A 576,716-nucleotide genomic window follows, 5' to 3' on the forward strand; every position below is an offset into this window, starting at 1 on the left:
GGGAAATCTGTTTCTTCATTGAGTTTTCTTCTTCCTCTCCCTCCAACTATGTCTAGGTGCAGACATGACTTCCACTGGTAGGAAGTCTGTGGTTGGCTCTGTTACACCAACAACCAGCTGGTGTGGCTACTGTATGGACACTGCAAGCACTGGTAGGTCATGCAATGGACTGGGCTGCATCTCAGGCTACTTGTTTGGTCTTTTAGTGTTTGCTCGCATAGTGCTTATCTGTGTGCACACAGCATCAATGCCTTGCCTTACCATTCAGCAGCCTGCCTTGCCAGTCAGCCATGGTCATTCAAGGGGATATACATCTTGCTGTACATCAGTATACTAAGTCAATCTCACATCTGCACCTTGTGCCAGCAAGCAGTAGTCATGTCTCAAAGCCTTAGGGTATTAGCCCTCATCAAAGCCCATGGATGACCCATCAGTGCGGTGTCCTGGCACAGTAAGTCAAGGCTGATACCTGTCGAGGAGACTGGGTGCAGTCAGATCTCTGCTTAGGATGTTCTTGATCAGGGGGTCTATGTTCTTGTAGTTCCGGAGTGGGTCATGGTTAGTTCTGTAACTCCATAGTGCCGTGGCAGAAGAGTTGGGAAGGGGAGGAGGAGCTGGTAAATTGATAGATGGGGTTAAACTAGGGCTTTCACAGTTGGGTGGATGTACAGCTGCCTGTCAGTGATTTGGGGAGGTCTATGGACGTCATCGAATTAGGATGGTCCAGGGGATGGGCCATGGTCAGTCTGTCTTGTCCACCCTTAGAAACTAAGGGAAAAGAGGAAGGGGGAAACAAGGAGGCCACTAGTCTAGGAAAGAGACTCAGCAAGTTATTCTTTGGGGCTAGGGGGCTGCTGTTCTGAAGAATGTTCAGCGGACCTGAAATATTAACTCGGCTTTGTTTCTACTCAGACTTGCTGAGTTTTTCCAGCAGTTTCTGTTTTTGTTTTGCTCTTCTGTTGGCATTGCATCTCCCTGTCCCAGACATCACTGAATAATTCGCTCACACCAACACTTTTGGACACAGCAATCAGAAAAGAATAGGAATGTTGTAGGACTAGGGACAATGGTATCAGCGGGCCCCACTGTCCAAGAAACCTCTTGTTCCTCTTGCTCCCAGGTGCTGCAGCAAGCTGTCACCACAAACATCAATCCATGGTACATTATGTATGGCCAACAAGTTATTCCTCATGCTGGAACAGTTATATTTGGGGCTCCACAGAGAGACAAATAGTGAAAAGTAACTTAAATGCAGTATCAAATACAAAATAAATGCAAAATAGCATTCAGTGCATTATCACCCATGTCACAAAAGTTCCATTAGTAAGTGTGTTTCTTCTTCTCCTGCTAACAATGCCTTAGTGTAGTCTCTGGTTCTGCAGGTGGGCCTATGGAGCCCATTGGCCCTGGAGGTTAGTGAGGTGGCCCTGATTGCCCCACCGCAGGGTCTTCTCATGCATGGGGCTCAGCAGATTCCTAGTCTCTGGCAGTTGCCTGAATGCCAGTACCCTGGAGTGCTTCTTCCTCAGCCAGCTGCAGAGCTACCACAGTAAGGTGCTCACCAGATGGTGGTCTCACTTCCTAAGCCTAACATTCTTACCGAGATGTCAGTACCCAGCTGGGGGTGCAGGAGGCAGAGTTGCCAATGATTCCTCTGAGGTCTCGGGCCTACCCTCCTGGGACTTCTGGGGGAGGCAGCCATTTTATTGCCGAAGTGCTGGACATGCTGATGGAACAATTTGGGAGTAGTTAGTAGTTAGAGAGGAATTGATCGAATGTTAATTGTTCAGTTAATTTGTTAACTGTTAGAGTTAGATAAATAAATCATTACTTGTTGATTATTGAGTGAATGCCAGAAGTTTATTCTATGTAACCATTCCTTTATTACAGAGTGTTGGTGAGAGACAGGTTATGTCACTCCTCACATATCTTTTAACAGAGGTGAGCCTCTCCGGGTGTTTTGATTTTAGTTATCAGAGGGGGTTAGACCTCCACTTTATAACAAGCAATGCTGCCCTTTCCAACAACATCCTTGTGCCATGAATAAATTTTTAAAAAGTATGGTAAATGTAGTTAGGTCAATAGGATGAACAATTCAAAACAGAGTTTTTAGCATGGAAATGGTCCACAAAGGGTTCAATACACTAGCCAGGCAAGTTTGTTCAATTTGCAAATCAAATACAAGCTTGTATAACCTTATGGGCCTTTCTAATGTGATGTAGTATAGAATAATAAATTAAATTGCCAAAACACAAGATGTCCTCTTCTAATATTCATTATTTCCTTCAGAGGTAGGCACTTGCTTTGAAGATTGTCAGATGAAGAAGACCATTCAAATAATATCAGGATCTTTAATTAAACCTATAAATGCAAAGGCATGAGACCGATCACCTAGGAGAGTTAAGGAGATCTAAAAAGATAAATTAGAAGACAGAACAGCACAGTAACGGCCCTTCAGCCCACGATGTTGTGCCAACCTATTATCTTACTCTAAGATCAAACTACACTGCACACCCTACATTTTACGATTATCCATGTGTGTTGATACTTTGTATCTGTAATCTATATTCAACTGTCATCTGATCTGAATACCTTTGGTTGACTTCTAATCAACAGCCTGCAGGGTTATGCCTTTCCCAATTAATGCATTAATATTTTAACCAGTTGGCCCTCTTCAAAGAGATGCTGTGGCAGTACTCGAGAAATCCCAGTTAGTGTTCCCTCCATTTTAATATGTCATTTAGAACTAAGCAAAAAAAACAGACAAAATTCCACTTTTTTAATCCCAGAAATTCGTGCAGGGGTCAAATGAGCTCATAATTAATTTCTGATTCTTACAGCTAACCGAAATAAGTTAAGGAAACTTCCTAACTTAGTCTACTTAGCAGCTGATGAACTTGTTTATTTTCAGAACAAGAACATTATGGAGCTGTATCTCCATTGTGTTCTCTACAGAGTCGCATTTGAAAATAACTGTGCCTTTGAGAAGATCAGAACGCAGTAATAATAAGAGTTTTGGCTGACTGTACATCCTGGCTTTATTGGTTTTTCATTAAATGTTCCAGTGCCCTGACAACATCCTAAACTAAGTACAAATGACCGATCTTCCCTCTTTGTCAATTATAAACTGGACTTGGAAATAGAAAATGTGTCAAATTTATCCTCCTGCGTATAAGCACTCATCACATCCCATTGTTTTGTACACAGCGTACCTGTATTCCCCACCCTAAAACATCTCCAAGCAATAGGGTAATGATAGTTGTGTAAAATAATGATGGCTCCATTCCTGATGATCTCTTTGAAATGTTTTATAGAATTGGGTTGCTAACTCTGGCTGGACAGATTCTGGAGATGTCAATCATGACCTCCCTACTTCTACAACCATTGGCAGACCAATGCGTCAGTTATCATAGTGTCAAAATGTATCAGAGCTTTTCAATTTATCCTAGTTTCAGCTTTTGAAAAATTGAGTCACCTAGGAGCTTGTGCAGGCCACGTGATCCCTCAAGCGGACTCTACTGATCAGTAAGATCATGGCTGATCTTCAACTTCATCCAATTCCTATGTCCTCTGATTCCCTTAAAGTTCAAAAATCTGCCTCGCTCACCCTTAAATATGATCAAAATGCTGATGGAAGTCCTGGCCAAACTCTTCAGTTTCATCAATTTCACATCATCTCAGCCACAGATGGTTGACTCCCTATCCCAAGACCATCCACCTAGTTTTGAGTTCTAGATTTCCCTGCCAGAGCAAATAGCTTTTCAACATTTATCTTGTCAAACTCTCTTACATGCTTCAATGATATCAGCTCTCATTCTTCTAAATTCTGGATGTATAAGTCCATTCTACTCAATCTTTCTGATTAGGACAAAGTTTCCATTCCAGGAACCAAATTTCTTAAACAAAGGATTAAAAATGTTCACAGCACTCTGACTTATCACAAATAATCTGATATATCTGCAGTAAAATTTCCTTATATTTGTACTCCAAACCCTTTGCAAGAAATGCCTTCGGTAACAATTGACTTCCTAGTTTATTGTTATACTGCACATTAATTTTCTCTGTTTCATGTATAGGAACATGTAAAACCCTCTGCACACTGACTTTTAATAAATTTTTTATCATTTAAAAATATTCTGTCTTACTATTCTTTGTAATAAAATGAATAAACTCATGTTTTCTGACATTATTCTCCATCTGCTATCTTCTGCTAATCATCCCACTTCCCAACACTCATTTGCAGATTAGTCTTCCTCCTAGCATTGTTTTCCAATAATTTTTGTATCATCAGCAAACTTCAGTCACATTCAGACCCTTCAACTAAATCATTAGTATAGATTGTAAGTAGCAATGGTGGCAACCCATGAGTAGAGGCCAGCCAAACTGAAAATGAAACATTATTGTAAGTTCAATATCTGTTTCCTGCATATCAACCAATTATCCAGCCATGTAAGTACATTACCCAAACCTCATGAGCCTTTAAATTATAAAAATATCATTCAAATAATTTTTGAAATCCACCTACTTGCTGCAGCCCCAAATAATTCTCAGAAATTTGACTAATGCAATTTCTTTCTCATAAACCCTGATTACTTTGTCAAACAAATATTCTCCTGTGTCCACATAGTCACGTCCAGTAAACTGAGAGGCTGTATACCTCTTGACATCTTCTTTTTAATCATCCAGTTATTATCCTTAGCACTCAATATAATCTTAAGTCCTATTTCAGGCTCTTATCTCAGAGAGTCTTTTTCCACCTGACCTGAGCATTTCTGACCTCTTTCCCATTTCACTTGTACTGTTGTTGAAACCTTCATCCATGATTCTCATTTCAACAAGTACCAGCCTCCCATCTCAATAAACTAAGTTTTCAGCCCAAATTCTCTCCTAAGTATGATTCTACATAGCTCTAAGCCATTACTTCATTAGCTCTTTTCAATAAGTTTTCAATTCAGTCAAATCTATCTGAGAAGTCATCTCCAACCCTACATCTCTATCCATCAGCTCTATTTTTCTGATTCCAGATTACAGTCCTATTTATTCTTTCCTACCTCTGTTTTAGCGACTTAAACCAAGTCTTGAATTCATTTCCAAAAACACTTTCCCTTGCCAACTCTCAGAATCCATTGCCCAGTATGTATCTCCCTCTCCCTGTAAAGTGCTCAAACTTATGTTTATATATGATGTGGAGGTGCTGATGTTGGACTGGGGTGGACAAAATCAGAAGTCACACTACACCAGGTTATAGTCCAACAGGCTTATTTGAAAACACAGGCTTTCAGAGCTTCAGTCCTTCCTCAGGTGTTAACGGGAGAGATAGTATCATACCATTGATGAATCCACGCACCCGTTCCCCACCGTCTCATATACACACGTGAATCTATGGGGTGAATTTATATTTGTAGATACATCTTATTTTGTTCAAAAAGCACACAATTTATTGCCAGTCAGTCAATATGGTGTTTTATTACTTCCTACTTTAGACATAAAACCAGTCTGGCTCCAAACTAAAACACAAACAGATTCTGAACAAGGCCTCACACCTAACATGCATTGTCTGACCTAAAATGTCATCTCTTGTTTACACTGATAAAACCTTCACTTTTCTCAGGACCATGACTTGAAAGGAATTTGGGGGTCTACATATGTGGATTAATCAATTAAAATTTTTTAACTAATTGAAGATTTAACAGCATCTTAGGTTTGTTTAGTACATCAATGGTGTGAACCTTTGATCTTTTATTTATAAATTCTGTGTCTGATACTACCTCCCTCACTAATGCCTGAAGAAGGACTGTGGCTCTGAAAGACATAACAAGGTGTAGAGCTGGATGAACACAGCAGGCCAGGCAGCGTCTCAGGAGCACGAAAGCTGATGCTAGACCCTTCTTCAGAAGACCCTTCCTGTGGCTCTGAAAGGTGGTGTGTTCAAATAAACCTGTTGGACTATAATCTGGAGTTGTGCGATTTCTGACTATGTTTATATAGAACATGCTGAAGGAGGTTACATGATCGATCTGATTATTGTTTTAACTCCACTTTCCTGCCTGCCACTCAGAACTTGTGGCTCTTTTGTTGAAGAAAAGTCTAACTGAGTCCTGAATATATTCAATGATTCAACCTCAACTGCTCTCTGTGGAACAGAATTTGGAAGAATAATGGCACTCAAAGGAAAGATTCCTCTTCATTTTAGTCTTTCATGGAGTCTTAATAATATTATGCCCCAAAGTTCCATAATTCCCAATGAGGGTAACATTCTCTCAGCGTTTTTAAAGCTGCATTAAAAATTTATATGTTTCAATAAGATCACCTCTCATTTCTCTAAATGCTAAAGAGCACAGGCTCAACCTGCTGAGCCTTTCCAAATAAGAAAACCTCAATATCTTAAGAATTAGCCTAGTGAATATTCTCTGAATTGTTACCGATGCATGGATATCCCTTCCTAAGTCAGGAGTTTGAAATTGTACATAATTTTTAGATATGGTCTCACTAATGTATGGTAAAGTTGTAATATGACTTCCTTACTTTTATACTGCAATTCCCACATTAAAAAGCCAACATTAAATTTGTCTTCCTAATTATTGCTTTGCCTACATTCTAATTTTTTGATTCTAGACAGCAAATGCATGATCAATAAGTAGGATAGTGAGATAGGACATGAGCAGCAATGTTTTGGTCAAGACAGCATTTATAGAAGCTGAAGGGTAGCTCCATTCAGAAATGATGTAGAGATGTCCGTGTTGGACTGGGGTGGACATAGGCAGAAGTCACACAACACTTTTGGAGCTTGTGATTTTAAATAAACCTGTTGGACTATGACCTGGTGACATATGACTTCTGACTTTGTCTATTTAGGAAAACATTGAATGTAGAGATGACCTGCACATTTGCAGTGTTTGGCAGCAGATTTTGACAGTTTGTTGCTCTGAAAACAGAATTGGATGATATTTGATTGATGGCATTTGACAGAATCTTACAATTTCCTCAAGAGGAAAGATTTGATTAAATGAACCAATCTCCCTTTGCACAATACTCACAATTCTCACTCACTAAACCTGTTAGAGGACAGACACATTCCTGTCCATTCAGAACAGCACTGCTAATGTACCTACAACATGTGGACTGCAGTGGCTTGGGAAGGCAGCTCATCTCCACCTTCTTAAGGCTAAGTAAGCATGGTAATAAATGCTGGCATGGCCAATGACACTCACTCCCTGTAAAATGGTTTTTAAAATATGACAAATTATAATTTTGCCATTATAATGTGGTGAGACCACACCTGGAATACTGCGCACAATTTTGGACTCCGTATCTGAGGAAGATCATTGTGGCTATGGATGGAGTGCACCAAAAGTTTACCTGGCCAATACCTGGGACAGCAAAACCAATGTATGAAGAGAGACAGGATTGGTCAGGACTATGTCCACTGAAGATTAAAAGAAGAGGACTTCATAGAACTGTATAAAATTCTAAATGATTAGATATGGCACGTGCAGGATGTAAAATAACCAAAAGAACTGTGGATGCTGGAAATCAGAAACAAAACAGAAATTGCTGGAAAACTCAGCAGATTTGGCAGCATCTGTGGAGAGAAGAAAAACCAAAAGAACTGTGGATACTGTAAATCAGGAACAAAAACAGAAGTTTCTGCAAGCTCAGCAGGTCTGGCGGCATCTGTGGAGAATAAATCGGAGTTAACGTTTTGGGTCCAGTGACCCTTCTACCGAACTCAGGAAGTTCAAAGCAAGGGTCACCGGGCCCAAAATATTAAGTCTGTGGAGAGAAATCAGAAATAACATTTTGGGTCCGGTGAGCCTTCTTCATTAAAGCAGGATATTCTTGATGATCTGGGAGTCCAGGACCAGAGGTCACAGTCAAAGGGTAGAGGTTAGACCCTTTCGGATTGAGGTGAGATAGTGAGGCTGTGGAATTCTCGCTACAAAAAGCAATTCAGACCAAAATATTGGATGTTTTCCAAGATGGAGTGAGATACAGTTCTTATGGCTAAAGAGATCAAAGGTATTTCAAAAAAGGGACAAGGTCCTGAGTTGGAATTATCAGCCAGATTGGTGGAACAAGTCCAAGAGGTGAATGGCCTACTTTTTTTTTCCTGTAAACTATATTAACAGAAGGAGAAATGTATCTTTTTATGGAATTCAAATCCTTCAGATGGGCAGACTTCCTGAAAAATGTTAAAATGCTGAATGCAGGGAGGGAAATGCCAACCTTCATGTGTGAGTGCGCATGCTCGCTGCGCTTTGCCACGTCCAGACGGCAGGCCCGGGAGGAGAGAGGGGAGGGACTTGGCGTTTGTAGGAAACGGAGAGAAGGACAGGCACTGAGCTCGCTTCAAAAAAAAACCCCGCAAACTCCCAGCCACAGGTTTGTATTTTTCTCTCTCTCTCTCTCATACACACAAACACATTCCTTCAGTACTGATTGAGCAGTGAACGGAGAGGCCGGTCCAAGTGAGGAGCGGGCCCCAGGCCTACTCCCGGCCCGGCTCCCATCAACCAGCCGGCTGGCCCCTGGTGTCATCCGTTCGCACTCGGAGCCGCTCATTCCTTCATTCCGTACAGATCCAGGGTTGAGGGGTTGGCGGGGAACGGGGTGATTTCCTGCCGTGGGAGAGACGTGAGACCCGGCAGGAAGTAAATCTGAGATAACAAAAGTGTGAAGCTGGATGAACACAGCAGGCCAAGCAGCATCATTTTTTTTTGGTGGCGGGGAGGTCGGTGGGGGTGGTGGGAATATAGGGAGAGGGTAGTTTGGTAGCGGAGACGGGGAGTTTGGGTGTGTAGGAAGTAAATCTGTCCCGGTTCAGAACACAGGTCTTCTGAGAGTTTGGTGGGGAAGGAGGGACATTTGTGGGGGGGTGGGGTGTGGGGTTAGTTGGGTGGGGGGGGGTGGAGATATTTGGGGGGTAGGACGGCGGGGGAGGGGTGTACGTTTTGGGGGGGTAGGTCGGAGGAGTACATTTTGGGGGTTTGGTCAGTGGGTGAGGGGGTATTTGAGGGGTTGATCAGTGGGGGAGGGGTATATTTAGGAGAATAGGTCGGTGGGGGATGCAGGGAAGTTAGGGGAGGGTTGGTCGGAGGGGGAGGTGGGGAATATGGGGAAGGGTATGTTGGTAGGCGAGGTGGGGAATTTGGGGTGTAGGTTGGTGGGGGGTTGGGGACGTCGGTTTTTGGGGGTAGGTTGACAGAGGTGGGGGTTGGGGAGGGATCTGGGGGTTGGGGAAGGGGGGAGGTGGGGAAATTGGAAGGTCAGTCAGCAGGGGGAGGAATTTGGCAGGGTTATTGGATGAATGTGGGTTCTGAGACAGATTGGAGGATGTGGCAAAAGGGTCTGTGTAAACTTTGGACCAGTGTTTGGTGGAAGGGGTTGTCCTGAGTTTGGCTGGGGGCAGAAACCGTTTTGAGCAGTTTGTTGTGATTTATGTTGGAAGGATTTCTGGGATGAGTTAGGTATAAAAGTGATACATAATGGTTGGTTCGAAGTGTATGGAAAACAGGGAACTGGCTGCTGAAGAGTAGAGTTTCAGTATGTAAAAAAAGTTGAATCAATCAGCATGTCTGTAATTGAGGAAAAGAACATTTATTTTCAATGAAGGAAATGATGTTTCTGCAGTGACAGCAACTGTCTATCTGATGAGATGATTTTCTGTCAGCAAGCTTTTTAAACTATTGATTTAAAATGCTTGTGCAAGTGTTAGAATATTTTATATGTAGATTGTCATAAAATTGCATTTCACTTGTTTGGTTATACTGCTTCTCGAAGAGATGGGTCCAATCAAACACAAACTTAAGATACTAACAATTTTGGACGTTTGTTAAAGGTTTGATAATGGACAACAGGATGAATTGAAGGAGCATGAGGAGTCAGTTGCAGTTTGAATTTGGATCAGTTATCCTATGTTACCTGCCTGAAGTGCCCTTGGGTTGATGTGATACCGATTCCTTGAGTCAAATGTTCCTTGTCGTTTGCTATTGAGCAGAATACTAAATATTCCAGAATTATCAATTCTAACTTGCACTTTGACGGGAAAGCTGCAAATGACTCGTAGTTGCAGTAGTATGGTACTAATTGCATATGTGAGTGTACTGTACCTACAGATTAATTTTCTTCGTGAATAGGTGTATGGATATCATGGTAAATAAGAGGTGAGAACATGTTCCTGGAAACTTGGAATTTAATACTGGAGCATTTCTCAGCATTTTGGGGCATATTTTTCATATTTTATTGTAAAATATCATCTATTGTTAATTTATACATGCTGTTTTATTACTTATGTGTTTAATCATAATCCATTTGTACCTCGAATTCTTGACAGTGATGTTGTTAGATAACCCCAATCTATGTTAATACTTATTAATACTTAATATCTTGCTAAGCTTGTAGGCAAAAGAATGGGACATGAATATACAAAACTTTTCTTCGCAAGTATAATCCAGGCCTAGACACTGAAATCGTTAAAAAGAAGTAACTACCTCAGAGGCTAGCAGCTCATCATACATTTACTGATTTTTGTTGCATTGACTTTGAGTTACGTTTGGAATTGTGATGTTGGAGTTCAGATCTGATTTTTGAGTACACATGAACATTGTGTATAATCATAATAGAGACCAGATACAGATGATAAATGAATATTCTTGTATGTATGACATATATGTTGTCAAGAATTGACCATGTCACGTTTAATCTGTACCTTTCCCTACAAAAATGAAATGAATATATGCAGTATATATCCAAAATTCTTCCATCCAAAAATATTTCATTGGTCATACTCAAGCTTTTAGGCACAGTGGGGTCCATTTGATTTGTTAAATCCCTGTTTATATTACTTTTGCATTTATGTCAAGTAAATGATACGGATGGTGATTTTGGATTTAATCCTCAGTGAGGCAACGCGACTCATAGGAACATTGGGCCGTAGGAATTGGGAGTAGGAATGGGCAGTTCAGTCCTTTGAGCCCTCTTGGCATTGACATGAGCATATCAAATCTTATGCTGGTCTCAACTCCACTTCTCTGCCTGTAACCCGTAGCCCTTTATCTCGCTTTTCATCAGAAACACCTATTTCTCTTTTGAATCAGTTGATTTGATTCTACCTCTGTCTCTGTGGCAGTGAGTTCCACAGACTCTCAACTCTCTGAGAAAAGTAGTTTCTCTTCATCTCAGTTTTGAACTTAGCTACTCTCACTACATCTATGCCTACTTATTTGAGACTGTCCCACAAGGGGGGGGACATCTATTCGATGACCACCTTATCAATCCCTTTTGGCATTTTATATACCTCAGTCAGATCCCCCCTCATTCTTCTGAACTTCAGCGAGTACGAGCCCAAGCTATTCAGCAGCTACTTTATGACATCCCTTTCATTCCCTCGAACCAACCTTGTGAACCTCCTCTGAAGTGCCTCCTGTGCCACCACATCCTTCCTTAAGGAAGGAGACTAGAACTGATTGCAGTATTCCAGGGTGTGGTCTCACTAATGCATTAGGTAATTGTAACAACACTTCATTACTTTTATAATCCAGTCCTTTTGCAATAAATGCCTGGATTCCATTAGCCTTTATTATTACTTGCCTCACTTGCAAGCCCACTTTCTGTGATTGATGCACAAATATGCCCAGTTCCCTCTGCATTGTCACACTTTGAATCTGCTTCCGTTTAAATAGTTTGTCCATTTATTTTTCTGGCGAAAATGGACGACCTCGCACTTATCCACATTAAACTCCATCTGCCAGATTCTGGCCCATTTTATTTCTATTATTATCATTTGTAAACTCTTTATCTCCTCATCGCTGCCTGCTTTCACTCCTATTTTAGTTTCACTCACGTGCTTTGCTATGTTACCTTCTGGCCACGCTTGCAGATCATTTATATGGATTGTATAGTTGAGGGTGGAGAGCTGAACTCTCTGACTCCCCACTAGTTACTGTATGCCATCTAGTGAAAGGCCCATTTAACCTAACCCTGTGCTTTCTATCAGTCACCAATCCTCTATCCAAGCCAGTACTCTACCCTTATCCCTGGAGATCTAACCTCCACGTCGGTTTTTTTATGTGCCACCTTGTTCAAATGCCTTATGAACGTCTAGATCTTCCCTGACCACTGGATCCCCATTATCTATCTTGCTGATCTAACGTCCCGAAAGAACTACAGCAAGCTTGTTAAGCGCAACTTGCTGTTCCTGAAACCAGGCTAACACTGTGAATTGAGCTTTGTTTTTCCAAGTGTTCAGTTATATCCTTTATGATTGACTCCAGCAACTTCCTCAGTACAGAGGTCAAATTAATTGATCTGTAGTTTCCCACTTTTTGTCTGCCTCCTTTTTTGAATAAGGGTATCACATTAGCATGTTTCTAATCTACTGGTACCTTTCCAGAATCCAGGAAATTTTGAATAATACAACTAATGCTTCCACTATCTCTGCTGCCACCTTCTTTAACACCCTAGGGTGCAGGCCTAGTTTACTTATACCTTCTCCCTAGTTATAGTAATTTCACCAAGTTCGTCTGAGGTAACTGCAGTTTTTGGAAATAAATTATTTTTCTCTGTGAAAACATATACAAAATATTTGTTTAGCGCCTCTGCCATTTCTGAGTCCTTTCAGTAGTCGAGCAAATGATCACAAATTGGTGTGCAATAATACAGTGTGGAGCTGGAGGAACACAGCGGGCCAGGCAGTATCAGAGGAGCAGGAAAGTAGGTTTGTTTGCTAGTAAGTTTCAGGTGTTTTTATTTCTTTCAGTCCATTACTGCCATTATCAGACCTTCACTTTCCATTTTAGCATTTTCCGTTCCTGCTTCAACTCTATATCTTGATGTGTTACATCTACCAAGTTTGGTTCCTCATCTCCTTGTTTTGTTTAAAACCCTCTGGGCACCATACCTTCGGAAGGATATATTGGCCTTGGAGGCGTTACAACATAGGTTTGCAAGAACGATACCTGGACTTCAGGGTTAAGTTATGAGGAAAAATTCTTCAAATTAAGTCTGTTTCCTCTAGCATTTAGAATGTTAAGGAATGATCTGAATTAAGTCTTCAAGATGTTAACAGGAAAAGTCTGGGTAGATAAACTGTTTTCACTGGTTAGGGATTCGAGAACTAGGGGACAAAGTCTGAGAATTAGGGCCAGACAGACCATTCAGTAGAAATGTTAGGAAGCACTTTTAAGCAAAAGATGGTAGATGTTTGGAGCTCCCTTACACGAATGGCAGTGGATCCTAGATCAGTTGTTAATTTTAAATCTGAGATGCATAATGTTTTGTTAAGATATTGAGGGATCTTGGATAAAGGTATGTGGAGTTAGGCCACAGATCAGCCATGATGCCATTGAATGATGAAACAGGCTCAAGAGCCTGAATGGTCTATCCCTGAAATGGAAACGGATGTCAAGGAAAGAAGGAGTCAGAATGCTCCTTGTATCCCCACAATGGGACAGACATGCTGAGCCCGTACAGGAACTCATGACAACACCTTTAATTTGAAGAAAATGAGGAGTAAAGGCATTTGTTTCAAGAAGGATGGGTAGGGTGAATTGGAGGAGGATGGTGGTGGGTGGGGATAGTTCAGGCCTTCTTTTGAGAACGAAGCAGACAGCCCTAAATAGCAGGGATTACATGTCCATGGTTATTTTCCAGCAACCTCTTTTTAAGGCTGTCTAATGAAATCTATTTAGGAATAGAGACTTGTCAGCCTGCAGCTCCATCTGTTTGCTTAGAACAATTCCCCTTGTTAGTTATATGTTTGCTTAGTTCCTTTCTCCCTTTCTCTGTCTGATTTACCCTAATGACTGGAATTACTATTTTTTTAATCCTGTATATTGGAGACAGAAGCTAACTATTTGTTCATTTCGTTCACCATTTCTTTATCTACCATTACCTCCCCCATCTCCACTCATTAGACAACCAGCACTCAATTTTTCTATATCTGTAGAAGCTCTTGTTATCACTTTTTACAATTGTAGCTGGCTTCCTCAATACTTGAATTTCTTTCTCCTGGTTTAACCTGTTAGTTGTTATTTGCTGTTCTTTATATTCCAGCTGATCATCTCACCTTCTATTCATCTTTGTGCAGTTACATGATTTTTTCCCCCTTGGATGTTAATCCCTCACCTGTGTGGGTTGTCCCATTACGATTTTTTTGATATTTATTCTCTATATTTATTCTCTATTTATTCTGTATATTTTGAAATATCCCCTTCTATATGTGCAGCTCATTTTCCCCCGGCGTTTCGAAGAGTGGGGGTGGCTTGAATGAAGTATTTATATTCATACCTCTATTGATCTTGCACCCAGCTGATAAATTCCAGTTCCCTTCAGCTTATTCAGTTTTCATGCCCACATAGTTACCCTTATTTAGATTTAAAATACCAGTCTTTGTTTAGATCTTTTCCCTTTCAAATTGGATGTAAAATTTAACTATAGTATGGGCACTGCTTCTGAGAGGTACCTTAACTTTCATTTTTCCATCCCCTCCCCTGTCTGCTTTCCGGAGAGACCACTCTCTCCGTGACTCCCTTGTTCGCTCCACACTGCCCTCCAACCCCACCACACCCGGCACCTTCCCCTGCAACCGCAGGAAATGCTACACTTGTCCCCACACCTCCTCCCTCACCCCCATCCCAGGCCCCAAGATGACATTCCACATTAAGCAGAGGTTCACCTGCACATCTGCCAATGTGGTATACTGCATCCACTGTACCCGTTGCGGCTTCCTCTACATTGGGGAAACCAAGCGGAGGCTTGGGGACCGCTTTGCAGAACACCTCCGCTCAGTTCGCAACAAACAACTGCACCTCCCAGTCGCAAACCATTTCCACTCCCCCTCCCATTCTCTTGATGACATGTCCATCATGGGCCTCCTGCAGTGCCACAATGATGCCACCCGAAGGTTGCAGGAACAGCAACTCATATTCCGCCTGGGAACCCTGCAGCCATATGGTATCAATGTGGACTTCACCAGTTTCAAAATCTCCCCTTCCCCTACTGCATCCCTAAACCAGCCCAGTTCATCCCCTCCCCCCACTGCACCACACAACCAGCCCAGCTCTTCCCCCCCCCCCCCCACCCACCCACCCACCCACCCACCCACCCACCCACCCACCCACTGCATCCCAAAACCAGTCCAACCTGTCTCTGCCTCCCTAACCGGTTCTTCCTCTCACCCATCCCTTCCTCCCACCCCAAGCCGCACCCCCAGCTACCTACTAACCTCATCCCACCTCTTTGACCTGTCCGTCTTCCCTGGACTGACCTATCCCCTCCCTACCTCCCCACCTACACCCTCTCCACCTATCTTCTTTACTCTCCATCTTCGGTCCGCCTCCCCCTCTCTCCCTATTTATTCCAGTTCCCTCCCCCCATCCCCCTCTCTGATGAAGGGTCTAGGCCCGAAACGTCAGCTTTTGTGCTCCTGAGATGCTGCTTGGCCTGCTGTGTTCATCCAGCCTCACATTTTATTATCTTGGAATCTCCAGCATCTGCAGTTCCCATTATCTCTTAACTTTCAGGCCATTAGTTAATCCTCTAACTTAACTCACTGTCATGTCTACTAAAACTTTGCAGCCTGGTTAGTTCCTAAAAAACTGCTTAAAGAATCTATCTTGAAGACATTCTGTGAACTCCTCATGCAAGCTACTACTGTCAATCTGATTTTTCCTGGTTATATGGAGATTAAATTCCCCCATGACTTTTACCCTTGCTTATTAAATGTCAGAAGATGACTGAATGGTCATCTTCTGTTCCTATTTCTTACAGTCTTACGGTCTTAGTGTTCCATTTGTTAGGGTTTGCAGTGGTTTTGGGGTGAGGTAGATGGCGGCCAGGTAGTCCTTCCAAGTCTGTGAGAGAATTATTGCAGTTTTTATCAAGATTCATCTTGCCTTCTTTTAATGGCTTTAGTGAAAGGCTTCTCCTGGCCCAGCACTGAGGTGTCTTCCAGCAGCATGGAGGTCTTGTCTTAGTGTGGAGGTCTCGTCCTTGTGTGGAGGTCTTCTTTGGTATTGGCTTTCAGATGGTCCAGCCACCTTGCAAGTGATATTGTCCAAAAGTGGTGATCTTGGCCCAGACCACCTTCTGAGGCTTCCAGTCCAGTATTCCAGCAGCCTGGCATGGTGGTCTTAGCTTGACTGTGTGTTCTGGGTATTACAATGTTCCTTATGCAGCTTTCCCTGAGTCCAGGAGCCGTTAACTGTGATGAATTTTGTCTTAATTTTACCTTTTTTATTATTATGCATGACTTCTGTTGCTAATGTAGGTGCTATATTTTTCATGTCACAATAAACTTCTGTTCTATTTCAGTTCTATTTCTCATCACAAGCATCCAATATTCCTTCTTATAAGGTTTGTCCCACATTGTGTTTGCTGTTGAGGCCTAGAAACCACTTCCATTAGTGACATCGCCACTATTCTTCATATCCATCCAAACCATATCCTGATATCCTAAAGCAATGTCATTTCTAAGTATCATACAAATGCTATCTCTCTACCCTATCCTGTCAATTAAAATGTTGTCCAAAATGATAGCAGAGGTGAATGCAGTGCTCACTGAATTCACATGTTGTATCAATTTCACTTGTGCTCCTTTGAATGTAGAAGATTAAAGGGGCGTTCTAATTAAGATGCTAAAACTGATAAAGGATTTCATAAGGTGATAAAGGCTTTGGGATTGAATTATGTTCTAAAAGTTGTGTTTTAATAAAATGTAAATTTTCTTGTACTTTAAAAGCTGTGTGGACGTTGATGAATGTATATGTTATCATGGATACAAATGTGTGGAGCTGAATGAGCACAGCAAGCCAAGCAGTATGTGTCCTTGTTGTGGTTGGTTTGCTCGCCAAGCTAGTTTGTTGTTTTTCTGCAGATGTTTCAGTACCCAGCTGGGTAACATCATCAGTGCAGTGTCCGACGAAGCGCTGTTGTGTTTTCCGGCCTGTTACTTGAACTCTGGAGTTGGTTGAGCTGGATTACCTCACTTCTGGTGTTCTTTCGCAGTGGAGTATATGTGGCGTCAAACTCTGTGTTTGACGATGCCTTTCTTCGTGGAGTACCATGCTTCTAGGAATTCCCGTGCTTGTCTCTGCTTTGCTTGTCCCAAGATCTTGGTGTTGTCCCAGTCGAATTGGTGGTTCTCCTTATCCATGTGGGTAAGGGTATGTCCTTCCTGCTTGTCCTATGTAGTGCTTGTTACAGGAAGGAAATTAATAAGAAGGGTACACGAGCATCGATTGGCTGCAAAAAGACATTACCAATACTCAGTCAACTCTATCCATTTGGATAAGGAGAACCACCAGTTTAACTGGGACAACACACATGGAGGTCAGACAAGCTAAATATGGAAGGTTTCCTTCCGTAAGGCCATTAGTCAACTGGATGTGGTTTTTATGACATTCAGCATTGGTTACTTGGCCCCCATTAGGCTTGCTATTAGTTTCAGAATTTTAGAGAATTTAGATTTCTTCATCTGCCATGGTTTCAAACCCATTTCTCCCGGACATCAGTCTGTGGTTCTGGATTAATTGTCCAGCGGCATTACCACTATGCAGCCACACTCCCTTGTTAAGCCGGTTAAATAAATTGACAGATTAAGTAAGAAGCTAAGTCTGTATGTAGGAATTTAAATATGCCACACATTTTCATTATTTTAAATAGCTATGGGAGAAGTGGGTACAGTGGAAAATTTTATAAATCATCTCTTCTACTTAAGGGTATCCAGATAGAACTTCAGTTACAAGATCTTAGAAAATAAAGAAATAAGAATTCCATTGCAGAAAAAAAGGAGAAAAAGGTCTTTTGACCCAGTTCGCATTGAACTTGGATCCAGACCATGTCAGGCTTCATTTCAAGGTTCATGAGGCTGGGAGATCACTCTGGAATCGCCTCGAGACCAGGAGATGATGCTGGGGACATGCCAAGTCAAGAGACTGCCATGTACAACTGGAAGGCTGCCATGTTGGGTTGTTGCAAAAGGAGGCTGCCATGCCATTTCAGGAGGCTGCCACTGGAAATAAGAAGCAACTACCTTCTTTTAGCAAGATGTTGCCCACAGCTGTGATTATAAACAACTTTAATTTGCAGAAAGATTAGGCAAATTACATCAGTAAAATTGCCATGGAGGAAGAATTCCTGAAGTGTACAAGCCGGTTTTCAGGATCAGCACAGTGAGAAGCCAACTAGAGGGCAGGCCATCCTAGGTGGATATTGTGTAATGAGAAAGGGATAATTGGTAGTCCAGCTGTGCGAGGCCCCTTGGGGGAGAGTAGCCATTAAGATGGAAGTGATGTACTTGTTTCTGAGACTAGGATCCTGAATCTAAGGCAACTATGATGGCATGAGTTGTGAACTGGCTGTGATAAATTGGGGAAAGTTACTCAAAGGCAAGATAGCAGCGCAGCCTTGGCAAAGATTAAAGAGTGCATGAAGAAACTATGACAATTGTTTGTTCCTATCTACCACAAAACTAAAACTGGAAAGGTGCCCAAACCATGGCTAATGTGGGAAATTAAGGATAGTATTAGATCCAAGAAAGGAGCAAGTAAACTGGCAAAAACAAAAACAGCAAACCGGAGATTTCGGAGCAGTTGAGATTTCAGTGAAGAAGGACAAAGAGGAAAATAGAGTAGGAGAGTGAGCATGTGGGGATCATACATACTCATTGTAAAAGCTTCTACAAGTATGTGAAGAAAAAAAATTATAAGAAACATAAATGTAGGTCCCTTGCAAACAGGGGAGGTTTTAATGGGGAGCAAAGAGATGACAGTCTGATTAAATATGTATTTTGTTTTTTGTTCTTTGCAAGGGAGGGCACCCAAATGTTGGGCAACCCAGCATCTTATGAAAAGAAGGAAATCAATATTTGTTGGTGAAATTGAGATTAAAGGCTGCCAAATTTCCAGGTCTTCATAGACTGCATCCGAGAGTACTTAAGGAAGTGGCCCTAGAAATAGTGGATGCATTGATGGCTATCTTTCAAGATTCTATGAACTCTGGAACAGTTCGTATGGATTGAAGTGTAGCCAGTGTAACCCACTATTTTAAAAAAAGGAGGTAGAGAGAAAAGAGGAAATTATAGACTTAATTAGTCTGACGCTGGTAATGGGGAATGTGTTAGAATCCATTGTGAAAGAACTGGTGGGGGGTAGAGTACTGACATCGATAGAGAATTGTCTGGTGGACAAGCAACAAATTAGGGGTAAAAAGGTCATTTTCTGAGTGGCAGGTAGTAACCATTGGGATACCGTACAGTTTTGTGCTTGGACCCCAACTATTCACAACAAGTGTTCATGATTTAGATGAGGGAACTAAAAGCAATCTCCAGGTTTGTAGACAGCACAAAGCTGGGTGGGAGGCTGAACTGAAAGCAGAATGCAGAGATGCTTCAGTGTGATTTCGACAAGTTGAATGATTGGGCAGATGCATGTTAGATGAAGTATAATGTGGACAAATATGAGGTTATCCACATAGGTAGCAAAATCAGGAAACCACATTGCCAATCTACCACTGTTCAGCTAACAAAGAGAGAGCTGCGCTAATGTCTGGTGTCCTTGTGCACCAGTCACTGAAAGGAACTATGAAGTTGTACCATGCAGTGAAAAGGACAAATGGTATGTTGGCTGTCATCGCGAGAGGATTTGAATGCAGGAACAGGGATGTCTAGCTGCAATTTTACAGGACCTTGATGAGACCACTCCTAGAATACTGTGGGCAGTTTTAGTGTCTCTATCTGAAAGCCTCAATTCCCGAGTCCTGACTGACATATGAACAGAAATTTGAATTGGTTAGCACCATATACAGTGGAGCTTAGAAGAATAAATGGTGGGGGTGTGTCTTGTAGAAACCTGTAAAATTCTAACAGGATGAGAATGTTCAAAAAGAATGTTGCTAAATGACTGGACGTTCAGAAGCAGATGTCACAGTCGAAGGATTGGGATAGGCTATTTAAGACATAGGTGAGAAGAAATTTCTTCATCTAGAGATTGGTGAGCTTGTGAAATTCTCTGCTACAGAAAGCAGTTGAGGCCAAAAGACTGACTGCTTTCAAGAAGGAGTAAGATAGTTGTTAGGGTTAAAGGGATCTAAGGGTATGGGGAGAAAGTGAGAACAGGATAGAGTTGAATGATCAGCCTCAATCAAATGAAACTTCAGGTGCTGTATAGCTTAATCTTCCTTTTTGCCATGTTTCTATTAAACATTTTCAAGGGTTTATACAGTGTAACCAAATCTGTAAAAGTACTTTAGTCAATTCTTTGATGGCTTAGAGATTGCTTTCTGAGAAGACTTAAATAACATACGATATGGAGGAGACTCTGGATTTCTTTGTTATTCTATACGTATGGGGGGGGGGGCATCCCAAATTACTGTCGATTTCAGTAGAATTTGCTTTTTGTTGAATGTTGAGGGTTTTGCTGACATTACCAGTGCAAAATCTGGTATTCTTCCTACATTGCCTGAGTCCCTGTAGCTTTGGGGTTTTCCAGTAGCCTTTCAAGCATGGATGGGATGTTTGTGTTTCTCTCATTTCTTTTCAATATTTAAATGCATTAGCAATTTGCAAGCAATATTTTTCAACTTATTTCCTTTGTTGTGCCATTTCCTCAGAAGTCAAAGATTGGCCAGACTGGATCTTTGTCTTGTGAGCCAATGTTGATTACTGTTCAATTGTTAACTAATATACAAATAAATCTCAGGTTCACGCTTGATAATCGTTATGCACAGGATTGAAGTAAGATTTGTAGGTCAGTCCTTATTTGTAACCATCTTGACATTTTTTGAATACAAATACCACAGTAACTGGTTTATAATCTGTTGACCCTTCCATGCAGTGTCCATTGACTTACTTGTAATGACTGAGTGTTTTGCTTACTCTGCTTTGGTCTGTCTTAACACTTCAGGAATAATGCCATACGTCTTGATGTCTGAACCTGCAAATTCTTGCTTGCATCCTACTCTCAACAAGGTCGCTTTACCCATAAATGATTTGTGCATTCTAGGTTGAGAGGAGATGACCATGAATGGGCAACTGGATCTGAGCGGGAAGCTCATCATTAAAGCTCAATTAGGTGATGACATTCGCCGGATTCCGATCCACAATGAGGATATAACCTATGATGAACTGGTACTGATGATGCAGCGGGTTTTCCGTGGGAAACTCCAGAGCAATGATGAAGTCACAATAAAGTACAAAGATGAAGGTGAGTGATTTGTTTGTCACAATCATCTTGTGTTTGGCCCTCTTTTAAACTAATGTATTTTCCAGTCAGCTGGCCTTGTACTATTTTAATTATCTATCAACAATAGAGCATAGATCCAATCAAGATTAAGTTTAATGCAAGAGGGAAGGAGAACTAAAATATATTTAGTCTATGGTTAATAGTTTGACCACAAGTATGACTATAAGTGAGGCAAGTTTGAGAATCTAACAGATGCTCAGGAAGAGTCTCAGTCCCTGAACTTGTCCAACAGGAATGAGGTTCTTGCAGCCTTTTGTGGACAGGAATGGGGACTGCATTCAATTCAAAGACCGTGAACAAACTGATCATAACATTGTTGTAACAAGGGCCATTTAAGTTGGGGAATTGAAAGGGATGTAATACTAGGAGATAGTATACTTGATTTTGCTGTTTTCAGTTGAGAGAAGGTGTTCTGAAGGCTCTGTTGCCTGTCCAGTGCCAGGGCTAGGGGCATTGCATTAGTGTTGCAGAAGACCTCGAGAATGGTGGGAAGGATCCAGTTATCATGGTCTACACGGAAACAGTGGCTCAAATGAGTTGTAGAAGAGGTTCTACTGAGAGGATATAAGCAGCTAGGTGTTAAACCTTTTAAGAAAAAAATGGAATTGCAATGATAATACCTAAGCCACAAGCAAATTGGCATTGGATAAATAAGATCAGATGTTGCTTGCGCAGTTCACGGATTTATGTTGAAGCAATGCATTTCATTTTGTTGGGTATTGGTGCCAATATTGATGGAATAGGGAGCTTGCCATTGGGAATGATTTCATTAGAAAGAACTAACTAGAGCTACTGTCCTCAGGAATCAAATAACTAGGACTCTAGAGGGGCCTTTCAATTAAATAGTTGAGGGGAGCATGAGAAGTAAATGATCTGGTGATTAGAAATACATTAAATGAAAGAGAAAGGACAAGGCTCTTTACCTGAGTGTTTGAGGCTTTCATAACAAAATAGATGAACTGACAATAAGAAAAATAACTAGAACTGAATATTAAAGGGAATTTAACATTTTGGAATGAACAAAAGAAAATCTTATGAAAGCTAAATGTTACTTTAGCCGTGTTATTAAAGGATGAGATCAGTCAAGTCATAACAGATTATTGTAGCTTGGACGATCAAGATGTGAAAGTACATCCAATGAAGATGAGAAATATCAAGAGAAATGAGTCACGATTGGCAGCAGTTTATAAACCCGTTGACATTAGCTTCATGGCTTGACAAATATGTCAAGAAATATTGGCATTTAATTGTGCAGATTGGCCATTTCAAATTGGCAACAGCAGCCTGGATGCGAGGTTCATAAGTTTGGAACTGTGTTTTAGAACTATATTTTGTGGAACCAGCCAGGGTTCAGAATGCTCAACCCATGTAATATGTAAGAAGACAGGATTTGTGAGTATAGGTGTAATCTTAACATAGAATTTGACATGCACTTGAGATGAAAAAACTTGATCTGAAGCATAAGTTTTGGACCAGAGGAAACCTCCTCAAAATATATTAAGAAGATAGCCTACACCCTATTTTTTTCTCATTTTAAAGGGAAGTGCCAAGCATTGCATTATTTAACCATTAAACAGTAACTGTTCCAGTAGAGTAACATCTATAAACGTGCTCTTGGAAAAGGGAAAAAAAGATGGAGTGTCTGTCTGTGCATGTGTATATTTATATGCGCGGGGAAAGGTGTACTGTGGCTTCCAACCCCACCTTCACATCTCCAGCAACTGCTGTTGAGAAACTAAAATTAAAAATCCTGGTTCTGTGGAGTTGACCCCACCCAGGCTGCTTTTTTTGTTCCAACTTTCAAACAAAAACCCAAGACCACATGCACTGTTTACTTCATTGGCTCTGAGTAGACTGAACGATACCTTTGTCTCGACCTTTCTTCACAAAAAGAGGATGAAATATGCCTCTTAAAGACATAGTATTGTTGCACTTAGAAGCAACTACAAGGGTATGAAGATAGTGTTAGATAAGGTAGACAAAGAAAAATGATTGACAAGTAAGACGGTGGATAAGCAGTGGCAGGTATTCGTTTGGGAAGATGCTAAATGCATTCCATGAGGAATAGTAGAATATCAAAGGCTAAAAAATGGACAGAGAAACTTAAAACCTTATGAGCAGAGAAACTTACTTGTCCTTTGGATAAGATGGCCTGATGGCCTTAAAATATACTTGAAATTCTGGCAAACTGTAAATGTAACGCTTGTATTCAAGAAAAGAGGAGACAGCAAGTGGGATCAGTAGGCCAGTTAGCCTAACATTCATTATTAAAAAGATGTTAGAATCTATTATTTAAAAGGAGTTAGAAGACATTTAGAAAATCATAATAAAGGACACTTCATGTGATTTTTTTTTAAAAAAGGGAACTAGTATTGAACAAATTTATTCATAGTCTTTGAAGATGTAATAAGTAGGTTGAATGAAGGAAATTCAGTAGATATAGTCAAAGTGTGAAAGAGAAGCGGACCCTTTGGTCTAACTCATCCACACTGATCAAATATCCTAAATTATTCTAGTCTCTTTGCCACCATATGGCCCATATCTATATAAACCCTTCTTATCCATATCCCCATTCGGATGCCTTTTAAATGTTGTAATTGTACCAGCCTCCTCCTCCACCTCTGGCAGTTCATTCCATACCCACACCACTTTCTGCATGAAAATGTTCCACCTTAGGCCCCTTTTAAATCTTTTGTCTCTCACCTTAAACCTATGCCCTCTAGGTTTGGACTCCTTGACTATTCACCCTGTCTGTGCCCCCTCATGATTTTATAAACATCTATAAGTCCTCAGCCTCCAATGCGCTGAAAATAGCCCCAAACTATTCAGCATCTCCCTATAGCTCAACCCCCCCCCAACCAATTTAGACTTTCATAAAACATTGCAGCATCCACATTTGCAGGACTAAATACACGTTCATGGTAGTAGGGATTGTGTATTAACATGATAGAGAATTGGGATAAATGGAAAGGTTTCAGGTTGCCAACGTAATGCCACAGAGGTCAGTGATGGAACTTCCATGATCGCAATCCATATTAATGATTTAGATGAAAGGAGCGGATTCTGAATTTCCTGTCTTAAAATTGGGATTGTAGTACTGAAAGTTGCAACTTTGTGTGAAAAGTCTTGCAGTTAAAATTGGTGTTAGGTTCCATGAGGCCTTCCTTAGCAGAAAAATAAATTGAAATATTATACCTTTATTCTCGAAGTTGAAATACAGTACTTTAAATGCCTTGTTCTTGCATTGTTAAAATATATCTGACAATCGAAGGAGTGGTGGTGTTTGCTGCAGCGTATGCATCCCCAGGGGTGAGCAGATCTCCATAAAGGAGTCTGGGTCCTGTTCGGTGGAGTTCTTCTTGTGGAAATCTCTGGAAATTATGTGGCTTGGGGTGAAGCTGCTAGCCAGAAGACTGGGAGCAGGCACAAGTCTGGGGGGAGGTGTTAGGTTCATTTTTCAGAGACCCTCACGGACTTGATGCATGAGCAAGACACTGACCTGGTTACAAAAACGTAATCCTTTATTATTAAGCAAGTACAAGCTGCGGAGGATCGCTGTACGCAACCCGGCACAGAGTGCTGAGTATTGTGAGCGATTCTCCCTGAACAGGGGACAGTCCCCGCTTTTATACCCTTGGAATTGGCAGATACATAAAACAATTACTACATCTGAGAACAGCATACAGCTTTGATCGTCATGAAGTGTATGATAACAACAGGATGCGATTTCATGTGGTGACAACTGCCTGGCTTGATCAAAGGTCACTGACCTGGCCATTTCAGCAGAAACAGGGGTAGGTGGCAGTGTGGGGGTAGAACCATAAAGATTAGAGTTTAATGCTTCTTGTGTTTACAGATGTTTCACACCCCTACATATGTTTCACACCCAATCCTGCTCGGGCAGGAAGTTGAGACAGTGTTCACATACCCCTGTATAAGGAGAGAAGGAGCATAAAAATTCGTTGGATGTGAGCCCATTAACATCTCCAGAGGTCTCACCAGAATGGTACCAGTTGAGTCAGGTGACACTGCTTCAAATAAGCCCATGATGTTATGCTCTTGAGCAAGAGGCCTTCTATTGCCTTTACTAACATTTCACCCCCATCCAAAGCCAGTAAAATTATCCAATTGTTTATTTCTCCTCTTGTTTTGTTGGAACTTAGTACTTTAAAATTGGCTGATCAAAAGTTCCTCATTTGTGAGGAAACTTTGGGATGTCCTGAGGACATGAGATTTTGTGTTACAATGAAGAAATTGCTTAGATTTTTGTGATTTGTTGCTTTGATATAACATAAAACAATGGCATGGAGATCATGTGACCTGTGGATACTGTCTGATGGCAAGCTTGGGTGTCAAAAGGGGGTCTGGATTGATCTGGAAAGAAAATCCAAAACAGTCACACCCTTAGTAATAGCAAGAGCACCTGTGTTGACCATGGGTAGTAGACTTTCAGAATCTCAGGTTGCCCAGGGACATGTTAGAAATGTCAGGTTTTATAAATGATTTATAGTTCAAACTTTGTGTAATTTCAAGCTAGAATGGTGTTGGGGTCCTGAAGGATTTACATGGATACAAGGTCCATGCCATATATGTTGTCATGTGGATAGGCTTTAGAGAGGAAAAGTGGTTAAAATCCATCTTGATATGGAGTTGCAGGTTTGTTGAGCTTTCCATGAAGTTCCAGACAAGTGATCCTGCCAGGAACTAAGAGAACAGGAAGTAGTCAGTCAGTTCTGTATCTGAAAGAGGGAGAGCGCTGTCTTTATTATTCAGTACACCGGAGGTTGGTCGGAGCTCTCAGATTGAAGAGATGAAATTTGTGAAAATTTAAGCAAGGTTGAAAACTTTGCCTTGCACTGGTTAGAGGGAGAACTTACAAATAAAATCATTCATGGGATTTGGCCTTTGCTGGCTGAACCAGGGTATAGAACATAGAACATAGAACATTACAGCACAGTACAGGCCCTTCGGCCCTCGATGTTGTGCCAACCTGTCATACTGATCTCAAGCCCATATGACCTACACTATTCCATGTACGTCCATATGCTTATCCAATGATGACTTAAATGTACTTCAAGTTGGCGAATCTACCACCGTTGCAGACAAAGCGTTCCATTCCCTTACTACTCTCTGAGTAAAGAAACTACCTCTGACATCTGTCCTATATCTTTCACCCCTCAATTTAAAGCTATGCCCCCTTGCGCTCGCCGTCACCATCCTAGGAAAAAGGCTCTCCCTATCCACCCTATCTAACCCGCTGATTATTTTATATGTCTCAATTAAGTCACCTCTCAACCTTCTTCTCTCTAATGAAAACAGCCTCAAGTCCCTCAGTCCTTCCTCGTAAGACCTTCCCTCCATACTAGGCAACATCCTAGTAAATCTCCTCTGCACCCTTTCCAAAGCTTCCACATCCTTCTTATAATGCGGTGACCAGAACTGTACGCAATACTCCAAGTGCGGCCGCACCAGAGTTTTGTACAGCTGCAGCATAACCTCTTGGTTCTGGAACTCGATCCCTCTCTTAATAAAAGCTAAAACACTGTATGCCTTCTTAACAGCCCTGTCAACCTGGGTGGCAACTTTCAAGGATCTGTGTGCATGGACATTGAGATCTCTCTGCTCATCTACACTACCAAGAATCTTACCATTAGCCCAGTACTTTGCCTTTTGGTTACTCCTACCAAAGTGCATCACCTCACACTTGTCTGCATTAAACTCCATTTGCCACCTCCCAGCCCAGCTCTGCAGCTTGTCTATGTCTCTCTGCAACCTACAGCATCCTTTGTCACTCTCCACAATGCCACCTACCTTGGTGTCATCTGCAAATTTACTAACCCATCCTTCTACGCCCTCATCCAGGTCATTTATAAAAATGACAAACAGCAGTGGACCCAACACCGACCCTTGCGGTACACCACTAGTAACTGGTCTCCAGGATGAACATTTCCCATCAACTACCACCTTCTGTCTTCTTTCAGCAAGCCAATTTCCGATCCAAACTGCTATATCTCCCACAATTCCATTCCTCTACATTTTGTACAATAGCCTACTGTGGGGAACCTTATCGAACGATGCGATTAGATGTGATTCTGCAGGTGGATGACACTTGCTAAACAATCCTGACACTTAGGTTCGGTGTGGTTCATGTATGTACTTAAGAAACCACATTTTCACACACAGGATCACCTCTTTTGCAAATACATCTAAACAATATACTGCACCCTTAACAACTGAACAAAACCTTGGGGACAGCAATTTTCTCCTTCTGAACAATCAGAGTTGACTAGTCTGGTTTGAATTCAAACAAAAGCTTTGTAGCTATCCGCAGCCTGATGAATTCCCTACAGCGATGCCAGGGTTTATTGCCCCGAAAATGGTGGTGGCTAGCTGCCTTCCATTTGATGTATGCAGGGAGTTCCAGGATTTTCACCAAGCAGTAATGAAAGCATGCAATATATTTCCAAGTTCGGATGGTGAGTGGCTTTGAGAAGAACTTGCAGGTGTGATGTTCCCATGTACCTGCTGCCCTAGTCCTTCAAGTGGTAGCAGGTTTAGAAGGAGATTTGGAAGAAGGCTTGATGAATTTTTGCTGTGGATTTTGTAAATAACATACAGTACTGCTGCATTGGTGGAGGTAGTGAATTGATGTGGATATGTCACCAAACAAGTGGGTCGTTTTCAAGAACAAAAGCAAAGTTTCTAGGAAAGCTCAGCAAGTCTGGCAGCATCTGTGGAGGAGAAAACAGAGTTAACATTTCGGGTCCGGTGACCCTTCTTCAGAATTGTTCTTTTCCAGAAACTTTGTTTTTGTTCCTGATTTACAGCATCCGCAGTTCTTTATGTTTTTATTAAGTGGGTTGTTTTGTTCTTCTTAACGTTGGGCCTCTTCAGTGTTACTGTCACAATGAAAGTCAGACTAGAAGTTACCCAGCTTGGAAAGGAGAAAGCAAGAATGTCATAAGTAACAGCAACGACCATTAGACTGGCTCAGTTAAGGGCCATAGTAAGGCATGACTGTCGCCTTAAAAGTTACTTGGGATCACTTGTGTAATTTAAAATAAGTTGCCTCTAAAAACAGTTAAGCAATGTTGCTTCTTAAAACAAGAAATCTTGAGTGATGTTTTCACTCAATCACTAAAATACAACTATTTTTCTGCTCGGGTCATAACAGTACATAACTTAAGTATTGTATTTTCTTCCTTTCAAAATATTTACTGACCATTTAGACAAGTTTCATCTTACTTAATATATTATACCACAAACATTGCTATTTTTTCCCCTATTGAAATTTTTGATTTCTGTATCCTTTAATAGTCTTCATGATTCTAGTCCTTGAATTCTTTGCAGATCACTTTTCTAATTTCCCATTGTCTTTTGTTCTAGTCCTCATTTCCCTGTTGTTATCTGTCTCCCTCTATAGGTTCCTATTTCCCTGCCATTTTAGTTTAAACCCTACCCAACCAGGACATCTGTACTGAATTTAACAAAATGAGAGAGCATTCTAACAGTACACTCAAGGTGTAACTTCTCATCACCTTCATGGATGATCCTTTTATATCAAATGACAGTTTCTGCTAAAAGGTTTGCAGGCCATTCAAATAATGATCTTCCTATCTCTGAGTCAGGGCATCTATTGCTTCTGCTCCTGTCTGCCTTATTTTCCAAACTTGGTAACGTTGCTTTGTTTTCCGTTCTGAAGCTGTATGCATGTCTGAGCTGTGATAATGGGAACTGCAGATGCTGGAGAATCCAAGGTAATAAAATGTGAGGCTGGATGAACACAGCAGGCCCAGCAGCATCTCAGGAGCACAAAAGCTGACGTTTCAGGCCTAGACCCTTCATCACCTAGACCCTCTCTGATGAAGGGTCTTGGCCTGAAACGTCAGCTTTTGTGCGCCTGAGATGCTGCTGGGCCTGCTGTGTTCGTCCAGCCTCACATTTTATTATCTTGTATGTCTGAGCTGTTGGCCCACTTTTTAATATAATGTTTGTTGACTCATTTATGTCCAGCATTTTCTGTTTTAGTTGCATAGAACATGCTGCTTCATTCATTTGAACTTCAATAATACTGAAATAAATTGTTTTGTTCTACTTGCAGATGGCGACCTTATAACCATATTTGATAGTTCAGATCTCTCCTTTGCTATCCAGTGTAGTAGAATACTTAAACTTACATTATTTGGTGAGTATGTATTTATAACTTCTGCGTGTTAGGTTTGTTAAAGCATCCCTTTTATTTGCTGTAATCCAGAAACTTTAAAATATTTAATTTCTGAATTGATCAGGTGTCAAAGTTTCAATGTGACTATTAAAAAAAAGCTGTGTATAAAATACCTAAATGTTTGAAATAGCTATGTATTAATTATAACAGATATATAACTATAATTTGACCAAAAAAATCCCTGCAATTATACCTACTTTCGGTAGAAGGTCATTGTGGCAATGGTCATTTTGGATGTCCCACCTCATGAATGACTGCAAAACTTTATGGCTTGCTGGGATTACTGTGCATTGCAAAGATAAAGTCACAAAACACTAAGGTGCTATATTTGCTTCCTTAGCCCATCATATCCTATATCACAGAGTTAAGTATGGAGGGAATGAGTGTTGCTGGATGTGAGGTGACGGTGACAGGCCTTGATATCAATGCTGCATTCGACTGAGTGTGGCATCAAAGAGTCCTAGCAAAACTGGAATCAATGGGTATTGGGGCAAACTCTCCGATGGTTGGAGTCATGCCTGACACATAGGAAGATGGTCGTGGTTGTTAGCAGTCAATCATCTCTGCTGCAGGAAATCTCTGCAGGAGCTCCTCAGGGTAGTGTCCTAGGCACAACCATCTTCAGCTGCTTCATCAATGACCTTTCCTCCATCATAAAGTCGGAGGTGGGGCTGTCCACTAACGAGTCCACAATGTTCAGCACTGTTGGTGACCCGTCAGATACTGCAGCAGTCCATCTTCACTAACAACAAGATTTGGACACTATTCAGGCTTGGGCTGACATTTGGCAAGTGACATTCACGCCACACAAATGCGAGGCTACGATTATCACCAATAAGAGACAATCTAACCACCACCCCTCGAAATTCGATGGTGTTACCATCACTGAATCCCCCAATGTCAACATCCTTGGGGGTTACCATTGACCAGAAACTCAGCTGGATTCACCACATTAACACAGTGGCTACAAGAGCAGGCCAGAAGCTGGGAATACTGTAGTGAGTAACTCACCTCCTGACTCCTCAAAGCCTGTCTGCCATCTGCAAGACACACTTCTGAAGTGTGATGGAATACTCCCTACTTGCCTGGATGAGTGCAGCCCCAACAACACTCAAGAAGCTTGACACCACCAAGGGCACAGCAGCCTGCTTAATTGGCACGACATCCCCCAGCATTCACTCTGTCCACCACTGATGCTCAGTAGCAGCAGTGTGTACTATCTACAAGATGCACTGCAGAAATTCACCAAAGATCTTCAGACAGCACCTTCCAAACCCACGACCATTTCCATCTAGAAGGACAAGGACATCAGACATAGGGGAACACCACCACGTCGAGGTTCCGCTCCAAGTCACTCACCATGTTGACTTGGAAATATATTGATGTTCCTTCACTGCCGCTAGGTCCAAATCCTGGAACCTCCTCCCAAATAGCATTGTGTGTCAACTCACAGCAGAAGGACTGCAGCGATTCAAGAAGGCAGCTCACTACTACCTTCTCAAGGACCACGAAGGATGGGCAAGAAATGCTGGCCAGCCGGCAATGCCCACATTCCAAAAATGAATAGAAAAAAAAAGTTGATCCTTTGGCATATGAGATAGTAGGAACTGCCGATGCTGGAGAATCTGAGCTAACAAGGTGTAGAGCTGGATGAACACAGCAGGCCAAGCAGCATCAGAGGAACAGGGAAGCTGATGTTTTGGGTCAAGACCCTTCTTCGGAAAGAGACAGGGGTTCATAAAATCATGAGGGGCATGGATGAGTGAATAGCTAAAGTCTTTTTCCCTTGGGGGTGGACCAAAACTAGAGGACATAAGTTTAAGGTGACAGGGGAAGATTTTACAAAGGATCTGAGGGCTAACTTTTTCACGCAGAGGGTGATGCCTGTATGGAACAAACTGCCAGAAGAACTGGTGGAGGCGGGAACAATTACAACATTTAAAAGGTATCTGCATGGTTATATGAATAGGATGGGTTTAGAGAGATAAGGGTCGGATGCTGGCAAATCAGATCAGATTTGAGATGTCTGGTCCGTGCGCTTGAGTTGGATCGAACAGTCTGTTTCCGTGATGTATAATTCTATGATAACTAATTTAATTGATCCTGTTAGTAGCCAGATCAGTTAGGTTCATCTTAGAAAACTAAAATGTTTGAATAAACGTAAGAAATGTATTAGCATTTTATATCTGGATGATGATATTAAAATGAACCCCTTTGAACAAAATATTCACACGTGTAAACTCTCAAAAGGAAGGCATCAGCCGATCCTATAGTCTGTTGTTTTTGTCAGGAAAAAATGGTTGATGCCTTCATTTTGAAAGTTTACATGCGTGAATACTTTTTGAGTTGTTTAATACACTTTCTAGTTACCATCTGTCTTGTCTTTTCTATGTATGTTTTTCATTGCTACAGTACTCTTGTTTCATGAAATTTTCCATCTGTAACATGTTTCTTCCTAAATTCTTGAATTTTGCACTTTCTATTTTTTTATGTATGAATTTTTGAGAAATGCAGCTGCATTTTTTTTCCATTTTCACTATCATTTCAAAGCCATAAATTGTTTTACAATCTTTTAGTTCATGTCATCCTTGTGCTTGGTACAAGCATGTTGTTATTTGCAAATCTACGTGACATTATTCGCCCTCCAATTCTGTGACTTCAAGTATTCCTTTAATCGTGTCACCTGCATAAAGACTGAAGACCACTGATGATAAACAACAGCATTGTTGAACTCCAGTTCTCTTTGATTACTCTTTTTGTTGCTGTTTGCCGCATGAGCAAATATCTTGAGTTGTCTATTTCAAAGCCTTTCAGCATGGCCCAGAGCTTAATCCACTCAATCTAATGAATGCTTTACAAAATTCATAAAACAAACATAATCTGTCCAGATTCTAAACTGCATTCACTCATCAATCTTCTTTTGTAGATTGCTTCTGTTGTCCCTCTTCCTTCTAGGAATCCTAACTACTTAAGTCTGTAATTCTTTGCTTTCCCACTCCTGCCTTTGTTATAACTCAACATAGTCCTTGATGAATGAGCAGACGAGCAGCTGGAAGTGAAGAAATGTCTGCAAAATCAATGAAAAGTATGAAATAATGTAACATCGTTATTTATTAATGTGCATTATAAAATATATTAATTGTTGTGAGAATAGCTTGAGGACTTTATGCAGACAGAATACTCTGAAAAATAATTCAAAGGCATGTCGTTGTTTTGACTTTTGTACCTGGGATGTCAATTCGGCTTAACATTGAAAAAGGCTTGTCAGGGTGAAAATGTAGTTATTAAGACCTATTGGTTCCTGGGCTTTTTGAATGAAATGTTGAGTGAAACAACAAGGAAATAATAGTGATAATTTAACCTCAACTGGTGTCCACTTCTGGGCTGTGCATCTTAGGAAGGACAAGAAAGCTTTATAGATTATCAGGGATGAGAGACTTCAGTGACTTTAATAGGGAAGCTGGGGTTGTTTCCTCTGAGAAGAGGAACTTGTGAGGAGATTTGATAGCTGAGGTTTTGTAACTGCTTGACTGGACCAGATTGCCTTTGTTATATACTGCTGCCATTTGTTTAAAAACTGGAAACTTCACAAAAATAAACAATTCTGCCTTGTAAACATGTTTGTGTAATGGAGCTGTTGTTCCCTTGCAGTTCAACTTGTTAAACATTATGCTTGTTCATGGGCAGGAAATAATAAATGTACAATAATAAAAGTATATCTACATCATGTTTATAATCACATGGAATTGCAAATTTTGCATATTTTCGTCAAACATCATTTGTGGCAAGTAACGATTGACATGTCACTTTGATATGTGCCATGTCACTTGTGCTATAATGAGGATGATTTCTGGAGCTTTCTAATTGCTAGCCAAAACCACTTCCAAGTTTATTAAATAGGGCTCCATTCAAAATGGAATTTCGCTATGCCTGTCAAGCTAAGAGATAAGTTTTAACTACTATGTGGTTCTTACACAAATCATAGATACTGATGTCTGTGAATGCCTTTACTTTAAAGTGTCTTATTATTAAGTGCATTTCGGCATTGCTGTTTATTTTGTTTCTTTTTACAATTAAAGAGAAAGAATGAACATATTTCTAATCTGTTGTGGATATGTACATTAATGTGAAGTAACATTAATGCTATCTATGCGGGACCATCCATCTATTAACAATCTCCAGGCATGTTCGTAATTTGATATATTTCAGCAAGTTATCTGGCATTGCATCAACTAAAATTTGATTGTCAGGTTCGTTTTATCTGTGTTCAATGTAAAAATTGAATCTTTGAACATCTTGCTATTGAGTTGCCTCTTAAAGCATATGTGTATTCAGCAAATCTGTGACATATTATCTCTTTGAAAATTATAATCCATGCAGCGCTGATGAAAAATTGATTTTTAGAAGCTGGATGTGATCAAAGTAAGCATATGAATTCAGCAAAAATAAGTAGATCTTTAAGCATTATTTTGTTAGAACTCCAGATAAATGTTCCAAGATAATAAAATGTGAGGCTGGATGAACACAGCAGGCCAAGCAGCATCTCAGGAGCACAAAAGCTGACGTTTCGGGCCTAGACCCTTCGTCAGAGAGGGGGATGGGGAGAGGGAACTGGAATAAATAGGGAGAGAGGGGGAGGCGGACCGAAGATGGAGAGAAAAGAAGATAGGTGGAGAGAGTATAGGTGGGGAGGTAGGGAGGGGATAGGTCAGTCCAGGGAAGACGGACAGGTCAAGGAGGTGGGATGAGGTTAGTAGGTAGCTGGGGGTGCGGCTTGGGGTGGGAGGAAGGGATGGGTGAGAGGAAGAACAGGTTAGGGAGGCAGAGACTGTTGGGCTAACATTCACATCTCAACCGATTTCATTACTGGTCCCTTGAGCCATCATGCTCAATAACTGCAGATAAAACTTAGGTCAAGAGAAAGTCAGACGAAAGGATGTTAACATTTCTTTGCCAAGGTAGAGTGCAAAAACCTGTCATTGTGAAATGATTTTTCTTCCCTTTTCCAGTCTCCCTCCCCTTGCCACATCCTTGATAGCTGGCAGAAGGTGGTGGAGGTAACATTTTTATCCTGTTTAGTAATCTGTAAACAATATGTTCAAAAATTAATGGATAGATTGCAATGAAACTCAAGTCTAGACGAACAACAGATTGCATTTTCGCCAGAAACAATAAGATTGGGAGTTAGGCAAAATGACAGTTTTTAACTCAAGTGTTTTGTGGATCTTTTTGTAAAGAATTGTGAGAGTTGTTTTAAAATGCTGCAGAAGGGCTCAACTGCTTTAGTAGAGATTGTTGTTGGTGCAAATTCATGAGCAAAGTTTTCGTAGTGGACTGCTGGATGGGATGATCTGAAAATTCCTCAGTAAGACAAAAGCTCACCAAATAAAACAAGATAATAAGATGTGAGGCTGGATGAACACAGCAGGCCAAGCAGCATCTCAGGAGCACAAAAGCTGACGTTTCGGGCCTAGACCGTTCATCAGAGAGGGGGATGGGGTGAGGGTTCTGGAATAAATAGGGGGAGAGGGGGAGGCGGACCGAAGATGGAGAGAAAAGAAGATAGGTGGAGAGAGTATAGGTGGGGAGGTAGGGAGGGGATAGGTCAGTCCAGGGAAGACGGACAGGTCAAGGAGGTGGGATGAGGTTAGTCGGTAGATGGGGGTGCGGCTTGGGGTGGGAGGAAGGGATGGGTGAGAGGAAGAACAGGTTAGGGAGGCAGAGACAGGTTGGACTGGTTTTGGGATGCAGTGGGTGGAGGGGAAGAGCTGGGCTGGTTGTGTGGTGCAGTGGGGGGAGGGGATGAACTGGGCTGGTTTTGGGATGCGGTGGGGGAAGGGGAGATTTTGAAACTGGTGAAGTCCACATTGATACCATTAGGCTGCAGGGTTCCCAGGCGGAATAGGAGTTGCTGTTCCTGCAACCTTCGGGTGGCATCATTGTGGCAGTGCAGGAGGCCCATGATGAGCCCCATTATCTCCAGATAAATGTTGTAGCTTTTCTGTATTATGATGGTTAGCTAGATGTACTTTATGTGTCCTATCACTAGAGGGTAGCATTGCATAATAAAAAGCTGAAATTTTGAATTCCACAAAATAAGGGTGTCTTAAAATGTGGGAAATGAAAAATTAAATGATTTGGAGTTTTCACAGCTTTTTGCTAAGCTTGTTACCAATTTGTTTGTCCTTCAGTATTTTGCCAGTCTCAAAGTACAATTATATCTGAGATGCTAACTAACCATAGCAACTAATCTAAAGCAGCACTACCACTGCTTCTAGGTATTCCAAAGTTACTGTTTGTCATTTTTCTTATCACTGATATTCACAGAATATTCATAGAGTTCCCACATAATGGAAACGGGTCATTCGGCCCAATATATCCACACCGAATTTCTGAAGAGTGTCCCACCGTGTCCCTGCAATCCAGCACCACCTATGGCTTATCCATCTAGCCTACACATCCCTGGACGTGAGGGGCAATTTCGCATGGCCAATCCACCTAACCTGCACATCTTTGGACTGTGGGAGGAAACTGGAGCACCTTGAGGAAACCCACACAGACATGGGGAGAATGTGCAGACTCCACACAGATAAGTGTCCAAGGCTGGACTTAAAGCCAGGTCCCTGGCACTGTGAGGCAGAGCAGTGTTTACCACTGCCCCAAATATGCTGCCACCTAAAAGCATATTTACATTTGAATGAATCAGCCCTTCCACTGTCATCCTAGACTGCTGTAGTTTTACCACTTACTCACTGAGATTAGCTTCTGTACATTAGCTGTGATTTTATTTCCATTGTAGAGAAGGCTACATCGCCTGGTTCAACTTTGACAGGCAAAAGCAACTTGTTATGGTCAATATTATCTGAACCCTTATACAATTCTGGAAATCACATTTGTATTATCTCTTAACCCGCATTTTTGAAGAGGCAGCATGCTGAATTTACTTAATTCATCATCATTCAGCCTTTTCATTCTCTCAGCCACTCTAGTTACTCTTCTGACTTTTCAGTAGTTTGTCTTAGATCTGAATGCCATCATTCAAAACAATGCATAATATTCTAAGTATAAGTGCTCAATGATTTATGAAGAGAAGTGTTTGGACTCCGTGTTTAATCTGCTGCTGTCTTCTCAGATGTCACCAGGCCTGTTAAGTTTCTCCAGCATTTTCTGTTTTAATTCCCAAGATTGTATTTGTGGGGAATTCCATCAACGGGGGGATAGACAGTATCCTTTGCGAGCAGGATAGAGAATCCTGCATGGTTTGTTACCTGCCCGGTGCCAGGGTGCAAGATATCTTTGACTGGCTTGAGAGGATACTAGAGAGGGAGAGGGAGGGGGTGGATTCAGTTGTTGTGGTCCACGTAGGTGCCAACAACATAGGCAGAACTAGGAAAAAAGACCTGTTTCGGAATCGTGAAAAGCTAGGAACAAAATTCTTAAAAAAAAAAAAGTCTTCAAGGTCATAATGTCTGGATTGCTGCTCGAGACATGTGCCAATTGGCATAGGGAGGCAAGGATCAGGGAGGTAAACACGTGGTTAAAATAGTGGTGTGGGAAAGAGGTTTCCTTTTCATGGGGTATTGGCATTAGTTCTGGGACAGGAGGGATCTATCCCACTGGGATGGACTCTACCTGAACAGGCCCAGGCCCAGTGTTCTGGCGAAAAGGGTAAATAGGGTGGTTAATAGAACCTTGAACTAGTAAGTCGGGGGGAAGGGAGAAGTGAGTGTACGGGGAGAGTAACAATAAATGTAAGGCAACGCAGCAGGTTTGGTGACGAAGAAGCTTCAACTCCATTGAAAATTAGGAAAAAAGTTAAAGGGAAGGATGAGTCAAGAGCTGTTAGTAATGGAGGTAATAGGACCCAAAAAGAAGGTGCAAAAACTGGCATAAGGTCAGTTTATCTGAATGCTCGGAGCATTCGAAACAAGCTGGAAGAGTTGACGGTGCAAATCGTGACAAATGGGTATGATTTAGTGGCCATTACTGAAACGTGGTTACAGGATGGTCAAGACTGGGAGTTAAATATCCAGGGGTATCAAACTGTTTGGAAGGACAGGCAGGAAGGTAAGGGAGGTGGTGCTGCTGCTCTGATTTTTAAAGATGATACCAGGGTGGTAGTGAGAGATGATATAGATTCTACTGAACAAAAGGTTGAATCCATTTGGGTGGAAATTAGGAATAGCAGGGAGAAGAGGTCACTGATAAGTGTAGTCTGTAGGCCACCGAATAATGACCTCGTGGTGGGGCGGGCAATAAATATAGAAATAGCTAATGCATGTAAAAATGGTACAGCAATTATCGTGGGGGATTTTAATCTATATATCGATTAGTCAACCACGTTGGGTGTGGCAGCCTTGAGGAGTGGTTCATAGAACGTGTCCGTGATAATTTCCTTCAGCAATATGTAATGGAACCTATGAGGGAGCAAGCTATCCTACATCTAGTTCTGTGCAATGAGACAGGAATAATTCATGATCTCACAGTTAGGGATCCGCTTGGAATGAGCGATCACAGTATGGTCGAATTTAAAATACAGCTGGAACGTGACAAGGTTAAATCCAGTACCTATTTTCTTTGCTTAAAAAATGGAGACTGAAGGAATGAGGAAGGAGTTAGCTAAGGTAGAATGGGAGCAAAAACTTTATGGTGGGTCAATTGAGGAACAGTGGAAGACTTTCAAAACAATTTTTCAGTGCTCCGCAGAAGTGTATTCCAGTGATAAAGAAGACCTGTAGGAAAAGAGACAGCCAGCCATGGATGTCTAAGAAAATAAAGGAAAGTATCAGATTGGGGAAAAAAAACACATACAAAACAAAGCGAAGAGTAGTGGGTAAACTAGTAGACTGGGAAATCTTTAAAGGCCAACAGAAAGCCTTAAAAAAAAAATGTAGGATTATGAGAGTAAACTAGGTCAGAATATAAAAACAAGCAGCAAAGGTTTCTGTAAATGTGTAAATCATAAGAGTAGCGAAGGTAAACATTGGCCCTTTTAGAGGATAAGAAGGCCAATTTAATAACTGGGAATGAGGAAATAGCCAAGACGTTAAACAGTTATTTTGTGTCGGTCTTCACGGTGGAAGACACAAATGACATGCCAAAAACTAATGGCAAGAGGGTTATAGCAGGTGAGGACCTAGAAACTATCATTATCACGAAGGAGGCAGTGCTAGGCAAACTAATGGGGCTAAAGGTAGACAAGTCTCCTGGCCCTGATGAAATGCATCCCAGGGTACTAAAAGAGGTGATGGGGGGAAATAGCAAATGCACTCGTAATTATTTACCAAAATTCACTGGACTCTGGGGTGGTTCCTGCAGATTAGAAAACAGCCAGTTTGACACCACTGTTTAAAAAAGGAAGTAGACAAAAAGCAGGCAGCTATAGGTCAATTAGCTTAACTTCTGTAGTGGGGAAAATGCTTGAATCTATCATTAAGGAAGAAATAGCAAGACGTATAAATTGTCTCATTGGGATCACCCAGCATGGGTTCATGAAGGGTCAGTCATGTTTAATTAATTTGGAGAAATTCTTTCAGGAAATTGCTTACATTGTGGACATGGGGAACCTGTGGATGTGGTGTATCTAGATTTCCAGAAGGCATTTGACAAGGTGCCACACAAAAGGCTGCTATATAAGATAAAGTTGCATGGTATTACAGGTAATGTATTGGCATGGATAGAGGATTGGTTGACCAGTAGAAAGCAAAGAGTTGGGGTAAATGGGTGTTTTTTTGGTTGGCAGTCAGTGGCTAGTGGTGTGCCTCAGGGATCAGTGTTGGGACCTCAATTGTTTGCAATTTACATAGATGATTTGGAGTTGGGGACTAAGTCTGCTGTGTCAAAATTTGCAAATGACACCAAGGTGAGTGGTAAAGCAAAGTGCAGAAGACACTGAAAGCCTCAGAGGGATATAGGTAGTCTGAGTGGGCAAAGGTCTGGCAGATGGAATACAATGTTGATCAGTGTGAAGTCATCCGTTTTGGTAGGAATAACAGCAAAATGGACTATGTTTTAAATGGTAAAAAAATTGCAGCACGCTGCTCTGCAGAGGGAGTTCGGTGTCCTTGTGCATGAATTACTAAATTTAGGATTGCAGGTGCAGCAGGTAATTAAAAAGGCAAATGGAATTTTGTCTGTCATTGCTAGAGGGATGGAGTTTAAAAACAGGGAGGCTATGCTGCAGCTGTATAGGGTCCTGGTGAGGCCACACCTGGAGTACTGTGTGCAGTTTTGGTCTCCTTACTTGAGAAGAGATATACTAGCACTAGAGGGGGTGCAGAGGAGATTCACTCAGTTGATTCCAGAGTTGAGGTGGTTGGATTATGAGGAGAGAGTGACTAGGCTGGAATTATACTCATTGGAATTCAGAAGAATTTTATAGAAACATATAAGATAGTGATGGGAATAGATAGGGTGGAGGCAGGGAGGTTGTTTCCGCTAGCAGGCGAAACTAGAACTAGAGGGCATGGCCTCAAAATAAAGGGAAGCAGATGTAGGACTGAGGTCAGGAGGAACTTCTTCAACCCAAAGGGTAGCGAATCTGTGGAATTCCCTGCCCAGCGAAGCGGTTGAAGCTGCCTCACTGTTTTTAAGGCAAGGCTAGATAAATTTTTGAACAGTAAAGATATTAAGGGTTATGGTGAGTGGGTGGGTAAGTGGAGCGGAGTCTCAAAAAGATCAGCCATGATCCTATTAAATGGCGGGGCAGGCTCGAGAGATCAGATGGCCTACTCCTCTGAGTTCTTATGCTCTTTATCTTTAATCTGTTGCTGTCTTCTCAGATGTTGCCTGGGCTGTTAAGTTTCTCTAGCATTTTCTGTTTTAATTCCCAAGAACATTCATGTAGTCCTGTTACTTGTTCTCGCCAGCTTCATAATGTACCAAGTTAACTATTTTAGAATTCTCTACACACTTAGGTACTGACTTAAGGTAAAATGAAATTCCAATCTAATAGCATACCTGGAGAGATGGTTTTCCTCTCTTATCTAAAATATATAATAACTTATATATAGGCAAAAATGTCAGCTCTTCTTAAGATTAAGTATCTATACTATTTCCCCTTTATCTTACGTCTATACCAAATAATTTGCAATCTTTGTGTATTTCATCGTGACTCTTCCACCACAGTGTCTTTGCCGATATTGAGTTTATTTAGAGCTGTGGTCGTCTTCATATGATCACCATTCAGTCACAGGGTCTCTGATAGTCGTTCGCATCATTGCCCTCATTCCCTCACCATGTATACACCAATCCATCATTCTAGTGCTTGACTTTAGCTACTGGAGGCTAAATGGCTAGAGAAATGTATATGTTTTTAATAGGCGTTTCATCGTCTTTCACTTTGTTCAACATGGACAATTGTTGCAAGGTAAAACAAGTTTTGTGGTGGCAGTGCAAAACAGATAATTGAGAAGTACACTAGGAACTGATGTAGGAAGCCAGTATAATAATACAAGCCTGCGAAGAATGAGCAGAGGACTGGAGTCTGCAAGAGCAACTCGGCTCGCCCAGTCCTCTGCTCAGTCTTTGCAGACCTGTATTATTATCATTGAATAGATCACTGCAGGGTGAGGAACAATTAAAGGAATGATAAAAGATCACTGAAAATGCTGCCGTGTACAACTTCTCATATCCAAGCAATACAAGCTGACAAAAGAGGTGCACTTAGGATCGTTTCTGAGAAATGTAACAAAGCCTGCACTTGCACCCAGCATGATTCTTATACTGTTACTAGTGATGAAAACCAGTTTCTTGATTGGTATGTTTTCCTCAAGCATGTATCTTTGAATTCATTGTAGATATCCTCCCCCATGTTCTCATTCTAAGGGGCAAAATGGGGAGAGGATCCTCTTTTGTCATTGTGTCCTTAAAAACCATGTGCATGAGAACAATCAGTGGGTTGTGTTAGTGGATGCCAACGAATTCATCGAATTGCAGAGAGAAGCATTCACGGTCCTTCAGGTCCCGCTGTAGTTGCTGAAAGAAGTCTTCAGACAAAGTATCTACTTTTCTTGCTACTGTGGAAGCGCCAACTGACGTGCTTTGGATTGCAGTTATTATTTCTTCTTTGATTTTCATGTCTTTGAACAGTCAACAGCCAGTCACTCCTCCTTTTAAGTACTTTGCCATCTGTTTGCCAAGAATAATACCATGTGTTTTTCAGAAGATAGCAATCATGAATGATGCTTCAGTGGAGGCTTTCCCTTTTCTGATTTAGAAAGAAAAATGACTGTTCAGCTTTGAAAATAGCCTTTAGTTCATCAACTTTCTTTGAAACATGCTATTTGAGGGAAAAAATCCTTGAATGTACCGTGTATCGTTATATGGTGTCTTACCTCCTTTTTTACTTGTCAATATACTGTACCTGCATACAAGACACTTGTTTTCAAAAAATGTCTTGTGTCAAGGAGGTTGATGCCATTGTAAACTTGTTTTCAGCGAGAAACCTTTGGCAGTGCTTGTTTAAATTCTTAATGACCTTTATGTTGCCTACTGTGAACTTATCCTCCATGCTCTTGCAAAGTGGTTAAGTTGAGGGAACATCCCCCAAAGATTTTTTTTAGATCTGATGCCTAAAAGCTTCACATTTCTTAAATTGAGGAATAAAGTATGCAGTGAATTGTTAGACAATGCATAATTGCTTAATTTCAGGTTCTTTACAGACAATTTTAGGATTGAATGAGCTGAGCTGTGAACTGCTGGGAAAGGACAGAGACTTGGTGCATATGATCAGTGCTGTGAGTGTATTCAGATTAAAAGTGGATTGGTGATACTTCTGACTAAAAGATAAAATGCTGCAAACACTTTGTCTTTTTTTTTCTAGTACTTTTTCCAGCAAAGGGGAAGTTAACAGAGGGATTCCAACAGGTGATTTTAGTAATTAGATGTGATAGTCACATTTATCTCCAATCCATCCCTTCAAGTAGACATTGGTAGGTTAGCTACTACTTTCATTAGGTATTTGATTTACGAATTAAAGGAGTGAATGGAGATAATTACTGTATAAAATGATACTGAGCTGAAAGATCAATGGACAATGATTTTTGGGAATACTTAAACAGAGAAAAATTACCCTTTCCTATTGTTATGTGCTTTTAAAGTGAAAAGTCACTTTGACTCTACATATCTCTGAGAAAGCGTTCTCCTAAACAATGAAAATCAAGTCCATGTATTGCACCTGCCTTTGATGGACTTTATATAACTGATGCCTCAAATTATAAACCAGACTACAAGGCACGGGCACCTGCTGAGTAGTGAACAAAATTGATCATTACATCTACTTGCTACTTGGTTTTTGATCTATGAAATAATAAAGCAAAATTAACTCTTCATTCTGTTTCTTTCAGGGCAGATCCTGGGTTGCACTTAAATGTAAAAATGATCTTGCGCTTATGAAGGTTGCAGACTACTGGTTTGTAGCAAAATGACTGTAGAGATCAGTTAAAACTCATTATGTATGATGCCTGAATGAACTGTTTTGTCTCCTGTATCCCTTTAGTTGGCATAAATACAAAAATCTTAATGTAAACCCTTTCAATTGGCAATTGCTCTTGTGTCTTGACAGTGGACATCAATAGTCTAATTGATTGTTAGGGATTGGACCCTATCCACATCCTTTACACAATTACAACCCCAGCAGGTGCATAGAATGAGAGCATACCGTTGCTGAACAGTGATTTTTTTTGTATTTCTGAAGCCACTTATAAGACTTGGTATTATTCCAGTGAACTGGCATAGAGGATTTTTAATATGGATCCTTTTTGACCTGCATTACCTGCTGAAGAATCATCCTAAACCTTGTGGATCCTCTACGTAACATTATACTCACAGAACCATACAGCATAGAAACAGACCCTTTGGTCCAACGGTCCATGCCGACCATAATCCCAAACTAAACTTAGTGCCTGTGCTTTGCTCATGCCCCTCCAAATATTTCTTGTTTGTGTACTTATCCAAATGTGTTTTAAGCACTAATGGTAACTGCATCCAGCAACTTCCTCTGGAAGTTCATTCCACACATGTACCACTGTCTGTGTAAAAGAAAAGCTCCCATGTCGTCTTTAAATTTCTATCCTCTCTTCCTAAAAATGTGTCCCCAGTCTTAAATCCCCTATCCCAGGGGAAAAGACACCTACCATTAACCCTATCTATACTCCCCATAATTTTATAAGCCTCTGTAAGGTCACTTGGCTCTGGTGAAAGGAAGTCCCAGACTATCCAGCCTTTCTTTATAACTCCAGCCTTCTATATCTGCCAACATCTTGGTAAATCTCTTCTCTTCTGAATTCTGTGCAGTTTAATAATATCCTTCTGACACCATGCCAGTTTGATTTTGCTAACAAATGAAATCAACTTCATTTTCACATGTAATATATTTGATAATAATTGAGGTTTTGCTGGCACATTGACAAGGGTTGGGGAACAAGATTTTTTTGGGTCACTAATGCTCCTATTAAAATCATCTTCATGGAGTTCAATGTTCAAAACTCATGTTTCAGATTAAAAACTGGCTAGAAGTTATTTATTTAAATATGCTTTACATCTATGTAAATATTTTTGCTCTAGTCGATCTAAAAAAGACAGTTTGTTTATTGCTGAGTGACCTAATTGAGTCAGTTATGGGTGTTGCTTTAAATTTGAGAATACATAGAATTTTCTCAGCTTGCAAACATTCAGCTTCGTCTGATACTTATTAAAAATAGTGATTCCAATTTTAAATAGGATAATCTATCAGCTATGTGATTGACAACAAATTATATAATAGATAATTTTCTCAGCCATCTGGCATGTGGGTGATCAAGTACAGACAGTAATTGCAGTGAATATTTGTTTAATGTTAAAAATATGACCCCAAAACTTTAAAAAAAGTGCATATTTAATGCCCAGATGACTTTAGCGAGAGAAATCTTGGTTAAAAGAGACTGTTTCAAAAGCAATTTGTACGTGCATAACAAAGTTGCAAGCAATGAGCATTTTTCCATAAAAGTTACATTAGTGACTTGGCTCTCATCTGTATTGCATATGAATAACAAGACCTGCTTTTGCTCAGCAGGGGGATATATTGGAAAATATTGCCGAATAAGCTCACACTGGATTCTATGTCTAACTAATAGCTCTTGCCAAATTTTTGTTTGATAACCAGTTCATTCCTTAAAATGGTGCCCCGTAAGTCCTGCGTGCATTTGTATATATTACAGCTGAGAAATGTATTCTATTTCTGTCTAAATCTCTTACAAAAAAAATGTCTTATTGGTTAAGCTTACACTGTAAAATTGATTTGTGGAATGATAGAGCAATTTTTGACATCTGATATAACCTCCAATTGAGAACTGGTCTTGAGATGCAGCTAGATTGCTGTTAATGCATGTGAAATGAGCTTTAAAATTCACACATGGAGTACAGAAACAAACTAGTAAACCAAACTTCTGTGTGCTAACGGTTTATATTCCTCCTGAGTCTCTTGTTATTCCATGTATGTCACATCAGCCTTTCAACGTATCTTTCTGTTCCCTTTCCTTTCATGTACTTAGTTTCCCTATTTTTTTTTCTATTCCTTCTCTTTGTCTTTTCTGTAGCCTAAAAGGCTCCAAATTATTTCATTCTTCCCAATGTCTGCAAACTGTTTTATAAAATAAAAAAAATCTCTCATTCGTATAATTTTGAATTTTCATTTAATCCCATAGCAATGCATTTGACTCTTAAACGTCCTCTGAAAATGCCTAGCAAGCTAGTCAGTTGTATGAATAGCTGTAAAGTTGATAAGAAGGGAATTGGTGGACCGCCTGTCTTTGGCATACGCCCTCAAAATGACAACAGCAAACCCAGTCTATTGACCCTTCAGAGTCGTCCTTATTAACAGTTGGGGGCTTGTGCTAAAATTGCTAGAGCTGTCCCACAAACTAGTTAAGCAATAGCATGACATTGTCTTCAAGGTATAATTCCATAAGAATGACTCTTTTCCCAAACACCACCATCACCTTTCCTGGCTGTGCCTTGTCCTGTCAGCATGACAGACCCACCTAAGGTAGTGACATGGTGGTATACAGCTGAGAGTGACTTGCCTTGAGAATTGTTGGAGTTAACTCCAGACCCCTTGAAGTCTGATGACATCAGGTCAAACTTGCAAAAGGAAACATGAGGCTGATGAATCATCTAACTCATCTATCTTGAACATGGATTAGAGTAAGCACTAAGAGTGGCAAGGGCACAGAACATACTCAGAGTGAGAGCGTTCTATGTTTGTTACCATGTGTAGCTTTCTGGCAAGACATCTGACCAAGTTGGCTAAGTTCTAAAGGACTAAGCTGCTAGAACTGGTCTGTGGAAAGTAGACAGGGAACCAATAAAATAGAAGGGCACACTGAAATTGAATGTCGCCAATCTACTTGCAGCATTGCATGTGACTGTGATTGTTTTGGTAGGAGTGACCACTGCACAGTTCTTATGGAGACCAGGTCCCATCCTCACAATAATAAGGCTCTTTGCTATGCTGTGTGGCACTGCACTGTGCTGAATGGAACAGAATTTGAACAGATCTAGCAACTCAGCTGGGTAAGTATGAGTTACTGTGGGCCATCAGGAGTAGAAGAATTGTTTTCAACCATTGTCAGCAACTTCATGGGCTCGCATGTTTAATGCTTTACCACCCAGCCAGGGATGAATTCTCAGATTAATGAGCAGTGCAGAGAGCATGGTCAGAGGACTTCAGAGAACGCCAGGCATTCTTCAAATTGAAATATCAACCTACTGATACTAGAACACAAACTTACAGAGCAAATCTGATTCAACCAATCACCATCTTAACAGTCTGTTCTCAAACATCAGCAAAGTGATGAAAGGTGTTGTTGATGGTGCTATCAGTTGCACTTATTCAACAATGACCTGGTTACTGCCACTCACTCTTGGTTCCAGCAGGCCCAGACAGCTTCTGATCTCGTTGCTGCCTTGCTATCATGTGCACAGAAGAGCTGAATTTCAAGCAAGGACGTAAGAATGACCGCATTTCCCATCAGAGCAGCATTTGACTGATTGAAACAGCAAGGAACCCTAGCAAAACTGAAGTAAAAACGATTTGAGGGGTAAACACTCCTTTGGTTGGAGTCACACCTATGCCAAAGAAAATTAGTTGTGATCATTGAGGTAACTCATCTCGGCTCCAAGAGAAAATTATCTCCTGTGATTCTCTGTGAAGCCGGTATACACAAGGAACAAGAAGATAAATTGCTGGGAAAAGCTCTACAGGTCTGGTAGCATCTGTGGAGATAAAGCAGAGTTAATGTTTTGAGTCCAGTGACCCTGCTTCAGAACTTCAGCATCCACAATTTTTTAATTGGTCTGGTATGTACAGGGGTGTTTTAGATTTGACATGGTGTACATAATAGGGGTTGATTTTTCTCATGGTTCACTACAAGGCCATGTGTAAGACAAATACTTGATAAAAGCATGCAAACCATTCTGAGTATCATGGTCTTAAATTGTTTGCTTGGAAGTTAAGCAGTCTCGTCTTATTGTTTTCCAAGCTGGTCCTAAAGGTTTAAGTAACTTATTTTTCCTCATGTTATTATGTACCTATGTCCCTCTGTTCAGGGGTAGGGGCAGCACCACCAAAGGGCCCCTTAAATGGATTAACTCTTATTACCTGACCTGGAATTGAACTCAGGTCCTGGTGATGAAACTGCCAAATCCTGACCACCAGTGAAGGCCAACCTGGCCATAAACTAGTTTTCCTAATTGACAGTTCAAGAGATGTTATTATACACATGTGGAGCAGGTGAGACTTGAACCTGGGTCTGACATTCTAGCCCACAATCATCTGTTGTCTCTTTGACATCATGTAGATAATTGTATTTTATCTGCTTCTTTTACTGTTTTGTTTCAAACTGATTTTTTTTTTAGAATTGCAATGTTTCAATTCTCTATCTGATTCTTCGGGACTCACTGCTGCATACTTCAGACAAAGTACAATGTCAGGCTAAATACATCATCATTGTAGATGTTTAGAGGAACGCCACCCAGATGACTGAACCTGTGATGTGATAGGCATTTCCTTTTCAGAAGCTGAATTTTATTACAAGTAATTTTAACAAGCAATCTCCCATTCATTGCTGTGATACTGGATTGAGCCTTGAGACAAATGTTACATTTCCTACTCTATCAATTAGTTTGCAGATTATTTCTTCTGGCTTGTGTGCATGAATACTCCCTTAAGCAGCGTGTGACAGAAATTTTTATCAACTTTACGAATACAATCAAACCAATGAGAGCCATATTGCTTCTGTCTAAATGTTTTCTGAAATTGAATGTTTTTCCTTACATTATGCTTGTTTTGGCGTTTTAAATATGTTGATGAATTCATAAGTTACTGGTTTAGGCCACATTGATTTTAGAACTCATTATTGGGTTCGAATAAAATGATTTTGGGCAAAGGATATGCAGCCTTCGCTTAAACAGCCACATTAATACTTTAACACAGCTTGAATGTTGAGAGAGTATGTAAACAAAACAATCAGTTTAGTATCTTTATCTCTGTTTGTCAGAATCAGTGTTTAGAAAAAGAATTGCAAAAGTTCTGCATTTCCAGCATTTTTAATTTGATGTCATTTTGACACTGATAACCAATTGATATAACTTTCCCTATTCTCCATTGGAAATAGTTAATTTGAAAGCATCTGTTAAATCTAATTTCGATCTTTTCTGAATCATTGGAAATGGGCTGTTTGCCCTGAATATTGAACAAAAGACACGAACTGATGGGAATACCTGACAGTATCTGTGGAGATAAGGGGTGGTTTTGTTAAAGGTCATTGGCCTGAAATGTAAGCTCAGTTTCTTGCTTTACAAAAATTGTCAGGCCTGGTATGTACTTCTTTCATCTTCTGTTTTGAAGATTCTTAGAACTGAAGTGTTTTGCATTTGCCCCAACATCACAAGTCTGTCCTTAACTATGATTTATCATCCTGTGTGTTATTTTGGTAATTTTGAATTTTGGCATCGCTGGTTTCCATTTCCGCTGATGGGACTTAATCACCGATCAAATCTGTGCGCATTGCCCATTTTTGTGCCTACTTAATGTGAGTGTTTGCTTTCAAGATTACAGTGTTTATCCGCACCCTTTATCCTCATTGAATTCTGACAGTCAGTCATTTTTCAAGTACTGCTGCTATTTGGATACACCATTTTTTCCTAATAGATGCTGAAAAGAATAATTCAGAAAATGGGACACATTTAAAGGAAAAATTTCTTGTGATTTTGCTTGTGCAGAATGTAGTATTTATAGCTTTGATCTGCAAAATCCAAATGTTTTAGATTTTAGCTGTCAATTTTTGAGGGAACGTGAAACCAATGAACGTTAGGAATATCAAGCTTCTCTGAGCAGGACCAAACAGTTGCATTGTTACCTTTTGGATGCAAAAAATTACTAACATTTAAATGCCCCGAACCTTGCTTTTCATTTCTAGTTGTCTAGCTTAGAAGCCCTCTCATTTCTCTTGCTGTCAAAAATGTTTAATGTAGCTTTTCCATTCTTTCTCGTCCCTTGTAAGAAAATTGTTTTTGATAACTTTACTTAGTAAAGTTGGACAGGTTTTGCTTTGTTGACAATGTTTCAAGTTTGTGAAACTTAGTTTTGAAATCAGTTAAGATACTTGTTTTGCTGTTGGATACTTGTAGAATTTCCAAAAGTAAGTGCTGTCATGGCTCACTAGACTGCTTTCATGAGAGGCTAAGGAACATAGAACATAGAGCAGTACAGCACAGAACAGGCCCTTCAGCCCACGATGTTGTGCCGACCATTGATCCTCTTGTATGCACCCTCAAATTTCTGTGACCATACGCATGTCCAGCAGTCTCTTAAATGTCCCCAATGACCTTGCTTCCACAACTGCTGCTGGCAACGCATTCCATGCTCTCACAACTCTCTGTGTAAAGAACCCGCCTCTGACATCCCCTCTATACTTTCCTCCAACCAGCTTAAAACTATGACCCCTCATGTTAGCCATTTCTGCCCTGGGAAATAGTCTCTGGCTATCAACTCTATCTATGCCTCTCATTATCTTGTATACCTCAATTAGGTCCCCTCTCCTCCTCTTCTTCAATGAAAACAGTCTGAGCTCAGTCAACCTCTCTTCATAAGATAAACCCTCCAGTTCAGGCAGCATCCTGGTAAACCTCCTCTGAGCCCTCTCCAAAGCATCCACATCTTTCCTATAATAGGGCAACCAGAACTGGACGCAGTATTCCTTAGGCCTGTATCTTGAGAGTGTTTGAAAATATGCTGATGGTTACACAATATTCAGTACCATTCGTGACTGCACAGATGTTGAAGCAGTACTCTGTCCATATACAGCAAGAAATGGACGGATTTCACTGTGACACAATGACCATCTCCAACAAGTGACAACCTAACAATCTCTGCATGGCATTCAGTCACATTACAATTGCTGAATCTTTAAAAACAGAAGAATGGGGAGATGGGGCTCTGTGTTCATGTCACTGAATGTGAGGTTTAAATTCCAACATGACAACTTGTAGAATTTAAATTAACTCTGTAATTAAGCTCATCTTCACAGTGATGACCAGGAAACCATTATTGAATTGTTGTTAAAAAGTCATTTGGCTCACTTTTCCATTAGGGATCGAAATCTTCCATCCTTAGCTCACTTGGCATCATTGTGGTTCCAGGCCCACAGCAATGTAATTAACTCTTAAATGCTGTGTGAAATTGTCTCAAAGGCCAATGAGTTGTATTACATTACCACAAAGTCTGAAAGGAATGAAACCAGAGGACCTCGCAACATTGACATGAGCATCAGCAATGTAGATAATAAGCGCAGCCCTTTTGACGCTGTGCAGTTCTCTTTGCTAATATCTGGGGTCTAGTACAGAATTCTAATTTCCTCACAGACAAAGTAAAATAGCATTCTAACATAGTTACATGTGCGGAAATGTTTCTCAACTGGCCACCTTTACCATTGCTGGATATATGTTATCCCACTAACAGGGCAGACTCCCCAGAGATGGCATCATTGATTCTGAACCCCATGAAGTTGTAGTCGTACAGCTTAGAAACACATCCTCTAGTCCAACTCATTCATGCTGGCCAAGTTCCCCAAACAAAAGTAGACCCACTTACCTGCATTTGGCCCATATCCTGCTAAATCTTTCCTGGCCATGTACCTGTCCCAATGCCTTTTAAATGTTGTAACTGTACCTGTACCTACCACTTCTTTGGCAGCTCATTCTACATACCAACCACACACTCTGTGAAAAGGTTGCCCCACAGGTCCCTTTGCAATCTTCCTCCTCATCTTTAAAAATATGCACCCTACCTTTGAAATCCCCCATCCTAAGGAAAAGACCCTGTGCTGTTAACTTTATCTATGCCCTTTATGCCATCAAGTCAAATTGCCAAACAACTCCTAGATAGATGTCAGTCTTTTGGTTATACTGGAACATCTTGGTTGTGTGCAGCTAATTCTGGAGTACGTATCTTCATGAATATTGCTGAATGTTGTTGTGGCCTATATCCTTCTGCAGTATCCAGTACATTCAGCAATTCCTTGATATTATGTGAAGTGAATCTCTGTTATACTGGAGAACCCAGAAGGTGGCTGAGTTGGACCATCCACTCGGCACTTCTGTCCAAAGACAGTAATGCTTCAGCCTTTCCTTTCGCACTAGTGTACTGAGCTCTGTCATCATTGAGAAAGAGGATGCTTGTGGTCCCTTCAGAGGTGGAGACTTCTGACAAATGTGCTCATCTATCTCCTCATTACCTGAAGCCATATATGCAAGAGAATGTGGTAATGAAGGGTGATGGGGTTTATTTATAGTACTTATGAAGGTATAGCATAGATGTAAGGAGATTCCTGATTTCATTTCCTGGTGTATTTGGATGCCACAAGAAATGTGTGCAGAACTGAAGAATGTATTTGCTTTCCTCTTTGCTAGTCTGTAGCCAGGTAAATTGGTTATCAATTTCCTGGTGTGCATCTTGTGTCTGTGCTTTAATTTGGCATAATGTGCAACAGGCCCTCATGTCTTCCAGTACCATGCTGTTATCATACTTTTGTTAGTGCTGTGTGAACAAATCATTCTGTTACCACCAAAAATTGTTCTTTAAAAACCGCTACATCACTAGACTTCTCAATCCAGAGTTGAGTGCTTGAGACCAATAGCTCCGTATCAGCTTTTCTTGTGTCAGCAAACTGAAAATTAAGTTGTCGGTTCTGATTCCAAAAATTAACCATCTTCAATTGTTGGCACAGCCTAATGTCATGGAAAAGCTTAACCCATTTTAATCAGAATTGCATAATAGAGCCTCATATATATTTAATTCAATGTGTGTGGACTTCCAAGGTCAGAATGAATTATGGTGATTGTCAAAGCTTGTAATCGAGAATTGGACACAAGTCTAATGAGCTCTCTAGATTAACTGCCCAGCGATAATACCACTAGGCCATTGTCTCCCTTGTCTAGCAGCGGTTGTGCAACATGGAGAAATCCGGGGATTTACTTTCTACATTTTTTTCTTGAGAAATTAATTAGGTTCTCTCCTGTGGAAAGTCACTCAACTTGCATGTATGAGGAATTGTTTGCAAGGCATTTGTTTTCATCTTGACTGTGATAATTAGTGCCTTCAAGAATTCGATGTGGGACTTGTTTTGATTTTCAACTTAATTTTCATAATTATAGTAGATGATTTCTATCTACTAATACATAATTTAGAGACGGGAGGAGAAGAGTTTCATTTCTGGTCCTGTATTTCCCATTCAAAAGTCTTAACATTTAGTAACAGTTTGTGCTCAATGTTTTATATAGTCAACTTGATTTCGTGGATTTGAGACAACAAGCAAAAGATGGCAAAATCAAAATCGCCACTAAAACGGTCAGAGTTTTGGATACTGTGACTGTTGTATTAAGAGAAATAAAATGTTTAATGTGTTGGTGCATTTCTTCAAATTGTCTGCTTGCATGGTGGTGAAAAATCTTACCTCCCTGAATCCACATCGGTACTACAAAAAGTGCAAAATAACTTTTAAACTTTTTGAGAAGTTAAGAATGAATTCTTGCATTGGAAATAATGGAATAATAAGTGCATGGAAAGTCAGCTTGTTATGTAGGGTTTCATACAGACGGCTATGGACCTAGTGGAGGAGTGAGATCATCAGCCCTCTTAAGTTATATACTACGTTACAAGCTCTGCGTCTTGAGCCTGAAGCGCTATATTCTGTTGTTGTTGAATTGCTATTTCCATTTAATTGTTTTGGGAGGAAAACAAGTGTTTTCAGCTATGCCAGGTTGAATTCCCTTTCGTTTGTTGGTAGTTTTACATAAATTTGAATTGGGGTCCTTGGGAGATTGTTACTGTTTGCTGACAATATACTTAGCATGGTCCCTCCACTGCTTTGGTACTAAGCATGCATGTTCAATTTTGTAATAACTTTGAGACCCTGAGAAATGATTATAATGCAGCATAATCATGTTCAAATCACAAAATATGGGGTGTCAACAGATTTATCTATGCCTCTTTTGTAATAGCTGATGTACAGTACTATTAATAATTTAATGAGACTTTTTAATTTTGTAATAGTTAACGGACAGCCACGACCATTGGAGTCTAATCAAGTTAAATATCTTCGCTGGGAACTAATAGAACTTCGGAATAAGGTGAACCGGCTGCTGGATAGCTTGGAGCCCCCCAGCGAACCAGGTCTTTCTGCAAACATCCCTGAAAGTGGTATGTAGAATTATTTGCCTTCAACATGCTTTTTTTTAAAAGAAAAAATCTGTTGTGTCAACGTCTATAACCTACAGTCCATGTGTTTTGTAAAAGCAGTAGTTTTTCCTTTTTTCTTTTCATTGAGTACATTAACACAAGCCTTACGGAAATCTGAAATATTTGGCTTTATTGTACTCATACCCTTTATATCGTATTGTGAGTCCCAGATGTGCAAAGGCAATTATGATCTTAACATTGTACAAAGTAGCAATCGAAGGATAGAATTTTAGTGCTCAGAAATGTATCTGAATTCATTTACAGAGCATGAAGTGGCCGAAAAATAATAGCAGACTTCTTAGACCCACCTTTAGGTTTACATTTAAACTCTATTGCAAGTGAAGTAGAAAGGATTTTGTTTTTAAATAGAATTTGTGCATGTCTGAGTGCATTCTGAATATGTACTGAGGTCAGTTTTACTTGATTGTTTCTTTCCCTTCAAATCACTAGGGCCCAGTTCTGTTACTTCTACTAAGCTTGCATAAACCTCTGGAGAACTATTTTGAGAAATATGTCCTTGCAATGTTAACATTATTTTTGTAATGAAAAGAATAATCTGAAATTGTTGCAATTAAACTGAGTAAACGGGTTTGTTTTTTCTTCCTGCAGCTTTGGAAAATAGTTATTCTTTCGGAACAATACTCTTTGATTCTTACTGTTAATATGTATAGATTTTAACAGTCGCAATCTAAAACCTAAAATCAATTTAATTTGACTAGTTTCTAAACAGCAAAGGGAAGATATGTGTAGCTGTGCATTTTACCAAACATTGTAATACAACCAGAATGAGCGACATATATAATTTTATTTATTTTAAGCTTTTAATTAATTAGTTTTCTCTTCCCTATCTTTACATTTAATAAATGTGATAATTATATCTTCGGAATTACTAAAAAAGAAATTACATCAACAAAAACTGATTTGCTTAAGCATATGCTTCTGAGGAAATGACATCGCAAGGGTGCAGCAAAACAGCGTACCTAGCCTTTGTAAAAGTTTTCCTAAAATTCACAAAAAAAAGGCTGCTAATTGAGCTTAAAGGATTGAAATGTCAAAGTATGTGTGAGAAATCAGCTCAAGGATGGGAAATAATATTTTGTCATTGGGAAATGATATCAGAATCAGGTGTATTGCTGCTTCCAAAGTTGTTGTTTTCACCTGTATGGTTTCTACTTTGTACTGATTTTGAGTCAGAAACACTCTAACAGTACCAAATCAATTAAGCAACTTAAACCTGTGAAAGAGCTAATAACTTGCAAATAGCGTAAGTGGATGGAATGGCCCTAGATAAAATTTAGCACAGTTAAGTACAAGAATTGCACTTTGGCCTGGGGGAGAGTAGAATACTTTTAAAACAAAACTGGCTGTTATTAGTGCCCCATGATAGTGCATTTATAGGAAATTGGAAAACTGAATCTGTATGAGGAACTTCAGCAACTTAGCATATCCAGTTACTATAAGGCACAGTTCAACAAACCATATCAAATGATGAGCTGATGTGCAAGTTTAGCTTTGAGTTCCGCACTGCTTTGGTTGAATCACTTGCTTAATAGTGTATGTAGTTTGTGGTTCCTAAGAAAGCACCTGGTGGTGTAGTGCCTGCCACCGGGCATAACCTTTAATTAGAATCTCTGTTGCTAGGATGTGTGTCTGATAGGTAACGATGAACAAATCACTTGGAGAGACCGAGAAGGCTGTTGAGGGAAGCCAGAGATGTGATTTACGCCCATCATCCTTGCAAGTACCTATCCACTGAGAATTGGGGAAATGATAAAATTGGTCTGACTATTTCAAATTAATCTGTTGAAAGGAATGATATGATTGCAGTTAGGAGAGTGTTGGCTATTAGGACATTAGTTGGGATCTGGCTTGAAGGATCATAATCATTTAAATAATGTGTGTGGAAGAGCCACAGGTAAGAAAATAAATGGTAGGATTCCCAGATAACATTAAAATACCAAAATAATCTTAATGAACTTGAACAAAATGCAAATTAGCAATAATGACTAAAATGGGTGACTGAATAAATGAAGTTTTGGTTCTAAATAGTATAAGTTTCCACCTTAAACTCACTTCGACAGATGTAACAGAGATTTATCTTCTATTTACTGTGGCTTTCAATTTTTATAAACTTTTAAAATACCCATACTCTGAAAGGCAGTCCTTTTTATTCTGAGTCTGGATGCCCAAGTCACAGTTTAGGTCGATGATACACCTGTACCAATCCGACTTCCTGGCTCAGCTGTAGGTGTTGTATGATGTGACCCTCAAACATTTGCACACACTATTTCAGCTAGCTCCACACCTTGTTATCTTGGATCCATCAGCATCTGCAGTTCCTGTTATCTCTGATTTCAGTATATAACTGGTCTTCTCCTTTCTTTACAGAGTTATTTCGCTGTACCTACTTTTCCATAACTCTTTACCCCTCTCTCTTAACACGTACAAAATTAAATTCTTCAAAGACCATATTTTAATAATGCCCAGCTCCAGTCTTCCTCAATTTACAGCGTTTCAAAAAAAATAAGAAAAATCTTTTGTTCAGAACATAGCTCCACTCTTGAATAATTATATCCAAAGCCACCTCAAGCTTTTTTTTGCTTCTATAAACCTCCAGCTGGTTCAAAGATTCAAATCTTTATGCATATACACAGGCATAACAAAGTAAACTGAAAGTAAACAACCTCTGCCTGACCATAAACTGAAATTAAAATGATACATTTTTGATCCTTAATATGGCCCACAACAGAAACAGTTACAACAGCTCCCTCTAGGAGAAATAACAATGTCGCAGTCTGAGGACATGGTTGCATGAGTTCCTCAGAATAGTGAGGTCGAACTGCCTTCAACTGCTTTTATCAGTGACCTTCCCAGCATCATAATGTCAAAAGTACAATTTTCACTGAGAGTTGCTCAATCTTCAGTACAATTCACAGCTCCACAGATAGTGAAGTAGTTCATGCCCATGAGACCTGGACAACATTTCAGTTTAGGCTATTAAAATAGCAAGTCAAACTTGAGATCACACAAGCGCTGAGCATTTACTGTCTCCAACAAGAGAGACCCTAATTAGTTACCTGTTAGACTCTATAACATTTCTATAAAGTATAAACTTCATAGAAACTTCATACAATGTTCATAGAATCCGTAGAGTGTGGAAACAGGCCCTTTGGCCCAACAAGTCCACACTGACCCTTGGATCATCCCACCCAGACCCATTCCCCTATAACCCACCTAATCTACATATCTCTGATACACTATGGCAATTTAGCATGGCCACCACCTAGTCTGCACATCTTTGGACTGTGGGAGGAAACCAGAGCACCCAGAGGAAACCCATGCAAACACGGGGAGAATGTGCAAACTCCACCCAGACAGTCGCCTGAGGGTGGAATTGAACCCAGGTTCCTGGCTCTCTGAGGCAGCCATGCTAACCACTGAGCCACCATGCCGCCCCATGGCATGGATCAATCTTTTCCTGTCCAATGTTTACTGTATGGAGGCCTGGCTTTGAGAAAAATAAATTAACATTTAAATGACACTATTAGATACTAATGCAACTGGAGTTAATTGCGAGTCGTTTTAATTTTGTGCTCTCAATGGGGATAGCAGCTACATCAAGACAGGTCAGTACCGTAACATCATTGATATCCACTCATCATAATAAAACATGAAAGGAAATCTTAAATTTTAACTAAGATGTAGCACACTTTTTTTAATATTGCACAGTCCTCTGAGTATAGGTGTTGGGAAATCGTATTGAGGTTGTACTGGGCATTGATGATGCCTCTTCTGGAGTACTGTGCCTAGTTCTGGTCACCCAGTTATAGGAAGGATATTAAGCTGGAGAGGGTTCAGAAGAGATTTACCAGGATATTGCCAGGTACAGAAGGTTTGAATTCTAAAGAAAGGCTGGATAAGCTGGGACTTTTTCACTGGAGCATAGGAGGTTGAGAGATGACCTTAGAAATTTATAAAACCATGAGGGGTATAGTTAGGGTTAATGGTAGTTGTCTTTTCCCTAAGGTGGGGAAGTTCAAGGCTCTGGAACACATTTTTAAGGTGACCTGAGGAAGATTTAAAACAGACATGAAGGACAGTTTTTTTTTGCCCAAGGTGTTTTGTGCGTGGAGTGAACTTCCTGAGGAAGTGATGGATGTGGGCACAGTCACGACATTTAAAAGATATTTGGCTAAGTATGTGAATAGGAAAGATTTGGAGGGAGTAAGGGCCAGGAGCAGGCAGGTGGGACTAGTTTAGTTAGGGATTACGGTCGGCATGAACTTGATGGACCAAAGGGTCTGTTTCTGTGCCGTATGATTCGGTGACTGTCATGCTTAAGGATAAGTAAATTCGAAATGGTTTTGTTCACTACAAATGGTCACCACTGAAACTGAAAAGTAATCGTCAATGAGACCTAAAAAAATTGCGTTACTCAACATTGTCTGTTCTACCAACAAAACTGTAACATCCAGTTGGAATTTGAAGCACGAGCTGTAGATCAAGTAATGAAGCATATCTGATGTAAGTCATGATAATGTGTTTTGTCTCAGGAGCTTAGCGAATGTCTGTGGTGTCACTTAGTCCTGACAATTATCTCATAAGCTCCAACTGTATTGTGCACTTGTGAATCCATCTTTGTTCTGTAGTTTTGGAATTTTTGCCATTCCCAGTGGGAAGTTTATTTAAATTGCTTTGCTATAAATCAGATAACTCTCTCTACTTTGAGTGAAGGAAGATTATAGGTGAACTGCATTTTTGCTAACTTTCTTGGCTAAACTTATCCAACAGCATTTATTGCAGCAGAATACTGATGCCAGATTGGCAAATGCATTTATCAGACCGACTTTGTCTCATGTGAATCATATCACACAAACTGTCACATTCTTGCAATAGTTTGTAGTTTGCGGACTTTGGGAATGGATATATTGAATGGTGTAAGGCATGTTGAACTTCAAAAGTGTTTTTATAATGCACAGAATAGTAAAAAGAAAGAGGCATGTTGCAAACCAGACTCAGTCTCTACGCTTCTACTGATAAAAAAACAAAAATTACTGCAAAGTCTCATGAGGGACAAGTTACGGGGTGTTAGATTGTAGCCAGGAATAATTTTCAGTTTGGCCTAGAAGTTAATTTAACTGCCAGTATTATTGGTATGCACCTCTTAAAGGAAGGCAGAATTAATTTTGATGACCTACATTTTTGTTCAGATGTTCTAACTATACCATTATTCATATTTGCTTTCTGTCAAATTTCTCCCCACGAGTTGTACTAGTGAACATCTAGGATTTTCACAATGTTTAGATCTGCAAAACTTTGCTTTTTACATTTACGCAGAATTCTCAGATGACTAAATTAATTTCCTTGGGATAATGGAGGACCGGTTTTAGTCCCACACCACACAGTGTGACTTTTGAAACTGTTGATTAATGACTTCTTTCCTCATTGTGTAATAAATGTTTTGCAGACCTTTCTCTAGTTTTTGTTATCCTTATATAATAATTCATGGGTGAGGATTTTCAATGTTATGTGCAGTAAATGTTTATCCTGTTTATGGTTTAATTATATCATATCAGAGAAGCTTGCATTTTCCACTTAAGAGCCAACACGTTCAGTTCAAGTGCTGTGCCTGGCATGTGTAAAATAATAATGGAAGCATAGTTATTTGTGTGTAGTTTTGTACCATTTTTTTATTTTCAGATACCTGTCCATACTCCTTTCCTTTGACGACTCCAACAACCAATTATTGATTTTCCTTTGTTATATAAAGTTGTGCATTTGTTTTGAAAAGGCAGATGAAAAAACTAGCTGTGATCCTTCTATATTTGAGTACCTTTGTTTTACTTTAATAAATAGCCAAAACATTCTTTTCATTTTGTGCTTTGTAACAGATGCAGTTGATGGAAAGGCTTTGGCTCCAGACTCTACAATTAAGCAGCCAGTTCCTGTTAGTGCTGCCAGCATGTCTGCCTTTGATCCTTTAAAAAATCAGGATGAAATCAACAAGAATGTAATGTCATCATTCGGCCTGACTGAAGACCAGGTTTCAGGTGCGTTTATTGAATTAGACTTATGGTAGTATTTAAAAACAAAACTTACATTATAATCCCATAGTTCCGCTTTTGCTTAAACATGACGCCAGCTAAAGAAAATGATTAAAACTGCACAATAATTTTCAAACTTAACTTTCGTTATATTGCATAGTGAAAATATGTACGTTTCTGCAAATATCCATGTATCTTTGTAAGCAGCCTGAACTTCATGATTTTTTGGGGTGTTTTCCCCGAAATAAATAAATTGTATGTCGATGTCCATCAGCAAAATATATCCTGTATGTAACTGGAACTGTCTTTTTTTCTTCATATGTGTAGTTACTATACAGAGATTAAATAAACAAACCAAAGCCTCTTGTAATGCCAGGAATTATGAACTGTGAGCATTTTTATTGACTAAACATGTGGCACAATTGTGCTGGAGAAATACATATGGTCGTTGAATTTATAATGCTGGAATTTTTACTTCTGTGGCAATAAAATTTGTGTGTTATTGATGTTTAAATGGCCAGTTGATCTTATGGCCTGAAATTCCCCTGTGGAAAACTTGGATCAGTTGGTTTAATGGTTCACTTACTTTCATCCTTGCTGCTTCTTTTGTCTTAGTGTTTAATTATCAAATTTGTCAGCTATGCACTAAGAACTGTTTGAGGGACTATATGCCTACCCCTCAAGTGTCATAAGGTGAAAGCTTTGCTGAAGGGCTATCCAGAAACATATGTTAAAAAAGGATTCTCGGCTGTCAGTTTGTTGCGGCAAATAGTCTGTAGGAGAATGTGCTTAGTTCCGTCAAAAAACTGACCAGATTAGTTTTAGATATAATTGTGTGAAGGTATTCAAGGTGTCCAAAAGAAAATGTGGAAGTAGGACAGAATTCAGCAGCTTTCTTTGTAATCTACGTGGGATACGTAAAAAGTACTGCCATGTTGCTAGCAAGTTACCAGAAAATAATAAAACAAAACTGTCAATGCTGGATATCGAAAACAGAAACAGAAATGGCTGGAGAAACTCAGTAGAGCTGGCAACATCAGAAGTTCTGAAGAAGGGTCACTGAACCAGTAATGTTAACTCTCTTTTCACTCCACAAATGATAGACCGGCTGAGTTTCTCCAGCCATTTCCCGTTTTGTACCTAAAAATAACATTCCTTTTTCTTTCTCGCCCTTTTCTTCAAATAGCATCTGGGAGTTCTGAACTAATGAGGAGAGCGGCATTGTTTGTTTTTCAGGAGTTTGATACCATTTTGCTGTTACTTATTCTATTACATATTATGCTACTTCATTTTCATTGAAGTTATCAGAAGTTAAATTGATGGCTTTGAATATTTGAGCTTTAAATGAAACTCTGCAACATGATAGAGCTTAGCACTGCAAATTTAGTGTAGATGCTGAACTTGTGTTGTGAAAACCGAAAATGTTGGAAATAAACATCAGGTCTGGCAGAATCTGTGGAAAGAGAAAGAGAAATTATTTTATGAATTTAAAGATGTTTAGAAACTTGTCATTAAATCAATTATACTAATGATGGCGTTGAGAAGAAGGAGCTTTGTTATAGCAGATATTATGCAACAGAGTATCTACCTCACCACCATCTTTGTATTTATCCCAGTAAAACTCTTATCCTTCTTCATATTAATCATTCCCCTTGAAAGAGTCCCTAGATTTGTTCCTTTAAGTCGAAGACACGTGGATTGGAATGTTATTGGTGCTCACAAGGTATGCCATTCATCAGGCCTTGTTGGGTTACATCAGACATTATTTTGTGGGGGGGGGGGGGGGGGGAGTGGTGTGGGAAAATTAAGTGATGGAGAAACTCAGCAGATTTGATAACTTCTGTGAGCAGAGAAACAGGATCAGTGTTTGAATTCCAATTTGACTCTTTGAAACTAAAGTAAGCTGGAAAATGAGAGAACATGGTGTGAAGCTGGATGAACACAGCAGGCCAAGCAGCATCAGAGGAGCAGGAAAATTTGACGTTTCTGGTCTGGACCCTTCTTCAGAAAATTTAGTTAGGGATTACGTTCGGCATGAACTTGATGGACCAAAGGGTCTGTTTCTGTGCCGTATGATTCGGTGACTGTCATGCTTAAGGATAAGTAAATTCGAAATGATTTTGTTCACTACAAATGGTCACCACTGAAACTGAAAAGTAATCGTCAATGAGACCTAAAAAAATTGCGTTACTCAACATTGTCTGTTCTACCAACAAAACTGTAACATCCAGTTGGAATTTGAAGCACGAGCTGTAGATCAAGTAATGAAGCATATCTGATGTAAGTCATGATAATGTGTTTTGTCTCAGGAGCTTAGCGAATGTCTGTGGTGTCACTTAGTCCTGACAATTATCTCATAAGCTCCAACTGTATTGTGCACTTGTGAATCCATCTTTGTTCTGTAGTTTTGGAATTTTTGCCATTCCCAGTGGAAAGTTTATTTAAATTGCTTTACTATAAATCAGATAACTCTCTCTACTTTGAGTGAAGGAAGATTATAGGTGAACTGCATTTTTGCTAACTTTCTTGGCCAAACTTATCCAACAGCATTTATTGCTGATATTTCTGAAGAAGGGTCCTGACTTGAAATGGCAAACTTCCCTGCTCCCCTGACGCTGCTTGGCCTTGAATGAGTGGCAGCATTCATAGAGGAAAAATTAAGGAAACACAAGATAGCAGTGAACTCCAAGAGAGACCGAAGCAAATTCAGATGGACTTTGAAATCACCAAGTTGTTTAGTGCAGAGTGAATGGGTAGAAAACAGTAAGGATATTGCAATAAGAAACTAGATGTGGGTCTTGGGTGTGCAGTGGAGCAAGTTAAGATGCAACAGGAGTGGGCCAAACTAAGAAAATACTAGAGGGACGAGGTGGTTGTCCATTTTATCAGAAATTTCCTACTATCATCCAACTTCACACCGTGTTATCTCAGATTCTCCAGCATCAGCAGTTCCTACTATCTCTGTAAGCTGGAAAATGCTAGTGTTTTATGCTGTTTTCTGTTTCCTCTCCTTTTCACATTTTCATTAATAGCCATTTTTCATCTCTGTTTCCTTCAGCGCTGGTATCACTCTCTGTCTTTTGCTTGGGATGCTCTAAAAAGTGTTCCGCTTGCATGACCTCTCTCACTGTCAACAGCATAAAAAGTCATGTTAGTAGGCTGCTTATTCCACTCCTAATTTTGCTCATCCAGAGACCCTCTTACAGAGGTATCTAGTTGTTCAACTCTAGACCACTCAAAATACCCAGGGTTGTGGTATGCAAAATTACCCCTGAAAGTAGTCAAATCTCCAGAGAAAAGTATATTTCAGTAGTAACCAAACTGGAAAAAGTTGCCACCATCTGTGGAATTGTCATTTTGGCTGGAGGGAAAGCAAGAAGGTGAGGCAACGAGGCCTTGCGGGGCAACAGAAAATTAGACCGTGAGAGATGTTTGGAAAAGAGAGGGAGGAGAAGCCAGTAGCTGCCAAAGGGAGCCAATCAACAAAGGAATGGCTAGCTAAATGGAAACCATTGGATAGTTGAAGTCAAACTGTCATGACCGGAATGGGAAGAGCACACTGGAGATCCAGCCCCACTGTTCCTTAAATGATCACAATATAAAAATGACCCATTTAACCACTGGAGGTGAGTTACTCAGCACAAAAATTGTAGCCTCTGCTGTTGTAGTCCAATTCTGTTTCTAATCAATGGTTACTCCAGGACATTGATATTGGGTGTCTCAGTTACAGTAATGCCATAGAAAATCATGGGGAGATGGTCAGATTTCTCTTTTTGGAGATGATTGTTCCTAGCACCTGTGAGGTGCATTGACCTTGCCCTTACTAACAAATAGTGCTGAACGTTTTGTTATTCTCAATGAACTTTAGAGATGTTCATTGATAAAGCGATTCAAGATGGTTAAGCCTAGGACATTGCTCTGAGGAACTGCTGCAGTGATATCTTAGAAGTGAGAAAATTGCCTTTCAAAACCACAGCTATCTTTCCTGTGCTAGCTCTGACTCTAATTAGTGGAAAGATTTCCCCGTTAAATTCAGTACTGCCAGGGTTGTTTGACATTACTTTGTCAAATGCTGTCTTGATGTTGAATGCGACCACTCTAAACTTAGCTACAGGGTTTGGTTGTTTTACCCATGTTTGGACCAAGACAGTAATGAGGTCAGGAGGTGTGTGACCCTGCAAGAAATCTAACTGTGTCATTGAAAAAGTTATCACTGAGCAAGTACTGCTTGACAGCATTCTTGATGGCTCCATCCATTGCTTTAATGATCAAGAGTAGATTAATGGGGTGGTGATTGGCTAGATTTGATTCTGCTTGTTTTTTACGATTGCATTTTGCAGTCTGAATGTGTGCTGTCAGTTGTTTCTGTGACGTGTAGTTCAGCTAACCTAGGTATCTTGTAACCACTGACAAGTTCGTTGTAGATCCTGTCTCAAAAGGAAGCATCCTTGCCGCATTGACCCGGTAGAGTCCCCTCTGGACCTTTTCATATTTCAATTAAGTCATCTCTGACTCTTTTAAACTCCAAAGATACAGGCCTAGCATGCCTAGCCTTCAGTAATAAACTATGTTGCTTAATCCAGGTATTAGTCTGGTAAACCTTCTCTGATTTATTTCCACTGCGCTAACATCCTTTTCTAAGTATGGTGACCAGTATTGTACACTCTACTTCAGATGTGGTTCTACCAGTGCTCTGAATAATTGAATAATCATTTCCCGACTCTTGCATTTAATTCCTCCCATAACAAAATACAGCATTGTATTAGTTTTCCTCATTACTTTCTGTACTTGCGCACCGTCCTGATCCATGCATTTCATTTAAAAGTTAACTTCCAGTTATAACGATCAACTTTGCCCAGATTTTTACTTACTTTTCCTCTTATCTATGACATATGTCATTAATACAAGTGCTGTGGCATGGCAACTTATAAAACTTTTCACTGTATTTTTTTGTAAAAATACTTCTGACAATAAATTGATATTCTATTCAAGTGATCAGGGGATTCCAGTCCCTCTTTTAACTTCCCTTGTTGGTCACAGTTAATATTTGTTATTTTTTAAAATGTAGTTGTCAAGTTTTAATTGGAGCCAATAACCAAGACTTCTTCAGTGAAAGAGGAATTTTACTTCCTGATTTAAAAAAAAATTAAATGCTACACATTAAACATCAGCACAAACACGAGCATTAAATTTTAAAAGGCACAGTGTCTGGTACAGATACGGACCAATAAAGCAGTGTGGAAGTCTTTGGAATGATTGAGGTTTTAGACTCCACGTTAGCAGTAATGAATTGTTGAATTGAATTTACAATAGCAGCAGATTCTGTAAATATTTTTGAGTCTTCGTGAATGGTTGTTTTCCCAATTTGCTTTTTCATTGGGCATTGTTTCCTCCGAGTTAGGACAACCCGGCAAGGAGAGACAGCTTTTTTACGAATCAGTGTTCTTCTCAATATTCTGCTGAAGACAATTTCTTTTACAGATTCTGATTCTGTTTTCTTTCAAAGCTCACCAACTGGCAGGCAAGTCTTTCATATCTCAGAATGTAAATTTATTATTCTGTGAGAATTGAACTGGTGATGAAAATTTCATGATGCTCAATTGCCTTGTTTGGTATCTTTAGAAATGGTCATTTCAGTGAAGATGACTGTTTATTCCAAAGACCGAATCTTGCCTCAATCAATAGGCTGGTAACCAGTGCAGTTATTCTAGAACCATATTTCTTTTTTCCATTTCATAACTTTTTTTTTCATTTACGGATCTTGGGTATAACAGACATCAGTGTTGTACGTTCTTCGGAGAAAAATATGCAGAGCTGATCTGGTTTTGTTGTAATAGCTTCTGCAGAAATCATCTTTTAGAAAGCATCAAGGCCAAAATGATGGGCTGTTTCCCCAGTCACTATAAGTCTGATCTTCTGAACAGGCTGCGAGAAAGCTGATGTTTCTTCGCTATGTATACAGCTTGGATTCTAATGTTATTTGGCCCGGTGACATGTCATTGGGTTATTATAACTATGCACCATAACATTAAAGATATTTAGGTTTTCCCACCAAGTTAACTAATAGCAAGCAGAGCTCGGGCTAGAAAAGACCCAAAGAGACAACTTTTCTCATTATCTTCTGTTTTCATCTGCGAGTAGGATTGTTCTTCTGAACTGTCCAAAGAAAACTTAAACAATGGTAGGGGATGAGGGGTTTACAAGCCTATCATCAGACTCTCCTGAAATGCTCCTCCTTGCAACTTATGAGTATGCTGGAAACGTTCCTTTGCTCAGCAGTGGTGACTTCCTACTACCTGACATGGTACTGCTCCCTTTTGATTAGTTGCTGTTTCCAAATCCTGTTGAAAGAACATGCGGGCAAATAAAAGACTTGTGAGTTAACATGTTTTTAGGCTTTTCCCTGTAGAGGTTAGGATTGTTTGCACTGCAGTTCAACCCGTACCTTCCAGTTCCAACATGTAGTTGAAATTTGAATTCGGAACTGTTTTCTCTTATCCTAAAGACCTTTTCGTGTAAAGGAGGACTGCAAGTTGTAAAATGAGAGTTTTGTGGTCTGTTGATGCACACACTAATAAGGGTCAATATAACATGTAAAGTTGTCATTCTGCTACCTTACTGCCAAGTGATTTTAATATTCTGTTTGTGTATGAACATTTTCCATTTACGTGGACATACAGGAGAGCTGTTAACATCATGGAACTGCACTCCACTGAAACGGGCAAAGTGGGTACTCTGATCTTGTACCCACACCACTTCGTTAACTGAAAATTATTACAATCGTGCAGCCCTTCCATGAGGCTCTTCCAGGCTTGTGGGTGCCTTGCCTTAAGTAAGTGTTGGTGGCCGTGGGCTTCAGTTGGATTGGTCCATGATTATGCTTGGCAAAATACTGTTGTAGTTTTACATTTGTATTGTTGACCAGGAAACTGTTTTGTTCTCCTAGCATGCCTTTAGTTGTATAGGAAGGATTTGAAAGCTGATAATTGAACTGTTTAGCCACATTATGAATGCACCTGCCATTGCTATCAAGTTATTAAGTGGAACCTTGGAACCACTGAATCAGGAAGGTATGCGATCACTGTGCCACAAGACCTTGTTTTGTTACTAGAAAACTTAAAAAAAAATTGTTTTATTTATGAGATAATGGGAACTGCAGATGCTGGAGAATCCAAGATAATAAAATGTGAGGCTGGATGAACACAGCAGGCCCAGCAGCATCTCAGGAGCACAAAAGCTGACGTTTTGGGCCTAGACCCTTCATCAGAGAGGGGGATGGGGTGAGGGTTCTGGAATAAATAGGGAGAGAGGGGGAAGCGGACCGAAGATGGAGAGAAAAGAAGATAGGTGGGGAGGGAGGGAGGGGATAGGTCAGTCCAGGGAAGACGGACAGTTCAAGGAGGTGGGATGAGGTTAGTAGGTAGATGGGGGTGCGGCTTGGGGTGGGAGGAAAGGATGGGTGAGAGGAAGAACAGGTTAGGGAGGCAGAGACAGGTTGGACTGGTTTTGGGATGCAGTGGGTGGAGGGGAAGAGCTGGGCTGGTTGTGTGGTGCAGTGGGGGGAGGGGACGAACTGGGCTGGTTTAGGGATGCAGTTGGGGAAGGGGAGATTTTGAAACTGGTGAAGTCCACATTGATACCATATGGCTGCAGGGTTCCCAGGCGGAATATGAGTTGCTGTTCCTGCAACCTTCGGGTGGCATCATTGTGGCACTGCTGGAGGCCCATGATGGACATGTCATTTAAAGAATGGGAGGGGGAGTGGAAATGGTTTGCGACTGGGAGGTGCAGTTGTTTGTTGCGAACTGAGCGGAGGTGTTCTGCAAAGTGGTCTCCAAGCCTCCGCTTGGTTTCCCCAATGTAGAGCAAGCCACACCGGGTACAGTGGATGCAGTATACCACATTGGCAGATGTGCAGGTGAACCTCTGCTTGATATGGAAAGTCATCTTGGGGCCTGGGATGGGGGTGAGGGAGGAGGTGTGGGGGCAAGTGTAGCGTTTCTTGCAGTTGCAGGGGAAGGTGCCGGGTGTGGTGGGGTTGGAGGGCAGTGTGGAGTGAACAAGGGAGTCACGGAGAGAGTGGTCTCTCCGGAAAGCAGACAGGGGTGGGGATGGAAAAATGTCTTGGGTGGTGGGGTCGGATTGTAGATGGCGGAAGTGTCGGAGGATGATGCGTTGTATCCGGAGGTTGGTGGGGTGGTGTGTGAGAACGAGGGGGATCCTCTTTGGGCGGTTGTGGCGGGGGCGGGGTGTGAGGGATGTGTTGCGGGAAATACGGGAGACGCGGTCAAGGGCGTTCTCGATCGCTGTGGGGGGCAAGTTGCGGTCCTTGAAGAACTGGGATGTGCGGAAGTGGAATGTCTGGTCGTGGGAGCAGATGCGGCGGAGGCGGAGGAATTGGGAATAGGGGATGGAATTTTTGCAGGAGGGTGGGTGGGAGGAGGTGTATTCTAGGTAGCTGTGGGAGTCGGTGGGCTTGAAATGGACATCAGTTACAAGCTGGTTGCCTGAGATGGAGACTGAGACGTCCAGGAAGGTGAGGGATGTGCTGGAGATGGCCCAGGTGAACTGAAGGTTGGGGTGGAAGGTGTTGGTGAAGTGGATGAACTGTTCGAGCTCCTCTGGGGAGCAAGAGGCGGCGCCGATACAGTCATCAATGTACCGGAGGAAGAGGTGGGGTTTGGGGCCTGTGTAGGTGCGGAAGAGGGACTGTTCCACGTAACCTACAAAGAGGCAGGCATAGCTGGGGCCCATGCGGGTGCCCATGGCCACCCCCTTAGTCTGTAGGAAGTGGGAGGAGTCAAAAGAGAAGTTGTTGAGGGTGAGGACGAGTTCGCCTAGGCAGATGAGGGTGTCGGTGGAGGGGGACTGGTTGGGCCTGCGGGACAGGAAGAAGCGGAGGGCCTTGAGGCCATCTGCATGCGGAATGCCGGTGTATAGTGACTGGACGTCCATGGTGAAGATGAGGTGTTGGGGGCCAGGGAATTGGAAGTCCTGGAGGAGGTGGAGGGCGTGGGTGGTGTCACAGACGTAGGTGGGGAGTTCCTGGACCAAAGGGGAGAAAATGGAGTTCAGATAGGCGGAGGTGAGTTCGGTGTGGCAGGAGCAGGCTGAGATGATGGGTCTTCTAATTCCCTGGCCCCCAACACCTCATTTTCACCATGGACGTCCAGTCCCTATACACCTGCATTCTGCATGCACATGGCCTCAAGGCCCTCCGCTTCTTCCTGTCCCGCAGGCCCGACCAGTCCCCCTCCACCGACACCCTCATCTGCCTAGCCGAACTCGTCCTCACCCTCAACAACTTCTCTTTTGACTCCTGCCACTTCCTACAGACTAAGGGGGTGGCCATGGGCACCCGCATGGGCCCCAGCTATGCCTGCCTCTTTGTAGGTTACGTGGAACAGTCCCTCTTCCGCACCTACACAGGCCCCAAACCCCACCTCTTCCTCCGGTACAGTGATGACTGTATCGGCGCCGCCTCTTGCTCCCCAGAGGAGCTCGAACAGTTCATCCACTTCACCAACACCTTCCACCCCAACGTTCAGTTCACCTGGGCCATCTCCAGCACATCCCTCACCTTCCTGGACGTCTCAGTCTCCATCTCAGGCAACCAGCTTGTAACTGATGTCCATTTCAAGCTCACCGACTCCCACAGCTACCTAGAATACACCTCCTCCCACCCACCCTCCTGCAAAAAATCCATCCCCTATTCCCAATTCCTCCGCCTCTGCCGCATCTGCTCCCACGACAAGACATTCCACTCCCGCACATCCCAGATGTCCAAGTTCTTCAAGGACCGCAACTTACCCCCCACAGCGATCGAGAACGCCCTTGACCGCGTCTCCCGTATTTCCCGCAACACATCCCTCACACCCCGCCCCCGCCGCAACCGCCCAAAGAGGATCCCCCTCGTTCTCACACACCACCCCACCAACCTCCAGATACAACGCATCATCCTCCGACACTTCCGCCATCTACAATCCGACCCCACCACCCAAAACATATTTCCATCCCCACCCCTGTCTGCTTTCCGGAGAGACCACTCTCTCCGTGACTCCCTTGTTAGCTCCACACTGCCCTCCAACCCCACCACACCCGGCACCTTCCCCTGCAACCGCAGGAAATGCTACACTTGCCCCCACTCCTCCTCCCTCACCCCTATCCCAGGCCCCAAGATGACATTCCACATTAAGCAGAGGTTCACCTGCACATCTGCCAATGTGGTATACTGCATCCACTGTACCCGGTGTGGCTTCCTCTACATTGGGGAAACCAAGCGGAGTCTTGGAGACCACTTTGCAGAACACCTCCGCTCAGTTCGCAACAAACAACTGCACCTCCCAGTCGCAAACCATTTCCACTCCCCCTCCCATTCTTTAGATGACATGTCCATCATGGGCTTCCTGCAGTGCCACAATGATGCCACCCGAAGGTTGCAGGAACAGCAACTCATATTCCGCCTGGGAACCCTGCAGCCATATGGTATCAATGTGGACTTCACCAGTTTCAAAATCTCCCCTTCCCAACTGCATCCCTAAACCAGCCCAGTTCGTCCCCTCCCCCCACTGCACCACACAACCAGCCCAGCTCTTCCCCTCCACCCACTGCATCCCAAAACCAGTCCAACCTGTCTCTGCCTCCCTAACCTGTTCTTCCTCTCACCCATCCCTTCCTCCCACCCCAAGCCGCACCCCCATCTACCTACTAACCTCATCCCACCTCCTTGACCTGTCCGTCTTCCCTGGACTGACCTTTCCCCTCCCTACCTCCCCACCTATACTCTCTCCACCTATCTTCTTTTCTCTCCATCTTCGGTCTGCCTCCCCCTCTCTCCCTATTTATTCCAGAACCCTCATCCCAGCCCCCTCTCTGATGAAGGGTCTCGGCCCGAAACGTCAGCTTTTTTGCTCCTGAGATGCTGCTTGGCCTGCTGTGTTCATCCAACCTCACATCTTATTATCTTGTTTTATTTGGTGAGCTTTTGTCTTACTGAGGAATTTTCAGATCATCCCATCCAGCAGTCCACTACGAAAACTTTGCTCATGAATTTGCACCAACAACAATCTCTACTAAAGCAGTTGAGCCCTTCTGCAGCATTTTAAAACAACTCTCACAATTCTTTACAAAAAGATCCACAAAACACTTGAGTTAAAAACTGTCATTTTGCCTAACTCCCAATCTTATTGTTTCTGGCGAAAATGCAATCTGTTGTTCGTCTAGACTTGAGTTTCATTGCAATCTATCCATTAATTTTTGAACATATTGTTTACAGATTACTAAACAGGATAAAAATGTTACCTCCACCACCTTCTGCCAGCTATCAAGGGTGTGGCAAGGGGAGGGAGACTGGAAAAGGGAAGAAAAATCATTTCACAATGACAGGTTTTTGCACTCTACCTTGGCAAAGAAATGTTAACATCCTTTCGTCTGACTTTCTCTTGACCTAAGTTTTATCTGCAGTTATTGAGCATGATGGCTCAAGGGACCAGTAATGAAATCGGTTGAGATGTGAATGTTAGCCCAACAGTTTCAGCTGTGTATGAGCAAAGGCAAAACAAAAATTGCAGATGCTGGAAATCAGAACGAATAACATAATGTTCCGGAAGCACCCGGGCAGGCAGCATCTGTGAATGGAATGCTGGGATTCTTTTGCATTCAACATTGATTCCTGTATTCTCTTCATAAATGCTGCCTGATGCATGAACGGCTTCCAACATTTTTTGGTTTTATTTCAGCTGTGTATGTTGTCTACTGTTGTTTTGTAATCAGTACCTACTGTTCTTTCCTCTTTCTTTCAACCTGTTGATTTAATGTACATAGATAAGGTGGCAGTAGCTTTGAAATATCATTCCCCTTCCTGATTTTTGAAAAATTTAGAACAGTGAGGAATATTGATACTAGATGAGGATACACCTTTATCAGTCAACGTCCCAATGTACGTAGTTTCATTTATTCATTAACCTACATTGCACCCCTCATTTATATTATTTCTCTTCCATGCTGAATACTCTTGTGACTGTTCTGAATGCAGTTGAGTAGTTGTCTGCTATGACTTGGAGATCTGATATATTTAAAACGATGAAGGGAAATACATGATATCAGTCAATAAATGTAGCAAGGAAGCTTCCTTAAGAAAAGGAAATTAAACTTTGATTTGGGAATTAAGTTGCAATTTGCAATATATAAGTTTGGCATCTTGAATTGGAGAACTGCCAAAACAACACAACAAATTGAGAACCAATCAGGAAATGGCTGTAATGAGTGCAACCAGGCCTGTACGGAGTGTGTGAGATCGTCCACAAGATGAAAATGTCATAAGTACTGCTACTTCAGAATAACATCAAGGTAGCAACACTCCTCGCATTAAGACTTTGTCATTAAATTCAGGGAGATGCTCTTGATATCCAAAGTAGTGTCTATAATTAAACTGACTTAATCGGTGTAGTTTGTCACTGTATGATTAAGTACATGTTAGTGGTCAGTATTGTTTGATGTATACTAAGTGCTAACAGCTTCTGTCATTTTGCGACTAACAAAAGCTATTTCTTTCATTTTTCTGTTACAAAATAAATTCTTGCTGGACTTGAATGTGGCCTGCATCTTTCTCTGTTTTTAATCTGCTCCTCATAATGAGAAAAGGTGGACCTGGTAGGTGAATCCAAGGACAAGAGGATCCAGGGACAGAGCTCCAAACAGTGATGTGAGGTGTTTTACTCAGACATACAAGTAATTTTCAAGATCGTTTGGACTCTGGGCATTCAGTGTCTCCTAAGATCGTGATTGCTGTTCCATCAGCATGAACTAGATTTAAACCCAATTAATTGACCTTCCTTTTGAAGAACAAAGTAAATCCTAAAAATTTTAAAAACAAATTTTGAATGTTTAGATTAGAACAACTGAGAAAGTGTGCTTTGATTTGCTGACTTTTCCATGAAAATGAAATTGATAAATCTAGAAACAAGACTATATTGAAATCAGTACTTGCCTTTAATAAATGCATTTAGCTGCTAATGTTCTCCTGGATGCAAAGATAAATTTGAAAAAGCTCTCGTGCTTTTAGCATCAGCACTATACTTCATGGATTTTCTAAAAAATTGAATTAATGACAAATAAAAAGATTGCAGGTTTTACAACTGTATTTCCCTGGGCCATAGTTATAAAATTAGTCACTGGAATATTTGTCTCAGAGTTAAAAAAAAAAATTTTTAACAAGTGTTCTTGCATTTACTGCTGTTGCGGGAGAGTCCCAAACATATACCACCCGTCAAGAAGTCTTCTAATTTGAAAAATGTAGATTTATTCACACAGCATAATCATTTTAAGTGTGTTTCAGCAATTCAAACTAAAATGCTGTATCAACCAATTTGAATTCTACGTATCATTTTCCAATTTGCGCAATTGGAATGTCCGCAGTCAGTTGAACAGTTGGATATGTGGCTGTCGTTAGCCGTGACACGTTTTAAGAATGTGTATAAATATTCTCATCTGTCAGGCTTTGGGGAGGTAATGATAAAGGCAAAAAAATTTAAAAGCATAATTTGGGATTTCTTTCCATATTTATCCCTGCAGGATTGGTGCTTGCACTCCTTTTAGATAAAGAATGTTGAATATCTTTACAATTCTGAAATAACTTCATTTTGCTCTTTTATTTAGATGATGACAGATTGTAGGTGATATCTTAAAGGATCAGTTATTGGTCGCATTTTTTTAAGATTAAAAATAATTATCAGTTCTGTTTTTAATGACGCAAATAGATTTAAAATATTAATCAATTTTAAAAGCTACTTTGATTCCTGCAGCTTACAAATTATTTGGAAGAAAATCATGCATTGCATTTGAACCAAAGACTGCGGTTTTAATGTGTATCACACTCTAAGTATTCTGGATAGCTGTAGGTTTTGATTACCCTGTGCCAAGTTATAATCCCATTTGCAGGATTTCTGGTGTCCCATACAGGTACCATTCATTAATATTGCAACGTAATGGAGAGAGATCAAAAACGGAAGTTGCTGGAAGAGCTCAGCAGGTCTGGCAGTATCTGTGAAGAAAAAATGTCAGGGTTAGCATTTCGGGTCCAGTGACCACCTTAGACCTCAGGGTTCTGAGGAAGGGTCACCGGACCCAAAAAATTAACCCTGATATTTTTTCTTCACAGATGCTGCCAGACCTACTGAGCTTTTCCGGCAACTTCTGTTTTTGTTCCTGATTTATTGCATCTGCAGTTCTTTTGACTTTTATTTAGCCAAGAGAGATGACTGCCAGGGCTTTAACCTGGAGGTCACCATGTGTCAGGTAAGAGAAGAAGTTGAGAAAGAGAACCCTTAGTAAGCTTAGCCACTGTGAAAATTGAACCCAGACTGCTGACGTGACTCAGCATTGCAAGCCAGTCATCCAGCCAGCTGAGCAAAACCACCTCCCTTTTTAGGTGCAAATAAACACTTCTGTATGTTTGTGTTTCAGATTGGTGAATTATTTGAGGGTGGGAATCTGTAAGAAGTAGGAGATGCCAATTATCCACAAAGTCCACTGGACATAAAGCCGTATGAAAAATCTAATAACTTGTTGCTTTCACTGTGCAGTGACTGAATGTTGAATTGGATATTTGACGTGGATCACGAGGTTTATAAATTAAGCTAAAATCTTATGAAAGCATCACAGTCATTTGTAAGTCTTAGAGCAAGTGAAATTTAGTATAGCATTGATTAGACAAGCTCCAAATTTAAAATGTGTATTGGTAAAACTTGGATATGGTAAATCATTGTGAATTTTTTCACCTGTTTGGTTATGACATAACCAGTTTGTGTCTCGTGAACAAATGAATACCCCTAATGTGTTATCAAATTGGCCTGAAATTTGAACTAGACTGATATTTCAAAGATCATTTGAACTCTATCATTGTAGAGAGCTTTTTGAAAGAAAAGCCTGATATTGCATTTGGAGCATACGTGATTTATAGATCTGTAGAAAGAAGTAGCAATTTAAACAAAATTGTTGAGGAACCTACTTGCAATGTTTAAAGACTTCAGTAATTTGATGTCCTACCTAATAGATTTAATATTTGTTAGTTTTGGATTGGAGCCTCAGGGGCTTATGTGATGGGATGCAGCTGATTCGGACATGTCTGTTTTAGACCAGATAACTGTCAGAATGCTTTAATAAGAGCCATAGAAATTCAGTGTTATACAAGTACAAGGCCAGAGGATGCATTTGGCATAATGGATATAGTGCACAGCTGTTAACATATCACATACGTGCACATAATGTATGACATGTTTGCATCACTGTGTTTTGATCCAAGGTTCGGCATGCAGGTTTTCATTAGTGTTAATGTGAGTTACAGTGTTTTGAATCACACTATTAGGTGAATTTTTCCCAACATGGTTAGTGTTTCCACTCATTATTTGTTCAATTGGATGTTTTGATCAGGAAGTATTATGCAAGTATTGTACATTTAAATAAGAATTAATTCAGCAACAGTATGTCTTAGAAAGTGCCATGAAATTATTTTGTGTTAATTAAATGAAATGCAGGAAAGAAAACACTCTCAAGGAAATTTAAGTTTGAATACCTCCTTCTGTAATTTGGATTACTAAGAGGTAATCAGAAAAGTGTTAACAGTGAAGGTGTTACATTTCATCCACAATTAAATCAAAATTTCAATCAAATGTAAAATTAAACATGAGATTTTCATAAATATACATTGATTACTTACAAAACCTTTTGGAAATTGGGAGTTTAGTTGATGGCTTGTTTGTAACTGTTTACTCCAGCATTATTATTAAGCAGATAACAAGAACTGCAGATGCTGAAGTTAGAGTCAATACAGTGTGGAACTGGAGGAACACAACAGGTCAGGCAGCATCAGGTGAGCAGGAAAGTTGACATTTCGAGTTTACACCCTTCATCAGGAATATGTGAATCCTTTGCTGAGGACTGACTGACTGTCCTCAGTGAGGGAGAGATCTGGAGGGATGAATACCTTGAGGCTGGGGCTAGGTATGGAGCTTGGAGTGGAAGTAGGTGTATGTATGGGAATGGTCATGTTGGCGAAAGTGGAAGTAATGATGTAGTGGGTGGCAGTAGCAGAAGTGATGTTTTTCGGAGGCGTTTGCAGAAGGGGTATTGGTGGCATCATTAGGAGAAGCAGAGGTGGCCACATGGTTAATGGTGAATGGCTAGATGAATTATGGATGAGGTTGTGCATAAGGTAGTGGAGGAGGTCTGTGTTTGGAGGTAGGCATGAGCAAGTTTGGTGTACTCACAATCCTTAATGTCCTGTAGGGCAGAGAAAAAGCATTGGTTGAGAGTGTGGATCCTGCCTAGAATGAAAAACGGTAGAGGTTTTTTAATGTCTGCGAATTAGAGGCTCTCAACTGGGGTAAGGTTGACTCTAGTACCAAATGATGGCGATGCTTGGTTGCGAACGTGGAGCTGAGAATCTGCAGAGAAAACAGTTTCTGGACATACTGTAGGTAATGGCTGTTGCAGTTTGGTCCTGATGAACAGTGTAAATCTGAAACATCGAATTTCCTGCTCCCGTGCTGCCTGACCATTATTATTAAGTATCCAAGTTCTCTGTCAATGTGGGCTGCAGTGATTTGAAACATGTAATTAGATGAGTCTTTTATTGATACCAGCAGTGTTCCTGCTAATGGCTTGCTTGGATGGATATCTTGATCATGAAATATTTGTACAAATGTGAATATAATTAAGAACTCCGTTCAGTAGTATAAAAGATCATAATATTATTTAAATAATTAAATAAATGCATTCAGTGAAAACCATATTTTGAAGGACTTAATTGGAGTAGTGTAACATCTGGATAAAATAATAGTGATTACAGAACTGGCCATGGTAGGAGTAATTTTGTGTATTGAGTTAAGATGACAGCTGAAGAAATGCACCACATCAAAATGTATTGGCCTAAATCAAGCTTTTATGCTGTTCTAGTATTGATATTCTGCATATGCCAAGGAACAACATTGTACCACCCTTTTCCAAAGAAACACCTACCAATTGCATGTTGTTATCCAACCTACCAGCGCACATTTTTTCAAATCAGACAATAACTGGTATTTAACTTTTAACTAGCTAATTAAATGAAAGAAAAGAATTGGCACAAGGTAGTTAACTGTAATAAAGCAATTCAAATAGAAAGCAACTGCTGTCAGAGACTGGTCAGGTTTCATCACTCCTTTCTGTGTTGTAACTTGTATGTTTTTCTGATTTGGATTTCATTTTGCAGAATTGTGCTACTGATTACTGTATTTTTGCTCAGCAATATTAAATTATTGTTTTTCAGGCCCTCCAAGTGCTCCAGTAGATGAGCGGTCAGGAACACCTGACAGTATTGCCTCTTCGTCATCTGCAGCTCATCAACCTGGCGCTCCACAGCATCAACAGTCTTACGCAGCAGTTCAACCTCAGGCTGGCCAGATGGAAGGTAAAGAATTCCAATCGCTTATTAACAAACGTCAATTAATACCAAAGTACTGCACAAACCTTTGTGGCTTTAAAATTACAAAATAAATCAATTTTCATGTAGAATTTGATTTCAGTCATGCTTGCACTTACGAAACTGCTGCTGCTGTCAAAACCAGATTGCATTTCAGAGGAAATAAAGACACCAACTGGTCGTTGAAAAATCAGGTAACTGAGCCTTGGCAGTTGAGATGTTTAAGATGACCCTCAATTTAAGAAAGAAGGAACGAAATAATCTTCAAAGAAGTGTTTAGAGGATCAGGTTGGCTGAATGTTTTGCTTATATTGATAGAGTGGGGAAAGCTGAGGATATACAGGAAGTTTGAGTCTGACAGTTGAATAGCGAGGGAGTGTGTTAGACTGGAGGCGGCATACTGAGATTTTGCAGCATGTGGTTCAATCTTTGTGAGCAGAGAGGATGATGACCCAGGATTGAATTGGGCAAAGCTACAGAGTTACAGATTAGAGCTAACAGAGTTCGGTTTAATCTTAATGTTTATAGTTGTTGTTTCTGGCTCCAAGTGACTTAATGTCAGGAAAACAATTGAGCAATATAAATGCTGGCACAGAATGTGGATTGAGGGCGGTGGAGATGAGAGATATGCAGAGGTACCTGTCATCATAATAAATTTTGAAAATTACTTAATACCTATGTGTGATGTCAGATGGGGCATCTAATTAGGGTTATAGTGTGTAAAAAGAATGAAATCTTAGTGTATCCAGAGATGAGTGTTTGAGATCAAAAATAAATTGCTGGTAATCGTAAATTCAGTAACACTTTCTGGATAATCCTGTGCACACGAAGAATTTTGCTGATCACCAATTTTGGATTGTCACTTTGGCTGGTATTGAGGTATATTTATGTGCACAGTAAGCTACTTATATTAATACACATCCTTTTCTTTGCAGACAGAAATAGCACACATTCACTACTCCTTTTTCAACTCAAAAACGGTTAACAAGTGTTTGATAATTCATTTCTCAGGGCAATGCCTTGATTAATCAGGGTTGACCAATCTGGTTTAAGTTTTCTAAAACATCTTTCCACTTAACTGTCAGTTGTTTGCACCTGTTACATTTTCCTTGGCAATGCCCCTACCAATCAGAGTTCCCTTGCTAACTGATTAGTGCTCTCCTTTCATGCAGTATAAATGGTGATTTACCTATTAAATTAGTTCTCATGTAAATTGTCCTGAGAGTGCAAGATGAAATGTTTCAACGAAATGTCCTTGTTTAACAATTTGACATTTTCCATATAATTCATTAATGGTAATGAGGATTTTTATTCAAAAGTGGAGTCTGCATTCCCAACACAAACCAACGTTCAAGATGGCAGCCTAGAGCCATCTACGTGTGTATCGTTTTATGTGTCTGAACAAACATTTTTTGTGATGACTTCTGTGATGCACACTTTGGCATTTGTGCAATGGTGTGTTGCTGCACAATTTCTGTAAACTATTTGAGAGCTTTTGTTCCTTATCCAAGTGTCTGTGGGATATGCACATTGCTCTTGGGCTGACATTTACTGTTCATTCCTAACTAAACTGTTCACGAGAGTTGGGCGTGGAAATTTATTCCAAGTGAGACATTGAAACTCTTTGGAATATTTAGAAATCAGTGTTTAACCTCTAAATTACCTTATGCAAACTGATTTTGGTTGATGTAGCTATAGATGGTTGAGCTTAGGTCACTAATCTGAGAAACTCCTGCAGCAGTATCCTGGAGATGATTGGCTTGCAAAATCTTTTGTGCAAGGTATGACTTCAAACGATTGATCCCATTGACTTCAATTTTGCTAGGACTTTTGATGCCATCTTAGCTCATGGGTAATGCTATAATGACTTGTGAAGTGGAGTGCTCTTGAAGCAACCTAAACTGTGCATCAATAAGTGGTTGTTATTGAATAAGTGTCACTTGATAACACTGTTAATGGTGTCTATTTCACTTTACATCTGATTGGACATAGGCTGATGACATGATACTTGGCTGGATTAGAATTGTCCTGCTCTTTTTGGACAGGACAGATCTGGGAAATTTTCTACATTGATGGTTAGATACCAGTTTTATCACTGGAATTGTTTGGTTAATGGTGCTGCTAGTTTTTGAGCACAGGAACTTAGTATTACAGTCGGGATGTAGTCAGGGAACAAAGCCTTTGCTCAGTCTGAGGGCTTGATCCATTTCTTTCACGTGGTGTCAATCCATGATGCTGGGCATCTTGAGACTGAGGTGAATTATCCACTTGGCACTTAGCTGAATGAATATGGTTACAAATGCTTTAGCTTCGTCCTTTTGTATTGCTGTAATGGATGCTGCCATCATTAAGGACTGAGATATTTATGAAGTCTTTGCCTCTGGTTTGTTGTTTAATTATTCACCAACATTCACAACTGAACTTGGCAGACCTGCAGAGTTTAAATCTGATCTGACATGGGATGAGTTAGCTCTATTAGCCATGTGTTGTTTCTGTTTTTCAGCATACAGAACCACCCACTCCCAACTGTAAACTGTAGCATTACCACCTCTGGTGGTTCTGTCTTGCAGCTGGGACAGAATGTACACAACCGTGGTGATGTATACATCTTGGGTACTGGTTTTAAGGCACAATTAAGGATATGTATTTACAGTCAGCTGTTGCTTGACAAGCCTGTAACCCAACTGTCTCAATTGTGGGAACATATGTTGATAGGAATGCCTTTGTAGAGTTGACTGAGCAGAGTATATGTTTGTCACTTCCGGCACCTAAGTCGCTTTTAGATGGTCTGTCCCTTTTATTTCACAACTAACAGTTTGATACATTGGGATTGCTTGCCTGGTCATTTTGTAGGGCAGTTAAACTGTCTCTGTGGACTTGGGCTCACTTTTATGCCAGACCAGGTAAAATTTTCTTTTGAACTAAGTGGATTTTTTTGTGGGAATCCAGTAGTTCCATGATCACTACTAATATTAGTTCTTATTGCAAAATTGTCAATTAAATTAAAATTTCCTCAACTGCCATGATGGGAGTTGAACTTGTTTCTCTGGAGTATAACTGTGCACCTGAGGATTACTTGCCCAGTAGCATTACCACAATGCTAGTGTCCTGTATTTAATGCTGGAGGAAGGAAGATTGTTGCTTTGAATCCCAGTGGACAAAGATGGTTCTGTTTGGTGCTGAGTTTTATGTACAAGGCAGTGATTCTGCTTTCCTTCGTCAGAATTGATATATGTGCCACTTACAGTTTACCATCTTTCTCAATTATTCACTGTCTGTTTGCTAATTATTTCCTTGTTTAATATCTATGCTTGGGAGGGTACGGTTTCCCGAGGCCAAACATTGGGAAAAGCAAAGCTTTCCTCTTTGGCTCCACTATAAGCACTCGACCTTTGTCACCAATTCCACTACACTGGAGGCAATACATCAGTCGTGCCTCCATTGGCAGATCGCTTTTCATGTTGTTAAATTCATTGGCTGTAATTTAAGATGGTTGAAATGTTCCAGTTAAAATAGCATCTGTGAAGGTAATAGTGCAACCAAGCCATTTTGGTTAAATGTTCGACTTTTCAATAGCTCAGCTTTTAAAACTTGCACTTTCAAAGCATTTATTTAATTGAGCTAGAAAAACAGTTTTGCAACCTTTAGAAATATGTACTGAAAGTATTTGACATCAAGTCCTGACCTGAAATTTGCTGCATAATTGATATAGTGTTCCAGTCCCGAAAGTGATTCTGGCAAACACCAGCATAAACGTGCTTTTCTGTTTGATCAAAGCTGTCAATCAGTAAAACAGTTAATTCTAATGTTAGGAAATTAGTATGCCCAAATTAAATGTGCTTTGCTTTAAAACAATGTATCATGGCCATATATTTATGAGGACGTGATGGTCTAGTGGTATTATTGCTGGACTGTTAATCCAGAGACCCAGATAATGTCCTGGGGACCTGGGTTCGAATCCCATCGTGGAATTTGAATTCAATAAATATCTGGAATTAGGACTCTAATGATGACTGTGAATCCATTGCCAATTGTCAGAAAAACCCATCTGGGTCACTAATGTCCTTTTAGGGAAGGAAACTGCCGTCCATACCTGGTCTGGCCTACATGTGACTCCAGACCCATGGCAATGTGGTTAATGCTGAACTGCCCTCTGGACATTTACAATTAGGCAATGAGTGCTACCTAGCCAGCGACACCCTCATCTCATGAATGAATAAAGAAATAAAGGGCAGTATTGCATTTTTAGACCCTATTTGTTAACATTTAATTGCTTGTTTTATTCCATGATAATTATTTAATGTGTGAATTTAAAAGTAGCCTCATAGGCCTGCTGTTTTGTCTGTTAAGTGGAACATTTGCAATGATTGCATGTTTCCAGGAACACACTGCTCTTTTAACTTTGGAATCTGTGATCTGCAAGAAATCGTCCTTGTTATGCAGTTCATGCCTCCATATTCACAGAATTTGTTATTGTAGCAATTTATTTGAACAGGTTTACCTGTCCTTGCTAAGTGATCTACAAATATAAAATAAAGTATTGTGTGTGTGTGTGTGATTGTTGATCACTTTAGTTTCAAAATTTATATTGTATCAAAACTTAGGTAATTTTAAAAAAATTCCCACTAACAGTGATTCAGAATTGCTTGACAATTTTGCCACAAAGTATTTGAGGAACAACATTTTTTAATGCTTTCTTTAAAGCATTGCAGATTTACCAAGCCACTTAGACAAATAGTAGTTAAAATTTTAAAGAGAAAGTCACTGTAGTCCCAGAGGACTACAGGGCTGCTTGGTGGTAGTTGAACCCGTGGGTGACCACGCTGTAAGTGAGGTTGGGGTGACCTTAGCTGGTATGGGAATTTAATCTGAACTGTTCAACCTAAGTTGTTTGTACCCTGAAATTAGTCAACTGATTTAAGCTTTTTTTAGGATATTAAAATATGGCACTTATCTGTTGACTTTGAACAAAAACTTTTTGAAGTCTACATGGCAAACAAATCAGAAAAGAATCACATACCCCATTTAAACTGAATAAGTTGTTTTTTGATACCTGATTTGTACAATAAACCAATCTGGTAATGTAACAAATAAATGAAGAACAGTGAAATATCTCACATGAACAGACCTTCGTACAGATCTTCGATGCCACTGAACCTTTAGAAGTTCTCTATATGTTAGGTATAATTTTGTAAAATTACTTTACTGATGAACTTTACTGCACACATTCAATTCTACACCAAGTCCCACATGCTTTTCACTTCATCTTCCATGCTAATCCACACGGTTTGTCCTTATTTGCAGTTCATTCGGTTGATTTAACCACCCATCACACCCTCCCTGCTTTAGTTTTGTTCACAGCCATGGAATTAATACTTCATGCTTTTCCCTGTGTTTCCAGCCTGGGTTCTTAAACTACCGGACTACTTTCCAACATTAAACTTTGTGCTTTTGTACATGGCTTATAGGGCATTAATATAGAATGATAACTTACTCCCTAGCTGCATATTTAGCATTAGAAGTAAAAAAAACTGGGATGCTTAGCATGTTCTGAGCCATGACCAACTTCAAGGCAACATTGTGGATTAGTGGCCATGTCACCAGACTAGCAGTTCAGAAATTGGGCTAATACTCTGGGGATCAGAGTTCAAATTCCTGTATGGTAGACCATGAAATTTGAATTCAATCAGTAAAAGCTTGCCGGGTAGTCAGTTGTCATTTTAAAACAAAGTCTGATTCACAGATGTCCTTTAGGGAATGTAATCTGTCATTCTTTCCTGGTCTGCCAGCATGTGACTCAACACCCAAGTGATGCAACTTACTGTTAGCAGCAATTAATGCTGGCAGCTGTATCCCATGTAGAAAAGAAAAGTTCTCCTGAATCTTGCAGTTAACAAAGTTGCAAATGTTGATGTATAAAGCTCATTAATGAGTTTACTGTGTAGAATAATGCATAGAAACACCTCACCAAGCAACATACTTTTGAGTTCATAATATGGTAGCAAAATGAAAAAAACATGTATGAAATATTAAAATTGACTGTCTGAAATGCACTTTTCACACTGCTCGATATGCTGGAGGACTGTGTACGGTGTATATACTTCTATTGCATCTGTTTCCTGTCCATACATTGAATTCAGATCTCTATGTAAATCTCAGCCATTTATTAGGATTCTTCATTTAGTTACTCAGAAGCCTGTAAAGATAGACCCATCAGTCAACACTGAGTAATGATAGAATTGATGGTAAACATTTCATTTTATGCTAATAAGCAAATATTTTAGCATTGTTTCTGTTTCTGCTATCTGGTTATGTATTATTTGATTAATGTCTGGAACATAGCTGCTATATTCCATTTATAGCCCTGAAACCAGTTTATTTCCAAGCTTTAATTTGATCTTGAGCTCTACCGCAGATAAAACTGTTCAGTACTCCCGGCTGCTGCAAAGAAAATGAAGCTTGATGCCATCCCCAGCAGCTATGCTCTCGTTTATGAGACAAAGACTCAGTACCACTAGCCAAAGAGGCACAATGTGAGACAGAGGGGAAAATGTGAAGGAGGGGGAGAAAATGGAAAGTTACTGTGAAAACAGCCTTTACTTTGTTTATACTTTAATCCATGTCTGAGGAATAGCCAATGAATGCTCAGCACTCGTGGCATGATATTAAAATTAACTGATGCAAAAGGTACATGTAAACTAAGGGTGGTTGAATTGCTAAGCTGAGATGTCCTGGCCATGACTTTGGCAGATTTTACTGAGTTCAATGTTTGTTCTGGCCAAAACACTCTGCTCATTGAAAGTAAACATATTCTGATTAATGAATGCACTGTGTAATAGAGTCATAGAAATCTACAGCATAAGAAAAGGCCATTTGGCCCATTGACTCTGTGCCAGTCAAAAACAACTACTGAAACTATTCTAATCTCATTTTCCAGCATGGCCATACCTCATACTTACCTGGACTGAATTCCATTTGCTCTGACCAGTCTATCCATATCCTCCTGTAATTTAAAGGCTGTCCTCCTTGCGATTTACCACCCCACAAATTATCATGTCATCTGCGATCTTACTGATCAGTACTCCTACAGTTCAAATCTAAATTAGCCAGATTTCCTTGGGTCCCATGGGCTCTTGTCTTCGTTACAAGTCTCCCACGTGGGACCCTATCAAAAGCCTTGCTGAAATCCAAGCAGACTGTTGATTGCATTACTGTCATATCTATACCTGATCTTATTAAAATTGGCCTTCTCCTGATTTAGAGCTTTTGATTTCAGGCCCTTCCTTGTTGAGTTCCATAACAATATTGAATCTAATGGAGCTATGATCACTGTCTGAAAAATGTTCTCCCAATAATACTTCAATGAATTGTCTAGTTTCATGATTTAAAATGAAGTCCAGCACCACATTTACTCTACAATGTAAGCTAATAGTGATTTGCCCCAAAATGTTCGACTCAGTACAACAGTGTTTCAGTGCAAGTGCTGCCAAGTATAAGCTTTCAGGTAAAGGTATCTTGTAAAATAGAGCGGATTGACATCACATCTTGCCAAAAAGTGATTTTGAGGCTAAAAAAGTTATTTTTTATGTTGGCACAATCCTGATGGTACAGTCATCGTTGTACTGAAAGAAGAGGTGAGAGTTAGAGGAATTAATTTTCCACACATCCTAGGAGCAGTGTGGATAATCATCGTAACGCATCTCATTTTTACGAGATGTGGAGTTCAGAGATATGCAAGATGAGAACGAGTTCATCCAAGTTGAATACACAAAGCAGAAATTGCAGAGAAACCCAGCATCTGTGGAGAGAAAACAGTGAATGTTCCTGACGCTTCTTCAGAACTCAGTTGTTGTTATTTGTTAACTATTAGTCAAAAATTTAAATAAATGTAAAATGTAAGATTGTTTAGAAGGATTTGAATTGAAGAGAACAAATTGTGAATGGAAATAATGAAAATAAATGCAGATTTGAGCTTTCACTGTGGCAAGTCAGATCCTCAGAACGGTGGCTGATAGTGGAATAGAATTTATAGTGGGAACCAAAGCTTTGGCCTTTCACTATTTAATTTGAGGAAATTTAAGTTCATCTAGACAATGGAAGAGCTAGAAAACTGATGGTAAGGTAGAGTTGTGCATCATCACCTTACATGTGAAAACTGATACGTTTTTGTTATGTTGTCAAGAGGCAGCATTTAAATGAAAAATAGTAGAGTGGCCAAGGATGGCTCCTATTACAGTTAGCACAAGGAGTTATTTTATTACAGTTAGGTAAGAATAGAAACAGGCAAAAGATGTTGGAGTATAACAGTGTGATCAACTGGATAAAAGGAACTGGAAGATGGAGAACTATGGTGCGAGAGTTTACTTTTGTCGTTGAATGCCCCACCCAGTTATAGGCAAATGCATCTTCAAATCTGTTTCGAATTTGATTGTGAACATGTACAAATCAGCTTAAATGCAGGTACACAAATTCTAGAAAATGTGAAGCACGCTCCTTGTAATCCTCAACAACTCTATGCAAGGATCCCAATGAGTAGATTTTGTTTTTTGATGTTTATTAAAATCCACACTTCCTTTTCTATTTCCAGTATATTGCTGTTTCGTAAAATAGTTATTTTGTGTGCCTCCCACATGCACTAAAAATGCCAGACAAGTTCAGTCAAGTTATAAAACTAAAGAATCCTGCTGGAACATGAATTTGTAAAATTTGCGATTAGATTTTTGACCATTAGATTTATGTGCTCTCTTTTATTTCAAGCATGTTGTAGTTTAAGTTGGCCTTTTTCTTTAACGACCATTCAGGTCATTGAGTCTACTCTGTCATTTGACGAGGTTTTGGCTGATCTGATGATCTTCAACTCTACTTTCCAGCCTTTTCCCTATAGCCCTTGAAGCCCTTACTGTTCAAAGATATGTCTATCCTAGCCTTGAATATACTTAAAAATACAGCCTTGTGAGTCCTCTGTAGTAAAGAATTTCACAAATTCACTACCTTATCAGGGAATAAATTCCTCCTCATATCTGTCGCAAATGTGCAACCCCTTATTTTAACATTATACTATCTGGCCTTAGACTCTCTCACGAGGAGAACCAACCTTTCTGCATCTCTCTGTCAAGTTAATTAAGAATCTTGATTATTTCAATAAGATCGCCTCTCATTTTTCTAACTTCCAAAAGAGAACAGGCTCAATCTATTCAGCCTCTCCTCCTAAATCGGTCCCTGCATACCTGATGTCAGCCACATAAATCTTCTCTGATGCGTCCAATGGTAAAATACCTTCCCTCTAATAAAGGGACCAAATCTATTCACAGTATTCCAGCAGTGTTCTAACTAATATCATGTACAGTTTTATTGAAACATCCCTACATTTATACTCTTAATTCCTTTGAAATGAAGATCGACATTTTATTTGCTTTACTTGTTAACTGCTGAACTTGGATGCTAGTTTTTGTGATTCATGCACTCCTAATCTCTCTGTGCTGTAGCTTTATGCAGTCTTCCTCCATTTAATTAATACTCAGTTCCTCTATTCTTCCTGCCAAAACACAGTTTTTGCCCACTCGTTTAACCTGTTCTTTGATTTTGCATTATTGCTAGTGATTCACACCTACTGCTTGCCTTTACATGGGAGCACAGTCTAATTCAAGTAAGGCATTGTCACCTACAATAAAGGAATTGTAGGTCATCTGTCGCTAATGCAGCTGCTGATTCCTGTATATTCTTTCCAGGGGCAGCACATTTCTGAGGCAATCTAGAGTCATAATTTGTCACACATTTTCAGTGTTACTGTGTAGAGATGTCAGTGCTTTGGTCACGTGCTGACCATTTCCAGCTATCAAAATCAATCTGGCATAAAATGATATCTCACTTGCATTCATGCTTGCATGTTAATTTTGGCTGATCATCTGATCTCCTTCCACCATCAAGCTCTCCATAAAGTACATTATTTAGTAGGTGACCATTATCCAGTCTAACAGCATATCCCTGTCATTGTGGTCAGTGTAATTTTGTCTTGTTTGGTGCCACTGGATCCCACAGTTCCTTATGCTTGAATGTTATGTCAGTCATTGACAGTTAATCAGTTAGAAACCAAGTTAATAATATGGTTTCTTTGTGTTACAGTTTCGAAAATCTGAGCTTGTTTATTCATTTTATCTTTGGAATCCTAAACAAAATTAAGTCTTTTGCCATGGTGTGCCAGGGTAAGACTCTTGTGTGGTAGAAAGAATTTATGGAACTTTGTCAAGATATACTTTGTAAGCGTGCAGCAGTGGATGAAAAATTGGCATGAAGCTCAAAATATATTTGTTAGAAGAGAGTGTGCGTAAATATTGTACAAATATTGCATTGTATGTAAAGAATAGACAGGCTAGACCTGTACCCTCTGGAGTTTGGAAGTGTTAGAGATGACTTAATTGAAACATCCTGAAGAGACTTGACTGGGTGGAGTTGGAGGTAAAAAGAATGTTTCTTACATAAGATAACAAAGTGTGAAGCTGGATGAGCACAGCAGGCCAAGCAGCATCTTAGGAGCACAAAAGCGTTTCTTATTGTGGGATTATCTAAAAGTAGGGGTCAGAGTTTAATAGTAAGGAGTCACACATTTATGTTGGAGAAAAATAAATTGAGGGTTGTAAATCTTTGGACTTACCTTCCTCAAAAGGCTTTAGATGCAAAATCTTTGACGATTTTTAAGACAGGTTAATAGATTCTTGACCCCCAAGGAAATGGAAGTTTATGCAGGAATGCAGAGTTGAGTTTAAAATCCGATCAGCCACAGTCTTAATGAATGATAGAGCTGGATTGAAATGTCAATTGGCCCTTGTCCGTATTTGCTTTCAGTAAATTATTATACCGCTGGTTCTTATGTACAGAGTGTTAATGTGTAAACATGTTCATGTTCAAGATTTATGGTACACTTTTTATTTGTCATTTCATGTTCTGTCTATTTTGGATTATGTGAAAAAGAAGACTTTTTGATTGAGTTATCTGTTTTACAGGAGTTTTATCTGATTTGCCCAACACCGATTTAAATCAATTATATTTATATCATCAGTGACAAAGCACTTAATAGTTTATATTTTAGGTCATCATTTATTTAGTTTCTGTTTCTTATAAAACTAGTCACGTGGTCATGTTGATGAAGCAAGTTTTGTTCAAAATTAATCAGATTCACTAAATAACTTTCTGATCTGTAAAAGGCCCTTTTGCTGTAAACCCTGCATCATTGGTCCTGGTTAACTGCCAATGTAACTTCCAGTTTCTGGCTTATAACTTTGCTTCACATGCCAGGGATTTTTTCATGACACCAGTCTTCTTTCACTTCCATTAGCTTGATTACTTTTCAAAATATAAAATTAGCTGTAGAATCTGTATATCAAGTTAGTATAATTGACTTCTTAGAAACAGGAATGCCAAGCTGAATCAGTTTAGGCAAAGGGTTATCATAAGGCATTGCTTGGCATTGAAACTTCTAGGTAAGATAGTGAAGTTCACGCAAGGAATTTTCAAAAGGTGCTCTTTTCTTGATTTCTCCAGCGCAAAAATAATGACATGCTCGTTGTCTTGTTACATTTCAGTCTTTTTCAAGATCAGTCAGAGTTTAATTTAGCCTTGGATTACTATTGGTCCTGTATTTGCACCCAGACTACTGGTGCTATTTTTCTGCCTCCACTGTCAGTCTCTGGCACACTGTGAAACAGCAGTTTTTGAGTAGTTTTTTTCCACTGTTCAACCGCAGCTAGCAAATCTTGTCATAAAGTCAGGGAGTTCTACAGTGTAGAAAATGGCCTTTTGGCCCATCATGTCTTTGCCAATCAAAGACGACCACCTATCTATTTGAATCCCAAGGCCCATAGACGTGTATGCCCTAGCATTGCAAGTGCACACCTATATGAACTTTTTACATGTGGGGGTTTCTGCCTCTATCACCCTTGCAGATAGTGAGTTCCAGATTCCCGTCACCCTGTGGATGAAAATGTTTTTCCTAATATCCCCTAGATCTTCTGCCCCTTAATTTAAATCGATATTCCTTGGTCACTGATCCCTCCAGCACAGGGAAAAGTTTTTTTCTGTCTGTGTTACACTGTACTCCTCATAATTTTATACATTTCAATCATGTCCTTCCTCAATCATCTTTGCTCTAAGGAAGACAACCGTAGTCTATCCAATCTTCCTACATAACTGACACTCTGCAGCACAAGTAACATCCTGGTAAATCTCCTCTGCACCCTCTCCAGTGCTATCAAATCCATCCAAAAATGTAGATTCCAAAACTGTTCATAGTACTCTAGCTTTGGCTTGACTATACAGTTTCAGCTTAAATTCCTTGTGCTTAAACTCTATGAGGGCACGTGTCACCTTAACTACTTTATCCACCTGGCCTGATATCTTAAGGAACTGGTGTACGTTCATGCCAAGGTCCCTCTGATCCTCAGTGCTTCTTGAGGTCCTATCGTTCATTTTCTAAATAGAACATAGAACAACACAGCGCAGAACAAGGCCCTTCGGCCCTCTATGTTGCGCCGACCTGTGAGCTAATCTAAGCCCATTCCCCTACACTATCCCATCATCATCCATATGCTTATCCAAGGGCTGTTTAAATGCCCCTCATGTGGCTGAGTTAACTACATTGGCAGGCAGGGCATTCCACCCCTTACCACTCTCTGAGTAAAGAACCTGCCTCTGACATCTGTCTTAAATCCATCACCCCTCAATGTGTAGCTATGCCCCCTTGTACTAGCTGAAGTCATCATCCTCGGAAGAAGACTCTCACTGTCCACCCCATCTAATCCACTGATCATCTTGTACGTCTCTATTAAATCCCCTCTTAGCCTCCTTCTCTCCAATGAGAACAGATCCAAGTTCCTCAGCCTTTCTTCATAAAACCTTCACTCCAGACCAGGCAACATCCTGGTAAATCTCCTCTGCACCTATTCCAACGATTCCACATCCTTCATGTAATGGAGCGACCACGCAATATTCAAAGTGAGGCCGCACTAGCGTTTTGTAGAGTTGCACCATGACATCACGTCTCCGGAACTCAATCCCACTACCAATGCAACCCAAAACACCATCAGACTTCTGAACAGCACTATCAACCTGAGTGGCAATTGTCAGGAATCTATGTACATGGACACCAAAATCCCTCTGCACATCCACACTACCAAGAATCTTTCCGTTGACCCGGTGTTCTGCCTTCCTATTATTCCTCCCAAAGTGAACCACCTCACATTTATCCATATTAATCTCCATTTGCCACCTTTCGGCCCAATTCTGCAGTTTATCCAAGTCTCCTTGCAACCTGCAACATTCTTCCACAATGTCCACTACTCCACCGACTTTAGTGTCATCTGCAAACTTACTCACCCATCCACCAATGCCTGCGTCCAAGTCATTTATACAAATGACAAACAGCAATCTTTGATAATAAAATGTGAGGCTGGATGAACACAGCAGGCCAAGCAGCATCTCAGGAGCACAAAAGCTGACGTTTCGGGCCTAGACCCTTCATCAGAGAGGGGGATGGGGGGAGGGAACTGGAATAAATAGGGAGAGAGGGGGAGGCGGACCGAAGATGGAGAGCAAAGAAGATAGGTGGAGAGGGTGAGCAAAGAAGATAGGTGGAGAGGGTGGGCAAAGAAGATAGGTGGAGAGGGTGAGCAAAGAAGATAGGTGGAGAGGGTGAGCAAAGAAGATAGGTGGAGAGGGTGAGCAAACAAGATAGGTGGAGAGGTGGAGAGCAATCTTTGCCTTATTTGTCCTGCTCAAGAGTATTCCCTCACATTTATATGGGCTGAATTCCATTTCCAACCAATCAACCCATCTCATCGGTCTATCTATATCTTCTGTAATCTAAAGCTGTCCTCCTCACTATTTACTAACCTACCAGTTTTTGGATCATCTGTGAACTTAACAGTCCACCCTCCTATGTTCGAGTCTACGTGGTTTATATAAACCACAAACAGTAAGAAGCTTAACACTGACCCTTCTGGAAACCCCTTGGACACACACTTCCAGTCGATAACAACGACCCACCCAGCATTTTATGAAAGAAGAGCAATGCAGCACCCGTGCAATGGATCTGTGCACCTCTTGAATCCCCAGGTTTTTAAAGCAGGTCTCAGAATGAGTCCGATTTGCCCCAGCACTCTATATCGATTCAATCAGGAGTCTGGACAAGACAATATTGCCATTCAAGGGAAATGTCTTTATGACTTCATTCAGTTCAGCCAACTGCCATCCAGAGATGTGCAGATTAGTTGGATTGGCCACACTAAATTTCACCACAGTGTCCAGGGACGTGCAGGCAAGTGGATTAAGCATGGTAAAGGTGGGGTTGCAGGGATAGGATGGGGACCTGCCTCTGGTGGGATGCTCTTTGCAGTGTTGGTGCAGACTTGAGGGGCCGAATGGCTTCTTTCCACATGGTAATGATTTATTCTACAAATTCATGAGACAGTTTGCTGTTTCTTATTCAAACAGATTTTTTTGCTTCTTTTGGAGAAGGAGCAGGGCAAAGACTTCTGCAGTAGAAATTGCCTCAGGAGTTGGGACAGAGGTCTAACATAAAACATTAATTTTGATTGGTGTAGTGTCTGCTTTTCATTTAAAAAGGATTCCACTCACTATTGGATGAATGTTCTTCCGACCTGCAATTTAGAATCTCAGATGTTTAGTGAAGGCAGGAAGGATGAATCCACTGCTTTATTTTAACCACCATCTGAAGCAGCCTGACATAACTTTGCTCCCAAAGTACTGGACTAAATTGATGCCGTTAGTTGCTTGGTCTGCTCAAAACAATTCTGGCAGCTGTTTTCAAACAGATTTCTGACCTGGAGTATAGTGATCAGGAAGTGGAATCAATGCCAAAGCAGCGAAAGGTAGCAAAAGGAACAGGCCATTCAGCCCTGCCATTCGCTTTGATCATGGCTGATCATTCACCTCAGTACCGTGTTCCTACTTTTTCCCATACTCTTTTTGATCCCTTTAGTGCTAAGAACTATATCTGAGTTCTTATTTGAAAGCATTTGATGCTCTAGACAATCACTTCCTGTTGCAGAGAATTCTATAGGCTCACCATTCTCTGGTGAAGAAATTTCTCCTCCCCAGTCCTAAATGACCTCTTCCATACCCTTAGACTGTGATGCTTAGTTCTGGATTCCCCTGTCATTGGGAGTATCCTTCAGTATTTGCCTCGTCTAATCCCATTAGAGTTTTATACAATTCTGTGAGACCCCTCCACCCCCCGCATACTCCTGAATCCTGATGAATGTAGTCCTGATTGAATCAGTCTGTCTTCATATGTCAGTCCTGCCATCCCAGAAATCAGTCTGGTAAAGCTTAGCGCAGTTGTGTCATATCCCAAACGTTCTTCCCTAGAAAAGGAGACAATGATATGGCATTTCTTCCAGGGACGGAAGATAGTGAGATCATTGTTCAAAAGAAGATAATTGAAGTTTGAGCTGGTAGCAGCACTATGGATGACTAATTCAAAAGGTCGGGCTTTTGACTACTTCTGCAGTGGCCTGCACAGTATGACTGGAATTTAAAATGTGTATGTACTGGAATCTGGAACAATGAACGTATCATAATGCCCACCAACCTCAAACATTGCAAGGCATCTGTCATTTTGGAGGACGTTGCTTCCCCTCTCTAGATATTGGATGAGCGAACTGGCAGCACCAACAGTTGAGATGTTAGGAAGAATTGGAGCTACTTGTCAGTATGCATGTGTAAACTGACCATGCTTCTGCAGATAATTTTGCAAGGCAGAGTACATGGATGAGGAAGTGGGATTGGCAATGAAATAATGCTTGGAGGATTGTAGAGGTAATATTGTGGGAAGAGAAATCACTGCTGCAGCTTTGACTACAATTGGATAGTTGAGGTTAAAACCAAGTGAGGGTAGTTTAACTGTGCTGGGCAATGAAACAGGATGGTCCAATTGATACTAGTAGAAGGCCAAGAGTTGAGAAGCAATGTGTAGTATTCCAGTCAGATGCAGAGAATGTAATTTAAAATTGTATTTCAGTGCTGAAACAGGGATGTAATGACCTAGAGTTGTGTGGAAAATTGGCATTGATGTGAAATAAGACACTATACTCCAGAACTTCACAGAGGAAGGTGAGAATGGTAATGGAGGAATAGTTTTGAGTAAGGTTTGGTACCAAAAGGATGATTTATAACATCAGCAGTCATGGAACCCCGGCAAGGAAATTGAGTTGCCAGTCATTTCATGGAAAAGGGATAAAGGAAAGATTGCTAAGTCATTTGCCTTAGATATAGGGAGGGATACTGGAGGAAGACATGAGTTCATTGTTACAGCAGGAGAAAGATGTGAAGAGCTTTAGCTTAACAGCCTAGAGAAATTTATGGGAAAACAAGCAGTTGAATGATTTTCAGGAAGATAATAGATGCTGCAGAAAAGAAACCCAGGGTTAGCTTTGATACCATATGTGCATGACGTCTCCATGCATAGACAGACTTGTTAACTATTTTCTATTTGAACGTGGTCCACATTAGAAGTGACTGTGGAGCATTTTCCCCACGACAAGGGAGGAACATTCCTTATAATTTTGAGGAAATTGCAAACTTTTATTGGTACCTGGGATTAATATTTGTAGGAACGCATTTAGTACCATAGAAATTGACTTGATATGCAATCTGTATTGTTGGATAGAAAATTCTTAGTTCATTGTCTGTTGTTGCTTCGTCTTTGTGTCAGGGTGAGGAGGAAAATCCTAAGTCTAACTTGGCCAAACTGGAAATCAAACCTGTATTGTTGGTTCTGTTCTGAACCATACACTAGTCGGCTAGTCACTGGAGCTATCCAGACCCCATGTTTAAACTATGGCTTGAAAAATTATCCTGTTGTGGTTTGAGAGTCTTAAACCCTCAAAGGAACCAAGTACCAATGTTGTAGTGTTCAGTGCAGACCTAATAAACAGTGCCTATTGCTGTTTAATTTCTAGTAGTGTGGTCATAAATATTTATGAAGTGTTGTGAAGAGATAGATGAACCACTCAGTTTAAATTCAATCCAGACGAATTAGTTGCACAGAATATGATTTGTACTGAAAAGTATCTTAATTTAAATAACTTATCAACCACAGTAGAAATTGTGGCTCTGCAACATAACCCTTTGAATTAGAGGTAGATATCACTGAGACCAAAGCTTATTTTAATGATTGCTGGAATTACATTAATTTTGCATGGTGGAGGTGTGCTCTAATGAATTTCCTCATTTATATTTAGAGCCATAGAGCTGTACAGAATGGAAATGGGCCTTTTGGCCCATATCCTTCTAAACTCTTCCCATTTGCCTGGATATATGAATAGGAAGGGTTTAGAGGGATATTGTACAACTGCTGCCAAATGGCACTAGACAAATTTAGGATATCTGGTCTGAATGGATGAGTTGGACCAAAAGGCCCATTGCTATTCTGTATAGTTCTGTGGCTCTAAATACAAATGAATAAATTCATTAGAGCACATTTTCACCATGCAAAATTAATGTTATTTCCAGTAATCATTAAAATAAGTTCTGGACTCAGTAATCTGGCAGTGGTAAACTCTCACCTTTGAATCAAATGGTTACGTTCATGACTTTTTGCAGAGACACACACCTCATCTAGACTTGTGCTCCTCTATGGTACCGAGGCAGTATTGCATTGTTGGATGTGTCTTATTTGGTTGGAGCCCTGTCCAACCTTCTGGTACACCGGAAAAAAAGTTCCGTTTGAAAAATATAGTCAGACAGTTTTGTCTTGACAGATCCTCAACTAACATCACAGAAAGCAGCACAATCTAACTTCTCATGCTGTTATTTTTAAGATTTTGTGTGAACACAGTTTGATTTCAGCATTTCTTTATGTTACAAAGTGGCTGCACGTTAGTACTACCTAAATGGTTGTGAAACTATTTTGGTTGTCTGGGAACATATAGAATACTATACAAATGCATGCTGTCTCTTCCAAACTTGCATTTTTAGATTTAAATCTGGTTATCCTCTGTTAGGACAAAGGCCTTTATTCCAGACTTCCTTTTGAAGCATCATATCATTCACAGGATATGGGATGATGCAGAAATGCTGAACCCTGAAGTCTCATCATTGAAAATACACTCCACTGTTCCTCAGCAAATCAGTCATTTTTATCTTGTCAGCTTTTAACAATACTACATTTCTTCCACAGCCTACATTCTGTATACAAAGGAATTTCAATCATTGCTGGAATTTGTGTTTCTTGGGACAACCTACCTAATTTTCACTCCCGACATTCCAAAATGAGCTTGGTGCAGTGTGATTTAAGTTGTTTACATATTTTTAATCTTGAGAATAAGCAGGTATTATGGAAACCTTTTCTTTAAGTAAGTTGAATCTTGTAAACATGCAATATGTTCTTGCACTCTAATAAGCTTTTGTCTGTTCTGCCTTTAAGACCCCCTTTTCCCTTCTCCCTTGGGTATAATTCAAATTTTCTCCTGAAAGTAAAATTGATACTAGCTTTAACTACTACACATAAGTGGGATCCACGTGTTGACCATTCTGTTCAAAGAATTTCTCCCACTTTTTAAAATTTAATTCATTCATGGGCTAATTAATTAATAAGCTCCTTGTTCCTGGACTCAGCCACAAGTTGAGAAATCTTCTCAGGTGCAACATGCTCTATCTTACCTGATGACAGTTTCAACATATCAATCTGGTAAAAGCCTTGTAACTTTTTTCTCTGTATTTTCCCTAGTTCTTTAATATTCTCTTTGTGATATGAAGTTCAAAACTGCCCATCATGATCCTCTAGAAATGGCTAGCCAACATTTTGTTTCCGAGCATCAAAAGATCAGAGCTGAGGAGTAAAAAGTAAATCAGAATAACTGGCATTAGAGAAACAGAGAATAAATACATAAATAAAAGCTTAAAGGCTATGCAATATTGCTAAGAAGTGTGTATGTTTAGAAGTGAATCAACAGAGAAAGCCACAGAGAATAAAATCAAGTACTGTAGAAGGGACATGAAGCTGGCAGTTGCTACTCTGTAGAAAACTCCACAGAAAAACCTACAATTTTAACTTGGTGTTTTAATTTCTTTGCTCAAATCCAAAAGAAATCATGATCTCTTTCTCTTCTTGATCTTTTCCAACCTTTTTAATTTATTTGAGTTCGTTCAAAGTAATAGAAAACTAAAGGTGTGTTATTTTCTAGTTTCGTAGCTATGTTTTGGCCGTCAACATCTGTTTTACTCAAACATCTGAATTTGATGTTAATAACTTGTTGAACCATTTTGTTATCAATCCCAAAATACTTATTAGAATTCTCATGATAGACCTTATTTTCCAAGTTTGCCATATGATGTATGAATTAAATTTGACAAGTGGGAAATTAGAGGAAAAATTTGGTAACTCTTGGTTTTTTAAAAAATTTCGTATTGGAATTATTTGTGCTGAGTGTGTGGAAACAGTGCTGGCTATTTCAGTGGGGAAATTTGAATGGAACTAGTGAACACTTGATGACAGATGGATGATTGTTTCTTGTTAGGAAAGATTTCGGATTCTGATGAGCACCTTTGTTCTGATAATGCTGGAGATATTTTCTTCTTCCTAGTGTCTGACTTGTTTGAGAGAAATCTATGCCTTTATGACAATATTGTCCAGTTAGTAATTGCTGACTAGCCAAAAATGTAGCTGCAAGAATACCATTTTAACCATGTTTCATAATTTTAATAGAAACATGGTCTTGCATGTATGCACTTAAGATAGGAAACCTTTTATTAACCAACACCCAATTCCCATTATCTCTGATACTATTTTAACCTATGGGACCAGGAGTGTGCTGGTTAATCAAACATTCCGAGTAATCAAGCGGTCCGCATAATCAATGTAAAAACACGCACTAAGTAATAGAAATGTAGTGTAGGGGGTATGCATGTAACTGTTATACTTTATTTGCAACATAAGTCACTTAAATAATATTGCAACTTTACCCTAGATAAAAATTAGTAGCAGAGAACCTTCTCACTGGCATCCTCAACTGACTACTCGGACATTGCAGTGGATCGCGGTATTTGAGGAGAAATTGACTCAAAATTCAGTTAGCTATTGCATGTAGCCATTCAGTTGAGCTACAAGTGTATGTACATAGAAGTAAATAAATTTTAAAAATCTATAATAATTGGCCAGAATAATACAATAAACCCTGGTATTTGAAGTGTGTAATTTTTGCCAGTTTATCGAGAGTGTCAGCACATAAGATGTGATTTAAAACAAAGTTTGCTGTACATCTGAAACTACTTCAAGTGCCTGGATTTCCTTAAGCAATTGCAAACTTCTGGTGATATAAATTATGTTTTTGAAACCAATGCATGAGTAGATCCTTGAACTATGAGAGAGAGCTTTCAGAAAATCTGAACAAATTAAGTGAACTATAACCAGTAGAGAATGGAATTTAATGTGGCTGAATGTTAGATGACATTTGGGTGTTCCAGTTTCCCCTCAGTCCAAAGATGTGCAGGTTAGGTGGATTGGCTAAGATCAATGCAGCATTACAGGGATAGGATGGGAGTTGGGCCTGGGTGGGATGCTCTTTAGAGGGCCAGTGTGGACTTGATGGGCCAAATGTTGCCTCTCCACACTCTGTGGAATTCTATGATTATGCCTCTGGCATGCTGTCTTAAACTCCTCTTGAGCTAGATACAGTACATTGGCACGAAGATAATGTGATTTCACTGCTGTTTTAAGCTGCTTGCAATATTCTGAATCCTCTTCAACATGTTAGTGCCATGTAACACAGTGCAGCGTATCCTCAGTATCATTTTTGTCCCGACATCTCTCAAAACACAAAGGCATTTTACACTTGCGTGAGGAATAAGAGAATGGTCAAAGAAAGAGTAGGGCCGATCAGGGATAGCATAGGGAACTTGTGTGTGGAGCCTGAGGAGGTAGGGGAACCCCTAAATGAGTTTTTTGCTTCTGTATTTACGAAAGAAACCAACTTTGTAGTGAATGAAACCTTTGAAGAGCAGGTGTGCATGCTGGAATGGATAGAGATAGACGAAGCTGATGTGCTGAAAATTTTGTCAAACATTAAGATTGACAAGTCGCCAGGCCCGGACCAGATTTGTCCTCGGCTGCTTTCGGAAGCGAGAAATGCAATTGCTTCGCCACTTGCGAAGATCTTTGCATCCTCGCTCTCCACTGGAGTCGTACCTGAGGACTGGAGAGAGGCAAATGTAATTCCTCTCTTCAAGAAAGGAAATAGGGAAATTCCCGGCAATTATAGACCGGTAAGTCTCACGTCTGTCGTCTGCAAGGTGTTAGAAAGGATTCTGAGGGATAAGATTTATGACCATCTGGAAGAGCATGGCTTGATCAAATACAGTCAACACGGCTTTGTGAGGGGTAGGTCATGCCTTACAAACCTTATCGAGTTTTTTGAGGATGTGACTAGAAAAGTTGAGGGTCGAGCGTTGGATGTGGTGTATATGGACTTCAGTAAGGCATTTGATATGGTTCCCCATGGAAGGCTCATTCAGAAGGTCAGGAGGAATGGGATACAGGGGAACTTAGCTGCTTGGATACAGAATTGGCTGGCCAACAGAAGACAGCGAGTGGTAGTAGAAGGAAAATATTCTGCCTGGAAGTCAGTGGTGAGTGGGGTTCCACAGGGCTCTGTCCTTGGGCCTCTACTGTTTGTAATTTTTATTAATGACTTGGACGAGGGAATTGAAGGATGGGTCAGCAAGTTTGCAGACGACACAAAGGTCGGAGGTGTCGTTGACAGTGTAGAGGGCTGTTGTAGGCTGCAGCGGGACATTGACAGGATGCAGAGATGGGCTGAGAGGTGGCAGATGGAGTTCAACCTGGATAAATGCGAGGTGATGCATTTTGGAAGGTCGAATTTGAAAGCTGAGTACAGGATTAAGGATAGGATTCTTGGCAGCGTGGAGGAACAGAGGGATCTTGGTGTGCAGATACATAGATCCCTTAAAATGGCCACCCAAGTGGACAGGGTTGTTAAGAAAGCATATGGTGTTTTGGCTTTCATTAACAGGGGGATTGAGTTTAAGAGTCGTGAGATCTTGTTGCAGCTCTATAAAACTTTGGTTAGACCGCACTTGGAATACTGCGTCCAGTTCTGGGCGCCCTATTATAGGAAAGATGTGGATGCTTTGGAGAGGGTTCAGAGGAGGTTTACCAGGATGCTGCCTGGCCTGGAGGGCTTATCTTATGAAGAGAGGTTGACTGAGCTCGGTCTCTTTTCTTTGGAGAAAAGGAGGAGGAGAGGGGACCTAATTGAGGTATACAAGATAATGAGAGGCATAGATAGAGTTGATAGCCAGAGACTATTTCCCAGGGCAGAAATGGCTAACATGAGGGGTCATAGTTTTAAGCTGGTTGGAGGAAAGTATAGAGGGGATGTCAGAGGCAGGTTCTTTACGCAGAGAGTTGTGAGAGCATGGAATGCATTGCCAGCAGCAGTTGTGGAAGCAAGGTCATTGGGGTCATTTAAGAGACTGCTGGACATGTATATGGTCACAGAAATTTGAGGGTGCATACATGAGGATCAATGGTCGGCACAACATTGTGGGCTGAAGGGCCTGTTCTGTGCTGTACTGTTCTATGTTCTATGTTCTAAAAGTGTGAAGAATAAGTGTGTCTGCGACAAGATGATTGGAGAGGAGGAGATCGAGGTGGTTTCTCCCCATGATATTCTAACTCCCTGGTGTTGACTGGTTTGTCACAACCAAAAACCGATGTGCCGGGACCTTAAGGCAGGAAAGAGAAATTCAGCATTTTCATTGCAGTGAGCGGATTTTGATGGATCCTCAACATACTTTTGAGTAGATTCAACCACTTAATTTGAGATTTCTGAGCAATTCTCTTCTTCAGTTTGTTAGACAAATAAGCATCGAAGTTTGTGAATTGTGTAAAAATATGAGAAGGACTTGGGTAGATTGGTTGTATGATGACACAGATTTGCAAGCCCTATTTTTATTGTATTTAAGGCATCTCTTGTTTCTATAGATATTGATTTGAAAATAGTAACTCAGTTCACCTTTCAGCCTGGGAGAACCCATTGATACCAATTACATTTCACCTGCAGGAGACTTGAATTTTGCCATTTAAGAAAAGGATCTGTGCAGAACATTTTCCAGCAGTTACAATGTTTTAAAACAGGAAAGCGCATTTGTTCTGACATTGCGTTAGGGAAAGCAGCTATCAGAAGTAAACCTCTTGTAAACTAGCATACTGAAGTTAGAATCCACACAGGATCTACTGAAATAGTGCCAGATTGCGATGTCCATCACGTCTCAACTCCTTCACTCTGAGGGCAGGTCGAACTCTCTGTGAGTGTGCTGTTCGTTTTCAAGTTGGTAGTGTACTTAGCAAAAGTAACAATGCAAATGTATGCTTGTCCTAATCTCAGTTTTCACTTTATGATGATGGTGTTTAATTTCAATTACTTCGTTTTTATTAAATAGGTCAAATGTATCAGCAGTACCAGCAACCAGGATATGCACCTCAACAGCAACAACCGCCAACCCAGGCACAGTATGGATTGCAGTACCCAGGTGAGGACACAGCAATAAAGGGAGAAAGTCATCAATGTTGGTTTCCATTCTAAATTCTTTGAAAGTATCTATGGGGAGCTTTTGTAATAAAGCTTTCTGTGGAACTTTGGAGTAGACCAGTGTAATTTGAGTTGAATCGTTTCTTTTCTCTGTCTCTTGCTATCAAAAGACAATCCCTGATGTTTTTGTAGTGATGAACCTGTGCTTTTTTCTCAAACAACGATCTAAATAGCTTTATCATTAAAAACACTGTTAAGCATTTAAAGCCAGGATATCCAGTTATCCACGGTTGAATTGATTTAAATTTGCTGAAAATGACAATTCCAAAAAAAAGCATGCTGAACCAAATCTGCCAGGATTATGCTGATACTACTAGCAGTAAGAAGTGTAACCTTAACCTCATCCAAATAATTTTTCGAGTACTGTTTAAACCATAATTGGTTGTGTGCTAACTTTACAATTCTTCATGTTGCAGAGAATGGACGCCATCGTGGAGTAAGTCTCTTTCCTTAAGGGTTTGCTACTTTCTAACTGCATAAATGGTGGCTCACAATGCAGATCAAATTTATTGTAGACAAGTGTAAATGCACATGGTGACATGATGTGTTGTTTGAAGAGTTGAGGGGGATGTTGAAAACATTCTTCCAGTTGCTGGATTTATCATTTAATCTGTTAATCTAGCAATCAAAAGGCAAGGAAAATGAGCTAGGTTGCTAAACCTGAGAATTGGAAAGTGTGCTTAGCTTGTGTAATACTCTGCTCCAGAACACGTTTTGTACCATTCGGTTCTGATCATTTAGATTTCAGAAAATAGTTTTGCATTATCAAAAATCAGCAGAGTCATAGATATTGAACTATGAGGAAACACTGAAGAAAATTGGTCTTTTCAGCCTTTGAAAGGGGGCAGTTGAAAGGGAATTTCTTATCCATGTGCAAGGCTATAAAATGACAACACACAGATGGAACCTTTTTAACTTGATAAAACATCCTGAGAATGTAAATAAGTGCAGTGGCCATAGCCCCAGAGGACAACAAGCCTCCTCTTGTCTTTAGGAGAGACAGTTAGTGGTGCTTTTAACATAAGGGTCATAGCCTCAGGTAAGGTTGAGAATGTGGGACCTTCATTGTAACCTCAGCTGGTATTGGAGTTGAACCCATGCTTTTAGCATTGCAATGCATTGCAAACTGGCTTCCAGCCAACTGAGTTAACAGACAAAAATCAGCACAAATTGAGAAGCCAGTTATTAGATAGTTATAATCACAGCCAATATTATTAATGGACAAGTCAGATCCCAGATTGAAGCCTGGCTTTGGTGCTTTGTATTTTTAATTTAATGACATTGTCTTTCACTGAAACATAGGCAAGTAAAGCTGCAGATTTAGGTTTAACACTAAAAGAAGTTTATTTTGCAAAAAAAAAATAGAATACACCAAGCTATTTACATATAACATAATTTGAAAGATGTGAAAACACATGGTAAAATGGGCGACACGGTGGCTGAGTGGTTAGCACTGCCGTCTCTCAGTGCCAGGGACCCAGGTTCGATTCCAGCCTCGGGTAACTGTGCGGAGTTTGCACATTCTCCCGTGTCTGTGTGGGTTTCCTCCAGGTGCTCCGGTTTCCTCCCACAGTCCAAAGATGTGCAGGCTGGGTGGATCGGCCATGCTAAATTGCCCGTAGTGTTCAGGAGTGTGTGGGTTATAGGGGTGTGGGTTTGGATGGGATGCTCCAAGGGGCAGTGTAGACTTGTTAGGCCGAAGGGCCTGTTTTCACACTGTAGAGAAACTAATCTAAATACAATATTCCATTGAGCCCAACAGCAAATCTTTACAGTACTCAAACACCAAATCGAATTCCCTTCTCTGTCACCACTATAGACATACCTTAACTGTTTATTTCAATACCCAGTCTTGAAAGTATGATAGTGTCTTCTTTGAGTGTTCATACAAGTGAGTGTAATCTTTCTCAACTTTAAACAAATCCCTTCAGTGTTCTAACCAACCACTTATGGTCTGAAACTTTAAAACCAAAACCAAAATAAGCTAACCTATTTCTAACTTGTCTGAACTTTCTACTCCAGCAGAACTATTTCACACATCAAACTTCAACCAGAGTGAAACCATGCTATCAGTCTTTCCCCTAAGCAAAACAAAAATCAGTCCCTGATTTTTGTTTTTCAACTGACATTAGCTTAATGTTCTTCAATATTTATTGTCTGCATGTAAAACTCTCCCAATACAAACAAATTCCCAAATACAAGTAAATGATAGAGCCCAACACACTAGTGCAAAAAGTAAGGCATTCACAGCAGTCTTTAGAAGTGCAAAGTGTGTGATCTATTTTGGCCTCCTCCAGTATTTCCCAGCATTACAGATACCCGTCTTCAGCCAATTCAATACACTCCACATGATATTGAGAAACTGTTGGAGGCAATGAATATCCCAAAGGCTATGGGTCCTGATAATATTCTGGCAATTGTACTGAAGCTTTGTGCTCCAGAACATGCAGCTCCCCTAGCCAAGCTCTTCTAGTACAGTTACAACACTGTCATCTACCTGACAATGTTGAAAATTGCCCAGGTATGTCCTACGCAACAAGCAGGACAGATTTAAACCCAGCCAGTTTCTGCCTAATTAGCCTGCTCTTGATCATCAGTAAGATGATGGAAGACACCGTTAACAGTATTATCAAGCAATGCCTCAGCAATAGCCTGCTCGTTGAAGCCCCATTTGGGTTCCACCAAGGCCACTCAGCTTCTGACCTCATTACAGCCTTGAATCAAACATGGACAACTGAGCTGAATTCCAGAAGTAAGATGAGAGTAACGGCCCTTAACATGAAGGTCACATTTGACTGAGCATGACATCAATGAACCCTGTAAAACTGGACTTACTGGATATCAAGTGGTAAACCTTGTGCTAGTTGGAGTCATGCCTGGCACATAGGAAGATGTTTGAGGTTGTCGGAGGTCAGTCATCTCGTTGCCGGGATACTCTGCAGGAGTTCCTCAGAGTAGTGCCAAGGTCAACTGCTTCATCAATAACCACCTTCCTCCTCCCACTCAGCAGTGAGAATGTTCACTGATGATTACACAGATGTTCAACACCATTTACGACTATTCAGATATGTGAAAGTTCATATACAGATACAGCAATATTTGGACAATATACAGGCTTGGGCTGACAAGTGGCAAGAAACATTCTCACCACATAAATGCCAGGCAATGACCATTGTGAATAAGAGACAATATATCCACCATTCCTTGAAATTTAATGGTGTTACAATCACTGAATCCCTCTCTGTCAACATTTTGGAGGTTACTATTGACTAGAAACTCAACTAGATTTGCCAAATAAACACGGTAGCTACAAAAGCAATGACTAGGAGTACTGCGGTGACTCTCACCCCCGACTCCCGAGAGCCTGTCCATCATCTACAAGGCACAAGTCAGAGTTTGATGGAATACTCCCCTCTTGCTCGGATGGGTGCAACACCAATAATGCTCAAGGAGCTCGAGATCATCTAGGACAAAATAGCCCGCTTAACTGACACCACAAACATCCATTCCTTCCACCATTGATGCTCTGTAGCAGCACCATATACCATCTACAAGATGACTGAAGAAATTCTCCAGAGATCCTGAGACGGCACCTTCCAAACCCATGACTACTTCCATATAGAAGGACAAGGGCAGCAGATGTATGGAAGCACTACCAACTGCCTGAAAGTTTCCCTTATAACGACTTACCATCCTGACTTGGAAATATATTACTGTTCCTTCCCTATTGCTAATCCTGGAATTCCCTTCCTAATAGCATTGAGAGTAATCCTACAGCACGTCAGGCAATTGATGTTGTCCAGCCAGCAGCGCCTGAAACCCAACAGTGAATAAAACTTAATAAGCACTCCAAGAACACTCTTCCTCATACTGTTTTTTTTAAGAAAAAACTCTATAATTACTAAAATATTAATCATTAAACCCCCCCATAAACACAGTCTAAAAGCTTTGCGCCATTTGTTCAAAATCCAAACTCTAAAATACGTAGTATTGAGATATAAGCATATGTCTTATGGATGACCCTAAGAGCTTTGGCAAATAGGTTATATAAGGAGCACCTAAAAGTGGAGGAGAAGTTTCAAAAGGAAATGCAAAAATTTTCAGATAGATTGTTGTAAGTTTGTTCAGGAATACTGAAGGGATACAGGAGATCTGAACTGAACAGAGTATTCTGGGTGATTTGTAGGACTGGAATAGCTTAGAGGTTGGGAACAATGCAGCTATGGAGAAATTTAAGCATAAGAATGAGAATTTTAAAATGGAAAAGATAGTGCGCCTGAAACCAGTGTAGGTCAGTGAGCATGGTTGAAGGATAAGTGAGGTTTGATGCATTTTATATTATAGGAAGCTGACTTTTGGATAAACTCATGTTTGTGGAATATGAGAGGCCAGCCACAAAAGAATAAAAATAGTCTGGTTGCAGGGAGAATTTCAGCAGTGCATAAGCTCAGACAGGCTAAGAGATTGTGATAGTACATTTGAAGAAATGTTCTTTTGAGGTGGGAAAGTACTTATCCATTTCAGGAAAGGCAATGGCCTAGTGGCATTATCACAGAACTGTTATGCAGAGATCCACGTAATGGATGTGAGTTTACTCGCTGAGCTAGAAGGTTAGCTTTCAGATGTTTCATCACCATTCTGGGTAACATCATCAGTGAGCCTCTGATGAAGCGCTGGTGTTATGTCCCGCTTTCTGTTTATCTGTTTAGCGTTCCTTGGGTTGGTGATGTCATTTCCTGTGTTGGTGATGTCATTTCCTGTTCTTTTTCTCAGAGGATGGTAGATTGGCTCCAAATCAATGTGTTTGTTGATGGAGTTCTGGTTGGAATGCCATGCCTCTAGGAATTCTCGTGCGTGTCTCTGTTTGGCTTGTCCTACGATGGACGTGTTGTCCCCATCAAAGTGGTGTCCTTCCTTATCTGTATGTAAGGATACTAATGATAGTGGGTCATGTCGTTTTGTGGCTAGTTGATGTTCATGTATCCTGGTGGCTAGCTTTCTGCCAGTTTGTCCAATGTAGTGTTTGTTACATTTTTTGTAAGGTATTTTGTAGATGACGTTCGTTTTATTTGTTGTCTGTATAGGGTCTTTTAAGTCCATTAGCTGCTGTTTTAGTGTGTTGGTGGGTTTGTGGGCTACCCTGATGCCAAGTGGTTCACAAAAGAGGAGGAAAACAACAACAAACTGCCATTCCTAGATGTCACAGTAGAGCGAACAGTCAATGGGGAACTTCAAACCAGCGTCTACAGGAAAACAACACATACGGACCAAATACTGAACTACAGGAGCAACCATCCCAACACTCACAAACGAAGCTGCATTAGAACATTATTCCAACGAGCCATCACACACTGCAGCACAGAGGAACTACGCAGAGCAGAGGAAAATCATCTATACAACGTATTCAAAAAGAATGGGTACCCTATGAACACAGTCCGCCGATTTCTCAGCAACAAACCAAAACAAACAGACAAAACGGGCCCAGAAACCATAACCACTCTCCCATACGTCAAAGACATTTCCGAAATGACTGCCAGACTACCCAGACCACTTGGCATCAGGGTAGCCCACAAACCCACCAACACACGAAAACTTAAAAGACCCTATACAGACAACAAGCAAAACGAACAAAGGCGAATTTGTAACCTGGAGCTTATTTCTGTTCAAATAGCTTTGATTAAATGAAACAAATCATTTGAACTCTGAGAGTGACAAAGGTATGGTGAAGGGGAAGCCTGGGGAGAAGGGTATTTCAATGTTAAGTTGTAAGGAAGTCATAGATAAATCATTCCTTTGCGATTTCTATTTGTACGAAAGCTCTAACAGCTGCTAAGGAGCCAACCATTTTAACCTTTTCATATTTGGAAAATATTATCGCTGATGCATTTAAACTGTGTCATACTGCAGGTGAGATGTAGTCAAATATATTAGAACCTGACTAGATATTCAGAACTAAAACAAAATAACCCATAACTTTTTATTTTAATGCCTGCGCATTTTTAAAGCCCATTTTGATGACTGGACTTGGTAATGGAGGCTCAGTCCCTGTGTTGGTCTGAATTTCTGATTTAGATTTAGCGAAATAACCATATTTACTGATTTAAGCACAGCCATTATTTATAGGAGCAGTTACCAGGGGAAGATATTTAACTGGGGTAAAAGAAACCATGACGCTATCAGACAGGAGCCGGGAAGTACAGATTGGGAACAATTGTCTCACAGAAAGGGCACAGCAGACATGTGGAGGCTGTTTTAAGGAGCAGTTGTTGCGAGTGATGTATAAATTTGTTCCTCTGAGACAGGTAAGAAGGGGTAAGATTAAGGAACCTTGGATGACGGGTACAGAGGTGCCTCTTGTCAAAAAGAAAAAGGCAGCGTACGTAAGGTGGAGGAAGCAGGGGTCTGGCATAGCTTTAGAGGATTACAGGCTTGCTCGGAAGAAGCTCAGAAGTGGACTGAGGAGGGCCAGGAGGGGGCACGAGAAAGGCCTGGCAGGAAGGATTAGGGAGAACCCGAAGGCATTTTACTCATACGTAAGGAATAAGAGAATGATCAGGGAGAAGGTAGGGCTGATCAGGGAGAAGGTAGGGCTGATCAGGGATAGCGTAGGGAACTTGTGCGCGGAGTCTGAGCAGATAGGAGAAGCCCTAAATGAGTTTTCACTAAGGAAAGGGACCTTGTTGCGAATGAGAACTTTGAGGAGCAGGAAAACAGGCTTGAACAGATCAAGATAATAAAATGTGAGGCTGGATGAACACAGCAGGCCAAGCAGCATCTCAGGAGCACAAAAGCTGACGTTTCGGGCCTGGACCCTTCATCAGAGAGGGGGATGGGGGGAGGGAACTGGAATAAATAGGGAGAGAGGGGGAGGCGGACCGAAGATGGAGAGTAAAGAAGATAGGTGGAGAGGGTGTAGGTGGGGAGGTAGGGAGGGGATAGGTCAGTCCAGGGAAGACGGACAGGTCAAGGAGGTGGGATGAGGTTAGTAGGTAGCTGGGGGTGCGGCTTGGGGTGGGAGGAAGGGATGGGTGAGAGGAAGAACCGGTTAGGGAGGCAGAGACAGGTTGGACTGGTTTTGGGATGCAGTGGGTGGGGGGGAAGAGCTGGGCTGGTTGTGTGGTGCAGTGGGGGGAGGGGATGAACTGGGCTGGTTTAGGGATGCAGTGGGGGAAGGGGAGATTTTGAAACTGGTGAAGTCCACATTGATACCATATGGCTGCAGGGTTCCCAGGCGGAATATGAGTTGCTGTTCCTGCAACCTTCGGGTGGCATCATTGTGGCAGTGCAGGAGGCCCATGATGGACATGTCATCAAGAGAATGGGAGGGGGAGTGGAAATGGTTTGCGACTGGGAGGTGCAGTTGTCCCAGTCGCAAACCATTTCCACTCCCCCTCCCATTCTCTTGATGACATGTCCATCATGGGCCTCCTGCACTGCCACAATGATGCCACCCGAAGGTTGCAGGAACAGCAACTCATATTCCGCCTGGGAACCCTGCAGCCATATGGTATCAATGTGGACTTCACCAGTTTCAAAATCTCCCCTTCCCCCACTGCATCCCTAAACCAGCCCAGTTCATCCCCTCCCCCCACTGCACCACACAACCAGCCCAGCTCTTCCCCCCCACCCACTGCATCCCAAAACCAGTCCAACCTGTCTCTGCCTCCCTAACCGGTTCTTCCTCTCACCCATCCCTTCCTCCCACCCCAAGCCGCACCCCCAGCTACCTACTAACCTCATCCCACCTCCTTGACCTGTCCGTCTTCCCTGGACTGACCTATCCCCTCCCTACCTCCCCACCTACACCCTCTCCACCTATCTTCTTTACTCTCCATCTTCGGTCCGCCTCCCCCTCTCTCCCTATTTATTCCAGTTCCCTCCCCCCATCCCCCTCTCTGATGAAGGGTCCAGGCCCAAAACGTCAGCTTTTGTGCTCCTGAGATGCTGCTTGGCCTGCTGTGTTCATCCAGCCTCACATTTTATTATCTTGGAATCTCCAGCATCTGCAGTTCCCATTATCTCTTGAACAGATCAAGATTGAGGAAGTGGATGTGCTGGAAATTTTGTCAAACATTAAGATTGATAAGTCCCCAGGGCCAGGCCAGATTTATCCGAGGTTGCTCCGGGAAGCGAGAAAGGAGGTTGCTAAGCCGCTGGCGAAGATCTTTGCTTCCTCACTCTCCATGGGGGTCGTACCAGAAGATTGGAGGGAGGAAAATGTTGTTCCTCTTTTCAAGAAAGGGAATAGGGAAATCCCTGGAAATTACAGACCAGTCAGTCTCATGTCTGTGGTCAGCAAGATTTTGGAATGAATTCTGAGGGATAGGATTTATGACTATTTGGAAAAGCATAGCGTGATTAAAGGTAGTCAGCATGGCTTTGAGAGGGGCAGGTCATGCCTTACAAATCTTATTGAGTTCTTTGAGGAAGTCACGAGACAGGTTGACGAGGGTCGAGCAGTGGATGTGGTGTACATGGACTTCAGCAAGGCATTTGAAAAGGTTCCCCATGGCAGGCTCATTCATAAAGTCAGGAGGTATGGGATACAGGGTGATTTGGCTGTCTGGATTCAAAATTGGTTGGCTGACAGGAGGCAGAGAGTGGTTGTAGATGGTAAGTATTTTGCCTGGAGATCAGTGCTGAGTGGTGTCCCGCAGGGCTCTGTTCTTGAGCCTCTGCTCTTTGTAGTTTTTATAAATGACTTGGATGAGGAGGTTGAGGGATGGGTTAGTATGTTTACTGATGACACAAAGGTTGGAGGTGCCGTTGATAGTATCGAGGGCTATTGCAGGCTTCAGCGAGACATTGACAGAATGCAGAGCTGGGCTGAGAAATGGCAGATGGAGTTCAACCTGGATAAATGCGAAGTGATGCATTTTGGAAGGTCAAACTTAAATGCTGAATATAGGATTAAAGGCAGGATTCTCGGCAGTGTGGAGGAACAGTGGGATCTTGGTGTTCAAGTGCATAGCTCCCTCAAAGTTGCCACCCAAGTGGATAAGGTTGTTAAGAAAGCATATGGTGTTTTGGCTTTCATTAACAGGGGAATTGAGTTTAAGAGCCGTGAAGTTATGCTGCAGCTCTACAAAACCCTGGTGAGACCACACTTGGTATATTGTGTCCAGTTCTGTTCGCCCTATTATAGGAAAGATGTGGAGGCTTTGGAGAGGGTGCAAAGGAGGTTTACCAGGCTGCTGCCTGGACTGGAGGGCTTGTCTTATGAGGAGAGGTCGACTGAGCTCGGACTTTTCTCTCTGGAGAGGAGGAGGGAGAGGTGACCTTATCGAGGTGTACAAGGTAATGAGCGGCATTGATAGAGTCGATAGCCAGAGACTTTTCCCCAGGGCATGATTGACTGCCACGAGGTGTCATAGTTTTAAGGTGTTAGGAGGAAGGTATAGAGGAGACGTCAGAGGGAGGTTCTTCACCCAGAGGCTTGTGAGCGCATGGAATAGTTTACCAGTGGTAGTCGTAGAAGCGGAGTCATTCGTGACATTTAAGTGACTGCTGGACATGCACATGGACAGCAGTGAATTGAGGGGAATGTAGGTTAGGTTATTTTATTTTTGGATTAGGATTATTCCACGGCACAACATCGTGGGCCAAAGGGCCTGTACTGTGCTGTACTTTTCTATGTTCTGTGTTCTATATCTTGCATTACATGCTAGTGTTCTCCTGTGGTCATATAAAATATGTAATATATTCAATTGGATTATCATATATCATAGAATGCCTACAATGTGGAAACAAGCCCTTTGTTCCAACAAGTCCACACCAACCCTCAGTATCCTACCCAGACTCATCCCCCTATAACCCACCTAATCTATACATCCCTCAACACCATTTCTAGCATGCCCAATCCACCTAGTCCCCATATCTTTGGACTGTGGGAGGAAACCCATGCAGACAGGGAGAAAGTGCAAACTTTACACAGACAGTAGCTCGAGGGTGGAGTCGAACCTGGGTTCTTGGTGCTGTGAGGCAGCAGTGCTAACCACAGAGCCACCATGATGCCATTACTTGCAAATGATTATTCTGCTGTTGTGCTTATTGCTGTATAAACAATGAACAATGCCAAAGTAGATGTGCTGAAGTCCTAACTCCAAGCTGCACTGATCTGCTGAAAGTAGAGATCTCGTGCTGGAAAACTTCAACTCCGATTTAATATGGAATTGAATAACACTGTAAGCAATAGCTGCAATGTGTACCCATCAACTACTAGATATCCACCTCTTTTGCATTGATGGATGAGGTTGGCAAGTAAATACAATATATTTTAATTATAATGATCATCACTAAATATGTTGACATTCAGTGAAATTAGTGCATTCATGTAATCTGTCAACATAGATGAGGCAAGTTTAATAATCCTGAATTTGTCATTCGTTGTGAAAGCTTTGACAAACGTTAGCAGAAACATGCAGTAATTTAGGAGCATGTCGAGCTTCATGTAGAACTTCCCTACCCTTGTTTTTGAGCTTTTGTGTTCTACTTCTGTTTACAGGTCCACAGTGATGAAATGACTGAAAAGTGTGCTTTGCTGTACTTATACTTTGCTTCTTTAATGTCAGCATCAAAATATTGCTGTAACTCAATAATACCATTTATTTCTGTAAATCTGAGCTCTTTTACATTATACAGTTTAGGCAATGAATGAACTCTTGAATCTGTAGTTGACTGAATTCTTTGTGTGAAAATCTTCATATATCCTTTTCTTTAAAAGTAACATATTAATTCAATAAATAAAAATGCTAATTTTGAAATGTAAACTTGGACTGGGAAGAAAACACTTGATCACATTTGTTACTTTACCTCCTTTAACGGGCTCATCCTGTATGTAAGTGGATTCTTGCACTCGCAGTTGTCTTGGCTGTCCTATGTGTACACGGCTTTCTTTTAACCCTCCATGTTTCTTGGATGCTTCATTGTTCAATGATCAAGACGGATGAGGGGAAATCACTGCTTGGAATTGTGTGAGCACTGACGGAGGTGGTGAAGGCTTTTTGCTCTACTTGTTGGCTCATGAAATGAGCTTAACATAAATAAGACATTTTTACAAGTCAGCAGTACTTGCATTTGTTTTCTGGGTTCCTGCTAAACCTTCAGAACCAGACATGTCTTGCACCTATGCACTTGCTATTAGTTGAGCACATACAGAGAAGTTTACAGTGCAAAAAATGTGGTGAAAAATGAATACAAAGTGGGGAGGGGGGAAATAGCCCTTATAATGTTGGAACATGACATTGGAAACACTGGTTGAATTCAAACTATTAAATATAGAATATAGGATTGAGGTGACTTTTTCCTCAGCCATTGGGTCACCTTGACCTGTCACTCAAAAATCCTTTCAGCCTGCATAATGCTAATCGAATTTCAAAGGAATAGTATGGAATCTCATAACATAACAGGAAGTCATTTTGCTTGCACTGTCTGTGCCAGTTCTTGGATGGAGCTACCTAATTTAGCCCTATTGCCCAGTTTTTTTTTCCTCCCCTACAACCCTGCAGTTGGTCCTCCAAATGCACATCCAATACCTTCTGCAAATTGTAAAGGATCTGCTTCCATCCCCCTGTTCAGGTAACATTTTCCAGATCTGAACAAACTTTTCCCCAAACAAAAATGACCTGCTTACTTCCCTGGTAATCTCTAATTTCTGGTAAATTTACCACAGAATAGGGTTTGTTCTGCACTGTCTATGGCCCTCATTTTGAATACATCTATTAAGTCTACCAATTACCGTTACTTAAGGAATGCAGTTTCAGCTACTTGGATCACTCCACCTGACTTAAGTTTTCGATGCTTCATCATCCCAATAAATCTCCTCTGTGCACTCTATTATCTTGACATTTTCCTTCAAGTATGATATTTGTAATTGCAAATGCTAATTAATTTGAATGGTTTTTGAGACCAGATTATGATAGAATAGTATAAAAGTGAAAATTATAATTTTCTTGATTGTTTGAGCTGGAATTTACTGCATAGCATAGGCCATCCAGACTTGATACTGATTCTTATGACAAGCTGGCAGAGTTTACTGAAACCAGCAAATGAGCAGCATTCGGAGATAGCATGAACTGCAGATGCTGGAGTCAGAGTCAGCGCACAGTATGGAGCTGGAGAAACACAGCAGGTCAGGCAGCATCAGAGGAGCAGGGGAATCGACGCTTCGAGTTTACGCCCTTCAGAACTGGAGAGGGGAAGGGAGCTCAGAAATAGAAGGAGGGTTGAGGCTAGGGGAAGATAGGTGGGATGACGATAGGTAGATGCAAGGAGGGGGTTGTGGAGATAGGTCATGGGAACGGTGGGTCAGATAGGTGAGGAAAAAAGATGGAAAGCCTCAGAGCCTCCTCCAGTGTCACAATGATGCCACACTTGAGCTAGAGGAACAACACCACCTATTCCATCTTGGGAGCTTGCAACCTGATGGCCTCAATGTAGAATTCGCCAGTTTCACAGTCTCCCCACCCCCGGCCTCATTCCATGTCCAACTCTCCCTCTCATCCCCGCCTTCTTGACCCAACACAACCTGTCCATCTTCTTTCTCATCTATCCACCTCACCCTTCCCATGATCTATCTCTACAACCTCCTACCTGCATCCACCTATCAGCTTCCCACTTACCTTGCCCCAGCCCTACACCCCCGCCATTTAATTCCGAGTTCCCTTCCCCTCCCCTGACCTGATGAAGGGTGTAAACCCGAAATGAGCAACATTTGCTGTTCACCCTTTTAATTTCGAGAAAGGTTATACAGGAAATTGCTGTGTGAGATAGATTTGAAGGTGTTTTGTTTTAATTTTCTTTGTTTCCTAGTTGTATGTCCATGAAAATCCTTCAATGTGTTTGGCGGCTTGTTTCATTCAGGCATTTCTCCCAAGAGGTGTAGCAATTCGTTGTAGTACCACTGCATGCTATAAAGACTGAAATTTTCACCAGAAGGGTTTCTGGATCTCTCAGCTGGGTTTGCATTAAGGTCACCAGCAAGTGCCCTTGCTTAACCCCAACAGCAAATTCAAGATAAATGAAATTACTCCTATGAAATTGTACTCAGTGAATCTTTTTGTACAACTGGTGTACGAGTTATGGTGGCATTCACTTATTTTTCTATTTCTTCTTCCTCTTCTAGGTTATAACCAACAACCATCTACCCAACAGCAAGCTCAGCAGTTCCAAGCTTACAGTCAGCAAGCACCCCAAGCTCCTGCACCTGGATTCTCCACTCAAGCCCAGCAATTACCATCCCAGCCTGCTCAGCAGTACCAAGGGGGCTCCTATGCACCACAAAATTATACAACACAAGCTTCTCAGCCTGCTAACTACACAATGCCACCTACCTCCCAGCCTGGTATAGGCCCAAATCAACCAGGGGCTTACCAGCCAAGGTCGGGTTTCACACCTTCCCCCGGGAGCAATGTGACACCACCACCATCTGCATCCAATCCATATGCACGGAATCGTCTCCCTTTCGCTCAGGGGTATACCCAACCTGGCCCGGGTTATCGGTAAGACTCTAGGGATGCTGGAAGAGCTGCAAGCCTACTTACAGCTGCTAGGTAATAATTTCCATCCATGCACAGAGTCCAAAACTACGATTGAAATCAGTTTATAATCTAAAGCAGAGCAAGCCCTTCTAGTAGTTTCAGAATAATGGATTTTGTTCGCTGGGGAAAGAGACCAAATAGATTTCTCCTATTTTCTGCTTTCAAACTTATCAGTATCATAGCATAAGGAACTTTTATTGAGACACTACCTAAAAATGTGCTAAGTGATTTGAAGTTGTAGACTGCCTTGGCAAAAGAACAAAGAAATTTAACTCTTAGTTTGGAAGTAGACCATGGATGTGATTCATTTTTATTGTTAAATGAATAACGATATGTACTAAATGAGATCCTGATTGAATTGAGATTAGAAATTAATATGTACAAAAAAGTAACGTTCGCTTAGAAACTAATAAAGATGTCAAAACTTATAATCTTATCATTTTAAACATTTATTTATGTTTGTTGTCTGGGCTCTAATTTGTGTTCAATATGAATTTATTATACATCTGTTTTTTGTTAATTTATCCAGTTTTCAGGACAAATAACAAAATTTTCTCTGGTGTCCTTTCAAATACTGATTCTTTAATTTCTAGGCTGGGGGAAGAAGTCTTCCTCAGTCTCTGACCATTTTGACCAGAATATCAATTTTCTTTTTCCTCTGCAAAGTGAAACAAAATATATGCATGCGCAAAGGTGAAGTTGTTTCTCATTGCTTCTTTAATACCGAGAGGGTTCTTGATCAAATCCCAAAGTTCAGTCATTCTTTTTCCAGCATTTTCCTGTAAATTTTTTATCCAGCTTCCTAAAGTTCTAAACTTCACTAGTACATAATTGTCCTGTGTAACTTTCCTAACCCATCAAACTGCCAAAGCCCCTCTGGAAATATATTTAAGTTTCTAGTAAAGCATTTGCACATTTTCGAGCATTTTACTTTCATTTAATTCCATTTCATCCCTTGCATTTGTTTAAGGCATATGCTTGGAAAATGCAGTATTGGCACAGAGGAAATTATGGAAGCGAAGAGGACACCTGCTGTATTCTCGCTGTATTCTCACTGCTACACATTCTGTGGCTTAGTTCTGTTTTGGCCTCTTCAACTGAACTGAAGTAACTGGCCAGTCTGTTTTGATGCATACATTTGTGCTTTTGCAACTTCTGTTTAAAAAAAACCGAGATATGCATTCTTGACTTGAATGGTGACTCCAGGTCAAAGATATTTACTTGGATATAAAGGCGCTGGGACACCCTAATTTTATGACTGATACTTTATAAATTCAAGTTCTTTCTTGTATATGTATATGAATGAATATGCATGTTTACATGTATGTATGTTTTTCCTCCGTTTTAAGCAGCATTACTTAATCTTCAGTCTTCAATTAATAATAAAAAGTTATAACATCTGATGAATTTACCCAAGAGTTTAAATTGGTCTGAAGTAATTTCACTTCAAATTGTCACAACTTAATGCACTGATAAGCTTGTCTCATTGCTGCACAGGACATGATAAAATATATAAAAATCCCAGTGAGAGCACTATATGCCAGTTTTGCCTGACTGCTGTCCAGGACACAACCAAACCAAAGTTGCTTTAGTAGTAACAATAATAACTGTGGGGTGGCTGGGGCCTAGTGGTATTATCATTGACTATTAATCCGGAGATGCAGGTGGTGTTTGGTGGGGGGAGGGCGTCATAAAAAATCCTGGTACTATTCAATCTTGACTTCTCCCTCCTTTTCTTTCCAAAAAGCAATATTGTGTTGTACTCCTCAATAACATGCAACACTTGTTTTTCAAGTTGGAAACCGATTTCCTGGTATTCCAGCTATTGAGATCTAACTTCCATTTTAGTTTATAATTCCAAACAACGAGAAACGTGGTCTGACACTTCGTGCCACCCTTCAACACAATGAAACTCCATATTTAGATGTTTCATTACAAGGAAATCATAACAGAATGAAATTTGTTATTCATCCCCATTTTTTATGCAATATTTCAACATTTTTCTTCTATTTACTGTCAAAATTCTTAAACTCTTTCGATACAGTCACATACTTGATAATGATAGCAAAGTGTGGAGCTGGATGAACACAGGCCAAGCAGCATCTCAGGAGCACAAAAGCTGACGTTTCGGGCCTAGACCCTTCATCAGAGCTCTCTGATGAAGGGTCTAGGCCCGAAACGTCAGCTTTTGTGCTCCTGAGATGCTGCTTTGCCTGCTGTGTTCATCCAGCTCCACACTTTGTTATCTTGGATTCTCCAGCATCTGCAGTTCCCATTATCACATACTTGATAATGCATCAGTAATAATCCAAACTCTTCTAGCAATATGAGAGTTTTACATTGAACGGTTAAATCAATAAACTTAATCAGAATTGGCTTCTGTATCCCAGATTCATCATCTTGCAATAACAATGTGCCTACCTGCAAGTCAGTAGCTTCAGTTACCATTTTAAAATATTTCATACTGTCATGGCAGCCAACTGTGTTCATTTATTAGAATTGGTTCCAGTTTCTCAAAGGCTGCTTGGCAATCTGCTGACCGTACCATTGTTGCCTGTTTTCATGATCAATCTGTTAATCTCAGTTGACGTTAGGCTCATATTGCAGATAAAATTCACATATTACTAAAAATTGCATGATTTCCTGTTTAGTTTAGGAACAGGGAATTCTATTGGAGCCTTCACTTTTGCTGTTCTTGCTAACACTTGCTGTTGCTGTATAGTATGACTTGGGTAAGTTACCCTTGCTTTTACAGATGCACTGTTGGCAAGATTAATTACTAAGCCAGCTAACTGAAGTTGTTTTAAATAAGTCTTGTGGTTGTTTTACATGATCTTTCTAGATGTTTGTATTTATAAACGTTGTCTAAATTAGCTGCACTGTATGACACTTTAGCTATGACTTGGTTCATAAGTCTTTGGAATATATCTAGAGCATTCTTAAACTAGAGGGCACCACTACACATTGTTACATCAAGTAGGTTAAATCAAAGGTCTGTATTTCCTGAATATTTGCCACCATCTCCTCAATGGATCAATCTTAGAAAAGAAATGAAGCCTTGCTGCCCCTATCAATGCAATCTTCTAACCAAGGAGTTGTAAAAGAATCTATTTTTGTTGTACCTTTCTGTAATCTGTGTCGAACCTAGTAGACATTTCTGGTTGGAAAGTCATACCACTGTGAACTTCAACTGCTTTGGCTAGGTTCAATCAGGTAATTCATTGAATTACTGTCTCTACCTGAGCTTGGTTTCCTGGACTTAACCAGTAAGGATGGTATTTCATCGGGTTTGATTCCCTCACAGCCACATTGTGTCTGGATAATGTAATACTTCCAGGTGTATCCCCACAAATTTTATTGAATTTTTTAAATAACCTTCCTAGACTTTCCCATTGACTTGCCTGTAAGTAGGAAAATGTTGTATAATATGTTCAAATATTTCAGTATGGGCAGGTTGATTTGTGGGAGGTTCATTTTGTGAGTTTATCTCTCATCCTACCTCACTCTTGCTGTCCATGTCAACCTCCACTATTCTTACTACCTGACAGATTTGCTCGCTCTTGTCTTCTTGCAGAGGAGATTTAGTAGGATGTTGCATGGTATGGAGGGAAGGTCTTACGAGGAAAGGCTGAGGGACTTGAGGCTGTTTTCGTTAGAAGAAGGTTGAGAGGTGACTTAGTTGAAACATATAAAATAATCAGAGGGTTAGATAGGGTGGATAGGGAGAGCCTTTCTCTAGGATGGTGATGGCAAGCGCGAGGGGGCATAGCTTTAAATTGAGGGGTGAAAGATATAGGACAGATGTCAGAGGTAGTTTCTTTACTCAGAGTAGTAACGGAATGGAACGCTTTGCCTGCAATGGTAGTAGATTTGGCAACTTTAGGTACATTTAAGTCGTCATTGGATAAGTATATGGACGTACATGGAATAGTGTAGGTTAGATGTGCTTCAGATCGGTATGACAGGTCGGCACAACATTGAGGGCCGAAGGGCCTGTACTGTGCTGTAATGTTCTAAATTCTGTGTTCTTCCCTATGATGATATTGTTTCAACAACTTTGTGACATAACAGATTTTCCTCCTACAGCCTTGATTATCTACCAGATAAGTTATGTTAATAGCCATCCTAATTACCGTCATTGGACCACTAGATCTCACTTTGAGGTTCACCTTGTAAAGAAAACGCTAAATACTTTGCTGATTCTTCCATGTTTGCTTGTGAAATTTTTAAATGTTTGAGTTTCTCAAACATGGACATGTAATCCCACATTGAGGATTCATTTGTTTGTCTAAAAAACCTTTAATAAATTTTAATGGACCTCTTATCTTGTCACTGTAGATCAGTTTTGAATGGACAAAACCCAGTCGATTTAGTTGTAGAATCTCTGGTAGCAGAATGTAAGAAATGCACCTCTTTGTCTCAATCCTGTGGACATACATAACAATAGCTTATAATCATTGTTTTGAAAGTATCATGGTATTGCTGCAAAGTTTTGGCTACTGTTACATCTGCTTGTGGTGTTAGTTTGACTTCTCATGATGGACTTGCAACACCATGTGTAATGGAAAAATAAGTGAAAATTGTTCCTATAACTGTTACATCTCTTTAACCTTATTTGGACTTGCCACAATTTTGAATGAAGGTATAATTTTCACTCCAGCCAAATCATTTCTGGGCAGTTAAGTTGAATCCATCAACGATTTCTTAAAAACTCATACTACCACTGTTTCAAATAACTAGTCACATTCTAATTTTACTTTATAAAGTAGAACCCCGAATTGGACTCACCAATTGTCCACTTACTAGTGCTTTGACTTTTTAGTGAACTCTCTAGAGGCAAACTGTCTCCTTCTCTCGAAAAATAGCTTGTGTGCGCCTTAATATAGTTATGGGTTTAGTTGCATCATTTGAAGGAAAAAGGGGGTTATCTTTCCTTTTGACATTAAACCCTTTTTTATGTCTCATTTACCTTAGAACATAGAACAGTACAGCACAGAACAGGCCCTTCAGCCCACGATGTTGTGCCGACCATTGATCCTCATGTATGCACCCTCAAATTTCTGTGACCATATGCATGTCCAGCAGTCTCTTAAATGACCCCAATGACCTTGCTTCCACAACTGCTGCTGGCAACGCATTCCATGCTCTCACAACTCTCTGTGTAAAGAACCCGCCTCTGACATCCCCTCTATACTTTCCTCCAACCAGCTTAAAACTATGACCCCTTGTGCTAGCCATTTCTGCCCTGGGAAATAGTCTCTGGCTATCAACTCTATGCCTCTCATTATCTTGTATACCTCAATTAGGTCCCCTCTCCTCCTCCTTTTCTCCAATGAAAAGAGACTGAGCTCAGTCAACCTCTCTTCATAAGATAAGCCCTCCGGTCCAGGCAGCATCCTGGTAAACCTCCTCTGAACCCTCTCCAAAGCAGCCACATCTTTCACATAATAGGGCGACCAGAACTGGATGCAGTATTCCAAGTGCGGTCTAACCAAAGTTTTATAGAGCTGCAACAAGATCTCACGACTCTTAAACTCAATCCCCCTGTTAATGAAAGCCAAAACACCATATGTTTTCTTAACAACCCTGTCCACTTGGGTGGCCATTTTAAGGGATCTATGTATCTGCACACAAGATCCCTCTGTTCCTCCACACTGCCAAGAATCCTATCCTTAATCCTGTACTCAGCTTTCAAATTCGACCTTCCAAAATGCATCACCTCGCATTTATCCAGGTTGAACTCCATCTGCCACCTCTCAGTCCATCTCTGCATCCTGTCAATGTCCCGCTGCAGCCTACAACAGCCCTCTATACTGTCAACGACCCCTCCGACCTTTGTGTCGTCTGCAAACTTGCTGACCCATCCTTCAATCCCCTCATCCAAGTCATGAATAAAAATTACAAACAGTAGAGGCCCAAGGACAGAGCCCTGTGGAACCCCACTCACCACTGACTTCCAGGCAGAATATTTTCCTTCTACTACCACTCGCTGTCTTCTGTTGGCCAGCCAATTCTGTATCCAGGCAGCTAAGTTCCCCTGTATCCCATTCCTCCTGACCTTCTGAATGAGCCTACCATGGGGAACCTTATCAAATGCCTTAGTGAAGTCCATATACACCACATCCACAGCTTGACCCTCATCAACTTTTCTTGTCACATCCTCAAAAAACTTGATAAGGTTTGTGAGGCATGACCTACCCCTCACAAAGCCGTGTTGACTGTACCTTATTTGCCTCACCTGCACTGTTAGCAGTTTTTAACCTCCAGTTCCCTGGTTATTGTCAAATCTGTAATTTGACCGGTGATATTTTCATTTTGAGCTCCTCCTTCAGACCTATTCTCATGAACTCCAGTAAGTCCCGTAGCCTTTCTATACAAGTTCAAGCATTCTCAATCAAAGTGTCCATCTTTATTGCAGTGAAAACACTTAAGATTTTGATTTTCACCTTTATCTCCCTTAAAAACCAGTTGTTTATAAATTCTTCTGTCAGAGCACTTTCTCATATCTACCTGTCACAATTACTTTGTTTCATGCTTCCAAATTTAGTCTGTTTGTCCGTGCTGCTTTCTTAAATTTCAAAACTTTTGACTGCATTTTTCAGGGACTTCTCACATATACATAGAATAACATTTTTTTTACTGCATTATAATTCATAGAAATCTCTTCTGACAGTGAAGCATAAATTGCATTTGCTCCACTTGTCAACCTGCTGTGTCTGAGTAGTGTCCAGTTTTTCTTGGACCACTTTTTTTGTCTCACTATTTAATAAAATGATATAGAAATGCATCCTTATCCTTTTCCTCAAATTTTGTACAAACATAAATAATTCCTTACTGGACTTCAGTTTTAAGTCTAGGATTTTTTCATTTGTGCCATATTTTTCAATTTCTAATTATATAATATTAAACCACTGTTCTTCTAGCTCTCCTGAAATGTTTGTTCTTGCAGTTACTCTTTGAGCTCAAGTCTTTAAAGTTTCCTTTCATCTTCATTTCCATTCTTTTCAATTCCTGCTCTGCCTCAAGCTGTTTCATTTCTCTCCCTTGTGTTCAAGCTATAACTTAATCCTAACTGACTCTGATACCTTGCTCTTAGGAGTACCTGTCCTGTATATTTCTACCAAGCCCAAGTGTTGTGCTAGTACTTCAAATATCCTTTGCCTTCTTAGCTCTAGCTGGCAATTCCAGTTCTGACAGCTCTTTTTTATTTATTTGAATCTTGCTAATTTGTCAGGGTATCTCTTCCAATTGCAGGAAGGGTTTAGATGCTTCTATTCTTATTTTAGTATGGCAAACCTAGTATTTGTCATTTTGTTTTTCACACCTTCACCACCACCACCTGCCTTGCTTTGTTCTAGTCCAAAATATGCAGGAGGAGCCCCCGAACATTTGTCACAACTTGACTGGGAAACTGCACCAAAAATTAAGAACAGTAAAAATATGAGATTCTTAAACAATATCCACAAAGAGACACACGATCAATTAAGACGGACAAAAGCCACACGGTTCATTATCTATGTGATGGATAAAACAGAATGTAAACGGGGAAACAACGTTCTGCAGATCAAAATAAGAGATAACACAGTTGTGATGATCAGAAGTCTGGTTCACAAGGTGGAAGGACCTTTTTCTCTGTCCTTTTGACTTTTCAGTGCTGAGACACTGTAGAATTCTTCAAATCAGTAGTTCATCAGGTGAACTTCAGTCTTTTCTTGTATGAATTCTTTTAAGCTTTTTTGGACTTTTCTGTGTTGTGAGGGTGTGGTATATAAACTGGATATATTCATACTTCGTTGCTGTTAATGCTTAGAACTTTGGTTGAACATCAGAGAGTTACAATCAGAGAACTATTGCCAGGCAACGCATCCGTCACTCAAAAGATTCTTGGTGTTGACCAATCTTGATACTTGCCCCTCTATTTCCAAAAAGCAACAGCTGAACAACATGGACCACTTGTTTGTCAAGTTGTAAATAATTCATGGTATTCCAATTACAGCAGTCTAACATCCTCCATTTCAGTTTATAGTTCCAAAGAAAATTAAAATGTTGGACGTGAAATGTCAAAAACATGAATTACCTTTTGCTTGTAAATTTTTTCCACAACTTCAATATGATTTACCACTGGGTCATGTTGACCATGTAACAGAAACAGGAGTTAAAAGGAATTCACCAAAAATGAATATTGCTAACAGTAATAGGTATGTCAAGTAATAGGGCAGTTGAAAATGGAAGAGGTAAATTAGGCAATGCTATGAGACACAAGATGAAAAAGAGGAGAGGCAGCAAATACCAACATACGCAATAAGGAAAAGACCGTTAACTTACCATGAACAAAGGCTAGGAGATTCACCAGCAAGTGTTGTTATTTGCGTATTGATTAATGCTGGTTTTTTTTTGTAGTAATGAATATAGTGAAACATCTTAAGGCATTTCACTAGAAAGTGTAATTAAATGCAGTTTGATGCTGAGTCACGTTAGGTCAGGTGACTGAAGACTTGACTAATTTTTTTTAAATTGGGTTATACTCTAGACCTCCCAATAGCCAGGAGGAGATAGAAGAGGAGCCGGAAAGCTGATGTTTTGGTTGGGGTTGGGGTTGGGGCCCGAAACATCAGCTTTCCTGCTCCTCTGATGCTGTCTGGCCTGCTGTGTTCCTCCAGCTCCACATGGTGTTATGTGTACGGCATGCTTGCCTTCTTTAGTCTGGGCATTGACTGTAAATGATGCCAAGTCATGTTGCAGCTTTGTAAAACTTCCATAAGGCCATATTTGGAGTATTGTATGCTCGTCTGGTTGCCACAATATAGGAAGGATGTGGAGGCTTTGGAGACACTTTAAAAGAGGCTTAACAGGATGTTGCCTGTATTGGAATGTAGTAACTATAAAGGAGAGATCAGACAAAATTGGATTGTTTTCATTCGGCATCAGAGATTTGAGGTGGCAACGTGGTAGAAATATATAAAATTCAGAAGCATAGGTTTAAAGTGAGTAGGAAAGATTTAAAAGAGATATGTAAGGCAAGTTCAATTTTACGCAGAGAGTGGCAGATGTCTGGAATGTGCTTCCAGGACAGGTGGCAGAAGCAGGTATGATAGCATTTTGACAGACACGTGAACCTGAATAGAGGAATATAACAAGCAGATGAATTAGGGTTAGTTTAGAATGGCCTTATGATCAGCACAGACATGGTAGGATGAAAGGCCTGCTGTGTGTTCAATTCTAAGTCAGAATGGTGAGTGATATGGAGCGGAACTTGGAGGTGGTGAAGTTCCCATGGATCTGTTATTCTCAATCTAGATCTGGACGGTGCTGTGGGTGAAGTCTTTTTTATAAATAAAAGGAGAGAATTTTGAAACTCAGGGCCGACAATATAGAAAGAGGGTATGTTTATAATTGTTAAGAAGTATATTCTGATTTGTTGCTTATACTTTACATTAAGATTGCACTGGTGACACAACAAACTGGTAATGAAGGTTGGCATTAAACTTTATTTACTTATGTCTTTATTCTCAAGAGTATGACAGCATAAATGACCACTATGGGCAGCCTTGCAAAATTTATCAAAAACTCTGCTCAAGTAAAGCTGCTGACAATCTAAATACTAACTGCAGCCATCTTTCAGACCTAAACTCATGTTACTAGCAATGTCACAAGGGAGAAAAAGTATATATTAGTATGCATTACTATTCTATAATATCCATTTGTGGTAAGAATATTAGGCAACAACCTCCACAAGTATTGAATATTTTGTTACACCAACAAAGCTAAATGTCTATGAGCATTTGAACCTTTTGTGTGGCTGAAGGTTTGGTTGCATATTTCAGTTATAGGTGTTTTCAACATCTCCACATTGTTATCAGAGAGTTGGTAACTGTCTAAGAATGGTGCTAGAGATCTCAGCTGAGGACAGACCAACTTGCTAGTTGAGCATGTCCATGCCTGAATGACTGCTTGATCAGTTGCTGTGATGAGATTTCCGTATGGACTGAATAAAATGAGCGTTTCTGCATAAAATTATTTGGGTAGTCTAGTTTCTCTAATGTGGCTAGCGTTTGGCAATCTCTGTACTTGCACAGGGAGGTGCTCATTTGACTTAGTACATTATGAGCAGATGTGTGTTAGGGCACGTGAGCATTGGTGTAGTCTGTCATGTCTATTGTGTTTAGTTGCTAGATGTGGTATTAGATATAAACCTTGTTACGTGCATGGATGTAGGTAACATAAGGAAGCATGCAGAATACTGATGACTGAGCATTTGAAATCAGGTGTACAGACAGTTGGTAGATACAGTTTTGTGCTTGTTCTGACACTGGTGAATTACTGCATCCAATTAGGTGTTTAGAAATTAGTGTGAAATTAGTGTCCTTGTCTGGTCATGCACAGATATTTGGTACAGTCTACATGAGCACGTGCAGATAAGTGAGCATTGTGAAATTTACCAAAATCTGCTCTAATAATACTACTAACCATCTAAAGATATTACTTGTAGCCATGTATCTGGAACTATATTTACGTTAGCAATGCCATTTTGGGGAAATTGCACATGTGAGAGTTACTTATACGATCCATTTGTGGCAAGATGAAAGGCAAAAGAACATCAAATACTGAAAAAATTGTAACAACAATAAATGCAAGCATCCTTAAGTGTGTGTGTGTATGGATGTTTGTTAGTTGAATATAATACAGATGCAGTTACTTGTAGGGGTATTTGTGGATGTATGGTCTTGTATGCTCACCATCACATGGATATTTACATGCACTAACCAAAAAAGTTGACATTTTAAACATTTTGAATGTTACAATATCTTGGCTGTAAATATTTAGCTTAGTTCAGTACTGAATAAAGTAATGTATGATCAACTTAACAAACAGAATCAAGAGTTTTTTTTTGTCCACAGATACTTTCAGTACACTTTTGGACAAAAACAAGGCATATACGTAGTTGCACTACACAATTTCATTTTGGGCGCAGTTTGTAATATTACAGGCTGCTTAAGGATACCCAGCAAGAGAAATTGCTCCTTTGTTGCTGAAGCTCATTGTTCAGCAAATCTAAATAAAAAAAACCCTTCTATACTTTGTGAATAGAAGTTACAATTTATGTTCTGTGTTTTTAAATACATTCCTGATAAATAACATTTAAACTAATATATTCAGAACTGAGGGCATAGGGAGCCAGCTTCCCAATATCAAAACCTGTGTTTTAAAAAAAAATTTGGATGCATGTTTTGATAAATAAAACACATTTTATAGGACTTTTTAAACCAAAGTTATAGCCAAAGACAGACTTGTTAATGGTTACAAACTAGGCAGTACTACCATTTATTTACACCACGCTTGAGTAGTGAGCACTAACTTAATCTTTACACATTTAGATGTTCTCACAAATTTTTAAATGGTCACTAGTGCATCTTCTGAAAGCAGCACTTATATAAAACAATGTCAGATGACAAAAATAAGCGCAAGTTGGTCAGAAAATTGCTAGAAATACTCAATATTATTTTTTACTGCCCAGTTTGGTGATCACATTGTTCTAAAGCCTTTTAGGTTGTGGAATAATTACCATTATGTGCCTTGGAATGGGTACAATTGACCCTGTACCACATTACGTAAAGACTTCTATATGGCTTCTTTAAAGTAAAGAAAAAACATCCTGTACACTACATGGTCTATTTAAATCTTACACTGAATATAAGGAACAATATTGGTGGAATATAAAATGATTCAGTTCCTTTGATTTTTCGTAAGGCACTTGTTAAATTCACCATTGCCCAGGAATGGCTATACCGCACTCGTACCAATGGACATAATTGATGTGTGTTCGTCCACCTATTGTACCAAACATAACCGGCTCCTGGCGAACACTTCGGTAAAAACCTATAAGTTACAAGAAAACAGTCTTACTTAAAGTAACATGTTACTGATGGTATTAAATGTTATGATTTTCTCAACTCTGCCTAACTTGGGATCTATGCAATCTGTTCTTTATCAATAGTTTGAATGTAATACATGCATTTTGAATGTAATTTCCCCCCCGCTTCATCCGACACTACTGGAGAACATTTAGAAACAACACTTTTTGAACAAAATGTTAAATTGGACTTCTCTCCTTATTGCATTACCCACGTGATGTCTTCAGTGCAAATGCCAAGGAGTATTTGGCTGCCCAACATCTTAAAACCACAGTAAAGATAAACATGAAATGCAATTGTTGCAGTCTAGACTTTTCCTTTACTCTGTGTTGTACTAAAGGTGTCTCTGCAGGACTAGAAACGTTTTTTTCCTGGTATAAATGGCTTGTTAGTTTCCAGGTTTTGAACCATACATCAGGTAACTAAATTCCAGATGTCCTTTAAGCACCTTTAATAGATTGAACAAAGGGAATAATGGAAAGAGAGTAAAGTGGGGAAGGAAAGAAAATTACTGTAATCTGATGTTTTCAAAACCTTGGCTCTGAAAGGATTCTGCTTGTAAATAATCAAAAACTGAGCCAGGTCAAATATTACAATTCTTTCCTGTGAATATTACTCAAAACAGGGTTGAGACTTGTGCATTCTTCAGATAACAAATTCTAGAACTTTTACACAGAGTATAATTAACTGGTAACATTGGTGTCTCCTGAGAAGCGTGACCATTGGTTTGAATTCAAGACTGTAGTTTGAAGCAGAAACTGTGACAACACAGCAAAACAATCTTTTAAGGGAGTGTGAACCACTAATTTCAAATTTGTACGATAACTCGTCCTCGATAAGTGCAATGCTTTCATCTCTGCTACGTAATCACGTATTAAAACATTGCGCAATCTGGGCTAATGGATCATAATCAAGCAATTATAATAATTGAATTCAGTTCACCTTGTCTGATTGGCAATTGTTCAGGAAGGAGATGTTCCCCTGTTCTACCATCCAGGAATGAGTCCACAAATTGACAGTGATCCTCCCCATGCCCAGATAAATCTCCTATGTTGTAGAAAATACCTATTTTTTAAACAATAAAGAAAAGTATCTGGTTTAGTAACAACGCTAAATTGTTTTAAGATGTTCTATACTCTGATACACAATTGCAGGTCATTTTTCCTTCACTGAATTGCATGTTCCATTTTGTACAGTACATATGTTAGTCGAAGATGTGAATTGCATGAAAATTACTGCAACTTGTATTGCACACTTCACAAGATAATTGCTGGCAAATAACAAAGCAATGCATTTACTTTTTAAACATTGAGTTTATTATTCATTCCTGGATTTTTCATGGGGAAATATACTCTCCTTAAACTTATGGTGCTTACTGCCAAGGGCCTATATAATACCTCCCAAAATTTCATTAGGTTAATCCACTCAGATGGCTGATAGAACTAGGATAATTCCTGAACTGATTGCAGTTGGGTTGGGGGAATTGAATTGAGGTGAACCTGCCAATAAGTTTAATGGAAACAGAATAATTGTGTCAAATTTTGTTTCCATGTACTTTTGACAAAATTATCAACAGGAGGAATTGAATTGCCGTGATTAGTAGCTTGCATATGGCATCCAGCTACTTGGCCCATGTTTCAATTTGCCCATTCTTGTTTTATAATACAGATGGGTTTCCTCTATCATTCACATAACACTGATCAATGAAATCACAAAAGGAAGATAGTCAAACTCACACCAAGCACCCCGTATCCCTGATGCATTTCTCCTCTATATTGCCATTCGGGAACAGTTAGCCAGGTTTGCGATGGCTGTATGGGTCGTTCGTCATTCATAAGACATTTACCAGGATAGTCTGAGATCTAGAAATTATTATTCTGAATTGCCATTATATCAATATTTTATTTGTCCTGTACCAAGCCCAAGAATGCTCAATGATTGTTATGGATTCCAAATTACAGTTACAGCAAGTTGTATCTCATGTTACAAACTTAGAATAGAAAATCTTTATTATGCATAGCTAACAAAGTCTTTGTATTTATGTGCAGTTAATCTTCTTTGAGATGACATCTTCCAGACACTTATAGCCTAGGGATTTACTTCATAGGTATCAACCAAAATAAACTGTCTTACGTAAATTATATTTTTCTGTGCTGACTTGCACATTGGGTTTGGAATAATTCACAGCACCATTTTCAAACTGAACCTACAAACAGAACTATAACTCTCAGCCAAAAATTCAGTGGCATTCATTTCTGGATATTGAGCCCACAGAATTCTAACTTGCATCCAAATTTGAAAGTCCAAGGGCTTGATAATTTGGGTCTTGAACCTCCTTCACATAGTTCTGCAGTAGGGGCTTGCATTGACTCTTGTGCCAATTTTCAGCTAAATCATTAGGTAAGGTCTTAATGTAAGAAATAGGAGCAAGAGTACAACATTTGGTTTGATTTATTGATATTCATCCCCTCAAACCTGCCTGCCCTTGTGTAAGATCATAGCAGATTTGAGACCTAGGACAAATCTTCTTATCATACTACCTTCTTTTAGCCCTCAACTCCTTAATATTTTAAAAACCATATCTACAACCTCTTTAAGAGGAATTTAAATGAAGAAGAGCTGGACTTTGGACTGTGACCGAAGGAGTACTGTGGGCTGGGTATGGTGACCATTGGGTTCTGGGGTCTGGAGTAGGGAATGAGAGGGGAGATTATGATACTAGATAAAGTGCTGCTTACATGAAGTACTTGCCATAGAACATTACAGCACAGTACAGACCCTTCGGCCCTCAATGTTGTACCGACCTGTCATACCGATCTCAAGCCCATCTCACCTACACTATTCCATGTACGTCCATATGCTTGTCCAATGACGACTTAAATGTACCTAAAGTTGGTGAATCTACTACCATTGCAGGCAAAGCGTTCCATTCCCTTACTACTCTCTGAGTAAAGAAACCACTTCTGACATCTGTCCTATATCTTTCACCCTTCAATTTAAAGCTACACCCCCTCATGCTCGCCGTCACCATCCTCTCCCTATCCACCCTATCTAACCGTCTGATTATTTTATATGTCTCAATTAAGTCACTTCTCAACCTTCTTCTCTAACGAAAACAGCCTCAAGTCCCTCAGCCTTTCCTCGTAAGACCTTTCCTCCATACCAGGCAACATCCTAGTAAATCTCCTCTGCACCCTTTCCAAAGCTTCCACGTCCTTCTTACAATGCAGTGACCAGAACTGTACACAATACTCCAAGTGCAGCCGCACCAGAGTTTTGTACAGCTGCAGCATAACCTCTTGGTTCCAGAACTCGATCCCTCTCTTAATAAAAGCTAAAACACCGTATGCCTTCTTAACAGCCCTGTCAACCTGGGTGGCAACTTTCAAGGATCTGTGTACATGGACACCGAGATCTCTCTGCTCATCTACACTACCAAGAATCTTACCATTAGCCCAGTATTTTGCCTTCTGGTTACTCCTACCAAAGTGCATCACCTCACACTTGTCTGCATTAAACTGCATTTGCCACCTCCCAGCCCAGCTCTGCAGCTTATCTATGTCGCTCTGCAACCTACAGCATTCTTCGTCACTATCCACAACTCCACCGACCTTAGTATCGTCTGCAAATTTACTAACCCATCCTTCTACACCCTCAGATAATAAAGTGTGAAGCTGGATGAACACAGCAGGCCAAGCAGAATCTCAGGAGCACAAAAGCTGACGTTTTGAGCCTAGACCTTTCCTCTCTGATGAAGGGTCTCGGCCCGAAACGTCAGCTTTTGAGCTCCTGAGATGCTGCTTGGCCTGCTGTGTTCATCCAGCTTCACACTTTATTATCTTGGATTCTCCAGCATCTGCAGTTCCCATTATCTCTTCTACGCCCTCATCCAGATCATTTATAAAAAATGACAAACAGCAGTGGACCCAACACCGACCCTTGCGGTACACCACTAGTAACTGTTCTCCAGGATGAACATTTCCCATCAACTACCACCCTCTGTCTTCTTTCAGCAAGCCAATTTCCGATCCAAACTGCTATATCTCCCACAATTCCATTCCTCCGCATTTTGTAAAATAGCCTACTGTGGGGAACCTTATCAAACGCCTTGCTGAAATCCATATACACCACCTCAACCGGTTTACCTCTCATCTACCTGTTTGGTCACCTTCTCAAAAGAACTCGAAGGTTTGTGAGGCACGACCTACCCTTCACAAAACCGTGCTGACTATCCCTAATCAATTTATTCTTTTCTAGATGATTATAAATCCTGTCTCTTATAACTTTTTCCAACACTTTACCAACAACTGACGTAAGGCTCACTGGTCTATAATTACCAGGGTTGTCTATACTCCCCTTCTTGAACAGGGGAACCACATTTGCTATCCTCCAGTCATCTGGCACTATTCCTGTAGACAATGACGAGTTAAAGATCAATGCTAAAGGCTCGGCAATCTCCTCCCTGGCTTCCCAGAGGATCCAAGGATAAATCCCATCTGGCCCAGGGGACTTATCTATCTTCACCCTCTGAAGGATTTCTAATACCTCTTCCTTGCGAACCTCAATCCCACCTAGTCTAGTAGCCTGTATCTCAGTATTCTCCTGGACAACATTGTCATTTTATAGAGTGAATACTGTCGAAAAATATTCATTCAGTGCTTCCCCTATCTCCTCTGACTCCCCACACAACTTACCACTACTGTCCTTGATTGGCCCTAATCTTACTTTTGTCATTCTTTTATTCCTTAAATACCTATAGAAAGCCTTAGGGTTTACCCTGATCGAATCCGCCAACAACTTCTCATGTCTCCTCCTGGCTCTTCTGAGCTCTCTCTTTCGGTCTTTCCTGGCTACCTCATAGCCCTCAAGTGCCCTAACTGAGCCTTCACATCTCATCCTAACATAAGCCGCCTTCTTCCTCTTGACCAGAGATTCCACTTACTTCGTAAACCACGACTCCCTCGCTCTACAGCTTCCTCCCTGCCTGACAGGTACATACTTATCTAGGACACACAGGAGCTTTTCCTTGAATAGGCTCCACATTTCTAAAGTGCCCATCCCCTGCAGTTTCCTTCCTCATCTTATGCTCCCTAAATCTTGCCTAATCATCATAATTTCCTTTCCTCCAGCTACAACTCTTGCCCAGTGGTATACACCTATCCCTTTCCATCACTAAAGTAAATTAAAGTAACAGAATTGTGATCGCTATCACCAAAGTGCTCACCTACTTCCAAATCTAACACCTGACCAGGCTGATTACCCAGTACCAAATCTAATGTGGCTTCGCCCCTTGTTGGCCTATCTCCATACTGTGTCAGGAAGCCCTCCTGCACGCACTGGACAAAAACTAACCCATCTATAGTACTCGAACTATAGTGTTCCCAGTCAATATTTGGAAAGTTGAAGTCCCCCATGACAACTACCCTGTCTCTCTCACTCCTGTCGAGAATCATCTTTGCTATCCTTTCCTCTACATATCTGGAACTATTCGGCGGCCTATAGAAAACTCCCAACAGGGTGACCAACAACCTTAATTTCATGCAATTTAGCATTGGATTTTCCACGTGCAAACACCACTGGTGCTGGCTCCCTCAATGAAAGCCAAAGCAAATGTTTTGCAAATGTTAGATCCATTATTTGTATATGTTAGGTTGGAAAATCAGAAGGTTATTGAGGGTAAGTGGGATTGTGGAATTTGAAATTCAAACAGGTTAACCAGATCTCTCTGAATGGTGACCACACCTGAAGGCTAAATGGTCTACTTCTGTTCCTAATTTGGACAAAATATTAAGAATAAGTAGTACTTCACAACTGTACATCCATGTGGCTCACAATGATCAGGTGTATTTTGTAAGTTGTATTTTGCCATAATCTGTAACCTCATGACTCAATACATACGTCATGCTATCACTGAACTGAGGCTGATTCCCCAAGCTCTCCGAGTCAGACAAGTATGCCAGGAGCAGCACAAGATGTACCTCAATGGAGATTCTAACCTGCTGAAGGTACAGCATAGATTTGTCTGAATGCGGAACAGTAATGCTACAGATTTGGGAAGGGATTCCACAACATGACCAGACTGACCAGACCTAATCACTACAGTGCCATGTCCAGTCTTGAATGGTGGTGGACTAATGATTCACAGAGAATTCTCTACAACCATTCTTATCTTCAATGAGCCCAGTATATCACTGCAGAGCTAAGCATTTCTAACCAGCTTCAGGCAGTAGTGCCAAATGAATGACCTATCGGTCTCCTCCTGAATTTCCTACATGTTAGATTCTAGTCCTTTGACAATTTGATTCACTCCTTCTAATATAAAAACACCACAGTGCAATGAATACAGCAAAGACTTTGGCCATGATAATATCTTGGCTGCATGCAGAAGACCTGTGTTCCAGAACCAGCCATATCTCCAATCAAACTGTCCCCGTTAGAGTTACAGCTTGGTACCTATCTGACAATGCAGAAACCAGGGATATCCTATGTACAAAAAGCGAAACAAAGCAAATCCAACTGAATATCACATTTATCTAGCTTTCAGTCATTAAAGTTATCATCAATAATTATCTCCAAGAAACTCTTAAAAATCAGCATTTCAATTACTAAAGGTGTTGAATATCAAGTACTGCACCAACATTTTGGGGTCACTAATGATGAGAAGCGTAATTGGACAAGCATGCTGCAAATCAGAAACTGGGAGTTCTGCAGTGAATGACTCACCACCTGATTGCTCAAAGCTTATCAGCCATCTCCAAGCGACAGGTTATTTGGATAAATGGATAAGTTAAGGAAAGCCAGAATAGATTTAAAGAGAAAATTTAACCAAGTTGACAGAGTGTTCTTTTTGACGAGGTAACAAAGGTTAATTAAGACAATGCATGAATTTCTTGAAGGATTTGATAAAGTGTCACATTAACAACTATGCGCAGCAAAATTAAATCCAGCAGTAGCATAATAAGAATTCGATGTAGGTGACAAGAAACAGTGTCATGATGAGCAGTCATTTTTCAGACCAGAGGAATTTTTCTAAAGAGGTTCCTCAGAGTATAAGGACCGTTTTTTTTTTATCTATATTGCCTTTTGGAAGATACAATTCCAAAGCGGGGGCTGGAGCAAAGCAAACCGCAAATAATGTACATAAATCATTGAAGACGGCAGGAAAAGTTGAAAAATCAGTCAGACTGGGCTTTATAAACAGATGCCAAAAAACATTTCTAAAACATTGCTTTGATCTCATATGAAGTATCATGTCCAGTTCTGGTATCCCACTTTAGGGTCGAAAAGCAGTAGATGGGGATTATGTATGATATATAGCATAAAAACAAGCCATTCAGCTCAACCAGTTCTTGCCTAGATTTGATTCTCCACCCATGTTTCCTCACCTATTCATCTACAACCATTTTATGCTGTTTTCTTCGCCCCTTCCCCTTAAATGCATCCATTCTCTTTGCTTCAGCCATTCCCTGGGGTATTGAGTTCACAACTTTCTGAGAATTCAGAAGAAACCTCTCTACCAAATTAGATTGCTGGGTGACTGTCACTTTTTAGAATATCCTTTATTGTCACTTGTACTACAATACAGAGGTATAGGAGTACAGTGAAAATATTTCACAATTGCTGCCTTTTAATGGCATTATCCTAGGTACAAATCTTCCAGTAAAAAATAGTGTTCTTACACAAAGAGGATTTAAAGGAAAGCATAAGCATTACTTAGAGGTAGTTGCAACATAGTGAAAAGGTTTTAAATCACATTCCAATAACAGCAGCTCTAACTTGTGGCTCCAGGCCAAAGTCCAATAATTGTCCTGCATTGCTCTAGCCTTCATCCTTCCCCTCACCAGCAAACAGCAGCAACCAGGTAAGTCGCACTGTACCGCAGCCCGTCCATCACCCTGGGCTGTCTGTTAGTAACCTCTAGTTACACACTTCCACACAAGAGAAGACATTCTCTCTTATCCACTTTATCAAATTCTTCTAATGATTTTAACGACCTCCATTGTTCACTTGTCAACCGTTTTTCAAGAAAACAGACCCTGATGATACATTGTATCAGAGATAATGGGAACTGCCGATGCTGGAGAATCCAAGATACCAAAGTGTGGAGCTGGATGAACACAACAGGCCAAGCAGCATCTTAGAAGCACAAAAGCTGACGTTTCGGGCCTAGACCCTTCTTCAGAAAAGGGGGAGGGGGAGAGGGTTCTGAAATAAATAGAGTGGGGGGGGGGAGGCGGATCGAAGATGGATAGAGGAGAAGATAGGTGGAGAGGAGACAGACAAGGTAAAGGGCCGGAGATGGAGCCGGTAGAGGTGATTATAGGTAGGGAGGGGATAGGTCAGTGCGGGGAGGATGGACAGCAAGGACTTGTGTTGGAGGCAGGTGAAGGGGTCAGTGGAGGCAGGGTTAGGCTCCCGGTTAGAGAAGCAAGGATGGAGGTGAAGGCGGTGGAAAAACTGCTCGATGTCCAAACGTGACTAGTTTGGACACGCTACATGTGACCCCACCACACTGTTCTATATCTGAAAAATCTTCCTTACTTTCTTGTTTTGACACGATCACCTGGATAAATTGTTATGAACTCTCTACCTTAATTAGTTTGTACAGTTTTGGATTGCTTACTAGTTTGGTTAGACCCTTGGTATGCGACTCATACCTATCATGTTATTCCAGTTGTTTAGTATTTTCCTTCGGCAACACCTTTTCTCTGCCTCAATTAATCAGGTTATAGGTCATCCCTTTGCTGGTTATTCAGCTATTGACGCTTCACTCACACTGTCTGACACTTATTATTTGACACTCCACTCACACCAATTGAAAGATCTTTTGATCTCTCTGCCTCTAAAATCACTTTACCCGACAAGAGGATTGCACTCCAAAAGCTTGTGATTTCAAGTAAACTTGTTGGACTACAACCTGGCGTTGCATGACTTCGGATTTAAATGCAACCACTTACTGAGAAAACGCCCTCTGGTCCTAGACTGTCCCAAAAGGGGGAGAATTCTTTCTACGTGTAACCTGTGAAATCTCTTCTGTATTTCAATAAGGTCATCTCTCATTCTTCTAAATTCCAAAGAGTTGACTGAGCTGAATTCCAGAGTTGAAGAGAGGGCGACGGCCCTTGACATGAAGGCTGCATTCAACTGAGTGTGGCACCAAGGAGCCCAAGCAAATCTGGAAACAATGGGTATTGGGGATAAACTCTCTGGTAGTTGGAGTCATACCTGGTACACAGGAAGATGGTTGTAGTTGCTGGTGGTCAGTCATCTCAGCTCCAGAACATCTCTGCAGGAGTTCCTCAGCGTAGTGTCCTAGGCCCAACCATCTTCAGCTGCTTCATCAACAATCTTCTCTCCATCGTACGGTCAGAAGTGGGAATGTTCACCGATGATTGCGCAATGTTCAGCATGATTTCTGACTCATCAGATACTGAAGCAGGCCATGCCCAAATGCAACAAGAGCTGGACAATATTCAGTGTAATATTCAAGTGCCATTCATGCCACCCAAATGCCAGGCTATGGCCATCACCAATAAGAGACAATCTAACTACCATCCCTTGACATTCAATGGTGTTACCATCACTGAATCCCCCACTATCAACATCCTGGAGGTTATCATTGACCAGAAACTTAACTGGACTGTTTTATGTCAACACAGCGGCTACAACAGCAGGGCAGAGACTAGGAAAACTGCAACAATTAACTCACCTCCGGACTCCCCCTAATCCTGTCCATCATCTACAAGGCACAAGTCAGGAGTGTGATGGAAAACTCCCCACTTGCCTGGATGAGCACAGCTCCAACAACACTCAAGGAGCTTGACACCATCCAGGACAAGCAGCCCACTTGATTGGCACTGCACCAAAAGCACCCACTTCTTCCACTACCAACACTCAGTAGCAGCAGTGTTTGCTGTCTACAAGATGCACTGCAGAAATTCACCGATGATCCTCAAACAGCAGCTTCCAAACCCACAACTGCTTCCAACTAGAAGGACAAGAGCAGCAGATACATCAGAACACCACTACCTCCAAGTTCCCCTCCAAGCCACTCACTATCCTGATATGGAAATATATTGCTGTTCCTCCATTGTCACCAGGTCAAAATCCTGGAATTACCTCCCTAATGGCATTGTGAGCCAACCCACAGCAGGTAGACTGCTGCGGTTCAAGAAGGCAGCTCACCACCACTTTCTCAAGGGCAGTTAGGGATGGCAAGAAATGCTGGCCAGCCAGCAATGCCCGCATCCCACAAAGAATTTTTAAAAATTAAGAAAAAACATACATGCTCAACCTACCCAACCTCTGGTCACAACACAGTCCATCCATACCTAGTATGAGACTAGTGAATCTTCTCCGGACTACCACTGTTACCAGCATAATTTTCTTTATATAAAGGGGCACAAAACTGTTCACAGTATTCCAGCCGTAGTCTTACCAGTCTCTTGAATACCAAAATTACCCTTCTCTATTCCCAATGAAATAAAAGCTCAACATTCCATTTGCTTCCCCTATTACCTGCTGAATTTGTGTGCCAGCTTTTTGCCATCATTGGGCAAGGACTCCCAACTCCCTTTGTTCTGTAGCTTTCTGCAGTCTTTCTCCATTTAAGTAGTATTCAACCCCTCTATTCTTCCTGCAAAAGTACTTAACCCTCACATTTCTCCAAATTATATTCCATCTACCAAAATCTATATCCCTCTACAGACGCTTTGTTTCATTCTCAAAACTTGACTTCCCATGTATTTTTGTGCGATCCTCAAACTTGGCTATAGTACAGTCACTTTCCTCATTCAAATAATTAATACTGTAAGTAATTCTGGTCCCAACACTGATCCATGTTGTACTCTATTAGTTACAAATTGCCATCCTGAAAATGCCTCTTTTATCCCACTCTCCATCTGAAAATCCAAATACATCCAATGCTTCCTGTTACGACTGTAACAAGCAGGATAGAATGTCATACAGCACAGAAACAAGCTCTTCAGCCCACCATATCTATGACAACCAACAACCAACAAATTACACTAATCCCATTTAACTGCACACTATGGATGATAGTATAAGGTAAGGGTGGAGATTAGATAGACCTTAGGTTTAGGGGAACAATTTGGCACAACATCATGGGCCGAAGGGCCTGTACTGTGCTGTACTATGTTCTATGCACACCTGTTGAATAGCCTAATACGCACTGACATTTTACATACTTATCCAGATGCTTCTTAAATATTCTTAAACCTGCCACCACAACCTTCTCAGGTAGCATATTAAATGTATCTATCAGCCTCTGGGTTAAAGAGCTTTTTTCTCAGATTCCCTCTAAACCGCTTACTCCTCACATGTCTGCCGTAAGGAAAAGATTCTCACAATCCACCCTATTCATGCCTCTCAATTTTGTACACCTCAAACAGATCCCCCTCTGCTCCAGGAGAAACAAACCCAGTCTATCCAATCTCTCCTCATAGCAGACTTGCCATCCTAAGCAACATCCTGGTGAATTCTCCTCTGCACCCTCTGCTGTGCAATCACATCCTTCTGTTAGTGTGGTGACCAGAACTGCACACAGTATTCCATCTGTGGTCTAACCAATGTTTTATAAATTTGTATCAAGATTCTCCTGATTCCATATTTTTTGCCCTGGCTAATGAAGGCAACCTTCCCATATGCCTTCTTCACCACCCTGTCTATCTGTGCTGATATCTTCAGGGATCTGTGGACTTGTACATCAAGGTCCCTCTGTTCCTTAGTACTCCTTAGGGACCTATCATTCTTTGTGCATTCCCTTGTTAGACCTCCCAAAATGCGTTACCTCTCATTTATCAGGACTAAATTACATCTGGCATTGCTCTGCCCGATTTACCCACTGATCAGTATCGGATTGTAGCCTGAGACCATCTTCCTCACTATCAACACCAACTTTCATGTCATCTGCAAACTTACTTCTTAAACCCTCCACATTCTCATCCAAGTCGTTAATGCAAGTAACAAACAGCAAGGTTCCCAGCACAATCTGTGTGGTACATCATTGGTCACAGGCTTCCAATCAAAAGAACAGTTATGAGGAGGGGCTGAATAGGCTGGGTTTGTTTTCCTTGGAGCTAAGGGAGGAGTTTGATTGAGTACACAAAGTTATGAAAGGCATTGATAGAGTAGAGAATCTCTTATCCATGGCAGATGTGTCTAAGACCAGAGGGCATAAGTTTGAGTAAGCGGTTTAGAGTAGATCTGAAAAAAAAATTCTTTCACGCAGTGGGTAGCAGATATGAGGAATGTGCTGCCCGAGAGTGGTTGTAGGCAAGTACACTTGCAACATTTAAGCAGCATCTGGAGGAGCACTTAAAATGCCTGGGCAAAATCAACTCTGAACCAAGTGTGGGTAAATGGGATTAGTGTTGTTTGTTGGTCAACATAGACATGGTGAGCCAAAGGATATGTTTCTATGCTGTACGTCTCTATAACAGCTGTACCATCAATATGTTTACTCATTTTTTCAAGAAAACTCAATTAAAATTAGTTAGATGGGATGTTCCTCCAACAAGTCAGTGCTGACCTGATCAACCCCTCCCTTTCCAAGTGTTGATTAATCCCGTCCCTCAGAACTTTTTCCAATAATTTCTCCAGCACTGACATCAGAGTAACTGTCGTTAATTACCTGGCGTATTCCTGCTGCCCTTCTTTAACACAGGAACCACATCAGAAAGCACTCCATCTGTGGCCAGTGAAGTATTAAATATCTCCATCACAGCCCCAGCAATCTTCCTATAGCAGCCTGGGAGAAATTTCAACACCACACACATAGTTTGCACTCCTGAAAGGCCTCCCCTGTTTTTAATGTTCTACCTAACATATGCTTCCGATGAAGGGTCTAGGCCCGAAACGTCAGCTTTTGTGCTCCTGAGATGCTGCTTGGCCTGCTGTGTTCATCCAGCCTCACATTTTATTATCTTGGAATCTCCAGCATCTGCAGTTCCCATTATCTCTGATATGCTTCCTGTTGTTTCTTTGTCAGACTCTCACTATTCCTTGACCAGTCAGGATTCCCTAGACTCACTGGCCCTGAACTTTCACTGTACTACTTTTACAAGACTTCCACTTTCCAAATTCAGACTTATGTGCAAATAATTGCTCCCAGTCCATGCTTGCTAGATGCTGTCTAATATTGAAATTGTCCTCTCTCAATTGACACTTAACTTCTGCAGTATCCTTATCACTTTTCATAAGGACTTTGAAACCTAGAGTTATGGTCAACTTGACTAGCTTCATTCACTAGGATTAGGTCAAGTGCTTCTCCATGTCTAGTAGGACTATCTGTGTACTGGCACAAAAAAGTCTCCTAGATGCATTTTAAACTTTTTACCTCGTCTAATCCTTTGCGAGGTGATCCCAATGTTAGCAATGTTGAAATCCCCTACAGCTATAACCATATTCCTCTTACACATCTCTGTGACTTGCTGTTCTTCTATCTGTGTCCAACTGTTGGGAGACCTGTAGTACAATCCCAGCAAAGTGATCATACCTTTTTTTAAAAATGTCTCAGCTCTACCCAGATGGATTCATTTAAAGAGCCTTCTAAGGCATCCTTCCTCATTACTGTGGTCTCTAAAATGGCTTAGCAAGCCACTTATTGCTATCAAACCTGTAAATCAAACAGGTGGCTTTCCAGAGGTTTCCTAATGTAACTCATCATTCATAATAATTATCAGCCATGCAGTGACACAGACAGCCTAACAATTGCTTAGCAGAATCATTCAAAATCCTCAATGTCAAGACTTTAGAAGGAACAACAACTGGCCCATCCACTTGCACCCACTCATAATGAATCTCTTTAATCTCTTCCTCATTCTGCTCATATACACCCACAATTGCTTCCCCACACTCAGCCTTGGATTAAGAATCACCATTCATTTATGTATTTCCTTCTAGCAACTGGTCACTCATGAGCAAGACCCCACCCATACATCATGCTCCTGATATCATGGATTTGGGGGAAATATCTTTAATAGCTGCAAACTCCTAGGCTACCAGGGAAGTCTCCCCACTTAACACTGGATGAGCATTTATAGTATTTTCAAATATGACTTGAACAGTTTAGCCTGAATTTTTTTTCAATGACCTGGTCAACAATCACTTGAATAATTGCTGTTTTTTGAAGTTCAAGTTCTTTATTTTCAAATCCTTTGGAAATTACCCTGAATTGGTGGATTTCCTAAAATCAAAGCCAGAGGTTTGCCTGTCTCCTTCTAAGATTCAATCCCATTCATGCGCATTGTGGATACATAACACTTACATATTCTTATAATACACCCCCATGTAACCCCTGAGAGTTCGTATGCACCTGAAATCTAAACATAGATTAAGGGTACCAATTAAGCAGACATGTTAGTATTAGTGTATGTTTTTTCTTTCATAAAGGTAAATTCCTTTCTGTATTCCTACACTAATCTTAAAAGAATTTTCATTTCTTTATGCTCTTTTAGTCTTAAATTGTTTTCAGACTGTATTTCCTGTTTACTGCCCAATAATACTCATCAACTGGTGCAAGCATCTCTTTTATCCCCATAACCACTAATAAGCAACAGACTGTGCTTCCCAATCAGTCAATGTTAATTATAAGATTGACATGATTTAGATTTTAAAATGAAGAATTATACATTTTGGAATGTGGATCTTATTTAGTAAATGTCATGTGGTTTTGTTCTATTTTTCTGTGTTCATTTAAAATGCTTGTTTTCCAATTAAAATGTCCTCAATCAGAATGCCCTCTCGCCAGCTGATCATTATTTCAGATTCTAGTCAAATAACAGATTTGAATTGTACATTTTTTGCTTCATGGCAGAGAAGGTGCTGCTAGAAACTTTACTGAAAGCGAAGATTTTCTTTCAGTAGTTTTCATTAAAGAGGCAAGACCGGTCTTGATACACACATGGGAGGGAGGATGTGGATAGTCAACCTTATCCGTCATAAGTTTAACGTGGCTTCATTAGATATTTCTTGCAACTTCCAAATTCATAGAATTCCTACAGTATGGAAAGAGGCAATCCAGTCCAGAGTCTGCACTGAACTTCTGAAAAGCATGCCACCCAGACCCAGTCCCCTATGCTATCCCTAACCCTACATTTACTATGGCCAGTCTACCTAGCCTGCATATCCTAGGGCACCACAAACAATTTAGCATAGCTAATCCATCTCACTTAACGTCTTTGGACCGTGAGGGGGAAGCAGAGCACCCAGCTGAAACCCACGCAGACACGGGGAGAACACGCAAATTCCACACCTACAGTTACCCAAGGCTGGAATTGAACCCTGGTCCCAGCACTGTAAGGCAGCAGAGCTATGCACTGAGCCATGCTGGTGCTGGATCTCTTCAGCACTAATTTAATAATTGATTACTCCCCAGTGCTAACTGTTTAATTTAGCAGCACAATCCTTTAATCTTTGTTCACTAACCTGCATTAGCTTGAGGTTAAGAAATGCTTCGATTTTAAAATCCTCATCTTTGTTTCCCTCCATGGCCTCATTTCTTCCTAGTTCTCTAATCTCAAGCCCCTCAACCCTCGGATATTCTGTTTTAGTTGTTCCACCGTTGGTGGCCATGCCTTCAGCTGCAAAGTTCCTGAGCTCAGGAATTCCCTTCCTAAACTTCTGTCTCATTACCTCGCTTTCTCCCTCAGAGACAATCCTTAAAACTCTACCCAACATCTTCCCTACTACATCCTTATATAATAATGTGTCAAATTTTGTTTCACCATGCTCCTGTGTAGTATCTTAGAAAGTTTTATTTTGTTAAATGCACTATTAAGTTAGTTGGTGCAATTATGATATCACATTCAAAAAAAAATCATACCTGATAGGGAATTACTGAGGTAAATCTTGTATCTCAGTGAATTACACAGAATAATACCAACAAATTTCCGGTACCGGGTACGTTTGACAAATCTCTTGCCTTGACACTCTGAATATGAATCAAATTTAAAGGAGTACTGAGTCCAGATGGCATCCTTCCCTATTAGGCAAAGAGTGAAAACGAAGACCAAAGGGTGAGCTGTTGTCTTCCAGGTTTGCAATGAACTAATTCAAAATATGGTCATCATAACACAATCTGTTACGATCTTACATCCAATTGCACAAATGCTTTCCAGGAATAACATCTTATGTTATCTTCAACAATAAACGTGCCAGTTATAAATTGTCCCATTGGGAACACCCAGCATGAAGGGTAGGTCATGTTTAATTAATTTGGTGGAATTCTTTCAGGACATTACTTGCATGGCAGACAATGGGGAACCTGTGGATGTGGTGTATCTAGGTTTCCAGAAGGCATTTGACAAGGTGCCACACCAAAAGTTGCTACATAAAGATAAAGTTGCATGGTATTACAGGTAATGTATTGGCATGGATAGAGGACTGGTTGACCAGTAGAAGGCAAAGAGTAGGGGTAACCAGCTCGAAACTGATGTCCATTTCAAGCCCACTGACTCCCACAGCTACCTAGAATACACCTCCTCCCACTCACCCTCCTGCAAAAATTCTATCCCCTATTCCCAATTCCTCTGCCTCCGCCGCATTTGCTCCTAGGATGAGGCATTCCACTCGCGCACATCCCAGATGTCCACGTTCTTCCAGGACTGCAACTTTCCCCCCGCAGAGGTCGAGAACGCCCTTGACCGCGTCTCCCGCATTTCCTGCGACATATCCCTCACACCCCACCCCCACCACAACGGCCCCCAGAAGGTACCCCTCGTTCTCACACACCACCCCACCAACCTCCGGATACAACGCATCATCCTCTGACACTTCTGCCATCTACAATCCGACCCCACCACCCAAGACATTTTTCCATCCCCACCCCTGTCTGCCTTCCAGAGAGACCACTCTCTCCGTGACTCCCTTGTTTGCTCCACACTCCCCTCCAACACCACCACACCCGGCACCTTCCCCTGCAACCGCAGGAAGTGCTACACTTGCCCCCACATCTCCTCCCTCACCCCTATCCCAGGCCCCAAAATGACTTTCCATATCAAGCAGATGTTCACCTGCACATCTGCCAATGTGGTATATTGTATCCGTTGTACCCAGTGTGACTTTCTCTACATTGGGGAAACCAAGCGGAGGCTTGGGGACCGCTTTGCAGAACACCTCCGCTCGGTTCGCAACAAACAACTGCACCTCCCAGTCACAAACCATTTTAACTCCTCCCTCCCCCCATTCTTTAGATGACATGTCCATCATGGGCTTCCTGCAGTGCCACAATGATGCCACCCGAAGGTTGCAAGAACAGCAACTCATATTCCGCGTGGGAACCCTGCAGCCTAATGGTATCAATGGGGACTTCACCAGCTTCAAAATCTCCCCTTCCCCCACTGCATCCCAAAACCCGCCCAGTTCGTCCCCTCCCCCCACTGCACCACACAACCAGCCCAGCTCTTCCCCTCCCCCCACTGCATCCCAAAACCAGTCCAGCCTGTCTCCGCCTCCCTAACCTGTTCTTCCTCTCACCTCAAGCCGCACCTCCATTTCCTATCTACCACCTCATCCCGCCTCCTTGACCTGTCCGTCTTCCCTGGACTGACCTAGCCCCTCCCTACCTCCCCACCTATACTCTCCTCTCCACCTATCTTCTTTTCTCTCCATCTTCGGTCCGCCTCCCCCTCTCTCCCTATTTATTCCAGTTCCCTCACCCCATCCCCCTCTCTGATGAAGGGTCTAGGCCCGAAACGTCAGCTCCTGAGATGCTGCTTGGCCTGTTGTGTTCATCCAGCTCCACACTTTGTTATCTTGGATTCTACAGCATCTGCAGTTCTCATTATCAAACAGTTGGGGTAAATGGGTGTTTTTTTGGTTGGCGGTCAGTGACTAGTGGTGTGCCTCGGGGATCAGTGTTGGGACCTCAATTGTTTACAATTTACAAAGATGATTTGGAGTTGGGGATTAAGTGTGGCGTGTCCAAATTTGCAGATGACGCTAAGGTGACTGGTAGAGAACAGTGTGCAGAAGACACAAAGTCTGCAGAGGGATATAGATAGTCTAAGTGAGTGGGCAAAGGTCTGGCAGATGGAGTACAATGTTGATAAGTGTGAAATCATCTGTTTTGGTAGGAATAACAGCAAAATGGACTATGTTTTAAATGGTAAAAAAATTGCAGCACGCTGCTCTGCAGAGGGACTTCGGTGTCCTTGTGCATGAATTGCACAAAGTAGGATTGCAGGTGCAGCAGGTAATTAAAAAGGCAAATGGAATTTTGTCTGCCATTGCTGGAGGGATGGAGTTTAAAAACAGGGAGGCTATGCTGCAGCTGTATAGGGTCCTGGTGAGGCCACACCTGGAGTACTGTGTACAGTTTTGGTCTCCTTACTTGAGAAGAGTTATACTAGCACTGGAGTGGGTGCAAAGGAGATTGACTCAGTTGATTCCAGAGTTGAGATGGTTGGATTATGAGGGGAGACTGAGTAGACTGGGATTATACTCATTGGAATTCAGAAGAATGAGGGGAGATCTTATAGAAACATATAAGACAGTGAAGGGAATAGTTAAGCTGGAAGCACGGAGGTTGTTTCCGCTAGCAGGTGAAACTAGGACTGGAGGACATCGCCTCAAAATAAAGGGAAGCAGATGTAGGACTGAGGTCAGGAGGAACTTCTTCACCCAAAGGGTTGTGAATCTGTGCAATTCCCTGCCCAGTGAAGCAGTTGAAGCTATCTCACTGAACGTTTTTAAGGCAAGGCTAGATAAATTTTTGAACAGTAAAGGAATTACGGGTTATGTTGAGTTGGCGGATAAGTGGAGCTGAGTCTCAAAGATCAGCCATGATCTTATTAAATGGCGGTGCAGGCTTGAGGGGCCAGATGGCCTCCTACTCCTAGTTCTTATGTTCTTATATATGCTTCCATATTTCTGTCTGCATCAATACTGCACTCGGCTTTCGGACAGATATTTCTCCTGTCACCATCAATACTGCTTCATGACTGAGGGTAGCCAGGGAATGTAAATATGTCATCAGGTCAAAAGTATTGAATTCCCTCTCTAAAGGTATTGCACTGTTATTCCCTATCATTAAGGCTGACGACATAATAATGATTGCTTTATATGCACAATTCCTTTCAGTTAATTTTTTTTCCAGAGTAGCCCTATAATCTGTCGTGGTTCAGGAAGGCAGCTGACTACTACCTTCTCAAGGGCAACTAAGGATGGGCAATTAATGCTAGCCGAGCCAGTGATGCCCATCTCCTAGGAACGACAAACAAAAATATACAGAAATATTAATTTCCTTGTTTCTGCTGTTCCCTTTTGGTTCCTTTTCTCTCTCTGCTCCCATTTATTACAATAAAAACTTTTTACTCCAGAAATTCAAGATCATTTCAAACAGTCCAAAGCTCATTTAGTTGACATCATTTAAGTGCAAGGCCTGAGATTCTTTCTGGGGTGAACCAAGTATTAAATGTGTCCATTCTGGAGAAGAGTCACACTGAACTTGAAACATTAATGCTGTTTCTCTTTCCACAGACACTGCCAGACTTGTTGACTTTCAATTTTCCAGCATCCACAGTATTTGGCCCATTACTGAACACTATCGTTTTGTTGGAGAAATTCATCCAAGCATTATTTTGAAAGAAGAGGTTTAATGTCTTCATTAAAAGAAACTGCTTACTTTCATGACTTGGAGGGAAAATGTCACATGCATTGAGTTTCCATTGCAGAGGCTACTCCCAAAAAACTCGATCAACTCAATGAAATTGTGCATCTAAAGAATTATTACTATTGTCATCAGCCCCGATTATAGGGAATAATAGCCCATTTGTAAATTACATTACAGGCAAACAGTCTCTGTTTCCATGGAAAAAAAGAGACTTTTTTTGGAAACTAAGAAGATTCACAATTATAGGAATGTATAATTAAGAAAAATGTATTTGATTGAGCCAGTTATTATAAGTCAGTGATCCAATTTCCATGATATGCTTGATATCATTACAATGAAGCACTGTGAGAACAAAGGACTGAACAATTAATGAGATTATTGGAGAAACCAAACTAGAAAGATAACCCTTTAAGCAAAGAAATTCTTTTCCACATGATTCTAAAATCCAAAACTTACTTTAAAAATGTCAAAGAAGGTGACCATGTAATATGTTTTACATGCTAAGCAATAACTGACCGATACCTTAGTAGAAGAAACATCTATGGATGGTTCTATACAACCAGTCACTGTATTTAGCGTTATGTATAAATATTGTTGGATTATAGAAATAACCTGTAATACAGACCAGAAAGTTTTCCTAGTGGACTCTTGGGCATTAATGTCCAGTCTGAGTAAAGCACATTAAACTAAAATCATACATGTAATATATTTAATTAAATGCTTAGCTTCACCATTCAGCTGAATCCCACCTTGGCAGATTTTAATACTACTGGTATTCATCTTCCATACTTTCACCAGAGAAAAATGTCCAGATTGAAGTTTGTAGCACTCACCTGGTATATATTCACTTACACTGGGGTCCGCTACAGGGTTTGGAGGTGGGAGAGAAGGAAAACAAAAATTGAAAAGAAAGAGGGAACATTAGAAAATGAAACTTTTACAATAAGGTTTTAAAAAGACTAACATGGAGAAGTATTTCAAGGAATACATTCACAAATACTGACTCGTTTCAGCTTATTTGTCTTTCTTTTGAAGACACTGGAATGTAATGAAAAACATATTTAATTGGGAGAACTTCAGTTCAAGGCTCCAGTTTTTAAACCATTGTTGCTACTTTATTGTCTAGCAAGATATAGAAACAGGACAGTGATCTATTTTTCCATTAAAAAGCACAACAATGGAATATTACAGATTAATCAGTTATCACTATCCAGAACTTTATAAATACTTTACCACAAAGCACTTCATGTGCAATTTTTCAGAAGTAAAATACCTTCACAAAGGTCATGCCCAGTCCACCTCTTGCCCATTCATTCAGAGATGTTCTCCCTTTCCAGAAATTTGTAGGTGATTTCTCTTGGCGACTCCCTTCCTTCAATTTATTGGGGCTGGTTCTTTTACTGCACATACCCATTCACAGAAACTACCCCTCCAACAATCCCCAATATTTTTCCAAATATTAGGATATCGATATCCTGGGTGCAAGGCTGATTCATAATGGAAAATGGCTGATTTTCATTTGTTCTTCCTCCTGCTTTCGTCTGGTCTTCCTGAAACTTGTTTTGTACTTTCTGCAGTCCGTTATGGTCTGCCCACCAGTGGGGTCCCTCATTAATGCGCCTCCAGTCCACCTACTTCCTGTCGCTTTCTTGTTCAATGCTTCTGTTGATTTTGGCAAGATGCCTTAGTTTTGGTAATATGACTAATACCCTGTGTCATGGTAATCACAAAACAAAAATCAAAGACATGGCTGTAGGAGTTAAGAGATTCCCAACAGAGTTAAGCGAAGTGCCTAAAGATGATACTAGTCTTTATTTGTAGGTGCATCTCCCTGCTAAACGTTAATGGTTGGCATTCTAAGTAATTGGCATGAAGAAAACACCAAAGTATTCCTAGAGGGCTACTACTGTGACCTTCTCAATATGAAGTTAAAGCGTAAATTGTTAGCTCACTGCCTACTTGTGTCCACATGTGTCTGAAATTACAAGTTTGATTTCTTTTGTCTAATTTAAGAACATCCAGAACTCCAAAAAGGCACCCAACAGAAATAAAAAATCAGTTATTCTTGTTGTAAAGTCTGACCTCTTGATGTATATCACAGATAATGTAAGCAGAACTGCACATTTTCAAATTAGGAATTGTCTTGCTCTTTTCGATCATAAATCTAATGCCTAATATTTTCTAACTGTAGACAGGTTTGGATATCACTTTGTGAATTTAGGGTGATGAATATTGCTTTTACTCAGCAGTTCTGGCATTGGTACAACACCCTCTTGGTACTGGTCCAACAGTGAATATCAAAAAGTACAGTGTAAAATGGAAGAAAGTGGCAAAAGAGCTATGCACCCTGTCCACAAAAACATTGCAGCAAGAAATCTTTTATTTGGACTCGTCCCAAAATATTATTTTTTTGAAAAACGTAACTGTCTCAGACTTCCTTCAGGATTTGAAATACTGCCCATCTAAATGTCTTTTGTATCCTGGGATTGCTCGTTCTTAAACTAGACATACCAATGATTATGTATTTAAAACCAAAGATGATAACATCATTTCAGGAAAGCAAACATTTCCAGATTTTATTACGGATCCAATTTTAAACTTGCACACCTGGCAGAAAGCAAGTTGAAACTGGGACAGAAAAGTTCTGTTTCCATATTAAAAATTTAACAATAATTGGCTGCATTTAGCGAGTGTCCTGTTAAGACCACCAGGGATATCAATAGATACCACCGGGGTACTTGGCCTGCTTTAAAAAATGTGGACTAGATTCCAATGAAGCCATTATGCCCCAACTGGAATTTTAAATTCAGGCTTGCATGAGGAAACCATCAGAATTCCCCCATGATTCAGGTCTGGCAGCAAGTAGTCGGGGAAAAGAAGTCAAGAACAGTAAGCAATTTTCTTTGGCTGATTTTTGAGCTATGAAGAATGGAAAATGAAACCATGGTAACATCATTGGACTAAGATCCATAATGATAAAATCTCATCCTGACACTTGTAGCACTCGTGCAGAAGTGGCCAATGAAGCCATTCTATATTTGTAGGCACCTAGCAGACTTTCTAATGTCAAACAATAGAATGTTTCACCTCTACCTGGTGTTGTCCATGTGCAACTTCGGTCCAACACTATCACATTCATTCCTCCTTCCACCCAACATGGTCTAATATGCCATTTAGTTGCACAAACAATTGCTATAACCTTGGGGTGTGTGTAAGTGAGGTTTTGGTTTGCATCCTAAAGCATTCAGTTTCAATTGCCATAGCTTTCACTCTTATTGATAGTATGAAACTCATGTTGGATCATTCATGTTTGTGGAAGCCAATGAGACATGGCTGGATGCTGTAATGTTTCCAAAGTCAAATAATTTGCTAATAAATCGCTCCATAGCCTCACCTCTCCACAGCTTCACCTCCCCACAACTTCGTAATATCTTCTAGCCCCATGACCCTGCAAAAACTTTGCACTTCTCCATCTCAGGCCTTTGTCAAGGCTCACTTGGATGAAACGATGAAAGGCTGCAAAGCAGCCATGGTTTTGAAGGGAGCCAATACCACTTGCAGTGCAGATTGAAATGCTAGATGTTTTGGTACTTGCCCATTCTAAGAATGAAATGCAGATGCAAATGTTGGATCAGGAAAATGAACACAAAGAGGTCCCTTTATTTGTTTTCTGCTACGGTTCCATTCTTTTTAGTTTGGAACTCGAAAATAAGTGCAGTTGATGGCAATAATTTGCAAGAAATACTTATAGTTGATTTTTAATTGGGGAGGAAAGAAGTATTGGTATTGCAGATGGTTTTAGTTTGTCTGCAGTTTCTCTCGGCTTCTCAAGAGATTCCCTTCTTTCTGCTTCACAACACTCGGTCCTGCTATCCTTACAGTACTTGGTATTCTCTCGTAACTGCATTTCAGCATACTGTATAGAAATCAGTAAAAGCTAGCAGACAGGTACAAAAGAAATTAATTTGCAAGGCTAATGGAATGTTGGTCTTGATCTCAAGGGGACCAGAATAGAAAAGAAGTGGAAGATATGTTACAGCTGTGCGGAGCTCTGGTTACACCCCATCTGGTGTAACTGCATTCAATTCTGAGCACTGAACCTCAAGAGGATTTTATGCGCCTTGGATCGAATACAGCACAGGTTCACAGAAAGATACCTGGGTTAAGAGTGTAAAATCGGAAGAACTTTGCACAGACAAGTCTTGTGTTCTCTTGAATATAGAAGGTTACAGAATGAAGGCAGGTGAGCTGAGGGCAAAAGTAGCTATCATTGAGACATGATTGAGGAAGTTTCATGATTGCTACCACCTCAATATTCTAGGGTATAAGGTCCACAGGTGCGAATGGGAAGGGGTATCATAAGGACAGTAAGGAGGTTCAATATTGTGGACGGCTCCACAAATGAAGCCATGTGAGTAGAAATTAAAAACCAATACAATGATTGTACTGCTGACAGCATACTAATAACAGTCCGAAAGAGAGAAGAGTAAATATTTGGGAAAATCTCAGAGAAGTGTAAGAAGTAAAAAGGTAGCGATATGGATTTCAAATTCCCCAACAGTAACTGAAGTAATCACAATATGAAGAGTTTTGAGGGTGTGGAATTCTTAAAATGCATCTAGAAGAGCTTTTAAGCCAGTATGTGGAATGCCCTATAGGATAAAGGGTGAGATCATTGAAATTGCAGATGCTGGAGAATCCGAGATAACAAAGTGTGGAGCTGGATGAACACAGCAGGCCAAGCAGCATCAGACGAGCAGGAAAGCTTACGTTTTGGGCCTAGACCCTTCATCAGAAATGGGGAAGGGGAAGAAGGTTCTGAAATAAATATGGAGAAGTTAGGTGGAGAGGAGACAGACAGGTCAAAGAGGCGCGGACAGAGCCAGTGGAGGTGATTGTAGGTGGGGAGGTAGGGAGGGAATAGGTCAGTCCGGGGAGGACGGACAGGTGAAGGGGGCAGGATGAGGTTACTGAGTAGGAAATTGGGGTGCAGCTTGAGGTGGGAGGAGGGGATAGGTGAGCAGAAGGACAGGTTAGGGAGGCAGGGACGAGCTGGGCTGGTTTTGCGATGCAGTGGGGGGGGTGGGGAGATTTTGAAGCTTGTGAAATCCACATTTGATACCATTGGGCAGCAGGGTTCCCAAGCGGAATATGAGCTGCTGTTCCTGCAACCTTCGGGTGGCATCATTGTGCCACTGCAGGAGGCCCAGGATGGACATGTCGTCTGAGGAACTGGAGAGGCAGTTAAAATGGTTCGCGACTGGGGAGGTACAGTTGTTTATTGCGAACCGAGCGTAGGTGTTCTGCAAAGCGGTCCCCAAGCCTCCGCTTGGTTTCCCCAATGTAGAGGAGGCCACACTGGGTACAGTGTATACAGTATACCACATTCTCCAGCATCTGCAGTTCACATTATCTCTCCTCTCTCTCTACCACATTGGCAGATGTGCAGGTGAACATCTACTTGATGTGGAAAGTCTTCTTGGGGCCTGGGATGGGGGTGAGGGAGGAGGTGTGGGGGCAGGCATAGCACTTCCTGCAGTTGCAGGGGAAAGTGCCCGGTGTGGTGGGGCTGGAGAGGAGTATGGAGTGGACAAGGGAGTCATGGAGAGAGTGGTCCCTCTGGAAAGCAGACAAAGGTGGGAATGGAAAAATGTCGTTGGTGGTGGGGTCAGATTGCAGATGGCAGAAGTGTTGGAGGATGACGCTTTGGATCCGGGAGGTTGGTGGGGTGGTATGTGAGGACAAGGGGGATTCTCTTTTGGTGGTTATTGCGGGGACAGGATGTGAGGGATGAGTTGCGGGAAACGCGGGAGACACAGGCATGGGTATTCTTGACCACTGTGGGGGAGGGGGGATGGAGTTGCAGTCCTTGAAAAACGTGGACATCTGAGATGTACGGGAGTGGAATGCCTCATCCTGGGAGCAGATGCGGTGGAGGCGAAGGAATTGGGAATAGTGGATGGCATTTTTTGTAGGAAGGTGGGTGGGAGGTGGTGTATTCTAGGTAGCTCTGAGAGTTGGTGGGCTTGAAATGGATATCGGTTTCTAAGTGGTTGCCCAAGATGGAGACAGAGTTCCAGGAAGGTGAGGGATGTGTTAATAGTCCAGGTGAACTTGAGGTTGGGGTAGAAGGTGTAGCTGATGTAGATGAACTGTTCGAGCTCCTGGTGGGAGCATGAGGCGGCGCTGATACAGTCATCAATGTAACGGAGGAAGAGGTGGGGTTTAGGGCCAGTGTAGCTACGGAAGAGGGATTGTTCCACGTAACCTACAAAGAGGCAGGCATAGCTTGGGCCCATGGGGGTACCTATGGCCACACCCTTTGTCTGTAGTAAGTGGGAGGAATCAAAAGAGAAGTTGTTGAGGATGAGGACGAGTTCAGGGTGATCCTGGACTTAATTTTAGGTAATGAAGCCAGGCAAGTGGTTGCACTACCAGCAGGCAAGCATTTTGCAGTCAGCAATCATAGAACTCAGCTATTCAGGAGAGGCTTCAGAAAATACTTTTTCACACATTTGAGTGGTGGAACTGTCTCCTCAGCCATCAACATCACCATCACCATGCACTACAACCCATCACCCCCGCCATGCCCGACTACCTCACACCCAACACTCTTCCTCCAAAAGGTACTAGTCCAAGTTCAATTTAAAATTTCAAAATTGTGATTGATAGTTTGTTGAGAACTGGCCATGATGTGACTGAATGGCAGAACAGTCTCAAGAGGTTGAATGCTGTACTGTAGTTCTTGTTTTCACAGCCATGGTGTGTTTTGAAAACAAAGAGAAATTCAGACTTACCGGATTCTGTAACAAAAGGAAGTGGTTCACTGGATGGACCTCTGCCATGTATGTTTGTGGGTGTCACTGAGAATGTGTAGCTGTTAAATATGCAATAAGGTTAGCATATTTATTCTTCATAATTATCACATAAATGACTCTTATTACTTAAGAACAGCCCACGAAACACAAAGTGCAAAATACTCGGGCAATATTTCAAATTGTATTTTGTAGGAATTCTGACAGTTTACCTAATATTGCAAAAGCCCAATCCAAACGAGATAAGCCAGAGTTAGACATTAGATTACTCAGTATTCTAATAAAATTAACATAAACATACCTCGCTGACCTGCAGAAATAAAAATGACCAATTTTTACAATAATGCAGTGCACTTAAGCTAAAATAGGTGTCTTGGATTCTGTTAATGCAGAGCAGCACATATTGGCAATAGCCAGACACAGGCACAGTCAGGCCGGTCCATCTATCAGGTTCACATGATGCAACTATATCAGTCTAGCAATGTTATTTATGAAAGTTTGCTGTCTCAAGGTCTCTGGTGCGCATATGAAAAACAAAATTATGAAATTCCATCTGTCAAAAACTTTAATAATTAAGGCTTAGTTTTACGTTTCCCTCCATGAGACAGGTTATTTGCAGTCTTGTTTTGTTCCATCTTCTTTGTAGATGACTACGTTGTTTTCAAATCCAGATATTCTTTGGAAAACACTCTGAAGTACTCGATTCACAGGTTTACAGGCCCCATTGTAAGTTCTGATTTTCATTGCTGTAACTAGCTATATAGCATACAATTGGGTTGGTTAGTCAAAAATGGCAGGAAAGCTTTCTGATTTTCATAGGGATGGGGAAGGGGAGGGGAAAATATGTCCTCTAGACATGACTATCGGGCAGAATGTTAACAGGAACTAGAGATGCAACCTATCTGGTGTAAACCCTGTACATTCTGACTCGGGACCAGAAATGAGAACTGAGCCAAAACGTCATTCTACTTTAATTGCTGAGCACAAGGGATTTGTCATCAAGACAGGTAGCTTGGAGGCATTGCAATGAAAATGCTGAAATATCAACCGATACCTTTCCCGAAGTTAAACCCTTTATTTACACTCATTTTCCAACTAAAAATATGAAATCATGATGAGCAAATAAAAGAATGTCTATGTTAATTTAACCATCCAGGTAGATGGCTTGCAGCTCTTCCTGTTTAAGAAACTGAATTTCTCAATCTAAACTAGTCTGTACGCTCTTGTTCCAAAAACTATGTGGCAAGCAAACAGAAACAATGAGATCTTGCTTCCACAGCAATGCAATAAAATATGCATTGTTTATCTGGATACTTTAAGTTCACTATGTCTACATTCATTTATATTGGATTACACTCAACAATGAAAATCAAAGCTGGAAATCCTAATCTTCAGTATACTTGACTATTTTGAAATTAGGGAGATTTTCTTCTGTTTCCTATTTAGAATAAAAATGCAAAGTAATTTTATGAGATAACAGAACAACGGTATAGACGGTACCTACATTGGCTGTTTGATATAATTATCTGTCAAGCATGTTCTCACTCTTTCCCAATCACCCTCAATTTTTCCCTGTTAGTTACTTATCCAATTCCCTTTTAAAAGTTAATAATTAATCTGCTTGAACCTCCTATCCAGACAGTTTATTTCAGAATATGACAACCTGCTGTGAAAAAATGTTTTCTCTCGTGTTGCCTCTAGTTCACTTATCAACTGAGTTAACTCTGTGACCTTTGGTGGAGAATCCTTCTGAAACTAGAAACAGTGGAATTAAGGAGAACTACCCAAGCTCTTCACGATTTTTAATATTTCTGTCAAAGCTCCCCTAAATCTCCAACTTCAAATTATAGATAGAGTAATCTTCCTCTGCTGACATACGAGCTGCACAAGAGACATCTTGTTCTGGGATAATAAAATGTGAGGCTGGATGAACACAGCAGGCCAAGCAGCATCTCAGGAGCACAAAAGCTGACGTTTCGGGCCTAGACCCTTCATCTGGAGTGTACTGTCTGATAGGGTGCAGGAAACAGACTCAATAATATTCGGTAAAAGGAAGTAGGATACATATTTGAAAAAAACTGACCCAAAATAGAAACTGTGCAATCAAATTAGTTCCACTCCTTTGGTTTTGCCCACATCCCTGCAAACTTTACTCCTTCAAATATGTATCCTACTTCCTTTTACCGAATATTATTGAGTCTGTTTCCTGCACCCTATCAGACAGTACACTCCAGATGAAGGGTCTAGGCCCGAAACGTCAGCTTTTGTGCTCCTGACATGCTGCTTGGCCTGCTGTGTTCATCCAGCCTCACATTTTATTATCTTGGAATCTCCAGCATCTGCAGTTCCCATTATCTCAGACATCTTGTTCTGGTGTTGGCCTGTAAGGGGGAGTTCATCTTCTATTGATTTGGGACACTTGAAATAGGAATGTAACAGCTAAATTATGCTGTATTAATACATGTTATAGTTTGTCAATATAGAAATGTTCGAAGGAAACATCTGCTGCCCTGGTATTCTTGGAATGAGGTGTGTCTACATGAAGCATTACAAATTTTTATCATGTATTTGCTAACAGGCCTAAACCGCTAGTATGGGCACGTATAGATTTACGGTTTTGGATTTCTTCACAATGGTTACATTACTTCTGTAAAGGAACAGATTTCAAATATTCTCACTTTTTCACTTCTACACGGTGCAAAACTGATGGCCTCTCCAAATTCACATCAGTATATTTGGGACATTGAGATGATATTAATATTGATTAACATGTACAAACTGATGCAGCGCATATGAGGTTTTCTTTGATAGAGCTAAGAGGGCAAATGTCAAATAATAGAAAATTAAAACTGACCCAAAATAGAAACTGTGCAATCAAATTAGTTCCACTCCTTTGGTTTTGCCCACATCCCTGCAAACTTTACTCCTTCAAATATGTATCCTACTTCCTTTTACCGAATATTATTGAGTCTGTTTCCTGCACCCTATCAGACAGTACACTCCAGATCTTAATCACTCATTGCATAACACTTTTTCCTTATGTCATCACCAGCTGTTTTGTGAATCAACTTCAGCCTTGTGTCCTCTGGTCCACTGGAACAGTTTCTCTTCGTTTATGTAGAAAGGGCAACATCCAAGACATTTCTTGCATGGACTGTGAAAGGTTTGTTGCATAAGCATATGCGCAAAACTCTAGCAGAGGTTCAGCTGCTAACCTGCCTTTCTGGGCAGAATCTTACTTCTAACAGTGCCAGGCATTAAGTCGTAAGAGTAAAATTTACAGCTTTTCATACTTTTGTATTGCTTAGTGGTGCAGGTCTTTTGATGTGACCATTAATAATAGCAGTTTTGTCGTAATTCTGTAAGAAACTTCTACTTCCAGTCATGTATTCTCTTAAGCATGTAATAGACTGCCTGAATAGTAGTGGAACATTCTTGTATTTGGTTAAGGTATGACAACTGCAAAAAGGTACTATATTTTACCACATAACAATAAGAACACCTTAGAAGCAATTCACCGTTCATAAAGTGCTGGGGACATTTTGAAGGCACAGAAATATTATACAAACACGTGTTCTATGTGACACAAAACTCATTCATTATCAATACTATAATATACAATGATATGAGTTATCGGAATAAAGGAATCTTCAAATGAAGACTGCATTCTGACTCTTAGAATCTTTCACTGTTTTATTTGAAATACGGTGTGAAAGTGGGATGGATCAATTATGCCCACGTTGCAAAATAATGTCTGAAATAGCATTTCTTAACTTACTGAAGTTTAAATTTTCCCATTGACAAATAGCAGCACTTGTTAGACCCACTAACCATTCAAGAACTTTGCATTTCAGAACACTAATGTATCCAAACAATTTGAAAGTCTTTTGGGATAATGGCAGCCATTGATTTAACTTACGCGAGATTATAATGGGTGGTCTGGTTATCTAATGGGATAATTGAGAAATAAATCGCAGATTTACTTTAAAAAGAAACATAATATATTATTGTAATGGAATCCACCTGTTGCTAGACTGTAGATTAAGACATGATCAAGAGAATGGTCAGTCTTCAACCTTGACAATTAGTCTACAAAATGCTGTAAGAAGTGATAGTTCTGAAGGAATTAAAATTATGGTTACATGGGCTTCCGCATTCTACTGATGTCACACAGACTCTATGGGCGGACAAAGGTGTTCCGCAGTAGCTTTCAGAGGCAGCGCTGTACTAGCTCCTTCGGGTCCTAATATTTACACCTGACCAAATGTAGTTGTACTTATCATTATCATGCAATTAACCTTCTTGTTATCTAGGTGCTTCTTATGCAGATATTTTACAGTAATGTATCCCCACTAATCACTAAATAGATGCAAGACAAAGCAAAGGAGGATTGATAATTGCAAACTCTCTCACACAACTTTTAGCCAGAGCCATATACTTCTAGAAGTGGCAAGTAGAATGGTTGTCTGGGAAAATAACCCAAAACGTAAGCAAATTCGTGAACCCAACCACTTCATTTTCCTGTTTTTGTCACAAGATGCTAGATAGAAACTCGGTTTATACCTCGTCGGAGTAACTAGAACCATTTGGTGGTTAGCCTATTTTTGATTGTTTTCACCAGAGACCACATGTGGTAAGACTACGCTTAATTACTACCCATAGGAAAATCAAACCCAGCAGCTGTGTCAGTGGAAATGTTGTCAACATAAATGTTTTAGCGTCAGGTCTGATCACAAAGCTTCTATTTAATTTTTCCAACATACTGCCAAAGTAAAATTATTGTAATTTGAAAAGGATGTAAGTCATTACCCCAAAACCTGAGCGACGAGCTAAAGTGCTCCCTTGGGGCACCATACTTCTGGACTGAAGGCATCCATCATAAACATCAGTGAAAATGATTGGTGAAATGGCCAGTCAATACTGGTCCAAGAATGCTACAAATATTCTACTAAAACGTTGATATTTCTGTCCAGGTTAGACAGTTCTGCCAAATGGTTCTGCATGTTTCTGAGCCAACCCTGCTCAGGCAACCTGCTAAAGCTGCTAAGGAACCATGCTTTTTCAAATAGGCTTTGATTTATAGCTGGCACTATACGCTTTTTCTTTCCATAGAATTCATATGTTTATACCAAACAGTCAGTTGTTTTCAACTCCTTCCATATTTTGGGATTCCCTTGTGCTGGTGTAAGATATTAATAACACATTTATTGAAATGGAATATTGGCATGGGAAGTCAGTTTTTGTTTGAACAAAGTACAGATCGACTTGCAAGAAGCAGATGAATATTCAATAGTGTTCAGTCAGCTAGAATATTTGCTTGAGTGAGTAGTTTCAGCATCAAAAGACGGTCAAACTAAAATTCAGAAACCATAGCACAAAAGGTCAGTCATTTAGTCCGTTGTGTCTGTGCTGGTTCTCTGGAGGAGCAATTTATTCACAGTGTCACTACCCTGCCTGCTCCCTGAAGCCAGGCACATTTTTCCCTTCAGACAACAATTCAATTGAGGTGAAAATCTCAATTCAAGCTTCCTCCAGCACAATCTCGGGTACAGTGTTCCAGATCCTAAGCAGTCTCTACACAAAAAAAAATGAAGATTTTTCTCGTGTAGCTATCACTTAGTTTGCAAATTACTTTAATCTGCACCCTCTTGTTCTCTATTTGTCCAACAATGGGAAAAGTTTCTCCTTGTCTACTCTATGTAAACCTCTTATTATTTTGAGTACCTCTACCAAATCTCCTATCAACGTTCACTCCTCCAATCTATCTTTTGTGACTTAAATTCCTTATCCCTGAAAACACTCTCTAACATCCTAACATCTTTCCTAAAGTGTGGCACCCAGAACCAGAGACAAAACCCCCAAATTGAAGTTAAACCAGTGTCCTTTACAAGTTTAATGCAAATACCTTCTCATGTCCTTTGCATCCCTATTTATAAAGCCTACCTTCTGCTTAATAACTATGATCTCCACTTGCCCCATTGCCTACAATGTTTTATACATATTTACACCCAGGTCCCTCTGTTCCTGCATCCCGTTTAGATTTATACTGTTGATTTTTATATAGTCTGTCAAGCATTAAATTTAACTTGACACTTACCTACCCACTCCACCAACCTATTTGTGTTATTTCATAGAATCCCTACAGTGTAGAAACAGATCATTTGGCCCAACACATTCACATCGACTCTCTGAAGAGCATCCAGACTCACCCACCTTCCGTATCCCTGTAACTCAACATTGCCCACGACTAATCCACCTAACCAACGCATCCCTAGACACTACCAGCAATTTAACATGGCGAATCCATCTAAACTGCACATCTGTGAACTATGGGGGAAAACCGGAGCACCTGGAGGAAACCCACACAGAACATGCAAACTCCACACACTCTTGAGGCTGGAATTGAACCTGGGTCCCTGTTGCTGTGAGGCAGCAGTGCTAACCACTGAGCCGCCATGTCCTTTTGAAGTTCTACACCATCATTCTCACAGTTCACAATGGTTCTAAATTTTGTATCATCCACATATTTTCAAACTGTCCCCTGTACATTAAGATCCAGGTCAGCTGCTGAGCTGGCCACATGCTGTAATAGTGATAATGGCAACTGCAGATGCTGGAGAATTCCAAGATAATAAAATGTGAGGCTGGATGAACACAGCAGGCCCAGCAGCATCTCAGGAGCACAAAAGCGGATGTTTCGGGCCTGGACCCTTCATCAGAGGGTCTGATGAAGGGTCCAAGCCCGAAACGTCAGCTTTTGTGCTCCTGAGATGCTGCTGGGCCTGCTGTGTTCATCCAGCCTCACATTTTTTTATCTCACATGCTGTAATATACAGGTCCCTTCTTCCCCACTGAAAACGCACCTAGTGGAGACTTCCAAAATCTAACCCTTTGTGTCAGTAACCAGTGCCTATGTAAATGTATTTTAGTTGTATTAGTTTCTGAGCATGAGAAATAAATGCTAGGAATATACTGGGAGAGTATTTGCTAAAAGGTTGAGGAGGCTTTAAACTAAAGTGGCAGGGAGATTGAAGCCTATGCAAGGAGTTAGAAAACAAGGGAATTATGGACAAGAACAAAAGGCGGAAAGAGAACTAAGAAAAATGATAGGCAGAGAACTCAGAGTGTCAAGATCAAACAGGGACAGAGTGAAAAATAACAGGAACAGGATTAGTAATTTTTAAAAGACAAGCCTTAAGGCTTTGTGCCCTAATGCACAGAGCATTCAAAGTAAAGTAGATGAAAGAATTGTGCAAATAATGAAAACAGTTACGATATAGTCAGGATCACAGAGACATGGCTGCAGTGTGACCCAGGATGAGAACCTATCATACAGGGGTATTCAGTATTTAGGAAAGACAGACAAAAAGGAGAAGGTGGTAGAGTTGCATTACTGGTTAAAGAGAAAATTAACATAATAGTGAGGAAGGTTATAGGCTCTGATAACGTGGAGTCTGTAGGAGTGGAACTGAAAACACCAAGGGGCAAAACAAAACTTTAGTGGGCATTGTAAATAGACCTCAAATTGTACGGGTGATTTTGGGAATGCCAACAAGAATTTAAGAAATACCTATAATAAAGGAACATCTGTAATTATGGGTGATTTTAATCAGCCTACAGATTGGGGAAATCAAATCAAATCAGTACTGTCGAGGAATTCCTGGATTGTATATGGACTGGTTTTATAGACCAATCCATTGAGGAAACAACTACAGAATCAATAGCTGAGCATTTGGACAACAGTGGCAGGTTCAGTGAGAACCAGCATGTATTTACAAAAGGAAAATCATGCTCAACAAATCCGCTGGAATTCTTCATAAATGTAACTGTAAGGGCTGGTGAGGGAAAGCCAGTAGATGTAGATTATTTGGACTTCCAGAACGTTTTTGACAAAATCCCTGTAAGAGATTAATGTAAAATTAAAGCATATGGCAATTGTGAATAGTGTATTGAGATGGATCGAAAACTGGAGGGATCGGTGCTAGGATTCCTGCTAATCACTATACATTAATGATTTGGATGATGGAATATGAATGTAATTCATATCTGTAAATGACACGTAGGTGCATGGGTGAGCTAGGATGAGGATGCAGAGATGCTTCAGCGTAATTTGTACAGACTCAGTGGGCAAATGCTTAGCCAGCGCAGAACAACCTGGGTAATTGAGAGGTTATCCACTTTGGAAGCAAGAACATGAAGGCTGATTATCTGAATGGCTATAAATGGGCAGGGAAGTGCAGCAAGACCCGAGTATCCTAGTATACTTTCACTGAAGTTAAGCATGCAGGTGCAGTAGGTGGTTTTTGAAAAAAAAGGCAAACAGTATGTTGGCCTTCAGAGTGAGAGGACTCAAGTACAGGAGCAGGGATGTCTTGCTGCAGTCATACAGGGAAGACACCTAGAGTACTGTGTGCAGTTTTGGTCTCCTTATCTGAAGAAGGATGTTCTCACTAAGCAGGAGTGCAACAAAGATTTACCAGACTAAATCCTGTCATGGCAGGACTGATGGATGAGGAGAGGTTGAATCAGTTAGCACTGTATTTGCTGTAGTTCAGAATAATGAGTGGGGGGAATGGGTGGTGGTGGTGAGATCTCATATAAACTTATAAAATTCAAACAGGGCTAGACATTGAATGCAGGAAGGATATTCCTGGTGGCAAGGGAGTCCAGAAACAGAGGTTACAGTTGAAGAGGACAGGGTAAACTATTTAAGACTGAGGTAAGGAGAAATTTCTTCACTCAGAGAGAGAGAGAGAGAGAGAGAGAGAGAGAGAGAGAGAGAGATGAAGAAGCAAGATTTGTTACTACAGAAAGCAGTCAATGACCAAAATATTGTATTACTTCAAGGAGTTAGATATAGCACTTGGGGCTAAAGGGATCATAGGATCTGGGGAAAATGCAGGAACAAGATTGGATAAATTGGCCATGACCACAATGAATTGCGGAGCGGGCTGAATTGCCTACTCCCGTTCCTAATTTCTATGTTTCTTTATGAGACTTAGACTCAACTAAATGGTGATATATTGCTGACAAGTAATGCACCATATGTGACTGTATTAAATTTAAATTTAGTGTAAAACTCAATGAAAATGGTAGTATTATTACCCCAGGATGTAGATTACAGTATCCCAAAGATGAATAACTTAAACATGAACGCACTTCAGTTAATGGTTCATAATATTTATATGGAAATCAGATGTCACAACATCTATGATTAATCTATTTAAGATGTTATGAATCTAAGGGGAAAACCTGCATATAGAAAGTTTTGCTAACGATATTGAGATCTTTCATAAATCCACTAGTGAACCAAATGCTTAAATAGGTCAGAGAAAATGGGAACTGCAGATGCTGGAGAATCCAAGATAATAAAGTGTGAAGCTGGATGAACACAGCAGGCCAAGCAGCATCTCAGGAGCACAAAAGCTGACGTTTCGGGCCTAGACCCTTCAGAGAGGGGGATGGGGTGAGGGTTCTGGAATAAATAGGGAGAGAGGGGGAGGCGGACCGAAGATGGAGAGAAAAGAAGATAGGTGGAGAGGAGAGTATAGTATAGGTGGAGAGGGGATAGGTCAGTCCGGGGAAGATGGACAGGTCAAGGAGGTGGGATGAGGTTAGTAGGTAGGAGATGGAAGTGCGGCTTGGGGTGGGAGGAAGGGATGGGTGAGAGGAAGAACAGGTTAGGGAGGCAGAGACAGGCTGGACTGGTTTTGGGAAGCAGTGGGTGGAGGGGGAAGAGCTGGGCTGGTTTTGGGATGCGGTGGGGCAAGGGGAGATTTTGAAGCTGGTGAAGTCCACATTGATACCATAGGGCTGCAGGGTTCCCAAGCGGAACATGAGTTGCTGTTCCTGCAACCTTCGGGTGGCATCATTGTGGCACTGCAGGAGGCCCATGATGGACATGTCATCTAAAGAATGGGAGGGGGAGTGGAAATGGTTTGCGACTGGGAGGTGCAGTTGTTTATTGCGAACCGAGCGGAGGTGTTCTGCAAAGCGGTCCCCAAGCCTCCGCTTGGTTTCCCCAGTGTAGAGGAAGCCACACCGGGTACAATGGATGCAGTATACCACATTGGCAGATATGCAGGTGAACCTCTGCTTAATATGGAAAGTCATCTTGGGGCCTGGGATAGGGGTGAGGGAGGTGGTGTGGGGGCAAGTGTAGCATTTCCTGCGGATGCAGGGGAAGGTGCCGGGTGTGGTGGGGTTGGAGGGCAGTGTGGAGCGAACAAGGGAGTCACGGAGAGAGTGGTCTCTCCGGAAAGCAGACAAGGGTGGGGATGGAAAAATGTCTTGGGTGATGGGGTCGGATTGTAAATGGCGGAAGTGTCGGAGGATGATGCGTTGTATCCGGAGGTTGGTGGGGTGGCGTGTGAGAATGAGGGGGATCCTCTGTGGGCGGTTGTGGCGGGGGCGGGGTGTGAGGGATGTGTTGCGGGAAATGCGGGAGACGCAGTCAAGGGCATTCTCGACCACTGTGGGGGGAATGTTGCGGTCCTTGAAGAACTTGGACATCTGAGATATGCGGTTAAATAGGTCATATCTGTGTAACTGTTAGTGTTTTAGTACTTTGTTCCTCCCATGTTCTGCTTCCAATGGTGAGCTTCTTTCCAGTCCTCTGTCTAATCTGTATTGTAGCTGATCACAAGGAAGTGTCTGAAGTAATTGTCAACTCTTTACAGTTGTAAAGTAAGGATCTGACTATATTTTAGTTCAGACTCAGTTATCAGAATATAATCTTCTCTTCATCCTGAATAACAAACCCAATAAAACCAGCTGGTCTGTTCTTGTATGTTGTATGAAAATGATCCTTTCATTTACTTAATCAATAGAAATTTAACATATGTGGACAGTATATATTTGCATTTCATGCTCATGACTGGATGTGGCTAGGAAGCTCTGGTGGGAAATATTTTGGGAGATTTTATTACAGGAAAAACTTCCCGCTATTGTGACATCACCTCTTGGTCTCACTTACCTGAAACTGTGGTCCTTAATGCAGTGTTGCAATTATGAAGGAAGTGTTAATTGTGTGAAGGTTGTTAATGAAATTCTGACCTATTCCTTTAGCTCCTGTATGATTGATTCTGCCTGGGTATATCTGCAAAGTACTCCAGTCTGTCCAATCACTGCGTGTAAGGAATTGCAGGGAGTGCTTGCCTAATTCCCTAGGAGTGGCTTGCAGCAGTGGCCAGGACATGAATCTTTAATACCTGATGACTCCAAGAAAATCACTGAGGGATGATAATCATATTTCTCAACTAATCCTACTTAATATTACGCAGTCTATTCATACCGGAAAGAGTTTATTAGCTACGGTGCATATGATTTTGCATTCCAACGAGGGACTAAAATCCGGCATGCCAAAGCAGACAGTTTGGTCCCTATTCAAGTATGAAACAACTTTGCAATCATTATCCTAGTTCAACCATTCATAGTATGAAGTCCTTATAAAGTTTTAAGGATAAGGTCTTTTTAAGGATGTGAGGATGCAGGCACTGGTATTTCAATATTTAAATTCTGTTCTAAGTATATGAAAATCTAATGGCTAACTAGGCTGGCCAATTGAGCATTCTTTTGAAACATTTTTAAACCTTTGTAGATTTGTAGATGCACATTTATTGTCAGACATTCTGTGGCAGAAAATTTAGTGGTAATCTTGCGAGGATCTACTTCCAGCAGGAAACCTTGTGAGAAGGGAGCACAGGTTGGACATAAACCAATCTCTGAGATACATGCTTCATGCAAGTGTCTTGCCTCATAAAGATAGCCTTTAGAAGTAAATAAAAAGGATAGTGAAATCCTGTGTTTTTCAAATTTTACCAGAACTCTTCAACATGCTGAATAGGTTTGCTTCACTTCAATCTTCTTCTTTCTGTCTAGTTACTGTATATGTGGACTCTGTTCAGATGACCTGATCTTAGAAACACAGACAATGTGAGCCAATACTACCACAAAACAATGTGCATCAAGGTGCAAGCCATCTCATCACTGCAGTGACTGACTGACATTACCCACGTTCCATTATGAACACAGCAATTCTTCCCCACGTGAGGATTCACATGAAGCACAGACGTTCATTTCCTCCACTTTTTAAACCTTCCCTGGAATGTAAGCTTGTGATAAGGCCAGTATTTAATACCTCTGTGTATTAGTTTTTTCAATGATGGATTCATCACACAGTAATCCAAATTACATCTGCTGACTATATTGCTATCATTGTCCAATATATTGTTTTACTTTATATTCCCCGTAGCATTAAAAATACTTCGGGATCTCTTGACGATCATACAGCACCACCAGATTTTTCAAATTAAATCAATATTATACCTGTGTTGCTCCTGAGATGAAGTCAGTAAAGTTCAGGGGAACCCAGGAATACATTAGTGCAGACGAAGATTTATTTGACTGGTTTAGTTCTGTTTCTTGTCTAAGTACCAAGAGCAAGATCAGTTATGCACACTTGCAGTTTGGACTAGTAAGGAAGAGAGTTCGGTTATTGCGGAATCTTATGAACTAGCAGTTTTTCAAATGAGAATTAAAGTTGATTTCTAAAGGAGGGACTGTGCAATTAACATAAAACCTGAAGAGATTTACAAATGTCAAACCCTAAAGATTAAAAATGACAGGACAACGTTGTCTTCACTTCAAAATCCAAACACAAACTCTATTTTAGTAGAACTCAACTCATACATAGAATAGACTCATACATTTATAGAATCCCGACAGCCTATTCCCATTCAGCCTATCCAGTTTGCACCGACTCACTGAAGAGCAGCCCACCCAGACCCGCTCCATTATTCTATTCCCATAAACCTACATTCCCCATGGCTAGCCCACCTAACCTACATATCTCTGGACACGATGGGGCAATACAGCATGGCTAATCCATTTAACATGCACGTCTTTGGACTGTGGGAGGAAGCACACACAGATAAAATAGTGAAATACTCAATGCTCTCACATTTAAAAAATAAAAGTCACAAAATCTGGTCAGTTTGGAGTAACTGTTCTGGCCACTATGCTCCTTAGGAATTAAAGGATTACTTCAGATGTGGCCAGAATGAAAACAGAAAAGGTGATGGAGGAGTAGAAAGGCACCACCGTATTTAGGCATCTCAAGCGGTATCTGTAACTTCAATCAGAAATACTCAATGAGGCCACAGTGAACCTCTGAAATAATTTTTTTTCCAGCAAAACTACATGGTGTTCTGAGAACACTGCATAAACTATACTAACTAAAATAATGAGGAGTAACAAAGTGCATTATGGAGGAGGAGTACATCAGGTTGGACTGGGGAAAGCTGGCAATATTACAGTGGCATATTGCAGCAGAACTTTTTAAAGCTAGTCAGAGAGGCACCGAGAAAAATGCAGGCAGCATTAAACTTTGGGAGCTGATGATCTTATTGATGTTAGATGGCATTCTGTGTACACAATTAGTTTTGTAAACCAGAGAATTGTCTCTTATACATTCTTAAAATTTCACAAATGCATTTATAAGGATAGTAAGATCAACTTTTGGGAATTAGTACGTCAGAAAAAGTTTGTAGGAATTCAGGATTGGATGTCAGTCTGACTGAAGTGTGCCCTGTTTTATTCTTCCATGAATTAACTTTAATTTATCTGCAAAATTGCCTCCAATTACATAAGTCTGATGAAATGTTCAAAAAAAATACAAGGATAGAAATTGTGTTGATCCAGGGTTAAACCTGTTCATAAAAGCTTTGTATACGTTAAGACTAGCAGCTTTATATATGACTGATGGGTTCAATCTACGAACTAAAATGTGGTCACTAAGGCTGATTGCCTGATCAACTCCTCCCAGTGACCCAGAGAGCAAACAGTGGTTGGGACATTGTGGGTCCACAACATGGACAAAAAGAAGTCAATAACCAAGACAAATAGGAAAGTGAGGAGGAGAAAGGGGAGAAGAAAGGTTTGTGAACCAATGATTTGCCCACCAGCAGTGCATTACTACTGCATTGTTAAATTAGGAAACACCAGGAACTAGTGGACCTGGAGTGAGAATGTAAGAATGTATAATTTCTGAGCAAAGTTTTACATAGTTAGACATTAGACTGGGGGATTTCAGAGTTTATTGATTGGTTGGTTAAATCCCTGCTATAATCCATGAAGGAGAGAAGAAAAACTTTAGGGGATGAATAACAAATAAGGTAGTCTTCCCATCCTATCTCTGGAATGAATTTGATGCACCTGACATTAGTAAGTAATCACTTCCTTACACTCAGAGTATTACATCATTTGTCAACCTCCACAATGCACGGCTCACGGAAGTATCGAGAGGCAAAATCCTGTCAGTAAAGTTCTGAAGCCAACAAGCCATGAAGTTACTTAGAATTAGTGGCATTTTAAATGCCACATGTCTGAAACTAATCATAAACTGTAAGCAGAACTGTGCCAACTCAGAATGCCAATATTCACACCCTATGTGATGACAGAAATTAATGGCCTGGCACTTGATTTGAACATTTTCCCATGCATTTGTTTGTAATGGTTTCAATATTGCTGCACTGCAATAAGATGGTAAGTGCTGTATTTAAATAACTGGGTACAAAAAAAAAGTACGGCAGGAAATGGTTAAGACATTGTTTCATCAGAGACCTGTTGTGCCTTAAAGAAATTATTTAGCTGTTGCATTGTTTATAAAGCATTTTGAGATATTGTTTAATAATTTGACACTTCTTTCTCCACAGATGGTAACGCAACTAGAGATAACAAAGTGTGGGGCTGGATGAACACCTAAGATACTGCTTGGCCTGCTGTGTTCATCCAGCTCCACACTTTGTTACCTCGGATTCTCCAGCATCTGTAGTTCCCATTATCTCTGGCAATGCAACTAATTCCATTTTGGAATTTTCACCTTCTTAATGCTCGATGCTTTTTGGCATAATGTTTAGTCGCTTGAAAACTGAAACTGATTTCAGATGAAAGTCGTTTATCAGATGAGAATTATTCTGAAATCCCTGAGGCAATGTGTGAGTGAGCTAAAGCTAGGCTCCAAGGTTATCCAAATATCTGTCTGGAGATAAAATGTATTATCAGGATCCTTTCATTGTGGAATCAGGCCATTTGGCCCATCTAGTCCACACCGACCCTCCAAACAGCATCCCACCCAGACCCACCCCCTACCCTATCCCTGTAGCCCCACATTTACCATGGACTGTCTACCTCACCTACACATCCCTGGACACTATGAGCAATTTAGCATGGTGAACCCATCTAACCACCTTTCCTCCAAACCTAACACTTCGGACGAAATCGTAGCACCCGGGAGAAACCCATGCAGACACAGGTAGAATGTGCAAGTTCTACACAGACAGTCATCTGAGGCTGGAACTGAACCTGGGTCCCTGGCGCTGAGGCAGCATTGCTAACCACTGAGCTACCTTGCTACCTTTATCAAGATCACAAAGATATCTTCAACTATAATTCTGATTGAAGCATGATCCTTGTTTTACTGATGTTTTGCTTCATTCCACAGTTGGTGCATGCAAGTCATTAATATTCTTTCCACCCTCTAGTCACCATGGAATTAGATTGTCCATGATGTTTCACTTTAAATGAAGGCAAGATGAGTGCGTGCTAGGCATTGACCTGTATAGTTGTATATGAATGAATGCATACTGTGTTAATGTTAGCTTTGTTTCCAGCTGTCAGCACACTTCATCATTGTCTTCACCTTCTGTGACAGGAAAGCCTTACTTTGTAGAGGTATTATGCAATACACAGCAATTATAATAATCCTCAAGTCTCTTGCTGGTCTGTACTACAAAGCGTTACTATGCTTGTCTATGTGCTAGAAATTCGAATGCTAAATTTCTCCAGTCTGCTATAAGACACATCCGTTACTGGAATGGCCTCAATATATCTTGGTCTGAAGATACAATACACTAATTCACAACAGGTCAGTCAATCATCTCCATGTACCCTTCTGAGCCATGTTGGCTGGTGCACCCGATCACCACATGATAACCATGCCATGAAAATCTCATGACGGAGAAGGGACTGGCATCATAAATTATCAATATGTTAGCTGCACAAATGATTGAAGAGAGTGCCAAAAGATCCTTACATGCAACCCTTTCTATGAACTGCTCGTTCCAACTGTGAGAGACTTGCAAGATTATAGAACAGCTACTTCTTCCTCTTTTTCTTTGTCCCCTGTGTTGAAAGGGCTGTGAATTGCACAGTTCTATTAAATGAGGCATGTGGCCTTCTTGATGTAATGAGTAAGCTATGACCTTACATATATGTGTCAAAATTCCTAAATGTTGCTTGGAAAGAAAGAAATGCAAGACAGTCATGAACTTGACTGCTACTGACAATGCAGTTTTCTTGATGTGAATAGACTTTTGGTCTTCAACCAGCAGTTGACATACATCATTATTTCCTAAGCAGAAGCATATTCTGATAAGGCAATGACAACCATAAAAGTTTAGCTAAAAATACTCTAGTCTGTAGTCTCTGTTAATGTTTTGTGTATGTAGGTAAGGGACAGAGAAGAAATTGCGGGGGCCCTAGCTGATATACTTGCATCAACATTAGCTACAGATGAGGTCCCGGAAGATTGGAGGGTAGTGAATGTTGTGCCCTTATTCAAGAAGGAGTGTAAAGAAAACCTAGGAATTATAGGCCAGTAAGCATAACACCTGTAGTGGATAAGTTACTTGAGAAGATTCTGAGGGATGAGATATACGTGCATTTGGAAAGACAGAGTTTGATTAGGAGTAGTCAGCTGGCTTCATGCATAGGAGATCATGTCTCATAAATTTGTTACAGTCCTTTGAAGTGGCCAGAAAGGTTGATGCGGCCAGGGCAGTAGACATAGTCTACATGGATTTCAGCAAGGCCATTGATAAGATTCCACATGATAGGCTGCTCTGGATGGTTAGATTGCATGGAATCCAGGGAGAGCAGGCAAATTGGATACACAATTGGCTTGATGGCAGGAAGCAGACAGTAATAATGGACGGATGCTTGTCGGACCAGAGGCCTGTGATTAGTGGTGTGCCTCAGGGGTCGGTGCTGGGCCTATTGCTGTTTGTTATCTATATCAATGACTTGGATAAGAATGTACAAAGCATGATTAGTAAGTTTGTGAATGACATTAAAATAGGCGGTATCATGGATAGTGAGGAAAGTTATCAGAAATGGCAACAGGATTTGATCACCTGGGGAAGTGGGCCTAGAAATGGCAAATAGAGTTGAATATAAATAAGTGTGAAGTGTTGCATTTTGTAAAGTCAAATCAAGGTAGGAGTTTCATGGTGAATGGCAGGGCCTCAAGGAGTGTAACAGAACAGCGGCACCTTTGAGGTTAGGTGCATGGTTCTCTCAAAGTGGAGTCACAGGTAGACAGGGCAGTGTAGAAGGCTTTTGGCACACTAGCCTTCATCAGTCAGGGCAATGAGTATAGAAATTGGGAAGTTATGTTGCAGTTGTACAGGACATTGGTGAGGTTGCACTTGGAGTATTATATTCAGTTTTGGTCAACTTGCTATAGGAGGGCTGTTATTAAACTGGAAATGGTGCAGAAGAAATTTACAAGGATGTTACTAGGACTCAAGGAACTGAGTTATAGGGAGAGGTTAGACAAGTTAGGACTTTTTTCTTTACAGCGTAGGAGACTGAGGGTGGTTTTCATAGTAGTGAGTAGGATCATGACAGGCATGGATAGGGTGAATGCACTCAGTCTTTTTCTAGGGTTGGGGAATTGAGGGCTAGAGGGCATCAGTTTAAGGCTGGAGAGGAAGGAACTACATGGGAGCCTGAGGGGCAACATTTTTACACAGAGGGTGGTATGCATATGGAATGTGCTGCCTGCGGAAGTAGTTGAGGCAGGTACATTAACAATATTTAAAAAGGCATTTGGACGAATACGTGGACAGGAAGGTTTTGAAGGATATGGGCCAAAGTGCAGGGAAATGGGCTTAGTGTGAATGGACATTTTGGTTGGCAAGGACCATTTTGGGCTGAAGAGTCTGTCTCCATGCTGTAGGACTCTGAATCTATGACATTTTTCATGACATCTCAGTCCAAGAGCCTACAATCCAACATTTGCCACAATTGTACTTCCCTTTTGTTAAGAATAAACATACAACATTGATAATAGGAGGAGTTGGCCATTTGGTCCTTTGAGCTTGCTCCAACATTCATTATGATCATGGCTTCTCATCTAATTCAATAGCCTGTTACTTCTTTGATTCCATTAGCCTAGAGTGCTACTTCTAACTATCTAACCGTATCCTTCTTGAAATCATACAAAGTTTAGGCTCAACTGCTTTCTGCAGTAATGAATTCCAAAGGCTCACTACTCTGAGTAAAGACATTTCTCCTAATCTTGGTTCTAAATGGTTCACCCTGTATTCCGAGACTTTGTCCCCCAGTTCTGGACTCCCACATCATCAGGAACATCCTTCTACATATACCCTGTCTAGTCCTGTTAGAACTTTATTGGTTTCTATTAGCCTCCCCCCTTATTCTTCTGAACTCCAGCGAATGGATTCAACCTCTTCTCATATTGTCAGTCCTGCTGCACCAGGAATCAGTCTGGTAAACCTTCACCGCACTCCCACTAGAGCAAGAATTTTCTGATTATAAAATCTCCAGGCAAAACAACAACCTGATCAGAACTAAACAACAATAACAGCAAAAATCCTCACTGAACTTCCAAAGTAATATACAGTCAAAGTTATAGCAACCTTTGGTAGCAGCACACAAACTAGTCTCCTTAAGGCAGTGAACACAGATAATGGGAACTGCAGATGCTGGAGAATCCATGATAACAAAGTGTGGGGCTGGATGAACACAGCAGCCAAGCAGCATCTCAGGAGCACAAAAGCTTGTGCTCCTAAGATGCTGCTTGGCCTGCTGTGTTCATCCAGGCCCCACACTTTGTCATCTCCTTAAGGCAGTGTTTATCTCACAGTTACATTCTGCAACTCCTACCGTGAGTTATAATTAGAAGAGATGATTTAGAATAGGTTTGCGGCATAAGTTGGTGTAGATGGGTCGGAAATATTAGCCACATGTCCTTGACTGCATTTACATGTGGCAGACAAGTACAATGATCTTTTGGGGCAGAGTTTTGTTACAATGTTTTCACGTTTTGTTCCAAGGTCAGCCTGAAACTAATGACTATTGAAAGCAGAAAACAGCCCATCAGATTTAACATTTTTTTGATACAGCAACCATGTACAACCTTTTTCACAGAGGTGAGGATCAGGATCTGGAATGCACTGCCTAAAATCGTGGTGGAGACAGTTTCACTCGAGGCTTTCCAGAGGGAACTGAATTATCTGAAAAGGAAGAATGTTCAAAGCTACAGGGAAAAGTTAGGCGAGTGACACAGGTGAATGGCTCAGGCAGAACAAACACGAGCGAGACAAACAGCCTCCTTTTGTGCAGTAACCATTAGCTCAGCTGGCCAATTTGTGATCCACAGTGTCACCAACACTACATGTTCAGTTCTCATTCAAGCTGACGTCACCACGAAGGTCCTGCCTTCTTAATCCTGCGTCTTGTCTGAGACATGGGGACCCTCAGGTTAAACTTGCAACAATGAGCGAGTAATCCTGTGGTTCTCTGGGACTATGGTAACTTTACCTTATTCTATTTTTTTTATAATTTAAAGGCATCAGGCAAATAGTTAACAAATCAATTAGACTGAGATGATTTATTTACAGGAGTTAATGAGAAAAGTTGATTATAGAAGTGGTCAGAGTTTACAGAGATAAAGGAAAATAATCATTCTTTGTTTTCAATTGCATGTCCTACACAGTCACTGCTGATAAATTAAGAGCTAAAACAAGTTTGGAAACATTGCAAAATTTCTGCATTTTAAACAGTTTTCTGAACATTTTCTAAATATTACTTTCTGGCAATTCTCATTAAACTCACAGGAAAGACTTATTATTTGACAGTTGACTTTAGTCTTAATTTGCAATAAGTATAAATTCACCATTCCTACGCCTCTTGCGGGGAGTCACATTTGAGGGCTCCATGCCCTTTTAAATGTAAACATGATTCACTTCTGAAAACTTCAGCATTTAATCCCTCTGTAAATGATACTGTAGTACATTTTACAAGACTCCATACCTACATCAGAGTATTGCTGACCAAGAATCTAGATTTGATAAGTCAGGTTTAAAGATTAGTGGATTTTTATCCATTGCATTTTAAATTCTGAGATGATGTAATGTTTCCCAAGGATGTCTTATATGCTATTTTGAAATTCTTTAATGCAAATGAACAGAGAGAGATGCGGCATTAATTACATTGTCAAAGTTCTGAAAAATGGACCAGAACATGACACATACAATGGTAAGGTAATAAAACAGAATTTTTCACCTTGTATTTGGTTTAAGGTTTTCCACTGCAGCATGTGTTTGATTGGTGATAGTAATAAGTTCTTCCGTTTTGTTGTCTGATCCTTGCATTGTTGAAACAACTTCATACTCTAGAAGACAAGCGTGTAAAGACCTCAACAGAGAACACGATATATGATGACAAATGCTAAATATAGTTTTTTACTCTCGCATGATATGAAATAACTGCAAGTAGATTATGAAAGCCTCAGTGCATTAATTGCACATTTTCCTATTTCCTTATGTATATCTTCTTTCCTGAAAGCATTACTCAGTTGCAGGCATAAAATAGTTGGATCAACAAAGTTTCCTGATTACAGGCTAGATTTAATAATTTCTTCTTCACATGAAGAATGATTAATATATCAAATGGATATCAGGGTAAATCTTTGGGACAAAAGGCCTGAAATTCTAACCAGGTGTGACAAGTACTGAACGTAGAACAAAATTCAATTCCCTCACCATACTGCCCTGCTTATTTAGTCAATGAAATTCCAGTAGATGGGGAGAAAGGGAAAAGGGATCTTCCACTGGCCTCCTACAACAAAGCTGCGTGTCCAGAGGAATTCCTGGGAATTAGGCCCAGTTTGTCCTGATAATCACAGATTTTTTTCTACCCCAGCTGAGAGCTGATCTGAATTCTAATGAGATCCCAAGTCTTCCCCAAAGGTAATGGATCTCTCTCTGATACACCATTCCAGGAGTGGGTCACTTGTCCTGAGAATACAAACAACTCCATCCCCAATCTGGAATGAGTTGTCAGACAGATATCAACAGATGTTTGGCCCTCTCTGCTATGCTTCTGGCAATAGCACAGGTTTATCAAATTGTTGGGTTTTAATGCTCTGAAACTGATTATAAAATCTTCAGACACTCTGCGAGGGAGGGAATTTAAGTTATTTTAGGATTGACATGAAATATTATTTGGACAATCCTGGCTCATGTCAATCCAACCTGACCAATGTTAGTGCCTCATAATTGAAAAGAGAACTGTTTCCATGAAAGGAATAGTTTCAAAAACATGTCATTATTGGTAATTTGTAAAAAAAAAAGACAACAAAATTTATGGCCATTTAGTAATGAAGTATGTACTAATGCAGGATAGAGTACTAACGGGCGAATTTGCCTGACCTTTGCTCATGAACAATACTACCTCCCCAAGAATAAAGTTCATGGAATAAAAAGAGGCTGAATGCCTGGCCAAAGGTTAGCGGTCACTAGGCATTGTATGAAACATGGCATTATAGCTAACTCCGAACTATCAGTAATTAGATAATTTACAGCAGAGATCCAGGGATCCAGAAGGTCTCAATCTTGAGACGATTAATCAAATTTATTTCTCTTTCTGTTAATTTTAAACTTCAGGGGACAAAGCTTGCATTGTATGTTACACCTAGATAATGTTAATGGCTCAGCAGGATTATGCCTACTCAAGATCAACAGATTTCAAATGCAGTGCTCTTGATCAGAACTAGGACAGAAGACATCTGGGAAAAATCAACCCCTAATATTTTGCTTTTTCTTTTTATGCCAACAGTAAATGCAATAATGGGAGAACAGGTTACTCATCACCAGTATGATCTTGGGGAAAAAAAAAGTCTTTCTACTGTTTACTTAACAAAGTTGACAAAATAACATAACACATTATCTCAACAGTATTGCAACAGCTATAAACAGTAAATATAGTTACTCTGGGCAGAAAATTAGAAATTATAGTGCTTTTACCACTAGCAGTGTCATTTTCATTACTCTCCCAGTCTACTATGAGAAAGGTTGGGCAGCCTTCAACAGTCACAAGTGTCAGGTTTGAAGGAGCATATCGAGGAGGAGCTGCAGCTTTATTATTTGTTATGTTTTCTTGGGGAAAATGCTTCAGTGATTCAGTAATGGAGCAGGGCATGTCTGGCTTTGTCATATATTTCACATAAGGACCTTAGAAGGAAAAGAGAAGCAGGATATTAAATTAATAATCTCTATGCAATAAAATACTGGATAAAATAGCCTTGCAGGGTATAGTAGCATATGGCTCCTCTTGTTGGTTAAACAATTGGTTAGGAACATGCCGGTTGTCCTTCCAATTTCACCGCTCATGCACAAGAATAAACTCATTGTTAATCATGTTCTTCAGAGTCCAAAGTAGAACTTAGGTGCTACCTAATTTTGTTGCATGTTCAAAATAATACTTTCTGTTGGCAAATATAAAATGCATGGCATAAAAATGACATTAAGCTGAATCAATTGTACAATTTTCTCACCTTGAAGTCAGCCTGTGGGATGTATTTGAACAAACGTAAAATTTCTAAAAACACAGAATTCTTTGAAAGGTTTCCTTAAATTCCAAGATTAATTGATAAGAGACACAATATTCATATATGATCTTATAACTTAACTGACGAGGAGTTCATCATCATATAAACTTTTGAGCGTACAACACACACTTACTGCTCTTCACACAAAGCTCTTCTTCATTTCTATTGTTACTAAAAACTTTTCTCCATGGGTGATCCACATGCAAGTTCAATAGTCTTCTTATGTTTGCTATATTCATTACTAGTAGCATTCTCAGACCTGAGGCAGATTCCAGTTCAGCCTTTCTCCCCAAAGAAATTTACTTTTTCTAAATGTATCTCCACACTATATTGATGATTGACCTTTCCCAATTTCAGCACCATACGATGCTTTTGCTTACATTTCAATCAATTTTATAACTTACCGTAACTGTTATTTTACAAACTTTCATCAGTTGATATTTTTGTCCCCTTGTTTAAGAAGGGTAGCAAGGTTAATCCAGGTAATTATAGACCGGTGAGCCTGACGTCAGTGGTGGGGAAGCTGTTGGAGAAGATACTGAAGGATAGGATCTATTTCCATTTGGAAGAAAGTGGGATTATTAGTGATAGGCAACATGGTTTTGTGCAGGGAAGGTCATGTCTTACCAAATTGATAGAATTCTTTGAGGAAGTGACAAAGTTGATAGATGAGGAAAGGGTTGTGGTTGTCATATTCATGGACTTCAGTGAGGCATTTGATAATGTTCCCCATGGTAGGCTGATGGAGAAAGTGAAGTCGCATGGGGTCCAGGGTGTGCTAGCTAGATGGATAGAGAACTGGCTGGGCAACAGGAGACAGAGAGTTATAGTGGAAGGAGTTTCTCAAAATGAAGAACTGTGACCAGTGGTGTCCCACAGGGATCTGTGCTGGGACCACTGTTGTTTGTGATATACATAAATGATCTGGTGGAAGGTATAGATGGCCTGATTAGCAAGTTTGCAGACAACACAAAGATTGGTGGAGTGGCAGGTAGTGAAGGGGACTGCTGGAGAATGTAGCAGAATATAGATAGACTGGAGAGTTGGGCAGATAAATGGCAGATGGAGTTCAATCCAGGCAAATGCGAGGTGATGCATTTTGGAAGATCCAATTGAAAAGCGAACTATACGGTAATTGGAAATGCCCTGGGGAAAATTGATGCACAGAGAGACCTGGATGTTCAGGTCCACTGTACCCTGAAGGTGGCAACGCAGGTCAATATATTGGTCAAGAATGCATATGGCATGCTTTCCTTCATCGGGCAGGGTACTGAGTACAAGAGTTGGCAGTTTCAGTTGTATGGGACTTTGGTTCGGCCACATTTGGAGTACTGTGTACAGTTTCAGTCGTCATACTACCAAAAGGATGTGGATGCTTTGGAAAGGGTGCAGAGGAGGTTCACCAGCATTTTGCCTGGTATGGATGGCGCTAGCTATGAAGAGAGGTTGAGTAGATTAGGATTATTTACATTAGAAAGATGGAGGTTGAGGGGTGACCTGATTGAGGTCTACAAAATCATGAGGTACAGACGGGGGGATAGCAAGAAGCTTTTTCCAAGAGTCGGAGATCCAATTACTAGGGGTCACGATTTCAAGGTGAGAGGGAAAAAAGTTTAAGGGAGATATGCATGGAAAGTTCTTTACGCAGAACGTGGTGGGTGCCTGGAACTCGTTGCCAGCGGAGGTGGTAGAGGTGGACATGATAGCGTCATTTTAAGATGTATCTAGACAGATACATGAATGGGCAGGCAGCAGAGGGATACAGATCTTTGGAAAATAGGCGACAGGTTTAGATAGAGGATCTGGATGGGTGCAGATTTGGAGGGCAAAAGGGCCTATTTCTGTGCTGTAATTTTCTTTGTTCGCTGTTCTCTTTTTAAAACACCTTTAGGTGTGCCCCTTCAAACTGAAAATTTGAACCCACCATTAAGTGGTTAAACCTTTGTATCCAGGTGTTGTCAAGCTTTGCTTATTTACTTCTGCTGCCAAAACTACATAATAGCACCTTTATAGTGTATTCTACCACTATTTCCAGTAATGTACAATAGGAGTGACTCAATCCATGACTTGTTACATACCAAAATTTCTTAGGTCTTTGCAACTTGATCCCACTGCATGGGATCTTCCTTATTTCAAGATCACTGGAATAGAAATCTTCAGCATAATTGAGACAGCTGTATACTTATAACATCAGAGGCATCCACATAGTGTACTTCACAGAAGCAGCATGAGTTAAGCTGCAATTTAAGGTTTCTCTCCTCCACAGTCAAACTACAGAATTAGATCATAACAAGTTCTTACTCTTACTGCAGTTCATAATTTTACAGTCAAACATTTCAGGCAGCGTCCACTCAGAAGCTGGAATGTCGTGGTAATAACGAATAGACAGGCAAACAGTGATATTCTAAATTCACCATTCAATATTTATCATTTGCAATTAATGGACATTGCCACTGACATTCCCAGTCCATCTTTTCCAGTTCTCCACAATGCTCACAGTGATTTCTTCCCATTATTTTTTCAGCAAATTGTGTTGTACACTTGCCTCTGCTAGTTCAGAGAACACAATGGTCTACCTTCTGCTGTCATCATTAACACTGTGGAAATTTAAAAGCCATTGTGCTTTAACAGGCCACGGGAGCTATCTCATGATATTAGCTCCTTGAAGTCCTTAATCTGACTGTTATATTTTCATTTTCTCTTGCAACTTTGTCAATGTGCATTAACGGACACCTCCCTAATTTTTTTAAACAGTCCCATTCTTTCGAAGGAAGGCACCTGAATTCATGCCTGTGTGGGAATGGGTTTTGTCCAAACAAATGGCTTACCACTAAATAGATCCCTATATGCACAGCAAGTCTGGCAACATGTGTGGAAAGAGCCACAGAATTAACATTCCAGGCTGGTGATCTTCCACCAGATGAAAGTCACCAACTCTAAATACGGACAAGATGTTGAGTTTTGACTCAAGGGCCCAATGCTAAAGCAGCCACCAAGCGGTGGTGATTTTCAGTGAAATTTTCAACAACTGCCCAATTAGTGGTCAGAGGGCAGGATCCTTATCTAATTAGGGGCAGCAGGCAGGCTAATGAAACTGGAAGGCAAGCTGGAGATCATCCAGTCAGGACTAGCATCAGCCTGCAGTGCAGGTAAGACAGAAGCTGCCTCCATCTTAAGTTTTTATACTAAAATAAAACCTTCAGTAGCCATGTCACTATTGTGGACGGGAATCTCTTCCATAGCAGGGGCCTGTGGTCACACTTTGTCCGGGCAGAAGTTGGGGGGCTTTAAAGCCTGCTTAGAGTGCTAGCCCATGGCCCCCTAATCCACTCACAATCCTTAGTCCCACCCACGCCTCCACCCGCTCCATCTGGAGTAAAAACAAACTGCTCTTTAACTTTGTTTTTCTCTCTCTACTAATACTGCTTGAAGTAGGGGGATTTTCAGCATTTTTGTTTTACATTTCAGATTTTTAGCACCAGTGGCAATTCTTTGTTATTCCCATCTTTATACATTTCATATAAATGCAAATACAATTCAAAATATTTTGCCCACTCAATGAATTTATTGAAATCTCTCTCAGGCACTTCCAATTTTCTTTCCACAACTTACCAGACTCTATTACTTTGTAACATCAGTGCATTTCACATAAATACTGACGTTGGTCACATATACATACAAGATAAACAGACAAGTACTTAATATTTATTTTTAAGTTTTGCCCTTCAGGCAAGCTTTCTTGTCATAATGGCATGTAGAATATCATATATAAAAAACATCCATTCGCATCGATGTTACAAGATCACAGCAAATATTCTGGATGGCATGAACAGAACATAATCATACAAAAAAATTTCATCTATTTTGTTATGTTTTCTCTTTATGTTTAATGTTGCCCTCCCCCTTATTGTCATCTAGGTTCAAAAAGTCTTTGAGGCAATTTGGCTAATGGCTCCATATTGTTCCATCCTGTATTCAATTAGTTTTTCAGTGGAATGCCCTCATGTGACCTTGTTGGAAGAACCCAAACTCTAAGGAATGCAGGACAAGTCAGGCTCTGCTCATTGCTGCATCTGCAGGCAAAGTGAACAGATCTGATTTTGATAATTTATTATTACTACATGTGGAGAACTCTCTTCCTTGGGTTAATTCTTTGGTTCTCAGATTTCTTTAGTTAGAAATCCACTAAATTAGTACAAGCCCTGTCGATGGTTGCACTCCAATTATGGTTTATCATTATCTACACAGGCAGCAGGCCAGGTTGAACAAGAACCAATTTTAGCTGATTGGTCACTAGTCAATTCTGTGGGTCTTGGAATATATTGCTGCCGATGACAATCAGAAACTTTTTTTTGGGATCTAGGCAAATAGAGACAAGAGTAGTTATGTCCCACATAATGTGGGGTTACCTGCTGATACCATGCAGCCAAGGGGCACCACAGCTCTGTAGTCTGCTGCCCTTTGCAGGTATAACGTGACACTAACTTGTGAGATTAGTGCTATTCAGAAGCAAAGACAAAAAATTCTTGTTGCAAACATGCTCCAAATCTGCAGCCATAAAATTAATGTTTGATACTCAGCTGCTTATATTCCAGGCTGTAGATTGATGTTCACACTTTAGGTTTCCTTTTTCCTCAGTTTTACCAGCTCCTTTGTCCTTAATCCTTTGCCTTTAATGGCATGGCCACTAATGGGTTAGATTGTCTTCTGAGGTTTCTCAATGTCTTGCAGAATGTTGTTACGTTTCGGTGCCACCATCCTTTAAATCTGCCATTCATTATGTCTCTCTATATCACTTATGGCTTGACTTTCACTCCTGGGACAGATACATCATAGTGGGTGAACTTCACCTTTAAAGGGAGCCACACACACTCTCCATTTTCAGTCCTCGGGGAGTCACCTACTCATGTCCTCTACTCATGGCCTTTCATACTCATGTCGTATTATGATCTACTCCTACTCCAAACTTTTTCTCTTTGCCTATAATTCCACCTGACTTAATATCTAGATGTATCTATGCAGGCAGCAGAAAACAAAGTGTGATTATTTAAAAAGTTCTATATTTATCATTAAAGCGCATCTGGACAGGTGCTGACATTTTTGACAGATCCTGAAAGCTCTTTTACACACTTATGAATTCCAAGAGGTTTCTGCATCTTTCACATGCAATCTGCTCTCCAGATTATAACATTAAAGGGTACTTATTCTCTAGCATCAACCTGGGGTGGCATTTTGGAGCAAACCCCCTTTCGTCAAGGTCACGGGATGGCCTTAGAGAATGTTGACCACTTCTAATACCACAGAAGAGCCCACAGAAGCAGCTATTGATGAAGAAATCCGGCATTGCCTCCAGTGTGTTAGCGCAGCCTTCAGCCACCTGAGGAAAAGGGTGTTCGAAAACATAATCAGATTTGACACCAAGTTCATGGTTTACAGAGCTGTGGGGGTTCCCAGCCTCCCATATGGCTCTGAGACGTGAACTGTCTACAACAGACACCTCAAGGCACTGGAACAGCACCATCAATGCTGCCTGCACAAGATCCTGTGAATGCATTGGGAAGACAGCAGGACCAACACCACCGTCCTTGACCAAACCAACGTTCCCAGCATTGAGGCACTGACTACCCTTGATCAACTGTGATGGGCTGGGCACATCGTCTGCATCATCGACCTCAAGATTCCCCAAGCAGGTGCTCTACTCCCACCTTCAAAATGGAAGGCCAGCCCCAGGTGGACAGAGGAACTGCTTCAGTGATACCCTCAATGCCTCACTGGGGAAGTATGGCATTCCCACAGACACCTGGGAATCAAAGTGAAGGAGAAGCATCTAGGAAGGCATCGAGAACCTCTATACTTGCCATTGAGGAAAAAAAAACTAGAAAACAGCAAAAGGAGCGCACTGCCACACCAATGCCCCATCCATGCCTTCCTATGACTACAGCCTGCCCAAGTGTAACACAGCATGCGTTAGCTGCATCGGTCTGTACAGCCATCACCCCAAGAGTGGAAGAGAGTCATTCTCATCAGTGACTGACTGCCAATGATAGATTATAATCCCAAATTATACCTATCCTCTAAATCAAGAGGATACCCAACCAAGCCCATCCCCCAAAGATCCTCATCCCCATGATGTCTCGAGACCATATTGATTGTGTTGTGTTATGTCAGCTCTCTGACAGGGTACGCGAGCAATCCTAATAAATGCACTGAGAACGAACTTTCTCTGATCTAAGTTAGTCTGTCTTTTGCATAATGGAGTGGAGTTATAATAATGGGATTTAAATGGAGACAGCTGAATATTGAAATGGCTACCTGCCTCCAGGAACTGCATATGATTGAAGTCCAAACCAACTCCAGTTTGGCACGCGCAGAAGAGCAAAGTGTCTTGTTTTGAGGCAGGACTTGAGATTTCAGACCTCTTCTACCATTTCCACCAGGTCTTTAACCTCACAAAAACCAAGAGCCTAAGAATTGTACACGTATCCATGTTAATAACTGATTAAGGAAAATGGAGATAGAAGCCTCACACATCCCTTCCAATGGTTTACAGTTCATCAAATCCACGCTAGTATAAACTTCGACAAAAAGAATATAAATTCTCAGTCTTCAAGTCAACGAAATATCAGAAGACAATTCTTTCTTTAAATGAGACAAGCTTTTTTTTAAAGATTAGATTAGATTCCCTACAGTGTGGAAACAGGCCCTTCAGCCCAACAAGTCCACTCTGCCCCTTGAAGCATCCCACCCAGACCCATCCCCCTATAACCCATGCGCCCCTGAACACTACGGTCAATTTTAGCATGGCCAATCCACCTGACCTGCACATCTTTGGACTGTGGGAGGAAACCGGAGCAACCGGAGGAAACCCACGCAGACACGGGGAGAATGTGCAAACTCCACACAGACAGTCACCTGAGGCTGGAATCGAACCCAGGTCCCTGGTGCTGTGAGGCTACAGTGCTAACCCCTGAGCCACCGTGCCACCCCAAATGAGTGTCGCAGATATCTCTGAAAATTTTCATGTGAATCAAGCTTCTTAATAATATAGAAGTATCTTGCTCTATATTAGGTGTGAGGAGTCTAGCGAATTCATCTGGGTTCTGATGCTATGTTAAGTTTTAAACTCACTAATTCAATTCACAAGCATCAACACATTTTGCTGCATTTTTATAGAGCTCCAGGAAATTTAAGAGGTGAGATCTGATGCACCCAAACCAATTTCTCTGCTCTTTAGATGAATACAGCTGACCTTCTACAACAGGCTGTGCTTCTGTTTTGAATACACCATTAAGACAACATTTGTTATCCTTCAGTCTTCAGGTACAGTCCCTTATTGACGCAGTTCCTAGCAATGTTAACCAGAGTCTGGACTATTTCCTGGCTGATTTCTCGATGAGTCTAGGGTGCATCTTATCCAGTGCAGGTGCCCCTCAGACAGTTAATTCCTTGAGTTTCTTTGTAATGTATACTTCATTGATCTTTACAAGTGTTATAGATCCCATGCCAAATAAGTGGACCTGGATTTCGTCCACACTCTTCATTTCTTAAGATTTATGTAATGAATAGATTTAACATCTGCCACTTCCTGATTCTCTGTAATATTTCTACACAATTTATCCCTCATAGGAACTACCTGGCTGTTTGTACTTTGTTTCTTACATAGCTAAAACAATTTCCTTGGATCCTTTTGCTTCTGTCTACAGTCTGGTTTTCTCCTTTGCTTTCATTTCTATTCATCTTGGACATCCTCTACATAGCTTTGAACCACTGCCAATATTTGGGTCAAAATTACTTCTGGTGATATGAGCAGATGAGTGCTCATGGATTCTAACACTCTGACTGGCAGCAAAGAAATAGCAGATGTTTGAGGCATCAGGACATAAATCACAAATTATGGAAATTGGCCTTGATTCTGAAAACTTGATTTCTTCATAAAATTCTTTTAAAAAGTGATAATGAACAGATTCCCTAGTTTCCACATTATACATTAGGAATTACTATTGAATGATGGGACACTAAAGGGTGAGTAAAATTTTCAGTTCAAACAAAAAAGCAGACAATGATAAAGTTTGTACACCAATTTCCCACAAGGTTAAGATGCTACACAGGCCAAGGCACTGAAAGTGATTGTGTCAGGAATTACAAAGACTTACACCTTTATTTCAAAGAAAAAAACTGGGTGAGGAAATATGCCACAAGTCCATTAAGAAATGAGATATGGACAAGGAAAGAAACTATGGGCTAAGGAGCCTTACCTTGTTGTGGATAAATTTCCAGAGTTCATAATACATGATGATAGAACTAACAAAATTACAGCTCAGGTACAGGTCCCTTCAGCCTCCAAAACCTGCACCAACATGCTGCCGTCTCAATTAAACCCCCTGCCCTTCTGGGGACCATATGCCTCGTTTCCCATCCTATTCATGTATTTGTCAAGACGCTCTTTAAAAGTCACTGTAGTATCTGTTTCCAATACCTCCCCTGGCAGCAAGTCCCAGGCATCCACCATCCTCTGTGCAAAAAACTTGCCTCGTACATCAACTTTAAACCTTGCCCCTCACACCTTAAACCTATGGCCCCTGGTAACTTCCACCCTGGGAAAAAGCTTCTGCGTGTCCACTCTGTCCATGCCCTTCATAATCTTGCGGACCTCTATCAGGTTGCCCCTGAACTCTGTCGTTCCAGCGAGCACAACCCAAGTTTCTCCAACCTCTCCTCAGAGCTAATGCCCTCCATACCAGGCAACATCCTGGTAAATCTTTTCTGTACCCTCTCCAAAGCCACCACATCCTTCTGGTAGTGTGGCGACCAAATTTGAATATAATATTTCAAATGCAGCCTAACTAAGGTTCTATAAAGCTGCAATATTACCCGCCAATTTTTAAACACAATGCCCCAGCTGTTGAAGGCAAGCATGCCGTATGCCTTGTTGACTATATTTTCTACCAGCATAGCCACTTGCAGTGACCTGTGTACCTGTACATCTAGATCCCTCTGCCAATCAGTATTCTTAAGGGTTCTGCCATTTACTGTGTATTTTCCATCTGGATTAGACCTTCTGAAATGCATTATCTTACATTTTACCAGATTGAACTCCATCTGCCATCTCTCTGCCCAAGTCACCAACCAATGTATATCCACCTGTATCCTTTCATGGTCCTCATCACTAGCCGCAATTCCACCAACCTTTAGATCATCAGCAAACTTACTAATCAAACCAGTTGCACTCTCCTCCAAATCATTTATATATATTACAAACAGCAAAAGGTCCCAACACTGATCCCTGAGGAACGCCACTAGTCACAGCCCTCCATTCAGAAACACACCCTTCCACTGCTACCCTCTGTCTTCTATTATCGAGCCAGTTTTCTATCCGTTTTGCAAGCTCATTTCTGAGTCCGTAGGACTTTACCTTCTGTATCAACCTGCCAGGAGGGACCTTGTCAAATGCCTTAACTGAAGTCCATGTAGACAACATCCACTGCCCTACCCTCATCGATCATCTTTGTCACTTCCTCAAAATACTCAACTGAGTTAGTGAGACACGACCCCACCCCCTTCACAAACCATGTTGTCTTTCACCAATACGCCCACGTATTTCCAAGTGGGAGTAAATTCTGTCTCAAAGAATTCTCTCCAATAATTTCCCTACCACTCACATAAGGCTTTCTGGCCTATAATTAACTGGATTATCCTTGCCACCTTTCTTAAACAAAGGAACAACATTGGCTATTCTCCAGTCCTCTGGGACCTCCCCTGTAGCCAGTGAGGATACAAAGATTTCCCTCATGGCCCCAGCAATTTCCTCCCTTGCCCCTCTCAGCATTCTGGGGTATATCCCATCTGACCCTGGAGACTTGTCTACCTTAATGTTTTTCAAGACCCCCAATACCTCCTCCCTTTTGAACTCCACATGACCTAAAATATCTATCCGTCTTTCCCCACACTCATCATCTACCAAGTCCTTCTCTATGATGAATACTGGCGCAAAGTACTCATTTAATACCTCACCCATTTCCTCTGGGTCTGCACATAAATTCCACACATAAATGGTATCAGTGAATACTCGAGAAAGTTGTAAACTAATCTGGATCAGGGTTGAACTTTATATTTTTGTAAGCTAAGTCTGACTTACATGGTGTTTCTTAGAGGGTTTGTCACAGCAAGGCCCATCAAATTCTAACAGTATCTCACCAAACATTTTAATCAATTAACTATCCTCATGTCTCTCATGTCTGATTTCCACTCTATCATACAACACACTGCTCCTGGAACAACTTGCCACTCCCAAATATTAAGGAATTCATCAGCATTTCTTCAGCCCACGCCATCTTTAAAAGCCATTGGAACATTCGGGCGGTTTGGTGATATTTGCCCTGTACTTGGAGACACAAGGAAATTGGTGCCTTGCTTTGCTGGCAGGGTCCTGAAGTTCCTGCTGGATGGGGTGTGTTAATGTTGGACTTCCTCTTCCCACAGGACCAGTGCAGTCTATGGCACCAGACCATGCCAACCTGGTCCCAGGTTGCCATCCCAGCAGTTTCAGCCATAGAACATAGAACATTACAGCACAGTACAGGCCCTTCGGCCCTCGATGTTATGCCGACCTGTCATACCGATCTCAAGCCCATCGAACCTACACTATTCCATGTACGTCCATATGCTTGTCTAATGACGACTTAAATGTACCTAAAGTTGGCAAATCTACTACCGTTGCAGGCAAAGCGTTCCATTCCCTTACTCGTCTCTGAGTAAAGTAACTACCTCTGACATCTATCCTGTATCTTTCACCCCTCAATTTAAAGCTATGCCCCCTCATGCTTGCCGTCACCATCCTAGGAAAAAGGTTCTCCCTATCCACCCTATCCAACCCTCTGAGTATTTTATATGTTTCAATTAAGTCACCTCTCAACCTTCTTCTCTCTAATGAAAACAGCCTCAAGTCCCTCAGTCCTTCCTCGTAAGACCTTCCCTCCATACTAGGCAACATCCTAGTAAATCTCCTCTGCACCCTTTCCAAAGCTTCCACATCCTTCTTATAATGCGGTGACCAGAACTGTACACAATGCTCCAAGTGCAGCCACACCAGAGTTTTGTACAGCTTCACCATAATCTCTTGGTTCCGGAACTCGATCCCTCTATTAATAAAAGCTAAAACACTGTATGCCTTCTTAACAGCCCTGTCAACCTGGGTGGCAACTTTCAAGGATCTGTGTACATGGACACCGAGATCTCTCTGCTCATCTACACTACTAAGAATCTTACCATTAGGCCTGTACTTTGCCTTCTGGTTACTCCTACCAAAGTGCATCACCTCACACTTTTCTGCATTAAACTCCATTTGCCACCTCTCAGCCCAGCTCTGCAGCTTATCTATGTCTCTCTGCAACCTACAGCATCCTTCATCACTATCCACAACTCCACCGACCGTAGTGTCGTCAGCAAATTTACTAACCCATCCTTCTATGCCCTCATCCAGGTAATTTATAAAAATGACAAACAGCAGTGGACCCAACACTGACCCTTGCGGTACACCACTAGTAACTGGTCTCCAGGATGAACATTTCCCATCAACTACCACCCTCTGTCTTCTTTCAGCAAGCCAATTTCCGATCCAAACTGCTATATCTCCCACAATCCCATTCCTCCGCATTTTGTACAATAGCCTACTGTGGGGAACCTTATTGAACGCCTTGCTGAAATCCATATACACCACATCAACCGGTTTACTCTCATTTACCTGTTTGGTCACCTTCTCAAAGAACTCAATAAGGTTTGGGAATGCACAACAGTGTAGGAAGACGGTAAATGTGCTTCTCCAATTCACCAGCCTGAGTTCCACCATCTTCTCCCTGATATACACACAGCTACTGTACCCATCTCCCACCAGACTCATGGTCTAATACTCTCACTGCTGTCTACAACATCTTCCTAATTGCTGTCACCACCACTCCACCAACCTTTGTCATCATTGGCCCTGAATTTCTTCTGCACTGTCCACTCACTCATTTGTTAAACTTCTTCATCTTCACTAGTAGCAACAGCTGAGCCATCTATTTTCATTTGCTGCAATACCTGCTTCTTTATCATTCCTGAAGCCATCCAGCCCACAATGGGACAGAAAGGGTTAAGACTTGTGGTGTGTTGCTTGTCATTTGGTTGAAGTGAGTGTCTTGATTGTGATTACCTCAAGCTAGGCTTGGACTGGTATTAGAGGATGCCCTTCACTTGAGGCACAGCAAGACAGAAGTAATAATGAACATCATATCTCAGGTTGAGGGGCAAAGCATTAAAAGGGATAAATAGCTCAAGATAAGGAGTTAAGCATCAAATTGAGTATATGCTACGATAACAAATGAAGAGCCCAGAGATGCAACTCGATCCAGTTCATTTGTTGGATGGGTGTCCCTAAGTACACAGTATTGTTTTAGCAGCATTGCAGTGATAGTCACCAGTGCAGCTCTGCAGTGCAGAAGAGTCAAGTAAATATATTGGACATGTGCCATGAAGGTTTTTAGATCCTGGCACCTGTTGATTGTCAATGTCCACAGATGTGGAGCATGTGTGGATGGTGCCAATGTTTCCTACACTCAGAACAAATGGAGATCTGAATTCTCCAGATATCTTTTTTTTTGACCTTGTCTAGTTTTCCCAACACCAGGCTTGTTTAGCAAGTTTGTCAAGACGGGAGTCTGTTTATAAATTATGTGAGTTGTGCCATTAACAAGGCTGTTAACAAACTGTAACCTTTGTTAATTGACATCTGGCTGCTGCCCAGGGAGAATCATACCACACTGCTCATGGAAAGCAGAAAAGATGAAGTGAGGGGCTTTTGTGGTGCACTGGTAGTGTTACTACCTTTGAGACAAGAGTCTCAGGTTCAAGTCCCTCTTGCTGCAGAGTTGCACCATAACATATCTAAACAGGATGTTTAAAAATATCTAACAAAATAGAACAACATGATTGCAATGTCAAGGTGTGCCTTGAAATATCTGTTATCTGATTCTGCCACACATCTCACCATAGCCCGCATTGCTCAGACCCCTGTAAGATTCCGTCCAACCGGTTAAACAGTCTCCTTCCAAATTGTGATCATTCTATGAAATCAAGGATACAGATCATATCATCTAAATTGGGTTATGACTTTTCTAACATTTACCAGAAGATTTTTTTGTCCACAAGATAATTTTTAAGGTCAGTTTTAAGGTTATTTCACTTTTTTTCTGAAATTCTGATTGCTTTCAGCAGGTACATGTAATTTTTTTCTCATTAATGCTAACTTATATGAACAGTTTTAATCCATTATCACTTTGCTTACACAAAGCAATGATGCAGCAGTGATTGAAAAATAATGATTGGTTCTCCAACAATTGTTTCCTATGTTTTGGTGATTATACTCTCCTCTTCCTCACAACAAATGTTCTGAATCTCAGTGTTGGTTGTCAGGAATAAATTTTCTGGAGAACAGGCTGCGTTCTGGCAGGGTGTCAGAATGTGGTGCACACTCACAGAATTTCACAGGGTTTCATTGGCAGCAAACATTCCGAGGTCAACCATAATTCAACCAATGTTAAATAGCACCTTTCCTCTAAAATACTGGGCCTAAATCCCAAAAAGTACCAATGTGAATTTTTGTCACTTACACACCAAACAATTGTGCAATTCTTTTTCTAAATTTGTCAATTTGAACAGTCTAGAGCTGCAGCCCTGTGGCTCATCAACAAAGGTTCTCCACTTCTTTCACATGAAAGCAAAAAGGAGGGCTTCACCCTGCTAACTTGCACTTGATTGGAAGCTAGGTGCCAGAGCAGAAACGAAAGCATTTCTCAACGCTTCAAATTGTCCGGATAATAGTTGAGCAAAAATAGATTTTCTGAAGCGCATTACCCTACTTTGGTTTACCATTTTATCTAGGTGGTTGGAGGTAGAACGAATGTGCATATAACGGTTTATCAAACACTCAAACCTCCTAAAGTACTTCCTATGCAACAAATGGAAGTCACCATTTTTACACAGACGTATGCAGCCATACAAAACAAACATTTTGCACACAAGGACCCACAAACAGCAGCGGTATGAATGATGAGCCAGCGAGTTTGGTGGTGTTGGTCAAGTGAGGAATATTGGTTAGAACACCATGTGAACTCCCTGCTCTTCTTGAATAGTACCATGCTATTTTTAGTATCTGACAGAACCACACTGAGCAGCTGATGGGGCTTCATTTAATATTGAATCTGAAGGACTGCATCTTCGACAATGCAGCACTCCCTCAGTACTGCACTAAAGTGTCAGCCCAGATCATGTTCTCAAGTCCTGGGGTGGGGCTTGAACCCACAACCTTCTGACTCAGAGGCAAGGATGCTACCAACTGAGCCAAGCTGACAGGAATACTGTACCTCTAAATCTTTCTTTCCCCTGGCCATCAATATTAGATACTGGGGTGGATCTGAAGACAGGCGAACTTTCTGCAATAAATTTAAAAGAAAGCAATTTTAAAAGCCTGAAAATGACTTTCTGGTTTTGTACACGTAGTACCTGAAAAGAAAACATTGAAACTATGGCAAAAGAACAGAAACTGCTGGTAACATTCAGTGAATCAATCAGAATCTATTGAAAGTTCATACATTTCATCAGAACTTCAAAACCAAAGATAACCAAGAACTTGCCACTACTATCAGTGGTAAAGAGTCAGCCTGGATTCATGGCTGTAATTAATGATGGCAAAACTGTTAACATTTTCATCACTACTTCTCGAGAACTAACAGCAATGTTTGAAGTCCAGGTGTGAACAGTCAACACTGGTAATCCATAAGTTGCCATCAATGATTCTATATTACCATATAGGGTGCAATGTTGAGTTCCCTCTCGACTGCAAGTGTAGAAACCATTGAAATGATAGGAACTTGTCTTTTTATGCTGCCAATCTCACTGTAAAACCCTTGAAAATGTTACATTATGTTGAATGGCATATTAGTGAGATTTTAAGAGCATTCATTTGCTGTTTAGATTTGAACAGCCTCACTAGACCTGGAAAATTAATTTATCATTTGCGCAAAGTCTACAATTTCTGTTACAATTTGAAATTCATACTTTTAAAATAATGGGTTGGGTTTTACAGTCAATCGTGAAGAAAGGAGACTTGCTGACCTCAAAAGAAAATTGCTTACAAAGATACGGTGATGCCTGTGACACATACCTCCCCTTTACCGTTGTCAGTTTGAGCCTGGAGCTAAGTCTAGTTGCTGCGGTATCATCAAACAGGATAAGCCACTGATCACACTTAAGTACTCTCATGAACAAAAAAACTAAGAAGACGGAATCTCATCATTTTTAAGACATACTATGAAATAAGTGGTTGAAAGATCAGATTAAAGCTGTAGCTAAACTACCATTAAACATTTTAATGAAGTTTACTTAAGGGAAAATGTTTTATCATAATGGCATAATGAATGACATAAAATTACCTGAACTCAGCGTTTGTTAGTGGGTCAGGCTGTAATTTTGATAATAGTGTGTTGTTAAAAATCTTTCAGTAAATGAGTTGCAACCTTTTCAAGAGTTTTTATAGTGAGACTACTAGTGTAACAGCGGCTGTTCTTTTCAGTTCAATGATTTTGAATTGCTTGTATTCTAGGGTCTTGAACAGCATACTCTCTGGAGAAACAGTATCACTGATAGAAACTTCTGGGTTGTAGAGGAACATAGGAACAGGAGTAGGCTATTCAGGTCCTTGGGCCTCTTCCTCCATTTAACAGATCATGGCTGATCTGTGGCCTAACATCATATACCTTGCCTTTTGCCCAAATCCCCTAAGACCTTTGCTTCACAAAAAAATCATCTCTCTCAGAATTAAAACTAAACAACAGATCCAGGATCAACAGTCATATGTGGACGAGAACCTCTACCAGCCTGTGCGGAAGTGCTTCCTAATGTATCTCCTGAACATGCTGGTCCTTTTGTTTTAGCATACGCCCCCTAGAATCTCTTACTAGTGAAAATAGTTTATCTTTATCTACCCTATCTTCTCCTGTTAATATCTTGAAGACTTTGATTAGATCATGCTCCAGTCCCCTAGGTACAAAAGCCAGCATTCTGTTAGCTTTCTGATTATTTTCTGCATGTGTTTTTGGCATTTTAAAGACCTAAAGTACCCTGATCTATCCTTATTCAATCCAAAATGATTAACCTCACACTTGCTTACATTGAACTCCATCTGCCATACTTTTACCCATTGACCTACTCTATCAATACCTCTTTGTAATTGTATGCTATCATCTACACTGTCTGCAACGCTATCTAAATTTATGTCATTGGCAAATTTGGATATGTGACTTTCTACGCCATTACCCATGTTGTTAATAATTGTATTAATATTTGGAGGCCCTACTGTAGATTGTTGTTGGACACCACTGGTCACATGCTGCCAATTTAAGTACCTATCTATTATCCCTATTTTGTGTTACCTGCCTCTCACCAATTTCCCAGCTATGTCAGTAATTGACGCTCAATTCTGGGTTCTACTATGGTTATCAGTCTCTTACATGGGACTTTATCAAATGCCTATGCAAGTCCACTTAAGCAATAAACATAGACATGTCCCTGTATACTATATGTATAGTAAAAAAATCAATGAGATTTGTCAGGCATGAATTCCTGGCTCTTCCTGATTAACTGCAAATTTGAGGTGTTCAGTTACACTGATCCTTGATGACAGACTTCCAACAATATCCCCACCACAGATGTTAGGCTAACTGGTCTGTAACTCCCTTGTTTCCTGTTTCACTCTTCTCAAGAAGTGGAGTGACATGTGCAATTTTCCATGCCAGAGAGACAATTCCTGTATCTAGGAAACTCTAAATTCCCGTATTAAGTGCACATTTGTGGACTCCACGAGATGCTATTAGTTTCAGCGCAGTATTTACTCATACAAAATCTGGGCATGTTTGTACGATATTCTTATACCATGTGCATGCCACTATCATTCATCATACTTGTCTAAATTTTGACTGAAAAGCAGACAAAAATCAATGCATATTACTTTCTGATTTGCTATCTTTGAGAAGGCTACATACTTTACTGGCCACTTGCATTGTTTGATGGTATCGATCTTGCTAGATAAATGGAAGTTCCTCTGGCTTGGCACCAGGTTCAAATTGACATTGGAAAAGGGAAAATCCACACCACTGATATCACTAGGGAAGATTTCTTTGAGGTCAGTGGTGAATGCTGTTGTTTTTCTGCTCCTGGCCACAAAAATTGTGCCAACAAATACTCTAGCCACAAAGAAGAATTTAATGGGAAGCACGATGTGCAGGCTGCTTAATTTTAAGAAAAGCTTGATGATCATGTGGAATATAATGCATCCTTCTTTTCTCTGACTGACACAATCTTTCATTTAATCTAACATGAAACAATTTGCAGACTATCAAACCTGATTACTGTCAAGCAAAAATATCACAAACAGCAGACTCGTCTCACATTAATGCCAAATCTAAAGGAATACATCTCTGTAGTACTGAGTTTACATTAAAGCCTAAACTATGTTCTCATGATGGGGCTGGAACTCACAACCTTCTGGTACAGAGACAAAGCTTCTAATTTGTTTCTGTCCTTGCCTCAATTTTATTAACAAAACTTGCTTATCTTTTAGTTTGCAGTTCTGATAAAGTGTATAGAGGAGAACTTTTTCCCTTTTCTCTTCATAGGTGCTGATTAATCTGCTGCATTTTTCAGCTTTTTGTTTTTTTTAATTTCGGTTTTCCACCAGCCACAGTTATTTTTCCTTGAATTGACAACTTGATCTCAATGAATCAAAACAAACAAAAGTTTAGGACTCAAATGCTTTGAATTTCTTTATAAACCCAGCTGGCTAAATTGGGTTCCCAACCAAAAACAGCTGAGGTATCTGCACAACCTCATGACACTGTTATTGCAATGCGCTGGATTCTATCATGGACAGTTGAAAATTTCAGAATTTAGAAATTAATACAGTTTAAGGCCACCATATGCTGTAGCCTACGTGTTAATTTGTGCATGCCAGTAATACCATTATCATCTCTGCCATTACCTTGAGTCATGGAACTATATCCAGAAAAACTGGGTGTTATTTTGCAGTGTTAGAACATTATTTAGCATTAGTTACAACGTTCAAAATGAATACAGATGGTAGCTTGATTTGTTTTTGTAATAAAGCAAACCAAGCAGATGATGCAAATGAAAGGCAAAAATTGAGATAACAAGGTGTAGAGCTGGATAAACACAGCAGGCCAAGCAACATCAGAGGAGCAAGAAGGCTGACGTTTCGGGCCTAGACCCTTCTTCAGGAAAAAAAGAGATTGAGATTAGGTTTGGGCAAAATGCCGTTCATTGACAATGCAATAACACATTATGTAAGCTCATGCTGCATAAGCTCCACATCAGAAATTTTAATTGAATCAGACAAACCATCCAGCCATTCTAATTAAACAAACATGTTATTCAGTGCATTAACTCTGATTGTCCTTTAACACAAGGACAGAATTTTGGCATCAAGTTCGGCATTCATGTGTCTGACTTCTGCAAGAACACAAAAGTACTATTATCTATGCTGCCAATGAACTTTCCAAAATTACTATTTGTTTTTAAGTTAGTTCAAACTCTGACAGACTGTGCCTTTCTCTCTGAGACTTTATATTAAATTACTGTGGGTGCCTGTCACATGAAAGAAAGCATAAAGGTTTCTCTTTTTTTGTGTTAACTTGGTTTTGTGTAACAATCTGAAAGGGCACAGACAGTGATCTATATGAAGGTAGTTTTCTCTTTGTCACACCTCTCCTTGCAATACAGGACACAACTAATGCTGACATTTAATGTCTGTTTCCCAGTACTATATATTATACCTTATAATTGGTCTACACCTGCATTATTTCACACTTTTCTATATACGTTCTTCCAGTCACCAATTCAAACGAAAAACACAGTGCAATTCTAAAAGCATAAAACTATTCTATACTACAATTAGCATCTTCAATCAGACAAGCAACCTGAGCAAAATATGTCTAAGCATAGTTGTACATCAGGATATTTGGGTTAAAGTGCATGCAATGAGATGCAAACTCCAAGCAACTATATTCATACATTTTAAAAATAAAGCTTTTAATTCCATCACTTTTCAGCCATATTAAGTTTTCTGAATGTCTTAAAATATCAAAGAACTGCATTAGTAATTGGAGAAAATTGTTTTTCTCCTCAAGCTGAGATCATGCACATCTTGCATCAACTCAAAACAAAAAATTGGTAGTTAAGGTCATTGGTGCCCCAGCAAAGATCAGTGAAATTTAACGGGCACATTATAAAAACACAATCAGAGAGAAAGGATCTGATATATGTTTTTATTGATGCAGTATTCTGAATTTGCATTTAATCTAATTGTCATGAGGGGTGAATTTACTAGCAAGTATTTTTTGGGTCAAATGTACAAATTTTATACAACAAATGTACTACTGAAAGCCAGATTTAATTCAAATTTCATTTTTGAACATACGAATAATCTTGTAATCTGACAATCAATCCTTATTTGAAACCATTGTATTTATTTGGTCAATACAATTTACATATTTCACATTCGGTCAGCATAAAATACTATATGATTGTTAGTGACTCAACATAAATCGGTAATTGATGTAGGCTTTGAGACCTTTGGTTAAAGTAGTCCTTTCTCTGAAAAGAACGTATTCTCAATGCAGAGCAATTTGAAAATTCCTAACATTTTCAGAATGTTAGGTAATATATTGCTCACATGTTTCATCTTAGTTTTTTACTTCTCCCTAATTATTAACAACGGTCTAATCCAGTTTCAGTACAGATCCCGATGGATATAAATTGTTAGTGTACTTATGAATTCAGCAGACGGTTGTCAATCCTGTCAAGTTAAAGTTTTAAGAACAGAAAAGTGTTCTTCTGTATTTGAATGTAATGTGCATCAATTATGTAGCTATTGGGAACTTCGATTAGATATTGGCTATTTATATTTGATCCAGCAATGTTGACTGGTGCAACGTAGAAACATTGTGAATTGCTCAACCTGTCATCACTGACCTTGATGAGCTCATAGTTTCAAGTCTCATTACTTGTTTCCTCTTGTATTTCTTCCAAGGCCTTGCAAGCTACAATTGTTAGATATGTCCCTAAAGCATTACATACCCTGAGTACTGCCAGGAAATGTGGAAGATAAGTGACCACCAGGTGACTGTGTCCCAGGTTCTGTAGAGGACAAGAGAAAACAGAAGATCAGAAGACAATTATATCAGTGACAGTACAGTAATATACTCTTAAATAAACAGGTGAATTGACTCAGAAATGAAGGTATGGATGTTCATAATGGCATATTTCCAATAAAGCACACTGCCATCTAGAAAATTCACACTTAACCAGTACAAAAATATCCATTGATCGGGTTTTGAAGTATATCATATAATGTCACATTGCCTTCCGAGGCACTATATGATTACAGAACACCATTGATAAAAATTCATTACAAAGCATCTCCTGAAACTAAGACAATTATAAATGAGTTGATTTGGAAAATCAGAAGGATGGAGATTACAAATGAATCACATTCAAATGTTCACCTGTCCCAGCCATCTAATTTCTTTTGTCTACTTGTTTGTGGCACTTGACTTTTTTCATTCTTACATATTGCAATGCCAACAAATTTTCCCAATTATGCAGCATGCCTAAACTGTTCAATCTAACAGCAGTTTATGGTCGATCTCTGGGGCTCTCAGACATTCCAACACAAATTTATTCCATTCATTAGATTGTTAAGGCAGAGTGCCGCAATGTGTTTACATATAAAATGATCAGTCGAAAATTGAAAGAAAACCACAGCAATGATACCAGTCATAGACTAAAGTCTGCCACGGGAAACTACAAAAATAGCATAGAATAAATTTCACTGAGTAAAACTAAGTTAAAATTAATTCCTAAACAATTTTGTTTCACATTCAACAAGAATGTTTCCAATAGCAAAAGTAAGGATTTGAAAATTGCAGAGAGAATTCACTCAAAACTTGAATTACAAAACACAGGCGTTCTTTTTAATTGATTCTTAATAAAAGGCACATGACAAGATTATTTTCAATATAGACTTTATATTCAGAAAAACCAGTCATTTTAGGATTTAACTGCCTTGAGATACGTCGACTGGTGCTATGTCCTGCACTATTCTCAATAAGCCACTGGCGATTGATGGAATTCTACTAAAGTCTAAAAATATATGTCAAACTCCTCCTGAAGCTGGGCACCTCAGAGCAAATGTCATTAGTCAGACATTTTCCTGAACCTTTCAGAGTGAAAACTTTTTGCCAGAAGTGTCAGATGATAAAAGGTGTGACAAGAACAGTAAGCATTTAGGACCTACATGAATGACAGGACCAATTTAGAATTTAGGAATAAACAGAGGCGGGACTAAGTAGGAAATTGAAGGGGCTAAGTTAATGTAAAATTGGGTAGAGAAAATGAAATAAACTGAGGGCACAAACATTTCTCTTAAGGAAGTGAATAAAGAAACAAAGGTACAATTTTAACGTGTAGACTTTTAAAATCTTGAACAATGAATTAGTGAATGAGTAATTCAATTTCCAAACTGGAGGAGTTCTTTGGTATTGCTTTAACATTTGCCACAGCATCAAAAACGCACTTACATCTTCAGTTACCATGTAATAACTTAGTTATTATTAACTTCATATTATTGAGCAATTATCAAGCAAATCCAACTTGTTCTGTAAAATGACTCTTTATGATGGGTATTACCCCCCACCAAGTAAATGGAATAGCAGTGTAAAGCCAACAGCATGGTCTGGAGATTTGCAACTTACGGCATGAGCTCTTCTTGCCTTGAATTTGCTGAATTTACATAGAAACAAAAGCATGCGACTTTAACGCACAACCATTTTCTGAGCAAGCTAACAGCCCATATAAATTATTTAAGAATGAAAAAGTTACGAATAATTTTTTTTTAAAAAGTGAATGCGAAGCATTTTCTGAAAAATTATTCTATACTTGTTTTTTTGATTATTACATTTGGCTTGATTTTGCGCTGAAACATAGCCTGCCATAACTGGCATAGGATAAATGTGAAAAATGGTTGGCAAGTAGGAATTTCTCTCACAAAGTGTTTAATCAACTTTGGTATTCTGGATGTTTAATGTTTGAAATTTCAGTTGCAACTAATTGTTTCTGCCAAGTATTTTGTTGCTTTTATTCTGAAAATATCTTGCAGTTAGCATTTCAAGTTTAGAATTAGCAAAACATTTCCCAATTTAAGACCCTTAACAACAGACTGCTGTCAAGTGACAGAGAGAATCGAAAGAGAACTAAACTTCAGTTAATAATAAAGACAAGGGACAAACAGACATTTTTGACACTGTCTCTGTACTGGCCTTCTGAAAAAGTGAGGTGACAACGAATAAAGGGATTTACTTTGGTACTTGCATTTTTAACCCTATGAAGAAACCGAGTAGATAGCATTTTTCAGATGCAACTTCTTTAGTCTTTCTAATGACCACCCAATAATTCCAAAGATGATACTGAGTACACCGCTCCATAAACCCTTGGGATTTCTGAGCCATTTAATGCATTCAGTAGGTTTGGTGGAGAAATTTAATGTTCCCAAACCAGGTCCCATCTACTAGCCGAAGTAGTAGTGGGAAACCCAATCACTCCTGTGGTGGGGGACTCAATTAAATTCTTCTCAGTTCTTAACTGGCAATGTCAAGCCGTCCCCATAATTTTGGACGCTGGTGGCAGATATCTCAAATAGTTGCTGCTGAGTCATAAGCCAGATACTCTCCACTCTCAACAGTGCCACCTCACTGTTTGTAATGCTGCAAGTGCTTCAGCAGGAATCCGTCGCTGAATCTTGGACTTGGGTAAAAGGGTGAGGTGATGGTCACAGAGTTTAGCAGTTTGCCCACTTCACTTGCTAGGTCTCTTCAATTGGCGCACAGTGCCTGGCAACCCCAATAGGACCTGAAGGGTACTCTTTGGGAGCCATGGGAGAGCTGGGTAACTCCCATCTAATCCCTGAGCCACAACTAAATTCCACTGGATTCAGGGTTTATTGTTTCTTTAATGAGCCAAAGGGCATCAAAGCGAGCGAGTCTCTTATATGGGTCCTTTTTCACCTCAGATTTCATCATGGAAGGTTTTTGCTATTTCCAGGAGACTGATGTGCAGCCTCTCCCATGATTAAGTATGCATGATTACTATGCTTCCCACCACAACAGGCTAGATTAAACTCCATCCACAGATTTCAAAGAACAACATTAGGCCACCACAGCCTGTCTATATTTATTTGCTAGAAGCTGATGAATAGAATGTTCCATAAAGTAGAATATTTCGCGTTATCTGGCTGATTCACCATGTTTGAGAATTACAGTCAAGAATTATTTTCAATGACCCTGCGTTTTCCTGTAACTGGCCATATGCTTTTGGCTTTCCTAGTAATTAGCATTACATGCATTTGTGGAAGGAAATACAATGAGGTTACATCAGTCTATTCAGCAGCTGTGAGTCTCGTAGTTTTTCTTCAGCTTTTCTTTTCATACTTATACTTATTCTTTACATACTTAACTACAGTGATTTAGAGAAAATAATACTTGGAAATGTTTGTAAGTGTGTTTTTGCAGTGAATTACAGACTGCTGCTGGATGAATTAGCTTTAGCCTATGAAAATTAGGCAGTGATGAGGTGAGAATCTTGTTCACAAACATACTGGTGGCAGGGTAATTAGACTGACTTTGCTTAGCTGAGATATAACAGGGCTGTAGAACACCGGAAACAGGAAGTGCTAATTTTATGGACATAATTTATTTTTTAACAAGTTAATAAGTTACAGGCAAGAGTGACAAAAAGGAAACTTTGGAATCTAAAGGAATTGCCATGAAATCACTCATCAACAGCAACAGGCTTTCATCATCTTGCAAATTCATATATCTAATAGAATCTTACCAATTTTTATAGATGCACCATAGAAAGCATCCTACCTGGATGCATCATCGTGTCGTATAGGAACACAGCCCAGTCCCTCACACAAAACAGTCTTCCGTCTATACTTCCTGCTGCCTTTGGAAGGCAACCAACATAATCATAGACCCCTCCCATCCCGGTAATACCCTCTTCCACCCCCTTCCATCAGGCAGAAGATATAAAAGTTTGAATACATTTCAGGACAGATTCAAGAACAGCTTCCTTCCCGCTGAAATCAGACTTTTGAATAGACCTCTCAAATGTTATTGATCTCTTTCTCTTTGCAGTTGTAACACATTATTCTTCACTCTGTTCTGCTACCCTGATGCACTTTGTACAATACAATCTACCTGTATAAGCATGCAAAACTCTTTTCACTATCTCTCAGTACATGTAACAACAATAAATCAAACTCCTAAGTTTCACCTCACATGAGCTATATTGCTTCTAAAACTCCAATGCTCACAGCCTACCACTTAACATTTATCACATGCCTCTATTTCCCAATCAAGTGGATTCAAAATCCTCACACTTAAGTACAAATGTCTTGATTTATGGTCCAATTCACACCCTCCAACCGTCATTCCTACACAGCCATGTCCACCCCAGCTGTTCTAACTCTGGTCACCTTTGCAATTTCCTCATTTCCTTCATCTTTTTAGTGGCAGTGCTTACTTCATCTTTTGTCCAACTTTCATTTCAATGCAGTGAGGCTCTAAACTTTTAGAAATGCAGGTCTTCTGTCCCATGTTTTTCTGGGTGATCCATTGGCAAGGACCGATTTTTGGAATGGCTTTTTTCCATTTTGTGTGTCTTTCTGAGGAAATCCAGGCAAGAAGCTAATCTCTGGGAAACATTTGTGAAGTGGGTAACTGATGGTCACGGAGTTTGGGAAAAGAGACTGGGAGACGAAAATAATAAGAACAGAAGAGACATAAATACAGTCTCAACCTTTTGAGGGGTTCAATTTGGCATAACACAACTTCAGTAATTCTAACACTAATGTTGTTAGGATGTTAATAGAAATTAATCTCAAAATATTACTTAGTGTCTACATAAACAGTTAGAAATCCAAAACCTATGCAGCAGTCTGAACTCAGTCCTACTATAACATAATCGCTAGCCACAAAAGTTTGTATGACTTGGCTTTAGGTGTGATGAAGTAATGGAGGGAGTGGCAGGTTTTCAGAGGGTAATGGAAATACCTAGGAAACAGCTAAATGACTCTGTGTTAGCGACCTGATTTATTTGGCTCCACATCTATAAAACTAACTAAATCACATTCTTAGTTACATATTGCTGCCTTATTATTTCAAACATTACTGCATGGTTCAATATATCAACGCAAAGTCAACAACAAGCCTAAAAGTAATTCTCTGCTCTAAATATGTTTTAGTACACACGGACCTCTAGATGAAATGATTGGGTACTTAAACAGCAGTAATCCTTTTTTGTGTTTTCAGTGTTGTTTTTGTCCATGATCTTCCTGTTTGGAAATGAAAGCCTACCACTTTTAGCAACAGTTGCACCCAGGTGAAGATGCTAGATTGTGCAATAAGTGAAATGAAGCATTGTCTGAACAGTCTGAACAGGCAATCTTAAAAGAAAAATTCATTTTACTGGAAGTGCTATTTCTGTATTGCTCATGCTGGCCAATCTTAAGTTCATCCTAAGTAAGAACATATTTAAAAATTACGGATTTATGTAGTTGGGCCATATTCCGAATAGGAACGGCATGGAGCAGCTTAAAGTGAAAGTAGTCGATGTGAATTAACGAAGATCAGGATATCAGTACATCAATCAAGAATGCTGTTTTCAACTGTGAGGGCCTTAATCATATCGCAGCAAACTTTCTTCAAGGATGACATCCATGGTTTTCTCTGTTTGAGTCCATCTGTGTAGTTTACTACGCACTGTCTTTGGCTCAACGCATCTGCTTTTCCAAGATAATAAAATGTGAGGCTGGATGAACACAGCAGGCCAAGCAGCATCTCAGGAGCACAAAAGCTGACGTTTCGGGCCTAGACCCTTCATCAGAGAGGGGGGTGGGGAGAGGGAGCTGGAATAAATAGGGAGAGAGGGGGAGGCGGACCGAAGATGGAGAGTAAAGAAGATAGGTGCAGAGAGTATATGTGGGGAGGTAGGGAGGGGATAGGTCAGTCCAGGGAAGATGGACAGGTCAAGGAGGTGGGATGAGGTTAGTAGGTAGGAAATGGAGGTGCGGCTTGGGGTGGGAGGAAGGGATGGGTGAGAGGAACAACAGGTTAGGGAGGCAGAGACAGGCTGGACTGGTTTTGGGATGCAGTGGGTGGAGGGGAAGAGCTGGGCTGGTTTTTGGATGCGGTGGGGCAAGGGGAGATTTTGAAACTGGTGAAGTCCACATTGATACCATATGGCTGCAGGGTTCCCAAGCGGAATATGAGTTGCTGTTCCTGCAACCTTCGGGTGGCATCATTGTGGCACTGCAGGAGGCCCATGATGGACATGTCATCTAAAGAATGGGAGGGGGAGTTGAAATGGTTTGCGACTGGGAGGTGCAGTTGTTTGTTGCGAACTGAGCGGAGGTGTTCTGCAAAGCGGTCCCCAAGCCTCCGCTTGGTTTTCCCCAATGTAGGAGGAAGCCACACCGGGTACAATGGATACAGTATGCCACATTGGCAGATGTGCAGGTGAACCTCTGCTTAATGTGGAAAGTCATCTTGGGGCCTGGGATAGGGGTGAGGGAGGTGGTGTGGGGGCAAGTGTAGCATTTCCTGCAGTTGCAGGGGAGGGTGCCAGGTGTGGTGGGGGTGGAGGGCAGTGTGGAGCGAACAAGGGAGTCACGGAGAGAGTGGTCTCTCCGGAAAGCAGACAAGGGTGGGGATGGAAAACTGTCTTGGGTGGTGGGGTCGGATTGTAGATGGCGGAAGTGTCGGAGGATGATGCGTTGTATGCAGAGGTTGGTGGGTGGTATGAGAGAACGAGGGGGATCCTCTTCGGGCGGTCGTGGCGGGGGCGGGCTGTGACGGATGTGTTGCAGGAAATGCGGGAGACGCCGTCAAGGGAGTTCTCAACCACTGTGGGGAGAAAGTTGCAGTCCTTGAAGAACTTGGACATCTGGGATGTGCGGGAGTGGAATGCCTCATCGTGGGGGCAGTTGCGGTGGAGGCGGAGGAATTGGGAGTAGGGGATGGAATTTTTGCAGGCGGGTGGGTGGAAGGAGGTGTATTCTAGGTAGCTGTGGGAGTTGGTAGGCTTGAAATGGACATCAGTTACAAGCTGGTTGCCTGAGATGGAGACTGAGAAGTCCAGGAAGGTGAGGGATGTGTTGGAGATGGCCCGGGTGAACTTGAGGTTGGGGTGGAAGGTGTTGTTGAAGTGGATGAACTGTTCGAGCTCCTCTGGGGAGCAAGAGGCGGCGCCGATACAGTCATCAATGTAACGGAGGAAGAGGTGGGGTTTGGGGCCTGTGTATGTGCGGAAGAGGGACTGTTCCACGTAACCTACAAAGAGGCAGGCATAGCTGGGGCCCATGCGGGTACCCATGGCCACACCCTTTGTCTGTAGGAAGTGGGAGGAATCGAAAGAGAAGTTGTTGAGGGTGAGGACAAGTTCGGCTAGGCGGATGAGGGTGTCAGTGGAGGGGGACTGGTCGGGCCTGCGGGACAGGAAGAAGCAGAGGGCCTTGAGGCCATCTGCATGCGGAATACGGGTGTATAGGGACTGGACGTCCATGGTGAAAATGAGGTGTTGGGTTCCAGGGAATTGGAAGTTCTAGAGGAGGTGGAGGGCGTGGGTGGTGTCACGGACGTAGGTAAGGAGTTCCTGGACCAAAGGGGAGAAAATGGAGTCCAGATAGGTGGAGATGAGTTCGGTGTGGCAGGAACAGGCTGAGACAATGGCTCAACCAGGGCAGGCAGGTGTGTGGATTTTGGGAAGGAGATAGGGCCGTGCGGGGTTGGGGAATAATAAGCTTGGAGGCTCTGGGTGGGAGGTCCCCTGAGGTGATGAGGTCATGAATGGTGTTGGAGATGATGGTTTGGTGCTCGGGGGTGGGGTCACGATCAAGGGGGCCGTGGGAGGTGGTGTCGGAGAGACCACTCACTCCGTGACTCCCTTGTTCGCTCCACACTGCCCTCCAACCCCACCACACCCGGCACCTTCCCCTGCAACCGCAGGAAGTGCTACACTTGCCCCCACACCTCCTCCCTCACCCCTATCCCAGGCCCCAAGATGACTTTCCGTTTTAAGCAAAGCTTCACCTGCACATCTGCCAACGTGGTATACTGCATCCATTGTACCCGGTGTGGCTTCCTCTACATTGGGGAAACCAAGTGGAGGCTTGGGGACCGCTTTGCAGAACACCTCCGCTCAGTTCGCAATAAACAACTGCACCTCCCAGTCGCAAACCATTTCCACTCCCCCTCCCATTCTCTAGATGACATGTCCATCATGGGCCTCCTGCAGTGCCACAATGATGCTACCCGAAGGTTGCAGGAACAGCAACTCATATTCCGCTTGGGAACCCTGTAGTCCAATGGTATCAATGTGGACTTCACCAGCTTCAAAATCTCCCCTTCCCCCACTGCATCCCAAAACCAGCACAGCCGGTCTCTGCCTCCCTAACCTGTTCTTTCTCTCACCCATCTCTTCCTCCCACCCCAAGCCGCACCTCCATTTCCTACCTACTAACCTCATCCCACCTCCTTGACCTGTCCGTCTTCCCTGGACTGACCTATCCCCTCCCTACCTCCCCACCTATACTCTCTCCACCTATCTTCTTTACTCTCCATCTTCGGTCCGCCTCCCCCTCTCTCCCTATTTATTCCAGAACTCTCACCCTATCCCCCTCTCTGAAGAAGTGTCTAGGCCCGAAACGTCAGCTTTTGTGGTCCCGAGATGCTGCTTGGCCTGTTGTGTTCATCCAGCTGCACACTTTATTATCTTGGATTCTCCAGCATCTGCAGTTCCCATTATTATCTCTCGCATCTGCTTTTCCTGCTCTCTCAACCAACGGACTTAACTCCCTGATCCGGTCATGATCTTGTTTGTCCTTATTTAAGTGCTCATGGAGGTATGAACCTGGCAGTTTGTGTAAAATTTTGTGTTGGTATTGAATTGAGGGAAAACCATCAAAAGCAAACGGGCTGAAGACGGCACAGCTAACATCATGATAGGACCTTCACTGATTATGAGCTTCAGGCTTAGCCTGAGAGGTAAAATCCAATGTGATGCAGTTTCTTTGCTCTTCAAAACATCAATAAAATGCAAACTGAAAACATGCTCAAAAACCAGGTATCAGTGGAGCAAGATGACATGAAAGAGCAAGAGAGGGACATAAAGCTTAAGTGGAATATCTGCAATTGAGTAAGAAAAGTGTATTACATTGGAAACAGGACCAGGAGTGGGCAAGTAGGTGTTTTGAACCTGCTCTGCAATTCAAGGTGATCATGGCTGATCGTTCAATTCTGAACCCTGCACCTATTTTTCTTCCCTTATACTCTTTGATCCCTTCATCCTCAACAACTATATCTTACTCCATCTTGAAAATACTCAATGTTGTGGCTTTGGCCACTTTTTTTGGCTGCGAATTCCACAGACTATGCACTCTCTAGGTGCAGAAATTTCTTCTCATTTCAGTTCTAAATGGCCAATCTCATATCCTTAAACTGTGATTCTTCATTTTAGATTCCCCAGGTGTCAGGAAATGCTTCCTTCATTTACTCTGTCTATTCCTATTAGAATAGTATAGGCTTCTGTAAGTTTTATTTGGTTCATTCATAGGATATGGGTGTCACTGGCTGACCAGCATATATTGCCTGTCCATAGTTGTCCTTCAGAAGGTGGTGGTGAGCTGCCCTCTTGAATCACTTCAGTCCACCTCCTGGGGTGGACCCACAATACCATTGGGGGGGGGATTTCCAAGATTGCGACTCAACAACTGTGAAGGAATAGTGATATATTTCCAAGTTAGGAGGGGAAAGTGCAGGTGGTGTTGATACCATGTATTGGCTGCCCTTCTCCTCCTTTACAGAAGTGGTCATGAGTTTAGAAGGTGCTTTCTGAGGATCTTGTAAAAAGTACACACTGCTGCTACTGAATGTCGATGGTAGAGGAAGTGGATGTTTGAAATACCCCCTTATTTTTCTGAATTCTAGTGTATACAGTCCCAACAGATCCAGTCTCTCTTTATACATCAGAGATGACAATGTGTGGAGCTGGATGAACACAGCAGGCCAAGTAGCATCTTAGGAGCACAAAATCTGACGTTTCGGGAAGGGTCTAGGCCCTCAAAATTTTTGATAACCTTCTTCACTATCAATGACACCTCCTAATTTGTATCATCCACAAACTTATTAATTGTGCCTTGTACATTCACATCTAGATCATTTTTTGTAAATAACAAATAACAAAGGTCCCAGTGCCAACCCCTGTGGCACATCACCAGTCAAAGGCCTCCAGTCCCTGAGAAACAAACTTCAACCATCAGCTTTGCTTCCTTTCATTGAGCCAATTTTGAATTCAATTAAAAACCAGAAGAACTGCGGATGCTGTAAATCAGAACAAAAACAAAATTGCTGGAAAAGATCAGCAGGTCTGGCAGCATCTGTGAAGGAGAAAACAGAGTTAAAGTTTCAGATCTGGTGACCCTTCCTCAGAAGCTGAGTTTTTCCAGCAACTTTGTTTCTGAATCCAATTAGCTGGCTTTCCCTGGATCCTATTTGACCTAACTTTCACGACTTTCCTGTAATGTGGGATCTTGTCAAACAGTTTACTGAAGTCCAGGTAGACAACATTCACTGCCCTACCCTCATCCATCATTTTTATTCCCTCTTTGAAAACTCAAAGATTTGCCAGACATGACTTTCCATTCAAAAACCCATGCTGACTATCCCTAATCAGACCTGTTGGTGTATCCTGTACCTCAGCATCCCTTCCAATAACTTGCCTACCACTGATGTCAGGCTCACTGCCTGTAGTTCCCTGGTTTGGCTTTGCTGCCTTTCTTAAACAATGATACAACATTATCCGTAATAATGGGAACTGCAGATGTTGGAGAATCCAAGATAACAAAGTGTGGAGCTGGATGAACACAGCAGGCCAAGCAGCATCTCAGGAGCACAAAAGCTGACGTTTCGGGCCTAGATCCTTCATCAGAGAGGCCCTTCATCTGATGAAGCGTCTAGGCCCGAAACATCAGCTTTTGTGCTCCTGAGATGTTGCTTGGCCTGCTGTGTTCATCCAGCTCCACACTTTGTTATCCTATAGAACATTACCCACCCTCCAATCTTCTGGAACTTCACCAGTGGCAAAGGATGAAGCAAAAATGGAACTTCACCAGTGGCAAAGGATGAAACTGTGTTCATCCAGCTCCACACTTTGTTATCTCGGATTCTCCAGCATCTGCAGTTCCCATTATCTCTTTATACATCAGTCCTGTCATCTCAGGATGCCATTCGGTAAAATGTGTGGGAATGGAGTGGGGAAGAATGTGTGCACGTGTGTGTGTGGTGTGTGTGCGTGCGTGCGTGCGTGCGTGCGTGTGTGTGTGTGTGTGTGTAGTGCAAGTTGGCTGGATATATTTGTGGAAGTTTCATTGGTTGACAATTTCCTCCAATTTCCTTGTCTCTATACCCCCTAATTGTCCATTATCATGAAACATGCACTCCTATAGCAATTAGTAATGAACACTCTTCATTGCTTGCCTAAGTTTTACTACTGATCAACAAAGGTGTTAAAAGATAATTCTTTTTTAACATCCGAAAGATTTCTCTCCAAGGTTTGCTCCTGGTCTTGGAGATTAATATTCAATTCTGGGTCCTCCCAGATAATTCTCTAGGGGTGACAACCACATGACTTGAGTACAATATAAATAATAACAAACTCTAATTTATAGTTTTTCTGTTTCAAATACCTTCAGGGCTATGAAAAATAATTTACAGTTTTGATTTTGGGCAGTTTATGGCATATCTAAAAATAATATTTTTTATGGCTTTGAAAGTCGATTATTATGGTATTAAGTCTCTGAGTGTTAACTGAATAAACAGCGACTGAAAAATTATTTGTTGGGCCAAATATGTAAATCGTTTTGGCAGCATTAGAGATCCCAGAGAGTGTTGAGTTTGCTGATATGAGCATGCTCAGAATTTTTTTCTTTTTATTAATTCACTTGTGGGACATGGGCATTACTGGCTAGCCCAGGTTCAAGGCCCACCTGATCCAGAGTTGTGCAATAATACCTCTGAACAGGTTGATTAGGAAAACAGGGTAAATAATTTAAAAGAAAACAAGCAGTGAGGGGCTCTTGCACAACAGTGGTGGAATCCCTACTTCTGAGCCAGCAAGAGTGGGTTCAAGTCCCTTCTGCTCCAGAGGTACGTAATAATGCCTCCGAACAGATTGTTTAGAAAATATTTAAGACAACCTATTTCATCTTGCGAGGTGCTGTTCTGCTTTGTTGAATACTGTAAATAAACTCATGTGGAAGACTGACCAGCTTCTGCTTCTTCTTTTGCCATATAAGCACATATCACATTAACAGTGATAAAGGTACCAAGGTAACTTGGGAGGGCAATCATGAAGGAGAAGGCGGCATTGGGGAGGCAGAAGAAATAGTACTGATATTAAAATGAGGTGAGTGCAATTGTGGAAGATTTCATAGTCAAAGGCTAGACAATCTTTGTATACACCTGGAGCCTCAAAGTCTATGCTGCCTCCTGGTGAGAGTCACAAGACAAGCAAAATAGTTGTGGTTCAAGGCCAATCATTTTATTCCCAGGATATTGATGCAAGAGTTCCTTGGGCAGGCACCTCTGCCAATTTCACAATGTCCTTCCCTCGATCCCAATTCCCGCTATCCCAATTCCCAAGATCAGAAATATGATGTTTGCTGATGATTGCACAATGCTCAGCTTCATTCACAATTCCTCAAATAGTGAAGAAGTCATACCTACTTGCATCAAGACGTAGGGTGTGTCCAGAATACAACTATCAAGAAACATTGACATTATGTAAGTACCTGACAACAATCTTCTCTAACAAGAGCAAGCCTAATGACTCCTGTGTCATCCAGTACTGACATTCTGGGAACATTGTTACCCCGTAGTGTTTAGGGGTGTGTGGGTTATAGGGGGTGGGTCTGGGTGGGATGCTTCAAGGGGCAGAGAGGAGTTGTTGGGCTGAAGGGCCTGTTTCCACACTGTAGGGGATCTAATCTAATCTGAAACTCATCAGGATGTTCACTTAAATGCCATTTTTACTTGACGAGATCAGAGGCTGGGTATTCTGTGGCAAATGGCTCACTGTTTTACTCGCCAAAGTCTTTCAACTCCCTAAGGCACAAGTCTGAAGCATAATGGAATCATCTCACTTAGGGTCGAGGGAATTAGGATCGAGGGAATTAGGATCGAGGGAATTAGGATCGAGGGAATTAGGATCGAGGGAATTAGGATCGAGGGAATTAGGATCGAGGGAATTAGGATCGAGGGAATTAGGGTTGTGAAATTGACAGAGGTGCCTGCCCAAGGAACTCTTGCATCAATATCCTGGGAAAAAAATGATTGGCCTTGAACCACAACTATTTTGCTTGTCTTGTGACTCTCACCAGGAGGCAGCATAGACTTTGAGGCTTCAGATGTATACAAAGATTGTCTAGCCTTTGACTATGAAATCTTCCACAGTCTGGAGCATAATGGAATCATCTCACTTGCCTGAATACTACTGGATAGGTAGATGGTTGCAGCAACACAAATGAAGTGACACTATTCTGGACAAAGCAGTCCTCTCTATCAGTTCAGGCAGCATCAGAGGAGCAGGAAAGCTGACGTTTCGGATCTAGACCCAGAAGGGTCCAGACCAAAAACATCAGCTTTCCTGCTCCTCTGATGATGCCTGGCCTGCTGTGTTCATCTGGCTCTACACCTTGTTGTCTCAGACTCCAACATCGGCAGTTCCTACTATCTCTCAATCCGTTCTCTGCCCAACAGCCTACACACGCACTGGCATGCCATTTCTCACCCACAGGATGCATTGTAGCAGCTCATCAGGGTTTATTAAGAATCACAAAAACACAGCCTCCACCACCTTGAGAAAAAGTACCAAGTCGTTGGCAACAACATATAACAGGCTCTATTGAAATGACACATCCCAGATTGGGGCATGTATTGTTATTCACTTACTATCGCTGCATCAAAACCCTGACACTTTCTAATGCAAATGTGTGACCACCTTCACCACAGGGCCTGCACCAATCACACAGAAGACCCAGCTACCAGGAATGGATAGTCAATGTTGCCTCAACACCCACATCAAAAGAATGATCTTTTAAAAGCAGAAGGTGTTAAGAAAACAAGGGATTATTTCTCCAATACATTCATATACAGTACTTTTTAAATTCAGTTTCAATAGCTTTGTTGCTTCATGACTGCTTAGCTATATTTACAAAGATCTTTCAGGCTCTTACGAGTTTTCCTTGTCACTATAGTTGGATTTTAAGGCTACCACTGCAATGCCTAGCAACTTCAGTTAAAATTGATTCACGACAAGGCTTAAACTAATGTGAGATCTGTGTATAATAATTCAACAGCCCCATAACAGAAATTGATTTATTCATGCATATGAAATAGGAGTTTCTGAATGAAGTCATTGCATTGTTGGAACGATCATCTTAAGATATTTAAATTTCTGAAGCCTTTGTTCACAGAGCCATAGAATTCCTCCACTGTGGAAGCAGACCATTCAGCCCATTGAGTCGTCACCACCCTTCCAAACAGCATCTCACCCAGACCCACCCCCTACCCCGTTCCTGTAACCCTGCATTTCCCGTGGCTAGCTCACCTAGCCTACACATCCCAGGGCAATACGGGCAACTTGGCATGACCAATCCACCTGGCCTGCACATCTTTGGACTGTGGGCGGAAACCAGAACACCCAGAGGAGACCCATGTAGACACAGGGATGATGTGCAAACTCCACATACAGACATTCACCAGAGGCTGGAATCAAACAAAGGTCCGGGCACTTTGAGGCACTGAAATGCTACTTTTAGATTCACACTATCTAAACAGTACAACTCTTCACTTGAAATGTTAAATTGGTTACGCAAATATGAATTCTCTGACAGTACGGACAAATTTTCACACATCTGTTTCTAAGTATAGTTTGTAGTTTGTTCTAAGTCAGCAGGGAGCAAAAACCAAAAACAGATGTCATTAGCAACTGAAACACTGATCTCTGCTCTTCACCTCTGACTTCCAACTCACTATTGAGTACATTGTTTAACAAGTATGTTTTACACATCAACAACGGTGGCATCTTACGTGGATAGTAGGAAAGATCTTTAGTCTCTGAGGTAGGCCTCTACCAAAAGCTTGCCTTGGGTAGTTGTTGAGAAAACTATTATAGCCTTATAGCATTATCCTAGCCTTGTTGGGTTGGAAATGAATCTGCAACCAGTTCTAGCTTGTTTTGTCTTCTGACTCACACTTGCATGTAATAGGATATATTGTGTCAAAAAAAAAACACCCTGTCCTTTTCAAACTGAGTTTAATATTTGATTAATAGGCTCCTCCATGGAAAATTACTGTGTTTTCGAAAAACATTGCAAAAAATATTTAATTGGTTTGAAATAACAATTTCAACTTTTGTACCACACAAACAGTAAACATGATTTCTCTCTCTCTCTAAGGCATGACTCAGATAAACAAAAAATTAAATGATAATAATTACTCGCAAAGTGATAATGCAATAAATGATAATGTAGTTAATGTATCCTGATATTAAATCAGAGCTAATCACTATTCCTGCCAAAACTTGGTTTGATAAAAATATCCTCCAAAGTGGTGGCCCAGCTCCTAAAACTAAGCAGAAATAGACTGTTTATTGACCTCTAAGTCAGAGTGTCAGCTATTCATAAATCTCTAGATTCTTCTTTTGGGAGGTATTTAGTTTTGCATTTGAAAGATTCTGGCCTAACACAATTCCCTGTACTTGTCTTTGTTCTACAATCTTTTAATACACTTTTTTGGCAAGTGTCTATCAGGCTCACTCTTGACCGCTTCAATCCACAATTCAACACCTGCAAACATCTTCAATAAACACCTTCTAAATTTCTAATACGCTTTATGTGCAATAAAGCTTCCTGGTTTCACTCCTAAATAGTTTGGTTGTATTTTTAAGTTACACCACCTTGCTCTGAATTCCTTTAAAGAGAAAAACTGATTTGCCACATCTACCTGATCAAATCAGTTTTGGTCAAGTTCAGTTCAGTCAACTTTCCAACTTATCCGTGTTATTTAAGACTTTAAGGCATTCTTCTGCACTGCACTCCCCTCCAAAGACAACATTTTTCTTGAAGTTCTGCACTCAAACAAAATATTACTCCAGGTTGATCTGATACATTACTTTTAATTCCAAACCACTTATTATAAAGGCTAACAATTCCATCTTAACAGTTTGTGTACATGGGTAGACCAAACCTATGGCCTCAACTGCAGCTCCTAGTCACTCATTAAGAAACATCTCAAATTGTCTTTCTCAATAAACACGCAGATTGCTCGCAAAGACCGCTGACATAAACATTGTTAATGAGGCCTGAAGCTCAGATCTCGGCTGCCCTCTGGCCTCCCACTGGGTCATTAGATATTTGTATTGCATTGATTCTGGGCCTGAGTTCAGCTCTGATGAATTCCTGTCCCAAGAGGCATCACAAAACACGCACCAAACTTTTAAAAAAAACCCTTTCCATCAGTGGTAGAATATTTAAATAACCACAAAAAAGTAATCTTTGAAAAGTTTGCATTAAAATCCGTACATCACCAGTTCAGAATTTAACAGAACGGCCACTTTGTACCATAAGCTTTATTTTATCAAAAGGCTCCACCACCAAAGCAATCCGGATAACATAAAAGCCAAGAGATTACATCACTGGTTATTATTCAAGAATGGGATTTTTGGTATGCACTCTAAATTCAACATTATGCCATTTACACAGATGTCTTCAATTTTACCACTAACACATTAATACATACATATAGACCAAAATATGAAAGATTAAATGTCATTGAATGAGTGACAATTAAAAAAATAAAGAACAGTTAGTCTCCCTTTCTTGTTTGCAATTTGTTCCCAATAACCGAGATTTGGAAATCCATAACTGCTCATTTCAGATGATGAATGTCCAGCTCAGTACAGCAGGGAGTGTAATACTCATTTCTGTTTCTTGATTTTAATTCCCCCACAAATCATTATGATCAGAAGCAATACTCAGGCACTGATTGGTTTTAAGCTAACAGACAATAATTCAAGAATTCTGTTTTAATGCTCTAGATTAGATTATTGGCACAATTGCCAGAATACCAGTTCTTCCCACTCAGCTGAACCAGTGAACAAATATTCCAGTTTGAGATTAACTTGAAAAATTCTTTGTAAGCTCCTGGTCTTGTCAATGCTTCTGGTAAGGCACCTAATAAAGTTTAAAGGAAAAAGTGGTGCGCTACTGCAAGATTTAAATGCATTAGTTTTGTTTTGGATATTAATTTGAGGAACTTTACAAGATATCTCAATGGCCAGCGGCAGGATATAAAGTTTAATGTTTTCAGGAATGGCAGTCCAAGTACTGCTGTTCCAAGGGAGACGGAGAAAGAGAGTTCAATCTGTGATTGAATAGAGAAGGCTTGCAAAAGATACAGGTACAATACAAGGAAATGGTTAGGGCACTCCATGTAAACACAGAACTCAAAGTAACAATTCTCAAGCATAAAACGCTTAATAATTGTACCTGCCTAGACAATGCAAACAGGGGTAACCATAACTTCAAAAAATGCATGGGACTAATGTCATGAAGGGCTGGCCATTACTATCATAGAAATTATTGCAGGCACATTTAAAGCCTTAGCTTTCACTATCAAAGGATCTTCACTTACAGGTATTTCTAATAAACCTCTTCAGAGATGTTATTATACACCTCTGGAATAGATGGGACTTGAACCCGGAGCTCTGCACTTAGAGCTTCTGTTGTATTCACATAGTAAAAGCTTCAGTTGTTAAGATAACAAGGTGTAGAACTCAGCAGGCCAAGCAGCATCAGAGGAACAGGAAAGCTGACATTCCGGAAAAAGGGTCCAGACCTGAAACATCAGCTTTCCTGCTCGGCCTGCTCTGTTCATCCAGCTCTACACCTTGTCATCTCAGATTGTCAAGCATCAGCAGTTCCTACTATCTCTAAGTTGTTAAGTTAATGTGGTTTTAGTGTCATTACCTGCATTAAGGGACTCAAGCTGATTCTTGGATAATACTTTCTACTTTGGATTATACTTTCTACTTTGGATTATACTTGGATTATATTTCTTTCATTGTTCTTAAAGCAAACTCAACTGTGACCCTTCTTGTGAATTGGCTTTTACGGGAGAGGGGGAAGAGGTGTGGACAGGCAGTGTCAGAGAGGAGGAAGTGCACATTCTTACTGGTTGTCAAGATTTAAGATCAGAGGCTTAGCTATGGTTAAGAAGGATGGCAATGCTACATGTAAAATAAAAGCCAAAAAGAATGGCACATGCTGGAAATCAGAAACGAAAGCAGAAATTTCTGGAAAAGCACAGCAGGTCTGGCAGCATCTGAGAAGAGAAATCAGAGTTAACATTTTGGATTCAGTGACCCTTCCTCAGAACTGATGGTAGCTAGGAAAATGTTAGTCATTATGCAGAAAATAGGGTGGCATGAGGGGTTAAGCAGTAAGCACAGGAGGAGAATATTGCACCAGTCAAAATCACAAAATTTGTCATATTGACTTCCAATCAGGATGTTTCATTGATGTGGGACACATGAAGATGGGATAGGTTCATTCTGCAGGTGTGGGTATCATTAGTCAGGCTGGTATTCATTGTCTATTTCTGCTTTCAGGTTTGGGACATGCTGTTGAAGAAATTTTGGCTGCATCCAGTAGGTTCTACACACAATAGACACAACATGCAGGTTGTAGACTTTTATGTCATGAGATAAGGCATCAAACTGGCTGCTTTGTCCCAGTGATAATGACATTGCAGCTGCACCACAGGCAAGTGCAGGCTGTTTCATTCCACTCGTATGTTGGAGAATTTTTAATGGAAGGAGGAGTTTAGGGAGGACCAGTCATTAGAGAAGAGAGAGGCGAGGTGAGCGAGTACCCCACATCCTGACACCCACTGTCTCCTCCATACTTTTCTTCTTGGCCATTTCAGATCTCTATTTTAGCTCACTTTGCCTCTCTTCTCTAATGACCAGTCCTCCCTAAACTTACTCACCTTGCCTCTCTCTTCCCCAATGACCAGAGATGCAAAAAGGCAGTAGAAAATAAGCTTCTCAAAGCATGAGAAAGTGTTAAAACAATAAGCAGAGAAACCAAGCTATGAAGTGGTAATAAGTGGCTTAATTCTGTGGCCTGCAGTCAGCATTACAGTGAAGCAGATTGGCAAGAGTGGCCTACAGTCACCATTACCATGAAGCAGGTGGGGAACAGTGACTTGCAGTCAATATCACAGTGAGGCAGACTGAGGAGAGGAAAGAAGTTACTCCACCCCTTCCAAACTCCATGACTTTTCCCCTAGAAACAAGACGTGGGCTCATCAAACCTCACACAATTTCAAGACAGTTGGAAAGCAGGGAAGTATAGATGTAGTAGGTAGGGACTGGTCGAGTCAAATGAGTTAAAATAAAAACATCACTGGAAAGGCAAGATATGAGAGCAAAGAATCCAACATGAGCCAAGGAGGAAAATGTATAATCATGAGCTAGGAAACAGAAACTGATTTGAGCTGCTCTGTCACCATTGTCTAACCATGGCCCAACAGACTACTTTAAGGACCCTTTCCGAAAAAGCCATTGATTTTGAATGTGTCTTTGCTGACACATTAATCCATTCCTGGTGCACTGCTGTCAACTGTGGAATACAGGAGCAAGATTATATCATTGAATCTACTCCCCGATCCAATCAGATTAAATCTATTTGCTACCCTTTGCTCCACATCCAAATATACCCCTACCTAACAAAAGTCTAATCAAACCCAAATTTGAAAATGCCAGTTATCCCAGCAAGAAGAATGCCCACACAAAAGTAGAAGCAAATTAGAAGTAAAACTGCAGTTGAAGTGGGAAATTTCTTAGAGATAATAATTAATATCCATATTTCACATAACTGTGGTCATATTGGCTCCAGTGATAAATCTGGCCATCAAATTTGTCATTTACAAACACATATTGAATCTTTCTTTGTCCTTTCAGGAAGTGTGCCTTGCAGAGGCAGAAACTTTGATTCTAATGACAGCAATCTAATTTCACCACACTTGAGACAATTATTTCATTTTTAAAAAACCGTGAGCAGTTTCTCACTTCTTAAAATATAAAGAGTGCTTTGTTAAGAAGTTGCAATCAAATCTTAACATGTAATCAGCAGTAACACTGGTCATTTATGCAGCAGCAGACTCTCACCTTATAAGGATGCACAAGTTTAAATATAGCTGCTACTCACAATGAAACGCACTATTATTATTCATTGGAATAAATCCATACCACTTCTTGCCTGTAAAGATAACTTACGCCATCTCACCAGAAACACAATACACACAGTAGGACAGCATGTGACGAAAGTTCAAGTATCTCACTATGATCTCAGAATATACATGAACACTGGGACTGAAGGGCATTTGCATTCTTCTCACCAGCTGCTGACTTCTTTCATCCTGGCAGGAAGGATGCAGTAGAGAATGCAATTGGGCCTTGATTACATATCTGATGAACATTTATGTGGTAGGCTTTCATCCAAATTCATCACATTCGCCTCCAAATCCAGCAACATCATAGATCAGAGAACAGCAGCAAAGGAGTTGGAAATGGTGCTGTTCTAATTTAATTCATTGCTCCATAGAAAGGAAAGCTACCATTCCCCTCAGGACCTGGCATGAAGGCTGAATGCACTTGCTGACCTAAATTACAGGAGTTGGATATGAAGGCGTTCGGTGCTGCTGGGCACTATAGAGCAGTTGTCAGCAGGGTAAGATAGGGAATCTCTCAGTCTCCTGCTGGACTGCAGTAAATGGCCTGGATGGAGTTTCAAGGTTCTCACCAGAGCAGAAAGATGACTGAGCCTGGTGGGCTGTGATTTTCCTTGAGCTCTATGAAAGGCTATGACGCTACTCCTGACGCTTAAAAAGGAAAGTTTTTATTCATCTCTTCAACATCTGCAGCAGTTACTGAACTGCTTCACTCTCAGCCTGGAAGAACTTCATTAGGATTAGAAACATAGAAAGTAGTAGCAGGATTAGGCTGTTCAGCCCTTCCAGCCTGCTTCACCATTCAATATGATCACTTTAGGGAAGGAAACTGCCATCCTTACTTGGTCTGGCCTACACGTGACTTCAGATCCACAGCAATGTGGTTGACTCTGAACTGCTCGCTGCACAATTAGGGGTGGGCAAGAAAGGCTGGCCTAATTATCCGTGAATGACTTTTAAAACCCTGAGTTATAATCTAGTGAGAACATCATTCACCAATACCTGTAAACTTCTGCTTGGTATCAGGTTTCTGCACACGCTTTGTGGTGATAACGGGGGATCTCTCTGATGGAGGATCAGATTCTGTAAGTGAGAACAAACAAAAACAAAAATGTGACTGTTAAAAAGGTATCTCATAAGGCTTTTAAAATAATTGTGGTATGAAAAATAGAACAAAAAATTAGATCGTATCCTAATTTGGAAAAATTATAAATGTTGTATTTGTATGCATGCAACAGCAAAGCTTTAAGACATTGTAATACATTTAATAACCAAAAGTATACACATGCTCTTTCTGATTACGCTTAAATAAGATGCAGTATATTAATAAAACAAAATGCACTATTTGAACAATGAGTTAAAATTCATGAGGGAGGCACTCTTGAACTGACAATGTTTATATTCCACAAAACATGCAAAACCTTGATCCCACATTATAATTTACATTGGCAAAGTTCTTTAAATATGAGATAACTTGATACATTCCAAGCAAAAGCTAATATTGAAGTCCAAGCAAAGTAACTGCGTTCACAACAAAACATATTTGACCCAAATGCAAAGGAAAGCAATGCACTCCATGTCATCAATAGCTGAGCAGCACAACATTTGTATCTACGCAAACAGGCCAACATCACTTCAGCCAATTGTTAAAAATGACAAAAGCTTGATGATATTAATTTACAGATTGGTACCTTTCACAGTTAAAACCAAATGCAAAACAGAAATTTTTTTTTGCAACATCATTCTTGTTTATCCAAGTAAAATGTAGTCAAAAATAACATTCAAACCTCGAATCCACTCTCCAAAATTCCCACCTTTTATTTCAGATTTTTGTAGAAGCAATATTTTTACAATTTATTTCAACAATGTGCCTTTTTGAAATAATACTAGATGGTTTGCATTCAATCTACTGAAAACATAAAGCAACACGGATGGAGATGATTGAACAAGTTGTGAACAATGACTGTTTATGAAGTGTTCTGCAAATACATGGCAACAGTCAAGCCCAAGCCGATATTTTTAAAAATACCTGTGAGCACTTTTCCACTGCTATCAAATGGAGGTTGAGCAGAGGTTGAACTGTGCCCATGTGGAATGTCAGAAGTTGGAAACAAATATTCTGCAAATGATAAAAAAAAAATGCAAGCTTCTTTCATCTCCCATAAAAACACAAACAGTACCATCTGTAGCATCTGTGTATTTGTTGTACATTGACATGATTTGTCCATGGTTGAATCTGTTACCTGTTAAAATCTAATTAAAGTACTGTTCATGTTTAATTCCAGTCACAGTTTACTGGCCATGATTTACTTTATAGGATTATAAAGTCCATGTGAGGTGGCAAGCCGAGTAGACAATACAATGTCACATGATATCATATAGTGATTTGATTTGATTTCAGCTATTCAGGCAAAAGCAATGCGACGCCCAGAAGGTTAGTCAAGTTACACATTTCACAAAAAGCACTAACACAAAATCAGTGGTATACATAACTCATTAAAGAACCAGAATAACTCAGAAAAATATAAAAATCTATAAAAGGTGAGATAGATGGTGTACTTACTTCCAAGCATAATTCACACAAAAGCAAAAGACTGCATGCAAACACTAACAGTTGTGCCACATACAGTACATAAGTGCAAACTTTAATGTCATCATGTTAACATGTTATATATGATATATTTATTGAGCGATTTTTCTGTGTTAATCTGTAATATAGCTCAGGCAATAATCTATTTTATAGCTCTTTCTCTATAATGTTCTTGCGATTGATCAGGCATACTTGGCATAAGTGAAGCCCTCAAAGATTATGCAATACAACGCAAATCGATCAGTTCACGTTTCAAACAAAGCACAAGCAACATCATGCAAGATATAGTGTGTTGATTGTCTGATACAGCATTAAACATAAATGCAAAATGTAAGAAACTAGGGTTGACCAGTACAAATGAAAAGTCAGTATAGCATTTGTGACATGAGTCGCACATCCGTGGGTTAAAATTGCACACGCAAATATTTTCCCAGTTGTGGGTCACCGTTGTATTTGCTCTCTGGCTTGGCGACATTGTTGATGCTAAACCTTAGCGACCTTTGCCACTCCAATCCATAATCATGCTAAATGTTCTAGTTTCTTAAATTTCCTTCAAAGACTGCTACCAACAAATAGGTAATAGCTTAAAAGATAAAACTTTAATTTTTTTTTTCAAAACATCACTTAGTTATTGATTAAATATGTAATTAAAGACAATTTCATAGATGATACAATAGCATCAGGACTGTTGACATGGATATTACGGCAATTACCTGTTAAATCCTTGTCCTCTATCTTATCAAGTACGGATTCTTGAGTTTGAATGAAAACATCTGGAGTGCCAGGCATTGGCAGTTCATGCTCTGTCAGGGATAATAAAGAAGCCAGATATGTACCTTCCTGTCTTGCACTAAAACAATATCAATATTGATAAACTGACGTTTTTCCAAGTTATTTAAGCTTTTTGATTAATCAATTTTACATGATTCATACAGCATTAACAAGCAACATGACGACTGCTGCCTTGTTAATAAAAGAGCAATACAATAACTCAAGATATATCAGACAGGATTTTCCTCTGCATTTCTGCCTGGTTAGCCGCTGTGCTTAGGTGGAAGGTTTTGCCATTTCCACTCCAAGAGTGTATTTTAGCATTGTCTCAATAATACACTAGATGGTCCTCCCTAGGTAATAACTTGGGAATGATATACAGGAAGTGCATGTTAAAAGAGGTGATAAAGAGTAAGTGATAGCATGGCCTAGGTTTCATGAAGAAGCTCTAATCAGTGGCTTTTACTTCCTGTTTTACTATCAATATGATAGTCCGCTGAGTCTGCTTAGTGACATCACTGTTGCTGGTCATCAGAAACACCCTGAAGCTGATCCAAAAATTCAAAAATGTCAACAAACAAAAAGGGCAAATCAAGGTCACGGAGTTCATTAAATTTTTTGTCAGTTCTTAGTTGCTGACAACGAAATCTGGATCTACAATCACACTTTACATCACTAACTTATCAGTAATGTTGGACACTAATTGTATCGATATCCAATAGCTATTTCACCATTACCAGGAGACAAGGTAAAAACAAAAATTTTTCTACTGGAGCAATTTAAGTTAAGTAAGAGACATTCCAACAATTAATCTCTTCATTACTACTCCTAGACTATAATAATGTGTATTCATTTTGTACCCCAAATGACAAAAGATGACATCCAACCAGAAAAGGAAATATGACTTTGTGGCAGGTCATGCCTCACAAACCTTATCGAGTTCTTTGAGGATGTGACTAGAAAAGTTGATGAGAGTCGAGCTGTGGATGTGGTGTATATGGACTTCAGTAAGGCATTTGATAAGGTTCCCCATGGTAGGCTCATTCAGAAGGTCAGGAGGAGTGGGATACAGGGGAACTTAGCTGCTTGGATACAGAATTGGCTGGCCAACAGAAGACAGCGAGTGGTAGTAGAAGGAAAATATTCTGCCTGGAAGTCAGTGGTGAGTGGGGTTCCACAGGGCTCTGTCCTTGGGCCTCTACTGTTTGTAATTTTTATTCATGACTTGGATGAGGGCATTGAAGGATGGGTCAGCAAGTTTGCAGACGACACGAAAGTTGGAGGTGTCATTGACAGTATAGAGGGCTGTTGTAGGCTGCAGCGGGACATTGACAGGATGCAGAGATGGGCTGAGAGGTGGCAGATGGAGTTCAACCTGGATAAATGCGAGGTGATGCATTTTGGAAGGTCGAATTTGAAAGCTGAGTACAGGATGAAGGATAGGATTCTTGGCAGTGTGGAGGAACAGAGGGATCTTGGTGTGCAGATACATAGATCCCTTAAATGGCCACCCAAGTGGACAGGGTTGTTAAGAAAGCATATGGTGTTTTGGCTTTCATTAACAGGGGGATTGAGTTTAAGAGTCGTGAGATCTTGTTGCAGCTCTATAAAACTTTGGTTAGACCGCACTTGGAATACTATGTCCAGTTCTGGTCGCCGTATTATAGGAAAGATGTGGATGCTTTGGAGAGGGTTCAGAGGTGGTTTACCAGGATGCTGCCTGGACTGGAGGGCTTATCTTATGAAGAGAGGTTGACTGAGCTCGGACTGTTTTCATTAGAGAAAAGGAGGAGGAGAGGGGACCTAATTGAGGTATACAAGATAATGAGAGGCATAGATAGAGTTGACAGCCAAAGATATTTCCTAGGGCGGAAAACGCTAACACGAGGCATCATAGTTTTAAGCAGGTCGGAGGAAAGTATAGAGGGGATGTCAGAGGCGGGTTCTTTACACAGAGAGTTGAGAGAGCATGGAATGCGTTGCCAGCAGCTGTTGTGGAAGCAACGTCATTGGGGTCATTTAAGAGACTGCTGGACATGCATATGGTCACAGAAATTTGAGGGTGCATACATGAGGATCAATGGTCGGCACAAAGTCATGGGCTGAAGGGCCTGTTCCGTGCTGTGCTGTTCTATGTTCTATGACAGCAGCCTCCTGCACACAAAGAGATATGTTTTAATAAATGTCTTAACGGAGCAAAATGAGATAGTGAGGAGAAGTTTAGAGAAGAAATTTTAGACTTTAGGACCTTGAAAACAGGCTGAAGAGGTCAGAGTCAGGGGAGCACAGTTATCCCTCAAGGCTAGACGAGATTAGAGTTGGAACAGGCTTGCCAACATAGTGACTTGAAACTACATGAAGAATTTTAAAACTAAAGTATTGAGATTGGAGACCAACGTAGGTCATCAAGCTTAGGGGGAACAGAATTTGTTTGTAGGATGGGGAAGCATTATCTGGATACAGACTCAAAACAAAACTAGATAAATATTTGAAAAGGGAAGAAAAATGGGGGCCTATGAGTGCAAAGCAGGAGAATGAGACTAAATAAATAGGCCTTTCAAAATGTCAACAAAGGAGTGGTAGGCAACATAACCTCCTCGGAGTTGTTAAGACTCTATGGCTGAGACAATAAGGAACACTGGCTGGTTTTTTATGCAGTTGCAGATTGTGGAATCCTGCAACCGCTTCTTTCAAGGATCATACAAAAAAATTAAACAAAGCTAATGAAGGAACATTACCCAAAATTGGTATCAGGGTAGTTGGGATGTCCAAAATTCCATGCTGCCACACTTCTGGCAGCTATATCAACAAAGAGGAAAATCTTGAAAATGTATTAATTGGTTAATACATTTCATTAAAATTAAGGCCAATAAATACCATACAATACCGCATTTTTACCATCTGAAATGCTTCAGCCAAACTTAAGCAATCAGCAGCTTCTTGACACCAGATGTAAAAGTAATGCTTTGTTACATGAACAACATAATATTTACTCAGTATATATATTTATAAACATAATTCTCAACGTCTTGGCTTTAATGCATTAGCCATGCAAAATTATTTAGCCAAGCCAATGAAATTTAAGAGATTTGATATAAATTCCATGAAAAGTAATTTTAAAAAGCCTCCGTGTAAAGACACATTGTGCCAAATTTTAATAAATATAGGCAAGTTTACAGCGCAGGATGATTTCATTTTTACAATGCCTTAGAATTGCACAAATACCTTTGTCTTCCAACCTAGATTAGTTGCCCATTGTGACAATAGCAAATTTGCATTGATGTAGCAACTTTACTGCAATTAAAGCATTCCAAGTCACTTCAGAGGTGTGCTAACCAACAAAATTTGACATGAAGCCATAGAAGGAGGTAGAAGAGCAATGACAAAAAAGCTTAGTAAGGAGATACACTTTCAGTAGTATCTTATAAGCAAAGGAAGAGGATGAGTTTTTAAGAGAATTTCATGAGGGAATTCTAGAATTTGCAGTCTCATTGACTGAAGGTATGGCTGCCAATATTGGAACTTAAGAAGCAACAATGTGTGAGGCACAAATATACTGTGTGACTTAGGGAATCACAGAAATGCTGAACATTGAGTCTACAGATTGATTTGAAAACTAGTAGAAGAATTGTAAAATTGAAGTGTTGTCAGTACAGATCAAAAGGCATTAGATGTTGGATAAATGGAATTTGGACTGTTAGGGTACAAGCAGCAGAGTTGCGATGACAATTTTATGGAGGAGTTGGCCAGGAGTGAGTTGGAATTGTTAAGTCTGGACGAAATAGTGTAGATGAAGGTTTATCGGCAGTTAAGCTGAAGCAGGGAGGTAGTCAGGCAATATGGTGGAAAAATAGGAAGTCTTATGATGACATGAATATGTACTCATAAACTCATCTTGTAGCGAATAGCTTATAAATTTGGCAAATAGTCTGGTTCGACCTCAAACAGTTGCCAAGGACAGGGCTGGAGTTGGTACTGAAGGAATAGGTTTGGTGGCAGGGACAGTGTTCCTGACATTTAGCCAGAGGAAATTTCTGCTCATCCAATTCTGGCAGACAAGCAGTCAGACTTTTTGGAGATGCAGAGGAGTCAAATGAGGTGATGGTGAGGTACTGCTGGGTATATTTGGCATACACGTGGAAATTAATGGATGGTGTTGCCAAGGGGCTGCACTTTTGCAATAAACTCAATGGGAAACATTCAGAAACCAACCAAAGATTATAAAAAAGATGAACAAAATGCTGGAATCTATGAATGATCAAAGCTGCAAGGCAACATGAAACAGCAATGTTTAAATTCTATTCCTCACAATAACTTGAGTATAAAAGTTTTTCCCACTACTATAATGACAGCAATGGTTCTACAGGCATTTACCTGTGAACTTCTCATCCTTTTTATTATCGAGCTCAGATACTGGAGTTGAACTAAACTTGCGGGGAGTATCAGACTTTGGCGAAACATGGGCTGCAAAGAAACCAAATAGAAATCTTTGTATCTTTCACCAAAATAGCATTAGTGTTGACAAATTGCTATCTTTGACATCTAAAAAACGTTTATACCAAATCTTTTACTCGTCAATTCAATATGCTTCATTTAAACATTTAAAAAAGCCTAATCATTGCTAGGAATATTAATTAACTTCTTTCTGATTTAGGTTTTCTTTCCAATTATTCAGTTGAACTTGTCTCACCTTTTTGATATTAGAATTAGAATAAGATTTTATTGTCATGTGTATTCAAGTACATAAGTACATGAGTAAAATCTTAGATACAACACTACCTCACCTTAAGTAGGAAAATAAAGAAACAAAGTTAAAACTTCAGCAGTATTTCTTAAGTACATAGCCATGCTGGCCTCACACTCCCTACAAAGGCTCAATCTCCTTTGCTTTGGCCTGTTGTCTGGGAGACCTCAGACTGCCTGCTGTCACCACTGCCACACGGTGAAATCATTAAATGTTCACTGCTATAAAAGAATCCTTGGAATATTGGAAGTTTCACTCACAGAAAGAGTGACCTGATTCCAAATGCTTCATCTTACAGCACAGACCATCTGGACAGAGATTTGAAATAAAAACGGGGTGATTACTTTGCTGGGATTACACTACAGGCCTCCCAACAGTCAGATGGACATAGAATAGCCAATATGCACGTCACAGAGAGGTGTGAGGGGAACATGGCTGTTACTGTCGGGAATTTCAACTTTGCTAACATTAACTGGGATTGCTTTAGTATGAAAGGATTAGATGGGTAAAATTTTTGAAGTACATCCAGGAGAGCTTTTTTTTGTGCCAGTATGTAGATAGTCCTACTAGAGATGGGCAGTATTAAGAGTAATCCGATCAAAAAAAAGCCGGTCAAGTGGTTGAAGTTTCAGCAGGTGTGCATTTGGAGATAGTTAACCTAAAGGCGTAAGTTTCAAAATCATTCTGGGTAGAAATAAGGATAGTGCTGAAAGTGTGTGTGTAAACTGGGGAAGACCAATTTCAATATCTTTCGGCAGGATCTGGCAAACCTAGACTTCGAGTGGCTACTTGCGGTTCAGTCTACATTTGGTAAGTGGGAACCGTTCAAAGATAGCATTGTGAAAATTCAGGGTCAACTTTTTCCTCTAACAGTGAAGAGCAGAGCAGCAAGTCCAGGGACCCCTAGATGTCAAGGGATAGACAATTTTATGAATGAAAAAGGAGGAAGCATATGTCAGGTGTAGACCATTAAAAACAGCGGGTGCCCTTCAAAAGTACAGAGACTGTAGGTTGCTTAAAGATAAAATTAGAACAGCAAAGAGGGACCATTAAATATCTTTGGTAGGTAAGACCAAAGGAAAACCCCAAGTCATTAAGAGCAAGAGGATTACCAGGGAAAGAGTTGGGCTTATTAAACACCAAAGGGCAACCTGTGCATGAAGCCAGATGATGTGGGTGAGGTCTGAGATGAATATCTCTCATCTGTGTTCACAAATACATTGTAGCCAGGGATGTCATTTGGGATGGCGAGGGTTTAGAACATGCTATGCTTACTGAGGAAAAAGTATTAGATTATCTCGCGGGCTAAAGGTGTCTAAATCCTCAGAGCATGATGAGATGTATCCTAGGTTATAGGGTGATTGCTGGGGCCATGGTGGAGATACTTAATACTTCATTGGCCAGATGATTAACTTCAGTGCCAGATGATTAACAATCCTCCAATATAGTTCCTTTGTTCAAGGGCAGCAGGGATAAGGCAGATAATTACAGGGCAGTTAGTTTGATGTTGGTGGTAGAGAAATTATTGGAATAAATTTGAAGGGACAGAATTAAATCACACTTAGAAAGATGGATTGACCCGGGATACTCTGGAGGATGATCCTGTCTTACTAATTTAACTGAGTTTTTTTAAAGGTCACTAAATACATTGATGAGAGTAGTGTAGTTGATAGGGGTTACATGGACTTCAGTATGGCTGTTAAGAAGGTCTCATATGGAAGGCAGTTCCAAAAGAAAACAGCCCATGGGATCCAAGACAAGTTGGAAAAAATGATGCAAAATTGGCTTACAAGTAGGAGACAAAGATTGATGGTGGAGTGATGCTTTTGTGATTGGAAGCCCATGACCCAGCAGTTTACCACAGGAATGGTGCTGGGTCACTTGCTGTTTGTTATGTACATTAACGACTTGGATGTTAAGGTAGAAGGTATAAGAAGTAAGTTTTGCAGATGACACAAAAATTGGTGTCATTTTTGATAGTAAGGAGTGGTTTCAGTCTACAGTCTGATATTGATTAGCTAGTAAATTGGGCTCAGGAAAGGCAGATGAATTTAATCCTGAAAAGGTGATGCACTTTGCGAAGTCTAATAAGGGCAGGATATTCATCATGAATGGCATGTCCCTCGGGAGTACTGAGGAACAAAGGGACCTTGGTTTACAAGTCTATAGGTTCCTGGAGGAATCAACACAGGTAAGTAGAGTGACAAAGGACACCTATGGGATAAGCAAAGGACAAAGAACAAAGAAAATTACAGCACAGGAACAGGCCCTTCGGCCCTCCAAGCCTGCACCGACATGCTACCCATCACAACTAAAACCCCCTATCCTTCCGGGGACCATATCCCTCTATTCCTATCCTATTCATGTATTTGTCAAGACGCCCTTTAAAAGTCACTATAGTATCTACTTCCACTACCTTCCCCAGCCGTGAGCTCAGGGCATCCACCATTCTCTGTGTAAAGTAACTTGCCTTGTACATCACCTTTACACCTTGCCCCTCACACCTTAACCTATGGCCCCTAATAACTGACTCTTCCACCCTGGGAGAAAGCTTCTGACTGTCCACTCTGTCCATGCCCTTCATAATCTTGTAGACCTCTATCAGGTCGCCCATCAACTCTGTTGTTCCAGCAAGAACAACCCAAGTTTCTCCAACGTCTCCTCATAGCTAATGCCCTCCATACCAGGCAACATCTTGGTAAATCTTTTCTGTACCCTCTCCAAAGCCATCACCCAGTAGTGCTGCAACCAAAATTGAACACAATATTCCAAATACGGCCTTACTAAGGTTCTATAAAACTGCAACATTACCTGCCAATTTTTAAACTCAGTGCCCCTGGCAATGAAGGCAAACATGTCATATGCCTTGTTGACTACCTTCTCCACCTTCATTGCCACTTTCAGTGACCTGTGTACCTGTACACCTAGATCCCTCTGCCTATTAGTACACTTTAGGGTTCTGCCATTTACTGTATATTTTCCATATTGACTTTCCAAATTACATTATCTTACATTTTTCCGGATTGAACTCCATCTGCCATCTCTCTGCCCAAGTCACCAACTGATCTATATTCTGCTATATCCATTGATGGTCCTCATCACTATCCGCAATTCCACCAACCTTCGTGTCATCAGCAAACTTACTAATCAGACCAGTTACATTCTCCTCCAAATCACATATATATTACAAACAGCAAAAGGTCCCAACACTGATCCCTGAGGAATGCTACTAGTTTATAGCCCTCCATTCAGAAACATACCCTTCCACAGCTACCCTCTGTGTTCTATGATTGAGCCAGTTTTTTAACCATTTTGCAAGCTTATTTCTAAGCCCATGGGACTTTACCTTCTGTATCAACCTGCCAGGAGGGACCTTGTCAAAGGCCTTAACTGAAGTCCACGTAGACAACATCCACTGCGCTACCCTCATCGATCATCTTTGTCACTTACTCAAAAAACTCAACAAAGTTAGTGAGACATGACCTGCACCCCCCTTCACAAACCATGCTGCCTCTCACTAATATGCCCACATATTCCAAGTGGGAGTAAATCCTGTCTCAAAGAATCCTCTCCAATAATTTCCCGACCACTGACATAAGGCTCACCGGCCTGTAATTAGCTGGATTATCCTTGCCACCTTTCTTAAACAAAGGAACAACATTGGCTGTTTTCCAATCCTCTGGGACCTCCCCCGTAGCCAGTGAGGATACAAAGATTTCCCTCAAGGCCGCAACAGTTTCCTCCCTTGCCTCTCTCGGTATTCTGGGGTATATCCCATCAGACCCTGGAGACTTGTCTACATCAATTTTTTTTCAAAATCCCAAATACCTCCTCCCGTTTGATCTCAACATGACCCAATCTATCTTCACACCATTCCCCAGACTCATCATCCACCAAGTCCTTCTCTATGATGAATACTGGCACAAAGTACTCATTTAATACCTCACCCATTTCCTCTGGGTCTGTCCGCACATAAATTCCCTTCCCTGTCCTTGAGTGGGCCAACCTTCTCCCTGGCTACCCTCTTGCTCTTTATAGATGTATAAAAAACCTCAAGATTTTCTTTAATCCTGTCAGACAATGACTTTTCGTGACCCCTTGCAGCAATCCTGACTCCTTGCTTAAGTTTCTTTTGACTTTCCTGTATTTCACCCTTGCTTTGTGTGTTTCCAGCCTCCTATCCTTGACAAATGCTTCCTTTTTCTTTTTGATTCAGCTCACAATATCTCTCATTACCCAAGGTTCCCTAAACTTACTGTACTTATACTTCATCCTTACAGGAATGTGCCAATCCTGAGTTGACAGCAACTTACATTTGAAAGCGTCTCACATGTCAGATGTTGATTTGCCCTCAAACGTCTGTCTCCAATCTACATTCTTCAGTTCCGGCCTAATATTGTTGTAATTAGCCTTCCCACAAATTTAACACTTTTACCTGACAACTACACTTATCTTCATCCTTCAGTACCTTAAAGCTTACTGAATTGTGATCACTGTTCGTGAGCTGCTCCCCTACTGAGACCTCAACCACCTGGCCAGGCTTATTCCCTAATACTAAGTCCAGTTCATCCCCTTATAACAAAGTGTTGAGCTGGATGAACACAGCAGGCCAAGCAGCATCTTAGGAGCACAAAAGCTGATGTTTCAAGCCCTTTATCTGATGGAGGGTCTAGGTCCGAAACGTCAGCTTTTGTGCTCCTAAGATGCTACTTGGCCTGCTGTGTTCATCCAGCTCCACAATTTGTTATCTCTGATTCTACAGCATCTGCAGTTCCCATTATCTCCAGTACATCCCCTTTCCTAGTTGGACTATCTACGTACTGTTTCAAGAAGCCCTCCTGGATGCTCTTCACAAACTCTGCCCCATCATCGCCCTAAACACTAAATGAGTCCCAGTCAATAGATAGGAAGTTAAAATCACCCACAATAACAACCGTCTTACCTTTACATCTTGCCAAAATCTGTTCTTCTATCTCCCACTGCCTGTTGGGAAGCCTATAGTAAACCCCAAATATTGTGATTGCACACTTCCTGTTCCTGAGCTCTAGCCATATTGTTTCGCTGTATGTGCCATTTGAGGTGTCCTCCCACAGTACAGCTGTGATATTCTCCTTAACTAGTACAACTCCTCCACTCCTTTTACATCCCCTGTATCCCACCTGAAACATTTGTATCCTGGAACGTTAAGCTACCAATCCTGTCCCTTGCTTAACCAAGTCTGTGTAATAGCAATAGTAATAGGATGCTTGGCTTCATTAGTCAGGGCATGGAATACAGGAGCAAGGAAGCCTTGTTACAACTTTGTAACACACTAGTTAGAGTACAGATGGAGTACCACGTGCAGTCTGGTCGCCACACTATCAGGAGGATCTGATTGCACTGGAGAGGGTGCAGAGGAGATTCACCAGGATCTTGCCTGGGATAGAAAGTCTGTTATGAAGACAGACTTGATAGGCTGAATTAGTTTTTCCTGGAGCTGAGGAGAGATCTGATTGAGGTATATAGAATTATGAAAGGCCTAAACAGAGCTGATTATGAAAATTTCTTTTCCATGGCAGATGTGTCTAAGATCAGATGACAAAAGTTTAAAGTGGGAGTAAGTGCCTTAGAGGAGATCTCAATTTCTTATTCACCCAGAAGAGTGATAGAGACATGTAACTTGCTGACTGACAGGGTGGTTGAGGCAGGTACTCCCACAACATTTAAGAAACATTTTGAAACTGATTTCAAAGATTTCAAAGCTGGTGAATTCTATGTTCAGGCCATGGGGCTGTAGGCTCCTGAGGCAGAACTGCAGGTATTGTTCCTCCAGTTTGTGTGTGGCATAGCAGGTTATGGGCCAAGAGTAGGTTAAGTGGGATTAGTGTAGTTTGGTGTTTATTGCTTGGAATAGACATGGTGGGCTGAAGGACCTATTTCTATGGTTCGATCCATGTTTCTGCATATTTCAACTACTGCATCCTTTCCTCATTGAACCTAGAGAGTAGCACTTCTACATCAGCCAATTTGCTTTGCCTTTTCTTCTGTTGCACCAACTATTTAGACTTTTCTCAAAGGCATGATCAGCTCTTTAACTGAATCTATAGACTGAAAATCAGTTGTGTCCTTTCTCTACTTGCCCCCTTCCCTGCCTCCCCCCCCACCCCTTTAAGTCTTGTTGGCTCTAAACTTTGACACTGGCATTATTTAAATTACCTGATCCAATATTCTCCGACCAAGTCAGCCTCTTCCAACTGTGACTGGCAAAGGCCCTATCCATTGTTCCTATGCCACTACATCAAAAGGCCTAATGAGTACCAATCCAGCATTTTGTCATTTAATACAATTTGCTCAAAAATAAACCAGAGTTTATTAACCATGGTGCACATGTTTACCAGACAGAAGGTGCACATAGATTCCATTTCTTAACCCAAGCCTCAAAGAATTAAGTGTAATTTCTTTATTCAATTTGACTTTGGTTGAAACTTGTTGACAACCTAAGAGCAACATTATTTGTAGCAAATGTTCATAAAAGTAAATAATACCTTTACTTATTGTTTCCTGTCTGTATCAAAGTGACATATTTTATAGTAAATTGAATCCTATGAGAGTAAGTGGACAGCACATGAGTTACAACAGTGTAATTCAAATGTAAAATAAATAAGGTGTTACACACATGAATATATTCTATAAATGCCAATTGACAGCATTTGTACTTATGTCATAGGTTAATGCAAATACCTGTGATTTCTTTGTCTTCAATGTGACCAAGAGTTGGAATGAATGCATGAGAAGTATCAGGGTGTGTCAGTTTATTGTCTGTAAGGGACAATAAAACCAATAGCAAACATTGTGTTTTTCACCAAAATGAGCAGCAATTTGCTTCTCTGTTTCTGAGACAAGCACTCTCTCTAAAATCAAGTAAACAGTTAATTGGTTATTCAACTGAATTCAGGCAAAATCCTCAAAAGCCATGCAACACATTGTATAATGGTGAATGCTGAAATTCCACACAGCGCTGAAAGATTCCATAAATATGCAGCAGTTACTACTTTTGTTGTTACCATTTATAGCCATGTTTAAAAATGATAATTTAAATAATTTCTCCAACTTTATTTTGGTTGGTCACTGCAAATGAATTACAGTCACAAACAAGTTATTGGAATATACTTAGAAGACCAAGAAACCATGTGTTCTAATACACACCAACTTATTTTAAACTAGTCAGGCAACATTAAATACATGAGTACATTAACCACTGTGTGGAATAATTGGGGCAAACTCTCATTATGACCCATTTTCAGACGTGATTTCAGTTTGCAATTGACCTTAAAAGGACCTGAAACTATCTAAAATCAGCCCAGTATTGGCCTCATTATAAAATGGAGGGGTGAGTTGTCATCACCTCCAAAGTGGAATATGGGCGGTGACATTATTTTGAAGTCTCGGAAGAGACATGGAGGAGCAGCACCAGGTGTGGGTTATCAGTGGTTTGCAGCCTTGTTCTGTCACCCTGGGTCCTGCAAAGCAGAGTCAGCTCCATCTTTCAACTCTGACAGTGGGATTTATTATCACTCACCAAATTCAGGCATGTGCAGTCGATTACCAGGATTAAATGTAGCACAACCCCTCACAGCAGAGGCCACTAGTTTTTTTAAACTGACTTGAATTATTCTACCACTATCATAAAACCTTCAATTCATAGGGATATCAATTTCATTGTTGAAATGAGGTTTGCTTCCAGTCCCTCAATACAGGAGTGGAAGCCACAAGGTGGAGCTGGCAATGGATGATGCCTTTGTCTTTTCTAATTGTAAAATATTCGCAGCAATATCTAGTCAGGCTGTCTTACAGTTCAGCACTGCAGGAGCCTTTAGCAGCCACATGTTAATATTTTGTCCTAAGTACCTGTTGTGTTATATCCAATGACTTTTTCAGTTTGGTATGTGCCTGATTCAGACAACACAGTCTGAATGATAATCAGAGAACACAATATATTCCCATGTGAAAATTAAGGAATCACGCCTATCCAAATTCCTACATCTGTAGAATTCAATTCCATACAGCAATAGTGAACTGTAAGCCAATTAAAAATAGCAGTCTATCTCTGCAAGTTGCTGCACCAAAGGGCTTGCAATGTTAGCAATGCCATCAGTAAGTGGTGACCATTGCTGATGCTGCATAACTATGGGGAGGGCACCTGAATAGTGGAGTACACTTGAAGAGAGGTAAATGTGAAAGCCAAAGCCAGGCAGGCCCTGACGGCCACCTTGGACATGAAGTTTCAAAAGTGGCAATGACTAAGAGGATCCTCATTCCTGACATGGGCCTTGCAGTGTTCATAAACATATTAGGACGAGCCACGCCAACTATGCAACCCACTGGGGGCCACCAGGGTTTACCTGGAAATCTCCCCAGGTGCCAGGAGGCTCTTCCGATGTAGGCAAATGCTAACAAGGGCAGGAGGTGGCCCTATGTTGGCTACTTAGGTGACTTTGCCAACTTTCTCACTTTAGGAAAAACCTGATTATGGAAAGACATTGGCTTCATTGCCAATATGTCCCTACCATTCTGCCAGCCCTCCCATTTCCCAGCCCATCATCAATGAACCAGAAAAATTCAGCACCATTTTTGCAGAATTGGAGATTTTCATGTTGCTATGGGTAACTAAGTATATTATGTCTTCCAAAGTAGAACTGAGCAATTAATATGAGGAAAAGGATGACCACCAGTGGACTATCTCCTTGCTTCCTCTGGTCTATTTCAAGGAAGTGGCCCTCCAAATCCAGGAATGAAGTTTAGACATGTTGGCAGGAGATGAAGAAACGACAGACATGGCCCATTTCAAGGTTCTCTACATCTCTCACCAACTTGAAGTTTTACATCTGTTTCTCCCCCACAGGCTTTGGCTGAGCTGCTGAGCATTTCTAGCAATTTGTTTTTACTTTTGCTTCAGAGTTCCAGCACCTGAAGTATTTAACTATGGTAATAGAGCTTGGAGAATACTCGAGGCAATTTTATGGGCATCTGTGAATACAAGCGGAAGGAATGCTTGGGTGCAAAGAGACAGTTTGTGATGGTAGTAACTGGAACAGAGCAAACACATCTTGATTGTTCTGGTGAAATCATTGGTTTTTTTTTGCAATATGACAGCTTAGTGCCTTGACAACCAGATATTTGTTGTATAAATAGAGGTTTGTCTCATTGTACTTGCTGCAGCAAGATTTTTTTTTAAAATCACATCACCATCATAGCTGGGAGCTCTTTTGCTCCCCAGATTGTTGCCAGATAGCTCTTCAACTGAATAAGGCAGTCATGCCTCAACCTGCAAATCTCTGTGAAAAGATTGTCTTTCCACTCGACACACTCCCAGCACAATGGGTAATATAACCGGAACAAGGACATGAGCAGAAAAGCACCCAAAACCAGAAAATGAGGGTGGACTCAAGGTACATCTCACTTGCATATCATTTGAGTTACCCATGGAGAGCACTTATTTGTGGCTGGGATTGTCCCCAGTTACTGTGAGAGTGGTGGACAGACAGGCTTGGAATTGATTCACTGAGCTCATTGGTGGCTGTGGCACAGTCACAGAAGTTGGTTTTATGGAGGCAGATTTGCTTGGGAGCTCGCCACATGGTGAATATGATTGCCAGGTTGATCAAAATATTCCACTCTGTCTTGCATTGCTAGACACCTATGATGTAATGCTATTCCTCGCATCTAGCATTAGGTAGGACAAACATGATGGAAATTTTGACTTATGACATTACCCACAAAGTAACATACCTACCCAAAGTGGGGGAGTTTCTTCACTTGAGGTGCAATGTACCATGGTCTATTTTCTATCTGCTCCAAATTACCACAAAAAAAGTGGAAAAAAATACCAAGAGAAATTCATTTACTGCTGCATCTTGCTAAGCAGGTTTTACAACAGGTGGCCAGAAATCCCAAGCAGGAGGGAAGGATTCGCTGTCATTCACTCTTCAGCTCAGCAATAATGAATTGACAGATTGGGCTCAAATCATTAATTCTGTATATCTCTCTGTGGATGGTGCCTGAACTGATGAATTTCTCCAGCACGTTCTGCTTTCATTTCTGATCTCCAGCATCCCAGTAGTACTTTGCTTTTATTTGACCTTCCTTAAGTATTAGTTGCAGCCTTTAAAAGCCTCAGTTATACTACTTACCACTTATTTCTGATGAAAGGAACACCTGTCGGCAGGCCAGTCTGGGCTGGATGCTCCTGATGCATATATATATATATATTGATTTCAAAATCCTACAAAGGTTGACCCCTGTGTTGCCAGTGAGTCAACAAATTGTTGCAAAGTGCCCCTTTAGCTCTGAACTACAACTTCAGTTCTAAGTTTATTAGCTATTAATAAGTTACCAAAACAAAATTCACAAAACCTCCCGAGAGGCACATACATCCATTCAACATCATGAGAGCATAGCTAAGAAAAGATCGCAGTTACTGAATGCTACAATGATATTTACATATTGTGATGAACAGAATATTGGCCTGGCAAAGCTTTTATTGAACACAGGACAGGATCCTGTTGAGATTTTAAGGTCTTCTCAGCTGAATGGATAACTTTTTGGGAAAATCCACCTAATCACATGCCAAGCGATCAAAGCAATCCACACAAGGGCACCAGCATGGCTTCCCTTAAATCAAAACCCTAGGGAAGAAAGTCCCTCGCAGCAGGAGCTGTTAGCCTATTGCATTCAGCAATGCCATGGGGAAAGCCATAACTGTTAGTGGAAAGGTAGCTTAGGGAACATAGAACTGTGCCAGACCCTGAACAGAATTCTGAAACTGAAGGAATGATCATCGGCATTTGAGTAGATAATTAGATTGGTGTTTCAGGACGGTCTAGGACTTAACTTTGCTCATGGTGCTTCGAAGAATGCATCTGTTCTTCCTTCCACCAGAAAACATGTAAAAGTACCTAAATGCCATCTGCGGCAAGATCTATTTTATCCCGGGTCCTCTTTCTGGTACCTTCACCTGGCAGAAAATTCACCATGGCTTTCCTGCTCATGCCAAGAACTAAAGAATGATTAAAACATTTTAAGAAGGAAGAACATTAGATGAGTGATCACATGCCTGTTCAAAACAGCAAATTAAAAATAATGATTTCTGTTATTCAGATGAAGCTGAAATTTCCGGAATAATTTTTAAAAAAAGATGAAGAGCTGCGGACTTTGGAAATCAGAAACAAAATCAGAAATTTCTAGAAAAAGTCACCAGGTCAGGCAGCATCTATGGAGAGAAAGCAGAGTTAATGTTTCAGGTCCAGTGACCCTTCAGAACAAAGTTTTGACTTTGTTCTGTTAATAATACACTACATGAATACATTGAAGTCCAATACAAAACATTAGTTCATCAAACGAAATTTTAAAAATGTGGGAAAAAAATGCTTTTAATTTCTATTGTCATTTGACACCTCTTAAGTTCATAACTTAAGGTCGAGAAAGCCCGGGTGAAAATTCTTCGTAGCATGTATGTATGAAAACTTACAAACTTGAATTATTATTGCAACTGATTCAGGCACCAATTTCAAATATACTGAAGAAGGTGTCAGACCAGCATTTTTCCACACACTATTTTGTTCGTGAGAATAAATGTTAATAATTCCAATATGATCTGATACTCCCCAGATTTGTGTGAAATGCTTTTGTAGCATGCATCAGTTTTATTTAGTGTTGTCACAAACAGATGCTGAACAAACAATACAGACTGCTCTATAAAAGGATAATTAAAAAGGTATCAGACCATGAAGAGAAGAAAACATGCAAAATGATGAAAATGTAAGCCACAGGCACAAAATTATTTGCACAATCACATCATATTATTTACAGCCATGCCAGAGGTAGCTTTGGGAATACCTGTTAATTCTTTTTCTCCTGTCTCATGTACAGGGCTTGGACTTGGCACAACTGCAGTGCGAGATGTTGAGACCCCATAGTCTGTAATAGATAAATGAACCTAGTGAAGCCGCTGCTTCCTCTTCCAAAAACAACACTAGATTTGCTGTAGATATTAAATGCCAGTGGCTAGTCCAAAAGACTGTGCTCCCAGTGTAACTGGCTTGTTACATCAAGGTAAGCAAGGATATAAAAGTAAATGTAAAGTATTGTAGCTTTTGCACTAAGCAAAAGATTGTGTAATCAGGCACTGCACAATTGATCACTGGAAAAGATCAACGGTTTTTGATTTTAAATTAAAAACAACTTTTAAAGCATCATATGAGACATGGCTGGTTGGTCACACGACATAAAAAAACACTTTATATCACTGGCCATTAGTGTAAATCTGTCACAAAATTTGTTATCTTATTTAACGATGACAGCAAACAATGGGTTTTAATGTAGTCATACCGTGTATGCACAAAATACCATTTTGTATAATACTGAACATAATATTTTGATGAATTAACTTAATAGTTATTCAAAACAATTCATATAAGAAGAATACTGACAACAGGCACTCCATGCAGTGATGTTGTTTTAACCACACAAAATGTATTTCTTAATCATCAATTGAAATTCAAAATAATATAGCCATGAAATGCTGATAGACACTTTATAACCAAGCATACAATTAGCATGCAGCCCAAGGAAACCAACAGCAATAAGCCAAGTGCATAAATTCTGTGAAATGTGCAGTGATTCTTTTTCACTTCATATACTTTGCATAAGAATAACGAATGGGTTCCATGCAAAACAGTGTGTTGGCTATAAAACACACAGATAAAGTGAATACTTACTTAATTGTAATAATAATACAATCGACAGCATGTATCCTACCATTCTTTCGGTTTACTACTAATCACATGACAGTAATAAGTTTTTACTCTTTTCTTGCGTTCATACACAAGGCACAAATATTCTCAGAGATACCTGCAAAGTCTTTCTCGCCGATCTTAGCAAGTTCGGATTCTGATATTGGACTGAAAACATTTGTGTATCAAAAGATTGGCAACTCAGTCTGAGATCAAACTGAACTCATGAGCAGTGTTAGGAGTTGGTACACGATAGCCTTAAAATATAAAAAAGGAAGCTGGGGACAAAATTTTTGATACTGAAGAAAATAACAGTGGAGTTACACCGTTGTATATATTTGTGTAACCAGACACCATTTGAATCAAGCACTTTTGCAGAATTGGCCTTATTCTTTCATTGTAATAGCATTAAACATATCTAAATGTAGTCATGAATGGCAGAACAAATGATACCTTCTATACAATACTAAAAAGTGTTGAGTACTTCAATATAACTCAAATGAACTTCATATAACAGTGATATGATGACAGATATTCCATGCAGCAATATTGCTTCTACTTGGTAAAAGGTTAATTCTTGTCTGTTACCTTCATAACAATGTAGCTGTGACAGTTTATCAGACAGTTTTTAGCCATGCTAAAAATGTTCAAAAGAACCAACAAAAACAAGCAGAACACACACAAATTCCAAGAGATCTGCACTGAATTGCTCATTTGATAATAATTTGTGCCACAACATTGCATGAATTGCAGGCAAAAACAGCAGAGTAATTATAATATGTTTTATGCACAAGTGAATTCAACAGTCACTTAATGTATAAGTGTGAAAGCACCCAGGCATGTGTTTGAACTTTTTCAGGCTTTTGCACAAATCTTAACATGCACTTTATTATTATTTGTTACGTTATTCAGTTCACACCCAAGGCAGAAATATTGTGCGAAGTAGTTGTACCTTCAGTCATTCCTATTTTAGCAGGTTCAGATTCTGGGATTGGATTGAATACATCAGGGTTGTCAGTGACTGGCAGTTCATTGTCTGAGATTGAACTGAATGTATAACGAGTGTGAGAGGTTGCCACCACATGGTCTGCTGGGAATAAGAGGGAAGCCAAGTACAAAATTCTTAACCTTTTGTGAACAGAGATCTTGAGTTGTAGTAATTAAAACATCTGATTTACTGAACATCATTACTATGCAGGATTGTTGCAGAATTACTCTTATGCTTTTATTATTTTGACTTTAATAGATTCCAGGACAATCATACAGTGCATGCCTAAAAGCACATTTCATAAAATAATAAACATACATGATGCATTCAAGGTTAACTGATAGAAGCAAAGGTAGAAAAAACAGTCATACTGTTCACACACTTTAAATACACATTGCGTACTGCAGTACTGCTGTAGGATTGGATAGTTACAGCCACATCACCTTTCTTAGTCCATCCTGCCTCGTTAACTTGTCTGTCTCCTCTCCACCTATCTTCTCCTCTCTCCATCTTTGATCCGCCTCCCTCTCTCTCCCTATTTATTTCAGAACCCTCTCCCTCTCCCCCTCCCCCTTTTCTGATGAAGGGTCTAGACCCGAAACGTCAGCTTTTGTGCTTCCGAGATGCTGCTTAGCCTGTTGTGTTCTTCCAGCTCTACACTTTGTTATCTTAGTTACCAATGCCCTCTAGTTTCGAATTACCCCACTCTCCCTGTAGCTTAACGTCCTTGTAAATCTTTTCTGATCCCTTTCAAGTTTCACAACATCTTTCCTGTAGCGGGGGACCAGAAATACACACATTATTCCAATAGCGATCTAATCAATACCCTGTACAGCCACACATACCTCCCAAGTCCTATACTCAAGGCACTGACCAATTAAAGCAGGCATACCAAACACCTCCTTCACTATCCTATCTACCTGCAACTTCACTTTCAAGGAATCCAAAACTAGAGGGCATTGGTTTAAGGTGAGAGGGGAAAGATTTAAAAAGGGATTTAAAGGGGTAGCTTTTTCATGCAGACGGTGGCACATATACAGAATGAACGTTAGAGGAAGTGGAGGAGGCGGGCACAATTACAAGATTTAAAAGGCATCTGGATGGGTATATGAATAGGAAGGGTATAGAGAGCTAAATGCTGGTAAAAGAGACCAGATTTAGTTTGGATATCTGGTCGGAATGGACAAGTTGGACCAAAGGATCTGTTTCTGCACTGTATGACTATAAATCAGAAAACTGCAGGCAAGTCCATGTAAAATCAGTTGTGGGGTGATGACTGAAAACCATTATCAAGGGCAACATATAATTGAATTTGGAAAGCAAAGGTCAATTAAAGTTCTTTTACAGTCTCTGCGTCAAAATCCTGGAATTCCTTCCCCAAGAGCACCTCTGAAGTGTGGCTGCAGTAGTACAAGAAGGCAGCTCATCATCACCTTCTCACAGGCAACTAGGGACTGGCAATAAACGCTGGCCCAGCCAGTGATACCCACATGCAATGGGTAAATTCTAAAAAAGAATCAAAGAGAGAGTTAGAATGGATTATTAAAAGCTAATCATGTCTGTCTAATCTGATTTAATTGTTTGATGCAATAAGATTGAAGGTTGATTTAGGTAGTGTAGCAGATATTTGTATTTTGGACCCTCAAAAAGACATTGAACAAATGTGCTATAAGGGATACCTATTAAGACAATAGAAGGGTTTAAACTGAAGTTCAAGTGAAAAATCAAGTTATGAATACAAAATTTGCCTAGTAATAGTACACAGAGGGTGGCGTTGAAGATGAATGTTTTTCAGAATATTTCAGTGGTGTCTGCCAAGGGTCACTTTTGGGTCCATTAATTGTTTCTTGCATCATTTGTTAAGAATCTGCAATCATGCAGAGGGACCAACTTTATAAAGTCTGTTGATAGTTTGAAATTGGCAAACTAGAAGGCGGATGAGAATATTTAAAGGCTTCAAAATGTCATTAACAGGGTGGTGATGTACTTTGCAGATGGAATTCAATGAGGAGAAGTTTGAAGAAATGAAATTTGAGTGGATTGATATGGTGTAGCAGTACACTTTAAGTAAACTTGCTAAGAAGAGGCCTATGTATCTATTTTTAAAAATTCTATTAAAGTGGTGAACCATTCTCTCTTAGTTGCATGATCCCATGCAACAGTCAGGAGTGTGCTGCAAGTAACAAATAGCTGAACATAGAGAACATTCCCTTTAAGGTGTCCTTATGTGTAGCGGATTATCAACTGTTAAAGGACCATGTAGTGCAACAAGCATGTCAAATACAGCAAACAGAAGTTAGAGGGACATAGCTGAAAAGGCATCTTGAGAAAGAGATTAAACAAAAATCAAATTTAATAAATAAGCAAGCAAAATCAAAAACAAAAGAACCAGTTTCAACATTTCTCAATCAAAAGGTAGATTTCAGCTGGAAAATTGCAAACAGTTCCGGGTCCAACCTTTCTAGAAAGATATAAGGCCTTAGCAAGGTTCACTAGGATGTTACCAAGGTTGAAGGGTTTTAGTTACAAAGGGAGATTAAAAAAGTTAACACTGTGCGGAATAGCAAGGTATACGAATAGGAAAGGTATAGAGGGCTATGGGCCAAATGCTGGCAAATGGGACTAGATTTACTAGCTGGTCTAGGAGAAGCTTTGAAGATGACAGCAATGTTGATAGAATAAACAATTTACTGCTTTCCATTCCATTATGTGGGTTAATAACCAACAAATTTTAGATTCAAAATCATGCCAGACAATCTGAAGAAAAGAGGAGTTTTTTTCACTCAGAAGCTTGTTAAAATCTGAAAATGTTCTACACATAAAATGTTGTGGATGCAGATTTCTTAAATAATGGAGGATGGATGAGTTATTGAGCATAGGGAATGGACAGATTATGTGCAAAAATAGGGGATGTGCAACTAAACATAAATGCTGTTTCAATGAGCAGATCCAGGCTTCCTTCAGTGCTGTAAACTGCAATGCTTCTATGGTTCAATCTAACAGTGCACTGACTAATTAACTCATTATTATCCAAAAAAAAGCAAAAAAAAACTTAATCTGCAACATTCTTTCCACTACATTAAAAGTGCTTTTCATCAAATAAAAGCTGCGTACATTATAGCCGTAATAAAATGAGAATCTTGTTACAGCCAATTGTCGTGTTTAAATTACGGAATCTGAGCATTTGGAGGTGCTGGTTTATCCCATTATGTCTGCATCAGATCTTTGTAAAATCTATCAAATTTCGCACATTACCCAGAACCCTCTGCACAGCCTCGCAAATTTTCCATTACAACATTCATCTAATTTTCTTTTGTAATTTACAGTTGAAACTGCATTCCATCCTTTTGTGATCATAACACTATTAAAAAATTCTTTTCTTACTCCTGATGCTTTTACAAACTGCACAGAGGAAACTGTTCTCCCCAGTTACTTTGCCTCAACCTCTTCAAACTTTTGACATGACAATTCAATTTCTCTTCAACTTTCATGGTTACAAGGAGTGCCAGGCCAGCTTCTGTAGCCTCCATTCAAAACTGAAATTTTCATTCTTGCTACAATTCTAACAAATCCATTCTCCACTCTCTCCAAAGCCTTGATTGCCTTCATGATGTTTGCTGTTAAATCTTCTTGAAATAACAGCATTGATAAAATAATCCAAAGGAGATAAGCAAAATTAGTCAATTTCAGGGGACATGCAGCAAATTGTTCATTCCATATATTTTGTGCAACAACTTTGAATGGGCTCCATGCCAGGCCAAGCACTACCAAAAATGCTATATGCATAATTAAATAACATGTTAAGGTTTTGGAGTAGATCTGTATCTCGGGTTGTGGGTGTTGAGGTTGGTTGGCTCGCCGAGCTGGTTTGTTGTTTTGCAGACGTTTCGTTACCGTGCTTGGTAACATCCACAATGCAGCCTTCAATGAAGCACTGGCGTGTTTTCCCCGCCTGTTTTTAAACTCTGGGGTCCGTCGAGATGGGCCATCTCAATCCACATGGACAAGGAGAACCACAACTTCGACGAGGACAACACCAAGATCCTAGGACAGGCTAGGCAGAGACAAGCACGAGAACTCCTGGAAGCATGGCACTTCACGAAACGTGCTATTGATAAACACATTGAACTTGACCCCATATACATTCCACAATGAAGGAAAACCGGAAGTGAGCAATCCATCGCAATGGACCCCAGAGTTTAAAACCTAGGTGGGAAAACACACCAACGCTTCATCAGAGGCTGCACTGTGGATGTTACCAAGAATGGTAACGAAACATCTGCGAAACAACAAACCAGCTCGGCGAGCCGACCAACCTCAAAATAAACACCTTGTTAATTGTAGAAGTGTGCCAAAGCATCTACAGGTACCCAACCTACCTGTCACTGTCACAAACCTTGTCATCCATTTATTATTAAATGACTTCACGGAAAGTCACAAAGATTGTTAGAAAAAGCTACAAATTCATTCTTTCCTATTTTAGCAGGTTCAAAGCCTGGGATTAGATAGATCACGCATGGAAAGTCAATCACTGGCAACTCATAGCCTGAGACTGAGTTGAACACATTAGGACTGTCAAAAATTGGCACCTCACGGTACATTGACGATAAGGAGGAATCCAAATACTAATATTTTAATCTCTGGTGAAATGATTTGATGAATACATTTGCATTGCAGAACATACATGTATCACTGCTGCAGACTTGATTTTTTTGCTTTCACGGGGGTAAAAAATGATCCAATGTAACCAAAGGTCACATAATGCACCTCAGATAATGCTGAATTTAAAGTATGTATATGAATTAATTATTGCTGCAGCTATTGAATGGTGCATTCTCCACAGCAACATTTCAACCAGAGTTGATTGGCCAACCAGTTGGAGATGTAATAACAGGCTCTCTATGCAGTAATAGCAAACAAAATGTTGCAGTCGTCAGAGCTATTCAAGAATCAAAATGATTGGTCAGCCCAAACCCTCATGGGTTCAAGGTGCACAGGAAGGTTGGGGTAGGCCCTGGTGGCAGGAGCATAGGACATCACGGTCCACGCACAGAATCCCTACAGTATGGATAGAAGCAATCTGGCCCATCGAGTATGCACCGACCCTTTGAAGAGCATCCCACCCAGACCTAGCCACCCACTCTATTCCTATAATCCCGCATCAACCATGGCCAATCCACCTAACCTGCACACCTTTAGACATGGGAGGAAACCAATGTAGACATATGCAGAATGTGCAAACTCCATTCAGACAGTCAGTGAAGGCTGGAAATTGAACGCTATTCTCTGGTGCTGTGATGCAGCAGTGCTAACCACTGTGCCATTCTTTGGGATTTCAGCAGGTCCCAATATGAGGCCAGTGGGAGTGTTACATGGGGTCACGCAGGCAAACCAGCCAGGAGGCATTGCACCAATCATCAACCATGGAACTGAAGAATTTAAACGTTCTCTATATATTACCATAACAGATATTACTCTCCATGAGTACTTTGCTTAAGTATTCACTGAGGAGAGGAACATGACGGTTGTGGAGGTTAGGCATATATGTTTGATTACTCTAGGTCATGTCAGCATAAAGAGTGGGAGAAGTGTTGGGTATTCTAAAAGGCATTAAGATGGACAAGTCCCCAAGGCCAGAAAGGATCTATTAAGTTAACGAGGGAAGCGAGAGAGAAGAAATAGCTGGGGCCTTAACAGATATCTTTACAGCATCCTTGAGCACGAGTGAGGTCCTGGAGGACTGGAGAATTGCTGATGTTGTCCCCTTGTTTAAGAAGGGTAGCAAGGATAATCCAGGAATTATAGACCAGTGAGCCTGATGTCAGTAGTGGGGAAGTTGCTGGAGAAGATACTGAAGGATAGGATCTATTTACATTTGGAAGAAAATAGAATTATTAGCAATAGGCAGCATGGTTTTGTGCAGGGAAGGTCATGTCTTACCAACTTGATAGAATTCTTTGAGGAAGTGACAAAGCTGATAGATGGGGGAGGGGCTGTAGATGCCATATACATGGACTTCAGTAAGGTGTTTGATAATGTTCCCCATGGTAGGCTGATGGAGAAAGTGAAGTCGCATGGGGTCCAGGGTGTGCTAGCTAGATGGATAGAGAACTGGCTAGGCAACAGGAGACAGAGAGTTATAGTGGAAGGGAGTTTCTCAAAATGGAGAACTGTGACCAGTGGTGTTCCACAGGGATCCAAATTGGGACCACTGTTGTTTGTGATATACATAAATGATCTGGAGGAAGGTATAGATGGTCTGATTAGCAAGTTGCAGATGCCATAAGATTGGTAGAGTAGCAGACAGTGAAGGGGACTGTCGGAGAATGCAGCAGAATATAGATAGATTGGAGAGTTGGGCAGGGAAATAGCAGATGGGGTCAATCCGGGCAAATGCGAGGTGATGCATTTTGGAAGATCCAATTCAAGAGCGAACTATACCGTAAATGGAAAAGCCCTGGGAAAAATTGATGAACAGAGAGATCTGGGTGTTCAGATCCACTGTACCCTGAAGGCGGCAACGTGGGTCGATAGAATAGTCAAGGCGGCATACGGGCATGCTTTCCTTCATAGGGCAGGGTACTGAGTACAAGAGTTGGCAGGTCATGTTGCAGTTGTATAGGACTTTGGTTCGACCACGTTTGGAATACTGCATATAGTTCTGGTCATCACATTACCAAAACGATGTGGACGCTTTGGAGAGGGTGAAGAGGAGGTTCATCAGGATGTTGCCTGGTATGGAGGGTGCTAGCTATGAAGAGAGGTTGAGTATATTAGGATTATTTACATTAGAAAGACACAGGTTGAGGGGAGACCTGATTGAGATCTACAAAATCGTGAGAGGTATAGACAGGGTGGATAGCAAGGAGCTTTTTCCGAGAGTGGGGGTCTCAATTACTAGGGGTCACAATTTCAAGGTGAGGGGGGGGAAAAGTTTAAGGGAGATATGCGTGGAAAGTTCTTTACACAGAGGATGGTGGGTGCCTGGAACTCGTTGCCAGCGGAGGTGGTAGAGGTGGGCACGATAGAGTTATTTAAGATGTACCTAGACAGATATATGAATGGGCAGGGAGCAGACAGATACAAATCCTTGGAAAATAAGTGACAGATTTAGGTAGAGGATCTGGATTGGCACAGGCTTGGAGGGCCGAAGGGCCTGTTCCTGTGCTGTAATTATCTTTGTTCTTTGTTCTTTATTATCTTAATATTTAAAGATAACCAGGTTTCTCTATGGTGCATGGGTATGGGAACACATCAGACAGCTGACCTCATTTGCAACTACAGCGTCTAAATTTCTCCAAAGCCCCAACAACCCCACTACCTCCAAGGCACCAGGAGAATTCTGTCCATTCTCCCCTACTATGTAAAAATCATCTTCCCATACACTTTACAACCATAGGTTTATGAAAACTTGACAGACACATGGCAGCCAAGCACAGACTCTAAACATGATGAAGCAAGCATGTTGACTAAATGAATCAACAGAGAGAAGCAAAACGCTCAAATTCCAGGAGATACGTAATGAATTGCTCAATTTGTATACTTTGTACAAACAAACGCATGGATTCCATGCAAGGCAGCTCACTAACTATTAAATACACTTTACACACAAGTAAACTGAATACATTTAACATAGCAGCCACAGCTTGTGTCCTAACAGTCTGTCACGTTAACACTACGCATAACATGCACACAAGTGCTCATTCTGTTCCTGTGCCCATACTCAAGCCACAAACATTGTCCGCAGTACCTGTAACTTCTTTCTTTCCTATCTTAGCACGTTCAGATTCTGAGATTGAACTGAACACATTAGGAGTGTCTGAAGTTGGCACTTTGTGATCTGCAAGGATAAGAAGGAAGGCAGATACAAAAATCTTAAATTGCTCATGAAAATAACACCCAAGTTGTAATGCCGAGTACATTCATGTTATTAATCATCATTACAACATAGCAACATTGCACACATTTATTATTCTTGTGTGATTAAACCATTTTGTTATCTGTCATTTGTACTATACAAGCCAGCAATCTATGAAAATGGTAACATTTAGGAAACAGACAATACAACAGACACTTCAAAATACCACCCTGTTCCCTGGCCAACATCTATGGCTGGTGCTTGCTGTAGTGCCTCAACGAAGCTTGGCGCGGAGCTGGAAGAACAACACCTCATTTTCCGCTTGGGAATTCCACAGCCTTCTGAACTCAGTATCAAGTTCAACATTTTTAGGGTTCAAAACACCTCCTCCCATATCCTTTGCCCAATCTCCACACTCCAGGCCTTATTATTACATGATAAAAACCAAAAGAACTGTGGTTCTGTGGAAGAGTCACGAGGCCAAAAACATTAACTCGGATTTTTCTCCACAGATTCTGCCAGACCTGCTGAGCTTTTCCAGCAATTTCTGTTTTTGTTTCTGATTTCCAGCAAGTGCAGTTCTTCCAGTTTTTATTTGGAAAGTTCCAATGGTTTGCTGTGTTTGATTCTACTTAACAATAAGGGTGGGACTTGTTTTTGATTGCAAGGTTTTCAATACGTCACTCCAAAATAGATCAAAGATCAGTGAAGAGCAGTTAAAATGTGACAAGTACTTGGAGCGTGCCTGTGTATATGTACATGAGAGAGAAGCAAGTTCCAGGCAGGGGCAATGCTGGCTTTTAGCTTCAATGACAACTGAGCTACACTGATTCTGTGTTTTGGACTGTGAGGAGTCCCAAGGGCAGTGGATGATTTATGGTGTTGAGGTTCAGGGAGGTTCTGGAAACCCATTAGAGTTCAGAAAAAAAAAAAAATCTGCAAGTAACTAATAGCTCAGTACAGCTAAGATTAGGTTTTATTATTCATTAATGGGATGAGAGCATCACTGGCTAGGCCAGCATTTATTACCCATTGGCACTTAACAGTCAACGACATGGCTGTGGGTCAGAAGTCACATGTAGTATAGGTAAAGACGGCAGCTTCCTTTCCTGAATGACATTAGTGAGCCAGATGTGCTTTTAATGATATTTGACAATCGGTTCGTGGTCATCAGTAGACTCGTAATTCCAGATTTTTATTGAATTCAAATTCCACCATCTGCCATGGTGGGATTCAAACCAGTACTCCGAGTGGAGTCTAACGAGGGTTTGAGAGCTTCTAGACACCCATTTGGGGTGAAAGAGAAATTTTTCAGGTGGTAAATTCTGTGCTGTTCCCTGCTTTTGTTGAAGCTAGAGCCCAAGCTTGTAAGGATTTGCAGAATAAAAAAGTGAAAAATTGACTAGCCCAGGACCAGGAAAATTTAGTACAGAAGTGCAAGAATATCAAAAGGTAGTATCAGTAACTGGGCTCTACTGAAGAAAAAGCAATCAGTTTAAAAAAGCAACTTTCACATGAGATGAATGTGCTATTTAAAAAAATGCAAGCTGGTGACAACATTTGAATATCAGTTTCAGAAAGTAAAATACTTTAATGCGAGTTTGAAACATTTAAGTTGATGATTTTGCAGAAGTAAATTCAAATAAAAAATTGAAATAAAACTTGATGAATAACAAATGGATATTGATAGATTAGATAAATGGGCAGAGCTGTGGCAGATGGTCTTCAATGTCGGTGAGTGTGAGGTTATCCATTTTAGACCTAAAAATAGATAGATCAGGTACTTTCTAGACAAGATGAGGTTAAATACAGTGGATATCCAATAGATTTGACGGTTCTGGGTGCATAGCTCTTTAAAACGCCATGAATTGGTGCTGAAGATAATCAAGGCCACTAATGGAATGCTGGCCATTATGTCTAGAGAACTGGAGTACAAAGATGCAGAAGTTATGCTGCAGTTATACAAAACACTGGTCACACCCCACTTAGAGTACTGTGAGGAGATCATATTCCCACATCTTAGGAAGGATATATTGGTCTTGGAGGGAGTGCAACATAGATTTACATGAATGTTACCTGGACTTCAGGACTTATGAGGAAAGGTTATACAAACTCAGCTTTTTTCTCAAGAACTTAGAAGGTTAAGGGGTGATCTGATCAAAGTCTTCAATATACTAACAGGAAAAGACAGGATTAACAAAGAGGAACTATTTCCATTGCTTGGTGATTCTGGAACTAGAGGACATAGTCCAACGATTAGGGCAAGACTATGCAGGAGAGAAGACTGAAAGCACTTCTACTCAAAGTGTGTTAGAGATTTGGAACTTTATTCACAAATGACAGTTGATGCTAGATCAGTAGTTAATTTTAAATCCGAGATAATTAAATTTTTGTCCAGCGAAGGGATATGGGCCAAAGACAGATATATGGAATGGCAGAATAGGCTCAAGGGGTTGAATAGCCTACTTCTGTTCCCATATTCCTATGTAACTGAAGTCTCTCAGAGGTACCATGAAAATTCCCTTGAACAGACAGAATTGCTGATGGTTCAGTTGGTTGAATGCAGAATTACAAATCACACTTTCAAACTTTTGGAAGTTATCATCTTAAGAGTTATGTAAATTTTGAACGTCAGACACAATATGGGGAACACAAAGGATTAGACCTGTAGTATTGAAGAGCAGATCCAGACAGAAGAGGCTAGATGGGTGGTGTTATTTTCCTTAGAGTAGAAAAGGCCGAGTGGGGAGGACAATGGGGGATCTGACCGAGGTGCACTGAGGGGCATAGAAATAGTAGTAGAGGGATCAATAACTATGGGCCTAGTTATAAAAGTAAGGAACTGGTGGTTTACAGGGTATTTGAGGAAATCTTTTTTCACCTAGGCGGTTGTGGGTGTCTGGAAATCACAGCTGAAAAGGTAGTAAAAGTAGGAAACCTCAACACATTTAATAGCAATTTAGATGAAATATCTTAGTACACAAGACTATGGGCCAAGTGCTGGAAAATGGAGTTAGACAGATTGATGTTTGAAAACCAGTGCAGACATGATGGGCCAAAGGGTCTCTTTCCATGCTGTACAAACTGCATGACTCCATGACTTTAAAAACAATTCGCAAAAATTTACAGAACAGAATGAGGAATTGAGAATAAATCGAAACAGAGTCTGAGAAGGGGTCAATAACCATGGGGAAAACAAAATGAACAGAATGCCCGAAGCAATGTGCAGAGGATTCTGCACATGACTCTGAAACCAAGGCAGTGGAACTGACTGCAGTAGTTAGTAAACTGAAAAGATTAGCAAGACTGAAAATAAATTGGAATGTAAAGGAGTAAACAAATATTTGGAGGAAATTATAAAGAGGTGAAAATGAAGTCTTAGCTTTTGAAGAATCAGTGGAAAGAAAATGAGTGCATGAAAAAGGTTGTGGAAGATTGCTCAGATAGAAAATGCAGTAGATAAAGAGTGCATGTGCAAGGTTATTCATCTGAAACTTAAAAGTCATTGAAAGCTGATTTATATCAATGCAGAAGAAAAGTAAGAAAATAATTTTCAGTATTCAAGCTACAAAATCTTTTGTGAAAGTCATTTGTATCCTGTCGCATGATCAATATGTATCCATAAGCCAGGACATGGAGGCCAGCAGAGTACTGGTTTGCAATTACACCAATGAGGTGGAAACCGAGTACAAAATAGAATTACAAGCTAGCCAAAATACTCTTAAAGAAAACTTTGATTGATCTTCACAACATTTGGTTAACCAAGAAAAGCTAATGAAATAAAAAATATCATTGATGGTTTATTGACAGCTTAAAGAGTACAATAAATTAGCACTTATTTATTTATGACATTTAAATGTTGCTAATCTTACTTGCTACATGTACTTGATTTTGTTGGAGTTAAAAATTTATAATGTTGTTAACAATCTATACAAGTGTGTAACTTTCAAGTTTTTTTGTAAAATATGGAATGAGATATTTATATTTTCCAGTCTTCTGGGACCCTTCGTGATTCCCGTGATTCCTGAAAGATCATCAATGCCTATACAATCTCCTTAGTTATCTCCGTCAGAATTCTGGGGTGGAGCTCATGTGGTCCAGGTGATTTATACACCTTCAGACTTTTCAGCTTCCCCAGCACCTTCTCCTTAGTAACAGCTGCTATACTCACCTCTGTCCCTGACTCTCTTGAAGTTCTGGTGTCTTCCACCGTGAAAGTATCTATTCAGTTCCTTCCGCTTTTCATTTTTCCCCATTACTACTTCTTCCACCTCATTTTTCAGCAATACAATGACCACCATTGCCTCTCCACTACCTTGTTAGGTATCTAAAAAAAACTCTTGCAATTGTTTATATTACTAGCTAGCTTACCATCATGTTTCATCTTCTCCTACTTTATTGTTTTTTTAAAGTTATCCTCAGCTGGTTCTAAAAGGCTTCCTAAACCTATGGCTTCTGACTAATCTTCAACACATTGTTAGCTTGTTCTTTTGTTTTTCTGCTTCTCCTGATTTCCTGTGTCAGCCACAGTTGCCTTGCCTCCCCTTAGTATGTTTCTACTTCCTAGGGATGAATTTCTGCTGTGCCTCCTGAATTACCTCCAAAACTCCCTGCCACTGCTGCTTCACCATCCTCCCTGCTAGACTCCCTTTCCAATCAGTCTGGCCAGCTATTCCCTTATATCTTTGTAGTTATGTTTACTCAATTATAATACTGTTTAATCTGATTGCAGCTTTTTCCTCGTAAACTGCAGTCCTATTATGGTCACTGCCTCCTAGGTGTCTCTTCACCTTAACCTCTCTAATCAAACCTGCCCCATTATACATCACCAAATCCAGAATTGCTTGTTCCCTAGTGGGCTCTACCACAAACTGCTCACAAGAGACCACTCGGACATTCCACGAGTTCCTCTTCTCAGGATCTGCTACCTGAAATCTATTCTCTACTCCTTCTATTGTCTTGTGAACCTTCTTGAAGTCTGTTGGCCAAGGTTCCTGAAATAAGCACACTGACTAAATAACATAACTGATAGGCTAAATCTACATTGTAAAGTTTCCTACTAAACAGTAAATACCAAACTAAAACAGTTCACCTGCATATTCAAGTCTCTCATGATTATTGTAAGAGTGCCTTTGTTACATGCTTTTTCTCTCTCCTGATTTACTTTCCTCCTCACATTCTGGGTTAGGAGGCCTGTATATAACTCAGAGTGTTTTTTCTCCTTTGTTGTTCCTCAAATCTTCCTTCACAGATTCTATGCCACCTGATTCTATATCATTTCTTGCTATCGACTCAATTTCATTACTTACTAACAAAGCAACACTGCGCCTGCTGCCCATCCTTTCGATAGCGCGTTTCCTTAGATATTTAGTTCCCAGACCTGAGCTATTTGCAGCCACGTCTGTCATACCCACAACATCCTACCTGCCGATTTTCAATCTGTGCTACAAACTCATTTGCCTCATTTTATATGCTCCCCTACAAATGTTGACACAGGAAATATTTATTTGGATTCATTTTGAATGTTCCTATCAAAAATGCATCCCCTCCCCATTAATTTGATGCATGTTGATTCGTAGCATTTTTTCTCAAATCACCTCTGCTTCTTATTCAAATCAGCTCAATGTCAGGTCTTTCATCACTGACTATCATGCAGAAGGAAACCAATTCTCCCCAATTACTTCTTCTGAAGCGTTCAGAAGTGTGAACAAAAAATTTTAAAATTTCTTTTTTTCCCCCTCCAAGGGGGACTGTCTGACTTCTCCAGAGTCTCCACAACTCTGAAGTTTCATTCCTCCAGCTGGTCTAACAAATCTATTCTCTACTCCTTCTATTGTCTTGTGAACCTTCTTGAAGTCTGTTGTACAAGGTTCCTGAAATAAGCACACTGACTAAATAACGTAACTGATAGGCTAAATCTACATTGTAAAGTTTCCTACTAAACAGTAAATACCAAACTAAAACAAACCTTATCTAATTGTTACACACAGCATTGATAGCAAGTGTCCTAAATATCTGTCACTATACAAAAATTCAACATGCAATTATTATTTACTCCATTCTTGACTACACACCAAATGCACAAATATTGCCAGAATTACCTGTAATTTTATCCTTTCCTATTTTAGCAGTTTCAGGTTGTGCGATAGGATTCAACACATACGGAGAGCCAGTGATTGATAGGTCATAATCTGAGACTGACCTGAACATACTTGGAGAGTCAGAGGTTAGCACCTCATGATCTGTTGGGGTTAAGAATGAATCCAGACACAAAATTCTTAATTTCTTACAAAAACAACCCCTATGTTGCTTTGATGAGTACATTTACATAACCAGATTTAATGGAGCTCCGTATCAGAAGCAATCATTTTCTTCCATTATAGTAAAAATAGCTTAATTCAAAAAAGCACATATGGCACACATTTCATAAAATGCTAAATTATGCTCAGTGCGTAAATTAATATACCACTCAAAAAGATTCATAAAAAGTGATATGACACCAGATATTCCATGCAGCAACATTGCTTCCATCCATGAACTTCACAACAATATAGCCAACAAATATTGACAGACACTTGCAGCCACATACTATTCTCAAATGTAACAAGCTGACCAAACAAACTAATAGTGTGGAATGTGCAGTGGGTTGCTCAATTCATAATCTTTGTGCAACAACCATGAGTGGGTTCCATGCAAGATAGAGTAATGATCATCAAATGCATTACACACACAAGAAGACTGAACACTTATTTAACTACAAATGTGTGGCATAGCATTTACAGCGTGTCCTAACATTGCCAATTTAGAACAAATCTTATCATGCATATGAACATTTAATCCATTCCCAAGTTCACAACCAGGCATAAGTATTTTCACAAGTACCTGTACCTTCTTTCTCTGCTATCTCTGCAGGCCCATATTCTAAGACTGGTTTGAATACATTAGGGGTGTCAGTGACTGGCAGTTCAGATTCTGAGATTAAATGGAACACATTAAGAGCATAAGGAGTTGGTACTTCAGGGTCTGCTGGTGATGAGAACGAATCCAAGATTTTTAATCTCCCATGAAAGTACACCCAAATTATGTTAAACAATACATTTGATATTCATCATTACTGCATAGCAATGTAGCACAATTGGTCTTATTAATTCATCATTTTCACTTTAAATGGATTCCAGTTTAATTACACGTTGTATATCTAATAATGCATTTCATAAAATTCTAAACTCTAGATAATGCATCGAAGGTCACTGAAAGAAGCAAAGACAAGTACAGCAGAGAAATTGGTTACAACTTTTCAATTTTCATCGGGTACAGGAGTGGAGCCAGAAGGCTAGATCTTACCAATGTTATATCCCTATCCAAGAAAGATGAGAGGAGTACACTTGGAAAACACGAGTCAGTACAGTAATATATCGATGATCTAAATCTTGGTGGGGACAACTTCCAAGCTTGCTGATGACAAAACTTGGAAGAATTGGAAACTGTGAGAACAGTGTCGAATTACAAGAAGAAAAAATGAAGTTGGTGCAGTGGGTGGAGGTGGGGGTAAACAAAATTCAACACAGAGAAGCACAATGCACTTTGGTAGAAAGAATATGGAAAGACAATATAAAGGAAAGGACATTATTCTAAACAGTATGCAAGAGACCAGAGTCCTGGGTGTTTATGTGCATAACTCATTAAAGTTGCAGGATAAGCAGTGAGAGCTGCTAATACAATACACAATATTCTAGGCTTAATTAATAGAGGGATATAGCACAAGAGCAGAGAGGTTATTCTGAAGTTGCATAAAGACACAAGTTAGACATCATCTATCCAATTCTGGGCACCACACTTTAGAAAGAATACAAATGTGTAGAAAAGACATGGAGAAAAGGTTCACGAGAACGGTTCCAGGGATGAGAAGCTTCAGTTATAAGGACAGATTGGAGAAGTTAAGACTGTTTTCCTTGAGCAGGATAAGGCTGAAGGGAGACTTGATAAAAGTTTTCAAAATCAGGAGAGCTCCGAACAGAATGGATGGGGAGAAAAAATTTCTACATCAATGGATTGAGAGCCAGATGGCATAGTTTTCAAGTGTTCTGCAAAAGTAACAAACGCAAGGTGAAAAAAAAACTTTATCTTATAGCAAGTGGTCCAAGTTTGGAATGCACTGCCTGGAAGTGTGGCAGAGGCAGGTACAGTTCAGGCATTCAAGAATGAATTAGATGATTACTTAAAAAGAAATGTGTTACGGGGAAAAGACATGAGTTTGGTACTAAGTCAAAATGGTCAAAGAAATACTACAGACATGATGGGTTGAATGGCTTCCTTCGGTGTCATACTAATTCTGTGATTCTTTGATTCAGTGACCTGAAACTGGTGTTGGAGAAGTTACTGAAAGTCATTATTAAGTAAAAGATATGCTTTCATGTTAAAAGGTCAGAATGAATCAAGACGATGCAGCACAGCTTTGTCAAAGATATATTGTATCTATAACTAATTTCTGGAGAGGATTCTCTTTCAAAGATGGTTAACGTCTGATTGAGGTACTCAGCACTGAACAGTGATGTGGCCACCTCCCACATCTGACTCCAAATACCCTACTAACACCATCCTCCCAATAGCACAGTCACCCCCAGTCTGCCCTCACTTACCTATGTCCTGGGTTGCTGTGATCCTAGGTCTCTCCACGGATGCAATACCAACAGTAGTACCAATACCAATACTCCTAATGTCATTGCCCGCACTGGAGTACTGCTGGCCTCTGACTGAGGAGCAGGATTTTAAATCCTGGGCTGCTAAATCCTACAGAAGGTTTACCATCAGCCAGTTAAATAATGGACATGAGCTTAACCATGTTGCTACACACCTCAGAAGTAAGGTAAGTTTTCTGATGGTTCGCTAACTAATAGGCTAAACCCACCTTGGATACATTAAATTTCATCCATAATTAACCATTTGTCACTGAAGCACAGCCTATATGTCAAATTATGGTGTACTTGATTCCTGAGTTCACACAAATACTGTCAGAAGTACCTGTAATTTCTTTCTCTTCGATGTTAGCAGATTCAGAATCTGGGTTTGGACTCAACACATTAGGAGAGTCAGTGATCAGCATCTCAGTGCCTGAGATAAAACTGAATTGATCCTGGGTGTCAGAAGTTGTCACCTCATGATCTGCTGGTGATAAGAGGAAAATCATACAAATCTCTTAATCCCTGGGTAAAAACATTGTGCTATTTTGATGAATTATATTTGCATTCCTGGACATTAACGTAGCAGTGTTGTGGTATTCTGCCACCATAATAATTAAATGCTATCAGAATTAATCAATTACAGCACGTAATAATACATTTCTTACAATTTTAAATTATACTCAGTGTTTAAATGAATTAATGCAATATTATTTAAAATGATTTATGAATAAGCGATTGGCCAATAAACACTCTGTGGAGAAACGTGCATTCCATTGTATAGAATGTAATGTTGATAGGTCGACATGCTCTGTATTGACAAGGACAAATCAAACAAGTGACGTGTACAAAAAAAAATCAACAGAAATGAATAAAATGTAAAAATTCTAGGGCAGTGCTGCCGATCATTACTTAATATCTTTGTGCAAAAACTATGAATGGGTTCCATGCAAGACCATGCATTGACTATCAGATACACTTCGCATATAACTAAATCTCACATTCATTTAACTGGTAATAGGTGTGTGGAGAGGCATAGCATCTTTATGAGTGAAGAAGGGGTGCCAGTTCATCTCTTCTCACTTGGGACCTTAACAGTTTGGGGTGTCCCATCTGAACCTAAATTTGGAGATCTCACCTGGTTTCTGGTGTAACTCTTCCAATAGGTTTAAATGCTGCCACAGATTGTGTAATAGACAATACTTTCTACACAATATTAAACTTCACAAAAGATTGATTAATAATTTAACAACATTCCAAAATTTCAATACAACATTGATAAAGCTGACTATGCTTGGCATTATTTTCAGCACACACAATATAAGTATCATCCAATAAATATTACAGCAGTATAACCACAAAGTCAACCAAATACAGTGTCTAAAGCACTGAATCAGACAGCATGGAAGGAAGCCAATGGCCCATCATGTCTACTGCAGTTCTTTGATGAGCTAACAGGTTAGTTTCAACCCCTTGCTTTTTGCCCCTTTTCCAACATTTGCTTCTTCAACTATCTATCCAAATTCTTCCTGCAAGGTCATGTTGGAGCTGCATGCATCACCAACTCATGCAGTGCGTTTCAGGTCATAATGACTCATTGTGCAAGAATGTTTCTCCTCATTATACCTTTGTTTCTTTTCCAGGTTTCCTCACATCTGCCTTTTGCTTACTGATCTTGATCTGATTAGCAATTGTTTCTTTGTCTAAAACCCTCAGAATTTTAGCACAGTTATTCAATGCCTCTTTCATTGTCTTTATCCTAAAGAGAGTCATCCAAGCTTCTCCAGTCTCCCAACAAAACTGAAGTTCTTCTCTTGACTTGCATGTTAGCAAATCTCCACCCTTTCCAATGGATATCCTGTTTGATGTACTGTGCCCACATTTCACTGAAAAAAGCACACAGCCAAATGATCAAGTGATACAGATCAAATCCAACAGATATACAATGGATTGCTCATTTCAGGCACATTATACAGTAACTATGAATGGATATCGTGCCAGGGCATGAATTGACAGGAAACACACAATGCTGTGGTATTGCCTTTCTAGCACCTATCTGAAAATCAACTTCCTCCATTCCTCAATTCATGCAAGAGATACAACTATTATGAGAAGTAGTTGAAATTTTACTATTTCAACAGGTTCGTGCTGTAGGGTTGGACTGATGACATATGGAGAATCAATGAATGGCAGCTCATAGTCTGGGACTGAACTGAATACATTGCAAGTGTCAGGATGTAGGCACCTCCTGGTCTGCTGGGGATAAGAATGAACCCAAATGCAAAGTTCTTAATTTCTGGGTGGAAATACTATGTTGTTTTGATGAGTATATTCATAGTTCTGGATGTCAATGTAGCACTCTGTGGAGTATTTTGTCTTTATAATTAAATCTATTCCAGAGTAACCAATTACAACATATAATATGCATTCCCTTCAAATCTAAATTACACCATGTGTAGACTAATTTAATCTACCCAATATATTTCACAATATAGTGATGATAGGTGGCCAGACACTTTAGAACAAAGTAAGGGCTCTAAATTTTATTAAATAAGCAGAGTGAGCAAATAATCCATAGTGATAACAAAATGCTTAAATTCCATAAAATGTGTTGTAGTTTTTTTCTCCATGCTGTATGCTCTGTGAAATGTCAATACCTTCCAAAAGGTTCAAAGGAGATTGATACAATAACTGATACCCCATGCAGTAACATTGCTTCCGACTCACAGCCAATTATCATCCAATAAAAATCAAAAAGTACAGCCTTGAAATTCTATTAATGGCCAAGCACAGCCTTAAAACTACATGAAATAAGGACTTTGACCAAAAAATCCAACAGAACAAAGCAAAATGCATAAATACTAAGAAATAGCAGTGGACTGCACAATTCATACACTTTGTGTAACAACATCAGATGCGCTGCATGCAAGACAGGCCACTCTCAAACATATTCCAATTTAAAAAGTGCGGCATAGCACCTGCAGCATGTGTCAGAGTCTTCTCTTGCATGAACGCGCACTCAACATGCATCTCTTATCAGTTACTCCATTTAGGAGTTCCAGGTAGAATAGTCTTAGAAATACCTGTCTCTTCTTTCTCCACTATCTCTGCTGTTTCAGATTCTACAACTGGTTTGAATATATTAGGGGAATCAGTGACCGGCAGTTTATGTTCGGTGATTAAACTGAAGACACTGGGAGTGGCAGGAGCGGGGACATGCTGGTCTGCAGGGGATAAGGAGGAAAGTGGATACAATATTCATAATCTCTCGAAGAGAATTCAAGATTTATTAATAAATATTTGACTTGCTGGACATTATTACATCAAAACACAACTGGTCATATTCCTTCATATTCCCCCATTATCATTTTAAACAGATTCTATTGTATTTGTACATTATTCATCTAATAATACATTGCATACAACAGTAAGCTCTACATGATGCATCTAAAGTCCCTGGAAGAAGCAAAGAAAGTAAATAGCACACACTAGGCACAACCTTTCAACCCTCACTGTGTACAGCAGCAATATCTGAAGAGTGAAGTTTTCTAAAAACATTAGGGTGAAACTTGGAAACCATTCACCACTCAGTGTAATTGACAAGTTGAGCAAGTTCCTCAAAATAATTATTAAATATAAAATAAACTTTCATGTTAACAGGACAGGGTGAATCATTACCATCTAGCAGGACTTTCTCAAAGAGTTATTGTGCCTTAATAACTTATTTTGATTGCTTGATGTGATGACAGAGAAGATTAACCAAGGCAATGTGGTGGATCAAAAACAAAGTGCTGGAAAAGCTCAGCAGGTCTGGCAGCATCTGCGAAGAAAAAAAGCAGAGTTACCATTTCGGATTTGGTGACCCTTCCTCAGAATTGTGAAATGTAGTGGATGTATTTCTGGACTTTACTAAATCATTCAACAAATTGCGACTGAAGAGGCCCATTAAGACTTTCTTTTTTCATCTCCCTTAATAGGATGTGGGTGTCATTGGCAGGAGATAATTTGTTGGCCTTCCCTAAGTGCTCCTTTATTGAGAAGCTTGCTGAAGCATATAAGTGGACAGTTAAGAGACAACCACATTGTTCTGGGTGTAGAATCACATGTAGAGCAGACCAGGTAAAGCCAGCAGATTTTCTTGCTTAAAGAATATTACTCCAAAAGATGGGTTTTACCACGAACGATGATAGCCAACATGAGCACCGCTACTGAGATTAGCTTTATATTCCAGATTTATTAACTGAATGATTTTAAATTTCACCAGTTGCCTTGTTGGGACTTGAGCTCACACCTTTACAGCACTAGCCTGGGTCTCTGGACCTTCCCAAGGCATTCAACAAAGTGCCATACAAAATATCTATTAGGATGGAAGCCACAGAATTACGAATGAAGAAGTAATATTGATGCAAAATGACACACAGTGGAGAATGATGGTGGATAGATATTTCACAGACTGGGACATGGTTTACAATAGTGTCACCCAAGTCAGTTTTGGGTTTATTATTCTTTGCAATTGTTATAATGGAAATAGACTCAGGTGTAGTGAGTCAAACCATAGGGTCACAAGGCTTAACAAAAAAATAAAGTTACTCAGGAAAATTATAGGCACTATATTACAGAGACAGAATAATGACAAGGTTGAAACATTGCTTATGAGGAGATGTATGAAATTATGCATCTCGGGATAAAGAAATTTTGAAAGACAGTGCACTATATATAGCATAATTTTAATAAGTGTATATGAGCAGATGATTATGTTGCCCATATATAAAAACCTTAAATCTGGAAGGACAGTCAATGAAATGGTTAAGAAAGCATTTGGATTACTTGCATTTATTCCACGAGAAATAGAATACAAAAACAAAGAGATCACGGAGTTTCATCAAACACAGACTCAACCTCTACTCAAATATAATGGAAACTCTGGGCAACACGATTGACGAAAAATTTTACTGAGGGGTGGTGAATGTTTAGAATTCTCTGCCCCTGAGGATTGTGAAATCTCAGTATGTGAGCATACTTAGAGCCTAATGAAGTTTTTGATTATCAATGGTGCAAAGTGTTATGAGGTTAGTGTGAGCAAAAGTTATTGAAGTAAAAGTTTGATCTATTATAATCATATTAAATGATGGATGAATCTGAATGAGCTGAATGGCCAAATTCTGTTCCTGTATTTCCTTTTTTTTTGTCATTTGTCACTGCTCTACCACCTGACCAGTCTGTTGATATCTCCTGCAATCTATGGCCATTCTTCTCACTATCTATTTTTGAGTCATCTATGAACTTCTTAATCAGACCCCTACATTTATATCCAAATCATTAATGTACACCACAAACACCAATAGCCTGAGCACCAACCCCTGGAAACAGATCAATCAATAATTCAAAGCAGGCAGACAAATTATGTGAAATTCAGGATAAGTGCAGCAGTTTGGTCCAATCATACACTTCTGTAACAATGATCAATGTGTTTCATAGACATTTAAACTACTGACATAACTGCAGAAATGTGTCTTGGAATCTATACATTGTGCCCAAGCTCTGGTTCTGTTCCACAAACCTCAATATGCATATACTATATACTGCATTCTTCCGCTAACACTAAAAACACAATTATTGTCAGAAGTACCTGTTAATTCTTCCTTCCCTATTTTAGCAGGTTCAGATCCTGGGACTGGATGGAGCACATAGGGAGAGTCAGTGACTGGCAGCTCATAGTCTGATTCTGAACTGACCGCACCAAGAGTGTCAGAGATTGGTACCTCATAGTCTGTTGAGGATAAGGAGGAAGCCGGATACAAAATTCTTACTCAATTGTGAAAATAAGCGCTGTGTTGTTTTAAGGAATATAATTAAATTTTGTCTGGTCATTGATGGAACACGGCTAAAGTATCATAATAACAAGTAAATACACTCAAATAACCAATACATCACAATAATAAATTCAATTCAATGATAAACTATACTGAGTGTTAAAATATTTAAATCAATATCACACTAAAATCATTTAATAAAGAGAAGGTATCAGAACCTTGATGGATTAACATCAATTCCATGACGCAAAACTTATTCATTATACCAAGAAAACTTAGCAATATAGAAATAATAGGTTGATTAAGAAGTCACAGCACACAATCCCGAAAAACTTTATGAAGCAAGCATGCTGGCAAACAATAATGAAAGAAATGCTTCATTTCCTGGAAATGGACATGGCTTTGAACAAAGTCAATAAATGCCAGTTCAGAGTTTCACAAGACAGTTCTGGATAATACACACTCCATGCACTAACATTGCTTCCACAACATAAAGCTAAATGGCATCCAACAATCTTCACAATGGTTCGGCCTTGATCATTTGGCACATACATTCCAGCCAAGCAAAGACTCAAAAGCTCCGTGAAGCAAGAATGTTGACCAAAGAACCCAACAGAATGAAGTAAAATGCCTAAATACCAGGTGATTAATAGAGTATTGCTGGTTTTGTGAATTTTTACCATAACACTGATTGAGTTGCATGCAAGACAGTGTACTGACCATCACATGTATTTAATTATAAAAGTGTGGCATAGCATATTCAGCATGTGTCAGAATCTTCTCTTGTATTAACACACACCTTCAACATGCAATTATTATTATTTACTCCATTCAGGATTTCACGTTCCAGGCAGAAATAGTCTCAGAAATACCTGTCACTTCTTTCTTCGCTATCTCTGTAGGTTCAAATTCTATGACTGGTTTGAATACATTAGGAGTGTCAGTGACCAGCTGTTTATATTCTGAGATTAAACTGAAGACACTAGGAGAATCACGAGTTGGCAAATGATGGTCTGCAGAGTATAAGACGGAAGTCAGCAATAAAATTCATAATTTAGTCCTCTGGACTATTTCCAATCATACACTTCTGTAACAATGATCAATGTGTTTCATAGACATTTAAACTACTGACATAACTGCAGAAATGTGTCTTGGAATCTATACATTGTGCCCAAGCATTGTTACAGAAGTGTATGATTGAAAATAGTCCAGAGGTTTATTGATAAATATACTTGATTTACTGATCATTGTAATATTGAGATACAATTGATCTTATCCTTTCATTTAAATGGATTCTACTGTGCATCTAATAATATATTTCATACAACACTAAACTCTACTTAGCCAATGAAAAAAACAAAGAACATAATAGTCCAGGCATTGGGAACAATCTTTCAATCTCATTGGGTACAACAGTAGTATCTAAAGAGTGGACGTTTTCGTATATTATACTCATAAAAAAGGTTAGGTCGAAACTTGGGAACTATAGCCAGCCCAATGACAGGTTGGCAAAGTTATTTGTCAGCCATTACTATGGTATGAAATAAACCATCATGTTAAAAGGCCAGGGTGAATCAAGAAGTTTCAGAACGATTCTGTTAAGGGCTTTTTGTGGCTAAATTTCATCCTTTTTGAGATGTTGGTGTTGCTGGTGAGGACAACTTTTGCCGTCCGTCACCAATTGTAGTCAATTCGATCCAAGTGCCTTGCTGGTCTCCTTACAAGTTAAGTCATATTTCCAGCCCAATGCTGTGGCTTGAGTCACATGTAGGCCAGACTGTGGAAAGACAACAGATTTCCATTCCCTAAAGAGTATCAGTGAGCTTGATGGGTTTTTACAATCAGCAATAATCAGCTAGCATGATCACCATTACTAAGAAAAGCTTTATACTCCAGATTTATTATCTGAACTCCTTAAATACCCCCTGTTGCCATGGTGGGATTTTAACCCGTGTCTTCAGAACATTAGCCTGGGCTTCAGGACTCTCCCAGATAGTTCAACAAAGTGGCAGACAAGAAGTTAGGATGGAAGTCAATGCACTCAAGAATGAAGGATTGATACGGATACAAAATGATAGAAAGCAGAGGTGATGGTTGATGGATATCTCACAGACTTGGCAGTAGTTTACTGTGGCATCACTCAGCTTCAGTTTTGGATTCATGACTCTTTCCAACTGGTATGAATTAGCCAGGCCCAGAAGAAGTGAACGTCATTATAAATGTTACCAATAACATAAACCTGGCAATTCAATAAAAGGAAGAGAGTTATAGACACAAGGTGACAGAGACAAGCTGGTGATATGGGCTGAAGCAATGCACATGGAAGAGTGAAATGATACACTTATTGACAACTCATTTTTTGAAATATATTGTACATAGCATAACTTTAAAAAGGGCAGATGAGTTGCCAGCATCGACAACACTCAAATCTGGAAATGAAATGGTTAAAAAATTTGTTTGAAATATTTGTATTTATACAAAGCTAAAACTTTATAAATCATTGATTCAGCATCTTACCAAGTACTGTGGAGATGTCTGGGCATGACAATTGAAAAGAAATGTAAGGCGCTTGGAAAACAAAGAAATTCCTTAGAGAATAATGTTACCAGAAATGTACTTTAGTCATGAAGAGATGTTGGAAATGTTAGAGTGAACTTGTTGGATCAGAAAGGTAATGAAGTGATTAAACAGAAATTTCAAAAAGTGATAATGAAGTGTTTTAATACAGAAAAAAATTATTTTCTCTGTTGTGTCATCAAAGACTAATGGTCACCATAGATTCAAAGTGAATTGCCACAGAGGTAGTAATAAAACAAGGAGAATGCTTTTCACTGAGATTGTTGATAGCATGTGGTATGCTCTACCAAAAAAAGGAGTTTGGAATCTGTTGTCAGAACGCATTTTAAACAAGTCGATGTAAGGGACACTGCTGACCATAAGTCCCAGGGGTGTGAAGAACTCTCATGTCATCTCTACCTCATTAGTAAACTATCTCCTTTGTTAAGTGATTTACATGTTAGAATGAAAAGTCTTTCCCTATGCGTACTGTTTAAACTCCCCAATATTTTGAGCACCACTATTTCATTTTTTTAAAACATACTTTGTTCTCAGGAAACTCTTTCCAGCTTTCAGTCCAGCTACCAATCTCACAGATATATTCTTCACTTATTTCAAGATCTAATTCTGTTTCCTTGCACAAATCTCAACATGCTCATACCATTCCTTTACTAAAACCAAAAACACAATTATTGCCATAAGTACCTGTAAATTCTTCCTTCCCTATTTTAGCAGGGTCAGATCCTGGGAGCAGATGGAGCACATTTGGAAGGTCAGTGACGGGCAGCTCATGGTCTGATTTTGAACTGACTACATTACGATTGTTAGAGGTTGGCACCTCGTGGTCTGCTGGGGATAAGAAGGAAGCCAAAAATCTTAATAAAAAGTGAAAATTATGCTAGTTTTTTTTGAGGAATATAGGTATACTTCTGATCATCAATGTAGCTCTGTTGTAGTATTCCCTCATTAAAAAAAGATAAAGTACCCTTCAATGTCACCAAATAGATGATATAATAATACATTTCATTCATCATGAATTTATACTCAGTGAATAAATTAATTAATTCAATATAATTGAAATGGATTCATACAATGATGAGATGCTAACAGAAAATCAATGTAATAACATTGTTTCTGCCACATTAAACAGAATTATTATTTCATAAACTTTACTATATAGTAACGATGTGTTGAAAGACAATTCTTCACAACAATCTAAACTTTATGGAATGAGCAAATAATCCAATAGGGATATAATTTCCACAAAATGGTTTGCTTATTTCATGCGTTTTGAATATAGGCAACAAATGCCTACCCAATATCTCACAAAACTGTATGAAAACAGATACTTCATGCACAAATGTCTTGTTTCCAAGACAGTATACGAATTATCATCCAATAAACTCCACCATGGTTCAGCTTTGTTTGACAGGCACTTTCCAGCTAAGCAAAGCCTCTGAGATCCAAGCAGCAAGAAAGTTTATGCAAGAATCCAACTGAATGAAGCAAAATACCTAAATTCCAGTACATTTATAAAATGAGCAATTCGCTATCAATGAGTTGTAGTTGTAAAAAAGTGCAGCACAGCATTTACAGCATGTGTCAGAAACCTCTCTTGCATTAACACACAGCTCAGCATGCATTTCTTATTATTTACTCATTCAGGAGTTCAATGTTCCAGGCAGAAATAGTATCAGAAATACCTGTCACTTCTTTCTCCGCTATCTCTGCACGTTCAGGCTCTAGGATTGGTTTGAATACATTAGGAGTATCAGTGATCGGCACTTTATATTCTGAGATTAAATTGAAGACACTATGCGTTGGCACATAATAGTCTGCAGGGGATAAGAGGCAGGTCAGATACTAAGGTATAATCTGTTGTGAAAATAACTCCTGATGTTTGTTGGTAAATATATTCGTTTTAGTACACACTGTTAAATTGAAACACAATTGATTTTTCTTTGCTGGTGAATCTCAGCAGGTCTGGCAGGATCTGTGGAGAGATATCAGAGTTAATATTTTGGATCCAGTGACCTTTGTTAAGAACTCAGAACTTCAGACCTCCAATTCTGAAGAAGGGTCACCAGACTCGAAACAATTACTCCAATTTCTCTCCACAGGTCCTGCCACACCAGCGAAGATTTTCCAGCAACTTCTGTTTTTGTTTCAGATTTCCAGAATCTGCAGTTTTTTTTTAATTCTTTTACTCCTGCTTTAAATATATTCAACTGGAATTACACATTGTGCTTCGAATAACGCAATTCTTACAACACTAAACTCTTCATGATGCGTCAGAGGTCACTGAAAGAAGCAATGGTAGCAAACATTGAAAGAATTAGGCTCAATCTTTCAACCTCATTTGACAGTGCAGTAGAATCTGAAGAGTCCATGTTTTCTGATGTCAAATTCAACAAACAATACGGAGAAATGACAGAGCAGTTAACCGTATAAAAGGCTAGAGAATTTACTGAAAACCATCACTAAGTATAAAATAAATCTTCATATTAAAGGCTGGGGTGAATCAAGAAAATCAAGCAGGACTTTGTTAAAGGTTAGCTTTTGTCTGAATAACTTAATGCAATTCTTCGATGTGGAAACTGAGAAAATTGACCAAAGTAGTTCGGTAGAATAGAAAGTCTGGACTTGCCCATAGCAGCTAACATGGTACAACTCAAGAAACGTGTCAGGATGTTTTTTTTTCCTGTCTTCTTTCATAGGATATGGACCTTGCTGGCAATACCAGCATTTGTTACCCATCACTCACTACCCTTAAACTGACAGGCTTGCTGGGCCACTTAGGAGAAAAGTTAAGAGTCTGCTGCATTGCCATGGATTTGGAGTTAGACATAAGCCTGACTAGGTAAGGACTGCAGACTTTCTCTTTCCTCTTCACAATATTGGTGATCCCGATAGGTTTTTAAACAACAATGATGATAGCCAACATAATCATCATTACTGAGACTCACTTTATATTCTAGATTTATTAACTGAAATGTTCCAATTCCACTAGCTGTCATATTTGGATCTGACATTGTATTTTGATAGCACTAGTTTGGCCCTCAGGAATTTCCCAAGTTATTTAGCAAAGTTGTACAATACAGTCCTAAAGTGATACAAAGTAGTAGTGAGTGACAGTGGATGGATGTTTCACAGACAGTGATCTGATTTAGAGTGGACACAGGGTCCATTTTGGGGCCATTGTTCTTTTCAACTGTTATGAAAAAGCTAATCCCAAATGTAGGGTGTACTGATGATACAAAACCTGGGAAATAAACAAGTAACTGAGGACAGTTGTACAAGGAAAGCTAAAATCACTATATTGTAACCAGACCATAGGGCTGCTCTCTCTTTACCTGTCTTTACACCACAAACAAAGGAGAAATTGAGAAAGAGAATCTTCATGGTAACCTCAGTTCGTGTGGGAAATGAACTCACACTGTTGGCATCACTGTACACTACAAACCAGCCATCCAGGCAACTGAGCTAGTTACAGGCTCAAGATAACTGAGTGGTGAGATGGATTGAAGCATTGACTGTGTGGAGAAGTGTAAAAGATGCACTTTGGGATGGCTAATTGGATCAAATATAATTTTGTTTAAAAAGTGCAGATGTGGAGAAGATCAATCCACCCATATAAATAAAGAAACCCTTAAATCTGGAGAGGTGGTTGACAAATGATTCAGAAAGCATTTGGATTACTTACATTTGTAAAACATGTAATAGAACATGAAAGCAAAGAGATCCTGCTAGAACTTCATAAATCACCGATTAGGCCTCTGTTGAAATACTATGGACATTCTAAGCATGACAATTGAGGAACATTACTAGGGACTTAGAAAGGGTACAGAGGAGAAATACCAGAATGTTACCAGTCATGAGGAAAGGTTGGGAAATCTAAAACTGTGCTCATTAGATCAGAAAAAATAACGATGCAGTTAATAGAAATCTAAAGATGATGAGGATTTTTTTAAAACATACTGCATAGAAGAAATGATTTCCTCAAGATAAAGAACTAATGGTGACTATGAATTCAAAATCATTGTCCAAACCTCTGAAGAGCCAATGTTGAGAGTGTTTTTCATTTAGATTTCTGTCAGTATTTGTAATGGTTTACATTAACTTGTGCAGAAGCAACTGTCATTTGTAATTTTAACTGAGGCTTTGTTCAGGTGGCACTGCTGATGGTAATAAGCAGGCATGTGAAAAACTTTCACATCATCTCTGCTTGCAGACTACCTCATATTGGAGCTTTTCGCTAACAGATTCTCCTACCAGCTTCTCCAAATTGTACTCTGTCTAAACACAGAATTTAAGACAAATATGCCATCTCCTTTTCATCATTTTTGTTCTACAAAGAACTCATCTCTAGACTCTCCACAAAATTAAAGTCTTCATCTCTACCACAATGTTAGCAAATTGATAGAATCATTGAATCCCTACAGTGTGGAAGAGGTCACTTGGCTCATCAAGTCCACACCAATCCTCCAAAGAGCATCCCATCCAGACCCAGACCGCCAACCTATCCCCATAACCGCATACTTACCATGGCTAACTCACCTAGCCGACCCATCCCTGGACATCGCAGAAAATTTATGATGGCCAATCCACCTACCCTGCACATCTCTGGACTGTGGGAGGAAACCAGAGCACCCAAAGGAAACCCAAGCAGACTCAGGAAGAATATGCAAACTCCACACAGACAGTCACCCAAGGCTGGAATCAACCCAGGTTCCTGGTACTGTGTGGCAGCAGTATTAACCACTGAGTTATCACGCTGCACAATTAGATCTTTAATCCAGTCCAAGACCTTCATGTTCTTCTGATCAAATAATCCAAAAAGGATAAACAATTTGCACTTAAACAGGAGAAATGCAATACTTTGCATCTATCATATGCTTACTGTAACAATGCATTTCATATAGAACTAAATCACTCACTGACTACTGTGGTATAGAATCTACAGTTTGTGCCCTAACTCTGCTTTGAAGCCCAACTTCAACATGCCTATACTCTTACTCAATCCTTTGCTAATTCAAAAAAGTGCAGTCATTGTCAGAAGTACCTGTAAATTTATCCTTCCTCATCTTTGCAGGGTCAGATCCTGAGACTGGATGGAACACATAGGGAGAATCAGTGACCAGCAGATCATTGTCTGAGTTTGAACTAGCCACATTGCGAATGTCAGAAGTTTGCACCTCATGGGCTGCTGGGGATAAGAGGGAATCCAAATGCAAAATTCTCAATCTTTGTAAAAATAACCTTTGCCATGTTTTGCAAAATGTAATTGTATTTATGAATACCACTTAAGCACTATTATAATAGTCTCTCATTACATTCATTGCTAAATAGTCTTCAAAGTCACCATTTAATTATACATTCCATTCAATATTAAATTATACTTAGTGCATAGATTAATTAGTTCCACATTATTGAAAAAGATTTATGTGATAGTGACCTGACAACAGCCGCTTAATACACCAATATTTTTCCTGTGTAGAAGTAATTTAGTACGTCATAAAGAAAAGGCGGTAAGTTATAATCTATAGCAAAGCCCAGTATCTGAACTTTAGCAAAAGAGCATGATAATTAAATAATTCAAAGGTGATATCAAAAGTGCTTATTTTCCATGAAACGTGCAGTGATTTGAATATTCTATATGCACTGAGGAATAACAAAACACATCTTCCAAACAATTCAAAGCAGAGTAGTATGAAAACAGCTAATCCATGCAATAACATTGCTTCCATCACATAAAGCCAATTATCATTCAATATACGTCACAAAAGTACAGCTTTAAAATATTATCTGCTTGCCAAGCATAGCCTCAAGGCTCCATAAAATAAGAACATTTACTTCTCTCTGTTAGTCTCTGAGTCAAAGGTATACATTCCAAGAGATAGGCAGTGAATTCCTGGTTTTATATATTGTGTGCCACAACACAGAATGAGTTGCATGCAAAACAGTGTGCTGACTATCAAACATATTTAATTATCTAATTGTGGCATAGCAACCACATCTTGTGTCAGAATTTTCTCCTGCATTAACACCAAACCGCAATATGCATCTATTATAATTTATTCCATTCAGAAATTCATATTCGAAGTAGAAATAGTCTCAGAAATACCTGTCAGTTCTTTCTCTGCTATCTCTGCAGATTCAGACTGTAGGATTGGTTTGAATACATTCAAGATACCAGTAACAGGTGGATTATATTCTGAGGCTAAACTGAAGACACTAGGAGCATCACGAGTTGGCACATGATGGTCTGCAGGGATAAGAGGGAAGGTGGATACAACACTCGATCTGTCATGAAGATAACTTCATATTTCTATTTTTGCATGTCTGCTTCACTGGATGTCAGGCACTTTTGAATGTGATCTGTCTCATTCTTCCATTATCACTTTAAATGGATTCATTTAAACTACACTGTTTGCATCCAATAGATTAGATACAATACTAAACTTTACATTATGAATCTGAGGTTACCAGAAGAACCAAAGGTACAGGTAGCACAGCCGTTAAATCTTTAGTGATGGAGGAGAAGGCAGGATAATTGCTAATCTTTTGTATAAGAACTTATTAGTGAGAATTGTGAAAATTATAGAGCTGTCAGGTTAATGATGATGCTGGGGTAGCTATTGAAATCCGTTGTTAAGATTAAATAAACTTTTCATGTTAAAAATCTCGAATGAATCAAGAAGTTCCAGTATGACTTTGTAAACAGTTAATTACATCTGAATAACTTAATTGGATGCATGGACAGAGAAGATTAGCCAAGCTAGTGTACTAGATGCACACGTAGATATTTCCAAGGCTTGTAATAAAGGACCCCATAAGAAGCCTGTTAAGATTGTTGTCATTATTCTATCATGTGGTGTGTGTGTGTCACAGGCAAGGCTGTTACTTGTCGACCATCTCTAAGTCTCCCTGAACCAAATGGTTTGCTGGGCCATTTCAGGAGGTCAGTACTATAGTTTAACGATCACACATCTAGCAGATTAAGAAAAAAAAAGCAGATTTCCTTCTCTAAAGAACATTATTAAACCAGAGATAATGGGAACTGCAGAATCCAAGATAACAAGACCAATCCAAGACCCTTCATCAGATGACAGGTATGGGCCTGAAACGTCAGCTTTTGTGCTCCTAAGATGCTGCTTGGCCTGCTGTGTTCATCCAGCTCCACACTTTGTAAACATTATTAAACCAGATTAGGTTTTTAAGATGATTGCAGGTAACTTATGGAATCATCATTACTGAGACTCACTTCATGCTTCAGAGATGAAATGAGGATAATTTTTTTCTCAAGGAATCAAACTTTCTATATCCAAATAATTGCCTATGTCACTATTTGAACCCATGTTTTCTGCATCCTTGGACTTTCCAAGACATTTAACAAAGTGATATACAAGAGACTTTTATTTTTCTTTATTCATTCATGGGATGAGGGCGTTGCTGACAAGGCAACGTTTATTGCCTATCCTTAAATGCCCAGAGGGGAGTAGAGAGTCAACCACATTGCTGTGGGTCCAGAGTCACATGTAGGCCAGACGAGGTAAAGATGGCCATTTCCTTCCCTAAGGGGCATATTAAGATGGAAGCCAACTGATTTAAGAATTGAATGATGTGCTTACAAAAATGATGGTGTATGGATGTTTTACAGGCTCGGAGGTGGTTTACAGTTGTGTCACCCAAATTTGGGTTGATTATGCTCTCCCCTTGTTATAATTGAACTAGACACGGGTGTAGGGCACAAAATATTGTGAGATAACAGATCAGGCTGAGGGCAGTACAATGATTGATTTGAATTAATTGACAGGATCTGCTGGTGTCAATGAGTGAATGAACTACTTAGAGATGACTAATTATCAACTTTAGATGTGCAATTTTAAAAGCATAAGGAAACGGATGACATTTCTGCCCAATAAAAACCTAAAATCCGGAAGGACAAAACATAAAACAGTTAAGAAAACACTTGGATTACTTCCCTTTATAGACAGAAGAATATAATACAACAAAGAGATCATGCTGGGATGTCACATATCACTGATTACGCCTCTGATGAAATATTGCTGACAACTCTGCACGTGGCAATTGAGGAATGAAGAAGTCTCTTAGAAAGGGTACAGAGGAGAATCACTAGAATGTAACCAGTAATAAGGCACCCCAGTCAGGAGGGGTTGGGAAAATATAGAACTGCTTTTGTTGGCACAGAAAAGATAATGAGGTGATCAAACAGAAATTTCAAGATGAGGTAAAATGTTAACACAGTGGATAGGATCAATAATTTCTTCTGTCACATTATCAAATACCAGTGCTCATCACCAAGTTAAAATCATAGGCAAAATATTCAAAGGGTGGACAACAAAATAGTTTTCACTTAGAGTTTTGAAGGCAAGAATTCTATTTCTCTGTAATCTTCTTTATTCTGAGGAAATTCAGAAACACGGAAATTTGGAGCAGGGGAAGCCATGTGGCTTGTCGGGCCTGCTCTGCCATTCAACACGATCTTAACTGATTCTCCATCTCAATGTTACATTCACACATTCTTACCATACCCCATTATTTCTTTTAAAATCTAAAAAATGTATCAGTCTGTTTAGAGTCTTGGCATAATACAACATGCAAACAGACCCTTCAGTCCAACACGTCCATGCCAACTAGGTATCCTAAACTGAATTAGTCCCATTTGCTTGCATCTGCCCATATCTCTCGAAAGCTTTCCTATTCTTGTACCTGTCCAGATGTCTTTTGAATATTGTAATTGTACCACCCTCCACACTTCCTCTGGCAGCTCATTCTATACATGCACCACCCTGTGTGAAAAAGCTGCCCCTCAGATTTCTTTTAAATCTTTTGTCTCATGTTAAACCTATGCCCTCTAGTTTTGGACTCCCTTACCCTTGGCTATTTGCCTTATCGATGCCCCTCGTGGTTATATAAATCTCCGAAAGGTCACCCTTCAGCCTCTGACACTCCAGGGTAAAAAGTTCCACCCTTTCCTTATAACTCAAACCCATTCTTGAGCATGTTCAGTGACTTGTCCTCCACAGCCTTCGGTGGTATGTTCACAGCATTCAACTTTATCACCACACTTTGAATGAAGAAAGATTTCCTCAAGTTGGTCACACATCATCCCAGCTTCTCCAAGCTTTCCATAAAACTGAAAACTTCAATCTTGCTAACGTTCCTATCAATCTATTTTCCATTCACCTCAGGGCCTTGATATCTTTCTTAAAACCAAGAGCATAAATTTCATGCAATGAGCACATTGATCAAATAATCTAAAGAGATGAACAAATTGCATAAAATGCAGAAGAAATACTTCAATTTGCTATTTTCATGCTTTTACATAACAATGACAAATGGGAATTATCTTCTAAACAACTCAGTTAACTGCTAAAGTGTGTGATAGAATCTACAGAGTCAGCCCTAACTCTATTTAGGTTGTACAAACCTCAATCCAGCCTCGGGTAACTGTCTGTGTGGAGTTTGCACATTCTCCCTGTGTCTGCGTGGGTTTTCTCAGAGTGCTCCGGTTTCCTCCCACAGTCCAAAGATGTGCAGGCTAGGTGGATCGGCCATGCTAAATTGCCTGTCGTGTTCAGGGGTGTGTGGGTGATAGTGGAAATGGGTCTGGGTGGGAAGCTTCAAGGGGCGGTGTGGACTTGTTGGGCTAAAGGGCCTGCTTCCACACTGTAGGGAATCTAATCTAAAAACTAATCTATATATTCCATTCATTTGCCAATACCAAAACACATTTATTGTCAGAAGTACCTGTTAATCGATCCTTCCCTATCTTTGCAGGTTCAGGTCCTGGTACTGGATGGAGCACACGGGGAGAGTCAGTGACTGGTAGCTCATAGTCTGAGATTGAACTGAACTCATAATACGTGTCAGAGGTTGGTACCTCATGGTCTCCTAGGAATAAGGAGGAGTTCATACGCAAAATTCAAAATCAATTGTGAAAATAATTCCCATTTTGCTTTAAAGGAATACATTTATATTTCTGCACATCAAATGCAGTACAAACCTAAACTATATTGAGTGAAAATGAATTAATTCAAATATTATTTTTTAAAATCAGAGGATCATGACATGGACACAGATAATAAATGCACTAACATGCTTCCACTACACAAAAGTAACTTATACAATGAATGTCACAATGAAGTGACGATGGGTTGACAATTTGTAGCAAAGCACAGTGCATAGACTTTAGGATCTCAGAGTGCTGAGCAAATAAATGAACTAAGATTTTAAAAAATGCTTAAAGTTCCAAGAAATGTGCAATTACACATGCCTTTCAAAAAGCTTCACAAGAGAGCGGTATAATAACAGATACTTCACGCAGTAACATTGCTTCCAATACATAAAGCTAATTACTGGTCAATAAACATCATAAAAGTACAGTACTGAAACTCCCTGACCAGCCAAAACAGCCTTAAAGCTCCACAGAATCGAGATATTGATCAAAGAATCTAATAAGTAGAAATAAAGTGCATAAATTTCAGGAGGTAAGCAGTGGTTTGTTTGCTTCCTATACAGTGGGCCACAAAATGGGAAGAGTTGCATGCAAGATAGTGTACTATCACACTTATTTAATTGTTAAAGTGTGGCGCAGCAATGATAGGATGACAGACAAATATGTGCTGCATTAACACAAACCTCAACATGCACTTGTTTTTATATATTCAAGTGCTTAAGGAGAGATATGGTCTGAAATACCTGTTCCTTCTTTCCGCGTTGTCCTTGCAGGTTCAGAATGTAGAGTTGGATTGAATATATTAGGGGTATCAGTGACGAACGGTTTATACTCTGAGATTAAACTGAAGACATTAGGGGTGTCAGGAGTTGGCAGATGATGGTCTGCAGGGGATAAGAAGGAATGCGAACCCAATATTCATAATCTCTCTTTAAAATCACTCCAGCAGCTCAGTGATAAATGTATTTGGTTTACCAGACATCATTATATTGAAACAAAATCGGTTATATTCTTCCATTATCATTTTAAATACATTGTATTGAAATTACACATTATTAATTAAATAACACATTTTATACAATAACAAAACGGTAACGACACAGTTGGGTGGGGCATAAAAATTAAAATACTGAGAGTTTATCAGAAAGGCACGTGATAATCACGGGAAACTTTAATCTACACTTTGACGGGAAAAGTCAGATGATGGCCAAAAGCAGCCTAGAACATGCATTTAAAGTATATTTTCAGGGTAGTTTCTTAAAAAAGCACAGCCTGAAAAAACAGCTGATGTTCAAAGAATTAAGGTTAATTAATGATCTCATAGTAGAACTGGGTAAAGATAATTGGCAAATTAAGTTAACGATATGTCCATCGAAACGCAGAAACAGACACAAAAAGATATTCCAGATTATATTCATCAGAATGTATCTATTCTGGATGTGAGATTGCTCGCTGAGCTAGAAGGTTCGTTTTCAGACGTTTCGTCACCATTCTAGGTAACATCAGTGAGCCTCCGAGGAAGCGCTGGTGTTATGTCCCGCTTTCTATTTATCTGTTTAGGTTTCCTTGGGTTGGTGATGTCATTTCATGCATTGGTGATGTCATTTCCTGTTCTTTTTCTCAGGGGATGGTAGATGGGCTCCAAATCAATGTGTTTGGTGATGGAGTTCCGGTTGGAATGCCATGCTTCTAGGAATTCTCGTGCGTGTCTCGAGACACGCACGAGAATTCCTAGAAGCATGGCATTCCAACCGGAACTCCATCACCAAACACATTGATTTGGAGCCAATCTACCATCCCCTGAGAAAAAGAAAAAGGAAAAGGAAATGACATCACCAACCCCAGGAAACCTAACCAGACAAATAGAAAGTGGGACATAACACCAGCGCTTCGTCAGAGGCTCAATGTTGATGTTACCTAGAATGGTGACAAAACATCTGGGAAGAAACCTTCAAGGTCAGTGAAGCAGCTTACATCTGGAACAAAATAAAGACCCACTCTCTTGTGGACCGAGAGGAGGAGAGTGCAGTCTTGGAGGTGAAAGGAAGACGTCAGGTTGGCTGTGCACCCTTGCAACCAGTGGATCTTAATGCTGGCTTCGGCCTAACGCTGGTTCAGGGGAGCAGCCAACCTGCAACGATGGCTGCGGCAAGTGCTCGTGCCCCAGGTCAGGGGGTCCGGAACACCATTCGTGTTTCCGTAAAAGGAGGTGGATGAAGGTGCACCTGTGGACCGCACCTTCTTCGTGAAGAGGGTCCTGTTGGATTGTTGCGGGTTCGCTGCTGCGGACATTTACTGCCTGCAGGATTTCCCCGGAGGAGGTTTTTACGATGTGACCTTCAGGAGTGCCAAGCTTTGCGAGCGTTTCCTGGAGGTTTTCAAAGAGAAAGGAGGTGAGGGCCCCCTCTCTGTATTGACCGCTGTCCCGCTGTTTGTGATGCCAGCGCAGAGGAGCCGTATGGTGACTGTACACATGTACAACCCGCATGTGCCAGCAGTTGATGTCCTGACCTTCCTTGGAAGGTGGAAGGGGACCTAACTGACATCATGGACCCCTTTGGCATCTGGATCAGTAAGAGGCAGGTCAAGGTGACGCTGAGGATGGGCATGGACGGGAACGTCGTACACCCACCGTCCAGCTTTGCGATCGGCAGGAGCAGGGGCTACCTGACCTATGCAGGGCAACCTAAAGTCTGCCATGCCTGAGGGAGGTCAGGTCACGTGGCGGCCGACTGCAAAGCCACCATCTGCAGGGAGGAGGGACACCTTGCAAAGGATTGCCCACAAGAAAAAAGCTGCAACCTTTGCGGGGAAGCGGGCCACCTCTATAGGGCATGCCCGCAGCGGGGGACCACCTACGGCCAGGTCGCCGGCAGGGGCACTGCGGGGCCAGCCCCCCGGGAGGAGAGGAAGGCACCAGGGCCCAGCAAGGACCCCACTAATGTGCAGGAGGGCCACGTCGTGCAGGAGGGCCCAGCCAGGCAGGATGGGCCCGAGGCCAGCAAAGCACCCTTGCAGGCTCCGCTCCCCCCCGACAACGCGAAGTCGATGGAGGCGGTGACAGGTGACCCAGGGGAGTGGACGATGGTCTGGAAAGAGAGGACGAAGGTGCGTTGGCAGGCCCAGGAACTGCAACCATCAGGCGGGAAGAGGCAGCTACAGGGGGGCTATAAGAGCTCCTCTGATGAGGGGGATTCGGAGAGGGCCCGCCCAAAGCAGAAGTTAAAGATCTCAAGGGAGAAGGAAAGCAGCACCACGCTTCCAGGTGATGGGAGGCGTCCTGAGGCTCCCTCCGACACCCAGTCACGTGCCGCTGGGGCACTGGAGGGCCCCCCCCGGAACTTCCAGGTGGGAAGGAGGAAACAGCGCGTCCCCAGCCTGACCCAGAGCCGGACTCTCCTGCCTCCGTACCCCCAATGGGGGATGCCACCCAGAAGGCAGCACGGACGGTTTCCCGGGCAATGGGCATGAAGGGACAGATAGAGGGGCTGGACCTTGGACTTGGGGAGGGTACTGCGGTCACTGCCCACACTGGGGGTACGTGTTGCGAGCATTAATGTGCGCAGTGTGAAGTCCACTGCAAGATGCGTATCCACGTTGACCTGCCTGACCACCATCAAGGCGGACCTCCTGTTTCTGCAGGAGTGCGGGATACCACACCTTGGCAGGTTATGGGAAATGGTCCGGCGCCTGGAGGTGTGGGCCTTCGATCTGGTTGGGGGGTAACGACTGTCGCTCCTCGGGCCTGGCTATTCTGCTGCGGGGGCGCGACTGCACCATCTCAAGTTCAGGAGGTGGCGGCGGGGGCGCCTCCTAGTGGCTGACGTCACCTACAGGAACGCTCCCGAGGCTGATCAACGTGTACGCCCCAGCGGTACGGAGTGAGCGGTTGGCCGTCCTGCAGCGGCTTCCACCCCTGCTGGCTACGTCCAGGCCGGTCATCCTAGGCGGAGACTTCAACTGCATCATCGATGCAAATGGAAGATCCGGCGTGGGGACAGCGGGTGGGGGGAGTCAACTGAACGTCACGTCCAGATTCCTGATGGGCACAGTGAAGGATGCCAAGCTGCTCGATGTCTTCAGCTCCCCTGCAGACGGAGCACAGCAGAGGTACACCTGGTCGCGGCCAGACAGGTCTATTCGCTCAAGGAGAGACTTCCTGTTTGTGTCACGGGCGTTCTCGGTCAGGTCCACCGGCGTCGAGCCGGTGTTCTTCTCTGACCACTGCCTCCTGCTGGCCGACTCTCACTTACAGGACAACCAGCCGGCCGGCAAGGGGACGTGGAAGCTCAACATGACTCTGTTGACCCCAGAGAACGTCGAGGAGCTTAAGAGGGAGTACGCCGGTTGGAGAACCGTGAAACCCCTCTTTGAGTCTCCGGGCGACTGGTGGGAGATGGTGAAGGAGAACATCAAGAGGTTCTTTGTCCTCAAGGGTGTTCAGAAGGCGAGAGAGAGAGGCGGGGAGAGCTGTCGCGACTCCAGCAAAGGGTGCAGAACCTGCTCCTTCTGCAGTTGATGGGGGTCGATGTCACGGAGGACCTCCGCGAGGTGAGGGGCCAGCAAGCCTCACTCTTCGCCGCGGAGGCTTCCAGGATAATCTTCTGGTCCAGGGTCCGCTCCGTGGAGCAGGACGAGACGTGCTCGCGTTTCTTCTTTCAGAAGGTGCACAAAGAGAGCTCTGTGCTTAGCCGGCTGAAGGAGGACGACGGCTCGGTGACGTCGTCTCGGCACGACATTGAGGATCAGCAGATCCTTCTATGCCGGACTGTACGACATGAAGCCCACGGACAGCATGGCCTCCGAGTCGTTCCTGTTGTCCATCACGGCGGTCTAGGACGATGGCACAAGGGAGTGGCTGGACCAGCCGATATCCCTGGACGAGCTGACCAAAGCCCTCAAGTCCTTGGAGAGGAATAGGACTCCCGGAAGCGACGGCTTACCGGTCGAGCTGTATTCCGCTCTGTGGGACCTGGTCAGCCAGGACCTGCTGGAGGTGTACGATAGTGCGCTTTGGGCAGGGGAAATGTGCAAGTCCATGAGGAAGGGCATCATCAGCCTCATTTACAAGAGGAAGGGGGAGAGGGAAGAAATTAAGAATTGGCGTCCCATTTCACTATTGAACGTGGACTACAAAATCCTGGCCAAGGTCATAGCCAACCGGGTCAGGTCCGTCCTGGAGTCAGTGATTCACCCTGACCAAACCTGTGCTGTGCCAGGTAGGAAGATCGCTGAGAGCCTCGCGCTCATCAGGGATACGATCGCCTACATACAGGACAGGAGGGTGGACACCTGCCTCGTCAGCCTGGACCAGGAGAAGGCCTTGGACAGCGTCTCTCATGCTTACGTGAGGGACGTCCTCTCCAAATTGGGGTTCGGGGAGGGCATCCACAATTGGATCCGGCTGCTCTACACCAACATCATAAGCGCAGTCTCGATCAACGGGTGGGAATCGGACAGTTTTCCTGTCAGATCTGGAGTCAGGCAGGGCTGCCCACTCTCTCCTGCCTTGTTTGTGTGCTGTGTGGAGCACTTCGCCGCATCCATCAGGAAGGACGTGAGCCTGAAGGGAAGGGCGTGACTATCCCAGGCAGCGGAGGCCTTCAGGTCAAGACCTCCTTGTACATGGATGATGTCGCCGTCTTCTGCACCGATCGTCGGTCGGTGAGTAGACTATTGGACATCTGCGGCCAGTTTGAACTGGCCTCGGGTGCCAAAGTCAAAGGATGCCAAAGGGGTAAGAGCGAGGTCATGTTCTTCGGGAACTGGGACGACTGCTCCTTCAACCCCTTCACCGTCAGGACAGACTACCTGAAGGTGCTGGGTGTTTGGTTTGGTGGAGCTGGGGTGTGTACTAAGACTTGGGAGGAGCGTATCACCAAATTGAAGCAGAAGCTGGGCAGGTGGACGCTCCGGTCCCTCTCCATCGCGGGTAAGAACCTGGTCGTCAGGTGCGAGGGGCTTTCGGTACTGTTGTATGTGGCGCAGGCCTGGCCTATTCCCTGGACCTGTGCCACTGCGGTCACCCGGGCCATCTTCCACTTCATTTGGGGGTCGAGAATGGACCAGGTCTGCAGGGACACCATGTACAAAGACCTGGAAAATGGGGGAAAGGGCGTACCGAACGCCACCCTCGCCCTGACGGCTACCTTTGTGTGCGGCTGCATCAAGCTGTGTGTAGATCCTCAGTACGCAAACACCAAGTGTCACTACTTACTGAGGTTCTACCTGTCCCCGGTGTTGCGAAGGACGGGCCTGGCCTCGTTGCCGCAGAACGCTCCGAGTAGTTGGACCGTTCCGTACCACCTGTCCTTCGTGGAGAAATTTTTGAAAGGAAACACCTTTGACCACAAGGCCTCCAGGCAGTGGTCAGCACGTAGCATCCTCGAGACCCTTCGGGAAAAGGAGAGGGTGGATCCCGTCCTGTGGTTCCCCACGCAGACTGCCAAAGTCATCGCCAGAACTTTCAAACAAGCACAAGGACATTGCTTGGCTGGCAGTGAGAGGGGCTCTGCCAGTGAGATCCTTTATGCATGCCCGGAATCTCTGTGCCACCGCACGCTGCCCTCGAGGTGGCTGCGGGGGGGGACGAGACTGTCGATCACCTCCTTCTGGAGTGTGCCTATGCGCAGGAGGTCCGGAGTGGGATGCAGTGGTATTTGTTGAGGTTCATCCTGAGCAGCTCTGTGACGCGGGACTCCATGCTCTATGGGCTGTTTCCCGGGACGCACACCGAGACCAACATCAACTGCGCCTGGAGGACCTTCAATGCGGTGAATGACGCTCTTTGGTCTGCCCGCAACTTGCTGGTCTGTCAGCTGAAAGAACTGACCCCGACCGAGTGTTGCAGACTGGCGTACTCCAAGGTCCAGAACTACGTGCTGAGGGACGCGCTAAAGCTTGAGGCAGCCGCCGCCAAGGCGCGGTGGGGAAAGACCACGGTATGAAACCCCTCGTCCAGAATAGAAAAAAGCGCCCTATCTGGTAACTGGGCCCAGCTGGCGCCTTCCCCAGCTGGTCAGGGGACTGTGCGGGGTGACGACTGCCGGGGTATTTTCTTTGCTTTGTCTTTTTTTCTTCTTTGTTTGTTTCATTTTCCTTTTAGTTGGTGTATGTACCCCCTGGGTAACCCGGAGCGGCTTGCATGACACGGTAGGTGTGTAAATATGTTTTAGTTTTTGTACATCTTACGAATAAAGTATATTTTTTCAAATAAAAATAAAGGTGACGAAACGTCTGAAAATGAACCTTCCAGCTCAGTGAGCAATCTCACATCCAGAACCTCAACCTGAGCTACAAATGTATCCATTCTGTAAGAAAAAGTCCAAGGGATGTATCCACCATTTGCGGCTAACTAAGAATGTTAAAGATAGTATCAATTTTTTTAAAAAGACACACAATAATGCATAGAACGTAAAAAGCAGAAAAAAGAGTGGCCAATGTAATATTTCATTAGATCAGCTATGACATTACTGAATGGAAGAGCTGGCTAGAGAGGTTGTGTGGCCTACTCTTGTTCTTTATATGTATGTTTGGATGCATATACAAGAAAGGGTCAGGGAGAAACCAGAGAACTTCAGCAAACACAGTGCAATGGAGGTTACGGAAAGCCATTACTAAGGGTAAGAGAAATTGCACTTTCCCAAAGAATATAACAAAATATCACTCAAAATGCATTTTTCCCTATACATTTATATCTAAACTCCACAGAATTTTGAACATAAGTGTTCCATTTCCTTTAACCTTCTTTGTTTTAACGGTAGTCTCCCGGCTTCCCCAGGATCAGCAAAAATTGAAGTCATCATCCCGCCTACTATTATAGTGAATCCCTGCCCAGTTCACTTCAAGATCTTGATACGCCTAAACTTGGGGCCTGAATATCTTGATCAAATAATCCATAAGAGATCAATTTATAACATGGAGGAGAAATGCAGCAGTTTACTCTCTTCATATACTTTACGCTTCAATGATGGCTGCGTTTCACAAGTCAACAAAAGCTCTCAGTTAACTGCAAAAATATGGAATAGAATCCAAAAGGTTGTGCCCGAACACACCATTTCAGTAACTCAAGACTCACAGCACAAACTGTTTCCTCCATTACATTTTCGGTATGAGGAAAGGAGTTTTTTTTAAAATCATAAGTACCTGTAAGTTCATCCTTCCCTATCTTAGTTGGCTCAGATTCTGGGATTGAATTGATGAAATGTGGAGAATCAGTGACTTGTACCTCATAATCTGTGACTGAACTGAACACATTGCGAGTATCAGAGGTTGACACCTCACGGTCTGCTAGAAATAAAAAGGAATCCAGACACAAAATTCTTAGTCAATAGTGATAACAATCTTTGTTAAATTGAGGAACATATCTGTATTTCTTGATCACCATTGAAGTATCCTCTCATTCTAATACTAAATAGATACTCTAAAGTAACTGAATACATCATACAATAATGTATTCAATTCAATGCTAAATTACATTCAGTGAGTAAAATAATTAATTCCAGCTATGGATTCCATGGTATGATTCATGTGAAAGTAACCTGGCACTAGACACTCAAAGCACACATGTTGCTTCTACTATGTAAAAGTTATTTACGATCCAATTTATTTTACACTGAAATGATAGACGGACCATTTATAGCAATGCCTAAACTTTAGGAGATAATTGTACTGATCAAATAATTTAGCTGTGTGAAAAAAATGACTACTTTCCATAAAACATGCAGTGACCTGGTGATTCTATAGTTTGACCCAATTTATACAAAACATAATCTCTACACTTGAGGAAATTAGCTTGCTGAGTGAATAATTGAATGGTAAGAACAAAACTGCTTAATTTCCATGTAATGTGCAGTGATTTGTTCACTTTATATGCTGTGTGTGAAGACAGTCAGTCAATGACTTTGAGAAGGTTCATAAGATAATGATATGATAACAGATACCCCATGGGATAACTTCGCTCCATAAAGGCATTATTATCATTCAACAAACCTTGTGACAGTGCAACTTGTAAGTCACCCTCTGGTTTAGCACTGCCTCAAAGCTTGATAACATAAGGATATTGACCAAAGAATCCAATAGAGAGAAGCAAAATGCATAAATTCCAGGTTTATTTCATGTATTTTGTGCCACAACACTAACACAACTCAACATTCACCTATTATGATTTGCTCCATTTAGGAGTTCATGTTTCAGGCAGAAATAGTCTCAGAAATATCTCACTTCTTTCTCCTCTGTCTTTGCAGGTTCAGATTCCAAGTTTCGTTTGAATACAATAGGGGTGTCGGTGACCAGCAATTTATAATCTGAGATTAAATTGAAGACTCTACGAGCATTGCAAATTGGGACATGATGGTCCAAAGGATATAGATTGTATGGGGGGGGGGGGGGGGAAAGAGAGAGAGAGAGAGAGAGAGAAGGGGTGAGTGCATGCAGAGTTGCAGGTCATCATTTATTGACCATCAGTAATATTCCCTTAATCTCCAGAATTTGCTGTGCCATTTCAGAGGACAACTAGCAGTTAACTATATTGCTGAAGGTCTGAAGTCACATGGAGGCTAGACCAGGTAAGGACAGCGAGTTCCCTTCCCTAAATCATCATTATTAAACCAACTAGGTTTTTACAAGAATCAATGGGAGATGACATGTTCACCATTCCAAAGACTACCTTTGTATTCTAGCTGCATGAATTGAACTACTTGAATTCCACCAGCTGCTACCTTTGGTTTTGAATTAGTGTTTCCAGAACATTAGCCTGGGTCTTGGAATTTTTCAAATCATGCAGCAAAGTAGCAGACAGGAGGCCTCTTAAGGTGGAATCCATGGAATTAATGCCGTGATGCGAATACAAAAAGTGATACAAAACAGAACGTGATGGCAACTGGTGCCTCATAGCCTGGGAGGTGATTTACAGTGGCTTCATCAAGGGTCAGTTTTTATTTCCTTTATTCAAAATAATGGAACATGGATGACACTAACTATGCCAGATTTTGTTTTACTACTATTCAATCATGGAATGAATGCATTGTTGGCAAGGCCAGTATTTACTGCCCACCACTAATTGCTCAAGAAGGAGGTGTTAAGCTACTTTCTTGAACTGCTGCAGTTCAGGCATGTGGGAATACCCACAGTGCTGTGAGGAATGGAGTTCCAAGGTTTTGACACAGCAACAGCGATATGGCTCAAATACAGGATAATTTGCAACCGACAGGGAATCTTGCAGGTAGTGTTGTTCCCACATGTTTGCTGCCCTTGTCCTAGATGATAGAATTCACAGTTTGGAAGGTGCGGTCGAAGGAGCCTTGAGGAGCTGATTCTGTGCATCTTGTATACACGACACACTGCTGCCATTGTGCATTGTTAGTGAAGGGAGTGAATGTTCAGGGTGTTATACAGGGTGCCAATGAACTGGACTGCCTTATCCTAGATGGTGTCAAGCTATCTAAGCATTGCTAGAGCTGCACTTATCCTGGTGAATGGATGGTATTCCATCAAACTCTTAACTAGTGCCTTGTAGATGGTGGGCAGGCCTTGGTGAGTCAGGTGACTTATTTGCTACAGAAGTCTAAGCCCCTAACATTGTCTTGTTGGAGTAGTACTTATACGGATGATTTGGTTCAGTCCTTGGTCAATGGTGAGATTTTGGTAGTGAGACATTCATTGATGATAATGATATTGAATGTCAAGAGAATCTCTCTTGTTGGAAGTGGCCATTCCCTGGCATTTTTGGCAATGAATATAACTCATTATTAATTATCCCAAGACTGAATCCCACCTAGGCCTTGCTACATGTGGACAAGGACTGCTTAGTATGAGTGGTCATGAGTGGTGCTGAACATTGTGCAATCAGCATGCAATTTTACACTAATCTCTTATATGGGACCTGACTGAAAACCTTCTGAAAGTCCAAGTAACTTCCATTCACTAATTACCATGTACAGCAATTAATACAACACAATTAAAATTTTAAAAAATTCATATAATATAGTTCAAGCAAAAAAAACTCAACCTACCAACATTGTAAAAGCAATGTAAAAGTAGTTTACCATACAATGATTGTGACAATGAAGTAATGATTGTGACAATGAAGTGATGATAATTCAACACACAATTTAAAGCAAAGCATGGTGCCTAAACTTTAGGATGAGTGTGCTAAGCAAATAATTGAGCGGTGAGAACAAAAATGCTTGCTTACAATTAAATGTGCAGCGATTTGTTCATTCTATGTTTTGTGACTTGTCAATAATGCCTTCCAAAAGATCCATAGTAGAGTAAAATGATAACAGATACCTCATGCAGTAAAATTGCCCCAATCACATAAAGCCAATTTATCACCCAATAAAATTCATGACAATACAGCCTTGAAAGATACCCACCACACAAACACAGCCTTAAAGTGCTACGAAATAAGGATGTTGACCAAAGAATCCCACACAGAGAAACAAAACACAAATTCCAAGAGATAGGCAGTGAATTGCTTGCTTCCTATACTGTGTGCCACAATACTGAATGAATTGCATGCGAGACATTGTACTATCACACTTAATTATAAAAAAGTGTGGCATAGCACCTGCAGCATGCATCAGAAATTTTTCCTGCATTTATACAGATCTCAACATGCACTTCTTATTTACTCAAATACTTGGCTCGTGTTCCAGGCAGAAATATTGTCAGAAATACCTGTTACTTCTTTCTCAGCTGTCTCTGCAGGCTCAGATTCTAGGATTGGTTTGAATATATTAGGGGTGTCAGTGACCAGCAGTTTACGTTCAGAGATTAAACTGATGACATTAGGAGTGTCAGGAGTTGGCACATGTTGGTCTGTGGGGGATAAGAAGGAATGCGAATGCAGTATTCATAATCTCTTTTCAAAATCACTTCAGCAGTTTACTAAACATAACGGATTTTCTGGACATCATTGCATTAAAACACAATTGATCACATTCTTCCAGCTTTCAATAAATTCTATATTCTATGGTACATTTCATACAATACTGAACTGTACATGATGCATCCAAAGTAAAGAAAGAAGCAAAAAGGTCGAAAGGAAGCAACATCTTTCAATCCTCAGTAGACAGACGATTAGTGTCAGAAGACTGGGTAACTGTATTATACTTGCTTCCTAACAGTAATTAGATAGATGGTGGGCACAAAAGGAAGAAACACATGAATGTGTCAGAAGGACATGGTGTTAATCAAGGAAACATTTAATCTACGTTTCAACTGGAAAAGTTAGATGGGCAAAAGTAGCCTAGATAAGCAGTTCATTGCAATTTTTCGGGGTAGTTTCTTAAAAAATGGCATTCCCTGGAGACAACCAAGGAACAGACTAAATTTAACACAATAGTTAAACTGAAGTCTTCAGCCCTGCTACCACTCTAGTGAAATTATTCTAAGCCAACTCCAAGCCATTTTAAAGACTGGGGCCCAAACTTTTGAAATGAGCACGCCAGTCAATAATCCAAAAGAGATATACAAATTGCAAAAACGCAGCAGCTTGCTATCTTCACATACATTGATGATTGGATTTCAGATACAAGTAAACCATTCATTTCACTGCAGAAATATAGTTTAGAATCTACAGATTGGGCTCCAAGTCCCTGTCTCAGTTATACAAGACTCAACATGCTTCTACTCTTTACCCCATTCCTTTGCTAATATTGAAAAATCATTGTCAGAAGTACCTGTAAATTCATCCATCCCTATCTTAGCAGGATCAGGTTCTGGGACTAGATGGAGCACATGTGGAGAATCAGTAACTGGCAGTTCATAGTCTGAGATTGAACTGAATGCATTGCGAGTGTCAGAGGTTGACATCTCATGGTCTGCTGGGGATAATGAAGGAATCCAAATACAAGATTCTTAAATCAATAGTGAAAATAATCTCTTGTATTGGTTTGAGGAACATAATTGTATTTCTGAACAATGTCGTATTCTCTTATTATAGTCAGTAAACACAGTCAAAACTAACCAAATACAGCACACAATATATTTCATTGAATATTCAATTTAACTGTGCATTAATTCTCTCAGCTTTATTGAAAAAGATTCATACAAACAGTGAAATTGCAACAGACACTCAATGCACGAATGTCGCTTCCACTCTGTAAACATTAATTGTTATCCATAAAGTTTACACCATAATGAATGTGTTTACTTTATAGCACTCTCTAACCTTGGAGATCTAGTACCTTGACCAAATAAACCACCGTGACAACCAAAAAAATCTTAATCTCCATGAAATGTAGTACCTTGCTCATTTTTTGCACTTTATGCAATTAGAATAAATGCCTTGCAAACATTCATAACAATGTGATATAATAACAATAGTCAATGCAGCAATATTACTGCCATCATATAAACCAAACTCATTCAATAAAATAGTATACAGTCTTGATGGGTTAATAGTTTCTAGCTCAGCTGAGCTTGAAAGCTCAATTAAATATCAATGTTGACAAAAAAATCCAATAAAAGGAAGTAATATACATATGATCCAGGAGGTAGGCAGAAGATTGCTTATTTAATGTTCTGTGCCACCACATTGAATGAACTATGTGACTCAATGTACTATCGAACTTATTTAATTGTAAAAGTGTGCCATAGCACCTACAGCATATTTCAGAATCTTGCACTAATACACATATCAACATTCATCTATTATTATTCACTCTATTCATGAGTTCATGTTTCAGCTAGAAATATTGTCTCAGAAATACCTGTCTCTTCTTTCTCTGTTATGTCTGCAAGTTCAGATTCTAGAATGGGTTTGAATAGATTAGGCGAGTCAGTGACAGACAGTTTATATTCGGAGATTAAACTGAAGACACTAGGAGTATCAGCAGTTGGTACATGACAGCCTGCAGGGGGCAAGAGGGAATATAATGTCTCTTGAAAATAACTCGAGATTTATTGATGAATATTTTTGATTCACATTCAGCCTAAACCTAACCCTACTATGATACTGAAACACAACAGGTCTAATTTTTATCAGCATTTAATAGGATTCCAGTGTAGTTACACATTTTGTGTCTAGTTCATATTTCATACAGTAATAAACTCTACATAATGCTTCTGAGATAACTGAATGAATTAAAGGATGAAACAGCATTGGCAATGGTCACAATCTTTCAATCCATAGTGGATCAAAGTTTGTGTTAGGACTCTGCATGTTCGCTAAAGTTATATTTGAGAAAAGGTTAGGGAGAAACTAGAAGACTACAGAACAGTCTGTCTAAGACTAGTGATGGGGGTTACTGAAAACCATTAATAAGTAAAAAGGTAAACTTTTATTTTGAAACCAAAGGAGGAGTGAAGCAACTCCAACATCACCTTGTTAAAATACTAATTATGCCCGACTAACTGAATAGCACCGTGATGAGGTAACCAAAAAGGATTGGTGAAGGCAGTTCCGGAGATGTATATCTGAAATTTCCAAATGCATTTGAGAATTTTAAACGGGAGTTGGCTCAGGCAGCAAAGCAGATCATAAGACAGACGCATGTGGAAAAATTCTTGTCAACTCTATTTCAACTGAAATCTGAAACCTGAGTCCTTTGTTAACCGACTTCCATTTCAGAATTAAACACTTCTCCCTATGTACACTAAATGCTCAGGCTTTTGAATGTAAGTGTTCCATTTTCCTTTCACGTTTTTCCTAAGAAAACTCATCCTAGCATCTCCAGCATCTTCACAAAGCTTCATCCCTGATATCATTCTAATGAATTTATTCTCCACTCAGCCCAAGACCTTGGAATCCTCCTTAAATCTGGGACCTAAACTTCATACAATGAGTGCGCTGATCAAAAAATTCCAAAAGAGATGAGCAAATTATGTAACACCAACAAGAAATGCAGCAGTTAGGGCTCTTCATATATTTATACAAAGTCAATGAGCATATTGCATACACAACTAAATTATTCAAGTAGCTGTAAAAGTATGGCATAGAATCTGCAATGTACTCCCTAATGGCTTTTGCAGCACAGCCCTTGACATGCTTATACTGTTTATTCCATTGCTTTATCCACAGCTAAAAAAACCAAAAATATTTTAGAATTACCTGCAAATTCATCCTTCCCTATCATAGCAGGTTCGGGGATTGGTCGGATGACATGCGGAGAGTCAGTGACTGGCAGCTCGTAGTGTGAGAGTGGACTAAGTATATCGCCAGTGTTAGTGATTCGCATCTTTTGGTCTAAGGATAAGAAAGGATCCATTTACAAAATCTTAATTTCTGGTGAAAATAATCCCTGTGTTTTTTTTTGACGCATGTAGTTATATTTTTGGGCATCAATGAAGCACTGTTGCACTATTCTGTCAGCTTGATAATTATTAAATACATTTTAAAGTTAAATAAGAATACACACACACACACAATACATTCCATTCAATACATGTTGAGCTGAATCGTATTTTTTTTGGTTAAGCACAAATTATACCGAGATTTTGAGGGATTTTCACTGAGAGTTCATGAGATTTCTTGCTGTACCTTATCCAAAGTGACTTATTAACTACTTAGCCAACGCACCCAATTTTAACCCATCTTGTGATATGCCATTCCCAGAACAACTCACCATCCATCAGAAAACTGCTGAAAGACCAGCACCCTCACACCCAACTCTTGTTTAAAAGGTTGCACTGGCAATTTTGCATTACCTCTGACTGGCAACGTAATGGCACAGCAGTCATGAAACCATTCTGCTCACACAGACATCTCAAATACCATCCTATCCTCTTGTCTTAGTAACTGTTTAACCACCAGGCTCCACAGTTTACCTGTCTTTAGCTACATCCCAACTATTACACCCAGAGTCTGCTACTCTGTCTCCAGTGCCTACCGGAGACCAGCAACATGTCATTAACCAGTAAGGGAACATCACATACAAGCAAGCAAATCAGGCAATTCCAAACATGAACTTATATTGACAGCCAACAAAAAAGTGAACCAAAATGGTGACACTATGACCAATCCATGATCGTCTTCTGTACTCAGCTCTTATCTTTTGGAACCTGGTGTCAATCAGCTCCATTCTGCTTTGTAGCACCCAACTCAGCTAACCTGTTATCAATAGGAAAGCTTGCTGTAGCTCAATGTCCTTATCCTTCTCCTCAGACACTACATCTGCTCCCATAGTTCCTCAGTGTCTGTTACATTGCTTCATTGTCTGCACAGATCATGCAGAATGCACATGGCATGACAAACGTGACATGCTCTGTTCGCATTATATTGGATAATTCCCACAGCAATTTTAGAAGTTTCACAAGTGAAGGATGCTTTGGCCAGTAGCTGGCTCATTTTAAGTCATTGCCACTAAGTTCTGCAATACTGCCAATACTAAATCCCCAACTGCCAATGGATTGGTGCAATCTGATTTTAATCAGCATTTGACACCTCAGCCTGTTCACTCTGCATGCATTTTAATCTGGGCAAAGAAATTATTGCAAATTAAATGTACCTAGAATTTGCAAAAAAGTATTGGTCCATGCAATGTCTTAGTGTCTAGATGTGAATCCTGCACTTTTGCCCTTCAAATTGACAGACTTCACTCACGCTGGACATCGTCCCAGCTGTTTTTTAAGCTTAATTTAGCATTAGCAGGGAATGCAGCCTGCAGTGGATGGTTCACTGGGCATAGTGGGACTTAATTTCCAATGCACTACCTCAGTGAGGTATGATAGGATTCTAATGCAATTATATTTTGTGGCTAGTAATACATTATACGTAATATTAAAGACTACCTAATGCATGAGAAATTGTTGGAAAGAAGCCAAATGTAGACATCTCTCAGGTCACAATCTTTCAACTCTCATTGCACACAGAACTAGTGTCAGAAGACTGGATGATTGCTAATTTATACTCAAGAAAGGATTAGAAAAATATTAGCAAATTAAAGAGCAGTCAGCCTAACATCAGGTGGAAAAGTTACTGAGAGCCTTGGAGACAAAATAGGCTTTCATTTGGAAATGCATCAGTGAAGCAAGAAGATCCAACACAAATTTTTTAAGAGCTAAATAAAAACCAAAAGAACTGTGGATGCTGTAAATCAGGAACAAAAACAAAGTTGCTGGAAAAGCTCAGCAGGTCTGGCAGCATCTGTGGAGGAGAAAAGGGTCACCGGACCTGAAACATTAACTCTGTTATCTCCTCCACAGATGCTGCCAGACCTGCTAAGCTATTCCAGCAACTTTGTTTTTGTTTTTTAAGGGCTGTCTGTGTCTAACGTAACTGGCTAGTTCAATGTGGTAACAGAGAAGAATGGCCAAGTTAATGAAATAGATGCATGTCTGGGATTTCCTGAGGCATTTAGCAAAGTGCCATTCAAGGGATCGGTTGAGATGGAAGTCAATGGAATTAAAAATGCAGAAGTGATATGGATAGAAACTGCTATAAAAGCAGTTTGTGATTGTTCGTGCATGTTTCACAGTCTGGGATTTGGTTTTCAGTGGTGTTACCCAAGGGTCCGTTTTGTGTCCATTACTATTTCTGATTTTTATAAGTGAGCATTGTTAAAATGTTTACTGACAGAACAAAATTTGGCAAAAGAATAGATCATGCTGAGAACAGTTATTGGTGCAAAATGACAGTGGCGAAATGGCAGACATATTGTGGGTGCTTAGAATAGTGATCTGACATATTTTGATCCATTTTTGAAAGACTTTATGCTTTAAATAATGTAACATTGAAACATGTAGAATAAGCAAAAGACCTACCACCTATACATATAAATTCTTAAATCTGAAAAGCCAGCTAATAAACTTGTTAAAATAGTATTTGGGTTACTTCGATTTATACAAAGATAAATAGGACATAAATGTAAAGCAAACGTTAAAATGCACCGATTAACTCTCTGCTAAAGTATTGTTGTCAATTCTGGGCATGAAACTGGAGAACAGCTATAAAAGGGTCTTAAAATTTCAATGGAGAAATACAAGAATGTTATGAGGAATGAGGCACTTCCATATAAGGAAACATAGACTTTACACTACAGTGAATGGGTTTCATACAAGACTAAGCCAAACACTGATTTGACTGCAAAAATGTTGAACAGCATTAACAGATTTTGCCCGAACTGTCTGGTATGGTAGCACAATCTTCAAACATTACTTTATTGTTTAGCCTGTTACTTTGTACATGCCAAATACATGTATTAGAGAAAGTACCTGTAAATTCATCCTCTCTTATCTGAGCAGGGTCAGATTCTGAGACTGAATTGAGCATATATGGGGAGTCAGTGATTGGCAGCTCACGATCTGAGATTAAAGTGAACACATTGAGAGAGGTGGGCACCTCATGGTCTGCTGTGGATAAAAAGGAAGCCAGACACGAAATTCTTAACCTCTAATGAAAATTGTATTGCCTTAATTAATATAACTGTACTTGTGGACATCACTTTATGACTTCTGAGATAACAAGTTGTAGAGCTGGATGAACACAGCAGGCCAAGCAGCATCAGAGGAGCAGGAAAGCTGTTGTTGTTTTGTGTCTAGGCCCTTTTTCAGAAAACTTCTGCAATGTCACACCATTATAATAACCATTTAATTCATTCCAAGTAACCACATATTATACATATTCTTTTTACTTTCGATGCTAATCCAAATGATGAATTATACTCAGTGCATAAAGCAATTAATTCAACTTCCTTCAAAACAATTCATATAAACACCCTTTAAACCTTGGGAAATAGCATGCTGAATAAATAATCCAGAAGTGAAAAGAAATGCACAGTGATTTGCATCATCTATGTGTTCTGTGCAACAATTGTCTTCCATAACGGTTCATATGATAGATACGAAAACAGATACCCCATGCAGTAACATTGCTTCCACCACATAAAGCTAATTACCATCCAACAAACATTGTGACAGTGCAGCTTGAAAGTCTCCCTCACGCCAAGCACAGCCTCAAAGCTTCATGAAATAAGGTGCCGACCAACGAATACGCTAATGAAGCAAAACGCCTAAATTTCAGTGCATTACTCATTTCATTTGCTACAACACTGAATGAGTTGCATGCGAGACAATGTACTGACTATTACACATATTTAATTGTAAAAGTGTGGCATAGCACCCATAGCACGTGTCAGAATTTTCTTTTGCACTAACACAACACAACATGCATCTCCTATTATTTACTCCGTTCGAGAGTTCATGTTCCAGGCAGAATAGTCTCAGAAATACCTGTCAGTCCTTTCTCTGCTATCTCTGCAGACTCAGATTCTAAGATTGGTTTGAATACATTAGGGGTGTCAGTGATCGGCAGTTTATGATCTGAGATTAAATTGAAGACATTAGGAATGTCAGGGGTTGGCACGTGATGGTCTGCAAGGGATAAGGAGGAAGTCAGATACAAATTCATCCTTCTTGAAAATAACGAGGTTTATTGACAGATATATTTGATTTGCTAATATATTAGTGCATTGAAACACTATTATTTTAATTGTTCATTGTCTCTTTAAATAGGTTTGATTGGAATTACATGCAGTATTCTATGCAATGTATTCATAAGTTTATAAAGCTCTGCACAATTGTTGAAAGAAGCAAAAAAGTTAGAAACAGTGCAGGCACTGGACACACTTACAATTCTCGTTGAACCGGAAGATCCCTCACGTCATATGAAAGAAAGGTTTAGGGACAAACAAGGAAACTACTGATCAGACATTCGACATTGGTGTCTGGTAACAGTCCCACCACCAAAGGAAATTAGCATTGTTCCATTACCCTTTCCAATTATTAAAAATGGAGCTCTATGCAGGGAGTAACAAGTTTACCAATGACACAGAACTTGTCTAAATAATAGACAACAAAATGTGAGGCTGGACGAACACAGCAGGCCAAGCAGCATCTCAGGAGCACAAAAGCTGACGTTTCGGGCCTAGGCCCTTCATCAGAGCTCTGATGAAGGGTCTAGGCCCGAAACGTCAGCTTTTGTGCTCCTGAGATGCTGCTTGGCCTGCTGTGTTCGTCCAGCCTCACATTTTGTTGTCTTGGATTCTCCAGCATCTGCAGTTGCCATTATCTCTTGTCTAAATAATAGTCCTTGTTGCAGACAGTTAGATGGCACAGCCAGCATGGGATAAAAGGGCAGAAGCATTATTAGTGCAGAAAACTTTGAAATGATGCACTTTTAGGGAAGACTAATTTTGAAAGACAATGACCTACAAATACCATAACTTTTAAATGTGTCAGTAAGCAAAAATGTTTTGCCACACACAAAGGAAAATCTCAAATCTGGAAGTCATTAGATAATGTGGCTGAAAACACAAACAAGTTTGGGTTCCTTGCATTTGCACATGGAAGAACAGAATATAAAAGCAACATGTTCATTCTAGAAGATTATAAATCATAGATTAGGGCTCTGCTGAAGAATTGTGGACAACTCTAGGTGTGACAATTGAGAAAGGTTGTTTGGGTCGCAGATCAGATACAGAGAAGACGTTCTCAGAAAAAGGTACAGAGGAGAAATACTAAAATGTTACCAGGAGCTTCAGAAATGAGGAGAAGTTTGAAAATTTAGGACTGTTCTCCTTGAACAGACAAGATAATAACACTATCTAATAGACATTTTGAAGATTATGACCACTTAGTGGATAGAGAAAAAAAATGATGTTTTTTTGGTGTGTAATCAATGACAAGTGGTCATAGATTCAAAATAATTTGCAAATGTTCTATAGGGTACTTCTTACTTTCAAAGGCAACTGGAAGACTGTGTTCTGGATGCAATTCAATTAGTCAAACTACCAACTTAAATGGAAAACACACTTTATTCTTACACTTTGTTAAAATACAAACAAAAGGAAAGAATAATTGGAATAACAACTCTATTGGAAAACTTAACAGAATAATAGATTATTTAACTACTAAACAGCAACTGTTCCAATATAGTAACACCCCATAAATGCACTCTTGGCAAAGGTAAATTAATTAAACAGATTGTGTCACACGCAATTCTAGCAGCAGGAAGAGAACCCAGTTTTTAGTTGTAACAAAGAGAGGAATAAAAGTTTCCAAATCCAATTTCAAGACCCCAATAATGACTGAAAGTTAAACTATATTCCTGGTTCTGTAGAACTTGACCCTTCCCCTACATACTGTTTCTATTGTTTCAATTTTTAAAAGAGACCCAAGGCATCACAAGCTGTTTACTTTATTAGATTGGAACAGGCTGCTCTGTACCTCTGTCTCAAACTTTCTTCATAAAAACAAACAGGACAAAATGCACCTCTTAAAGCCATAGTATCATCACAGGTGACCCTCACATTAACCCACCATCAGTCATCTCTCTCTGATGAGAAAGGGCCTCTGGAATATGGCAGCTTTACCTTTAAGTCAGGTATGAGGTTGTGCTGACATGCCAGAAAATGCACACAATGCTCTGAACATTAAAATCATCAACCAGCAGCACTGTACTCAAGAGAATATCTAAGGCAAGATTCTATTTTTATTTAATGAACAATTCTTAATACGAACATAGATGTGGAGGGAATATTCATGTATACGAGCACTCATGTCATGAACTGAACCATGAGTGCATTCTGTTACATAGCATGTGAGAAACTGACTAGCAATTATAAAAAGGCTTTTCTATTTAAATAATGCTATAACATTCAGCCTATGAGATAGAAATTGTTGGAAGTACTTGTGACATCTTTCTACTTTAGGTTATTAATTTTAGCTACTGAATTTGGATTGACCACATTGCAAGTGTCAGGGATGGGAATTATGGCAAGCTGGTAAGGTAAAAGGTAAGGCAAGGCAGAGATGCTGTGAGCATCCAAGCAACATGCATGAGCATTTGGAAAGTGAAAAATCCTATATTCACCCTGGTCAATTCCAAGAGATGGGTGGCCTGTACTTGTGCACAAGTATCAATAAAGCAGTCTAGCAATGAAAAATGCAAATGTGACCCAAAGTAAACCCAGAGTGTTGCAGTGCGAGCAAGTCAGAGATATGCCATGATGGTGAGGAGAGTCTACTACATCTTCAGTATAAGCATTTGAGGAAGGGGAGTTCAGTTTATCAAATTCAGGTACTGATTTCAACTGTAGAGAAAAAGATTTAATTGTAATGGACAACAAAATACTCAAAAGGTAATGATTATCTTTAGCCAATTTAATAGAACATGTCAACACAACTACAGAATGTATATAAAGAGTTGTAATTGAAGTTAATTCTCACTGACATTTCGTAAGCAAAGTGTTTCCTAATGAAATGGACTTTTCCAAAGAGGCATAGGAGACTGGCAGTACTAAAGTAGATAAATATCTGTGTCTATTATATGCTACTGCTCTTTGGCACACAAATAACCTTGAGTTGTAGCTTCACCAGGTTGGCACCTCACTTTTACCGGAACCTGGTGCAGCCTCTCCTATGCTCTCCTGCACTTCTCATTTAACCAAGGTCAATCCCTTACTGGATAGTAATGGTACAGTGGGGATGCCAGGTCATGAGATTACAAATTATGGTTGAATATAATAGGTTCCAGCTGATGGCCTACAGCACTTCTCAGATGCCAGATTTGAGTTGCTCGACAATGTTATGATCTATCCAATTTAGCACAGTGGTAGTGCCACACAACATTATGGAGAGAATACTCAGGGTGAGGTTCGGACTTTACCTTCAAAAAACCAAGCAGTGGTCAATATTCTCTCACGTATGTATGCATCTGGAGCAAGTAGGTTGCTGAGGACTATGTATGTAGACAGTTCTAATTGGGAGGGTGCAACACTGGACCTCTGCTTGGAAACAAGGTCAGGCAAGTGATTGAAATGTCAGTCGGAGGGTACTTTGGGCCCAGTGACCATAACCCTCTTAGTTTTAACATAGTAATGGAAAAAGATAGGGCAGGGCCACAGGTTAAAATGCTGACCTGGGGCACAGATACTTTGGGGGCCATTAGGCAGGATCTAGCAGTGGTCGATTGGGTGAGTCGTTTGAAGGAAAGGGAACAACTGGCAATTGGGAAGCTTTTACAGGGGTGGCATATAGAGTCTAGGGACAGTACGTCCCTGGTAGGGTGTAGGGAAAAGCTGGTACGTTTAGGGATACTGAGGCTCTGGTCAGGAAAAAGAAGAAGGCATACATTGAGTTTCAGCTATCAGGCTCAAGCAAATCCCGAGATGACCATAAAAAGTGTAGGCACACACTTAAGAGGGAAATCAGAAGAGCAAAAAGATGAATCTGGCAGAAAAGGTTAAAGACAATCCCAAGAGGTTCTATAGCTATATTAAGAGTAAAAGGGGGGCTAGGGAGAGAATAGTTCCCTTAAAGATCAGCATAGCCATCTATGGATGGAGTCACAGGAGATGGGGAGATTTTCAATTAAATTTTCTTGAGAGAATCATGGATGCTAAGGAAATAAGGGAAACAAGCGAGCATGTTTTGGACTGCATACGTATTGCCAGAGATGAGGTGCTTGCAGCCTCAATGCGCATTAAGGAGGATAAATCCCCTGGGCCTGATCAAGTCCATCCTTGGAATTTGTGGGAGACTACAGAAATTGCAGAGATTTTTGCTTCATTTTTAGCTGCAGGTAAGTTCTGGAACACTGGAGGATGGCTAATGTTCCTTTGTTTAAGAAAGGTAGCAAAGACAAGACAGGGAACTACAGACCAGTGAGCCTGACATCGCTGATGGGCAAGTTATTGCAGAGGATACTGAGGGAGAGGATCAACCAACATTTGGAATGTCAAGGATGGATTTGTACATGGAAGTCATGTCTGACAAATCTTAGAGTTTTTCGAAGAGGTAAACAAGAGGGATAGATGAGGGTGGGGCAGTGGTTGTTGTCTGTATGGGCTTTAGACAAGGTCTTGTAGAGCAAACTAGTCATGAAGGCTGGGTCACATAGGATCCAGGGAGAGCTAGCTAATTGGAGTCAAAATTGATCTGATGCTAGAAAGCAGAGGGTGATGGTTGTAGATGGTTTCTTGGGCTGGAGGCCTGTGACTAGTGGTGTGCCTAAGGGTCAGTGCTGGGTCCTTTAGATAAAATGATTTGGATGTGAATGTACAAGGCATGATTAGTAAGTTTGCGGATGATACAAAATTAGGAGGTATCCTTTAAAGTGAGGAACGTTATTAAAAATTACAGAGGGATCTCGATCAGATAGGGAAGTGGGCTGAGGATTGGCAAATGCAATACAGTACAGATAAATGTGAAATGTTGCACACTGGAAAGTCAAATCAAGGTAGGGCTTACACAGTAATTGGTAAGGTCCTGAGGAGCGTTGTGGAACAGAGGGACTTGGAATTACAAGTACGTAATTCATTGAAAGCAGTGTCACATGTAGACAGGGTGGCTAAGAAGGCTGGCTTCATCAGTTAAGGCATTGAATATAGGAGTTGGAACATTATGTTGTAGTTCTATTTGTTGTTAGTGAGGCCACACTTGGAGTATTGTGTACAGTTTTGATCACCATGTTATACGAAAGACATTCGTAAACTGGAAAGTGCGCAAAGAAGATTTACAAAGATGTTGCTCAGACTAGTAGGCCTGAGTTAGAGGGCAAGGTTGGCAGGACAGGACTTTATTCATTGAAACATAGGAGAATGAGGGGTGACCTTATTGAGGTGTATAAAATCATGAGAGACAGAGATAGGATGACTGCACATAGTCTTTTTCCCCCAGAGATGGGGAATTAAAAACTAGAGGGTATATGTTCAAAGTGAGAAGGAAAGGATTTAAGAAGGACCTGAGAGGCACCTCATGGAATGGGCTGTCAGAGAGAGTGGTTGAGGCAGGTAGAAGAGCAACATTTTAAAAAAAACATTTGGATGGGGGTCATGGTTTGGAAAGAGTTTAGAGGAATATGGATCAAATGCAGGCAATTGAAACAAGCTGAGTGGGCACCATGTTCAGCATGACTAGGTCTATTAGGTTTCTCTCTCCCCACCTGCAACAGGCCCATTCTACTAGCTATGCCCTTTAAGACTCAACAGGATTTGTCAGTAGTGGTTTATTGAGCCATTATTGGCGATAAAAATTGAGGTCCTCCACCTAGAGTGTATTCTGAGTCTTTGCCACCTTGGTACTTTCTCGAAGGTCATTCAAATAGACACTGTCTAAAATATTATGCATTCTGAGAAAAATCAATAATTGAGGGAAATATAACCTAAAAAGTAACAACACACAGATTTCTGAAAGTTTCTCTCCGATTGATCCAAATGTCTCAGTACCATAAAAGATGTATATTTATGCACAGAGATAATGGGAACTGCACATTCTGGAGAATCCGAGATAACAAAGTGTGGAGCTGGATGAACACAGCAGGCCAAGCAGCATCTCAGGAGCACAAAAGCTGACGTTTCGGGCCTAGACCCTTCATCAAAAAAGTGGGGTGGGGAGAGGATTCTGAAATAAATAGGGAGAGAGGGGGAGGTGGACTGAAGATGGATAGAGGAGAAGATAGGTGGAGAGAAGAGTATGGGTGGGGAGGTAGGGACAGGATAGGTCAGTCCAGGGAGGACAGACAGCTCAAGGGGGTGAGATGAGGTTAATAGGTGGGAAATGGAGGTGTGGCTTGAGGTGGGAGGAGGGAATAGGTGAGAGGAAGAGCAGGTTAGGGAGGCAAGGATAAGCTGGACTGTCCAGGCACATGAATTTTCTATAATTTTCTCAAAAGTATAGCTGGAAGCTAATGAAGAGTTAAGCAAGAAATAATTGAGGATAAATTAGATTAAGCTTGGACTCAGGCAGAATATTGGTGATCTTCTTGCTATGCATGCTTACATCAGGAGTTCATCACATTTTAGGCCTCCTTTTTCATGTCACTATAACAGGCAAATGTGGCCACCCATCAGGCATTCTGAGGCAGCTTTTTGACTTAGTTAGAACATAGTTTGGTTGAATGCCATGCTAGCAGCTGCTCTAGGGCAGGTCCTGGCAGTGAGGAGGAGGGTGGCAGCATCAGAGTTGTAACTTTGATCCAGTGACTGGAGAAATATTACATTTTCTTTTCCAAAGCATACTGATTCAGTCTAGCCCAAAGCTAGCATGAGTTGAAACATGCTTTAAGCATTGCCCAGTGTACATGGAACGTGTGCCTAAGGCTCTTATAATCTCTGCAGTGTTATGACATTTTCCTCATAGATTGTTACATCTATGCCTTATATCTGCTGTTAGAATTAAGCATCTCATTGAAAATAATGTTAAGTTATTATCAAACTGCTAATTCTGCTTCCTATTCTAAGCAAAAACAGCTACTGTTCCACAATAATCCATCCCCAATTTGAATGAGTGCCTCAAAGTGCTTTCGTTGGTGAATGCAAATTTGAGGTTGTTCCTTAGCACAGATATTGCAAAAGTGCATTAATGTAAGCTATTTAATTTAGTTGGTAGATGGCGCAGGAAAAATGAAATAAAGTGCATTAATATGCAATCACTTGCTATATTACAAATTCAAAGAAAAGAGATAATGAGCTAATAGCCTGTATCCTCCCATGCAAAATGAAACACAAAGAAGCCCAATGGCAAGGATGTCTGGGAATTAAATAAAAAGTGGATTTTATGAAAAGACTAAAGCAATAACATGAACTATTCTGGTTTTAATGCAATGATGCAATTCTTCCTGTCATTTGTAAAATTCTGGACAATGAAGCCATTGCAGGCGTTCAGATTTCAAATACAGAGTGAAGTAGGAAGCACAGATTCCTAAAGCAACTCCAGATAGTTTCTTTTTCAAATATTTAAATACCTTCAGAGCTTGGCAGTTCCAAACATTTCATCCATTTCTGGCACACTTTTAACAATCACAGAGTGTATTTGAAGGCTCCCAGAGGGTACCTTATCAAAAGGTTATCCTACCTCTTCAGAGAATTCTAATAAACTTAGAACTTTTCATACCAAATTTTAAGTTCACAAGGCATATTTCCATCTCCTTCTCCCGACAACCAGGTGAGCCTGAAGGTAGCTGCACTTTAAAGTGTGCAGTTACCTTTATGAAACTTGAATGTGTAACGTTTGTCCCTACTCTATGCATAAACAGAAGGAGGCAAGTTCACAAGGGAGACTTTAGACCTTCAGCTTCCACTGCCATTTTTGCTGACATATAGGGCCTCTCCAGATGCATGAAAATTCAAGACCACATATTACCTTACCAACTGAGGAAATTTCTCCCGTAAGATCCAGTGTTCTAGATAATGCTCAACAGATATTCAGTACTCATCCCGGGGGCAGTGCTTACTCATTTCTCAACAATCCCTGTACAAACACAATTCTCTGCTTTCTAAACCTTGGCTCATGTTAATACGTTCTAAGTTTTTTTTAAATGAAAGAGGGATCTATTACTACTATTAAAGACAAATCATCACAAATATTTTAAGATAGTATTCTTGCTGAGATAAAATGCCTTGTCAGATAAACCTCAAGTAGAAAATGCTTTCAGAGAGGAGTCCAAAATAAGTGTCCTTTTGCTTTTACTGTAAAAGTATAACCAATTGTTCAAAGTTTGAAAATTTAAAATTTGGATCTGTCCCATTTGTAACTTCATATGTGAAGTTAATTTAGCCATTCCGCACAAGCATAGCACGATAGTTAAATGTATAATGCCCAAACCTCAGGTCATCCCCATTTAAACAGACTAGTTCATTGGGTCTGCTCTATAGAGTCAAGTGTAACTTCTGTATGCAGTGGCTTCCTCCATCAACTCATAGCCATGCAATCTCTTCGGAGTGTTAAGTAAACGACTTTCCATTTAGGCAGGTATTTTGGGGAATTTGTCTTACTACCAGAATTAATTAGTTCAATTCAATATGACAGGAACAATGATTAATAGTTATTGACAGGTAAACAATTCATCTCAAGCATACGACTGGACAATATTAATCTTGCACTGCATTCCTCTCAGGTATTTATAAGATAGTTCTGTGCTACCTATCAGGAAACAAGTTTCACAAAAGATCATAATGTACTTCTATTCAAAATATATTCTATTAGTTAGGAATCTACTGCACGTAAACATACTCATCAAAATCGTTACTAGTTCTCGCATATTTGAGTTAAGGATGTTGATTACAGATTAGCAATTGTTATACTTCATACATATGAAAATCAAAGTCAGTTCATGTATCTTATTGTGAGTACCTTTGGATTGTTTTGTGTCCATGACATCAAGTGGAGTTGTTTTTAAATTGCTGACAGGTGTATTGCTGGAGAATGGTGCCTCAAATTCTGGAACTTATTCAAAGAATACAAATAAAACATTTCTGTGATCATCTCCACTACGGTGGAAGATAAACACTGTAGCTTGCCTAATATCATGTCTAAGTTATCAGCCACAAAAACTGGATGCTGTGACAAGCATGGCAGAATATAATATGAAGCGAAGCAGTCTGCTAAAGTAATCCACCTATAATCAGTTCTAACAACTTATAAAAACATTCAGTTTCATTTCCATGCAAAGTCGAGATCTGTAAATATAGTTCATGCAAATATGACCTTTGAATCTGATTGGAGGGCTCAATCTGTCAGAACTTCAGAATGAATGTTTTTGAACACATCTTCAGCAACACAGAATCAATTTTTTTCTAACTTATCATAGTAGTACACAATGTGATACTGATTGGAACAAGTCAGAACTTCAAGGGTATGGAAGTGTATGGCCGAGTTAAATTGACAAAGTGACATGTGCTGCATTCCAATGATGTACGTGTCATCTTCAGACAATGTGAACATTCATGCTATCCATACATTTTTATGTACTACCTGAAATCTGCTTCCTTTGTGTAGAATCAAATTCATAATATTTTTTTGACGTGGTAGGTGATGAATCGACAATGAGGTGAATCTCAGGTTCTGTAATTTAGCAAGAGAAAATGAAAAGCAAATTCTGTCATAAAAACATAAAAAGTAAAAGGAGCAGGAGTAAGGCCATAATCAAATCTGCACCTCCCTTCAGTAAAATTTCACGTGAACATCCATAACAAAACCACATTACTGCCCAATCTCCATAGCCCTTGCCTCCTTTGGTACATGGAAGTTGCAGTCTTGAATATACTGAACAACTGCGCATTATTAACCTTCGAGGGGACAGAATTCAGAATATTCACCACTCTGAAATTTCTTCTCTCATATTTCTTAAATGGCTGAGCTCTCATCCTGAGACAATGGCTTCCTGGTCAAGGAAAACAACATCAACACTGGCAAGCCCTCAAAAATTGATCATTTCTCATTTTTCTAACCTTCAGAAAATACAGGTCCATTCCACTCAATCTCTATTCATAAGACTGCCCCCTCAGCCTAAAAATCAATATCACAAATCTTTGTTAAACAGCTACAAAAGTAAGTATATTCTTCCTGGATAAGGAAACAGACACTGTATATGGGACTTTAAGTGTGGTGTTGTCAAAACCCTATAAAATGAATGAAAATGCTCATTAATATGTTGCCCAATTGCAGAAAATAAAGTCATTTTGCACATTATAAATTTACTGGCAAATGAAAACATTAAATAAAAAGTGAACTGTAATGCATGTGAATAATTAATGCATTTCATGAACGAACTACAGAGGACTGACATATTATGTTATAAAAACAGACAAGAGCAAATATTAAACCCTTATTTATATCGATTCATTGTTTTGATATTTTGTTTCTGAGTTTATAATAATAAACAAACAATTGTGCTTTGTAAAATAGGTCATCAAGTGCCAATACTGCATATTTAGAGAAAATTGAACATTTGAGTGGGTTGTTCTGTTAGCAATAAATTAATTTATTTGAAAAAATACATCTAAATTTGATTTTATAACAAAGTTGAACTCAATTACTGAATTAAAGAAACTTAAGCCCTGCAACTGTTGACTAATTGGATGGCACACAGCACAAAAGTGAAATCTCAGCAAACAAACTTCTTGTTATTGTAACATGAAATTTCATGGCCTTATAGTTGTCCTGTATTCATCTAACCCTTATCTGCAGACAGTGGCCAGATAAAGATCTGTAGTACTTAAAAGGCATTTACTACTCACTATAATAAAGTCTCCAGAGTTGCTCAATATGATCTAAGCGTATAAACTGATGCAAGTAGAATATGAAAGCAACCAAAAGAAAGTAAGTGAAAGGAGATATAAAAATTTATAAAACAGTTAATCCAACTGAAAGAAGTAGCACACACATTAACTTCAAGTTGATCAAGACAATGCAAGAAATATATAATCACACAAATGTAAATACTAAAATGAAAAGGATTGATAGAGACAAAATGAGAACAAATTATGTCGAAGTGAATGACATCTTCAAAATGTGTGTTCAACTTTACTTGGCATATGTAATGAAGAAGAGTACGCTGACCCAGCAAAACAGCTCATCCATCCAAGTAAACGATGCTTTCTACAATGAAGTTCATGACTACATCATGCCCATAACTACAACTACCTGTGAATTCTTGGTTGTCCACGGCATCAGGTGCAGAAGTCGTACGTAAAGTGATAATATTTGAAATGATGGAGGATAATACCCCATATTCTGCAATGTAGTTTGGAAAAATGAAATAAGTTTTTTGACCATATGGAATTAATGATATCAACTGTACTAAAAGACATTTATACTTTCCATTTTCAAAACAGTTGATTAATTGTTCAGAAGTGGAAACAGACGTAATGTAATAACCACAGAACAGAGTCAGTCAGTAAAACTGGTCTGCTGTGAAATTTAACTAGTGAGCATCCTTTACAAAACCATCACGGTTTGATTTCAAAAAACAATTACAAGAATTGAATTATGTGTTTATTTTACACAAAGTCTACAAATTGAATTCAAATGAGATTGGGTCCTCAGTTTTGAAAATGTTCCAGTCTAATTTGCTGTCAGTACAAATATTATTTGAACACAAGCCAGCTCCTTTGGATTTTCCTTGTTTAGTCAATATATTTCAGAACATGATCAGCTAAGCATTCATACCAAACCCTGACAGTGGTGAGCATATTCTGATTGTTGTTTGAACACTGGGCAGCTTCCACTGCAGGACTGTGAGAGAACAATTATTGATACTTTTTCTGAGTCATAGCATATTTACGGTGTGCATATCAGAGAAAAGCTGAATTAAAATGATGTGAAGCTTTTTTTGAGAGTAAATACCACAACCATGATTATTGGAGTAGAACAATCAACATCTTAGCGCCTGAGAATATTAACTGATGGTAAAAAATGAAGGCAATTGTTTCAATTGCATAAAGTTTTGATTAATAATGTTCCCGTGAAGCATCTTGAAAACATTGTGATGCAAAAAAATGGTACATAAATGCAAGTTGTTTTGTTTTGAGTGTGAAAAATATTATGGCACATTATGCCGAAAGCAAAACGAAGGCATAACTGAACAAATTCAATATTAAAGCTTTAGCTCAGCATCAAGTCAAAATGTCATCAAAAACTTTGGTTGAAAAGCAAACTTGAGATTATGTGCTGATACAATTTCTTTCAATAGCTTGCACCAAACATTCATGATGGCTTAGTCCATTGCTAGGGAACACACCTGAGGCTTTTTCATTCCATTTCCTATAAACATGAAGTTAAAACAAAAGTGAACACCTAGTTCTTAGAAAGAAGTTCATAAAATCATGTGGGACATGAATTGGGTGAATCACCAAGGTCTTTTCCCCCCAGAGTGTGGGAGTCCAAAGCTAGAGGGTATATCAAGATGAGAGGGGAAAGTTTTAAAAAAACAAGAGGTAACATTTTTGTGCAGAGGGTGATGTCTGTATGGAACAACCTGCCAGAGGAAGTGGTGAAAGTGGGTACAATTACGACATTTAAAAGGCATCTGGATGCATGTATGAATAGAAGGGGCTTGGAGGGATATGGGTCAAATGCTGGCAAATGGGACTAGGTCAGATTGGCATGCCTGGTTGGCGTGGATGAGTTGGACTGAAGGGTCTGTTTCTGTGCTGTATGACTCTATACGACCAACGTTTTTCAAATTCCGCAATAGGACTTACATTGGATCCATTAAGTTTCCTTCTATGGATGTTTTCTTCCAGGAATCACAATCTTTCTCCACAAAAGATACAGGTCTCTGAGTCACTACAGCACTTCCTTTAGCTGATGCTCCTGAATTCTTTCAACAATCATCCCAATCTTCCTACTCAATAGTTGTAATGTTATCTCCTATAATTATTTGCCCGTTGTCCAATCTTCTTCCAAGATGATACTCAGAATGCCTGCTACATGCATTACAAAGTTCTTATGATCTCACTGACACTATGAACATGGAATAGAAAATGTAGGTTTTGACTTGAGCTAGGCAGCAAATTTAAGTTGGACCAATTTTATATTATTATTTTCTCCTTTAAATTTAGAAAACAATGATATTAAAACAAATAGTGCATGGAAATTTATGTTGCATACAACATCCTCAAACTTTTAGTTCAAAATATCACATTTTTACATGCAAAGTGTAGCCATATATGTATCTGATTTATTAAATCTTATATTCACAAGTCAAAAAATAAAGTACAGTTAAATAAGTCTGAAGGGAAAAGAAAACCAGTATTTTCGTGCAGATCCCTTCTAACAGCAGAGCTCTGGATCACAGTTTCAAAACAGATGGCCACTCCCTCACAGAAAGTAAGTGAGCAATGGTTTTATAAGGAAAAATCTGCTTAAACAGCTCATGTCAGAACAAACACAGTTGTGAGATTAGCTAGAAAAGGTCATGAAAAGAAAGCAAACTCCTCAGAGATAGCTGGGAGTGGAGAGGGCTAAATGACAGATCATGAAAGCAATCAACCCTTAGGTGTTAAAGCAGAGACATGTAGACAGAGAACTATATCATTTGACTTAGTGACTTTTTAAACATAAAAATTTAGATCCTGCTAAATAGGATGGGTTGAAAAAGATAGAAGCAGAGTGGCCAACTTATGGCAGGTACGGGAAGGAATGGAAATAAGAATGTAAGAAAGAGAGGAAGAGACATTTGAACAAAAAGAGAATGGCATAAAGAGAATACAAGAGAAACCCTATCATGAACAACAGAATTTATTGGGGAAATGAGGTGATGCATGGTATCTGACCCTATAGGAGTCATATGGTATGGCTGATGTTATGGATTAAAAAGGGCTTTCTCACTCAATGCCACAATCAGCTCACTCAATCAACGTTGTGTAATTTTATACTACTACTATTTAAACAGGTACATGAGTTAAAATAGAATTATCAAAAAGAATGTTCATATAAACAGATGTTTGGCAGTACAGAACTTGAATATTGCTGAAAAAGACAAATATTTTAGAAGCTTTTTTGTCTTCCTGTCATCAGATGAATACAAATTCATGGGGCAAACCAATATTGATACTGCATGAGTGCAGTGTGCTGATTAGCAGAACTATTGCCATGAATAACGCACCAATTAACACTGATTGATAGTTAATAGCAAAGTTTTGTTTTAATTTTCAACCAGTAGGTTGACTCTGATTGGTCAGGGAGAAATGAACTGTGGAATGACTGTCAGCTATTTTATTGAGCTCAAGTAGTGCAATGTGTTTACACGTTCTATCTGTTAGCAAAAAACACAGCCCTGTCTATTAACCTATGTAGCTTCTGTTACACACAAGTGCATCACATGGAGACTAAGTGACGATCCTAAATTGGTTGACAGTGTAATTCTTCGTACACTCAGGATTATCCAAGACATGTGGTTCTTTAGTTGGACAACAACAAACATTAGATGTTGTCTAGAGTTTGCAAATGTGGGTCTTTATGTCTTAATTCAACAATACTCAACATTCATACACTTAAACAGCAAATACGCCATTTGGAGACATTTTTCTTAAATGCAGGACAATGCATTGGGTCTGGAAAGTAAAGATAGAAATGCAACCCAGTGATTAAAGTTCAGTTAAGATACTACATAATGACTCACCAAATATGTACCATATTGGTTTGTTGCTTCATCAGCAAATCATGCAGTGAGTAAAATAGTAGCCAGAAATATGGAGCTAATCCTATTGCTTCATTGGAAGTGAAATGGATTTCTGCTAAACACACAGTAATGCCAATAGAACAGGAACAACTCAGAAATTTCTATGTCAGTAAGGGCAGGAGACAGGATGACGGCAGTATAGTACAAACGTCACCAGACTAGCAATGAGTCTCACATTAATGCTCTGGTATTATGGTTTGAAATCCCACCACGGCAGTTAGTAAAATTTAAAGATGTTGAATAATCTAGAATTATAAGTGTTGTAGTTTGAAGAGTAGATACAGAAATTAATAGTCAGATAAATAGTCACACAGAGCCGAAGACACCGACAAAGGATTAGAAAAACTCCAACGTGTATACTGTAATCAAGTCATTTAATATTGATGCATCGTAACTATAGTAAACTGAATAGGAAGATAATCATCCACACACACACAATTGGAATACCTGCAATGTCAGGAACCATAATCATGTAGTAAAGGGTTTTATGATGGATTGGGTGAAACCCCTCTGCAACATGAAGGGATGTATACTGTTGATACTGCAGATTCAAAAAGGAGTATTTAACCTGCAGAAGAGATGATTGCCTTGGCTGGATGAGGTGAGGTGCTTTCAGAAATGGCATCCATCCTATTGTTGCAAACTGTCAGATGGTGGATTAATGGGACAAACGTGACCCAGTGCAAAGGAATGCGCACTAGGATAAGAGTATTTTGCCTTTTAATGCACTAGTGAGAACACGCCAGGCAGCTGTTAAAGCCTGTAATCATTGCACCTATTCTATAACTAATGAGACAGCAAGTTGTATAAACATATGATTCAAATTGTGATCAGGAAAGAAGTCTCTTGGAATGCTGTTTCCTCTATGCACACTTTCAGAATAAATCTGTTGTTTTGTTTAAACCAGCAATCATCTCCATTTTCAGTAGTGTTTTAGATTACTTCATAAAAAGATAGTCTCAGTAACAATTCTATGGTCACAAGGGATTTTTTTTGTAAAAATCCCATCATTTCACTCATACCATTTACAGAGAAAAATCTGCCATCCTTACCCAGATTTGGCTCCAGAATCTCAGCATTGTGGTTGAATTTTAACTGTGCACTGAAATGACCTATCAAACCAACCATTCAGTTTAAAGGCAATTAGGAATGGGCCACAAATGCTGGCCTTGTCAGTATTGCCAAAATCCCATTAAACCAAAAAAAAATCCCAGAAGAACTGCAGACGCTGTAAATCAGGAACAAGAACAGAAGTTGCTGCAAAAGCTCAGCAGGTCTGGCAGCATCTGTGAAGAAAAAATCTGAGTTAACGTTTTGAGTCTGGTGAGCCTCTCTCTCAGGACCCAGATCTGAGGAAAGGTCACTGGACCCAAAACGTTAACCCTGATTTTTTTTTCCCCACAGACGCTGCCAGACCTGCTGAGCTTTTCCAGCAACTTCTGTTCTTGTTCCCATTAAAACAAAATGTTTCTATATAATATACGATCATCAGATAGCAGATATGCAGTCATGCTATACTTGATTTAAACAGAATTACAAAGGATTAAATGTAGAATAAGAGTAAAGAACAATGGGTGTGATACAGTATGTTATCTGAGCGAAGTACTTTGTTAAAACTCAACTATAAACAAAATCAGTTTATGGCTCAAATAATGTATTTTAACCAAGTGTTCTTGTCAATTGCTAAATGAAATGGAATTTACTGACAAGTGAATTAAGGAATTGAATTGATGCAATTAATGTAATTACAGTACTTATAAACATATTGCATTGTGATGTGGCACAGTGAAGAAGTCATGATATTTATTTTAAATATATTAATGGCACTACCTGGGAACTGTTGGTTATCCATTGTTTCAGGTTCGGAAGTAGTGTGTGAAAATGAGTCTTTGGAGGATGGTTCCTCATGTTCTGTTTTTATTCCCCAAAAAAAAACAAACACACCTTTTATCACATCTGAAAACAATTCTTCATAGAGGGAACAAAGCAACATACTCAACATTCGTAGAAATGCTTAATTTGGCCCAAGGAGCACAATTCATGCAAACAGTAGGCAGACTAAATTTCAGATAATGAGTTGTGTAGCAGCTGCACCAATATGCTTCAGAAAGGCAACAGTGCATAAAATTCATGCTGCAACACAAATTGACATTTTTTGCATAATGCCTGTGGTCAAAGCAGAAGATGTGGGAATAGAAAATACACATAATATTCTGCATGATGCAGGTAACCAGCCAAAAAAGACACATGGACAAACAAAGTAGTTCTTCCAAGCAATGATTTGTCTCTTATTTAAATAAGATGTTGTAACCATGCAAGATAGACTTCACTTATGCTTGAATACATTGCATATAAATGCTGTACTAAGCCATTGAGCTGACAATGCACTTTGTGCTGGTGCATGCTCATGTGTGACAAATGAATGTATCTCTCAGCAGTGAATAAGCCATTGAGCATATTGTACTGATGTAAATATTTGAAAATAATATGCAAAATGAATACGCTCATTTCAATAGTTACAGCGAAATTGCTTCCCATGCTGTATTTTCTCAGCTACCTTTGAACCGGTCCAAGTCCGTGACACCAAGTTTGGAAGCCAAATTTGAAATGGATGAAAGTGAACTAGTAGCGGAAGGAACTTCGGGTTCTGCAATGTTGTTCACAGAAACAAAAGAAAATGTCTAATTGCTAGTATTATGTCAGGTCATAGTAATTGTGCTAAGATTGTATGAACATATGAATGATGGCAAACAACAAATGGCCTATCCATCATCCTGCTCCACACAGTTGTACTATCTCGTGTATCACACTATACACACTCCAACACATCCAGAAAACCAACTCCTAGCAGAGACCTAAACAAAAACTCATAGTAATATGGGCAACCAAATCAGAAATGTGCCCATCTACCAAATTCCCACACACCCCACCCAACACCACACCCCCGCAAATATTGCAACTAGTCACGAAGTTCACTCTAATCATGAATTATCTGCAGTACCTACTTTTCATAACAGATGTCTTCTGCCTCAGCAGAAACAAATGGAAAAAGTCACTATATAAATTCACTAAATTGATGACATAACCCTGTTGTAATCATTTACTATCAATTGATAATATCTCATTTGGCTAAACAAAATGCACTTACTGAAAATCTATGGCAAATTACGTTTATTTTAAGATAATGCATTTTAATCTTGAGCAAAAACTTCAGGTTAAGGGCAAGAATATTTTTAAAAAGGCATCTAGAAGATGGATGCTTAAAATTCATTCAATTTTGAAACACAAAACACATCTTGTATTAACAATTTTAAAAGCTTTTAAGGCAAAGGCATACACATAATCTGTGATGTTTGTTTTTAGACCCAAAACCTCCTATTGACAAATCAATATAATTCAACCAATTAGAACCGGTTAAAAGAAACAGTGAAGAATAAGGCTTTAAGATATAAACATGAAACAACATTCTTCAAAGGATACTTATTATTTCTTAATGGAGCACCAAGAAATAAATCAGCATAACAGAACCAGAAATGCAGTTTATCCAAACCACCAAAAATAAATAGGAGCAATTTACTAACTGCGACACAGGCAACTGTAGGAAACAAAAATTCTTCCCTTGTGAAGTAACTATTTCCGTATTTAGATGGCTATTGGCTAAACAATCCTCCTGTCTGAAATAACGAGCCTGGATATAATTTAGTATTCAGGTAACTTACCTTTTAAAGCAGTTCTCTGACTGCAGACATGCTACTTCATACTCAGCAAGAGTTGCATTTCTGGTAAATGCAATGTTATTGGTGCAATGTTTCTTTAAAGTTTCACTAATCATTAAATCTGATTTGCAAGCACTTAATTCATATTATTACAGTATACTGACTTGCAATGTAGGAAGCCAAAATTTTTAGAGATGGCACATATAATTCCCTGTATAAAAAGCAGTTCTACAATACAATTATCAAACTACTAGTGAATATCTACATGCCTGGGGCAACATGTTCAGAAGCTGGAGTGACGAGTGATAGGTTGGAGGATCATGACTTAATTCTGTGATCCTTTTTTCACTGAAGCAAGTAAAACTGATGTGCACACTGTGCTGAAAATCAAATGTAATATTTTTGGGTGACCAAGGCATTATCCAAGCCAGTGTAATGGAATGAAGCACAAACAAGCTATGTAACAGGAGTGACAGAAAACTGCTTTGAAGTAATGATGCTATATTGAAAAGAAGATAGTTAAACTTGACAGTCTGAGAAAGAACCTAAGGAACTACTTCTTTCCCAATAGTGGAGAAAAGAAAACACAGACAAGGATAACAATGGACACTCAAGGACCTCAAGCACTATGCATGATAGCTAATTTTCCAGTTAACATTCATTTTGCAAAGGAACTCTCCGTCCTCGTGCTCAATTCATGCTGAGCCTCTCTTTTTTCAATTCAAACTGACATTCTTGTCCTACTCCATCCCAAGCAACGTCTTCCCTACTCGAAGTTCTTGACGCCCACATGCACCCCAACGGTTTATTCTGATACTTGCCTTTTGGTGCCAGTATTATATTTTATCTTCTTTTATTGTGCTTTTCTCCTCACCAATCCTTGCTATTGATACACCTCATTTTATTATGTTTATTGATTTAAAAAAAATCCTATTTTACGAGACATCCTGTGAAAACATGTAGCAGTCTATAATTCTCAGAAAGAGTAACAGCTGGGAGGCTGAAGCCAGAAATGATGCTAAAAAGGGGAAACCAAAGTGACAGCAACATTTTGACCATGAATGGATGGATAGATACAGTAGCTGCCCTGTAAAATCAGTGGCTGCCTGAGCAGGAAGTCAGTCTGCATACAGAGCATGTTCAGAAGTCCCAAATAGAAAAACTAAGATTTCCACTTGGAATACCTCATGGTATTAACTGTTCTTTAAAAAAGGGTAAATGGGAAGAATATGCCAAAAATTGATTTCTAGTTTTGTTCAAAAGTTAAAATTTTCAGAGGACAGAACGCCTTCCTGTGCTTTGGTAAGGAAATAACAAAAATCATGAATTCACCAAGAGATAGAACACAAAGAACAAAAGCAGAGACTGCACTGGTAAGAACTATAACAGTTCAAGGTAGATCAAGACAGGTTTTCTCATCTTACCACATATTACAATTAATTCACCGGAGCTTATTACACTGCATTCCTCAATCCTTAGATTTTAATGCTTCCAATATGGAATACATGCTATATACAAACATTATAGCATTCTCAAATCAGTATTATTGGCATGTACTTTGCAGTATAAATAAGCACAAGCAATGTACTAGAAATGACCATATCACTTTGAAAAGATGCTTGCCATTGTACTGTGAATAAAATACATTAAAACCTCAAATTCCTTAATTCAGTATAGACATTGTAAACAACACTGGCCAATGGCCAAAACTGTGATCACACCACTTTCAAATGAGTTCAGATTGCAACATATACAATGCTTTGATGCAACAATACACCATACAAGCAACAAAAGGCATTTTATGTTTATGGTTTCTCATGCAGTGTGTTGTCAATTTCAGTCAGATAGGTTTGAAACAGAGTTAGAGCTCTTGACCCACAAACAAGAAAAATCAGCCCAGTTTTCTTTCACATCTCTACAGAACCTGTTCAAAAGTAGTCCACAGGCAAATACCTGTGAATAGATCATTTGTCTACATATTTTCTGAAGGAATGAATCAAATCATCCAATCATCTTTGGATAATTTTTGACAAATACCGAGCATGGAAACACTTGGAGTCACTTTGCATACCAAATCATATCATATCACATCACATCGTATCATATCCTATAAGATATCACAGCATTTCATTAAAACACTGCATACCAACCTTGAAACTTATAACCTACAAACAGGTCAAACATGACAGCAATGTATATACGTATGCACAGTACACTGAAAATGCATGCATTATTTATGCTGGAAGACGAAGCCTGCATATTGATGCATCACTGAACTACCTGTGAATTCCTGATTATTCACGGCATCAAAATCTGATGTTGAATGGAAAGGTCCATGGCTGGATGATGGTTTCTCAGGTTCTGCAATTTTGTTTCAAAGAAAGCAAATAAATACCCTGAACATACACATGTTAATTTACGCATGACATTTATGGTTGAAGTAGAATAGCATTGAATAACTTGGCAATGCACAACATTTTGGTGCAGTGAGTTGATGCAACACAAGCAGGATTATCTTGACTAAGAACAAAAAACAAGTCATCACAAATGTTCAATGAGAAAAAAGGAAGAGATTTTCATTTCTGCAGAGTACTGGATGCATGAAATGGACTTCCAGTTATAAAAGAAAACCTGATGTGGAGTAGAATAATAATTCTTTAAAAAAAGTTGGATCAATATTGATGTGGATTATTTTGTTTAGCCAAAATAAAAACTGACATACATATGTTAGTGACATGGAATATGCAGACATCACTACAAAGAGAAATGAAAGCTCCTCAGTGGAACAGAAACACAGATTAGGAGCAGAAGCAGGCTACTTAGACCCTAATGCCTACTCAGTCATTAAATAAGTTCAAAACTCAATCAGCTGTGAATTCTATATTCCCATCTACCCCAACAAACTTTGATGTACCTGCCTAATAAGAATCAACCTACCTACACCTTAAAAATCTTCAATGGGTTTACCTCCAGTACCTCAGAAGCAGAAAATTCCAACATCACAGAACCATCTGATAGAATAAAAATTATCCCCATCTCTGACCAGGATGGGAGAACCCCATTTTTTTTTTAAAAAAGGGCTCTCTAATTCTGGACTCACCAAAGTAGGAAACATCCTTTCCACGTGAGCCTGGTCAAATTTGTTCCGGTTCTTATACACCTCTTATTCACCCCTCAATTTGGGATGTGACGATGTCCAAAAGGGTTCTGGGTGCCCAGTTTCCTAAGTCACTGAATGCGAGCATGCAGGGGCAACAAGCAAAAAGGAAAGCAAATGGTATGTTGGCTTTAACTGCAGAAGTATTTGGGTATGGGATAAAGGAATCGTGTTGCAGTTGTACAAAAATTGTATGTAATTATGAGGCCACACCTTAAATAGTTTGTACAAGTTTGGACTGCTTAGCCAAGGATGGATATACTTCCAACTGAGGCTCTGCAATGAAGGTTCAGTCCCTGGCATTGTGAACTTGTCCTTTGTGGACAGACTGAGGAGTTGGTTCTAATAGTCTTCAGCATTTAGAAGAGAGGAAATCTCGTTGCAGTGTACAAATCTTTACAGGGTGCAACAGGATAGGCACAGGGTCTCAGAATAAAAGGACTCCAAAGATGGGGGATATTCCTTTGAATCGTTGAAATTTTCTGCCCTAGAGGGTAGTAAAGGCTCAAATCAATGATTGCACGCAAGCTAAAGTTATAGATTTCTAGCCCTTAAAAGATGTCAATGGATATGGGGTTAATGCAGGAAGATGGCATTGAGAAGTTTGACCTCAGTCCAGTTGAATGGCAGAACCCGCTTGAGGAGCTGAATGGTCTAGTTCTGCACTTGCTTTCTAGGTTCCTATTATTTGCAGAAAACACAGCTGAATGAGTTTCAGACAGAAAAAGGTTAAGCGTTATTGTGTTCAGGGGATATTGTGGTATATTAATTAAACCATTCAGCATAAAATCAAAGATACAACATCTATCACTATAATAATAAAATGTGAGGCTGGATGAACACAGCAGGCCCAGCAGCATCTCAGGAGCACAAAACATCTATCACTATATTCGTCGTTGGTCAGAGAGGATTTTAAAAGTACTACGTCCACACTTGGTATCACCACATCATTAATGAAACAGTGATCTTCAAAAAGGGATCAGTGGAAATTACAAGAATGATTCTTAGCTTGAGGAGGCTCAGATACTGATGCAGGCTTAAAGACCTTGTCTAAGTACTCTGGAGCAAGGGAGATTTCATTATCAGCTATCCATCATTTTGAGCAGAACATTTACTGAAGATCACATTTCTGCATTTGACAACAGCTAATTTTCAATCCATTGGTCTTTGTCCACATGGGCAGAATATCTCACAAGATATTAGGTTCCAAAGTGTAGGATTTGTTTCTTTTTCTGTCCTTTTCTTTCACTCTATCACCACTGAGGCATTAGAACTTCAACTCTGGCAATTTGATGGATAGGTTGTCGCTAGTAACCAGAAAAAGCTCCTCCCCATTATTGGTATCAATGTTACCAGGTTCCAAGGAGAGCTTCAGTCTATGCCCTCTTTGTTCTTTCTTGAAGCTTTGGCCATTTTATAATCAAGTAAGTAAGAAAGTGCAGGGGAAATGACTTTTACCCACGTGGACATTGGTATTGGTTTGACAGCTCTTCCATTGATGTTGCAGAGGTACTGCTGAAGGAATATCTACAGTATTCTTGCGTGTGAAACACAGTCCCGGTCTCATTTCCGTACAGAAGGATAGTGATGACAACTGTTCCGCGCACAAAGACTCTTGTTAAAATAAAACAGAACGCACTGGAAAAACTCAGTACGTCTGGCACCAACCTAAGTTCCAAAACGTTATGTGGGACTCAAAATGTCACCTCTGTTTCTCTCCCCACAAATGCTGCCAGAACTGTTGAGCTTCCTAAAGTACTTTTTGCTTTATTTTAGATTTACGGTATCCACAGTATTTTGTTTTTGTTTCATATGGAGAATTCTGAATTTCCATTGACATCATGTTTTCTTGGAATCCTCAATGACAGTTTTATATTGTGGAGGACCAAAAGGACAATGTTTAAAGTTATATAAGAATAGAAGAATGGAAATGATAGGTAGGCTCTCCTTCCTCAGAGGTAATGATATGCACACTGGTGCCTGATATGGGACAAAGGTCACAGCATGAAGGTAAATGTCTTGATAAATAACGCTTGGTCAATGTAATTGTCCAGATCAGTTTCCATTGGAGAAAAAAAATCCTTGCCATATTTTCCTTCTTTCTGGTCCTGGGATCCCCCTATTGATTCAAGTTGGGGCAGGCTTGATGGACCAGCTCACCTTTTCTTCCTATCTTCCTTCAATGGCATGTTTAGGTATCACTGTGTAAACACTTGTAGGAAGTAAGTATGAACTGTGAATCTCCATGTTGCAATGCTTGAACTGTATTAGGAAGGAAAGAGATAATAGAAAATACTTTTCTTATGGAAAACGAGATGAATAAATGGACAGGCTAATAGATGTGCCATCTTATATCATGGATGGACACATTTAAACACCACTGCCTTTAGCGTGGACACAGACCACACATCTTCCCTTTTGGTGAGCCAGTCATTGTATGCAGACATATACAGAAAGATACAACCAAATAAAAAGTAGGAGGAATAGGTTTATATTGTGGAAGTGAAAATGAACCAAAAATATAATACTTTGTGGTATTTCACCAAATCTGTTGACTTTGACTTAGTTACATGCAAGATTTTAGTGTCCATGTAATACGCTTCATGCAAGCGCACCGATTAAATAACGAGACAATCATAACATTTATTGATTCCATAACAGTGCATTCAATTAACTCTTGGCAGCCAATGACAAGTTGACTTGCTCTGTAAAAGCATATTTTATATATTGTGTACTGGACATGCACCACATTAGTTAATAATATCCAAATCCTTAGAAGATGCAAAAGCATTACCAATGACAGTTGTTGATAAATACAACATGCATTTTGCTGCAATTAAGAAAAAAAACTCTCATCCACATTAGCTCTTTTTACAACTACCTGAGAACTTCTGGGTTTCCACAGGATCTAAAGCAGATGTCGTGCCTGAAGTGAATAAAAATTAACTGTTGACGGATTTTACTTGGGTTGCTGCATGATACATCAGGAGAAAACAAATAACTTCCACAAATTAAGTAAACTAACATAGCAAATTTAGTACAATAAGAAGTCATAATATAACAAATATACATCACATCAAAATTAGGTTGGCCAGAAATAAGTTATATTCTAAGCAATTAATTTAGTAAATAGGCATTAAACCTTAGCACTAATACGATTAATTAACCACGTTTAAAAGGAAAAGGCATTGATTCAAATATGACAATGAATCCAAAACAGTAAGTCCACACACTTAAACCCATTCTTTATTTGGCATCCTACACAACAAAAGCTGAAGGGTGAGATTAGAGGGAAGAGTCACTGGACCCTAAATGCTAACTTTGCTTTCTCTCCACAAATGCTGAGAGACCTGCCAAGTTTCTCCAACAATTTCAGTTCTTGTTGTTGAGCAGCTACATGTGCAGTCATGAGATCAAGAATATGGCGGTCAAACTGTGATTGGCTGTCACTGACCTTTGCAAAAAATAAGTTCTGTGTTTGTTCAAGGTTCACAGTCTCCCAGTTCCAATATTAAGTTCTCACAAACTAAAGTTTAAATAATCAGATTTCAGAACATGCTGGTAGGAAATTTCATACTAAGATTATCAACTCAAATTTATCGAAGGACAGATAGAGAAAATGTCTATTTTTCCAGAGAGGAATTTGACAAAAATGAAAGTATTTCAATTGCATGATATTTTTGTGCCTCGCTGATTGACAGAATGCCTACAGTAACCTCTCAAGGCTTTAAAATATACACTCATATGACTACTGCATTAAAATGTAATTTCACCAGCTGAAACAAAAAAAATGAAAATACACACAAGATGTTGCAAATTGATTTGGAACAGATCAGAAATAATTCATCACCACACACAATCACATCTTTTCCAGAAAGTTATTATCAGAACTACCTGGGAGATGCTGCTTGTCCACAGCAGTATGACCAGAAGTTGTACTTAATACAGTGAATGGCAAAGTGGTAGAAGGTGGTGTTGTCACAGGTTCTGTAATGCATTTTAGAAAAATACATTGAAACAGTTTGCTGGTCAAGCAGAGAGAAACTGACATCATTGGAAAAAGAATTTATCATAAGTTAACTGGAAGAGGAATCTAATTTGCATTTCAACATACAAAACACTATGTACTGACAAGTGCAATATTAGCACACAGGTCAATTCATAGAGCATCCTGCTGTTTACTAAGCAGGATAGATGCTTAAAGATTCCAAATGTAAGTCCATTTATTGTATTGTGATCTGAGAGTCCAAATACAGTTCAAGCAAGTGAACAGCTAGAATTGCTTAAAATGGACAGAAGTCTTTTGGATGGAAATCCTTTAAAGCATCATATAGGACAGAGGATGCGCGTCCAAATGTGTGATCCTCCTTATTGCTGAAGTTCTGATCTGCATTGATTTTCCAAGGAAATGATAGGCACGGGTCAGCAAACACCCACATAGGGAGGAGTAGTAGAGGATAAAGAATCCATACTAGATCATTCTCTCACACTTCCTGGAGTCAATCCAAATAGCATTCGGAAAAATCTTAATGCAAATTACCTCATCCATCTTCTCAGCCACGGCCATGAGTTGAAAACAGGGTTCATTGTGTCCGCTCAAAATATTTGGAAAATAATGCATCTAAATTATGCGAAGACCATTTTATAAACCAAAGAATGTAGCTTAAAAAAACTTGATCAATTGTTTTATAAAGCAATAAGTATGAAGCATTAAGATTTATACTTCCAAATTCAGTGTTACATCTAAAGCCTCAGTCATGCAAAATAAGCAAACTTTGATACATTTATAGGCATTAAAGTACATATCACTAATGAAATAACACTCCAGCTTTTCAGTAATTGAATCTACCTGTAGATTGCTGCTTATCCGTGGTATCAAGTTGAGAAGGGGGGCTTGGAGTGAGGAAAACTGGTTTCTGAATTTCTGCAATGTTTTTCAGAGAAAAGAGGTATAAAATTATCCAAGACACTAAATGAAGCCACAATGTTAGAATACTGATGGCTCCTCCACGTGTGATAACTTAAGCCTGACAGTAACAGATGCAAATTCTCATTATTTGGCCATAACAAGTCAGGCAGAACCTCTGGATGTTATCAAAGAAATTATGGCACTCCAACCATAAAACACAATGCCAACAAGAGAAATTTATATTGCATACACACCACGTTACTGTATAAAGCTATGCAACCCTACATAGCGAAATACAGATATCTGCAGGTGAGATTACATTTCCCTCTTCCTTTGGTGAGTGGTGAATATTGTAACTGAACAATATGTTTAATACAAGTTTGATAATTGACAGAAAATACATTTCATGCAAACATCACTGATGGACTAGTTACAAAGCACATTTCCAAAATAATACCACAAGCACATTGGAAAATGAATCCAAAGAAAGAATAGGCCAGGGAATATTTGCTTTGTTAGCTATTTTCAGCGACATTGTCAAAACAGAGATAAAAAAGTCAGATACGGTTTCATGACAATAAAGAAACAGTAGACACGTTCAGCTGAGTTGTGTTGAGTACTGACTACATGATATATTTCATGCAAGCATCAAGTTGCCATGTGTTTGATTTACTGAAAAGATGCAAGCAAACAATTCTTATTTTTAAACATTTTCGGTCATTTTTTAAAAAATGGCATCAGTTCACTCAATTAATACAATCAATTCTAATGTTCTGGCAAGTTAATAAACTTCATGTCAAGACAATGATTAATCTTTTTCAGCAGTATCCAAAAGTAATTGGATAATCATTTGCATGAACTCTACACTAGGCAGCCAAAGGTTAGGAGGATCTAAATTTCTCACTGCACCTATTAAAGAAGGCAAATAAGTTGTACAATTCTACTTGAAAATTAGTGAAAAGATGTAAAAGAGGGACACAAATAATTGTTCTGTTACATAGATCTGTGCTTAAAATATGTTTCTGTAAACTGAACAAGTTTTTACCCAAGAGGAAAATCACTCAAACTACTTTTAAGCACCAATTTATAATCTGAAGTTGTAAAGGCAAGTTCCATCAAGTTACAAAGGTCTACTCAAAATACTTGGAAGCAATTCTTCAGAATTTCACTTTTTTCTGCATTGCACATACGTATGTTTATAAATTACCAGCATTATGCCTACCATACTTTGAGCAATAATCCTGATGAAATATATTCCTATGTTAATTATTTGAAAAATACTTCTGAACTTGCCTGCTGGACCAGATTTAGGCACAGGTTTTGATGGGAAGGACGGGCTGACAGATGATGGCAGCTTGGATGCTGTAATTAAAATAGGTTGGTATTAAAAATAATGCCAGATTCCAACTTCCTTAAAATTAGATTAGCCTTGAAATTCAGTGGAGGTTTGTCTTCATGTTTCATTCCAGGAGAAGATTCTGAAAATTATACCTCCAACCCTCACCACCAAAAAAAGGTGGAAACCTTGTATCCAGGTGTTAAGCAGTCATCTCGAGACATTACAACAGAACACTAGTAAACATCCACAAATTTTCAGGACCAACATACAGGAGAATTGTAGGGATAGGATGGTTTGACAACAAAAAATATTTTCAATAAGTAAAATAACTTGCTAAAATTTCATGGAAGCAAAATAAATGCCAAAAAAAATCAATGAGCTACATTTTGCAAAGTGCCATTGAATTTCATGTAATAGATTTTGTATTTACTAGTTGATCTAAATGTTATTTGCAGCCAGATTTTAACAATTTGTGTTGCACTTCATAACGTATACATGTCGCTTTGTACTGACAGAATCCCTCAATTATAGGTAATAGATATCCACACAGTACATGTACACAAGAATCTGACCAGATAGCTGTTGCTACTCTTGAGATCCACACTCAAAATGTACTTGAATGATTTGATCAAATAGTAAGGTAAATCATCATTATTCACATAATAAATGGGCTTGAGCCTTACAAATGCAAATGAAGAACCCAATGACTGTTTAAAGCTCCTGCCAAAAATTGGACAATGATGAATGTAGGGAGCTGCAGCTGCTAAATTAGCTAAATCAAGTGCCAATTTATTACTCCGAGTGACTGTGTAAATAACTAGATGCAGCATTAGCTAATCAACCAGGAACAGATCAGGGTTTAAATTTCTCCTTTGTATTTAGCTGCTGTTTTGATATGTAGATATGTTAGGTATAGTTGGGACAGGGCCTGACTCAGCTGTAATAGCATTGGTACAATAGCTTAAATGATCACACAAATAACACACAACAAACAGCATCTATTAAACCATATCCCAGCAAAGGGATAAAGTATGTCTTGAAGAAACTGGCAGATAAATTTGACGAGAAAATTGAAAGAATTTCTGTCAGTTTTGCACCGCTGCTTAACCATTATCTGCAGCAACACTTTGCAAAACATTTTCCAAAGCAATGGAAATCAATTAGTTCAGAAACAAATCCAGAACTGAACAAAGCCACTATTCAACTCGACAGTATGTGTGTTATGTAAATTACCAACTAGTTTGGCTTGATTTGAATGTTATAACCTAATCTAAGGAATTACAAGTCCATTAGCATTTATTGATGGTTTCTTTATTCTTGTATACTGCTTCAAAAAAAACCATTTCCCCCATGTCATCTAGTATATGAAGTGAAAAACGTAGAAACGTTTAGTTGATCTGTACTCAGACAGCTCTTATAAGGAGCATTCATTTACATTTCACTTGAGACACTGAATGGATTTCCTGACGGGGTTCAGCCATTTAGCCAATGTAGTTTGATGAAAGTTACAGATGGTCAACACGCAGGCACAGCACTCAACTACGTCAGTCTATATTACAACAGAATTTGAGAAGAGCAACTTAGAACCCTTACTGTAATTACAGAGTCTTGCTGAGACCACATCTGGAATATTACATGTTGTTTTGGTCTTATGATCTATGGAAAGATGTATCTGCAACACAGGGAGAGCTACAAAGTTCACCAACCTAATCCCAAGGGAATGGAGGGAATTCCGTTTGAAGGAAAGTTAAAAAGGCTGAGACATGATTCTCTGAAGTTTAGGTTACACAATCTCGGAATGAGGGACAGGTCATTTAGGCCTGTGATAAAACGAGGAATTTCTTCACTTGGAAGGTTGAGAGTCAATGGAATTCTCTGCTTTAGTTGTAACAAGTAGAATCCTGCCACACAACCCACTCTAGTTCTGTTTGTAGAGTTTACCAACTATGATTTCATAAAGACTTTGAGATTAAAATAAAGGTATATTGACCATACAAAACATTGGGTTGAATTACTTGTGAAGTAATAACTAGAAAGCTGTACCCGAAGTTACACAGTCACTGATGCACCCATTTTGCTGATGCCCATTTATACTCAAATTTCCTTCCATAACTATAACATATGCTAAAATCTAAAAGCTTAGATACACGGCTGGAAATCCATGGAATCCAAGGAAAGTCAAAAGCTTATAAAGTTGAAATTTCAAATTATCTCCCTATCAGACCATTACGAGCAGCAGGTTTAATTTATAATTGCTGAAGCTTTTAAATTTTCAAGCATGATGACTTGTACTGCTGACAAGAAAATCCAAAACAAACATGCATAATTTCCAATTATATTACTAAATGAGGAGGAAGAAAAATGAACATATCAGATATAAAAACTCAGATATAAGCAGATATAAATTTTAAGCCAAGAAAGTTGAGGGCAAGCAACAAAGATATTTTTATCTGTTTCCAAACAGTGAAGTAGTGTGGGTATGTTTTTTTTAAAAACCTGGAGGCAGACCTTCACTGAGATACGTTCAGTGATCCATAGATTAGCGAAATAAGGAACAAATGTGAATATGGCTTGTGCTCAACTGTTCTTGATTCCTTATTTGCTTTATTCCCAGATTGGACCGGTCCCTAAGTGAAAGTGCACAGGAATATTCCCCACTGTATGCATGTATCAATATCCAATGCAGGAATAGTGGCTTTAAAAGATCAGAAATGCTTAAAATAGTAAACATATTCCTAACAGTTGTACTATAAGATCGTATAAATCAATAGATTTGAGGCACATTTAAATAATACACAAGGTCATGGAGCCTAAGCAAATTGAATTTGCAGTAAGACTTCCAAGAATTTAAAATAAGCGAACAGGGAATATTATTTCAATGTAATATTCTTCAATGGAGGAAAAGTTAATTAATAATCTTGTAATAAAGAGTCCTCTTGGGAAGAGTAATCATTTATATGATAAATTTCGTATTAAGGTTGAAGATGACTTAATTACATTCAAAATTAGTTTCTGAAATACAAAGCAAATTATGTGGTATTAGTGGCCAGTCAGTCAAGGTAGAAAATGTCCTACAGCAATTTGGTATGTATGTAGGAATCTCAAGGTAATACAATGTAATCAAAATTTCAAGTTAAGATTGAGAAAGACATGTACAAGACAAAGTCATGTCATGGAGGTGGGATTAATTTTGAGCAAAGATAATTAAACTAGAAAAGGTAAACTGGAATATAAATATTGGCAAGCAATGGCAAACAACAGCAGCTGAAAAATATTTACAAATTGTTTTAGCTACAATGAGATTTACAAGATAAACTGAAAATGTTAAAGGCAGTGAAACTATAGAAATATAAACTCGTTGCTTTATGTAAATACGTTAGGACACAAGCAAGGCTCACATGACAACTGTAGAAGAAATCAAAACAGATACAAAGATATAGCTGAAGATAATTGAGAAAACAAACAAATATAAAGCTCATGTTTTCTCATCCATTCATATTGAAAGGAATTAGGAAGTGGCATTATGCTGAAAGCTTATCAAAGCCAAAGCCAATCAGGGAATTTAGTGTCAGAGGACTGGCAGACAGTTAACATGATGTTACATTTAAATGGAAATAGAATAGACCCAACAGAAGTACAGACTTAAGTTAACATCAGTGCTGGAAAAACAATGGAGTATTTACTCAAAGCAATAGTAAAATACAGAGAATCTGAAGATATCGTAAAGAGCAGTCAGCACAGATTTCAAAGGGCTTTGGCATGCCTGACCAAATGTGTTGAGTTATTTGAAGTAGCAATAGAAAGATTTACCAAGAAAAGGCAGTTGAGTCATAGTTTTGTATTTTCAAACAGCCTTTGATAAATTACTGCATAATAGACAAAGAACAAGTGGATTTAAGGGATAAGTAGTTGAATGGACTACAAAGTTGGCTGCAAAATAGAACAAAAAAAAGGGGTTAAGGATAGTAATTTATACTGCCAGGGAATAAAAAGCATTGATGAGTCTTGCTAACAGTCTATTGTACACTATTTGCATAAATGATTTTGACACAGGAACTAAAGTTCTACATTTGTTGAATGGGCATATAATTGGAAAATGAATTTTATTAGACCTTATTGTGAGGTAGTACATTTTGATAGGAATATAAAAAGGACATATGTCAAAAATGATTCTAATAGTGTGGAGTAAAGAAATCCAATTTTAGAAATTCATGATTGATAAACAACAAGCTTCTATTAGCTATGTATTCAGGATATTCAGAGTATTGAGAGGCAAGATTATTACCTTTTGTTGTCAGTGGCTTCACTTTTGATTTTTCTTTTGCGTTCCTCATCTTGCCACTTTTCAATGATGGTTTAGTAACAGTGTTGGAAGTCCCTGCGAAGTATTACACAATTATTTGAGAAATTCCAAAAGCAAAAATGTTATGCTTGAAAGTCACATTACTAAGATCCCACCTAATGGTAACACTGGACAAGTCAGATCCCATTTGAAGTCTTACTTGATAGATAAGAAGTTTTATTTTTGTAATTTGTATTATCATAGTGGTCAGTCAGACATCAGACACATTCACATTGGCAGAATAATGTACTTTAACAAATAAAAACTAAGTTTATTACATAGAAGGAAATAAAAAAAAACTTATAATATGACACAAACAGAAATTTCTGGACAAGGATACAAGGGAGGTAAATTAAAACAAAAAAAACCATAGATACTGAAAATCCAAAACATAAATTACTGGAGAGTCATAGGTGTGGTGGTATTTGTTTTGGGTCCAGTGACCTTTCAGTGCTGAAAAGAAGTCCTAAGTTGTTTCAGTAGTCGCAAGATGAGGACAACTTTTATACATATGACACTTCAGAAAGGTGTTAACACAAACCTCAAAAATAAAGATCCAACCCTAAAACCAGCACTGAGCTTTTCAGATACTTAACCACAGAAAAGCATCTTCAGTTTAAGATTTCTTTCTCAAGACTATCTGCACATTTGCCAAATAAGATTCTCTCAGTTCTCTCCCAGCGACGCTTAAGAACAGATTAACTCATTGACTGAGATAACAAGGTGTAGAGCTGGATGAAAGCTGGCGTTTCGAGCCTAGACCATTCTTCAGAAATGGGGTCTAGGCCCGAAACGTCAGCTTTCCTTCACCTTGGATGCTGCTTGGCCTGCTGCGTTCATGCAGCTCTACGCCTTGTTATCTCAGATTCTCCAGCATCTGCAGTTCTTACTGTCTCCTTAACTCATTGACTCTTTGTTGTCCTCATCTTGCGACTACTGAAACAACTTAGGACTTCTTTTCAGCACTGATATCCTGGAGACTTCTTTCAAGCTCTGATGACTTGAAGATTTCCTGACAACTCTCAACCTCTGGACAGTTCTGTCAACTCAAATCAGCCGATCCACTTGTAGGACTTATCTTCTTCAGAATTCCAACTGCTGTGAGCCCTGACCATTTGTTTTTGTATGTGATAAAATTCAACCTTGTTAACTGTCCATTGAGCTGATCACATCATTTAGCTGTGCACAATTTCTTGGGAAGGCTGTCTTTAGTTCACCATTTCAAATTATTTTCTAATCCTTTCTTTTCATAAAAAAGGGATCCACTTTCACAAAACTGAAATCTAAAATCATTTTTCCTCCACTTTTGAAGTAATGTTCCCCAGTAATAGTGATATTATAAACTTCCATCACATCTTGCACCCCTGTAAAAAAAAAGTGTTGAAGGAATTTTTGTTTTGTCTAAAAATGTCCTTCAAGACCTAATTATATTTTACTTTGACACACACTGATGTATAAAGAGATTAGATTGATGAAGACTATATTCAGGGAAGTTCAGAAGAACACTGTTGACGGTCTCAGAGACCTATAAAATTTTAACAGAACTATACCGGGTCAATTCAGGAAGGATATTTCCAATGAATGGGGAGTCCTGACCTAGGGATCACAGTTTACGGATACAGGGTTAGATATTTAGGACTGGCATGAGGAGAAATTTCTTCACCTGAGAGAGTGGTTAGCCTGTGGAATTCTCTGCCATAGAAAAGTAGATAAGATCAAAACACAATGTTTTCAAGAAGGAATTCAGTACAGTTCTTAAGCTTACAGGCGTCAAAGTGCATGGGGAACAGAGTACCAAGTTGGATGATGAGAGATGAACATATACTGAATAGTGGCACAGACTTGAACAGCCAAATGGCATGGTCCTACTTTTACTTTCTATGTTTCTATGACTCTGTGATATTTTCCAGCCCTCACTATGGTCTGCTGAAACAGCTTGAGACCTGTTTTAAGTTCTGACGGTCCAGAGATTTTTTTCCCAGCTCCAACAACCCTAAGATTTCTTTCCAAGTCTCTCAGCCTGGAAGCTTCACCAAAATTAACTTTGCCCTTCTGCTGGAATGATAGGTCTTCTTCAGAACTCAACCTGCTTGTGGCCCCTAATCACCGTATTCTCTAGTTCGCTACACTCCATTTTGTAAACATTCAGCAATTTACTCGCTAAGTAGCTGATCAAGTTATTGAGCTTAAGTGACATGCTTTCTTAGAAAGGATGTCTTGAAGTATACTGTTCCAACTGACTTCCTTCCATTTTCTTAACAAAAACTAGTCACCTTCACAGAAGGGAATACTAAAATCTATCCTTCCTCCACTTTCGATTCAAAGTTTGCAAATAATAACATATACTACAAACTACCGTAGGAAAGTCCAATTGTTTGAGTTACTTTAGTGTTCATTACTCAACAGTGGCATAAGCTAACCAATATGAGAAATTTATACTGCTTAGAAAGACCTGGTAAGTGTTCTCCTGGCTGATATTATTTAGGCATTGAATTGAGATTGTCTCAATACTTAATAGCAAAAAGGACAAAATCCTAATAAGGTGTGTCAATTATCTGGGCAATTTTCTCAGTTTGGTTAATTTTAAGTCGTACAAGCTAACACTCCCGTTACACTTTCTTGTACAGGTTAGGATTGAGCAAGGGAATGGAACTTGTTTATTTTACATGTGATGACAACATTTTAGCACTCTTGACAATTTATTTATAGGTTAGGTCAGATGAAATGTCAATTTTCTTCCTTGGCACCATTGCCAAAGTCCAGTCTTTGAACTGCATTTTTGCTCCACAATGACATTTTCATTTCCATTTCTGAAACACACGCTTCAAGACAGGCTGTCATATTGATGGCAATTTCAGTATTCTGCTATCTCAACATTGATACTTTTTGGAAATTTGGACTTATTCCCCTGTCATAGCTTTGGTGCATTTATATCATGACTATAATACTGAATGGGTTTCATGGCTAAATTCCCAACATATGTTCCTGGCAGGCAAGACTCTATTTTACAGTACAGACTCATAAATTTACTCTATGTATTATAATCAACTTGCTAGCTCCTGAGGCATACATACAGTGCTGCAATTTCTTTTTCCTCCATGCTACTTACCTTTACTTTTTAATTTATTTATTTCTTCCTTGCCATGCAACTGATCAGAAGCTCTGTCTGCAGCAAACAACATGAGTATAATAAGTAATCTGCAACTGTGAAAGAAAGTTTTAATAAAAATATTTCTGGTGACCTATTTGTCTTATATAATTTATGGCGAGGTGGACACGGCGGAAGGGATCATAGCAGCTAGGTAAACTGCACAGGCAGATAATTCAGCAGGTTAAGATGATACAACTGGACAAACTCACTTCAAAAAGGAATTCTCCTCTGTGGCCTGCAGCCAACCAGGCTCAGAAGCTCAGGTTGGAAAGCTGTACCAGCTATAACACCTCAGCTGGGGAACAGGGACAGGGAGGGATCATGGACATAAAGTTCAGAGAGTTGTTTAGCTTGAGGGAGATAGTAGATGCAAACTTGGACATGCGAACATGGGAACAAGATTGGGAGAATCAGGATGTACGGGTGGAGGATCATTACATCTGAGGGGAGATCCAGCAGATCAAGAGAGGAATGGCTCCAATTTTGGGCAGGGAATATACTGTCGGAAAGCTTTCTGTTCCTCCTAACTCTCAGCTCGAGGAAGCAATTCATTCGCTGGATCCAGCTCCTCTTTGGCATCGTGGGGTAGAATTTAAGCCCTTTTGAACCTGCTTCAAAGGCCAGGCTAACAAGGTGTAGAGCTGGATGAATACAGCAGGCCAAGCAGCATCATAGGAGCAGGAAGGCTGACCAAGGGTCTAGGCCCAAAACGACAGCCTTCCTGCTCCTATGATGCTGCTTGGCCTGCTGCGTTCATCCAGCTCTACACCTTGTTATTTCGGATTCTCCAGCATCTGCAGTTCCTATTATCTCAAAGGTCAGGCTATTCAGTCAGGCAGACGTGGCCTCAGCCACCTTCCGACCTCTGCCCTAACCAAATCCAGGCTAGAAGATTCATGGATGGCCTTCTTGCACCCAATAGCAGTTGAGACCCTTGAGTGGGCAAATGATGCATGCTTAAGGACTTCATCCAATCTCGGCTGGTGCTCAACCAGTATGACAATTCATGATGCAGAATACCCGAGGGGTAGGGTTTGGGAAGGATCCTCATTCAAAACAATCAGCACCTGGGAATAGGGCTTGAGGGTAGGTCCATTAAGGCCTGCTCCCTGCCAACTCTACTCAGTTCATCTATGATCCCCACCTTCCGTTCCCTCAGACATGTGCATTGCCCACTGCAGTCATCATCCTAATTGATGGGGCCGACAATGGCCAGCTACCATACTTTGATTTGATTAGCTGGCATCTACTAGGTTCAGGATTTCCACCACTTGACTCCTTGATCCCAGCAAAGACTTGCTGCCAGCCCCTCAATACAAAGAGCTTTCTCCAAAGTTGGCTACACATGGCCCACGTTTGGTCTCCAGCTGGTGAGCAACAGCCGGATCACGTGAATTAAATATCACTTTTGTTTTGAGCCCTGGGACACCAAGCACGCAGTCAATAAATTAAAATAGTTGAAAAAAAATTAAGGTACATGGAATATTTAAATTCTGTATCCACCACTCGAGAGCAGGTTAGGTACTTACCTCAAACCAGCTCTTAAAACAGTCAATATGTTGTGCCTGAGTTCCTGGTTTTGTTAATTTCAAAGCCCCACACGTTAACCCATCTGTCCCTGACCTACTCAATATCCATTAATTCTAAAACTGCGAGAAAAAGGGTTCTGGATCAGAAAGATTCATTGCCATCTTGTAAACACCCTAGTTGAAGGAACAATGCAAAAGACGGACAGCAAATAATATGACCAAAAACAATCCAAATGAATGACAATATTCTCCAAATGAGACGCATGATGTTTCAGATCTGGTATTCCACATGGGACTCCTGGCCCATAGAAATGATTTGGAAAATTATTGAATTAGGGATATCAATAAATGCAGGCTTTTCTAGTGACACCCATCCCATAAGTGAATAAAGGGGAAAAAATTCCTATTTTACAAGTTCACTGAAAAACTGTACAACACCTTACCTGGTTTACTTGGTAAGTTAGTTTTTGGTGATGACCTACTAGTAGAATGGTCATGTGCACTGTCGGAAGCTGACTGGCCACCTGAAAGAGTTATTGAAGAATGTAATCAGAAATAAATTTAATGCACTTCATTTGTGGGCAGTGGAGGTAAGGGTGCCACAATTTCAGTTACCTCATTATGCCCAAATGCTCAATATTTAATGTTGCCTCAGATGTTTTTTTTTTAAATGAATGCTATATACTTCAATGCAAGTTTTAGAGTTCTTGAATCAATTACGGTTGTTATAAACAAAACACCAAATAACTCAAACATAACGGAAAAATTCAACTTACAAAAAGGTATTCTTTGATACTTTTAAACTGCTAGTGCACTTTGGTTTATTCAAACTAAGAATAAGCTTTAATACTGTGTCTAGAAGTTAATAGGATGGGAGAAGCTTTCTAAGCAGCATAAGCACCGGCAGAGACCACAGGGTTGAATGATCTTTTTCTGTGCTGCAAGTTCTATCTTGTGCTAAATTACTTACAGATCCTTATAGAATTTATAGTGTGGTGCAGAAATATATCATTAACATTTAACTCCCATGATGCAATTGTTATTTGTTACGTTCAGTCGCTTGTGTTAATTTTTTTTTGATTTACTCTTTAATCTAACAGTAATAACCCATGGATTCTTGGTTGTGTGGAAGGTATTCCTATGTGGCCATTCTGTAGCTCAAGGCGCACCACCCAGATTGTTATAAAAAAAGCACAGCTGGACAGTTAACCTCTCTGAAATCCAAGCCCTGCATGCCTGATTCCTGCACAGTCCCAAAGCAATGCTTGGCCTTCAAAAGTTCCTCAACATGGAGGTGCCCTTTCCCTTTCTGTGCACTCCCAGAAGTTGGCACTTCTCCATTGGTTGCACGGGTATCATCCCACCCAGGGTCATGCATTTGGCCTGCATAAGCTTGGGGCCACCTTTTGGTCCTGGTGGCTGGGTTCCTGACTTTTGGAAAAACTCAGTCCAGAGTTAGTGCATCAAGCCTAACATCTCTTTTCAGAAGGTCTGCAATAGAGTGGAAAGAGAAGTGATTCTTTGTATCATCATCCTATTTGTCAAGTAAAAATGAGGCAAATGAAGAGAGTAGTCTGTACTGTATCAATGGCAACAGCAGAAGCATTAGTAACTGCTGGGAGCAGTGCCTATAGCCTGACAATATTCAACTCACTGTCAAGACTGGAAAACTAAAGGCACAAGTAGTGGTCATCTCAATGGACACTCAACTAGGTTTCCAAAGAAATTCCTATTATTAACAGCATCGCTCTAGGTTACTACTATACAGGCCAGTTAGGCCATGAGCTCAAACATAGGTCTTCCACAGACAGTCAAGGTGGATAGATATTGCAACTGGATCACATATCCTACAGTCTGATCTCCCGCACTTCAATTGCAGCATTAGTTTTGCAATGGGATTAGATAATGTTGCCAACTCTCAAGGTGAATATAAATATTCATCTTCCTGTTCTCAATCTAGACATTGGGTTCCTTGAGATGCACAGCCTGATTTACAAAAATCTATGCAGAACAAGATCTGATTCATTCATGATTCTGCAGGGTATCTGCATTTTCATTTGCAATCTTCATCTTAAATTTCTTAAATCCAAGCTCCCAGCAGGAAAGCTTGTGATGCTGATGTGACTACAATATTCTCCAGCCCATTAAACAAACAACAAATGATTGTAATGATGAGCCAATGATCATAGCTCTATAGATATTAGGTAACCAAAAACACAAATAAGACTGAATAGACAATATTTGCCTGGTTACAACATCAATAAAGAGGTTTATAAGTGATTTGGGGAAAGTTGTCATACTGTATGTTCCATACAAACTTGCAAATAAACCTGAATCACAAACTTCATAATATGCAATTAAAAGTTCAGGTCACATGGTTTCAGTAGTAATAGGTTTGTGGTTTCAGTTGCTCTAATACAAAGTCAAATTCCAAAATACTCTTTGTATAATCCTTGGTAATATATTCACATGCTTCAGTGCCTCAAAAAAAATAATTCATTCAATCCACTATCACTAAACATACATTTTATTTTTTTTAAATAACTAGGTAGAAAAGATTAACAATAATTTAAACACATTTTGATACAGACACAGTTTATGATTACATTACACAGGTTCCCCAAACAGCTCATTATGCCAAATATATGGGTTATTATAAAGAGGCTTATCGTTTTGATTTGTAACCTACCTAAGACCACTTGCGTATTAACAGTCGGCTTTTTGGGGAATCGTATCCAATTTGTTCCATTTTGTGCTAGAAATATAATGGAAGTATCCATGAAATACATCACAACAGCAAACACATTGTCATTATATAAATCAGTTGCTGGTTCACTTTTATGTCCTTGACTTTGGAACCTCTTTAAAAATGTAAGTAAGTTGTGTCAGAAAGACAATATTGTCTGTGATTTCTCTGGTTTTCAGGAAACAATTATTCCAGAGGCCATAATACAATCAGAGGGTCATATATTTATCAGGTTTTCTTCAGCATTTTTCTTTCTGCACGGGAAGTTTTGAATGAGAAATCTGACTCACACATATCGTACCTGATAAGGAAGCAACTAGGTCTTGAAAACTGGGGAGATTGGGTGAAAGGGTACAAAAATTACAGTCACCCTATTAATAGCTGATCTGATTCAAGCAGATTGTTTAATAACAAGCAGCTCACCTACCTGCAACAATGAGTTTTTGACAGCACTCAATTTCATCACTAATCATGTGGGAGCCCAGTGTGTCAGAAGATTTCTCTGTATTGGATGACCTCCTAGGTAAGGCCAAACCTGTCGCCAATATTTTAACAAGCAGTTGCCAAGAGATGAATTCACCTTTAATACTTATGACACTGTTAGCTATGGTTTGGCCGCATCTGGAGTATTGCGTCCAGTTCTGGTTGCCTCATTACAGGAAAGATGTGGAAGCGTTGGAAAAGGTGCAGAGGAGATTTACCAGGATGTTGCCTGGAATAGAGGGAAGTTCTTACAAGGAAAGGTTGAGACACCTAGGGCTTTTCTCTGACATTGATTAGCTGTTAATCAACTGCTTCAGGCAAATGTTCTGAATGGACTATTGTGGGAATTTATAACATTATAGATAGGTATTAACAAGTTATAAACACTTGAAATAGCTCATGGCACAATTCTTCAGGCTGACAGCCATGTTTAAGCTGTACTGAGTACATTTAACTGATTTGTTTTGGAGTGATTTGACATTTTCTTGCCTCAATAGCTACAAAAGTCAGGATGGAATAAACAAGAATGATAAACTATCACAATTCCCTCTCACAACTGTCTAGATTCACCATAAATTGAAAGTTAAGTATGATTTGTTTTAGTCTGAGGGCAACAAGAATCAACTCATGTCAGAGTTACCAAAAGCATAAATGTTCTCACTGGAATAATATCAATCAGAAAATATGTCTCAGCGTGTCTTAAAGCTGAACTATGTCATTAACTGAAACATTAGACAATGGGGAACAATGTTTCTTTCAATTTGATTTTACAACTTGAACACTTAGCTCTGTGAAATTGATGAAATGGGTCATTTAATTGTATTAATTGTAGACACCCCTATTACCAGAAACTATAAGTATTATTTTTCATACAAGTTTTAATACAGTAAAAAAGCTTACCTGGATAGGATGCAGCTGGACCCTTTTTGCCTTTTATTCCTATAATATTAGTTTTACCTGGTAGCTGAAGGAAATACAATGTTCTTATGAGTAGTCTTCATCAATGTGCAACTTATGAACAATTTTAAATCAAGATATACAAATTATAAAAGTAATACATTGAAAAGAACCAATTGCTTTTTGCTGTAAATTGAAAATTTCAATTTTTAACTTGGTGTATAAAACATTTTTATAATCAGAGAAGAAAACAAGTAAGTGAAGAATAAAATGAAGGGGGAGAAAAGCTTAGTACTGGTGAAAAAGATAGATTAAGGTTAAAATACAAATGGAGGGAAAAAGTGAAAAATAATGATTCAGGTTAAAAATGTGATAAAGCAAACAACTGTAAAATATATTTCAGCAGTATCAAAATTACTTCTAATGCTTCAGCAAGTTTCTTACAATAAAACTTACATTTTCATCACCAGAATATTAATCATGAACACTTAAGGTTAAATTTTATGAGGTACTTGGCTAAACATATCCAAATCTTGCATTTGCTGCCTGGGCAATTAGATCAGGAATTTACTACAGGCCTCCAAATGGGCCAACTGTGGGATCACAGTCCAATCAATGATGCTCTTGATTAAAGGTCTCCAGGTGTCACTGGCCCAATCATAGGATTAGAAACACATCGAACCTGCTCCAGAGGGGCATGATGATGATGATGCTGATATCTTTGAATGGGTTGATTAGAAAAATAGGTTAATTTTTAAAAATATAGCAGTCAGGAGAGCTACTCTCTGCTGTGGTCCTTGAAAACTTTGTAGGCAAGTAAACAAACATTTGAAAACTTTACCAGGCTGACTGTTGGCTACAAATCCTTTTTCAGAGACCATACAACCACCATTCCTGCCTGCAAGCTCCTTGTTAAACTGTCCCTTCCCTCCATTTATCTGGAAGACTCCCCACATGGCAGCGGGCCAGTCGGGCCATCAGCAAAAACAACAGCTGAGCTCTAATTGGGCCTTTCATTATGTAAATTGGCAGCAGGAGACAGTATCTCCACGTTCAGTCTGACCATTGGTAAAATGCCCAAGTGGTAAGGTTGCAACTGGGAGATAATCTGACCCCACAACTTTATTGATCGCAACACCTGCCATTCTGCCACCACAAGCTGGTAGAATTCTGTCATCGATCGGCTGACTAAGGCAGTTGGGCACTTTGTGAAAGTACTGGTGATTTAAAGGTACATCAAAAACAAAATTTTACTGATATTGACTTCTACCTAGTGGGATGTGACGCACACTTCTTTTCCTTGTATTTTTAATTCTTCCACATTATGGGTCTCTTTACTGTATTTACTTAGCCTGTTTGATATGGCTTCTGCAACGGTTTTTCACCAGTCTGTCACTTAAAGTGACAATTAGCATACAGTTCTCTACCCCTACCACTTTCAAACTCTCCACTCAAAGGTATCTGCTTGGATTAGGCTAGAAGCGAGGAAATCAGCTGAAACATGTCTCTCTTCAATGTATAAACCATTCTGTTTTGTACATGTTAATTACTGTCTTAGTTTTATATTTCTGCTATTTAAGTTCATAACTTTGTTTTACCATTCCTAAAAATTGGCAACAAAAGTGTTCCAGTTTCAGAAACAGGCACAGACATCCTAATAAACCAACACCCACTGGTTGTGACACAAGCAGCACAAAGAATTCCATGCTGCTTGCACATTCGCAATAGTTATAGTGCTCAGTTCACAATAGCTGATGAGGGCATGTACACATCAACAGGAGGTGCAGGATTTCAAATAAGCCTGCAGTATTTAAAGTTAGCCTACATCCTCAAAATGAGAGACGCACAATGTCAACTGCCTAGCCCCAGGGACCTGGATTCAGAGTGGCCTGTTCCTTAGTTGGTTCCTGATCAAGTCGTTCCAGAAAACCATATTGCATAAATTCCGAGAATTAACTCTCCACACCATGAGTAATAATGAGGTTTATTCTGGCTATATGTAGATTGATGTCCCCACAAGTGCTAAATTATCCTTGTTACACACACCTTTAATTTCCTGATTTATATTATCACTGCCATTTCATGGCCCATAATTATTCTTCCTTTGTTACTTCTTAGTTCCACACAAAGTGATACCATATCTTGAATTTTAGAACTTTAGACCAAGCTCTATTATTTTGGAGTTGTCACAAATATGAATACTTGATTAAATCACCAAAGAGCATAATTTTACCAATCTGTCTAATGTAGCTTAAAAGAATATGTATACAATGTCTTTTCTACCACTTTCTCAAAATTCCCATGTATACAACAAGCAAACACACAAATATACAAAACAAATGTATTTTGAGTTGGGAAGGAACAAAATGCAGCAGAATTCTGACACGAGACTGGATCGATGAGTTGTTTACTTTTCAATCTCTTGATGGTTTGCTAATGAAATGAGATTGTGGATTCTCAGTCTTGTATTCACAGGTTGAAGGTTCACCCCATCAATGGCTACGTAGGTGATTTTTTGCCCTCTTTCTCTCAACAGATCTGCACAGAACTTTGAGTGTGTCCTTTCCAGTGTGGAATTGGTGACCAAGTCAGTGTCTGATGACTGATGTCACAGCTTCCATTGCAGCACAAACCAAAGTTACCCAACATTTGAGAGTTACAGTACAAGTAAAGTCAAGTAAACAAGCTTGCTGCTCTGAATGTTCAGACCACTGCTATCCTGAAATTCTCATCCTTGTCCACTTGCCTCTGAACATATTTTACTCTTGCGTCATCTCCTTTCTTTTGCCCTGTCAATCTGCAGGCCAAGAGGAATTGAAAGTACACCATGATGACTGGAAGCAAGAGATGTGAATAGAACTCTTAAAGGCAAAACCAAAACCTTCAGTCGATGCCACACCATTCCTTGTTAGCCACATTGCAGTAAAAGCCACCCATTGCTTTTACTAATTCAATTCAGCAATGGAAATGAATGTCAATTAGTGACTGACCTTAAAGATTTTTCATAGACCCTTCCAATATCATTGTGTGAGGTTAACAGGCACGGAATTACCTGAAGCACTGAAGTTGAAAGGCATTGCTATAGTTAAGTCAAAGTTAACTGATCCCATGATTGGCCAACTATGTAAAAACCCTGCAGATGTTCCCAGCACCTGCACTAATATTCTCACTAATATGGCATATATTGGCCAACATTGGTACACATCACGGATGCTATTTTGGATATGAAGTTTTCTTGCTTCATAATTGCTACACAAATCAGCGTGCCATCACCTTGATCAATGATAATAGCTGAAATTCTCAATGACTTTACTACGTAAAGGTATTATTTATTTCAACCTATTAAATGTAATCCTTGAAAAGCTTTTAATCGTCACTTTGACATTTAGGTGTTAGCTTAAAAAGTATATAAATTCAAATGATGTTTAGTTGTGAGCATTGCAATTCTTCTTCAATAGGATAATGGGCTCTGAAGATGGGGTAAATCCTTTCTGTGGCTTCTGTACTACCAGAAATGGGACACAGAAAGTTATTTCATAAGAATTGACAACCCACCATTAGCAATTGGGAATTTGGAAATCTTGTATTTAGCTCCGCCTACTATCTGAACTAATCAGGGCTCATCTTCCTACTCAGAGAATCTGACACAGGAACTACTTCCACTGGATCAGGTCTGTTCATTCTGCCACAAAGGGCTGCATTACATCTAGGCCCAGGTATAAAGTTTCAAAATTTTTGCCTTCTATAGTTAATGTCATTGTCAGTGAATTGAAGTGGGGCCTCAAAGGGTTCACTGAGGTACAAACATTTCAATCATATACACAAAGAATGTAATTGTAAAGCATTTTCCGATTAATTTATAGACTAATAGAAGGAATATTTGATATGCAGCCAAAACTAAGTGCAGTGAACATGATAAATGGAGTGAAATGTATTTCAGAGATAACTCAAATGTAGGAACAAGTAAAAGAGTCCCCCATGTTACGAATTAAGAAATTATTCTGAAAATTGTACAACTGCAGTGTTGGATTGTTTCCTGTAGCTCAATTTTCTTGAGAGATTTCCCAGTGTCTATGCTCTGGCATTGTAAAGAAGGAAAATCAGAGGTTATGCTGGAAACATAACTACACATAATGAGCACAACGAAAAGTTAAATGAATGATAGATTCTAACGTTTCGTTTTGGGAAATGAAGACTAAGTCAGTTATATTTCTCCAGCCACCACTTATCATCACTTTAGAACAGCAAACAGTTGGTATGCCATCATTCAGACAGTTTAACGCAGAAACTGCTGTTAGAAACATTCAGAGACAAAACTGAGTCAGATAACTCTTTCTTAAAGATTGGTGATCACAGGCAAGGAAAATGACAATGTTGCATATTGCAAGGTGTTATCTGAAATATAAGTCCACAGCAAGTAAAACAGAATAGGACTAGATGGCAGAACATGAGAGCAGTATCAGATAAAACTAACAAAAGTTATTTGCCAGGGATGGTGAAATAAAGTTTTTGAATTTCAGGAAATGCAGGTTTCCTTATTTAGCCAGTCTCTCTTCGGTTTCCCAGAGTAGTACAAATGATCAATTGTCAAAGTGCACATTTTGTAGGTTCCAGCTTTACTAGGGAACAGAGTGCTATTTTCTGCAGCTTTCAATAGTGTAAAATCATTGCATGTACCCAGTATCATTGCATTTACCCAGTATCATTGCATTTATCCATACCCCCTTAGCCACCAGCCAAATAGAGGCGAGCAGCTCTTGCACTCACTCAGCAGCAGCAACACAGAGGAGGCTGTGGCTGCTATCAGAAGATCACCACAAAGATCCAGGATCAGGAAGGATCTAGGGCAAAAGTAAGTGAACTTGCTCCCCAGAGGAGCTCGAACAGTTCATCCACGTCACCAACACCTTCCACCCCAACCTTCAGTTCACCTGGGCCATCTCCAACACATCCCTCACCTTCCTGGACCTCTCAGTCTCCATCTCAGGCAACCAGCTTGTAACTGATGCCCATTTCAAGCCCACCAACTCCCACAGCTACCTAGAATACAGCTCCTCCCACCCACCCTCCTGCAAAAATTCCATCCCCTATTCCCAATTCCTCCGCCTCCGCCGCATCTGCTCCCACGATAAGACATTCCACTCCCGCACATCCCAGATGCCCAAGTTCTTCAAGGACCGCAACTTTCCCCCCACAGTGATCGAGAACGCCCTTGACTGCGTCTCCCGTATTTCCCGCAACACATCCCTCACACCCCGCCCCCGCCACAACCGCCCAAAGAGGATCCCCCTCCTTCTCACACACCACCCCACCAACCTCCGGATACAACGCATCATCCTCCGACACTTCCGCCATCTACAATCCGACCCCACCACCCAAGACATTTTTCCATCCCCACCCCTGTCTGCTTTCCGGAGAGACCACTCTCTCCGTCACTCCCTTGTTCGCTCCACACTGCCCTCCAACCCCACCACACCCGGCACCTTCCCCTGCAACCTCAGGAAATGCTACACTTGCCCCCACACCTCCTCCCTCACCCCTATCCCAGGCCCCAAGATGACATTCCACATTAAGCAGAGGATCACCTGCACATCTGCCAATGTGGTATACTGCATCCACTGTACCCGGTGTGGCTTCCTCTACATTGGGGAAACCAAGCGGAGGCTTGGAGACCGCTTTGCAGAACACTTCCGCTCAGTTTGCAACAATCAACTGCACCTCCCAGTCGCAAACCATTTCCACTCCCCCTCCCATTCTTTAGATGACACGTCCATCATGGGCCTCCTGCAGTGCCACAATGATGCCACCCGAAGGTTGCAGGAACAGCAACTCATATTCTGCCTGGGAACCCTGCAGCCTAATGGTATCAATGTGGACTTCACCAGTTTCAAAATCTCCCCTTCCCCAACTGCATCCCTAAACCAGCCCAGTTCGTCCCCTCCCCCCACTGCACCACACAACCAGCCCAGCTCTTCCCCTCCACCCACTGCATCCCAAAACCAGTCCAACCTGTCTCTGCCTCCCTAACCTGTTCTTCCTCTCACCCAAGATAATAAAATGTGAGGCTGGATGAACACAGCAGGCCAAGCAGCATCTCAGGAGCACAAAAGCTGACGTTTCGGGCCTAGAGGGTCTAGGCCCGAAACGTCAGCTTTTGTGCTCCTGAGATGCTGCTTGGCCTGCTGTGTTCATCCAGCCTCACATTTTATTATCTTGGAATTCTCCAGCATCTGCAGTTCCCATTATCTCTTCCTCTCACCCATCCCTTCCTCCCACCCCAAGCCGCACCCCCATCTACCTACTAACCTCATCCCACCTCCTTGACCTGTCCGTCTTCCCTGGACTGACCTATCCCCTCCCTACCTCCCCACCTATACTCTCTCCACCTATCTTCTTTTCTCTCCATCTTCGGTCCGCCTCCCCCCTCTCCCTATTTATTCCAGAACCCTCACCCCATCCCCCTCTCTGATGAAGGGTCTAGGCCCGAAACGTCAGCTTTTGTGCTCCTGAGATGCTGCTTGGCCTGCTGTGTTCATCCAGCCTCACATTTTATTATCTTGGGAGAATGATGCTCAGGTTGAGGTCACAAAGAGAGAGGCCCAAGGGGTCAGACGCAAAGGCAGGTCTTGGCTCCCTTTGGGCATTCCTGCCTCTCTGTCAGGTACTGATTACCTTTGATTGAGGAACCATCCCACCCCTGAGATAACAAGGTGCCAACAGAGCAGCAGCTATTGTGCCCAATGTCAATAGCCTATCAGCAGCTGGTTAATCCTCATGACATCGGACCTGAGGCCCTTAAGCGCTCCTTAAATGGCCACTAAAGGACTCAGTTGGTGTTGGGAATGGGAAAGTCAACAACGTAACTTGCTGCCCAGAAATTAATCCCAGTGAAGGCAGAAAGGAGGCAGCAAATGAATACATCACAACTCAACCTAATCAATTACCCTTCATGTCTCTGAGCTCATCAACTCTGGTAAGAAGACTGTGGCTGTTAGCTCTACATCCAACTGTATTAATGTTGGCTGCCCTCCTGACTATTTGTATTATTTTCCGGTTTTATTCCAGTTTTCAATTTTGGCATTATTTTGCTTTCTATATTCTTCAAGGTCAAACGAGGAAGGATTTACATGGATGAAGTCTATGGTCCATACTGGGTGAACAATCCTTTGTCAGTCTACTCCTTCTTTCCATGAAGCCTCTTTTTCTCAAAGTCATGATAGATACACACAAGGTAATTTACAATATATCACGGCCAGATCGGTAGCAATATTGAAGAAATACAGGCTTACCATCATTCTAAAGTAAACAAAGTTAAATGTAATTACTTATAGTTGACTCTGATTTTGTTCTCATCAGGTCTGTCCATGCTTACATTAGATAATCTCTGGTGAGATTACACAATCAATGCAGATTATAACCTTTTAAAAACATACTTCTACATTCTCAGTAATTGCTTATTTTTTTTACCTCCTCCTATATTTCTGACTGTCCTCAATATTCTTTCCCTGCTTTCTTATCTTCTGCCGAAATCTCTGCTTTTTGTCCCAGTGGCAATAAAAGGGGGCATAGTGTAAGGTGATGGGGTAGAGATACTGATAGTTTCAGACTAAATTTTTGTGAGGGTTCAATGGAAAGTATGTTCCTTAGTAGGTTCCTTCCCAGTTTAACTCACCATGACTGTTGATGCCTTCCATAACCATACTCCCTCAGCTGCCATTGTGTCCCCCATTGCTTTAATTTCCCACATGCCTTTCCTATCACATCCTTGTTCCCATCACACTTCCTAATCCTTCACCCAAGCCTACCTACACAGTCACTTGTTTCTTCTCCATTTAATTGGTCTGCTGTTGTGATATAAACTGCCTGATTTGTTTCTATGTACAATTTTTAAATGTCACTTATTTTGTTTTGGCATTGATTTTCTGTTAGTCACTCATGGGTTTTCTGTGTGCTGGTGGTTAGTTATTAACATACAAGTATTTCTATAGCCAAGGTGACTTATTTTTAAAAATTCTAGGTGCTACTTCAGCAACTTAATAGTTTTTCATTTATGTTAGGAGTTTGCCACCCACCATGGTAGACAACTGTGCCTCAAGGATTCTGGGACTTTGTAAGCCAGGGGAAACATCTGTTGACTGGAGGGAGAAACTTTTGTTTCAGGTTTACTTTGTTTGGACTGTTTTGAGAGGTCCTTACATGGATGTGCATGTATAGAACAGTGTTCTTGAGAAGGTGAGAATATAGTGAAATAGATTACATTAGAATAAGGAGAAATTGAAAGTTCCACACCAAAGTGTTGGGATAAAACAGTGAAGAGGACTTGAAGAATTAATATAATTGCTCAGGAAAAAGCCGTCAGTGTTTCCTGCTTAGAAGTTAAAATCACACTTACCTTTAGTTTGTTATGGTGTTATTAAATTATTTTTTGCTCTTCTGTCAGTACTGAACAGTGGGTGCTTTAGGATAATGTACAGGAGATATTAGTGTTTTATTTGGAACTTACAAAGGTGTGTTTTGGGATCTGATTAGTCTGCAAATAAGATCAGCTGCATTCATAATGCTATCCTTTCATCAATCCATAACTCTCCATTCACTTTATCCCCAAACCCACTTATTCATTGCACAATAAGTTGGGAAGAAATCAGAGTCATCCCTCACCCTAACCCCACTGTCGCAAATTATTCTTTCTTCCTCTCTTGCATTCTCATTTTGATCCACTTTCTCTGGTGGTTTCTCAGTCTTTCACTCTTCCCCATGACATTTGTTCACAGGTAAAGATGTTAGTAATGTTGCAGTCATTGGCTGCAGGCCTAGCAGTAGCTGGGCAGGCTTCTCTGTGGCCAGCAGATTCTCAGTCTGCCGGGCCAGGTGCCAGTGAAGGTGTAGTCATTGCCGGGGCAATTGGATTATTCTTCTCATCTTATCTTTCATATTGGCTCTTCACTCAGTCTCAAAGGTGTCTGTAGCATTCTCAATGTAAAATCTTCAGCCATCCAATCCATCGTCTGCACGTCACAATGGTTATCATCAGTGTGGCACACAGAAAGGGACTTCTTCAGGGAGCCCTTGAAACATTTGCCTGCGGTCACCCATTATTGTTTATCAGTGGTCAGTTCTCTTTAGAATATCACATTGGGAGACATAGCTCGTCCATCTGTGCAATGTGACACATTCAATTTGCAGGAGGATAGCCTCAACGCTGATGATGTCAGTTGTTTCCATGACTTCAATGTTTATTATGTAGTCCTCCAAAAGAGCTTGAAGAAGCTGCAGAGGCATTGCTGGTGTAAGTGTTCAGGAAGGTGCACATGATGGTGGTACAGGACTCATGACTCAAAACCATACAAACGGTAGTGAGGACTACAACTTTGCACACTTCGCATTTGGTCTGTTTGCACTGAGGCTGTGATTGCTTCACATTCATTTGTAAGACTGCAAAATGTGCAGTTTGCTTTTGAAAGCATATTGTCCACTTCTTTGTCTACTGCAGCAACACGTGAAATGGCACACTGTCAAGAGATAAATTGCTTGATGCCAATCAGCTTAGTTCCCTCTATGACATGTTTGAGGTTTGGGCTGATGGAGGACTTCAGCTTTTGTTAAGCTAGTTTTTAATTCAAGAACAGGGCCTCCTCAGAAAAATGCATAATTATATGTTGCAAGTCTGACTGATTGTGGGCCAGGAATGTGCAGTCATCGGTTAAAATAAATTCTTGGATGCGTTTTTCTTGTTTTTTCGTATGAGCCTGAGGTTGAAAGGGCCTCCTTCAGTCCAGAAAAGTCTGTAAATTCCCTTTTCAAGTTCTGTTGCCTGCTGCAGCCTCATGCTGAAGAAAATGTTGAATAAAGTACATATCCCTGCCCTACCCACTAGGGATTTGGAAGGGAGTTGAGAGGTTGCTGTTGTCCTTGACCTGTCCACACTGATTTTCATGGAACTGCTTAACCATGACCAGGAACCTGGGTGGACATGCAAGTTTTTCAAAGATTTTCCTAAGTCCATCTCTGTTCACAGTTTCAAATACATTGATAAATTCTCTAAAGGAGATATATAGGTCTTTGTTTTGCTTGCAACACTTTTCAATATTTATTTGAATATAAGTAGCATGTCTTCAATGCTTCTGTTTGCTCCAAAGTCACACCAGCTCTCTGGGAGGTTTTGTTTCACAGTGGTAGGTATCAGCCTACTCAAAGTATTTTATCCAGGATCTCCCCAGCAATAGAAAGGATGATGATGGAACTTCTGACTCTACCCCCCTAATTTTGTACAAGGGGATGATAACTATTTCACAAAGATCCTGTAGAATCCTGCCTTTCAACAGACCATGAAAAACACACGCAACTTGTATGTAGAGCAAGACCATCATGCATCACGGTTTTGGGTGGAATTTCATCAAATCTGGAGTTATGTCGCACTTGATTTGGTTGATGGTGATTACAGGCTGCTTCAGAACTTGGCTCTCCAACCAGTTTCTCTTAGGCTGTCATTTGATGTGGCTGATGGCAGTATATATTGTGCCCTTGATTTTGAACAGTGTTCTAATGTGCACTGCCCAGGTGCACTGTTGAAAGCATACTGTCTGGGTGCATAACAACCCCTGGTATGGCAACTGCTCTCCCCAGGACCATAAGAAACTATAGAAGATGGTGTGCACAGCCCAGATCATCACAGAAATCAACATTCCATCCATGAACTCCATTTACAAAGCCCACTGCTGCGGAAAGGCAGCCAACATCATTAAAGACACATTGCACCTGGTAATGAGCTCCTACAACCTCTTCTGTCAGGCAGAAGATATAGAAGCCTGAACACATGCACAAGCAGGTTTAGGAACAGCTTCTTTCCAGCCATTATCAGACTGTTGAATGAACTCTAGTCTCAAATAATGTAACTTGCAATGTAACCTGTATGCTTCTAAGTCTTTTTGATCCTTGCTCGCTATGATCTGCATATCAAGCTTTTCACTGTATTTCGGTACACATAGAACATAGAACAGTACAGCACAGTACAGGCCCTTCAGCCCACAATGTTGTGCCGAACTTTTACCCGAAACCTAAGGTCTATCTAACCTCCACCCCTATCTTATACTATCATCCATATGCCTATCTAATAACCACTTAAATGCCCCTAATGAGGCCGACTCCACTACCCTCTCTGGCAATGCACTCCACACCCCAACCAGTCCCCGAATAAAGAACCCACCTCCGACACCCCCCCACCCTCCATCTACCTCCACTCACCTCTGACAATAAAATCAAAACAAAAAAAAGACAGTGATCTAGGACTATCTTCTTGGTGGTATGTAATGTCTTTCCATTGGCATACCTTGGGGAATTTAGATAGATATGCGGGTCCATCGACAGATTAGTGTTTCTGAGAAGATTCTTTTGTTGCCGGTATCAGCACACATTTGAGATTTTTCCACCAGTGCAACTGATCAGTCATTTTCCATGTTCCTCAGTTTATGTTTACTGCACGCATGATGGTAGGGTGTCTATTCTTGGATCTGCAGAAAGGCAGATGTCTGCAACCAATAACTTCTTTCATCAAAAAGATTGCTTCACAACTACTTGGATGTGTCCTCACTTGATGGACTACAGTTTGGTGCACCAGTGTGACTACAGCATAGTACAGTCATGCCAAAAACTCAATCATATAGGCCATCAACTCATTCACAAAAAGCTGAGCTTCCATTTCAAGCCTGAGCCTGAGAATGGATGAGTGACAAACTGTAAAATAAAATTTGAAGTCTTCAATCTGCAGAGATAGATATCAACAAGCCTTACAGATCTTACTGCTGATTTCATCACAAAAGAGATTTGGAAACACATCAGAGCTTTAATACTGAATGCATCCAAGAAGCCATTGGACCAGTACCAAACAGAACAGGGACTGAAATAAAAGCATAATTCTGTGGGTGCTGGAAATCTGAAATAAAAACAGAAAATCACAGAATAAACTCATTACATCTGCAGTATCTATGGAGGGAGAAACAGACTTCATGTTCCAGAAATGAGCAGTCATACTAGACTTGAAACGTTAACTCTGTTTCTTTCTCCATAGCTGCTGCCAGACCTGTCCGTTTCTCCAGCACTATTTGTCCATATTTATGAACAGGGACTGATTTGCTAAAATAACATGGAAATCTAAGGTCTGTGAGCAATAAAGAAGCCAGCTCAGCAGGCTCACCAGGCTTAGCCAGCTAGCCAAGAGAAAAAGACACTCACATTGAGAACATGTTCACATAAAACTGCTCCCATCTTAGTTCAAATCATATTTTCAATTAGATAGATAAATCGTCTCTGAAAGTGAAGGAACTGTAGAAATAAATTGATAGAGATAACTTTCTTCATATACGTTAGAAGGGAGATAAATTTGTCAGAAACAAGTATCCTTGAAGAAGGCCAGCAAAGTGCTTCAACAATATAATTTTATTCACATCTCTGAGTTTGGACCATTACGGAAATGGATTCTAGGATAATTGTCAGGAAGAAAAACATGGATATTTATTATAACTTACAGTAACTTAGCTGTCCTTTGTGGAAATTGGGTTAATTAGTTAACTGAATGGAGGAATAAGGTGTGGATGAAAAAACAACCTATTTGGTAGACAATCCTTTCCATTACTGGCAGCAGATTCCACAAGACCTTATGAATGGCACCACATTTGCTGAACAGGTCACAAAAACAGCAAACTGGTACACAGCACAAGCACATAGTGAATCCAAGTTTGAATAGTCCAAATTGGACTGACATTCAGATTTCTTTTCAGATAGACTCCAAATTGGACTCATTTGAACTTAATTCCAAGCTTAGTCATTATGTTAGGGAGATGACCAGATAACCAGCAAGGCATCTGATTTTAAAAAATGTTGATTGTAAACACGAAATATAAATATGATTGAAATGTGATTCAGTCCTGTTCTTATTATCGTTTATTTGTCCCAGTTAATTAGGACATATATTATTGCTGTGATATGTTTGCTGAACAGGAACGACAGCTTCTCATAAAAGCATAAGTTCTGAAGAAAGTGATTTCTGTAATTAAATATCGAGTCAACAATTTTTAAAAATAGGTGAGTGCCCTAATAGTACCAACTACTAATGGTGTCACCTTAGTTTAGTTGATATCTTGATTATTTCTGGTTTAAACAATTTTGGACTCAGACACATTTTCAGACAAATGGAACATCTCACAAGGCATGTCATCTAACAGTGTCTTCTATTAGTTGGTTTATGCTTGTATATTTAGAGTTTTACAGCTTTTGCACGGTAAGTTTCTGCAGCTACAAGCTGCTCACAGGATAGCATGGAAACCTAGGCTGCACCATAACTGCACAGGACAAGTGTACCTTCTTAGCTAAGCAGTTTGAAGGATTATGAAAGTTACAGCACAATGGAGTCATAGAATCACACAGTTGTACAGCATGGAACAGACCCTTCGGTCCAACTTTAACATGCCGACCAGATACCCAAGTAAATCTAGTCCCATTTGCCCGTATTTGGCCGAAATCTCGGAAAACCCTTCCTATTTATTTATTCATCCAGATTCCTTTTAAATGCCATAATTGTATGAGCCTCCACCAGTTAATTAAACTGGAAAGTGTACAAAAAAGATTTATGAGGATGTGGCAAGGATTAATAGACTTGAGTTAGAGGGAGACGTTAGCTAGGATATGGTTTTATTCCTTGGAGCAAAGAAGAATGAGGGGTGACCTTATTGAGGTGTATAAAATCATGATGGGCATAGATAGAATGAATGCATATAGTCTGTTTCCCAGAGATGGGGAATTGAAAACTAGATGGCATAGGTTTAAGGTGAGAGGAGAAATATTTAAGGACGACCTGAGGGGCAACTTCTTCACATAAAGAGTGATGCATATATGGAATGGGCTGCCAGAGAAAGTGGCTGAGGCAAGTACAAGAGCAACATTTAAAAAACATTTGGATAGGTACGCGGATGAGAAGGGTTTAGAGGGATATGGACCAAATGTGGGCAATTGGAACTAGGTGAATGGGCATCATGGTCAGAATGGACCAGTTTGGGCCGAAGGGCCTGTTTCTGTGCTGTATTACTCTACGATTCTATGACGTCCTCCGGCAGCTCATTCCATACACACACCATCCTCGGCGTGAAAAACATGCCCCTCAGATCCCTTTTAAGTCATTCCCCTCTCATGTTAAACTTAAACTCTAGTTTTGGACTTGTCCACCCCGGGAAAAAGACCTTAGCTATTCACGTTATCCGTCGCCCTCATGATTTTATAAACTTCCATAAGGTCACCCCTCAGACTCTGATGCTCCAGGGCAAATATCCCCAGCCTATTCAGCCTCTGACTATAGCTCAAACTCCAACCTTGGCAATATCCTTGTAAATCTTTTCTGAATCCTCTCAAGTACCATAACTTCCTTCCAATAGCAGGGAGACCAAAACTGAACACAGTATTCTAAAAATAGCCTAAGCAAAGTCCTGTACAACTGCAGCACGAACTCCCAACTTATATACTCAATGCACTGACCAATAAAAGCAGATGTACCAAACACCGTCTTCACTATTCTGTCTACCTGCGACTCTACTTTCAAGTAACTATGAAACTGCATTCCAGGCTCTCTTTGTTCAGTAACAGTTCCCAGGACCTTGCCATTAAGTGTATGAGGACTGAGAAAAAATTGTGAATTAAAGTAAGCAAATTCAATGTCACTTCTGGAACAGAAAAAGGAAAACAGAGAGGACAAGAAAGGTTGTATTAAAATAGAGAGGGAAAGCAAAAGAAGGAAAAGCCTAAAAAAAAAATTACATATTTGATATCTTTAACAATTACAACTAAAACCTGAAGTAATATGACACAGATTTGTAACAGTTAATTTTCAGTGCCAAAGAAGTTGATTGGCATAAATTACCATTTAACAACTTGTTAAAAAGATTATTGAAGTGCTGTGAACAAAAATGGGTTTTCTGTGCTGTGTTTAGTTTGTATCTATTAAGATCATACAGCAATTTCATGCTACTCAAAGCCTTTCATTCCTGAGCCAGAGATGCTGTTTTCACAAAGCCAATATGCAGCCTCGCAGCTCACATTGCAACTTATAGTGCCCCTTACTTGTAGCTGCTGAACCGTCTGCAATATGTTCTATAAACTCACCATTATTTTGATAGAAACATTTGTACCATAATTGGAGTTAATATTGCACTTCAATAATAAGGGAGCAAAATGTTACCAGATGTGCTATATTTTGGAAGTATTGTTAAACCAATATTTGATTTATCACATTTAGACAATGAGCTGAATTTTCCTGGACACATAACAATGAGATTGTTGGTGGAAGGGACTAAAAAAATAGCGGGGGAATACCTGAACAGCTCCCAGCTCATTCTTGCAATCCACAGGCAATTCCTAAGAAGCTGGTTGGGAATTGGGTGTTGCCACCTAATCCACTGAGGTGGGTTGCCAATTAGGGCAGTTAAGACTCCACTAAGACCATTTTTACTGGCACTACTAGTCTCCCACTGTTGTAAGGACCCCATTCCTACTGCCCACTGCAGAGTGTGGAGCCCTGCGGCTCATTAGAGGGAGCTCCTGGCAAAATATCAGAAGACCGTTGGGGCTGGAGGTTTTATGCCACAACAACTGTAACTGTACAAGGCATTAGCGAGACTGAGATAACAAGGTGTAGAGCTGGTTGAACACAGCTGGCCAAGCAGCATCGGTGGATCAGGAAAGCTGATGTTTTGGGCCTAGACCCTTCTTCAGAAAAATGGGGGAGAGGAAGGAGATTCTGAAATAAAGAGGGAGAGAGGGGGGGAAACGGATAAAGGAAAAGATAAGTGGAGAGGAGAAAGACAGGTCAAAGAGGCGGGGGTTGAGCTAGTAAAGGTGAGTGTATGTGGGGGATTGGGGGAAGGGAATAGGTAAGTCTAGGGAGGACGGACAGGTCAAGGGGAGTGGGATGAGGCTGGTAGGTAGCAGATGGGGGTGTGACTTGAGGCGGGGGGGAGTGTATAGGTGGGAGGAAGGACAGGTTAGCGAGGCGGGTATGAGCTGGGCTGGTTTTGGGATGCAGACGGGGGAAGGGAGATTTTGAAGCTTGTGAAGTCCACATTGATACCATTGGGATGCAGGGTTCCCAAGCAGAATATGAGATGCTGTTCCTGCAACCTTCGGGTGGTATCCTTGTGGCACTGCAGGAGGCCCAGGATGGACATGTCGCCTAAGGAGTGAGACTGCACCTGGATACTGAGCACAATTTTGATCCCCTTACTTGATGAGGAGTGTAGTTGTGATAGAGGCTGGAATGAGGTCAGCCAGGTAGACCTCATAGAAAATGAGTTCCCTGATCGTACCGGATTAATAACCGCAATCAGGGAGTTCTGGCTGATAGATATAAATAGGAATGTCAGAGGTTCTGTTCACTCTGAGAATCGGCTCTGAGGGAGCTGAATCAATGCCAAGGACTCTCCACGTGTAAGTAAAGGGTGACTTGGTCACAGGATACCAGCCTCTGTGGAGTTATTTCAGTGGCAACCTGTGAAAAGTATGTTGCTGAAGATATTCATTTATAATAGTCGTCTTTGCATTGGGGTAAGTTTTACTGTCATCATGCTATTATTAGGGAAGCTTGACTCATTCATTCTTGCCGTTGAATACTGGGCCCAGTATGTGGAAAGAATGCATTATTTTTTCAGGGTAAATAAAATTGGGTCAGATGATAAGCAACAAGTAATTCTCCTGACAGCTTCTGGACCCACAGCTTTTTCAGTCATTATGAGCCTAACATGCCTTGAGGCAGTAGATATTCAAACCTTTCAAGAGCTGATTGATTTTTATTTAAAGAATACCCCTTCTAATTCTGAGATGCTATCGGTTTCACTCAGCAATTTGAAAACCACGGGAATTTGTGCCAGGATTTTTGACGAGGTTAAGATGACTGGTAGAGGCATGTGACTTTAGTTTAACCCTTAATAAGATGCTTGGTACGTGGGATTAATGATGTAACCATGCAAAAGCACCTGAAGCCCAAGTGGCTTTAAGCAGTCGCTATAACTGGCTTTATCATTGAAGAATGCAGCAAGTAGAGCTTATGAGTTGCAGTGTATTCCAATGGTTTGGACACCCTCATCAGTCTGATTGAGCTTGGGGAACACCACTTGAGTGAAGACAAATGCATAGCCTCATTCATGACATATCCTGAGGGACTCCAGGTCAGCCCACAGCAAAACCCCAAAACAAAGTCAAGCCTTAGCCAAACTAAAATTTTCTTTCGGATCCGGCCGGCAAGCTATTTCAGTTGCTGCCAGTTTGCAGACTGGAAACAGCAAGAGAGTTCCCCTTGACCTAAACTGAGTAAAAGGACTCATAGGCCAGTATCCAGGACAGCGTACACCCTGGAAAGTCCACCTATATCTGGCTTGGAAGCATTAAATTGCTTAGCAACATCCAAATGAGAACTGATCAAAATAAATATCTAGTTAAATGGTGATTCGGTTCCAATCGAGGTTGATATACTGGCCATTTCAGTGATTGCAGAACCAGTCTTTAACAAAATTCATTCCGGACTCCAACCCTTAAGTTTGTGCATGACCTCATTCAGTCTCAGAGCCTATACTAGGGAACCTTTTACAGATTAAGTGTACAACTTCAGTTCCGATCTTGTCTGAGAAGCTGCTGGTTCAGTTACCACTGATTTTAATAAAATGCTCAGGCCCAAGCCTGATGGGAAGGATTTGGCTGAGAAAGATTCACTTTGATTGGCTCAACATCTTTTGATTAGAAAATGGCTACCTGAGTGAAGTACTATTAAAAATTCCCAGAAGATTTTCTGGAAGGTCTAGGGATTATCAAAGGAACCAAGGTTACTTTGCATTGTGACCAGGAAGCAATTCCATGATTCTGCAAGGCCCGCCAAATGCCTTCTGGGCAAATGTACAGGCAGAAATCAGAAGGTTGGAAATTGAAGGAATAATCCAACCAGTACAGTTTGCAGAATGGGCAACACTATTCACATCAACTGTGAAGCCTGATAAGTTGGTCTGCCTTTGTGGAGATTTTAAACAAACAGGGAACCACTTTTTACAGCTGGATAAATACCCAATCTCTTGCACAGAGGATTCATGCACAAAGATGGCAGAGGAGACATCCTTCATGAAGTTGGACGTGAGCTATGTATGCTTGCAATTGCAGTTAGATGAGAATTCCCAGATATATGCTACAATTAATACCCATAAGGGTTTGTACCAATATGCGAGACTGCCATTTGGAGTACATCAGCCTGCGCAATTTTTCAACTGACGATGTGAACGTTTCAGAAGGTCTACCCCAGGTTGTCATTTATCTAGATGATGTGCTAATAACAGGGACGACCAATAAGGAGCACTTAGAGAACTGAGACTTAATCTTTGGACATTTCTCCCTCCCGGGCATACATCTGAGAAGGGGAAAATGTGCATTCCAGGCACTCCAAGTGACCTATGTTGGCTACAGAGCCGACAAGACCAGGTTATACCTATTGGAAGATAAAGCGAGGGCAATTAAATGTGCCTTAGCTCCCATATCTGTACCAGAGCTTCGGTCTTTCCTTGGGCTGGTGCACTATTATAAAATGTTGATACTTGTCCTGGCCTCGATCCTGGCACCTTTGCAGTTACTCTTAAAAGAAATGATTGGAAATTTTTGCATTGCCTACCCATGGTCTTCAGGGAAGTGAGGAAACAGCTATCATCCTCTGGTGTTGGCAGGCAATGATCACAAGCAAGGTCTGGTATTGACATGCAATGCATCCTGTATGGCTTTGGAGTAGTATTAGCACATGCATGGCCCAATGAAGAGGAATGCCCAATAGCGTATGTGTTTCAGACTTCAACTAATGCAGCGTATAAATAAGAGATAATGGGAACTGCAGATGCTGGAAATTCCAAGATAATAAAATGTGAGGCTGGATGAACACAGCAGGCCAAGCAGCATCTCAGGAGCACAAAAGCTGACGTTTCGGGCCTAGACCCTTCATCAGAGAGGGGGATGGGGGGAGGGAACTGGAATAAATAGGGAGAGAGGGGGAGGCGGACCGAAGATGGAGAGTAAAGAAGATAGGTGGAGAGGGTGTAGGTGGGGAGGTAGGGAGGGGATAGGTCAGTCCAGGGAAGACGGACAGGTCAAAGAGGTGGGATGAGGTTAGTAGGTAGCTGGGGGTGCGGCTTGGGGTGGGAGGAAGGGATGGATGAGAGGAAGAACCGGTTAGGGAGGCAGAGACAGGTTGGACTGGTTTTGGGATGCAGTGGGTGGGGGGGAAGAGCTGGGCTGGTTGTGTGGTGCAGTGGGGGGAGGGGATGAACTGGGCTGGTTTAGGGATGCAGTAGGGGAAGGGGAGATTTTGAAACTGGTGAAGTCCACATTGATACCATATGGCTGCAGGGTTCCCAGGCGGAATATGAGTTGCTGTTCCTGCAACCTTCGGGTGGCATCATTGTGGCAGTGCAGGAGGCCCATGATGGACATGCCATCAAGAGAATGGGAGGGGGAGTGGAAATGGTTTGCGACTGGGAGGTGCAGTTGTTTGTTGCGAACTGAGCGGAGGTGTTCTGCAAAGCGGTCCCCAAGCCTCCGCTTGGTTTCCCCAATGTAGAGGAAGCCGCACCGGGTACAGTGGATGCGGTATACTGCATCCACTGTACCCGGTGCGGCTTCCTCTACATTGGGGAAACCAAGCGGAGGCTTGGGGACCGCTTTGCAGAACACCTCCGCTCAGTTCGCAACAAACAACTGCACCTCCCAGTCGCAAACCATTTCCACTCCCCCTCCCATTCTCTTGATGACATGTCCATCATGGGCCTCCTGCACTGCCACAATGATGCCACCCGAAGGTTGCAGGAACAGCAACTCATATCCGCCTGGGAACCCTGCAGCCATATGGTATCAATGTGAACTTCACCAGTTTCAAAATCTCCCCTTCCCCTATTGCATCCCTAAACCAGCCCAGTTCATCCCCTCCCCCCACTGCACCACACAACCAGCCCAGCTCTTCCCCCCCACCCACTGCATCCCAAAACCAGTCCAACCTGTCTCTGCCTCCCTAACCGGTTCTTCCTCTCATCCATCCCTTCCTCCCACCCCAAGCCGCACCCCCAGCTACCTACTAACCTCATCCCACCTCTTTGACCTGTCCGTCTTCCCTGGACTGACCTATCCCCTCCCTACCTCCCCACCTACACCCTCTCCACCTATCTTCTTTACTCTCCATCTTCGGTCCGCCTCCCCCTCTCTCCCTATTTATTCCAGTTCCCTCCCCCCATCCCCCTCTCTGATGAAGGGTCTAGGCCCGAAACGTCAGCTTTTGTGCTCCTGAGATGCTGCTTGGCCTGCTGTGTTCATCCAGCCTCACATTTTATTATCAGCGTATAAATAAGATCATTTAGAGGAGGAAGGTTTGGAGGTCATATTTGGAGTCAGGATGTTCCACTAACATCCTTACAGACATAAATTTGTAATAATAATGGACCACAGATGCCTACTAGGTCTACATAAAGAGAACAAACAGTGCAGTCCTTAGCTTCAGGTCGAGTTCAGCTGTAAACTCTAATAATAGTGTGCATAATTACAAGTTAGAACAGCATCTGAGAGGCCAAGTAGCAAATACAGATGCATTGAGCTACCTCCCACTGGCAGATACACCAGTGGCAGTACCGCCGCTGGAACAGTCCATAATGGTTTTAAATTTTTGGACACATTTTCAACCAAAGCTGAGAATATCAGACTTTGGACACAGAAAATCCTGTCTCTGGCAAAATTGAAACAGCTGGTGGTGATAGGGGAATCTGAAGGTCCACTACAACCAGAATTGAAAACCTTTTGGACCTGGAAAGACCAGATCATGGTAGAGTACAGGTATATTGTTACAGGGAGCAAGAGTGTTTGTCCCAAGTAAAGGTCACTGCCAGACAGTAGCTGCACTCTTCCAGGGTCTTCTAGCGGTTTCCAAAATGAAAATGCTGCTGAGAAGATGGTAGCCAAAAATGACTGTAGAGTTTGAAGGGAGGCTTAAAGTAACAGCCTACAGCTTCATTAGATACCAAACTCTCCCAGTTCCTATTTGATTATAGTCCAACCCTCATGCTATAGGGATAGCTCCAGCAGAATTGCTCATGGGGAGAACTCTCTGCACCACTTTAAATCTGATCTTCCTGAACCGGGGTGGGGACGGTGTCAGAATGAAACAGCATCAGGATCGCCAATGCCAGACTCAAGGCTCTACTAAGCAAGACAGTTTACTTCAAGGGCAAAGTTTGGTGTAGGAACTATGGGAATAGCTCTGCATGGGTAGGAGGCTTGGTCGATGTGAGGTCAGGTCCAATAGCACAAAGTTCAAATAGGTGCATTAGTTCTGAACGAGAAATGGACCATATGAAAGCTGCAAACTTGCAAACGACACAGAAGCAAACGTGCCGGGCTCCTTGACTGCTTTTCCAACTGTTCGTAACGCTTGGGTTCTCCCCCTCCATCAAGCAATTCAGAGGCAATTCAGAGGGGGTTCAGGAGTTGATTCCAAAGATGAGGGGTTCAGCTTACGATAAGATTTCGAGCAGTTTAGGCTATATTCTCTGGAATTCAGAACAATGAAAGAAGATTTAACAGAGATATAGAAGGCGCTAAAGGGGATTGACAAAGACGATGTAAAAAAGATATTTTCCTATCTTGGGAAATCTAGAATGGAAGGTTAAAGTTTTAACATAAAGGTAGCAGGTTTAAAATAGAGATGAGGAGTTACAACTTTTCTCAAAGGATCTTGAATCTGTGGAATTCACTACCCCAGAGTGTGGTGGATGCTGGGACACAAAATACATTCCTGGAGTAGTGATAATGGGAACTGCAGATGCTGGAAAATCCAAGATAACAAAGTGTGGAGCTGGATGAACACAGCAGGCCAAGCAGCATCTCAGGAGCACAAAAGCTGATGTTTCGGGCCTAGACCCTTCATCAGAGAGCTCTGATGAAGGGTCCAGGCCCGAAACGTCAGCTTTTGTGCTCCTGAGATGCTGCTTGGCTTGCTGTGTTCATCCAGCTCCACACATTTCTGGAGTAAACAGGTTTTTAATTAATAATGGATTGAAGGGTTTTGGGGAGCAGGCAGGAATATGGGAATTGAAGCTGATATGAGATCAGTCATGATCGTATTAAATGATGGAGCAGTTCAAAGGGCTGAATTGCCTCCTAGTTCTGATGTCCTTATGTTAGGGCAGGGCCACTGTAATCAGAGGCTGCAACCATATCTGGAAAAAAAATCTTCAAGAAGGAATAGCCCTCCACCTCAATGGCCTGATAAATTTCAGGAATTTTTAATTGTTGATTTCTTTGTTGATGAAGAGGAATGCCCAATAGCGTATATGTTTCGGACTTCAACAATGCAGCGTATAAATAAGGTCATTTAGAGGAGGAAGGTTTAGAGGTCATATTTGGAGTCAGGATGTTCCACCAACATCCTTACAGACATAAATTTGTAATAATAATGGACCACAGATGCCTGTGGTTATCGAGCACTGAGTGCCCTCTGACGGGGTCTCCACATCAGGTACCCACTCATTGTCCTGAATGCGGAGGGATCCTAATAGGAGGTAGCCTTCAGTAAGGTTGTGCCAGGGGGCATTCCAATGACTTGGGTGGTCTGCGTATCACTAAATAATTCAAAGCAATTTCTTAAGGGTACATGTTCTAATGTTCCTTTCCCCGAGACCTCAAAACAAAATAACTGGTCATTACTCTCATTGCAGTTCATATGATATTTTCACTACACATTCTACATTCATCTATTTAACTAAGTTCAATGTTTGTCGTAGCTATACCATTCACCCATTAGTAACTGTAAACACCATTCCCCTTGCTGTTAGTTTGTTGGTAACTGGCAGCCTAGTTCCTTTTGATATGCGACTGCTCATGTCTGCAGTTGATCCAGAATTAAAAAAACTCCATAACTTTAATGTTCAAGCATGGACTCATAAAAATACCACTGTTGGGAACTCCATAGCAACAAGTTGCTCATGTCAGCCTTACCACAGGCCAACAAATCTATCTGATGTCTTCAAGATGTGTTAAATGCAAGTCTTACTTTACAAGGATTATATTCCACTGGTGAACTCAGGTCAGATAGCCCAATATAAAACAGGCCTTTTATTTCTAAGAATGATAAATCATCATCTGATTAGTGCAATTATATGAATTTAAATAAAAACATGACCCAATGTTTTCTTTCCCTACCTTAATAACCATTCTACAGCCCTTCTGAATGCTACAAACCTTCTTCCACATGTTCTTAGCCAATTATATGTTTCCATCATGGTGTCCTCAGCTCTTCTTCCAGATAGATATTACATTCATCCAATTCTCTTCCAGCAATCCATGTTTTCAGGCCAAGTTTAATTTATGTCCCAGTTCCTCCAGCTTGTTGTTCTAGCCAAGGAAACCATTGTTTCCATTGTGGATCCTATATTTGTTCTCAGAATAAGCACTGACTAAGTCATGTGCCAGGGCTTTCCATGTGCACTCGCCAGTGTGTGATTTTCCCTCATTAATTTTAATAGACATGAAGGCTTGCAGACCAGTGGACACAAAAGCAGCAAACATCTGACTATGGGGTATACTTTGTAATCTTCACAACTGGTATCAATCTAAACTTATCTTCACGTGATTATCTGTGGAAGTATCTTTTTGGAACTCATCTAACTGGGTGGTTTCGAGTTGAAGAGAATGATGGAAAAAATTGGCAGCAATTAGTGATGGATCGAGATTAAAAGTGCAGCATGTTTTATACAGTTGAGGTCAAGATCCTGGATTTCCCTTCCTTATGGAAATATGGGTTTACCTATGCCAAATGGACTGCAGCAGCTCAAGAAGGCAGGATATCACCACCATCTCGAGGACAATTAGAGATGAGTAGTACATGCTGGCCCCTCCAGCGATGCCCACATCCCATGAATGAACTTAAAAATTTTGAAGTATAATGACATCGAATTGGAAAAGTATCACCATCTGCCATGGGGGGATTCAAACTCCTGTTCCTAACAGTTAAACCTAAAGTTCAGGATTAAGTATTATTCTTATCACTTCCATGGAATGTCTCAAAAGCATGTCTCAACCAAAAATGTACTTTTCAATTTCTACTGAGACGGACAAACAGCCAATTTGCACTCAGCAAAGTATCACACAGCATTCTATGGTTTGGAAGCCTGAGGTTTAAGTGTTTGTTGACAGATACAACCTTAAGGAAAGGATTTACACTTTCTTTATATTCACTCATGGGATGTGAGCATCACTGGCAGGGCCAGAATTTATTGCCAGTCCCTAGTTGCCCTTGAGAAGGTGATAATGAGCTACCTTCTTAAAACGCTGCCATCCTCGTGCTGAATGTTGACCCATAATGATGTTAGGAAGAGAATTCCAAGATTTTTACCCAGCAATAGTGCAGGAATAACGATGTATTTCCACGTCAGGATGGTGAGTGGCTTAGAGGGGAACTAGCAGGTGGAGGTGTTCCCTCACGTATCTGTTGCCCTTGTCTTTCTACGTGGAAAAGGTCACCAGTTTGGAAGGTGCTGTCTAAGCATTTTTGGTTAATTCCTGCATTGCATCTTTCAGATTGTACACACTGCTGCTACTTTGCATCAGTGGTAGAGGGACTGGGTCTCTGTGCATGTGGTGTCAGTCAGGTGGGCTGATTTGTGGAGCCAGGATACTCCTGAGAAACTCACATATCCTAAGAAAGTCACATATTGGAAAGCAAGAATCTAACCAGAGCAACAGAGAATGTTTTCAGTTACAGGAGAAATGAAAATATCACATAATCACCGAAGAATCAGATAGGAAATTCAGATGAAATTTCATTATGCAGAGAGTGCTGAAAGTGTGGAACATGCTGCCACATGAAGTAGTGAACGGGGCGGGTGAATTTCTAAGGGGATGCTCAATAAGCATATGTGAGAATAGAAGATTGAGGGATTTGCTAATGGAATTAGATGAAGCGGTTGCAGAAGCTACGTAATTAAATAAAATACCCTCACCGCATTAATTTCCAGTGGTTTCATCAGTGACGTTTTGCCTCTGATAAGATTAGAAATGAGGCTATTCACTAGCTATTCAATTCGATGTACAACTCCTGCTACAACAGGGTAACATGCTAACTTGGTCAAACGAATAAGAGATAACAGTTAAACAACATATGCCAACCTTATATAAGATAAAGGTCAGCAATCATCTTTTGATTATCAATGACACCTGTATCACCGAGTTCTTGATCTTCAAAATTTTGAAAACAATCATTTATTAGCTATTGGACACTTCAACAAAATAAGTCTGAAATCACTGGACAGATGTTATATTGGCCTTAATCCTCAAACCCTCTCCACTGTCTATAAGACGGAAATCAACGTATAACGGAAAACTCATCACTCAGCTGGTAAGACACAACTCCAACTCAAGAAGCTCAACACCATCCAAGACAATGATAAATCAAATGCGCCAACTACAGGATGCCATGAAAACATCCCAAAACATAAAATTGTTCCTCCAATCAAGCTATTATGGTAGATGGTGACAAAGTGTTATGTCATTGGCTGAAAATGGTCAGGGAGATGTGTTAAAATCTCATCACAGAATCTAGTAGAATTTAAAATAAATTAATGATTCTGAAATTGAAAATCAGTGTCAATAATAGTAACCATAGAAGGAACCCTACAGAGGCCTAAACAAGTTGAGATATGACAAGAAATGTGGCAAGCACTATCTCAATACTGGGAGCAAGTTTCCGCATCTTTTATTAAAGTTCTGGGTGTTGAGGCAAGATCATTGCTAGGGAGAGACAAGCTGCCTGTTAAAGGGGCATATTACATAACAATCTTACATCTGCACATCCTACCTCACTGAAATGTAACTTCTTATTCTACCACCCACTACGAGCAAACTAAATGCTGAGAATTCTCAACATGGAAGTCAGAGTGAATTCTGAAGAACTCAGTTCTGAAGAAGAGTCATACCAAACTCAAAATGCTAATTCTGTTTCTCTCTCCACAGATGCTGCTAGACTTCCTGAGCTTCTCCGGCATTATGTGTTTGTTTAAGATTTCTAGCATGTGCAATATTCTGCTTTTACTCAAGTTATTAACCTGGCAAATTCAGCTTGCTGTTTGCTCCAAAAAGCCTCCTAGTTGGATACTAGGAACCAACATCTCAGGGGAGACTCTATAGGCAATGGTCAAATGCACCCCACATCTTCAGACATTAGCATCTAACATGTGCCAGTTTCTCACAACCCTCATCTCCAATCCAATTAGAGGATGCTTTAGCATTATAATGTTGCATCCTGGGTTGCACCAACAACAAACATTGTAATACTGCTGCAAGGATACTGTGTGCTCAGGGGCACATACCCAGCTCATGGTATGCACCAGGCTGCATCTGCAGACTGTTTTTGATTTGATTTGATTTATTATTGTCACATGTACCCAGATACAGTGAAAAAGTAGTGTCTTGCATGCTATCCAGACAAGTCATACTTTACATAAGTATATTAGGGTAATTGAACTAGAATGCAGAATATAGAGTTACAGCTACAGAGAAGGTACAAAGAAAGATCAATTCTAATATGCAAGATATCTGTTCAAGTCTGATAACAGCAGTGAAGAAGCTGTTCTTGAATCTATTGGGATGTGTTTTCGAACTTTTGTATCTTCTCCCCTATGAATGACGTTGGAAGAGAGTATAGCCAGGTAGGAGGGCTCTTTGATTATGTCGGCTGCTTTCCCAAGGCTGTAGGAAGTGTAGACAAAGTCAATGATAAAAAGGCTGGTTTGTGTGATGGACTGGGCTTCACTTATAACTCTCTGTAATTTCTTGCACAGCAACAAGTCCTCCAAAAACATCAATGAAACTGACATTTTAGCCAAATCAGAAATCAGATTAAATTATATGAAATCATTATTTATTGCTTTAAAAAGCCAACTGTGTTCACTCGTGCACTTAAGGGAAGGTTACATTTTGTATTATATATTCTTAACTGCCCATTGAGTAGGCCTACCAAGTCACTTCGTTAAAGGAAGATTAGGGATGGACATCAAATGCTTGCCTTGCCAGAGACATGCACATCATACGAAAGAATAAAGAGAGAAAAAAAACCACACCTTCAGAAGAACTAGTGATGTGTGACTTTTCCACATCAACCATATCCCAATAAAAAGCAAAAGAAACTGTATGCTCCTTAAAGGAGCTGTATCGTGAGATTTACATTGATCTTGGATTAAATGAACATCTATGGAAGAATGTGAACCACTCAAGGGAAAAAGTATAGGGTTTTACAGCATTGCACAGGCAGCAAACTTGCATATTCACAATATGGCTCCAATTTACATCATTTATGCCTATTTAATTGAGTATAGCCACAGGAATTTCCACATATACCCACATTTATAGGATGATACATACTACCATAAGGCTTTCAAAATGTTTTAAAAGCAGTTTTCGTTGCCGCTGCATCAAATCATGTGATACAACAGGGTTCTTTGTAATCTTTCTTTTCAGCAGTAACATTGAAAACAGTTTTAATGATTTGAAACTTCATTATTACACCATGCCCCATATCCACTACATGCCTCATAATATGACACTCTTTCATTAAAATCAAGCCACCAGAACAACCTGGGTTCAATGAGAAGTACAGAACAGAGCATACAAGGAGCAACATTATGCCCGCCTGACAATGAGAGGTCAGTCTATTAAAGCTACAATATAGGACTATATACATGTTAAAAAGTGGAAGCAGCATGCAATAGACAGCTAAAAAATCCTACAACCAACAGATTGGAACAATGCTTTGTTGTCCTGGCATACGCAGTTATCAAGAGTGGTTAACAATTAAAATTTAACAGGTGGAGGAGGTTCTATAGATACATCCATCCTCAACGATGACACAGCCCAGTACATGACAATGACAAGGTGAAGTGTTTATGACCAGGCAAACCAAGTGGATTATCCATATTGGTACGTTGAGAGCGACTGCCTTTGATAGTTGATGGTATAAAGCAAATATAATCAAGTAGACCCAATAAATCCAATATCAAGGAATTTGTGAGATAATTTTCCACTAGCTAGTGTCATACCAAGTATTTGGAGAAATGTAGTTGTACGTTGTGTTTGCCATAGTCAAGTAACGTCTACCTGTGCTGTAACAGCTTTCATTTTAGTTTGTGACAACCATTAAATGTTGTATTTGAAACACGATGTCAGAAGTTTGAGGTTGAGATTGAGTGAATTTTCAGAGACGTCAGAGGGCCAGTTGATGTAAAAATTAAACAGAAGAATTAAAAGCAGAATTTTGAAGAACTGACTGAATTCAGAAAGGCTGTGAATTTTTCATTTCCTGCTGCTATGGAAAACACACATGAGGCAGAATTGGCTTTTGTTCTAGTCTCAGTAGTAAAACTATGAAATGACCAGAAAACTGAATGAAAGATCTGAACAAATAAAAACTGCAACTCTGTTATTAGTGCTGGTGGAAAAGGATTATGCTTATGTCACATGATATTCTAGTATTTATCTGGAAGCTCACACTCACTTGCTGCCACTTTAGATGATGATGGTAACTTTTTCTGTGGTGTTGAGTAATTCCTTTGAATCACTGGTTGGCATCTATCCAGCAGTCGTCTTCCCATGCCTGTTTCTTTATAACTAAGCACTTCTTTGTAAGAAGCTGAAATACTTTACCAAAAAAGTGCTGAGCTACAAAGAAATAAAGCAGGTGTATAAAGATGACTGGAGATTATGGGAACTGCAGATGCTGGAGAATCCAAGATAACAAAGTGTGGAGCTGGATGAACACAGCAGGCCAAGCAGCATCTTAGGAGCACAAAAGCTGATGTTTTGGGCCAAGACCCTTCATCAGAAAAGGGGGATGGGGAGACGATTCTGAAATAAATAGGGAGAGAAGGGGAGGCGGACTGAAGATAGATAGAGAAGATAGGTGCAGAGGAGAGTATGAGTGGGGAGGTAGGGAGGGGATACGTCAGTCCAGGGAGGATGGATAGGTCAAGGGGGTGGGACGAGTTTAGTAGGTAGGAAATGGAGGTGCGGCTTGAGATGGGAGGAGGGAATAGGTGAGGGGAAGAACAGGTTAGGCAGGCGGGGACGAGCTGGGCTGGTTTGGGGATGCAGTAGGGGAAGGGGAGATTTTGAAACTGGTGAAGTCCACATTGATACCATTGGGCTGCAGGGTTCCCAAGCGGAATATGAGTTGCTGTTCCTGCAACCTATGGGTGGCATCATTATGGCTCTGCTGGAGGCCCAAAATGGACATGCCATCTAAGGAATGGGAGGGGGAGTTGAAATGGTTCGCGACTGGGAGGTGCAATTGTTTACTGCGAACTGAGTGGAGGTGTTCTGCAAAGCCGTCCCCAAGCCTCCGCTTGGTTTCCCCAATGTAGAGGCAGCCACACCGTGTACAGCAGACGCAGTATACCACATTGGCAGATGTGCAGGTGAACATCTGCTTGATGTGGAAAGTCATCTCGGGGAACTCTGCAGCCCAATGGTATCAATGTGGATTTCACCAGCTTCAAAAACTCCCCTCCCCCCACTGCATCCCAAAACCAGCCCAGCTCAGCCCCGCCTGCCTAGCCTGTTCTTCCCCTCGCCTATCGCCGCCTCCCACCTCAAGCCGCACCTCCATTTCCTACCTACTAACCTCATCCCACCTCGTTGACCTGTCCGTCCTCCCCGGACTGACCTATCCCCTCCCCCCCTCCCCACCTATACTCTCCTCTGCACCTATCTTCTCCTCTATCTATCTTCAGTCCACCTCCTCCTCTCTCCCTATTTATTTCAGAATCATCTCCCCATCTCCCTTTTCTGATGAAGGGTCTAGGCCCGAAATGTCAGCTTTTGTGCTCCTAAGATGCTGCTTGGCCTGCTGTGTTCATCCAGCCCCACGCTTTGTTATCTTGTATAAAGATGACTGCTGGAGAGATGTCAACCAATGACAGCACAAGATGTCCAGTGATCTTACCCAACTGGAAGCTATAGTAGAAGATCTGATGTCTATGGACGTGTAGAAACGATGGCAAAAGGCATGATAGATCATGATCAAAATCTAGCATATTCTTAGTGAGGGACCACTCTACACACCCGAAGGCAAATGAAAGAAAATACCTGAAGACAAGTAGGTAAATCATGTACTGACAGTCAAAGGACTTCGCCTGAATCCTTGCAAGGTGAGAACTGTAGCAGAAATGCATAGCCAATAAATATGAAAGCAGTAAAATAATTTGTTAGATTTGTGAACTATCTAATAATGTTCTTGACTAATATGTTATCAGAACACAAACTCTAGACCAGTTTACTGCTTAAGGCACAGAGTAAGGAGCAGCTTTCATTTGAATCAAAAAACTAGCAACAACAGTTGAACATGCTCATTAATCCTGAAGAGATATGGAATCTGAAAACTAAGTTTCTTTCTCTGATCAACTGTTCATCACCGGAATACGCCCAGGAAAGGAAAATCACCAAGGGACAAGCAGATTCACCTGATGAACGAGGGGCGCTCCAAAAGCTTGTGATTTCAAATAAACCCAGTAGACTAACTTGGTATCATGTGACTTCTGGCTTTGTCACCCCAGTCCAACGCTAGCACCTCTACATCATGAACACATTTGAGAGGATAGACGAAATGCAATGCAAATATTATAGAGGTGGGACAGACTAGAATGAACAGCATTTTACTGAATGATTATTTTCCTTTGTTGAACATGTATATTGGGTAGCTTGCACAATTTGTAACTAAAAATGTTCACACGGCCATTTTTTAATTAAAAGGGATGTGTTTACAGAAATACATTTGTGGATACTGTACCGGCTGACTTGTTGTAGTCATGTGACTTTTGCAGTCCGATCGGTCACATTGGCTGTGGCGGCCACCAAACACATTTCTTGAAATCCAGTCCCAAAGGATGATAATTTTTGTCACTGTTGCAGCTTAGGCCAAGAACACCACTGCAGAAGTTCCTTAAGGCAGTGTCCGAAACACAATCATTTCAGTTGTTCCCACAATAACAGTCCCTCCATTGTTAAATACTGAAGTAATCCTGCCTGCATGCAGCACGACCAAGACAACATTAAAGCTTGGGCCAAACTCTGGACAAGTTCACTGTGTATTGAGGCACAGGGTAAGGAAAAGGTTTCATTTGAATCAACAAAACTAGCAACAACAACTCAACATGCTCATCAATCCTGAAGAGAAATTAAATCTGAAAACTAAGTGCCGTTCTCTGATCAATCACGCACTACAGGAATATGCCCATGAAAGGAAAATCATCGAGGAATGAGCGAATATCAGAAAAGCTGACAACAACAAATGAACAAATGAAAGCTTTCCTGCTCCTCTGATGCTGCTTGGCCTGCTGTGTTCATCCAGCTCTGCACCTTGTTATCTCAGATTCTTCAGCATCTGCAGTTCCTACTATTATCTCAGGAATTTAACTGGACCAGTTGCATAAATATGATGGCTGCAAGGACAGATCAGAGGTGAACAACTCACCTACTGATGCCATTAAGCCTATCCATTATCAAAATATGACAAGACATAAGTCAGGATGTGATGGAGTATTCTTGACTTGCCTGGATAGGCGCACTCCACCAACACTCAAGATGTTTGATGCCATCCAAGACAAAGCAAATCACTTGACTGACACCCCATCCATTAACTTAAACATTCACTCCCTCAATCACTAAGCACAGTGGCAGCAATGTATAACATACACAAGATGCCCTGCAGAAACTCACCAAGGCATCTTTCACAGCACCTTCCAACCCTGTAATCCATATCATCCAAAAATATAAGGATGGCAAGTGGATGGGAGTACCACTCAATTAAATCTCCCTTCCAAGTCACATGCGTTCTGAACTTGGAAAAGTATCATCCATTCTTCATTGTTAATGAAACAAAATCTTGGAATTCCCTTCTTACAGCTTCAAAGTAGCTCTAGCATTAATTCTTGAAATGACTCACTATCTTTTTTTCAAAGGAAATGAGGAGTGGACAATAAACAATGGCCACATCCTGTGAATGAATTAAAAGAAAAACTCAATGGACTGAGTCACAATGTGGCACAATTTTCATTCTGAAGATGCCATCTCTTGTTAAAATGAGTGAGCAAATATTATGTGAATCAATTTTAATTTCTCATAAAATTCCAAATAGAGATAGACAGGAAGAAACCATTCAACTGTTAGTAGTTTTTTTTTAACTGGATAATCTACGAGACATGATTATATGGTGCAAAAGGTATGGTGGCCAATTCTCTCTTCCTGCCTTGTAAATACTCTACGTGAAAAATAACGTTTCCCTTCTCTTTCAGCCATGGTCCACTGAATGTACCCAAACAATAAAATATGGAAGATATGAACCCAAATGAAAAATATTATAGTACTGGCCAATGTAATCAACCAGGCAGCAAAACAGAAGGTTCTATAAACCATTAAAATGAAACTGGCTTAAACAGTAAGGAACAAAACTCTGATAAGTTTCCATCGTTTTCAATGCCATCTGGAACAGATTAATTCCGCATAATTCTATAAAATAATACAAAAGCTATTTCAATCATATTTTTCTTTTTTATTAATTATCTAATGAGTTTGATAACCACTTGGTGTGGTCAAAATGATGTAATATTTTCTTTTGGGTGTTAACATACTGGCGATATCAATCAATCAATCAAGAAACTTCCCCTCTGACCTGACTAGTGAAATTTTAGCCTACATATGGTTTTCCAAATCAACAAATTTCAGACTGTCAGTTTAAAACTTTACTCTCTTGCACATCTGCATAGCTCCAATTTGCACAGACTGGGCCTTGTATTTGCAATGAAATCATTTTTGGATCATAAAGATAAACCATCTAACAGCTGTAAAACTGCAACAGATGATTTCCACAGCCAGTCGTATTTTTAAAAATCTGCTTTCTTTGATGAAATTGGATATATTTTAGAAGGTGGCTCCAGGTTCACTCTTACATGCCAATGACACAAACCTCAGGTTTCCTTGTGTTCTTGAGAGTTTCACTGTTGAAGTTTATGGCAAGTTTCTTTGATATCTTTTGAGTTTGGTCTTTTTCGGTGCTTTTTGGTGAGGCTAAACAAAACATAACGACACATTAAATACTGACATTGAAAATAGTCTTTCAGATATCAGTTCTACTAATCTGAGAAGGGTTCCTACAAAGTATATTAATCGACATCCCAACTCTTACATTATTAATTATTTTTGAGGTGTTTTGTTGTACATTACTCTCTTTGGGTCGAATTTACTGCAGGGATTGGCAATCGTGATGGCATTATGAAAAGCAAGGGAGCCTGACTGGATTCTGCACCCACCAGGCATTAATCTGTCTTGCTTCAATGCACCCTTCCCATAAAGGGCAGCACTTTGGCCTCCAAGAACTGGTGGCTATTTGGAGGGTCAGCAGCTCTTCAGTTCAGCAGCACATTGGGGATTGGCAGCTACTACAGGGTCTGCACAGAGCCAAGAGCAGCACCATTGGCACCCTAGATTCAGATTAGTGATGAGATAGTAGAAACTGCAGATGCTGGAGAATCTGAGACAACAAGGTGTAGAGCTGAATGAACACAGCAGGCCAAGCAGCAGAGGAGCAGGAAAGCTGACGATTCGGTCCTAGACCCTTCTTCAGAAATGGGGGAGGGGAAGAAGGATCTGAAATAAATAGGGAGAGGGGGGAGGCGGATAGAAGATGGATAGAGGAGAAAATAGCTGGAGAGGAGACAGACAGGTCAAAGAGGCGGGGATGGAGCCAGAAAAGGTGAGTGTAGGTGGGGAGTTAGGGAGGGGATTGATCAGTCCAGGGAGCATGGGCAGGTCAAGGGGGCAGGATGAAGCTAGTAGGTAGGAGATTGGGGTGGGGCTTGAGGTGGGAGGAGGGGACAGGTGAGAGGAAGGACAGGTTAGGGAGGCGGGGGCAAGCAGGGCTGGTTTTGGGAGGGGAGATTTTGAAGCTTGTGAAATCCACATTGATACCATTGGGCTGCAGGGTTCTCAAGCAGAATATGAGGTGCTGTTGCTGCAACCTTCAGGTGGCATCGTTGTGGCACTGCAGGAGGCCCAGGATGGACATGTCATCTGAGGAATGGAAGGGGAAGTTGAAATGGTTCGCAACTGGGAGGTTGTTTATTGCAAACCGAGCATAGGTGTTCCGCAAAGCTGTCAAATTAATACAGTATTCCACCCACCCCTTTGACTACTACTCTACCCACCTCCCTAACCTGTCCTTCCTCCTTCCTATCCCTTCTTCTCACCTCAAGCCCCACCCCCATCTCCTACCTACTAGCCTCATCCCGACCTCTTGACCTGTCCATCCTCCCTAGACTGACCTATCCCCTCCCTAACTCCCCACCTACACTCACCTTTACTGGCTCCATCCCCCGCCTCTTTGAACCTGTCTGTCTCCTCTCAACCTATCTACTCCTCTGTTCATCTTCTATCCACCTCCCCCTCCTCTCCATTTATTTCAGAATCCCCTTCCGCTCCCCTATTTCTGAAGAAGGGTCTAGGCCCAAAACATCAGCCTTCCTGCTTCTCTGATGCTGCTTGGCCTGCTATGTTCATCCTTCCCCTCCCCTATTTCTGAAGAAGGGTCTGGGCCCAAAACATCAGCCTTCCTGCTTCTCTGATGCTGCTTGGCCTGCTATGTTCATCCAGCTCGACACCTTGTTATCTGAGATTAGTGTTGTTGGCTTCTTATGGAGGGTGGACAGGGTTGGGGTGTTGTTGCTGAATGTAGGTTGATCTTTCCATGGCTATAGATCTGGCCCATGCGTAACAATGATCAGGGAGGCACTGCCCATCCCAAGGCCTCAGGAAGATCATCAGTTTTTGTTCGGTAGTTTCCCATGTGCTAGAGAAGTTTCCATTAGCAGCAGCAGCATTAGTTCCTTAAGGGCCTTGGAAGTTTTCCTACATCTTTCTATCATTGAGTGAATCACAGGGAATTGAATGACAAGGTGCCCACTCCACTCCACCTTCTTTTCCAATATCAGTGCCTCAGAACTCACTCCCATGGGTCAAATTACCCAGGAAGTGAAACTGTTCATTATCTTTCATGATGATACACTTCTCTTGTCAGTTCTCTTTTTACTGATTGTTCAATGGTTGGCTGGCACATGGAGGACAGAAGTATGTGTTGCCTGCACAACTGTGATTGGTTGGTGATGGTGACATGGGGTTATGGAGAGAGGTGGGTGTTGGTGCAGATAAAGTACATGGGAAGCAAAGGGAAGTACCATAACAAAGTTATTCTGATTGCAGAAATTGGGGAGGGAAGTTGGATGGAACTGGAGGCTGACGGTAGCAACTTGGAATGGGGGGGGATGATATGATATGTTGCCGACAGCATGGGAGCGCAATGACATTGGCGGTGGTCAAGTACGGTCGCATAGAAGTGGGAGACATCACAGGATAATGGGAAAGAAGAATGAGTTAGGAAAAGTGTAATGTGAAGAATAGAAATATCATGAAATGTGACTACATGAGAAGAATGGCATGGCACACAAAGCAGGGAATATCCATATCCAAGCGAGGTTACATAGAAAGGGTAGAATGTCGCCAGAAGGGATGGTGTGGTGGGGGAGAGATGGCATTGGAGTAGTAGTCAAAGGTTGAATACTATATTAATTTGACAGCAAAAATTTTCTAAATTTAGTTTTGAGGTTGGATTACCAGTCCAAAAATAATTTTATAGACTCTTATAAAATGGACGTCTCTCCTGCTGGTGAAATTAATCTTGCACTAGCAAAAGCTTACATAACTTGGTGCGTCCCTAACAAATCTCCCCTTAAGCTTCCCTACTTTTGAAGCAGTTTCTCCATGTAAGCTGAAGTCCCTCATTCTTCCATAAGGAGAACTGTGAGCAAGTCCATTTTACATTCAGCTTAAGATCGCAGTTTTTAGTTGTGTAACTATTTTGCGTAACTATTTCATCATTTGTAACTATTACCTTTGAAATTGGATATATTTGTTCACTTAAAATAATTTGGAAAGTAAAACGTTTGACATTCAATAGCTCTCAAGATTAGCTTTAAAAACAAAGGTGCTAGATATTGCGGAAGATGCCCTACTCAAACTTCTTTTCATTTCCTTTCCGACTTTTTCATTTGGTTCATGCTGGTGTCACCAGTGAGGGCAGCATTTAATGCCCATCCTTAGTCAGCCTTGAAGAGATGGTATGAGCCACGCTGTAATTGACACTGACCCAAATGATTGGACAAGATCTGATAATCATGTCTAATGAATGGTTAGCAAATTTAAGGATCAGGCCATCCTTGAACTCAATTATGCAAATTATGAAAAAAATCGCTCAAACATCTTAACTTGCTCCACCAAATGTTGACAGCATTTTGTCAATAGAATTTACATGAAGGGATAATAGATTGAATTGCATAATACATCAAATTATAAATCTTCAGCTCTACTGTAACAAAGAAGGCAGCTTACAAGTCACAGCAGTAACGTAGTTGGTGGGTTCACTCCAAGTACCCTCTTGCTCTTCTTTTGCTTTGCTAACCCGTACCCCAAATTCATAAACAGTATTCGGTTTAAGGTTGTCTATTGTTGTTTCACTCGTTGGACAGCATTGATACAGCCAATTCTCATCTCCTTCTTTTTCTCTGTACCGAACTGTATAGTGCCTAAAGAAAGAAATGAAAAAAATGACATCAGAAAATAGAAACATAGAAAATAGGAGCAGGAGTAGGCCATTCTGCCCTTCAAGCCTGTTCTACCATTGATCATGAGCATGGCTGATCATCCAACTCCATATTCAATTCCTGCTTCCCCCTATATTCTTTGATCCTTTTCGTCCAAGGAACTATATCTTGACGCGTTCTTTAAAATATTAAATGTTTTAGCCTCAACCACTTTCTGTTGAAGAGAATTCCTCACAGCTCAACCTCTGACCCAAACTTCGAGACATTGCATATCGTTCCCTCATTTAAATCATTAACTATATTGTCAATGGCTGCAGTCCCAAACCCATGCATTTTAATTTCTTACATAATACTTCATCAAAAGCCTTCAGAAAGTCTGTGTAAACAATATCCACCGGCTCCCCTTTCCCAACTGTATTAGTTACACCCTCTAAGAATTCCAGTAGATTCGCCGAGTATGATTCACCTTTTGTACATCCATGCTGGCTCTGTCCAATCCTGCCACTATTTTCCAACTGCTCTGCTATTAGATCTTTGATTATTGACTGTAGCATTATCCCACTGCTGATGTCAGGCTAATCAGTATATACTTCCCTGTTTTCTCTCTACCTCCTTTTTTTAAGTAGTGGAGCGACATTAGCTACCCTCCAATCCATTGGAACTGTTCCAGATTCTATAGAATCTTGAAAGATGACCACCTAATGCATCTCCTATCACTAGGACCACCTCCTTCATATCCTGGGATATAAATTATTGAACCCTGGGGATGTGTCAGCCTTTAATCCCATTAATTTCCCATTTTCCACCACTATTTCCCTGGCTAATCCTGATTTCTTTCATTTCCGCCCAACCCCCCATTAATAGACACAGTACTTTTGGGGTGTTTTTATTTGCGTGTCCTCCTTTGCGAAGGTAGAACCAAATGTATTTCATTGAACAGCCATTTGTTTGTTCCCCATTATAACTTCCCCTGTTTCTGACTGTACCCGGCCTCCTTTTTTTAATTCATTCACATGATGATGGTGTTGCTGGCTAGACCAGCATTTATTGTTCAGAGGGGTCCCCAACAATCAGCAACAGAATCATTGCCATCATTACATTTTTAACTCCAAATTTTTATTGAATTTAAATTTCATCATTGTCGTGACTGGATTTGGAACCCAGGTCGACAGTACATTACCTCAGTCTCTAGATTAACAGTCCAGTGATAATACCATGAGGCCATCACTGTTTATTTTCCTAATCTATTTCTTCACAAAGTCACAGAAGCTTTTACAATCAGTTTGAATGTTCATCACAAGCCAACCCTTATGCACTGTTTTACCCCTCTTAACAAAACCCTCTGTCATCCTTTGTTGAAATCTAAATTGCGGTCAATCCTCGGGTTTTCTGCTTTTCTTGGCCAATTTGCATGCCCTTTCTTGGTTCTAATATTAACCTTAATTTCCCTTGTTAACCATAATCGCACTGCATTTCCTCTTTTAGATACGAATTAACAATTGTTGCAGTTCCTCCAAGCATTCTTTGAATGTTTGCCATTGCCTATCAAGGACCATTTATCAAAGTCAGCTAATGTCTTATAAACTCATAATTTCCTTTATTTAGATTCAGGACCCTAGTCTCAGAATCAACTACATCATTCTCTATCTTAACGAAGAGTTCTGTCATATTGTGGTCAATCTTCCCTAAGACACAGCTAAATTGACAATTATGCCTTTCTCATTACACAATTTCCAGTCTAGGACAGCCTGTTTGATACTTGATTTCTCAACATATTATCTAATTAAAACACAGTACACAATCCAAGGATTAATCCTTTAAAATATTGTTACTGCTTTCATTTGGTTAGTCTATATGCAGATTCAATTCCAGCTACAATACTTCTGGTGTCCCACCTACAATTTGCAAACTTAGGAAAGAAATGGATGTCCCTGATTTTAATTGCTCATTCACATTGCTCCTGCCGAATGGGAAGTGATAAATCAGAGTCAAAGGACTGAAATATCGTTGGGTCCATGTGCCCCAAATTCCCTGGAAAAAGATGCCCGGCATAATTTCCGGTACAAGAACCTCTACAATTGCCACTAAGTCATTGGCAATGTGAGTCAATACCAAAACAAAATCAACTTATGCCATGGCTTGCCTGGGATAAGAGGGGGATCAGAAAAGTAAAAAGTGAAAGTTTTAGCAAATAGGGCTAAGTAGAATCCTAAGGGTTTCTACACATATAGTAAGGACAACAGAGTAACTAGTAAGAGAATAGGGCCGCTTGAAGATGAGCAAGGCCACCTACGTGTGGCACTGCAGGAGATGAGAAGATACTAAATGAGTATTTTGCATCAGTGTTTACTGTGGAGGAGGATACGGAAGATAGAGAACGTGGGGAAGTAAATAACGACATCTTGAAAATGTCCAAAATGTAGAGAAGGAGGTGCTGAATGTCTTAAAATGCATAAAGGTGGATAAATCCCAGAACATAATCAGCTGTACCCCAGAACTTTGTGGGAAGCTAGGGAAGTGATTGCTGGGTCCCTTGCCGAAATATTTGAGTCATCAGTACCCACAGGGTGAGGTGCTATAAGACTGGAGATTGGCTAACGTGGTGCCACCATTTAAGAAAGATGGTAAGGAAAAGCCAAGGAACTATATACTGATTATCCTGACATCAATGGTGGGCAAATTGTTGGAGGAAATCCTGAAGGACAGGATTTACATATATTTGGAAAGGCAAGGACTAATTAGGGATAATCAGCATGGCTTTGTGTGTGGGAGATCATGTTTCATTAACTTGATTGAGTTTTTTGAGGAAGTAACAAAGATGATTGATGAGGGTAGATCAGTGGACATGATTGATATGGACTTCAGCAAGGGGTTCAAGAAGGTTCCTCATGGTAGACAGGTTAGGAAGGTCAGATCACATGGAATACAGGAAGAACTAACTATCTGGATACGGAATTGGCTCAAAGGTAGAAGATAGAGGGTAGTGGTGGAAGATTGCTTTTCAGACAGGAATCCTGCGACCAGCAGTGTGCCACAAGGACCAGTGCTAGATCCACTGTTTTGCATCATTTATATAAATGATTAGGATGTGAACACGGGAGGTGTAGTTACTAGGTTTGCAGATGGCACTAAAATTGGAGGTGTAGTGGATGACGAAGAACATTATTTCAGAGTACAATGGGACCTAGGATGGGCCAATGGGCTGAGGAGTAGTAGATGGAGTTTCAATTAGATAAATGTGAGGTGTAGCATTTTGGAAAGACTTATCAGGACAGGACTTATAAACATAATGGTGAGGTCCTGCAGAGTGTTGCAGAACAAAGAGACTTTGGGGTGCAGGTTCTTTGTTCTTTGAAAGTGGTGTCCCAGGTACACAGGATAGTGAAGGAGATGTTTGGTATGTTTATCTTTATTTGTCAACACACTGACTATATGAGTTGGGAGGTCATGTCGTACCTGTACAGGATATTGGTTAGGCCACTTTTGGAACATTGCATGCAATTCTGGTCTCCCTGTTTAAGGAAGGATGTTGTGAAACTTGAAAGGGTTCAGAAAAGATTTACAAGGATATTGCCAGGGTTGGAGGGTTTGAGCTGTAGGGAGAGCTGAATCGACCGGTCAAGAAAAATAACGTCTGAGGATTGGGAGCACTTTAGAATCCAGCAAAGATCAAGGGATTAATTAGAAATATATAGTATGAAAGGGGAATATAAAGACTGACACTAAGAGTTTCTATAGTTGGGTGAACAGAAAGATTGGTGAAGACAAAAGTTGGTCTCCAACAGACAGAAATGGGAGAAAGTATAATAGGGGACAAAGAAATGGCTGAGCAACTGAATATATTCTTTGTTTTGACAGAAGAGGGCACAAATCAGATATTAGAGTTTTGGAGAATGCATGATTTAGTGAGAGGGAAGAATTGAGGTAGTTCAACTTTAGTAGAGGAATGGTGCTGGAAAAATTGTTGGGATTGAAGGTGGGTAAATCTCCAGGGCCTGATAATCTACATCCCATAGTACTTAGGCAAGTCGATCCAGAAATTGTGGAGGCATTGGTGGTCGTCTTCTAGGATTCTATAGACTCTGGAACAGTTCCTGCAAATTGGAGGGTGGCTAATGTCATTCCATTATTCAAAACAGGAGGTAGAGAGAAAACAGGAAATTTTAGACCAGTAAGCCTAAAATCAGTAGTGGGGAAAACTTTTGAATCCATTATCAAGGACTTTATAATGGAGCACTTAGAAAGCAGTGGCAGCATCAGACAGAGTCAGCTTGGATTTATGAAGGAGAAATCATACTTGACAAATCTGTTGGAATTCTATGAAAATGTTACTAGTTGAGTTGATAAGGGGGAGCCAGTTGATTTGTTATATTTGGACTTTCAGAAAGCGCTTGACAAAGTCCCACATTAGAGATTATTGTGCCATATTAAAGCACATGGAATTGAGGGAAGTGTATTGAGATGAGTAGAAAACTGGTTGGCAGAGAGGAAACAAAGAATAGGAACTAATGAGTGCTTTTCAAATTGGCAGGTAGTAACTAGTGGGGTGTCGCAGGGGTCGGAGCTGGGACCTTCAGATATTCAGAATATATATTAATGATTAGGAAGAGGAAAAAAAAGTTTGCAGATGATACCAAGTTGGGTAGGAGGATGAACTGTGACAAGAATGCAGAGATCCTTCAGCACGATCTGGCAGGTCGGCTGAGTGGGCAAATCAAAGGCAGATACAATATAATTTGGATAAATGTGAGGCTATTCACCTTGAAAGCAAAAACAAGAAGGCAGATTACTGCCTGAATGGCTGTAAGTTGGGAGAGTGGAGTGTGCAGTGGGACCTGGGTGTCCTTGTGCACTAGTCGCTGAACGTAAGCATGCAGGTGCAGCTGGCAGTAAAGAAGGCAAATGTATGTTGGCCTTCAGTGCAAGAGGTTTCGAGTATAGGAGCAGGGATGTTTTGTTGCAGTTAGACAGGGCCTTGGCGATGCCACACCAAGAATATTGTGTGCAGTTCTGGTCTTCTTTCTGAGGATGGATGCTCTGGCCCTGGACAGAGTGCAGCATAAGTTTACCAGGCTGACTCCAGGCACGGTGTATGAGGAGTGATTGACTCGGTTAGGATTGCGCTGAAGTTCAGACAAATGAGGGGGGAATTTCATAGAATATGTGTTCAAGAGGTGGCTAAATATAGCACTTGGGGCAAATGGGATCAAAGGTTATGGGGAGAAAGCAGGATTAGGCTATTGAGTTGGATGATCAGCCATGATTGTGATGAATAACGGAGCAGGCTCAAAGGGGTGAATGGCCTCCTCCTGCTCCTATCTTCTATGTTTCTATGTTTCTATTTTCCCTGGAACTTTGGAGGCTGTGGGACAACCTTATAGAGGTTTATAAAATCACGAGGGGCATAGACAGGGAATATAGCCAAGGTCTGTTCCCATGTGGAGTGGTCCAAAACTAGGGGGCATAGGTTTAAGCTGGAAGAGGTAAGATTTTAAAGGGACCTAAGGGACAACTTTTTCACACAGAGGGTCGTGCATGTATTCAATGAGCTGTCAGACGAGGTGGGTGGAGATTGGTACAATTATAACATTTAAAAGGCATCTGAATGGGTATATGAGTAGGAAGAAATTGGAGAGATATGGGCCAAATGCTGGCAAATGAGACCAGATTAATTTAGGATACTTGGTCAGCATGGTTGAGTTGGAACAAAGAATCTGTTTCCATGCTGAACATCTCTATGGCTCAATTTGAAGTAGAATCATACAATTCCTATGGTGCAATAAGACATTTGGTCCATCGAGTCCATACCAACCCTGTGAAGAGCATTTCCTCCCCACCCCCAGACCCACTCAATCCTCAAAATCTTACATTTACCATGGCTAATCTACCTAATCTGTACATCCCTGGACACTACAGGGCAATTTAACATACCCAATCCACCCTACCTGCACATCTTCAGACAATGAGAGGAAACCGGAGCACCTGGCAGAAATCCATGGGGACAATGTGCAAACTCCACACAGACAGTTGGCCAAGGCTGGGATCAAACCTGGGCGCTTGATTTTTTTAAGACTGCGGCAGCCAAACGAAAAGTATCCACTCATGTGATGTAAGTTAATTGCAAATATCATCGTAAAAAAAAATTCACAAATCCACCACATCTGGCAAGAGTTAGAATTTAAGAAATTTTGGGTTAGGACATTGACATCATGTCTGCCTGCAAATTTATCATTATATGCATCATTTAGATAAAAGTACATCATGAGCCAATAAACGGTGTATGAAAGAAAATTACTGGTTTTAATAAACACAGTGGGAACTTGAAGCACCAAATCTGCAGTGTAATATATGTAAGGTACATTAACTTAGTTGATCTCATCCAAAGTTAACCACTTTGCTTTGATTATAATGTCCAATCCTGCTAAAGAGACATTCACGGTTGACCTTTAATAATCTATAATTCTTGTCAAGCAAGGTATCATTTTTGATTCCCCAAAATAGGATGCCATTTAATTCCACCAAAGAATGAAGTAGCTTCAAAAAATACTTTAGAAAATGAGATCTCGGTTCCCTCTTTGAAGCTCTGCTAAATCACAAGCAGGATAATACACCCCAGGGTTATACACAACTGTTATTTACCATTCCACTGAATTTAAATCTGGTTACATGTAGCGAATGCTAGAATGCAGGCTAGCTATTTCCTTGCAAAAAGTAAACTCATTTATATGTTTCCTATGACTATAAATATCTAGTCGTTCGTGGAAAATGTTTACATAAGAAACAATCCAGATGAACGGCTATCACCCAGTTTTGCAAATACAGCATTACTTATATTTAATAAAGTTTAGCATGTTTTCACACAAACATATAAATTAGGAGCAGCAGTACCCATAGAATAAGATTATGGCTGATCTGTTTGTTTCAAATGCCACTTTCTCAATCTGCCTTGACAGGGTCCGTCCTGCATTACCATTCACTTCCATCTTAAAAATATTCAATGACCTCACCTCCACCACCACCTTCAAGAGACAGAGAGTTTCAAATGTGTACAACACTCACAGATAAGAAAATTCTCCTTATCACTGTCCAGAAAAGACAATGCCAATATTGTGACAGTGCTCACTGGCTCTGGATTCACATTCGCATTGTCAAGGCTGTTCAGGATCAAAGACACGTCAAGCATGTCGCCTGTCACTCTTCAAAACCCCAATGAAAACAAGCCCAAGTACGTCCAAACATTCTTCATAAAACAACCTGCTCATTCCATGTTTCAGTCTAATAAAACTTCCTCTCACCCACATTTACATCCTTTTAAATAAGATGACTGAAATTGCACTAAGTATTTACGATGTGGCGTGGAATCCTCCAAGCATTGACTGATATGTACATTAGCAAGAAAGGTGGGGGAGCAGGATGAGCTAGTTAGTTAGGAGGTCCTGAATGTTGAAAGAGCTGAAAGTCTCATGTTCCCACCAACTGCTGAACAAGGGGACAGAATTCTCACTTGTAAGTGGTGACAGACTATTTGCATGCATTAAAATCTTATTATTTCCTATTCTCACCTCATTAATATGCACCAGGTAGAAATTAGAGGTTTATAATTGCCAACATGAAAGTCAGACCAGTAACTTGGTGATTCCAACTTGCCATGTACCTACTGTGCACTCACTTTTGCCTACTGTGATGCTCATAATGTCTTGCCACTTCATACTCAGATCCCTCTGCCAGGTCTTAAAGATTCACAGCACTTCTGCCTTGTCTTATCGTTGGTGCAGACACATGGTTAGCTACAATGATTAATCAAGGGACTGGGCATGATGCTATAGCACTATGTCAATCTCACATCTGCAGCATGTGCCAGCAGCTTATGTGGCAAAGTTATTGCTTCAGCCGAAAGGCCTTGTCTCAAAGTTTAAGGATAGTAGTCTTTAGTCAAGTCAAAGGGGTCTGTTGTCTCAGAGTGTCCCAATATATTAATTCAAAAGCACCGCCTGATCTGAGCCTAAGGGATTGAATGTGATCATGGATTGATTTGACAGTCAGGGTTAGGAGCTATGGATCAGTACAATCTACTGCTGTTGGCATAAATTTTACTCTGCACCTCTTTTAGCAATTTCTGAAGCTTTTCATTTTCCCTATCCAACTGAAAAGCACACACGAGCACCATCGGCTAACTCATTATGAACTGTTTCTGACTCTACTGTTTCTTTCATAACCTCTTTCAAAAGCCTGCCAAGGGCACATGTAATTACCATCACATGTCTCTATAATGTCCAATACAGCCTCCATTACCGATGATGCTAACTTATGCATTAAATTATCTACTTCGTATTTTAAGATACTCCATTAGTGACTTCCTGTTCACTTTAAGAATTACTCAACAGCATTTACCGACAACCTAAGACTGCTGCTCCCAGATTCTCAAACATAAAGCCAAATATAACTTGACTTCTGTGAATATCTTACTCCTGCTACCACTGCTGATCTTGGAGATTTGTGGACCACAATGATCTAATACAGGCAGTTGACAATTTTCAATCAATTTTCTGATAGTTTATTGAGTTTGTTAAGAAGCAGCAGTTTCAATGTAATACATTTGTTAATTAGATAAAGAAAGTAGACACCAAGACAATTAGAGGTTATCATTGACACTAGTGGACTCACAGGCAGTTAGTGTGGAGTGAGTTGGTCTTGTTAAAGTTGTGAAGGCAGCAGCCTGCTTTCTAGTTAAGGTGTGGGGGAGATCTTTCCTCGGTCATTTTTCTCTTCTTCTGATCTAACTTCCATCTGAAGAAGACAGCTGTCTGAAGACCACCCAATGAGCAGTGCTGCCTACAAGAACTGCCCTAGGAGGACCACCCGATGAGGACTGTCTAATCAGGACCACGCTCCACCCCAAGCATTTGTTGATTTGCCCTATTTCTGCGCACTGGAAATTTGTTCTGTATCAATCACTTGTCAGAATTGGCCCATGATCACTGGGAGAGGATCATGATATTGATGACCATTGTCCCCTTGCCCACCTCCATTTAAGTTTAGTTGTAATCCCCTTTAAGAACAAAACTTTATTTCCAAAAACACTCACTCATAATAGGGCATTATAATACAAGATAAATCTTTTGTTTATGCTTGCAGAAGATTAGTTACAACTGTAACACAGTTAGGTTAAGTTTCATGCCACACAGGAAATACTGAATTTGGAATATTGAGTGAATACAGATTTAAAGGGGACCTCAACTTCCAAAAGATATTCATTGAAGATTGCAAAATGCTCAGCACAATTCATGACTCCTCAGAAACGAAAGCAATCCATACCTAAATGCAGCAAGACCCAAACAATATCCGGGTCTAGACTGAAAAGTGGTAAGTATCATGTGTGCCACATATGTGCCAGGCAATTACCATCTTGAGAAGAGAGAATCCAACCATCACCACAAGATATTCAATAGCATTACCATCACTGAATCTCCTCTAACGACGTTCTGGGGTCACTATTGACCAGACACCGAACTGCACTATCCACGTAAATACAGTGGCTACAATAGCAGGTCAGAGGCCAGGAATCAGCTACAAGTAACTCAGCTAGTGATTCCCTAAAACGTCCACCATCTACAAGGCATAAATCAGAAATGTGATGGAATATCTCAATTTCCCTGGATAAGTTCAGTTCTAACAACACACAAGTTTGACACCATCCAGGACAAAACATACTGTTTGATTGGTACCACTTCCACATTCACTCACTCTCTCACTGACATTCAATCATAGCATTGTATACCAAGAATGTTTTGTTAGCATCTTTCAAACCCATAACCACTACCATCTAGAAGGACAAGGGTAGCAGATGCATGGAAAAACCGTCTCCTGCAAATTCTTCCCCAAGCCACTCACCATTCTGACTTGGTAATATGTTGCTGTACCTTTATGGTCACTGGATCAACATCCTGGCATTCATTCGCTAATGGCATTGTGGATCGATGTACAGAGCATGAACTGCAGCAGCTCAAGACGACAGCTCATTACTGTTGTGATTTTAACGTGGTCAGCCAGATGGGCTTTACAAAATATATGTTCCCTGAATAGGGCTGTTTGTCTAGTCCAAGCAGGGAGCCCTGGCTGGCAGATAAAAGCAGGAGCGTCAGGCATCCTGTTCACTCTGACAGCTGGCTCTGAGGGAGCTGGATCAGTGTCAAGGGCTCCCCACATGGAAATAAAGTGGCTTGGTGATGGGATTACAGCCTTTGTGGAGTTTCTCAAAGGCAACTAGGGATGGCCAAAAACTGTTAGGCCAATCAGAAATGTCTTTTTGCATGAATAAATTTAAAAATGCTCAGCTCCAATCGATGCGAGCTGAGTGCAATGATCCCTTATTGGCTGCAAGTTCACTGATGCTCAAAAAACAATTGGTCCCTTTCTGTTCCCAGAGGCAAATGCAACTTCTGTCTGGTTTTTTTTATATATCACTTTTGCTGTTGCTGAATAAAAGTGAATGTTTTAAAACCATTTTGAGGCTGTCCAGTATGCGATGGGCCCACAGTGACCAATGAGATGATGCTGGGCTACACCAGGCATTGTGGAACGAGTAACACTCACTTAGACAGAGTAGTAAGCTGGAATGAGGTTATGGAAGGGTAACTTTATCATTTAGTTCTCACACAGCAGTTGATGTAAGAATGTGTGTTTGGTATGAAATAAAATGTCAGCAATGCCACCCATGTCCGCTGAGAAACAATAGTTTGTCATTGCTCTTCCACTAAGTGCACAGTGAAGGGCATCTCCAGGCTGCCAGCACTTGCTAAGTGCATGGTTTGACTTCAAATATGTTGCAGGCACGAGGGATCCCAGATATTGGAGGTGGTGGGAGATGGGGGTGGGTGAGGGATGGCTGGAATGCTTCCAACTATGGTGAGTGGGAGAATATGATGAGCAAGGTGCCACAAGGGCATGGATCATAGGTAACATCGGCAAGAACGTGTGAGAAAACTTGCTTGACCTGACAGGGAGAAACCCTCCATTAAAATTGCTGATATCAATTCTTACTATTTTGTGGCATGATTCAGCCAATAGTCTTCACTACTACTCGCTATATCTGAAGCAGAGCATCATTGCTTCTGTGGTAATTTTAACTGCTCTCTGAATAAAGTATGCCAGCCTTTGTTAAAAACTTTTTGTACCTGTATGTTAACATTTGTGACTCACACATGAGAACAGCTAGATCCTTCTGTGCTTCAAAATATGCAGTCCTTCTGCAATTAACTACTAGTGTTTCTTTTTATTCTTCCTGCCAAGATAACCTTAACATTTTTGACAGCCTACTCCATCTGCTAAATTTTTACACACTCAGTCCCATCTATACATATCAGTCTGCAACCTCCCTATGTTTTCTTCGTGACATACTTTCTGGCCTATCTTTGTCATGAGCTAAATTTGCTACCTTTGCTCTCGTCACCTCACTCACTGATATAAATTGTAATAAATTGAATCCCTAGCAGAAACCCATAAGGGACCCTAATCTGGCGCAAGACAGCTGCAAAGTAGCGGAGATAACAAGGTGTAGAGTTGGATGAACACAGCAGGCCAAGCAGCATCAGAGGAGCAGGAAGGCTGACATTTCGGACCTAGACCCTTCCCATCTGCTTTCCTTCTTTGTTTTACTTTTGTTTGGCTTTATTTCCTTTCCTTTATGGTCTTTCTCCTTTTCTTTTCTGTGGTGGATCGGTCGGCAGCAGCAGCACCAGCGCGGCAGGGCGCATTTGGAGCGGCAGACATAGCTTCTCCCGGCGACGGCAGTGCGGTCACTTTCCTAGCAACAGGAGGTCGTTCTCCTGCCACTCGGAACCTGGGCCAAAGGTGGCGAGGTCGTTCAGGGCTGTCGGGGTGCAGGCGGCAGCAGACTCTTCGAGATGGCAGTGCCAGCATAGTAACAGCTGCTGCTGAAGCTGAGCTTGTGGCCCGGCAGCCACATGGTTAAGCAGCGCAGCCAAAGACTTCGGTTGCGGGGTGAGAGTGGCTTCCGCAGCGTCAGTGGTGACACCTAAAGTGGGCTGGCTCCGATGCACGCAGCAGCGAGGTATTGGAGGTCTTCCATGAGGATTAGTGTTGGTGTCGACTGATATTCTGAACTTTTTACTTTATTTTTCTAATTTATTCCTACGACCTGTAATGCTGGATTGTTTGCTTTTTTTCCCCCTGTATTCCTTCAATTTTTTTTTAGTTTCCTAAAACTTTGATCTTAACTATCAGTACCTAGGTACCTTTATGCCTCACACGGCACTGCAATGTGGCGATTGTAAACTTTTCGGGCACGTGACAATAAAGTGAATTCAATTCAATACTCATCACTTTCTACCAATCAGGCAAATGCCCGTTTCTGCAAACCCTCTTTTTTTTTCTTCTCCTGCCACTCAACATCCGATCCATGCTTGCACATCAGCCCCTACACCATGAGCTCATGATTTACGCAATTAGCCTTTAAGTGGCACATTTTCAAACACCGCTAATAAATTAGTTCAGAATGCTTTCATATTCGTAAAGCCATGCTTACCCTTTCTGACTACCTTGAAGTTAGCGAAACGTTCAGTTATAATCTTCCCTCACAATCAATTCCAATTAGTCTCCACAATAGATATCGAAATAACTAGCCTACAATTTCCTGCTTTCAGCCTCCCTCCCTTGGTAATTTGTCTTTGTCATGGTTATTCGAATTTAAATTTTAATTGATGTAATTCTTATACTATAATTAATTTTTGAAGTTGGCCTCAAGGAATGACTCAAGTAAGACAAAAGCAAGATTACTAATTGGACATTTTGAATAATTTAAATATGTTTCTTTTAATCTCATCATCTTTTATCTTACTTAATTATTTTTAATCTTCTATTTCCTCTCAATTTTTATTTTTCATTCAATATATTGGACATGGAGAAATAACCTAACTCAATTCTCCATAGTATATTTTACTTTTCCTATTATTTACATCATATTTCATTTTCTTTTACTGCCCTATTTTATATCCCTCAAATGTACTGGTCTAATTTTAATTAATTCCTTTTTCCGAGCAGTCTTCTGACTTCTGTTGTAGAAACACTTCTTTTAGCAACCTAGCATTAGAAACCTGAGAAAAGGATTGGATATAGCTTGAAAATAATAATATAAAGGACCAATCGTCACGATACTTAGAAGAGCATAAGAAATAGGAGCTACTGTGAACCATTTGGTTCACGGAACCTGTCTGCCATTCGATACTGTGGAAAGAGAAAATTGAGAATTATAATCTCTGAAACCCCAATACCAACATTCTGGGGTTATTATTCACTAGAAAATGAACTGAACTAGGCATTTAATACATTAGCTATAAGGAATCCTGTAGCAAATGATTCTTCCTGTGACTCCACAAAGCCAGTCCATTTACAAGGCACAAGTCAGGAATGTGATGAAATACCGTTCACTTGCCTGGATGAGTGCAATTCCAACAACACTGCAGAATCCCAAAACATCCAGGCCTTTGCCCAGAAACAATCACAAGTATTTACTTGCTCTATCACTGATGCTCAGTAGCAACAAACTGTAACATATACAAGCTACTCTGCAGAGATTTGCCAAGACTTCTTCTTCAGAACCTTCCAAAGCCACAACCCCTTCCATTTAGAAAGACATGGACAGAGATACCCTGGGAAACACCACCACCAGCGAGTTCCCTGCCAAGCCACACACCGTCCTGACTCAGAAATATATTTCTGCTTCTTCATGGTCTCTGAGTCAGCATCCTGTAACTTCCTGCCTAATGACATGGTGAGTCTACCTACAACAAATGGACTGCAATGGTTTAAGAATGCAATTCAGCTCCACCTTCTCAAAGGCAACTAGAGATGAGCAATAAATACTGGCCCAGTGAGTGATACCAACATCTCATAAGCAAATGCATTTTAAAAATAGCTGACTTAGGTTTCAACTCTTGTTTCTCACCTGCTCCCCAAGGATTTCCTGAGAGTTCAGCCGTAAATATACTGCACAATGGCCCATCCACAACCTCTGGGTAAATACTTCTCAAGAGTCACAACCTTTTCAGTGGAGACATTTCTCCTCATCCCAGCCATAAAAAGATAAGCCCCTCATCTGGAACCTGTTCTCAACTCTGGGAAACAACATTTCAATATGTACTCTGTCAAGTTCTTTCACATTGTTTACTTCAAGGCATGCTTATTTCCCAGATCACAACGGACAAGAGTTTCTTCCACTCTTGTACATTCATACATCTTACTGCAATCATTCCTATTTGATTGAAACAAACTTTGTTAGCCTTACCAGTTAGTTGCAAGTCTTGTTGTAGAAGGTGACACAACTTTGAGAAAGTCTTCCCTGAAAAGCATAAACTCCTATGTACCATTCATCAAAGAATGCGAGGTGTACTCTCTTGGGCCTACACACTCTGTTGGATGAGTAAGGGTTCATGCAAATTTTCTTCTCCCATTTGTCCTCACTTACAGCTTTAGCTCTTTCTTTCTTCTGCTGTTTTACATCACAAGGCAGAGTGAACACCTCAGAAGGATCTCTCATGACAAAGTCCTTTGCCAGACTTTTGTACAGCAAGTACAACCATTGCAAAAACTTCAAGCAGCAATTGGCACTTAAAGTAAAACTTCTCTGAAAATATTGCAGCATTTTATCTTGTAGTTGGCAAGTATCCATTTAAATACTTCTGTCAAAACTGACTGGTGTACTCAACGGTTTATAGATTATTAAAGGATTATTGGTTGCAACTATGAAGAGTGAAAAGGGTTGGGGGCTCAACAGCTGATTGTCATTGAGAGGTGTTCCTGCCTGAAGGGAACGTTTTATTTCCAACATTTCAGGCATAATTTGACATGTTTTCAGCTAACTGTTAATTTCACCAATTTTCATGAGGAAGGGAGGGCTGTCTCTGTGAGGCCTGGCAAGATTTTTCACTATATTGTCCTAAATGCAGCTCATTGGCTACCAATCATTATGACATTCTGATGCAAGTCTGATTCTCCATTCACTGTAGCTGGAAGTTTTTGTCACTACCGGGAAATCCAGGGAAAACACAGCATCCCTGGTAGTGGTGCCATTTTTAAAAGGCTGTTGTACACCCAGACATGGCTGGCATTCTACAGCTGCTCTTCAAGATGACCAACATTTGCCTCAGTAATAGCTGACAGAGGGAAATTTGCACTGTGCTTCGCTGACAGGGATCTTGAGGCCTGGTGAACACAGTAATGCAGAGGAGGGTTATCCTCTTCTCCCAGGGCCAATAGAGAAGCCCATGACACCAGACCCTGCCAGCCTGATGTGAGATCACGACCCACGGTCTCTGCAGTCTGCAGGAATACATGGCAGTGCAGGAAGAATGTCAGTAACCATGATACGTGCTCTACAATTCTCACTGCTGCACTCAACCATGTCCACATCTACCACAAACCCACCTGCACTCCTAATGCTGTATGGCTCTGCACTGCCTACTTACTCAGTCAGGGCCCACGATTAAGGTAGTGAAAATCGGGACCATAGTCTCAAAAATAAAGTAAGTTATGTAGATTAAAGAGATAAAATTTAAATTTGAAAAAATCTAACAAATGAAAATACATCTAACAATTTAAAGACTGCACAAAGGAGACTGCATATTCTATTGAGGAGCATAATTTTCTACAGTGAGTTGAAATGCCAATTAATGCACAAATGTTCTAACTTCATGAAACTCATGAGAGAGAGGAATGGGATTAGCGTGGTCTATTAATTTATGTAATGTTAATGTCAGCCTAGCACAAATTATCCAGTAACTTGAAACTATTCGCAGTCCTCTTCCTTGTCACAATCAGCTCAATAGTTTGCAAATTGAAAGTGGTGAGCACCATTAAACCCTACTACTTTGACATAAAATTGCTACAGTACAGAAAGAGGCCATTCAGCCCATCAAGTCTGCACCAACCCTCCTAAGACCATGTCACCCAGACTCAAGCCCCTGTAGCCCCCTAGGCCAGGGCCATATGCAAGCTTGAACTGTTACATTGTAGCGTTGATTCTCAAAGATTTAGCAAGAAGCAAAATAATGACTTAAATTTGAAAATTATCCTTTTATCCTGATATATTCTCAATTTGGTGCCATGTTTCTATTTAAACTATTACCAATCAATAGTAAAAATATATCTTCAAACTTAATACTTTTACCACATTTCTGAACTTTTTTTCCTATTGGGTATTCATATAATCTTAGTTTATCAGTCTATGTTTTACTTACTTAACATACATAAACAACTTATTCAAACACAAAACTTCTAAATTTCTTCTAAATCTGAAGATCTAAAATAACCACTGAATTCCAGGCAAATATGGTTACCACACACTACTTTGGCACATCACTGTCCCAAATTTTTTCTTAAATTGGTAAGTCCACTAATCAGCAGTGGGATAGCAGGATGTTACCAGAGAAAAATCACTTGCTGAATTTGCATTGGGGTATGAAACACTAGGTGTCTCACAAGCAGGACAACAAAAGCATTAGCCATTTTATCACCACTTGAATTTTCTCCAATGGGAGCTGTGCAACAACAGCCTTTACTAAGAACAGTGGGCTGACTTACCTGTGTTGATGAAAAATGCTGAAGATTGTGCAATAGCATATTTCCCAATCAGGCTTTACCAAACTATATATGATAAAATCAAATGCTATCTATGGAATAAATTGCAACATATGGATTTTAAGGACTGGGGTGTTACAATTTGCTACTATACAGAACTCAGACTAATGGAATGGAAATCTATTCTCTCTCTGACAGCTGCAAAAGTGATACATGGAAAGAGCATTGGCACACTCAACCCTATTTCATTTCAGGATTGAGTCCACATTAAAAAATTCACCACATATTGACTCTGAACTGCTAGCCTTATTCAGAGGGTTCACAGTGGTTGTACTGTGCTTTGCCTGGGAATAATTGATGCCGATTACTGGATGCCAAATATCCACCATAGTATTGACTCAAAAGAACATACATTTTATTTTAAATAATTAAGGTGCATTATTGGTTTTCCAATAGTGGTTTTCCATGCGATCGCAGAACATTTCCATTATTGATTGCCCTACACACTCCTTAGAAAATAGAAAATAATGCATAGAACATATACTTTATAAAGAAGACTTGTGATGGCTAGAGTTCCTGCCTTGGAGCCAGAAGCTCCAGGTTCATCAGCTGTACCAAGCACATGCAGAGTATACTCCACTGCAGGACTTGATGGCTAGAGGAGGTGCTTTCATAACCAGGCCAAACATGATGAGGATCAACCTTCAAATCCTTCCAACCTATGTAAGTGGCAAGCAGTAAGAACAGGGAAGTCTGCTGGTCAGTCATGTGATGGAGAGAGACTTTGGAACCTCTACTATTCTAATCCATAGCTCCAGGACTACAGCATACTGTAAATGTGAATGCTACCACAGCAACTCATTCCTTGAAGTTTGATTTCAGGAAGCAATGAGATTGACTGAGACAAAAGCTCAATTTCTATTTATGTAGAGCTCAGAGAAGCATCTCAATTCCTCTGAATCCCATCAAACAAAACCTCACTGCTAGGCTAACAATGTGTAGAGCTGGATGAACACAGCAAGCCAAGCAGCATCAGAGGAGCAGGAAAGCTGATGTTTCGGGCTTAGACCCTTCGTCTCGACCCAAAATGTCAGCTTTCCTGCTCCTCTGATGCTGCTTGCCTGCTGTGTTCCTTCAGCTCTACATCTTGTTATCTCAGATTCTCCAGCATCAGCAGTTCCTACTATCACTCTGACTGCTAGGTCCTCTCTGTTGGTCTGCCAGTTAATATTGTACCAAGCATATACAGTATATTTGAATGAAGGCAAAATGGTGTAGATGCTGGAAGTCTGAAACAAACACAGAAAACGCTGGAGAAACTTAGCAGGTCTAGCAGCATTTTTGGAGAAAAAGAGTTAATGATTCAAGTCTTACATAACTCTCCTTCAGAACTGCCAGTTCTTCAGAATGCATCGCATAGCAAAAACTGATTACACAATGTGGGAGGAAAATAAAACAAGAGTCCAAACTTATCACTAAAAATAGATAATGGGCATTGTTAGGTATATGCCATTTCTATGCGAGTGGCTACTTTGCAATGGATACAATGGTGTCTAACAGGTGGTAACAAAAATCTTGGACTAGGTATAAATAAGACGTACAGCCAAGAGAAATTGTGGCTGAACAGTAAACCCTGGGAAGGATGCAATTACATTGTCAGCGGGAACTCATTGGCAAGTCATTCTCCACCTTTCAGGAAGATTAGGTTCTCTTTGCACAAATTATCCTCCAGTACTTTGAACTTTTCACTGAAGGCAAGTCATGTTGTAAGATCTATTCTGAAGTCTATTCTATGACTTGCACTTTGATAGGATATGACAGAAACAATTTCATGTTAAACAAATTGCTTCTTAATGGATTGGGAATGTACGAAGTGGTTGTTCATCCTTTTAACAATGATATATATATATATATTTATAGATAATTGAAATGTATTACCTTTCATCTCCACAATTATGACCTCCATGTTTATAAACATTTCCTTTGATACCATTTGTCCATGTGAGAAAGACAGACGTAGCAGTTCGAGTAGATATTGTTATCTGTGGAGGCTTTTGGTGATTTAGATTACCTGAAATGAAGGTGTAACATACATGCTATCACTATGTGTTGAACAGGATATAATTTACCCTTTACAACAAAAAGGTTTGAAATAACTATTTGTATTTTCCATTTAAAAAAAACACTACTTAAGTTTGAACTTTTAAGATAAGTGTAGCAAAAACTAATTACATGATGTAGAAAGAAAACAAAACAAGCCAAATTGATCACTAAATATAAATAATGGGCATTGATAAGCATATGCCATTTTTACATGTGTTGCTATTTTGCTATTGATACAATGATATCTAATGTGGTAACAAGAACCATGGGCTAGATGCAAATGAGGTGCAGACCCAAGAGCAATTGTGGTTTTAGGCTCAATATATTAAGTGATACTCAAATAAGTCCATTCATACAGCCATACTGAGTCAAAATTCTTCCTGACAAATGCAAGTGACAGGTTGACCAATAAATGGAGGTGGATCTAGAAATTCAGGCTGAGGGAGATACAACATCTCAGGGAACAGAAGCACAGTGGAATCTGGGGCACCAATAGTAGCAATTTCTCAAAGACAAGAATGTTTCAACTTACCATAGATAACAATTGTCAGACCGTTTTTATCTTGTATATTACTGATATTGGGAAAATTTTGTTGTAGGTACTCCAGGTTGCATGCTGCTCCACTTTGCTGGAATGCATTTTAGTCATGAATATAGAGAGAATATTACTATTACTGATGATAGGAAGTTAGTGGGCATGGAAAATTGAGGATCAGTCCAAGAAAAAGGTTTTGTGTGGCAAATGCAGATATGAATGTAGGTCATTATGCTTTCACATAAAGAACAAAAACTGTAAAACACATTGCAAGCAGTAAATTTGTTATTTGAGAGAAAGAGCTGAGTGTGAACATGTGCAAGAATAAGTACAATAACAGGGGTTAAATATTAGAATTTACAATGGGTTTTGTACTTAATTGCACTGAATACAAACACAAAGAGTTGACAAATCCTAATAAGCCACTTTTAAAAGCCAGAATTGCTAGTGAATGTCAAGAGGCAGCAATAGAAAGATTATTAATATTGTCTCTACCAAAAGTTTTTGCGTTAATTGAAGGCACATGATGGTGGTTAACAAGTGACCAAAGGTTGCACAGAACACACCTAAAACAATGTGAAAAAAGCTTACTGTAGTAAATGCAACAATCTTTTAAATAAACTAACATGAAGAATTTTGTTTGCTATTTCAAATCTGTATTAATCATAAAGTCGTGAAAAGTTAGTGAAGTACAGGTTAGACTAAATTTGCAAATTACAGGTACCATTTAAACACAAGCAAACTGGAACCTTTGAGAGTTGTTCTGTACTTGGCTCTGATTTTATTAAAAATGAAAGGGTTTGTTTTTTTGCCACACAAATAAAAATGCATTGCAGACATTTACCTCTGTCAGTATTGTTTAGGATTCTTCATGTATGGGTGCAAGCTTATACAGATTGGACAACGAAAGAGAGAAAATGTTGTATAAAATAAACAGAATGTGGAACTATTTCAATCTTAGGCATAATTAAGGGATAAAATTCTGAAACCTTTGCACTTTTTCTTCAAGGCTGCTTTGCTCTGTTCAGCCACAGGATGAACTGCTATGAGATATTTAGGGTAGAACTCTGAAAACAAAGCAAGGAAAGGAAGGCAAGTAAGTACAAATGTGTCACAGTAACTAATTGGTCAAGTGAATACATTGTTTATCAATAATGACAAATGCTATTTCAATTCTATGTTTTACTAAAATTACGTCTAAATATCTAAGTGAAACTCTTACAACGGCAGTAATCCAGAATTGGAAAGTGTCACATATTTCAATGCTGTACAAACTTTCTGTTCTCCTTATCATTGGCTGTCAACCAGACTCTTCCATTAATTCTGCTCCTGCTGAACATTAGAAGTGACCAATTTCTAAGAGGTTTGGGTAACTCAGATAATCAGAACACTCAAACAATCTCTCATTTAGATATAGCTCCAAGAGATTAAATATGTTTTCTCCAGTGGCTAATGCTAAGTCGACCTACAAAAGTTAATTCAGAATATCATGCTTATCAAGAGTCCCTAACCCAGAATAAAATATTTACAGACTCCATGCAGTGTTTTCTGCTAAGCCATCCATACAATTGGGTGAGCTATCTTCTGCATCAAAAAGTGGTCATTTTCAATTCATTATCTCTTTGACCCAGTGCTTAAAACTATCATCAGAAAAAGGGGCAATTCTGAATGCTCTCCCAGCCCAAAAAATAGTTGTCAAAAGGTGATTCGAAACATGCCATTCAGTCCCACAAGATACAAAAGGAAACAGATGGTTGCTTGAATGAGACTATTAAATGATATAAGAAGCCAGCAGGAAAGTGGGATTCAGTTAGATGGCTATGTTCCAAGAAATACTAGCACAAACATGATGGGCAACACGGTGTGCCTTGTAATATTTTACAGTTCTGTGCCCCACCTGTTTGATTTCTAGTGCCATACAAGAAAATGTACAATTAACATTGACAAAAATCATGTGCTTTATATTCTTCACTTCTATCGAACAGGAGAGACATTTAATCATATCTGCCATACCAGACTCAAATTCAAATTCAAATTCAAGTTCAATTTGCTGTCAGCAAAATTGCATCTAATTATACAGAATAGCTGCATGTCATGAAATGTAGCATATTGGAAGAGGACAAAAGTTGGAGACACAGCTGTCTCAAAGTTCCTTTTGCCTACCTCTAAAAAGATATCATAAGTAGCATAGGAGGTGGTGTTGGACTAGTTCTTCTGCACAAACTATCAACCCTAGCTAATACAGGTTGTTGGATGCCCAGAAGAAAGCATTTAACACATCAAAAATGTAGTAATATTCAGTCTTCTATTCACTGTTGTGTGATGTCTACATACGTATTTTTCAATATCAATTTAGTTAATAATAGTCTTTAGTTATTCATGTAGATTACAAAATTTTAAGTACATGAGTTACATGAGTAGTGTTGCAATTGAGAACCTTCTGTGAACTTAACACTAGTTAAAAAAGTATTAAATAATTGTTCAAGCTTTGCACATGAACTGTGAATTGATGGTTACATTATTTGCTCATAAGTTCTACCAGGATTTGGCAACTGCCTGTGAATAACTGAATGAATAATATGTTGACTCCACCACTAAGTTTCAGCTCCAGTCTAAATGTCAAATCCATTTCTTCACCGGATCAAGTTGTGAAAGTGGGTGGCACATTGGAAATACTCAGTTCTTCAGCTGTCAACTGCATTGCACGAAGAACATCTGGACATTAGAACACTTTCACACTTGTAATAATAACAAGAACTTTGTTTTTGTCACGCAAGCTCCTAGCACACGTTCTACATTCATTTCGTTAAGTACTTAGAATGTTGCTGAAAGCATCATCATTAATGACCCTCGGGCAAGATCTAAGTAATCCATGTATGGAATAAACTGCCAGAGGAAGTGGTGGAGGCTGGTACAATTACAGCATTTAAAAGGCATCTGGACAGGTATATGAACAGGAAGGGCTTTGAGGGATATGGGCCAAATACTGGCAAATGGAACTAGATTAATTTGGCATGGATGAGTTGGGCTGAGGAGTCTGTTTCTATGCTGCACATCTTTATGATTTTATGACTGAAATTGATTGGAAAAGGTTAAAGATTTCTCACCAAAATGCAAAACCTGTGACAAATGTTCAAATGGAATTTATGGGCAGAATCTCACCGTTTTTGGCTAAGTGAGTTATGGCCCAGTAGGTTTTCTCACCATATCTTACCAAATTTGCATTAATGGCAATGTGACAATCATGTTCTATTTTCACCAATCTTATCATGTTCTGTCACTGGATCAACTCACCATTCACCAGAGAGCCTGCAATGACCAGCAATGCTGGTGCTGGCGCAATCTTTAAAAGGTCATTTTGTGCCCAGATAAGCACATTTTTGAGGCAGTCTCAGCCACCTGGATAAATACCGAGTCCTGTAAGGTTAATGTCCTTCGCCACTTTGCCACAATTTTTCTCCGATATCTCATGTTCACTCTATTTCTGCTGTTGTACCCACCTCTCACCAAGGCTCGTGCTCTACTACCCTCATAACATCTTACCCACTCTCCCTCACCCACCATTAACCTTGGTTGTTCTCTGTGCTGACTACACATCCACTTGGAAAACCTTCCCACTTGGACCAACAGTGATAGCTATGCCATCCATTTTTGCCTTCCTTAACACCAGCCTTTCTCTCATTCCAGGGACAAAATAGCTCACAATAGGTTAGAAGGAATCAAGACATATGTGGTGCCACCCTTCATTTGGCTCCTCCCTCCTTATGAGCAGAAGATCCAGATTCTCATCCCCGTGCACCCAAGCAGGGCCTGGAAGTGAATTGATTCAGGATCCCTGAGCAATGTCTATCTGTCTTTGACATGACTGAGGCCTGTGGACAACCAGGGTAAGATTCCTGTCTTTGTGTCTGTGCTAAATGGCTCAACAGGACTGTAGTGAAATAAGCCAGGTATCTCTGGATGAAGGGCCAACATACAAAAAGGCAAGGCAAAGCAATGGAAGGCAGAGATTCTGCAAGCATCCAGGAAGACTCAAAATGGCACTATAATGGCAAGCAGAGTCCAGAGGTGCTGCCTGGTCCAGCCCATGAGCTGAACATCAAATATCCTTACTGCAGCATTGTAATGATAGTTGCTGGTGCAACTCAAGGAGAAGCATTGAAGTGCAGAAGCACCTTCTAAGTGGATATGAAATGTGCCATGAGTTTTCATAGAGACTGGCACATGTTGGATGCCAATGTCCATGGGTATGGGGTGTGCGTGGCTAGTGCCCATGGCTGTACTTATTCAGGCAAGTAGGGGAGGCGATGGTCAAGTGGTATTATTGCTGGACTGTTAATTCAGAGACCTGGATAACATTCCGCGGACCTGGGTTTGAATCCTGCTATGACAGATAGTGCAATTTGAATTCAATAAAAATGTCTGGAATTAAGAGTCCAGTAATGACCATGAATCCATTGCCAATTGTCAGGAAAAACCCACCTGGTTCACTAATGTCCTTTAGGGAAGGAAACTGCTGTCCTTACCTGGTCTGGCCTACATGTAACTCCAGAACCACAGCAATATGGTTGACTCTTAACTGCCCTGTGGGCAATTAGAGATGGGCAATAAATGCTGCCTGCTCAGCGACACCCTCATCCCATGAATGAATAAGGGAAGTAGATAACTTAGTTCTGAGTAGTATACAGCTGCCACAAAGGTTTTCATTTCTGTGTAATCACATTTCAAAGTCGATTACCTTTTGAATTACTTGAAGTGCAAAGACTGAGTTAGAGAATAACATGAAATCATTTTAATGTGACCTCAGTGGTCCATGGAATGTGTATTTATAGTGATTGCTTTTCGTGTAGATGTTTGTGTCAGTAACTTTTTTAAAAGGCATTTGATAACTTACTCCTGTTCTCTTGTGTCAATTTAAATGTTGCATTGTTAATGAAATTAAAGGCTTCCTTGTGAACAGTGGCTTTAGGTGTAATCGAGTGATAATGACTATTGATGACATTGTTGAATTTTGACTTAAGACCCAGTATAGATTGAGCTAAACAAAAAACCTAAGAACTGCAGATGCTGGAAAGCAGAAACGTAAACAAAAATTCTTGGAAAAGCTCAGCAGGTCTGGTAGCATCTGTGGAGAGAAAGCAGAGTTAACGTTTCAGGTCCAATGACCCTTCTTCAGAACTGGATTGAGCTAATACATACAATCAGAAAATGATCATTCCTTGAGCTGCAGTTCATTGTTTTAGCACTTTAATGGTAAGTGTTTCATTTAAAAATAGCCACTTGCCAAATGAAGATTGAATGAATATGTGTAAAAGTTGTAAACTAATAATCCAGTACTTCATCATATTAGTTGAATTCTTGTCTCAGTGGTATTTGTAAAACAAAGCTAAGAGCACTTTTCTGCACATCTGGTTTAGAAAAACATTGGCCAGAATCTGTTGTCAAAAAGAAAACGGCAGAACTAATAGTTCTCACCATTACTTATGTGCAGATGTTACGGCAGCTTCAGAAAAGGGTGGATGCAGAAATCTGAAAACGTTGGCTGAGTTTCATGTTCTACCATTAGTCTTGCAAAAGCTGCATCTGGCAATCTGGTTTACCATTAAAATACAGCTTGAAGTTGCTGTATTGTGCAGATGATATGAACTGAACTTGTAACTTAAATTTAGTACCTGACGAAAAGACATATGGACTCAGTCCTAGAGCCAGTTGAGATTTGTATTTATTTATTTAAGGCTGAATTAGCCATAAGTCCTTTCTTTAATGATGTACTAAATATTAATGATCAAGGAATCATTTTAATACTAAAAGTTAACTATTAACATCATGAAGACTCATTCCTTAAGGTTTTTCCTGTTGGAGGCATTAAAAACCTAATATATAAAATTAAATCCTTTTTTCACTTTTCCTTTCATCCTGCCTTAATCTATATTTTTATTTATTTTTGTTACAAAGTCAGTAGATTTAGCTTTTGTGTCACAGAAGTGTTTCCTTGAATCTAATGATGGAAAACAAATCTAGAAGTAGAAAAACTGGCATCAAACACCAAGGGAGATTTCTTTAACAGTGGATAATTTGATTATTGTGTGCAAAGAATTGCAATTGAAGTTCCAAACCCAGGACTCTTCTATGCAGATTCATATAAAACAAAGGAAATGGAAATCATTCCTCACATTTATCTTGCGTTTCCTATAAGTAATTCTGTCCTCATTAATCAAATGACAATTCCAAATGATGTCAAAAGGAAGGGAATTTGATGGTATAATGGGAGAGGTGATGAGCACGCATTTTTTCTGTAAAATGTCATTCTGCTGCTACACATGGTTTTAATTTTTCTCCCTTTAAGCGGAAACATATGGCTTTGAGTTCTTACCAACATCAACCTCAAATGGATCTCCATTGTTAGGCAATGTGAGGTTCTGCTTGATGTTTCGACCACCGTGTCCAATAATGTAGCCTTGAAGTCTGATGTCAGGGTTGGAGCTAAGGTACTGTAATATAATAGTGTCATCCTTAGCAGTAATCCGGACCTTTAAGCTTTGTCTTTTAACTGGAGGTAAATCACAAAGAAACAAAATAAAATTTGTTAAATCCTGAAAATATACAAACTAACCCACAGAGCCAGGAGAATAGATATGTGTAAGCAAGAGCACCTAATACCTTAAAGCATAAAGAAACCAGCCAAAAATCATTGCTCTTGTCCTGAAAAACTTGGCATGGAAGCAGCTGTCATCTTTCTAGGCATTGTCTTTGATCTGACCATTGACACCTTGGAGCTAGAGGCGAAAATAGCCTGCAACAACAACCCTTGGTTGAACTCAGGAGGCCTTGTGTAGGATTAGTACCCTGCACAAAAAAATGGTTAGGTCCAAGCAGCCCAAGATATTGTGCCTCAGACTTCATTATACTGAAGGTGGCACTGTAATAAGAGCTTGCACTGGTAAGTGATCAGGTCAAATCATGGGGTTAGAGAAATATTAGGGTTCACTGAGGGAGACATCAGGACAATTTAAATTTGAGAACAGGATCTCTAGCAAGCATCAGTCTCCTTATTTAATCATGCCAAAAACCTAACAGCAAGCACAGGAAAGCATCCCCCTTGTTTGTCCTGAGTGAAACACTGGCCAGGAGCATGCAGATGCTTGCTGCTGCTATTTTGAGGCCTTAAGAAGCCAATTAGAAGTATGAGCCAATTTAACCTTCAAAAGGCTCATGATCAAACCCTTCCACCAGAGAGCTTGTAATTTACAGACAAAGAACTACATAGTGGTCATTATAAGGTTGGCCACTGCACAAGGCCTAAGTCTGCTGCAGCCCAAGAGAAACAGGTTTAACAGCAGGATCTATATCTAAAACAAAATTCATTCTCACAAAAAATATCAGTGTTGGAAAATGGAGTGGGCCTTCCACTTGTCTGCCCACATAAGTATCAAAGAAATTAAAGTCATTGCTCAGCTAAGGAGTGAACACACTGCTCTATTTCTCTCATTGGTTGTCCTTAGAGTAAAAAAAAATTGAACAAAGCCATTTGTAAAATTTCTACACACAGCTGGTGGAGGAGGAGCCCAGAAGTCAAACTTGACTCAATTTTTGATGTATTCACATTGCTAGCATTTAGTTCAAAAACTTACATTACACTGCCGGTTTCAATAAATGCTTCTTCTATCCTTTTGAGCAAGCAAATAAACCATTAAACAAATAAACAAATTTTAGGAAACAAAGCTGGTCAAGTATCGACAGTGTTGGTGAGGGGCATTTTGTTGTGTTGTCAACTCAGTGATTAATAAATATATTTAATATAATTTATTGTAAATTTGGGATTTTGGTTTTTGAGTTAGAAGCATGTTGGTTTCCTATGTATCTTACATTAATAACTAGTAAATATTTCTGTAGCCATGGTAATTTCTTTAAAAACAGGCATGGAAGGCTAGCTTTAGAATGGATCTTTCTGTGTACCACTAATTCATTTTTGTTTGTCTTGGGTTGTGTTGCAACCTGGCAAGGTAAATTAGGAAGCCTCAAGGTATGTAGAGATTTCTGGAGCTATTTTCAATCATGAGGAAAGTGAGAGTTTTTTTTATTTTTACTTTGAGTTTTGAGCAATCCTATGAGGTTCTCAGATCAAAGCAGTTCAAAAGAGAACCCCCCTCGTACTCACGTACCACCCTACCAACCTCTGGATGCAACGCATCATCCTCCAACACTTCCGCCATCTGCAATCTGATCCCACCACCAAAGACATTTTTCCCACCCCACCCTTGTCCGCCTTCCGGAGGGACCACTCTCTCCGTGACTCCCTTGTCAGCTCCACACACCCCTCCAACCCCACCACACCTGGCACTTTCCCCTGCAACCACAGGAAGTGCTACACCTGCCCCCACACCTCCTCCCTCACCCCCATCCCAGGCCCCAAGACGACTTTCCACATCAAGCAGATGTTCACCTGCACATCCGCCAATGTGGTATACTGCATCCGCTGTTCCCGTTGAAGCCTCCTCTACATCGGGGAAGCCAAGCGGAGGCTTGGGGACCGCTTTGCAGAACATCTACACTTGGTTCGCAATAAATAACTGCACATTCCAGTCGCAAATCATTTCAACTCCCTCTCCCATTCCTTAGATGGCATGTCCATTATGGGCCTCCTGCCGTGCCACAGTGATGCCACCCGAAGGTTGCAGGAACAGCAACTCATATTCTGCTTGGGAACCCTGCAGCCCAATAGTATCAATGTGGATTTCGTGAGCTTCAAAATCTCCCCTCCCCCTACTGCATCCCAAAACCAGCCCAGCTCGTCCCCGCCTCCCTAACTTGTTCTTCCTCTCAACTATCCCCTCCTCCCACCTCAAGCCCCACCCCCATTTCCTACCTACTAACTTAATCCTGCGCCCTTGACCCGTCCATCCTCCCCAGACTGACCTATCCCCTCCCTACCTCCCCACCTACACTCACCTCTACTGGCTCCATCCCCACCTCTTTAACTTGTCTGTCTCCTCTCCACCTATCTTCTCCTCTGTCCATCTCCGATCTGCCTCCCCCCTCTCCCTATTTATTTCTGAACCCTCTCCCCCTCCCTCTTTTCTGATGAGGGGTCTAGGCCCGAAACGTCAGCTTTTGTGCTTGTAAGATGCTGCTTGGCCTGCTGTGTTCATCCAGCTCCACACTTTGCTATCTCAGATTCTCCAGCATATGCAGTTCCCATTATCTCTATCGACCAGTGCCCGTGAGAAGGGAAAGATATAGTGAAATTAGATTACCTTGGAAATAAAAAGTCATGTGTAATTTCCAGAGCTGAAATGTTCAGATAAAACCTTGAACAGATTACTTATTGCTGAGTATTTTTAATTCAGGAGTCTAATCACTCCAGAAAGAAGTTATCTGTAGTTACGCCTATAAGTTAAAAATATAAGTGACTTAAACCCATTGAAATGTTAGAGATAGGGCCTCTGATGTGAATACCATACAAGGTGTGCTTTGGAATACTTTACTCGGGTGTGCTTTGGGTACCATACAAAAAACATTGCTTCCTTGTTAATTTATGTGTTGGGATTAAAGTGATTATACTTTTACTGTGTCTAAAAATCTTTGAATTTGTATATATAAAATAGCTTGTTTTATTCTATTTTGTCTTAATTTCTTCTGTAAATAAACTTCTGATTTATTAATAAAGCAAAATCAGAAGTATTGTGTGTTCTGTTTCAGTGAGAGACCGCATTACTAAAATCAAACCAAAATATGATCTACCACATCAGGCTTTGCTCTGTGATCTTGTCTGCTCATAACATCAAGTGGAATCATAACAGCGGTAATGACCATAAATCTGTAAGATTTAAGTTAGTTGTAGAAAAGGTCAAAGTGGGAATAGAAATAAAGGTTCTGAATTAGGGGAAGGCCATTTTAATATGATAAGCTACAATCAGATCAAAGTGAACTGGAGGCAGTGACTTGCAGGAAAATCTACATCACAGCTGTGGAAATCTTTCAAAGTGAAACAGCAAAAGTGCAGGGCCAACATGCTTCTATAAACACGAAGAATGGAACCAAATATCTCAAGAGGGTCCTGGATATTGAGGCATGTACAGGAATTAGGTAAGGGAAAAGGGGAAGTTCAAGTCAATAACAAGGCTAAATATAGGAAAAGATCTAGAGGAGAGCAAAGAGGAGGCATGAAGTAAAAATCTGGCAGATAATATAAAGAAAATCCAAAGTTTTTATAAGTATATTAGAGGCAAAAAGATGAACAAGGGAACAGTAGGGTCCGTTAGGGACCAAAGTGGCAATCTGTGTGTTGTACTGGAAGACATAGAACATTTTAAATTAGCATTTAGCATTCCACTATTGAAAAGGATAATGCAGATATAGAAATCAGGGTTGGGGTCCGTAACAAACCATTAATTTAGAATTGAGAGGGAAGAGCTATTAGCAGTTTTAGGGAACTTAAAATAAGTAAACCACTAGGCCCAGATGAGATGTGTCCTAGGCTCCTGTTGGAAACAAGGGAGGAGATTGCTGGGACTCTGGAATTAATTTTCAAATCTTCTCTGGCCACAGGAGTGATGCCAAAGGATGGAAAGACAGCTAATGCGGTACAATTATTCAAGAACTATAAACCAATGAGTTTAACATCCATGGTGGGGAAACCATTGAAAAAAGATTTGGAGAAACAGCATTAATCACCACTTAGAAAGGTAAGGATTGATCAAGAATAGTCAGCATGGCTTTATCTGGAGGAGACCATGTTTGAGAAATTTAAGTGCATTTTTCAGAAAGGTGGCTAGATGCCTGGATGAGCATTGTACAGTTGATATAGTCAACGTTGACTTAGGAATGCTGTTAACAATGTGTCAAGAAATTAAGAGCTCATGGGATCCAGTGCAACTTGGCAAATTGATTCCAAAACTGGCTTGTTGACAGGACGCAGAGGTAAATGTTCAAAGTTTCTTTCTTGTGAGTATTTTTCTATGTCCTGTGGCTGGCTACAGGTTTTGGTCTATGTCTCATACTGCTTGTAATGTACATTAATGATCCCCACATGAATGTAAGAGGTTTGATCAGTAAGTTCACAGATAACACTAAAATTGGTGGAGTGGTAAATAGTGAGATAGAAATTCTTCGACTACAGAATAATACAAATGGATTAGGCAGATGTGCAGAACAATGGCAGATGGAATTTAATCTGGAAACATGTAAGGCAATGCATTTTAGGAGGATTAACAAGGCAAGTGAGTACACTGGATAGGAGAGACCTTGCTGTGGATAATCACAGATCTGAAAAATGCAAGAGAGCAGGCACATAAGGTAAGTAAACAAGAATATGAGATTGTTTTTATTAGTCAAGGTATTAACTACAAGACCAGGGAGGTTATCATGGGATTGTATACAAAGTGACTTGGGCGCAGCTGGAGTACTGTGTTCAGTTCTGGTCACCACACGATAGGAAGGATCACACTTGAGAGGGTCTATAAATGATTCACCAGGAAGTTGCCTGGTCTGGAGTGATTCAACTATGGAAAGAAACTAGAGAGGTTGGGGTTATTTTACTTAGAACAGAGAGGGCTGAGGTGTGATCTGATTGAGGTATATAAAGTTCTGTGGGACATAAAAAGGTGGACAGGAAGAAACCTCTCCCCTTAGTACAGTGGTCAATAACAAGGGGAGCAAAGTTTTAAGGTAACGAGTAGGTGATTTAGAGGGGATTTAAGGAAAATTATTTTGCCTAGACCGTATCTGCCTGAAAGGATGGCAGAGATGGGAACTCTCAGCACATTTAAGAACAATTTGGATAAGCACTTGAAATACCATAGTATATAAGGCTACGAGCAGAAAAATGGATTAGAATAGTTGGATGCTTGATGACCAGGAGAGACATAATGGGCTGAAGGGCCTTTTCCAAACTGTAAAAACTCTACGGCTCTACGCCTTGCAGTTATTTACTTACCAGTTGGAGAATTTATCCTTTGTCAGGACTGCTTTAAAAAGTGAGGTTTCAACAGACGGGTTCAGGTCAATTTTTACACCTACCCAACTTGATTAGTTAAGAAATTTGGGATTCTAATACCATGGATCATTTAAAGAATCAAAGAAAAGCATATCATTTGACATTTGCGACGTGCAGGCTTGCTCCAGAAACATTCACTGCCTCTTCATTGCTTAACTGGAGTAACCTTTTATCTAAGTTTTCTTATTAAGCATTGCACAAGTTATCCAACTGCTCTGTGCCAGAGTTTATCATCTCCAGTTACCTTGTCACAGCTTATCTAAAACTATTAGCATACCTTTGCATTTTTTTTCTGTCTCATACTAGTCCAGCTTCCCGTTCAATGCCATGTATGCTTAATTCTGAAAGGGAAAGGTTTACTTTCCTTAATTTACAGCCCAACTATTGTCAAATTAGGAGTGTTTTGGAAAGTATTAGTTCTTTTGTATCAACTCTATACTAGTATATATCCCAGTGGTTTTGCGGTGCTTCAGAAAATGATGAATGCTACTGACATAAAAATGATTTAAGAAAACAGTCGCTAAAGAGTTATACCATTTTGAAACTTTGTCATCCCTGAAATATATACTTAATTCAACAACTGCAGTTTTCGTAAGGGACATATTTGCTGTTGATGTTAGAGTGAAGGTATGTGCAATCAACCTGTACAACAAATTTCTGTTTCCAAAGGTTTCCTAATTGACCCAAGTTACTGTCAGTGTTTAAAAATACGCCGTATCACACTTTTAGCCATTATTTCACTGCAACTTTTATTGCATGCTAACAATGACAATTGTGAAGTCATGCAGTCATTGGCAGGCAATCAGCCAATCAAACACCTCCTTGACTTTATCTGGCCCAGTATTGAAATATCAGGGCAATCATTCACAAGCACCCCGGTAGCACAAGAGACTGGAATGTTTCAAATCTACAATTTAAGGGTCATTTAGTTTTATATAATCCTTGGCCCAACACAACAAAGTACTTACAGGGTTCATAAAAGCACAAGTAATGGACCAAGTATTATCATTATGATCTCAGTTTGTTAAAGTGTAACGTAATTATGAACTTTAGTGGTCTCTCTCTAATTTACATCAGTGACTCACTAATATTAGTAATAAGGATATTATTGCTGGTAAAGAATAGTTAATAATTGTGCAATTCCCTAATAGTTGCAATAAATGGGAATTGTACTTTTGAGTGAACCAGTTTTATTCAGTAAAAAGGAACAGCACAAGCCAGTAACATGTGTTTCCTTCTCATCTACATAAATACAATGTACAAATATAAAGAGAGTTGCCAAATAGCTTTTTCCTGACAATAATAAATATTCCAACATAATCTGGTTTGCTAACCTTTGAAAGCTGTAGGATTCTGATTTTAAAAACAAGAAAGGCTTTCAAATCAAAATGGACATTATTTTCAAGAAAAGTAAAGTAATTGATCTCACAGAAGAGCACATACATTACTTCTTTGCTGGAACAATATTTTTTGAATGTGGTGCAGCTTTGCTTTCACAACATCCTCGCTGGCTCTGGTACTGACTGCTACTTGATGTAGTTGTTAGTTGAACAGAAAGTTGCAGATTCAAACAGAGGAGCTGAATACCAAGTTCTGAAAGCTTCGACCCAATACATTTGTTGGAGCACTTTTTAGAAATGATGCATCCTGTCCTACATCAGTGACAACAGTAGCTGTCCTTCAATGCATGGATGTACGTCCTCAGGGGTCATGAGTTTATGCCACATCTGAGCGAACAAGTCTATTTTTGATAATAAAATGTGAGGCTGGATGAACACAGCAGGCCAAGCAGCATCTCAGGAGCACAAAAGCTGACGTTTCGGGCCTAGACCCTTCATCGATGAAGGGTCTAGGCCCGAAATGTCAGCTTTTGTGCTCCTGAGATGCTGCTTGGCCTGCTGTGTTCATCCAGCCTCACATTTTATTATCTTGGAATTCTCCAGCATCTGCAGTTCCCATTATCTCTGAAGTCTATTTTTGATACATCTTTGGTAGCATGCTGCGGCTAAGAATGTAGAATTTTCTTCCTTTCCTATCCTCATCACGTCTCTGTCCACCATTAAGGTGTGGCTCAAACCATGATGCACTTTGATCAATTGGTAGCAAGCTCCTTTCAGTCATTAATGTCAGTGCTGTCACATTTCAAGGAGAACTTCGGAGTGTTTCGAAGTACATATAGAAAGGGAAGTGGTAAAAAATAAATCAATTTTGTTTCATGCTTGCAACTTGAAATGCATAGCTGTTTAATTAGGTCTTGGTGACTCAAGAACACCCTGAACATGAAGAATTCTATTCTCCAGTCAGAAATTTAGCATTATAGCGAAATTAATAAAGTTGGAAATATCTAAACTGAGAAAATATAATAAATCTTTGAAAAAGACTACATAAACTAAGATGTATGGAATTAAGTACCTCTTTTTACTATGTTTGTAATCATCCCTTACTGATTCAATAACATTTTTGATTCTGCATCATTAGGATTTATGAGCAGAAGTTGTAGCCTAACATGTGCATTTGCCACAAATGAAAACTTAATTGTAAACATATGATAAGACCTTCACACATCATACTTAGGGAAAAATCAAGCAGTGTTTATTTTTGGGCTTTGCTCTTGATCACAACAAAGTTTTGTTTAATTCCTGAAGTTTTCAAACAAATTATCCCACATTTAAGCATCATGGTTGACTCAAGAAACAACAACATGAATCATAAGCAAATCCTTTGAAAATCATCGAACTTTAAATATTGTTAGTGCCAGCATTTTGTCCTAATGATATAACATGTAGACTATTAGTGAAAATAAACTGAAAAATTGGATAAATCAAAGATTAATCAAGAATAGTCAGCATGGCTTTGCCAGGCGGAGACCATGTTTGAGAAATTTGAGTGCATTTTTCAGAGAAGTGGCTAGATGCATGGGGGAGGATTGTGCAGTTGATGTAGTCAACACTGACTTGGGAAGGCCTTGAACAATGTGCTCCCCTGCCCAAAAAGATTTTTTATTCAAATTCATTTGCAGGATGTGGGCATCGCTGGTTGACCAGTATTTATTTCCCATTCCTAGTAAGCATGTGGCCCATGTACTGTAGGTAGACCCACAATGCCCGAAGAAATTCCAGAATTTTGAGCCAGTGATAGTGAAGGAATGGTGACGTATTTTCAAGTTATGTTAGTGAGTGCCTGAGAGGGGAACTTGCAGGATGGTATTTATTGCCCTTGTCCTTCTAGATGGTCATGGCTTTGGAAGTTGCTGTCTCAAGATCTTTCATGAAATTCTACAGTGCATCATATATATCGCACACACTGCTGCTGCTGAATGTCAGTGGTGGAGAGAGTGGATGCCTGTGGTTGTGGTGCCAATCAAGCAGGGCAACTTAGTCCTATGTGGTGTCAAGATCCTTCAAGTGTTGTTGGAGCTGTACCCACCCAGGCAAGAGGGATGTACACCATCATACTCCTGACTTTGTGCTTTGTAGATGGTTGATAGACTCTGGGAATCAGCAGTTGTGTTACACACTGCAGTATTCCTAGTTCTAACCTGCTCTTGTAGCTGCTGCATTTATATGGCAAGCCCAATTCACTTTCTGATTAATGGTAAGCCCCCAAGATGTTGCTAGTAGAGAATTCAGTGTTGGTAACATCATTGAATGTCAAGGGGTGGTGCTTAGATTGTCTCTTATTGGCATTTGTGAGGTGTAAATGTTGCCTTCCATTGTCAGCCAAAGCCTTGAGACTGTCCTTGCCTTGTTCCATTTGAACATTGACTGCTGCAGGATTCAAAGAGTTGCAAAAGGTGCTGAACATTGTGCGATCATCAGCAAACATCCTTATTTCTGAAATTATCATGGAAGGGGCCTAGGACAGAGAGCAAGCAAAGTTGAAATGTGCATTTTTTCAAAAAACAGAAACAACTTTCAATATATCATGTCCTTAACATAGAAAATCACCTCAAGTTGTTCCAGTTGAGAGTAACTTAGGAACAATTGACAAAGAGACAAAGCATAAAAGGTAGAAGAGAGACCAAAAGCTTGCCAAGGCGGTGGATTTTGAAGAAAAGTCATAGGGGATGAAACAGGACAGGAGGAAACATATTTTAAAAATATCACTTTTCATAACATCAAGCTGTACCAAAGCACTTTACAACCAAAGAAACACTTGTGAAGTGTATTAACTGTTATCACGGAGGAACTATGTTGGGCAATTTACACTAAGCAAGCACCTAAAAATAGCAAGGTAATAAGGAAAAAATAATCAGTTTTAGTAATGTTGACTTTTAGATGGGTTCTAGTCATGCAGTGGTAGTGTCTCTACCTCTGAATTAGGAGGCCCAGGTTCAAATCCCAAGTACTCCAGAAGTGGGTAATAACATCTCTGAAAAGGTTGATGGGAAAATAGCTAGAAAATTATTTCAGCTTTGGGTTCGTTAGCTCAGTTGGCTGGATACCCGGTTAGCAACGAGTGATGCCAATGGAGCAGTTTCAATTTCCATAATGACTGAGGTCATCATGAAGGCTAACTTCGAAAAGTAGTGTGCAAAATGTCCACCTTCTTCCTCAACCGAGGAGTCCCCCATACCATTGTCAACAGAGCCCTCCATCGAGTTCGACCCATCTCCTGTATTTCTGCCCTCACCCCCTCTCTCCCCTCCCGTGACAGTGATAGGGTTCCCCTTGTCCTTACCATCCCACTATCATCCACATCCAGAAGTTCATCAGATGCCATTTCTGCCACCTCCAGCAAGATGCCACCATCAGACACATATGCCCTGCCCCTCCCTAGTCCGCCTTCTGCAGAGACAGTCTTCCAGCAGCTTCTATTTTTCCTCCTGATTTATAGCATCCGCAGCTCTTTCAGTTTTTGTTTGTGTTGACAATCGAGGCCTTGCCTTCTCAACAACACTCCTCATCTGGTGTGGTGACTCACCATCAGTAGTGTCTAATGAGGGCAAATCAAATGACACTTTGGGACTGTTGCAATTTTCACTTAACACAATGCGGTGTATTAAGGACTGTTGTGGTGCTGGCGGCCTGGGTTCAAGTCTCACCCACTCCAAAGGTGTGTATTAAGATCTCTGAACACACATGTCAAGAAAGTAATTTAAAAGCCTTAATGTAAAAGTTGGAATATAAAAATGTAAGCTCTTTGAGTGAGAATAAGAAAGGTATTGTTGTAGGTTAAAATACTGTTTTTATTTCAGAGATCTGGTTGCTAATTGGCACAAATATGCAGGACAAACCTTCCTGCAATTTTTCATTAGCTGCCATTAAAATGAGAACCCGATTCAATGTCACAATAATGGCTGATGTGGAAAATGAAAAAGTCAGAATGGTGTAACAGGAATGTGGCCCTGCGACAGAAGTGTTCTGGTACATTTGTGAGGCTCCGTTTCCATGCACTGAATCCAAGGATTGCTGAAATGTTAATACTGGATTCAAATCTGTTGTATTTTCCAGCACTGACATCCTTCGTCTTGGGCATAAATATTTTGCTTGCTTCCAAAACAGAGTTATAAAAACACTAGTGACTTTGCCAGATTATATTTCAGATTTTCTTTTAACACTCCAATAGCAAATTTGACCTGAGAGGCTAGTTATGAAAGATATAACCATTAATCATCTATTTTTCTCACTTCTTTATAGGAAAACATTAGACTTGAAACTTATGAGACAAACCTTTATTAAATGCAATATAGGTTATTGCAAAAACAACACTTTGAGAATCTACATGAAGATATGCTATTTATGTGGACCTCTAAAGGTAGTAAGCAAAATACCAAATATTAGACTTTGTTAATAAAGTAGAAGCCCATTCAATAAAATGGGAGATAATACATGGATACAGGATCCATTATAATAGTGAAGGTTGATTGGGCCATTTAGAGTCGTTCACTGCTGTCCTTTTCTATGATACCCTGGGCAGAATTTAATCCAACCTATGACAAAAGCAAACCTGGAAGCTGGGCCCAATAAATTGTGTGGGAGTTCTTGTGTCAGTCTCGTGGATAACCTCCCACAGTCAAGCTGCCCACCAGAGGGACTGATGCACACAACTCATCTGCCCTCACAACTTTCCCTATGGCTCCTGAAGATTGCTCAGGAATACCTATCAGATTTCATGTCACCTCATTGTGGGATTCACTTGTCCTCAGCTACTCAGTGCCTGATCAAGAGCCCTGAGATCGGCAAGGGACAATGCTCCTGAAATATACTCTTTCCCCTCTATGTTTGACCCACTCCCAACCTCACTCTCCCAAAATTTCCTCCCCATAAACCCCAAACCACTTGATAAACCTACAGCCAGGGATCTTGGTGAAATGCTTACAACATTCCCGGAAAAGGCCACCACTCTTGCCTTTTGCTTGGCCGGAAGCTGTTGGGGTGTGGAATTTCCACCCATGGGGTCCTAAATTCTAGGGAAGGCTGTTTAAGTGCCTTACAGGTTCCCACCAGATCTCCAAACAGTGGGTGAGATCCCCATCACCCATACTAAATCACAGCCTATATCATTAACATATACAGTTAAAGGATAAAAATGTCACTAATTGCATCGGGCACTGCTATTCTAACTGTTTATGGGTTCCTTTTGCAAAATTAGTTGCAAAAGCAAAAGTTTGGTCATTTATCAAATTATCATTGATTTGCGTCAATTTATAAATTTGTGTTCAATGCATACTGATTATGGAGAAGGCAAGATCAAAAAGTTTATTCAGGCATGAGTTTCCTTGTAACACTTTTTATTTCATATTAAGGCTACAATATTGAACGACGACTCCATAAACTCTACCAGCTAACATTAGTTCGACTTGTTGACTCTTTTTAGAGTCATAGAGTCATACAGCATCAAAATAGACCCTTCGGTCCAACTCATCTGCACCAACCAGACACCCCAATCAGACCTTGTCCCATTTACCAGTATTTGGCCCATATCCCTGTAAACTCTTCCAATTCACATGCCCATCCAGATGCCTTTTAAATCTTGTAATTGTACCAGCCTCCACCAATTCCTTTGGTAGCTCATTCCATACACGCACCATCCTCTATGTGAAAAAGTTGCCCCTTTAGTCCTTTCTAAATCTTTCCCCTCAGCTTAAACCTACACCTTCTAGTTTTGGATTCCGCCACCCTACAAAAAAGACCTTGGCTATTCATCCTATCCATGCCTCTCAGGACTTTATGAACCTCTATAAGGCCAGCCCTCAGCCTACTCCAAGGAAAAAAAAGCTCCAGCCTATTCAGTCCCTCCCTATAACTCAAATCCTTCAGTCCCAGCAAATTCCATAAATCTTATCTCCATCCTTTCAAGATTGACACCTTTCCTGTACAAGTGTGACCAAAATTATATGTAGTATTCCATAAGAGGCCTCACTGATGTCCTGTGTAGCTGCAATGTGACACCCCAACTGACTTTTCAGGTGCAGTGACCCTTCTTCAGAACTCACTGCACCCAAAATGTTAATTCTGATTTCGCTCCACAGATGGTGCCAGGCCTGGAGAGCTTTTCCAGCAATTTCTGTTTTTAATGAGAAGCTTGGCCTCAATAACTAGCAAAACTGAAATCTGGATTATAATTATATTCTTTTCCATTGTTAAGTATCACTTAGAATGACTTTGCACGTGCAAAATCATGTGTAAACATTTCTCCCTTGGAATCAATTCAAAGCAAATTTATTCTTGTAATAGATGCAATTTATATTCTCTATTCACCCACAGGCAGTTGAATCAGCTTTCCATGCTTGGTGGGAATAAACAGGGGAACTGGATTCTGGAAACAGTAGGTGTTAGGAAATCCATTCAAAACTAGTATACCATATAGAATCATACAAGCACAAAATCTCTACAGCGTGAAAGCAGGTCATTCAGCCCAACAAGTCCACACCACACCTCTGAAGACACTTGGGCATGCCTACCTACCTTATTCCTGTAACTCTGCATTTCCCATGGCTAATCTGCCTAGCCTACACATCTCTAGATGCTATGGGCAATTTAGCATGGCCACTCTAGATTCTCCAGCAAGAACACACTTGTAAGGATGTTTTCACCAATCAGTGTGCTTGTGTCCTTTTCCTTAAGTAATGAGAAATCACAAAAGCATTCAAGATGGTTGGTGTTTTGACTTCATATTGGGGTGTAAGGGACCTTATCCCTCTTCAATGAATCATTTCACCAGGAATCTTTTATTTGCAGGCTTTCTACTTATGCAGTTATATTTCTACATGCACGAAAAGTGTCTCTTCCATGGGACCTTTCTCTAAACTCTCCACAGTCATACTGACTTACATCTAAGATTTTTCATTGCCATTATTTACAATCTTCTCCATTTACCCCCAAAATATGAAGTGTTACAGGGTTAATTTCTGAGACAGTTTTACAACCCTATCTGTTCTCCTGTGGATTTTTCTTTGAGGCTGATATTTACACTGTCCCTTTGCTTGACTTGAAATTCTTAATAATTATAGAGCTTTCAATAGGTCTGCTTGCTTCTTCATTGTCAGAGTAGCTTATGTCTATGAGAGATAATAGGAACTGTAGATGCTGGAGAATCTGAGATAACAAGATGTGGAGCTGGATGAACACAGCAGGCCAAGCAGCATCTTAGGAGCAGGAAAGCTGACGTTTCGGGCCAAGTCAGCTTTCCTGCTCCTAAGATGCTGCTTGGCCTGCTGTGTTCATCCAGCTCCACACCTTGATATCTTAGTTTATGTCCATGTTTGTATTTATTTGTTTTGGGTGCCATAGAGGCACAGTGGTTAGCACTGCTGCCTAACAGTGCTAGGGACCCGGACATGATTCCGGACAAGGGTGACTGTCTGTGTGGAGTCAGCACATTCTCTCTCTGTCTGCATGGGTTTCGTCAGAGGCTCTGGTTTCCTCCCACTGTCCAAAGATGTGCAGGTTAGGAGGATTGGCCATGATAAACTGTCTCTACTGTCGAGGGGATGTGTAGCAATGGTAAATGTGAAGTTATAGAGATAGGATAGGGGACTGGGACAGAGTGGGATGCCGTTTGGAGAGTCAATGCAAACTCAACAGATTGAATGGTCTCTTTTTGCATTGTAGGGATTCTATAGCTCTTTTCAAGATACTAAGGTTCTTAGATTTTTTTCCTTTGTAAGAACTTGTGATGTTTCCACCAAGTATAATCTCAACTGAGCTGTTTTTTCAAAAACAGTTCCTTCTTCTTGTTAGTCTCGGACCCATACTCTTTTCCTTTTGCTGAAGAATTCATAACTCTCTTGCTCAATGGCAGTGATTGAAATTCCTAATTTGTTTTTATCTTTGGACTTTACCACATTTTCTCATTCTAACATGGTCTTCCGTGGTAATATGAAATTCTAATTTCTCAGACAACATTTTAAGCTGCATTTGCATTCTTCTCCCCATTAACAATTCTGCTACGCATGATCTATTTTGCAGTAGCACTGATCTATGACTCAATAGAACCAACTTAATGTCATAGCTTTCCTGAAGAATTTCATTCATAGTTTGAATTGCTCTCTCTGCTTCACCCTTTGCTTACAAGTAGTGAGGTAAACTGTCTACACGAAAGAATCAAAAATCATGAGCAAATTCCCTCAATTGTGCCAAGGTAACAAAAAGTTCTGGAAAAATGGGATTTGAACAGTTAGAGGTTGTTTTTGACTGGCGCATATGTAATGTAGATCATTATGGCTCAATATGCAACTTTGTCAGTGAGACTGCTCACTGAATAGATCTGTTTTAATGATTTTATCACTGGTTCCATTGTGATACTTTGTAAATGATTTACTTCTATTCACCTTGAGTAAAGTATATTTTCCCTTTAAACTCAAATGAGTCTACTCTAATTCCGTTAATTCTGGTTCTCTCTTCACAAATGATGCCTCACCTGATAAGCATTGTCTGTTTTATTATCAGTTTAAAGCAGTTTGCTACATTGCACTTCTGTCTGGATTTGAAATATTTAACAAGTACTCCTCCAATACAGTGGAAATTCTCAAACCCATGATGCATACATCCCCCATAAAGGCCCAAGCCTTTAATTTGTCAATATCAGTTTTCAATTTGCAGATATGCATTAATTCAAGCTTACATTTTCATTCAAATAGTTTTTCCACAACACTTCATACCACACAAGATAATAAAATGTGAGGCTGGATGAACACAGCAGGCCCAGCAACATCTCAGGAGCACAAAAGCTGACGTTTCGGGCCTAGACCTTTCATCATCTGATGAAGGGTCTAGGCCCGAAACGTCAGCTTTTGTGCTCCTGAGATGCTGCTGGGCCTGCTGTGTTCATCCAGCCTCACATTTTATTATCTTGGATTCTCCAGCATCTGCAGTTCCCATTATCACTTCATACCACACATTATGTTCCTTAGGCAACATTTTAAAGATTGTCTAGAATTTAACATTTTTTGCTTACAGAAACTTAGGGTGAGATACAGCTTGTCAAACACGATATTATCAGGTATATTAAACAAAGAACTATGATGTTTTAAGTGTCTTGTCTTTCTGTACACCTTCTCACATGCACTCCATGCCCTAATTCTGTACTTACAACCAAAAGCTATTTCATCTATTTTCCAATCCCTCCGACCATTTTCACATTGATGCTTCAAACATCTCTTCACAACAAAAGCATATCCAGTTTTGGCAGTGTCTCTTCATGGTTCAGTCTGTATCCCAGAATTATTTCAGCCAGGGCTTTCACATTCCACTCTAAAGCATTAAAATTCCTTTAAAGTTTAAGGTTTTAGCAAAGATCTGTACTTTGGGTTGTGGGAGAGGTTGTTGACTTGCTTGCTGAGCTGGCTTGTTTTCATTCAGACATTTCTTCACCATGGTAAGTAACATGGTGAGGCTGCCAATGAAGTGATGTTGTTCTACTCCACTTGGAATTTAAACTGTCCGGTCTGTTATGGTGAGTTGTGTCATTTCCTGCTTTGTTTTGTACGGGTTTGTATATGGGGTCCAATTCTATATGTTTACTGATTGCATATTGAGTTGAGAACCATGCCACTAGAAATTCCCACGCATGTCTATGTTTGGCTTGGGCTACTATGGTTAATTACATTGTCCCAGTTAAACTGATGGCCTTCATTGTCCAAGTGTACTGATATTAACGATGAACCTTCTTTAATATCCCTTTTATCAGAATCAATATTCCTTCTTGTGTACTTTGTCAGACATGATAGTACTGTTAGGAGCCCTGTGGGCTGCTCCCTGTGGTGACTTATTTCCCCTACTATTCTTTATGTCCAATCAAACTGATTTTACATCCTGATTTCCCCTACTATTTATGATGTTACTTACCATGGTGATGAAATGTCTGAATGAAAACAAGCCAGCTCAAGCTATCTCTTAACAATTTAATCCTTGATTAAAGGGCTGCCCCCATTCCTTTACTAGCTTCTTATTCCTGCTGAATATCATATACCTCTAAATATCCAGAACCTAATCCTTGTCATCCTGAAGCTAGGCTTTCTCCATCACAATCAGATTGTGTTTATTTATTTTTAATGAGTGAAGGGTAGATAAATGGAAGAGTCACTTGTCTTGGTTCACAAAATGGTTCAATGGTTAGTAATAATTACAACTGACATTACTAGTCAGGCACAAATACGAAGCATTCTTGACAGCTGTATGGGATACATTTGTTCCCCATGAAGGCTAATGTAGAAAGCCTTGTCTCCACTCAAAGACAGTGTGACATCATCAGACTGGGTAAAGCTAATGGAACTTCAACATTATCTCTTTCAAAGCCATTATCGACGCAACATTTCAATTTGCAAGTTTCCTTTTCCACTATGGTAATTCATACAATCAAATAATAACATTTCCTTTACCACAGCCGATTGTCCACCAAGCCTCTGACTTAACAAATCCAAGGAATCTGGATATTTCACACTTTCCCAGAACACACTTTCTTCAGACTTGAAAGATTGACAGGTCTTCTTTCGAGGACTGTTGACCTTGGTTCTGATCTATAGATTACTTCTCTGCCAGAGAATCTTTTATCTCCTGAATAACCTCTGAAGGATATCATTCCTGTGGACCAAGTAATTGGCTCACTATCTTATTTGGAGGATACGTAATCTTCTGAGTTTCATTCACAGAGGAAGTCTTTTCTATGAATTTAGGTAATTGTCCCACCATGTCATCTGTGGAAACTTTAACAGGGTTTTCATCCTTTTTTAAAGCAAATAATCAAAATGGTGATTCCCTGCAATGTAGAAGGTGCGTCCTACTTCCTGCACCTAGGGTGGAGTTTTTCAACTTCTTCAAAGTTTTCATACTTGTATGGTCTAAAATATCATCTTTCTTTTATACAAATTTTTATCTAAAGTTATTTGGGGATGGCCTTTATAAATAATTTCCGTCGGAAACTGCAAATTAATCACTCTCCTTTGCTTTCCCTTTCTGGTTTTTGTTCCATTTTTGTTTACATTTTTTTTATCCATGGCAGCATTTATTGCCCATCTCTAGTTGCCCTTGAGAAAAGTTCCCTAAGCTTTCCCTTAGGCATATCTAATTTCACTCCTGGATCTTTCTCTTCTTTCCTACACAGCCCATTCACTGAGGTGCCTTCGTCTAAGTGGGGCTGACTTCCTCTCTTTGGCTTGTCCACACTCTTTTGTGCCTCTTGAGAGATTCTTGATGAAGATGTCTTGGAGTATTGAGCTTGTTCTATTTCCACGTCTGCTGCTATCTCTCTCTGTTGTTAACTCTGTTTCAGCTGCTGAATGACAGTCTGGGTCTTATTAAAGCAGCATTGTTGTAAAGAAGTAAATTCACTGGTCCACAAAAAGGCTTTATTCTGCCTTTGACTAGTCACTACTTGCTATAATCTGTTACATCAACATATATTCTGATGGACCTACTGGATTTGAGTAGAGCTTCCATGACTGAACACCATTTGATTGGTTTGGCCGCCAGGGAAATGATACCCAATTCTAGTCATTTTCTCAAGCTTAGATGTGGAATCTTCCTGGGTGTGTGCAAACATTATGGTTTAATGACCTGCTTTAACATGATGCCGTAATCAATACCAAGTTTGAAGAATCCTGTGAACAATTTAGGTTATCTCTCTCAAATAAACTTTCACTCTTGTGCAGTTTCAGTCATAGAGATATACAGCACGGAAACAGACCTTTTGGTCCAATTCATCCACGCCGAACAGATATCCTAAATAAATCGTCCCATTTTCCAGCAGTTGGCCCATGTGCCTCTAAACCCTTCCTATTCATATACTGATACCTTTTAAATGTCATAATTGTACCAACCTCCACCACTTCCTATAGCAGCTCATTCCATACTTGCATCACCCTCAGCGTGAAAAGGTTGTCCCTTAGATCCCTTTTAAATCTTTCCCCTTTCACCTTAAACCTGTGCCTTCTAGTTTTGGACACCCCCAGCTTGGGGAGAACACCGTGTCCAATTACTCTATCCATGACCTTCATGATTTTATAAATCTCTATAAGGTCACCCTTCAGCATCTGAAGTTCCAGGGAAATTGGTCCCAGTCTATTCAGGCTCTCCATATGGCTCAAAACCTCCAACCCTGACAACAGCCTTGTAAATCTTTTCCGAAATCTTTCTACTTCACAAAATCGTCCCTATTGCAGGAAAACCAGAACTGCAAGCAGTATTCCATAGTGTCCAAACCAAAGTCCTATACAGCTGCAACATAACCTCCCAACTCCTATACTCAATGCACTGACTAATAAAGGCAAGCATACCAAATACCTTCTTCACTACCCTGTCTACATGGGACTGCACTTTCAAGGAACTATGAACCTGCACTCCAAGGTCATTTTGTTCAGCAACACTCCCCAGGACCTTAACATTACCCTAACTTGCCTTTCCAAAATGCATCACCTCATATTTATCTACATGAAACTCCAACTGCCCCTCCTTAGCCCATTGGCCCAGCTGATCAAGATCCCATTGTAATCAGAGGGAACATTTGTCGCTGTCCACTACACCGCCAACTTTGGTGTCATCTGCAAACTTACTAACCATGCCTCCTATGATCATACCCAAATCATTTACATAGTCCTTTGACATTTTAAATAATCCCCAAGTATCTAATATTTTATCAGGTGAATGCAATAATACTTTATTGTTATTTCTCTAAAGTTGTTTTAAATTTGTAGCACCTCAACACTGTTTACAACCTTTAGATTTTTATTCTTGCACTGAATGAATGCTATTTAAATTCTGTTGATTCACAATTTCTTCAAGCTTTTAAATTCTGTATTCAGACTTCTAAACTATTTTGGTAATATGGTATTCCTTTTGTCTGCAAACTTTTAAATTCTGTTTCATGGCAATACTGTATGATAGTCTTCCAATACAGCTTACATTCTGTTAACCTGCAAAACTGTCCTACATTACTTTTTTCAAGCTTCAAATTGTGTGGAGTGGCAACACTGGAGATCTCTGCATTGCTCACTCAGTGCAGTAAGCAGGATAGGATGTGTCATTATCCCAAACAACATGAATTTGATTTAGTATGTTTCCACTAAAAAGTGGCCCATCAGGGACTGTTTAATCCTTATTTTGAGTTTGGAAAAGTGGAAGGGAGGATTGATGGCAGTGCACTATCCCAACCACTGCCAAGGGTTGGTATCCAGAGCCCAAAACATGATCCTCAGGCACAGGAAACAGTTGCTGAAATACTTTTAAGATATTACTTTCCAAAATGGGTGTTAGAACACTGAGTGGGGGTGCAAGCTGAAATCTTGGGGCCCTGAACTGTGAGGCAACAATAAATACTATGGAGCTCTAACTTGTTACTTTTAAACTTCATTCATGTGACATGGATGTTGTAGGCTGGACCAACATCTGCCCTTGATAAGATGGTGGCGAGCTGCCTTCTTGAACTGCAGCATGGTGGCTCAATGATTATCACTATCTCCTCACAGCAGCAGGGACCTTGGTTGAGCTCGCAATATCAAACAATTTAGAATGAAAACCTAGGTTGAGTCTCCTGATTATCCTGCACAAACTTGTGCCCATGCTCTAAATCTATAGACAGTGATCTCGGTCAGTGTCACCAGGGATAACAGGCAGGGCTAACAACCAATGGATCCCGCTCCTTCTACAGTTTAAGATGGTGCACATAATATTTTGACTGGCTGACAATATTCTTTTCAGAGACCAGGTTTACAGGCCCGATTTCCATATTCTTTTCATGCTGACAGAGAACTACTTACAGGTGATAATCACCATGCAGGATTGTATTTGCCTCCAGTCAAGGTGAACCAAGATTCCTGTGGGAGTCTACAGCAGCTTTTCCAACAAGGGTGGAAACATGAAATGACTCCATATACTGTAGAAAGCTGGCTAACACTCCACCTACTGGATGAATAGTTAATGCATCCCTTATTTAGTTATGCTACAAATTTATATCATCTACATTAAGAACACGGGGAATTTTGAGGGAATAAGGAAACTTTTTTTAGCTAGTATGTCCTCATTTTGTCATAAGTTTACTGGCAACTATTTAGAGAGGGGTAAAAGACATTTGCAGGGCTAGGGCAATACAGCAGGGCAATGGCACTAGGTCAAAGAGCTTGAAGAATCAGAATGGGTTAAACAATCTCTTGCACCAGGCAATCTATGTCAACTAATACTGGCTTATAACATCAAAGCCTTACACAGGCTCTGCTGGCAAGCTTTGCATTTCATGCCCATCCTGAGGTGGTAATGAGCATCATTACTCGATCGTAAGGCTATTGAAAAATGTGGAAGCATAGAGCTAGATTTTTTCGACTGCTGTGGCCATCACTGACAACTCCTGTCACCCTGCAAGGGTTCCCCCCTTAGTCCACCTCTAGTCAATCAGTTGGCTGGGAGCTCAGCCCCAGCAGCGACACCAGAAATGAAGGCCACTCCCAATTCTGCAAATTCCACAGTAAGTCAGTGTCTGAGTTCTGCTCTGGGGTGGGGCTTGTAGGTGGGTAGCAGAATAGCCACGTTCAAGAGGCAGGAGAACTGTCAAATAGGGAATAAGGGATGACCCGCCAAATGCAAGTAAAATATGAGAAGCAGTGGGATAATACCCTTAATTAACCATGATTGGCAACTTATGGGCCTCAAAGGGCCCAAGTATATGCAGATGGTCTAGTTGAAAATTCGCCCATTCCCTCCAGCCCAGCAAACTTTCAGGCAGATAGGCAGCAGGTGGGAAGTCAATGGGAAGGTCAAGTGTCAGATTTTACGTACATTTTACATCTCTTGTGGTAAAGAGCTAGTGTCCCTACCTCTAAACCAGAAGACATGGATTCAAGTGTAGCCTGCTCTGGAAGTGTGTACTAACATCTCTAAACAAGCTGAGTAGAAAATATTTGCAATCCTTTCTTCCCTGCCTCCTCACCACCTATGTTCAGCGATCATCCCACATCTTCTACTTTCGCGCAGTTAATGGTAGCACTCTTAGTATCCTCTAAGTTAGTTGCGGAATCATACAGCAGATAATAAGACCATTCACCCCAATGTGCCTGTGCCAGCCCTCTGAAAGCAATATCCAATTAGCCCAATCTGCTACTTCCTCACAACCCTGCAATTCTATCCATTTCAGGTGTTTGTCCTTCTTGAAAGTTATTGTTGAATGCTGACACTCCTACACTCTTAACACTACCCAACCATTGTTGGCATTTTTATTTCAGGTTGGGAAGGAGGAACCCTCATGGTTATCTCAGGAATTGAACCTTTGCTGTCGGCATTACTCTACAATGCAAATCAACCATTCGAGCTTACCAACCCTCATGGTTACATTAATGGTAAATGAGTTTTTGCACTGTCTAAGAGTGATGAATTCATAAATCTTTTTAAAATTTGTTGATTTTGCTGCTTCTTTCTTCTATTTTTGGTGAATTTTACGAGGACCTATTTAACAGGCATTAGTATCAGGTGATTAAAGACTTTCATCTCTTTCAATCTCTGTGTAAAGCAGTCCTGGTCTCTCACAAATTGATTAGATGCGAAACAGCATTCCTCTCCATACATTGCTTCAACAGTATGTTTCATCCGAAACCTCAGAACAGTATCCCACATTGCACTATTTTTCCATTTCCCTACCAGTTATTTTGTGGCCTCTTTGACTGAAACTATTAAGTTGGTGCCAAATTAAGAGCAGTTTTTGCTTTGGGATCAGATTGTTGTCAACTGGTGATCATGTGATTTATGTTAAAACTATCATAGCTTCACATAAAGTGTCTGATGATAATACTGCGCAGCAACACTACATTTGTGAAAATGTTTGGACTGTTTTAAGAAAATAACGCATGGTTTAATACTGTCTGGAGCCAAATTAAATCTGTTTTCTCATTGGAACATGTCAAAATAATTTGATGTTACAAGGCAAATGATCTCACTAATGATGATCTTAAAGGTCCTCACTACAACAGTTTCCATAGAGACATGGCAGCTGCAAAACAATTGCTGAAGTAATGTGCAGATCATTAGTTCTCTCGGTGGTTCAGTTGACATTGTATTCCTTTAGAATTGACTGTATAATCCATCACCCTTGTCCTAAGCGTATACTCAACTGCAGAAGAATATTTACTGAAAACTAACTACATATGTTTAAACTGTTAAGCTATTCTTTGCTATAAATGCATTGCAGTTTAAACTCAACTTGATTTTACCCAAGTGATGGTGTTACTATTTACTTAACCTCCGTTAGTTATACAGCACATTGTTCAAGTAAGTCAAAATCCATGCAATATTTGTGCAAAATAAAACATAGCAGAAATAAATCATAAAATGGATGAAGAAGGTTCTTGCGAAGATTTGTGGCTCGGGTTGTGGATGAGGTTGTTGGCTTGTTCACGGAGCTGGTTGGTTTTCGTACAAACATTTCATCACCATGCTAGGTAACATCATCAGTGCAGCCTCCGATGAAGCGATGTTGTTCTACTCCACTTGGAATTTATATGATCTGGTCTGTTAAATTGTGTTCTACATGGCTCTGTTCTACATAGATTTGTATATGGGGTCTAATTCCACATATTTTTTGATTGCATTATGGCTTGAAAACCAGGCCTCTAGGAATCCCCATGTATATCTATGGTTCATTTGTGCTAGGATGGTCAATTTGTCTCAGTTAAATTGATGGCCTCGTTGTCTGAGTATACTGAAATGAGTCTGTACAATAACCAACCAGCTCAGCGAGCAAGCCAACAACCTCATGGATGAAGAAGCTGGTTCTCTGTAAGGCAACAAAGTGTGAAGCTGGATGAACACAGCAGGCCAAGCAGCATCTCAGGAGCACAAAAGCTGACGTTTCAGACCTAGGCCCTTCATGCCCGAAACATCAGCTTTTGTGCTCCTGAGATGCTGCTTGGCCTGCTGTGTTCATCCAGCTCCACACTTTGTTATCTTGGATTCTCCAGCATCTGCAGTTCCCATTATCTCTGTAAGGCATTTCTTTTTAATGTTAAGAAGCCTGGACCTATCTTATAACTTCTGCTTTTGACAACAAAGATTAGCCTCATGTCTCACCTCAGCACAGTCTCTGGCGTGTGGAATTGGGTTGACCCTTACATCCCAAAGATCAGAACGTAGACAGGTTATGTCCTGCTTAGAACACCACATCACCTCAGCGTTAATTTGGAGATTTGAATTTAACTGCTTTGCAAATATGAAGGAAATTTTCCATTTCCTCAAAAGTGACAGCAGTGGTGTGAAAGCTGAGAACATACCACAAAAATGGAAAAACCAAATTCTGTGTCAGTTCTGATGTTCCCCTCAAGGTTTAAACGACAAGCTCTGAATCTCACTGATGAGCTGCCACTGCCTTATTTCCATACATTTGCACCTCATTATTTGTCAATCTTGTCTCGTTTCTATGCGGTTCACAAATCTGGTCTGCTTTATGAGAAACCAGACAGTGTCAATTCATGAAAGTCGATCTGGTTACCTCGCTGAGCACACCTCACCTTTTTTTCACTGAGCCTTTGCACAACTGCACGTTCGCCGCGGTTTTCGTGCATCCTCTCCCATTCCCCATCCACAAAACAAGGCATTGCCAAACCACAATCTCACTGCGTCATTATAACTGCTTTCTGATGAAAACCCCACTTCAGCATTTCAGAATTTCACTTTAGAGTGCAGGAGCATTTGTGAGTTGCATGCTTCTGCCATGTTCCTTTGCGCACAGGGATATATCTCATGCATCTACGCAGGGTCATCTTTTGTGTCTTTTGCATTTGTATAGAAGCTGTCAGCCTAGGTGGCAGCACTTTTTTTTGGCACAAAGGGAGTTGCAGGCAGCTTGTCACAGTTCAGAGCACTGAACAGTCAAGGGGTGAGCAGGTTGAGGTTGTGGACATGCTCGCTGAGTCAGTGGGTATGGTTGCAACTGTTTACATCATCAGTGCGCCTCCAGTGAAGCATCAGTATTCTGTCCCACTTGTTATTTATGTGCCTCGGTTTGCTGCAGTAGTTGGTATTACTTCCAGTTCTGTTTCTCAGTGGTTTGTACACAGGGTCTAATTCAATGTGTTTGGTGATGGAGTTCCAGTTGGAATGCCAGGCTTCCAGGAATTCCCTGGCATGTCTCTGTTTGGCTTGCACAATTATGGATGTGTTGTTCACCATGAGACATGACCAATTCTCACTTGTCTCACTACACACAGACAATGAGGGACACAAATTCAACTGGGACAACACATCCATAATCGCACAAGCCAAACAGAGACACGCCAGGGAATTCCTGGAAGCCTGGCATTCCAACCGGAACTCCATCACCAAACACATTGAATACAAAGCACTGTATGTCACACCTACAGCCGATAGGTTGTGCAGCAACACTCTGCGTGTGCTTCCAGTTGTCAATATCTTGAAGTCAAAGGGGACAAGCCCCCAGTGGGTTCGCGGGAGATTATGGTTAGCCAGAGACACCACTATCACACTCAGTCAGGAGGCTCATCTGATTCTGGTCGAGAGGCTGGTCTCATTTTTCCTGCAGTGGGACAAATGAAGGAAAGCATCTGGAAGAGCAGTCGGTAGTGACACATGGCCAAGTGAAACCAGAGGTTCCCAGTGACTGAGTAGGAAGAGCAGAGTAAAAACCAAAAGAACTGCGGATGCTGTAAATCAGGAACAAAAACAAAGTTGCTGGAAAAGCTCAGCAGGTCTGGCAGCATCTGTGATGGAGAAAGCAGAGTTAACATTTCAGGCCCAGTGACGTTTTCTCAGAACTATTCTGAGGAAGGGTCACCGGACATGAAACGTTAACTCTGTTTTCTCCTCCACAGATGCTGCCAGATCTGTTGAGCTTTTCCAGCAGGAAGAGCAGAGGGCAGGAAGGGTTTTGGAGGATAAAGTGAGTATCAATGTGGTAATGTGATGATGGGACATGATCCATGGACTAATGAGTGCTGTAGTCCATGAAACTTGGTGAGATGAATGTACAACAGCAGATTTAGAATGAGTGGTGGTCCCGTGAGTATGAGGCAGCCGAGAACAGAATATCATTACCTTCTCTCTGAACTATTGTGTGTTGCATTTCAACTGCGTCAGGCTGGCTGAATCTGCCAGTATAGACTTCTTCTTTAGTGGTTTACAGGATGAAGCATCACCCTCCTCCATTCACCAGCACCTCAAAGTCCCTATGGGCAAACTAAACCTTCCTGTGCAATTTCCTTTGGGATATTAGTGCAGGATAACAGTGTGAATGGCAGTTTCTGGCATGCAGTGCCCAATATGCTGTGGAGATGCATTTAAATATGGTGTTGGCAGCATGAATGTCATAAAGTCCCAGCAGTGGTATCCCTTTCAGACCAATGATTCCATGAGCAAAAACAGAAGTTGCTGGAAAAGCTCAGCAGGTCTGGCAGCATCTGAAATGAAAAATCAAGAGTTAACATTTCAGGTCTGGTAACCCTTCTTCAGAAAATCGGATCCAGCAACTTCTGATTTTGTTCCTGATTTACGGCATTTTCAGTTCTTTTGGTTTTTACAACAATTCCATGAGACCAGAGAGAGCCATCGCACAATTAATGAGCTGAAGAGCAGCAGCTTGCGCAAGAAAAATCAGCATGGTCCACGGCACACTGCCCACATAGCTAAAAAAAGGGAAAATTCAAACCATAATATCAAATTCTATTCTGTTTTGTTTATTCTAGAAGATCTGAACTGCTATTAGCTTAAATAATGACTGCAATGAAATAATGTGATAAACTGTGGCCCCAAAGGGCCATTTCTGATCCAAAATAGCTTATATTAAACAAATGGAAGGCTTTTTGCATTTTATAATTCTTTTTGAAGCCAATGAAATAATAGTTTAATTTATAGGAAAAGATTACACTCAGAATTTGTTTCATTGTGGCCTTAAAACGAAAGTATTTTCCAAAAACTTTCCATTCTGATCATCTTTTTTACAGATGACATCCTGTTCATTGTGTTCTTAGTGAAAATGAGTCTCTGTTCTGTTCCCCAGGGGACAACTGCATAACAGTTCCAGCTGACAATAGTTAGCAAACAAAAGCAAAACATCTTGGTCATTACAATGGTTAGTATCCCCACCTGTCAATTCCCTAACAGATTATGTGCTTAATCTGAGCTGGGCCATGCGCAAGTAAGGGTTAATTCTTTGGGGATTCTCTTGTGGTTACCCAATAGTATCCCTATCCCTTGGACTGAGGTAAACCTGAGTTCAAATCTCACCTGCTCTAGAGGTGTGTAATAACATCTTTGAACAAGTTGATTAGAAAGCTAGGTTAAATGAAAAGAATTCTCACATATCACTGGCCATCTTGTCCAATCTAGAGTGTGCAAACTCCACAGGTGAGGCAAGGAGGTAAGTTCCAATTGCATCCCAGCCAGAAAAGGGGTCATTGCCCATGCTGTTGGCATCAAACTGATCCATATTAGGCAAAAGCCAAATGCCCACTTCGCCACCCCCCGCCCCCGCAAGCAGTCAGAGCTGTAGTGGAAATAATGACTTCCCCTGTATGCAATAGCCTGGATCTAAGAGCAGGATATTACAGACTCCAATTTCCTTCCTCCATATGGCTGACCATGAAGCTCTCCTATTCTCTGCCCATCATTGGTGCATATTGAAAGAATATACAAGTTCTCATTCAATCTTCTTAGTCATATTCCAAACATATGTTCCTTAACCATCAGTTCCTCTAATGAGGTTGAGCTTGAAACTTCTTACTCAGAAACAGGGAAATGACCGACTGTGCCACAAGGGGTCTATATTTACCTATAGTTACTCTGAGACAGTTTCATTTATTTGAGCACCGTTTCCATTTCTGATACTACTCAATGCAACTGGCCCCCACAGTAAAAGTCGATGATGCATTCTGGTACAGTATTAACTCTAGTAGGAATATACTCAAATAATACTCATTTATCAGCATGCATTACAAATCAGATGGACCACCTGGCATTGACTTAGGCACTGGGAATGATAATGGCAAGATCAGCCTTGTCAACACTGTAATATCGTCCTTACCAATGCCCTGAGGCCCAGTGCCAACATTGCAAGAGCTGACTCACAGGCTAGTTAAGCAACAGCCTGACATTGTCATATTCACAGAATTACACCTAACACACAACATGCCAGATAACACCATCATCCATGGATATGTACTGTCCCACCTGTAGATGTAGCAGTACAGTGGTATATCGTCAGGAGGGAGTTGCCCCCAGAGTCCTCAACAATGGCTCAGGACCCCATGAAGTCTCATGGCATCAGATCAGAACAGAGGAAAGCAATCATCCTGCTGATTACCATGTACCACCCATTCCAACATGTTCCCTAGCCAAGCCCATTCCCTTGGGTTATGAATCAATATTTTTCCATGTTGAACACAACTAGAAGGAAGCACTGACAGCAGCAAGAGCACAGAATGTACTCTGGGTGGAGGATTTCAATATCTATCAACACATGGCAGCACTGATACTGATTGGGCTGGTTGAGTCCTAAATGTAATAGCTGCTTGACCGGGTCTGCTGCAAGCGATTAAAGAACCAGGAAAGAGGGAACAACATGCTTGACCTTGACCTGCTACAGAAGCATCCGGCCACAACATATGGATAAGAGTGACCACTGAACATTGTTATAGAGATGAAATCCAGTATTCACACTGAAGATACCATCGTGTGGTGCGGCACTATTACTGTGTCAAATGGAATAGGCTTCAAACAGATCTAGGAACTCAAGGCTGGGGATTCATGAAGTACTGTGAGCCATCAGCAGCAGCAGAATTATGTTCAAACAAAATCTGCAGCCTCATGGCCGGGTGAATTCATCAGTCTACCATTACCATTAAACTCGAGGGTCAACCCTGGTTCAGTGAAGACAGCACGGCAGGAGCAGCTCAATGAAAAATGAGGTGTCAAGTTGGTGAAGCTACAAACAGGACAAACAGGAAGTAATGGACAAGGCTTGGTGTTTCTATAACCAAACAATCAAATTAGGGCGGCACGGTGGCTCAGTGGTTAGCATTGCAGTCTCACAGCACCAGGGACCCTGGTTCAATTCCAGCCTCGGGTAACCGTCTGTGTGGAGTTTGCACATTCTCCCTGTGTCTGCGTGGGTTTTCTCCGGGTGCGCCGGTTTCCTCCCACAGTCCAAAGATTTGCAGGCTAGGTGGATTGGCCATGCTAAATTGCCCATAGTGTTCAGGGGTGTGTGGGTTATAGGGGGATGGGTGTGGGTGGGATGCTCCAAAAGGCGGTGTGGACTTGTTGGGCTGAAGGGCCTGTTTCCACACTGTAGGGAATCTAATCTATTCTAAATCTAAACTCTGCCCTGTTATATTTGGTCATGAATTGTGGTGGGAAATTAAAACAGCCTGCTGGGGGGATGAAGCTGCACAAATATACCCATCTCCAATGATGAAAGAGCCCAGTACATCAATGAAAAACATTTGAGATAATCTTTGGCCAGAAATGCAGTGTGGATGACTCATTTCAGCCTCCTACAGAGGTCCCCAGCATGACAGATGCCAGTCTTCAGATACTGGAAATAGTAAGGAATGCAGATGCTGAAAGGTAGAATCAATAAATGTGGGGCTGGAAAAGTACAGCAGGTCAGACTGCATCCTTGGATCCTTCCTGGCAGGCTGTGCTCTTCCAGCTCCACATTTATTGACCCCAGTCTTCAGTTAATTTGAGTCACTCCACAAGACATCAAGAAATGGCGAGAGTCAGTAGATTCTGCAAAGGCTCTGGGCCCCGACAACATTCCAGAAATAGTGCTGAAGACTTGTGCTCCACAATCGCCATGCCCCTTCCAAGCTGTTCCAGTACAGCTACCACACGTTCATCTACTTGACAAAGTTGAAAATAACATAAAAACAGGACAAATCTAACCCAGCAAATGACTGCTTGATCAGTCTACTCCTAATCATCAGGAAAGTGCAGCAAGGTATCATCAACAGTCCTATCAAACATCACTTGCTTAGCAATAACCTGCTGACTGAAGCTCTGTTTAAGTTCCAAAGATAGCCCGACCCTCAATGATTGGGGAGCTTATTACATCAGTGCAAAAGGTAAGGCTGAAGCGTTTGCAACAATCTCCAGCCAGAAGCGCCAGGACCACTCCTGATATCATTAAAACTTTAGTTCAAATACTGACAAAGCTGCAGAATTCCATGGATAGATCAGAGCAGCTATCCTCAACATCATGCATTTGACTTTGTGTAACATTAAGGAGATCTGCAATACTAGAGTCAGTGAGCAATGGTGGAAAGCCCTCGATTGGTTGGAGTCATACATGGTACACATTTAAGAATTATTTATATGACTACTTGAAGACCCACAGCATAGGGCCATGGGCCAAGTGCTGGGAAATGAAATTAGAGTAGTAGGTGCTTGGTAACTGTACAAATTCAGTGGGCTGTAGGGTCTCTTTCCATGTTGTTATGCTTAATGGCGATGTGATTGTTGTAGACCAGACATTCGAAGAACTCTGTAAGAGTTCCTCAGGGTAGTGTCCCAGGCAATATCTTCTTCAGCTGCTTTATCAATGACTTTTGGTCTATCGTAAGGTCAGAAATAGGGGTATTGCCAATGGTTACACAATGTTCAGCATCACTACTGACTTCTCAAATACTAATACTGTCTATATCCAAATGCAGCAAGACGTGGACAATGTCCAGGCTTGGGCTGAAAAGTGGCAAGTAGCATTTAAACCATACAAATGCCAGGCAATGACCATCTCCAACAAGAGAGAATTGAACCATTAGCCTTTAGGATTCAGTGATATTATCATAATGAATTCTCCACTATCAACACCCTGGGGTTACCATTGACCAGAAACTCAACTGGATTCAGCACATAGCCACAGCAGCTAAGTAGCAGCTCACAGGCTAGGAATACTGCCGCAAATAACTCACCTCCCAGCTCCCCAGAGTCTGGTCACATTCTGCAGAAATCAAGAGTGTGATGGAATCCTTCCCAATTGCCTAGACAAATGCAGCTCCAACAACATTTAAGAAGTTGAACAAAGCACCCTGCTTGATTCGCACTACACCCAGAAAAGTTCACCCTCTCCACAGCTGAGACTCAGTGGCAGTTGTGAGCCACCTACATCATGCAATGCGAAAATTCGCCAAGTTTCCTTAGGTAGCCTCTTTCAAGCTGATGAAAACTTTCATCCAAAAGACAAGGGCAACAGATCCTATGGGATAATTACAATCTGCAAGTTTCTGTCCAAACCACTCACCGTCCTGACTTGCAAATACACCATTGATCCTACAGTATCATTTCATAGCTGCATTGCAGGATACCTACTGGACTGCAGCTATTCAAGAAGCCTGGTCAACAATACCTTTTCATGGACAACTAGGGATAGGTGATAAATATTGGCCCAGCCAGCAATGCCTCATCCTATGAATGAATTTTTTTAAATTATAAATTTGAATGAATAAAAACACATAAACATCAATCTGTGAGTAATTTCTTTAAATGTTCTCATTTTCTCGATGCATTTATCAAACAGCACAATTGCTAGCAGATTACAGGTCAATAATGGCATTAGTAAAGGTTATTGATGACACCATTGCATACTTATCTCTATGAAGCACCCATACATTAGCATACATACATAATTCAGAGTGATTTCAAATGTCTTATATCAATTTGATAAGTACTCCTTTTATATTATCACCAGAGTAAAGGTTTGCAGATGTCACTAGTGGCCACGTAAAGCAACACTTTGGAAATAATGTGTTTAATACCTATTCTAGGTAGAAGTCAGTTTCAAGCAAGCCCTATAGCAATTTATTCACAGGATGTGGACATCACTGGTTAGGCCAGCATTTATTGCCATCCCTAATTACCTAGGGGGCAGTTGAGAGAGCATTGTTGTGGCTTTTGAATTATGCATAGGCCAGGCCAGGTAAAGATGGCAGATTTCCTTTCCTATGACAGATGTTAGTGAAATGGGTGGGATTTTCCTGACAGTCAACACAGTCATCATTGGATACTGTATTTCAAATTTTTAATTGAATCCTATTTCTACCATGGCAGGATTTGAGCCCAGGCCCCAGAACATTACCTGGGTCTCTAGGTTAATAGTCTAGCAATAAAACCATGAGGCCATGGCCTCCCCATTGGCAGTGCTCCATTTAGGATTCTTAAGTTAAAAACTGGAGCACTTCTGTGAAAGAAATACTTTCTGACTCTGCAATATCCCAAACACTAACTCCCATTTCCTGAAACATACTTCTGGATTGTCCCTGGCAAGGCAAGTGGACTGATATTCATTTGATTCAAATAAGCTGTGAAGATGTGATCGCATAGGGAGCTTACCCAATTAAGTCCCAATTTTGGTCACTGTCAAGCCTTCTAACTTGAACGCATACTTTGCACAGAGTCCACATCAACATGAAAACAATCCTAAAGGAATTTCAATTTCTGTCAGTTTTGTCTAGAAATTAAATCCATTTGTATGACTTTACCTCAAGAACAAGAGCCTGAAAATCAGTAAAGCTTTCTGAAAATACATTGTGCCAGACTGAAGTTTGCCAGAAACAAAGGCTAGGTTTTATTTTGGTGATCTTCCCACAAGAAACTAAGAAAACAAATTTTATCCATGTAAGAAATTTTCGATACCTTGTAGTTAGGTTCACTAGATTAAAGAATTCTTGCAGCCAAGTAATCAGTTTTATCATTGTCTCTGTTGTTGACTTCAAAGTTCCAATATCAAAAATGAAGCAATGTTTCTAAGGCTAAAACCTATAGATGTGTAGCCCAGCTTCATTTGTCACATGTATAAAGAGAAAGATTGGATATATAGAAAAGGATAACAAAACTTTTGTAACAAAGATACAATATTAGCAGTTTTGGACTTGAACACAAAAGGATCATAAATCAGATTTGCAAGGCTTATAAATCCCTTTTTAAAATATTGGGTTGTTTACTCTTTTGAAAGTTTTATTTTTCAGTACGAATCAATTTTATAATGATTGCAGGGAGCTGCCAATCACAAATGATATTCAGATTCCTGGTCAGTGGGGAAAACAAAAATTATTATTCAATGAATTCAGTCTGAGATTACTTTTGCATAACAGAATATGTAGGAGTACGCCAGGTGATAATTCAATGTAGTCAATGCCTGGAACGGTCAATGCTCATGACTTGGAGATCACCCAGTACACTGAAGTATAAATCTGCATTAATACATTCACTAGAACATTGCATTTCCTGCATATTTTTATGTCAGATAATCCTGACATTACACATTTATAATACTTTTCATTGCCAAGATGGAAACAATTCATAAGCTGAAACAAAACTTATATGTTGACTAATTTCTATACAAGTTGCATTGCTCAAACAAATTGCATCTTAAATTAGCATGGATGAATTATCTCTTATGTATGATGAAATCATTAAGCAACAATTGTGACTCAGTTGAATCATAGTATAGAAATTCCAATTTAATCATGTTTGCTGACATGGTAAAGATCAATTTCAACAATTAAATATAAATTTTGGGCTGTATTTTTGTCTTGCAATGGAAGTGGGGATGGTCTCAGGAACACTGAAATCTTCAAGATTTTCTTGGCAAAAATGTATTTTCTCACTAGCCAATATAACTTCCAAGTATTTTTTCACGGGTTGGGAAGGCCATGGGTCAAATGCAACTTTTCAGAAGTCAAGTTCCCCATCCTAAGTCATACGAGAAATTTGAGTTTTGTACACCCCATTATTTTCATGTGTTGGCTTAGGTTTTGGAAGCATTTAAAAAAATCCAATTCATGACCACGAGGGGATGCTTCTAAGGTGTTAGGAAAATTCTGATACATAAGAGTTAGCTGTTTTGACAACTGAAAATGTAGATGCTGTATTGTAATGAATTGTTTGCAAATGCACGATTCACGGTAGGTTCTGTAATGAAAAGGTATGTTAGTCACTACATTGACCAGCAGTTTTTAAGTGTGCAGGTGCATTGAGTAGTTTTCCACTGGAAAATAGGAGCATCGGGTAAAGTGTTCTTATACATTGCAAACTGTAGAAAACACTGCCCCAGACTCTAGTGTGATAAACTGAAATGATTTACATGCCCAGTGTAGATGTACATTAAAAAATAAACCTTCACCAGCTTTCAGGTAGCTCCAGAGCTACTTTGATTTACAGGCCATCTGGTGTAGATTAAAAAAAAACATGAACATTTAGCTTATCAGTTTCAATATTTCCCATTGTTTAGATTTCATACAGATTGTTCGTAAAGCCAGGTCTATTATGAATGCTTGACTGAGTTTAACACTCTAGTAAACTACTTGGCTAGGGACTGAGTTCACATAATGATTAAGTTTGAAAAGGTAACTAACAAGTTCTTTTGTATTATGTACGTTGTGTTATAAGAAAAATGTATTTATTTATTCCTACAACAGACTAACTACTTGAAGAAGTTTAATCTTTTTTAATGCTATTTATGAATAAGAGTTTTTCAGTATGAATTATATTTGAATGATAGCTCTAATAGATTGTCAGAAATTTATCTTTGATAACAGCCATTCCCAACACATCTTGAAGTCTGCCAAAATTGGAGGTGGGGTGAGTGGCAGGGGGGGTAACAAATGTGTCATGGAAGGCATGGGGATACGAACCTGTTTGCAGGGCAAGGAAGGTATGAGGGAATGGGAATCAGGATAAAGAACCTTAAGGTATTTACTCAACCTTATGACAGCATACACTTTGTTTGTCTGCTTTGATGGAGTAACCACCAATGTGAAAGGTACTTATATAAATACTAATCATCTGCCTGCTCATCAGCCTGTATATTATGCATAAATTTTGCCAACTATAGGTCACCACCAGTGCATTATCCTGGTACCCAGAACAAAAAACTAGTGAACAAGATATTGTCAAAGGGAAGCTAAATCTAAATTATTCAGAATTTCAGGAACAAAAACAAATTTGCCAGAAAAGCTCAGCAGGTCTGGCAGCATCTGTGAGGAGAAAACAGAGTTAACGTTTCAGGTCCGTTGACCCTTCCTCCAGTTTTGAGAAAGGATCACCGGATCCAAAACATTAACTCTTTCTTCTCCTTCACAGATGCTGCCAGACCTGCTGAGCTTTTCCAGCCACTTTGTTTTTGTTCTGATTTACAGCATCCGCAGTTCTTTTGGTTTTTATTCAGAGTTTTATTTTGGCCTTAACTCAAGCAAAGACAAATCGAAAGTACATAATTTAATATAACTGAAAACGTCAAATAGAACTTCGCTAATAACTGTGTTGCAAGTTATAATCACTTCCACTTACATCAAACATTAGCAAAGTCTTAAAAACTAAATTTACATCCATGGAATACTCTCTCAGAGGTCTTCTTTTCCTTAACAATGCAGGCCATGCAATAGTCTCTAAATTTTGCTCTGTACTACTTTACTCTATGTATTATATCTTAAATAATAGAGTGCTGTACTTCAAAAATGTACTGCTAATGCGAATTGAGGGAAAGCGAGTAAATGCCAAAACTTGTCTGTTGGCTTGCACTTTCTCCATTATTCTAAGCCAAGCAAGAGAGTGACTTGGCTTGAAAATCACTTGCTTTCACTGTTTCAATTACTGTTAATACGAAAAGGAAAGGTGAGAGAGCAAGAGAGACAGAGAGAATGAGAGAGAGCGTGAAGAGGTGTATAAATGAGTTCCATTCATGCTACAAACTTACAATGATAAACTTAGATTTCAATTGCATTGTCTACATCATGTAATTTAGTTTATTTTGATAGCCACATGTCTCTGTGGCGATTCTGTTAGCTTTGTACGACTCTATGATTCTATAATGACAGTGGAATTTAATGAAATGAATTTAAACATTTCTAGCTATAGTATTGTAGGGCACACTCTGATGTCACACTAAATTTCCTTCAATACATGTTCTGCCTGGCTTGAGCAAAGGATCAATACAGAGTAGATTCGATGAGGATCAACATGCTGAAAAATACACTCTGGTCAGGAGGTGGAAAGGTGGACTAATATTTGTTGCTTCTACAAGGGCTGTCAGTTTAAACTGGTTGAGTTAGTCTGAAATGAATCTAACAAATAATACTGAATGTTCTCACCTCAGCTCAAAAACAGTCTGGAAGTTCAATAGCTTTCACTTAAATAAGACCACTTTATCTCATGTCTGAATCTGATTGCTTGCATCAGTGGTTTGATTTAAATCTGATCCCTACAACCAACTTTAAATCAGCATAATGAGATGAAAGTAAGGGGAGGACTATTTGAAACAGATCTGACTAAATAGGACTGTATCGCTGCAGGGAAATATTGAGGCAGCAAATGCTTGCTAGAGGTGCTATCTTTCAGATTTGATATTAAACAAAGGCTCTGAGGCCCACTCTGTCCTCAGGTGATCATGAAATACCCGTTGGGATTATTCTACGAAGACGAGGATTTTCCTCAGAGGCTTAGCCAATACTTATCCTCCAACAAACTCCACTCAAAAAGAGAATTTGCTAATATTTTATTTCTATTTCTGGGCTTTGTATGTTTAAATGTGGCTGGCATCTTTCCTTCATTACAGCAGTGACTTCAGTTAGTTACTCATAAAGCACTTTGGAGGTTTTGAGGTTGTAAAACGTGCTATATAAATGCAAGTGTGTTCTCTAGCATCAACGATGACATTGTGAACAACAAAATAACGATAAAGTAGTAGATAAGTATCAGCAGCATCTAGTTTTCATTATCCTCAGTATATTTTTTGATATAACTAACATAATGTGACACACCTTTAAAGTGCCATCTTTCAGTTGAGGCATCAAAATATTTTCCTCTTGGTGAGACATGAATGAATTTGGAATGTGGAACATTATAGTATGCAGCATTGTAGAAAAGTATGCACCATCTCTAAATATACAGGTTTCTTAACAATAGGATATTATCGCAGTTCTTGCCCAGGCTGCAAAGACCCTTAACAGCATTTGCGTCATGATGCTTTTTGTAGCATGTGACAGAATTCTGGGGAATCATTATGAATATTTCTACATGAATCCTGGCAGAACTTCAGACACAGATAATTATGTAGCGTTGTACACTGTGATTCAGATTAACTCTTATTTGGCCTGTCCATTTTCATGACTTTTTTTCAAGTAATCTCTCTGTGAATATTGTGCGAAGATTATTAAAGATAAACAGTTGATATGGGGAGCGTTTACACTGTGATTTCTAATTGCCGTGACAATATTTCACTTAATTATCAACATTACTGGTTACTTAGTAATTACTATCAGTTTGAGGCATGGAAGAAATGAAAAGTTTTCCATTACAAACAATTCAATCTTAAATTGTGTATTGTCAATAGTGGTTTGAATGGTAATGGAAGAATTTATAGGGTAACATTGTCAAATGTGCTCTCCACTGGTGACATGCTGTTGAGATTTCCACAGGATAGGGCAATCACTTGCAAGACCACCATTTACCATCCCTTTAAACATCAACATTGACCTACTGCTTTCTTGAACACAGGTATGTGGTTTTGTGACGGCATTTCAAAGGGCAGTCAAGAGTTAACGACGTTGATGTGGGCCTAGGTCTCATATGGTTCAGACCAAGTCAGAAGAGCAAATTGTATTCTCTAAAGGGCGTTAATGCATCGGGATTTCTACAATGATCTGATAGTTTCAAGGTCATTGCAATTGTCTCTGTGGTGCAACTGGTTAGTGTGTTTGACTGTTAACCAAAAGGTTGGTGGCTCATAACCACACACATTCAACAGGCTTCCTCACTTTTGGTGGCAAGGTGGCTCAGTGGTTAGCACTGCTGCCTCACAGTGTTAGGGACCTGGGTTCAATTCCACCCTCGGGTGACAGTGTGTGTGGAGTTTGCATATTCTCCCTGTGTCCAGGTTTCCTCCAGCAGTCCAAAAATGTGCGGGTTGGGTAGATTGGCCATGCTAAATTGCCTGTAATGTACAGGGGTGTGTAAGTTAGGTGGATTAAATATGGGAAATGCAAGGTTACAAGGAAGAGTCTGGTGAGATGCTGTTTGAAGGATTGGTGTGGATTTGTTGGGCTGATTGAGAGGGTCTAGGCCCGAAATGTCAGCCTGTCTGCTGTGTTCATCCAGCTCTACCCTTGTTATCTCTGTTGGGCTGATTGGCCTGTTTCTGCATTGCAGGAATTCTAAGAATTAGTGTTGAAATTTCTGATTTATTTACAAAATTTTGCTTAAAATGTCTCAGCATGTCACCTCTCTGAGTCTCTGGACATTGTTAATCAACCTATTCAGGCATGGATAGGTGGTACTTGAACCCAGAGTTAGGGCCACTACAACTACACCACAAGAACTCTAATCACTGGACTGACAGAGATATTTTCTAATCAGTCTGTTAAGAGACGTTATTACACCATTGGAGCCGATCTGATTTGAACTCAGGTCTCCTAGCTCAGAGGTAGGGACTTTACCCCTGCACTACAAGGGTCCTTCTCTCTGGACTACTATTGTGCCCATGCTAGACAATCCAAATGTGGCCAATTCAATTTCTGATTGATGAATAACTGACGCTTTTATAGGGCATGTGCACTTGATTCTCATACTCGTACAGCACACATTTTTTTTTACTTTTCTGAAAGTAAAATGGTAAAATAAAGAGAAAAGTCTGTGAATAATGTTTGTTCAATGAATACTTTATTTGCTTGAACATTGAATATTAATTGAATGTTTGTTAAGTACATATGCATTTTTCAAAAACATTCTCTAGGTTTGTCTGCTGGTTCTGAAGTGAATGAACTTAACTTTTTTCCAGCAAAGACTATTGTACAAGGCTAAAACAGTGCAGTGTAGCCACAATTTGTGGCTGGTCAGCAACTTCTCTTGAGTAATACTGCAACAGGGTAGATCAAGTAATCCTTAATTCACAACAGGAAGGCACATTGTAAGACAGCACAGCTTCAAAGCATGGCTGTGGAAATGTACCACCAACTGTCCAACCATTGCTCTCTTTGAGCTTGGTTCCCTTTCCAGTTACAAACTTGATAAATTTATCAAAAATAAAGAAATCACTGGATACCAGAAAAAGAGTTGGTAATGTTAGAAATGTTCAGCAAGTCAGGCAGCTACTGTAAAGCAAATAAAGTGATTTAATCTTTCAGTTTTTTCCTTTTATCAAGCTGATAGATATCCAGGCATTCAATTCTGATGAAGCACCATCTAAAACGTGCCATGGTTTCTTACAGAATTCAGATGGTATATGAGAGAAAAACTCACATTTATGAACTGAACTATTATTTCCATTAATCTAATAGAAATGCTACCAATATAAGATTTAAACTTTGTTGAATTGATAAAGGTATAGCTATAACATGAAAGTTATTATTAGGATTGCAAAGATGTGAGTCGGCACATTGTATGATGCACCTTCTAGCTGCATTAGTTGCAATAGAGAGTTACAGTGTTAAATCTGGATACTTATCCACAGCACTATTAGTGCTGGGAGGCCTAAACATCAATTTTCAGTTAAGTGCAGCTTTGTGCAAGTAATAGCAACCGAACCCACCCCTCACAGATTAGTCTCCTCAACCGTCAGCCCTCAGTAAAAGTGCACTATATGAAGCCACTCTGCTCCAACAGACTTGATTTGATGCACGTCCATCATTTTACATAGATGGAAAGACCAACACATGCAGGTAAAATATTTTATACAGACCAGAATTTATCATTGAAATTAATCATCTGTACATTACCAAATCCTTGAAGACTAGATGCAGAATGACTTAGCAAGTTATTTTCTGATCTGAATGCAGCCCAAGCGGAATGAAATAAAAATATTATACCTCTGTTGACTGCAAGATGCCATGAATCTAACCCATTGTTGGCAATCTGAATCTAATGGTGTGTGTCCATAATGTAATATTGTCTACGAATTGACATTAATTGGCAACTTGTCAAGATCATTCACAATTGAAAGACTGGATCTGATGTAAGATGTTGAGTTCCATTCTACACCTCATTATCCCTGACCTAGCATTGTCAATGTTGACAGTCGATGTCAATTGAAGTGTGCATTCCACATCATTGTTATGCTTCACTTTCATAAGACCTACCTTCGTAATATCTCTTCCAAAGTTAAAAAAGAACTCAGTCTGATACTTGATTAAGGAAATGTAAGCTTTAATAATTTGGCTTTAATTCAGTTTTATAACAGTCCAATATTCAAATTGTTGAACCATTTAATCAATTTAAATGCTAATTTAAATAATTTTCAGGATCCAAGCATTCTGAATTTCTGTAATACATTTCTCTGTGAAGCAGTTGGGGTGCAATGAGCAAGGCAGTTAAGAGATCATAGAATCACATAGAATCTCTATAGTACAGAAAGAGGCTATTCACTCCATCAAGTCTGCTCAACCCTCCAAACAGCATATTCCCATAACTCTACACTTACCACCGTTAACCCATTGAGCCTGCACATCCCTGGACAATTTAGCATGGCCAATCCACCTAACTTACATGTCGTTGGACTGTGGGAGGAAACCGGAGACAAGCAGGAAACCCATGCAGACATGGGGAGAACACACAAACTCCACACAGACAGTCACCCAAGGCTGGAATCAAACCAGCTCCCGGACAATGTTAAGTGGAATACTATTGTCATAGCCTCACCTGAAACTGCCTTGTGCTGAGTTGCAATTTAAGCTATTGACTTCAGTCTGTTTGCAACACATTTAAAAATAAATTTTAAGTAATACTACTTGATCAAATAGTTTTTCAAGAACAGAACGTTGAGGCATTTTGTTCAGTTTTTTTTAATCGAGACAACATAGCTCCCCCAGTTGCTCAACAAGTGAACCAATGCCGATTGTTAGCATCCCTGGTTGGGTTGACAGACTGTGTTTAGTTGACCTCCACGGTGGCTACAGTAGGGGAGCTACAATTGGTCCCAGTTGCCCTCGGCTGTCAAAGGTAAATAATCCATTGGGTGTCACTGTTTTCATTCCAGTGACGACAAGTGGAAGAGTTTGTACATGTACGGCTGGGGCGAGGATCGGAAAGTCCAATTAGGACAGAATGGGTTAGCAATGAAGTCTCCGCCAGCCAAAACATTCGCTCACATTTAGTATCAAGATTCAGAAATGAATAACAGAACGGAACCTCACCATGTTGCAGAAGGGGGAGAGAAAATTGAGGGGGCAAAATTAAAACAAAAATGAAAGAAAAGAATGTTTGCAATTGCTTTAAATAAAGATTTTTTTTGCAATTCAAATTGACATTATTCTGGAATTGACATTCTGCTTACCTCTTGGTAACATTCTTGCATTATCCACCAAAATTAGAACAATCCCACCGAATATAACGAAAAGAAATTTGACAGACATTTCGCGAAGGAGCCGGGTGAAGTGGAGCTTTCTTTTAGAGATGTGGATCAGTAATGAAGCCTGAAACTTAAAAGTAAAGACACCATCAGCTCTAGTGGGAGGAGAGCTCGCGTCGTCAGCCGTCACATACAAAGCTGGGGGAGAAACTGGCAACTTCTCCAAAGCCGTAAAAGTCAAGTTCTGGTTGCCCAACCCATGCTGTAATGGGTTTTGATAACTCCTGCTAACTGAGAGAAAGTAATTGGTTTTGGAGTGACCGTATTGCCCTGAAGTCTAAGACTTGCGCTGGGTCGAAATGTAACAATCCTCTTAGTGGTTCACATTTTACAAGCAGCTTTTCCCTCATTCACATTTTAATGAGTTTGATTTTTATTCAGTGAAAGACAAACTTATTGCTGAATTGTTCAGTGGAGATTAGCCATATTAGTCGATAAATACTGTAGTCATATTCTAAAAGGTAGCATGCACAATATGCACATGCACAACACCGTTTCGCCTTCATATTCAGCCGCAGTTTTAATGTTTAACTGCTTGGTTGCCGTTATTAGCCCATGAGTCATCTCCACTCCACTGTGGCAGGGCAATTTATTCGAGTTGTGTTTAAGTTACACATGACTGAAAGAAAATTCACCTTGTTACAAATTAGAATACGGTAACGATCGGACTATGGCCCTTTCTGAGATTTTCTTCATTCTGTTTCTACCAGACCCGAATCTGTTGAATTCTGAGAAATAGTTATTGATGAAATTAGAGACGCCTCTTCACCCACAACTGCAATTGGAAGCACGTCATTCATTTGTGAATATTATTAAATACTTTCACTGAAACAGACTGTCCTAAATTGTGCAGGTCCTGCACATATATTACTTTTAATAGGGTTCAACCTGTGTAATTTGTTGCAATTATGGCATTCAAATATTGTTTATTATAAGGTTGCCAATAAATACCAAATTTTCTGCATATATTATTCACATAGTTACAATGAACATTCTATGTACCTTGTTATATTTTTGGAAAATACACCTCCTGAGATCAAAATTTTGCTGGTACTACCTTCAAACACCACAACAGGACCTGGGAGCATTAACCAGGTTGATATTTTAAGATATTACTGAAGAAATGCTTTCCTGTTAAGGCTGGCATGTTCCAAATCAGACTTTAAATCAAGGTGCTGTTTGATCTTTTAGTTCAACGTCAAATATTCCAAGGCACCATTGTTTAAGAAAACACAGTATCTTCCAATACCATTGATAATGGGAACTGCAGATGCTGGAGAATCCAAGATAACAAAGTGTGAAGCTGGATGAACACAGCAGGCCAAGCAGCAACTAAGGAACACAAAAGCTGACATTTCGGGCCGAGACCCTTCATCCAGCTACACACTTTGTTATCTTCCAATACCATTCCTCCTTTATTCAATACCACACAAAACTAATTAAACTATGGGATTGTTCTTCTCATTGTGACATGTACTGGCTGTTACATTTGGAAACTTCCATGGGAATTCAAATGCTGACATGCCAAACAAATAGAAATATTTCTTCTTTCTTTTCAAATCCTTCCAAGACTGACGTGTTCAAAAACCTGCTGAAGCCCTCATTCTCACCTTTCCTGCCTCTGAGACTGAATTAGAATCCCTACAGTGTGGAAACAGGCCCTTTGGACCAACAAGTCCACACTGGACCTCAGAACATCCCACCCAGACCCAACCCCCTTGTAACCCACTTAATCCACACCTCCCTGAACACTATGGACAATTTAGCATGGCCAATCCACCTACCCTGCACATCTTTGGACTGTGGGAGGAAACTGGAGCACCTGGAAGAAACCCACACAGACACGGGGAGAATGTGCAAACTCCGCACAGACAGTCACCCGAGGCTGGAATCGAACCCGGGTCCCTGGTGCTGTGAGATAGCAGCGCTAACCACTGAGCCACCGTGCTGCCCCCAATTATTCTAGTGCTGTCCTAGTGAGTATTTTAATTCCATGAACATCATTTCACCCAAAACTCCACCACCCTGTCCTTTTATTCTCCACCATCACTACCATAGGTGTGTGCTAGCTGCCATGTTAAATCTCATTAAAACCTTACTCAATCTTCTACAGCTCAAAAACTCTCCAGGAATGCCTCATGTCCATTGCTCACCCCATCATTAGAAATTGGACCTCACCTGTATAAACACACGTTACTTCTGGAATCTCCTCTATAGCTCTTTGCAGGACTTCACCTCACTATCCTCATTTAAGACCTACCATTAAACCAAACTTTTTAACCAAGCCTCTAGTCACTCATACCAATAATTTATTACTTGCCTTTGTAAAAAATTTTCCCTGACTATACTTCTAGGAATCAACTTGGGATGTTTCATAAAGTTAAAGACATTTTATAAATATATATTACTGCAGTTGGAGAAACATGCATCATCATCCGAAGAAATGTAGTCAGTCCATGCAGTTTGCCTCCATTATGTGAAGTTACAACCCAAAGTGTATTAATATCTCTATTTATATCAAGCATTATTGATCCATTGAATAAAACTTTAAACACTAAATCATTTCAGACAAGAGATTTTTATATTGTGTCTGTGCTGAAAGTATTCAGGTCATTTCTAAATGTTTTCCAACAAAGCTTAGATTTCTGCTTTTCCATCTGATCATTACCTTCCTAAACTAAAAGAAATTTTTTTTATAAAGAGCAAAAATAAATATTTTGTCAAACAGAAACAACCAAACCATTGCTGGGACCAAGAGGATAGTTGGTGATCAGCTGATTTCTTAAAAAAAAATCTTTAACTGGAAATGTCAGCTTTGTGGAAATCCCAAAGAATAATTCCACTATCATGTTGCTTTGTTCTTGGATTTGGCTAATTTTACATTAAAAACTGGATTTTGTGGTCAGCAGTGAAGCAATGGCATTCACCATGAAGCAAGCTTCCCACAAAAATTTAGCAATTGATGTAATATGGATTTCCCCTTTCTTGATTTCAGTTTGAATTTGGCATCAAGTCAAAAGGATCTCCAGGCGTAGTCAGACAACACAAGTTGCCAATTACAATGAAGTAAATGATTGGTACTGCCATTGCATTGTTACTGTGAAAGAAATCAGACGGTAAAATCCTCTGATTATCCTATAATTTTAATTAAGTTTTACAGAGAGTGAAATAACTGAATGGAATACACAAATGTGATTGGGGTAGAAAATGAAATACTATAAAGAAAACAATTTGAAAAATATAATGCTAAGAAGGGTGAACATTTTATCATAAGTGAGAAATGCAAAAATATAAAATTTGCTTTCTAGGTCAGAAAGTATTTTCAATAGTAATTTTAAACTTAGTTTGTCATTTAGATCTTGTTCAACAAGTTATAACTGTTTCAAGGGATAATGCAAGATTATTGGTGTGGTGTCCATGTAATTTTTTCTGCAGTTAGAAGCATAGAAACTATGCAGGAGTAGGCCATTTGGACCTTTGACCCTGCCACACTATTCAACACGATGTTGCTAATCATCCAACTCAGTGTCCTGTTCTCACTTTCTCCCCATATCTTTTATCGCTCTAGCCCCAAGAACCCCATCAACAAGGAGTCTGAAGTCATTCTGAGGTGAAATCTGAGAAGTGTTACAAGCACCACCACGAAAATTGATCCAAACCTTGTTGTTCATAGTCACTCTCTATGACCTCCAAGGAATCCTCTGCTCAATTCAATGAGGTGAGTTGGCACCCATCATGCCTTTGCTATGGCATCAGCAAGAGTTCATGGGAGATTCTTAGTGTCTCTAATTGCCAAAATCTCCTCCAGGCCAGTTAAGCCATTTCAGGGGATGTTAGGAGGATAAGTTCAGTGATTTCCACTCTATAAAATGATCGTGGTCAGTGAGGACTTCAACAGTGCAGTCTGGAAAACACAAAATCATTGACAACAACTTCTTATTTTCCATTTTTACTCTGCATGCACAGACTATAGAGGCTTGCTGTCAGTTCCAGAGGAGCAATTAAGGATAATGCTGAAAATTTAATGGTCATTACAACAGCAAAGTTCAGGCCAATAGACTATCAAACACTGTCAATAGGCTCCTAGAGAAACTCCCACCTCTGTGTGCAAACTTCCTTGGACTAGGAAGGGACAAGAATGTCTGATACATGCTACAGATGTCTGCAGAGTATAGTCTGGGAGTTCAATTATTTTTAACCTTTTAAGAATATAAGCTTAGCCCAAGTAATTAATGGCAGAGGCTAATGTGGTTCTTAAAATTTTAAATGGTTTCAGTGCCACGATAGTAACTTTGGATGTCAGTGGAAAATTGTGCCTTAGTTTTCAAGTTGACAGATGGACTCTGTTTTCTAGCCAATATCGAATATGTGGAGTTTTGTTAAACTTTAGTCCTGTATAATGTTTCCTCCCATCTTGTATTTTAATCAAGAATTTTGTCAGATGTTTGGCTGGAGGGTTGAGGGAAATCACCTTCCCTGCAAGCAGATAGAATGATATCAAATCACAGCAATCTACTTTTTGGTGATGAAGTAGCGTTTAATTGTTGCAAGATGTTATAATACCTTTGAACTGTTCTTTACTGCAATATTTACGAAGATTTAATTTTTGTTTATGAGATCATGTTTGAGGTGTGATTTTAACTCAGATGTGGCAGTGATATTCGACTCTAGGAGTGTGCAAAACTTTAAGTTTTCTCTCCTTTATTTGCAGAAACCAATGAATTTTAACATCATTTTATTTATGGTTTTTCATGGTACTAGTTTGTTTGATCCAAAACGCCTAAAGGCTTTCTACAAAGTGAAGTGCTTTACTGATTAAAAAGAAATGTTCACCATCTAAAATATTTTTCTTTAAATAATAAACACTTAAATTCCTACTTTTATGAATACTTCTGTCATTTTTAAAAAATATATATCATTGTTTAAAACATTCACAGTGGTGCAATCATCAGAACTTTGGTTCACTTGACCAGATGGAGAAGTGATGGCCAAGTGGTATTATTGCTAGACTGTTAAATCAGAGACTCAGGTAATACTCTGGGGCTCTGGATTAAAATTCCACCATGGCAGATGGTGGGGTGGCATGGTGGCTCAGCGGTTAGAACTGCTGCCTCACAGGACCAGGGACCCACATTCAATTCCGCCCTCTGGTGACTGTCTGTGTGGGATTTGCACATTCTCCCTGTGTCAGCATGGGTTTCCTCTGGTTTCCCCCCAAAGTCCCAAGATGTGCAGGTTAGGTGGATTGGCCATGTTAAATTGCCCATACTATTCAGGGATGTATAGATAACGTGGGTTATGAGGAATGGGTCTTGGTGGGATGCTCTGAGGGACAGTGTGGACTTTTTGGGCTGAAGGGCCTGTTTCCATACTGTAGGGATTCTATCATCTAGTCTTTGTACAATTATCACAGTCACCAAAGGCAAGGGTGAGTGATCTCATTTCTGCAGTTGTTTGGACGTGAAAGCTGAGGTTGACTGGCACCGGCATGAACATTGCACAAACCTTGTCTCCGAGGCATTTTCCTGGTCCACCAAGGAGCTGCCTGCTTAAGTCAGCAGTCCCGGATCTTTCTTGGCCTGCGCCTCTGGGCAGGTACTACTTGAGCTTAAGTCTTGTCTGGACCTTTCCAAATAATCTTGGGAAGAACACATAAACCATAAGTTAGGTTAAACCACAGTCTTTGTGTGTTAGCATTTAATCAAAGCAAGTCAAGGTAATTGGATGGGTAGGGTCTTCCCCTTCTGCATCTTGGTTGGCTGCACTTCACCAATTACAAAGTAATTCCAACTGTTCTCTTGATTGACAGCTTTGTTATTGTGCCAGCTTTAACACACCTTCTGTAGTCAGTGGTTTAAATCTTATTGCACTGTGGGTAGTGTCCCTAAACCTGGTTTCCAACGCTGACTTGACAGCTCGATGGTTTATGATTCATAAAATGGCCAGACCATTTGAGTATCAACTCACAATTCCTTTCAACATACACCAATGTTAGGCAGTAAGTTCAGGAGAGCCTTCTGTTCAGCCACCTGCAGAAGGCAATGCTGTACCTTGCTGAGAATAAGCATGGAGCAAAACAGAGGCCCATGGTTTCCAAAGCCTAGTTAGGAATGGTACCTGATTAGAGATGAGTCCATGGATTGTTGCTACAAAACATGTTTACATAATGCTTTGAGAGAGTAAAACATCCCAAGGGATTTGTGGCCCTGTTTTCTATTGACTTTGCCTTACCCGGAGGTGAAAAGTGGCTCAAAGAAATGTAATGGGACATAAATTAAAATAAATCATATAAAAATTTAAATATCCAAAATAATCTAAGGTCGAGTTTTCTTTCTCAAAGTACAAATTGCACACTAATTTAGTTGAAGCATATACTCATCACAAATGTGCATTTTGGAACACAGCACATAAGCTGATAGGTATTTATAAATCTCATATCACTTGGGACAGATAGAAAACTTGTGATAAATTAGAGGAAAATGAAAGACACTTTAAATGCTTGTAAAAGTTTCTGGAGCCAACAAAATCTTAATGCATCTTTCTCTGAAATATTTCATTCTGGCATTTGATTTTGAACATGCGATTTCTTACTTCTAAATTTTGAGGATTGCAGCAATAATATACTTTTAAAAATGCATTTAAATACAAAAAAATCTGTTCATCATAGTTTGTATGGACATGATCTCAGTTTTTAAATACATCCAATGAAATGTAGAAAGCTCCCTCTGCTGAATTTTGAGGGCACTGCAAGTTGTACATTTTATTAATAATAATTTCATCATTTTCATTCTGAAAACTTTAAAGTAATTTTACTTTATTTCCTTGGTATACATAAAGTTTTATTTTATGTTTTAATGGAGTTTCAGTGTGAAATGATTAAAGTTGGCATACAGTGTGTGAGTTCATCAGAATGGTACCAAGAACAATATAGAGCAACAGTAATAAATTCTAAGATAAAAATCATTTATTAACCTGTATCAGGCAAAATGGTGGTGTAATGATTTAATCAAGTGACTGGAGTTTGAACTAATGGCATGTAGCTTTTGATCTCTGTACATGAAGAGTGTTATGACTCATTTTCCAGGATTCTGAGCCATTTTTTTTCAAGCTGGTATGGGAGAGTTCCTGGAATGCCAATGAGAATTTGTTTGCATTTAGAGAATTTTGCCAGGAGAGTAAATATCAAAAAGCATTAGATTTCTTTCAATTAGCAGAATTAAGACTTTTTTTGCTTAAGAATAAAACCCATTGAAAATTTGAAACAAAAACAGAAATTGCTGGAAAAACTCAGCAGGTCTGGCAGCATCAGTGGAGAGAAATCAGAGTTAATGTTTCGGGTCCAGTGTCATTTCTTCAGAGCTCATTGAAACTTTGACATCTTCCAAAGGTTCTAAACATCACAGATGTAATCAGCCAAGTCATTTAACTCTCCGTGGTAGCAAGTATCAACTGGAGACATTGAATACTGCCAGGACAATGGAACCTGACAACATTCCTGCGGTAGCACTGAAGAACTGTGCACAGAATTTGCTGCACCGCTAGCCAAGCTGTTCCAGTACAGTTACAACACTGACATTTACCCAACAATGTAGAAAACTGTTCAGGAATGGCATCACAGAATTGTTATAAAGCAGAAAGAAGTCATTTGGACCAGTGTGTCTGCATCAGTCTATTAAGTAGTACCAATCTTCTGCCTTTCCCCCACATCCTTGTATATCATTTCCATCTTAATAATCATAAAATGCTCTCTTGAATGCCTCAATTGAACCTGCATCTATCATATTTCCAAGCAATACATACCGTGCCCTAACTCACTGAGTGAAAAAAAATTCTCACATCACCGTTCCTTCATTTGCATACCACTTTAAATCTATGCGCTCTCGTGCTTATTTTCTTTTATGATCAGGAACAGCTTTTACCTGTTTACTCTATCCAACCCACTCATGATTTTGAAAATCTCATCTCAGCCTTCTTCTCTCTGAAGTGAACAGTCCAAACTTCTTCAATCAATCCTCATAACTGAAGTTTCTCACTCCTGGAGCCATTTATGTAAGATTGTTTTGACACTCTCTCTAATGTATCCACATCTTTCTATAATGTGGCATCCACAACTGCCCATGATACTCCTGATTAAGATCTAGCAAGGGTCTATACAAGTTCAACATCACCTATCTTGTACTCTGGCCCTATTAATAAAACTCAGAATACTGTATGCCTTATTAACTGCTCTTTCGATCTGTCTTGCCAACTTCAAGACCATGTGCTGTTATACACCCAAGTCCCTCTGATCCTGAATTGTTACCCCCCCCAATCATTTTACGTTGCCTTTCAATGTGCATCATCTCACACTTGTCTGCATTGAAACTCATCTGCCACCTAACCACCCAACCCACCAACTTGAAATGTACATAAAAAGTAGGATAAATCCAATTATCTCCCCAGCAGTCTACTCTCAATCATCAGTAATGTGATGTAAGTTGTCATTAATAGTGCTATTAAATAGCACTTGTCTAGTAATAATCTACATATTGACACTCGGTTTATGTTTCAATAGGGCCACACAGCTCCACTCACCTTGATGCTGTCATGGTTCAAACTAGGCCTAATGAATTCCAAAAGCTGCACTTGGTCAAATGTGACCTTAATGTCAAGCTAAATGCTATTGACATTAACGCCACACTTGAGCAAATGCAGCTTCAAGGAACCCAAGCAAACCGGAATCAATGAAAACATGGGCAGAACTCTCTTCTGGTTGCAGTCATACCTGTCATAAAAGAACATGGTTGTGATTGTTGGATAGCAGTTCCACAACATTGCTGTGGAAGTTTATCAGTGTAGAGTTCTAGGCCCAACTATCTTTAGCTGCTTCAGCATTGATCTTCCTTTCATTATAAGATCAAACGTGACAATGTTCAATGAATTTTGCACAATGTTCAACATTATTTGTGAATCCACAGAAAATGAGATAGTCCATGTCCAAACGTAGCAAGTGCAGATTTGAGTTGACATGTGGCAAATAACATTTGTGCCACATAGTGCCAAGCAATGGCAATTTCTAACACCATCTCTTGACATTCAATGGCATTGTCATTGTTGAGTTCCCCCACTATTAACATCTTTGGCCTTACCATTGAACTGAAACTGAACTGGATTAGTCATCAGCAACTACTGTGCTTACAAAAGCAGAAAGAGGCTAGGAATCCTACAGTGAGTAACTCACCTCCTGACTCTCGAAAGTCTGTCTTCCACCTGCAGTCAGGAGTATGATGGAATACTTCCCACTTGCCTTGCTGAGATGTCTGCGGCTCCAGCAACTCAAGAAGCTAGAAATTATCCAGTACAAAACAGCTTGCTTGATTGGTACCACGTCCAAAAGCACCCAATCCTTCCATTAGTGACACTCAGTAGCAGCAGTGTGCATCATCTACAAGATGCATTGCAAAAATTCACCAAGGTTCCTTAGATGACACCTTCTGAACCTGCCATATAGAATGACAAGGGCAGCAGGTACATGAAAACACTACCATCTGCAAATGCCCCTCCTGGGCACTCAACCTCCTGACTTTGGAAATGTATTAATGTTCCACCACTGCTGCTGGGTCAAAATCACTTCTTAATGGCATTCTGAGGTTATCTAAACCAAGTTGACAACAGTGGTTCAAAAAAACAGATCAGCATCACTTTCTCAGGAATTCGAGATGACGACAAATACTGGCCCCAGCAATGACCCTCCTCTGTTGAATGAATAAAAAGAAAGCACCAAACTAGAAATGTTTGGATATAACTCTGAACACATTATTCAAAGTTGAGGCAAGTCTAAGCTCAGTTATGAGAATAGTCATGAAAGAGGCAAATACTCAAGACTGGGAATTGAAAGGAACAGTTAAGCCAAACCTATTGATGTACACAGGAATTCTCCTTGTGGAAATCTCAGCTGGTAATGGGAATTGAACCAACACTGTTGGCATCACACTGCTTTGCACATCAACTCCCCAGCCAACTGAGCTAAACCAACCCAATATAAAGGAACTAAAAGCAAATTCTGGAAATCTGAAATAAAAGCTGAAAATTTTGGAACTTCTGGATGGATACCTGCATTTCCTTTACATTTTGTGCCCTGAAACCATTTACTTTAATTTAATAATTTAATCTTTCCTGCACTGATCCCAGTCATAGACCTTAGCTTTTGTCCATTCTACCGTCTCGTCTCTTCCAGTTTCATAAACCCTTTACACATGTATCTTTCCACACTCTCATAAAAAGTAACCCGCCTGAAATATATCTCTCTCCACAGATAGTACCATACCTGTTGAGTATTTGTAGCATTATCATTTTTCATTTTAAGCAATAGAAGGCAGCATGGAAATGTTATTAACGTGAAATTTCTTTTCCTGATCATTTTCCACTGCATCTGCACTCCTAATTAGCTTTGTTACTCTCTGAGATACTGCCAACAGCTAGATACAATAATCATCATTGAAATTCTTGTTAGAAGACATAAGTTCTTACCACCTCCCCCCAGCCAACAATCCAAAGCACCACTCTCACTTTTCCATGGATCATTCCCCTCTTTTAAGCAATCACTATTTCTGCAGAAAACCATTTTTATAGAGTCTGTACAGTGTAGAAACAGACCATTCAGCCCATATTAAACTTCCAAAGAGCATCCTGCCCAGATTCACCTCCTACCCTATCCCTTTAACCTCACATTTCCCATGCCTAATTCACTTAACCTACACATCTCTGGACACTAGGAGCAACTTAGCATGGCCAATCCAACTAACCAGCACATCTTTGGACTGAGAGACGAGACCAGAGTACCCAGAGTAAACCCATGCAAACCCAGCGTGAATGCCCAAACTCCACACAGACAGTTACCTGAGGCGGGTGGCAATTTGAACCCCCTCCCTCGTGCTGTGAGGCAGCAGTGCTAACCATTGAGCCACCATGCTGCCTGATTTCATGCAGTTTTTGACATTATTGTCATTATTGCCAATCTGAAGTAATGACGAGCAGCACACAGGGTGGCAATTTTTAGTATGTCTTGGCCTTTGCTTATCCTTTAATGTTACATGTGAACGTACAAGCAAGGAACAAGAGCGGCTCATTCTGACCATCGAGCCTGCTACGTCATTCAATAAGTCGATACAGTGTGGAGCTGGAGGAACACAGCAGGTCAGACAGCAACAGTGCAGCAGGAGAGTCGACATTTCAGGCCTAGACCCTTCAACAGGGCTCCAGCACCTTCAGTTCTTGCTAATGCTATTCAATGAGACCTGGTTCTAACCTCAACTCTACATTCCTACAAAACCCTGATCACCTCTCATCTCCTTGCTATCAAAAATCTATCTACCTACCTTTGTCTTAAAAATATTTAAAGATTCTGCATCCACTGCCTTTTGGGGAAGGGAATTCCAAAACTTACCTCTTCTTCTGTTTGACTGCTTGTATTATAATGAATGACACAAATAGATGAAACAACCCAGTCACAACAGATAGACAGATATCTTTACTCCAAATCATTTTGACATCATTTTCTTTCAAATGCTTCACAAGCCTTTATTCATTTTTACATTTCATTTCATAATATGGTCATTAGACCAAGAATTTCAGTCACCACTTGTGTTTACTTGCCTGCCTGTTTAAAGTCCACAGCATACACCCCCTGAGGATTTTAATCTTATTTGAGGCTATCAAAAGCTGTATAATTGGGATATTAAGGATTCCATTAGAGGAAACATAAAGGCAGGCTACAAAGGATCAGTACAGACCATCATAGTGCGGAAATATTGAGTCAAATCAAGGAAAAATGCCAGATCGTCTGCTCTGAATGATTGTATGAATAGAAACAACATGCAAGGCCATTGGAAAAGACAGGAGTTTGACATGAAATCAGAATGCTCAGAGAGCTGGTGCAGTCACAATAGGCCGAATAGCTGCCCCTCTGCATGCTAACAGCTCTTTGATAATGTGAGAGCTGAAAGCATAGAATTGGAAGGAACCATGAAACCTGTTAAAGAACACAATGGCAAATTGGAAAGGATTGGAAGTGATTGCATCAGTCCAGGGGAAGGGGGCAGGATTAATGCTGAAATAGTTTCAAAACGTAGCAGCACTTCTTAGACAAAATAAATAATTTTAACCGATTGGACAAGTGATTTTCTACCTTGAAACCAAGTAAACTGTGCAATTTAGATAGGTTAATAAAATGGTAAATTTGGTCTGAAAGGGACAGCACAGTCAGGCAATGCACACCAGGTACATTATTTGTGGCATCGTCATTCTCGAGAGACCGTGGATCTGCGCCTGGACAGTTTTGATTCAACTGCTGGTGATAGTGCAGGGTCTGTTGTGGCTGTACAGGACCACACGGGAGTGACAGCCTCGGTTGCAGTGACTGCATTTGAAGACGCTCTCCTCCAGTGTTGGCGTGTTGCTGTCTTTCCATCGAGCACGCTTTTCCTTAGCGGCAAGCCTCAGTTTCTCACCTCCTCGCTCCAGCCCTCTGCGTAGTTCCTGTCTCCAGCGTGAGCAATTGTTTGAGACGTCTTCCTATCTCTCGACGTCCAGTTTCATTGACATCATGTCCCTTTTGCAGATGTCTTTGAGACGAAGATGAGGTCGTCCTCATGCTCTTTTGCCGATGGCCAATTCCCTGTACTGCACATCTTTCGGGATCCTCCCGTCCAGCATACGATGCATGTGACCCAACCAGCAGAGGTGGCGTTGTTGGAGTAGGTTGAAGAGGCTTGGTACTTGGGCGCGGGTGAGGACTTCGGTGTTGGTGACTCGGTCGGTCCACTTGATGTCCACAATGCATCTCAGGCTGCGAAGGTGGAAAGCGTTGAGATGCCGCTCTTGTCTGGAGTAGAGGCTCCAGGCCTCACTGCCGTAAAGCAGTGTGCTGAGGACGCACGCCCTGTAGACCGCAATCTTGGTGTTGGTAGTCAGCTTTTTGTTCTCCCAGACTCTCTTGGTCAGCCTGGCGAATGTGGAGGATGGTCATGTTGATCTCGGAGTCCAGGGAGAGGCTGTCTGTGATGGTGGAGCCGAGGTATGTGAATTTGTGGACTACCTCCAGCTCATGGTGATGACAGAGGAAATGCTCAATGCCTTGACCCAGTATGTTGGTCTTCTTCAGGCTAATGATCATGCTGAATTCCTGGCAGGCTCGAGGGGTTGTCCATAAGGCGCTGCAGTTGTTCTTCGGAGTGTGCTGCCAACGCTGCATCGTCTGCAAACAACATGTCTCCAATGAGTACTTTACGAACCTTGGATTTTGCCCTCAGCCGGGACAGACTGAACAGCCTTCCGTCCAATCTGGTGTGGAGGTAGACACCATCAGTTGATGTTCCAAACATGTATTTCAGCATGACTGTGAAGAAGATGCTGAGCAGGGTGGGGTCAAGCACACAGCCCTGCTTCACACCGCTGCAGACGTTGAAAGCCTCCAAAGACGAGCTGTCAAATTGAACGACGCGTTTCATATCCGTGTGAAACGATTGGGCTATTCCGAGGAGTCTCGGAGGACAATCAATCCTGGCGAGGATTGTCTCTGCTCACAAGGTCAAATGCCTTCGTGAGGTCAATGAAAGCGACGCTTTCTTTGCTCTCGGCATTTCTCTTGTAGCTGTCGGAGGGAGAAGGCCATGGCGATTGTGGAGCGTTCTGACCTGAAACCGCACTGAGATTTGGGGTATGCCCTTTCGGCGATTTTCTGCAGTCTGTTCAGGGCCACGCGGGCGAAGACCTCCCCAACGATGCTCAGCAGCGAGATTCCTCTGTAGCTGTTACAGCCGCTTCTGTCCCCTTTGTTCTTATAGAGGGTGACAATGTTGCAGTCTCTCATGTCTTGCGGGACCGTTCCCTCCTCCCAGCACTGGCACAGTAGTTCCAGCAGGTGGCTAAGCCAAACTCCCTTTGCACACTTGATGACCTCTGGTGGGATGCCATCCAACCGTGGTGCCTTCCCAGTGGGTAAGCTGTCGATGGCTCTGCTCAGCTTGTCAGCACTTGGCAATGCGTCCAGCTCCTCCATGACCAGTAGTCATTCCATGGGGTCTAACACGTTGTCCAAGATGCCGCTTTCCGTGGAGTAGAGTTCAGAGTCAAGGTCCACCCATCTCTCCACCTGCTTGCTTTTGTCTTTGATGATCTCACCTGTCCTGGATTTTAGTGGAGCTGTCTTGCTCTGGGTTGGACCGATGGCTTTCTTGATCCCCTCATACATTCCACGTATGTTGCCTGTGTCAAATGATAACTGGATGCTTTTGCATAGTTGTAGCCAGTAGTCATTTGCACAGCACCTGGCTGTCTTCTGTGTGTGTTCCTTGCTGTCCTCAGTGCTTGCAGTGTTACCTGGGTAGGTTGGTATTTGTGTTTCAACAGTGCAGCACGCTTCGCCTCAACGGTCGCATTAAGCTCATTAGCATTTGCTTTGAACCAGTCCTGTGTCTTGCTCTGCTTCTTCCCAAAGGTCTTCAACACAGTGCTGTGGATAGTGTCCCTTAGAGAGTGCCATCTCTGCTGAGCAGCTCCTTCTGGTGGGTCTGCAAGGAGGGCGTCCTCCAGTGACTTGATGAATACTGCCGCTTTGTCTGAATGTTGGGTCATAGTAACATTGATAGGCTGCTTGCCTGCAGGCTTGGCGTAGTGCATCTTCTTTGGTTGGAGCCTGAGTTTGCAGCAAACCAGGGAGTGATCCGTGTCACAGTCGGCACTCTGAAAGGACCAAGTCATGAGCACGTTTATCAGGTGGCTGTGTCTCGTGAGGATCAGGTCTAGCTGGTGCCAGTGTTTGGAGCGGGGATGTCGCCATGAAACTTTGTGCTGAGCTTTGGCCTGGAAGTAGGTGTTGGTGACACATAGTTCGTGGAGCATGCAAAGCTCGAGCAGTCGTTGTCCATTTTCATTCACGTTGCCGATCCTATACCGCCCCAGACAGCCTGGCCAGGGGCCGTGGTCGGCACCCACTCTAGCGTTGACGTCGCCGAGTAGCAGCAACTGTCCCTGATTCGGGATTGCCTGTATTTTCCTTGAAAGCTGGTCATAAAACTCATCCTTTGCATCTTGTGTGGAATAGAGGGTTGGGGCATAAGCGCTGATAAGGTTGACAGGCCCGTCGAAGGTGTGCAGTCAAAGTGAGAGGATCTGCTCCGATCCATCCTTGCTGGGTTCCACCAACTTCAACAGCGAGTTCTTCACGGCAAAGCCGACACCATGCTCTCTGGTCTCGTCTATGCCTTTCCCCTGCCAGAAGAAGGTGTAGTCTCTCTCATGTAAGGTCCCCGATTCTGGGAGCCTTGTCTCTTGAAGTGCTGCAATGTCCACTTGGAGTCGTAGCAGTTCGTTGTTAATTACTGCTGACTTGTGGGTGTTGCTGATCTCTCGAAGGTCGTCTGACAGACCAGTTGTCATGGTCCGTACGTTCCAGCATCCAAGTCTGAAAGCTGGCTTCTTTCCTTGTTTCCTCGTTTTATGTGGTGCAGTGTTTACAGTCCGCGATTCAGGATACTTGTATCCCTAAACCCCTAAGCACCCAGTGGAGCGGGCAGATTGTGGCAGGACAGCACCTAATTGGCTGGGGGCTGCCCAGCTTGAGGCAGGCAGTAGCTGTCCAGTGAAGTGCGATGGCCTCTCCCTCTGTCGAAAGCAACCCCAGTCACCTTGCTCTACACCTATCGAGCGCGGCTTATCACCGGTAGACTGCTGCTTTCCGTGTTTTGCTGCCGCGGTGAGGCGACGCTGGAGTGTCCTCTACAGGGCACAGACCTGGTCAGGGTTTTATGAGAGATCCACAGTTGCCCAAGCAGCATGTCTCCTGTCTCCACGCCGCCAGTGTTGCCCAAGGGAAGGGCAGGGGCCGATACAACTTGCATTGGCACAGGAGTTGCCAGGAAGAGGTTGGATATAACATCGGACTGTCTTGGGGGCTCTGGCTCCGGATTTATCATCAGTGTTTACTCCTGAAACCTTTCCCGTGATTGGCTATGGCCACAAGGCATCGGAGGTTTAAAATCAGAGTTTTCCTTCTCTTAGACAGACTGCCCTCCCAGGCTTACGAGTTCCATCTACCCAATATATTTCCTTCACTTACAACTCTGAAATAAAAAGTTTTAGATTTTCATCAGCAAAAGCTGAGTCCCCACATCAAACCTGTGGGAATTGGGATACTTTTCAGTTTAGACCTAGTGAAATATATGAACAGGAAAGGCTCCTCAAACCTGTTTCTCTGCCATCAATGTTGATCCATATCCATCATTGTTGTTCCATATTCAAATTATATATGTCTGCCTTGGCACGATGGGTTCAAGTTAGCACCCACCTGAGTCCAAAAGCCTGTCCATGGCATGTCTGAAAACCTCTGATGCCAGTTGCACCAAATGCTATTTTAATGAGAGCCTTTTGTGAGGGTGGCCCGGTAGCTCAGTGGCTAGTGCTGTTGCACCACAGCACCAGGGATCTGGGTTTGATTCCAGCCTGTCAGTGTGTGTTTCCACCGAGTGCTCTGGGTTTCTCCCACAGTCCAAAGGTGTGCAGGTTAAATGGATTGGCCATGCTAAATTACCCTGTAATGGCCAGGGATGTGCAGGCTTGGTGGGATAGTCATAGTTAATGTGGGAATAGGGTGGGACTCTCTTTAGAGGTTTGATGAGACATGATGGGCTGAATGGTCTGTTCCCACACAGTTGGGATTCTTTGATCTGGATATAAGACATAGGACCAATCTTAGCCATTTGGCCCATTGAGTCTGCTCCACCATTCAATGAGATATTGGTTGACCTGATAATCCTCAATTGTAAATAACTTTATAGACTCCCTACTCTCTGAGAAGAAATTCCTCCTCATCTCTCTTAAATAGGTGGCCCCTGTCTGAAATTGCGGTCTCTGATCATAAACACTTCCAAAAGGAGAAACAACATCTCTGTATCTATGCTTCAAAGCTCTATACGAATCTTCTTTGTTCCAAAAAGGCCATATTTTATTCTTCTAAACTCCAATAAGATGTATAGTTTGGCAGAATGTTATGTCAACTAGCATTCAATACTAATCTGGCACTAGCATTGTTGGTTTGGAGCTCAACATTACACTATTGCCATTTTAAGAGACTTGCTTAATGAAACCAGACAGTGAAAGGTACATAGAGTCATAAAGCATGGAAACAGACCTTTCAGTTCAACCAGTCCATGCTGAATATCATCCCAAATTTAACTAATCCCACCTGCCTGATCCTGGCTCATAGCCATCCAAACCTTTCCTGTTCATGTACTTATCTGGCCACATCTACCGCTTCCTCAGGAAGTTCATTCCTTATGCAAACTAGGAACAAAAACAAAGTTGCTGGAAAAGCCCAGCAGGTCTGACAGCATCTGTGAAGGCAAAAACAGAGTTAACGTTTTGGTTCTGGTGACCCTTCCACAAAACTTTAGAGGATTACAGGCTTGCTCGGAAGGAGCTCAAAAGTGGACTGAGGAGGGCCAGGACAGGGCACGAAATAGGCCTGGCAGGAAGGATTAGGGAGAACCCGAAGGCATTTTACTCATATGTGAGGAATAAGGGAATGATCAGGGAGAAGGTAGGGCCGATCAGGGATAGCGTAGGGAACTTGTGTGTGGAGTCTGCGCACATAGGGGAAGCCCTAAATGAGTTTTTTGCTTCAGTTTTCACTAAGGAAAGGGACCTTGTTGCGAATGAGAACTTTGAGGAGCAGGAAAACAGGCTTGAACAGATCGAGATTGAGAAAGTGGATGTGCTGGAAATTTTGTCAAACATTAAGGTTGATAAATCCCCAGGGCCAGACCAGATTTATCCTAGGTTGCTCTGGGAAGCGAGAAAGGAAGTTGCTAAGCCGCTGGCGAAGATCTTTGTTTCATCACTCACCACAGGAGTTGTACCGGAAGATTGGAGGGAGGCAAATGTTGTTCCTCTTTTCAAGAAAGGGAATAGGGAAATCCCTGGAAATTACAGACCAGCCAGTCTTACGACTGTGGTCAGCAAGGTTTTGGAAAGAATTCTGAGGGATAGAATTTATGACTATTTGGAAAAGCATAGCGTGATTAAAGGGCGTCAGCATGGCTTTGTGAGGGGCAGGTTGTGCCTCACAAATCTTACTGAGCTCTTTGAGGAGGTCACGAGACAGGTTGACGAGGGTCGAGCAGTGGATGTGGTGTACATGGACTTCAGCAAGGCATTTGAAAAGGTTCCCCATGGCAGGCTCATTCATAAAGTCAGGAGGTATGGGATACAGGGTGATTTGGCTGTCTGCATTCAGAATTGGTTGGCTGACAGGAGGCAGAGAGTGGTTGTAGATGGTAAGTATTCTGCCTGGAGATCAGTGCTGAGTGGTGTCCCGCAGGGCTCTGTTCTTGGGCCTCTGCACTTTGTAGTTTTTATAAATGACTTGGGAGGAGGTTGAGGGGTGGGTTGGTATGTTTACTGATGGCACAAAGGTTGGAGGTGCCGTTGATAGTATCGAGGGCTATTGCAGGCTTCAGCGAGACATTGACAGTATGCAGAGCTGGGCTGAGAAATGGCAGACGGAGTTCAACCTAGATAAATGCGAAGTGATGCATTTTGGAAGGTCGAAATTAAATGCTGAATACAGGATTAAAGGCAGGATTCTCGGCAGTGTGGAGAAACAGCGGGACCTTGGTGTTCAAGTGCATAGCTCCCTCAAAGTTGCCACCCAGGTGGATAAGGTTGTTAAGATAGCATATGGTGTTTTGGCTTTCATTAACAGGGGAATTGAGTTTAAGAGCCGCGAGGTTATGCTGCAGCTCTACAAAACCCTGGTGAGACCACACTTGGAATATTGTGTCCAGTTCTGGTCGCTCTATTATAGGAAAGATGTGGAGGCTTTGGAGAGGGTGCAAAGGAGGTTTACCAGAATGCTGCCTGGACTGGAGGGCTTGTCTTACGAGGAGAGATTGGCTGAGCTCGGATTTCTCGCTGGAGAGAAGGAGGAAGAGAGGTGACCTGATTGAGGTGTACGAGGTAATGAGAGGCATGGATAGAGTCGATAGCCAGAGACATTTCCCCAGGGCAGGATAGACTGCTACGAGGGGTCATAGTTTTAAGGTGTTAGGAGGAAGGTATAGAGCAGATGTCAGAGGGAGGTTCTTCACCCAGAGACTTGTGAGCGCATGGAATAGTTTACCAGTGGTAGTCGTAGAAGCGGAGTCATTAGTGACATTTAAGCAACTGCTGGACATGCCCATGGACAGCAGTGAATTGAGGGGAATGTAGGTTAGATTATTTTATTTTTAGATGAGGATTATTCCACGGCACAACATCGTGGGCCGAAGGGACTGTACTATGCTGTGCTTTTCTATGTTCCAAGTTCTATAGAACATAGAACATTACAGCACAGTACAGGCCCTTCGGCCCTCGATGTTGTGCCAACCTGTCATACTGATCTCAAGCCCATCTAACCTACACTATTCCATGTACGTCCATATGCTTATCCAATGACGACTTAAATGTACCTAAAGTTGGCGAATCTACTACCATTACAGGCAAAGTGTTCCATTCCCTTACTACTCTCTGAATAAAGAAACTACCTCTGACATCTGTCCTGTATCCTTCACCCCTCAATTTAAAGCTATGCCCGCTCGTGCTCGCCGTCACCATCCTAGGAAAAAGGCACTCCCTATCCACCCTATCTAATCCTCTGATTATTTTATATGTTTCAATTAAGTCACCTCTCAACCTTCTTCTCTCTAATGAAAACAGCCTCAAGTCCCTCAGCCTTTCCTCGTAAGACCTTCCCTCCATACCACGCAACATCCTAGTAAATCTCCTCTGCACCCTTTCCAAAGCTTCCACATCCTTCTTATAATGCGGTGACCAGAACTGTACACAATACTCCAAGTGCGGCCGCACCAGAGTTCTGTACAGCTTCACCATAACCTTTTGGTTCCGGAACTCGATCCGTCTATTAATAAAAGCTAAAACACTGTATGCCTTCTTAACAGTCCTGTCAACCTGGGTGGCAACTTTCAAGGATCTATGTACATGGACACCGAGATCTCTCTGCTCATCTACACTACCAAGAATCCCCTTCATGAACAGGGGAACCACATTTGCTATCCTCCAGTCATCTGGCACTATTCCTGTAGACAATGACGAGTTAAAGATCAATGCCAAAGGCTCAACAATCTCTTCCCTGGCTTCCCAGAGGATCTGAGGATAAATCCCATCCGGCCCAGGGGACTTTTCTATCTTCACCCTCTGAAGGATTTCTAATACCTCTTCCTTGTGAACCTTAATCCCACCTAGTCTAGTAGCCTGTATCTCAGCATTCTCCTCGACAACATTGTCGTTTTCTAGAGTGAATACTGTTGAAAAATATTCATTTAGCGCTTCCCCTATCTCATCTGACTCCACACACAACTTACCACTACTATCCTTGGTTGGGCCTAATCTTACTTTTGTCATTCTTTTATTCCTTAAATATCTATAGAAAGCCTTAGGGTTTACCCTGATCCTATCCGCCAACAAATTCTCATGTCTCCTCCTGGCTCTTCTGAGCTCTCTCTTTAGGTCTTTCCTGGCTACCTCGTAGCCGTCAAGTACCCTAACTGAGCCTTCACATCTCATCCTAACATAAGCCTTCTTCTTCCTCTTGACCAGAGATTCTACCTCCTTCATAAACCACGGCTCCCACACTCTACAGCTTCCTCCCTGCCTGGTAGGTACATACTTATCTAGGACATACAAGAGCTTTTCCTTGAATAAGCTCCACATTTCTAATGTGCCCATCCCCTGCAGTTTCCTTCCTCATCCTATGCTCCCTAAATCTTGCCTAATCTCATCGTAATTGCCTTTCCTCCAGCTATAACTCTTGCCCAGTGGTATACACCTATCCCTTTCCATCACTAAAGTAAACATAACAGAATTGTGAACGCTATCACCAATGTGCTCACTACTTCCAAATCTAAGACCTGGCCAGGCTCATTACCCAGTACCAAATCTAATGTGGCTTCACCCCTTGTTGGCCTATCTACATTCTTTGTAAAGAAGCCCTCCTGCACACACTGGACAAAAACTGACCCATCTATAGTACTCGAACTATAGTGTTCCCAGTCAATATTTGGAAAGTTGAAGTCCCCCATAACAACTACCCTGTCTCTCTCACTCCTATTGAGAATCATCTTTGCTATCCTTTCCTCTACATCTCTGGAACTATTCGGAGGCCTATAGAAAACTCCCAATAGGGTGCCTCTCCTGTCCTGTTTCTAACCTCAGCCTATACTACCTCAGTTGACGAGTCCCCAAACATCCTTTCTGCAACTGTAATACTGTCCTTGACCAACAATGCCACACCTCCGCCCCTTTTACCATCTTCTCTGTTCTTACTGAAACATCTAAATCCCAGAACCTGCAACAACCATTCCTGTCCCTGCTCTATCCATGTCTCCAAAATGGCCACAACATCGAAGTCCCAGGTACCAACCCATGCTGCAAGTTCACCCACCTTATTCCGGATGCTCCTGGCATTGAAGTAGACACACATCAAACCAACTTCTTGCTTGCCGGTGCCATCTTGCTTCCCTGAAACTTTATTTTGGACCACCCTACTCTCAACCTTTTCTATAGTTGAACTACAATTTTGGTGCCCATCCCCCTGCTGAATTAATTTAAACCCACCCGAATAGCTATAGCAAATTCCACCCCCCCAAGGATATCGGTACCCCTCTGGTTCAGGTGAAGACCATCTTGCTTGTAGAGGTCCCACCTACCCCAGAAAGAGCCCCAATTATCCAAGAATCCAAAACCCTCCCTCCTGCACCATCCCTGTAGCCACGTGTTCAACTCCTCTCTCTCCCTATTCCTCACCTCACTAGCACGTGGCACGGGCAACAAACCAGAGACAACAACTCTGTTCGTCCTAGCTCTCAGCTTCCATCCTAGCTCCCTGAATTTCTGCCTTAAATCCCCATCTCTCTTCCTACCTATGTCGTTGGTGCCAATGTGGACCATGACTTGGGGCTGCTCCCCGTCCCTCCTAAGGATCCCAAAAACACGATCAGAGACATCACGCACCTTGGCACCTGGGAGGCAACACACCAACCGTGAGTCTCTCTTGTCCCCACGGAACCTCCTATCTGTCCCCCTAACTATGGAGTCCCCAATGACTAATGCTCTGCTCCTCTTCCCCCTTCCCTTCTGAGCAGCAGGGACAGACTCTGTGCCAGAGACCTGTGCCCCACTGCTTTCCCTGGTAAGTCGTCCCCCGTAACGGTATCCAAAACGGTATACTTATTGTTGAGGGGAATGGCCACAGGGGATCCCTGCACTGCCTACCGGTTCCCTTTCCGTCCCCTGACCGTAACCCATCTGCCTTTTTCCTGTACTTGAGGAGTGACTACCTCCCTGTAACTCCTCTCAATAACCCCCTCTGGCTCCCGAATGATCCGAAGTTCATCCAGCTCCAGCTCCAGTTCCAGTTCCAGTTCCAGTTCCCTAACGTGGTTTTCAAGGAGCTAGAGCTGGGTGCCCTTCCCGCATATGTTCTGGAACTGTTGGTGGCTGGGAAAATGTCAGTTTAAATGCAGAAAATAGGGAGGTGGGTGGGGTAGTGAGTAATGGATGGGATAGAGCCTTAAGAGAGACAAAAACAGTTGGACACAAGAGTTGCTAACAATCAGGCTGGGAGTGTGAATAGTTGTTAATGGGGACTATTAGTGATGAACAACAGGGAGTGTGAAATGGCAGGCTATGTGGTAACAAGGTCTGGTGTGTTGGGTGGGGTGTTAAGACATGTGAGAGCTTAGGTCCGAAAATTATTGAACTCAATATTGAGTCCGGAGGGCTGTAGGGTCCCCAAGCGGAAAATGAGGTGTTGTTCCTCCAGCTTGCATTGGGCTTTGCTGGAACACTGCAGCAAGCCAGACAGAGATGTTGGCCAGAGAGCAGGGTGGTGCAATAAAGTGGCAGGTGACAGGTAGTTCAGGGTCTTTTTTGCAAGCAGAATGTAGATGTTTTGCCAAGCAGTCACTAAATCTACGCTTCATTTCCCCAATGTAGAGGAGACCACTCAGAGACAGTAAGAACTGCTGACGCTGGAGTCTGAGGTAACACAGTGTGGAGCTGGAGGAACACAGCAGGCCAAGCAGCATCAGAGGAGCAGGAAAGCTGACATTTCTGGTTGGGACCCTTCCTCAGAAATGCGGGAGGGAAAAGGCCCTCAAAAATAAGTAGAGAGGGGGTGGTGATAGCAGTTAGATAGCAGAGCGGATAGGTGGGAGAGAAGTCGGACAGGTCCAGGAAGCAGGGATGAAGCTAGTGAAGGTGAGTGTAGGCAGGAAGTGGTGGTGGGGGTTGGTCAGTGAAGTGGGAGGAATGGATAGGTGGGAGAGAAGATGGGCCAGCCAAGGAGGCAGGGATGAGAGGCTGGGCTGGTCTTGGAATGAGGTCGGGGTTGGGAAGATTTTGAAGGTAATAAAGTCCACATTGAGACTATTGGGCTGTAGGCTTCCAAGGCGATAGGGCGATAGATGATAAGATGTGCAGGTGAACATCTGTTTGATGGGGATGGTTTTTTTTGGGGCCTTGGATGGAGGTGAGGGGGGAGGTGTAAAGGCAGGTGTAGCAATTCTTGCAGTTGCAGGCAAAGATGCTGGGGTTGGTGGGGAGTGTGGAGCGGACAAGGGGGTCACGGAGAGAGTGGTCCCTCTGGAAGGCAGGTAAGGGTGAGGAGGGAAAAATGTCATTGGTAGTGGGGTCAGATTGCAGATTACCAGAGTGCCAGAGAATGATACGTTAAATCCGGAGGTTAAAGGGATGATACGTGGGGTCAAGGGGAATTCTGTCTTTGTTGTTATTGCGGGGAGGGGATGTGAGGGATGAGGTGCAGGAAACGTGAGAGATGTGGACGGCGTTTTCGACCACGGAGGAGGGGAAGTTGCGGTCCTTGAAATACAAGGACATCTAGGATGTCTGGCAGTGGAACGCCTCATCCTGGGAGCAAATGCGGCGGAAGCAAAGGAATTGGGAATAGGGGATCACATTCTTGCAGGAAGGTGTATTCCAGGTAGCTGTGGGAGTCGGTGGGCTTGAAATGGATATCAGTTTCAAGGTGGTTACCAAAGATGGAGACAGAAAGGTCCAAGAAGGAGAGAGAGGTATCAGACATGGTCCTGGTGAACTTGAGGTTGGGGGTGGAAGGTGTTAGTAAAGTTGATGAACTGTTTGTGTTCCTCCTGGAAGCACGAGGCAGTGCCGATACAGTCATCAATGTAATGGAGGAAGAGATGGGGGATAGGGCCAGTGTAGCTGTGGAAGAGGGAGTGTTTTACATATCCGACAAGGAGGCAGGCATAGCTTGGGCCCATGCAGGTACCCATGGCCACCTCTTTGTCTGTAGGAAGTGGGAGAAGTTGAAGGAGAAGCTGTTAAGGGTAAGGACAGTTTGGTTAAGCGGATAAGAATGTCAGTGGAGAGGGACTGGTTGGACCTGCAGGAGAGGAACAAGCAGATGGCTTTTAGGCCATCTGCAAGGGGAATGCAGGTGTATGGGGATTGGATATCCATGATGAAGGTGAGGTGTTGGGGGCCAGAGAATCAGAAGCTTTGGAGGAAGTGGAGGGAGTGCTAGTGTCCCGGAATTCCTGGACCGAGGAGAAAAAATAGAGTCGAGATAAGTGGAGATAAGTTCGGTGGGGCAGGAGCAGGCAGAGTCAATGGGTTGACCAGGGCAGTTGGGTTTATGGATTTTGGGAAGGAGATAGAAACGGGCAATGCGGAGTTGGGGAACGATGAGGGTGGGAGGTCACCTGAGGTGATGAGGTTATGGATGGTCTGAGAGATGATGTTTTGATGGCCAGGGGTGGGATCATGATCAAGGGGGCGGTTGGAGGAGAGGGTGTCAGAGAGTTGGTGCCTGGCCTCGGTGATGTAAAGGTCAGTGTGCCATTCCACAACTGTGCCTCCCTTGTCCGCAGGTTTTATGGTGAGGTTAGTGTTGGAGCAGAGAGAGCAGAGGGCTGCACTTTCTGTGGAGGAGGGGTTGGAGTGAGTGAGGGGGTGGAGAGGTTGAGGTGATCGATGTCGTGATAGCAATTGGAGATGAAGTGGTTGACGGAGGTAGGAGGTCTTGGGGTGGTATTCAGGAGGGTAGGGTGTGTTGGAGGTGGGAGAAGGGGTCAGCAGAGGAGGAGTTTGACACACGGTTAAAGGAATAAGTGTGGAGGTGGAGGTGGCGGAAAAACTGTTTGACATCTTGGTGTGAGCGATACTCATTGATGTTCGGGTGGAGAGGAAGGAAGGTGAGTCATTTACTGAGGACTGACTGTTCGTCGGCAGAGAGAGGGAGGTCTGGGGGGGAGGTGTTGACCCGGCAGTGCTGGGGTCTGTTATTGGCTGTAGAGCTGGTGGCTGTAGGGGCAGTGGGCGGAGTTCCATCGGCAGTGGGTGGAGCAGCGTCGGCGATGGGTGGACTGGCATCAGCGGTGGGTGGAGCAGCAACGGCAGTGGGTGGAATTCCATCAGCAGTGGGCGGAGCATTGTCAGCAGTGGGTGGAGTTCCATCAGCAGTGGGTGGAGCAGTGTCGGCAGTGGGCGGAGTTCCATCAGCAGTGGGTGGAACAGTGTCGGCGTCAGCAGCGGCATCCTTGATGCAGGCAGCACTCCCGTTCTCGGCAGTAGAAGTGACGGTATCTGCGTTATGGATGGTGGCGTGGCTTGCCGTATCAGAGGTGGCATGGCCGGCATCGGCAGATGTGATGCGATCCGTGGTGTCTGCTGGTGCCACGATGATGACCACATAGTCAGTGCCGCCATGCAGATTGTGGGGAAGGTCCTGGACAGGGTTGGGGGCTTGTAGGGTGGAAGAGGCCTGTGTTGGGTGGCAGGCACCAGTAAGTTTAGTGTACTTACAGTATTTAATGTCCGGTAAGGCGGAGTGGAATCATGAGTAGAGGTTGTGCATCCTGCGAAGAATGAAAAACAGGAAAAGGTCCTTTGCAAGTATGGGAGAGGGAAGCTATGAGCTGGGGTAGGCTTGGTTGTAGTGCCAGAAGATGCCGGCTCATTGCTGAGGGTGTGTGCTTGAGGAGCCGCAGAGAAAAACGTTTTGGGAGGACCTGAATGTTCTGTATATAGCGGTCATCGTGGTCAAGGCCAAGTTAGGAATGGCCTGAATGTAGATTGCAGTCCATTTGGGATGACCCGGTTGTGTAGGCATTGTGGCTGTAGTATCTGGTTTGCTTCAGTAGGTGGTCGAAGAGCTTCAGGGCCGAAGAGATTATCAGAGAGTTGCAGCGGAAGAGATATCCACTGAGGTGGATCCTTAGAAGAGGCTTCACAGTGGGGTTAAAATTGTTTCAGAGATAGTGGGAACTGCCGATGCCGAAGTCTGAGATAACACTGCGTGAAGCTGGAGGAATACAGCAGGCCAGGCAGCATCAGAGGAGCGGTAAAAGCTGATGTTTTGGGTTGGGTGAGGGGGAGGGAGCTCTGAAATAAATGGGGGGGTGCAGTGAAAGCAGGTAGATAGTGGCACGGATAGGGTGGTGGAGAACATGACAGGTCAAGGAGGCAGGGATGAAACTAGTAAAGGTAGGTAGCTAGACCACGTGTGAGCAGCAAATGCATTAGACTAGATTGTGGGAAGTTCAGGTAAAGTACTGCTTCACCTGGAAGGTGTGTTTGGGACCTTGGATACTGGGTAGGGAGGAGGTTAATGGACAGGTGTTACACCTTGGCCGGTTACAGGGGAAGGTGCCGTAGGGATGTGTGTGGGGGGTGAGTTGGGGGCGAAGGAAGTGTGGACCAGGGTGTCCCAGAGGGAACGGTCCCGGTGGAAGGCAGACAAGGGAAGGGAGGGTAATATGTGTCCAGTGGTGTCCAGTGGTGGCATCTTGCTGGAGGTGGCAGAAATGGCATCTGATGACCTTCTGGATGTGGATGCTTGTGGGGTGGTAGGTGAGGATAAGGGGAACACTATCTCTGTTGCAGGAAGGAAGAGAAAGGGTGAGGGTGGAATTACGGGAGATGGGTCAGATCTGGTTGAGGACCCTATCAACAACGGTGCTGGGGAATCCTCGGTTGAGGAAGAACATAGAACAGTACAGCACCGAACAGGCCCTTCAGCCCATGATGTTGTGCCGACCATTGATCCTCATGTCTGTACCCTCAAATTTCTGTGATCATATGCATGTCCAGCAGTCTCTTAAATGTTCCCAGTGACCTTGCTTCCACAACTGCTGCTGGCAACGCATTCCATGCTCTCACAACTCTCTGTGTAAAGAACCCGCCTCTGACATCCCCTCTATACTTTCCTCCAACCAGCTTAAAACTATGATCCCTCGTGTTAGCCATTTCTGCCCTGGGAAATAGTCTCTGGCTATCAACTCTATCTATGCCTCTCATTATCTTGCATACCTCAATTAGGTCCCCTCTCCTCCTCCTTTTCTCCAATGAAAAAAGTCCAAGCTCAGTCAACCTCTCTTCATAAGATAAGCCCTCCAGTCCAAGCAGCATCCTGGTAAACCTCCTCTGAACCCTCTCCAAAGCATCCACATCTTTCCTATAATACGGCGACCAGAACTGGATGCAGTATTCCAAGTGTGGTCTAACCAAAGTTTTATCGAGCTGCAACAAGATCTCACGACTCTTAAACTCAATCCCCCTGTTAATGAAAGCCAAAACACCATATGCTTTCTTAACAACCCTGTCCACTTGGGTGGCCATTTTAAGGGATCTATGTATCTGCACACCAAGATCCCTCTGTTCCTCCACACTGCCAAGAATCCTATCCTCAATCCTGTACTCAGCTTTCAAATTCGACCTTCCAAAATGCATCACCTCGCATTTATCCAGGTTGAACTCCATCTGCCACCTCTCAGCCCATCTCTGCATCCTGTCAATGTCCTGCTGCAGCCTACAACAGCCCTCTATACTGTCAACGACACCTCCAACTTTCGTGTCATCTGCAAACTTGCTGACCCATCCTTCAATCCACTCTTCCAAGTCATAAATAAAAATTCCAAACAATACAGGCCCAAGGACAGAGCCCTGTGGAACACCACTCACCACTGTCTTCCAGGCAGAATATTTTCCTTCTACTACCACTCGCTGTCTTCTGTTGGCCAGCCAATTCTGTATCCAGACAGCTAAGTTCCCCTGTATCCCATTCCTCCTGACCTTCTGAATGAGCCTGCCATGGGGAACCTTATCAAATGCCTTGCTGAAGTCCATATACACCACATCCACAGCTCGACCCTCATCAACTTTTCTAGTCACATCCTCAAAGAACTCGATAAGAACATAGACATTTTGGAGGCTCCCTTGTTGAAGTTGGCCTCATGTGAACATGTGTGACGGAGACGGAGGAACTGAGAGAATGGGATGGAGTCCCATTCTTCTGGGCTCGATATTGAATTCAATAATTTTAGGGCGTAAATTCTCCCATGTCCCAGCCCCCTACCCCACACACCAGGCCTTGTTACCAGCATGGTAACAGCTTGTTAGCCTGCCATTACACACGCCCTGTTGTTAGTCACTAACAGTCCCCATTAACAACTACTCACCCTCCCAGCCTGATCGTTATCAACTGCTTTGTCCAACTGTCTTTCTCTCTCTTTGAGCTCTATCTCATCCTTTACTCCCTACCCCACCCACCTCCCTATTTTCTGCATATAAACTGACATTTTCCCAGCCACCATCAGTTCTGAGGAAGGGTCACTGGACTCGAAATGTTAACTCTGTTTTTCCCTTCACAGATGCTGCCAGACCTGTTGGGCTTTTCCAGCAACTTGTTTTTGTTCCTGATTTGCAGCATCCGCAGTTCTTTTTAGTTTTTCTTCCTTATGCAAACTACCCTGTCTGAAAAATATTTGCTCTTCATGTATTTTTTAAATCTCTGTCCTCTCAACTTTAAAATATGGTCCTTAGTCTTGAAATCCCCCATTGTAGGGAAAAGATACCATTAACTACCATTAATTCTATTTGTACGTTTCATTATTTTATAAACTTCCATCAGGTCACCTCTCAGCCTTCTATGCCCCAGTGAAAGAACATAGAACATAGAACGTTACAGCACAGTACAGGCCCTTCGGCCCTCGATGTTGTGCCGATGTGTCGTACCGATCTGAAGCCCATCTAACCTACACTATTCCATATACGTCCATATGCTTGTCCAATGACAACTTAAATGTACTTAAAGTTGGCAATCCTTGAGTCTCCCTGTTTTAGCGGACAGCCTGCACAAAAGTGGCACAAAAGTTTTCCAATATCTGGCTCCGTCCCTCAACAAAAATGCAGCCATCAGCCAGCACTTGATGTGCACCTTCATGACTTTTAATGAGCAGGCCACTTAAATATTAAAAGCTGCCTGATAAAACCTTAATAATGACTTGCATTTGTATGGCACCTTTATAAAAGTTGTGTCCCAAGGGACTTCACAAAAATATAACTGGACAAAAGTGAGCTAAATTTAAAATAAAACAGGAGACTAAAAGGTGGCTAAAGAGGCAGGTTTTAAGGAATGATTAATAGAGGAAAGAGTAATCGAGAACCAGAGTAGAAATACCTGACTGAATGACATTGATATTTGAAGGCATGGATACCTTTGGAGGGTCAAAGGAAATTGAGGATATGCAAATAGTCAGTACTGAGGGCCAGTAACCCTGGAGTGATGTACAGCTAGAAGAGATCTGAAAGGTGCAGGGGTTGAACCTCTAAACAGGTTCAAGCACAAGGATGGAAATGTTAAAATCAAGGTGCGTAATATACAGTAGGAAGGACTTAGGGTGACTTAGAATATAAGCAGCAGTGTTTTGGATGAGCTCACGTTTACGGAGGGTGGAAAATGGGAGGTTAGCCAGGAAAATCTTTGGAACAAAACCAGAAAGGACTGGAAATACTCAGCAGGTCTGGCAGCAGTTGTGGACAGAGAAACAAAGTTAGCGTTTCAAATCAAAAATGTCTTCTTCAGTCATATTCAACTCACAACATTAACTCTGTTTCTCTCTCCTCTGTTACTGTCAGACCCGTTGCGTATTTCCAGCCTTTTCTGTTTTCATTTCAGAATTTATAGTTCACACAATATTCACCTTTTATTAGATCTTTAGAATAGTCGAATCTGAAGATAATAAAGGTGTAGATAAGCAATTTTAGCAGCAGATGGGCTGAGGCAGGAGCAAAGATGAGTATGACATCAAGTGAGTGAAGTGCACCTTTACACCTCTTCTTTCCCATTCCTAGGTTCAATCAGATTTCTGAGCCAACATATTTTGTGGCAGCCTGAATATCAGAATCTGAATTCTGTTCTAATTTTCCCCTAAGCTCAATATTACAATGAACAATAGTGATACCAACAATACATTGCCTACCTAATAGTGTCCTGGGAATAGTGCAGAATCATAATGCTCAGACATATCGAGAAGCCAAAAAGAAAATTCCAAAGGAGCTAATAGATCCCATATCTAAGGCATTGTAAGTTGACAATTTCTTTTGGCATCTGCATTTTCTGTGCTATTATTACTTGACTAATAAGTATACCCATGCTATTTCTATTAGAGATTTATTGCCCAAAAAAATGAAAAGGTCCCGTTTTGGCAGCTTACAGTCTCAATTATGCTTAGCTGTGCATTCTTTTTAATCCTTAGAGGTGAACATTGTTGTCTCAGCCATAACATTGCACACAATACATCTACAGAGATTCCCAAATTGCTTCTAACTTGTTCAAGGTCACATTCTGGAGATGCTCATCACTTCATTTATTATGAGACTTCAAAGATCATACAGATAAGATTTTGATTCTAATTAAAACTGACATCTCCAGGAAATTTATATAGATTCCATATAACCAGATGTTGCCTTCGTTCTTTGCTTTCTGCAAACTTAACTTTTCACCGATTACAGCTAAGAGATTCAAAGGAGCTGCTAACCATTTACAACTACTGATTTTTTGGAAATTCATATCTGGATGATCCTGTATTTATTTATTCAAGATAGAGACATTCCATCCTGTTTTTCATTTCCGACAAAGGGTCTCTAAATGAAACATCAACTCCTAATTTAGTCAAAATGATGGCCTGGCTGCATTTTTTCCAGCACATTATGTTTTCATTCCAATTTTCCACTATGCATTGCTTCAATTTTTAATCTTTATACAGTGAAATGACCCTGGGCTTGATCGCACTCTAAACTGTACATTTCTTGTGTACCCTACCACCACAGGCAGAGTGGAGAAGCCAGAGGTCAGGCTGAATCAAAGCATACTCGGCTTTCCCCAAAACTCCAAATAATGACAATGTGAGGCTGGTAAAGGAAACCTTGGTGCAACAAGTTTTCTCAGTTTTGTAATGAGACCCAGTGTATCACCTCACTGTCTCAGAGGGGATGCAGTTGAAGGTTCAGGCTGGAGTCGCGATTGGATTGCTGATGTTGCTTATAATTTAAAACTGTTTTGCTTGCCCTTCGTTGAATGGTAGCTGATGGCATGTTAACAGCTGCTTTCCAGGATCCACCACAAAATTTCCCTCCTTTGGAGCTGGTACTGCAGCAATGAAATGTAGTTACTCCCTGGGACAGACCATCTCCCAAGATTTGCCTCAAATGTCAATGGAACTTCTAAAGCACATGAATCATTGCAATCCTCTGCCCCAAAGGGTTAGAAATGTTGTTGCTGAAAATATTTAATAGTTTGTTGTATAATAAAGCAATAAACAATATGGAGATAACAAGGTGTAGAGCTGGATGAACACAGCAGGCCAAGCAGCATCAGAGGAGCAGGAAGGCTGACGTTTCGGGGAGTTGTGGCAGGAAATGTTAGTGGATGTGGAAGATGAACCATTTGCTATTGTAGCAAATAGAGCAAGCTTGAGAGGGCATATGGTCCACCCCTGCTCCTACTTCTTCTGCTCTTGGAAAATCTGCCAGCATTGATAAGGTTCCCCATGGTAGGCTCTTTCAGAAGGTCAGGAGGAATGGGATACAGGGGAACTTAGCTGCTTGGATACAGAATTGGCTGGCCAATAGAAGACAGCGAGTGGTAGTAGAAGGAAAATATTCTGCCTGGAAGTCAGTGGTGAGTGGGGTTCCACAGGGCTCTGTCCTTGGGCCTCTACTGTTTGTAATTTTTATTAATGACTTGGACGAGGGAATTGAAGGATGGGTCAGCAAGTTTGCAGACGACACAAAGGTCGGAGGTGTCATTGACAGTATAGAGGGCTGTTGTCGGCTGCAGCGGGACATTGACAGGATGCAGAGATGGGCTGAGAGGTGGCAGAAGGAGTTCAACCTGGATAAATGCGAGGTGATGCATTTTGGAAGGTCGAATTTGAAAGCTGAGTACAGGATTGAGGATAGGATTCTTGGCAGTGTGGAGGAACAGAGGGATCTTGGTGTGCAGACACATAGATCCCTTAAAATGGCCACCCAAGTGGACAGGGTTGTTAAGAAAGCATATGGTGTTTTGGCTTTCATTAACAGGGGGATTGAGTTTAAGAGTCGTGAGATCTTGTTGCAGCTCTATAAAGCTTTGGTTAGACCACACTTGGAATACTGCGTCCAGTTCTGGTCGCCGTATTATAGGAAAGATATGGATGCTTTGGAGAGGGTTCAGAGGAGGTTTACCAGGATGCTGCTTGGACTGGAGGGCTTATCTTATGAAGAGAGGTTGACTGAGCTTGGTCTCTTTTCATTGGAGAAAAGGAGGAGGAGAGGGCACCTAATTGAGATATGCAAGATAATGAGAGGCATAGATAGAGTTGATAGCCAGAGACTATTTCCCAGGGCAGAAATGGCTAGCACAAGGGGTCATAGTTTTAATCTGGTTGGTGGAAAGTATAGAGGGGATGTCAGAGCCGGGTTCTTTACACAGAGAGTTGTGAGAGCATGGAATGCGTTGCCAGCAGCAGTTGTGGAAGCAAGGTCATTGGGGTCATTTAAGAGACTGCTGGACATGCATATGGTCACAGAAATTTGAGGGTGCACACATGAGGATCATTGGTCGGCACAACATTGTGGGCTGAAGGGCCTGTTCTGTGCTGTACTGTTCTATGTTCTATGTTCATTGTTTGAAATAAGGAATCTCCTCCCTGATCTTGTATAGATTAATTAGGTCAGTCCCAAATGAGGGAGCAGGTAGAATCCACTCTTAAAATAGATTTCGAGCAGCACTGTGGCTCGGTGTTTAGCATGGCTCCCTCACAGTACCATGTTTGATTCCAGCCTTGAGTGACTGTGTGTGTGCAGTTTGTGCATTCTCCCCATGTCTGCATGGGTTTCCTCTGGGTGCTCCGGTTTCCTCCCACATTCCAAAGGTTAGGTGGAATGGCCGTGCTAAACTGCCCGCAGTGTGCAAAGATTTGCAGATGAGGTGGATTAGCCACAGGAAATGTAGGGCCACAGGGATAAGGCAGGGGTCTTGGTAAGATGCTGTTCAGAGGGTGCTGCAGACACGTTGGACCAAATGGCCTCATTCTGCGCTGTCGGGATTCTGTGATTCAGTGGCCCAAGTCTTCATATTTGAATGACAATGACACAAATGCCACTAGTGGCTTTTTATGTACAAATGCTAGAGTAGGTGAGAAGCAGCTGAATGTCTAAATTCAAAAGTCCAATGGTTTACTACCAAAATTGCACTGCTTAATTGACAATCTTGTCGACATGAAATCTCACTATCCAGTGCAATGTATTGAATGACATTAAATTGCAGTGGAACTAAAGTCATCACAGAATGATAAAAACACTTCCATTCCAGGCAATTCAGTTTTCATTTTCCTTTCTTTTTGATGGTTGTGACAAACCATACTCTTACAAAAACAAGGGGAGGAATCTTGTTTTAGATTAATTCTAGAAGCGGACATAAACACAGAAGGGACTTCTGCTAGCTCACATAAGAGTGAAATGCTGTTTTGGGTGCCTTTTAAACTGGCATTCAATGTTGGAGGTCCTATCGGGGAGGCAGAATACCCTCCACATCAAATTTAATGACTTGAGCTGAGAAAAATGTAATTACATGGATAATCAATGCCATCACTCAATCTCTGCTTATCACCTCTACCCTTCACTGGACATGTCAAAGGCTAGTCAAGAAACAGTGCCACACCATTGTAATGTCCCCCCAAAGATTCTGTCCAGTGCAGAAGGGAAGTTACTTTCTCAAGGAATAAGAACAAGATGCTATTCCACCTGACAAAGGCAGCCTGAGCAAAGTTAGTTGCAGAGGTTATCACCTATGGGCAGGTCAAAAGAACCTGGCTCCAGTGCCACAGAGGGTTGAATGATGTATTGTGCTGTGCAGGCAATCTACCGTTGTATACTCAATGCATTATGCTCCTATGAACATGAGTTAGCATTGTACGTTTGCCATTACAGAGGACTGTCACACTGGAGGTTAGATGCCAGCAGACACCTCACATGCAATTGAAGTCTATCACTTCATTGCATTTACCAATGTGGCACTACTGTCTCTCCTACACTTGCCAGGGCTCACATTTAAAACCCATAAGGGGATACAATACTCAGCAGCTCACTCACCATGAGGTCATTGACCTTTTTATATATCTAAGAGATCATACACATCTAATAGCTTTTCACCAAAGGCTTACATTGGAAAGGGCACAACTGGAAAGGACAGCCTTCTGAGCTGAGACACCATTTGAGCTCAGCCCCACTTGAGCGCATGTAGCAGTCAGCCAGTGTGGCTGCCTTGTTTGTAGGTTTGTTGTCCTATGTAGTCTTTACCCCCAACACTGTAAGCATTTAATAACAACAGGCTAGGCTGTATGTGACTGAGGCTTCCCCATTAATATGTAGAGGCTTCACCAATGAAACTTTGGAACTAAAACATTAGGAAGTTTCTTTGGGCTCTGGGTATCTCTGGCATGGGCAATTGCTGCCAATTCCCAATTGCCCTTTTTTTCCTTTATTCATTAATGGGATGAGGGCATCGCTGGCTGGTCAGCATTTATTTTCCATCCCTAGTTGACCAGAGGGCAGTTCAGAGTCAACCACATTGCTGTGGGTCTGGAGTCACATGTAGGCCAAGCCAGGTAAGGATGGTGGTTTCGATCCCTAAAGGACATTAATGAACCAATGGGTTTTTCCGACAATTGACAATGGATTCATAGTCATCAATAGACTCCTAATTCCAGATATTTATTGAATTCAAATTCCACCATCTGCTGTGGCAGGATTTGAACCCAGGTCTCCAGAATGTTATCTGGGTCTCTGGATTAACAGTCCAGTGATAATACCACTAAGCCATTGCCTCAAACTAAGTTGCTTGTTAGGTCACTGCAGAAGGCAGTTAAGAATCAACCACATTGGTGTGGACTTGGAGTCACCTGTAAGGCAAACCAGTTAAGGACCTAAAATATCCTTCGCGAGGTTGTACATATGCTCACCAAGCTGATGGGTTTGGTTGTAAACGTTTCATCACCCTGCTAGGTAGCATTGTTAGTGAGCCTTAGGTGAAGAACTAGTGTTCTGTCCTGTTTGTTATTTATATCCTTGGTTTGCTGGAGTGGTTGGTAGTATGTCTGGTTCTGTTTTTCAGTGTCTGCCGAGCAGGTTGATGAAACGTCTGCAATCAAACACACTGGCTCGGCAATCAAGTCTCATCCATGACCTGAGCTATAAATCTTCTCAAAAACTTTAAATATCCTTCCTTAAAGGGCATCAGTGAGCCACGTGGACTTTTTATGACAATTAATGATTGTTTCATGGTCACATTGCTGAGGCAAGCATAATAATTCCAGATTTATTACATTTGCTGTCATAGTGGAGTTTGAACCCATGTCTTCAGAACATTAATCTGCACGTCTGGCTTAATGGTCCATTGGCATTGCTACACTACCACCATATCCCTCAAAAAGCAACTTGCTAATGAATGAGAAATAGCAGTAACTGCAGATGGTGGAGTCAGGGGTGTGTGCTGCTGAAGGAACACAGCAGGCCAGGCAGCATCAGAGGAGCAGAAAAGTTGACATTTTGGGTAGGCTCCAGGAACATCAATTGTCCTGCTCCTCTGATGCTAGGTAAAAAAGTGTGGAGCTGGATGAACACAGCAGGCCAAGCAGCATCTTAGGAGCACAAAAGCTGGCATTTTGGGCCTAGACCCTCCATCAGAAAAAAAACTGATGCTGCCTGGCCTACTGAGTTCCTCCAGCTCCACACTGTGTTATCTCTTGCTTATGCATGAGTCAAGTTGTTGAATAGGATTGTATTCACTGGAGCTTGGAGAAAGAAGTCTACATCATCAGATATGTACTTCATATCTATAGTTGGGTCTGTGTGTGCACACGTTTCACCTTTTTCCCTAACACAATTGTACCTGTGAACTCAATTCCACCAGCTGGGGTGAGAATGAATATTCATGACATGCTGATGAATGCGAAACAATCATGGTCAGAAAAAGTTGACCCACCTGAAACGTTCTGAGAACTCAGTAGTAAAACCTCTTTTGGAAATTTGAATTTTTCTCTCCTGCCCTATTGAGATTCCATCCCCCCTCACTGCCTCCTGTTCTTAAAGCTCCAGGCAGGCTGGGAAGATTCTGTCCAAGGTACTTTGCTGAGTTTTATATTTCAAAATGCATTTTGAGTTGAATCAAAGAGAATTGGAAAGTTATAAATAGAGCCATGTCAGCTGTGCTTGTAACGAGAAGGTAATTAGTTTCTGAGTCATAAGAGGAGAACACATAAACAACTGATTGAGATCTGCGCCTAATTAAGTCAAAGTTTATTTGGATAGGATCATTATATTGTACATATAGATATTACAACATGGAAATAGACAATGTGGGTGGCCTGCCCATTTAACATTTATATGTCTTCTTTCCCTTTCACTTCATCTAGCGACTCAGTCAATTGTCTTATTCTCTCTAGCTCCAAGCCTGGAAGAAATATCCGCAGTTATAATTCTCTGGGTAGAAAGATTTTGTTGCTCCCTGTCATAAAGCTCATGGATTTAATTTAATTTATACGCGATTTCAGAATTGAAAATAACCCTGCAATACACAGCCGTTAGATACCCTGTCTGAAAAAAAATGACTTTTCAAAGAATGCAAGACTTACCTTTGTGCAGGATCTTTCCTGAACACTGGACATGCCAACTTTCTCTATAGCCAATCAAATACTTTTAAAGTGCAGCCATTGTTGTTTCAAGATGGCAGCAGAGTAGGATGCTCCTGCCAGAGCTCCTCTGCTCCCAACTGTTCTTTTTCTTTCTTGTAACTTTTCTTCTCTCTTTTTTCTTCTTCTCTCCCCGACCACCAGGAGGTGGATGCTGAAGCAGCAACAAGTGCCAGCAGCAAGTCCTCAGAGCAGCGAGTCCTGGTACAGAGCGTGAGCTGTGTGCTCCAGAGCAGAACAGGGAAGCTGGCCCAGAGCAGCGAGCAGGCAGTGAGTCCTGGGTGGAGACTGGCGAGGTGGATGCAGTCCTTGCATTTACCTTGGAGCAGCTGAGTGAGGTTACGGCGCAGACTGAGGGTTGGAGCAGAGTGGGGATGGCTGTTGGACTGGGCCCTGGCACAGGTGGTCAGAACACGTGTGAAGGCCTTGCACTGAGCTGCTACAATGTGATGTCTATTTGAAATATCCTACCTTACTGTAACTATTTTTCAACTCTGTAACTATTGTAATTTCTTTTGATCTTCTGCTGTATCCAAGAATGTACCTTTTACCTAAGAGGTTGCCTTCAGAAGGCAGACATTGTAAAAGCTTTTCGCTGTTCTCCTATAATGGAGTGCACGTGATAATAAAAGGATATTTGATATTCTATTCTGTAATATAACATAGAACATAGAACTGTAGAGCACAGTACAGGCCCTTCAGCCCACGATGTGGTATCAAACTTTTACCCTAAACCTAAGATCTATCTAACCTCCACCCCTATCTTATACTATTATCTGTATGCCCATCTAATAGCTGCTTAAATGCCCCTAATGAGGCCCACTCTACTACCATCTCCAGCAATGCATTCCACACCCTGGCCACTCTCTGAGTAAAGAACCTACCTCTGACATCTCTCCTGTATCTACCTCCACTCACTTTAAAACTATGTTCCCTCGTAATAGCTACCTCCACGCTAGGAAAAAGTCTCTGGCTGTCCACCCTATCTATACCTCTGATCTGGATGTGAGTTTGCTCGCTGAGTTGAAAGGTTAGTTTTCAGATGTTTCGTCACCATTCTAGGTAACATCATCAGTAAGCCTCCGACGAAGCGCTGGTATTATATCCCGCTTTCTATTTATCTGTTTCGTTTTCTTTGGGTTGGTGATGTCGTTTCCCGTGTTGGTGATGTCATTTCCTGTTCTTTTTCTCAGGGGATGATAGATTGGCTCCAGATCAATGTGTTTGTTGATGGAGTTCCGGTTGGAATGACATGCCTCTAGGAATTCTCGTGCATGTCTCTGTTTGGCTTGTCCTAGGATGGATGTGTTGTCTCAATCAAAGTGGTGTCCTTCCTCATCTGTATGTAAGGATACTAGTGATAGTGGGTCATGTCGTTTTGTGGCTAGTTGATGTTCATGTATCCTGGTGGCTAGCTTTCTGCCTGTTTGTCCAATGTAGTGTTTGTCACAGTTGTTGCAAGGTATTGTAGATGATGTTCGTTTTGCTTGTTGTCTGTATAGGGTCTTTTAAGTTTATTAGCTGCTGTTTTAGTGTGTTGGTGGGTTTGTGGGCTACCCTGATGCTCAGCACCCCTGCAGATGGAGCGCAGCGGAGATACACCTGGTCGCGGCCAGACGGGTCTGTCCACTCAAGGATAAACTTCCTGTTTGTGTCACGGGCGTTCTTGGTCAGGTCCACTGGCGTCGAGCCGGTGTTCTTCTCTGACCACTGCCTCCTGCTGGCCAACTGCCATTTACAGGATGATCAGCCGGCCATCAAGGGGACGTGGAAGCTCAACACGACTCTGTTGACCCCAGAGAACGTCAAGAAGCTTAAGAGGGAGTAAGCCGGTTGGAGAACCGTGAAACCCCTCTTTGATTCTCCTGGCGACTGGTGGAAGACAGTGAAGGAGAACATCAAGAGGTTCTTTGTCCTCAAGGGTGTTCCGAAGGTGAGACAGAGGCGGGGAAAGCTGTCGCGACTCCAGAAAAGGATGCAGAATTTGCTCCTTCTGCAGTCAATGGGGGTTGATGTCACGGAGGACGTCCGCGAGGTGAGGGGCCAGCAAGCCTTGCTCTTCGCCGCAGAGGCCTCCAGGATAATCTTCTGGTCCAGAGTTCGCTCCGTGGAGCAGGACGAGACGTGCTCGCGTTTCTGCTTTCAGAAGGTGCACAAAGAGGGCTCTGTGTTTAGCTGGCTGAAGGAGGACGATGGCTTAGTGACGTCATCTCGGCCCGACATTTTGAGGATCAGCAGATCCTTCTGTGCCGGACTGTATGACACGAAGCCCACGGACAGCACGGCCTCCGAGTCGTTCCTGTCGTCTATCACGGAGGTCTTAGACGATGGCACAAGGGAGTGGCTGGACCAGCTGATATCCCTGGATGAGCTGACCGGAGCCCTCAAGTCCTTTGAGAGGAATAAGACTCCCGGGAGCGATGGCTTACTGGTCGAGCTGTATTCCGCTCTGTGGGACCTGGTCAGCCAGGACCTGCTGGAGGTGTACGACAGTGCGCTTCGGGCAGGGGAACTGTGCAAGTCCATGAGAAAGGGCATCATCACCCTCATTTACAAGAGGAAGGGGGAGAGGGAAGAAATTAAGAATTGGCGTCCCATTTCACTATTGAACGTGGACTACAAAATCCTGGCCAAGGTCATAGCCAACCGGGGTCAGGTCTGTCCTGGAGTCAGTGATTCACCCTGACCGAACCTGTGCTGTGCCGGGCAGGAAGATTACTGAGAGCCTTGTGCTCATCAGGGATACAATCGCCTAGGTGCAGGACAGGAGGGTGGGCACCTGCCTCGTCAGCCTGGACCAGGAGAAGGCCTTCGACAGGGTCTCTCATGCTTACATGACGGACATCCTCTCCAAATTGGGGTTGAGGGAGGGCATCCGCAATTGGATCCGGCTGCTCTACACCAACATCATTAGCGCAGTCTCGATCAATGGGTGGGAATCGAACAGTTTTCCCATCATATCTGGAGTCAGGCAGGGCTGCCCGCTCTCTCCTGCCTTGTTCGTGTGCTGTGTGGAGCCCTTCGCCGCCTCCATCAGGAAGGACGTGAGCTTGAAGGGCGTGACTATCCCAGGCAACAGAGGGTCAAGACCTCCCTGTACATGGACGACGTCGCCATCTTCTGCACCGATCATTGGTCGGTGAGTAGGCTGTTGGACATCAATGGCCAGTTTGAACTGGCCTTGGGTGCCAAAATCAATAGGGCTAAGAGCGAGCCATGTTCTTCGGGAACTGGGACGACCACTCCTTCATCCCCTCACCGTCAGGACAGACTAACTGAAGGTGCTGGGTGTTTGGTTCGGTGGAGCTGGGGCATGTACAAAGACTTGGGAGGAGCGTATCACCAAACTGAAGCAGAAGCTGGGCAGGTGGATGCTCCGGTCCCTCTCCATCGCGGGTAAAAACCTGGTTGTCAGGCGCGAGGGGCTTTCGGTACTGTTGTATGTGGCGCAGGACTGGCCTATTCCCTGGACCTGCGCCGCTGCGGTCACCCGGGCCATCTTCCACTTCATTTGGGGGTCGAGGATGGACCGGGTCCGCAGGGACACCATGTACAAAGACCTGGAAAATGGGGGAAAGGACGTACCGAACGCCACCCTCGCCCTGACAGCTACCTTTGTGTGCGGCTGCATCAAGCTGTGTGTAGATCCTCAGTACGCAAACACCAAGTGTCACTACTTACTGAGGTTCTACCTGTCCCCGGTGTTGTGAAGGATGGGCCTGGCCTCGTTGCCGCGGAACGCTCCGAGTAGTTGGACCGTCCCGTACCACTTGTCCTTCGTGGAGAAATTTTTGAAAGGAAACACCTTTGACCACAAGGCCTTCAGGCAGTGGTCAGCACGTAGCATCCTCGAGACCCTTCGGGAAAAGGAGAGGGTGGATCCCGTCCTGTGGTTCCCAATGCAGACTGCCAAAGTCGTTTGGCAGAATGCCTCATCGCCAGAACTTTCAAACAAGCACAAGGACTTTGCTTGGCTGGCGGTGAGGGGGGCTCTGCCAGTGAGATCTTTTATGCATGCCCGGAATCTCTGCGCCACCGCACACTGCCCTCAAGGCGGCTGCAGGGGGACAAGACTGTTGATCACCTCCTTCTGGAGTGTGTCTATGCACAGGAGGTCTGGAGGAGTATGCAGTGGTATTTGTCGAGGTTCGTCCTGAGTAGCTCCGTGACACGGGACTCCGTGCTCTACGGGCTGTTTCCGGGGACGCACACCGAGACCAACATCAACTGTGCCTGGAGGACCATCAATGCGGTGAAAGATGCTCTTTGGTCTGCCCGCAACTTGCTGGTCTGTCAGCTGAAAGAACTGACCCCGACCGAATGTTGCAGACTGGCACACTCCAGGCTCCAGGACTACGTGCTGAGGGACGCGCTAAAGCTTGGGGCAGCCGCCGCCAAGGCGCGGTGGGGAAAGACCACGGTATGAACCCCCTCGTCCAGAATAGAAAAAAGCGCCCTATCTGGTAACTGGGCCCAGCTGGCGCCTTCCCCAACTGGTCAGGGGGCCAACGGGGACTGTGCGGGGAGACGACTGCCGGGGTATTTGCTTTGTTTTTTTTCTTCTTTGTTTTGTTTTTTTCCTTTAGTTGGTGTACGTACCCCCGGGTAACCCGGAGCGGATTGCATGACTGGGTAGGTGTATAAATGTTTTATGTTTTGTACATTCTATGAATAAAGCATATTTTTCAAATTAAAAAAAGTGACGAAACGTCTGAAAACTAACCTTCCAGCTCAGCGAGCAAACTCACATTCAGAAACTCAACCTGAGCTACAAATCTTCTCAAAACTCACTAATACCTCTGATCATTCTGTACACCTCTATCAAGTCACCTCTCATCCTTTGTCAATCTACAGAGAAAAGCCCTAGCTCAACCTTTTCTCGCAAGACCTTCCCTCCATTCCAGGCAACGTCCTGGTAAATCTCCTCTGCACCTCTTCCTACGCTTCCACATCTTTCCTGTAATGAGGCAACCGGAACTGGACACAATACTCCAGATGTGGCTGAACCAGGCTTTTGTGTAGCTGGAGCATAACTTCACGGCTCTTGAACTCAATCCCTCTATTAATGAAAACTAACATACATACGCCTTCTTAACAACTCTATCCACCTGGGTGGCAGCTTTCAGTGAACTGTGGACATGAACCCCAAGATCCCTCAGCTCCTCCACAATGCCAAGAACCTTTCTGTTAACCCTGTATTCTGCTTTCAAATTTGTCCTTTCAAAATGAATCACCTCACGCTTTCCAGTGTTAAACTCCATCTGCCGCTTCTCAGCCCAGCTCTGCATCATATCAATGTCCCTTCGAACCTAGAACAGCCCTCCGCACTATCCACAACTCAACTCACCTTAGTATCGTCCGCGAATTTACTAATCCACCCCTCCACTCCTACATCCAAACCTTTTACAAAAATCACAAACAGAAGAGGACCAAGAACAGATCCTTGTGATACACCACTCATTACTGAGCGCCATTTTGAATATTTTCTGTCCACTACCACCCTTTGTGTCCGGAGGGTCAGCAAATTCTGAATCCAATCTGCCACATTTCCCCCTATCCCATGCCTCCTTACTTTCTGCGTGAGCCTACCATGGGGAACCTTATCAAATGCCTTACTTAAACCCATGTATACCACATCCACTGCTCTAACTTCATCCAAGTGTTTGGTCACCTCTTCAAAGAATTCAATCAGGTTTGTGAGGCATGATGTACCCCTCACAAATCCATGCTGAATATCACAAATCAAACTGTGCCTATTCAAGTGATCATAAATCCCATCTCTTGGGGTCCTTTCCAATAATTTGCCCACCACTGAAGTAAGACTAACTGGCCTGTAATTTCCGGGGTTATCCCTATTCCCTTTATTGAACAAGAGAATGACATGTGCCACTCTCCAATCTCCCACCACTATACCCATGGGCAGTGAAGATGAAAAGATCATCGTCAAAGGCCCTGCAATCTTTTCCCTCGCTTCCCATAGAATCCTTGGATAAATCCCATCAGACCTGGGAACCTTATCTATCTTCAAGTTCCTCAAAATTCCAAGTACAACTTCCTTACTAACATAGGAACAGAAGAACTAGGAGCAGGAGTAGCCCATTTGGCTCTTCAAGCCTACCCTGCCATTCAATAAGACCATGGCTGATCTTTTCGTGGACTCAGGTCCACTTACCCGCACTCTCACCGTATCCCTTATTTCCTTTATTGTTCAAAAACAATCTACCTTAGCTTTAAAAACGTTCACTGAAGTAGCGTCAAGTACTTCACTGGGCAAGGAATTCCATAGATTAACTACCCTCTGGTGAAGAAGTTCCTTTTCAATTCGGTCCTAAATCTGCTTCCTCTAATCTTGAGACTAGGCCCTCTTGTCCTAGCTTCACCGACCAATGGAAATATCCTCTCTACTTCCATCTTATCTATTTCCTTCATAATTTTATATGTTTCTATAAGATCCCCCCTCAATCTTCTGAATTCCAATGAATATAATCCCAACCTACTCAGTCTCTCCTCATAAGCCAACCCCCTCAACTCCAGAACCTCCTCTGCACCACCTCCAGTGCCAGTACATCCTTCCTCAAGTGAGGAGACCAAAACTGCACACAGTACTCCAGGTGCGGCCTCACCAGCACCGTGTACAGCTGCAACACAACCTTTCTGTTTTTAATCTCAATCCCTTTAGCAATGAAGGACAAAATTTCATTTGCCTTCCTAATTACTTGTTGTACCTGCAGACCAACCTTCTGTGATTCATGCACAAGGACACCCAGGTCCCTCTGCATAGCAGCATGCTGCAACTTTTTACCATCAAATAATAATCCATTTCACTATTACTCCTACCAAAATGTATGACTTCACATTTATTTACATTGCATTCCATCTGCCAGACCTTTGCTCACTCACTCAATGTATCTATGTTCCTCTGCAAAGTTTCATAGTCCTCTGCACACTTTGCTCTGCCACTCATCTTCATGTCTTCTGCAAAATAGGACACCCTACACATGGTTCCCAACTCCAAATCATCGATATAAATTGTAAATAATTGCGGTCCCAACACCGATCCATGAGGCACCCTACTAGTCACTGATTGCCAGCCAGAATAGCATTCATTTATCCCCACTCTTTGCTTCTTGTTAGTCAACCAATCCTCTATCTATGCTAATACTTCACCCCTAACACCATACATCCTTATCTTATGCAGCAGCCTCTTGTGCGGGGCCTTGTCGAAGGCCTTTTGGAAATCTAGGTACACCACATCCACTGGGTTCCCGTTGTCTAACTTACTCGTAATGTCTTCATAGAATTCCAAAAGATTTGTCAAGCATGACCCCTGCCTTCATGAACCCATGCTGCTTCTGCTCAATGGAACAATTTCTATCGAGATGCCTTGCTATTTCTTCCTTGATAATAGACTGAAGCATCTTGCCCACTACAGAGGTTAAGCTAATTCCCCATCTTTTGTCTACCTCCCCTTTTAAACAGTGGCATCACATTTGCTGTTTTCCAATCTACTGGGGCTGCCCTAAAGTCCAGAGAATTTTGGAAAATTACTGCCAGTGCACCTGTTATTTCTCCTGACATCTCTTTTAGTACCCTGGGATGCATTCCATCAGTGCCAGGAGACTTATCAATCCTTAGCTTCATTAGCTTGCCCAACACTACCTCTTCCGTAATAATGATTGTTTCCAGGTCCTCACCTCCCTTCGTCACTTTGTCAATTACTGATATGTTATTAGTATCCTCCACTGTGAAGGTCGATACAAAATTCCTGTTCAATGCCTCAGCCATTTGATCATATCCCATAAATAAATTCCCCTTCTCATCCTCTAAAGTGCCACTGTTTACTTTATCCACACTTTTTTGTGTGATTTTGTGTGATACTGTGATTACTCCTTCCAAGAGGATCGCTAACTATGAGGTCATTAATTATTCCTGTCTCATTACAAAGGGCAGATCTAGGATAGTTTTCTCCCTCATCAGTTCCATCACATACTGTTCAAGAAAACAATCACGGATACACTCAACGAACTCCTCCTCAAGGCTGCCCTGACCGAGCTGGTTCGACCAATCTACATCTAGATTTAAATCCCCCATCGACATCCTCTAGCCTACTGTCCTATTCCACACTGTCCTCCTCTACAACTAGGTCCCTCTCAGTTATGAATACCAAAGAAAAGTTTTCATTAAGGTCCTCTCCTATCTCTTTAGACTCTGTGTACAAATTCCCTCTTCAATCCTTGATCAGCCTCATCCTTTCTCTGGTCATTCTCTTATTCCTCATGTACGTGTAAAAAGCCTTGGAGTTTTCCTTGATCCTGCCAAGGTTTTCTCATGCCCCCTTATAGCTCTCCTAAGCCCTTTCTTCAGCTCCTTCCTGGATAACTTGTATCTCTCTAGACCCTTTTCCAATCCTTGTTTCCTAAACCTTATAAAAGCCTCCTTCTTCCTCTTAGCCAGTCGTTCGACTCTCTTGAGAACCAAGTCTCCCTCACCCTTCCAGTATCTGCCTCCCAATCCGCTCCTCCACTTCTCTGCAACTGTTAGTGGGTCTGTAAGAAACCTCCAACAAAGTGACTGCTCCTTTCTTGATCCTGACCTCAACCCAAACTGATTCTGTCGCCAAAGCATTCTCGAACTGCCTTTCAGTAGCTGCTATACTAGTCCTGACTAGCAGTGCCACTCCCCTGCCTCTTTTACCACCCTCCCTACTTCCTTTAAAGCATCTAAATCCCGGAACTTCCAACAACCATTCCCGTCCCTGAGTTGCCCAAGTTCCTGTAATGGCCGCAACATCATAGTTCCAAGTGCTGACCCATGCTCTAAGTTCATCCTCCTTATTTCTGATACTTCCAGCATTAACAATACGCACTTCAAACCATCCCTGTATCTACAATCACGCCCCATCAACTGCATTTCTTTATTAATAACCTCACTCCCCTGCTGTGTCTGTTGGGAATGCAATCTTTCGTTGTGTTTGCCTTTTCTCAGGACAAGCAGCAACCTCGTGCATATTCTTTCTACAATCTAATGCCTTTCCTAACATGGAACCCAGCTCTGCACACAGTAGGTGGAGCCCTATGGATGTATTGGGCATCTTGACCACTGGCTGCCTTATATGAACAGTCATGATCACCATGTTGTATGTGCAATAATTCCAAGCTTACACCTCATCATAGGATAGGTTTGCTGCCATCATCCTCTTTAAGTATAGGGATCTACAGGGTCTGTTTGGTCTTGTGTGGTAAAAATAAACCATTTACTGATCTAATCAAAGAGACTATGGTAATGAACAAAAAGTAGTTGATTGCCTATTAGTAACTGGTTCCAGGTTACACTGCTGAAGAAGACATTGTTACAAAGCCTATGAGATGGAACTGGATTTACATCTTAATCCTTCAAGATCCTAAACTGTTCTGTTCAAAAGTCCATATGATATCATCACAGATTGTGATGCTTAAGACATTCCTCAATATTAAATCTTTCCAACTCTTAAACAACAAGTGGAAGCTGATAAGAGGCCCCAGTTCAAGGGCCCTGAGGGTGTGGAAGTCTCTCCTACTGGTCAATCAGAAGGTCTTCCCAGCAGGAATGCAATGACAGCTAACAGTACCGGCACCTTTGATTGAAGAGGACTAAGGTCAGTGATGGGGGGAGAAGGATTGCAATGTGGTTCTTGTAGGGAAGTGGGGTTGAGACGGATTGAGAGCAAGAATGAGGAGTGGCTTGTAGTGGGACAACCCCTTCCCAAAGACCAGTCTCTCAAACAGGCCCACAATGCCTTTGAACAAGGGACTCTAACCTAACCTTGAGCCCACGAATAAACAGACCAATATCAACAGGGGCAGACTAAGTTCCTGAAGTGAGCATTAATTGATACTTAAGGATCACACTTGGTGACAGGAAAGGAAGACAATTCATGAATTTTTCTAAGAGAGATTTATTCAAATTATGGCAGTGTCCACAACCAGCACCCTCCCATTCAATAAATGCTCCACCACCAGACATGAGGTGTTGCACTTAATCAATTTTGGATAAAGGTTATATCGTGTTGTATAAGATGTATATTGTATATAATGTTTACACAGAGAGTTGTGAGAGCATGGAATGCGTTGCCAGCAGCAGTTGTGGAAGCAATGTCATTGGGGTCATTTAAGAGACTGCTGGACATGCATATGGTCACAGAAATTTGAGGGTGCATACATGAGGATCAATGGTCGGCACAACATTGTGGGCTGAAGGGCCTGTCCTGTGCTGTGCTGTTCTATGTTCTATGTTCTAAAATATGTAAAGTGTTAGAGAATTTAAATGGATTCTTTAGTGCTGTTGGTTTTTACCTTATTCCATTACAATTGTCCTTAATGGTCTAAATTAATTGCGTCAGTTCCTCAAAAACACTGCACATGTAAACCTTGACCTCAGATTTTTGGTCTAAAATCTGACTCTTAGACAAGCCTATATTGTCTACAACAAGTTGGAGTGAATTTAGATCTTAAGATTGTAAAGGTTAAATGAACATTTCAAAGTAGAATAAAAAGCAGGCTTCAATTAATGAACCTTACACATGCTCACGATAAAATGCAGCAGCTGAAAATGTCAGCATGCTTGTAGAAATAAAGGTAAAATCACACAATTTTACCAAACCAAAGTAATATTCTGTCAGTAGAGAGACTGTTGGTGGCAGTTTAACCTTAGGGTCACTGTGCCTCAGGGGAGGGAATTGTTTGAGGAGGAGAGTCCTTCATGATACCTTCAACCTGCGCAAGAATTGAACCCACATTGTTGGCATCATTCTCCATTACAAACCAGCCAACTGATCTAACCAGCCCCCTGTACAAAAATGGAACATAATGTAATGAAACGCTCTTGGGTGGCCTTGAGACAGGAGAGAGACACTGGGGTTCCAGACATTAAAACCACACCATCCAGGATAGGATTAAGCGTACTCTAGCTGGGTAAAGGAGACATTGACAACATTAACCTGTCACTTAGAATGCACAGCTCTCTTTTCATGTATGTGTGAAGGAAGATTGGAATTTGGATAATGAGATGCTTATGTGACCACAAGAAAGCAACAAGATATTCAATGTTTCTGTGCTCTTTTAGAGTTTCACTTCAGTTTAACTAATGTGCGGCTCTCTCTGCATCCCTTGAATAAAATGTCTTAGGTGATTGATTATTAAAAGTATCAATAACAAATATAATATTACTAATATTTTTATATGTTTTCAAATAGACAAGTAACTGCGAACATGTTTTTGAAACAATGAGAAATCAATGTTCTCATAATTAAACAAGATAAAGAATTGCAAATAAACTTGTTAGTAATTTTTAGTCTGTGCAATCGTGTATATGTTTAGTATCTGCTATTCAAATGTGGGTCAATGGAACATGGAGTTACACTACATGTTACAATCAGTCTAATGCAAAATAACTGATGCTTCGCTGATGGCACACACGCAGAAAAGACACAAGATTTTCAGATCCCATGTTGATCTATAGGAACAGCTGTTAAAATTGGCAGAAAGAAAGTAGCTCAAGCCCCAAATTATAATACATATATACCACAAGGACTGGAAACTAGTTAAAAAATGACACCATCTCAAGACATATAGAACTCATAACTCAGAAGAAACTGAGGTAAAGCCAAATAACCAATGTATGCCTACAGAACCCATCAGCTAAGCAGCCAAGAACAAGATAGCAACATTTTGAAGTTGTGTTTTTTTACGTCCTATTAGCTTTTTAGTAGGCGGACTGAGTCACCTTTGAAGGAAGCAAATGAAACTTGCAGAAATTACAATATTGCTTTGTTATAATGTCATAACTATTGCAGAAACACCATGGAAAATATACTACTTGCACACTGTCCACCCATGTGGGATAGAAATGGGGTACACAGCCAATACAAATCTTTTTGAGACAGACCTCATCATTCATTTGCACCTGAAGTCCAAACCTACACAGTGCCTTATTTTATGGTGAACCACAAAGAGTCCATTGTATATTCTTTGAATAATATACTTAACAAAATAACACCTTCCTAATGAGAAAGCCACTGTAGAAGTAAGTTTCCTACAGTTAAGTTTGCCAGCAATTTTCTTTAATTTCATTTAACAGTAATACCCGACAATTTATATTGGAAATATCATTGTATAATTTTGTACCTTTAATTGTCATCATAAATCTTCATATTAATTAACAATGTTTCATATTTTGAATTATAGTTTGTAATCTTTATATAAACACACATGATTCTTAAATTCCATTTGCTTCTGAAAGTTGTAGGTCTGTAGTTTTTTCACAACGCAGGGATTACTTTTCTCTAAAGCCTGTATCCTGGTTCCTAGCAGATTATTCACCATTCTTATTATGCTCTAATCCCTTTGCTTTTGATTGTTGATGTCCCCTCAGTTCATTGTGATGCTTTCATGGCCGTGTTTATGACAAAGATAATTGAGGATAGCACAAAAATAAGAATGGAAATATATTTCATATACCATGCAAATAAATTGCTAGATAGATAAATTGACCTTAGATGCCACTTGTTGATATTATGTACAGTCAAGAGTAACTAAGTCCAAATCAACTAAGAATTTTTTATCATCTACTGTTTCCATACATTGTTCTACACTCAACTCTCTCTTCATCCAGGCCAGTGCATACCACACATTGATACAATTTCCAGTTAACCACATACAGACTGAAGGAGAGCCAAAACCAGCAAGAAGTACAAGAATTTCAACTTTAGAGTTGAAGAAGGCAAGAATTCACTTTATGAATAATAACAAACACCTGGAATGAAGTTCCAGGCAAAAATCCAATCTCAGAGGTTTGGATAATGCTCATAAACTATGAGTGCGTGACACCAACAGAACTTCCTGAGTGAATTACAACCCCACAACTGCCTTCCAAATACTTGTCTCTCACTCATAGATCTACCTGCTGCATATTTACTCAATGCCATGCGCGGTAAAACAAACATTGAGTTCAGTCTGGTTTTCATAAGATATTCTTACTTAATCATCATTGTTAGAACAGAGAATAAACACAATGCCTGTACTGTAAAATAGTTTAAATTAATAAACCATCTGCAGTTCCATATGAAATGGGTTTATGAAATCCAGATTGCATTGCTTACACAGTTATGATAATCATATTTGTCAAATTATCCACATATTTGGAAATTGTTGTAAAAAGGCCATTTCCTTTTTTGTCAACTTGGCAGCATAACAAATCAAGCTATCAAATACCATTACACTTAATATTAACATCTTACAAGGTGTGTTACAAATGAAGTCAAATTGTAATGGATAAGTGACTAATCATCGCTTTAATTTACTTACATACCTTGCAACTACTTTTTTCAGATGGAGTGTTTAGAAACTGTATTTCTGTCATGAGCAAACTCAATTTGATTTATATCAATTTCACAAGGTTTAGATTTAAAGCTGTAGTGGAAGCTCAAAAAAAAATTGAGAAGGCTTAGGAAACAAAAGGTTTTCAATGGATACAAACAGCAAAACCCAGTTTCAATGCCTCAAGCATTTGTATTTGGAAATTTTATACTAGAACAGCGGTATCCAAAATGAGGTTCTGGCTATCCAGTTTGGAAACCTTTGTTCATTGTTCTTGCAATAATTACGTGCATCTGCAGAAACATGTTCTCTGGTGTGCTTTCTCTACTTGTTCCTTTGAGCTGTCATGAAAAAATTGTTAATCTTTCATGTGGAATTAAAACTGAAGTTAAGTTTGTAGGGAATTGGAAAGGAAGAAGCAGATAGAGGCCTCATTTGATGGGGGGAGGGGCAGGGTCGATAAATTATTATCGTTTTCACATCTCTTAACCCTATTTTAAGAAGCTAAGGAACTTTGGATAAGGGAAGAAAATGTAAAAGCAATCAATGCAAGCTTGCACTTAACAGTACAACTGACAGAAAATATTCCAAGCTCTGTCAAAGAAATTTGTTTAAAAAAATTGACACTGAGCCAGGGAATGTTTAGAGGGAGTGACCAAAAGTCAAGTCAGAGGGAGGAATTCTAAGGTGAGTTGAAGGATTGAGGAAAGTGTTGTGATGCATGTTGGAGGGTAGGCCAGCTCACGACATTGTATAAACTGCTAGCTTATGATGAAGATCCCTACAACCATTCTCTTTCTTCACTTATAGGGAACTCCAGGGCCTGCTTGGTCTAATATGGTAGGGTAGAACAAACTCTTGATCTAACTAGAAGAGACTCTGTGGTTAACAAGATGTAGCCTATTGTATTTTAGCAACCATTTGCAGATTATGTTGATATTAAAAACATTGTGACGGAGACTTTGAGTATATCTCAATATTTGGTGTTACTCCTTCCAGGTCCTTAGCTGTTCAGACCAAGTCCATATTTATTTATTATAGTGCTTTTGGTATTCTTCAGTATCAATCCTTTCATACCCATTTGTAACATCATTCCCAATACTTATTTTTGTTATAAATATTATAGATTTTTGTATATAGTTAGATATGCCACCACCCATTTCCATCTAAGTCTCTAATTGTACCAAGTCAGATGATCTAGTTGTTTCACTGTTCTCCTGCAACAAATTACCTTAAAACTTGGCAGTCTGGTAAGTTGCTGGTTTGAAGATCATTGACTTTGTTTCTCTTCCTGATAGTATCAGGTCCGCGTGTCCAAAGATGTGCAGGTTAGGCAGATTGGCCATGCTAAGTTGTCCATAGTGTCCAGGGATATGTGGGCTAGGTGGATTAGCCATGGTAAATGCAGGGTTACGGGAATAGGGTAGGGGGCTGGGTCTGAGTGGGATGCTCTTTGGACAGTGGAGACCCAGTGGGCTGAATGGCCTCTTTCTGCACTGTAGGGATTCCATGAAACTACAATTCGATGACTCTTTGATTATAAGTCCCTTATGTTATCAAATTCCCTGCTGAGCTCATCCAATCAATCACTAGTACATAACTAACTTAAAATGAACATTCTGAAGAAGGGCCACTGGGCTCAAAACATGAACTTTGCTTTCTGCCCACAGATTCTGCCAGAGCTGATGTGTTTTTCCAACCATTTCTATTTTTGTTTCTGATTTCCAGCGTCCACAGTTGTTTTTTATAAACTCAAAATGGGATAGGGTTCCTTCAGTTCCTCCCACAGCATGAACAATGCATGGTTTCTGCTAGACTGCAAGCTCCCTGGATGACCATAACATTTCTGTTCAGCTCCCTGTTGCCACTGTCTGAATGTGACAGCCAGTCTGCAAGGCAGTACCTAGCGATTGTGTCCCATTGTGTAGAGTAGGATTGTTTCTTATAATGGTCTTGATGATCTTGGAGGCACAAGTACAAAGCCATTGCTCATTGGTGAGATAGAGAGTTGAGTTTGAACTTCTTATCGGCAACGCTGATGGTGCTCAACCCCATCAGAGTGGGGTGGATCTATAATTTAGCAATGCCGTGTGGAGGATTGTATTGTTCTTCAAGGATGATTTAATTGACCTGATCATCACATACGATTGCGGGTATCTCAATGAGATCATGACCATTTTCAAATCCAGAATAGGCTCATGGGGAAACTGTGACCCATTGTCTGAAACCACTACCTCAGTAAAATAATGCATACTTTAATTTCAAAGTAAGAACAGTTTGGCTTTTTTCTTACAGAACTGAAGGGGCTTTCCTCCGTTTTGTAGCAAAGATGGAAGATTCCTACCCCCTTCTCACTGAAATCGAGGAAACCTCCTTTTGCAGTTGAAGTGGGTGTTGCATGCCCTTCAGAGATGAAGTGGAGAATTCCCACCTTTTCCGTAGCTTCATAGCTTGACTCTCTCTGTTCATGGATGCAGTAAATGATTCTCATTTCACTGAATAGTTTTCATTCCCCTCCTCGCCATGAAGACATGGGGTTCATGCTGGAGTTGGAGAAGAGAATTTGATTCATAGTCAATCAAAAACAGAATATTGAATGATCAGCTTTACAGCACAGAGGCACTATATGAGTGTGCCAGTAGGGGTGTGGGTGGGGGAGGTGGTAACCTGGACATAGCTGGCATTCACACGGAAGCTGCGTCCATGCTGCCCAGATGTGGAAGAAGCACATGGACAACAAAAAAGATGGGGCAAAGGCAAGATCCTCATGACACTGGAGGTAGCAATGCGAGAATGAGAAGACAAAGCCATTGTCCCAAATGTTCAGATTGAAGAGTGACAAATGAGGATAATCCCACTGTGATGATAAGAGAGGAGAGGATAGTATGATCACCCATGTCAAATACCTGAGGAAGAGTAAAGAAGATGAGAAGGAAAAGTGCAACACCATCGAAAAGGATGTCTGTTTTGACCCCCATTAGGAGTATTTCAGTACCATCGTAAGAGCAGAAGCCTGACTGGTCTGACTCAAGCTGAGAAACACAAGTACTATGGAAGTGGAAAGGGAAGCAGTGAAAATTTGTGGGGAAGAAGCATTTAAGATTTTTTTTTGAGGAGGCAATGGTGCTTGTGGTTTTGAAAGAGTTGTAGGTAATGCTTGAGAGGAGGGAGCATGATAACATTAGAGATAATGGGAACTGCAGATGCTGGAGATTCCAAGATAATAAAATGTGAGGCTGGATGAACACAGCAGGCCAAGCAGCATCTCAGGAGCACAAAAGCTGACGTTTCGGGCCTAGACCCTTCATCAGAGCATTAGTTAGCCTGGGTGCCAGGAAGGTGAGATTGAATGGTCAGCTGCTTAGGAGCTATGGGGCAAATGAAGCAGCAGAATCCACTGAATGGATCATTGCAGTTTCAATTGTAAAGATGTCTATTCATACATTGCCCTTGGTATACAACAACAACGCTGAGAGACAGAATTATATTCAAGAGGAAAGTTGACAGGCAGAATTTTATAGGTGTCTGAGTGATGTGCTCAAGGTGAGGTATGTGGCAGAATCAGGTGAGAAATGCACCTCAAAATTGAGATCATCTCAATCCACCTTTTTAGCATTTTCACAAGCAACATGGTGGGATTCTCATTCAGCAATGGTGAGATGCCAATTGACAGGAATTAGCACTTGTAAAATGCCTTGTTAATGCCGCAAATCACATCACTAACACAGCCTCCCATCTCACCAAACAGACAAGATGTCAGGAAAATTCAAAATGGAAGCCAGAGCAAAAGCTGCAGAATTCAGCCTGCTACTTGTTCTAAATTACCTCCATGTTGAAAACTAGACACCAATATTGTGGGCATGTTTCATAAACAATTGCCGCATAAACCCACATTACCATCCATAATGTCAGAGATAATGGGAACTGCAGATGCTGGAGATTCCAAGATAATAAAATGTGATGCTGGATGAACACAGCAGGCCAAGCAGCATCTCAGGAGCACAAAAGCTGACGTTTCGGGCCTAGACCCTTCATCAGAGAGGGGGATGGGGGGAGGGAACTGGAATAAATAGGGAGAGAGGGGGAGGTGGACCGAAGATGGAGAGTAAAGAAGATAGGTGGAGAGAGTGTAGGTGGGGAGGTAGGGAGGGGATGGGTCAGTCCAGGGAAGACGGACAGGTCAAGGAGGTGGGATGAGGTTAGTAGGTAGCGGGGGGTGCGGCTTGGGGTGGGAGGAAGGGATGGGTGAGAGGAAGAACCGGTTAGGGAGGCAGAGACAGGTTGGACTGGTTTTGGGATGCAGTGGGTGGGGGGGGAAGAGCTGGACTGGTTGTGTGGTGCAGTGGGGGGAGGGGACGAACTGGGCTGGTTGAGGGATGCAGTAGGGGAAGTTTCTCTTGATGACATGTCCATCATGGGCCTCCTGCACTGCCACAATGATGCCACCCGAAGGTTGCAGGAACAGCAACTCATATTCCGCCTGGGAACCCTGCAGCCATATGGTATCAATGTGGACTTCACCAGTTTCAAAATCTCCCCTTCCCCTACTGCATCCCTCAACCAGACCAGTTCGTCCCCTCCCCCCACTGCACCACACAACCAGCCCAGCTCTTCCCCCCCACCCACTGCATCCCAAAACCAGTCCAACCTGTCTCTGCCTCCCTAACCGGTTCTTCCTCTCACCCATCCCTTCCTCCCACCCCAAGCCGCACCCCCCGCTACCTACTAACCTCATCCCACCTCCTTGACCTGTCCGTCTTCCCTGGACTGACCTATCCCCTCCCTACCTCCCCACCTACACTCTCTCCACCTATCTTCTTTACTCTCCATCTTCGGTCCGCCTCCCCCTCTCTCCCTATTTATTCCAGTTCCCTCCCCCCATCCCCCTCTCTGATGAAGGGTCTAGGCCCGAAACGTCAGCTTTTGTGCTCCTGAGATGCTGCTTGGCCTGCTGTGTTCATCCAGCCTCACATTTTATTACCATCCATAATGTGTTAGCCTCTAAGAACACTTATGGCTTATTTTTCACACACTTGCAGAAAGCTTCTGCACTTCAGTTCTACATCTCAGGTTGCACCTACAGCTGTCATTGTAATGCTGCCGCAAGGACATCGTGCACTCTGGGTCATTTACCCAGATCATTGACTGGACTCACTCTGTCTACCTGCTGCTCACAGCACCTCTGCCTTGTATTGCCTTGCTTTGCATTTTTGTGCTTTGCCATCTCAGCCAGAGAAACTAGGTTTAGCTATCACTGCTGAGTTATGTGGCACAGCCGCAAAACCAGAAAGTTGTCCTTGTTGTTAGTCATCCTCAGACAAAGTCGATAGAATAACCTTCACTGAGGATCAGTAAGTAAGGGTCAATAAATGTGGAGCTGGAAAAGCACAGCAGGTCAGACTGCATCCGAGGAGCAGGAAAGTCAGCCAAAACGTTGACTTTCCTGCTTCTTCGATACTCTCTGACCAGCTGCGCTTTTCCACCTCTACATTTATTACCTCCAGCTTCCAGCATCTGCAGACCTCACTGTCTCCAAGTTAGTAAGTAAAGGGTCACATCTAATACCAGCCCAGCCATTATTCTCATCATAAGGGATGATAAGCTGCATGATGGACAGCACAACACCAGTCTGGACTCTTTCTACCCTGTCATGGTCTGTTTAGAGACAGGCAGGTACTATGGGAAATAAAAGTGGCAGGCACACTTGGCACTGTGCAGGTAACGAGATGTCCTAAACAATTGGGTAGTCAGTACAGAGGGCATGCAGGGTTAGTGGTATCAGGGTTTAGGTGGGTGAGAGCAAGTGGAGAAGATGTGGCAGGCAATAGTGGGAGTGGTAGTGGGATGGAGTGTGTGTGAGATACCAGAGAGAAGATGGCAGCACTTACACAGGCAGAGTGGAGAAGGGCTTTGACCTTCTTCTTAGGCAGAGACTGCTTTAACTCGGGTGGCAACTTTGGACCATAGTTGGCTTCTGGCCTCCACTCATGGTCCTAATGGAGGAGGACGTCCCACGCTGGGGACCCTTTTCAGCAGATTCTCCAAGGCCATGCACTCTGAACATCCCCTGTCTGCCATGACCTCGGCAAATGTCAGGGGCCATGTAGGACAGCACCACACTGTCATTGCTGTCCAAGTGCACAGTGGCCTCTCTAAGATGGTTCTTGAACCAGAGATGCCAGTGGATACCATCACGTCCACTGACATGTGAGTTGTTCTGCAAATGGCACATGGTAAGAAAAGGAGGAAATCGGATGTGAGAGACACCTTGAGGAAATGAATTAGTGAGGTGAGTTTGGTCAGATACACTGAGACAACACACAAGGCGGCAAATCCTCCCGGAAATTCGATGCTATTCAGTCAAGACAAACAAAGTAGTGAATACATGAATGATTTTATTGTCACATATATCTAGGAAGATATAGTGAAAAGTGTATTGTCACCACAATCATGCGGCATTTTAAGTTACTAAAAGGAAAAAAGAAAGGGCTTAGAAAGAGTTCACTTTCATCAGCCGGTGTCCAACATAGCTCCAGGGGTTTTGCAATGTTGCTACAAGTTTGGCCTTGAGGAATACCCACTCCAGGTGCAGCAATGATGAACCTGATGCCCCAGGAGACCACATCTCGTCATGCCGCTGCTGCCTCACCGACACCACCAAGAGTCAACTTGAACAGTTCATCAACACCTTTCACCCCAACCTCAAATTCCCCTGAACCATCTCTGCTACCTCTCCCTCCTTCCTGGACCTCTCCGTCTCCATCTCTGCTGACCACTTCGAAACTGATATCTATTTCAAGACCACCAACTCCCACAGCTACCTAGACTACACCTCCTCTCACAACCTTCCGACAAGAACGTGATCCTCTATTCCCAATTCCTCCAGCTCTGCTCATCTGCTCCCAAGATGGGGCATTCAACTCCTGCACATACCAGATGTCCTCCTATTTCAAGAGCCGTAACTTATCCCCTCTGGTGATCAAAAATGCCCTCAGCCATACCTCTTGCATTTCCTGCACTTCTGTCCTCAAACCCCCTCCTCCAACAAAAATAAAGACAGAATCCAGCTTTGACCTCACATATCACCCACCAACCTCCACATCCAAAGTACCATTCTCTGCCACTTCCATCACGAACAATCCAACCCCACAGTAAAAGAGATATTTCCCTCCCCAACCCTCTCTGCCTTTCGTAGGGACTGCTGTCTCCGTGACTCCCTCGTCCGCTCCACACATTCCACTAGCCCCACCACCCCGGCACCTTTCCCTGCAACCACAGGATGTGCTACGTCTGCCCCTACACCTCCCCACCTCACTACCATCCCAGGCACAAAACAAACCTTCCCCATTATTCAGAGGTTCACCTGCACATCCGTCAACTTGGTCTACTGTATCCGCTGCTCCCGATATGGCCTCCTCTACATTGGTGAGACCAAGTGTAGACTCAGAGACCATTTTATAGAGCATCCGTGCTCTCTACAAGACAAGTAGCAACACCTTCCAGTCGGCAACAATTTTAACTCCCCCTCCAGTGCCACAATGACACCACCTGCAAACTGGAGGAGCAACATCTCATATTCCGCATCAGGAGCCTACAGCCTGATGGCCTTAACATGGAATTCACCAGTTTTAAAATCTCCCTACCCTGTGTCCAAGCCTCCCACTCATCCCCGCCTCCTCGACCTGTCCATCTTCTCTTCCACCTATCTGTCCCTTCCATCCTACTGACCGATCCCCACCACTCCCTACCTGCACTCACCTATCACCATCCCACCTACTTTCTCCAGCCCCACCACTCTTCTCTTTGTTGCTGAGCTCCCTTCCCCCTCCCCCATTTTCTGAAGAAGGGTCCTGATCCGAAACATCAACTTTCTTGCTCTTCTGATGTTGCCTGGCCTGGTGTGTTCCTCCAGCTCCACATCGTGTTATCTCTGACTCCAAAATCTGCAGTTCTTTCTATCTCTGAATGGCCTATTAGCTTTTTTTTCATTATTTAAAACATAAAATAAGTACTGCAGAGTGAATGAGTACTTGACAGAATTAATGCTTCATAAAAATTCAGCTCAACACTGGTGTGAACAACATGATAGAACATAGAACATAGAACAGTACAGCACAGAACAGGCCCTTCAGCCCACGATGTTGTGCTGACCATTAATCCTCATGTATGCATCCTCAAGTTTCTGTGACCATATGCATGTCCAGCAGTCTCTTAAATGACCCCAATGACCTTGCTTCCACAACTGCTGCTGGCAACGCATTCCATGCTCTCACAACTCTCTGTGTAAAGAACCCGGCTCTGACATCCCCTCTATACTTTCCTCCAACCAGCTTAAAACTATGATCCCTCGTGTTAGCCATTTCTGCCCTGGGAAATAGTCTCTGGCTATCAACTCTATCTATGCCTCTCATTATCTTGTATACCTCAATTAGGTCCCCTCTCCTCCTCCTTTTCTCCAATGAAAACAGTCCGAGCTCAGTCAACCTCTCTTCATAAGATAAGCCCTCCAGTCCAGGCAGCATCCTGGTAAACTTCCTCTGAACCCTCTCCAAAGCATCCACATCTTTCCTATAATACGGCGACCAGAACTGGACGCAGTACTCCAAGTGCGGTCTAACCAAAGTTTTATAGAGCTGCAACAAGATCTCACGGCTCTTAAACTCAATGCCCCTGTTAATGAAAGCCAAAACACCATATGCTTTCTTAACAACCCTGTCCACTTGGGTGGCCATTTTAAGGGATCTATGTATCTGCACACCAAAATCCCTCTGTTCCTCCACACTGCCAAGAATCCTATCCTTAATCCTGTACTCAGCTTTCAAATTCGACCTTCCAAAATGCATCACCTCGCATTTATCCAGGTTGAACTCCATCTGCCACCTCTCAGCCCATCTCTGCATCCTGTCAATGTCCCGCTGCAGACTACAACAGCCCTCTATACTGTCAACGACACCTCCGACCTTTGTGTCGTCTGCAAACTTGCTGACCCATCCTTCAATCCCCTCATCCAAGTCATTAATAAAAATTACAAACAGTAGAGGCCCAAGGACAGAGCCCTGTGGAACCCCACTCACCACTGACTTCCAGGCAGAATATTTTCCTTCTACTACTACTCGCTGTCTCCTGTTGGCCAGCCAATTCTGTATCCAGGCAGCTAAGTTCCCCTGTATCCCATTCCTCCTGACCTTCTGAATGAGCCTACCATGGGGAACATTATCAATGCCTTACTGATGTTTCTCCATAAAACATCATGCTCTATTTAGCAGGCTTGGTGTTGTTATAGAAGATTGCATCACACTCAGCCTAAAATATGGAGAATAACTACATAATATTGTTTTTAAGTGAAGGGAATAATACTGGGTGAACCCAGTTTCACCACACAACTTATATTCTGTTTTATCGACTTTTAGGAATGAGCTATCACAGAGGAGTTATAGAGTCATGGAGATGTACAGCCTGGAAACAAACGCTTGGCTCCAACTTGCCCTTGCTGAGAGATACCCTAAATAAATCTAGTCTGATTTGCCAGCATTTGGCCCACATCCTTCAAAGTCCTTTCTCTTCATATACTCATACAGGTGCCTTTTAAATGTTGTAATTGTGCCAGGTTCCACCACCTGCTCGGGCAGCTCGTTCCATACATGCATAAATCTCTGCGTGCAAAAGTTGCCCCTTAGGTCCCTTTTAAATCTTTCCCCTCTCACCTTAGACTAATGCCCTCTAAGTTTTGGAGTCCCCCCACCCCCCCCACCGCTTCACCCCCACCCCCCACTCCTTGGAGAGAGATCTTGGCGATTTACTCTATCTGTGCCCCTCATGATTTTATAAACCTCAAAAGGTCACCTTTCAGCCCTGAATACTCCAGCGAAAAAAAAGTGCTAGCCTCTCCCCAATCCCAGTAACATCTTTAAAATCTTTTCTGAGCCCTGTCAAGTTTAACGACAGTTTTTCTATAGGAGGGAGACCAGATTTCAGCACAATAGTCTAAAAATGTCCTCACCAATGTCCTATACAGCCGCAACACGACCTCCCAATACCTATACTCAATACTCAATACTGTGACCAATAAAAGCTTTCTTCACCACCCAGTCCATTTTCAAGGAACTATGTACCTGCACCCCCTCGGTCTCTTTGTACAACACCCCCAAGGACCTAGCATTAACTGTACAAGTCCTGCCTGGTTTGATTTACCAAAATTCAGCACATCAAGCTTACAAAATTAAACTCCATCGGCCACTCCTCGGCCCATTGGCCCACCTGATCAATGTTCCCTCATACTCTGAGATAACCTTCTTCACTGCCCACTACAATTTTGGTGTCATCTGCAAGCTTACTAACCATACCACCTACATTCACATGATTTTCTTGAGGAATAGTTTTTAATTTTCCAAGGCTGTTTTTTGATTTATAAGGGCTTCCTCTTTATCCTCACTGGCTCCTTTATCAGGTGATGCAGTCATGTGGGAACATCGAATAGCCAAGCCCACACTGCAGCCCTGAGCTATCTTCCTCAACGATGCCCACTTCTGTTCCAAATGCCTAGCAGCGCCTTGGGTTGTCTTCCTAGCTTGTGTCCTTTCCGACATGGCTGAGGTCCTCCTGCAGTCCTGGGGTTGTGCCCCAACCCCATGTCACTCCATTGCTGAGCTATGGAAATTGACTGCATCTTGTTTCCGACAAGAGCTCTTGCATACTTTATTAGTTTTTTTTTGCTTATCTTCCGGAGAGACTTTGGTCGTGGAGGCAACAGCATTGGGGTCCGGAGTGTGGCAGTGGCTGGGCTAGGACTTTGGTGCTCAGCGATGAAGCAGCTGGTGAGCCGGGAACTCTAGCAGTCAGCAGCATTTTGGCATTGTCATGGTCCAGGGTGGTTTGTGGTGAGAGAGCTGATGATCCTGGATGGGACGCTGGTGGTTGGCGGTGAGTCAGCAGCACAGAGCAGGGATTGAGCCCTTGTTAGGAGTGTGAACCTTTGTGGGGAAAGCCCAGCATGGAGTGTCTACAGTCCCATGGCTAAAGAAGTACTGCAATGATGAACTTTCTAATTGTAATTACTTATTTTTTTTACTTTATATGAAGAAGAACTACAATGTTTAACTTTAAGTTATTTCTTTATTTTTCTACTTTTACATCGATTTTGCATCTAAGATGGGACAAGAATAGCAACTTTATCCACTTTTTACTGTAGTCCTGTATCCCTGTACTTATATACACGTGACAATAAAACTGAATTCTAATTCGAAATCTAAGCCTGTATTTGTATTGGCATATGTGATACTCGGACTCACCGAAACAGAATTAGAACAGTTTGTCAATATTCTCAAAAATCATCACCTCTTCATTAATTTTAAATCTACACCACACACAGAGAGCATTGATTCAGTTTTCCGTGGAATTGGAATACTATCGATGGCTCTGTTCAGTTAACTGATTTTGGTATGTCTTGTTAATTCTCCCTCAACTTCACTCAATTCTTCCTTTCAGAAAATGCCATCTCCCATTGTTCTACTTCTTCCAACTGTAATGTTCCTTGCAATATCTGTTTGTGCAGAATGGAACAAACCATAACTACATGATCCATACCTCTGGGCAAGTTTCTGGAAGCACTTGCATTGATCGCAGCAAAGCTGCGAAGAGGTATAATCAGCCATACATGGAGGAAGTACCTTGTGTCTTCTATCTGACATCAGCTGGTGTTCCAAGGTAAGTGAAATAGTAGAAAGCACATGATTATGTTGTGGCAGCTTCCAGCAGAACCGACACACCAACACAAATCTCCCCAAGCAGGTGCTTTCCTCCCAGCTTCAAAACGGCAGGTGAGCCCCTGGTCGACAGAGGAAGGGCTTCAGTGATACCCTGAAGGTTTGACAGGTGAAATGTGACATTCCCACAGACACCTGGGAATCACTTACCCAAGACCATCCGAAATGGAAGAGGAGCATTCAGGAAGGCATCAAGCACCTTGAGACTGGCCGTCGGGAAAGAGTAGAAGCCAGGTGAAAATAGTGAAAGGAGTGCGCTGAGACACCAATGCCCCACCCAGCCCTTCCCATGACCACCTCCTGTCCCAAATGTTACAGAGCCTGCAATAGCCACATCAGTCTGGACAGCCACCTACCAACTCACACTGACAGTGGAAGAGAGTTATCCTCATGTGCAAGGGACTACCAGTGATGATGAGCACAGCTTTTCGTTACACTTCTGTAGTGATCAGGCAAAGTGGAGGATTTCCTATTTCACAAAAGCTCTTAATTTGTTTTCAGATGCCCTGAAAGCGACATGAATGCAAGCAACCGGCATGTCTGGCCAAGTTGGAATCCAGACACTGTTGCCAATATCAGAACTCACTAATTCTGGTCATTAGCATCTATGTTGAAGTTAATATGTTGGTTTTGTCTGGTTCGCAGAGCATTGGTCATCTGCTTGATGTAGCTAGCTGCTGCACACTACAACTGGAAGACCCAAGACAATCTCTACAGTAGCAGCTTAAAAGCAGTTGGAATTGAATAATGTAAATAACGGTGGTAGCTTTGACAATCAGTGACACTGGATAGCCTTTGGATCCTACCGCAGTCCTGCTGCAACAAATTGAATGAATCAGCTACAACACAGTATGGAGCTGGAGGAACACATCAGATCAGGCAGCATCAGAGGAGCAGGAAAGCTGACATTTCGGGTCGGCACCCTTCTTTAAAAATGGGGAGGGGGATGGGAGCTAGAAAATAAACAGAGAGAGGATGGGTGGGGCTGGGGAAGGTATGGATGGTGATAGGTGAGCCCAGATAGGAAGTGGTGGGAATTGGTAAGTGGGAGGGATGGGATGGATAGGTGGGAGAGAAGGTGTACAGGCTGTGTCAGGTTAAGGAGGTGGGAGGGAGGATAGATGAGGCTGGGGAAAGGTTAGTGGGGTGGTAATAGGGTAATAATCGCAGGTTGGATGTAGTTAGGGGGTAGTGGGCTTTGGTCAGCAGGAAGGGTAGGGCGGATAGGTGGGTAAGAAGATAGACAGGAACAAAAACAAAGTTGCTGGAAAAGCTCTGCAGGCCTGACAGAATATGTGAGGGAAAAATACAGATTTAACATTTTGGGTCTGGTAACCATTCCTCAGAACTGTTTTTTTTAAAAGGATGGGCAGGTTGTGTCAGGTTAAGGTGGCAGGGATAAAAGGGAGGTTTGAACGTGGGATGAGGCTGAGGGTGGAGAGATTTTAAAACTGGTGAATTCCATGTGTAGGCCATATGCTCCCGAGGCGGAATATGAGGTTTTCTCCTCCAGTTTGCGTATGGTGTCATTGTGGCACTGGAAGAGAATGGACATGTCACCCAGAGAGTGGGAAGGGGAGCTAAAATGGTTCATGACTAGAAATTGTTGTTGTTTGTCGTGTAGAGAGCACAGATACTCCACGAAATGATCTCCAAGTCTACGCCTAGTCTCACTGTCATAGAGGAGACAACATCGGGAGCAATGGATACAGTAGATCAAGTTGGAAGATGTACAGGTGAACCCCTGTCTGATATGAAAGACTTGCTTTCAGCCTTGAATGGGGGTGAGGGGGGAAGTATAGGGGCAGGTGTAGCACTTCCTGCGGTTGCAGGGAAAGTTGCCAGAGGTGATGGGGCTAGTGGGAGGTGTGGAGTGGATGAGGGAGTCACAGAGTGAGCAGTCCCTATGAAAGGCAGATAGGGGTTGGGAGGGAAATATCTCTTTGTTTGTGAGGTTGGATTGTGGCGACGGACGTGGCAGGGAATGATACGCTGGATGTGGAGTTTGGTGGGGTGGTACGTGAGGACCAGGGGATACTGTCTTTGTTTTTGTTGGGGGGAGAGGGTTTGAGGGCACAAGTGTGGGACATGCAAGCAATGCGGCTGAGGGCATTTTTGTTCAATGGAGGGGGAAAGTTGCAGTCCTTGAAATCAGAGGACATCTAGGATATCTGGGAGTGTAATGCTCCACATAGGGAACAGATGCGGTGGAAGTGGGAGAATTGGGGGTAAGCAATGGCATTCTTACAGGAGGCTGGGTGGGAGGAGATGTAGTCTAGGTAGCTGTGGGAGTCTGTGGGCATGAAATAGATGTCAGTGTTGAGGTGGTTACCAGAGTTGGAGACAGAGAGGTCCAGGTGAATTTGAGGTTGGGGTGAAAGGTGTTAGTAAAGTTGATAAACTGTTCAAGTTCCTCATGGGAGCACGAGGCAACGCCAATGCTGTAATCAATCTCTCCAACACCAGCCTCATCTCATGGCCAACTCTCCCTCTTATCCCCAGCTCCTCGACCTGACACAACCTGTCCATCAACTTCCCTACCTATCCACCGAACAATTCCCACTACCCTCTACCTGCATACAACTTGTCAGCACCTCACCTACCTTTCCACAGCTCCATGCATCCTCCCTCCCCTCTCCTTGGACTGACACAACCCGTCTGTCTTTTCTGCCACCTATCCATCCCACCCATCCTACTGACAAATCCCCACCACTCCCTACCTGCAATCACCTATCATCGTCCTACATTCCTTTCCGCAGCCCCACCCCTCCTCTCTCTATTTATTTCCCAGCTCCCTTGCCCTTCCCCATTTCTGAAGAAGGGTCCCGACCCAAGGCAACAACTTTCCTATTCCTCTGATGTTGCCTGTGCTGCTGTGTTCCTCCAGCTCCAACTGTGTTGTCTCTGACTCTAATATCTTGCTATCTCTGATTAAATCAGCTATAATCCTACTTACAAACTGCAAATCCCTGGTTTATATTTCTATAGATCCTGGGATAGGCATCCTATTTCTGCCTTTTTCTAACTGCCCCAGAGCATACTTGATATGGTTGTGCTTTTGCTTTTGCCATTGCTCTTCTTCCTTTAATTGTCCTTCAATCCAAAGCAAGACTGCTCCACTCCAAGGCCTGCATGGAGGCATTTATCTCAGTCCAGCACATCCAGGCCTCTGTCCCCCAATTTTCACTTTGCACTACAGATGCTTTATTCAATACACCCCATTCCCCCTACTCCCAACGCCAGTCAGAGTTCAGGCTTAATATGGGAAATTATAGATTTCAGGAATCCAATTTCAAATTATAATGTTGATTGCTGGAGCCTTGGTCCTAATTATCTTCTTAAAAATTGAGAAACTATGTACAACAATTCGTCTAATGCTGTGACAGCTTTAAACATTTATCTATACTTGTGGAACTTTCCAAATCTATAGCAAACACAAAATTATTCTGCAATTTACTCTCAATCGTTATGGTCCAATTATTCCAAATTGTACAGTGTGATAGAGATGGTGAAAACATGCCCATTTTTTGATTTAGCAGTTGCTGATATTCTGCCATCCACATTCTCAACTATCTGAATCAGTGCATTTATTCATGTGAACAATTTGCTGCAGGGAACATTTTTATTGGGGAGATAGCATGGGGGCAATATTTAAAATCCTGGTATTCTGCGCATGACTATGCGTTTAATGTTTTTTTTTAACACTTAACATCCTTTGACTTTTACAGAAATGATAAATCAGCATGGCATACATGAGAGTAATTTACAGCAGGAGGCAATTTCCTCTATGTTGGATTGGAAAAAAGAATCACAAGCAACTTTTCTTCACATTCAGTGCCTATTTTAAAAATTAAGTCTAAATTATAGATGTTGGTTTTGCAATTGTATGCGTATATTTTGCCACAACCCTTTGAGCTGCAACTATGATCATAACCCCAGAAAGCCATTCATAATTCTTTAGTTATTCTATGGATGTGGTCCTGACGACAAGGAAACCTGATGCTGTTATTTTGACTCTACTGCTGACATTCGCACATAGCACCCATTACAGTCAAACAGTGGCACTATTATGATATCATTTTGCCTGGTTACCAGTACCAGTCCCAAAATAAACTTCAGAGAAACAAATTTAATTTGTTAGTGTTCTCTTTTTGTTGATCAGGTACGTTCTATTTAACACTTTAAGCTGATATTTCCAGGGGTGCTTTCTATTTCTTGGTTGACCAAATTTGCGAATAACTTCATTTTCTGTGACGTCCAAGAAGCCGTAATAACATGAATGAAATATGAGGAAGTATACTTAAAAGTCAACGAAGTACACCAGCAAATCATTCAGAACATTACTCATGGAAAGTCAGATTTAGAGCAAGAACTGCATTAATCATGAAACACACAATAGTTTCCTTTATAATATAGTTAGGGTAAAAATGTCTCAATGGCTTCATAAATTAGTGTCATAAAAATGGAGAGATATAAACTTGTTATGGAATGAGCTTAGAAGAGGTTTTTAAAGCTGGAAGTACAGTTACAGAATAAGGCAAATGAACCTGCGGAGAGTTTCGGACTGGGAATGAGACAGTTGAGATCTTGACTATCAACAATGAATAAAGGGAATAGGATAAATGAAAGGTCAGAATCCAAGGAATAGAGCATTTGGGAAGGATATATGGCTCAGAGAGATTGTACAGAAATGGGCTCAGATATTTCAAAGAATAGCAATCACAGTCAAATTGCCATTCTACGTTGTATTTCTCCATTAGTACTGAGATACACATTTCTCGCTGGGAATTCTAACTTGGTTCTCTCAGAAATAGGGAGCATGTGTGAAATCAACACAGCTCCCATGTTGTGCAGGAGCCAAGTCAAACTAGGCCCATTTTTGCATGGTCAGCTCCCATGCTCTGTGGCTTAAATGTCCAGCAGAACGGCCAGCCATTTTGACAGCTGTTGTGAAAGCATAAGTATATAAGGTAAGTGTGAGGTCAGGGTTGCAAGTGGGCAGCGTGCCAGGTAAGCAAGATACCAAGAAGGTAAGGTGTCAGATAACTGATGGAGTGCTTACAACAGGTCAGGTTAGAGGGAGCATGGTTTTGTAAGAGCTGGTAGTAGGGAAGATCCAATGGTATTAGATCCAATGGCGGCAGGGGTGAATATCTGGGTTCACAGAGGTGGGGGCAGTGATGTCGGATCTGGCTAGTATGAACAAATTTGACATGGTAAAGAAGGATATTCTATTTCCACTCATTGATATGTGAGTAATTAGGGGTCACAATTTCAAGATTGCCAGCAATAGAGTTAGAGCTGAGATGAAGAGAAACTTGTATCAGAGATAATGGGAACTGCAGATGCTGGAGAATCCAAGACAATAAAGTGTGAAGCTGGATGAACACAGCAGGCCCAGCAGCATCTCAAATGATGATGAAGGGTCTAGGCCCGAAACGTCAGCTTTTGTGCTCCTGAGATGCTGCTTGGCCTGCTGTGTTCATCCAGCTTCACACTTTATTATCATGAAGAGAAACTTCTTTACTCAGAGAGCTATTACAATTTGGAAAGTGGTGGGAGAGTAGTGGAAGCAAATTCTGCAGGAGGGTTCAAAAGAAAGTTGGATGCATGTTTGAAAGTGATATAGTAGGAGGGCTACAGAGGTAGGACTGGAGAGTGGGACTAGCTGGGTAGATGTTTTCACAGCCAGGACTAACACATTGGGCCAAATAAAGATAACAAAGTTGGGGCTGGATGAACACAGCAGGCCAAGCAGCATCTCAGGAGCACAAAAGCTGACGTTTCGGGCCTAGACTCATCATCAGAGAGGGGGATGGGGAGACGGTTCTGGAATAAATAGGGAGAGAAGGGGAGGTGGACAGAAGATGGAGAGAAAAGAAGATAGGTAGAGAGGAGAGTATAGGTGGGGAGGTAGGGAAGGGATAGGTCAGTCCAGGGAAGACGGGCAGGTCAAGGAGGTGGGATGAGGTTAGTAGGTAGGAGATGGAGGTGCGGCTTGAGATGGGAGGAAGGGATGGGTGAGAGGAAGAACAGATTAGGGAAGCAAAGACAGGTTGGACTGGTTTTGGGATGCGGTGGGGAGAGGGGACCAGTTGGGCTGGTTTTGAGATGCAGTGGGGGAAGGGGAGATTTTGAAGCTTGTGAAATCCACATTGATACCGTTGGGCTGCAGGGTTCCCAAGTGGAATATGAGTTGCTGTTCCTGCAACCTTTGGGTGGCATCATTGTGGCACTGCAGGAGGCCCATGATGGACATGTCGTCTAAAGAATGGGAAGGGGAGTTAAAATGGTTCGCGACTGGGAGGTGCAGTTGTTTATTGCGAAATGATCGGAGGTGTTCTGCAAAGCGGTCCCCAAGCCTCCGCTTTGTTTCCCCAATGTAGAGGAAGCCACACCGGGTGCAGTGGATACAGTATACCACATTGGCAGATGTGTAGGTGAACATCTGCTTAATATGGAAAGCCATCTTGGGGCCTGGGATGGGGGTGAGGGAGGAGGTGTGGGGGCAAGTATAGCACTTCCTGCGGTTGCAGGAAAAGGTGCTTGGGCACCACTTTGCAGAACATCTACGCTTGGTTCGCAATAAACAACTGCACCTCCCAGTCGCAAACCATTTTAATTCCCCTTCCCATTCTTTAGACGACATGTCCATCATGGGCCTCCTGCAGTGCCACAATGATGCCACCCGAAGGTTGCAGGAACAGCAACTCATATTCCGCTTGGGAACCCTGCAGCCCAATGGTATCAATGTGGACTTCACCAGTTTCAAAATCTCCCCTTCCCCCACTGCATCCCAAAACCAGCCCAACTGGTCCCCTCTCCCCACTGCATCCCAAAACCAGCCCAGCTTGTCCCTGCCTCCCTAACCTGTTCTTCCTCTCACCTATCCCTTCCTCCCACCTCAAGCCACACCTTCATTTCCTACCTACTAACCTCATCCTGCTTCCTTGACCTGTCCGTCTTCCCTGGACTCACCTATCCCCTCCCTATCTCCCCACCTATACTCTCCACCTATCTTCTTTTCTCTCCATCTTAGGTCCACCTCCCCCTCTCTCCCTATTTATTCCAGAACCGTCTTTCCATCCCCCTCTCTGATGAAGGGTCTAGGCCCGAAACGTCAGCTTTTGTGCTCCTGAGATGTTGCTTGCCCTGCTGTGTTCATCCAGCCTCACATTTTATTATCTTGGATTCTCCAGCATCTGCAGTTCCCATTCCATTATCTCTAATCACAATCGGCCAAATACCCTTCTTCTGTACTATAAAATTCTATGATTCTATGCTAGTTTTTATTCTGAAACTAGGGTCTTAAATTTGAACAATGGTGACTGTAAAGGCTTGAGGAGAGAACAGTTCTGGTGAGTTGGGAAAATACAGCTCCAAAATATCACCCACACCCAACCTGATAACCATAACCTAACACCCACACCAACACTGACCCAACACCTCCCCTACCTGATACCTCAACACACCCTAAGTCATTTATCAACAATATCTTCCCTTGCTTCCTGTATGAACCTTGGGTATATCCTGTCTGGCCAAGGGGATTTATCTATCCTCGTGTTTTTCAAAATTTCTGGCACATCCTCCTTCCCGACATCAACCTTCTAAAAGTGGCAAGTAAATGTCAATCAGTCAGCAGTCTGTGTCACATATCAGATTATCACAATGTTGCATATTAATGATACTTGTGGCTATCGTATTTGAGTTGCTGTGCACATGAATGCTCAGTTGCAGATTGCCCCAACTAAACATGTGCAGGACAAAGCTTGATCATGGAGGATGGAAGAGGGGATGGAGGACAGCCATTTTCGAGGTATGACTGCGCATGTGTGTTGAGCAGAAGTGGTAGAGATACTGCCAATGTTCCTATACATTTACCTGCTGTCATTGTGATAGTGTTCTCAAGGCTCCTAATTGTTGCAGCCACATTGAAGAAAGGATGACTGTTACAACTAGTTGAGGAGATGCGGATCAGCTCCCCACTTTTTAAACTCTCTCTGTCAAATGTAACAAGTAGTTTTATTTCTTTTTAGCATACAGTTATAATACTTCAGTTAAAAAGTTGTACTAGTCAAAATTATAGAGCAATTTACAAGTTTTTTTATAGTGATGGAAAGGAATTTTATTGCCTACTGAACCTCCATCCCAATACATTATGGCATTGAACACACGCACAAATACAGATAATAAGTTTTAAAGGTGACTGATGCAAACAGGAAGAATAAAGACGATGCAGTTCAAAGATACTGAGAGTCATTGAAACGTTAGATGTTTGACCTTGCTCAGGCCAATATCCCAGAATTATTGTCTGCTCTTGACCAGCTCTGCTGGACAGGCCACATCGATCACATGCCTGACATGAGACACCTGAAACAAGAGCTGCACTCAGAGTTCTGACATGGCCAACAAGTGCCAGGAAGTCAGAGGAAATGCTTCGAGGGCACCCATTAAGCCTCCTTGAGAAGTGAAATGTCCCCATTGACAACTGGGAAACTCTGGCTTAAGATGACTAAAGTGGAGGAAAATCATCTGGGAAAGACCTGTGTACCTTAAATCTCACCCCTGATGATAATCTGAAGTCAAGTGTCCACTATGAACATCAACCTTACATTTTAAGTTCCTTCATAGTTTCATCTTTACCTATCTCTGTCACTTCTCCAAGCCCTACACCACTCCAAGATTTTTGCATTCTTGGAAATTGTCCTGATGAGTGCAAGATGAAAAAGGTCTCAACAAAATGTGTCTTTCTTGAAATTATAGATGTAGCTACTCCACAGTTTCATAGTGTGAGGGACAAGATGGAAAGGAGCCCATTCTCTTAGTTACCATTCCTATCACAATTGGCCTGACCTGTGACAGAGACTACAGCTCATGCACTGGATTCAGTCACCTGAGTGCTCGTTGTTAGTAGAGAAGCAAGTCATCCTCAACCATGAGTGAATGCTTAAGAAAAAAGATAAAAATCACCTGGGACAATAGTTATTTCATTGTTAACTATTTTCCCTCGGCAGTGGCGGGATTGTATAACTATTATTTTTGAGTTTCTAGTGAATGGTTGCTTTCTCAACTTACTTTTCTACTAGACATTGTCTTCTGACATTAATGGAAACAGGGACAGAGAAAGAGAGGCTTCCAGTTCAAGGCGTTACAAATACATTTCTCCTCCTCTTTGTTCAGATGCTCAAAAGCATGATTTGAAATATGGTTTGTTCATTCCCAATTCTGGCTCCATTTCCAAGCCAAATAATTGCAGGCAACCTTTGATATCCAATAATTGCACTACCATATAAGTGTGACATAAAGCATGAGATGCAAATTGCTTCATGCTGCCTTGTATCAATGCCTTTATATATAAATTACAATGCAGATGGTTTCATTTATTCCACATTGGTTTACTGGGCTTGTCACAATCTGAAGGGTCTGATGAAGGGTCTAGGCCTGAAATGTCAGCTTTTGTGCTCCTCTGATGCTGCTTGGCCTGCTGTGTTCATTCAGTTCCACACCTTATGATCTCGGATTCTCCAGCATCTGCAGTTCCTACTATCTATTGAGCATCCATATTTACCACTATCATAACAGTGACCAACCGTCTCAGATTTTCCAGAATTAACCTGAAATTTGGTTTCCCTTCCCAATTCAAGATTTTGCGCTTCCCACAGCACCATTTGCCCTGGATTCCTCTGGCAGTGATGAGGAAGTGGCTGACAATGTCCTCTCTACAAGCGCATTGTACAGCTCAATGTGCACATTCAGACACTCAGCTACAAGGAGCAGAAGCATTGACCTGCACTCTCCAGTTCTGGTTGCCTCATTGCAGGGAAGATGTGGAAGCATTGGAAAAGGTGCAGAGGAGATTTACCAGGATGTTGCCTGGAATGGAGGGAAGATCTTATGAGGAAAGGTTGAGAGAGCTAGAGCTTTTCTCTTTAGAACAACAAAGGATGAGAGGTGACTTGATAGAGGTTTACAAAATGATCAGAGGTATAGATAGGGTGGATATCCAGACGCTTTTTCCTAGGGTGGAGGTAGCTATTATGAGGGGGCATAGTTTTAAAGTGAGTGGAGGTAGATAGCGGAGAGACGTCAGAGGTAGGCTCTTTACGCAGAGAGTGGTCAGGGTGTGGAATGCATTGCTGGAGAGGGAAGTGGAGTCGGGCTCATTAGGGGCATTTAAGCGCCTATTAGATAGGTATATGGATGATAGTATAAGATAGGGGTGGAGGTTAGATAGACCTTAGGTTTAGGGTAAAAGTTTGGCACAACATTGAGGGCTGAAGGCCCTGTACTGTGCTGTACTGTTCTATGTTCTCTTTTGAGAGTAATCTGACTTCAGTGGCTGTCTGTTGGGGTTCAAGGGAGCCTTCTCACCATAGGGTAACAGTCTGCTTGCAGGAAGTCTGGGAGCATTGTGACCGTGGGGTGAGGGAAGTCCAACAGTAGCAGGGAGTCCAGCGAGGTCCAACTAATAGATATAGCAATGGATGTGAATTCGCTCGCTGAGCTGGAAGGTTAGTTTTCAGACATTTCGTCACTTTTTTTTAAATTTGAAAAAATATACTTTATTCGTAAGATGTACAAAAAATAAAACATATTTACACACCTACCCAGTCATGCAGGCCGCTCCGGGTTACCCGGGGGTACGTACACCAACTAAAGGAAAAAAAAAAGCAAAGAAAACACCCCGGCAGTCGTCACCCCGCACAGTCCCAGTTGGCCCCCTGACCAGTTAGGGAAGGCGCGAGCTGGGCCCAGTTACCAGATAGGGCCCTTTTTCCATTCTGGACGAGGGGGTTCATACGGTGGTCTTTCCCCACCGCGCCTTGGCGGCGGCTGCCCCAAGCTTTAGCACGTCCCTCAGCACGTAGTCCTGGACCCTGGAGTGCGCCAGTCTGCAACACTCGGTCGGGGTCAGTTCTTTCAGCTGGCAGTCCAGCAAGTTGCGGGCAGACCAAAGAGCATCTTTCACCGCATTGATGGTCCTCCAGGTGCAGTTGATGTTGGTCTCGGTGTGCGTCCCCGGAAACAGCCCGTAGAGCACGGAGTCCCGCGTCACGGAGCTGCTCGGGACGAACCTCGACAAATACCACTGCATCCCCCTCCAGACCTCCTGCGCATAGGTACACTCCAGAAGGAGGTGATCGACAGTCTCGTCCCCCCCGCAGCCACCTCGAGGGCAGCGTGCGGTGGTGCAGAGATTCTGGGCATGCATAAAGGATCTCACTGGCAGAGCCCCTCTCACCGCCAGCCAAGCAATGTCCTTGTGCTTGTTTGAAAGTTCTGGCGATGAAGCATTCTGCCAAACGACTTTGGCAGTCTGCATGGGGAACCACACGACGGGATCCACCCTCTACTTTTCCCGAATGGTCCCGAGGATGCTACGTGCTGACCACTGCCTGACTGCCTTGTGGTCAAAGGTGTTTCCTTTCAAAAATTTCTCCACGAAGGACAGGTGGTACGGATGGTCCAACTACTCGGAGCGTTCCGCGGCAACGAGGCCAGGCCCATCCTTCACAACACCGGGGACAGGTAGAACCTCAGTAAGTAGTGACACTTGGTGTTTGCGTACTGAGGATCTACGCACAGCTTGATGCAGCCGCACACAAAGGTAGCCGTCAGGGCGAGGGTGGCGTTCGGTACGCCCTTTCCCCCCATTTTCCAGGTCTTTGTACATGGTGTCCCTGCGGACCTGGTCCATCCTCGACCACCAAATGAAGTGGAAGATGGCCCGGGTGACCGCAGTGGCGCAGGTCCAGGTAATAGGCCAGGCCTGCGCCACATACAACAGTACCGAAAGCCCCTCGCACCTGGCAACCAGGTTCTTACCCGCGATGGAGAGGGACCGGAGCATCCACCTGCCCAGCTTCTGCTTAAGTTTGGCGATACTCTCCTCCCAAGTCTTTGTACATGCCCCAGCTCCACCGAACCAAACACCTAGCACCTTCAGGTAGTCTGTCCTGACGGTGAAGGGGATGAAGGAGCGGTCGACCCAGTTCCCGAAGAACATGACCTCGCTCTTAAACCTATTGACTTTGGCACCCGAGGTCAGTTCAAACTGGCTGCAGATGTCCAACAGCCTACTCACCGACCGACGATCGGTGCAGAAGATGGCGACATCGCCCATGTACAGGGAGGTCTTGACCTGAAGGCCTCCGCTGCCTGGGATAGTCACGCCCTTCAGGTTCACGTCCTTCCTGATGGAGGCGGCGAAGGGCTCCACACAGCACACAAACAAGGCAGGAGAGAGCGGGCAGCCCTGCCTGACTCCAGATCTAACAGGAAAACTGTCTGATTCCCACCCGTTGATCGAGACTGCGCTAACAATGTTGGCGTAGAGCAGCTGGATCCAATTGTGGATGCCCTCCCCGAACCCCAATTTGGAGAGGACGTCCCTCATGTAAGCATGAGAGACCCTGTCGAAGGCCTTCTCCTGGTCCAGGCTGACGAGGCAGGTGTCCACCCGCCTGTCCTGTACGTAGGCGATCATATCCCTGATGAGCGCGAGGCTTTCAGCGATCTTCCTGCCCGGCACAGCACAGGTTTGGTCAGGGTGAATCACTGACTCCAGGACAGACCTGACCCGGTTGGCAATGACCTTGGCCAGGATTTTGTAGCCCATGTTCAATAGTGAAATGGGACGCCAATTCTTAATTTCTTCCCTCTCCCGCTTCCTCTTGTAAATGAGGGTGAAGATGCCCTTCCTCATGGACTTGCACATTTCCCCTGCCCGAAGCGCACTATCGTACAACTCCACCAGGTCCCGGCCGACCAGGCCCCACAGAGCGGAATATAGCTCGACTGGTAAGCCGTCGCTTCCGGGAATCCTATTCCTCTGCAAGGAATAGAGGGCTCTGGCCAGCTCATCCACGGATATTGGCCGGTCCAGCCACTCCCTCGTGCCGTCGTCTAAGACCTCCGTGATAGACGACAGGAACGACTCGGAGGCCGTGCTGTCCGTGGGCTTCGTGTCGTACAGTCCGGCATAGAAGGATCTGCTGATCCTCAAAACGTCGGGCCGAGACGACGTCACCGAGCCGTCGTCCTCCTTCAGCCAGCTAAGCACAGAGCTCTCTTTGTGCACCCTCTGAAAGAAGAAACGCGAGCACGTCTCGTCCTGCTCCACGGAGCGGACCCTGGACCGGAAGATTATCCTGGAGGCCTCCGCGGTGAAGAGCGAGGCTTGCTGGCCCCTCACCTCGCAGAGATCCTCCGTGACATCGACCCCCATCAACTGCAGAAGGAGCAGGTTCTGCACCCTTTTCTGGAGTCGCGACAGCTTTCCCCGCCTCTCTCTTGCCTTCCGAACACCCTTGAGGACAAAGAACCTCTTGATGCTCTCCTTCACCGTCTCCCACCAGTCGCCCAGAGACTCAAAGAGGGGTTTCATGGTTCTCCAACCGGCGTACTCCCTCTTAAGCTCCTCGACATTCTCTGGGGTCAATAGAGTCGTGTTGAGCTTCCACGTCCCCTTGCCGGCTGGCTGGTCGTCCTGTAAGTGACAGTCGGCCAACAGGAGGCAGTAGTCAGAGAAGAACACCGGCTCGACGCCGGTGGACCTGACCGAGAACGTCCGTGACACAAACAGGAAGTCTATCCTTGAGCAGATAGACCCGTCTGGCCGCGACCAGGTGTACGTCTGCTGCGCTCCGTCTGCAGGGGTGCTGAAGACGTCAAGCAGCTTGGCGTCCTTCACCGTGCCCATCAGGAATCTGGACATGACGTCCAGTTGAATCCCCCCACCCGCTGTCCCCACACCGGATCTTCCATCTGCATCAATGATGCAGTTGAAGTCTCCGCCTAGGATGACCGGCCTGGATGTAGCCAGCAGGGGTGGAAGCCGCTGCAGGACGGCCAACCGCTCACTCCGTACCGCTGGGGCGCACACGTTGATCAGCCTCAGGGGAGCGTTCCTGTAGGTGATGTCAGCCACTAGGAGGCGCCCCCCACCACCTCCTGAACTTGAGAGATGGTGAAGTTGCGCCCCCGCAGCAGAATAGCCAGGCCCGAGGAGCGACAGTCGTTACCCCCCGACCAGATCGAAGGCCCACAGGTCCAGGCGCCGGACCATTTCCCGTACCTGCCGAGGTGCGGTATCCCGCACTCCTGCAGAAACAGGAGGTCCGCCTTAATGGTGGTCAGGTAGGCCAACGTGGACACACATCTCGCAGTTGACTTGACGCTGCGCACATTAATGCTCGCAATTCGTACCCCCATTGCGGGCAGTGACCGCAGTACCCTCCTCAATTCCAAGGTCCAGCCCCTCCATCTGTCCCTTCATGCCCATTGCCCGGGCTAACTGCTGGACGCTCTCCGGGCTCAGGAAACCGTCCGTGCTGCCTTCTGGGTGGCATCCCCCCGTCAGGGGTGCGGAGGCAGGAGGATCCGGCTCCAGCTCCAGGTCAGGCTGGGGACGCGCCGTTTCCTCCTTCCCGCCTGGAAGTTCCGGGGGGCCCTCCAGTGCTCCAGCGGCACTTGACTGGGTGTCGGAGGGAGCCTCAGGACGCCTCCCGTCACCTGGAAGCGGGGTGCTGCTTTCCTTCCCCCTCAAGACCTTTAACTTCTGCTTCGGGTGGGCCCTCTCTGAATCCTCCTTGTCAGAGGAGCTCTTATAGCCCCCCTGTAGCTGCCTCTTCCCACCTGATTGTTGCGGTTCCTGGGCCCGCCGACGCACCTTCCTCCTCGCTTTCCGGACTGTTGTCCACTCCCCTGGGTCACCTGTCGCCGCCTCCATTGGCTCCGGGTTGTCGGGTGGGGGGGGATCGGAGCCTGCAGGGGTGCTTTGCTGGACTCGGGCCCATCCTGCAGGACTGGGCCCTCCTGCACGGCCTGGCCCTCCTGCACATTAGTGGGGTCCTTGCTGGGCCCTGGTGCCTTCCTCTCCTCCGGGTGGGCTGGCCCCACATTTCCCCTGCCGGCGACCTGGGCGTAGGTGGTACCCCGCCGCAGGCATGCCCTATAGAAGTGGCCCGCTTCCCCGCAAAGGTTGCAGCTTCTCTCTCGTGGGCAATCCTTTGCAAGGTGTCCCTCCTCCCTGCAGATAGTGGCTTTGCAGTCGGCCGCCATGTGACCTGACCTACCACAGGCATGGCAGACTTTAGGTTGCCCTGCATAGGTCAGGTAGCCCCTGCTCCCACCGATCACGAAGCTGGACAGTGGGCGTGCGACATTCCCGTCTGCGCCCATCCTCAGCGTCACCTTGACCTGCCTCTTACTCGTCCAGATGCCAAAGGGGTCCATGATGTCAGTTAGGTCCCCTTCCACCTTCACGTGCCTTCCAAGGAAGGTCAGGACATCAGCTGCTGGCACATGCGGGTTGTACATGTGTACAGTCACCATACAGCTCCTCTGCGCTGGCATCACAAACAGTGGGACAGCGGTCAATACAGAGAGGGGGCCCTCACCTCCTTTCTCCTTGAAAACCTCCAGGAAGCGCTCACAAAGCTTGGAACTCCTGAAGGTCACGTCGTAAAAGCCTCCTCCGGGGAAATCCTGCAGGCAGTAAATGTCCGCAGCAGCAAACCCACAACAGCCCAACAGGACCCTCTTCACGAAGAAGGTGCAGTCCACAGGTGCACCTTCATCCACCTTCTTTACAGAAACACAGATGGTGTTCCGGACCCCCTGACCTGGGGCACGAGCACTTGCCGCAGCCATCGTTGCAGGTTGGCTGCTCCCCTAAACCAGCGTTAGGCCAAAGCCAGCATTAAGATCCACTGGTCGCAAGGGTGCACAGCCAACCCGACGTCCTCCTTTCACCTCCAAGATAGCACTCTCCTCCTCTCAGTCCACAAGAGAGTGGGTCTTTATTGTGTTCGAGATGTAAGCTAGTTCACTGAGCTTGCCAGTTTGTTCCCAGATGTTTCGTCACCATTCTAGGTAACATCAACAGTGAGCCTCCAACAAAGCACTGGTGTTATGTCCCGCTTTCTATTTATCTGGTTAGGTTTCCTTGGGTTAGTGATGTCATTTCCTGCTTTGGTGATGTCATTTCCTGCATTGGTGATGTCAGAACAGGAAATGCCATCACCAATGCAGGAAATGACATCACCAACCCAAGGAAACCTAACCAGATAAATAGAAAGCGGGACATAGCACCAGCATTTCTTCAGAGGCTCGCTGATGATGTTACCTAGAATGGTGACGAAACGTCTGAAAACTAACTTTCCAGCTCAGCGAGCAAACTCACGTCCAGAACCTCAACCTGAGCTACAAATCTTCTCAAAACTCGCTAGATGTAGCAATGGCAGAACTACACTAACTTCTGTCGAGTCCACTTACTGTGTTATTGTAGAAATTCTTGAATGTTTCCCTTTTCCTGGCTAACTATCAGTAACAGGAAGCATTATCAGTTGCAGCTGCTTGAGTTGTGTGTTTTGGAGCTTGAACAGTAGCTGGCATCACTGTGATGTAGCCATGAGATTATGGGCTTTATGGATAGCGCATTTATAGATGTTAATAATCATTTGGAAGTATTGAACTTGAGTATTGCTGAAAAATGGTCCAAAACCAGTCACTCTTGGTTCTGAGAAGTACCCAGTCTATCTCAGTTTACCCTGAAAGGTACTCACATATTTGGCCAACAATGAATCTAGCTGTTTCATTCTGCTACTGTGCAGTAGCAACATGAGTGATGTTTGCCACTAATCAGAACGCTGCTATCAAACCAAAAACATATTCTGCCTATCACATAAAAGGGTAATATGGCAATATGAATGTCAGTGCTGATGTGTCACGTATGTCAACCAAACATCCCAAAGATTGGCAGATCATGTCAAACAGCGTATCACTTTGGCTATTCACAACAACCAGGGTACAGACCCTGCCCGACCAAACTGTATTTACGTTCAACCAAAAACCTGAAATCTCAATGTGTGGAATTTCCTGAGCATTGAATGATGTGGGCAATGTGAGAAATTTGGGGGAATCATGTGAGGTTGGCATTGAGGTTGCCGTTGAGAACAAAAATTCCCTTTTCCCAACCAAGTACTAAATAGAAAGTTGAAATCCTCAGTTCTGAGTGGCTAAAGGCCTATCTGCATGTATTAGCATGCAATGAAATCCTCATTCTCACTAAATCTCTTTTCATTGATATACAGTTTCCCGTCATCCTACTCACTAGATAGAAAGTAGCTGGTGACAACTCTCATTACTTTAAAGTCAGAGTGGGTATCTGATTACCCTTGCTTGTCACTTGTTTCTTTGAACAACCAATAGTCACCAACATTTCAAGGCTCAAACCATGCATACACCCTGTGTTTAGCAGGACCTCCAGATCCCCATCGCAATGCCTCCATCTGACATGCCCAGGGCAAGAAAAATGATCCATGCAAGGCAGTTGCAAACTGCCAGTGCTCAGCAAGGTGAACGGATAGTCTTCAAAGATGTTCAGGAAGTCCAAGAGGTCCTGCTAGTGGCTAATACTTCTACCAGTGCAAGTTCGAGAATACAATAAGTGGGGCACCATAAAGGTGTGGTGCGTAGAGGTACTTAGGTTATTAACCCGAAAGAAAGAATATGGAGGGCTATGTGCAGAGCTATGGTGGGTGCGTACAATAGGTAAATTGCTCCGTTGTAGAACAAATGCACATTTGATAAGCTGAATGAAATCTTTTAGTACGGTAAGTAAACTAAATGTGTTGCCCTTATCTGACCCACACACTCGTTGTTTGGTCAGCTGACTTAGCCTCCGACCCAGTCAAGCATTCGAAGAGGACCTGCAATAATGAGCATTTTTAGAAAGTACAAATCACTTAAATAGCTGGTTAAAGTGCAGCACTCACTCGAAATTGGCAATAATAGGGATGCCTACAGTTGGGTGTAACAACAGGAGAGGGACATGGATAAAATGAGAACAATTGGCTTCTCTTTTCTTGTAATTGTTTCAATACTTATCTTCCTTCCTTGGAAACAGGCCCAAAAGTAATCAGTGTCGCCTTATAAATTGCCTTGCCCTTTCCAAGCTCAATACTTTAACAATGAGGTACATTTCCATCTGATTAACTGAACAATTGGCTGTGAAGTCATTGGGCGTTGAGTTTGTCGGCATTATTTGAAAATGGAGTTTGGTATTTACATATTGACAAGCACAAAGACACTAATAACATGAAAATGAAGTATTTATTCCAATTGTTAACTTATTTTTAAGATGACTTTTGTAAGATACTCAGACCAAGATAATAAATGCTCAGGTTCTGAGGAAGCATCACTGGACCCAAAACATTGACTCTGATTTCTCTCCACAGAAGCTGCTAGACTTCCTGAGCTTTTCCATCAATTTCTGTTTTTGTTTCTGATTTCCAGCATCCACAGTTCTTACGGTTTTTATATATGCTAAGAGATTGGCTATTAAAATGCACTTACTCTCACACGTACAGTACTCCCATTCACTCACACAACCTCACAAAAACACTGCAGCCACATAATCTCAATCACTTTCACACAATGTTCAGAATGCAATGCTTCTCCTGAAGAAAGGTCTGGCAGGCAGAGGATCCCATCACTCTTTTAACTCTCCTCAATTAAGTCTAGAGTGGGAAGGATCAATCGAGGTTAAACAACAAACTTAGGGAAAAGCGCCCTCCCTTATACTGATCTCCCACTATCCCTTCTCTTCCTGATCCCCCTGTTAACCACCCCTTCCAACTACACGGGCCTCAAGAAGCCTCAGTGATCCCATACAGGGTATCCAATGATGATCTTCTGACTTTTGTTTTATATATTGCTGGCAACATCCAGAACTCCAAGGGATGCTGCCTATACTGGAGACCCTCCAGCATCTGATTTTCTAATGACTCTCAGATGTGGACAATCAACCCCACGCAGAAGGAGCAGCAGGAATGTCATCCTGCAGAGGCTGAAAAACCCAGTAGTAGGTAGCCAGCTGGTTAATTGAGACTAAATCACAATAGGCTGCGTGGAACGGGCCATGGCCAGTTGACCAGTTGGTGGACAGACTCATCGTCATGGTCATTAAATTTTACTAATTTATCTCCTTTTCCAATCCCCTGCCTTCATCTGTGCTCAAGAGAATGTACAGAATTGGGACGTCAGTGTTGCAGCACTATTTCTGATCGATGTCCTTGTTAATCCTAAGTCTACTTGAAGAACAGATTCATTGAACCCGTACTGTATAGGCAATGTACTTAAAAACTAAATGACCGCCAAGAATTATAGCAAACATTTTTGCATTATATAACTGATCTACCATGTGGTTTGTAATATATTGACCATGTTTTCTTCCATTTTTGTGCTTTTTAAAATTGTGGACTGAAAGCAGAAAGGCCCGTCTTAATGGGGGATAACAAGGTATAGAGCAGGATCCAATTTTGGGCCCCACACCTCAGGAAGGACATACTGGCCCTGGAGCGTGTCCAGCAGCGATTCACACGGAAGATCCCTGGAATGGTAGGTTTAACATACGATGAACGGCTAAGGATCCTGGGATTGTATTCATTAGAATTTAGAAGGTTGAGGGGAGATCTAATAGAAACTTACAGGATAATGTATGGCTTAGAAAGGGTGGACGCTGGGAAGTTGTTTCCATTAGGTGGGGAGACTAGGACCTGTGTGCACAGCCTTAGAATTAGAGGGGGTAAATTTAAAACGGAAATGAGGAGACATTTCTTTAGCCATAGAGTGGTGGGTTTGTGGAATTCATTGCCACGGAGTGCAGTGGAGGCCAGGACGTTAGATGCCTTCAAGGCAGAGATCAATAAATTCTTAATCTCACAAGGAATCAAGGGCCACGGGGAGAGTGCAGGGAAGTGGAGTTGAAATGCCCCATCAGCCATGATTTAAATGGCGGAGTGAACTCGACGGGCCAAATGGCCTTACTTCCACTCCTATGTCTTATGGTCTTAATGTCTTATGGATGAACACAGCGGGCCTACCTTAATACCAGTTTTAAACTCTTTTAAAGGATTGCTGCTTATTTTGAAAAAGAGGAAACCTGATACTCATGGCAAACATTATGCAAACAGTTGATCGAACAAGCAGCAATTGAAATTTGGGTTGGAGGAAAACTGGAGCCAAGGGGTTGTCGACAGATGTCGCTGAGTGGAAACAAGAGGTTCATTGGTCTATGGGCCACAGATCAGTTATCGATATCAAAACTCTATTGCCCACCAAAAACCGTGCGATTGGTTCTGAGGTAACCGAATCTGGGGCCAAGGACAAGATAAAGAGAATTGCTTTTATCTCCATTGGCACAAAAGCTATCTCCATTTTCTGCAATCAAAATCCATTTTGAATGTGAAGGAAGCAATTTTATCTTTCATTCAGCAGTTGTTTTAAGCCGTTACTTGTAACTGGTGAGAGGCCATTTATAAATGAATTAGCCACCGTGTGCTTCTTGCAGACCAGTAGAAGCATCTAAAGAAAGATGACTGAACAATAAAGTTCTGAACAGCCTAAGAATAATCTCAGCAACCCATGAATAGGAAGCTCAGAACTGCCTGAAAATGCCTAGTTTTCTTCCACCCATAATCTATATATTTTTAATGCCTACAGAGAATGTTGGAGAAACTCAGCAGGTCTGGCAGTATCTGTGGAGAGAGAAACAAAATTAACATTTTGAGACTGGTATGCCACTTCATGTGTCTTTAAGAAAAGAATCAGCATCCACAATATAATAAAATGTGAGGCTGGATGAACACAGCAGGCCAAGCAGCATCTCAGGAGCACAAAAGCTGACGTTTCGGGCCTCGACCCTTCATCAGAGAGGGGGATGGGGAGAGGGTTCTGGAATAAATAGGGAGAGACGGGGAGGCGGACCGAAGATGGAGAGAAAAGAAGATAGGTGGAGAGAGTATAGGTGGGGAGGTAAGGAGGGGATAGGTCAGTCCAGTGAAGACGGACAGGTCAAGGAGGTGGGATGAGGTTAGTAGGGAGATGGGGGTGCGGCTTGGGGTGGGAGGAAGGGATGGGTGAGAGGAAGAACAGGTTAGGGAGGCAGAGACAGGTTGGACTGGTTTTGGGATGCAGTGGGTGGAGGGGAAGAGCTGGGCTGGTTGTGTGGTGCAGTGAGGGGAGGGGACGAACTGGGCTGGTTTAGGGATGCAGTAGGGGAAGGGGAGATTTTGAAACTGGTGAAGTCCACATTGATACCATTAGGCTGCAGGGTTCCCAGGCGGAATATGAGTTGCTGTTCCTGCAACCTTCGGGTGGCATCGTTGTGGCACTGCAGGAGGCCCATGATGGACATGTCATCTAAAGAATGGGAGGGGGAGTGGAAATGGTTTGCGACTGGGAGGTGGAGTTGTTTATTGCGAACCGAGCCAAGGTGTTCTGCAAAGCGGTCCCCAAGCCTCCGCTTGGTTTCCCCAATGTAGAGGAAGCCGCACCGGGTACAGTGGATGCAGTATACCACATTGGCAGATGTGCAGGTGAACCTCTGCTTAATGTGGAATGTCATCTTGGGGCCTGGGATAGGGGTGAGGGAGGAGGTGTGGGGTCAAGTGTAGCATTTCCTGCGGTTGCAGGGGAAGGTGCCGGGTGTGGTGGGGTTGGAGGGCAGTGTGGAGCGAACAAGGGAGTGACGGAGAGAGTGGTCTCTCCAGAAAGCAGACAAGGGTGAGGATGGAAAAAAGTCTTGGGTGGTGGGGTCGGATTGTAGATGGCGGAAGTGTCGGAGGATGATGCGGCCTGTTTCTATCTCCTTCCCAAAATCCACAAACCTGCCTGCCCTGGTCGACCCATCGTCTCAGCCTGCTCCTGCACCACCGAACTCATCTCCACCTATCTGGACTCCATTTTCTCCCCTTTGGTCCAGGAACTCCCTACCTACGTCCGTAACACCACCCACGCCCTCCACCTCCTCCAGGACTTCCAATTCCCTGGTCCCCAACACCTCATCTTCACCATGGACGTCCAGTCCCTACACACCTGCATTCCGTATGCAGATGGCCTCAAGGCCCTCCGCTTCTTCCTGTCCCGCAGGCCCGACCAGTCCCCCTCCACCGACACCCTCATCCGCCTAGCCGAACTCGTCCTCACCCTCAACAACTTCTCTTTTGACTCCTGCCACTTCCTACAGACTAAGGGGGTGGCCATGGGCACCCGCATGGGCCCCAGCTATGCCTGCCTCTTTGTAGGTTACGTGGAACAGTCCCGCTTCCGCACCTACACAGGCCCCAAACCCCACCTCTTCCTCCGGTACATTGATGACTGTATCAGCGCCGCCTCTTGCTCCCCAGAGGAGCTCGAACAGTTCATCCACTTCACTTTCCACCCCAACCTTCAGTTCACCTGGGCCATCTCCAGCATATCCCTCACCTTCCTGGACCTCTCAGTCTCCATCTCAAACAAACAGCTTGTAACTGATGTCCATTTCAAGCCCACCGACTCCCACAGCTACCTACAATACACCTCCTCCCACCCACCCTCCTGCAAAAATTCCATCCCCTATTCCCAATTCCTCCACCTCCGCCATATCTGCTCCCAGGATGAGGCATTCCACTCCCGCACATCCCAGATGTCCAAGTTCTTCAAGGACCGCAACTTTCCCCCCACAGTGATCGAGAACGCCCTTGACCGCGTCTCCCGTATTTCCCGCAACACATCCCCCACACCCCGCCCCCGCCACAACCGCCCAAAGAGGATCCCCCTCGTTCTCACACACCACCCCACCAACCTCCGGATACAACGCATCATCCTCCGACACTTCCGCCATCTACAATCCGACCCCACCACCCAAGACATTTTTCCATCCCCAACCCTGTCTGCTTTCCGGAGAGACCACTCTCTCCGTCACTCCCTTGTTCGCTCCACACTGCCCTCCAACCCCACCACACCCAGCACCTTCCCCTGCAACCACAGGAAATGCTACACTTGCCCCCACACCTCCTCCCTCACCCCTATCCCAGGCCCCAAGATGACATTCCACATTAAGCAGAGGTTCACCTGCACATCTGCCAATGTGGTATACTGCATCCACTGTACCCGGTGTGGCTTCCTCTACATTGGGGAAACCAAGCGGAGGCTTGGGGACCGCTTTGCAGAACACCTCCGCTCAGTTCGCAACAAACAACTGCACCTCCCAGTCGCAAACCATTTCCACTCCCCCTCCCATTCTTTAGATGACATGTCCATCATGGGCCTCCTGCAGTGCCACAATGATGCCACCCGAAGGTTGCAGGAACAGCAACTCATATTCCGCTTGGGAACCCTGCAGCCTAATGGTATCAATGTGGACTTCACCAGTTTCAAAATCTCCCCTTCCCCCACCGCATCCCTAAACCAGCCCAGTTCGTCCCCTCCCCCCACTGCACCACACAACCAGCCCAGCTCTTCCCCTCCACCCACTGCATCCCAAAACCAGTCCAACCTGCCTCTGCATCCCTAACCTGTTCTTACTCTCACCCATCGCTTCCTCCCACCCCAAGCCGCACCCCCATCTACCTACTAACCTCATCCCACCTCCTTGACCTGTCCGTCTTCCCTCGACTGACCTATCCCCTCCCTACCTCCCCACCTATACTCTCTCCACCTATCTTCTTTTCTCTCCAACTTCGGTCCGCCTCCCCCTCTCTCCCTATTTATTCCAGAACCCTCACCCCATCCCCCTCTCTGATGAAGGGTCTAGGCCCGAAACGTCAGCTTTTGTACTCCTGAGATGCTGCTTGGCCTGCTGTGTTCATCCAGCCTCACATTTTATTATCTTGGATTCTCCAGCATCTGCAGTTCCCATTATCTCAGCATCCACAATATTTTGCCCTTGTTAGATCAGCTTGATCCTGTCTGTTTAGTCTTTTCTGTGTGTGTTGACCAGTATTTTCAAGGGGATTAGAGTTTTAATTTGTGGCATTATATGCTGATAGTTTAGAAGTGTTTATTTGGAGCTAGAATCTAATTACTTGTAATAAATAACAACACTTGTTAAGTATTGAAACCTGACCCATAATTTCAACAGCTTGGGTTTGAAAATCAGGTATGTTGATGAATTTTGTGTACTTATTTAAATTTTTAGTATTAGTGACAGTTCCGGGACCAGCAAGACTTGATTTTCAGCACAATGTCCCAGTGAGTCATATCAGTAGACAATAGGAACTGCCGATGCTGGAGAATCTGAGACAACAAGTTGTAGAGCTGGATGAACACAGCAGGCCAAGCTGCATCAGAGGAGCAGGAATGCTGATGTTTTGGGTCTCGACCTTTCTTCAGAAATGGGGGAGGGGAAGGGGATTCTGAAATAAATAGGGAGAGAGGGGGAGGCGGATAGGAGATGGTTAAAGGAGAAGATAGGTGGAGCGGAGACAAACAGATCAAGGAGGTGGAGTTGGAGCCAGTAAAGGTGATTGTAGGTAGGAAGTTAGGGAGGGTATAGGTCGGTCCAGGGAGGACAGACAGGTCAAGAAGGCAGGATGAGGCTGGTAGGTAGGAGATCAGGGCGGAACTTGAGGTGGGGGTGTGGATAGGTGGGAGGATGGGTTGGGGATGCAGGTATGAGCTGGGCTGGTTTTGGGATGCAGTTGGGGGAGGGGAGATTTTGAATCTTGTGAAGTCCACATTGATACCATTAGGCTGCAGTGTTACCAAGCAAAATATGAGATGTTGTTCCTGCAACCTGTGGGGGGCATCAATGTAGCACTGCAGGAAGCCCAGGATGGACAGGTCATCCAAGGAGTGGGAGGGGAAGTTGAAATGGTTCGCAACTGCAAGTACAGTTGTTTGGTGCGAACTGAGCATAGGTGTTCCACAAAGCGGTCCCCAAGCCTTTGTTTGGTTTCCCTGATGTAGCGGAGGCCACAACAGGAGCAGTGGATGGAGGATACCACATTAGCAGATGTGCAGGTGAACATCTGTTTGGTGTGGAAGGTCTTCTTGGGGCCTGGGGTGGGGGCGACGGGGGAGGTGTAGGAGCAGGTGTAGCACTTCCTGCGGTTCCAGGGAAAAGTGCTAGGGGTGATATGTGTTGGAGGGGAATGTGGAGCGGAAAAGGGAGTCATGAAGAGAGTGGTCCCTCTGGAAAGCAGATAAGGTTCAGAAGGGAAAAATGTCTTTGGTGGTGGAGTCGGACTGAAGATGGCGGAAGTGTCAGAGGATGATGCGTTGGATTCAGAGGTTAGTAGGGTGGTACATGAGGGCAAGAGGGATTCTGTTTTGGCTATTATTGTGGGGAAGGGGTATGACAGATGAGTTGTAGGAAATGCAAAAGACACGGTCGAGGGCATTTTCAACCACTGTGGAGAGAAAGTTGTGGTCCTTGAAAAATGAGGACGTCTGGAATGTCCGAAAGTGGAATGTCTTATCTCGGGAACAAATGCATCGGAGGTGAAGGAATTGGGAATAGGGGATGGCCATTTTGTAGGAAGGTGGGCGAGAAGAGGTGTACTCTAAGTAGCTGTGGGAGTCCTTGGGCTTGAAATGGCTATCGGTTTCCAGGTGGTTGCCCGAGATGGAAAAAGAGAGGTCCAGGAAAGAGAGAGAGGTATCAGAGATGGTCCAGGTGAACTTAAGGTTGGGTGGAAGGTGTCAGTGAAGTGGATGAACTGTTCGAGCTCCTCGTGGTAACACGAGGTGGTGCCAATACAGTCATTGATGTAACGGAGGAAGAGGTAGGGGTTAGTGCCACTGTAGCTTTCGAAGAGGGATTATTCCACATAACCTACAAAGAGGCAGGAATAGCTTGGGCCTATCTGGGGACCCATGGTCATCCCCTTTGTCTGTAGGAAGTAGGAGGAATGGTAGGAGAAGTTGTTGAGGGTGAGGACAAGTTTGGTGAAGTGGATAAGGGTGTCACTGGAGGGGGACTGGTTGGGCCTGAGGGACAGGAGAAGCGGAGGGCCTTTAGGCCCTCTGCATGGGGAATGCAGGTGTATAGGGACTGGACGTCCATGGTAAAGATGAGGTGTTGGGGTCCAGGAAACCGGAAGCTTTGGAGGAGGTGGAGGGCGTGGGTGGTGTCACGGATGTAGGTAGGGAGTTCCTGGACCAAGGGGAAGAAAATGGAGTCCAGATAGGTGGAGATGAGTTTGGTGGGGCAGGAGCAGGCGGAGATAACGGGTCAACCAGGACAGTCAGGTTTGTGGATTTTGGGAAGGAGATAGAAGCGGGCAGTGCGGGGTTAGGGAATGATGAGGTTGGAGGCTGTGGGTGGGAGGTCACCTGAGGTGATGAAGTTGTGGATGGTTTGGGAGATGATGGTTTGGTGTTTGGGGGGTGGGGTCATGATCAAGGAGGCAGTAGGAGGAGATGTCAGTGAGTTGGCACCTGGCCTCGGTGATGTAGAGATCGGTGCACCATAATAATAAGTGCTTTGATTAACTTAGCAATAAATTATTTGATTCAAGTTTGTTTTTATTTCAATCTTAAAATTATCTTGATAACTCATTCCTGATTGGAGCCTTTTACCACTTCTTGATCTAATGATTTGCCTTCAGTTGGATCGCATTTAGCCAATTAATTATCTTAGCCAATCACAATTCTTTTCCCATGAACATATGATGTTTTTGAGTTTTTGCACCTTTGAGGTCAAACTAAATAATTTTAAAATTCTGGCATTATCTATAAGAGTATTGGCGACACTATTAGCATTTGCTTTTATTAGTCATTAAACTTCCACCATTTGCATGTGTATAGAAATCAGGAACTGCAGTCCAATTTGCCCAATTCCCATAAAAGCTTATTACACAAGTACCTTGTTAATAGACTTGACTTTCAACCGCATGGAGGGCTTGAAAATACTTACCACTACATGATCACCAAACTTGCACAAGAAACTATGGCTTTGTCCATTACAGTGAATTTTTAATGGTGTAATATATCTTAACTGCATTCAAATAACTCCCCTAGTGCTAAAACTTTGCTTTTGCTTTCAGATTTGTTTTTCTCATTGTATTTCATTTTTCAAGCATGATTTTAAATTGAAATACTTATTTTGATTAATATTTTCTGGTTTAGGCTTTGCAAGACTCAGTAACAATTTATCAGTCTGATTGGTTGAAGATGTTTCTTAACTTGCACATACCGGCCGTAGATCGTAACAGAGGACTCTGTATTGTATTAGATTTGTGATGATTGTAAATTTCATCTAAAAAGACCACAAAATGTCTGTGGTTGGTTAGTTAAAACCTTAATGAATGGAAATGTCATTTGTTCATCTCTGAGTGCAAATCTGTTCCTATCTTTGATAACAGAGTATAGAGCTGAACAAATACAGCAGGCCAGGCAGCAAGAGAGGAGCAAGAAAGTTGACGTTTTGGGGCAGGACCCTTCTTCAGAAATGGGGAAGGGGAAGTGCAGTCAGAAATAAATAGACAGAGGATGGTTAGGATTGAGATAGGTAGGTGGGATGATAATAGGTGAGTGCAGGTAGGGAGTGGTGGGGCTTGGTCAGTGAGGTGGGAGGGGTAGATACATGGGAAAGAAGATGGACAGCTTGTGTCAGGCCAAGGAGGGGGCATGAGAGGGAGAGTTGGTCATGGGATGAGGCCCAGGGTGGGGTGATCTTGAAACTGATAAAATCCACGGTTAAGCCATTGGGCTGTAGGCCGGTGAGGCGGAATTAAAGGTGCTGCTCCTCTAGTTTCTGGATGGCGTCATGGTGACACTGGAGGAGGCCCAGGATGGACATGTGACCCAGGAAGTGGGGGGGGGGGAGTTGAAATGGCTCGTGCGTGGAAGGTGTTGTTGTTTGTCACGAACAGAGCGCAGATGCTCTGCAAAATGGTCTCCAACTCTATGCTTGGTCTCACTGATACAGAGGAGGCCACATCAGGAACAGTGGATGCAATAAACCACATTGGCGGATGTGCAGGTGAACCTCTGTCTGATGTGAAGGGTTTGTTTGGTGCCTTGAATGGAGTGAGTGGAAAGGTGTGGGGGCAGGTATAGCACTTCCTGCCGTGGGTGGTGGAGCTAGTGGGAGTTGTGGAGTGGACGAGGGAGAGCTTGTCTGTTTTCAAATACTGACTTTTATATACATTATTATATTTTATTTATTCTGTTTATGTTAAGCAAACGCATCTTCTGTTCTCTAATTTAGTGACATGTAAAGGATTCCAGCCTTCTTTATTTTCAAACAGTGCGTGATATATGTAGCCCTAGAGAAGTTTAAGTGGAAGCAAGGATTGAATACATAATTAAAAACGCAGAGTTTCTAACAAAGGGTTTATTTGTTACTTGAAAAAGCCTTGATAACTCATGGAGTCTTCATCATGTGTGCAGTTTTTCCATCATTGGCATAAACTTTAAGAATTTGCTGCCATTGTGTATGTTATTTTCCCTGTATGTCTCTGAAACTAAAAATCTTGCATTGCTGAAAGGGGTAAGCGTGATTGAATAATCAATTTCAAACTGCAATTTGGTGATGTCTAGGGTCCATAGAAAGAGGACAATATTGGAAGAAGCTTGGCAGCGAGACTGGAACTCATTCACTGCCATACCTGATCAGAATTCCAGTTGTTAAGTGATTTTTTTTTCATTCACACTTTATGTAGTTGGTTTCCCAAATACCCCCTTGTAATTTGTATAGTGTAGTAATGCATAATACGACTCATAAGAATATATAATTACAAATAGATAGAAGGACTAAAGCATTTTGGTAAACGCATTCTTAGATGTGTCAGTCGTTACGAAAAGCCATAATACTTTGCTGTTGATGAGAGGTAATGGGAACTGCAGATGCTAGAGAATCCAAGATAACAAAGTGTGGAGCTGGATGAACACAACAGGCCAAGCAGCATCTCAGGAGCACAAAAGCTGACGTTTCGGGCCTAGACCCTTCATCAGAGAGGGGGATAGGGTAAGGGTTCTGGAATAAATAGGGAGAGAGGGGGAGGCAGACCGAAGATGGAGAGAAAAGAAGATAGGTGGAGAGGCATGGTCGAGCAGTTTCAAGGCTGAAGAGATTGCAAGAGAGTTGCAGTGGGGGAGAGATTCCCTGAGGTTGGTCCGGAGGGAGGAGGGTAACTTCTTCAAGTTGGGCATCCCTGGAAGATCTCCGTGACTCCCTTGTTCGCTCCACACTGCACTCCAACCCCACCACACCCGGCACCTTCCCCTGCAACCGCAGGAAGTGCTACACTTGCCCCCACACCTCCTCCCTCACCCCCATCCCAGGCCCCAAGATGACTTTCCATATTAAGCAGAGGTTCACCTGCACATCTGCCAATGTGGTATACTGTATCCATTGTACCCGGTGTGGCTTCCTCTACATTGGGGAAACCAAGCAGAGGCTTGGGGACCGCTTTGCAGAACACCTCCGCTCGGTTCGCAATAAACAACTGCACCTCCCAGTCGCAAACCATTTCCACTCCCCCTCCCATTCTTCAGATGACATGTCCATTATGGGCCTTCTGCAGTGCCACAATGATGCCACCCGAAGGTTGCAGGAACAGCAACTCATATTCCGCTTGGGAACCCTGCAGCCCAATGCTACCAATGTGGACTTCACCAGCTTCAAAATCTCCCCTTCCCCCACCGCATCCCACAACCAGCCCAGTTCGTCCCCTCCCCCCACTGCATCACACAACCAGCCCAGCTCTTCACCTCCCCCCACTGCATCCCAAAACCAGCCCAGCCTGTCTCTGCCTCCCTAACCTGTTCTTCCTCTCACCCATCCCTTCCTGCCACCCCAAGCCGCACCTTCATTTCCTACCTACTAACCTCATCCCACCTCCTTGACCTGTCCGTCTTCCCTGGACTGACCTATCCCCTCCCTACCTCCCCACCTATACTCTCTCCACCTATCTTCTTTTCTCTCCATCTTCGGTCTGCCTCCCCCTCTCTCCCTATTTATTCCAGAATCCTTTCCCCATCCCCCTCTCTGATGAAGGGTCTAGGCCCGAAACGTCAGCTTTTGTACTCCTGAGATACTGCTTGGCCTGCTGTGTTCATCCAGCTCCACACTTTGATATTTTGCTGTTGAGGTCTATTTAACAAAAGAGGTTTTGAAGTCAGTTTGCAGCTTTTCCAATCCCAGATCCTCTTGGCTTTCTTCCCATGGCCGAAAAACCACAGTGTCTCCCTGTTCAGGCCTTCCATAAAAATCACAGCTGAAGTCTAATGTCACTTGCTCAGGAGACCAGATTAATAACCAGGAATGTCAATGAGGATGACACCCAGCAGATTATCATCGTCATTCAGACAGGTAGATATGGTCAAAATAGTAGGATGCAGAGTAGCTTAGCAATGCACCTTACCACGATCACAGATTAGCATGTTGGTATGTACCTTGTCCACCAAGTTCTCACCTTTCACTCCAGTTATTGGCTCCAAACCAGTTCATGTGTGGTTGTCATTTTCCTCCTTTGTCTGTTGTGCAGCATGTGAGTCTATGATTTGCTGGTGTTTCAAAACAATTTCAATTGAATCAACTATTAATATCGTCATTTTCACTTTACCAAACTGCAGCATACAGATTTACCTCTAAAACAGTGTAGCCATTGTCTGAGAAACGATCTAAAGGAAAATTAATCTGAGACCCTTTAGTGGTTTGTATTCCATTATTAGTTCCTGAAATCTGGCAGTGATATTCCGTGTAAAAGAAAAACAGATACAAAGTAGTAAAGTCATAAGTAAATTCATGAGATTCCAGCTCAGGTTTTAATAAATGTCAATGGTACAGTTGAGAGTATTTGAATGGTTATTGGGATTTTATCCATGTGACAGATCTGAGGCTAGTCTTTTCCAAAAGCTTCATTGGAATCGATATCGAGTCCTCAAAACTTTGAGTTTTGAGGTTAGGGAGAACCAGCCCCAATCCAAGTTTTTGCCCACCTTTGTTCAAAACCAAATTTGTAACAATATTTGGCCAGTAAATAATAATCAGAAAATTCTGGTCACCCTTCTATAGGAAGGATGTTGTTAAACTTGAAAGGTTGCAGAAAAGATTTATAAGAGTATTGTCGGGACTGGAAGGGTTCAGTTACAGGGAGAGGCTGAACAGGTTGGAACTTCTTTCCCTGCAGTGTCAGAGGCTGAGAGGTAACCTTAAATATATAAAACCTGAGGGGTACTGATAAAGTGGATAGCCTTGGCCTTTTTCCTCGGGTGAAGCAGTCCAAAACTAGGGAACATAGGTTTAAGATGAGAGGAGAAAGTTTTAAAAAGGATCTGAGAGGTAACCTTTTCCTTTAGACAATGGAGTGTATATAGAACAAACTATCAGGGGAAGTGGTGAAGGCAGATACGAGTACAACATTTAAAAGGCAAATCTCAATGTGTATATGAATGGGAAGGGTTTAGCGGAATATAGGCCAAATGTTGGCAAACGGGACTAGGTTAAATTGGATGAGTGATAATGGGAACTGCAGATGCTGGAGAATCCAAGATAATAAAATGTGAGGATGGATGAACACAGCAGGCCCAGCCTGAGATGCTGCTGGGCCTGCTGTGCTCATCCAGCCTCACATTTTATTATCTTTGGTTAAATGGGATGTCTGGTTGACGCATTAGTCTGAAGGGTCTGCTTCCATGCTGTATGATGTTATGATTTACTTTAGTGAAAGGAACACAGTAAGGCTCATTAAGGCTGGTATTATCTGTGCATTTCTTTTATCTGTGAATAGGGACTGACACCAAGATGGCCACATCACTTGTCTAAAGACACAATTATATGTAGTGCATACTCATAATTTATGATTACATTACGCCTCTTACCCCATGAACAATGCAAGCTCATCTACAAAACAACAAATCTTTGTAAATAATAAAATGTGAGGCTGGATGAACACAGCAGGCCAAGCAGCATCTCAGGAGCACAAAAGCTGACGTTTCGGGCCTAGACCCCGAAGAGTCTAGGCCCGAAACGTCAGCTTTTGTGCTCCTGAGATGCTGCTTGGCCTGCTGTGTTCATCCAGCCTCACATTTTATTATCTTGGAATCTCCAGCATCTGCAGTTCCCATTATCCCAAATCTTTGTAAATACCCACATTTAGCAAAATCATAACTCACTTTGTTTTAGTTTTGAACTCAAGATCGTCCTGATCTTCTCTCAGATTTTGGTGTACAGTCAGACAGTTTGGACTGTCTGATTTCAGTTTAAGTCTCACAGAAGGTTGTGTTCTCTTTGAAACTAGTACTCCAGACACTGAAGTCTGAACTGTTTCACACTCAGGCATTGTCAAGTAGATCACGCTCTAACTCTGAATCATCTCTTCTTAGAATAATATGATCTATGTGAACACTTGTTATTGTTCCATCTATTTAAACTAAGTCTCACTTAAAATCAGAAGTGTATACAATATTTTCACATCCCAGTTGTGTGAACTGTGAAGGGAGCTCAGATCATGAATATATTAATTCCACTTGTTCTCTTCCGATTGTGTCATTCTGAATTTCTGACTGAGCTGTTTCCAGTGAACATTGGTAGACAAACGTGGTAGAGCTAAACTTAATGTGTTCTTAATTTTTGTTTCATTAAGCTCACACTATACATGTACCTGTGTTGAAATGCATTTGTACATTATACACTTCTGACTTGCTACAAACAAGCTCCTTCTGATATACTTCCTTTCAGTTTAAGAAGAAGGCACTAGAACACACTACATGAAAAATGGTCTCAAAAGTGTATGTTTGCAAGCGTGTGGATTTTTCAGAGTTATAAAAGAGCCAGCAATTGAAGGAAAAGAGGAGAAAGGAACAAGAGTAGTCGGAGACTTTGAATTACCGGGTGTGTCAGAAAGACTGTGAATTTTCCAGTTCTTGGTGATTGGAAATGAAACGTAACTGAGACAGAATTGAAACATCTTCCAGCCTCCATGGCAGAATGTTAAAGTGACACATATCTAATTAAGAAGCCGAACAGATGAGAGTGGCAACTACGTTATCAGTGCTGAAGAAAGAATTCTACAAGCTGCATTGCAGCCTAGATCTCACAGAGGAGCAGAAATATCAGACTGCAGAATGTTTGATTGCACTGAAGACACGATTTTAACATTCTACTAACATTCCATGAGAATGGTATGTTCAACCTCAAGGGGAGAGAGCAAATATTGATCAGTATGTGATTTATTTAGCTGAATCCTAATGTCTGAACTATGATCCCAGGAGAGATAGGATTGGCATAGTCATAAGAGATCTTCCCATTAGAACACAAATTAAAAGGGACCGAAGGGGCAACCTTTTCAAGCAGAGGGAGGTGCATGTATGCATGAGTTGCAAGAGGAAGAGTTAGGCTGATGCAATTGCAACATTTTTAAAGGCATCAGGAATGGATACATAAATAAGAAGGGTTGAGTGGGATGTGGGTCAAATGCTGGCAAATGGGATTAGATTAATTTAGGATATCTGGTTGTAATAGATGAGTTGGACCGAATGGTCTGTTTCTATGCTGTACATCTCTATGACTATGACCTGCTGATTGAAGAGAAATTTACTCTCGACAGGGCTACTGATATATGCAGAAGCTTTGAAGTAGTCATCAAATAGAGAGTAGTATTGGGAGAATGGACAGAGCTTTGCATTATGCCAAGAGATAATTGAGGTTTAACAAGATCAACAGCATAAAAATAAAGAAATATTTGCGGGAGGACCGGCAGAAACATTCAGACCGGAGTGCAGATATAAGGATTGCAGAGGACACTGCACAAAAGGATGGGAAGCATGTCCAGCATGGAGAAAACAGTGCTCAAATTGAAAGAAGCTGAATCACTTAGTATGCATTTGTTTAGGTGGAAAGATGCAAAGCCACTCTATGAAGGCATCTGCTGAAAAGATGTCCAAAAATGATCCTGACAAAACACTTTACATCATACAACATATTGGCATTGTCAAATCTAAAGGTGACAAATTATTTGTGATTGTGAGGCTGGTGTGCTTCCATTGGGAATGGAGACCCTGATCAGGAACAGTTCCCAGGGCATAGGCTACAGGGGACAAAAGCAAGGCTGACCACAATGAAAACATGAGTGACGATTTTTTTATCAACTTGTAACTGCATATGCTAGTGCATTCATTTTTTTATGAGAAGGGAAATTTTCAGAGACACGCATTTTTATATTGTACATTTATGACTTTCCATCATGATGTAAACTCGGATGCACTTACTTTTGGTTTATGAACAAGGCAATAAAACACAGAATGTGAAACAATAGCCCAAAGTGGTGTGTGCAGGCTGTTCTGTACTTCAACAGAAAATTAGCTTATTGCTTTATCATTCTGAAACTTGAGCATCCATGCAGCTTTTGTTTCTTAATTGTTTCCTTGACTATTCTCACTGATTTTCTGCTTCTCAGTTTGACGCCAGATAATACAAATAAGAGAGGGTGTGTTTGATACCATTTTATGTTGTGAAATTCTAAATAGAGTAGAATTATAATGAAGATAATTACCTCACACAAACTTCTCCAGTAAACAATGACAAGAATTCATTTATTGTCTTCTCAGCTTTGATGTTTTGACCCATATGCTTCAGTTTAATCCAATTAAAGTGATTGTCAATAGGCACAAAGAAATTGCCTCTGTTGCTGTTGCAAACGTTAATATGTGCTCTTTGAAATGTTTGACTCAGCCATGGGTAAAGCAGCTTACTTCTGCAGGTTTCACAAGCGGTATATTTCCTGACCAATGCTTCTAGATCACTGTCTAGACCAGGCCAATAAACAAATCCTCTGTCTATGAATTACATGCTAACTATTTCCGTGTGTTCAGAATGTAGTACTGCCAGAATCTAGTCTCAAAGATTACCAATCAGTGATCCCACTGACTGCAGTCCTGTTCACATGCCAGCTCATTACATCAATTGTGGAAGGGCTTCAGTTCTCATCCATTCACCTGTCAAGTTCTGCAAAACCATTCAAAGTTAATTCATAGGCTGTTTTTAAAATGGACTATTTTTGAGTTTCAACTGCAACTCTAAAGTATTGATGTCTTGTTCCTCTTGTGAAGATTGAGCCTTCATAGCCTGTTTCTGAGTTCTCATGCTGAAAACTTGACAGTGGGTCAGCAGCAGCATTACAGTATTCAAAGCTGTAGTCATGCTGTGAGAGAAATACAATTCACTGCTATATTTCAATGTCACTATTGTCAGTGTTGCAGACTTTGGACACAGAATAGCTCCTGCAGTTTATGATCTGTAACTAATGTAAAGTTTCTACCCAACAGAACTGATGAAACTCATGACTCCAAGATGATTCCAAGTGCTTCCCTTTACTGTTTGTGCATATTTATATACACTCTTAGTCAGTTTATGAGACACAAATGTTGTGGGTTTTTCTTGAGCATCTCCCATACAAAGTCTGATCGGGGCATTGATAAGATTGTTTGGGACATTGTCTGCTGCTTCAGCTCATGATTTGTGTTTGTTAGGACGCAGAGACAGGCAAGCAAATAAATCAGCTTTTCCATCTATGTATTCGGAACACAGTAAAATTAAAGCCTTTGCAAGCCCTCAATAGTTACTCCAATAGTTTCAAACCAGACTTTTGAATAACCCATCCCAGACTTTGTGAATAATTAATTCCAGATACTAGCTTTGTAGCTTGAACAAAGAGACCTAACAGCTTATTAAATACAATAACTTTACCTTGTTGTTTATTTCTTTCTCTGTTAATCTACTTGATGTCTATGCTTTAAACCAGAAACATTTATTTTCAGCACCGTTCACACAAAGAACAGACAAACAAACACAGTTAAGGAATAAATAAAGAAAAATAAAAAAACTAGCCAGATTACTTAAATGTATTTGGGGATGCGTTGTTTCACAGGCAAAAATGTATAAAAATAAATTTAAAATTTATACAATAAATAACTCCTTGATTGTTTTTCTGGAAACATTGATCAGGGTCACATTTTCAGTTCCCTCAGGTAAAAATAGTAATAATTCTAACTCAGCTTTTTACTCTTTGGCTTCTGAAACTTGGTGAGGGAGATTAGGCAAGGAGTTCACAGATCTTCATGCTGGGTCATCAGCAGCCAAACTCATCTCCTCAAATAACACAGCTGAAGAAAACAGCTTCAACTCTAGTTCCACCCCCAGTAGACTGACTGTCTTTTCCAAGGCCTCAGTTACCATGCAACATCTACCATCTGGTTGAAAATAAGGATTCTTCCAGAGCTGCTAGAACCAATTCTCAGATACTGACTTCATCAATAGCCAACTTCTGTTATCAGTTTAAGTACAATCCACTTCCTGGGTTTGCTGTCTCTAAGAATCCACTGCAATTAACCTCCAGGCTGGACCTCTCAAAAAAACAAAAGCTCATTTTGTCTTTTCCTTTCCATTTACCATAAGTGTTTCTCAAAGTCCATAAATCATCTTTAGCTTAGAATTTTAGTTTATGGCTCCAAAATAAAATTAATAAAAGAATAAAAATAATAATAATGAAAAATCAGCAAGTGTTCCAACATGTCAGAATGAACATCGCTAATCATGCTTCCCTTATGTGCATCATCACCCTGTTTTCATGCTTTGTTCTATTCCCACTTTACATCTTTCTTCAAGAACTCAGATAAAAGAACTAACACTGCTGCAAACTTATGGACATACCTATAAACATATTAGGAGCATAATGACCTTTTGGCCTATTGAGTCTGTTTTGTCATTCAATAAGTGTTTTCAAGTGCACATTCCCATCTACCTCCAATTACCATTGATCCTCTTGTCTAATAAGGATCTATCTACTTGTGCCTTGGAAACAATTTCTGAGGTGCAGAGTTCCAAAGTCACACAACCCTAGAGAGCAAACACTCATTTCAGTCTTAAAAGGGAGATGCCTAATTTTTACACAGTGTACCATAGTTCTGGTCCCAACCACAACAGGAAACATCATTTCTGCATTCACATTGTCAAGATCATTCAGGATCTATCTACAGGCCCGATCAGTCCCCCTCCACCAACACCCTCATCCGCCTAGCCGAACTCGTCCTCACCCTCAACAACTTCTCTTTCGATTCCTCCCACTTCCTACAGACTAAGGGGGTGGCCATGGGCACCCGCATGGGCCCCAGCTATGCCTGCCTCTTTGTAGGTTACGTGGAACAGTCCTTCTTCCGCACCTACACAGGCCCCAAACCCCACCTCTTCCTCCGGTACATTGATGACTGTATCGGCGCCGCCTCTTGCTCCCCAGAGGAGCTCAAACAGTTCATCCACTTCACCAACACCTTCCAGCCCAACCTTCAGTTCACCTGGGCCATCTCCAGCACATCCCTCACCTTCCTGGACCTCTCAGTCTCCATCTCAGGCAACCAGCTTGTAAGTGATGTCCATTTTAAGCCCACCAACTCCCACAGCTACCTAGAATACACCTCCTCCCACCCACCCTCCTGCAAAAATTCCATCCCCTATTCCCAATTCCTCTGCCTCCGCCGTATCTGCTCCCAGGATGAGGCATTCCACTCCCACACATCCCAGATGTCCAAGTTCTTCAAGGACCGCAACATTCCCCCCACAGTGGTCGAGAACACCCTTGACCGCGTCTCCCGCATTTCCTGCAACACATCCCTCACACCCCGCCCCCGCCACAACTGCCCAAAGAAGATCCCCCTCGTTCTCACACACCACCCCACCAACCTCCGGATACAACGCATCATCCTCCGACACTTCTGCCATCTACAATCCGACCCCACCACCCAAGACATTTTTCCATCCTCACCCTTGTCTGCTTTCCGGAGAGACCACTCTCTCCGTCACTCCCTTGTTCGCTCCACACTGCCCTCCAACCCCACCACACCCGGCACCTTCCCCTGCAACCGCAGGAAATGTTACACTTGCCCCCACACCTCCTCCCTCACCCCTATCCCAGGCCCCAAGATGACTTTCCACATTAAGCAGAGGTTCACCTGCACATTTGCCAATGTGGTATACTGCATCCACTGTACCCGGTGTGGCTTCCTCTACATTGGGGAAACCAAGCGGAGGCTTGGGGACCGCTTTGCAGAACACCTTGGCTCGGTTCGCAATAAACAACTGCACCTCCCAGTCGCAAACCATTTCCACTCCCCCTCCCATTCTTTAGATGACATGTCCATCATGGGCCTCCTGCAGTGCTACAATGATGCCACCCAAAGGTTGCAGGAACAGCAACTCATATTCTGCCTGGGAACCCTGCAGCCATATGGTATCAATGTGGACTTCACCAGTTTCAAAATCTCCCCTCCCCCCACTGCACCACACAACCAGCCCAGCTCTTCCCCTCCACCCACTGCATCCCAAAACCAGTCCAACCTGTCTCTGCCTCCCTAGCCTGTTCTTCCTCTCACCCATCCCTTCCTCCCACCTCAAGCCGCACCTCCATCTCCTACCTACTAACCTCATCCCACCTCCTTGACCTGTCCGCCTTCCCTGGACTGACCTATCCCCTCCCTACCTCCCCACCTATACTCTCCTCTCCACCTATCTTCTTTTCTCTCCATCTTCGGTCTGCCTCCCCTTCTCTCCCTATTTATTCCAGAACCCTCACCCCATCCCCCTCTCTGATGAAGGGTCTAGGCCCGAAATGTCAGCTTTTGTGCTCCTGAGATGCTGCTTGGCCTGCTGTGTTCATCCAGCCTCACATTTCATTATCTATCTACTTCAATCAAGTGACTCCTCACTTTCCAACCTCCAGCAGTAAAAAACCACAGACTGTCCAACCTATTTTTATAAAATAACTTGCATATTCTAGGTATCAATCCATTGAACCTCCTATGAATAGCTTCCAGCACATGTGCATGCTTCATCAAATAAAGAGACCAATAATGTACTCAGTACTCCATACGTGGGCTCGTCAAGAAACTATCTCTTCCTTAAAAATATTTAGTGAACCCCACTTTTAATCTTCTCTGATGAAAAGAGTTCAATAGACTCTCAATCCTCTGAGAAAAGTTTATTCCTTTTCTTTGCCTTAAATATGTACCTCTTATTTTCAGCTATGTTCCCTAGATCTAGTCTTTCATATAAGGAAGAACATCCTTCCAATATCCACCCTGCCCATTCCATCAGAACCTTTTATCTTTGAATAAGATCACATGACATTCATCTAAACTCCAATATCCAAATTTTGGTCAGAAGATAAACTCCCCTCATCCCAGGACTGAGTTGTCCTTACTGCTCTAGACTTCACCCCAGTTGCAATATAGTCTATATTTTGGCACTCGGCATTTTTGAGTGGATATGGTTATTGCCAGTGAGATCCCTCCACATGTAGGTTCAAAGATCCAACCATCCAAGCAAACAGGGCAACTTTAAATCCAAAGGATCACCTAAAGTGAGCACTCTATCACAAGGGGGAGGTGATGGCCTAGTGGTATTATCACTGCACTGTTAATCTACACACCCAGGTAGTGTCCTGGGATCTCAATTCAAATTCTACCACGGCAGATGGTTCAATTTGAATTCAATAATAATCTGGAATTAAGAGTCTAAAGATGATCATGAAATCATCACCAATTGTCAGGAAAAACCTATGTGGCTGTCTAATTTAGGGAAAGAAATGTCCTTACTTGGTCTGGCATACATGTGACTCTAGACTCATGCCGACTCTTACCTATCCTTTGGGTATTAAGGAGCTAGACTAGCCAGAGATACCTTCATCCTGTGAATCAATTAAAGAAGAACTTCAAAGGTTTTCTGGATGGTTTTTCCAGATCTTGGCATGAACAAGCTCCCCAATTTTTGGTCCCAACAGTGCATCCCACGAACTAACCCAACCAACACCATGAAATGTAAAAGTAATGCATCCCAAAAATAATTGGGAGCATCAGAGGAAATTCCTCACACTGTGGTTCCCAGTGTGGAGCTGTTGCCAATGGCTTGGTGGCATTCACCAGTGATCCACAGACATCATGCACGAAACTGACTGACTATTTGGTGTCGCAGAACTATAGCAATACATACAACGAGTGCCCATTAGTGCAATCAAGAACTGGTTTAATATATTCAAATGCTAATTCTGGTCACCAGAACCAGCTTCCCAAAATCATTGCATAAAGTTCATGGTCTGCCAGCCTGCATACATGTTATACCATTTAAACAGTATTCTATGATAACAGTGTACAATATGTTATAACCAACGAAAATTGTAAAAAAGATGAGAACTTTAAAACCACAGTCCCCGCAGCTATCAATTTTACAAGCAATTTGTTTCAGAGGCACTCAGCTTTAACACCTTTGAATGAAATAACAATCTTGCCAAACTCTGTTCTCTATTATGTTATAGTAAGTAATTGGCTGAAAATTAAAAAAACAAGTTTGTATTAAATCGACCACGGTTTCCAAAATTCCGAGTGTACAGTATTTCTGTTTTCAACTATTTGCAGGGATTGTTAGTGCTGCAGTCAGAATTTATATAAATATTCCTAGTTAAAACATTTCACATCCTTGAGACAGCTTGCAAAATATTTTTACAACAGAATTTTTCAACAATTTTTTCACAGACTGATGGAAAGTTAAGTCAACGGATACTTATGTACTTATTCTTCCTATTTTCCCCCCTTTGTTATCCTATGATTGAGCACTCCAACCAGACTGCGGAGTGGGGTATGCCAGTCAACATCAGGCATGATTCAAATCAGATGAGGCTTTCTCTTCTATGAGCTAATGCTAAATTGAAATGTTTTCAGTGTACTGGAAGACCCAACAATGGGCCTGAAAGCCATTTGTGGGATCATGACGACATTGCTTGGTCTTGTATAGTATTAAGCAATAGTCACCCCATGCACCCCCTTAAAATGCTACAATCCTCTGACTATTGATTTGAGCAATACCAACAAGATCAGTGTCCTCTACTGTCATGCACCAGTCAGAGAGGCCACTTTGGGACCAGGCTACCCTTCCTACCAAATATATTGGGTCAGGGCCATTGAAGCAGAACCAGGTGAAGGGAATTGTTTGGTAGCCGTTCCCACAGGGCAGAAAGGAATGGGACAGCTTCATTGTGAGTCAAGAGTGCCTGATTAAGACACCCACTAACTTTATTCTATTAGTGGGAGTCCTTAATCAGCCAGTTAAATAGCTCAACAGGCTTCTCTGTGGGGATGGTGATTAAGCATGCTCCACCTTCCCCATCTTTGGTAAAATGACAAGAAGCACACCAACCTCTGTCTCTCTCATAATGTCACGTCTACCCTCCTTCACCTCTTAGCCTGTCCCTAGACAGTGGTCAAAATCGATCCTCCCATAGAATATAAGGGCATAAGAAATAAGAATGTTAAAGTAGGTTATGTGGTCCCTCGAGCCGGCTTCACCATTTATCATGGCTGATTGAATTTCGGCCTCAACTCCATTTCTATGACAATTCCCCTTCAAATTTTAACTCATTTGTAGTTCTACTAAGCTCAGCCTTGAATCTATTCAATGAAGTAACGTTAACTGTTCTCTGGAGTGGGGATTTCCTGTCGAGATGAAATTCCATACAGAATATTTCCTTTATCATTTATCCCTTTTATCATTTCCACAGATTACCTTGAATCTGTGACCCTTAATTATTTACCTTTCCACTGGGGGAAATAGCTCTTCTCTGTCCTTTTTACACAAGACCTTCATTATTTTGTACACCCTAATTAAGTCACTCCTCAGGCTCTTTTGGACAAGAAAATCAACTCTAGTTTATGCAAACTTTCTTCATAGGTGCAATTTTCTTGTGAATCTCTAGTCTTGTGAAGTACTCCTCAATACCATCTTAAATGGGAGATCTTTTAGTCTGAAAGTGTTCCCTCTAGTATTAGACTCCTCCATGAAGGAAAACATCCTCTTTGCATCTCTCTTGTCAAACTCCTCAATGTTTCAGTAACATCACTTTTCATCTTTCTATATTCCAATGCATATAAGCCTAGCTTATTCAATATTTCCCCTCTTCATCCCAGACATCATCAATCCCTTTACAATTTAGTTAGCCACAGATGGTGCATTCTTCTCAAAGTCTTTCTTAATCAATGGATACACCCAAATATTGCATTGATTAATAGCAGAAAACAGAGGCCTTTATTTAAAATTATTCGTTCATGGAAAGTAGGCATCACTGGCTCGCCCAACATTTGTTGGTTGTCTCTAATTCCCTCAAGAAGTCATGATTAGCTGCCTTCTTGAAAGATGCAATCCATTTTGTGTAGTTAGGCCCACAATGCCATTCAGGAGGGAATTCCAGGACTTGGAAACACTGAAGGAATGGTGATACATTTCTAAGTGAGATGTTGAGTGTCTTGGAGGGAAGCTTTGAGGTAGTGTTGCCATGTATCTGATAAACTTGTCCTTCTGGATGTAAGTGGTCGTATGTTTGGAAAGTGGTGCATAAGGATCCTTGGTAAATTTCTGCAGATCATCTTGTAGATAGTGCATGCTGCGGCATTAAGTGTGGGTGGTATAGGGAGTGCATGGGTGTGGTCCCAATCAAGTGGGCTGCTTTCTTCTAATGGTGTCAAGCTTCTCAAGTGTTGTTGGAGTTGCACTCATCCAGGCAAGAGGGGAATATTCAATCATACTCCTGACATGTCTTGTGGATGGGGGCAGGTTTTATAAAGTCAAGAGGTTAATTACTCACTGACCTACTCTTGTACCCAGATTTTAATATGTCTAATCCAGTTCAGTTTCTGGCCAAACTGGTCCATGAATCTCCTTTATGCTCATTTAACTCTAACAGCATATCCTTCTTAGTTTAATTTCAGTAATCCACAGTTCTGTAAAGTTGGAAATGTCAAAATTCACCTGCCAGGTCTCTGGTATCATTTAATTTTGTTTTTAATGTTATCTAATAGCTGTAATATGACAGAAATCAACAAGCCAATCACAACTAAAACTTGAATCCTGATAGTTGGCTTTGTGTGAGAACAATGTTGCCCAACATATGACACACAAACTAAATCAGGCCCACTCAATCATCTCATCTGGCCCTTGATGCTCTTTCCAGTTCTTGAGGAAATCCAGCCCTGAGGCCAAGACGTAAACTTCTACCAGATGTGACCCAAAACAAACTGACGTGGCAAATGCTCAGTCTCAGAAAACTGCTTAAGTTACCATGTTTTGGAAGTTACTAGTTGGTGCGTGAAGTGTTTACCTCTCGTGATAATGCAAAGTACTGGATTCACAACCCTGAGATTTCATCACTTCAGCCAATGAATTTCAAGGCATGTTGTTGGGTAATATAATTAAAGATAGAAAATTTGATGAGGCTGAGGGATTGCCAATCTCCACCGCTTAACTACAGGTCCCAGTTGATTCAGTTTACATGAGCTGGACCACCCCAGGTCCAGGAGAAGAATAAAGAATTAAAAGAAAAAAGGAGAAAACCTGGATACCTCCTCCTGCATTGTAATACCTCACAATTTAATTTCATTTGTCTCCCATTGCACCATAAACTAGAAGACATAGGAGCAGAGATAATGGGAACTGCAAATGCTGGAGAATCTGAGAATTAGACCACTCAGCATATTCAGAGTGCTCCACCACAGCATAAGATTATGGCTGATCTGATAATCCTCAACTCCACCTGCCTGCCTTCTTCTCAACTCCTTTGATTCTCTTACTTATTAAAAATCTGTCAATCTCAGTCTTGAATACACTGAAGGACCCAGCCTCTACTGTGTTCTGTGTTAAAGAACCCCATAGATTCATCACTCTGTGAGAGAAAACAAATTCCTCCCCATCTCTGCCTTAAATGGCCGACCCCTCCCTCTGAGATTATACCTTCTGGTCTTCGACTCTCCCATCACAGGAAACAACCTAATCATCTACCACGAAAAGCCCCCCGAGAATCTTATATGTTTCAGTAAGTACTGCTTTCATTCATCTAAACTCAAAAGTGCTCAGATGCAACCTCAGGTGCAGACTCAACCTCTCCAAACAAAAAAACTCTTCCTACCCAAAATCAACCTATTGAATCTTCTCTGGAGTGCCTTCAAAACCAATATATCTTTCCTTAGAAACAGAACCATGTTGTCTTTCCTAGAAATATATCCACAGAATCTTAGCATTCAAGTGTAGTTCAAATCATCTGCAGCAACACTAAATAAACACATAATAATGTGCTTTTATATAGCTTCTTTAACAGCAAAATATGTCAAAGTGGGTGACAGTAGCATAATTAGTCAAAAATTGACAAAAAGGAGACATTAGATCGGGGAACCAGAAGCTGAGGCAATAAGGTAAACTTAAAAGGGACAGCAGCAACATGAATACAATATTAGTTGAGTGATATGAAATAGAAAGTAAGGGCCAACAAATATTTTTCAGGCTGGAGGAAGGTTTAGGTGGGGTTCCCCAAGGGTCAGTATTGGAACTCTTTCGTTACCTGATATATATTAATAATTTGGATCTCGGTATCCAGGTAACAATTTCAAAGTTTACAGATGGCACGAAACTTAGAAGAATTGTAAACTGTAAACAAGATGCTATGGAACTTCAAAAAGACATTGGCAAGTTAGTAGAGTGAGTGGATAGGTGGCATGGTGGAGTCCCATGGCAACCTACCCAGTATAGTGTGGTGTCCCGTCAGCCCAACGTGGTGGTATATGGCAATTTCTCAGCCTGACATGGCCTCAGCGTGAGCTCCCTGTCTCGAAGCAATTCCAGAACAATCTCTCCAGCCTCCTGAAGCCTGGCTCAGTGTGGAGCCGAGGCCTGGTGCAGACTGGAGGTTAGGTGCCAGCATGATCTGAATTGGAAGACCATTGCTCCAAACTTTTATTTCTGCGATGCTGGACTTCTTATTTCTCTACTTTCTAAGATCTTGTCTCTGAAGAAGTTGTACCTAGGCAGCTTTGTACCTTAAATGGTTCTGTAAATGGTGACTTATAAACTACAGCAGAATATAGATAGACTGGAGAGTTGGGCAGATAAATGGCAGATGGAGTTCAATCCGGGCAAATGCAAGGTGACGTATTTTGGAAGATCAAATTCAAGGGCGAACTATACAGTAAATGGAAAAATCCTAGGGAAAATTGATGAACAGAGAGATCTGGGTGTTCAGGTCCATTGTTCCCTGAAGGTGGCAACACAGGTCAATAGGGTGGTCAAGAAGGAATATGGCATGCTTTCCTTCATTGGGCAGGGTATTGAGTACAAGAGTTGGCAGGTCATGTTGCAGTTGTATAGAACTTTGGTTTGGCCACATTTGGAGTACTGTGTACAGTTCTGGTCACCACGTTACCAAAAGGATGTGAATGCTTTGGAGTGGGTGCAGAGGAGGTTCATCAGGATGTTGCCTGGTATGGAGGTTGCTAGCTATGAAGCGAGGTTGAGTAGATTAGGATTATTTTCATTTGAAAGACGGAGATTGAGGGGGGACCTGATTGAGGTCTACAAAATCATGAGGGGTATAGACAAGGTGGATAGCAAAAAGCTTTTTCCCCAGAGTGGGGGACTCAATTACTAGGGGTCATGAGTTCAAAGTGAAAGGAGGAAAGTTTAAGGGAGATATGCGTGGAAAGTTCTTTACACAGAGGGTGGTGGGTGCCTGGAATGCATTGCCAGCGGAGGTGGTAGATGTAGACATGTTAGCATCTTTTAAGATGTATTTGGACAGGTACATGGATGGGCAGGGAGCAAATGGACACAGACCGTTAGAAAATAGATGACAGGTTAGACAGAGGATCTTGATCGGCGCAGGCTTGGAGGGCCAAAGGACCTGTTCCTGTGCTGTAGGTTTCTTTGTTTCTTTGTTTTGTTTCTTTTTATTTGTGTACATGACAATATAGCTAGTTCAATTCAATTCAAGTGTGAAGTGATGTACTTCAGTAGCAAGAACATTACAAAATTGTAGGCATAATGCTAAAGAGGTTAAATGGAACACAGGAACCTGGGTGTATATGTGCCTAGATCATTGAAGATGGCAGGCTAGGTGGAAAGAGCAGTAATTAAAATACAGGGTCCTCAGCTCTATTAAGAGGGACATAAAGATCAAGAGTACAAAATAGTGATGTGAACTTGTGCAAGACATTTGTCAGATCTCAGCTGGAGCGTTGAGCTCAGTTGTGGGTGTCTCATTATATGAAAATGTAAATGCGTTGAAGAGAGAGCAGAAGCAATTTACAAGGACGGTTCCAGGAATGAGAAATTCGTTAGGATTAAAGAGATTGGTAGAGTTCACCTTGGTGAGAAGAAGGCTGAGAGGAAACTTGATGGAAGTTTTCAAAATCATAGAATCCCTACAGCATGGAAACAGGCCCTTCAGCCCAATATATCCACACCAAGCCTCAGAGCATCCCACCCAGACCCACCCCCCTAATCTACACATCCCTAGGGGCAATTTACCTAGCCTGCACATCATTGGACTGTGGGAGGAAACCAGAGCACCCAGAGGAAACCCATGCAGACACGGGGAGAATGTGAAAACTCCACACAGATAGTTGCCTGAGGCTGGAACTGAACCCAAGTCCCTGGGGCTATGAGGCAGCAGTGCTAACCACTGAGCCACCATGCCACCTTTGAGCAGATTAGATATATGGGACAGGGATAAGCTGTTCACAAGGGTCCAGATCCAAAACATCAACTTTCCTGCTCCTCCGATGCTGTCTAACCTGCTGTGCTTCTCCAGCTCCACGTTTTATCGATGCATACACTTTAAGTGATGTACAAAAGAAGCAAGGGTGATGCGAGAAAAAAATTGTTTCAGTCAGCAAGTAGTTAAGATGTGGAATGCACTGGTGATTCAATTTCCGGTTAGCTGAAACATTCTACTATCTACTCTTTAGGAAAGACTCAGAAACTTATTCTTTTTTCCTAATATTCCTTCTAAAACCTGAATTTCTTAGCTCTAGGAGAAAAGCATCCCTAAGAGAAAGGATCCTTTACAGATTAACCTTGTTGCCACTAATTGAGGGTGTGGATGAATAACTAAGGAAAGCTAATTCATCCCTCCTCACCTGAGAACTTAAAATTTTTGAGCATTCCAGGATCACAATGTAACAAATTAGGCATCTTCATTTGGAGATTAGTCATGACAAATTGGAGGCTTATATCCATGATTTGAACACAGCAAGAGAACTAAAATTGGTAAATTGCCACTTGGAAATTAATATTTCAGGTAAGAGCTGCAAGAAGCTTTTCTGTAGCACTGCTACACCATAGAAATGTTTACATTTCATGCTAGCATAACCTAAACAGATTTAGGGGATATTGATTCTGGGGATTTAAAAGTTCTGCTCCTTGAACAGTTAAAGGATTTGGTGAAGGATTTGGATCTGAATTTTGCCAGAAAGCCAGGAGACCTGGAATTATAAAAGTAATGGCCAACACCTCACAGGTTGGAGACTGAGGATAATTAAGTGGGTAGAGTAGCAGTGGAGTGATCCAAATTGGAGCAGAGGAAATTAGACTTTTATGAAAATGGGAAGTGAAAGGAAAGAGAGAGAACATGAGACAGAGGAAAAAGCAAGGGGAGAAGAGAGAATTTCAAAAAAACGGTAAGAAAGGGAATTTGAGCTAACACCTTAAGCTGAGAGGGAGGAATCCTGCTGTGTCCCATTAAGTCACCGCTGGCTCAAGATTTAAGGATGGAAACAATTCAGTTTCTTCATTTAATTCCTATATTTGATGAGGAAAGAGAGGAAGCCTTCTTTATCTCTCTTGAACTGTTAGCACAGCAGTGAAAGTGGCCAAGTTTTCAGGAAAAACTCTCAAATTTTATTGTCTTAAGTGCTACTGATTGTGAGGAGGTTAAAAAAAAGGCTATTTTAAGTGGTGCCAGAGGCATTCCATCAAAAATTCTGTACCCTCAGAAAATAGCCTGACCAGAGGTATTTAAAATTTGAAAGACTTAAGTAGTTTTCTATGGACCAGGGCATGGTGGCACTTACGACAGAAGCCATTTATGATAACTTCTTTGAAGAGTTCAAAACTCCAATCCTTTTCGATAGGAAGAACAGAGAGTCACTGGGTACAGGTAGGCAGTCACACTAGCTAATGAGACGACCCAAGAACCCCTGTTTCAGAAGAAATCCCAACCAACTCAAAAGGATAGAAATAGGAAAAATGACTGGAAATGGAGCACCCATGAGAGAGAAGTAAATGCTAAGACCCCTGCTGAGGACAGAAAGAGTGGTGATGACATGAAAAATGACACCAAGAAACCTATGTGTTTTAACTACTGAAAGGTAGGGCATGTCCAGGACAACTGTTGGAAGCAACAGGGAAAACCAGTGTAATAAAGTGTGAAGCTGGATGAACACAGCAGGCCAAGCAGCATCTCAGGACCACAAAAGCTGACGTTTCGGGCCTAGACCCTCCATCAAAGAGGGGGATGGGGAAAGGGTTCTGGAATAAATAGGGAGAGAGGGGGAGGCAGACCGAAGATGGAGAGAAAAGAAGATAGGTGGAGAGGAGAGTATAGGTGGGGAGGTAGGGAGGGGATAGGTCAGTCGAGGGAAGACGGACAGGTCAAGGAGGTGGGATGAGGTTAGTAGGTAGGAAATGGAGGTGCGGCTTGGGGTGGGAGGATGGGATGGGTGAAAGAAAAAACAGGTTAGGGAGGCAGAGACAGGCTGGGCTGGTTTTGGGATGCAGTGGGGTGAGGGGACGAACTGGGTTGGTTTGAGGATGCAGTGAGGGAAGGGGAGATTTTGAAGCTGGTGAAGTCCACATTGGTACCAGTGGGCTGCAGGGTTCCCAAGTGGAATATGAGTTGCTGTTCCTGCAACCTTTGGGTGGCATCATTGTGGCACTGCAGGAGGCCCATGATGGACATGTCATCTAAAGAATGGGAGGAGGAGTTGAAATGGTTTGCGACTGGAAGGTGCAGTTGTTTATTGCGAACTGAGCCAAGGTGTTCTGCAAAGCGGTCCCCAAGCCTCTGCTTGGTTTCCCCAATGTAGAGGAAGCCACACCGGGTACAATGGATGCAGTATACCACATTGGCAGTTGTGCAGGTGAACCTCTGCTTAATGTGGAAAGTCATCTTGGGGCCTGGGATAGGGGTGAGGGAGGAGGTGTGGGGGCAAGTGTAGCATTTCCTGAGGTTGCGGGGGAAGGTGCCGGGTGTGGTGGGGTTGGAGGGCAGTGTGGAGCGAACAAGGGAGTGACGGAGAGAGTGGTCTCTCCCCGGAAAGCAGGCAGGGGTGAGGATGGAAAAAGGTCTTGGGTGGTGGGGTCGGATTGTAGATGGCGGAAGTGTCAGAGGATGATGCGTTGTATCCGGAGGTTGGTGGGGTGGTGTGTGAGAATGAGGGGGATCCTCTTTGGACGGTTGTGGCGGGGGCAGGGTTTGAGGGATGTGTTGCGAGTAATGCAGGAGACGCGGTCAAGGGCATTCTCGACCACTGTGGGGGGAATGTTGTGGTCCTTGAAGAACTTGGACGTGAAGAACTGGGATGTGCGGGAGTGGAATGCCTCATCGTGGGAGCAGATGCGGCGGAGGTGGAGGAATTGGGAATAGGGGATGGAATTTTTGCAGGAGGGTGGGTGGGAGGAGGTGTATTGTAGGTAGCTGTGGGAGTCGGTGGGCTTGAAATGGACATCAGTTACAAGCTGGTTGCCTGAGGTGGAGACTGAGAGGTCCAGGAAGGTGAGGGATGTGTTGGAGATGGCACTGGTGAACCTGAGGTTGGGGTGGAAGGTGTTGGTGAAGTGGATGAACTGTTCGAGCTCCTCTGGGGAGCAAGAGGCGGCGCCGAAACAGTCATCAATGTAACGGAGGAAGAGGTGGGGTTTGGGGCCTGTGTAGGTGCGGAAGAGAGACTGTTCCACGTAACCTGTGGAAGAGGAACTGTTCCACTTAAACTGGAAAAACCAGTGCATGTCTCAGGTTACACAGACACCATGCAAAGAATGGGAATCAGTCAGACTAGGCTATGGCTGTCACTGCAGTTAGAAATCCTTCTGAAAGGCACTCTGAAATTGTCGATGATGAAGTTAGATTAATCCCTCAGGGTTACTAGTATTGGGTGGCCACATTTCTCCAGGGTGAGGTGAGCAAGATTCTTGTGATACTGAGCTATGTTGGAGCCCGCTGATTTCTACTGCTGGGAAAAGGCATGACCTTTCCACCAGCGAGTGCAGTGTGCCGGTAGAATGGATTGAGGAAAGGGGTGGCACGGTGGCTCAGTGGTTAACACTGCAACCTCGCAGCACCAGGGATCCGGGTTCAATTCCAGCCTCAGGCAACTGTCTGTGTGGAGTTTGCAGATTCTCCCCGTGTCTGCGTGGGTTTCCCCCCACAGTCCAAAGATGTGCGGGTTAGGTGGCCGTGCTAAATTGTCCCATAGTGTTCAGGGGAATGGGTCTGGGTGGGATGCTCCAAAGGGCAGTGTGGGCTTGTTGGGCTGAAGGGCCTGTTTCCACACTGTAGGGAATCTAATCTAAAGGTACATGCCGATTCCCCTTCACTGGATACATGTGGAGTGTGGCCTTGTGTCAGGATCAGTCAGGACTGTCAAGGCTGTCCTTGCTCTATCTGTAGACCAGGTCAACCTGCTCATCAGCCATGACCCGGTTGGATCAAAGTTATTAACAGGCCCAGTCATTTCTGAGAAGCTCACTTGGTCAGGGAGTGTGATTGCTGCAAGAGAAAGAGAAAGTGCCTGAAATTTTCCAGACAGCATGGGAATGCAGTCTCTGGCCAGGCAAGCTCAGCCAGTAGGGGCTGAAGTGCATTGCAAGCAGAAGACCCTCCCATCTGATTATTTGAGACTCTTTTTCTGGAGTCTAGAAGACCTCAAGGAGACAATTAATAGAACTTCCTGGGTAGTAGCCCACCAAGCTGAGCCACTGTTAAAAACATTTGTTCAGACAAAAGTTGGGCAGAAGCAGTTCTTGAATGTTACTCTATTAAAAATAGGAAGCTGACGACAAAGTAGAGAGACAGTCCTGCAAACAAGGGCAGGATAGTTAGTCACGAGGTAGCCAGTTAACTCATGAGATCTCAGTAGCTGGGTGTACCAATATACACAAAACTTTTATCAGAGATAATGGGAACTGCAGATGCTGGAGAATCCGAGATAACAAAGTGTGGAGCTGGATGAACACAGCAGGCCAAGCAGCATCTCAGGAGCACAAAAGCTGACGTTTTGGGTCTAGACCCTATTACACAAAACTTTTGCTTGGCATAGTTCCATAATGATATAGTAAGGGTTTTGCAGAACTTAACACAGGTGCTAGTTTATGGGAATAACCCGACCCACAATAAGATCTGCACCTATCATTTCTGAGTATGCCTTGTACGCCTATTCCTTCTCTGCCTGTATGTTTCTAATCTTCAGCGTTACCACCTCCCTATACTTCCTTATGGTTTTCAGCCTTGTGTAAGCACAACAGTGACTCCTGCCACTGGTCAAGTTCTGCTTCCTCTCTCAGTGCAGTGTCCAGAATGATACCACTCTCACTCTTTACACTGTTTTTAAACTACTGCTTCGTCTCTCTGCGCAGTGTTTGGAATGTACCTTGCCGCAACTCGCTGGGGTAGCACCTTGGAAATCAGGCCCTGCTATTCTCAGAATCAACACAAAAGTCAAAGCTTTTTGAAAGAAGTATGCAAATCCCAAATTACCTGATTTTCAGACCCAGGTTGATGGAAAGCATTGACCAAATATCTGTAATGAACAAGATATTGCCATTTATTACTAGTCATTGGATTTTCACTGCAGGTAAACAGATAAACTAAACTAAATACATTCTACAAATTAAAGCACTAAATTCTTTTATATACTCCCCTTTCATTCAGGCAGGCAGACAAACACAAAGAGAAAACTAAATATATGGTTAGAGTAAAATCTCGGAAAATACTTCTACAAGCTTTGTTCACAATATTTGCTGGGTTGTTTCTTGCTGATCCAAAAATTTCTCCTCAACCTTCCTTTCTCCAAATAATTTCACTAGTTTGCAATGGGCACAGGACAGCTGTTTCATTTATGAAAGGCCTCTAACTTTTCTAATTCAAAGTCACAATTTGCAGCATTTGCTTAAGCAAAGAAAAGCTGGCTTTATTCTGCTTTAAAATGGTTCACTGCAAGTAGCCAGTTTTTTTTTTACTACTGCAAACCTGCTGCTTTCTTTTCTAATCTGATTATCTTCTCTTGTGTCTTGCTCACAGCCCAAACTTTGAACCTGAAACATTGACTTTCATGCTCCTCAGATGCTGTCTGACCAGCTGTCCTTTTCCAGCTCCACATTTATTGACTCTAGCTTCCAGCATCTGCAGTCCTTGCCGTCTCCAAACTTTTCAGCTATTTGACAACCAATCTTCCTGTTGTTAGCACGTGCACTGATAATTGGTTCCTACACCACACAAACCAGCTCTACTAGTAAACAACCCTCTGGGTCCAGTTTGTCTGCACATTGCTGGACAGCTGCTCAAATAAAGTTCACAACAGGCAAAAAGTTCCTTACTTATAAAATGTTCAACCATGTCAAAGAATCCATGGTGAGTTACTGGTATGCCAGTTATGGATGGTGTTCTGTTACCACTGCGTGTCAACGGTGAAAAGAGTGAATGTTGAAGGTTATGGATGGGGTTCCAATCAAGCAGGCTGTTTGAACTACGTAAGGTCAAGCTTCTTAGGTGTTATAACTACACCCATCCAAGCAAGAGGAGAGTATTCCATCACACTCTTGACTTATGCTGTGTAGATGGGCAGACATTGAAGAGACAGCGATGAGTTATTCGCCACAGAACTCCTAACTTACCTACTCCTATTGACACAGTACACATGACTAGCCCAGTTCAGTTCCTGGTCAATGACAGCTCCTAGCATATTGATTGTGGGGAAATTCAGTGATTCTGGTGTCATTTCATATCAAGTGGCAATGATTAGATTCTCTTTTGTTGGTGATACTCACAAACTTGCATTTGTATAGTGCAAATGTTGGTTCCACTTATTAAGCCAAACTGGAATTTGTCCAGGTCTTGCTTAGTGATAAATATGAGTGATAAATAAGTGCATGAGCAGTTATTGCTAAAGAAGAAGGTAGGGTAAAAATGTAAGGAGGATTTAAGAGTTTAGGGCAGAGAAAATAAGTAAGAAGTTAGCTTTGTGATCCCAGATGATCCACAACTGGTGAACAGTTTAGCAGAATAAAGCAGGGCCTGGTAGTGCTTGATGTGGTTTGAACCTCATGTGGTTAAATCAATTGTATGCCATAAATATTCACATCTGCATCCCTTGAATTTTAGGATGCAAAGGTTTGGATTTACTGAAGGGAAGAGCAAGCTAGCAAAAGTTAATTGTTTTACTAAAGAAATGTGTTTGTACAGATATGTTTCTGAACTACTTGTGCAAGAATTCTAATCGGTTAATGTCACTCTAACTTTATTAAAAAGTGTAACCACTCATTTCGAATTGTATTTAAATTATTAAATGCACTGTATTACTTTTAATTTTTCACGGGATATGAATTTATTGTCTTTCTGTAATTGCTCTCAAGAAGGGGATGGTAAGCTGCCTTTCTGAACCATTGCAGTCCATGTGTGGAGACACAGTCATAATACTGTTAGGAGGGGAATTCTGGGATTTTGATTTTGGTAAAAAAGACGTATGGCATGATCGCCTTCGTTAATGAGTGAATTGAGTATAAAAGTTGGCAAGCCATGTTTCAGCTGTATAAAACCTTATTTAGGCTAAATTTGGAGTTTGGTGTGAAGGTCTAGTTTCCACACTACAGGAAGGATTTGGAGGCTTTAAAGGGGGTTAAAAAAAAGAAGTTTAGCAGGATATTGCCTGAATTACACTGTATTAGCTATATGAAGAAGTTGGACAACTCGGACTGTTTTCGCTAAAGCATAGGAGGCCGACTGGCAACTTCATAGAAGTATATAAAATTATGACAGTCATGGATGGGGCAGAGTCTTTTCTCCAGGTTTGAAATTTCAAACACTGGGGACAAGTGTTTAAGGTGAGAGGGGGAAAGTTTAAAGGAAGTGTGCATGGCACTTTTTTTACACAGAATTTCCAGGGGAGGTGGTAGAAACAGGTACAGCAACATTTGAAAGGCATTTAGACAGACACATGAACAGGCAGGGAATAGAGCGATTCAGACCTTGTGCAGGCAGATGGAGTTAATTTTGATTAGCACTATGGTTGGCATAGACGTAATGGGCCAAAGGGCTTGTGCTGTACAGTTCTCAAGTCATACAGTCTTACAGACATACAGCCCGACCACTGTTCAACTCGTACATGCTGAACAGATATCCTAAATTAATCTAGTTCTATTCGCAGGCATTTGGCCCATAATGCTCTAAACACTTCCTATTCACATACCCATCCAGTTGCCTTTTAAATGTTGTAATTGTACCAGCCTCCACCAATTCCTCTGGCAGTTCATTCCATATACGCAGCATGCTCTGATTGAAAAAGTCGCCCCTTCAGATCCTATTCAATTTTTCCCCTCTCCCCTTAAACTTATGCCCTCTAGTTCTGGACTCCCTTACCATAGGGGATAGGCCTAGACTATTCACCCTATCCACGCTCCTCCTGATCTTAGAAACTTCTACAAGGTCTATGTTCTGATGATGTCTAATTCTGAGTCCCATTTTGGCCCATCTGCAAAATTAAGTCCTACCAACATTTCACTGACGTTATGTTTTTCTAATGCTATTATATATTTAGTGTACTTAAACATCTCATATTTCACATTACTGTCCTTTACTGCTGTACTGAAGCATTTCCCTGTTTTCCAGATAAAACAGTGGATTTCACCTTCTCACAGCTAAAATATATTCCTGCCTTTCATGGTTAAAATAGAGGATTCTCATCCTCTCTGCAACTTGTTGTCTTCAGCTTTAATGAACTATTTCCATTTTAATCACAATCGTTACTGAAATGAAACATATTCTCATCGTTTAACTCAATGGTTTCCACACCCATTGGCCTCTGATGAAAGATGTCTCATCTTTTCTTCAGCCTGAATAGAGAACCAAAATCCTTCGGTCCCAATTTGATAAAGTTTAGACTTTTAATCTGACTAATATTATGGCTTTATTTTCTGGCTTTACAATGTCCACAGATCTGCGAGTTCAGATTAATAGTTCTTTCCTGACCCTTTACTTCCTTTTCTATCACCATATCTCATGGTGCCCTCAGGCTTTGGAAGCGACACTCAATTTGAGCTGTAAGTGATTTTTTTAACGTTTGTTTTCTTCAGCCTGGATTGCGGCCCCATTATAAAGTTTCATCAGCCTACCAGGAATATTTAATTTTACTCATGGAGCCTCTGATATCTGTTTGCATATTGTTGAACGTTGACTCCACACTGCTTCCACAGTCTATCACTTTGCAACACAGCTGGTATTTCCTTTGGAGTTTCCTTCTGCAGGGAGTGGCAGTAAGTCTCCTGCTGCAACTCTGAAATATTTTTCTTGTTCAGTGTAGTACTCTTCCTTGGGTGATAATTGCCACAGGGTTTCTTCCAGAGGATTCTTAAATCTTCGGCTCCTCCCAGTTGCCGGCTTTGCTGTATGAGCAGGTGACTTAAGCTGATTTATCCAACACTATTGCCTTCTATGTGTTGTATGAGCAGTTAGTATAAACATGTACCGTCAGTTTCCATGGTGAATGGACATGCCAGCTCACTATGCCGTATGAGCTGCTACTCAAGAAGATGTTTGCTGCCATTATCCTCTTTCAAGAGGATTTTGAAAACGATCCAATCTTAAGTCTAACTCCCTTGAGATCCTGAGGTCATCTGCAGAAAAACTTGCATCATAGTGGAGGGTTGTCTGTTGCACTCCTCAATTTTAATCCTTTGAGATCAACATACAACATATAACATCCTACTTCACAGCCATGGGGACACCCTTTCTAACTCAGAAGAGATTTACCCAGATAACAAAGTGTAGAGCTGCATGAACACAGCAGGCCAAGCAGCATCTTAGGAGCACAAAAGCTGACATTTCGGGCCTAGACCCTTCATCAGATGGGTTCATCAGAAAAGTCTAGGCCCGAAACATCAGCTTTTGTGCTCCTAAGATGCTGCTTGGCCTGCTGTGTTTATCCAGCTCTACACTTTGTTATCTTGGATACTCCAGCATCTGTAGTTCTCATTATCACTGATACAAGAGAATTACCCATGCTGCAGTTCAACAGTACATCTCACCACAACAATAGACAATAGACAATAGAAAATAGGTGCAGGAGTAGGCCATTTGGCCCTTCGAGCCAGCACCACCATTCATTATGATCATGGCTGATCATCCTCAATCAGTATCCTGTTCCTACCTTATCCCCAAAACCCTTGATTCCACTATCTTTAAGAGCTCTATCCATCTCTTTCTGAAACTATCCAGAGACTTGGCCTCCACTGCCTTCTGGGTGAAAGTTTCTCCTCAACTCTGTTCTAAATGGCCTACCTCTTATTTTTAAACTGTGTCATCTGGTTCTGGACTCCCCCATCAACGGAAACATGCTTCCTGCCTCCAGATTGCCCAATCCCTCAATAATCTTATACGTCTCAATCAGATCCCCTCTAATCCTTCTGAACTCAAGTGTGTACAAGCCCAGTCGCTCCAATCTTTCAACATATGATAGTCCCGCCATTCCGAGAATTGACGTCGTGAACCTACGCAGCACTCCCTCAATAGCCAGAATGTCCTTCCTCAAATTTGGAGACCAAAACTGCACACAATACTCCAGGTGCGGTCTCACCAGGGCCCTGTACAGCTGCAGAAGGACCTCTTTGCTCCTATACTCAATTCCTCTTGTTATGAAGGCCAGCATGCTATTAGCTTTCTTCACTGCCTGCTGTACCTGCATGCTTGCTTTCATTGACTGATGTACAAGAACACCTAGATCTCAATGTACTTCCCCTTTACCTAACTTGACTCCATTTACATTGTAATCTGCCTTCCTGTTCTTGCCATCAAAGTGGATAACCACACATTTATCCACATTAAACTGCATCTGCCATGCATCCGTCCACTCATCTAGCCTGTCCAAGTCACCCTGTATTCTCATAACATTTTCCTCACATTTCACCCTGCCACCCAGCTTTGTGTCATCAGCAAATTTGCTAAAATTACTTTTAATGCCTTCATCTATATCATTAATGCATATTGTAAATAGCTGTGGTCCCAGCACCGAACCTTGTGGTACCCCACTGGTCACTGCCTGCCATTCCGAAAGAGACCCGTTTATTACTACTCTTTGCTTCCCGTCAGCCAGCCAATTTTCAATCCAAGCCAGTGTTTTGCCCCCAATACCATGTGCCCTAATTTTGCTCACTAATCTCCTAATTGGGACTTTATCAAAGGCTTTCTGAAAGTCCAGGTATACTACATCCACTGGCTCTCGCATGTCCATCTTCAAGGTTACGTCCTCAAAAAATTCCAGAAGATTAGTCAAGCATGATTTCCCCTTCGTAAATCCATGCTGACTCTGACCTGTCCTGTTACTGCTATCCAAATGATTCGTAATTTCATCTTTTATAATTGACTCGAGCATCTTTCCCACCACTGACGTCAGGCTAACCGGTCTGTAATTCCCTGTTTTCTCTCTCCCTCCTTTCTTGAAAAGTGGGACAACATTAGCCACCCTCCAATCTGCAGGAATTAATCCTGAATCTAAAGAACATTGGAAAATAATTGCCAATGCGTCCACGATTTCTAGAGCCACCTCCTTAAGTACCCTGGGATGCAGACCATCAGGTCCCGGGGACTTATCAGTCTTCAGACCTAACAATCTATCCAACACCATTTCCTGCCTAATATAAATTCCCTTCAGTTCATCCATTACCCTCGGTCCTTCAGCCACTATAACATCTGGGAGATTGCTTGTGTCTTCCCTAGTGAAGACAGATCCAAAGTACCTATTCAACTCTTCTGCCATTTCGTTGTTCCGCACAATAAATTCACCCGTTTCTGTCTTCAAGAGCCCAATTTTAGTCTTAACCATTTTTTTTCTTTTCACATACTTTTACTATCCTCCTTTATATTTTTGGCCAGTTTGCCTTCGTACCTCATTTTTTCTCCATGTATTGCCTTTTAGTTATCATCTGTTGCTCTTTAAAACGTTCCCAGTCCTCCAGCTTCCTGCTCATCTTTGCTATGTTATACTTCTTTTTAATCTTTATACAGTCCTTAACTTCCCTTGTCAGCCAAGGCCACCCCTGCCTCCACTTAGGATCTTTCTTCCTCTTTGGAATGAACTGATCCTGCACCTTCTGCATTATATCCAGAAATACCTGCCATTGTTGTTCCACGGCCATCCCTGCTAGGGTATTGAACCACTGAACTTTGGCCAGCTCCTCCCTCATAGCTCCATAGTTCCCTTTGTTCAACTGCAATACTGACACTTCCGATTCTCCCTTCTCCCTCTCAAATTGCAGAATAAAACTTATCATGTTATGGTCACTACCTCCTAATGGCTCCTTTACTTTGAGGTCCCTGATCAAATCCGATTTGTTGCACAACCTTCCTAATTGCAAGAAGTGATGGGCAAGAAATGATCACTAGCCAAGGACACACACTTCTCACAAACCAATTTAATCATCTAATAACTCCCCCATATCTAAGGCAAATTGAAAGATTGAGAAAAAACCTTCTGTTCACTCCAACCCAACTTGTTTTAGCAACCTGGAATCCCAGCCATCTGGACCAAATGGTTCACTAACATCCTTTAGGGAAGGAAACTGCTATCCTTACTTGGTCTGGCCTACACGTGACTCCAGGCTCACCGCAATGTGGTTGACTGAACTGCCCTCTGGGCAATTAGGGATGGGCAATAAATGCAGCCTAGCCAGCGATGCCTTCATCCCGTGAATGAATAAAAAAAATTTATCTATTACCCAAAAACAAGACCCCTTCCAGTCCCTCCTCTCTTTCAGTTTTCATACTATCTAATGGCTCCACTACCCCTTCTTCGACTGATGTTTGTCAGATTCCTTTTCATTAGCAAACACTGTTTAAAAATATCACATTAATTATTCTAATCTTGCCCTGCACCCCTAGGGTTACATTACCCTCTTTGTCGCTAAGACAGCCCATATCAGCTCTTACTGCCATCTTATTCTTACTATTTACATACTGATAGAAAATCTTTGGGTTCCCTTATGCGTTGAATCTCATTCTTCTTTCATATTCTGTCTTTGTCAGTCTAGTTCTCCTCTTCACCTCCCTTGTCAACCTACTATTTTTGAGACAATGAGGACTTCAGATGCTGGAAGCCAGCGTCTATAGGCATGAGGCTGGAAAAGCAGGGAAGGTCAGACAGCATCTGAGGAGCAGGAAATGTTTCAGGCCAAAACCTATCATCAGGACTGGGGATGGGGAGGAGAGCCCAGAAATGAATGGAGGTTGTGATGGATGGGGGAAGGGCAGGAGAAATGGTGATAGGTGAATGCAGGTAGGGGACTATTGTGATTGGTCTGTGGGAAGGGTTCCCCTACACCTCCCCCTCACCTCTGTCTGAGGGCCCAAACAATCCTTCCAGATCTGGCAGAGATTCACCTGCACTTCATCAGACCTGATGTATTGTATCCATTGCTCCCGACGTTCTCCTCTGCATTGGGGAGATCAAACGTAAATTCGGTAACCGGTTCGTGGAGCATCTGCGCTCTGCTCGCAACAATCAATCCGACCTTCCGGTACCCTTCCATTTTAATTCACCATCACACTCCCCTGGTGACATGTCCATCCTTGGTCTCCTTCACTGTCAGAGTGAGGCCAAACGTAGACTAGAGGAACAACATCTGATATTTTGCCATGGGAGCTTACAGCCCAATGGCATTAACATTGACTTCACCAGCTTCAAAATCCCTCCAGTATCAGCCTTATCCTGTGTCCAGCCCTCACCGACCTCCTCACCCCCCTGACCTGACCTAACCTACCCATCTTCAAACTCACCTATCTGCTCCACCCTCCCCAAAAACTAATCAAAATACCCCCTTCCCACATCCACCTATCGCCATCTCTACTACACTTCTCCCAAGCACCAAGACTCCATTCATTTTTGGGCTCCTCTCCCCATCCCCAGTCTTGACGAAAGGTTTTGGCCCAAAATGTTGACTTTCCTGCTCCTCAGATGCTGTCTGACCAGACGTGCTTTTCCAGCCTCATGCCTTTAGATTCTATTATCATAGAATCCCTACGGTGTGGAAACAGGCCCTTTGGCCCAACATGTCCACACCGCCCCTTGAAGCATCCCAGCCAGACCCAACCCCAAAAACCCACACACCCCTGAACACTGTAGGCAATTTAGCATGGCCAATCCACATAGCCTGCACATCTTTGGACTGTGGGAGGAAACCGGAGCACCCGGAGGAAACCCATGCAGACACGGAGGATGGTGCATTGTATCTGGAGCTTGGTGGGGTGGTGTGTGAGAACGAGGGGGATCCTCTTTGGGCAGTTGTTGCAGGGGGCGGGGTGTGAGGGATGTGTTGCGGGAAATGCGGGAGACGTGGTCAAGGGCATTCTCGGCCACTGCGGGGGGAAAGTTGCGGTCCTTGAAGAACTGGGACATCTGGGATGTGCGGGAGTGGAATGCCTCATCGTGGGAGCAGATGCGGCGGAGGCGGAGGAATTGGGAATAGGGGATGGAATTTTTGCAGGAAGGTGGGTGGGAGGAGGTGTATTCTAGGTAGCTGTGGGAGTCAGTGGGCTTGAAATGGACATCAGTTTCGAGCTGGTTACCTGAGATGGAGACAGAGAGGTCCAGGAAGGTGAGGGATGTGTTGCAGATGGCCCAGGTGAACTTGAGATTGGGGTGGAAGGTGTTGGTGAAGTGGATGAACTGTTCGAGCTCCTCTGGGGAGCAAGAGGCCGTGCTGATACAATCATCAATGTAACGGAGGAAGAGATGGGGTTTTGGGCCAGTGTACATATGGAAGAGGGACTGTCCCACGTAACCTACAAAGAGACAGGCATAGCTTGGGCCCATGCAGGTACCCATCACCACCTCCTTTGTCTGTAGGAAGTGGGAGGAATCGAAAGACAAGTTGTTGTGGGTGAGGACGAGTTCAGCTAGGCGGATGAGGGTGTCAGTGGAGGGGGACGCATCATCCTCCGACACTTCCGCCATCTACAATCCGACCCCACCACCCAAGTAATTTTTCCATCCCCACCCTTGTCTGCTTTCCGGAGAGAGCACTCTCTCCGTGACTCCCTTGTCCGCTCCACACTCCCCTCCAACCCCACCACACCAAGCACCTTTTCCTGCAACTGCCAGAAGTGCTACACTTGCCCCCACACCTCCTCCCTCACTCTCATCCCACGCCCCAAGATGACTTTCCATATTAAGCAGATGTTCACCTGCACATCTGCCAATGTGGTATACTGTATCCATTGTACCCGGTGTGGCTTCCTCTACATTGGGGAAACCAAGCGGAGGCTTGGGGACCACTTTTGCAGACACCTCCACTCGGTTCACAATAAACAACTGCACCTCCCAGTCGCAAACCATTTTAACTCCCCCGCCCATTCCTCAGATGACATGTCCATCATGGGCCTCCTGCAGTGCCACAATGATGTCACCCAAAGGTTGCAGGAACAGCAACTCATATTCCGCTTGGGAACCCTGCAGCCCAATGGTATCAATGTGGACTTCACCAGCTTCAAAATCTCCCCTTCCCCCACCGCATCCCAAAACCAGCCCAGTTCGTCCCCTCACCCCACTGCATCCCAAAACCAGCCCAGCCTGTCTCTGCCTCCCTAACCTGTTCTTCCTCTCACCCATGCCTTCCTCCCACCTCAAGCCGCACCTCCATTTCCTACCTACCACCTCATCCCACTCCCTTGACCTGTCCGTCTTCCATGGACTGACCTATCCCCTCCCTACTTCCCCACCTATACTCTCCTCTCCACCTATCTTCTTTTCTCTCCATCTTCGGTCCGCCTCCCCCTCTCTCCCTATTTATTCCAGAACCCTCTCCCCGTCCCCGTCTCTGATGAAGGGTCTAGGCCTGAAACGTCAGCTTTTGTGCTCCTGAGATGCTGCTTGGCCTGCTGTGTTCATCCAGCCCCACATTTTATTATCTCGGATCTGTATCTCCTGTTTTCATTCACATTTGTATGTCAATTTCATGTATTAGGAGATAAAAGGTTCACTGTCAGTTAGCCAGCTTAATAAAACTCAGGAGTACGCATTGAACTATGTTTCTACAGCTGCTTTTGAACAGCAAAACAGAGAGAAAGAACATAGATTGATAGCAGTTAGGACTGAAAGATTCTCTCTCGCCTTGTGTCCCTCATCATCTTGGAAGACAGCAACCAGTGGAAATGCAAATTACAGGACAAAAGTCACCAAGTCACTCAAAGATTTGCCACTGCTGAGGATATCAGGCAACATGCTGTGGTTGGTTCACTCGCCAAGTTGGTCATTAACTCACAGATGCATTTCATTACCCTACTGGGTGACATCATCAATGCAGCCTCTGATGAAGCGCTGTTGTGCTTTCCTGCCTCATAATGAAACGCCTGCAAAGTAACAAACCAGCTCGGTAAGCATGCCAATTGTAGCATCCACAACCCAAGCTACAAATCTACTCAAGAACCTTATATCAGTCAACAATAAATAGATGTGATCTCAGATTAAAAATTTAACACCTGAGACATTCTAAGGGCTTTCAAAGAGTCATATTTATTCTCCAGTCAGCACTAGAACCCCCAACCCCCCCCTTTAAAACTTATTAGCTGTTTTCAATGTTGCATTTTTGTTATGTTTTCTCAAAGTTAGTTGGTAATAAAATTCTGCTTGCAATTGATTCCTTAATTTTGATACGGTTAACTACATTTTTAATTGACAAATGATAGCTAAGTTCAAAGAAGAAATAACAATATTTGTTCTGACCAACTAAGTGGGGCCAAAAAGAGGAAGGCCAAACTACTTTTCCTTACCTCGTCATTCATATAATGAATGTGTCTTCCATGGCTATCAAGTTCTTCAGAGCAGAACTTGAAACCAGACTTCTAAATCAGAAGGAGGAACACAAATGACCACACCTCAAAATCTCCAATGTTTCAACTTTATTGTGTCATTAAACTTCTAGGTCTGATATTAATTTGTACAGTAGCTTGACAAAAGTATGCAATTATGCACTTAAGTAATAGCTATGGGTACCTTGGATACAGTAAGGCTTATTTTCGTTCATAGCACACTTTTGGCACTTTAGTTCTTGCATTACAAATCAAGCCAAAATTATCTTTGCTTCATTATATTTGTCACTAATTTGGTATTGGTTAAGGGCATGAGCTTTCATGTTCTTGTAGATATTACATAAAGTCAGATATAAACAGAACATGTTTTGAATTCAAAATCTACCATAACAAATATTGTTATGTTAAGAAAATATTGTGTATACTGTACAAAAATATTTTGGAACTACACCATTTTAGCATTCATTTTAAGATGGCTAGAAGAAAGAAATGTACATCTGAGGCTGTATAAGGCTCTGGTCAGACCACATTTGGAATATTGTGAGCAGTTTTGGGCTCCATATCTGAGGAAGAATGTGCTGCCTTGGAGGGGGGCCATAGGAAGTTTATAAGAATGATCCTGGGGATTAAGGGTTTGTCATACGAGGAACAGTTGAGGTCTCTGAGTCTGTACTTGATGGGGTTTAGAAGGATGAGGAGAATCTCACTGAAACTTACAGAACACTGAGAGGTCTGGATAGAGACAATTTGGAGAAGATGATTCCATCAGTAGGAACGATTAAGACCTAAGGGCACAGCCTCAGAGTGAAGGGACAATCCTTTAGAATTGAGATGAGGAGGAATTTCTTCAGCCAGAGGCAGTGAAGCAGTTGGAACTCATTGCCACAGAACGCTGTAGAGGCCAAGTCATTGAGTGTATTTAAGACGGAGATAAATAGGTTACTGATTGGAAAAGGGATCATACATTACAGGGAGAAGGCAAGAGAATGGAGTCAAGAAACAAATGAGCTATGATCGAATAGCGGAAAAGACTCGATGGGCTGAATAGCCTATATCTTACTATCTTATTTGTTTTTCTCAATTAGTTTCCTCAGTAAAATAAATTACTAAAATACAATAATTAACAAAATACTGTAATACTAAAATACTAAACTACAAATAATTATATAAATCACAGATAAAGAAATGTAAAATTATTCTTATATTGCATGATATCTAAAAGAGGCTGGTAGTAAATTAACCTTATCCTTCAGTAATTTAGAACAAGAGGCCTTTTTAAATATTATTTTCTTTGTCTCTCTTCTGCTTCAAATGAACACATCTTCATCAACTTCCAACCACTTAAGGCCAGATACAGTCTGTGAATAATTCATTGTGAACTGTTTAACAACCTACCTCACATGAAAACAGCTATGACGTTATGTTAGCCCTTTAAGTCACCCACAGGAGATTTAATGGAAAATCTGAACTGTATAAGTTAATGAAAATACTCTGGGAAAGAGTTAGGCACTATTATTTTGAGTGATTTTACTACAGGTAAAAACCCTTATAGACACGCATCATCTTTTGTACAAGTTGCTTTTACAAATGATGGTTTTTTTAAAGCACAGACTGAAGACTATTTTGCTTATTTATGTTGCCATGTGTCTGAAAGATGACGCTGGCAAGCTTGTCAACGTTCTCTTGGCAGTGACTTTAATGGAAATTTACAGTTACAACAGGAATATTGCGCTGCTAAAATCCAACTTAATTTGGTAGCAGTTAACACAGGCAAATAAAATCTTATAGTTTGATTTCAATGTCATCTTAGTGAGCTTCTGGAATGCACCTGATACTGCAGATAGTGCTTCTATTCTCTGTGTATGCGTTGGCTTACAACTACACACACAGTTTCCACACAAACAAAAGTCTCTTGAATCCGAGTCTGTTGATTTCTGAAGGCACAGGATATTCTGGCTAAGTGGCCAAGAAATTTTGTACTCTTCTGATGAATGCACCAGAAACCCTGATTCATCAAGTAGTACCTAATGCCACATACAGCCCATCACAAACGGAAACTTTTCCCATTAACAACAGCCAAAATAACAGAGCCCCAACTAATCATACTTTCACACAGAACAAAAATGTTCTTTGAAATATTTGGGTAAAGGTGGTCACTATTTGCTACATGCCCAGGTTTTGTCAGAAAATTAAATAAATGACCACTTCAACTGTTTTTGGTAAACATGAAAAACAAACTTTGAAAATCTTAAGCACAGAAGGAGGTAATTCCGTGCTGTATGAGTTATCCTACTTCCTCATACTTATCAGATTGATCTATAGTCCTGTAGGTTACAATACTTCAAATGTCTGTCAAAAGTACTTTTTGAACATACTGTGGGTTATTTACCTCTACTACTCTTTCAGACCCTGGTTCCAGAGCTCCAATACCCTCTGCAGGAAAATAGTTTCATCAACTCCCCTCTAATCATTCTGCCTTTAAATTAAATTTATATCCTGCAGTTATTGTCCTTTCTATTAATGGAAGTATATCCTTCCTATCTGTTCTGTCTGGGCCCCTCACCTTTTTATACATCTCAATTAAAAATCCCTTGGGAATTGCAAGAACTGCTGATGCTGGAGTCTGAGATAACACGGCGTGGAGCTGGAGGAACACAGCAGGCCAGGCAGCAAGAGGAGCAGGAAAGCTGACGTTTCGGGTCGAGGCTCCCTAGAGCTCAGAAATCAGAACAGATGGATGAAATGATCCTGACCTGAAATGTCAGCTTTCCTGCTCCTCTGATGCTGCCTGGCCTGCTGCATTCCTCCAGCTTCACACCGTGTTGTCTCAATTAAAAATCCCCTCAGTTCCCTTTGTTCCAAGGGAAAAAAATTACACGCAGCTTATTCAGTTTCCCAGATGGAACAAAATAGTAACAGAAAAGTCTTACTTCAAAATTAATGTTCTCCCTGTACTATTTTAGGTATACAAGATGAGTCAGACCACCCAGTGTCATTCATAATTTGGCTTTTTCTTTTGGGTTTTCTTATCAGATAAAAAAAGATTAATTTGTGACAACTTAGTCAGAAGTATTAAGAACTGCAGATGCTGGAGTCAGAGGTAATACAGTGTGGAGCTAGAGGAACGCAGAAGGCCAGGCAGCATCAAAGGAGCAGGAAAGTTGATGTTTTGGGTCCCGACCCAAAAAGTCAGCTTTCCGACTCCTCTGATGCTGCCTGGCCTGCTGTGTTCCCCCAGCTCCACACTGTGTTATATCTAATTTGTGACAACGTCCTCTTTAACCTCCACTGACCCCTCTCTAATGGGGTCACAACATTTCTGTAATGCAGGGGCCAGAACTAAACACCATACTCTAGCCATGGACTAACTAGTGTTTTGTTCGATTCTGGCATAATTTCCTTGCTGTTAAACTCTATGCATTAACAATATAGTAGGCCAATGCTTCTTACTCATTTCATCCACCTGTCCTGCTGTCTGGACTCTGGGGATATGTACTGCCAGGTCCCTATGTATGACAGCACTCTCAATATCCTATACATTTACTGTGTATTCTCTTGCCTTATTAGCCCACCCTTTAGCTCCTCTATTTGCCTCTTCTCTGCCCAACTTAATAATCAATTGCTATCTTCCTTTAGCCCACAATATTACCAAGTCTGAACTTCGAAATATTTTCTGAATGCACTCTTTACATTTATAACTGATTAAACATTGCTGATTGAAAACATTGATAAACTTATTTAAAATATATATTTTTGTTCAATTGCTCCAGAGGAACATTTCATTGTTGCAGGCATGCCAGCTTTACAGCTCTTCATTTGCCCAGAGGCTGGTTCCCTGGTGCAGTGGGGCATTTTGAAATGAGCCGGCCCCAGAAAATGGAATTAGCAACAGGACAAATGAGCAGGCACTGAGCCTGCAATATTGAAACACATCCAGTTTTGGCCAAAGGGGAAATCCAATTTTTCATAAGTGCTCCAGATTTCCATATATCATATTGAAGGGAATGTCAGTGCATTCATTTGTAAGGTTAATTGGGATATCGGAGTTTGTCTTATTTAGAGTAGGCTTTCTCTGTATCTAAATTCCTAATAAGTGGACAACACATTGGAATTTGTATTCCTGATTGGTATTTTTGGTTATTATTGGCTGACCGGCAATGTATTGTCTATAATAATTATTAAAAGTCAGACTGTGTGCTCTTTTATGCCTGAGCCTTTTCTAACAAGTAATAAATGAGAAATGATACTGGACCGGGTCCCACAGTCTCTTGTTACTTTATCTGTTTAACTGGGTGAGGTCCATATCAGCTCCTGGTCAATCTGTCTCATGGAACTTGGCAGAGAAACATTATGAAACTTCTTGGGTGGAGAACAGGAAGAAATGTTTGCTATCTATCATGTGACACAGTTTTCCATCCAGAAAAGTCATATTACTCTTTGACCGTAACCAAGGTGAACTCATTCTTCTCAATCCATTTGTAGCCTTTGATGCATTTGACCATTTGTGTCATTTCGCAACATCCAGCTGGCTCGGATCATGCCTGTTCAGTTCCATTCTTACTGTAACCAGTGAGTCATCTGCAATAGCTCTTCCACCCTGCCTCAGCCTCACATCATTATCTCTGGTATCCCAAAGGAATTATCCTTGGCTCCCTCCTATTTCTCATTTCTCATCTGCTCCTCAGCAATGTCATCCAAATACACGTGCATTAATAATATCCAACTCTACCTTCTGCCCAGCCCACCTTGTGTGATTGTAAATTGCCTCACGGCTTGTCTGATATCCAATAAACGATGGGCTGAAATTGCTTCTAACTAAATATTGGAAGACATCGCCTTTGGACCCTGCCAAAAAACTTATTCCCTCATCACCAACCTATCTCTTTCTCTGGCATTTGTCTCAGCCTAATAAAACTGATTGCAATCTTGGAGAGATATATAATCCCAAGATTAGTTTTGGATTACATGTCCACACCATCACTAAGGTGCTCTCTCTTAAAATCTCTCTACAATTTCGTTATTGCATACACAATAACCTTCATTTATTTTCATGCTGCAGTGTATTTATAACACATTAAATGAGACAGATCATCAGTGGCCTGCATGATAACTTTCTACTTTCTTAACAGCATATTTCCACACTCAACCACTACCAAGAAGCCAGGATTCTATGGTGAGATCAGAAGGGGTGCCCAAAAAAATGAGGTATTAACCTGGTGAAGCTATCAAACAGGACTACCGATATGCCAAACAGCATAAGCAGCAAGTGATACACAGAGCTAAGTGATCACACAACCAACGGATTAGATCTAAGTTCTGCAGTCCTATCACAGCCAGTTGAATGGCTGTGGACAATTAAACGAGTCACTGGAGGATGAGGCATCAAAAATATCCCCAAGCTCAATTAAGTAAGAGTTCAATTCATCAGTGAAAAGGATAAGGCTGAAGGATTCATGACAATTTTCAGCCAGAAGTGACAAGTGGAGGAGAGATAGTAGGAACTGCAGATGCTGGAGAATCCGAGACAACAAGGTGTGGAGCTGGATGAACACAGCAGGCCAAGCAGCATCTTACGAGCAGGAAAGCTAACGGTTTGGGCCTAGGCCCTTCATCAGAAATGGGAGAGGGGAAGGGGGTTCAGAAATAAATAGGGAGACAGAGGGAGACAGGTCAAAGATGGATAGAGGAGAAGATAGATGGAGAGGAGACAGACAAGTCAAAGAGGCGGGGATGGAGCCAGTAGAGATGAGTATAGGTGGGGAGGTAGGGAGGGGATAGGTCAGTCCAGGGAGGATGGACAGGTCAAGGAGACAGGATAAGCTGAGTAGGTATGAAATGGAGGTGCGGCTTGAGTTGACAGGAGGAGACAGTTGGGAGGAAGAACAGCTTAGGGAGGTGGGGACAAGCTGGGCTGGTTTTGGGTTGCAGTGGGGGGAGGGGGCATTTTGAAGCTTGTGAAGTCCACATTGATACCATTGGGCTGCAGGGTTCCCAAGCGGAATATGAGGTGCTGTTCCTGCAACCTTCGGGTGGCATCATTGTGGCACTGCAGGAGGCCCAGGATGGACATGTCGTCTGAGGAATGGGAGGAGGAGTGGAAATGGTTCGTGACTGGGAGGTGCTGTTGTTTATTGTGAACCGAGCGTAGGTGTTCGATGTGCTTGAAATAGATATCAGTTTCTAGGTGGTTGCCAGAGATGGAGACAGAGAGGTCCAGCAAGGTGAGGGAGGTGTTAGAGATGGTCCAGGTAAACTGAAGATTGGGGTGGAAGGTGTAGGTGAAGTGGATGAGCTGTTCGAGCTCCGTGTTTGAGCACGAGGTGGTGCCAATAGTCAAAAATGTAACGGAGAAAGAGATGGGGTTTCGGGTCAGGGTACATATGGAAGAGGGATTATTCCACGTAACCTACAAAGCGGCAGGCATAGCTTGGGCCCATGCGGGTACCCATGGCCACCCCCTTTGTCTGGAGGAAGTGGGAGGAATTGAAAGAGAAGTTGTTGAGGGTGAGGATGAGTTCGGCTAGGCAGATGAGGGTGTCAGTGGAGGGGTACTGGTCGCGCCTGTGGGACAGGAAGAAGCAGAGAGCCTTTAGGCCATCCACATGGGGAATGCAGGTATATAGGGACTGGACATCCATAGTAAAAATGAGGTGTTGGGGACCAGAGAAATGGATGTTCTGGAGGAGGTGGAGGGCATGGGTGGTGTCACGGACATAGGTAGGGAGTTCCTGGACCAAGGGTAAGAAAATGGAGCCCAGATAGGTGGAGGTGAGTTTGGTGGGGCAGGAGCAGGCGGAGACAATGGGTCAACCAGGGCAGTCAGGTTTGTGGATTTTGGGAAGGAGATAGAAACGGGCGGTGCAGGGTTGGGGAACGATGAGGTTGGAGGCTGTGGGTGGGAGGCCAACTGAGGTGATGAGGTTGTGGGTGGTTTGGGAGATGATGGTTTGGTGTTCGGGGGTGAGGTCATGATCCAGGGGATCGTAGGAGGAGGTATCAGAGAGTTGGCCACTGGCCTCAGCGATGTAGAGGTCAGAACACCACATTACAACTGCGCCTCCCTTGTCCGTGGGTTTTATGGTGAGGTTGGGATTGGAGTGGAGCGAGCGGCGGGCCTCACTTTCTCTGGGGGAGAGGTTGGAGTGGGTGAGAGGGGTGGGAAGGTTGAGGCGATTGATGTCTTGACAGCAGTTGGAGATGAAGAGGTGGAGGAAGGGTATGAGGCCTGGGGGTGGTATCCAGGAGGAGGGCTTTGGTTCCCAGCATTCCTGATACCAGTCTTCAGCTAATTAGCTTCACTTCATGTGGTATCAAGAAATAATTGGAAGCACTGGATACTGCAAAAGATAAGGGCCCTGACAATATTCTAGCAATAGCACTAATGATATGTGTTCCTGAACCTGCTGCTCCCCTAGCCAAGCTCTTCCAATGCAGTTAAATACTGGCATCTACCTGGCAATATAAAAATTATCTAGGTATGTCTTGTACATAAAAAGCTAGACAAATCCAACCCAACCAATTACCACTACATCTGTCTACCCTCCATCATCAATAAAATGATGGAAGATGTCATCAGTTGTGCTGTCAAGCAATAACCTGCTCAGTGATGCCCAGTTTGGATCCTGCCAGTGCCACTCAGCTCTTGATCTCATTACAGCCTTGATTCAAACATGGATAGAAGTGCTGAATTTCAGAAAGTGAAGTGAGAGTGACAGCCCTTGACATTAAGGCTGTATTTGACCACATATGGCATCAAGCGTACCCAGCTATACTGGAATCAATGGGTATCAGAGGGCAAACTTTCACTGGTTGGGTTCATACTTGGCACAAAGTCAGATGATCATGGTTGTTAGAGGTCAGCCATCTCAGCTCCAGGACATCTCTGCAGGAGTTCGTCAGGATAGCATCTTAGGCCCAACCATCTTCAGCTGTTTCATCAATGACATTCCCTCCATCATAAGGTCAGAAGTGGGGATGTTCGCTGATAATTGCATATTGTTCAGTACTATTCACTAATCTTCAAATACTGAAGCAGTCCACATTCAAATGCAACAAGATCTGGACAACATCCAGGTTTGGGATGACAAGTGGCAAGTAAAATTTGTGCTATACAAATGCCAGGCAATGACCATCTTCAATAAGAGACAACCTAACCACCATCCATTGACATTCAAAGGTTTTCCTATTGCTGAATGACACATTATCCTCGGGGTGACCACTGCCCAGAAATGTAACTGGACCTTCCACATAAACACAGTGGTTACAAGGACAGGTCAGAGACTAGGAATACTGCAGCGGGTAACTCATCTGACTCCCAAAGTTTGTCCACCATCTACAAGGCACAAATCAGGAGTGTGATGGAATTCTCCCTACTTGCCTGGATTGTTGCAGCCCCAACAATACTCAGATAACAAGGTGTAGAGCTGGATGAACACAGCAGATCAAGCAGCAACAATACTCAACAGATTTAACATCATCTTGGACAAAACATCCCAATTGATCAGCACCACATCCACAAACATCCATTCCCTCATCATTGACGCTCAGTATCAGTAGTGGGTATTATCTAGATGTACTTCAGAAATTCACCAAAGATCCCCCACTTCCATTTTGTTGGAAAATGGCAACAGATATATCGTAACACCACTACCTACAATTTCCCCTCCAACACATTCACCTTTCTGAGTTGGAAATATATCGCCGTTCCTTCACTGTCACTGGATCAAAATCCTGGAGTACCCTCCCTAAGGGCTTATAGGACAATTTACAGCATATGGAATGCAGCAGTTCAAGAAGGCAGCTCACCTCCACTTTCTAAGGGCAATGAGGGATTGGCAGTAAGTGCTAGCCATTCAATGATCCCTATGTCTCATGAGAGAATTAAACAAAATTATTATGTCATTACAGATGCTTTGTAGATTACAGAGTATATTGCTGTCCATAATCACCTCCACAGTCACTCAACAGTGCCACATGGCAGCTCATCTCTCACTGTTTTATATCTTCATATATTTCTTTCTTCTTGACCTGACTGCACTCCTGGCTGACTGCTCAAGTTTTACCCTCTATAACTGTGAGATCGTTTGAAATTCTTCTGCCTATATCCTAAATTGTTAGAGTTCCTTTTATCTATTATAGCTGCACTTGCTAAACTGCACAAGTCCCAAACTAAGCATTACTTTTATTTAAAATTCTCATCTTTGTTTTTAAATACTTCCATGACCTAGTCTGTCTCATCCTCAAAAACCAAGGATACCTCTGATGCTCTAATTCTGGGCTCTTTGGGCACTCCTAATTTTAATCACTCCACTATTGATGGCATGTCTCCAGGTGCCATGTCCCTATATACTGTGATTTCATCCCTAACCCTCTCTCTTACTTCTCTTGCTCCTTCCAGGCCATCTCCTTCTTTGCTGAATCTTTAGTCATTGTCTTAATATTCCCTTAGGTGGTTTGTTGACAAACTTTGATGATGCTTTTGTGGAGAATCTTGAATGTTATACTGTGGTAAAAGTGCATGTAATGAACTCTTGGCAAAAAACAAGCCTGTGTTGGCGATATTTACCTTTAAGTCCGAAGTAAAACTAAGACAATGCTGAAGTGGGAGATAATTGGATGATTTCTTAAGTTTGATGTTGCTTCTGAAAAATTAAACTCCAGTTGAGGTTACTACAGGGATAAAACTCAACAAAAGCACAGATTAAAGCTAATTTGGTGGTGTCACATTTCAGCCTTGCTTGCTGCAACAAGACTTGGATGCCAGGTGGAGGTGGCAAGGCAAATGGTGAGAACAACAAATAAGCAGGCAAGCTGGCCCCTGGAGTGACTCCTGTATCCTTCTCCTTTATGAGCTCAATAAATGGCCTCATCCAAACACTGGTCCAGTTATTTTCCTTTTTCCATCCAGGGTTGTCAGGCTGACGGCCTGCTGGGCTGGAATGGTTCTTCATTTACCCAAATCTGGGATAACCGGGGTAAGAATGCAGGCAACTGGGACAGAGCCACTGAAAGAAGTAGAACTAGAGGTGACTTTAAAATAAGGTATCACCCACTTATGACAGCAATGAAGAGAATTTATTTTTCTCCCAGAGGGTGGTAAGTCTTTGGAATTGTGTTCCTCGAAATTCTTTGGATATTGTTACAATAGAGGTAGATAGATTCTTCACAGGCAATACAGAGAGAATGTTACCAAGCAGGTGAAATCTGCCATGATCTTATTGAATGGAAGAGCAGGATTGAACGGTCAATTAGCCTCCTTCTGATCCTAAGCTGTATGCTCTTATGTAGATAGGGATGGAACAGGTTAAGGATGGAATTGAATAGAAGGAGGCGAATTGTAAGTTTATGGCGCTGCATAAACAGAAGCCAGTGTAAGTCAGAAACTTTGTGCAAGTTAAGAAATGGGCAGCAGAGTTTTGAATGACGACAAGTTTACAGAGGGTAGAATATGGAACAGCAGGTAGAGTGCATTGAAAAGTCAACTCTAGAGGTAAAGAAGGCATCCATGAGAATTCACCATCAGGTAACTTGAGACAGAGAAACAAATCAATTGAAGTTATGGTGCTGAAAATAAGCAGCCTCAATGAAGGTGTGAATATTATGTCAGAGAATTGTCTTGGGTCAAACGTGATTCCGCAATTGCAAACAGACTAATATAATCTCAAATTGGTGTCAGTGAGAAGGATGGAACCAATAGCTGAGAACTGAGTTTGGAATGGAAATTGCAAGCAATTTTTCACAGTGATCTGTGAAAGGTAAGTCACAAAAGAAACATAAGGTGGACTAGGTCATTTCATTGGTTAAAATAGTGAACATTTTGCTGTATTTTCAAAAGCTGGAGTGAGGATTTTCTTAGTCCATTAGGACTGAATTGTTTTCCAGTTCATTAAAGAGCAGTATTCATTACAAATGTGGAGAGGTCACAGGCCTTACCCCATGATTACCATGTTGAAGAGGGATTCCTGATGTAAGCAGCACGTCAAACTAAAAACCTACGAGGAAGCAACAGTGGTTTTTATCTGCCTATTGCATGTATAATGTTCCGACACATGTTTTACTGGTTGGAATATGATCACAGATTTTCACTTTTTTGGGAGTTAGGTGTAATCTCATTCTGAGTTGTTATCCTTTTCTGTACTGCTTTTGTGATATTGTCTGGATTATATCCATTTATCATTTGTAGATCTGCTAGCTTGGACTTAGAGACAGAGACTCTATCAAGGCTGAACACAACAGTAATCGGGGGTGTACTCTATAAAGGTAGCAGGAGGTATACGCAAAAACTGGGGTGAAAGTTGAGAGGAAGGCCTTGAAACTTGGGTCCACATTTTATGGTCACAACTGATGGCTCCAGCTCAAATACAACTCAGAACCCCAGTGATGACACTGCTCGGGTTGAACTTGCAGGAGGATGGCATGTCGAAGGGCATGTGCCCTGTAAGTCAGGTAAGTGGAGTCTAGGGGACACCCAGACTAATCAAGCGGGCCCTGGCAAGTGAGAGTTGTCGTGGGTTGGTGATGATGTTGGCATCAGGTGGCCAAGAGAGCTCAAAAGAGCAAGCACCTCTGATGTGGGTGGCAAGAAAATGATTTTCTGCCTTTCCTCATCCCATGCTCTCCCCACATGTCAAGTTGAGTCACAGGGGTCCTTTCAACTATTCTAAATAAACCCCCAGTTAAAGATCAGTTTACTATTAAAATTGTAGGAAGAATTTAATGTTTATAATAAAGAGCATTGACCTGGGAGCCAGATATCATTTTACAGCACTGACACAGAAAAATTCTCTGTGGAACTAAATGAGATTGATTTTTCTTCTGCTTAAAATGGAGATTTTAATACAGATAATGCATGTGGTTATTTTAGATCAATGTTATTTTCATTTGGAGGAGGAGGCATGTGCACAGAGCTAACGGAACTATTCACATTAGTGTTAAAGAGTACATGATCACAAATGCCTTGTCCAGAAAAGAAAATGGTAAAATAACTTAAGGATCAAAGAGATGATGAAAGATTGTATAAGACTGTTTAAAGGAGGTATAAGGGATAATGGATATAAGTCTCATTTTTGATGTTTGTGTCACGTACCATAATTTGAAATGCAGTTTTGAAATAGCATTCAATGGTTGGGGACATGTAAGGACAATATATTTATAGTTTGTTTTATTTTGGACTATGAGAAAAGGAAAAAGATACTGTTTCAAAGAGATTCTGGGAAGAGATAGCCACTGTTTTAAAAACCACATTTACAAGCGTGCACTGTGTGCAAAACAGTGAGAGCAAATTAGACACCACAGAACCACTGGGTTTTGAACCAAAGGAATACTGTTGACAAGAATGTTCTGATTGGCTCCTGAGCAAGGGATCCTGGTTTATGTGGCAGCAGTGAGGTAAGTCTGCAAAGAGAAAGCATCAAAAATCCTACTCTTCCTCATTTGTGGTGATACCAGGAAGTCTCCAGTAAGACCTACAAAAACAGAAGTTGCTGGAAAAGCTGAGCAGGTCTGGCAGCATCTATGAAGAAAAATCAAAGTTAACATTTCAGATCTGGCGACCCTTCCCCAGAACTGATAGTAGTTAGGAAAACGTCGCTTTCCTAGCTACCATCAGTTCTGAGGAAGGGTCACCAGACCTGAAACGGTAAATCTGATTTTTCTTCTCAGATGCTGCCAGACCTGCTGAGTTTTTCCAGCAACTTTTGTCTTTGTTCCTGATTTACAGCTTCCACAGTTCTTTCAGTTTCTCCACCACGAGTTAACTGTTTTCTATTCACTGTTCTACACAAATCTCCTGTTAAATGAGGAATAAAATGCCTTAAAAGATTGTGAAAGGACAAATTCTCAACTAGTAAATGAAACAGGGCACTGGGGTATAAACAACTGCATGTCAACAGCAAAGAACTAAAAATGAATCGAAAGAAAGAAAAAGAAAGCAACTCACCAAACCCACTCTTTATATCCATGTCTTGTATGCCTATGTGTGTTTATGAAAAGGGATATTTAGAAGCATCAAACTTTAAGTTGTATAGAAATAAGTTAATTCATATTTCTTAATTGCCAATTGTTAAAGTCAATTTGTTCATTATCAACAGTTATTTTCTTGTTATGTGCAGAAACCTGGTAAGCATTCTCTTTTAACCCGAGTTTCTCAGTCAGGTAAATTGGCAAATTTGGATAGTTTCACTAAATCTTTTCACTTTTGTGATGATTCAGGGAATAGTGGGGCTTGATTTCCAGCACGCTAACACACTGAGGCGCGTAAATTGGCACAATGTAAAATTGTTCCAAGCTATCTGATATAAAGTTCATTTATACAAAGATTCTTAAAACTTTTACTAGGACAGAGCAGTGATTGAAAAAAGCAAAATCTCAGTGATAATGGTTACAATAATGCTGTATATTCTTTTTCATATTGACTCCCAGCAAGAGATACAAGTTGTGGCAAGTGAAGTCAGATAGGTTTCTGCCTTACTTGTGATGATATTTGATTCCTTATGACCTGGATTTCTCTAATTAAAAATAAATAACTGCTCTCTGCTATTTTAGTACAAGTGTTTATTTTGAATTGGCCAGCACCTTTGCTAAAACAGCATGAAGAGGAAACCGGTACTCATATTCAATAGTTTCAAGGTCACTGTGTTTGTAATTTAAAATGTTTATTTATTTAATACTAATACATTTGCTCCTGATAACTGAGTAGCTTGTTTAATGCGATATTAATATTTCAGCAGGAAACTCAAAACAACCAGTTACTTAAAACAGGATTACACACCACTAATGAATTATAGAGTCATTGAAGTGAGCATAGGTTAATTTCCAGTTAATACAACTCTCCCTTGAAGGGCAAATCAAAATCCCACTGCTAATCTACTTTGCATAATCACCTCCTGGCCATCTCACACATTGAGTCCAATGATTCACAATAAGCTATTGAAATTTCAAAGTGTATGGTCTGATTAAAAATACAATGGAAACAATTCATATTTGAATGTAACCTGCATTATAACTAATAATTTATTCATATTTATTATTTAAGACCTTTATTATTTAACACACTTTCTACTTGAATTATTCCCAGTTTAATCAATACTATCCTCAGGGACTGGTTTAGATGCTACTGTTCGCATGAAATCTCTGGGCTGAATTGTTACATTGGTGTCTCCTCACCGTACTCAGTACCAACTGTCCCCATTGCAATCCACCTTTCAATTATGCAGAAGGGTAAGATATTTCCTCTGTGGATGAAACATTGAGACTATTGTACGGGGTTCAAAATGCAATCATAGCTTTTGCTCAGCATACTCCTTCCCACTCTCTACAGCACTCCTATAACCTTAAACTACAGGATTTAAGTTCGTTCAGAATCAAAAAGACTTACATCAGATGAGTATAAATAGTTTACTACAAATCTCCTGTCATTTCCCACTGCAAACAAGAAAGAAGTAAGTGTGTCAAAGGCCAATAATTTAATATCACCAAGCGCATTAACTAAATTGAAGCAAAGCCTTACGTAAACACATAGCTAAAGCATATGTAGTGCCAATCTTTCTGGTCAAAATCCTGAACTAAATATAATCTGATAATATAAACAAGACTTAATAGCCTCAGCGTTGGCTGCTTCACAAAAAAACAGCTCCAGTTTTCTCCTGTTCAATATAATTCTGAAATTCTCAGGAAGGGATAGGAGGGGAGTCTCAGCCTGGAAATTGCTGTACTTACACTTAGCCCTTTTTTTTTGGAATCACCACCTGCTAGCCACTGTTAACACTTTTCAACCCTGAGTAAACTATACAATTGACAATGTAAATTGAGCTGCAACAGCACAGCAATTTCTAAATGGTACAGCCAGCCAATTAAATCACTGAACTAACACAAGAAGGTCAGAGCAGGGGCAATAAAAAATTCTTGGAAAATGAAGACAACCAAAACATTTGCATTGACAATGTGACATTAAGGCAACTGACCCCGAAGTAATGAAAAGAGGGCATTCATCTCAAAAGTAGTTGGTGTGGAAGCTATTGGTAGCAGGTGGCTGACAAGGACAGTGACCCAATGCACCTGGGCACAGGGTCGAGGGAACATAAAAAGGCAACCGCAACAGGATTAAAGGGCAATGTACAGTGCTAAGTACCTAAGCACACAAACCACAAAATTTGCTCCCCTAACCTGTAATACATCTGTTGCTTCTCCCTCCCAAGTGTTCAAGTGAAGCTAACCAATGTTATCCTGACAGGAAAGTCAGCCTATTGCTTTGCTTATTTGTCCTTATGATATCTTTGATATCATTGTGGCCTAATGATATTATCGCTAGGCTATATTAGTCTAGCAACCAGATAAAAACTCTAGGGATCTAAGCTTGAATCCCACCATGGCAGATGTTGGCATTTGATTTCAATAAAAAAATATAGAATTAAGAGTATAATGATTATTGTAGCATTTATAGGTAAAACCCAACTGATTCACTAATGTCCTTTGGTCCTGCCATCCTTAACTGGTCCAGCCTATATGTATCTCCCACAGCACTCTACTGAAATGGCTAGTAAGCCATACAATTGTAACAATCACTTCAAAGCCTGAGAAATGGAATCAGACAAATCACATGGTATCGACCAAAGTATCAGAAACAATAATATAAAAAGTGCCCTTGTCAACCCTGCAAAGCCTTCCTGACGTCATCTGGTGCCAAAATTGGGAGTGCTTTCTCATAGACTAATTAAGCAGTTGCCTTCTCCTTGGCTGATGAATCAGTGC

The 576,716-nt window shown here is 41.4% G+C and overlaps 2 protein-coding genes across 21 annotated transcripts; one reads left to right on the plus strand and one right to left on the minus strand.

Annotated features, from left to right (window-relative positions):
- The first annotated feature begins 8,268 nt into the window (after nt 1-8,268).
- Nucleotides 8,269-114,334, plus strand: tfg (trafficking from ER to golgi regulator). Its single transcript, XM_048541450.2, has 8 exons — nt 8,269-8,382; nt 21,000-21,200; nt 29,341-29,424; nt 53,054-53,200; nt 59,131-59,289; nt 76,589-76,729; nt 100,217-100,306; nt 113,489-114,334. Exons 2-8 carry the CDS (start codon nt 21,011-21,013, stop codon nt 113,866-113,868), a joined length of 1,191 nt encoding a protein of 396 aa, XP_048397407.2. The 5' UTR covers nt 8,269-8,382; nt 21,000-21,010; the 3' UTR covers nt 113,869-114,334.
- Nucleotides 114,335-123,371: 9,037 nt separating this feature from the next.
- LOC125457120 (target of Nesh-SH3) lies at nt 123,372-436,438 on the minus strand. 20 transcript variants are annotated; one of them, XM_048540862.2, is made up of 55 exons: nt 436,048-436,438; nt 394,735-394,911; nt 389,351-389,428; nt 387,662-387,794; nt 368,919-369,112; nt 365,446-365,546; nt 332,400-332,463; nt 330,960-331,025; nt 328,714-328,794; nt 326,700-326,756; nt 323,534-323,626; nt 319,203-319,271; nt 317,850-317,924; nt 316,895-316,987; nt 315,882-315,926; nt 312,124-312,204; nt 308,685-308,774; nt 307,958-308,038; nt 302,587-302,676; nt 300,916-301,005; nt 300,295-300,387; nt 291,394-291,534; nt 290,377-290,514; nt 287,276-287,410; nt 283,900-284,040; nt 280,366-280,509; nt 272,964-273,104; nt 272,013-272,156; nt 268,363-268,503; nt 267,301-267,444; nt 263,942-264,073; nt 262,944-263,087; nt 260,555-260,695; nt 259,499-259,639; nt 256,953-257,093; nt 254,213-254,356; nt 252,074-252,163; nt 251,293-251,433; nt 245,084-245,173; nt 237,298-237,435; nt 235,450-235,530; nt 230,296-230,373; nt 223,206-223,295; nt 218,774-218,863; nt 217,500-217,589; nt 216,473-216,553; nt 195,141-195,200; nt 189,356-189,424; nt 174,376-174,582; nt 172,634-172,742; nt 152,246-152,325; nt 146,282-146,311; nt 141,660-141,818; nt 126,758-126,880; nt 123,372-125,780 (listed from the first exon to the last, which is right to left on the minus strand). In XM_048540862.2, exons 1-55 carry the CDS (start codon nt 436,124-436,126, stop codon nt 125,665-125,667), a joined length of 5,964 nt encoding a protein of 1,987 aa, XP_048396819.2. In that variant the 5' UTR covers nt 436,127-436,438; the 3' UTR covers nt 123,372-125,664. The 20 variants fall into 20 exon arrangements, with proteins under 20 accessions (XP_048396819.2, XP_048396826.2, XP_048396823.2 ...); XM_048540869.2 differs by having other exon boundaries at nt 291,394-291,483; nt 315,879-315,926; XM_048540866.2 differs by having other exon boundaries at nt 280,366-280,506; nt 315,879-315,926.
- Nucleotides 436,439-576,716: the final 140,278 nt, after the last annotated feature.

The sequence above is a fragment of the Stegostoma tigrinum genome, chromosome 12, assembly GCF_030684315.1.
Source record: "Stegostoma tigrinum isolate sSteTig4 chromosome 12, sSteTig4.hap1, whole genome shotgun sequence".
Classification (NCBI taxonomy): Eukaryota; Metazoa; Chordata; class Chondrichthyes; order Orectolobiformes; family Stegostomatidae; genus Stegostoma; species Stegostoma tigrinum.

Coding starts and splice junctions, on each gene's coding strand:
- tfg (XM_048541450.2), top strand. CDS start 21,011: ATGACCATGAATGGGCAACTGGATCTGAGCGGGAAGCTCATCATTAAA. Junction 21,201..29,340: donor AATAAAGTACAAAGATGAAG/GTGAGTGATTTG, acceptor TTCTACTTGCAG/ATGGCGACCTTATAACCATA. Junction 76,730..100,216: donor TCAGGCTGGCCAGATGGAAG/GTAAAGAATTCC, acceptor TTTATTAAATAG/GTCAAATGTATCAGCAGTAC.
- LOC125457120 (XM_048540861.2), bottom strand. CDS start 436,126: ATGTCTGTCAAATTTCTTTTCGTTATATTCGGTGGGATTGTTCTAATT. Junction 263,088..263,941: donor AGCGGAGAAAGAAGTGACAG/GTATTTCTGATA, acceptor TCTTATCCCCAG/CAGACCACGAGGTGCCAACC. Junction 257,094..259,498: donor AGGGAAGGAAGAATTAACAG/GTACTTCTGACA, acceptor TATCCCCTGCAG/ACCAGCATGTCCCCGCTCCT.